The sequence below is a fragment of the Nerophis ophidion genome, linkage group LG09, assembly GCF_033978795.1.
Source record: "Nerophis ophidion isolate RoL-2023_Sa linkage group LG09, RoL_Noph_v1.0, whole genome shotgun sequence".
Taxonomy (NCBI): Eukaryota; Metazoa; Chordata; class Actinopteri; order Syngnathiformes; family Syngnathidae; genus Nerophis; species Nerophis ophidion.
Window position 1 is genome coordinate 37,068,937 of NC_084619.1, and position 576,716 is coordinate 37,645,652.

Here is a 576,716-nt window from a genome sequence, read left to right on the forward strand (position 1 = left end):
GGAAGATAAGGACACGATACTGTAGTTTCCCAAGGAAAACTAGAGTGTTGACAGGTATTAATATATTTTATTTCTCTTCTCATTTTCGTCTCCTTGTAATACATTTTGTTAATTGCAGTCCTTTGTTGAATAATGATCACAAAACTCAAACGTAATCGATTTCTTCTTGCACAAATAATATCTGCAGAGGTTTTACAACATTTGATTCAACTACAGCGTAGGAGTAGCCGATACTTAAACATGTATGTATCGATCTGATACGAATTAAACATCACCAATTCCAGTATGTTTTTAATTTTTCTTTTATTTGTCCATTATGATTACAATAAAATACAAGACACTTTTAGGCAAACGTGTTTTTTAAGTAATTATTTTACTGTACATTTATTTATATATATGGATTGGCATAATTAATCAGAAAACATATTTGTGTACAGTTTAACAAATAAAATACCACAATATATGTTCAAAACAATATTACCTTTTATTACATACAGTTGTTTGAGCAAAATAACTAAACAAAAGCATAAGCTATTATTGGCTGTCATTTCAAGTTTGTAAAAACATATGATAATATACAGATCCATTCATCCATCCATTTTCTACCGCTTATTCCCTTTTAGACAACACAAAAAAAATACAGATGATTTTGAAAATATATATAAAAGACTGCCACAAAAATAATGATTTTGTCACACTAGTATCAATACTGGCCATGTTATTGATACTATGGATCAGGGGTCTCCAAATTTTTTGACTCAGGGGTTGCATTGGGTAAAAAAAATTGGGCCGGAGGCCAGGCTGTACATAGATGCGATAATTTCCCGTTATCGATTGGAAAATCCATTTTTAGACAATATGATTTGCCTGAGCGGCTCGAAGACACCGAGAGTAACAAGCGGTAGAAAATGGATTAGAAAGGATGTGCTTTAAAAAAATAATGATATATATATATATATATATATATATATCTTTTTTTTTTTTTGTTTGTTTTTGTTTGTTTGTTTGTTAGTTTTTTTTTTTTTTAAACTTGGGACTTTTATTTTTATTTTATTTTTATTTGGGACTTTGGGGCAGCACGGTGATACTTCCTCCCACTTCCAAAGACATGCACCTTGGGATAGGTTGATTGGCAACAGTAAATTGGCCCTAGTGTGTGAATGTGAGTGTGAATGTTGTCTGTCTATCTGTGTTGGCCCTGTGATGAGGAGCGACTTGTCCAAGGTGTACACCGCCTTCCGCCCGAATGCAGCTGAGATAAGCTCCAGCACCCCCCGCAACCCTGAACGAAACAAGCGGTAGAAAATGGATGGATGGATCGATGGAGGATGAATGGAACTTGGGACTTCCCGCGGGCCGGATTTTGGGCACGCTGGCTGGCCGCATCCGGCCCGGAGGCCATAGTTTGGAGACCCCTGTTATAGATGTTTGGATACATTTGCCCACCCCTACTATAGAAGCCTTATGTGCATGAAAATGTGGCATCACCTCATCAGAATTGGACTTCAATCGTTGTAGATGACTTAGTGTTCGTGCGAATAAATAATCTGATAGGCCTAATAGAATTCTTGTCCAATTAGAGACTCCTGCAATCACTCACATTTTCCATTAAATATTTACATTTAACGAGCAACCTGCTGAAGTTCAGTCAAAACATAGCTTTTTATTGTTTTTTAAATACGATACTTGTGTAAAAGTACCCCAGATCACATGCTACTAACGTCCCTCAGGACCATCTTGTTGAATAAAAACAAACAAATGAAATAGTGCTGTTGAACTTCACTCAGTAAAATGTTTCAATAAATACAAGTATGGTTGTGTTAAATGAAGCAAGACACTTTAATGAGCTCAATGGAAAAACGGGATTATACCACAAGAGAAACAGAAACATCGTTTGTGAACATACAAACACTCATTTCCTCTAGCTGGCCAGCAGATTATATCAACATGCAGCTTTTGTTTGAAAGATATGAAATATGGATGTGAGTAAGAACACTGCAAGCAGACCTAGCAGAACCAACAACACCCGTCTTCCTCTGTTGGCGCGCACACACTTGCACGATGCATCCGGGAATAGGCCTTAAACTTTCTACCAGATGCAGGTCATACCTCAAAACTGCCCTGAACTCTACCTTTTTAGTGTGTAGAGTATAGAAAAGTGCTATTTAAATTTAATACAACATTATTATTATTATTGTTAGTGTTGCCCTGAATCTTCTGCATTATTTCATATGTATGTATTCAAATTGCAATTCAGGTGACTCAAGGACTAAACGGTGTCCAAAGTAGTTAGCATGTGAAACTTCACAATCAGGTGAACAAGTCTAGTCCGACTTTATCCCAAATCCTAAAAAAACATTATTAGATAGACTAAATTGTTCATAAGTTTAACGATCAGTTCAGGTTGTGCTTCGTCTCTCACAAGAAGTCAGCTAAGACAGTCTGATGGCTATGGTTGCATAACTCCTCCCTCCCCTTTTCTCCTGCCAAATTTGCCCTTTTTCCCTTTTTAAAAATGTTTTTTTTGTAAATTTCTCGTATTTTAATTATCATCAGAAAGATGTGTAGAGCCTTTGAATGCTGACATTATTGCCAATCATTATGATTGGGACCTAAAAAATGATGTCTACAGGTAAAACTATCTCCAAAATAGATACAGTAGTGATTTTTAAGCTTGTTTTGAAAAAAAAAATCTGCACATTTGGAAAGGTCCATATTTAGCTCTCAAATGTGGGCAGGCCTGCATCAGCCTGCTGACATCACCTACAGAACACTGGAGGCAATTTCGTCCGTATATGTTTTGGAAGCATTTTCGTACCGGATCCTCTTATTTTCATACAGAATTTGATAGAATGATCAAAATGTCTGCCTGATACATTGTTGCAGGTTTTAGCAACACAACCAAATAAGGGGTCACCATGCATATATTTCCAAATGATGGGAATATGAGGAAAGTATGGACCTCTACAGTCAAATTGACTTGCGCAAAAAGGGACGGACTAGGCGAGAGAAGAGTAAATTGCAGTGATCATTTTTATGATTCTGACTTCAAAGAAGAAGGGTTTTGGTCGAAGTTTGGATGATAGAAATGTAAACGACTCAAACTAAATGCGATCTGGAGCATCCTTGATGTGAGAAAGAGTCTGGAAAAACAAAGAAAGCAAAAAAAAAAGAAGCCACAAGTAACTAATCAATATGCTTGAGAAAATGCTGAAAGAGCATGAGGAAACTATGGTGTCTATGGAAGAGCAGGGAAGTCTGGAAATTATTTTTTTTGCTAGTAATGTTAACCATATCAGTTTTGAGGTAATCATAGACCAGAGAGACAAAGACATACATTTGAGTGATGAAAATAATAGTTTTACATTACTTTATTCATGCGGGGAAATGGGCTCTCGTTCTGTAAATGACATCACACCAAGAGGGGGTGTCATTTGAAGTCTGACGATAGAAAGGGAGCATTCCAAGTGCAATTAGTTATCTACACATTACTCAAAACTTAATTGAAATTATAGGAAACAACTGCAAGATTTATTTTCAGGAGAAAAAATTACATCTGGATAACTTTTTAGGGAAATGTGGGTCATTTTGACACACTCTTGTACTTTAGGTGATAAATGGGGCTGCTTCTTATTACATTGGCAGTGGAAAGTCAGGTCTTTCCACCACCCGTCACACATTAAAACTATCCTTTTTGTTGTCCTGTCCAGCTACTCAGGCAACTCATATTGTTGATGTACAGTAAATGCCCCTATCTGCTGCACAGGTTTACTTTACACAGATAAGTGTGGGATACATTTTTTGTTGCCTTATTTGTATTTGGATTTTTATAATAGATATGTATTAATGTTTGGAGCAGGAGGGGCTGGACAGTGAAAAAAAGGTGGAGAGAGGAGGAAATTGCTTGGAGAAGAAGGGGATAAGACAGAGACAAAAACCACAATAGAAAAAAATCTGCAAATACAATATGTACAAATATGATACCAAAAATGATGGGGATTGAACATACAGCAAATGCCCTGGCGGATCCTCCCCCTAAGAAAAAAGGAAGACAGAAAAAAAAAAAAGAAGGAGATCACAGACCCGCTGACACAGAACATCACTACCCTAGCAGCTGGCCCCCATGCAACACTGCAAAATACTATGTAACACACCGTAGTGCCACCATTGACACAGGGACTAATTAAGACGGGTATCTGGAAGGAGTGGACGGCTGGACCCAAAGAGTCCCAGACACGCCGGCTTGAGACCGTCGACAACGCAGGGCAAGCAGGCCCCAAGAGCGCCCCCCCAAACATTAAAAATACAATATATGTGTGTATATATATATATATATATATATATATATATATATATATATATATATATATATATATATATATATATATACAATTTATTTACAAATATATATATATATACATATATACATACAAAATATAATATATATATATGCTTACACACACACACACACATATGTACACGTACACACACAAACACATGCACACATACACAATTACATACCTACATACACTTACGCACATCCATACATACACACACACATGTATATATATAACAATAATAATTAATTACATACACACACACATGTATCCACATACACATAAAAACACATACATACATATGGATCCATACACATATACATAACTACATAAACACACGCACATCCATACACACACACACACACATACACATATATATATATATATATATATATATACTGTATATATATACTGTATATATATCCATCCATTGTCTTCCTTTTGTTCCGTTCGGGATCGCAGGGGTGCTGGAGCCTTCCCCCCAAATGCAGCTACCCACGCAGTCAGGGGGAGAACATGCAAACTCCACAAAGAAAGATCCCGAGTGCATTGCTGGATCGAACCCAGGACCTTCGTATTGTGAGGCAGACACACTAACCCCTCTACCATCGTGCTGCCATATTTATATATATATATATATATATATATATATATATATATATATATATACAGGCATTTTGCAAGTTCTCCCACTTAGAAATCACAGAGGGGTCTGAAATTTTCACGTAGGTGCATGTCCACTGTATGAGAAAAATCCAGAAATCACAATCAAGGATTTTTTAACAATTTATTCATGTGATACAGCTGAAAATAAGTATTTGAACACCTGTTTATCAGCTAGAATTCCGACCCTCAAAGACCTGTTAGTCCGCCTTTAAAAGTCCTCCTCCACCCCACTGCATTATCCTGAATCAGATGCACCTGTGTGAGGTCGTTAGCCGCATAAAGACACCTGTCCAACTCATACAATCAGTAAGACCCAAACATTCAGCATGGCTAAGAGCAAAGAGCTGTCCAAAGACACCAGAGACAAAATTGTTCAACTCCACAAGGATGGAAAGGGCTCTGGAGAAATTGCCAAGCAGCTTGGTGAAAAAAGGTCCACTGTTGGAGCAATCATTAGAAAATGGAAGAAGCTAAACATGACGGTCAATTTCATTCGGAGAAAGGTGAGGAATCAGCCCAGGACTACACGGCAGGACTTGGTGAATGACCTGAAAAGAGCTGGGACCACTGTTTCCATGGTCACTGTTGGTAATACACCAAGACGTCATGGTTTGAAATCATGCATGGGACGGAAGGTTCCCCTGCTTAAACCAGCACATGTTAAGGCTCATCTTATGTTTGCCAATGACCATTTGGATGATCCAGAGGAGTCATGGGAGAAAGTTTTGTGGACAGATGAGACCAAAAATTACCTTTTTGGTCATAATTCCAATATACGTGTTTGGAGGAAGAAGAATCATGCGTACCATCCCAAGAACACCATCCCTACTGTGAAACATGGGGGTGGTAGCAACATGCTTTGGGAGTGTTTTTCTGCTCATGGGACAGGACGACTGTACTGTATTAAGGAGAGGATGACTGCAGCCATGTATTGTGAGATTTTGGCCAAAAACCTCCCTCAGTCAGATCATTGAAGATGAGTCGTGGCTGGATCTTCCAACATGACAATGACCCAAAGCACACAGCCAGGAAAACCAAGAAGTGGCTTCGTAAGAACCATATCAAGGTTCTGGAGTGGCCTAGCCAGTCTCCAGACCTAAATCCAATTGGAGGGAGCTGGAAGTTTGTGTTACTCAGCGACAGCCCAGAAACCTGACTGATCTTGAGAAGATCTGTGTGGAAGAGTGGGCCAAAATCCCTCCTGCAGTCTGTGCAAACCTGGTGAAGAACTACAGGAAACGTTTGACCTCTATAATTGCAAACAAAGGCTACTCTAACAAGTATTAATGTTGGTGTTCAAATACTTATTTTCAGCTTTATCACACAAATAAATTGTTAAAAAATCATAGATTGTGATTTCTGGATTGTTCTTTTTAGGTTATCTCTCATACAGTGGACATGCACCTACCGTGAAAAATTCAGACCCCTCCGTGATTTCTAAGTGGGAGAACTTGCAAAAAAGCAAGGGTGTTCAAATACTTATTTTCTTAACTGCATATATATATATATATATATATATGTATATATATATATATATATATATATATAGTTTGTACAACATAAACATTTCACATGATTATATATATATATATATATATATATATATATATATATATATATATATATATATATATATAAAACAATAATGATTGCATACATACACATAAAAAAACTAACAAATCCATACATATGCCGGCGGAACAGTGATCCAACCCCATAACCCACTAAACACCAGCTGATCCATTACCCCCCTACCACAGGTCTGGCTGCATGCCCCCAGGGACAAACCCCGACAAGCCCGCACCCAGATGACGGCATTAAAACTATTGCATCCAGAGAGGGTTCTTTATTTAGCGGAAAATATCCCTAACTGCAAATGTTGACGGGTATGTGAGAGATCCCTGGAAAAATGCAAAACCAGTCAGGAATCATCCACAGGTGTTGAGGCTAATCTTGCTAATTGCAAAGCCCTGCAAACTAAACCAATGCATTCCATCAATATACAACATATCCTTTTTAGTGTCCTTGTTTTTAAAAATGAAAACTTATGCCATGAAATGCAGTGACGACACCACGCACCACATGTCGTCGTGATTGGTTACCGTGGCGAGGAGCCCTGGCAGGCCCTCGGTCTTGCCGTATGAAAATCAGATCCTGGCCGTCAGCCAGGTGAATCACACATCTGACCTCGTTCACCATGCCAGCAAATCACGTCTGACGCAGCCTTTCTCTCAACATAGTTATGAAGTTTGTACAACATAAACATTTCACATGATTATATGTAATTACTCTGTGCTGCTCGAACATCCACTCACTGAAAGCAGCAAACCTCAGTGATTCTCATTATGACTAACGAGACAAATGAGAGAAGTCAACGGCAAGATTTTGTTCCCAATAAACACCCCCAAAAAATGTGACCCGCTGCCCTGAAAAGTTAGGCTGCATTTATCAGCGCCTCCTTCGTCTCGTGACGCTCTCAAACGCAATTAGTCAAGAGAAGTAAGTAGGCCAAACGCACACGCCTGACATTCGCTCCTACTCCACCCTCTCACTACACAGATAGTTCCTATCGCCTTCCGAGCCTGACTGCCAATCACGTGTTTGCACTAAGTAAAGCTCCTCTACCCAACTAGATAGGACATGTTACATTTTGCAGCTGCGTCTCTCAAACAGCACCAACTGAGTATTAATATATTTGTTTCCACAGAGTATGGTGACTATATGACTGTAAGTAGAAATAAATTTTCTCTTTTATGTCAATTTTGTTTTGTTCAAATCTCATTTGTACAAGTTTAAAACCAGTGCAATGCTAATTGTACAATTCGTTAGCCAGTCAATGGGCATTGCAGCATAAACGCCAAAGTTATTCCTGTAAGGACGGCGTGGCGCAGTGGGGAGAGTGGCCGTGCGCAACCCGAGCGTCCCTGGTTCAATTCCCACCTAGTACCAACCTCGTCACGTCCGTTGTGTCCTGAGCAAGACACTTCACCCTTGCTCCTGATGGGTGCTGGTTGGCGCCTTGCATGGCAGCTCCCTCCATCAGTGTGGGAATGTGTGTGTGAATGGGTAAATGTGGAAGTAGTGTCAAAGCGCTTTGAGTACCTTGAAGGTAGAAAAGCGCTATACAAGTACAACCCATTTATCATTTATTTATGGTTGTTTTTTTTCATCAAACTGTATAGAGGGCTTCAGAGTTTTGACTAAAGTATCCCACAATCCATTGCTGGCAGCCATGAGTCATTTTTCATGATTGTGCTACGCATAAAATAACATTGCACCAGCTTTGACACGATGGAGAAATACTCTAAGTCAGTAGATAACAAGTCCCTTACTCGTTAAAAGAAGCAAAAGAGCCGTAATTGGATGTAAGGATCCATACAAGATCGATAAGTCTGAGTTGAGCAGAGATCACAACCTCTTCCCCGATGTTCATTTTAAACCTTGAAAGACTGTCAAAATTATTAAAACCTAGAAAGCTATGACCGCTTTGTTTGTAGATGGGTTTGTAATGTTTGTGTTTATAAACCCAGTGGACATCGTGTCGTCAAGGTTAGAGTCATGCACTTTCAGAAATGATCCGACCCGAGTTTGACACCCTGGATAATCACGGAAAACCAATTTATGGTCATCTCAGCACACTGTGACTTTAAGCCAGGATTGGGAGAAGGATTTTATGTGGAGGCTACAGTGCGTTAAAGAGAAGTGACTACAGTATCCATTATCAATCAATCAATCAATCAATGTTTATTTATATAGCCCCAAATCACAAATGTCTCAAAGGACTGCACAAATCACCACGACCACAACATCCTCGGAAGAACCCACAAAAGGGCAAGGAAAACTCACACCCAGTGGGCAGGGAGAATTCACATCCAGTGGGATGACAGTGACAATGCTGACTATGAGAAACCTTGGAGAGGACCTCAGATGTGGGCAACCCCCCCCCCCCCCCCCCCCCCCCCCTCTAGGGGACCGAAAGCAATGGATGTCGAGCGGGTCTAACATGATACTGTGAAAGTTCAATCCATAGTGGCTCCAACACAGCGGCGAGAGTTCAGTTCAAGCGGATCCAAGACAGCAGCGAGAGTCCCGTCCACAGGAGACCATCTCAAGCGGAGGCGGATCAGCAGCGTAGAGATGTCCCCAACCGATACAGGCGAGCGGTCCATCCTGGGTCCCGACGAGCGGTCCATCCTGGGTCTCGACTCTGGACAGCCAGTACTTCATCCATGGTCATCGGACCGGACCCCCTCCACAAGGGAGGGAGGACATAGGAGAAAGAAAAGAAGCGGCAGATCAACTGGTCTAAAAAGGAGGTCTATTTAAAGGCTAGAGTATACAGATGAGATTTAAGGTGAGACTTAAATGCTTCTACTGAGGTAGCATCTCGAACTGTTACCGGGAGGGCATTCCAGAGTACTGGAGCCCGAACGGAAAACGCTCTATAGCCCGCAGACTTTTTTTGGGCTCTAGGAATCACTAATAAGCCGGAGTCTTTTGAACGCAGATTTCTTGCCGGGACATATGGTACAATACAATCGGCAAGATAGGCTGGAGCTAGACCGTGTAGTATTTTATACGTAAGTAGTAAAACCTTAAAGTCACATCTTAAGTGCACAGGAAGCCAGTGCAGGTGAGCCAGTACAGGCGTAATATGATCAAACTTTCTTGTTCTACTATCAAAGTTCTTCAACCGAGCACATCAAGTTGGATTCATTTTTACTTACTCTTGTTCAAAAAGAGCTCAGTAGGAGACCACGGGAAAGACCCAGGACACGGTGGAGAGACTCTCTCTCCCAGCTGGCGAGGGATCGCTCTGGAATTTCCCGAAAAGAGTTGGACGAAGTAATTTGGGCGAGGAAAGTTTGGACTTCTCTGCCTAGGCTGCTGCCCCCGCGACCTGACTTTAGACAAGCAGAAGAAGGTAGATGGATGGATCATTTTTACTTACTATATTTTTAATGACCTGAAATGAAATGATCCAAACAAAGACAAAGTTGTTCATAGCCCATCACATCTCGGTAGATGCTCGCCTTCGCTGTTCACTCTTTGCAGCTCCTTCCATTTGTCCGGAAATATGCTTAGGAATTCAATTAACGCCAGTATTTTCTTTCCCCTCCTGATTGTGGCGACAGTGGCAGGTGACAATTGCACATGTTGTCGACATTATGAGTTTCACTGGAGAAATGATCAACAGCAATGAGCGTGTAGACAAACAAAGCCTACTAATATGGCTAACGCAGGGGTGTCAAACGTACGGCCCGCGGGCCGGATCAGGTTTTATCCGGCCCGCCGGATGAGTTTGCTGAGTATAAAAATTAGCCAGAATTCCATCCATTTTCTACCACTTATTCCCTTTTGGGGTAGCGGGGGGCGCTGGCGCCTATCTCAGCTACAATTGGGCTGAAAGCGGGGTGCACCCTGGACAAGTTGCCAGCTCATCGCAAGGCCAACACAGATAGACAGACAACATTCACACTCACATTCACACACTAGGGCCAATTTATTGTTGCCAATCAACCTATCCCCAGGTGCATCTCTTTGGAGGTGGGAGGAAGCCGGAGTACCCGGAGGAAACCCACGCATTCACGGGGAGGACATGCACACTCCACACAGAAAGATCCCGAGCCTGGGATTGAACCCAGGACTGCAGGACCTTCGTATTGTGAGGCAGACGCACTAACCCCTCTTCCACCGTGAAGCCCTGAGCCAGAATTTTTGAATAAAATAAACAGTTCTAAATGAGTCCACTAGATCAGTGGTCCCCAACCGGCAGGCCGCAGAAGAATTTTTTATCAACATAGAAAACACAAGATACACTCATAATTAGTGCACCAATCCAAAAAACGTCCCTTTTTCATGACAAAAAAAAATAAATACAAAAAAAATAATAATAATTTGGCCGCGGGACAAATTATCAAGCGTTGACCGGTCAGCAGCTACAAAAAGGTTGGGGACCACTGCACTAGATGTCACAATAGCAATTATTTGTATCTTTGTAGATTATGCTACAAAGTAAACCACAATATATTAGTGCACCAGTTGACGAAAATGAGCAAACTACATAAATAACATCCTGTAATTTGATTTTGATATTATTTGTTTATCTTGATGGATTGAAAATTAACACCAATGAGTTGACTGGTGAACTGTATCACGTAATTTATTCAGAAAGTATAAATAACGACAAATAAAGACAGAATACTATTAACTGCAACATGTAAGTGTAAAAAAACATAATTTGTACATTTTCAAATTGTGCTTGATCTATTTTTAACAAAAAAAACAATCTGTAGTCGTTTTTATTTTTAGGTTATCGTGCCGTGATTTTACCACTCCGGCCCACTTACGAGTAGATTTTTCTCCATGTGGCCCCCGATCTAAAATTAGTTTGACACCCCTGGGCTAACGGCAATGCATTGTGGGAAAGGCAGAAAAATCCAAAGCCGACTATTGTCATATTAACATGATTCTTACACATAACTTTGTATGCTTACTTTTACAATAACTTCATTGTGGAGACTATCAATAAACACGTTTTTCATTTCCAATTTAAAGGACTGTTTACCAACATTTATGTAGGGTAGGATAAAATATGTAAATACATCTGGGTTCTACAAAGGGTAGCCTGTGTTACATTGTGATAAAAAAATAAGCAGCAACATTTGAAAGAGATATAGCAAAACTATACAACGTAACAAAAAAAAATGTGTGTTTAGTCGCCATTAAATGTAACTTTCGCCATCGCGAAAGTGACGACCGGTAGAAAATGGATGGATAAATGGATTTTAAAAATATATTTGTCAAAGCCAATTAGGCAAATTATTCTAATGATGTCATAATGACACACCCATACCCAGGGACGTGCACATGATTAGAGAGGGGCAGGGGCTCAAAGTCAGAAAAGGGCAGGACATTTTTTTTTTGGTCCTTTACACAATATGGAAATTAATGTAAAATTAATTTTGCTAATAGGAAGCTAACTACTTAGCTGTGTGTCCTTTGTAGGTAAAAGTGATTGCCATTTATTTTGTGTCAACAAATTATTGTCATAATGAGTTAATTCACATTATCATAGGCTTGGAAGACATGAAAAGCAACAAAACACTGGTTTATTATTAGGCTATTTATTGTTAAAGATAAGCACTTTAATATTGAACATTGAACAGTGCAACATGAACTTTGAAAAATAAAATAAAAATAAATACCCAAATGGAAAAAAACTTCAATGTGAAAATCTGTCCTTCTTCCCTTTACTTGATGAAAACACCATCAAGTTGTAACTTATGGTCTTTCTCACTTAATGCTCAGACTAAACAACTGAAACGCAATACAACTTTATATCTAAACCTCTACTGTGAGAGAAATGTGATCCGCCGTAAATACAGTGCATTTTATTTTGAAAATTAACCCGGTGTTTTATTTTGTATTTTGTACACTACTTCCTGTCCCGCACGATCCGCTCTGCTCTGTGCGGAATTGATGTGCCGTGCTCAATTGATGCGCTGTGCTCCGACGTCCGGCATAAACAGAAGCTGACACATTGAATAATAGAAAATACAGCGTTTTTCTGAAATATGACCCATATTAAATGCTGAATAAGTGGACGGCGACTAGACCATAACTCACAGGTTCAAGTTGCTCCACTCACACATCTCCTCAGGCCGTAGTTGGCTCTCTCTCCTCTCTCTCTCTCACTTACTCACTCACTCGCCCTCTCTCTCTCTCTCTGGCAGAAGCGAAGGCTCAAACAACCCGGTATTACAAGAAAATGTGGAGTTTTTTTTGTTGTTGTTTTTTTTATATCCCTAACAGGAACTTATTAATGTTGTTGAAAGAAAACAAAAAAAAAAACACACACACAGGCAGAGGGCACTTTTTAAGACGAGGCAAAAAAGGCCAGGGGCTCAAGCACCCATAGGGCCCTATGTGTGCACGTGCCAGCCCATACCACAACTCTGGCCACGTTATCGCCGCGACAAATAGATTGTGGGAAACACTGTCGTCACAGTGCTAGTAGTGTTACTGATACAACTATTGTTACACAACTTGTTTTCTCACCCACTATTCTTCCACTGTCTCTATCCCAACACAACACACTGATTTCAAGGTTTGGAGTTTTTCCTTGTTCCAGTCGCCAAAGTGTTGGTTCGTATTCAGTTGGTTTGCATTAAATTTTGCAAAGTGCTTTGAGTTTGCTTTTTTGCTTACAGGACTACAATTTACACAGTTACATAAATGATGACCTACATCAGCGGTGCCCAATCCGCCTGCAGCTCATTTTTCATTGATCAGATCATTTGATTATCCTGAATAGAGGTGAAACAATTCCTTGTTTGATGGTAATGTTAAAAGCATCAAACTGTTCACAAAATAGCTCATCGTGCTCATAGTCGGCCTTAGTGACGTTCACTAAGGTCATAGAGTGCATGGTGGCGGTCAGTAATAATGATGTGTTGTTTTTGAGAATGCAGCCATTGTAATGTCAAATTAGAGTTTTAGATACGAATGGTTATTAGCACTAACTGGTCATTTGTGAACATAAACTACATCCAGTTTGGGGATCAAAATGTAATTGTACAGTAAAAGTAGGCTTTAGTCCAGTTGCAGTGATTCTCAACCTTTTTTCAGTGATGTACCCCCTGTGAACATGTTTTTAATTCAAGTACCCCCTAATCAGAGGAAAGCCTTTTTGGTTGAAAAAAAAGAGATAAAGAAGTAAAATACAGCACTGTGTCATCAGTTTCTGATTTATTAAATTATATAAAAGTGCAAAATATTGCTCATTTGTAGAGGTATTTCTTGAACTATTTGGAAAAAAAAGGTATAAAAATAACTAAAAACTTGAGAAAAATAAACAAGTGATTCAATTATAAATAAAGATTTCTACACATCGAAGTAATCATCAACTTAAAGTGCCCTCCTTGGGGATTGTAATAGAGATCAATCTGGATTCATCAACTTCATTCTAAACATTTCTTTACAAAAAGTAAATCTTCAACATCAGTATTTATGGAACATGTCCACAAAAAAATCTAGCTGTCAACACTGAATATTGCATTGTTGCATTTCTTTTCACAGATTATTGTCATAACTTGGCTCGGATTAGAGTTGTTTCTTCGACGCAGATGATGATTAGCACGAGGAAGACGTGACTGTGAGTACATATTTTTATTTAACACTATAACTAATCAAAGATAAACAAAAGCACTCACAAGGAGGTACAAACACTTGGCTATGAACAAAAAGACTAGCATAAATGCTGCAAACTACAAACATGAAAAGAAAACATTTGCACTCTGGCATGAAAAAACAAAACTAGCACTGTGGCATAAACAACAAAACTTACACGGCATGGAACTGTGGACGAGGGCATGAATTTTGGAACAGCATGGGTAGGGAGTGTGCGTGTGAAGATCACAGAACCAAGACAGAGAAAAAATTACTTTAAATAGTAGCTGTGATGATTGGAAACAGGTGTGAGAGGCTGAGGATCGGGGAGTGACTAGGGGGACCAGGTGGAAACTAATGAGTTGGCATGGAGATGAAAACAAAACAGGAAGTGCAAAACAAAACTGAGTGTCCAAAAAACAAAACATAACATGAACAAAACAAAACCGGATCCATTGGCGTGACATTTATGAACCTACATTCATATTTTGTTGAAGTGTTATTCAATAAATATATTTTTAAAGGATTTTTGAATTGTTGCTATTTTTCAGTAAATATATTTATAAAGGATTTTGGAATTGTTGCTATTTTAAAAAAACTCTAACGTACCCATTGGCATAGCTTCAAGTACCCCCAGGGGTACACATACCCCATTTGAGAACCACTGGTCTAGTGTAAAGCCTGAGAAATACTCTCGCTTCACGTAAATAAAGCGTTGCATTCTTGCCCCTCCTGCACACCTTGCCACAGACCCTGACGTGCATCTCCCACGCGTCACCGTTGACGCGTACAGCAGAGCTGTGAATGGTCAGCTTTTTGCCGAGAAGGTTCCCATAGCACAGGAGAGCAGACATGCATGAAATACACAAATTATTGTATGAGATAAACCAACAGTAGCTGTAGTGCAATACGTCCGACACTGATTGTTATTTATTACTTCGGTACTCTTGTCTTGTTCTGTATATTGTACAGTATTTTGTATTTCTATAGTGTTTTGTATATTGTACAGGATTGCTTATTATTTTTATTGGATAGTAGTGTGTTTATTTCAATTGTTAGTTTTTTCCTTTATTACCTCTTGTGTTATTTATTTCACCCCATATTTGTTCCCACTACCGCACCTTAAGTTGGAGTCTTTAATCTCGTTATCCATCCATCCATCCATTTTTTACCGCTTATTCCCTTTTGGGGTCGCGGGGGCGCTGGCGCCTATCTCAGCTACAATCGGTGCAAATATAATGACAATAAAGTCCATTCTATTCTATTCTATTTCCATTATGCCGACAAATGCACAAAAACGAAATATTGCAATAAGAAACTGGTAATGGAGACACCCATATTTCAAAAAACCTCTCAAATATCGGACATTTTTTGCGCTCTCATTAAGTGTTTTTTAAGACGTTCCGATATTGAAGTCTTTCGCAAAAGCACGATGGAAACACTTTTTTCGCATTTAGAGGTTACATAAACACCAAAATGGCGGGGCAACGCAAGACAATGAGGGTTGTCTTGTCTCGCTTCCGATCAGTCGGACGTGGGGAGTGTGGCAGCACCGCCGCAGCAGGCCGCCGAGCAGGTCCCTTCCCGGCAATGCAGGCTGTGCTCAAAAACGTTACCCGCCATGTTGCTACAATTAAAAACAAAAAAGGAAAATGATTTCATCTTGTGTATGGGAATATTTGTGCCACAAATATTCCCATACACAAGATGAAATCATTTTCGGAGTGATAAACGAGCAGTGTCAATACTAGCGTTATCACAAACTAGCTGTGTGAAGCGATCCTTCATCGGCTTGGGTCCCGGTAGTGCTTTTTTTCCCACTCTAATAAAGGTCCACTGTGGCATCTTTTTCAGTCTCATCACAATGAAAGACTTTCTGCAGAACAAAGACCCCTTCGCCGATACAGTCCTCAAAGAGAAGGTGTCACAAGGAGGCAAACTCGCTAAAACGATAGCTCAAACTGGTCGCTTAGCAACCTGAATCTTTAAAGCAAAACTGTGAGAGGTTAGACACATTTAAAGCGTTTCTGATCACACAAACATTAATTTAGATACTGACTTATGATTTGATATTTTATGGATTTAGGAAGTGTTGTCAGGGACAAGCGGTAGGAAATGGATGGATAGAGGAAGTGTTTTCCTTACAGTCAAGGATAAAAAGGAAGGTAGACTAGGATAGCATTATCCAAGTTACTAAGTCCAAGAAAACACAAACATACATTTAACAAGCTGGATAAGGATATCAATAGCATTACCAATTAAATTAGTAACATTTGGCAAATAATACAATGGGGTTCATGATTATGTTGGTAAAAGCATGATGTCAGTTCCTTTGTATGCGACTCAAACAAACACTTCCTGCTTCTCTCTGTGTCTTTGAAGGGGTCAGAGAAGGTCGACTGAGGTGGGGCCCAGCCAGAACCAGTGTTAGTAAACAGTAGAGACCGAGGGAAGTGCCTCATCCGACACATATTTTAGGGTTTACACAGTCCGGCGAGCAAGAAGTATCCCTTCTGCACGGCCCTCACACACACACACACACACACACACACACACACACACACACACACACACACACACACACACACACACACACACACACACACACGCACACACACAAACACACGCACACACGCACACACACTTGCTGCAGAGTCTCAAACATTAGCAGTAAACACTAGGGCCCCTCACAAGATGCTTTGCAAATATTTACAAGCTGGCAGGCGTGGAGGAGAGAAAAAGACAGAAAGCCAAGCAGTGATGGTTGAGTTGGACCAACATGGGCTCAGCCTCACATCGCCTCCATCTCTTCAGCGAGAAAACAACAACACCTTTTTCAGCGACCGTGTGCGGCGTCTTACCCCGAGTCACCCCTGTGGCATTTACTTTCCTTCTTGGAAAATAAATAAACCGAAGTCTTGTAAGTTTGTCAGCTAATCGCAATAAGACCAGGCGGTGGTGAGATGTAATTAGTTCAATTTCATCAATTTCCAGTGTATCCGTAAAGTATTCACAACGCTTTAATTGCTGCGAAAGGTGCATCAACAAAGTCTTGAGCAAAGGCTGTGAGTACTTATCCATCCATCCATTTTCTACCGCTTAATCCCTTTTTTGAGATCGCGGGGGGCACTGGCGCCTATCTCAGCTACAATCGGGCGGAAGGCGGGGTACACCCTGGACAAGTCGCCACCTCATCGCAGGGCCAACACAGATAGACAAACAACATTCACACTCACACACTAGGGCCAATTTAGTGTTGCCAATCAACCTATCCCCAGGTGCATGTCTTTGGAAGTGGGAGGAAGCCGGAGTACCCGGAGGGAACCCACGCATTCACGGGGAGAACATGCAAACTCCACACAGAAAGATCCCGAGCCTGGATTTGAACCCAGGACTACAGGACCTTCGTATCGTGAGGCAGACGCACTAACCCCTCTGCCACCGTGAAGCCAAGTGAGTACTTATGGACATGTGATATTTGCAAAATGTTTAAAAAGAAAACTTCACATTATCATTATGGGGTATTGTGTGTAGAATTTTGAGGATGAAAAATAATTTATTCCATTTTGGAATAAGATTTCAACATAACACAATGTGCAAAAAGTGAGGCACACTTTGATGCTTCACTGGCCTACAGCTGATCTCAGGAACTGGTGATTGCTAAGGGGATTTGTTAGCAGGTGTGTCGCCTGGAGTTGTCCTGCCACAACTTTCACCTCTTCCCACACTTAACAAAGTTGGTTGATTGTCTATACTGGCCCACATTAAAGAATGTGGTAAAGGTTTCTAGAAGCTCTAACCTACGGCCCACGAAGGTTACGTGGAGTAATAGGTTTGCCAAGTATTAAAATGAGCTGGTTTTTTTTTTTTGGAATGAAAGAAACTGCTGTTCTACAAACCCCATTTCCAAATGAGTTGGAAAATTGTTTTAGATGTAAATATAAACGGAAAACAATGATTTGCAAATCATTTTCAACCCATATTCAATTGACTGCTGTTGTGTCACACACACACTGTGTGCTTCCTGCTGCTGCAAGTGCACTCAGAAGATCCACTGCAAACACCAGAGACTCCCACACACTCATCAAGCGGACCACGCCCACTCCCCGCCGCAGCCGACCGCAGGTTACACCCGACGCTAATGAAGAAGGGCAGTATAAAGATGGCCGACGCTGACTCCTCAATGTCGGAACGTAAACTACTCTTGTAAGCTGCGTGTCTCTGACTACCTCCTGATCTCGCTCATTGCCTAATTCCTTGTGACCTTGTGCCCTTGTGCCCACCGCTGTTTCCCTTCTGGACCCATTTTGACTTCCCGGATCCTCGACCTTGTTTATGGACTTTGGACCCGCTCTCCTGCCTCTGACCTCGCTTGGACTTTGGACTCCCTCTGGCTTGCTCCCTCTCGGATTTGGACACCCTTTTCAACCAACACACACCTCAACAAACCTTATGGTATCTACATATGATAAATCCCACACATAGTCTTTCATGCAAACACGTAGTAGCATACACACTCCACGTAATCATCAAGTCTTCGAATAAACCTGTTGAACTTGACATTCCTTCGCTGTGCCGTCTCCTTCCCCAGTAGCAAACATAACAACTGCACTACAAAGACAAGATATTTGATGTTCAAACTCATAAACTTTATTTTTTTTTTTTGCAAATAATTAACTTAAAATTTCATAGCTGCAACACATGCCAAAGTAGTTGGGAAAGGGCATGTTCACCACTGTGTTACATCACCTTGTCTTTTAACACTCAATAAACCTTTGGGAACTAAGGAGACACATTTTTGAAGCTTTTCAGGATGAATTCTTTCCCATTCTTGTTTTATGTACAGCTTCAGTCGTTCAACAGTTCAGGGTTTCCGCTGTCGTATTTTACGCTTCATAATGCGCCACACATGTAACATGTGCTGAATGTGGCATGGCATTGTCTTGCTGAAATAAGCAGGGGCGTCCATGAAAAAGATGGCACTTAGATGGCAGCATATGTTGTTTCAAACCCTGTAAGTCCCTTTCAGCATTAACGGTGCCTTCACAGATGTGTAAGTTACCCATGCCTTGGGCACTAATGCACCCTCATACCATCACAGATGCTGGCTTTTGAAATTTGCATCGATAACAGTCAGGATGGTTCTCTTCCCCTTTTGTCCGGATGACTAGATGTCGAATATTTCCAAAAACAATTTGAAATGTGGACCACAGAACACTTTTCCACATTGCATCAGTCCATCTTAGATGATCTCGGGCCCAGAGAAGCCGGCAGCGTTTCTGGATGTTGTTGATAAATGGCTTTTGCTTTGCATCTTGCACTTACAGATGTAGCGACGAACTGCATTTAGTGACAGTGGTTTTCTGAAGTGTTCCTGAGCCCATGTGGTGATATCCTTTAGAGATTGATGTCGGTTGTTGATGCAGTGCTGTCTGAGGGATCGTAGGTCATGGTCACTCAATGTTGGTTTCTGGCCATGCCGCTTACGTTGAGTGATTTCTCCAGATTCTCTGAACTTTTGGATGATATTATGGACCGTAGATGTTGAAATCCCAAAATTTCTTGCAATTGCACTTTGAGAACCGTTTTTCTTAAACTGTTTGACTATTTGCTCACGCAGTTGTGGACAAAGGAGTGTACCTCGCCCAAACCTTTCTTGTGAATGACTGAGCATTTTTGGGAAACTGTTGTTATACCCAATCATGCCACCTACCTGTTCCCAATTAGCCCGCACACCTGTGGGATGTTCCAAATAAGTGTTTGATGAGCATTCCTCAACTTTATCAGTATTTAATGCCACCTTTCCCAACTCCTTTGTCACGTGTTCCTGGCATCAAATTCTAAAGTTAATGATTATTTGCAAAAAAAAAGTTTTTCAGTTTGAACACCAAATATGTTGTCTTTGTAGAATATTCAACTGAATATGGTTTGAAAATGATTTGCAAATCATTGTATTCCGTTTATATTTACATCTAACACAATTTCCCGACTCATATGGAAACAGGGTTTGTATTCTTTAGGAACATTTTCCAGTTTTGCTTGCTCAAAATGAGGCCAAAGAAAGCAATGGACAAGCAATGTGTGTTCTAAAACATTCAGGAAGTATCCACAGCATTGTCGTAAATGCTTTCTCCCCTTTTTTTCTACTGCACACCAAGAAGATTTACTAACAAGGTAAAGTGAATTGTATTTTTTAAAATTTCTAATCAGTGTAGCAACCTGGCTGTTAAAGTTAAAGGGAAACTGCACTTTTTTGGGGGGGTATTTTGGCTATCCCTCACGATCCTTGATCAAATTAATTTTTCTTTATTATGCATTCTAATTTGTATTATACAGCAAGTATAAGGTGGCTAACAATGCAACTAATGAGAGTTATCTATTTCGCCCATAAAGCCCTTTAAAAAACATCCCAAAAAGCGCCAATGATACTCCATCTGCATGTCGTGTTTGAATATTAGCCAAGTATTAGTGATATTGTTATTATAAACGCAGAGAAAATACTTTTAGCGGCAATGTGATCACAGAGAGGTAACTATCTTATGCAGCTTTTGACATACTGAGGCAATGAGCTGTTGCATCGCCTCTGAGTTGATGAAAGCTAATTCTAGATTCTAAATCAGGGGTCTCAAACTCACTTTACCTGAGAGCCACTGGCTGCAGAGTCTGGGTGAGGCTGGGCCGCAAGAAAATATTTCCTAAAAAATGTTTTGCATACTCCTCAGCATGGAATACATTAGTATTCAGCCGACGCACGGAGAGTAATGTTATTTCCGCAATGTGTGTGGTTCCACTTTCCCTCCCTACAGAGACACGGTGGTCGGCGGATAATAGTCGGGAAAGTACCGGGATAGCAAGCGTAAAAAAGTATTTTACCCGGACTATAGAAAGTTGTGGCCATAAACCAAGAATTTGGTCCACTTTGACATTTAATTTAGACCCGGTGATCCCAAGAAAGATCTGCGTGAGGATTATGATTAATTATTCATCTAAATGGGAAGATATGAACAGTCCATCAGTCGGCATCCAAGTGAAAGCAGACATTGTACAGTAAGGGTTTTTATTGATGTAATGAGGTGGCGGCTTGTCCAGGGTGTACGCCGCCTTCCGCCCGATTGTAGCTGAGATAGGCACCAGCGCCCCCCGCCACCCCAAAGGGACTAAGCGGTAGAAAATGGAGGAATGGACGGAATTGTTTTATTGAGTTCATACTGTAGTTTTTTTTCTTGGTTAGCACTTTGCAATGGTGCTACTTAGTACTTAGTGCTTATTACTCAGCCTTACAAAACTTGTAGCTCATCCTCTTTTTATTCAGGCTAAAAAAATATAAGGTTCTGGATCATCATTTGTTTCAAAGTAGTCTTTATAGGCTCTCTTGAAGTCTGTCATGATTAGTGGTAGTTGTTGATTGACAATCCACAACTTAATTCGCAGCCCGCCGTATGCTTTAAATGAGCAAAATATGTACATATTACATGTTATCAAGAATGTGCCTGTTACTACATTACATATATAATTGCAGTATGTATATAAAACGTTGATGGAGGTTTTTGGATCTTATTTACAGCACTCCATAGGCGAAATAAAGCGACTTTCATTGGCTCCATTGTTTGCTGACTTTAGCCAGTGTTTAATTACAACTCAGAATGAATTAAAAAGGATAAACGTATGCCGTCTTGTCTCACACAAAGATTGTGAATGAGTGCGTGTGTGTCAGCGGGGTGGCTACAAAGGAGGATGGTTCAGCTAGTTGTTGTTCTGACTTTACTTTAACATTTACAATAGACCCAATATCCCTTTGTTTGCCTGATAAACAAAAGTGGCGCTTTATATTGTGTTCAAAGTGTACAAACTTGAACTAAATTATAGACATTAGTCGAGGCTGGAACCCGTTATGTTTACATTGTTTCTTACGGAAAGATTTACTTCTATATACTTTTCTATTTACAAATCCTGTTCAACAACAAATTTGTTTTTTAAATCAAGGTTCCACTGGAAATGATTTTTTTATTTTTAGAATATACCGAGGGTGGTATGGTGCAAACACCTGCTGCCTACGCGCGGCTGCACTAACACTTCATTCAGCACACCTGACGCTGATGAGACCTCTGCCTTCATAAGCCAGCACGTCCTGTGTTCCAGTGCCAGAACTAACTACTTGTACCTGTACAGTAAATCTTACACATCTGTAGATTCCTTGCCTATGTGCTTCCTCGCTCTTTGTGTTTCCCCTCCGTTGTGCTCACTGTCTCTTGTCCTGTGTCGTCATCCAGCAGCCCTTCGTCATCACCTGGTTTCGAGCTGTGTGTCTCCTCTCCCTGGATCCCCTCTGGACTTCATGCTGCCTTCCTGGATCTCGACCTCACACCTGCCCACAGACAACGACATCACGTTCCATCCCCAGACCTCCTGCCTGTCCCTGGACCTCCCAGCCTGCCTTGCCCTTTCTGGACTTCTGCACCGATCTCAACACGCACCTTCAACACCACCCAGTAACAATCCACATATAATCGCTACACATAGTCACACCGTAGACATTTGGATTAGTCACACACTTCATTTATATATTTCAATTAACATGCTGCAAACTAACGACGCCCCTGCCTCCGGGCCGTCTCTTTCTCCCACTGTAATGTTACAGACGGACAATAAAAAACTGATGCATTTCTAAAATGGCCCCCAGGCTGTAATTTGGACACTGGTGACTTATTGATATCCATATAATATGTATTTTGATGTTTTATGTTTATTATTGTGCCGTAGAACTTTTGGCTGCAGCACAATAACGTATGAGCAATGATTGCCTGACCCCCACGTCGGCCCTCAGCCTGCCCAAAACAATACCAGGACGAGCTGAGCTTCCCCAAACGCGGCGGTGGAACACAAATAGTAACTTCTAGAAGCCCGCTGGCTGCCACTACAGAGGAGAAAGGAAACCAAACGAGGAGGACAAACAGTAGGACAGAGAAGAGGTGGAAATGGGCGGCGGCCAGGAACTGCTGTTCTTCCTGCCTTAATCACAAGTCAGAGAATTTCCTTTCATTGTCGCAGCTCCAGACTCATTAACCAGTAAGACCCCAACATGCACACTTGTCCATGTGGAGCTGGAGATTATCTTTTATGTGTAGGAACACTTCATCATGCATAACATGTAGGTTTAGTGATTGACACTCGGCTTCATTTTAGCACACACACACACACACACACACACAAACACACACACACACACACACACACACACCTACACAATGAGTCACAGGTACCCTACTTGGCACAGCAGGCAGCATTGTGCAGCATTGGCTGCGCTCTGATAAACACACATCATTATGAAATACTGAGGACACAGTAAATATTTGCCAGGCCACTTATCAGCCCACCTTATCTTGGCGTGAACTCCAGGCACTGCATGACTCCTGGGCCCTTTTATTTTCCTAATGCCTTTGCTGGCCCTGATAACTCCAGCCCGCCACCTGCAGAAAGCACTTATTCTTTCAGGGGGTTCCTGGAAAACTTGCGGCGTGATGTATACACGGGTGAGAGATTAGTGCGTGGTCTAGACATTGGAATAATCCAATCAGGGCTGAGGTTGGTGAACAAAGATGAAAAAAACGACTAAAAACATCACTTAGAAAAGTCGTACGTCAACTTAAATGGTTCTGTGATGGCGCTGTTAAGTAAAAATTATTGTATCAGTCTCATAGGAATGAATTGAAACCAATTTAATTGGTGCTTGCCCATCACCCAAAAACAGCAGAATTTTAACATGTAACATCCATCCATCCATCCATTTTCTACCGCTTATTCCCTTACAGGTAGCGGGGGGCGCTGGTGCCTATCTCAGCTGTAATCGGGCGGAAGGCGGTTTACACCCTGGACAAGTCGCCACCTCATCGCAGGGGCAACACAGATAGACAGACAACATTCACACACTAGGGCCAATTTAGTGTTGCCAATCAACCTATCCCCAGGTGCATGTCTTTGGAGGTGGGAGGAAACCGGAGTACCCGGAGGGAACCCACGCAGTGACGGGGGGAACATGCAAACTCCACACAGAAAGATCCCGAGCCCGGGATTGAACCCCAGGCTACTCAGGACCTTCGTATTGTGAGGCAGACGCACTAACCCCTCTGCCAACATGCCTTTTAAAAAATAAAAATGAACATTTAGATTAAAAATATTGTATAAAAACAATACAATGGAATGTACTACTAAAACGTTTTGGTTTTATGAAGTAACTGTCAGGCTTGCCCCTGACGGTTTGTTTGTGTTTTAGTTTTTCGTCTGTGTGTGTGTAATATTTCCTTTCTTTAGTTCCTGTCAGTGCTCTTATTTTGTCTGTTTCCTGTTTTTCCCCCTGTGCGCTGTTTCCCCTTAGCTACGGCTGATTGGCACCTGGCTACACCTGGTGTCAATCAGCCCGCACCTATTTGAACCTGTTTTGTCCTCCAGTCGAGTACTGGATTATTGTATTGTCATGTCGTGTTGTGTCGTTGCAGCTTAGCGGTAAGCTATATTTGGTAGTTTTGTGTAGTTTACTGTCTTTTTTTCCCTGCTTCCAGTTTTGTTTGTTCATAGCCTAGTTTATTATCCGCCTCGTACGCGGTTTTTGTTAGAACCCTTTTGTTTATTGTTGTTTTAGTATTTTAATTAAATCATGTTTTTTTATTCAATGCCTGCCTCCTTCTCTGCATTTTGGGGTTTGTCACAAACTAACTCTGACAGTAATGTAATAATAATGTACAACATTTAGTTTGTAAAGTGGACTTTTACAACATCTCATTCCAACTCACACCATCAGCAGCTTCTCTATGTTTTCATGGATAAATGTCCACCGTTTTAGATATTATTTTTACATAATTATTTTTACATAATTGGCTGCTGTGAGACTCGTTCTGCTTCATTCTGACCAGAGCGTTTTCTATTTGGGCTCCAGTACTCTGGAATGCCCTCCCGGTAACAGTTAGAGATGCAACCTCAGTAGAAAAATGTATTCCCCATCTTAAAACTCATTTGTATACTCTAGCCTTATAGACCCCTTTTTAGACTAGTTGATCTGCCGTTTCTTTTCTCCCCTGCCCCCCTCTCCCTTGTGGAGGAGTTGGGGGGGGGGGGGGGGGGCACAGGTCTGGTGTCCATGGATGAAGTGCTGGTTGTCCAGAGTTGGGACCCGGGGTGGACTGCTCGCCTGTGCATCGGTTGGGGACATCTCTGCGCTGCTGTCCTGTCTCCGCTTGGGATGGTCTCCTGCTGGCCCCACCATGGACTGGACTTTCACTATTATGTTAGATCCACTATGGACTAGACTTTCACAATATTATGTTAGACCCACTCGATGTCCATTGTGTCTGGTCTCCCCTGGGGGGGCACCCACTTCTGTGGTCCTCTCCAAGGTTTATCATAGTCATTCACATTGACGTCCCACTGGGTTGTGAGTTTTTCCTTGCCCTTTGGTGGGCTCCGTACCGAGGATGTCGCTGTGGCGTGTGCAGCCTTTTGAGACACTTGTAATTTAGGGCTATATAATAAAACATTGATTGATGATTGTTTGATGTTTTAATATTAATGCATATAGGTGGGAACCCATCATTCATTCACTCCACATTCACACCTGGTGGTGGTAAGCTACATTTTTAGCTACAGTTGCCCTTGGGTAGACTGACGGAAGCATGGCCTTTGGCCCCTCCGATCGCCACCATTCATTCACCATTGTAAGCGGCACTTGGGGAAAGGGTTAAGTGTCCTGCTCAGGGACACAAAGGGAGTGATTTGGATGTGAAATTGAGGTGGGGAGCGAACCTACAACCCTCAAGTTTCTGGCACGGCTGCTCCACCCACCACGCCATGCCGCCCCAATATCAATATTATGGGGTTCAATGTGATGCTTGCTACGTCAGCTATTGGCGGGGATGATTGTATCTCATATTTGAGTTTGCAACTTAAAGTACAACAACTAGCCAAGAGACCGCTTTTATCTCACAACACTCAAGTTGAGGTACTACTGTACTGTGAATTTGCTTTGGTGGAAAGTCATAAAAAGTGTCAGTGTCCAAATACTTCTCAAATCCTAACGGAATCTTTGTGTATTTTGGACTGCACTTCACCTGGGCGTGTTCTTGCTCTGCTGGCTGTTAAAATGTTGTATCGTAAAGTATCGCTTATCAGAGGTTTTAAACCCTGATGGCAAAGCTGACCTGAAACATTCCAGGCCTAACTCCTTAGATCAGCCATCCATAGCGGATCATTGATTACAACCAATCCCTGCAACTCAAAAGATAGTCACGCTCAGATTTTATTGACACTTCCATGAGGTCATGTTGTTTACTTCTTTCATGAGTCAAAACAGCTTTTTCCCTTCCAATATGATACAGATATAGGACCCCTTGAGTAGTGCCGATACGATATCAGCACGACTTATACATACTTTTATCATTTTGCAGTGCTGGATGTTTAAGTAAAGGGATGATCAAGTGAAACTACTTAATCATAGAACATCGGAAGGTATGAAAAACACCAACCTATTCTGTTTTTAAGTTGAAGAACTTCATTAATTCATTAAATTAAGTTTGTGACGCAGTAAAATTGAATGATGCAAACATTTGTTACTGGATACTTTCTAATGCAGTATGCTTCTGCCTTGAAGACGTGTATTGTAAGTAATTTGCAAATATAATTAATACTTGTTTGTATTGCTAATGCGTTGTTTTAGACTGCAATATTGCTCAACTAAGGACGCACATTACGTATGTCTAGCTTGTGTGCTATTGTATGCTTACCTGTTGTGTAGCCTTTCGCGAGTGACTCATGACTCGGCTAAATGATGTGGAAATGTTTGTTACTGGATCCTTTCTAATAACCGTCTGCCTTGGAGATTTCGTATCTGTAATATGAGAGTTTAATTGTTTTATACTTATCGCTATTGAAAAAGGTTGTTTTAGACTACAATATTTTTCAGTTAAGGATGCTTATTGTGTATGTTTACACAATACAATAATAAACATATTACATTAAGACAGTTGTTAGCCTTAAAGAAAGTGTTTTTTCAGGAATATTAATTATTGGATAGTGTAAGTGGACCTACTGTAACGTGTCATGTTGGATTCATATAGTCTTGTGTCGGAGCGCAGTTCTTTTTTGCTTTTGCTGTAAAAAGTTACTGCTTGTATTTTTTTGTGTACTACAAGGAAAAAGAGCCATGACAGCTATGTGGTAAAACTGACGAGAACCAGAGGAGGTTTAACTGTGGGGTCTAAAGAATTGAAGTATGCATACCAGCAACTCATATAAATGTTGAAATTAAAGCAAAGGCACTTGCTTTTTTCCAAAATGTTTTTTTATTGGGAGAACTACAAAAAAAATGTACAGTACAAAGTTAACAGTCTCACACTCAATTTGTAGTGAACTGACTCCCCCAAAAACAACTCCTGTTGTCTTTTTGTCCATTGTTACATTCAAAAAGCTTTACTTCTGATAGAGTAGTCAAAAGTACATAGTGCGCATACCCCTGTACCTACTATGTACAAACCAGACATGTTCAACCACTTCCCTCTGCAGCAAACTCAACACTCAAACTACATTTTGATATCAAAAAGACCGAAAAGCAGAAAGAAAACAATCAAAAGAAGAGGAATGGGGACTAAGAAAGGTTACGGCTGTTGTTTTCAGAGTGGTAACAACCTTTAGAAAAATAGAATCTGACACTACATTCATTTCAACCTGCGTATAAAAGATGCCAAGTAAGAAAAATACTTTATTTGGTTAATTTTAAAGGCATGTTGGTGAGCCCCATAGGCACTACACAATAATACTGGGGCACATGGGATTGCTACATTCTTGAGCACGTGGCGGGAATCACAGTGTGACCTCGTGCAGAGAAAATCAAAGAAAAATACTTTTTGGTTATTTTATTGACTTGGATTCTTTGTCACTGATCTCGATAAAAAACTAAAGGTTTGGACGGTCTGTACAACCACATTGTTTACATTCTAAAGAATCATCTAAATAGGGAAAGAATAAAAAAAAGCCTTCTACGGCATTGACACACAAGCTCAGAAGCGAACAGCAATTACGCAAACTTTAATAAACGTAAACAAAGAACATTAATGAAATAAATACATACGTTCTCTTAAATTAAGATTTTTTTTAACTCATTTACAATAACCAGGTGAAGTTACAAAAAAAGGAGAAACAATATATATTACTGTGAAAAGAACATACACTCCACTTTATGCAGATTAATAATGGCGATCATAATTTAAACATAAAAGAATATAGATCTATTGCTTCATCATACTTGATAAATACAGTATGGACACAAATTACCAATGTAGCCTATACTTGTTTCACAAGATAATAAATAAGTTAAATAGTCCATAGCCAGTTATGCACCGCTATGCAAATCACTCAAAAACAGCTACAAAAATATATATTTTAACCATCATCAGCGATTTCCCCAACATGAACCCAACTCAAGAGTGCTTTTCAACCAAGCAACCAACTACACTAACCAAACAAACCACTGGGTGGCGCTGCTGTGAAAAGACAGGTATGGAATGGAAGTTGAAGCAAGAAAAGAAAAATGCACTTTAAACAACAACAAAAAAAAGGTGTTACTTTGAGTCTAGGCATATTCTTGGCAGGATGGGAGGAAATCGCCTCGCTTATAGTCTGTTCATCTTGTCAAGTCAGGTTCACGCGTCTAATCCCAAAAAAAGGGGGCTGGCATGAACCTTTGGGCAAGGCACTGATGGAATGCCTTCTGTTTGCTATCTAAAGTTTGAATACAGCTATATTACATAAAAAGAGAAAATAAACAACAACAACAAGGATACTCATTGATCCCTGGGGGTGGAACTTTCCCCACTGTGCCCCCCACCAGGGAGGTCACGTCAGCTGCTCAAAGGCACTTCAGCACGGTGGAAGCTGGCTTGGGAGAGCGGGAATACTCACCCACCCATTAATATATATTTTTTAAATATATATAAAATGTGTATGAATATATATATATATATATACACAAACACGTATATATATATGAATATACATACATACATATATATTTATAGCACACTTAGTCATCAGAAATGGATGACACGCTTAGTCATCAGAAATCGACAGCCTGCTGAAGATTGGCAAACGTCTCCCAGCGTCCAGACTGGGGGACTCAGAGCCGCTGAGGCTCCCCGAAGAGCTGAGGGACCCGCTGGCGTAGCTGTCCCGGTCAGAGAGGGAGTCAGGCGGGCTGGGAGGAGGCTCAAACACCGGGGACTCACTGAGGCGTCGCAGCGCCTGCAAGTGGCTCATATTGAAGGCCGGGGGGGAGGGAGGACACAGGCCGCTCTGCATGCTCTTAAAGTGGGCGCCGGCCGAGTGGTTGTTCGAGTAGCTGCCGGAGGTGTGAACTGCCAGCAAGGATTTTAAGTCTTGTCCCGGGAAGGAGAAGGCGCTGTTGAGGCAGGAGACCGAGTCGTAAAAGCTGGAGGGGGGCGGCGGCGGCGTCCGCGACGTGGGACTGTCGAGCAGCGGCGTCTCCAGGTCGTGCTGGCTGGAGAAGCCGGAGAAGCTGAGACTGTGGTGCAGTTTGGGTCTCTCCTTCTGGCTGTAGCACTGCGCGGGGAGGATGTCCCTGTGGTTGTAGCCGCACATCTCCCGGGCGGAGCGCGCCTCTCCCGCCTGCACGTTGGCGTTGGGCGCCGGTCGACGCTCGTCGGCGTTGTGGATGAAGTGACACCGGGGCCCGTAGGGGCAGAAGCCGATGGTGTGGAAGGTGCGGCACGGCTCCGTTTTGTACTTGGGGTGACGGGACAAGCTCCTCAGCTCGTGGTAGCCGTGCGCGAACTGACATTTCTCGCCGTATTTGCAAGAGCCGTTCTCCTCGAAGGGCCGACACAGCTCCGTCTTGTAGCGGGTGGAGTTGATCTGCGAGCCCGCCTTCTGCTGCAGCGCGGCCCGCTCCCCGTTGTCGCTGTAGGCGCGGTCACGGAACTTGTTCTCCTTGTTCATGAGCGACGTGGTCCCGCTGGAAGTGTTCTCTTTCACGCCGTAGGAGGAGCTCATGTTGTATTTGTTCAGCGCCTCCAAGTTGCTGGTGGAGTTTCGGCGGAAAAATCCCGGCGTGAAAGCGCCGCCGGAGCCCGGAGCGGCGACCGGGGCTCCCACCGCCTTCTTGTCCAGCATGCTGTTGATGTGCAGGGCGTTCATGTTCGTGCTTTTATCCTGCTGCAAAAAGCACACGTTTAGTCAGGCGGCTGCAACTTGTTGCAGCGAACAGTTGGGATTGAACATACCTTGTACAGCATGTCCATGTCGTAGAAGGCGGACAAGACGGCGGCGGACATGTCGCTTCCCCAAACTTGCTGGTGCACTCCTTCTTTCATGGAGGAAGGAGCAGGCTGCACTGCGACGTGCGCTACTTTGTGCCACGGCTGGTTTTTGGGTGGAGGTGGAAAAAGTTGCGGAAAGTTGCTTAAAGTGGCGGAAAAGAGTTTCTGGGTGAGTAGTAAATTGTGGCGATTCCTCCCCTTTGAGAAGCGCGGAGCCAAAAGTGCTTCACTGCGAGCTGCAGGCTCTCAGGAGGCTTTAAATGCCTGCCGGCGGCCGGGGAGGAGCGACGGGAAGTCGGAGCAAACTTTTGCCCGTTTCGCCTCCTCCCCTTTTCTCTTTTTGGGGGGAAAAAAAAATCCATTCAAAGACGTTAGATATTCTTTGTTGTCAATTCCTCCATACATGCAAGACATAAGAACCATTTTTGTTGTTATTGTACTTTTACATTTTTTTAAAGGAACTTGGTTTCATTATCTGGTAGCTAAGATAAAACAATGCAAACTAATATATACACTGTTAGTGGGAATTATTCTGAAACAATAATACCCTTTTCAACAAAACGATTGCTTTATAAATATGAAATAACACCCTTTAGTCACCTTAACACTCTTAACCCAATATAGTAATGCTGCCTCAACCAATCAGTGGCCACAATACTGAACTGCATGCTCTGATTGGTTTGGTCTCATCTAGTGGCCAATACCTGATTTTTATTTATTTTTTTGTTATTTAGCAATTTTTTCTTAGACTTAGAGACTTTGTCATTCAAATTTTAACTTTACAGTACAGATAAGAACCACATTTTGTTGCATTAGTTTGTTGTAGTGCAGGATAAATGCAATAAGGTGCAAATATAAATAAATAGATTACTGTACAGATAAATATATTGCACTTTAGCATATGCATCCATGTTTCTGGATGTATGTTAAAATGACTTCATAAATTTAGAACCAAAAATGTAAAATACCGTATTTCCTTGAATAACCGCCAGGGCGCTAATTAATTTAAAACCTCTTCTCACTCCTGCGCTTATTCAAAGAATGCAAGAATGCGGTAAAAGTAAGCAGGCGCTAATAATTTTAAAACCGCTTCTCAACCCTGTGCTAACCAATGGCATCCAGTAAATAATTGAGTGTGATAAAAAAATAATAATAAAAAATTATTCCCCGTCCGCGGCCCGGTGATTGGGGACCACTGCTCTACAGCATGTCATAACGCCCACTTTTACACCATGCTATCTGCGTGCCAGCAGGTCGCATGCATTTTCCCTGCTTTTGATACGAGATTGCAATGCATACTTGGTCAACAGCCATACCTTTTACACTGATGGTTGTGATGTAGGCAGCTTTAACACTCTTACTAACATGCGCCACACTCTGTGAACCCACACCAAGCACATTTCTGGAGAGCATTGGCTCTGTGGCACATTATAAACGCAGCATAGGGATTACCCATAATGCCGTGCATCCGTGACTCTTGGCTATATTATACACGCGCCCCAAACCCCGCCCACCTCAACCAACACATGGTGGGGGGCGGGGGGGTTGTTGCTAACCGTGTATAATATAGCCAAGAGTCATGGATACATTGCGTTCTGGGTAAGTGTTATGTTGCGTTTATAATGTGTTACAAAGCCAATGTTCTCCAGAAATGTGTTTGGTGTGGGTTCACAGAGTGTGGTGCATATTATTAAGAGTGTTAAAGTTGTTTTATATCACAACCATTAGTGTGATCGGTATGGCTGTGGAACAACACCCCTGGTTTACATACAGTAAAAGAAACTAGAAATCCTCTGCAATTTTGAAAATAATGGTAGGGGAAGCGTCACTCGTGACGTTACGAATTTGACTCAGCGGTTAAAGTAAGCATGCGCTTATTAAGTTGGGGAGTGAGTTTTACCCAGCAGTAATTCAAGGCAGGCACATATTACATGCCTGGTGGCTATTTAAGGAAATATGGTATATTAATGTGAGTGTGAATGTTGTCTGTTTATCTGTGTTGGCTCTGCAATTTAGGTGGTGACTTGTCCAGGGTGTGCGCCGCCTTGCGCCCAAGTGCAGCTGGGATAGGCTCCAGCACCCCGTCACCCAGAGAGACAAGCGGTAGACAATGGATGGATGGGTATATATATCCCCAAAAATGCGCATCTGCGATGTGGTGAAGCTGCAATATTTGAAGCACGATGTGGCGAGGGACAACTGTACCTAAACATTGTGGATCACAAAAAGTACACCAAAATATAATTACAAAAGTAACTTGTGCTGTCAGATGATTACTTTTTTTTTAGATTAATCACACTTTTGAATGTGGGTTTATTATGATTAATCACAGATTATTACTCACTTGCATGATTTAAGTTAATAAACAAAAAAGACCCCAATATTTGGACACAAATGCAGTTTTTGGTTGGAATGTCATCCAGGAACATTCTCGAAATGTTACTTCAATTCATGTGTTTTACTTGCTCAAAACTTGGTAAAAGTTGTATCCAAAGTCCCACCAGGGTTTATTGTGGAGCAAGCACACTTTTGATTGATTGATACTTTTATTAGTAGATTGCACAGTTCAGTACATATTCCGTACAATTGACCACTAAATGGTAACACCCGAATAAGTTTTTCATCTTGTTTAAGTCGGGGTCCACGTTAATCAATTCATGGTAAACTCATCTTTGCACCAACGTGACGACCTTGACTGTAAAACAACCTTAGTTAGGTCTGTCAGGTAACCGTCCTTGGTTAAGGTAAAAGACCAAGTACGGTCAAAATAAAGTGTGAATAATCTGTGTGTATACATCATTAATGCAATATTTTGTAATGAATAATTACAAGTTAACTCATTATTTTTGGCAGCCCCATCATATAACATGTCTGTACGTATACAAAATACATTAATAAAACAAGACACAAAATGTGAATCTTCTAGTCCAGGCGAGTGGCACACATGAGTTGACTTTGAGTTTGAGTTTATTTGGAACATGCAAGCATACAACATGATACATCACAATTTCAAGTTTCTCTTTTCAACATGTTCGAAAAGGAGTAGGAAGAAGCAGAGCTTATTAAATCCTACCCCTTTTCTTTTACATCACAGTTGCTAAAACTTTTGTTCACTTCCTGTTGTAAATGTATTCACAATATACTCCATAAGTATCACAATAAAAATAAACAAATAAATAATTGGGGAAGTAAGTTATATTCCATACGATGAGATAAGTAACATTATTTTGAGAATGAAAGAATGGATGGATGAATAAATTCAGAATGTTTATGATGATTCTTCTTTTTTGTACTTTGTAAACACTTTAAGTTTGAAGAGTTTCTTGAAGTGGATCATATTAGTACATTGTTTGATTGCTTTGCTTCATCCATTCTATAATTTAATTTGGAGAATTTTCTTGCAACTGTGAATATTTTCTCGTCGTTCATTTAAAAGAGCCATTGAAAAGACTTGACTCGTTTTAAGCATGAATCTCTTGTTGTATTCAGCAATAATAAAGACAATCGTGTCAAAAAAAATGTGTTTGTGATAATAAACAAGATATAATTGAAAAATATTACTCATTAGGCTAGTATTGACCCAACGTGGTATCAATACATCAGTATTTGGATTGAACCACCATAAAAACATGCACTTTTCCCATCGTCATTCTGGTAAAGTGTCACTAATGGGACTACAGGAAATGGGTTGTCGCAAATATTTGGGCTTCCTTCAAGAAGTGAAGGGTTTTGAACCAGCATCAACAACACACCAGCCCTGCCTATGAGCCACCACACTTGGAAGCATACATATGTATTTGTAATGGAAGGAAACTCTCCCTGTGGATGGGGTGAGACCACAAGTATGAGTCCAGGCAGAGTGCAAGACCATTTTTAGCCTCCACTGGTTGCATAATCTATTCAAGCAATACAACAACAGCCTGCTGCAGAATGCGACCCACTGAGGAACAAGCAGTGGAAATGACCTACATGTGGATTTCCTACAAACAGATGATGATTTCCATAAAAGTAAATAAAACACACCATGGTTAGAAATGTCCACTGCATTCTTCTTTTGTTTTCCTTTTCCAACTTGTTCAAAATCTAGCAGCCCTGAATGAAAGAATGCAGGTTTTTAAAAAATGTGCAAAAGAGCAACACCGCCCCCTTGAGGCCACGATGAAAACTGACTGAAATGTATTACGGCGCCCTCTGCTGAGCAAAAAAATGTGAGGCTGCAAACATACTCATTTGGTGCAACTAAAACCAAAAGTCATACAAAATTTTGGAGAAATCAGTGTAGTTTCATGCGACTGGGTTTAAAATGCACAGCCTGCTACCGTAAATTGCTGGTTATTGCCACACCAGAAGCCATTATGTCCTTTTCATTTTGGAATTATAATTGCAAGACAAGCAATAAAAAAAATCCTAGAAAATCAAGAGGAAAGAGCAATAGTAAAAGGCAGGGGGAAAATATGATAGAAGAATTTGGAATCTACTACTGTACTGCACTACCAAGCCTAAAATTAAGCCGAGGGCTGCACTGCGACCGTTTACCCCATTGGCCGCCTCAAGATAAACACTTAAATATGAAGGACAGACACAGCCAGGCTCTTGAGAAAACCCTTCAACGTGTCCACGGAAAGTGCTCTAAATCACACCGCTCTGTTTTTATTGGGGGATGCAGAGCTGTTCCAAAACATGACGCCAGCTTTACTGTAAGAAGGAACATGGCTAGCAGGGAGGGAGAGGGGTCCATCTGCCTGCGGGCACCATGAACACATGCAGGCACGCACGGGACAGGACAGTAGTCCATTGTCCTGTCCTCCAAATGACATAACGAGAAGGAAAGACAAACCACAGTCCAATTGACGGCGTCATTAAACACCGGGAAAACACCAGCTCGTATGATAAACACAAGGAGCCAAAGCACGGCCGCAACGTGCAACTTGGGCGATAACACTTGCTTTCACACTTCCTTGCCTTTGTCGCCGCATAATAACCACATTAGAAATTCTGAGGCCGCAAACATTAACTATGATTTGAACTTTGAGCTCACCAGGTGGCATATCACCACCTTCCGGGTAGCCAAAGGCATTTTTTTTGTCTTTTGTTGCACCGCAATACATTTAAAAATCTTTTTTTTTTAAATGAATTTATTAATCAATCCAATAAAAACAATACATATTAATGCAATCAAATTAAAAAACCAAACCCGACCCAGCAACTTTCAGAATAGCAATAAACAGAGCAATTGAGGACACACAAACATGATACGGTACAATCTTAAAGGCCTACTGAAACCCACTACTACCCACCACGCAGTCTGATAGTTTATATATCAATGATGAAATATTAACATTGCAACACATGCCAATACGGCCTTTTTAGTTTACTAAATTACAATTTCAAATTTCCCGGGAGTTTCGTCTTGGAAACGTCGTGTAATGATGACGTGTACGCAAGATGTCACAGGTTTTTAGGAAGTATGAGCACTGCACACACACACAGCTAAATGTCATCTGCTTTAACGGCATAATTACACAGTATTTTGGACATCTGTGTTGCTGAATATTTTGCAATTTGTTTAATTAATATTGGAGAAGTCACAGTAGAAAGATGGAGTTGGGAAGCTTTAGCCTTTAGCCACACAAACACACGGTGATTCCTTGTTTAAAATTCCTGGAGGTGAAACTTTCCTATGGATCAGAGCGCGGTCAAGCGAACATGAATCACGACCAATTGTCAACCAGTAGGATTCGGTGAGAAAATTGTGGTTAAAAAGTCAGTTCTTACCGGAGAAAAGCTGAGCTTGTGCCGTCCATAGCTGCCGTCGACTTCCCTGAGACACTGGGCGTCAAGACACCCGTGGAGACACCCTTCCAACTATCAGGTACTATTAAACTCACTAAAACACTAGCAACACAATAGAAAGATAAGGGATTTCCCAGAATTAACCTAGTAAATGTGTCTAAAAACATCAGAATCCGTCCAAATGCAATCCCGCTTTTTTTTTTGTAGTCTGTCGCTATCAATATCCTGAAACACGAATCTTTCATCCTCGCTCAAATTAATGGGGAAGTTGTCGTTTTCTCGGTCCGAATAGCACTTTTTGTTGGAGGCTCCCATTATACACAATGTGAATATGTGAGGAGCCCCCACACGTGTGACGTCATCGTCTGCGACTTCCGGTAGAGGCAGGGCTTTTGTTTAGCACCGAAAGTTGCAAACTTTATCGTGGATTTTCTCTACTAAATCCTTTCAGCAAAAATACGGTAATATCGCGAAATGATCAAGTATGACACATAGAATGGACCTGCTATCCCTGTTTAAATAATAAAATCTCATTTCAGTAGGCCTTTAAAGTAGTGAAAACAAAAATGAATATCATCAATATTAGTAACAATTTCAAAATAGCAGTGATTAAAAATCCCTCATTGATGTTATCATTAAAAAATACAAATCTTGATTTTTGGCATTTTGTTAGCAATATATTCATACTATTTGAAGATATGGTAAGTGTTGTGGCCACACATTGCAGGTTCGCTTCCCACCTATTGACATCCAAATCGCTGCCGTTGTGTCCTTGGGCAGGACACTTCACCCTTTGCCCCCGGTGCCGCTCACACTGGTGAATGAATGATGAATGAATGATTGGTGGTGGTCGGAGGGGCCGTAGGCGCAAACTGGCAGCCACGCTTCCGTCAGTCTACCCCAGGGCAGCTGTGACTACTGATGTAGCTTACCACCACCAGGTGTGAATGAATGATGGGTTCCCACTTCTCTGTGAGCGCTTTGAGTATCTAACAATAGAAAAGCGCGATATAAATCTAATCCATTATTATTATTATTCATTCCATACTGGGATCGTACAAGCATAAATAATACAGCTACATACACTCATGTCTTACTTAGACCATTGGATAAAATTTATCTTTTTGTTTAAAACGTATTTCCAGGCCTTTTTTGCACCACTCAGCATATACAAATCCCAAAACCAGTGAATTTGGCACGTTGTATAAAATGTAAATAAAAACAGAATACAATGATTTGCAAATCTTTTTCAACCTGTTCCCAGTTAGCCTGTTCACCTATGGGATGTTCCAAATAAGTGTTTGATGAACATTCCTGTACCATATGTCCCGGCAAGAAATCTGCGTTCAAAGGACTCCGGCTTATTAGTGATCCCCAAAGCCCAAAAAAGTCTGCGGGCTGTAGAGCTTTTTCATTTCGGGCTCCAGTACTCTGGAATGCCCTCCCGGTAACAGTTCGAGATGCTACCTCAGTAGAAGCATTTAAGTCTCACCTTAAAACTCATTTGTATACTCTAGCCTTTAAATAGACTCCCTTTTTAGACCAGTTGATCTGCCGTTTCTTTTCTTTTTCTTCTATGTCCCACTCTCCTTTGTGGAGGGAGTCCGGTCCGATCCGGTGGCCATGTACTGCTCGCCTGTGTATCGGCTGGGGACATCTCTGCGCTGCTGATCAGCCTCCGCTTGGGATGGTTTCCTGCTGGCTCCGCTGTGAACGGGACTCTCGCTGCTGTGTTGGATCCGCTTTGGACTGGACTCTCGCGACTGTGTTGGATCCATTATGGATTGATCTTTCATAGTATCATGTTCTCATATGTTCTCATAGTCATCAGTATCATCAGTATCACAGTATCATGTTCTCATAGTCATCATTGTCACCGACGTCCCACTGGGTCATTATTGTCACCGACGTCCCACTGGGTGTGAGTTTTCCTTGCCCTTATGTGGGCCTACCGAGGATGTCGTAGTGGTTTGTGCAGCCCTTTGAGACACTGGTGATTTAGGGCTATATAAGTAAACATTGATTGATTGATTGAACTTTCCCAGTCTTTTTTGCCACTTGTGCCAGCTTTTTAAAAACATGTTGCAGGCATCACATTCCATCCATCCATCCATTTTCTACCGCTTGTCCCGTTTGGGGTTGCGGGGGCGGGGGGAGGGAGGGGGTGGCGCCTATCTCAGCTACAATCAGGCAGAAGGCGGTGTACACCCTGGACAAGTCGCCACCTCATTGCAGGGCCAACACAGATAGACAGACAACATTCACACTCACATTCACACACTAGGGACCATTTAGTGTTGCCAATCAACCTATCCCCAGGTGCATGTTTTTTGGAGGTAGGAGGAAGCCGGAGTACCCGGAGGGAAGCCACGCATTCACGGGGAGAACATGCAAACTCCACACAGAAAGATCCCGAGCCCGGGATTGAACTCAGGACTACTCAGGACCTTCGTATTGTGAGGCAGACGCACTAACCCCTTTATCACCATGATGTGATATCATGGTGAATGATATCACATACAATGAAATCATTGTATTCTGTTTTTATTTACGATTTACACAACGTGCAAACTTCACTGGTTTTGGGGTTTTTGTACACAGTTCTGTCAGTGATGTCACGTTATCAATGGGAAAATGCATTTTTAGACAATATGATTTGCTCGAGTGTCTAGGAGACACAGAGAGTAACAAGCAGTAAAAAATGGATTAAAAAGAACAGATCAAAAATAATAACAATTAAAAAATAAAATAAAAAATAAATAAAAATTGGGAACTTCCCGCAGGCCTTAGTTTGGAGACCCCTGAGCTAGACGGTTAACAATTTAAGGCTTTGGGGACCTTTTGGATATTTTAATATTGTCTTTTTGTTCAATCCTTACAGCAGACAGTTCATAAACAACACCCAAGTATACACTTTAAAATGTTTTGTACAGGTGACAAAGCATATTACTATCAACATTTATACTTTTTCTCATTGTTCTCCACCTTTTTCCTGTTTTTTTCTTAGTTTACTTGTTTATTTTTGTATTTTCGAATCTCCTGCTGATCAATAAAAAAAAAAAAGCTGCAAATGTCCCCAGGCCAAACTTTGGTTAGCCCTGCCTGAAGTAATCAGCAAATCGTTTAGGCAGATACAGTGACCGTTTGTTTGCAAAATTTGAATGTATTTCGAACATGCATACAGTTACAATATTGTACAATAGCATAGAAATTTGTAACACATTTGTTCACTTCCTGTTCTCAATCTCTAAGTTCTGTCTCACAAAATAAGATAATTTTTATTTTTAATAAGGTTCAAGATATTTATCAGAATTCTTATTACTTATACTAAATATTAACTTTCAACAGTTTTTAAACTGGATAATTTTAGTTATTCATATTTTTACTTCTTTACTAAATCCTTTTAATACAGTAGAAAATCAATTTACGATTGCAACCTTTTTGGTTTACAAACGTTTACATCATGCCAAATATGTCTGTGTGTGAACCTTGTCTCGTGCGAACGCTTCATTCAGTCATTCATTATGTATGACGTTTGAAACCATCAAGTGTGGCCATTTTTATGACTTCACTTCCTGTACACGGCTGCATGGCAATTCTGAAGAGGCCGAGCCCCCTGCGTCACTTCCTGTTTACATTTTGTACAAAGAGGTGCCGCAATTTTGAAGAGCTTCAATGTCAAACGGCAATTCTAATGAGTTCTTTCCACAATTGTCGAACATTGCGCCTGTCAGAGCTGTGTGACTTTAAGAGATTACTTTGTGTGATCAGATACTCTTTAAATGTGTCTAAACTCTCACAGTGTCGCAGTGTAGCTTCGGGTAGCTAGACCAGTGCTTTTCAACCACTGTGCCACGCATCTAATTTCAGATATTTGGGTTAAACATATTTTTTTGCAAACCAATAATTATAGTCTGCAAATGACGTGTTGTTGTTGAACCATGTAATACTCTTTAATATCAGTATTACAACTTTATCAATATTTGAACTTTTATTTTCCGAATTTTTTTTCAAAATTTTACCCATCATGGAATATCCCGAAAAAAGGCTTTAAAGTGCGTGATTTTCGCTATCTGTAAATCCACCCGTCCATTTTCCTGTGACGTCACATAGTGACGCCAATACAAACAAACTAGGTGGATAAAACAGCAAGATATAGCTGTTTTTGGTATAAACGAGTTGAGGTTATACCAAAAAGTTCTATTTTGGTTTCATCTGACCACATGACATTCTCCCAATCCTCTGCTGTATCATCCATGTATCCATTTTGGTATAAACTCAACTTGTCGTGTTTGGAGGAAGAAGAATACTAAGTTGCATCCCAAGAACACCAAACCTACTGTGAAGCATGGGGGTGGAAACATCATGCTTTGGGGCTGTTTTTCTGCTAAGGGGACAGGACGACTGATCCGTGTTAAGGAAAGAATGAATGGGGCCATGTATCGTGAGATTTTGAGCCAAAACCTCCTTCCATCAGTGAGAGCTTTGAATGGTTGACCAAATACTTATTTTCCACCATAATTTACAAATAAATTCTTTAAAATTCCTACAATGTGAATTCCTGGGTTTTTTTCACATTCTGTCTCTCACAGTTGAAGTGTACCTATGATGAAAATTACAGACCTCTGTCATCATTTTAAGTGGGAGAACTTGCACAATCGGTGGCTGACTAAATACTTTTTTGCCCCACTGTAGTTAAACCCATTATCATTTACATTTAAACCAGTGTGGGTGGCACTGGGAGAAGGTGGGTAAAGTATCTTGCCCAAGATCACAATGACTAGGATGGCAGAAGTGGGGATCCTACCTGCAACCCTTAAGTTGCTGGCACGGTTGCTCCACCAACCGAGCCACGCCGCCCCAATTCAATCTTATTATTTCGATCCAATATATAAAGGAGTTAAATGTTCTTTATAACCGACGTTATGTATTATCCTAACTGAGCTTTTTTGTAACAGTTACTATAGTGGGAAATGTAAACACAAGGTATTTTCAAACGATTAAATAAAACTGTAATTCACTGTAGCAATTCAATGAGACTTCACTGCCATCGGACCAGCCTCCTCTCCTCTCTGAGCTGCTACCTTACCGTGGTAGAGGAGTTTGCGTGTCCCAATGATCCTAGGAGCTATGTTGTCTGGGGGCTTTCATGCCCCCTGGTAGGGTCTCCCAAGACAAACAGGTCCTAGGTGAGTGATCAGACAAAGAGCAGCTCAAAGACTTCTATGGAATTACAACAAAATGAACTCAGATTTCCCTCGCCCGGACGCGGGTCACCGGGGCCCCGCTCTGGAGCCAGGCCCGGAGTTGGGGCACGATGGCGAGCGCCTGGTGGCCGGGCCTGTCCCCATGGGGCCCGGCCGGGCACAGCCCGAAAAGGCAACGTGGGTCATCCCTCCAATGGGCTCACCACTCATAGGAGGGGCCATAGAGGTCGGGTGCATTGTGAGCTGGGCGGCAGCCGAAGGCAGGGCACTTGGCGGTCCGATCCTCGGCTACAGAAGCTAGCTCTTGGGACGTGGAACGTCACCTCACTGGGGGGGAAGGAGCCTGAGCTAGTCCGCGAGGTAGAGAAGTTCCGGCTGGATATAGTCGGACTCACCTCGACGCACAGCAAGGGCTCTGGAACCAGTTCTCTCGAGAGGGACTGGACCCTCTTCCACTCTGGCGTTGCCGACAGTGAGAGGCGACGGGCTGGGGTGGCAATTCTCGTTGCCCCCCGGCTCAAAGCCTGCACGTTTGAGTTCAACCCAGTGGACGAGAGGGTAGCTTCCCTTCGCCTTCGGGTGGGGGGACGGGTCCTGACTGTTGTTTGTGCTTACGCACCAAACAGCAGTTCAGAATACCCACCCTTTTTGGGTACACTCGAGGGAGTACTGGAAAGTGCTCCCCCGGGTGATTCCCTTGTCCTACTGGGGGACTTCAACGCTCATGTTGGCAACGACAGTGAAACCTGGAGAGGCGTGATTGGGAAGAATGGTCGTCCGGATCTAAACCCGAGTGGTGTTTTGTTATTGGACTTTTGTGCTCGTCACGGATTGTCCATAACAAACACCATGTTCAAACATAAGGGTGTCCATATGTGCACTTGGCACCAGGACACCCTAGGCTGCAGTTCCATGATTGACTTTGTAGTCGTGTCATCGGATTTGCGGCCTCATGTTCTGGACACTCGGGTGAAGAGAGGGGCGGAGCTTTCTGCCGATCACCACCTGGTGGTGAGTTGGCTGCGATGGTGGGGGAGGATGCCGGACAGACCTGGCAGGCCCAAACGCATTGTGAGGGTCTGCTGGGAACGTCTGGCAGAGTCTCCTGTCAGAGAGAGTTTCAATTCACACCTCCGGGAGACTTTGAACATGTCACGAGGGAGGTGCGGGACATTGAGTCCGAGTGGACCATGTTCCGAACCTCTATTGTCGAGGCGGCTGATTGGAGCTGTGGCCGCAAGGTTGTTGGTGCCTGTCGTGGCGGTAATCCCAGAACCCGTTGGTGGACACCAGCAGTGAGGGATGCCGTCAAGCTGAAGAAGGAGTCCTATCGGGTTCTTTTGGCTCATAGGACTCCGGAGGCAGTGGACGGGTACCGACGGGCCAAGCGGTGTGCAGCTTTAGCGGTAGCGGAGGCAAAAACTCGGACATGGGAAGAGTTCGGGGAAGCCATGGAAAACGACTTCCGGACGGCTTCGAAGCGATTCTGGACCACCATACGCCGCCTCAGGAAGGGGAAGCAGTGCACTATCAACACAGTGTATGGTGCGGATGGTGTTCTGCTGACTTCGACTGCGGATGTTGTGGATCGGTGGAGGGAATACTTCGAAGACCTCCTCAATCCCACCAACACGTCTTCCTTTGAGGAAGCGGTGCCTGGGGAATCTGTGGTGGACTCTCCTATTTCTGGGGCTGAGGTCGCTGAGGTAGTTAAAAAGCTCCTCGGCGGCAAGGCCCCGGGGGTGGATGAGACCCGCCCGGAGTTCCTTAAGGCTCTGGATGCTGTGGGGCTGTCTTGGTTGACAAGACTCTGCAGCATCGCGTGGACATCGAGGGCGGTACCTCTGGATTGGCAGACCGGGGTGGTGGTCCCTCTCTTTAAGAAGGGGGACCGGAGGGTGTGTTCCAACTATCGTGGGATCACACTCCTCAGCCTTCCCGGTAAGGTTTATTCAGGTGTACTGGAGAGGAGGCTACGCCGGATAGTCGAACCTCGGATTCAGGAGGAACAGTGTGGTTTTCGTCCTGGTCGTGGAACCGTGGACCAGCTCTATACTCTCGGCAGGGTTCTTGAGGGTGCATGGGAGTTTTCCCAACCAGTCTACATGTGCTTTGTGGACTTGGAGAAGGCATTCGACCGTGTCCCTCGGGAAGTCCTGTGGGGAGTGCTCAGAGAGTATGGGGTACCGGACTGTCTTATTGTGGCAGTCCGCTCCCTGTATGATCAGTGCCAGAGCTTGGTCCGCATTGCTGGCAGTAAGTCGGACACGTTTCCAGTGAGGGTTGGACTCCGCCAAGGCTGTCCTTTGTCACCGATTCTGTTCATAACTTTTATGGACAGAATTTCTAGGCGCAGCCAAGGCGTTGAGGGGATCCGGTTTGGTGGGTAAGGGATTAGATCTCTGCTTTTTGCAGATGATGTAGTCCTGACGGCTTCATCTGGCCGGGATCTTCAGCTCTCACTGGATCGGTTCGCAGCCGAGTGTGAAGCGACCGGAATGAGAATCAGCACCTCCAAGTCCGAGTCCATGGTTCTCGCCCGGAAAAGGGTGGAGTGCCATCTCCGGGTTGGGGAGGAGACCCTGCCCCAAGTGGAGGAGTTCAAGTACCTAGGAGTCTTGTTCACGAGTGGGGGAAGAGTGGATCGTGAGATCGACAGGCGGATCGGTGCGGCGTCTTCAGTAATGCGGACGTTGTATCGATCCGTTGTGGTGAAGAAGGAGCTGAGCCAGAAGGCAAAGCTCTCAATTTACCGGTCGATCTACGTTCCCATCCTCACCTATGGTCATGAGCTCTGGGTCATGACCGAAAGGATAAGATCACGGGTACAAGCGGCCAAAATGAGTATCCTCCGAAGGTTGGCGGGGCTCTCCCTTAGAGATAGGGTGAGAAGCTCTGCCATCCGGGAGGGGCTCAACGTAAAGCCGCTGCTCCTCCACATCGAGAGGAGCCAGATGAGGTGGTTCGGGCATCTGGTCAGGATGCCACCCGAACGCCTCCCTAGGGAGGTGTTTAGGGCACGCCCAGCTGGTAGGAGGCCACGGGAAAGACCCAGGACACGTTGGAACAAGACTATGTCCCCCGGCTGGCCTGGGAACGCCTCGGGATCCCCCGGGAAGAGCTAGACGAAGTGGCTGGAGAGAGGGAAGTCTGGGCTTCCCTGCTTAGGCTGCTGCCCCCGCGACCCGACCTCGGATAAGCGGAAGATGATGGATGGATGGATAAATAAAACTGCAATTATTTGCTACTTTGGACATTTTTAATTTTAGTGTAATCCTAAAGGAGCCCTTTCCTAGTCATTTCCAAAGCTGTTAAAGGGGAACATTATCACAATTTCAGAACGGTTAAAACCAATAAAAATCAGTTCCCAGTGGCTTATTTTATTTTTCGAAGTATTTTCAAAATTTTACACATCATGGAATATCCCGAAAAAGGCTTTAAAGTGCCTGATTTTCGCTATCTGTAAATCCACCCGTCCATTTTCCTGTAACTTCACATAGTGACGCCAATACAAACAAACATGGCGGATAGCAGAGCAAGATATTGCGACATAAACTCGGATTCAGACTCGGATTTCAGCGGCTTAAGCGATTCAACAGATTACGCATGTATCGAAACGGATGGTTGGAGTGTGGAGGCAGATACCGAAAACGAAATTGAAGAAGAAACTGAAGCTATTGAGCGATTAGCTATTGAATCTATTCGGCGATCGCCTTCTAACCAATGATTGCATCTTTTGACCACTGGAGCAACTTAAATCTGTCGATTGGTAAGTGTTTGCTTGGCATTAAATGTGGGTGGAGGGAAAGACTGGATGCAAATATAGCTACAAATGTACATACAGCTAGCCTAAATAGCATGTTAGCATCGATTAGCAGGCAGTCATGCCGTGACCAAATATGTCTGATTAGCACATAAGCCGATAACATCAACAAAACTCACCTTTGTGATTTCGTTGACTTTATCGTTGGAAATGCATCTGCTTTGAGTGTCGCAGGATACCCACACATCTTTGTGCCATATCTGTCGTAGCATCGCTATCGTCGGTAAAGTGTGCAGAACAAATGAGGGACTTTCGCATCTTTTGACCACTGGTGTACTTGAATCCGTCGATTGGTAAGTGTTTGTTTGGCATTAAATGTGGGTGGAGGGAAAGGCTGGATGCAAATATAGCTACAAATGAGGCATAATGATGAAATATGTACATACAGTTAGCCTAAATAGCATGTTAGCATCGATTAGCATGCCGTGACCATTGATATGTCTGATTAACACACTCCACGTAAGTAATCATGAATCCATCCCCGATTGTGTTGTTACACCCTCCGACAACACACCGACGAGGCGTGATGTCTCCAAGGTACGGAAAACAGTCGAAAAAGCGGAAAATAACAGAGCTGATTTGACTTGTGTGTGTAATGTGTTTGAGAAAATGGTGGATTGCTTCCCATTGTAACGTCACAGGTGAAAGGTCATCGCTCCGACAGCGAACAATTGAAAGGCGTCTAAATGGCCAAATTCACCCTTTAAGAGTTCGAAAATCGGTTAAAAAAACATATGGTCTTTTTTCTGCAACATCAAGGTATATATTGACGCTTACATAGGTCTGGTGATAATGTTCCCCTTTAAAATGAGAGTTTTGGATTCCAGTGGGGAATGACAGAACAGGTATTTTATTAAAATACCTCATAAATGTCAAGGTTTTGTACAGTGTAAATATGCCTTCTTCACCTCTTGGCACCCTTAAGGTGACACATTTATGACAATAACACACAACATTATTTTGACATGTATTTAATTGTCAGTCATCAAGGGTCATAAAGATTAAACTCAGTGAAAAGAGGCAAGCGCATGGTAAATTATACAATGATAAAAAAAAACATCCCAAACCCAGTGTGAGGTCTCATGATCACTAAAGATATTTTTCTGAGTTGGATTCTTGCTCAATGTGTCTTCTCTCCTACCTCAGTGTTTCCAGCACATCCAGCGCCAGAGTGGCTCTGTGCTGCTGCAGTGCCAGGCGAGCGTGCTCCATGGTGCAGGAGAACTGGGGTAGGACAGGGAGGGATCTGAGAGCTTCGTTGGTGCTCATGACCTTGGCTTGGGCCTTGGAGGCCAGTGTGGAGAGTTGATGAACCTGGTCCAGCTCGGTACTTTCTGACTCACGGGTCTGCTTGTAGGCCAGAATGAGGGAGATGAGGTGTCTGTGGAGCAGCTTCACCCACTGGACTGGCTCGGCCCACAGGTTTAGATCACCCTTCTCAAACAGGAAATCCTCTTCATCCTAGTCATCATCCAAACTGGTGTTAGACATTTACTACCTTTCCATGAACTTAGTCTGGTTTCTCAAATAGTTTGTGTTTTTGTATTTTCCCACCTACGTGTGAAGTCCAGGTGTCCATGTACTCTCTCTAATGCGACTATTGGTCATACGCCACGTGCCTCCCGTAGACCGGGGGACGCTATCCATCCATTTTCTACCGCTTATTCCCTTTCGGGGTCGCGGGGGGCGCTGGCGCCTATCTCAGCTACAATCGGGCGGAAGGCAGGGTACACCCTGGACAAGTCGCCACCTCATCGCAGGGCTAACACATATAGACAGACAACATTCACACTCACATTCACACACTAGGGCCAATTTTTAGTGTTGTCAATCAACCTATCCCCAGGTGCATGTCTTTGGAAGTGGGAGGAAGCCGGAGTACCCGGAGGGAACCCACGCATTCACGGGGAGAACATGCAAACTCCACACAGAAAGATCCCAAGCCTGGATTTGAACCCAGGACTGCAGGACCTTCGTATTGTGAGGCAGACGCACTAACCCCTCTGCCACCGTGAAGCCCTACCGGGGGACGCTATTTCCTTTTAAATTAATTTATTTTACGGTTTACCTATGACGTCACCCTGGCTATTTGCGGATCCTTACAACCTGTTTTAACTGATAATATTGGCACTTATTACAAATACAAACCCCCGTTTCCATATGAGTTGGGAAATTGTGTTAGATGTAAATATAAACGGAATACAATGATTTGAAAATCATTTTCAACCCATATTCAATTGAATATGCAACAAAGACAACATATTTGATGAACAAACTGCTAAACATTCATTAACTTTAGCATTTGATGCCAGCAACACGTCACAAAGACGTTTGGAAAGGTGGCAATAAATACTGATAAAGTTGAGAAATACTCATAAAACACTTATTTCGAACATCCCACAGATGTGCAGGCTAATTGGGAACAGGTCGGTGCCATGTTTGGGTATAAAAGCAGCTTCCATGAAATGCTAAGTAATTCACAAACAAGGATGGGGTGAGGATCACCAATTTGTAAGTAAATTGTCGAACAGTTTTAGAATAACATTTCTCAACGAGCTATTGCAAGGAATTTAGGGATTTTACTATCTACGGTCCGTAATATCATCAAAAGAATCAGAAAATCTGGAGAAATCACTGCACGTAAGCGATGATATTACAGACCGTTGATCCCTCAGGCGGTACTGCATCAAAAACCGACATCAGTGTGTAAAAGATATCACCACATGAGCTCAGGAACACTTCATAAAACCACTGTCAGTAACTACAGTTGGTCGCTACATCTGTAAGTGCGAGTTAAACTCTGCTATGCAAAGCAAAACCCATTCATCAACAACACCAAGGAATGCCGCTGGCTTCACTGGGCCCGAGCTCATCTAAGATGGACTGATGCAAAGTGGAAAAGTGTTCTGTGGTCTGACGAGTCCACATTTCAAATTATATTTGGAAACTGTGGACGTGGTGTCCCCCGGAACAAAGAGGAAAATGACCATCCGGATTGTTATAGGCGCAAAGTTCAAAAGCCAGCATCTGTGATGGTATGGGGGTGTATTAGTGCCCAAGGCATGGGTAACTTACACATCTGTGAAGGCACCATTAATACTGAAAGGTCCATACAGGTTTTGGAGCAACATATGTTGTCATCCAAGCAACGTTATCATGGACGTCCCTGCTTATTTCAGCAAAACAATGCCAAGCCACGTGTTACAACAGCGGGGTTTCGTAGTAAAAGAGTGCGGGTACTTTCCTTGCCCGCTTGCAGTTCAGACCTGTCTCCCATCGAAAATGTGTTGCGCGTTGTGAAGCGTAAAATACGACAGCGGAGACCCAGAACTGTTGAACGACTAAAGCTCTACATAAAACAAGAATGGGAAAGAATTCCACTTTCAAAGCTTCAACAATTAGTTTCCTCAGTTCCCAAAACGTTTATTGAGTGTTGTTAAAAGAAAAGGTGATGTAACACAGTGGTGAACATGCCCTTTCCCAACTACTTTGGCACGTTTTGCAGCCAAGAAATTTTAAGTGAATTATTATTTGCAAAAAAAATAAAGTTTATGAGTTTGAACATCAAATATCTTGTCTTTGTAGTGCATTCAATTGAATATGGGTTGAAAAGGATTTGCAAAACATTGTATTCCGTTTATATTTGCATCTAACACAATTTCCCAACTCATATGGAAACGGGGTTTGTATTACATTTCTAAGGGCTATGTTGATGTTAGATAGTACACAACATCAATAAATGATCTTGGATTGCGAACATGACACTACTACCAAGAATGCAGGTCAGATACAATGAAGGACTGGCGGAAGAGTATTTTTCGAAGGAATTTTCAGATGCAAATCCTGGAAACAAAACTTTTGAATGTCTTAAAGTTCATCCAAAAGGCTCTGTGGATTGATGGAAGGATATTTCAATCCAAAGGAACGGACCGTTTGTGCCCCGACTGATAACCCGAAGAAGGTTGCTATTGTTGTGGACTATATCTCTAGTTGTGCGGGAAGTGAATCACTCAGCTTGCACAAATGCAGCGTGAAGAGGTTTGTGTACGCTTTTATTATACATACTTCAGTCTATTTCAGCTCATTCGTATTTCGAGAGTACGAATTAAGACAGAAATCTACATTTCCTTAGCTACCTACTTGAATAAGTCACTTTTTTTTTCTACCAGACATGCAATTCAAAATGTTTTGTTCTTTTGAGTTGTTAAGCAAATAAACAGTCATCTTTTCATTACAATTGTTGCTATTTTTTTATTGAATGGTATCTGCTTCTGGGTTGTATCCTGCACAATGAAACTGGAGCATGTGTGATACTATGGGTCCTCTCCTGCCACACACACCCCCTCGAGATATCCAGTTTTCAATTGCCTAATCCAGGTGTGTTAGTTCGATTTTTCAAAAACCAAACCATGATCGGATTAAGGTGTTTCCCTGGGCTGTAGAAGGCTTATTTAGAGCTGAACTATTTGAGGAGTCGGACTAATTTAGTGCATGGACACGTACTGACTGATATCTTTCAACAATACTAACGATATTCTAACTACAAGGTGTGATTTTTTTTACACATTTTGCAGACATGGACCCACATTTCTGCTTTTGGCTACACGGGCATGGAGTTGCATGTCCAAAACTAAAGGCAACACTTGAAACCAGTAAAACAGCAAGCAAAAAAAATAAAACAGGGATTGAAAGAGACAAAAAAGGACTATGGATTACAAAAATGTAGAGTGATTAAAAATAGTGACTGTGATTTGATCAAAAGGCTTTTAGAGGGTTAAAAAAAAATGTTAGTATTTTTGTTTTGAACTGAAGTTGATTGAGGGATATTTGAGCAAATAAATTAAACAAAATATGAATCCAAAATGATTTTATGCCTTTTGAAAAATGAAGGACTATTGTGTTTGGTTTAATTTGGGGGTATTGTCAGATAAATATAATAGGATTTAACATATTTTTAAAATTTTAACAGAAAAAAACTATTTTAGGACAAATCATGTCTAATGGAGTAACACAAATAATAACCAAAATATAGCAAAAATGTACTGAAAGGACACAAATTTCAGCACATGTCCCCTGAAGGGTTAATGGCACTGTGGACACTGTTCAAATATTTTAACTCTACCAGGAGTGTTTAAAACAAAACACCTTGATCAGATATCGGGCAAAAGAGCCCACACTATAGACTAAGCAAAGGTTGTGTCTTTTAAATCTCTTTATCCGTTTAAAGCTATGTTCACATCAAGCAGTACAGCTCAGTTCAGTTCATCATGATACAGTTTGGAAATATAAGTTTGTTTTGACTTGCTTTCTCACTGCAGGGTTGTGTAGGCCAGATGGCAGTAACTGTGGCATCTAAACAATGTGATATTATACCAGTGGCACCCAGCACCCGGCCACAACCAGACCATACCAAATACTGGAGTTAGTATCTTAATGGGAAGGTAAAAAAGATGAAAAAAATAAAAAGGTATTGTTTGCAACTTATTTTTAATGCTTAAAGGGGAACCACACATTTTTATTTTGCCCCTCATCCACACATAGCCAGAAAAGCAGTTTGTCTAAGGTAGATCTTACAATAATGTTGCTATGCGTGGTTAATGTGCAGGTAACAGCATGTAAATTAAACATTGCTGGTGGTTTTTGTTTGTTTTTTAAGAGCTCTTTATTAGTGGAATGAATGAATCCCAATTATCTGCATTGTTAGGCACCTCATACCAACAGTTTCTTTTACTATTTAGAACACAGAGAATGTTCTTGTCTCACATAAAGATTCTGAATGATGGGAAAATAAATAAAAATACAGTTTCCCTTAAAAAGAGAATCAAGTGTGTGACATGCTTAAAGGGGAACATTATCACAAATTCAGAAGGGTTAAAGTCAATAAAAATCAGTTCCCAGTGGCTTATTTTATTTTTTGAATTTTGTTTCAAAATTTTACCCATCCCGGAATATCCTTAAAAAAAGCTTTAAAGTGCCTGATTTTCGCTATCTGTGAAGCCATCGTCCATTGTCCTGTGACGTCATCCAGTGATGCCAATACGGATAGCACAGCAAGATATAGCGACATTAGCTCGGATTCAGACTCGGATTTCAGCGGTTTAAGCAATTCAACAGATTACGCATGTATTGAAACAGATGGTTGGAGTATGGAGGCAGATAGCGAAAAAGAAATTGAAGAAGAAACTGAAGCTATTGAGCGAATAGCTATTGACGCTATTCGGCCATGTTTGCCGTAGCATAGCATGTAAAATGTGCAGACCAACGACCAGAAGTTACGCATCATGTGACACCGGATCAACTTAAATTTGTCGATTGGTAAGTGTTTGTTTGGCATTAAATGTGGGTGGAGGGAAACGCTGGATGTAAATGTACATACAGCTAGCCTAAATAGCATGTTAGCATCGAATAGCTGGCAGTCATGCCGCGACCAAATATGTCTGATTAGCACATAAGTCAAGAACATCAACAAAACTCACCTTTGTGATTTCGTTGACTTTATCGTTGGAAATGCATCTGCAGGTTATCCATACATCTCTGTGCCATGTCTGCCTTAGCATCGCCGGTAAAATGTGCAGACACTCCGGCACATTCAATGGGGGTCTGGCGGAAGATTTCTTTGACTTTATCGTTGGAAATGCATCTGCTTTGAGTGTCGCAGGATAGCTACACAATCTTGCCATCTCTGTAGTAGTATAGCTTTTGTCGGTAAAGTGTGCTGAACAAACAACTGACCATTTCGTCGGCTTTCCCCACACCCTCGTATTTTGAACAAATTTCGTCCAATTTCTCGCCAATTTCGCATCTTTGGGGCAGTGGTGCACCTGGAATCCCTCCCTGTTAGTGTAGTTACACCCTCCGACAACACACCGACGAGGCATGATGTCTCCAAGGTTCCAGAAAATAGTCGAAAAAACGGAAAATAACAGAGCTGAGACGCGGTGTTTATAATGTGTTTGAGAGAATGGCGGCTTTATTATCTAGGTGACGTCACGTTCTGTCGTCATCGCTCCGAGAGCGATAAATAGAAAGGCGTTTAATTCGCCAAAATTCACCCATTTAGAGTTCGGAAATCGGTTAAAAAAAGATATGGTCTTTTTTCTGCAACATCAAGGTATTGACGCTTACATAGGTGTGGTGATAATTTTCCCCTTTAACTCAACTGTACTGCTTGGTGGAGGCAGAGCCTAATAAAATGATTACCGAATTGAAAATGTTTCTTACCAGCCTAGTGGCTTCTTCTGCACTTTCCTCCTCATCGCCTTCTTCATCTCCCAGCAGCCACTCTGTCAGAGTGAGGACGCCTGCTGGTACCTGATCCCACAGTTGGAACAAGTGACACAGGAGGCCCACGCCTACGTCCAAGGCTACAGGGGGACATACAGACACGCCTGCCACATCTGCGAGACATAATTAGAAAAAATTGTGTTGATTCAAGATGTCAAGGCAATATGCATAGGATATAAATACAAACAACACAAGTATGCCTGTTTGGGTTGTTTTTTTCCCCCACACTTGCCTGATTCTAAATACACATGTCAATTCCAATGAATGGCATGTGAGTTGAGCAGTGTTTGTACTATGAAGCCTTTCACCTTTAGGAACTGCCCGATTAACCTCCACACTCAAAGGTTGCACACACACCATTATAAGGTAAACAGTTCAGGGACAGCCAGTAGAAATAATCCAGCCAAAAGTCAAAGAAAGACAGGCGGGTAAGTTGAAGCACATCTCACTTTCACTTATTATTGACTTACCAATCTAATATTAACTCAGTCAGTTGTTTCAGTTAGCGACTGACAACTGCACTGAACTATACTGTATAAATATTAACCTCTATGTTTGAGTATGGGCATTCTTCACTAGTTTTGGGGGGGATCTCTACTGACAGAATTACATTGCGTTGACATTTTGCTACAAGTATAAGGAGTCGGTGCCCTTGATGACAATAACTGTACTGAATACAATCTGAATACTTTTTTAAAAATAAACAGTTTGTTTCACATAGATCAGCAAGCTCTTGAATGGCCTTTCACCAAACAAATATGCTGCTTTTTAAACGTGGGACTTCAAGGGGAACTGCACATTTTTGGGAAAATCTACTTATCATTCACAATCATCGTGAGAGACATGATAATGGATGTTATAATTTTTTTTTGCATTGTAAATATTAAATAACTGCTCTATTCCGCCTATAAAGCCCTTAAAAAACCCCCAAAACCTCCATTGAGGTTTTATATACATGATGTAAGTATATATGTAATGTAGTAAAAGGCAGATTTATAACATTTATTATTTACGTATTTTGATAATTTTAAGCATACGCATTTCAAAAAGCCATCACAATGTTTCCTGGTGGGAGAGAGACGGGGTGGCCATGGTCTTTTCGCCTTGTTTATCCTGTTTCCAGGACCTAAATGGCTGTCAAAGTGTACCAACTTGTCTGAATATGTCCTCAGACTTCTTCTGTCCAGGTGAGATGAATTACTTCTGATCTCCAATAAACTTCCACGGAGCAAGGAAGCTAGGAAACACCTTGTCAGTCGATCATGTCAAAATTGTACACAGGCTCGTGATCACAGCAAAGCTATAAATAGTTAGATAGATAGATAGTATTTTATTGATTCCTTCAGGAGAGTTCCCTCAGGAAAATTAAAATTCCAGCAGCAGCGTACAGAGTTGAGATCGAATTTAAAAAGTAAAAAGTTAGTCTGCGTTAGCGCTTATAATAACAATCACTAATAATTGATTAATATTTAAATCACAAAGTATAAATGGAGTATTTTTGGCAGTTTTAGAATAGTTATTTATTCGAAATTATGGGCGAAACAGAGGTTGAATTTTATTTACATATATTTAGAAGTTAGAATGCTGTAAAAAAAAAACATTGGTCGTCATGTGTTTTAGAATGATTGTGAACGATAGGCAACATTTTTAAAAAAGTGCAGTTTCCTTTTTAGTTTTTCCAAGTGGTGTTTCTGTACAACTTCCACAGCACATTGGGCTTTGCTTGCATTAGCGTAGAGCGGTAATGACGATGTCACATGACCGCAATGTCGACTGCTGAAAAATTGTGTAAAAACAGTGATAGAAAAGTTGTCTAGTCGAGGTGTGCACTAAGGCTGGACTTGAATACATCCTTAATCCATCAATTCATTTTCTACTAATTATCTCTCTTGAAGTCAACCTATCCTATAGGGCTGTGAATCTTTGGGTGTCCCACGATTCGATTCAATATCGATTCTTGGGGTCATGATTCGATTCAAAATCGATTTTTTTTTTCAATTCAACACGATTCTCGATTCAAAAACTTTTTTTTCCCTGATTCAAAACGATTCTGTATTCATTCAATACATAGGATTTCAGCAGGATCTACCCCAGTATGCTGACATGCTAGCAGAGTAGTAGATTTTTGTAAAAAGCTTTTATAATTGTAAAGGACAATGTTTTATCAACTGATTGCAATGATGTAAATTTGTTTTAACTATTAAACGAACCAAAAATACGACTTATCTTATCTTTGTGAAACCATTGGACACAGTGTGTTGTCAAGCTTATGAGATGCGACGCAAGTGTAAGCCACTGTACTGTTGTTGATAATATTCATTTTTATTTCACTACTTTTGGTTTGTTCTGTGTTGTGTTTGTGTCTTCTCTCAATTGCTCTGTTTATTGCAGTACTGAATGTTGCTGGGTCAGGTTTGGTTTTGGAATTGTATTGTATTGTTATGGTATTGCTGTGTATTTTTTTGTTAGATTGATAAAAAAAAAAAAAGATTTTTTTAAAATGAGAATTGTTTCTGAATCGCACAACGTGAGAATCGCGATTCAAATTCGAATGGATTTTTCCCCACACCCATACTATCCAACTGACCTCGGGTGGAAAAGTAGCCCAGGTCATAAGCCATCACCCAGAAAATATATTGTAAGCCAGTGAAACTAATCATTATATGTGAGGTATTTACATTATTAAAAGTTATGTTGTTAGTTAACTTTTCTGAGAAAAAGCTTTTTCCAGACTGATGTAAAAAATGGCCATTGTAGAGGACACAACTTCTCATAAAGTAAAAAGTTGAAAGACATTAAAGTGAACATTATTGTTTTACATTTGTTACAAACAATGGTCACATTGTCACTTTAGAGACATCAACTGTAAGTTTTTGTTAATATTTTCTTGAAACAGTGGATGTTCATGCACGATTTATTTCACTTAAAACATTGTGTGTGTTGTAATAATATGATTACAACATTTGAGCATTATGTTTATGGTAAATTAGAGTAACTGTGTTTATCCTTAACATTCGTGTCACTTCATTTTACACAGTATGGCATTTTTACCAAATCATTTTGTTTGGGACATATACCACAATAATATTGTAACATTACCGGAATACCGTGATAATATCGTACAGTGAGATTTTAATACCCTTACAGCCCTACTAGTGTTGTCCCAATAATATTTTGGTACCAGTAGCAAAATGCAAAATAAAGGGGACCATAGAAAAATGTCATCTTCAGCTTTATTTTAACAGAACATATTATGATACATTAAACATACACTTCTTATTGCAAACAAATAATAATTTTAACATTAAATAAGAGAGTAAACATTCCAGACAATTGTTAGGTTGTAAATAAGCAAACAAAGGCTCCTAATTTGGCTACTGATGTATGCAGTAACATATTGTGTCGTTTACCATTCTATTATTTTGTCAAAATTATTAAGGACAAGTGGTATAAAATGAATTATTAAGCTTCTTGTTTATTTACTGTTAATATCTGCTTACTTTCCATTTTAACATGTTCTATTTACACTTCTTTTAAAATGTAATAAGCACTTATTCTTCTGTTGTTTGATACTTTATATAAGCTTTTGGTGATACTACAGATTTTGGTATCAAACCAATACCAAGTAGTTACAGGATCATACATTGGTCATAATTTAAGTTCTCGTGTGTCCTGGGACATATTTCCTGACTTTATACACATTAAAAAAGACAAAAGGTTTTAAGATAATAACAGATCTTGACGTAATTATTGTACTATCGACTATGTACGGCTCTTGTACGTAGTATCGTTACAGTGGATGTCTTTGTAGACCCACCCACGGCATTTGTTTACAAAACCCAAAAGCAGTGAAGTTGGCACGTTGTGTAATTCGTTAATAAAAACATTATGCAATGATTTGCAAATCCTTTTCAACTTTTATTCAGTTGAAAACACTGCAAAGACAATATATTTAATGTTCAAACTGACAAACATAAATATATATATATTTTTAAATAATCATTAACTTGAAATTTAATGACAGCAACACGTTACAAAAAAAAGTTGGCAGAGGGGCATTTAACAACACTCGGTAAACATTTGAGAACGAGGAGATCAATGTTTGAAGCTTTTCAGGTGGAATTATTTCCCTTTCTTGCTTGATGTACAGCTTAAGTCGTTCAACAGTCCAAGGTGACTGTTGTCATATTTTATGCTACATTATGTGCCACGCATTTTCAATGGGAGACAGGTCTGGACTACAGGCAGGCCAGGAAAGTTCCCGCACTCTTTTACTACGATGCCACGCTGTTATAACACATGCAGAATGTGGCTTGGCATTGTATTGCTGAAATAAGCAGGGCCGTCCATGATAGCTTTGCTTGGATGGCAACATATCTTGCCCCAAAACCTGAATGTACCTTTCAGCATTAATGGTGCCTTCACAGATGTGTAAATTACCCATGCCTTGGGCACTAATACACCCCCATACCATCGCAGATGCTGGCTTTTGAACTTTGCGCTTTGAACAATCCGGATGGTTATTTTCCTTTTCGTTCCGGAGGACACGACGTCCACAGATTCCAAACATTTTTTTAAATGTGGACTTGTCAGACCACAGAACACTTTTCCAATTTGTATCAGTCAATCTTAGATGAGGCTGGGCCCAGCAAAGCCGGCGGCGTTTCTGGGTGTTGTTGATAAATGGCTTTGGTTTTGCAAAGTAGAGTTTTAACTTACACTTACAGATGTAGCAATGAACTGTAGTTACTGACAGCGTTTGTCTGCAGTATTCCTGAGCCCATGTGGTGATATCCTTTACACACTGATGTCGCTTTTTGATGCAGTACCGCCTGAGGGATCGAAAGTCACGGGCTTAGCCGCTTATGTGCAATTATTTCTCCAGCTTCCCTGAACCATTTGATGATATTACGGACCGCAGATGGTGAAATCTCTAAATTCCCTGCAATAGCAGGTTGAGAAATGTGGTTCTTAAACTGCGTTGTTAAAATAAAGCTGTTTGATATGTTTCTACCTGTCGGGATGAGTTCCGGCATTATGTAATCAATCAAAACAGTCTTCTTCAAGAACTTTTTGCCACTTCATTAATTTAACAGGTAGCTTTTTATTTGATCATACTTTGAACATTTGACTTTGACCTATTTTAGCTTCTTAATCTGTCTCCTTGTTAGTGTAAACATGTACCTCCCTCTGGCTTTGTCTTCTTTGCCTGGGTGGCGTGGCTCAGTTGGTAGAGTGGTCATGCCAGCAATTTAAGGTTGCAGCTCCGATCCCTGCTTCCGCAATCATAGTCACTGCCGTTGTGTCCTGGGGCAAGACACTTGACTCACCTGCTCGCAGTGCCACCCACACTGGTTTAAATGTAACTTAGATAATGGATTTCACCATGTAAAGTGCTTTGAGTCATTAGAGAAATGCGCTATATATAAAGATAATTGACTTCACTAATTCATTTCACACTGCTTGTGAACTAAATGAGAGGCGCCGTAATCCTTCAAATATATTTGCGCATTGGCAGTAAGCTTGTTTCAATGAGCGCTTTACAGTACCTTGAAGGTAGGAAAGGTCCATACAAGCATAACCCATTTATAGGCTGATCAAAGTGTTTACATGCAAGAGGGAACTTGTTTCCAATCATACTTTCTAGAACAGTGATTCTCAAACTGTGGTACATGGGATCCATGTAGTAGTACGCCAAACAATCACTTGACTAAAGTACAGTGTTTTATTTTCCTATATTTACACACAGTGGTACTGTTCAAACTGTTTGTAATGTTATGGTGGCCATCCATCCATCCATTTACTAGGACGCTTGTCCTTTTCGTGGGTTGCTGGGGGTGCTGGAGACTATCGCTGCTGAATTCGGGCGGAAAGTGTCGTACACCCTGGACAAGTCGCCACCTCATCACAGGGCCAACACTGATAGACAGACAACATTCACACTCACATTCACACACTAGGGCCCATTTAGTTCTGCCAATCAACCTATCCCCAGGTGCATGTCTTTCGAGGCGGGAAGAAGCCAGAGTACCCGGAGGAAACCCACGCAGTCATGGGGAGAACATGCAAACTCCACACAGAAAGATCCTGAGCCCAGGATTGAACCCAGAACCTTCATATTGTAGTATAAAATACATTTGTTAAATAAAATGTATGCCTTATTTTTGATGAATACTTAAAGGGGAACATTATCACCAGACCTATGTAAGCGTCAATATATACCTTGATGTTGCAGAAAAAAACCCATATATTTTTTTAAACGATTTCCGAACTCTAAATGGGTGAATTTTGGCGAGTTAAACGCCTTTCTATTTATCGCTCTCGGAGCGATGACGTCAGAACGTGACGTTACATAGGTAATAAAGCCGCCATTTTCCCAAACACATTCCAAACACTGGGTCTCAGCTCTGTTATTTTCCGTTTTTTCTAATGTTTTCCGTACCTTGGAGACATCATGCCTCGTCGGTGTGTTGTCGGAGGGTGTAACAACACTAACAGGGAAGGATTGAAGTTGCACCACTGGCCCAAAGATGCGAAAGTGGCAAGAAATTGGACGGAATTTGTTCAAAATACGAGGGTGTGGGGAAAGCCGACAAAATGGTCAGTCGTTTGTTCCGCACACTTTACCGACGAAAGCTATGCTATTACAGAGATGGCAAGATTGTGTGGATATCCTGCGACACTCAAAGCAGATGCATTTCCAACGATAAAGTCAAAGAAATCTCCTGCCAGACCCCCATTGAATGTGCCGGAGTGTCTGCACATTTTACCGGCGATGCTAAGGCAGACATGGCACAGAGATGTATGGATAACCTGCAGATGCATTTCCAACGATAAAGTCAACTAAATCATAAAGGTGAGTTTTGTTGATGTTATTGACTTATGTGCTAATCAGAAATATTTGGTCGCGGCATGACTGCCAGCTAATCGATGCTAAGATGCTATTTAGACTAGCTGTATGTGCATTTGTAGCTATATTTGCATCCAGCGTTTCCCTCCACCCACATTTAATGCCAAACAAACACTTACCAATCGACGGATTCAAGTTGATCCAGTGTCCCAAGATGCGAAACTTCCGATCGTTTGGTCTGCACATTTTACCGGCGATGCTAAGGCAGACATGGCCGAATAGCGTCAATAGCTATTCGCTCAACAGCTTCAGTTTCTTCTTCAATTTCGTTTTCGCTATCTGCCTCCATACTCCAACCATCCGTTTCAATACATGCGTAATCTGTTGAATTGCTTAAACCGCTGAAATCTGAGTCTGAATCCGAGCTAATGTCGCTATATCTTGCTGTGCTATCTGTTTGTTTGTATTGGCATCACTGGATGACGTCACAGGAAAATGGACGGTGGCTTCACAGATAGCGAAAATCAGGCACTTTAAAGCCTTTTTTCGGGATATTACGGGATGGGTAAAATTTTGAAAAAAAATTCGAAAAATAAAATAAGCCACTGGGTACTGATTTTTATTGGTTTTAACGCTTCTGAAATTGTGATAATGTTCCCCTTTAAGCCTACTACGCTATTGTATGTGAATGTTGGTATTTATGGTGGTAATTAGAGAGCCAAGTGTTTTCTGAGGTGATCTTTAGTTAAAAAACAAAAAAACAAAAATTAAAACCACTGATCTAGATATATTATTCTCTATAACATAGAACACAATCTAATTTATATACATACATGTGTATAAGATGGTTTCAACTAAATTAATGCAAAAATTATTGTTTTTAGTGCCTGGAAACATACTAACTGCTGACAGATCATCACTATCTGTGACTGCAAGGGACCATTGTGGACGACCACTGTTCTATTTTAGCCCTGCAGGGCGTGTGTGTGTGTTTTACCACCTTGACCATAGCCCCTGCAACTGACACCCGGATAACACCAGACACACCAAAAGCTTCCCAGAGCCACACAAGCCTAACACTACCACTATGGGAACAAGAGGAGGGGGTGGTGTTGAGGTTTATGGACCCCCATCAGCACACATACAGTATAACACACACAAAGCGTGATGGGAACCCGGATGGATTTTCCTCTTGGGAAAAGAAGCGTAAAATCAGAGTCTGAAGTCTAAGCAGAGTGAGAAACCTAGTCTGTGAACATTAGAGGCCGCTGATTGTACAGTATTAGAGGAGATTTAGCAGTTGAAGAGCTTGAGTGACAAATTCTTTTCTTTACCAAAAAGCCACCTCTTGTCCAAGACAGCTCAGCCTCAGATGTCAGAGTCTGCTTTACCAGCCCCCCCCCCCACCCCCAACATAAAGGGTGCAGGCATGTTTTTTCTACCCAGCATTCCCACATGTTCTAATGTGATTTCCCTCCATAAGCTTTTGGCATGAAATACTTTTTCTCAAGGAGATTGTCTTTCACAGCCAACATCAGTGTTGGGTGACTGTGTGTGTTGTTTGTGCGCGTACGTGTGTGTGTGTTTGTGTGTGTGTGTGTGTGTAGGTACGCGAGTTGCTTGATTTGCAAACAACTATACTAAGGCTGGGAATCTCAAGGTACGTCACGGTACAATACGATACATGGCTCACGATAACGGCAATATGTCGATATGGTGATACCGCCATTATCGAGATATTGCTTTTAATGCAGGGTGGGATGTCAAATAATTTCTTGTCGATTCCAAATTTTTTTTGTAGTCATATATTTTGTTTGTACTGTCTGTGCAGATCTCTACAGGATTGTCAATAAACAGTCACCTGCAATGAGGAGGCGACTTGTCCAGGGTGTACCCCGCCTACCGCCCGAATGCAGCTGAGATAGGCTCCAGCGACCCCCCGCAACCCCAAAAGGGACAAGCGGTAGGAAATGGATGGATGGATGGATAAACAGTCACCACATGTTCAGAGACAATCGGGCGAGGTTTTTATACGCTCTGACGTTGTATTGGCGAGTGGGCAATAATTTTATTGGCTCTAATTTTGCATCCTCGAACTAAGCCTGCTCCGAGCCGGTTTAGTACCAGCACATAAGCTATCTTGGCAAAGTATCCTGCTAAGATTTAAAAGGGTATATCCCGCAAAACTAACTTTTTTTTTTACCTGTTGGCATCTGTTTTTGTGTATTTGGGAGCCTCATATAACCAGAGAATTTGAATTCCACCATCGAGGCATGGTGGAGATATCAATAAAACACTTTTGCCTATTTCCAAATAAGGCGCATCTTGAAGAGAAATTGGTTTTGTATCGCAGTGTTATGCATTACAAACTCAAAACACGTTTCTTGTTATTGTAGATGTTAACTTATCTCTTTCCGTAGTTAGCTTTTACGTATGTTACTACAATAGAAAAAAAATCCTCAGTGATGCTCTTACAATAACAATGTCGCTACAGCTTGGTTATTATACAGGTTACGTAACGTAAATGAAGTATTTTTGACAGATCTTGAATGCCTTTTTGAAGTGATTTAGAGGTAGAATTGATTGCTCCCATTAGCTGCATTGCTAGCCACCGAGAACAGGCAGATTTTTATGTTGGGAAGCAAAGAACTCCAAAAACTTTTGTCTTTTTGTCTCTTATAATAAATGTGAACGATAAAAAGTGTAGTTCCCCTTTAAGTACAGTACTGAACTATAATTGAATGGGATCCAAATAAAACCGACATGTACAGTATTCTGTGCACAAACATAATAATAACTAACTTAATATACACCGCCTGGCCAAAAAAGGTCACCATCTGGATTTAACTAAGCAAATACAAGAGCCTTCCACTGGGTAATTACTGCATGGGTGATTATGTTTCACCTGGCAACAAGTTATTTAACAAGTGCAGTGAATTCTTCTTTGTTAAACAACCATGTGGAAGAAACATCTTGTGGTTTACTTACTGGAAGGCATCATGCACGAGAACACATCTTAGGGGATTGCTGAGACTACTTTGTGAAGTGGTCTGAATTGTCCAGCATTAATACATGTGTGACTGTAACCGTAAAAAAAAAAAAAAAAAAAAAGTCTGTGACGTTGTGAAAGTTTGCGAAAATGATGCCACAGTGAATGCGTGCCATAATGAAAGCTAAACGTGGTCATATGCAATATTACAGAGACCTTATTGTGTATATGTACAAGTATGTGTGTTAAGACAAGGAATATTGGTAGGGGTGTCACGTTACACTTTAGAAAATGTTTCACAATCAATATAGTTGTCTTCTGCCAACAGGTGTAGCAATAGTATGTCACTTGAATTGTTTGTTTGTTTTGTTAACACCAAATTCCATTCCTGAAGCAACCATCCTCTTTATCCGGTTTTAGTACTGGCACTGGGACGCATGAATGACCTTAAGGGAATTTAGGATTGAAAAACAGTAGAATATTCAGTGTTTGGACGAGGAATGTATATTGAATTTGGAACTTTAATTTTCAAATTCCATAAGTAACAATTCAGATAAAATCTAAGACTCCCATATTTCGATACTTTTGTTGTGCTTGCCATTACGTCCGGTCCCAACTCAACACCAGCTCAAGCACTTGGAAGAAAAACAATTCATAGCGGACTGCCTGTAAAAAATGTTAATTTCCTATACCAACAAAGCAAGCAGGCCTGATAGTACTGTATATATGTATATACATACATATATGTATATATCCTTACTGTATATATACATATTCCTACAACATATATATATAAATTTATATATATATATATATATATATATATATATATATATATATATATATATATATATATATATATATATATATATATATATATATTAGGGCTGGGCAACGATTACAAATTTTAATCGAAGTTAATCGCACTATTTCTCAGATTAATCGCGATTAACTGCATTGTATACGCAAAGCCCAATAATGAATTCAAAAGTACTGTGTAGTGCACCTTTATTGGAATATTCTCCCACATGAACAAAAGCGCCAAAACATTTGTTGTGCAAACAAAATTTAAATCAGTCCTTGTTAAACAGTAGCAGTTAAATTGCATATTTTATGAAAATCAACTCAAAAAATGTAAATATAAACATTTAAGCTTATTGCCACTGCCAGGGTATTTGAGTTATCCTGTTTGTTATGGAAAATAAATATCATCTACATACAAATCTGTGAGCCACAATCATAACATCTGAACAGGCAATTTCTGATGTAACAGCAAAAACATTTTTTTTTATCAGGGATCTTATGTTTAAAAAACCTATATTATAGGTAGTGGGCTGTTTTAGGGAATTTTTGATCAAATTATCCGTAGTAGCAATATTAATAATGTTGTGTTTATTATGCGTAGTGCACTTAAAATAATTATGACCATGTCTAGGAATTGATATGATGTGAATTTTTCGATTGTTTGCTTGGTGCTTTGATAAACTGAACGCATCATATACATGGTACTATATTGTGATGTTATGAGCCAGGGAAAAAAAGAACTACCCTACCCAGCATGCAACAAGAGTGAGGAGCATGCCTGACGGCATCTTGTATGTTGTGATATGCACGCTCTGAAAGTAAACGTTAAGAACTCAGCCAACACGCCTCGTCTGCATTATTCATAAATAGACAGACAACACAAATACTCCGCTGCTTCACAGGCCGCTGGATGTAGCCGGAAAAGTATTCCCATGCTAGCTAGCAGGTTTAGCAAGCACGCGTCATTCAGTCCAAAACGGCCCAATCTATCCACATCCAGAATTGTCTGGCGGCCGTAAGTGATCCCGGAGTGAGCCAGCCATGAAATTTGCAGAATTGTCCGGTATTTTTGCCAAATGTTCCATCTTTACCAAGAGCCCCTCGACGCCGAAGCCCGTCCGGGCGACGCCACCTTGTTAAGAAAAGGCGTTAACAAAATAAAAGCATGTAAACAACATACGCAAATGTGCGATAAAATAATTGTCGGCGTTAATAGATTGATGAGTTAACTCGTAATTAAAGCATTAATTTGCCCACCCCTAATATATATATATATATATACACAATATATATGTACATATAAACATATACATACAAATACATATACATACATATATATATATATACACACATACATGTGTATATATATGTACATACATATATACACACATACATACAAACCCCGGTTCTATATGACTTGTGAAATTGTGTAAGATGTAAATATAAATGGAATACAATGATTTGCAAATCCTTTTCAACCCATATTCAATTGAAGACAAGATATTTGATGTACAAACTCATAAAGTTTTTTTTTTTTTGCAAATAAAAATTAACTCAGAATTTCATGGCTGCAACACGTGCCAAAGTAGTTGGGAAAGGGCATGTTCACCACTGTGTTACATCACCTTTTCTTTTAAAAACACTCAATAAACGTTTGGGAACTGAGGAAACTAATTGTTGAAGCTTTGAAAGTGGAATTCTTTCCCATTCTTGTTTTATGTAGAGCTTCAGTCATTCAACAGTCCGGGGTCTCCGCTGTCGTATTTTACACTTCATAATGCGCCACACATTTTCGATGGGAGACAGGTCTGGACTGCAGGTGGGCCAGGAAAGTACCCGCACTCTTTTTTTACAAAGCCACCCTGTTGTAACACGTATTGAATGTGGCTTGGCCTTGTCTTGCTGAAATAAGCAGGGGCGTGAAAAGATGGCGCTTAGATGGCAGCATATGTTGTTCCAAAACCTGTATGTACCTTTCAGCATTAATGGTGCCTTCACAGATGTGTAAGTTACTCATGCCTTGGGCACTAATGCGCCCCCATACCATCACAGATGCTGGCTTTTGAACTTTGCATCGATAACAGTCTGGATGGTTCGCTTCCCCTTTGGTCCGGATGACACGATGTCGAATATTTCCAAAAACAATTTGAAATGTGGACTCGTCAGACCACAGAACACTTTCCATTTTGCATCAGTCCATCTTAGATGATCTCGGGCCCAGCGAAGCCAGCGGCGTTTCTGGAGGTTGTTGTAAATGGCTTTCGCTTTGCATAGTAGAGCTTTAACTTGCCCTTACAGATGTAGCGACAAACTGTATTTAGTGACAGTGGTTTTCTGAAATGTTCCTGAACCAATGTGGTGATATCCTTTAGAGATTGATGTCGTTTTTTGATACAGTGCCGTCTGAGGGATCGAAGGTCACGGTCATTCAATGTTGGTTTCCGGCCATGCCGCTTACATGGAGTGATTTCTCCAGATTCTCTGAACCTTTTGATGATATTATGGACCGTAGATGTTGAAATACTTAAATTTTTTTGCAATTGCACTTTGAGTAACGCTGTTTTTAAACTGTTTGACTATTTGCTCACGCAGTTGTGGACAAAGGTGTGTACCTTGTGAAAAGACTGAGCATTTTTTGGGAAGCTGTTTTTATACCCAATCATGGCACCCACCTGTTCCCAATTAGCCTGCACACCTGTGGGATGTTCCAAATAAGTGTTTGATGACCATTCCTCAACTTTATCAGTATTTATTGCAACCTTTCCCAACGTCTTTATCACGTGTTGCTGGCATCAAATTCTAAAGTTAATGATTATTTGCAAAAAAAAAAATGTTTATCAGTTTGAATATCAAATATGTTGTCTTTGTAGCATATTCAACTGAATATGGGTTGAAAATGATTTGCAAATTATTGAATTCCGTTCGAGTTTGTACCAAAATGGATACATGGATGATACAGCAGAGGATTGGGAGAATGTCATGTGGTCAGATGAAACCAAAATAGAACTTTTTGGTATAAACTCAACTCGTCGTGTTTGGGGGAAGAAGAATACTGAGTTGCATCCCATGAACACCACACCTACTGTGAAGCATGGGGGTGGAAACATCATGATTTGGGGCTGTTTTTCTGCTAAGGGGACATGACGATTGAGCCGTGTTAAGGAAAGAAAGAATGGGGCCATGTATCGTGAGATTTTGAGCTAAAACCTCCTTCCATCAGTGAGAGCTTTGAATGGTTGACCAAATACTTATTTTCCACCAAAATGTACAAATAAATTCTTTAAAATTCCTACAATGTGAATTCCTGGATTTTTTCCACATTCTGTCCCTCACAGTTGAAGTGTACCTATGATGAAAATTACAGACCTCTGTCATCATTATAAGTGGGAGAACTTGCACAATCGGTGGCTGACTAAATACTTTTTTGCCTCACTGTATATGAAGAGAATGTTGGACTATATCCGACACAGTGGCGTGGTCTCAGTAAATGTCGAGATGTTGGCGAGGCTTTGCTGTACGTTCCACACCTTGACACCAGCTGGACCACACCAGCATTTTTTCCAGCAGTACAAGAATGTTGACTGGGCAGCAGACACAGCCAGCCAGAGATATAACCCCAACTGGCTGGTACAGTAAGCTTTACAAGAGAAGAAATAGATACAAACAAAGTACCAGACGTTCATTCAAACTTGACCTTTTCGCAAGAAAAAACAGCTGTGTTTTGTAAAAATTGGTATGTAGCCGTAAGTCTTTTAACAGTTACAGTTAAACACAATGGAAAAAATATATATTTTTACTTACAAAACCCAAAAGTTGGCACCTTGTGTAAATCATACATTAAAACAGAATACAATGATTTGCAAATCCTTTTCAACCTATATTCAATAGACTGCAAAGACAAGATACTTAACTTTTGAACTGGAAAACTTTATTATTTTTTGCAAACATTATCATATTATTTGGAATTTAATGCCTGTAACATGTTTCAAAAACGCTGGCACAAGTGGCAAAAAAGACTGAGAAAGTTGAGGAAGGCTAATCAAACAGTCATTTGGAACATCCCACAAGTGAACAGGTCAATTGGGAACAGGCGGGTATAAAAGCAGCATCAACAAAATGTTTAGTAATTCACAAACAAGGACGGGGCGAGAGTCACCACTTTGTCAACAAATGTGTGAGCAAATTGTCATACAGTTTAAGAACATTTCTCAACAAGCTATTGCAAGAAATTCAGGGATTTCACCATCTACGGTCCGTAATATCATCAAAAGAATCAGAGAATTTGGAGAAATCACTGCACGTAAGCAGCAAGCCTGAAAACCAACATTGAATGCTTGTGACCTTCGATCTCTCAGGCAGTACTGCATCAAAAACTGACATCAGTTTGTAAAGGTTATCACCACATGGGCTCAGGAACACTTCAGAAAACCACTGTCAGTAACTACAGCTTGTCGCTACTTCTGTAAGGGTAAGTTAAAACTCAACTATCCATCCATGTTGTACCAGTTGCCCCTTTCTGGGTCTCTGCGGGTACATACAGCAAAAAACATTTATCAACAACACCCAAAATCGCAGCCAGCTTTGCTGGGCCCGAGTTCATCTAAGATGAAAAAATAAAAATAAAAAAAATAAAAAAAAGGTTATACTTTTATAGCGCTTTTCTACCTTCAAGGTACTCAAAGCGCTTTGACACTATTTCCACATTCACCCATACACACACACATTCACACACTGATGGCGGGAGCTGCCATGCAAGGCCCTAACCACGAACCATCCAAGATGGACTGATGCAAAGTGGAAATGTGTTCTGTGGTCTGACGAGTCCACATTTCAAATTGTTTTTGGAAACTGTGGACTTTGTGTCCTCCGTAACAAAGAGGAAAAGAACCATCTGGATTGTTATAGGCGCAAAGTTCAAAAGCCAGAATCTGTAATGGTATGTGGGTGTATTAGTGCCCAAGGCATGGGTGACTTACACATCTATGAAGGCACCATTAATACTGAAAGGTACATACAGGTTTTGGAGCAACATATGTTGCCATCTAAGCAACATCTTTTTCATGGACGCCCCTGCTTATTTCAGCAAGACAATGCCAAGCCACATTCTGCATGTGTTACAACAGCGTGGCATCGTAGTAAAAGAGTGCGGGTACTTTCCTGGCCTGCCTGTAGTCCAGACCTGTCTCCCATTGAAAATGTGTAGCGCATTATGAAGCGTAAAATACCACAACTAAGACCCCGGCCTGTTGAACAACTTAAAGGCCTACTGAAATTGAGATTTTCTTAATTAAACTGTGATAGCAGGTCCATTCTATGTGTCATACTTGATCATTTCGCGATATTGCCATATTTTTGCTGAAAGGATTTAGTAGAGAACATTGACGTTAAAGTTCGCAACTTATGGTCGCTAATAAAAAAGCCTTGCCTGTACCGGAAGTAGAAGACGATGTGCGTGTGACGTCACGGGTTGTAGAGCTCCTCACATCCTCACATTGTTTACAACCATGGCCACCAGCAGCGAGAGCGATTCGGACCGAGAAAGCGACGATTTCCCCATTAATTTGAGCGAGGATGAAAGATTCGTGGATAAGGATAGTTGGAGTGAAGTAATAGAAAGAAGAAAAAAAAGGCAGGGCAGAGGGAGCGATTCAGATGTTATTAGACACATTTACTAGGATCATTCTGGAAAATCCCTTATCTGCTTATTGTGTTACCTGAGGTGTGTACACGGGTGTGTGCGGAGGAGGCAAGAGAGACGCAGATGCCTCTTTGACAGCTGCAGGAAGAACGACGCAAGCTCCGCTCATGTCTACGGTAAGAGCCGACTTATTACCAAAATTTTCTCACCGAAACCTGCCGGTTGACATGTGGTAGGGAACTATGTTTGCTTGACCGCTCTGTTCTATTGTAAAGCTTCACCTTCGGGAATTTAAACAAGGAAACACCGGCTGTGTTTGTGTTGCTAAAGGCAGCTGCAATTCACCGCTTCCCAAATACATCCATCTTTCTTCTTTGACATCTCCATTATTAATTGAAAAAATTGCAAAAGATACAGCAACACAGATGTCCAGAATACTGTGTAATTATGCGATTAAAGCAGACGACTTAATAGCTGGGATCGGGCTGGAAAAAAATGTCCGGTACAATCCGAGACGTCACGCGCACGCGTCATCATACGTGTCATCATACCAGTCATCATACCAACGTTTTCAACAGGATACTTCGCGCGAAATTTTAAATTGCAATTTAGTAAACTAAAAAGGCCGTATTGGCATGTGTTGCAATGTTAATATTTCATCATTGATATATAAACAATCAGACTGCGTGGTGGGTAGTAGTGGGTTTTAGTAGGCCTTTAAGCTGTATATCAAGCAAGAATGGGAAATAATTCCACCTGAAAAGCATAAAAAATGTGTCTCTTCAGTTCCAAACGTTTACTGAGTGTTGTTAAAAGGAAAGGCCATGTAACACAGTGGTAAAGATTCCCCTGTGCAAACTTTTTTGCAATGTGTTACTGCCATTAAATTCTAAATTATGATTTGAAAACAAAAAAAACAAAACAGTTTTGTCAGTTCAAACATTAAATATTTTGTCTTTGCAGTCTATTCAATTAAATATAAGTTGAAAAGGATTTGCAAATAATTGTATTCTGTTTTTATTTACGATTTACTCTATGTGCCAACTTCACTGGTTTTGGGTTTTGTATATATATACCAATGCTAGAAACAATTATTTTGAGAACGTACAATGACTTCAATAACACCAGTCTTCACAGAAGTTCCTTTACCTCACAAAACATTAGAACAAGGGGCTGAGAGAACAGGAAGCTAAAGTGTCACCTACAAAGAGGTGTGAAACAAAAACACACATTTTACGGCTCTGACTTCCTTTGGTTGTTGGTGGGGAACATAGTGAGAAGGCACCAAATGCAACGATGTTGACATCAACAGGAAACATTACCCAGATAGGGCTGAAAATTACCATGACAATAAAATACAAGGTTACAAAAATATACTTGGTTCACTGCAACAGATGTTATAGTCTCTTAGCACAAGAACGGTCAACAGAAGCCTCAAGAGCAAACACCCAGGCCCTTTAGGAAAATGTAAGACTTGAACTAAAAAGTTTGCATGTGCTGTATTTCTGCGTTTATCCATGGCTGACCAATGACCTCATCATATGTAAAAGTGTGCATGTACAAGTGAAACTAAAAACATTTGCATAAAGTTTGGACACACCTTCCCCTCATTCAATGCTTTTTCTCTACTTTCATGACTATTTACATTGTAGATTGTCACTGAATGCATCAAAACTATGACTGAACACCTGGTGTTTTGCACTTAACAAAAAAGGTGAAATAACTGAAAATGTTTTATTTTTTTAGTTTCTTCAGTGTGTGAATGTGAGTGTGAATGTTGTCTATCTGTGTTGGCCCTGCGATGAGGTGGCAACTTGTCCAGGGTGTACACCGCCTTCCGCCCGATTGTAGCTGAGATAGGCGCCAGCGCCCCCCCCCGCCACCCCAAAAGGGAATAAGCAGTAGAAAATGGATGGATGGATGGGTTTCTTGAAAATAGCCACCCTTTGCTCTGAATACTGCTTTGTACACTCTTAGCATTCTCTCTCTCTCTCGCTCTCTCTCTCTCTCTGTATGTATATATCCATCCATCCATCCATTTTCTACCGCTTATTCCCTTTCGGGGTCGCGGGGGGCACTGGCATATACATATATATATATAAAACATACAATTTAGACACAAATGCAATTTTATTGTCAGAATGCCATACACGAACATTTTTTAAATGTTTTACTTGAATGTACGTAAGTTGTTTAAAATTTGGTAACAGTATTATATAACGTCTCATCTGGACGTATTTTGAACATACCTTTTCCAGTGACCACACCAGTTGCAGTCTCTTCACTCATTTTAGCAGTGGCCTGATTACTGACCGGTCGAGGTAAAGGAGCTTGTGCGGTCAAACTTAACTATGTGATTAACCTGCGTCTATACACGAATAATGCTATACTTTTTTCATGATTAATCAACACATTAACTTTGACATCCATATTTATACCACTAGTATACTCAGATGCCGGACAATAGCACTATGTTGACGGTGCTCTAATGTGTGCTTGTGCTTGCTTCCCACGGCAACTGAGTTGTAAATGTACCACTAAAAGTCTTTGGTAGTTGTTGCTCGACAAACAAACAAACAACATATTACAGCTTGTACAGTAACAAGGACAGAGATGGCTGTTTTATTTGATCTGCCTCAGCTCACAGAAACATGTGAAATTTGTCAAGCTCCTAAACACTACATAATGTGGTGGTGGCGGCACATTATGTGTAAAATTACACTCATAAACCACAATGATAATGACAGCAGAAATAAAACACATTTTCCTTGTGGATGCACTACTTTAGAGGACCTAGGACAAATGTCCATGATTCATATTATCACATTATGAAAAGCAGAATCTAATTTGTGTCCAATCATATGATTTCACAGACACGCTCATGCACACGCGCGCACGCGCGCACACACACACACACACACACACACACACACACACACACACACACACACACACACACACACACACACACACACACACACACACACACACACACACACACACACGCACACACGGACACACGCACTTTGTTCATGACGTCCTGATTTTTCAAAAAAAAGTTTCTTATAGTTAAGCTTGCATGAATGGATGTTGCATTTAGAATTCAAACTTTGCTGGACAATTTGCACCACAATTCTTCACTCAAGATTTTGACTTGCAGGCAAAGCAAGCAAGCCAGGAAATAGGGAATGTATTGTATGTAGCACACACCTACCAAATAGACAATAATTCCAATATCATGCAGTCATTTAATTTACCGGTATTACTGAAATATACAGAAAAGCAGAGGTTAATATTCTTCAGATGAAGATCAAAAACATTTCCAAACTGTATGCAATTAATGTACAGCACAGTCAGTAGGTAATATGTGATAGCTCAATTTCAAGGTATTAAACCTATCAAAACTTGGAGGTTTGAAAACGATGTAATTTCTATTGCAACAACATATTATCAAACTAACCAGTCTCACAACAGTCTAAACCCTGCTCACGTTCCCCATTAGTGGGTGAACAATCCAACGGTTGGTGAATTCTGCTTCGCATTGGTAGGAAGAGCAGACATCGTAGGATCAAAAAGCGATATCACTATGAATGCTTGGTCACGAATAGCCAGTTATCCTTGTGGTAACTTTTCTGAAACCTCCTCTTTGAAACCCCAAAAAGCCAGAAGGATTGTGAGGCCCTGCTTTCACGGTCTGTACTCATACCGGAAATCAAGATCAAGGAGCTTTTTCCCTTCTGCTCCACAGGAGGTTTCTGTCTTAGAACATTAAACAAATCTATGCCCTTTTTGCATGAGAGATAACACTGCACAGTAACACCAAATGTCCAGAAATGCTGAGTTCTTAGTAAGTGCCCTTTCTGGAATGAATGATTATTATGTTTTGCGTTTACATAGTAGCAAGGTCCCCCAGAACATTTGGGTGATGTCTTGAGCGCAAAAATGTAGTCAAGGTTTAGCTAATGTGCAGCGGGATTGAATTTTGAAAAACTTTTTTCAGTCTTCCCATCTCTTTCTACTGTGGAACGAGTTGGTCTCCATTAAGAACCTACAAGGAGTGATCGCATTACAGTCACTGTAATGGTTAGGCTACATTGCGCACATGCATGTCATTGTGCCGTCTTTTGGTTTACCTATCCAATTGTGCCAAAGGAGGAACTTCAGCGCTGATGAGAGCGCTCACATTATAAAAAAAAAGTACCAATGATTGTCACACACACACAAGGTATGGTGAGATTATCCTCTGCATTTGACCCATCATCTTCACGCCCTGGGAGGTGAGGGGAGCAGCATAGGCGCAGGCCGTGCCCGGGTATCATTTCGATGATTTAACCCTCAATTCCAAATCTTGATGCTAAGTGCCAAGTAGGGAGATAATGGGTCCCATTTTTATAGTCTTTGGTATGACTCGACCGGGGTTTGAACTCACGACCTACCGATCTCAGGGCGGACACTCTAGTCCAGGGGTAGGGAACCTATGGCTCTAGAGCCAGATGTGGCTCTTTTGATGACTGCAACTGGCTCTCAGATAAATCTTAGCTGACATTGCTTAACAGGATAAGTAATTAATAATTACGCTCAAAATATAAATAACGTTCAAAATATTTAACATTCTCATGCATTTTAATCCATTCATCCGTTTTCTACCGCACCTGTTCAAGAAGTTGCAATAATTGTAGAATTATTTTATTCATTACTGGTTTACTATTTACTATTACTATTTATTACATGCTTCAGAATAACAATGTTACTAAAAAGAATAAGAGACTTATTATACTCTAAAAATGTTGGTCTTACTTAAAATGCACGCATTTAGCTGTTTTCCGTGTTAAAAAATATTATATAGCTCTCACGGAAATACATTTTAAAACATTTGGCTTTCATGGCTCTCTCAGCCAAAAAGGTTCCCGACCCCTGCTCTAGTCAAAGGTGCTGGACTTTAGGAGTTAAGTGATTGTAGTGTTGGTGTAGTGCAAGTACATGCTTGAGGAAAAGTAAAGCACTAACTCAAACTCAGTGCACTTTGTTCGAGGTTGGTTTGTGTTGCTGGTTTAATGGCTGAGTGAGCACCCTCCTGAAATAGGTCAAGGTATGTTTAATGAGTGCCCTCCAGCTCTGAAGGGCCCATAACCATCATTCAGCTGCATCACCTCGCCTACTATTAAGGAATTAACCGAGACACAGGACACATTAAATAATAAATATTACACAGCTTACATTACAGTAAGCTGTTACATAAAAAGAGAATGTTCCGAAAAATGTGAGGGTGTCACCTGTTTGTCAAGAGATGTTCACACTAATCATACTTTCATGTGTTATTTGTTATTTTGTACTTTTACCTTTCCATGCCAACCTGTGCATCGGCAGTTATAATTGTGGTGTTGCGACGTTTGTGATTTCTGAATGTCCTCAAACACAACAGGCTGAAGAGGATGGCTGTATGGAGACGTCATTTAAGGATGTTAATGTTTTTTAGACCGACAATATCTTGTGTTTGTGTTTGCAAAGAAAGATTCGTGTTTGAGGATGTTGATAGCGACGGACTAGAAAAAAAAAAAAAACGCGATTGCATTGGGACGCATTCCGATGTTTTTAGACACATTTACTAGGATAATTTTGGGAAATCTCTTATCTTTCTATTGTGTTGCTAGTGTTTTAGTGAGTTTAATATGACCTGATAGTCGGAGGGGTGTGTCCACGGGTGTCTTGACGCCAATGTCTCAGGGGAGTCGACGTCAGCTATGGACGGCACAAGCTCAGCTTTTCTCTGGTAAGAAGCGACTTTTTAACCACAATTTTTCTCACCGAAACCTGCTGGTTGACATGTAGTCGGGATCCATGTTCGCTTGACCGCGCTCTGATCCATAGTAAAGTTTCACCTCCAGGAATTTTAAACAGGGAATCACCGTGTGTTTGTGTGGCTAAAGGCTAAAGCTTCCCACCTACATCTTTGTACTTTGACTTCTCCAATATTAATTGAACAAATTGCAAAAGATTTAGCAACACAGATGTCCAAAATACTGTGTAATTATGCCGTTAAAGCAGACGACTTTTAGCTGTGTGTGTGCGCAGCGCTCATACTTCCTAAAAACCCGTGACGTCTTGCGTATACGTCATCATTACACAACGTTTTCAAGACGAAACTCCCGGGAAATTTAAAATTGCAATTTAGTAAACTATAAAGGCCGTATTGGCATGTGTTGCAATGTTAATATTTCATCACTGATATATAAAATATCAAACTGCGTGGTGGGTAGTAGTGGGTTTCAGTAGGCCTTTAAGAACTGGTGTCCACTACTGATTCCTTTGTGATATAAATACATAAAGTGATCTCTCTATTCCCATCCTGATACTGACCAGAGAGAATGAGCGTAGTTTGATTTCAGACCCAGTTAGGCTTGAGGTATTTGGCAAGTGGTGCAGATACTGTTGGGGGTGTGGAGGTATGGAGGAAGAGGAGGTTAAATTAGAGATTAATAAAATGTTCTGTCCGAGACAATAGCAGCATTGGGTTTCACAGCTCAGGGAAAAAGAGATTCAACAAACCCGATGACACTCAAACCCATTAGAGAAAATATAAACTGCATTTTGCCTTCATATACAGTATAACTGCTTTAAAAATAGACAAATAAATGTAGATTTTGAATGTCACTTCCAGGGCAGGAATTTCACGACGGCCATAGTTGTCGTTGCGCCTCTGCTTGGTCGTGTGCCCTTCAAAAATGATATGCGCCACATTGGCCGTGATGTACCACTGGACACATCTCTTTTCCACTGAGTGATTTTTATGTCATTACGGCTTCTTTGACCACGGTGGGTTTAATTCTGCCTCGTATGAACCGCCTAAGTCCAACACATGGCTATGCAACACAAAGCATCATTGGGCCCAACAGGGGTTAAATCCAACACATGCAGCAGCCAGTGAGCCAGATGTGCAAACTTCTCTGACTCCTAAAAGCTTAGTGAATGAAAAAGTCGATGATTTAAGCTAAGGTAAGAAAGTTTCATACATGTGTGAAAGCATAAGAAGACAATAACACGTTATTAAAGTAAACGAATGACGAACGGATAAACTTTCAACACATATAATGTAACACACCGTTCATATTTAGCGACACAACGTGGTGTTGTGTGGGGTTTGTGCAGTTTTCTGTAACTCGCTCGACCACGCTAGTTTAACGAGAATGAAAACATGCATGAAAAAAACACCCGTGGTTGTGCACTAAATAATATAATGTTATCATCATTGTGGGCAAAAGGAACACTTAGCCTAAGCGTGGGTTCCTTTTGAATGTACTATGACTACAAGTCTTCTTATTGTGGGCAAACGGAAAACTTCAGCATGTGTTCTAAATTGAATGTACTGTAGGCTAGTGCAAACCCTATTTCCATATGAGTTGGGGAATTGTGTTCGATGTAAATATAAACGGAATACAATGATTTGCAACTCCTTTTCAACCCATATCCAGTTGAATATGCTACAAAGACAACGTATTTGATGTTCAAACTGATAAAAAAAATTTTTTTTGCAAATAATCATTCACTTTAGAATTTGATGCCAGCAACACGTGACAAAGAAGTTGAGAAAGGTGGCAATACATACTAATAAAGTTGAGGAATGCTCATCAAACACTTATTTGGAACATCCCACAGGTGTGCAGGCTAATTGGGAACAGGTGGGTGCCACAATTGGGTATAAAAGCAGCTTCCATGAAATGTTAAGTAATTCACAAACAAGGATGGGGTGAGGGTCCCCAATTTGTAAGCAAATAGTCAAACAGTTTAAGAACAAGGTTTCTCAAAGTGCAATTGCAAGAAATTTAGGGATTTCAACATCTACAGTCCATTATATCATCAAAAGGTTCAGTGAATCTGGAGCAATCACTCCACGTAAGCGGCATGGCCGTAAACTAACGTTGAATGACCGTGACCTTCGATCCCTCAGACGGCACTGTATCAAAAACTGACATCAATCTCTAAAGCATATCACCACATGGGCTCAGGAACACTTTAGAAAACCACTGTAACCAAATAGAGTTTGTCACTACATCTGTAAGTGCAAGTTAAAGCTCTACTATGCAAAGCGAAAGCCATTTATCAACAACATCCAGAAATGCCGCCGGCTTCTCTGGACCCGAGATCATCTAAGATGGACTGATGCAAAATGGAAAAGTGTTTTGTGGTCTGACGAGTCTGCATTTTAAATTGTTTTTGGAAATATTCGACATCGTGTCATCCGGACCAAAGGGGAAGTGAACCATCCAGACTGTTATCGACGCAAAGTTCAAAAGTCAGCATCTGTGATGGTATGGGATGCATTAGTGCCCAAGGCATGGGTAACTTACACATCTGTGAAGGCACACCATTAATGCTGAAAGGTACATACAGGTTTTGGAGTAACATATGCTGCCATCCAAGCGCCATCTTTTTCAAGGACGCCCCTGCTTATTGTTACAACAGCGTGGCTTCGTAAAAAAAGAATGCGGGTACTTTCCTAGCCCGCCTGCAGTCCAGACCGGTCTCCCGTCGAAAATGTGTGGCGCATTATGAAGCCTAAAATACGACAGCGGAGACCCCGGACTGTTGAACAACTGAAGCGCTACATAAAACAAGAATGGGAAAGAATTCAACTTTCAAAGCTTCAACAATTAGTTTCCTCAGTTCCCAAACGTTTGAGTGTTGTTAAAAGAAAAGGTGATGTAACACAGTGGTGAACCTCCCCTTTCCCAAGTACTTTGGCACGTGAAATTCTAAGTTAATTATTATTTGAAAAAAAAAAAAAAAAAAGTTTATGAGTTTCAACATCAAATATCTTGTTTTTGTAGTGCATTCAATTGAATATGGGTTGAAAATAATTTGCAAATCATTGTATTTTGTTTATATTTACATCTAACACAATTTCCCAACTCATATGGAAACGGGCTTTGTAAGTCTGTTGTTGTGGTGTGAGTTCACTCATTGAATCAAGTTTGACTCGAAAATTGAAGACCGGCTTGGAGTGAATTGAAAAAATGCTGATTAAAATTTGTTTGCCATTACGTAACTGTAAAAACCTCTCGGACCACAGATTACATTATCTGTTGACTATTGTTAGTTCATTGTACGAACTTATTTTAAAATGTCCATAAAATAATCTGTGAATATCACAAAAAACAATGTGACGAATTTACATGATTGTAATAATTTTGACAGCTCAAGTTTTATGATAGGCAGGGTTTTGCAGGTTTGAAGTTAGAAAATTAAAGTTACTTTCATTTTACTCTCAGTTACAGACATGCCTTCCAAGCAGTGGAGGGATTTTGTCAGTGGAGGGTCTATATTTATATAGCGCTTTACTATACCTGGAATGATACCCAAAGCACCTGACATAATACACCAAATTCACCCATTCACACACACACACACTGATAGCGTAAGCTGCAATGCAAGGCCCTAACAGTTCCCCTTCAGGAAGGGTGAAGTGTCTTGCCCAAGCATGGTGTGCCTCGGGCGAGTGAGTGGGGAAGAGGAGTGACAGAAGAGCTGTTGCTGAGAAGGCCTGCCTGATCGAGGTCAGTAGAGGTCTACAGAGAAAACAGGCGTTTTTTCCCAAACAAGGTGTCATATTGTTGGGTCTACAAGGCATAGCACAAACTCTAAGACAACTATAACTTGACTCGTTGCCTTCACTAAAATAAATCAAGCTGTATTGAGGTGTGGGTCTATATGCTTGCTTCCTTTATCTTTCATTTAGAAGGTCAACTCGGGAACTCTATAAAAGGGAACTGCACTTTTCTTTTTAATTCTGCCAATAATTCACAATCCTTATGAGAGACAAGAACACATGCCTTTTTTTGTTAATGTATTCTAATTCGTAAATAAACGTTAAAAAAAGTATGTTTACAATGGAGCCAAGACATCATTAGACTATTGCATTTATTCCGACCATAAATCCTATTAAATAACCATGCAAAAAGCACTAACAATACTCCATTTACATTTTGTGACCTGAATATTAACCAAGAATTAGGAATATTGTCCTTATAAGTGCTAACTTTAAGGATGTCTTATTTTTGACCTCAGTCTGTGAATCCTGCAGTGTAATTACAAAAACTCATAACTTTTGCCGAGACGCCAGCATATGCTACACGCATAATGTAATATGTCAGGACCGCTGTGGGCCTCCACCAGAGTTTCCTCTGGCTTCGCCCTGGTAGTTCATCATCTTTCGGGTCCCACCACACACGCTCATGCTCCACCTCCCCGACGCCGCACGATACACTGCACAATATTGCCTTGATTCATGCCCTAAACATAAATAACTTAAAGCGGCATCTGCAGACGAGCCATACTAACAATGACAAGTGAAGTAAAAAATTGAACAGTCATCTATTATTATTTGTATTTGTTATGCTTACTGCTGTTTTTAATTGCTTGAAAAAGAGCAATATAGATGAATAGTGTGTTTGCAGAGATAAGTTATTACTTTATACAGTAGTCATACCTTGCCATAATATTAATATAGCATCGTTATTCAACGTCTAAAATTTTACTATTTTTTAATTTCAGTAAAAATAGTAAAACACTAAGGTTATTGTGAAATTATTGACTATTACTCACTAACTTATTTAGGGCAGATTTATTTTTGTTATGCATTTTATTAATGAGATACTTTGCAGGTAGCATAAATAAAAGGTCTCTTCAAGGATAATTAAAGGCCTACTGAAACCCACTACTACCGACCACGCAGTCTGCTAGTTTATTTATCAATGATGAAATATTAACATTGCAACACATGCCAATACGGCCTTTTTAGTTTACTAAATTGCAATTTTAAATTTCTTGGGAGTTTCTTGTTGAAAACGTCGTGGAATGATGATGCATACGCGTGATGTCACGGACTGTGAGGAAATATTAGCGCTGCGCACACACACGGCTAAAAGTCGTCAGCTTTAACCGCATGATTATACAGTATTTTGGACATCTGTGTTGCTGAATCTTTTGCAATTTGTTCATTTAATAATGGAGACTACAAAGAACAATGCTGTTGGTGGAAAGCGGTGGATTCCAGCTGTCTTTAGCACCGAGACACAGCCGGCGTTTCTTTGTTTGTCGTGAAAGGAGAGCGGTCAAGCTACCATGTTTTCTCTAAGTCAACCAGCATGTTTTTGGATGGGGAAATTGTGATATATATCTTACCGAAGACATCCGTGTATTATTCGTCGTTCTGCAGCAGCTGTGAGCTTGGCTCCTCGGCTTCTCTCTGAGACACAGTGTGTTCAACGCAGCCATCCGACCTCGAGGTATGTCTTTACAATCTTTACTTTACAATCTTTAAAATCTCACTAAAACACTATTAAAACAAAAGGCAGATAAGGGATCTTCCAGAATTATCCTAGTACATGTGTCTAATTACATCTGAAAAGCTCACACTGCCGTTGCCCGGAGCTGTCGCTTTTTTTTTTTTTCTAGTCCGTCGTTATCAACTTCCTCAAACACAAATCTTTCATCCTCGCTCCAATTAATGAGAGAAATTGTCGCTTTCTCGGTCAGAATCACTCGCGCTGCTGGCGTCCATGATTGTAATCAATGGGTGGATGTGAGGAGTCCGACAATCTGTGACGTCACGCGCACTACTTCCGGGAAAGGCAGGGCTTTTTTAAGAGCGACCAAAAGTTGCGAACTTTTTCGTCGATTTTCTCTACTAAATCCTTTCAGCAAAAATATGGCAATATCGCAAAATTATCAAGTATGACACATAGAATGGACCTGCATTTAAATAAGAAAATCTCATTTCAGTAGGCCTTTAAAGGATGCCTTGTCTTTTATACTTTATATTTTAGTTGACTACATTTACTTTCATTTCAGTTGACAAAAACGCAAATACATTTTAGTCAAAAAACTGTGATCAAAACTGAATTAAAACTGCTGTCAAAATTAACACTGGTGTGAGGGATCCATTCCAACCAGCTCCTCCATATCAAAAGAGCCGGAAGTGTCGTCTCCTTCTAAAGCAACGCCTCAGACCTTTGATGGCAGGCAATAAAATATGCACAACTTAACAGAAGACTGGCAGAACATCAGGGGATGGGAAAGACACGCAAACAAGCAAGCAGTATGCACACAGACAACTTGTAGCCAAGTACGTATGTAAACAAACAGACACAAACTTGGGCTTATTCACCGGATCAAGCGCTATGTTGGTAAATGTACTTAATATACACAAAGCAGACTCATTTGCTCATTTGTAACTGAGGATTGACTCATCAGTCTCAGGGCACGCACACAACTTTAAAAAATTACGTTTTTTTCTCAGTCTGTTTTTTTTTAATCTACAAAACAAATGTGTCTCCGAACACTGTTGTTGTACAAATGGGGAACAAAAATGTTAATTTAAAAGTTTAGTTGGTTTCTACTTTAAGCCTTATGTAAACAACACATTTTTGGTCAACGCAGGACCTGAATCTGTGGCCCTTAGGTCTTCAAGTCTCGCATTGTACTGCAGTTTAACCCTATTTATCTAGTTACCCATCTAATCAAGTTTCTATTGGAGTTAAAAAGAATGGTTTAGATTTGCTGCACAAATATAACTTTTGCTTAAACTGACTTACTGTAGCCAATTTATAGCAGAATAAGGATATATTTTTTAAGGGTTGAATAATTGAACAATAAAAAGGAATAGTAACAAAAAAAAACTTGTACAGGTCTGGGAATAAAATGTCAAAGGTTGTTAAAGCACAAGCAGAAAGCAAAAAATAGACAGATGGCGCTTGTTTAAATACCATATTTATAGAGCACACCAGGATATAAGCTGCACCCAGGAATATTTAGATGAAAACAAAAATGTTTTCATATCTTAACTGCACCGGACTATGAGCCGCAGATATATAAATTGACAAAAGTTTTTTTTAGATACCTTAATTGTTTCCAAATGGTGCCCGAAACACGGCAGTAAAACGATTGATTCAACATAACAGAAGTAATCGTCATGGACCCACTAGCTGGGGAAGCGAGCTCTCCAATCAGCTAAACAGACACAGTAAGTCCACTGTGGCATTTTGGTGAGTTTACTGAGGAATTTGTGAAACTGAAATACATTAAAGGTGCCCTACAGTATGTAATGTCGAGTCATCATTAAATGGTCCTAATATGTCAAAAATGAATTAATAAATCATCCATCCATCCATCCATTTTCTACCGCTTATTCCCTTTCGGGGTCGCGGGGGGCGCTGGCGCCTACCTCAGCTACAATCGGGCGGAAGGCGGGGTACACCCTGGACAAGTCGCCACCTCATCACAGGGCCAACACAGATAGACAGACAACACTCACACTCACATTCACACACTAGGGCCAATTTAGTGTTGCCAATCAACCTATCCCCAGGTGCATGTCTTTGGAGGTGGCATGTTCTTTTCAATTACCTCTATACCTGATAAAAGTAGTTCAGCCGGGATATGCTCATTTCAAAATTAGATCTACAGCCCAGAAATATTGTTATTGGTTTTTATTTAGATGCCCCGCCCTCCACCAATTAGAAAGTCTGCGAGTGTGTCACGGCTGGAGGAACGTTTCCCCTGCGCTCCTCGACTACGGTTTGGGAGCCGGAAGCAGGTTAGGTGTAACAACTCTATTAGTGCCTTATTGTTTACCATGAAGTCTTTATTTTGACAGCCCCTTGCAATAAACTTGTCTGCGTGCAAACTGAGGCAGTATTTGTCATTGATAAAACTTTGGGCGAATCAAAGTTTATTTCCAATAAAAACGCAATAAACGGGGACGGAAATTTGACCCGGCAAATACAAACAAAAGAAACACTGACGGAAAACGATAATCGAGACAATAAAAAAACAAGCAAACCATTTTTAACAGAATGGGAGAGTTTATATTTTTTTTGTTGAACGTAATGGCAAGCCATTTTGCCTTATGTCAGGCGTCATTAGCGCATTTCAAAGCATCAAATCTTCAGCGTCACAAGGAATGCCAGAAGTCCCACTAAGCAACATGCATAGTAACATCAATTTTTTTATATTTTTGCTTGTGGACTTGGTTGAACTGAGAGTTTGTGTGTGTGAGACAGTGCACATAATGTTAATTGTTGAAAAGAACTGGCCTGTGTTCTTAGTACTGTAGAAGTCATGTTGGTGTGTGACATTTATAATAAATCTGGCTGATCAGAGGTCTGTGTGTGTGTGTGTGTGTGTGTGTGTGTGTGTGTGTGTGTGTGTGTGTGTGTGTGTGAGGAAGGGATGGGGTGATGTTCATGTGTGCCCATGTGTAGGATGTGGCTCTTTGCAGTATCAGAAAAAAAGTGGCTCTTAGTCTCTGACTGGTTGGCCCCCCCTGGTCAACTCCGTCTATTTGTATTTGTGTATGATGCTCTTTTGATGTGCGTAAATGAAATATAATGCAGTGTGTCAGGTTGGATGCAACATGGAGTTATGCTGAACGACATATGGCGGTAATTTTACTGTTGGCCTTGGCTTGCCTTCAAAGTTGGCCTATGCAATATATAATATATTATATATTATCATATATAATTATTTTGAGGGTGGTCTGTGCGGTCAAACTATACATTTCAGCAGGGTAATGCCAACAATCTGTCCCTACTCCCGACTAAAATATTGCTGCGGAACTTTACAAATACAAACTCCGTTTCCATATGAGTTGGTAAATTGTGTTAAATGTAAATATAAACGGAATACAATGATTTGAAAATCATTTTCAACCCATATTCAGTTGAATATGCCACAAAGACAACATATTTGATGTTCAAACTGATAACATTTTTTTTTTGCAAATAATCATTAACTTTAGAATTTGATGCCAGCAACACATGACAAAGAAGTTGGGAAAGGTGGCAATAAATACTGATAAAGTCGAGGAATGCTCATCAAACACTTATATGGAACATCCCACAGGTGTGCAGGCTAATTGGGAACAGCTGGGTGCCAGGATTGGGTATAAAAGCAGCTTCCATGAAATGCTAAGTAATTCACAAACAAGGATGGGGTGAGGGTCACCAATTTGTAAGCAAATTGTCGAACAGTTTTAGAACAACATTTCTCAACAAGCTATTGCAAGGAATTTAGGGATATTACCATCTACGGTTCGTAAAATCATCAAAAAGTTTAGAGAATCTGGAGAAATCACTGCACGTAAGCATTGATATTACGGACTTTTGATCCCACAGGCGGTACTGCATATAAAAAACTACGATATCAGTGTGTAAAGGATATCACCACATGGGCTCAGGAACACTCTTAAAAACCACTGTCAGCAACTACAGTCGGTCGCTACATCTATAAGTGCAAGTTAAAGCTCTACTATGCAAAGCCAAAGCCATTTATCAACGACACCCAGAAACGCCGCTGGCTTTGCTGGGCCCGAGCTCATCTATGATGGACTGATGCAAAGTGGAAAGGTGTTCTATGGTCTGACGAGTCCACATTTCAAATTTTATTTGGAAACAGAGGACGCGGTGTCCTCCAGAACAAAGAGGAAAATAACCATTCGGATTGTTATAGGCGCAAAGTTGAAAAGCCAGCATCTGTGATGGTATGGGGGTGTATTAGTGCCCAAGGCATGGGTAACTTACACATCTGTGAAGTCACCATTAATGGATGGTCCATACAGGTTTTGGAGCAACATATGTTGTCATCCAAGCAACGTTATCATGGACACCCTTGATCATTTCAGCAAGACAAGTGTTACAACAGCGTGGCTTTGTAAAAAAAGAGTGCGAGTACTTTCCTGGGCGGCCTGCAGTCCAGACCTGTCTCCCATCGAAAATGTGTGGCGCATAATGAAGCGTAAAATACGACAGCAGAGACCCCGGACTGTTGAACGACTGAAGCTCTACATAAAACAAGAATGGGAAAGAATTCCACTTTCAAAGCTTCAACAATTAGTTTCCTCAGTTCCCAAACGTTTATTGAGTGTTGTTAAAAGAAAAGGTGATGTAACACAGTGGTGAACATGTCCTTTCCCAACTACTTTGCACGTGATGCAGCCATGAAATTCTAAGTTAATTCTTATTTGCAAAAAAAAATAAAGTTTATGAGTTTGAACATCAAATATCTTGTCTTTGTTGTGCATTTAATTGAATATGGGTTGAAAAGGATTTGCAAATCATTGTATTCCGTTTATATTTACATCTAACACAATTTCCCAACTCATATGGAAACAGTGTTTGTACATTTGGCTAATCGACATCAGTAAAGTGTGGCATAATTACTTAGTAAACCATCTTGCAAGAAGCATAAACAAGAGAAACCTACAGCGTGGGACTCGTCCATTGCCATTTGAAGTTCTTTGGAGTAGGAATTGGATTCGACTGCGTATCTGGCAACCTCAGTCATGGAGCGAGGGATGGGACTACATAATTTTGACCGTGATTGCTATAACATTTATGGCCACATTACTACATCCATCCCTCTCAGGCTCGCGTGGTGGGATACACCCTGGACAAGTCGTCACCTAAAAAAATGCCCTTGTAAGTTAATAATACTAACACAGACACTCGTAAAAATATTAACTAATGCTAATGACGCTAGCGTCATTACATTACAATAGCACGTCTTTTAGTTAGTGTAGGAAAAAAGTAGCAACTTATAGTCCTGAATTTACAGTAGTTATCAGCTTAACTTAAACAGATATTGGCTGAGTTTGATGAAACTTTTAAGAGATGTCCAAAATGCAATAAGGAACAAGTGCTTAGATCTTGGGAGTGATTCGGATCATTTCTATTATGTTACCTTGAATAAAGTTAGGAGGCTCAACATGAGAGTGGCATCTGCCCCTCCTCCAACCACAAAGACAAAAAACAGTGGATAACTGACAAGAGGGTTCACTCTGTTTATTTAATTCCGCTATAGATAGCTAAAAGGATCGCGGGCGGATTTTGATTAAACTTTCAGAAAATGTCAGAAATAGGAAAGGAAACAACTGATTAGTTTTTGGGGGTGATTCGGATTAAGATCCATATGCAGGATTTTTTTTTTAAAAGGACTCCTTACTATTGGGAGATGGGGCCTGGCAGAGGTGTTGTCTTTCCTACTGCTTTTCTAGCTATAAATGTTATTCCGGTGACCACAGAAAGTACAGTCTTACAATCACTTGGACTGTTGTTTGGAATTACCTAGTTTTAGAAAAAAATCCAATTTACTGGAGTGCATCTAATTTCAGAACATCAGAGAAGTTTGGGCTTCAAAAGTGGACAGACAACACATTTTTCCAATTCAAGGTTTCTGTGGGTTTTCATTTTACAGTCACTACAATGTGATTTATTTTGGGTTTTTGGGTGCTTTCTCATTTACTTCAGGAATGTGAGTTTTCTGGCCTGGTTACACATTCATTTAAGATGACCACTTTACCGTGTTTCATTCCTTTTGTTTGTATCACATGTCTAAAATCTGATTCAAAATGTCCAAGATCATATATGATCTTCGAGGAAATTCAAACTGAGGCCGGGTAAATTTAGATCGAATGATAAAACACAAACACAGCAACTAAATATAAAAGACAAAGAGAAACTATCTCAGTCAAATCAGTCTGCAATTATAAGCATTGTGCTCTCTTCCTCCTTACAGAAACCATGTCTTGTTACTGAGCCTCTATCTGATTTTTAGCTGACAGCTTATCTGACTCCGTCTGGCCTTAAGCACACAAACACACACATAAATCACAAAAGAAATATGAATGATTTCAAATACATTTAAAGGGAAAATTTAACCTATTTATTCAAGTGAATTAAAACTTGCTATCTCTATAAACCTCCCAGATTAGAGAGAGAAGTTTTGTCTTCCTTATGACCTGCTTAAGCTAGGTTACGGTGTTGTGTTCTGTGATACTATCGATGGCACCAGACACAATAAGGGTGGCTCCAACAGGAAATGTTGGAAAATATAGGAAGTCAGCATCATAAGGAAAGGAAGTCACACTGTGGTTGTTTCTAAGGGGGGGCACTTAAGATTCGGCAGCTGTCAAAGCTCAGACAACCCCGTGTTGTTTGTGACATTAAAAACACATGGAAAGAAGTTAAATAAGAAAGACCATTTGTAGAGCTAAACTTTTTTTGTTGTTTTTCATGCATTATTACTCACTTTTTCCTAATATGTCATGGCTAATTAAGCAAATTATTGTGTAAAACACTGGAACGGTTACATGATAATGCATTCAAATAAATATGTATGACAATTAATTAATCTATATATGTTATACATAGCTTACTGTTACATATGTAATGCCTGCAATGTCATTGAAGTAATGTGGAGTGAAGTCTTGTAATGTGCTTCAATAATGCTGTTCAAATTACTTAATTTAGTAGTTTCAGGGTCAGGCCTTGGTTATGTATAACACATTGGCAGCAAAAGTTAAATTGGAGTTCAAGTTTGAAATTGGGGTTATGTTGAACTGTATAAGAGTTAAAAGAAGTCAGAGAAGTAAGGTAAAGGAAACAATTAGATGGAAAATTACACATAAGGTAAAGCAACAGCCAACTATCCAGAACAACCTTGTAGAAAACACACGTAGATGAAGGGTGATTAGGGTTTAGAAAACAAACCTATGTACATCCAACACGTGTTTGTGTTGGTTTAGCAATGAGTGTGTACCTGCACTAATAAGATGAGCTGGTGCATTAGCAATGAAGTCAGATGCAGAACCTCGAACTTCTTGGTCTTCATCTTGTAACAGTGTGAACAAAGTCCTCCACAAAGAGACTGTGCTGACAAGACCTGAACACAAAACCATTTTGTATTTGGCACTCTTTTCAGTAATCTTTTCAAACATATGTCCACCGGTTAGCGCATCTTTGTGGACTCACCAAGCGGCAGCTCAGAGTTGGTCAGTAATGAGCCCGTTGAGTTGACCAACACTTGGGCCGCCGTCAGCTTTACTTCCACTGGCTGCTCCTCGCTGCAGCACGAGCACACCAGCGCCTCCCACTGAGATAAGCAAGTCACTGTACTTTCACCCTAAATGATAGTTTGAGAAGGAAATTAAAAGCCATGGAAAATTAACAATATGACTTGCATTCAGGCATGGTTTCTCAGTCTGTGCTTTGTGTAAATAATAATTATTTTGCATAATGGCTGCAGTTGGATTTGAAATCAATGTATACTGTGACTGAGCAAAATAATTACAATGCTGATATACCGTATTTTCTAGACTATAGATTGCACTGGTAGAATAAGCCGCACCCGCTAAATTTGAGAAAATAAATGTTTTCCCATATATTAACCACACCGGACTACATATACCTTGTAAAATGAGTTATTTAGACGGATATTTTGTAAATGTTTATTCACATACCTTAATTGTTAACAAACAGTATATTTAACACAGCAGTAAAACTAATATAATCAAACAAAACAGACATTGTCATGGACCCACTAGCTGTGGAAGCTAGCTCTCCAATCTGCTCAACAGACGCGCCACGGTGACATGTTGGTAAAATTACTGAGGTTTTGTTAAACTGGAACAATACAAACAGAATGCTAATGTGAGGTAGTTATACTAACACAGTTACTCAAAAACGTGTTAGCATATTAGCTAATGCTACACTTAAAGTGACCCCACATGGGATGGTTTAGTAAGAAATAATTGTTTCAGTTATATTGTAAAACTCACAAATGTTGCTTGGAGTGATGGATGAAGAATTCATACGAGTAGAAACGCTATGAGCGATTGGAAGACCGAAACCGCATTTCTACTTCCGGTTCAAACCTTTAAACAGCAGGAATTGACAATAACCCAGCAGCACCTGCAGTGAGCAAAGTTGTCCAAAAGATGGCGCCATAGCACACACGACAACACCCGTTTAATTGTCTTTGAATGTGTTTAATGAAAAATATTTTTTTTGTGGTAGTCAGGGAAGAAAAATCCAAAGCCGCACAATTTTGCAGGGTTCAAAGCGTAGGGGAAAAGTAGCAGCTTATCGTCCAAAATTTACTATAGCTGTTATCTCTGACATTACATTATTCAAAACATTTTTCAGTCTATAATTGCACTGACGGAACAAAATGATTAAATACAATTGCTACTATTATAAACAAATAATTTAATGTAAAATTAGGGCTGTCAAAGTTAAGGTTTTAACATATGATTATTCACAAAAAATGATCACAATAATCCTGTATAGATGCAGATTAATCACGCAATTTAATTTTACCACAACTGCTCCAACTGAGGATGGTTATGTGAAAGGTGGCGCGGGTTGTTATACGGCCAGTGATGAGGTCATTGCATGCACCAGTGCAAAAATGAGTGAGGAAACTCCAGACTGATGTGCCTCCACGCAAATTTTGTTTAAAATACACCAAGACGGGACTTGAAACAAAACTCTTAATGAGTTTTAAACAAATAAATTATGTGCATTTAGGAAAAAAATTTTTTTTTTAATGATAGTGTTTAAAATTCTGACAATAAAATTGCATTTGTGTCAAAAAGCTTTTTTTTTAAGTAAGTGTAATTAATCATAATCAAAATTGAAAAGTGTTATTAATCCGTTTTTAAAATGAAAACATTTGATAGCTCTATGTAAAACATAAACTTGCAATGATTCACTCTTCTCATTGAGCAATTTCTCAAAATTTCTCACATTCTTCTGTGACAATAGATTATCTTGTTTTTTTAATACAACACCCGTTTCCATATGAGTTGGGAAATTGTGTTGGATGTAGATATAAACGGAATACAATGATTTTAAAATCATTTTCAACCCATATTCAGTTGAATATGCTACACAGACAACATATTTGATGTTCAAACTGATAAACATTTTATTTTTTTTTGCAAATAATCATTAACTTTAGAATTTGATGGCAGCAACACGTGACAAAGAAGTTGGGAAAGGTGGCAATAAATACTGATAAAGTTGAGGAATGCTCATCAAACACTAATTTGGAACATCACACAGGTGTGCAGGTTAATTGGGAACAGGTGGGTGCTATGATTGGGTATAGAAGCAGCTTCCATGAAATGCTCAGTAATTCACAAACAAGGATGGGGCGAGGGTCACCAATTTGTTAGCAAATTGTCGAACAGTTTTAGAACAACATTTCTCGACGAGCTATTGCAAGGAATTTAGGGATTTTTACCATCTACAGTCCGTAAAATCATCAAAAGGTTCAGAGAATCTGGAGAAATCACTGCACGTAAGCGATGATATCAAGGGCCTTTAATCCCTCAGGCGGTACTGCATCAAAAACCGACATCAGTGTGTAAAGGGTATCACTGCATGGGCTCAGGAACACTTCAAAAAACCACTGTCAGTAACTACAGTTGGTCGCTACATTTGTAAGTGCAAGTTAAAACTGTACTATGCAAAGCGAAAGCCATTTATCAACAATGCCCAGGAATGCCGCTGGCTTCGCTGCGCCCGAGCTCATCTAAGATGGACTGATGCAAAGTGGAAAAGTGTTATGTGATCTGACGAGTCCATATTTGAAATTATATTTGGAAACTGTGGACGTGGTGTCCTCTGTAACAAAGAGAAAAATAACCATCCGGATTGTTATAGACACAAAGTTCAAAAGCCAGCATCTGTGATGGTATGGGGTTGTATTAGTGTCCAAGGCATGGGTAACTTACACATCTGTGAAGGCACCATTAATGCTGAATGCTCCATACAGGTTTTAGAGCAAGATATGTTGTCATCCAAGCAACGGTATCATGGACGCCCCTGCTTATTTAAACAAAACAATGCCAAACCACGTGTAACAACAGCGTGGCTTCGTAGTAAAAGAGTGCGAGTACTTTCCTGGCCCGCCTGCAGTCTAGACATGTCTCCCATTGAAAATGTGTGGCGCATTATGAAGCGTGAAATACGACAACAAGACCCCGGACTGTTGAACGACTTAAGCTGTACATCAAGTAAGAATGGTAAAGAATTCTACTTTCATAGCTTCAACAATTAGTTTCCTCAGTTCCCAAACGCTTATTGAGTGTTGTTAAAAGAAAAGGTGATGTAACACAGTGGTGAACATGCCCTCTTTTCCCAACTACTTTGGCACGTGTTGCAGCCATGAAATTGTAAGTTAATTATTATTTGCAAAAAAAAAAATAAGTTTATGAGTTTGAACATCAAATATCTTGTCTTTGTAGTTGAATATGGGTTGAAAAGGATTTGCAAATCATTGTATTCCGATTATATTTACATCTAACACAATTTCCCAACTCATATGGAAACAGGGTTTGTATACGGAACCCAGACATGTCAATCTTGAATAAATTGTTTGAGTCCCACCCAACTTCCCCTCTGCTCTATTGATTCCTAAAACGTCAAAGTGTCTTGCCCAAAGACACAATGGCAGTGACTTGGATGGCAGAAGCAGAGATCAAACCTGAAAGGAAGTTGGAAGTTGCTGGCACGGCCACTCTACCAGCTGAGCCGCGTACTGCCATGCTCTGCCTATTGCTAAGCCTAATTATCATCAAAAGAAGATCCAAACTTGTGCATTTATTTTAGCATTCATCTTCCTTTGCTCTGTTCTCCCATCCCCTTGTGAGTGTGTTTCTTGGATGTATTAAATAACAAAGATCATTATTTAGGGACTGCTTGTCATGCTACGCAAGGTTTATAGGGGAAGGAGTGAGCTGCCGGAGTATACATTGGTGCAACGACACGGAAAATAATCTGGGGCCGGTTGGTAGAGCGGCCGTGCCAGCAATTTGAGGGTTCCAGGTTCGATCCCCGCTTCCGCCATCTTCGTCACTGCCGTTGTGTCTTTGGGGATGATTCTTTGCCCACTTGCTCCCAGTGCCACCCACACGGGTTTTAAATGAACTTCGATAATGGGTTTCACTATGTAAAGCGCTTTGAGTCACTGGAGAAAAGCGCTATATAAATAAAATTCACTTCAATAATCCAGGTTCCAAAATCTGAATGCATGCAGAGCATAAAAAAATTAAAAATGTTGGCAGGTCAGAAACCAGCATAAAGTATTGTTTGTTGTTAATGAAATATCATAAATCAGTTGTCAATCCCTTTTAAATGATTACCTTTTGGTCAGAGTTCATCGTTTGGACTACCAGTTGGGATAGCAGTGTCATGGCTGCACAATAAAGCTCCACACTGAAACACAAAAAAAGGTTTCACAGTCAGTTGATATGATTTTACATGGACCTAATATATTGGTAATAAAGTTTTTCCTCCAATTGTAAATTACCCTCCCTAGTGAGTGAGTACTGGGACAACAGAGTGAGTAAATAATTTTGTAATTTAAAGTTAAAGTACCAATGATAGGTCACACACACTAGGTGTGGTGAAATCAACCTCTGCATTCGACCCATCCCCTTGTTCAACCCCCGGGAAGTAAGGGGAGCAGTGAGCAGCAGCGGTGGCTGCGCCTGGGTATCATTTTGGTGATTTAATCCCCAATTCCAACCCTTGATGCTGAGTGCCAAAGAGGGAGGTAATGGTCCCATTTTTATAGTCTTTGGTATGACTTGGCCGGGGTTTGAACTCACAATCTACTGATCTGAGGGCAGACACTCCAACCACAAGGCCACTGAGCAGGTCTTAAACTAAAACCAAAACTTTATTTTAAATTAACATTTAATCAGACTTTTAGAAATTGAAAATAATGAGATTTAGGGCCTTTGAATGGAAATTTTAGTGCCTCGAATGACATCAACTTTGCAAACCCAAATAGCATTGATTGGCTTACTTTCCACAAAAGAAGTGTGCTGGTACTCACCACCATGTTATGAAGCACAAAAGCCTGACTCGTATTCAATCGCATGTAAAATGAGGGCAACACAGCAACCCAATCTCATCCGTCCTTGCCTCTCTAATTATAACCTTGAAGCCACGAGAAGGGAAATAGGATCTAAGATTGTGGTCAAAAAAAGGCTTTATAGGTCCAATGCCCTTTGTAATCTGATCTGTATTCAAGCCTGTACTTTCTTAAAATGGTGAGAAAAGTGCAGCAGGGGCTTGTCAAGGAGGTGTGTGTCTGTCAATGGATGTCAAAGAGCTCACAGTGTGCACACATACACATCATACTAGAATATCACATGCCACATCCGCTTGTAAGAAGAGGCCAACTGACTCATTGCCGTGCAGAAAATGTAATGTTGACAGCTAAGATCCCTCAGAGAGAGCAATAATGTTATGACCGTGTTTTTTTCAACCAGACCTTCAGCTACCATATTTTACTACGACCATTTTCACTGCCAAAACTATGACGTTTGTTTTCATTTAGAACAACAATTGATTACAAATACAAGGACCTGTGGTGTATGGTTTGATTCCGATCCAAAGCCCCAATACCCAACTGTTGGATATGTCCTGTGCTAGTCCCAAGCTTGAGGGTTGCATCAGGAAGGGCATGGGGTGAAAAACTACTAAACTAAATCAAGTTAGACACGCGACTGGCTACCTGTGGTGAAAGACGCTAGTAGAAAAAGTGTGGTATGCTTTCCGGCACAGTTCCGACATACCTAGGGAACTTCAGTTTACCTTCACAATAGACTCTGGCTTTGAATAAAGGGCTGTCAGTCAGTCTTACTCCACAGTGCGCAAAAAAGACAGCAAATAGGAATAAGGGGGAAGGGGAGCAGAGTAGCATTTTTTCTGGCCTATTTCAAATACATCATAGATCAACCTTAGCCTGGAAAAGCTGAGACGCTGTTTCGACAAAAATGTTTCCAGATAAAAGAAACAGGTGTAATATATATATATATATTTAACTTTTTCGTTGTCTAGATGAAGATGAGAAAGTAACTTTAAGTTTAAGGGTTTCATGCAATCAAACTCCCAAAGAGGATGCATCGTACAGTTTAGACGTTTGGGCCAAAAATGTAATTAATCAAATCAGACCAGTACTTCCCAAAATTTATTTCCAAAATGTTGTCATGATGTAAGATTTTATACAGACTAACAAGAAGGCACACGTGTTGAAAAAATGTGTCTATGTTGTGGTTTTGGCGATGAGCTGAAAGTTCAGTAAACGCTGCTAATGACTGTTTGCTTTTTTAGTGGAGAGTAGAATGTACAGGAACTAGTAGGACATATCTGAAACAACTACTTGTCAACAAATCAATATTTCACAGTACAAGGAATCCATTGTCTGTGTTCATCGTACTTTGTGCACTAAGGCTGTTCCAGTGACCGTGTTGTACAAACCAACACAAGAGTTCATGATTAAGTTACTTAAATCACTCAACTCTGAATGTGTAATATATCCTTTATTTTACTTGCTGTCACACCTATAGGTTGCTTTGGCTATTAAGTGAACCAAAAAGCAACATGGCCAACCATGTGACATTGCTCTCTTCTCGTATTCTTTTGAAGAAGAGAGGAGGGAATATATAATAGAATAGTGAACGAAACCGCTCTACTGAACACAACATGAAACGGTCCTTTGCTGATGACCTTAATAATTGTCTCGACAAAATAGCAGGCTCCAGTACACTGGCAAACATTCAGGGGGCATCACGACAACCGATGTCACCATACAAAAACTACATCATAAAAGGGACCAAATAGTACATGTTTAAAACGACACATAACACTAATGGTTAAAAATTAAATGAGTTGGATCCTGTGTACATTTTAGTTTCAAACAGATTTACCCATGCAGATAACTAGATGCAGAATTTACTGTAGAACTCCCTGTTGTATTCTTATTTATATAGTTATCGTACAGGGCATGTCAATGTCCATCTTCAATTAGTTTTAAAACAACAATTTGGTGTGTAAGTCTGCATTTATTTAAGATTTTCTCAAATTTACACAGGGTCAAAATTATGCATACATGTTCAAATACATACACTAGGGGTGTAACGGTACACAAAAAAAAAAAAAAATTTCAGTACGGACCTCGGTTTAGAGGTCACTGTTCGGTACAGTAAGAAAACAACAAAATATAAATGTTTTGGTTATTTATTTACCAAATTTGTAAACAATGGCATAACATACATATACACACAGGATCCATTGCCAGGGTTAATGTGGTCAACATATATAAAATAAAAACTAAATATGATAAGGCTCAGAATGGTTTCTTAACAAAACCTTTCTACATATAAAGTGCTTTTTTTTATTGATTCATTGAGACTATTGTTAGTAGATTGCACAGTACAGTACATATTTCGTACAATTGACCACTAAATGGTAACACCCCAATACATTTTTCAACTTGTTTAAGTCGGGGTCCACGTTAATCAACATCAAACTGCCTCCAGTTTTTGTTCAGAAGAAATAAAATGACAAAACTTTTCTTCTACATATAAAAAGTGATACAAAAAACAGTTTCAAGTCAACTCAGCCTCAGATTAACTTTCAGACACAAACACAAATGGACGGAATAGACATTGAAAGACTAACAGAAATCACATTTTTGGGTGTAATAATAGACTATCAAATGAACTGGAAATCTCATGTAAAAATATACAATATAAGGTGGCAAGACATTTTTCAATAATGAATAAGGCAAAACATGTTCTAGACCAAAACGCCCTTCATATTCTCCACTGCTCGCAAGTGTTACCCTATCTGAGTTATTGTGCAGATATATGGAAAATCAATTACAAACGGACACTTAATTTACTAACCGTGTTACAAAAAGATCAGTCATAATAATATGTACGGTTGAATACAAAGAAAATACAAACCCTTTATCTGTTAAATCAAAAATATTGAAATTCAATAATATTGTGTATTTGCAAACAGCTAAAATTATGTACAAAACAAACTAACCTGCTACCCAAGATTGCATGGGGTTTCTTCTCAACAAAAGAGGATAAATATACCCTCAGAATTTTTTTTTTAAAACCTTTAGTATATCAGTATGTGGAGTTAGACTCTGGAGTGGATCAAGCAAAGAACTCAAACAATAAACTAACTTGATGCAGTTTAAGAGGTTGTTCAAACACAAAGTGTTTTCAAGGTATAAGGAAGAGGAACAATGATAATTATTGAAAATAAGATATGATTCATCTCTTGATGTGAATTGTAACTGACTTACCTGTTTATGAAAAGAACTGTTGTATTTAGAAAACAATTATATAACTGTGCTACAAATTGAAAACAGAAAGTGAACATACAGTGGGGCAAAAAAGTATTTAGTCAGCCACCGATTGTGCAAGTGCTCCCACTTAAAATGATGACATAGGTCTGTAATTTTCATCATAGGTACACTTCAACTGTGAGAGACAGAATGTTAAAAAAATCCAGGAATTCACATTGTAGGAATTTTTATGAATTTATTTGTAAATTATGGTGGAAAATAGGTATTTGGTCAACCATTCAAAGGTCTCACTGATGGAAGGAGGTTTTGGCTTAAAATCTCTCGATACATGGCCCCATTCATTCTTTCCTTAACACGGATCAATCGTCCTGTCGAGTTGAGTTTATACCAAAATTGATACATGGATGATACAACAGAGGATTGGGAGAATGTCATGTGGTCAGATGAAACCAAAATAAAACTTTTTGTTAAAAACTCAACTCGTCGTGTTTGGAGGAAGAAGAATACTGAGTTGCATCCCAAGAACACCATACCTACTGTGAAGCATAGGGGAGGAAACATCATGCTTTGGGGCTGTTTTTTGCTAAGGGGACAGGACAATTGATCCGTGTTAAGGAAAGAATGAATGGGGCCATGTATCGTGAGATTTTGAGCCAAAACCTCCTTCCATCAGTGAGAGCTTTGAATGGTTGACCAAATACTTATTTTCCACCATAATTTACAAATAAATTCTTTAAAATTCCTACAATGTGAATTCCTGGATTTTTTTTTCACATTTTGTGTCTCACAGTTGAAGTGTACCTATGATGAAAATTACAGACCTCTGTCATCATCTTAAGTGGGAGAACTTGCACAATCGGTGGCTGACTAAATACATTTTTGCCCCACTGTATACGTATGTGTAAGAAACTGCAATAAAGTGGGAAAGGAGTAGGATTATATAAGATCTGCTTCTTCCTACTCTTTTTCAAGCATGTTGTAATGTAAAGAGAAATGGAAAACGTAATTTATCATGTTGAAACTGCTATCATGTTCGAAATAAACTTCAACCAACCAACCTACCAACCTTAATAAACGTGCCTTGCCCTTGCCTACGTGACAGAGCAGACTTTTAAGTAAAATCCACAACTGTTCAATTATGTTGAGGTCAGGGTTTGGGAAGGCCATTCCAGAAGCTGGCCTGTTTATCCATTTTAAAACTAGTTTTGATGTGATTTTGAGAGTATTTTCCTTGTATCTAAACTGTCCAGCTTTGGATTAGTAACATATTAGTATACTTTGGATTAGACATACATATGTTTGGAGGTGTTAAGTTGAGGGATCAAGTCTTAAAACAGTGTAGCAACTGTTAAGCATGGTGGTGGTAGTGCAATGCTTTGGGTAGCCCCCTCGCACTGCACTAAGTGGATGGTGGAATACCTGGCTGAAGAGAAGACACCATTGGGCTGAAGACATAGCTGGTTTTGGAATGGCAGAAAATAAACAATGTTTCTTAAATGTACCATTATCACTGGATGATTAGAGGGCAATGAATAGCTAAACATGCTACATGAGACAGCGCAGGAAGATGCAATAAGCCAGGTTAACCCCTTAGCTACAACTCTTCTTTGTAAACAAGGGTTGTCGGATCGATACAAATATCGACAGTAATGATATCAGTAGTATCAGTTAATGGTCAATACTAAAGTGATAAGATACTATGTTTTATCACAATAAAATAATGATAAATAATGATAAAAGTGCTTTGACACTACTTTCACATTCACCCATTCACACACTGAGGAGAGAGCTGCCATGCAAGGCGCTAACCAGCACCCATCAGGAGCAAGGGTGAAGTGTCTTGCTCAAGGACACAACGGACGTGACGAGGTTGGTACTAGGTGGGGATTTAACCAGGGACCCTTGGGTTGCGCACGGCCACTCTTCCACTGCGCCACGCCGTCTGTATACTGTGGTTTTGTTGTTTTTGTAAACAAACACAGTAAGTAAGAGCCAATAGTCGTTGCTTTTGTTGAATTATTTTCTACTATTGACTATATTGTAAATTAAAGGAAATCTATTTTGATGACATCACTACCTCTACACATGGGCATGGCCATATTGAAGAGGCATGGCCCCTGGTGCAGCCATTTCGAAGAGCTTCGAGGCTAGCGGCACTTCTGACAAGTTTTTTCCACAATTTTCGTACCTTGCGCAGGTCAAAGCTGTGTCAGCCTGTCTTAAAGATCTTTTTGTGTGATCAGAAACACTATAAATGTGGCTAAACTCTCAAAGTTTTGCCTTAATGCTTCAGGTTGCTAGACAACCACTGAGCTAGCATTTTAGCTACATAGTTAGCCTCTGACTTTGGGCATTGGGATTTTATCAGCAAAGAGGGATTTGTTCGGCAGCAGGTCTACAATTGTGATTAGACTGAAAAATATGCCACAGCGGACATTTATTTTAGTGAAGAAAAAGGCACTACCTGGACACAAGCTGATGAACATCACACTGCTAGTTTACGTGAAGCCACTGCTTGTTTATCACTCTGAAACTCCCACAGTGTTAAACAATGCCACAAATACTCCCAGACACAAGGTAAAATTGATTTTCCTTTTTTTGGTGCACAAAGTACAATAAACACAGGCGATGGATTCCCTGTACTGTGAAATATTGATTTGTTGATAAGTAGTTGTTGTTTGCTGAAAGGATTTAGTAGAGAACATCGACGATAAAGTTTGCAACTTTAGGTCGCTAATAGAAAAGCCCTGCCTTTACCGGAAGTTGCAGACGATGACGTCACCCGTTGAGGGCTCCTCACATCCTCACATTGTTTTTAATGGGAGCCTCCAACAAAAAGTGCTATTCGGACCGAGAAAACGACCATTTCCCGATTAATCTAAGCGAGGATGAAAGATTCGTGTTTGAGGATATTGATAGCGAAGGACTGGAAAAAAAAAAAAAACTGATTGCATTGGGACGGATTCAGATGTTTTTAGACATATTTACTAGGATAATTCTGGGAAATCCCTTATCTTTCTATTGTATTGCTAGTGTTTTAGTGAGTTTAATAGTACCTGATAGTCGGAGTGGATAGTCCACGTGTGTCTTGGAGCCAGTGTCTGATGGAAGTCGACGGCAGCTGTATGGACCGCACAAGCTCAGCTGATCTCCGGTAAGTGGCGACTTTTTACCACAATTTTCTCACCGAAAACTGCTGGTTGACATTTGGTCGGGATCCATGTTCGCTTGATCGCTCTGATCCAAAGGAAAGCTTCACCTCCGGGAAATTTAAACAAGGAATCACCGTGTGTTTGTGTGGCTAAAGGCTAAAGTTTCCCAACTCCATCTTTCTACTATGACTTCTCCAATACTAATTGAACAAATTGCAAAAGATTCAGCAACACAGATGTCCAAAATACCGTGTAATTATGCCGTTACAGCAGACGACTTTTAGCTGTGTGTGTGCGCAGCGCTAATATTTCCTAACAGTCTGTGACGTCTTGCGTACATGTCATCATTACACGATGTTTCGAAGACGAAACTCCCGGGAAATTTAAAATTGCAATTTAGTAAACTAAAAAGGCCGTATCGGCATGTGTTGCAATGTTAATATTTCATCATTGATATATAAACTATCAGACTGCATGGTCGGTAGTAGTGGGTTTCAGTAGGCCTTTAAAGGCAGTGCCTCCATGGTGCCTCCTAAATATTGTTGTCGAGGGTATACAATTATGACGCTGTAAAGCGCCATTCATTTAAAACTGGCGAGCCGCACCAACATTAAATTTGCACATCAAGATGCGGCCCGCAAAATAATGTCTCGCGGGCCGCGTGTTTGAGACCCCCGGTTTAGACAATATTGTGTGAATGTTGAGTATGACTACTACAAGTGGCGAACGTGAGATCTCTGACCTGTGAGCAGCCCTCTGAGTGAGAGCAAGAAAATGCAGCAGAACCTTATCTTGAGACAAATGCTGCACAGCATCCATCCAGTGGAGCTCACCGCTGCAGTGCAACACACTCAACACCTGAAGTACCTGAGGAAAAGAAGGTGAAAATAAGATGAGGGCAGATAAAAAAATAGGAGATGAGAGTATTGACTCTTTCATAGTTGTCCCAGACAAACAAACAGGGCTACGGATGAATGAAGTGGCTCTGGGCAATCCATCATATCTTCTATGCGGGGCCGGCTCTACATAGGGGTTAAGAGCCCCCTCAAATAAATGTCTCACACTCTCAAATCAAAATGTTTGAAGTTGAGAAAGTACATTTAAACGTACCCACAAAATGCACATATGACAAAAATTTACAAAATTATCTGCAGTAGCGGAGAAAACTGCAGAAAAAGGGACACGTTACAACACTATATGTATCTTCCCTCTTTTCTGTTCATCACCTGTGTCAGGCGCCGCAAAACCACACGCACGCATAGCCCTCGGTAAACCAGTGTTGACGAATTAAAAATAGGACAAAAGCTTGTCAGAAACAAAATCCAATCATTTTTAATTTAGCCTTGTTAATTGATGGAGCTGTTTTTACAATATATCCAATCACTGTTTTTTTTTAATAGCATACAAGATGACAGAAATCAGTGATGAAGAAAAAAAAACGCACTATTTTGCGTTTTAATTACTGACTGTGCAAACTGACAGTTCCACACTGCTAGATCAGTGCTCGTGCTGAACACAGAGAAAGGACAAATGAGAATCCTCCGTCATACACGTGTCAACATTTTTGGATGGTCAGAAATAAACATTTTTAGACATATCATCTATTCAGCAATATAATGTTATAGCTGGTAGAGGACTTAAGGAGCTGAAAAAAAATGTATTCAAGTGATGCGTTTTGATGTCCTTTGGTGTATATTGTATTTTTTCCAAATACAATATATATCATTGAATTATTTCTTGTCCGAAAAAAAATTCTTGAAGCATGCATTTTTGCTTATTGAGCGGAGAAAGTGCAGCTTCTCTCCCATGCACCTTCAGTGATAAATAAAAAAGTGGTGTCAATGTAGATGCAAGGCTTGACTGCTTCTAAAATGCTCATAAAAAGTCATAGCTGTCTCCTACATGTGTGAAAACATAGCAAACGCCACAGGTGCATGCATGATAACATGAATGTAAATGTAACGTGTCTCTGTGGTGATTCCTTGTATAGTACAAGCAAAATCCTCATTTATATAGGGAGGTTTGTACCACTTTACAATTGTTAAAGTAAAGTTAAAGTACCAATGAATGTCACACACACACTAGGTGTGGTGAAATTTGTCCTCTGCATTTGACCCATCCGCTTGATCACCCCCTGGTAAGTGAGGGGAGAAGTGGGCAGCAGCGGTGCCGCGCCCGGGAATCATTTATCCCAGCCCTTGATGCTGAGTGCCAAGCAGGGAGGCAATGGGTCCCATTTTTATAGTCTTCGGTATGACTCGGCCGGGATTGGAACTCACAACCTACCGATCTCAGGGCAGACACTCTAACCAGTAGGCCACTGAGTAGGTTGGCCACTGAGTAGGTTACACACAGTCTTAGTAAATCACACATAACATGCCCACAAATAGTACACGCTATTTAATAGATTGCTCACACTGTTTTGTGTGTGGCATTTGGATCTTACTAACTCAGGCCTATATTTGTAGCTAACAACCAAATTCAACAAAGGAGGCAATGCTACTACTGAATTAGCACATAAAAAAGTGCTGGAGCATGACTGAGCAGCATGTTACAAATGATGACCCTTTCAAATTTCTGACTGACCCCTCATATACTGTACGCCTGCCTAAAACCGGCCCTGCTTCTCCATCTTCTCTCTCAGCATGGCTTGTAGTTTCCTCAAGTGTATTTTTACCACAACCACAATCCACACCTAAACGATGAGCCCACTCTCATGTACTCTTTAACACATGAAAAGAGAAATATTTTACATTTGGGTTATAAGGTTTATGAACCTTAACATTCTTTCCATTCTACCTCAAGTATTTTGTACTTCTTAAAGCTTTCTAGTGATTTTCTACACAGTTTTCTGTATCTACAGGAAGACAGACGTTGTTTTCCACTGCCTGAGACGCCCATTACAAAACAAATCCTGCAGGGAACATAGGTTGACGTTTCTCAAGCAAATCTTACCGATTATTTACTCTATGAAGAATGTGTTATTAGAGTTTTTAAAATAAATATTAGGCTACTTTGTAGGAACTGTGTGGGTGTAAAGTGGGCCCGTGAGAGGGAATGCAATGTGTTTAAACCTTTGTGTGTGTGTGTGAGAGAGAGTGTGTGAGTGTGTGTGTGTGTGTGAGAGAGTGTGTGTGTGCACTTGTATATTTGTGCGTACTGTGTGTGAAAAAACGGACAGAAAACTTTTGACAGGAACAAGAAAGTTTGATCATATTACGCCTATACTGGCTCACCTGCATTGGCTTCCTGTGCACTTAAGATGCAACTTTAGGGTTTTACTACTTACATATAAAATACTACATGGTCTAGCTCCAGCCTATCCTGCTGATTGTATTGTACCATATGTATCGGCAATAAATCTTCATTAACTCCGGTTTATTAGTGATTCCCAGAGCCACAAACAAGTCTGAAGTCTATAGAGCGTTTTCTATTAGGGCTCCAGTACTCCCGAATGCCCTCCAGTTAGAGATGATACCTCAGTAGAAACATTTAAAGGCCTACTGAAACCCACTACTACCCACCAAGCAGTTTGATAGTTTATATATCAATGATGAAATATTAACATTGCAACACATGCCAATACGGCCTTTTTAGTTTACTAAATTGCAATTTTAAATTTCCCGGGAGTTTCTTCTTGAAAACGTTGTGTAATGATGACGTGTAGGCAAGACGTCACGGGTTTTTAGGAAGTATGAGCGCTGCACACACACACAGCTAAAAGTCGTCTGCTTTAACCGCATAATTACACAGTATTTTGGACATCTGTGTTGCTGAATCTTTTGCAATTTGTTCATTTAATATTGGAGAAGTCACAGTAGAAAGATGGAGTTGGGAAGCTTTAGCCTTTAGCCACACAAACACACGATGATTCCTTGTTTAAAATTCCTGGAGGTGAAACTTTACTATGGATCAGAGCGCGGTCAAGCGAACATGAATCACGACCGAATGTCAACCAGCAGGTTTGGGTGAGAAAATTGTGGTTAAAAAGTCGCTTCTTACTGGAGAAAAGCTGAGCTTGTGCCATCCATAGCTGCCGTCCACTCCCCTGAGACACTGGCCTCAAGACACCCGTGGAGACACATCTCCGACTATCCGGTACTATTTAACTCACTAAAACACTAACAACACAATAGAAAGATAAGGGATTTCCCAGAATTATCCTAGTAAATGTGTTCAAAAACATCAGAATCCGTCCCAATGCAATTGCGTTTTTTTTTTTTTTGTAGTCCATCGCTATCAATATCCTTAAACATAAATCTTTCATCCTTAAATTAATGGGGAAATTGTCGTTTTCTCGTTCCGAATAGCACTTTTTGTTGGAGGCTCCCATTACAATCAATGTGAATATGTGAGGAGCCATCAACATGTGATGTCATCGTTTGCAACTTTCGGTAGAGGCAGGGCTTTTCTCTTAAGACCGAAAGTTGCGAACTTTATCGTGGATGTTCTCTACTAAATCCTTTCAGCAAAAATATGGCAATATCGCGAAATGATCAAGTATGACACATCGATTGGACCTGCTATCCCCGTTTAAATAAGAAAATCTCATTTTAGTAGGCCTTTAAGTCACATCCTAAAACTAATTTGTATACGCTAGCCTTTAAATAGACCCCCCTTTTAGACCAGTCGATCTGCTGTCTCTTTTCTGCTCTGCCCTCCTCTCCTGCGTGGAGAGGTTATTAGGTGACCTCAGATGAAGCACTAGCTGTTCAAAGTCGGGACCCAGGGTGGACCACTAATCTGTGCATCAGTTGGGCACGTCTCTGCACTGCTGACCTGTCTCCACTCAAGATGACTCCCTGCTGGCCCCACTATGGACTGGACTCTCACATTATTAACTAGATTCACTCTACGTCCATTGCACCGGTCACCCAGGGGGTAGGGGGGTCCCCACATCTGCAGTCCCCTCCATTGTATCCTATTGGGTTGAGTTTTTTCTTGCCCTGATGTGGGATCTGAGCCGAGGATGTTGTCGTGGCTTGTGCAGCCCTTTCAGACACTTGTGATTAAGGGCTATACAAATAAACTTTGATCGATTGAAGCAAGGCTGACTTCCTTGCATCTTCATTGTCTCATTTATTAGGCGATTATTCCAAATTAAACATATGACTATATAAGTCAAAAGTGGCAAGAGAAGGTATACTTCCACCAAGACTTGCAGCAGCAAATAATGCTAATAGTGTTCTCAATTTATTTTTACATTTTAGAAAGCAATTCTACATCGCAGGCAATAGCGTCAATCAATCAATCAAAGATTATTTATATAGCCCTTAACACTGATGCCGGTAGTAAGTCTAATATGACGTTCTTTTCATTAATGACAAATCTAACGCGTTACTATTTCCAAACCAGTAGTCAGATCAAAATGTATTGAATCCAAGTCACTGTGCGTTACAATTTTTTTTTCTGGTTTTCCAACATAAAAGGATATGTTATTTCTTTTTGCGGTCTTGGAAAGTGACGTCACGTAAGCGACAAGTCACATTTTCAGCATGAGGATAACACACGTGTGCGACACCAAAGTAAACACAACAATGGAGGGCGGAGAGAAAAGCGCGTTTTCAAGTTGGAAATACAGTCATTAGTTAGCCTGCTGGCTCCACTTTGGATGGGACTCTCGCTACTATACTGGATCCACTTTGGACTTGATTCTCATGGTTATGTTAGATACACTATTGATTGGACTTTCACAATATCATGTTAGATCCGCTTGACATCCATTGCTTTCGGTGATAGTTCGAGTTTCTGTCTGTTAAAGACAGCAATATAAAGATTAGCTGTACACTCTGTCCTGGAGACAAAGTATTATCCAACTTTAAAAACAACTTCAAATTTTACAAAACATTTGGAGTCATGGCACGGCGCAATCAAACTAACAATGGAAGTCCCACCAGGTGGTGCGAAGGAGAGAGCTGTGACTCATACAGCAGGCCCCCCACCATCCAAACAACAGAAGCTGGACTTTCGTGCAAAATTGTTACGGGGGGTGGTGGGGGGAGTTGAAGAAGTTGGTCGGGCAATATGTTGTCGAGAAAATGCTGCCCTTAAGCACAGTTGATTCGCCCTTGTTTCGTGCCATAATAGATCAACAAGATCCCCGCTACGATCAACGTGGACTTGCCTCACAGAACATCCTTTTCGTCTTACCTGGAGATATAGTATGCACAGATGGAGAGAAACCTGAAAGCCGCACTGAATGAGGAAAAATTTGTGTCAACTACCGCGGATATTTGGACTGTGCACAATCGCAGCTATATGGAAGTCACGCTCCACTGGATCAGCAGATCCACATTAGAGCGCAACAAGGCTGCATCGGTTCCCAAAAATTAAGAACATTTTCATAAAGTATAACTCTCCAACCCCATCGAGTACTCTGTGGAACGGCTTTTCAGTCTGGGAGGTTTGGTCCTCACGCCGAGAAGGAAAAGACTTTCTGACAAGAGGTTTGAGAGGTGTTTGTTAATGAGGTACAACCACTGGTTCACTCGCCCTGCGCCACTGTTTGACTCATAACTTGATTATAACAATAGAACAATTAGAAATATCATGTGTTGTTATACACTGTTTTGTTTTGTAAAACCATACTGCTCTGATGTTGTGAACAACAGGTCAAATGTTCATAAGAAGAGTTAAAAATAACTTAATAGCTACATTTGTATCTTTAGGTTTTGCCATTTCAGTGATAACAGTCAGTTAACAATTATTTTATTTTATTTGATAAAAAACAAATAATTTATGTCAACTGCAGTAAAGAAAAACTGTTGTTAAATTTTGTAGATAAAACAAGTATTTATGTGCAGTAAAGAAAGACTGTCAATAATTTGTTTTATATGTAAAACAAGTATTTATGTCAACTGCAAGTAAAGAAAGACTGTCGTTATTTATTTTTAATATGAAACAAAAGCTTATCTTATCTGCAGTTGTTGGTGTTAAATAAAGTGATTATTGGCAAAACCGCTTGTCATTTTTATGTTGAGGCGGCGGGGGTAATGGCGGGAGCTGCATTGCTGAATGTAACTATTAAAGTAACTTGTGATGTAACATAGTTACTTTTAAAATGAACTAATCAGTAAAGTAACTGAGTTACTTTCTAAAGAAGTAATCAGTAGTCATTAATCAGATTAGTTTCTTAAGGTAACTGTGGCAACACTGGCCCTTAATCACAGGTGCCTCGAAGGGCTGCATCTTTGTGTTTCCTATCCATCCGCTGTGTTTGAAGGTTGCAGAAGGATACATAGAATGCATACTCTTCCAGAAGTTGTTTTACATTTAGTTAATGCAAGCGCAAGAATAGCTTTAATGAATGTGGCCAGCTCAATTACTCCCTCGTAACTGGCTGTGACGTCATTCCAAGCTTCGACGTCCGACCTCCGAGGTAAATATAACGCACCAATAAACACGGCACGTTTAGCTAGTGTGAAAACATGACTTCCCATCTTTTGGCTCGAATGAAAATTTCAGCCAGGACCGAGCACAATTGCATGTAATTTAATTCAAAAGACAAACACAGTGCACTCGCTCACCAGTGACTACAATTGTCTGCGTAATAAATATGTGCAATTTAATTGTTGCAATTGCATCTCTCACAAATAATGTCAGTCGGCACCTTTTACTGATGAAATTATTAGAATAACTCCAAATAAAACTGGAAAAAATCACCAATGTCAGGGAAATTGCAGTAGAGTAAAAGTGCCGTGATATAAGTAAACAGGCTGTGGCTTGATTACTAAATGTGAGCGCAGGCCAGTGAAGACCATGAGGCAGAGGGGGGAATCACACTAAAATGTGAGTACATGGACGTGTTTATTAGCAAGTTTCCACTAAACCAGAAGCTTTTTGTAGCTACCAACAGGTTTACGGCATAATTCTGACTGGACATCTAAAGAGTGGCCTAGTTAACGCTTCAGTGGCCTAGTGGTTAGTGTCCAACCCTGAGATGGGTAGGTAGTGAGTTCAAACCCCGGCCGAGTTATACCAAAGACTATAAAAATGGGAACCATTACCTCCCTGCTTGGCACTCAGCATCAAGGGTTGGAATTGGGGGTTAAATCTCCAAAAATGATTCCCGGGCGCTGTTGTCCACTGCTCCCCTCACCTCCCAAGGGGTGATCAAGGGTGATGGGTCAAATGCAGAGAACAATTTCGCCACACCTAGTGTGTGTGTGACAATTATTGGTACTTTAACTGTATTAGTCTTAGCAGATTTGGTAGAGTTCCTTTTTTAAATTTATTGGTTACCTCACAAAGACCGGGCGTTTAAGCATAGTTCACAAATGTTGTATAAGGTTGAGATAGGGCTGCCCTGTGGAATGTGACACTGGTGTTCTAGAAGATTTCTAGTTCATGGTAGGCTTAGGCCTTGGTAATTCCCGGTTTGTTCCTGAACATCAAAACTAATTTTCTTTCATTTGAGAAAACAGTATGGGTCTTCTTCCAGACCTTGTTATAGTCGTGACATCTCTAAATAATGTTTACAATTGTTGGAAACGATGATCCTGGAATTTGCAGTTTAGAAAGTAATTTACCAATTTCTGTAAATCTACAACTCTCCTTCTGAGCTCTTATTTTATTTTGCTAGGAACACTATGCACGATGTCAATCATGATGATTAATGAGATGTTAACATAGTTTGGCATTGTCAAAAAATATATAATTGAATCTTCAGTATCTTTAGACCTTAACCTCTCACAAAGGATAACATTCTCCATATCAAGTTTTTTACTCTTCCGTTTGGTTCAAAAACGGATAAACAGACAGAAGTCACTTAGCAAGTTTACGAACACATTGAAATACGACCTCTTGTCTTGGGACAGGAAAGGGACTATTTTTTCCCCCTCCAAAAGCTGTTAGTGTGGACGCCTCGCAAACCTCTCTAGAGTGTGCGTAAGTTTGAGACAATTCACGAGTCAACACACTGCCGGTGCGCTAGATGATTTCCTATGTGGCTGATTAATGTCTTACGCAAGCCTCAGTAGGATGGGTTTGGAAATTAAATAAATTTATCCAAAAGGATTTTTGGTTCAGTGTGAAACTGTTACGACCAGGAAATCAAAATGTTCAGTGCATTGTATAATGACAGTGCTGCAAGGATTTGAATAGATATCCATAATCAGCAATGAGTAGAGGATAATGTGCGTCCACACACAAATCTATAAGAGTGACTACCTCCAAAACATATGTAATACCAGGATGTTTTGTTTTTGTGTGTGTGGTGACTGTGGTCTCACCTTGGCCAGACACTGGGGGTGTGTTTCATGAAAAGTTAGGCATGTCAGGTTCAGCAGCGTGGTCTCATTTAGCCATGCAGGTGTCTTCTCCTGTTGTTCTTCCTTTTTCAGTCCCTTCAGGACACTGTCCAGAGCCAACTCCCTCACTTCATACAATGGGCATTTAAGCAAGCACTCCAGGAGCTTATTTGTAAGATGATGCCTTCCCCACAGCTCAGGGATCTCCACACTGGCACTGAGGGCTACCCTGGCAATGCTAAGCATGTACTGGGTGTTGCCGGGTTCCAGATTGGCTGTGGCTGTAGGGTTGTTGGTGACTAGGCTTGAGGTAAGTAGTATAGACAGAGTCTCTTGGCGGAGATTGTTGGCCTCAGAATCTGATAAACACAAAAATAACATTTTCAGTCCATACTGACAACTTAGAACATGAAGTTATTAGTTTATTATCTTCACCAAACATAAATGATTAAAAACAATATTTTATTTTTAAATTTTGATTGTTGTTTGGTTATTTGTTTCTTTTGTTAGCAGGATTAGGCAAAAACAAAGACAAAAGAAAACTATCACCATGGAAGTGAAAATTAGCATTTTAAAAAGCTTGAAGGGAGGAGCAGTGCCCACCAATATTGGCCACACTTTTGATTTCAACCGCCTGACTGTCATAACCACTATTAAGGATAAAGACAGTATTCTCAGCATGTTAAAGGATCTGCTCGCATGAAAGCGACAGTAATAACTAAGCAGTGTAGTGACAGCGCACCTCAGTGAGACTTACGTTGATTCAGGAGAAGGCTAAATAAATATTTTGTTCTTTTTCTTCTTTTACCTTCTCTACACAATAAGGAGGTTAGGTCTGAACACTTGTTCTTAAAGTTTTTGTTTGGGTTATTAGTTTGAGCGCAGAGGAATGAAAAAATTACTTTAATGATGATTTTCAAAAGATTTCGTAAAGTGAACCAAAAGCCAATAAATGTGGATTTTATAGTTTAGCTTAGCTTCAGTATTATCGGCTGATTCCTGCCTCTTTTTTTCTCCCTTTTTTGACTTATAGAATACAATCTTTATTGTTAGTTGTGTCCTGATACAAGTTTTCCCCTTCCGATATGATATCAATATTGCAGTCTTAAGGATTGACTGACACCGATATTGATCTAATATCAGTATGAATTGTACATAATTTTATTTTGTAATGTGGAATGCTAGACAAGGCTTCATCAAGAGAAATTACTCAAACAAAGAACAATAGCAGGTAGGAAAAACACTAAACTATTCATTAACCATTTGGAATGGATTGGAGTCTCCTGCTGTCTTTAGTTAAGTTGATAAAAGTGGCAACACTAATTCATAAAGTTAAGCTTACGAATGCAGCAAGTTGAATGATGCAGACACATTTGTTAATGGATACTTTCTAATATGCTTCTGCCTTGGATACTTTGTATCTTTGTATAAAATGCAACTATAATTATTCTACATTTGTTCATATTAACAAATGTTGCATTTTAGAAGTTTTCTTTGTGCCTGTATCGGACCAATATGTGATATCATTATTGTTCAGCATTTTGTTAAATTACCACTTTGCAGCGGGTTCAAAACTAAACTGATGATAAAAACCCGGCTGGCATATGTTACATAGTGTTGGTTAAGAAAACTTATTAAACAGATAAATAGGCCTTTTTCCAACAAAGTAACTTTTGCAGAAACTCTCATTTACAAGTTCCCCTTGTTTCTTACCAAAAATTACTAGGGTAGATGTAATTTTTCAGGAACTTTTCAGAGTTCCTGCCAGCTAGGTGTGACCTTTGGAAAGTTCCTGGAACCTTATCGGGCACGGGATTTAATGTCGAATGCTGATTGGTTGAACACTGTTGGGGGCGTTTCTACTTATTTATTTTCTAACTTATTTTTTGAACACGCAAGCGCCATAACAGAATGCTAGACGGCTTATTTTTTTACTTCCCATGTATTTCTGTAACAAAATACTTGATTATGGAGAGAAAGAAAAACAAAATTAACTTTCGACTTGCAGGAATTTTTGTGGGGCATCTGTGTGAGGAAGAACACTGATCAGTGGAACGATCTTGCAGTGTTTTTACTCAGCCTTAGTATTTAAACCTTATGCAGTTTATTGTTGTTTATTATTTTTGACCAATTAAATTTTGGTATGTGAAGCTATAAGAAGCGGACGGGCTCTTTTAAACATATTTACGCACGTATGAAGCCACACCCGAAACAATGACCTCAGCTGCTTACTACTCAGACTTTGTTCAACACGTGAAATAAAGGAGGCAGTAATATTAACTATTTACTTTATTACATGTTGTAAAAGTAGTCAGTAAAACTCCATTTGTGTAGTTAATAGCATCAACCCGAGTGAACAGAATGCTAACGCTAACAAGCAAACACTAAATGCCGATGTGTTCGTGTTGTTGGCGTGAGATAAACACTTACATTTATTATTATTACCTCGTCATGTCCGTTGTGTCCTGAGCAAGACACTTCACCCTTGCTCCTGATGGGTGCTGGTTAGCGCCTTGCATGGCAGCTCCCTCCATCACCGTGTGAATGTGTGTGTGATTGGGTAAATGTGGAAGTAGTGTCAAAGCGCTTTGAGTACCTTGAAGGTTGAAAAGCGCTATACAAGTAAAACCCATTTATTTATTTATCATTTATTTATATATTGTTTTTTACAACTGAATCACCTGACCCTCATGAAATCATCATTTACTGAGAGGACGACTTTCTGAACAAAATCCTTTTTGTAAACAACTCAGTACACTTTATTTTTTTTAAGTCATATCGTTTTGTATATTATCGCTTTGTAGTTCATTTACTTATGTTTTAGTAAAATAACTCTGACCTAAAATTGTATGTTTGTTTACATGATATCAGTGTAGGATTAAACTATACCACTCCTCCATGTGTGATTAGCCTGATTGGTATAAACTACCCTGAACTGTGAAATGCGGTGGAAACCCAAACCATACACTTCTACAGGAACCCATAGTTCCAATTCCTGAACTTTTGGTGGACAAGGGCCTTATGTTTATATTTTTACAATTGGTAGGTAAACTTTGCTGTTTGGCCTGAAAATCATGACCTATGGCTGTCTCACGCAAATGCACATGTCCATTGTGCGTGTTTATACACAAAAGAGGCGTTGGTGAGCGAAATGATTTAGAAATGGATGCTATGGTTGCTTTTGAACAGGTGAGAGAAATCAAAGGCTTCTTCAAACACTGCTTTTGTAGCACATTGTTATCCGTTTGTTGTGTGCGTGTTTTAGTGGTGAGTACGGTACATGGTCCAATCAGGAAAAGAGCCATTATGCTTGCGCCTTGTTGAAACGCGATCACGCTTTATGCAGCAGCAGGTTTATGTGCTCATACGTTACCTGTAGTCCAGTGACGTGCTGTCAAAAGGAGGCAAATGAGGCAGTGCCTCAACTTTTTTTTTTTGATTGATTGATACTTTTATTAGTAGATTGTACAGTTCAGTACATATTCCGTACAATTGACCACTAAATGGTAACACCCGAATAAGTTTTTAAACTTGTTTAAGTCGGGATCCACGTTAATCAATTCATATCATGGCTTAACCATGAGATGTTCCAAAACAAAGTAATAAAATAAAATAGGTTTGAATATTTCTCTTTTGGTTTATGCTTTCAATGTGATTTTGGTGTGGTTCCTGTATATTTTTGTTAATTTTCATGTTCAAAAATCGCAGAAATTCCATGTTTCCTATTTAAAACAATGCAGCAGATGAGAAGTGAGGCAGACACAGGTGGTGCCTCCACAGCTACACAGTGTGTATTGGGCGTGCGTCCGAGGGGGCGCATTCTTGTTGCCACGTGGAAAAGGCAGGTCTTAAGGCAGAAAGTACCTCTGCCTCGAGGTTGGGGTCGATATATTGTCAACTTGCAGTTCAATGCCTCAGCAGTACTCTGATTCGCCACGCTGGGACAAATGGGGGCGCTCAAGCTAGCAGACACAGGTCTCTCCAGCGGAAGCCAGCGTTTTTTTCTTTTCTTTTTTTTTTTTACTGTATTTATAACAAACATGGCATTTTTATTAGAGTTAGCCATCATTTGTGGGTGTTTTTTTTGTCAGGTGCAAAAATATTGTTTAATTTCTTGGTATGAAATTGAATTAAATGAATGTTTCTGTCAATAGGGAGGATTATATACTGTATCCAAGATTAAATACTTCTCTAAACTGGACTTTAAGACAAAATGAATGCAATCATACAAAGTACGTTTTCATGGTGGATAGCAATTGCTGCTTAAGATACAAATACAGAAAGGTAATATACACTCACAATACTTGATTTATTTTGTTAAAAGCAAATGGGACCAAAAAGTATTTAACAACAACTTTATCAAATAGTTTTTGGACCCATTTATCATATCATATCATTTCATTATGATAATGTTTTTATGAAAGCGAAAACCTCCCTTTTTTCCTGTAACTCCAATGCGCAACCTAAATCAACAATGACTAGAGCTGAACATATGAATTTAAGTTAAAAAAAAAGAAGAAAAAAAAGTATGTATGCCTCACCTGGTGTTTAGTTCACCGCACATCACTGCTGTAGTCATAGTTTTCTATTTGAAGATAGGTACATTTTGTCATTACCACTAGTGTGCTCTATATATTTTGCAACTCACACAGAATAGAGTTTATAAAAATGTTCTCCAGAGCAAATGTCCTCTGAATATAGTCCACCAACTATAAAGACTAAATAAACACACACATCACTTTGCGAAGCAAACAAATGCAGCCAACAAGCCAGACTAAAGAAGACCGTGTTCTCTTTGTTTGTTTTGTCTTCATAGGAAATGTGTCAGTGTCTGTAAATGGACATGGCTTTGCTAACCCAGCCACCTGTGAATGTACACCCTTGGGGATTGGTGGTACACAAACACACCAATATAGTGTACAATCCCAAGTGCTTTTTCTGAAATGCAAGTAAAAGTTTGAGGCATGGCATCAATAAAGTAACTTGATGCTGTTCAAAAGCTTAACTCCTCCCAACAGTAATGCGCTAATACTCCAAGGAGATCTTGCTTTGACAGTCAAGTCTTGGCACCATTATTTTATTAGCTTTGCACATATTAGTTATTTGAGTATTAGTTTATGTTGTATTCAATTTTTAATTGTTATTGTTTACATTGTACAAAGAGTGCACAGTCTACCAAGTCAAATTCCTTGCGTATTAAACATACAGTACCTGGCCAATAAAGCTGATTCTGACTCTGATGTACAGTATGTAGACACAAGGAACTATATGTAACTCTATCTGGCCCTGCAGCAAGTCCAAATGCTGCCTGACAAAAGAGCGGGAAATACAGCATTCCTGCAGAGTTTACTGTGGAGACAGGCCGAGTTACAATGGAACCTGATCCTCTAAGGGGGGTACAGGGCAAAACAGGCATAGCCTAATGGTTATAATGGTGGGAATGAGCACAGTAATGACACCGTTGATGAAGGTAGGATAGAGAGGAGTATGACAGAGGAAGATCGTTGGAAATATTGATAATAAAGACTGTCAGCTTGTAGTCACATTTCACACATTTATGTTTTAATGCAATTCTACAGTCATGACTGAAATATTAAAAGGATACACCAGGACTATGTACAAACCCTGTTTCCATATGAGTTGGGAAATTGTGTTGGATGTACATAAAAACGGAATACAGAGATTTGCAAATCCTTTTCAACCCATATTCAGTTGAATATGCTACAAAGACAACATATTTGATGTTCAAACTGATAGACATTTTTTTTGTGTGCAAATAATCATTAACTTTAGAATTTGATGCCAGCAACACGTGACAAAGACGTTGGGAAAGGTGGCAACACATACTGATTAAGTTGAGGAATAATCATCAAACACTGATTTGGAACATCCCACAGGTGTGCAGGCTAATTGGGAACAGGTGGGTGCCATGATTGGGTATAAAAAAAAGATTCCCAAAAAACGCTCAGTCTTTCACAAGAAAGGATGGGGCGAGGTACACCCCTTTGTCCAAAACTACGTAAGCAAATAGTCAAAAAGTTTAAGAACAATGTTTCTCAAAGTGCAAGTGCAAGAAATTTAGGGATTTCAACATCTACGGTCCATAATATCATCAAAAGGTTCAGAGAATCTGGAGAAATCACTCCATGTAAGCGGCATGGCCGGAAACCAACATTGAATGACCGTGACCTTCGATCCCTCAGAAGGCACTGTATTAAAAATCGACATCAATCTCTAAAGCAGGGGTCTCAAACTAAATTTACCTGGGGGCCACTGGATGCAGAAACTGGGTGAGGCTGGGCCGCAAGAAAAGATTTCTTAAAAAATTTAACATGCACTTTTTAATGAATTCACCTTCTATGATTGGCTTTCCCGCCCTAGCTAGGGTGGGAAAGCCAACCCTCACGACTCCTGAATTTCAGTGCACCTCCCGACAATCTACTGGTGCAACCATTTTCCCTAATTTGTCCCAATTTTCACCCGGCCGACATTATTAAGGGCTGCCGTGACTGCACTGCCTTTAACGTCCTCTACAACAGTGGTTCTCAACCTTTTTTCAGTGATGTACCCCATGTGAACATTTTTTAAATTCAAGTATCCCCTAATCAGGGGCAAAATATTGCTCATTTGTAGTGGTATTTCTTGAACTATTTGGAAAAAAAGATATAAAAATAACTAAAAAACTTGTTGAAAAATAAACAAGTGATTCAATTATAAATAAAGATTTCTACACATAGAAGTAATCATCAACTTAAAGTGCCCACTTTGGGGATTGTAATAAAGATCCATCTGGATTCATTAACTTCATTTTAAACATTTCCTCACAAAAATATGAAATCTTTAACATCAATATTTATGGAACATGTCCACAAAAAATCTAGCTGTCAACACTGAATATTGCATCGTTGCATTTCTTTTCACAGTTTGTGAACTTACAATCATAGTTTGTTGAAGTGTTGTCCAATAAATATGTTTTTTAGAATGTTTTTGATAAATCTCACTTAACCCTTGGCATACCTTCACGTAGCGTACCATCTATAAGAGAACTAGTGCTTTACAACTCGTCATTGCGCACATAACACAACTAAAGTGTCAACTCTAAATCATGTTGTGCGAGACTTGTGCAGAACAACGTTGGTGGCTGCAAGACGTACTTACTCAACAGCCATACAGGTCACACTGAGGGTGGCCATATAAACAACTTTAACACTGTTACAAATTTGCGCCACACTTTGAACCCACACCAAACAAGAATGACAAACACATTTTGGGAGAACATCCGCACCCTAACACAACTTAAACACAAGAGAACAAATACCTAGAACACCTTGCAGCCCAAACTCTCCCGGGCTACGATATACACAACCTCAACCGACGCAAGTAGGGAGGGTGGGGGTGGGGGGGGTTGGTGGTAGCGTGGGTGTGTGTTTTATAGCCCGGAAGAATCAGAGCTGCATGGGATTGTGGGTATTTGTTCTGTTGAGTTTATGTTGTATTACAGTGCGGATGTTCTCCTGAAATGTGTTTGTCATTCTTGTTTGGTGTGGGTTCACAGTCTAGCACATATTTGTAACAGTGTTAAAGTTTTTTTTACGGCCACCCCAGAGTGACTTGTGTAGCTGATGATCAAATATGTCTTGCAACATCACACATGTGTACTACTCAGCCAAATGTAATAATCAAATAGGCTTGCACGCTGTCTGTACAGGATTCAGAGGGCGTTAGGAACAGTGTTATTGCGGCACCCCCTGAGTATTGTTTATTGGGTAAAAATCGGCAGGGAGTACCAGAGAATGGATACCCTTATATTAAGGGGGACTCCTGTGAAAATTGGGAACGTTGGGAAGTATGGCGCTGTCAAGTTCCGTTCATATTAAACACGCGGGCCGCACATACATTAAATTGTCGTATCAAAGTGCGGGGCGCAAAATAACGTCTCGTGGGCCGCAATTGGCCTGCGGGCCGCATGTTTGAGACCCCTGCTCTAAACGATATCACCGCATGGGCTCAGGAACACTTCAGAAAACCACTGTCACTAAATACAGTTCGTCACTATATCTGTAAGTGCAAGTTAAAGCTCTACTATGCAAAGCAAAAGCCATTTATCAACAATATCCAGAAACGCCGCTGGCTTCTCTGGGCCCAAGATCATCTAAGATGGACTGATATAAAGTGGAAAAGTGTTCTGTGGTCTGACAAGTTCACATTTGAAATTGTTTTTGGAAATATTCGACATCCTGTCATCCACACCAAAGGGGAAGCGAACCATCCAGACTGTTATCGACGCAAAGTTCAAAAGCCAGCATCTGTGATGGTATGGGGGTGCATTAGTGCCCAAGGCATGGGTAACTTACACATCTGTGAAGGCACCATTAATGCTAAAAGGTACATACAGGTTTTGGAACAACATATGCTGCCATCTAAGCGCCGTCTTTTTCATGGACGCCCCTGCTTATTTCTGCAAGACAATGCCAAGCCACATTCAGCACGTGTTAAAACAGCGTGAATTCGTAAAAAAAGAGTGCGGGTACTTTCCTGGCCCGCCTGCAGTCCAGACCTGTCTCCCATCGAAAATGTGTTGCGCATTATGAAGCGTAAAATACGACAGCGGAGACCCCGTACTGTTGAACGACTGAAGCTCTACATAAAACAAGAATGGGAAAAAATTCCACTTTCAAAGCTTCAAGAATTTGTTTCCTCAGTTCCCAAACGTTTATTGAGTGTTGTTAAAAGAAAAGGTGATGTAACACAGTGGTGAACATGCCCTTTCCCAACTACTTTGGCACGTGTTGCAGCCATGAAATTCTAAATTAATTCAGTTCCCAAACGTTTATTGAGTGTTGTTAAAAGAAAAGGTAATGTAACACAGTGGTGAACATGCCCTTTCCCAACTACTTTGGCACGTGTTGCAGCCATGAAATTGTAAATTAATTATTATTTGCAAAAAATAAAATAAGGTTAATGAGTTTGAACATCAAATATGTTGTCTTTGTAGTGCATTAAACTGAATATTGGTTGAAAATGATTTACAAATCATTGTATTCCGTTTATATTTACATCTAACACAATTTCCCAACTCATATGGAAACGGGGTTTGTAATTGCAGTATATTACAATGAAGTCCATACCAAAAAACAGTAGTACTTATTCTGGATGCTGGTTTTTAAAAATGCAGTTCAAGAAGCAAGGAGAAATTCCACCAGTTTAGAGTGGTGTATTATTTTAAAATAATTCAAATTTGTTCATTCAATTCTGGTTATAAAATCACTGAAGATGTATATTGTGTGATCATTCCACAATTGAAAACAAATGGTTCAAATAAGTAATCAAAAGGGGATCTATGATGATATCCTCTTTTCGAACTTATACATTTTATTATATTATAGCATACTCCTGTAAAATATTGTCAAAGCGTGAAATCATACATTTAGGGGTGAGTTTCCATGCAGTTTTGGATGCCTCTGAACGCTGTGTTTTGCAGTCTTTTTTTAAACATGGGATACTGTGTGTTGTAACAAATTGGACGACATACTCATTTGGACATTGTAGTTTCTGTTGTCAGCCAGTCTCCTTCCACTGTCCTGAGCTGAGACAGCTGCTTTCCAATGAGAATGTGTATGTTTAAATATTTATTAATTCTTAATTCATCATCTATTATGGTGATGCATTTATTTTTTGCTGAATCTTGGTTGACTCACAGTAAAGGAACAGATAAGTCACAACTTCCTAACGTGTGAAATTACTAATAATACTGACACAGTGTGTACATTATAGGGTAATGGAGAAAAAGAGGTCATTGATCTAATCACGTCATCTTTGCAAGCAAGTTGATACGTGTGCCAGATGTAATGACATTCCTTCATGGGATTCCTGAGATATCATGTTCACAGGAATGGGCGGGACAGACGGACAACATAAGAACATGAGACCCTTATTGCAGCCGGCGCAAATGCATGGTGTTTATACTAAATTAACACATTGATGTGAATGATGAAACCATCTGCACTGCAGAATGACTTAAAATCCCTGAAATGTTTAAGTAGTGTTCCTATAGGTTGTATTTCGTCATGTGACTTTTTCTGATCTGTTTCCTGACTGGTGAACAAAGTGGTGGTCACTTAAACCAATTTGGCTACCGTGCAGTAAACATGCAGCAAACAGTGTGCAAACTATCTGAGTAGCAATGGGCCTAGAGCTTACCGCTAAATGCAGATTCAAGCAAAAATATCAAAATTATGCAAAATAATTGATCACTTATACGTCATCAAGTAAAGATTTGTTGAGTGATTATTATTATTCTGTGGCCGCTTTCCCAAACATGTGAAACTATCTGGCAAAACATATGAAAGCTTAGAAAAGCACAGAGGCCTACAATTTCTTTGTGGGTAGCTGGGTCAAGGAAATTAGTATCAATGCTCTCCCGGATAAATAGTGCATTGTTTTTGCTTGGGTAAGGTTGCATTTTACGATTTAAGTTTGTGTCTTACAAGGACGAGTTCTTGTAAACAAACTCCAAGTATCACTTGATAGCCTTGATGTTTTTCATTTTCCCATTATGTCAACCACTCATAAAAGATACTCGGAAACACCACTGAAAACCTAGCTGGTAGTGAAAGAAGTGATCCCATTTCACTGTAAGTTTTGGCCATGTTGCATTGTTGTTTTTATTGCAATTGTCATGAGTATGCATTTCATGGAATTCAACACAAACAATATCAAAATAATACTTAAATGGTAAATACTAAATGTTAAAAGTACAGAATATCAAAGAAACCTTTAACGAATTGATTACTGCAAATTTGTGCGTTTCTCGTCGTCGTTTGAGAACATTTTGCACTCTTTCGCCCTTCTTGATTACTTTTCAAGGAACTCTGAGAAAACTTTTATACTTTTTGCGATTTGAATAGTTCCAATGGCATAAAGCAACACCATCAAAGGTCATTTTTCTAAGAAAAAGGCAAAATGCCGCCAAGTACACATTGACAACAGCCGGTCACTTGACCACCACTTCGAGTCTAGCATATTTTATGATTCGGATGTGACATCAGGTGAATACAACATAGCAAGCACAAGGAAACTTTGATTTACAAACTTGATTGGTTCCTGAAGATGGTTCGTAAATCGAAAAAGTTCGTATAGTGAAACAGAGTTCCCGATAAAAAACAATGTAAACATGGTTGGTTCTGGCTTCAACTAAAGTCCCTGTTTTAAAAAAAACAAATAACACTGCAATACACACCCGCGCATACGCACGCATGTACTCACACACATCTAAACATATATACATACATATTACAGTACATACATACAGTACATACAGTATTTACATACAGGTATATACATATATATATATACAGTATATATATATATATATATATATATATATATATATATATATATATACACATTTATACATATACAAACATAATATATAGATACACAAATATAAACACACGTAAGTACACACATCTATAAATACATATATTTACATAAATATATACAATTATATGCAAATATATATATATATATATATACATATATGTATATATACACACACACATATATATATATATATCCATACATAAGTATATAACAAGTAAAATAATAGGAATAACAATACATTTAAATAACAATAGCAATTGAAAAAACAATAACATTACGTTTTTATCCTATTTTACCGCCATAGAAAGTGTGCTTTTTGTGTAAAATACAATTGAATAAAATGCCAGTATTTTAAGTCAAATCATAGTAATTGTGTTATTGTATCAATAAGTGCTTTAAGTACATTATGCTTGTACAAGGTATTTTTTTTGCAACCTTTTTTTTGTAAGCGCAGTTAGACCGAATGTGTCGGGCTATTATTCTGAATGGGGAAAGTGTGCTGTTGTTTTCAGCTTGATGAGTAAAGAGGTGAGTGACTAAATGCTGTTAAAAAAAACAAAAAAAAAACAGAGCACCTCTCAGGTTGTGTCTTCTGTTTGCACATTGATGTTACATCGATGATGTTGTTTGCAACAACACAAGCAAATGAGATGTGTTGGGCAGTGCCGGGCCGTGCGTTTCCCACCGAGGCGTTCAGTGATGTCCGACTTCAATGATTACCTCTCAAAATACAATTAATTATGCCACCACATGGCAATTGCTGCAGAAATACTATACAGAAACACATTTACGCACTACTGGTTATTGTACAAAACGGGCTATTTTCTGGCGCATTTAAAAATCAATAAACTTGCAACAGAAATTAAAACACTTATGTGGCACTGTCAAAATTAAAATAGCAAAAAACATATTAAACGTGAAAAATAAAGAAATAAAAATATTTGAACTCACAATTTGTAGAACCCATTCAGTGCTGTATATGCCAGTGGTACTGCCTGTAGTCGGTTAATTCGAGTGGAAGTGGCAGGCATTTCCCCATTTCATCGCCGCGACAGCTAAGCCAGCTTCCGGCGTTGGCTGACATTGTCTCACAAGATGTAGTTTCTCTTTAAATATCCTTCTTGAAAATGTCCTTGCAATTATATATCTGCTACCTAATCAACATTTTGTTCTCTTTTTTTGTGGATTAAAAAAATTAGCATTAGTTATTTCTCTGCCGGTATGAGTTTGGCGCAACACTTCTGGCTTTAGTAAATTGCAACTTGTGATTATCCAATCGCAGGATGCGTAATTGTCACTTTCAACAGGAGGCCGGCTAGAAGGCCTTACTGACAAACAACTTGTGATCTGATTGGCTATCGCAATTATCTATCAACCGTATGGGCCTGTTCACTTACAGTGCACAGACGCCCGCATTGTTTATTTTTAATGCCCCGGGCAGATTTGGTACAGCATGGCAACATAAATTAGCTGAATTTTGATTGTATGAAAACTCTAACCTAAAAACAACAGCACTGGAAGGACCACATAGTATGACATGAAGAAAATATGAATATTTTAGATATTTAGGGAAATTAAATAAATAATTACTTTTAACTTTAATTATGGTCATGATTTCTGGTTATGTTAGGCCAGCAGAGAAGACCTTGCTGGCCCAGACGGCCCAACACTGGTGTTGAGGATGTATGGATTGTTCAAGATTTACTTTGTTCGTTTAGTCACTGTTTCAAGTAGCTGTGTCGTCATTGTTTTAGTTCAGCATAAATGAGCGCTACCGGACACATTTACCAAACAAATGTTCCTTCTCCTCACAATGATATTTGTAAATCGTAAAGTTTTACTGTATAGAATTTCACTATAGCTAATTGTTGACAGAACTACTTTGAATGCTGTGTGTTATACCGTGCATTAGCATGAGTATTATCATTGGTGTGGATGTATGTGATGCATACAAACATTATGGATTGACGAAAAGTCGTTAAACGCATAAAGGAAAGGTGTAAGAGTGTATGAACCTTTCCATGTGTGGAAGTGTGGATCAGTAAACTTTGTGGGTCTCTGCAGTTTAGTCTGCAGCCCTGTAAAATTTGGCAGTAAAGGCTCTGCAGTGTCAAGCTACAACCTTGGCTAGACTTGCGCACGTGCGCTTGCACGCCAACACACAGCTGGAGTTCACATCAACTTCCACTATCATTAGCCAAACTGTGAAAAACAAACTCCAGACATTACGTGTGTGTGTGTGTGTGTGTGTGTGTGTGTGTGTGTGTGTGTATGTGTGCATGTAGTGGCTTTCAAGGGAAATAAACAGCAAGCTAAATACAAACCCCGTTTCCATATGAGTTGGGAAATTGTGTTCGATGTAAATATAAACGGAATACAATGATTTGCAAATCCTTTTCAACCCATAATCAATTGAATGCACTATAAAAACAGGATATTTGATGTTCAAACTCATAAACTTTTTTTTTGCAAATAATAATTAACTTAGAATTTCATGGCTGCAACACGTGCCAAAGTAGTTGGGTAAGGGCATGTTCACCACTGTGTTCCATCACCTTTTCTTTTAATAAAACTCAACAAGCGTTTGGGAACTGAGGAAACTAATTGTTGAAGCTTTGAAAGTGGAATTCTTTTACATTCTTGTTTTATGTAGAGCAGGGGCGCTCACACTTTTTCTGCAGGTGAGCTACTTTTCAATTGACCAAGTCGAGGAGATCTACCTCATTCCTATTTATAATTTATATTTATTTATTGATGAAAGAGACATTTTTGTTAACAAGTTAATGGTGTTTAATGATAATACAAGCATGTTTAACACACATAGATTCCTTTCTTTCATGAAGACAAGAATATAAGTTGGTGTATTTGATTCTGATGACTTGCATTGATTGGAATTAGACAGTGGTGCTGATAACGTCCGCATTTTCAAATGGAGGAAAAAAAAAGTCCTCCTTTCTGTCCAATACCACATGAAAGTGGTTGGATTTGGCGTCTCATTTTTCCAACTTGCATACTCGTTTTTAAACACTTTGTTATGAGAGTAGCATATGTGTGTGGCCCTCTAATGTCTGGCAGCAGGTGAGTGACGTCAGTGAGTGTGCGGGTGGGCAAGCAAGTGAGAAAGCGGTCGCTGAGGGCGGGGGAGAAATACATTGGCATCAAACTCCGTAGCTTGCTAGCTTGTGCACGCTAGCTTTCTGAGACTCTTATTTTGTTAGCACAGGCAGGATGAAACAGGTCTTTTATGATGAAGAAAGGGACTGTGCAGTCGGTCTTTAGAGTTTTGACAGTAGGTATGGAGTCTCTAGAAATAAAATGTGTTTCTCTGCGTCCGCCCTGTTAGTGATTTTTTTCTTAAATATGAGCTTGCAGCAGCCAGCCTCATCTCACAAGATCCTCGGGTGCCGAGAATGTCAAACAACTGACGAAAGTGAAGTCTTGGTATGATTGATGATTGCTCATTTTTATGTATATTTTTTAATGCCTGGCTTGAGATCGACTGACACACCCTCCGAGATCGACCAGTCGATCGCGATCGACGTAATGCCCACCCCTGATGTAGAGCTTCGGTCGTTCAACAGTCCGGGGTCCCAAAAACAAAAAAAACAGAAAAACACTATTACAAATACATATATACAAATCATAGTGGAACCAATAAATCCCCCATGAAGTCCTTAAAATTTGAATTTACCAACATTTTTGGGGAAAAAAGCACAACCTACACAAAATACCAGTGGAGAAAACATTGTCATGTCGGACATCATATGATTACTGAGCATATGTGCGAAGCTTGAGCTCTGTACTAATCTTTGGATTAACGCCACTAGTATGAGCTATTTTATATATTGAACTGTATTCGTTGACACAATTATCAACAAATAGTTAATCAACGTTTATTTGGTCAAATTAGAAAAATAAAAATGACACCAAAAAATTTCCAATCATAACTAAGGATGAACGGTACAATTTTCCCAAGCCGATACCGATAGATACAGTAGATTCCAGGGTCTCAAGACCAATACTGGTAACTGATTATAACTATTATTTCTACAATTTCTATTTAGCTGTAGTTTGTGCACACCTTTCTTAATAGCCGTCTTTGAGCATCTTCTTTTGCAATGAAGGCGCCTTCGTAAAACTTTATAATAACCTGATAGTTCTCTGTCCAATATTTATCATGCACCCCTTAGTCATAACCAGTTTCACAGGTTGGATACGTTTTTTTAACCGGAGAGTGATGTTTTCGTCAAACACAGAACATACATTAAGATTATGAAATATGCACTGTGTAATTATTCTTGAGTAGAGGCTTGTGTTACACAGATGGCGCTGTTAACATTTGAGTGGCTGGTGCAGATTTATGGCAATGAAAGTATATTCAAATTCAGCAAGAGAAAGTAGCCAAGTGTGGGAAAAACGAGGTTTAGCAAGCTGCCAGCAGTAAATATCAATCACATGTGCTAAGATTGGTAGAGGTCTAATTACGGGAACGTACATAATTTATGGGTGTTTTGCTACTGTCAAACCAAAATGATGAACATAAGGATATTTTTAGATTACTGCAAATCAAGATGACCAATTCCATACACACATTAAAAGTTAGATGCAGCCTGTATTTACTCCAGCTCGCCATTGCGGCCTTTAAAAGCGACTGATTATGCAAATCAAACTTTTCTTACCTATCGGTATCTTTTTTCTTGGGATTTACATGGAGGCACCCATCTAGGCCTGGACTGAAAACACATTTTGCTCCACGTCGACGATATATTGACCTAAAAATTATTGCTGATAAACTCTATTATTGCCAGTAATTTTTTGAGACCAAATTAAACACTGATGTTTTGACAATACAAAATAATAATGGAAGTATATCCCCTTTCAAATGTAGTTAACTATATATATATATATATATATATATATATATATATATATATATATATATATATATATATATTAGGGCCGTGAATCATTGGGTGTCCCACGATTCGATTTAATATCGATTTCTTGGGGTCGCGATTCGATAATATATCGATTTTTTTCGATTCGATTCGATTCTTGATTCAAAAACTATATTTTTCTGATTCAAAACGATTCTGTATTCATTCAATACATAGGATTTCAGCAGGATCTACCCCAGTCTGCTGACATGCAAGCAGAGTAGTAGATTTAAAAAAAAAAAAAAGCTTTTATAATTGTAAAGGACAATGTTTTATCAACTGATTGAAATAATGTAAAAAATGTTTAACTATTAAACGAACCAAAAATATGACTTTTTTTTATCTTTGTGAAAATATTGGACACAGTGTATTGTCAAACTTATGAGATGCGATGCAAGTGTAAGCCACTGTGAAACTATTATTCTTATTTTTATTTTATAAATGTCGAATGATAATGTAAATGAGGGATTTTTAATCACTGCTATGCTGAAATTAAAACTAATATTGATACAGTTGTTGATAATATTCATTTTTGTTTCACTACTTTTGGTTTGTTCTGTGTTGTGTTTGTGTCTCCTCTCAATTGCTCTGTTTATTGCAGTTCTGAATGTTGCTGGGTCAGGTTTGGTTTTGGAATTGGATTGCATTGTTATGGTATTGCTGTGTAGTTGTTTGTTGGATTGATAAAAAAAAAAAAAAATTAAATAAAATAAAATAAAAAATATATTTTTTAAAAATGAGAATCGATTCTGAATCACACAACGTATTCAAATAAATGTTTTCCCACACCCCTAATATATATATATATATAAATAAATATATATAAACAAATACGGTAATACAAAATAAAAGTATGCTCTGTCTGTAAGAGAAATTTTGCACTTGAAAAAAAAATGATAACCAAAAGCAACAAAATAGGTTAAGTCTTTGTGACTGTCAAATAAACCCAACCAAAAAAATAAACAAAATGACTAAATAAAGTTATTGTGACCAAAATGATCACAGTCAAATAGAGAAACAATATACTTTCTTGGTAGATGAATTATCAAATATTGTTCTAGCTTGATAAGAGCCATATTATTTTTATTTGTCTGTTTAAATATGTTTATCTTCTTCCATTTTAAACTGTAAAAAGTGACCAGTTGTTTAACTTCCGGTTCGTGTAATGTCTTGAGAGTTCACCTCCTGTCGAAGGGCCTGTTTCAACTCCAAACTGTCGAGTTTATCGATAGCTTTGTGCAAAAAAAGCACATCACATGTTCAATGTGAAGAATGTAACTTAGTTGTTTGGACAACAATGTGCATCTACAAGTTTAGATGTGGGAATTATATTTTGTAATGGGGAAAGTCATCAATGTCTGTTTACATGTTAACATTTAAGATAGCTGGCAAGCTAGCGTCAGTCCATTTGTCCGTATCAAAGTGCGGTTATGAATGACATTTTTTTTACAATTTAATTTTAATACTAAAGGGACAAGCGATAGAAAATGGATGGATGGATGGATAGACGGACGGTAATACTAACCGTCGGTACTTTACCAAAGGTTATAATTACTACCTTTTATTTGTAATTTAAACGCACGCAGCCGCAGAAACCGATGCCAATAAGTGATCGCTCTTGCAAACAATTTCGCTCGCCGAACATGCACATTAAAAAAACTATATTATGAACGCATAAAACTGGGCAAAGAGCCACGGGTTGGCCAGACCTGCACTATGTGATGCTGACGGGCACAAACAGTCAAAGACACCTAATGAAGAACAAGATGATTCACCCCCTTCTTTTCATTCCACTATAGCACAAACGCACACAGCTACTGAAACCAATGAAAAGCGTGAATGCGCTTGAAGCATACACAGGGGATTTATCAACGCTGGAAAACTTACAGACTCAATTTTCATTTATTGTCAGTTAATTGACTTCTCGAATATCAGCCAATCTACCCATTCATCCATTTACTACCCCAGCAGGGATATTCATAAAACAATCTTGCCTTTTACATACTTCCTCCAAACAAGCCAATTTGAATTTGGCCAAATTTTGACGTTGTTGGCGACTTTAGAGGATACCTCCATATATAGTAAAGTTTTACATAAAGACATTTCCTCGAATCCGCCATTGTAGTCTGACAATGTAGTCAATAAGCTCTTTCTTTTTCTCTATCCTCTTATTGTGGAGCAGACTGCGTTGCTGTTGCCATTTCTAATAAAAAGTAAGGTATGGTTCTAACTTACATCTGTCAGTAGACAATACGGAAGCACTAAAATCTACAACATGGCTGACGAGGATAACATACAGTCAAAGTGGAGGCACGTAAATAACATTGCCTACAAAGCGGCGCATCCTGAAGAGACAGTCAGAAAGCGGCTTGAAGATGGTCTGTAAAAAAATCCAAAGCATGCAAAATTCTGACCAAAGAACCACCATTACATGTAATGTACACCACAAGGAAGTGTTTTAAATATTACAAAAATCATTAAATGATTAAGCAGGATACAGTTTAAACACAGAAATGAAGGCAGAATGCTAAAATGTACAGAATTATCCTAGATCAGGGAACACCAACGCGGCGCCCGCAAGGACCAGATGGGTCGCCCGCTGGCCGTTTTTTTTTTCTTTTTTTAATGAAGGTATTAATTTTTCAACAAAACAATACACAACAATACCATATCAATGCAATACAATTCCAAAACCAAACCCAACCCAGCAACATTCAGAATAGCAATAAACAGAGCAATTGAGGACACACAAACATGACACGGTACAATCTAAAAGTAGTGAAACAAAAATGATTATCATCCATATTAGTAACAATTTTGAAATAGCAGTGATTAAAAATCCCTCATTGATATTATCATTAAAAACGTTTACACAAAAAAATAACAATATTGTCACAGTGGCTTACACTTGCATCGCATCTCATAAGCTTGACAACACACTGTGTCCAATATTTTACACAAAGTTATAATAAGTCATATTTTGGTTCATTCAATTTAAATTTTTTTTGGTGTTTTCTTCTCTTTTAAACCGTTCAATTAAGTGTTTTTTTCATTATTTATTCTCTACAAAAAACCTTCCGTGAAAAGAAAAAAAATTTACAACGGAATGACAGACAGAAATAGCCACTTTTTTATATATATATAGATGTATTTATTTAGCTATTCTTGTTTAAATCACACTTACATGTAACTTACAAATGACTATATATATATATATATATATATATATATATATATATATATATATATATATATATATAAATAAACACTTAAAATGTAAAGTGGATAACTGGTAGCCCTTTGAATCAAACAGCACCCAAGAAGTAGCTCTTGGTTTCAAAAAGGTTGGTGACCCCTGTCCTAGATGAAAACCATCACTTCTCATCTAACTTGATGGAGTTTCAGAAATGCTGCAAAAAGAAACGGGGAAACATAAATGGGCAAAAAAGCCCAAATATAGGTGTGCCAAGCTTGTGGCAGAGTAGTCTGAAACACTTGAGGCTGTAATTGCTGCCAAAAGGGCATCAACAACGTATTGAGCAAATGCTGTGAATACTCATCTACATGTGTTTTTTTTCTCGTTTTTTATGTTTAATAGATTTGCTAAACTAAAATAAAAAAACTTCTCGAATTGTTATGGTGTATTGTGTGTCGAGGACAAAAATGCATTCAATTTTGGAATAATGTTGTAACATAACAAAACATGAGCAAAGTGAAGCGCCGTGAATACTTTGTAGATGCACTGCAAGCCCAGCAATAACAGAGCGCCAAACGGAACTTTGAGAGTGTCCTTAGAAATTTGTCATTATTTTCTTTTTATCTGTGACCGTGTCGGACAAAGCGTTTTTCCTGCATTAACTCACATCTACTGTGTGTGCTAACACTAGTTTTTAATGCTATGTGATATGTCTCAAACATGTTTCACATTTGTACAATTTAATATGTTCAAAAAGGTGTAGGAAAAAGCAAAACTTGTATTCAATCCTACCCTTTTTTAAGTCTAATACTGATGATTTATTCACGCCATAACTTTTATAAACATTTACAATTTGAATTTAGTAGGAATGTGTTGAAAACAATATACATCTCATGTAATTAATAATTTCAATGACTGTATTATTACTGTATGTAGTTTTTCTACTTTGTATTTTACTTGGTTCTTACACATATGTTTGCACCACATCGAAATGTACAAATTGTATAGTTAACATTATTTAGTGGTACCTCAACTTCTGAGTACATTGCGTTCCATGACAGAGCTTGCAACTCAAAACACTTGTTTTATCAAATAAGCTCGCCTGTCGAAATGTATTCAACTCAATTTAAGCCGTGCTTGGCCCTCCCAAAACACCACCAATTTTAACATTCAACATGCCTTTTAAAAAGAAAACATAACTTTCAGATATGAAATATTATTTGAGAAACATTAAAATAGCATCTATTGCAAATGACTACAGTAGTTTTGTGGAATAATGTAATAATATTGCTAAGCATTTACCTGGTGGACCTGACTTTTATAGGCGTGTTCTAAAGACGGCTTCTCCGTTGTGTAAGAATAGAAACTAGGACATCATTGTTTGTGTTGCACATGGACTTATTGGAGTGACGGACCGGAGAAATCAGAGTTGGCAACAACATTGGATTGTCCATTGGCTGAGTCAGGAGTAGACAGAAAATACTGAAACACATCAAACACAGCATCTGCAGCTCCTCAACAAATGTTTGTCGTTTGGACGTGTATAATGCGGACTGACACTACGACGGGGCTGACTCGGGCTCCTAACTACTAAGTTAATAGTTAATTTTTCTGATTTGGTTACAAGTACAGTAATTTTCAGTCTATAAGCGCTACCTTTTTCCCACGTTTTGAACCTTGTGCTTTAGATAATGCTGTGGCTCGTACAAAGTTGTTTTTCTCGGTGTGATGAAGCATATCCGCCCTTGCAGAACGGCAGCATATTCACACAAACACGTCTTCACATGTCTTCTCTGTTGTCCGGGCCATTATATTAGGAACATCTGTTATGCCATTTTCCCTCTTTCCTCCCTTCAGGCCAAACTGCATCATCACTTCCAGGTTTGTTAAATACGGGTTTTTTTACATTGACTTCAGAGTTTTGTCAACGATTCCCTTAATGGTGCCTGTAGGCACGGATGACGTCACTATGCATAGGGCCGATCAGCAGGACAGACATTTCACAAAAAAGGAAGACAACAAGGCAACTTGCAAAACTTACACAGTGAATATTGCATCAAATTGAGAAAATACTAGCAGAAACATTAGCAGAGACAGGATTTGTTAACGTTGAATGAATGGCATGTTTTCGATTCCCTTTCGAGACGAAAGTGAATCACCACCAGCAGCCTCAACACTAACAAACTAACACTGCTTATCATGTTAAAACATGCTACTATCAACTGTAAACATGAAATTAATATTTGTCATGCATTACATGATGAGAGAACGTCTGACCGGCAGTTTTCATACCACTTTCCTGTCTAAGATAACTCGTGATTAGTCAATTGTGCCTAATTTTCTGCAAAATAATGATTAATTTTCATAGTTAATGCTTGAAAAATTTCAGTGTTCAGTTCAACTTAACTTGCTTATATTTATCTTTGACTGACATAGTTTTACTTAGCATAGACAGTCTATTTAAAAAAAAAAACATTTCTATTTGAAACATTTTAAACATTTTACTGAACATTTTTATGTTTCATTTGTTACACATTAGTTTATGTTCTAGTTTATTTATACCTGCAATAGACTATGTGTTTTAATACTATATTACTTACATCCACCCATTCATTCTTTACCCCTTGTCCCTATCGGGGTACCAATGATGCCGGACCCTATCCCAGATGCACTCAGGCGGAAGGCAGCGTACACCCTGGACAAGTCCAATACAGTAAAACAGACAACCTTTCCTGCTATCACATTAAAATTATTTTAAAGACAAAATATTTTTGCTCTTAAAATCTCACTGTTGTGTTTTATATACTCATGTTTTTTTTTCTAAACAAAGTTGATTGCTATCCCTTTTATTCAAGAGAATCAAAACAGAACCGAATTGTTAAGCAGAATTGAAAGTGGATTCAGATTTGAAAAACTCTCGTCAATTCCCATCTCTACTTTCAACAGGCAATAGGAGAAGAATGATGGCTACTGTTTGCCATGTTACAAGCACTGTATTTTCTTGCGGCTAATAAGGCATGTGCGGCCAATATATGCACAAAATAAAATGTGTCCAAAATTGAGGTGGGCAGGGATCAGAAATTACACTGTTACTTTAAATGGCAGCGGGTTGGGCTCTTAACTCAAATCATGCTTGCAACTTAAACAAAAATAAAAAGCCAAGGCACAGCTCGTATTTCAGATTTCTCGTAAATTGATGGACCACCGTACATTCCTATTTGTAAATGTATTCAGAAACTAATCCGTCTTATTTGTTGACAGTGGACATGTAATTTTACTTGACTATCTTGTTAAGACATGTTAAAAACTTACAATGTAATATTTGTTTTATTTTGCACAAACAGTATTTAGTTGTGAAAGGTATCCAAAGGCAACAATGTAAAATGTGCTACTTTGAGGAATAATGTGTTCATTTTACACAACATGTCACCTGAAATTAGTTTGAGTAAGAACTAAAGCATATACGGTATTGGTTGATAATGGTATCGAAAATAAAGTGTTGGGCAATATCCGCATATCAGTAAAAAAGCCAAATCCGACATCCCAAACAATAACCTACATTTGCGTGTGAATAAGTGACAAAAACGCAAAGAACAATACGGATTTTTTAAAATTGGTGTCCACATCAATAGGCCTATTTTATATGCAAACAATGCTCCTACGGGACTGAATTGATATTGGGTTTTGTGGATTTAATATTCATTTTTCTCAAGCTAGCACAATATGTTGTAACATTTAATCTAATGTAATTTTTTTTTACTTTTTCTCTATTAAAATGAACCAAGCATAAACATTCCGGACAGTTCATACCATTTTAAAGAGGTTACCTTGTAAAGTGAGCAGAATATCAAATACTTATTTTTCCTCACTGTACATTTGCATACAATAAAGATATAACCATAACACGGTGAGAGTTTATCGATGAGAGACAAAAAGACAGCATGACTCATGACACCTGCAGAGAGAGAAAACACAAGAAGGGATGAAGCAAAATGGACTATTATTAGAGAGGCATTAAATGTGTGTAAGTAGGTGGGAAGGTGCTTATTTTGTTATGTATGGGGCTAAGCTGGGTCCTGAATCTGGAGGTTTGTTTAAAAAAATCTGTGGTATTTCCACTGTCAAATGCAAACATGTGTTGAGCACATGGTCAACCAAAAACACAAGTTCCTCATCCTCCTTTCTTTTCACAGCACTCAATAAACTGGGTCAAAGGCACAAACCCGCCATCTGTCAAAGATTGCTCGCCTTTGGTTTCACATTCCTCCTGAGGAGACCCCCACTGAGAAGAGTCCGCACATATGAGCAAACACTACGGATCCACAGACATATAGCAGGGAACTTCTCTAAACAGTATAGGCATGACCTTTGGCAACAGTCTAGAAGGAGAGAACGGTGCATAGTCTTGCCGACGTTGCAAAGTCATCTGTTTTCTTTCAAAGCAAATGGGGGGAACACAGTTGTCCCTTATTATGCATATATTTATATCTCTGGAACACGCTCATATGGGCAAAACTAGTCTGAATCAAGTTTGTAAGCCTTACCAACTACAAAACACTTGGGAATTATAACCCTGTAAGTGTGAGAGCACAACACTATGAAGGCTGAGTTATCTATATTTAATTATTGCTTCTTTTGCTGTTATCCCCACAGAAGCCATATTTTCCTTTCAATAACTTTATAAATGTTCTTGGTGGTCAGCCTTACTTTGTCTTTATATTTGGTATTTCCAATTGAAACATCTTCTTACCAATTTTTCTTCCCTTCTAGATGCGTGCCCATGGCACTTAAACTGTTTCTCAGTTTCCCCACTTTTGTGTACCCCGTCACTCCAATGAGAGTCACAATTTTTTCATCTGTGTCACTTCCAGTATTTCTTCCGCCTTTTTGGACAAACACTGTATTGCCAAAAGTATTTGGCCACTTGTCTTGACTCACATATGAACTTGAAGTGCCATCCCATTCCTAACCCATAGGGTTCAATATGATGTTGGCCCACTTGTTGCAGCTATTACAGCTTCAACTCTGTCCACAAGCTTGCGAAGTGTGTTTATAGGAATTTTCGACCATTCTTCCATAAGCGCATTGGTGAGGTCAAACACTGATGTTGGTCGAGAAGGCCTGGCTCTCAGTCTCCGTTGTAATTCATCCTAAAAGTGTTCTATCGGATTCAGGTCAGGACATTGTACAGGCCAGTCAAGTTCATCCACACCATGTCTTTATGGACCTTGCTTTGTGCACTGGGGCACAGTCATGTTGGAAGAGGAAGGGGCCCGCTCCAAACTGTTCCCACAAGGTTGGGAGCATGGAATTGTCCAAAATGTTTTGCTATCCTGGAGCATTCAACGTTTCTTTCACTGGAACTAAGGGGCCAAGCCCCACTCCTGAAAAACAACCCCACACCATAACTCCTCCGCCGCCCATCCGCCGCCCAGTTTTCCACTCGGCACAATTCAGTCCAAAATGTACCGTTATCCTGGCAACCTCCAAACCCAGACTGGTCCATCAGAAGATGCCAGATGGCAAAGCGTGATTCATCACGCATCCGACGCTTTTCATTGGACTATGTGATTCATGGCTTAGATGCAGCTGTACGGCCATGGAAACCCATTCCATTAAGGTCTCTGCGTACTGTACGTGGGCTAATTGGAAGGTCAAATGAACTTTGGAGCTCTGTAGCAACTGACTGTGCAGAAAGTCTTTGCGCTATGCGCTTCAGCATCGGCTGACCCCTTTCTGTCAGTTTACGTGGCCTACCACTTGGTGGCTGAGTTACTGTTGTTCTCAAATTCTTCCATTTTCTTATAATAAAGCCGACAGTTGACTTTGGAATATTTAGAATTGAGAAAATTTCACGACTGGATTTCTTGCACAAGTGGCATCTTATGACAGTTCCACACTGAAAATCACTGAGCTCCTGAGAGCCGCCCATTCTTTGACAAATGTTTGTAGAAACAGTCTCCATGACTAAGCCTGGCCAAGTGATTAGGACACCTGATTCTGATCATTTGGATGGGTGGCCAAATACTTTTGGCAATATAGTGTAGCTCCAGTTTCCAAGCCTTACAGTTTCACCACTGTTTTTGTTGTCGGGGCTTTCATCACAGACTACTCCCATCATGCGTCTCCCAACCAGTTCATTCTGCTTTTACTATTTTCTATACCTCCTTTACACGTCGACCATTGTTTTGAATGGCATAATGCAAATATTTAAACTCCTCCACCTTGTATGTTCAGTTATAGTTACTGCACAGTGCAGTTCTACCTTACAACCTGCCTATCCTTCATTTATGCTCAGATATTTCCAGCTTGTTTTTGTTGACTTTTTTCCTATTACTTTCCAAGACCCTTCTTCACTTCTCCAAATTACCCTGATTCTCATTGCATGTTATATCTCACACATCATCAGTTAATCTGTACATCAACAGAGAAAACAAAAACAAGCTCAACACCAAACCCTGATGTACCAAACCCTGATGTAACTTAAAGGCCTACTGAAACCCACTATTACCCACCACGCAGTCTGATAGTTTATACATCAATGATGAAATATAACATTGCAACACAAGCCAATATGGCCTTTTTTGTTTACTAAATTACAATTTTAAATTTCCCGGGAGTTTCGTCCTGGAAACGTCGTGTGATGACGTGTACGCAAGACGTCACGGGTGTTTAGGAAGTATGAGCGATGCACACACACAGCTAAAAGTCGTCTGCTTTAACGGCATAATTACACAGTATTTTGGACATCTGTGTTGCTGAATCTTTTGCAATTTGTTCAATTAATATTGGAGAAGTCAAAGTAGAAAGATGGAGTTGGGAAGCTTTGGCCTTTAGCCACAAAAACACACGGTGATTCCTTGTTTAAAATTCCTGGAGGTGAAACATTACTATAGATCAGAGCGCGGTCAAGCCAACATGAATCAAGACGAAATGTCAACCAGCAGGTTTCGGTGAGAAAATTGTGGTTGAAAAGTTGCTTCTTACCGGAGAAAAGCTGAGCTTGTGTCGTCCATAGCTGCCGTCGACTCCCCTGGGACACTGCGCGTCAACACACCCGTGCAGACACCCTTACGACTATCAGGTACTATTTAACTCACTAAAACACTAGCAACACAATAGAAAGATAAGAGATTTCCCAGAATTATCCTAGTAAATTTGTCTAAAAACATCGGAATCCGTCCCAATCGCGTTTTTTTTTTTTTTTTTGTAGTCCGTCGCTATCAATATCCTTAAACACAAATCTTTCATCCTCACTCAAATTAATGGGGAAATTGACGTTTTCTCGGCCCAGAATAGCTCTTTTTGTTGGAGGCTCCCATTAAAACCAATGTGAATATGTGAGGAGCCATCAAATTTGTGACATCATCGTCTGCGACTTCCGGTAGAGGCAGGGCATTTCTCTTAACACCGAAAGTTGCGAACTTTATAGTGGATGTTCTCTACTAAATCCTTTCAGCAAAAATATGGCAATATCGCGAAATGATCAAGTATGACACCAAGAATGGACCTGCTATCCCCGTTTGAAAGGGAAAATCTCATGTCAGTAGGCCTTTAAGTTTGACTTGAAATGCATCTGTTATCCCGACCAGACACCAGACACCAATTCACTACCCAAATACAAACTGTATCCTATCATAACTTTACAAATGTCTACCCTACCTTAATTCATCTATTGGTACTTACTTCTTCTCCAGGTTCACAAACACACATTGTATTTATTTCTGACCTTCTCCATACAATTTACTGTACTGTAGTTGGTCCCTTAATAATATATACTGTAATAAAAATGGTTGCTAAAATATGAGGTGTGTACTGACGTTTGTGAGACACTGTAAGCATTGCAGCCATCACATTTCTCTAAAGGGAGAGTAGTTGGTTATATTAAGGTTTATCATTGGGCAGGTTCACAACTTTTTAAAAACTGTGCCGGTTTAGAATTCGAACAGGTTACTCAAAACATTGCTTGTATAGTTTCATAATGGTGAAAGTTTACCCCTGGAATGAACACATCTAATATTGCTTGGATTCACATGACGTCACATCCGGCTCACAATGGGCTCATTGAATACGCATGGTAGTCAAACCAGCTTCTGTGCTCAATTTGTACTAGGCGCCATTTAGCCTTTCTCGAATAAAAATGCCCCATGCTTGCGTTGTTTTTGGCTGTTTGAACCATTCAAATCGCGAAAAGGATAGACGTTTCTTCAGAGTTCCTTGAAAGTTCATCAAAAAAGACGGAAGAGTGCAAGATTTTACGAAATGCTGACGAGAAAAGCACCACACGCTCCAGTCCAAAGGAGCAGAGTCGAGGAATGGACAAGTTTGCAGTGATCACTTAGTTAACGGTTCATATACTTTTAACATGTATTACCCATTTAAGTATTATCTTGATATTATTTATAGTTCGTTATATTTCTTAAAGACATGTTTTCTACATGTTTTTCAAAAAGCACCAACTCTGCGAGTCTAAATAAGAGAAAACAAATGTGAGCAAAACCGCAACGAGTAAAACTTTTACCAAAGGTAGCAATTATAAATGGAGCTTTCAGCACATACACAATGTTGACATCTACAGTTATATTTTGATAAAGACCGGGAAAAACATGCTACTTGTAAATGGCACATGCAACAACAACAAACATTGCTGTAGATGCAAAGTTAAATCATAAAATGCAACCTTACCCGAGCAAAAACGATTCATATTCATCCGAGAGAGTCTTGGAACCAATATCCATGATCAAGTCACACACAAAGAAGTTGTAGACCTCTATACTTTTCCAAGTGTTCATCTATTTTGTCATGTAAAATGGCGCCAGGAACACCAGATAGTTTGACATGTCTGAGAACAAGTCTTACGTATAATCTTATTTATCACTCGACAAATATGGTTAGATTTGTTGCTCGTATCTGCTTTTTGCTAGAAAATGTAAGCCTCTTTTGTACGCAGATAGTTTTTGCACGCTGCTTGCTGTACAACAGCCAGTTTGGCTCGGTTGACCACTACTGGTTTTCACTTCCGGGAAGAAGTCATGTGACAGAATACAAGCAATAGAACAATTATCAAAAACTAATTTATTTGTAACGGCCCATCACAAGTATATTTGGCACCACCGCTTTTCCCTCGCTCATGAAGACATAAAGTAGATGATCTGCCAGAGTAAGGGAAGATGTAGTAGGACAGATCAGTATTGTCAACTTTGAGAAGTTATCGCTTTATTTAGCAATTAATCAGAACCCTATAGAAACTCTGTTTCAAAAAATGACTAGCGACAAATCTAGTGAAGAGACTTTTGGACACTGACATCATGAATTCATGTATCGCTATTCTCCCCAATCTAAAATCACTTAAAACAGGTAGCTTAGTCTTCTCTGTAAGGAAAGTTTCCAGTTAGTGCTAAATTTATTTTTTATCATGTTTATTACTTACTTTTTGGAAAGATGTCATGGCTATTAATTAAAAAAAATGATGATTATATCATGATATTTACCCCATACCTACTGAATCAACATATTTCTATTTTTTTTGTAAATTTAGTAATGCAAAGTTGAAACTTAACAATCAAAAACTATATATAAAACACAATTACATTACAGGTGTACTGAACAATGTTTCGACGTCAATTACATGTATTAACTGTAAATCTTTGAAGTTATTTATGGAGAGGGTAATAGAGGGTTTAAAAAATCAACACAGTATTTAAGTTCGCCCCTTATTGTTGTGACAAACAATTTTTTAAGCAAAAAAAAAAAGCCAATAGTACAATATAACTAAGCTAAACAAATATACTATCAACTACTCATTCAAATATCTAAGAAAGAAGCAAAATAAAAATAATCAACCGTAAAAATTCATGAATAAAAATTAAACACTCACAGACAACCAATAGGGATACAGAGCCAACATCTCAACATCAATGGTATAAATGGAAATAACGGAAGAGAATACCAATACAATACACAGCAAAAAAATGTGCTGCAGCAGGGGTTATGGATTAAACAAAAGCATTTGACACAATTAATCGCAGTATCTTAATAACATATTAGAAAGGCAAGGAATCAGAGCGTTGGTCTAGAACTGGGTTAAAAGCTACTTAACCAACAGAAACCAATACGTGAAGATAGGCGAACATACTTCTAAACTTACTTACTTACTTAGGCCTTAGTATTCCACGAGGAACATAGGCCGGTCTTGTGCCCTTCGGTCGAGTTGTTGCCATGACAGCCCCTCAGCCCTCATCTCCTGTTCCGTGCTTCTTATCAAGGTTGTTTTTGGTCTCCGCCTGTTTCTTTTTCCCTGTGGGTTCCATGTTAGTGCCTGCCTGTTTGGTGATTGATTTATTGGGTTTTCTGAGTGTTTGGCCTATCCAGCTCCTCTTCGTTCTCCTGATTTAAAGTCCACTGGTTATTATTTGGTGAGTTCCCGCCGATTGGCATTGGTGATGGTGTTTGGCCAGTGGACTCCGAGGACCTATTGGTGGAACTATTGGTGGTTTTCCATGTTTCTGATCCGTACAGCAGGATGGATTTGACATTTGAGTTAAATATTTCAGTTTGGTTTTGAGATAAATGTTTTTTGCTCTCCATATGTAGTTTAGCATTTTGAATGATGTTCTTGCTTTCCCTATTCTGGAATTGACATCTTCATCTGCCCCTCCATCTACACTAATTATGCTCCCCAATTATGTAAAACGAACTACCTCCTCTAATTGATTATGGTCCATTGTAATTGGTGCATTGTTCTTGTTATTGATACGCATGACCTTTGTTTTTTGTGAATTGATCTTAAGTCCAAGAAATGCAGCAGCTCTTTGTAGTTTTTGTGATTTGTCCTGCATCTGTTGGTGAGTGTGAGCCAGGAGAGTTAGATCGTCTGCAAAGTCCAGGTCCTCCAGTTGTTCTGTAGGGCTCCACTGTATGCTGGTTTTGCTGTTTTTGGTTGTTTGATTCATGGTCCAGTCAATACAGAGGAGCAAAAGGAAAGGCGGGAGTAGACATCCTTTCCGCACCCCAGTCAGGGTCTCGAAGGCCTCCGATGGGCATCCGTCATGTAGTACACGACATCGCATCCCTTGGTAGGTGCTCTTGATGATGTTGATGAGCTTCGGTGGGATGCCATAGTGTACCATCAGTTTCCACAGTGTCTCACGGTCGACACTGTCAAACGCCTTTTTAAAGTCTATGAAATTAATATATACCGATGAGTTCCATTCCATGGATTGTTCTATTATAATCCTGAGGGAAGCAATTCGGTCAGCACAAGATCTTCCATTTCTGAAACCAGCCTGGTTTTCTCTCAGTTGTGCATAGACCAATTTCCGCATCCTTTCTAGTAGTATGTGGTTGAGCACCTTCCCTGGCGTTGAGAGGAGCATAATTCCGCTGTAGTTTTTACACTCCCTGAGGTCTCCTTTCTTGGGAATCTTTATGATGTTGCCATCTCTCCAGTCTGATGGGACTTTTTCTTCCTCCCAGATAGCTTGCATGAGATGGAAAAGCATGCTGGAGGATGTTTCGATATCTCCTTTGAGAGTTTCTGCTGGTGGTAGCTCATCTGGCCCTTCTGCCTTTCCTGCTCTCAGGGCTTTGATGGCCTTCCTGATTTCCAGTTGCAGTTTATTTCAAGCATGATTGGAGCTGGTGGAATATCTGCAGTCAGTTGAGGTGGCTCTCTGTTGAGTAGGTCTTGAAAGTGATCAGTCCATCTCTGGAGTTGGTCTTCTTTGGTTGTGAGGAGTGTACCATTTGTGTCTTTAATATGCATTTGGGCTTGTTTAAATTTGCCGGTGAGCATCTTTGTGGTTAGATAGAGTTCTTTCAGATTATTCTTTCCTATTGCTTCCCCTGCCTGCTGCCTGCACATACTTCTAAAGAGCTGAAAATATTTTATGGTGTACCTCAGAGATCAATGCTTGGACCAAAATTGTCCAATCCTTATATAGACGACATTAAATAACAAAGGACCTCTAGTTAGTATTATTTGCAGATGACAAAACAGTGTTTTGTTCAGGAGAGAACACACAAAAGCTAATACAAATAATAACAGAAGAAATGAACACTTTAAAAAGATGGTTTGACAAAAACAGACCATCTTTGAATCTCAGTAAAACTAAAATAATGTTATTTGATAACAGTAGAAGGGAAAGTCAAACACAAATACAAATAGACTGAGTAAACATTGAAAACGTAAAATAATAGATGACAATAGATGACAAATTGAACTGGAAACTTTATGTAAAAAAAATACGACATAAAGTAGCAAGAAAGACGTCAATAATGAATAAAGCAAAATATGTTCTGGACAAAAAAAAAGTCCATATTCTCTACTGCTCACTTGTGTCACCATATCTGAGTTATTGTGCAAAAATATGGGGAAACAACTACAAAAGTACACTTCATTCATTAACGTGTTACAAAAAAGTTCAGTTAGAATAATACATAATGTTGGATATAGAAAACATACAAAGCCTTTTTTATTGAATCACAAATAAGAAAATGCAACGATTTGGGGCATTTGCAAACAGCTAAAATTATGTACAAAGCAAACTATAACCTGCTACCCAAGAATGTACAACAATTCTTCTCAACAAGAGGAGAAATACAACTTTAAAAGGAAAATCTAATTGAAAACATTTATGTGCGCGTACAACACTTACCATATCGGTATGTGCTTGCTTTGATTTCCTTGGATTAACCAAAGAAAGCACCAGTATGATCCAGTTATAAAGAAACAACTGGAAATATGTGATGCATTACATCGTATCGTATGGATGTTCGAAATAAACTGACACTGAACTGTACGTAACATTTACAGTGCATCCGGAAGAATTCACAGCGCTTCACTTTTTCCACATTTGTTATGTTACGGCCTTATTCCAAAATTAAATACATTCATTGTTGGCCTAAAAATGCTACACACACACACATTATTATATAATGTGAAATTATTTTTTTGAGGTTTTTAAAATGTTTGAAAAATAAAAAGCTACAAAATCTTATGCGCATAGTATTCACAACCTTTGCTCAAGACTTTGTTGATGCACCTTTGGCAGCAATTACAGCTTGAAGTATTTTTAATTATGATGCCACAAGCTTGGCACACCTATCTTTGGGCAGTTTTGCCCATTTCTTGTTGAAGCATCTCTCAAGCTCCATCAGGTTAGCTGTTGATGCACAGCTATTTTCAGATCACTCCAGAGATGTTTCAATCAGATTCAAGTCTGGGCTCTGTCTGGGCCACTCAAAGACATTTACATTGTTGCCCTGAAGTATTTTAAAATGTTGGCTCTGTGCTTAAGATTGTTGTCCTGCTGAAATATGGAACTGCTTCCCCAGTCTGAGTTCAAGAGCAGGTTTTCTTTCATCATGTTTCTGTAAATTGCTGCATTTATCGTTCCCTCTATTCTGACTAGTCTCTCAGATCCTGCCTTTGAAAATCATTGCCACAGCATGATCCTGCCACCGCCGTGCTTTTGTAGGGATAGCATCACCTTAGTGAGCGGTACCTGGTGTCCTTTAAGCAAGACGCCTAGTATTCACGCCAAAGAGTTCAATCTTTGTCTCATTAGACCAGATCATTTTGTTTCTCATGGTCTGATGGGGAATTGCTAGAGATTGTTGTTCTTCTGGAAGGTTCTCTCCTCTCTCCACAGATGAATGCTGAAGCACTGAAAGAGTTCTTGGTCACCTCCTTGACTGGGGCCCTATCGCTCAGTTTATACGAGCTGCCAGCTCAAGGAAGAGTCCTAGTGGTTCCAAAACTCTTCCATTTACAGATGATGGAGGCCCCTGTGCTCATTGAGACCTTCAAGGCAACAAATATTTTTCTGTACCCTTCCCCAGATTTGTGCCTTAAGATGAACCTGTCTCAGAAGTCTACGGAAAATTCCTTCAACTTCCTTCTAGGTTTGTGCTCTGCCATGCACTGTCAAGTGTGGGACCTTATGTACAGGCAGGTGTGTGCCTTACCAAGTCACGTCAAATTATCACTCCACTTAAGCTGTAGACACATCTCAAAGATGATCAGTTGAGACAAGATGCATCTGAGCTCACTTTTGAGCTTCATGGCAAGGGTTGTGAATACTTATGTACATGTGATTTATTAGTTTATTTATAATACATTTTCAAAACAATTTAAAAAATAACGGTTTTACCATGTCATAATGTGGCATTGTGTGTAGAACTTTGAGGACAAAAAATAATTTATTCTATGAGGTCGTAACATATAAAAATGTGGAAAAAATGAAGCGCTACTTTCCGGATGCAGTGTAAAATCCCCTGGGTTTTGCCCTCAAAATCCTCCTGTGTCCAGAGACATATCCCCTGAATTTGCAGACACTGACAAAATCTAAAATAATATGTACCTAATCACTCCAGTATCAATCATATGCTGATACTACTCTTGGTGTTGTGTACTAGCTGCAACAATACTGTTGTTACATTATCCTTTTTCGAGACTCCTATTATTGTACTTGTTTCCTGTTCCTGTTAAGAGCGGTTTTCTGTCTGCTGTAACAGGGTTCCACCTATACTTCCTAAATTTTACTAAGCACTTATTTCTTGGTGTTTTAAGATAGATTATGACAGTGTTTTTCAGCCTTTTTTGAGCCAAGGCACATTTTTTGCGTTGGAAAAATGCGGAGGCACACCACCAGCAGAAATCACGAAAAAACGAGACTCAGTTGAAGTAAAAAGTCATCGTTGCAATTGTTGGAGATGACTTTAAAGCATAACCAAGCATGCATCACTATAGCTCTTGTCTCAAAGTACGTCTACTGTCACCACCTGTCACATCACACCCTGACCTTTTTGGACTTTTTTGTTGTTTTCCTGTGTGTAGTGTTTGTTCTTGTCTGGTGCTCCTATTTTTTGGCATTTTCCTGTAGCAGTTTCATATCTTCCTTTGAGCAATATTTCCCGCATCTACTTTGTTTTAGCAATCAAGAATATTTCAGTTGTTTTTACCCTGTGATAAGGGAATAACCGATAGAAAATGGATGGATTATCCTTCTTTGCGGGGACATCATTGATTGTCATGTACGGATGTACTTTGTGGACGCCGTCTTTGCTCCAAAGTAAGTCTTTGCTGTCGTCCAGCATTCTGGTTTTGTTTACTTTGTAGTTCAGTTTTAGTTTTGTTTCCGCATAACCTTCCCTAAGCTTCAATGCCTTTTCTGAGGGCCACTCACCTTTTGTTTATTTTTTTCTTTAAGCATTAAATACCCTTTTTACCTTCACACTGCCTCCTGCTGTTTCCAACATCTACAAAACAATTAGCTACCGGCTGCCACCTACTGATATGGGAGAGTTTTACACATTTATTCTAGACAGCACCGACACTCAACAACCACACATCATTTGCAGACTACAAACAAGGACACATACCATCCAGCACATGGCCTCTTCAACCTGCTACCCTCTGGAAGGAGGTACAGATCAATTCGCACCAGGACTACCAGAATGTCTCACAGTCTGTGAGACTGCTAAATGAACAGCCTGCCCCTTTAATGCCCCCGACCATCTTAATACCTCACTCTTCACCGCCTCAATAATTGTGCTCTGGACATTGCATTGCTGCAGCATCAACGCAACACCCATTAGACATCTGACTGCTCCCCCCCACGTCCCTCAATACGTGTTCTCATAAACAAATGCTAAGCTAAACTGTTAACTATGGTCAACCTGCACATCAATGCAATTTCTTTGCCGCTGGACAAAGCTCAAACGAAATCTCGTTGTCATGTATGACTTAAGTGTTATTTATGACAATGACAATAAAAGGAATTGATTGATTGAAGTACTAGTTTGCAAAAAACATGTTTTACCCCAAATAGGTGAAATTAAATCATCTCCCACGGCACACCAAATCGTATCTTACGGCACACTAGTGTGCAGCGGCACAAAAAATAATAATAAAAAATGCAATTCATTTGCTGAAACGAAGGTGATTATATTGACTCAGCTCCACGATGTGTATAGAAAAAAATAATAGCTGCTAGCTCGTCAGCCGAGGAACAAAAAAACATCCAGAGGTGATCAGTGTTTGGGATTGGCATTAAAAATAATTAATTGGCAATGGGCACATTAATGGGGAACGTTTTAATGAAAATCGGTTGAACAATCCGCACATACCTATATTGTAGCATATATTATAATGAATATACAATAATTTGGTTATGGAAGAGTATGGCATTTTTCTACGCAGTCAAAAATTATACTGGTATTTTCAGGATCTATTGTATGATCCAGCGCAGTGGTTCTCAAATGGGGTGGTGCATACCCCTGGGGGTACTTTAAGGTATGCAAAGGGATACGTGAGATTTTTTTTTAAAATATTCTAAAAATAGCAACAATTCAAAAATCCTTTATAAATATATCCATCCATTTTCTACCGCTTATTCCCTTTCGGGGTCGCGGGGGGCGCTGGCGCCTATCTCAGCTACAATCGGGCGGAAGGCAGGGTACACCCTGGACAAGTCGCCACCTCATCGCAGGGCCAACACAGATAGACAGACAACATTCACACTCACATTCACACACTAGGGACCATTTAGTGTTGCCAATCAACCTATCCCCAGGTGCATGTCTTTTGGAAGTGGGAGGAAGCCGGAGTACCAGGAGGGAACCCACGCATTCACGGGGAGAACATGCAAACTCCACACAGAAAGATCCCGAGCCTGGATTTGAACCCAGGACTGCTGGAACTTCGTATTGTGAGGCAGACGCACTAACCCCTCTGCCACCGTGAAGCCCCAATAAATATATAAATATATTTATTGAATAATCCATCCATTTTCTACCGCTTATTCTCTTTGGGCTCTCAGGGGGCGCTGGTGCCTATTTCAGCTACAATCGGGTGGAAGGCGGCGTACACCCTGACAAGTCGCACTTCATCGCAGTATTTATTGAATAATACTTCAACAAAATATTCATAAACTGAGAAAAGAAATGCAACAATGCAATATTCAGTGTTGACAGTTAGATTTTTTGTGGACATGTTCCATAAATATTTATGTTAAAGATGACTTTTTTTGTGAAGAAATGTTTAGAATTAAGTTCATAAATCCAGATGGATCTCTATTACAATCTCCAAAGAGGGCACTTTAAGTGGATGATTACTTCTATGTTTAGAAATCTTTATTAATAATTGAATCACTTGTTTATTTTTCAACCAGTTTTTAGTTTTTTTTGTATTTTTTTTTCCAAATAGCTCAAGAAAGACCACTACAAATGAGCAATATTTTGCACTGTTATACAATTTAATGAATCAGAAACTGATGACATAGTGCTTTATTTTACTTCTTTATCTCTGTTTTTCAACCAAAAATGCTTTGCTCTGATAAGGGGGTACTAGAATTCAAAAAATGTCCACAGGGGGTACATCACTGAAAAAAGGTTGAGAAACACTGATCTAGCCCAACACCCATGTTGAAATGACATTCTTGACACAGGTAGTTTGACTACAATAAATGCCAGTTCCAACTGGCTACTCAATCAATCAAAGTCACGAGTGTCTCAAAGGTGTCAGAGTTGCCACTGACAGTTTGTTTGTGTTTTAGTTTCGCCTCTGTGTGTTTAGTATTTCCGGTCCTTAGTTCCTGTCTAGTGCTCTTATTTTGGTTCAGCTTCCTGTTTGTCTCCCTGTGTCCTGTTTTCACTCAGCTGCGGCTGATTGGCATCTGGTCACACCTGATGTCAAAAAGCCAGCTCCTACTTTGCCTGCTTTGTTCCTCCAGTCAGTGCTGGATCATTGTCGTTGCCACATGTCGCTCCTGTTGTGTCAATGTCATTTTCTACTTGTCATTCCTACTGGTCGTGTGAATGCAGCGTAGCGGTAAGCTATATTTGGTAGATGTTTTGTAGCTTACTGTTTTTTGTTCCCTGCTTCCGATTAGTTTGTTCATAGCCCTTAGTTTGTTATATCCGCCCACGTGCACGCTTTTGGTTTGAACCCTTTGTTTGGTTTTGTCTTAGTATTTATATTAAAATCATGTTTGCTCACTCCATGCCTGCCTCCTTCTCTGTATCTTGGGGTTCGTCAACAAATAACTCTGACAAAAGGGCTGCACACGCCACAATGACATCCTCAGCTCAGATCCCACATCAGGGCAAGAAAAAAGTAAATCCAACGGGAATACAATGAGAAACTTTGGAGGTGACTGCAAATGTAGGGACCCCCCTACTAAATGCATCTTACAATTTTCACACATTATTATTATTTTTTAACCATTTTCAGTTGGATAGAGCAATTATTCTCAACCTGCGAGGCTTGTATTGATTTGTACATAAACTGAGTATTTATTGATCCAGTTTATAGATAAATATACATAATTTTTACAGAGCTACTCACCGCACAAAAGACTAATCCTTTGCCCACACAGGCACACCAACACATCCAGAAAGGCGCCTCTGGTGACCACACAGCTATTCTCTCTGTAGTGTGAAAAAAAATAGAAAAATACAATTAAAGTTGCCATGTTGTATAATAAAAAAAGAAAATCAAATATAGCACAAATAAAGAAATACTTTTATTCTGAACCTGCTTAAAATGAAATACAAAACATTAAAAGACCATGAAGTCCAGCAGCAGAAGATCACAGAATCTCTTAAATACGAAGCCAAGAGCGAAAGCGATTTACTGAATGTGGTTGTTTGTGTCTAGTGTTGGTGCCTGTGAAGTTTGTCCTCGTCTAAGATGTCACACACTGCACAATCTGATACTTGATTAAATATATCAAAGTTTAAATTTACTCAATCAAGCAGAGACAATTAAGGCATTTAATTGTAAAATGTTTACATCCGCTTCTTAGTGGTGTTTAAGTGAAGTAACTTGTGTGGCAAGTGTGTGCTTTGGCGCAGCCTCAATCAAGACTTTACTTACGGTGCAATGAATGCCCACAATTGAGTGAGAACAAGGGAGGCGGTGTGTGAGCTTCACATCATGTTTTCATCAAGCAGATATTAAAACATACACACACGTATACCCATAAACGCAGAAGCGAGGGATCATAAAAGGTTTGTTGTTAGCTCAGGAACCTTACAAAAGAGGCTGTAACGAGACCAAGAGGTCAACCCAAATAATTTAGATATCCTTAAATGTAATTTCCAACAGTTGTCAAGTAGGGAAGAAGGTTTGTTTTTAAATTAAAGTATGGAAATGTATGGAATTGGTGTCAAGATGCCCCTAAATAGTCTTGGATGACTTTTTCAAGAAAAAATTTAAATAGTTAACTCCTTAGTTTTTTGTCTTTTAGGATTTTACACAATGGTTTTGTAACAAAACAATTATTACCCTCAAAAAGTTTAAAGGGAAAGCTATAGTTTAGTTTTTAGCTCATTAGTATTTGTCTTTAATATTTTACTCAACAGGTTTATAACAAAACAGTTGTTACTCTTAAAATGTGTAAAGAACTGTAGTTTAGATTGTTATAAATGCTAGCTAACTAGTAGTTACACAGTTGTTAGCCTTGATGTTAGCAAGAAATTACATTCTCTCTAGGGTTAATTGTCACATATATTCATTTCAAAGATATTACATATACAGTTCGCTGGCCTAAATATGTGTTTACTGTTCATTTTCCTTGCACATTTTATGTTTTTTTAGATTGTTCTATTAAAATAATATTGTGAAAACGAACCACTTCGATACGATTTTTTTTTGGCTGATATCGGACCAATATCCGACATCAATATTGGCGCGGGACATCCCTGGAACTAAGATATATTTGATATACATTATATTGATCAGAAAAATTTTACCCCAGGTTTGCTTGGATTAATACTTTTCAAATAGTGGGGTGGGGGTTGTTGTAGTCTTAACAGTTTAATCAACTGTTAAGACTACAACAACGCCCATATTATATTTTTCTTCTATATACTTTCTATATAATATTGGACTGGAAAACTGTTGAAACCAAAGTTATGGGACTTGCCTTATTCTTTGATCCAATTGTTAGATGATCAAATAAAAAGACGCTCGTTGCTCTGGCGAGCAAGTATTCACTTTGTCATCCTAATTGAGACTCATCAGTGTAACCATGCGAAGCTCGCAGGGCTACTGTTGCTAACCCAGCGACCCTGTGTTCTCTGCTGATGGCATGCACACAGAGAATAATAGAGACCCAGTCTTGACCTCAGCAAGAGAATAAAAAGGAGGGAGGGGGTGGTAATCAGTGCTCCATCTCAAGACCTCAATTTTGGGTTGGAGGGCCAAAGGTAGAGGAGAGGATGGGGGGGGAGTGGTGGGGCAGGGGAGCAAGACAGCAGGCAGCCTCTTTGAAATTGAAGCCTAGGCATGACATGAAGCGGACATGGTCAGGCAGGGAATGACCGTCAACACAGGGAACTATTCTTCTGCTGAGGGAGACGGGATGCTTATCTGCACATGCATGTGTCTAAGATTACCGAGAGGCAAGCCACATGCACTGAAGGACAGTTTTCCCGATCCCATTCTCTGCTGGCGGTGGCCTGTGTGACTCACTCCGGTAGGACTGCAGGAGAAACAGCACCTGAATAAACAGAAAAGTATGCATGTAAACATAATTATGTAACAGGCAGTGAAGTTATTCATTTTGTCCAGATGATAGTATGTTGTAATAGTATGTTCTTACTTTCTTCTGTGTGATGGGCAACAAAATTACTTAATCCAAAATGTTTGTGTTAGTTTACAGGAGCTATATTGACTGTGCTGTTGTACAAGTAAACATTTCTCCAAAGTTGTTTCTGCTTTCGCTCCTTATAAATCGAAAAATATACAAGAATACCTTCTTGTCACCTATTAATTATTTATAGTCATTTATTATCAGATCTACAAATAACAAATACATTTTTTATATTTAAATGGGTTGCTTGATTAAACTAGAAAAGCACTCAAAGAGCACTGACCTCTGCTAAGCCCCATCTCCCAATAGTAAACCAGCCCTGAATTCAGGCGGTGATGCGGATCACACCCAAAATGTAAGGACTTGTTCCTTTTCTCATTTCTGCCTTTTTTTCAAAGTCTAATTTCACATTTCTGCCTTTTTTTTTAAAAAAGTCTAATTTCTCATTTCTGCCTTTTTTTTTAAAAGTCTAATCACGCACGCACGCACGCACGCACGCGCGCGCGCACACACACACACACACACACACACACACACACACACACACACACACACACAAACAACATAATAGGAATGATCAGTATCAGGCCCAACATCTAATCAGTTGTTCCTTACCCAATTTCAGACATTTTGGGAAAGTTTCATGAAAATCGGTACATAACTTTTTGAGTTATGTTCTCTAACTAACTTACTGACAGTCAAACTAGCGGCAATGATTACACATCCTCCTGACAGAGGTAAAAATTACCAACTTTCAATCATTGTTGGCATCTACAACATGTGCATACATTTCACACATAAGATGGGATGCTCAAGTTACATGATATTGTGTGATGCTGTGGTGGCTGGGAGTGTTCAAAGGCCAGGATACTGAATAACTGACTGACTGGCTGGGTGGCTGGCTGGCTGGCTGGGGTGTATATTCTGGGCTATGGTAAGTATACTCTTAAGGTCTGGGCCATGGCCACAGACCAATAGGAAGCCATTCATTACACTATGCAGGGAAGGCAACATGGGGGAAAACCAGGCTGACCACGTTGCACTGAGCCTGGCCTACCCCTTCTGTTCTCCTTCAGTCTCCACGCCCAGGCAACACCCACTGGCTCACAAAAACAGCCCTGACACTCCTTGGTCTCTCTTCCTCTTGTTGTCACTTTTAAAGGGTTTTTCCATCACAAAGATCCAGTGTCATATGGAATCCCAAACCAAATACTGAATCACTCAACTGTTTTGACAAATGAAAATGTGCTACTGGGGGATGGTTTATCCCAGACAATGGCAAACTAAGGCCCACAGGCCACGTACGGCCATCCAAACAAGTAATGTTTTTCTTAAACTTTAACAATGGGGTTGTAGCCAGCAATATGATAGAATCAATATTTTGATTTGCCATTACCGTAAGTGTTTAACTATCAAAATAATTCCAAGTGTAACTGAAGCTAGAGACTAGGCGCTTTCTAATAAAATACGGATCATTACGGTGATCATAAGGACTGTGTCACAGCAACTCCCAGGAAACAAGGCTTTGGTCCGAAGCAAGGTAGGTGGGAGTCTGTTTACAAAGTACTGCAAACCTGTGTGGAAGGCAAAAGAAGTAAACTTTCTATGACGAAGATCTAGAAGTTCTAGAACATCAGTAAGAATATTTCATGACAGTCATCCTTAAATCAGTATTCCCTAAAATTCTGTAAAAGTATTAACACGTTTGTTTCTAAACGTAGGGTTGACAAATGCTGACACAAACGTGCAAATATTCTGCTTGCCAGTTAATGTATTAATGGTCCGGGTACTCCGGCTTCCTCCCACCTCCAAAGACATGCACCTGGGTATAGGTTGATTGGCAAAACTAAATTAACCCGAGTGTGTGAATGTGAGTGTGAATGCTGTCTGTCTATTTGCGTTGGCCCTTCGATGAGGTGAAGACTTGTCCAGGGTGTACACCACCTTCTGCCTGAATGCAGCTGAGATAAGTTCCAGCACCCCCCGCAACCCAGAACGGGACAAGCGGTAGGAAATGGATGGGTGGATGGGTCAAAACTAGTAAAATAATCCTGCATGAAAATTTCCTTAAGAGATCTCATGAAGATTTTGATTTCTTATTTTATATCTGAAAGACAAATAGTACAAATTAAAATTGACCAAACAGCCTTCATGCAAGGTAAAATGTGTTGTAAGGATCTCCCAGACCAGACAAGTACAGCAGATACAAACGAGGACAACTAGTTTACTTACTAAACTAACTTCCATCCATCCATTTCCTACCGCTTATTCCCTTTTGGGGTCTCTTGACTATGTCTATTTCATAGCCTGAAACAGACAATTCTAACATGAAAATATTCATAAACTGGTATCCTTCTAAAGAGTACATTCAATATCAACAATAAGTATATAAAGCAAACACAAAACACAAATAAAACCTCTTTTCTCTAGTGAGAAGTTTAACAACTTGTATGTGTGTATTTCTGTATGTGAATCTGTGTTGCAAAAAGCCTTAATCCTTATTTTGGCCTCTATGGCCTAGTATAAATAGTGGTGGTGGATGTGAGCTCCGCTCAGACTCTGTTATCAGCCTGCCCCGCTTTCCCTCCTACTGCCGCAACCACAGACTAACCACATGATGCAGTGCGTACACACATATACAATTGTGTGAGTGCAGTGTGAGCAGTCAATTCATGGCTTGGTCCAGTACAGCATAAGCACTAAGGCTCATAAATCAGCATTCACATAAAACCTAAAAGATGTTGGGCAAAGCGGGTACGGACCCAATTAGGCAAAAAATAAATAAATAAATAAAAAGACTCTACTAAAGACAGAAACACCAACTCTTGACTGAATTTTTGCCGGGAAAAAAACCCATACCAGAACAGAATTTTTGTTTTTCATATACTCAGTTAAACAATTTAAGGTATGTGCATGTTTGTGTAGATGCAAGTCATATATAATTACATTTGTTGTAAAACTGTATCATAGAAAAACCCAGCAACATGGATAGAGATGGGGATTGAAAACTGGTTCTTGTTCAGAACCGGTTATTAGTGTATCAATTTCTTGAAATCGCTTGCCATTTTGTCAAGCGATTCTCTTAGTGACGCTTCCGGGTGGGGATGACGTCATTACACAACGTGTGTACTGTGTAGTGACGTCAGATCTCAAGATGGTGATGCCTAGTTGAAACAAACACTAACATTTTCCAAGAAAAGATTGCAATACCACTACTATTTGAGAGCAGTAGACAACAGAGGAGAAACAGATGAAATGGATGCTGCCAAATCCATTGACGGTTGCATTCCACTGAATAGAAGAAACACCACCACCATGCCAGTCATCGTAAAGCTTGCCAACAGGAAATCTGAAATGGCACTACAGAAGTAGGAAAAAACAAACTAAAGAGTACAAATGTATACTTGAACAGGCACCTCACTAGGATACGATAAGATAGACTTGTATTTATCCCACAATAGAGAATTTACATTGTGCAGTGCAGGATTTTATAAACAGGAACACAAGTAAAATACAATAAAAAACAAAAAAATATAAAATACTACATATTGTGCACTAAATACAAGTGTATTTAATCTTGTATTTATAAATACAAGATTAATAAAACAAAAAAGAAAAGGACCTCAGTCTCATCAAGAGTTGTAGGTGACTTTGACCCTTCTTGTACACAGCATTTGAATTGTAAGTCCAGTCCAAACCAACATCGACATTCAACACAACGTTCCAGAAAATTACTGAACGAGAAGATTTGGATTTATGGACATTCATATAGCAACACAAAAAAAGGATAAACAGGAAAATATGGAAACCTTCCGCAACATACATAATAACACAACGTTCATAATAGTCTGGAACTGGAGGATGACACAGATCCAGATATTTTTTTCCTCCCTGATCAGGAATAATTGTTTTCATCATACAGATTAACAATATAATAGCAACATTAAATTTGACAACAAACTGTCAATTCTTAATTTCAACAGCAGAAGCCTTTATGCAAACTGCAAATACATTAAGCAGTTTTTGGAACATTTCAACGAACCCTTAAAGGGGAACATTATCACAATTTCAAAAGGGTTAAAAACAATAAAAATCAGTTCCCAGTGGCTTGTTTTATTTTTCGAAGTTTTTTTCAAAATTTTACACATCCCGGAATATCCCTAAAAAAAGCTTTAAAGTTCTTGATTTTCGCTATTTGTGATGCGACTGTCCATTTCCCTGTGACGTCATACAGTGCTGCCAATACAAACAACTTGGCGGTTACCACAGCAAGATATAGCGACATTAGCTCGGATTTAGACTTGGATTTCAGCGGCTTAAGTGATTCAACAAATTACGCATGTATTGAAACAGATGGTCGGAGTATGGAGGCAGATAGCGAAAACGAAATTGAAGAAGAAATTGAAGCTATTGAGCGAATAGCTATTAACGCTCTTCTGCCATAGCATGGGTGTACCTAATGAAGTGGCCCATTGCATGGCTGCCTTAATAGCATCGCCGGTAAAATGTGCGGACCAAACGATCAGGACTTTCGCATCTTGTGACACTGGAGCAACTTAAATCCATCAATTGGTAAGTGTTTGTTTGTACATACAGCTAGCGTAAATAGCATGTTAGCATTGATTAGCTGGCAGTCATGCTGCGACCAAATATGTCTGATTAGCACATAAGTCAACAACATCAACAAAACTCACCTTTGTGATTTCGTTGACTTAATCGTTGCAAATGCATCTGCAGGTTATCCATACATCTCTGTGCCATGCCTGTCTTAGCACCGCCGGTAAAATGTGCAGACACTCTGGCACATTGAATGGGGGTCTGGCGGCAGATTTCTTGTCAGTGGTGCAACTTGAATCCCTCCCTGTTAGTGTTGTTACACCCTCCGACAACACACCGACGAGGCATGATGTCTCCAAGGTTACAAAAAATAGTTGATAAAACGGAAAATAACAGAGCTGAGACCCGGTGTTTGTAATGTACAAATGAAAATGGCGGGTGTATTACCTCGGTGACGTCACGTACTGACGTCATCGCTACAAGACCGATAAACAGAAAGGCGTTTAATTCGCCAAAATTCACCCATTTAGAGTTCGGAAATCGGTTAAAAAAATACATGGTCTTTTTTCTGCAACATCAAGGTATATATTGACGCTTGCATAGGTTTGGTGATAATGTTCCTCTTTAAGAGCAGGGGTCTCAAACTCACTGGATGCAGAAACTGGGTGAGGCTGGGCCGCAAGTAAACATTTCTTAAAAAATTAAACATGCACTTTTTAATGAATTCACCTTCTATGAATGGCTTTCCCGCCCTAGCAACATACTTGCCAACCCTCACGATTTTTCCGGGAGACTCCTGAATTTCAGTGCACCTCCCCACAATCTACCGGTGCAACCATTCTCCCGAATTTGTCCCAATTTTCACCCGGCCGACATTATTAAGGGCTGCCGTGACTGCACTGCCTTTAACGTCCTCTACAACAGTGGTTCTCAACCTTTTTTTTTACTGTGAATTGTGAACATTTTTTTAATTCAAGTACCCCCAAGCAAAGCATTTTTGGTTGAAAAAAAAAGATAAGGAAGTAAAATAAAGCACTATGTCATCAGTTTCTGATTCATCAAATTGTATAACAGTGCAAAATATTGCTCATTTGTAGTGGTCTTTCTTGAACTATTTGGAAAAAAGATATAAAAATAACTAAAAAACTTGTTGAAAAATAAACAACTGATTCAATTATAAATTAAGATTTCTACACATAGAAGTAATCATCAACTTAAAAGTGCCCTCTTTGGGGATTGTAATAGAGATCCATCTGGATTCATCAATTTAATTCTAAACATATCTCCACAAAAAAAGAAATCTTTAACATCAATATTTATGGAACATGTCCATAAAAAGTCTAGCTGTCAACACTGAATGTTGGATTGTTGTATTATTTTTTCATAGTTTATGAACTTACATTCATATTTCATTGAAGTGTTATTCAATAAACATCTACCTGTTTTCACAATCGATGACGGAAACTACAAGAAAAGGAACGTGGATGACAAAAACACACTTCAAAACTATGCACAGAGAAAAGTATGAATGGTCTTAAGATGATCTCAGAGAACAACATTGGGACAATGTATACAGTGAAACTACTGTAGATTATGCACAATGGTAATTTATTTAATACTTTATGACCTACATTGTTCATGGAAACAACTTAAGAGCAAAAGAAGAACAATCAACCATGGATGACAACGGGACTTAAAAATACTTGTCATAAATGATGATGCTTGTCATTTATAAAAAACATCTACAAAGTATATGAACAAGCTAACCAGAATCTTACCAACAAAGAGTATTAGTCATGTATTAGACATGAACAAAATCGATATGAGAGCAACATGGGGCATCTTAACTAACATTGAAAATGGCACTAAGAAGGATAAACCTAAATAATTCTCAGAGGGAAACATACGAATGACAATATGAACAAAGTATTGAAAAGCTTTAATAACACTTTGTAAATATTGGCAAACTGCGATGAGGTAGCGACTTGTCCAGGGTGTACCCCGCCTTCCGCCCGATTGTAGCTGAGATAGGCGCCAGCGCCCCCGCGACCCCAAAACGGAATAAGCGGTAGAAAATGGATGGATGGAAATATTGGCAAATTCAATCAATCAAAGTTTTTTTTATATAGCCCTAAATCACGAGTGTCTCAAAGGGCTGCACAAGCCACAACGACATCCTACGCTCAGCTCCCACATAAGGGCAAGGAAAAAAAACAACCCAATGGGCTAAAACGAGAAACCTTGGAGGGAACGCTACAACGAGAAACCTTTGAGGGGAACGCAAATTGGGGGGTAAAGATTTTATATGCTAGGGCACTCCAATAATTCTACAATAATTTGGCTTAGCTTGGCTCAAAGGTTCGAGATTTGCAGCGTAACAAAATCCCACAGACCTCACTCTTTGGGCTGCAGTCTACTCCAACGTCAGACCCTCTTCTTCGTACTCGCTTCTATAAGCAGCAGTTCATCCTCTGTTCGTAAATTCAGCTTCAAAAAGATAAGGTTGTGAATCCTCATTTGTCTATACATAGTCGTCTTTGTTATCTATTACCAAGTCTGCCATGATTACAACACACTTGCGTGTTTGTTTGCGGAAGTAGGAACACACAATAGATGCCGGAAGTTGGATGTGCGCTGCTATGGAAACGGACATTACTGCGCCAGAAAAGGAAATTCTGCTAATAATTAAAATGATCAAATTACTGTAAATATTGTATATATGACAGTTTTTTATGAAGTTGTCTGTCACTACATTATATAGACTTGCAGTGTGTATATAAAATATTGATGGAAGGTTTTGAAATTATTTTAGAGGGCCTTGAAGGCTACAACAGGGGCTCCTATTAGCCGCATCTAGAAAGCGTTTTTTCTCATCTTTAAAATTTGTAAATTACATTAACAACATCCAGTAGTTTGATTTTATTATTATCCATTTCACCTTCTGATGGATTAAAAACTAACACCAATATGAGCATTTTAAAACACTGCCAGACTCCATTCCACCTATTTGACTGACAAACGTCATCACATCATTTATTTAGAAATCATAAATAACATCCATCCATCCATTTCCTACCGCTTATTCCCTTTTGGGGTCGCGGGGGGCGCTGGCGCCTATCTCGGCTACAATCGGGCGGAAGGCGGGGTACACCCTGGACAAGTCGCCACCTCATCGCAGGGCCAACACAGATAGACAGACAACATTCACACTCACATTCACACACTATGGACCATTTAGTGTTGCCAATCAACCTATCCCCAGGTCCATGTCTTTGGAAGTGGGAGGAAGCCGGAGTACCCGGAGGGAACCCACGGATTCACGGGGAGAACATGCAAACTCCACACAGAAAGATCCCGAGCCTGGATTTGAAACCAGGACTGCAGGAACTTCGTATTGTGAGGCAGACGCACTAACCCCTCTGCCACCGTGAAGCCCTCATAAATAACAACAAATAGATAATATGAACATGTAAGTGTAGAAAAAAACAACATTATTATTTCACATTTTCAGAATGTGCTTGGTCTATTTTTAAACAAAGAAAACAATCTAAATGTGTCTTTATTTTTAAGTTATCATGCAATGATTTTACCAGTCCGGCCCACTTGGGAATATATTTTTCTCCAAGTGGCCCTTGAGCTAAAATTAATTTTACACCCCTGCAATAGAATGTAAACAGTGTGAAGCTGCAGTGTTTATGGATCTAAGAAAAGCACTTTACACAATTAATCCATCCATCCATCCATCCATCCATCCATCCATTTTCTTCCGCTTATCCGAGGTCAGGTCACGGGGCAGCAGCCTAAGCAGAGAAGCCCAGACTTTCCTCTCCTCAGCCACTTCGTCCAGCTCTTCCCGGGGGATCCCGAGGCGTTCCCAGGCCAGCCGGGAGACATAGTCTTCCCAACGTGTCCTGGGTCTTCCCCGTGGCCTCCTACCGGTTGCACCTTCCCTAAACACCTCCCTAGGGAGGCGTTCGGGTGGCATCCTGACCAAATGCCCGAACCACCTCATCTGGCTTCTCTCGATGTGAAGGAGCAGCGGTTTACTTGGAGCTCCCCCCGGATGGCAGAGCTTCTCACCCTATCGTTAAGGGAGAGCCCCGCCACCCGGCGGAGGAAACTAATTTCGGCTGCTTGTACCCGTGATCTTGTCCTTTCGGTCATGACCCAAAGCTCATGACCATAGGTGAGGATGGTAACGTAGATCGACCGGTAAATTGAGAGCTTTGCCTTCCGGCTCAGCTCCTTCTTCACCACAACGGATCGATACAATGTCTGCATTACTGAAGACGCTGCACCGATCCGCCTGTTGATCTCACGATCCACTCTTCCCTCACTCGTGAACAAGACTCCGAGGTACTTGAACTCCTCCACTTAGGGGAAGGTCTCCTTCCCAACCCGGATATGGCACTCCACCCTTTTCTGGGCAAGAACCATGGACTCGGACTTGGAGGTGCTTATTCTCATTGCGGTCACTTCACACTCGGCTCCGAACCGATCAAGTGAGAGCTGAAGATCCCGGCCAGATGAAGCCATCAGGACCACATCATCTGCAAAAAGCAGAGACCTAATGCCGCGGCCACCAAACCGGAACCCCTCAAAACCTTGACTGCTCCTAGAAATTATGTCCGTAAAAGTTATGAACAGAATCGGTGACAAAGGACACCCTCGGCGGATTCCAACTCTCACAGGAAACGTGTCCGACTTAAAGCCAGCAATGCAGACCAAGCTCTGACACTGATCGTACAGGGAGCGAACCGTAACCAATTAATCATAACATCTTAATGAACAAATAAATAAATAAACACATAACAGTATGTCTTTAGAGGGTTGGTCTTGAACTGGGAAAGAAGATACTTGAATAACAGGAAGCAATTTGTGAAGCTTGGCGAACACACGTCTACGGTGCTAAATATATCTTGTGGCATACCCCAAGGATCAATACTGGGACCAAAAGTTTTCAATCTCTATTTAAACGACATTGTAAAGTTACAAAAGACTTAAAGTTAGTACTCCTACAGAACTGTGTTTTGTTCAGGAGAGAACACCCAAAATTTAATTGCAATGTAAAAAAGAAATTTGCCTGGATTTATGCATGCGCGCATGTTAAAATTAATGCTTTCCTGCCTGCAATGTATTCTGGATTTGAACATGTGTCTATTTCTAGTAAGAACTCCATGCAACTCTTAAAGGGGTCACATTTTTAAAACACTTCCTTGTGGTCTACATACCATTTAATGGTGGTTCTTTGGAGAGTCAACACTCTTGGCCATTAATACAATGCATTTCCCCTTTAACATTAATAATTCCTAACAGTAAGTGATCTAAATGTAGTACAATAGACATAAAAGCTATCCTTAAAAAATACCTACCCTGAGACACAAACAAGTTTCTTTCAATGATCTATAATTTTTCCGCCCCCTACCAATTTTTTGCTTGAGTAAGTGAATATTAAAATACTGTATGATGGCCACATCGGCACGTCACATCTTTATGAGGGGTTGGATCCTAATTGTAACGATAGCATGGGCTAGGTGGGTTAAGAGTGTAAACCGTGTGACAGAAGATGGTTCGTCTAGGAGCCTGAGGTATGAAAGATGACGACAACTATTTATCTTGGTTTCAACTGCATTAAATGTATTGACACAAGAACATAAATACCACAAATAACACAATCCATCCATCCATCCATTTTCTACCGCTTATTCCCTTTTGGGGTCGCGGGGGGCGCTGGCGCCTATCTCAGCTACAATCGGGCGGAAGGCAGGGTACACCCTGGACAAGTCGCCACCTCATCGCAGGGCCAACACAGATAGACAGACAACATTCACACACTAGGGCCAATTTAGTGTTGCCAATCAACCTATCCCCAGGTGCATGTCTTTGGAAGTGGGAGGAAGCCGGAGTACCCGGAGGGAACCCACGCATTCACGGGGAGAACATGCAAACTCCACACAGAAAGATCCCGAGCCTGGATTTGAACCCAGGACTGCAGGAACTTCGTATTGTGAGGCAGACGCACTAACCCCTCTGCCACCGTGTAGCCCAAATAACACAATAGAAAATAAAAAAAATGCCCCAAACAAAAATACAAAATACAGTCCTGCTTCATTCTTGGAACCAGTCCACAGGTCAATTCGAAAGGTACGCAAATGCAATGACTTTTGCGTCAGTCCAAAAGTTCAGTTCCAAAAACAAAAGTAATCCAAAAGGTTCGCAGCGGAGGAGGAAAAAAATGCTTGTCCTACCGCATAGATGTTTAGCTGGCCATTTTGTTGAGTTGAATTTAAAGGTGGATAGGGAGCTCAGGTTGTTTGGGTCACCGGGTATTCCTTCCCGGAAAAAAAAACCTGACCTGAGTAATCGAGGGCTAAACAACACACCATGCACGGCCCGATAGTTAATCATACATGTTGGCTATTTATGAAGTTTGCAAAGTGTGAGGATGAGAAGATTTTGCGAGTTTCTTCTCCACCGCAATCACAAGGTGCCGTCCACAGGTCTGCCTGTTAGTTAAGTTCGCCAGGTACACATTGCTAATTACGAAGCATGCTAGTCTGCCAGCAGCACAAGGTCTGCCACAAATGTAACTTTGCATCAACTCAGTGACATAAGGTGAGGTTTGTAACTAGTGATAATGTTTACCTCCTTGTGCTTTAATAATTTCTAATGAGTGAATAACAAGAACAAGAGAATAATTAATTTAAATTGTTGTTTTCAAATACTCCAACCATTTTTTTATTTTATAAAACTGAAACCATTTGTGGTCCAACTTTTATTTGTATAAGAAGTCCACGTGTCTATCCTTTTCCGGTAAAAGCTTATTTGGTAATAGTTTAGCTATTATAAAGAATTCCATATTTTGTTAAAAGAAGGATTACTTATGAGAATGACAATGAGACCAATATCATCAATGTGCGTTTTTGAAACCCCCTGCGGGTAGTGTGCTATGAGAGAGCAAGGATCCTCTTGATCCAATTTCTCAGTCTTCAGCCGCAAAAGTTTTTTCTTTATTACTCAGTCTTTCAGAGACACTTTTAGAGCAAACACCTCACTATCCAATTCAAGGTAATGGATTCAAATGTCATATTGGTTCTTGTGATGATATGTTGACAATTAGCAACAAATTATAACAACTTCTGACAAATTATTTATTTGCCAGGATTTCAACTTCCATTTTGCAACAATTACTTTTGCAAAGAAGAGGGTCAATGGTGAGAACATGCAACTTTGTAACACGAGTATAATGTATTTTATCATTTAAAAACATGTATTATTGAAGCTAAGTGACAGATTTAAATATACAGTTCTCCCAATGTCATGTCCTATACTGTCTTTTACTGTGAGGTTTTACATCGCGTACACAATGATGACGCTGAACAACTGTAGCTAATGGTCATTCCATCCTACAAGGATAACGATGACAAGACAAAGAATATGTCTTATGTAATAACAATCTTTAAGTTACAAAATTGTAACATGTGAGCTCAACCTTTTGTAAAGGACAAAACAAAAGTAGTATAACTGAATGGGGAAACAATTATTTGTATGCGCAATAAAAAGATAGACTTTTAAACGAAAAGGAACAAAAATGCAACAAAGCTTGTCAATAAAATGAAATGTGAAGAGGCCATCACAGAAACCTATTGAAAAGGTAAACTAACCAAACGTTACACACCAATATCGTCATTATGCAAAGTCCTACCTTCTAAAATTATGCAACCTTAAGGTAAACAATAAGAATTTCACATTCTTTGTGTTAACATCTCAGCTCGGTAGCTACCACACCAGAGTCCATACAAATAGCTTCAACATCGATCTTACAAGTGGAATTTGGGATTACAAAACTAAAACACTGACATTTGTACAGCAATGGCCGCTGTTTTGGATAAACAGAGTATGAACAATTAATTAACAGTCATAGCTGTGTTGTTTTAACAACTGTGAACTTTAAAACCTAAATAAATGTAAAGCAAAGTGTTGTACGACCCTTACTTATTGTTTGACAATTTGGATTTGAAGTTAAATATTCACGAAGTACAATATATGCCTGAAATGTAGCATTTCAAAGTATAAACTTTCGAGACACCATGTCACTAGTGATGCAACGTTATTGTAAAAACCGCGGTATTGCAGTTTTAAAATTCTCACAATAATGCAGTGATGTGTGGCGGTAAACGACAACTGGGAGTAGTTTTTTCTGGCACTATTGAGTAAGCCTGTCTGAGAAGCAAACCACATTTACCATAATCCTGTGCGCAGCTCAGTAAAAGATGATAGTAAACACAAAGGAGCAGAGCAGAAAGCTCAAGCTAGTGGTTCCTCCTACAAAGTTAAAATCAGATGTTTGGACACATTTTGGTTCTGCAGTGAAGGAAAATAAAGAGGAGAGAACATGCAAAGTACAGATTGCAGCTATTGCCTGACCGCGATCGTCTACAAGTCCGGAAATACAAACAATATGGGAAGTCATTTATTAATTATCATTTGGGAAAGATTACTAATGCAAAACCAAGATGTAAGCCATCAAATGCCATCAATTTGTGAGGCATTTCAATGAAATTTTCCTCATGACAGCATGTTTACAATATCAGTTTGATGACACTAAACTGAAAGTCTTCTTTACGTTGCTTGTTACTTGAAACACTGTTCGTTTATAGTTCTTTACACTTAAAAAATACCTAGGAATACAACAATTGAGCATTAGGTTTGTGTTCATTTACAGTAAGTGTTTTTATCCTTAACATACCGGTAAATAGCACCTAAATATCCACACTAAGGCATTTTTTCATGTCATCTTTTTTAACCTTACTGCTATAATATCGTATCGTGGCCTTAATATCGTGATAATATCGTACCGTAAGATTTTGATATCGTTACATCTCTACATATCACACAAGACTACGGCGCAGCTCATTCAAGCTCAGTTTAGCCAGAATTAAAGAATAACTTAAAACAACCAACTCCATAATCAAGCAGGTGGTTGTAATGCACAACAAGTTGTTTGAAGACTACCGATAACTTACAGTAAGTTACTATATGTCATAGTATTTGATAGAGTTTTACATTTACGGTGGTAACTAATATATATTTTACACTAGTGAGACAGTCAATAGACTTTCATACGAATTGATCATAGAATATAAAGTAACAAGTGAATGTGCGCGTGTGTGTGTGTGTGCGCATAAGTGTGTGTTTGAGCAGACCTGTAGCAGTATCCCATGAATGCAGTTGTTTTGGATTTGAGGTCCAGAGTGTTGAGGAAGATCTTGAAGCAAAGAATGTATTGTAGATGAGGTCTGGGTAAGTGGTACAAAAGGAACCAGGGCTCGGGCTGCCATCTCACGGGTCCGATACACCGCTGAATGGCCACATCTGCAGGACACACAATATGCACATGGCAACATAATAGTTATAGAAAGTTATTGAAATCATAGAACGCGTGTATAAGAATTGTTATGATATGCGTTTAGTCTATGTGGGATGTTATGTTCACACATTTTCATATAATTATTTCATTTAATAAAGAATTTATCAAAAATTACTTTTGTCATCATAAATGTCATTTCATATTTTTGTCTCTTAGCAGCATTATGCAAAAAGTGCTCGGTCAGTTTTCATTACACATGGCACACGGATATAGAATGGTTTGATGAAAAGGCTATTAAATGTTGGGACTAACCCAATGAACACACATACATAAAACATATTTTAGACTGGCCTTAGTGGGGATTTGTGCACGACACACACACCATCATTATTAATCGTTACTCCAGGTATAATATGTGAGGGGCACATTTTCCATTTAGGAAAATGACGCATGGCTCATTTCATTGGGACAGTCTGCTATTTTTATACAAAAGTTATGCAACACCTGCACTTTTCCTCTCTCTCCTTCACTATTTATTTCCCCCATCAGTAACACTGCTTTAAACCATGCTAATCAAATATTGTTATAAAATTCTCTAAACGTCCATTTGCCACTTTCCTTCTCCCTACACAAGCATTGACATGTTGTTGCAGAATTATATAAATGTGTTCTGTCACCCTCAGTGCAAGCCAAAATTAACTTTGTTCATGAGCTGATAGTCTTACCCCCTACAGTGACAAAATACAAATGATAATAGTAATAACAGGTGTGATTTGCATACCACCTTCTTTCCAGAGACCAACAGTTCTTCACAGTCAAACCCATTATTCATCGACTCCACTGTCACACCGTGGTGGTGGCAAGCCACATTTGTAGCCACAGCTGCCCTGGGGTAGACTGACAGAACGTGGCCAAACATTCATGCACATTTACACACCAATGTGGGTGGTACTGGAGTCAACGCGGGTGAAGTGTATTGCCCAAGGACACAGTAACTGGGATGAAGGAGGGAGATGAGTTTCAACTGCTTACCCTTACTGTACAACAAATTTACCTCCTGAGCCAATGATCCTGATACTAACGAGTGGTAATTAGGAATGTGTACTTTCAGATTTTACAAATAAAGACCTGGACATTTTTTTTTTTTAATGATTTTAAAGATGATCAAAAACGCTTGAAAGATACGGCTAATGGGGCTCACCGTTTTAGCCTTAAGAACCCTCTAAAACAACTTCAAAATTTTTTAGCAACATTTTATGTACGCACACTGCAAGTCTATGTATAATATATAATAATAATAGACACATTCATAACAATATGTATTATGTTCAATGCTTAACATATTTTGATAATTTTAATCATTTCTGGGACTGATTTTCCCGCGCAATGATTTCTGTTTCCATAGCAGAGCACCTCTGAGTTCTGGCAACATCTGTGTTCCGACTTCCGGAATCAAACACGAGCGTGAATCTAATCATTACAGACTTGGTAACAGACAACAACAAAGATGACTGGACAACTGAGGATTTTCAACCTTATACTTTTGAAGCTTAATATACTGCTGCTCATAGAACCGAGCATGAAGTTAGAGTGAGACTGAGCAGACGGGAGCCGAGGAAGGTGGATGAAAGCAATTTTGACGCTATAAATATGGAACTTGGAGACAAGCTATTTTAACATAAATGGATCGCTTACCCAAAATCAACAGGAAACGTCCCCGGCCAGCTGGACCAGACAAAAAATTGTCCATCGAGTGAGTCACTTTAATATCATGATACACGCAGAACAGTACATAGGCTGTCTGGTTAGCCCAACTGTGTACCAACAAAACATTAAATGTGGGCTAATACTTTACGGATACTGTAATATAATTGTTCATATTTTTCAGTCAGTACAAATTGGTGTCTTATTGCAGTGTTGTGCATCACAAACCAAAATAAGTTTTGTGTTGTTGTAGAAGCTAGCTTGCCGTAGTTAGCCTTTACGGCTAATACCGAAGCACGCCGATGTGTAACTACGATAGAAAAAGTTCTCAGTGTTTACTTTTACAATAACAATGTTACCACAGCTTAGTTATTATACGCGTTACAGAACGTAAATGAAGTATTGTGGACGGTTTTTGAATGCATTTTTAAAGTGATTTAGAGGTACAATTGTGTGTGCCCATTAGCTGCATTGCTAGCCACCTAGAAGGAGCCAATTTTTGAAAGCGAAAAAAAAACCAAAACCTTTTGTCTCCTTGTCTCTCATGGTTGTGAACGATGGGCAAAATTCCAAAAAGAGTGCATTTTCCCTATAAAAGATGCAATCCTCTACACAGTTAAGTATATCAGCTTTGTATTTACTATTAACTTTGCATGAGTTTTAATACATGCAACCCTTATAGAAGATCAGGCTCTTAGAGCAACACATGTGTTCTTGGTGTACTGCATTGGGCTAGTTTGGATCCTACTAGGTCCAGAGAACTTTCTAAATCAGACCTAATGATTCAAATTTTTTCTCTGCTCCATTGGTGTGTGGTGTTCTGCAGGGCTCAATTCTTACATTCTATGAACAGCTATTTTATAATGTCAAAATTTCACAAAATATAACACTGGCGCAAGTCTGTCATTTACTGTGCGTTATTGATTATTATATTGTTTGCTACACTGTATTAGGCCTACACAAAAGTCATATGTATAGCCTGTGTGTTTCAGGTCTATTTTTTGTCAAAGAATTGTGCCAAATAAAAGCCTTAGTTTAGCTGTGGAACTCGGGAAGGGATTGATAGGCGTAATGTGATACGCCAGAAAATCTCTACACAACAGTATAAAGAGATTAAAGGAGGAAATTCAGATATGAATAGAACATTCGGTCGTTTTTCAGAAGATAACACTTGTTGAGAACACAGTATGTACACTAAAATATCAAAAAGTTGTAGTGAGAGGCAGGTGTACGAAAAATGACTCCATGGATATGGCATACAGTGGTACCTCGAGATATGAGTGCCCCAATTTATGAGTTTTTGGGGAAAAGACCTGTCTTATTCGGTATGCTTTAGGTTTGGTTATCCATCCATCTATTTCCTACCGCTTGTCCCTTTTGGGGTCGCTGGGGCTGCTGGAGCCTATCTCAGCTGCATTTGGGCGGAAGGCAGAGTACACCCTGGACAAGTCGCCACCTCATCGCAGGGTCAACAGTGATATTAGTGTAGCAAATTTCACATTGAAACCTATAAAAATCCTCCCAAAACATCCGGTCTTACTTGCTAGCAATAGCTTCGGGCGAGAGATTGACATAACTTTGTTTTTCCAAACAGGAGAATGAAAAAAGTGTGAAGGGCAGTTATGAGAAGATGATGCAGAAGATATTGACTGAATTAAAGAAATAAGAAATCCCAAAAAAACATTGTAGAGGCAACAGACCTGGTGAAGCAGTTTCAGCATAGCACAGCTAGTCTTCACCACACTGAAGCAGTGGGAGTTCATAACACAGGCCAAAAACATTAAAATAATATCTTAACAGTATACATTCATTCATTAAAATACAAAGATGCTGCTGATTGTGTATATGACAGGTGAAGCGCTCCATGATAAATGCTGTACATTTATTATTACATTGCTTCATAAATCTACTCTGATTTTTTGTGGTAAAAACAATACAATAGAATTACTACTGCAACCTGTCTCACGACGGTCTAGCCCAGCTCACTTTCCTTATAGATTGTAAAGTAGTGTTGATTGATTTTAATTCATCACAAAAATTATAATACATTTTCAATCTATATTATAACTCTTTCATTTTACATGGGCAAATAGACTTGATGCTGCTTGTTTATTTAAACCCTTCAACATCATGGGGGACGGCGTGGGGAAGTTGGGAGAGTGGCCGTGACAGCAATCTGAGGGTTACTGGTTCAATCCCCACCTTCTACCATCCTAGTCATGTCTGTTGTGTCCTTGAGCAAGACACTTCACCCTTGCTCCTGATGGGTCCTTGTTAGCACGTTGCATGGCAGCTCCTGCCATGAGTGTTTTAATGTGTGTATGTTTGTGTGTGAATGGGTGAATGTAAAAAATAGTGTCAAAGAATTTTGAGTTCCTTAAAAATAAGGTAGAAAAGCGCTATACAAGTACAACCCATTTACCATCATGATCATGTTAACAAAAACATTGTTGTGGACCTGTTACTCATTTTGTGGTATTAACGTGCTGTTTTAAGAAAACTAAGTTCTACAGAGTGTAGTTTATGTAGGTCAATTGTTCCGTCAGTTTTTTTTAACTCAAATTTACCATTGAGATTAATTTAGCATCTTCCATATTAACTTGTTTGGTTCCTCTGTCTGACGCTGCCAAATGAACAAACTTCCCAAAATGCCTTCTCATTGACGTTTTAGGGTTTTTAGGCACACATTCATTTAGACAACCCTAATAGCAAATCATGTTTTGCATAAAAGGAATGTACAAAATCTGAAAATGACAAAGATGGATAAACAACTGAAGGAAAATGATAGGATGAGAACCGTTGGACCAATTAGTCAGCAATAGCTTTGCCAACTGCTGTCTGCAATGTGTCTTCGCGCACGCACGCACGAACGCACGCACGAACGCACGCACGAACGCACGCACGAACGCACACACGCATGTTTCTAATATTAAGAGCGCACACACACACTGTAATTGATCCTTATTTTATCTCCCACCCTGTTCATTTTAAAATAGTTCGTTAACACTCATTTCTAATTGGTTTCATTGACACTCTGGCAAAAGGAAATGAGAGTTTGGAAGGCTGTAATTTTAGCAACAAGGCTGTGCCTAGTGGGGTCACAAGGGAGGCTATTGACTGGCATGTATGAGTCTCATCTGGGCTTCATTTGAAGGAACTGCTCAAATTGTTCCCTCCTCAGAGACATCAGTATGTTACTGAATAAACAATCACATGCAATCGTTTATGTAACTGAGGAACGAAACCAGTTAGGAAGTGGAATGGTGATGCATTTGAATCAAGCGTGCTTCTTTTGGTTTTTCAGACAAAATGTAGCTCTCTGAAGGTGATACTATTGCACAGCCAAACCAAAAAAATTTTCAATCCTTTTTTGCAAACGTAAAAAGGACCCGATTATGGAAAACCAACTTTTCTTACCTATTGGTTGCTGCTAATGTGTATTTGGGATCTGTATAAGTCTTGAAAATGTGAAATCAAACCGTGGAGACATTGCAGAGATATTTGTAAAACAATCTTGCCTTCCATTATACTTGGTCCAAACGGTTTATTTGAAATTTGCCCTGACTTGTGAGGTCAGCGGATTATCCATACATGGTATAAATTTACCAAAACATCCTTGTGCAATCCAGCATTTCTAATTTATGTAGGACCGGACTGGGCATACCCCAACATGTCCACAAGTCGTCGAAACAGCAGTGGAGTAAAAGTATTAACATAATATTTGTTGTGTTTGTTGTCTTCTCCTTGCCTTCTCTATTTGTTTGTCAGTTTTTTTCCTCAGTCTATTTGTCCCCAACGAGGCACACCTGCTACTAATCACTACCCGGTAGCATTTAAGCTTGTCACCGCCAGCTGGTCCCTGCCGGTTATTGTTTCCTGAACCCCGCACTTACATGAGCCTACTCTGATTCTGCTGCCCTTGTATGTGCCTTTTCATGTTCTTGTTAACCTTGACCTCGTTGTGTTTTGTTTTCTAGCCTCCTTGTTTTAAGAGGAATCTTTTTGCTGCGCTTAGTGCATCCAGGCCTTTTTTCCGCAGATACGACTTTTGTTAAATACCCATGGTGTGCATTTTTGCCCCATCACCCTTTGTTACCATTTTGGACTACTTAAATATTTTAATTTTGTGCTACTACCTTGCCTTCATTCTCTGCATCCCGGGGTCAACCCTTGAACATTATCTAACAATATTGAATAGAAAAATATTTTATTGTCAACATTCACATGTATATGTCCAGGATTTAACATTGGAGGGATAAATACTTAATAGAAGTTAAGCCTTAGTCAGCATATTGTATTGTACCAGATTTACAGCCTGGCTTTCTTCCTTTCTCTTTTGAGCCGACGACACGGTTAGTTCCTGGTCTCGCTACATACCTTATTTTTCGAATTATAAGTCGCTCCGGAGTATACGTCACACCAGCCGAAAATGAATAATAAAGAAGGAAGGACACATATATATGTCGCACTTGAGTATAAGTCGCATTTTTGGGGGAAATTTATTTGATAAAATCCAACACCAAAAATAGACATTTGAAAGGCAATTTAAAATAAATAAAGAATAGTGAACAGCGGGCTGAATAAGTGTATGTTATATGACGCATAAATAACCAAATGAGAAGGTGCCTGGTATGTTAACGTAACATATTATGGTAAGAGTCATTCAAATAACTAAAACATATAGAACATGCTATACGTTTACTAAACAATCTGTCACTCGATAAATCCGATGAAATCTTCTTCCTCGATGTCGCTTCTAAACAACTCTGCCAACTCCAAAGGTATGCGTCGCTTCCTCTTGTCGTTTTCTGCTGCATATTACACCACGTCCAGCTTGTAATCTGCAGTACATGATCTCCTTTTCGGTGCCATTTTTGTTCAGCCCTTCTCAGTTACCGCCAACGATGAAAATATCCATTTTAATAGCTAAGGCAGTAGCATATAGCAGTTAGCATTCCATGACCCACAATACACTTCTGCCATGACTCTCCCCAGCTGAATTCTTATTGGTTGACGTGTGTGTGACGATTGCTGACGTGTGTGTGACGATTACTGACATTTTCTTCGTCTCTTCTGCGAATGAGATAAATAATATTATTTGATATTTTACGGTAATGTGTTAATAATTTTACACATAAGTTGCTCCATAGTATATGTCGCACCCCCGGCCAAACTATGTAAAAAACTGCGATTTATAGTCCGAAAATTTCCGGTAATCTGGGACGTTGCTTTGTGGTGAAAGTCAAGTAAAAACTAGATGGCTGGTGGCGATCACCAATATCCATATTCCATACGGGGTTAGCAAAACAAACAAAAAAACAACAGTACTAAAGTAGGCTGCCGGGGAGAGGACACTACCCCAGTCAGCGCGAGGAGGCGTGGTAAGGAGGACTTCATTTGCATCTAACAACTACTTCTCTTACAGTACCAGTAGAGTGGAAAAACAAATTGCCTCTGTATTGGGAGATATTATCGTATATATATCTGATGTATGACACCGAAAGATTTGCAAAGTTTGTGAGTAAACAAATTTGATGAAAACAGCATCCGTCCTACGGAGATTCCTAAGCCATTTTGAGAGAAAATGAGCTCGCCAGTTACGTGATGGCGTGACGCAGAGATAGGAAGCGCAGATCCCTTCCCTACGAACAACAATGCAAACCATGCAAACTTTGTGGAAGCCAATAACAAGAACTTTATGAAAAAATATGGCCCAGAACCTTATATCTTTATTTAGGAAATAAGAGGCTTGTTTCAACAAATGGGTTGTGTTACTGATTAGTTTTCTGAAGTCGTCAGAAACTGGCTCCATCCAACCTCTTTTTGACGTCTTGATGCATTTAATTTGCTCTTTGTCTAAGTCATCTTAACTGGTCAAATGTTGATTCACACAAAAATCTACCAGAAAGAAACGTTGTACGGGTATATATGCCCGTCTTCCGCCCGATTGTAGCTGAGATAAGCACCAGCGCCCGCCTCGATCCCAAAGGGAATAAGCTGTAGAAAATGGATGGATGGATGACCCGGAAGACATATCTTTGTTTTGGGTGCATGGACACAGCACATATTGCACACCTTACAATCAAAGCACAACTTTATGGATATGCTAAACTGAGGTCCTTATTTGATACGACTATAAAAATACCGTAATTTACATACACTTGCACTTTATACAATGTTGCAGCTAATCTATGGATTTTCCAGGATCACAGGCTTTACATGCAACTAGGGCTGGGCGATATATCGCAGGTTCGTCTCTGTGCGATATAAAAAATGACTATATCGGGATATTCGAGTATAAATTCTAACGCATTTGCTTTTAGCTGCGGGCATTACACTTAGGAGCGGCATGGCGTAGTGGGTAGAGTGGCCGTGCAAGAAACCTGAGGGTTGCAGGTTCGCTTCCCACCTATTGACATCCAAATCGCTGCCGTTGTGTCCTTGGGCAGGACACTTCACCCTTGGCCCCGGTGCCGCTCACACTGGTCAATGAATGATGAATGAATGATTGGTGGTGGTCGGAGGGGCCGTAGGCGCAAACTGGCAGCCACGCTTCCGTCAGTCTACCCCAGGGCAGCTGTGGCTACAGATGTAGCTTACCACCACCAGGTGTGAATGAATGATGGGTTCCCACTTCTCTGTGAGCGCTTTGAGTATCTAACAATAGAAAAGCGCGATATAAATCTAATCCATTATTATTATTATTTTTATTATTACACTTCAGACTTTTCTCGCTCTTTCCTGTCTCTCCTCACAGACAGCAAGCGCACATTCTTACATACGTCACATACGTCATACGCCCTCGCGAAGGAGAGAGGTAGCAGTGTGGGTAACGTTAGCTGCATGTAAGCGATGATAATACGGACCTTCGATCCCTCAGACGGTGCCGTGCGAGTGGTAATACGAGAGAAAGAAGGTGCGAATGAAGGAAGAATTAATTCCCAAGAAAAACAGCACGGGGTCCATCGTCTGGCGGTGGTTTGGCTTCAAATGGGAACCGTAATTTGTCAAGTGCTGGCCAAAAGCCTTGCTACAAAAAGTAGCATTACTGGTTATATATGTAGCATCATTTGAAAAGTCACCTGCTAGAGAATGAAGAGCTTACTACGCATGTCAACATCTCAATCAAAATGCCAAAGCAAACATTTCCAAATCAACACCGTATGAAAAAAATAGTCAACAGAATTTAATAACGTCCGTAGTAACCTACCACATAGCAAAGGACGAACACTATTTGATTTCCTATTATCGAGCTAATTTTTATTCTACAGTTATTGAAATATCTTGTGTGACATCATGCACAAAAGTGCACTTTATTTGTTTTAAACTATTATAGTTGCATTGTGAACAAAAAGTGCACTTTAATTTAGTATTGTGTTGATATGTCATCTTAGTGACATCATGAACAAAAGTGCACTAGTAGCTTGTTTTAAAATGTCTCTGACAATCTTGCACTGTCTGTTTTGGAAATGACGTGAATGTTTGTGCCACTGCTTAATAACTGTTTAATAAATAGAGTTTTGGTCAATTGACTTAGTTGTGGTTTCCCTCTCTGCATGAAAGTTCAAAATGAGCATATATTAATGCAGTATGAACAAGAATGTTTTAATGTAGACACATAGAATCATCATACTGGTGTGATTATATGTTTTAAATGTTAATTCAAGGCTAAGACAAAACATTGATATATATATCGTGTATCGCGATATGGCCTAAAAATATTGCGATACTGAAAAAAGGCCATATCACCCAGGCCTACGTGCAACAAATACATTTAGCCTCATCAGACCAATGAAATTGCCAAACAGGTGACGGTGGACCAATGAAATTGTTCACATTATACAAAATGCACTCAGACAATCATTCTGTCAGCGATTTAGCGTGTTACGGACTCACCCTCATCATGGAAAAGAAACAACAAAATGCATATGAAGCAGCCCCAAAACTGAAGACCATCACCCTGGCCTATAAAGGAAAAAGCCACCAGATGGAACGGAAATCCACTCCCACTAACAATATTTGAAAGGCCGAAGATGACAATTTAGGCGGTTTTAGCACACAGGAAAAGGAGAAAGAGTAGGGTAAGACCTCTACAGTAGGATAAGGTATGCCATGTTACAGGCATTGTTTTTTGTGAAATGTGTGAATGAATGCAAGCACCTCTGTAAATATTTAATGTTTCAATGTGTACAGATGTGGCTTATACACGTGTGGCCAATATACAATATGTTCAGTATAAAATGTGTCCAAAAATTTGATGCGCTCTATAGCTCTTAAGTGTCAATTACCAAGCATATATTTTTTTACATATTTGATTAACACATATTACTTATAAATTACATAACACTTATGCCTTACTCTCAAAATGTTGTTCATAACCACAATTGTTATAATCATTAATATAATCAGACTTAAACACGCCTGATGAATATAGGTTGGGGGATAGGAATGTGAGAGAAATGCTAATTTTAAAATTTCAAATATGTGGTCTTCAATTCTTTTATTTAGAGCTTTCATGTACTGCATTTTATGCCTTGGTGTTCTGAGTACAGTGTCAGTGACTTAAAAGGAATTTTGCGCATCATTCACAATCATGATAAAAGACATGAAGACGGATGGATTTTTTTAATGCATTCCATATATTAAATAAAGGTAAATAAAAGTCAGCTTACAGCAGAGCCATTGAGAGCTCTACTATCCCGCCCGTGAAATCCGATAAATAACCATTCAAAAAGGACCAATACTCAATTTAGATTTTGTGACTTAAATATTAACCAAGCATTAGTGATTGTTATTAAAAGTACTAACACAGACAAACTATTTCTAGCGGCAACATTATCACTTCCGTGTCTCCCTGTGTTAACACCATCAAGTTTCCTCGCTTCCCCCAGTTTAATGTAGATTATAAATCATGCATCTCACCTGGACATGAGACGTTTGAGTAGGTAATCTGACAAGTTGGGACACTATGACAACCAATTTAAGACCTGAAACTGGGAGAATGGCACAAAAAGAGCAAATAATAAAGGTGGTCGTGGCACTTGCCGTAATTCCCTAAAAAATTGACCAGCATCGACGGCAAGAACATGCCGTGGCCGCCCTTGACTTTTTACTTGTTAATGGACTAGGGATGTAAAGGTAAACGGTAGAATAATAAACCACAATAAAATTATTGCCGATTGGTAATACTGTCTAATTTTTTAATTCCCCCCAAAAAACGTCATTTAATAATGTATTTTAGGCAACACTGTTTACTTACTGAAAACGAAGTAAGGCGCATGTGCACTAGCACCGTTTGGCTAGAAAACCATGGTGGATAAACTACACAGACTTTGCTCCGGAGATTTCCCCCCAGAGAAAACAGAGCCATATGCTTGGTTTAATGTAATTTTCCCTCGCTTCTCAGCATGCGTTTAAAAGCGCAATGCTGTTTTTAGATGACGACGGGTGTACATCATTGTAGACATACACACTTGACCTACACAAAGTAGGAAAACTATTTGACGTGGCTTTTATTTTCTCAATACAGCGTCCATCAGGTGTGACATGCAGGAAATATGCAGCAGGCAATGTGTTGGGAACATTGTCACAACTTGTTCATAAAGTCTTTAGTTTGTTTACTGGGACGTTCCCTCATCCTTTATTTAACTGAAAACTGTATTAGTGTTCAAACACAATCAATACTAGCTAAAATGTGTTGTCATCTCATCAAACTGAACGCAGGATATGAAGATTATGTATGAGGTGTGAGAGGGCTCAATCCACGTTATTTTAGTTGGCCAAAATGTTGAACCAAACCATTAGGGGGCGTTGGAGAAGAACAAAGCTAGTTTATTAGACTTAACCTTCATTAGCCAAACTGCTTTGAGTTTTACATCCATCTATCCATTTTCTACCGCTTGTCTCTGTTGGGGTTGCGGGGGGTGCTGGAGCCTATCTCAGCTGCACATGGACAGAAGGTGGTTACACCCTGGACAGGTCGCCACCTTATCGAAAGGGCCAACACGTTTTATATTGATATAGAAAAGTAAATACCAGGGGTTTTTTTTACATTACTTGTGTTTTTTTCATCTCACAAAGTAATTACTTCCATTCATGTGACACAGTATCTTGTTTATGTTTTATTGTGTATAATTAATTCCTACACGGCCTATTTCTGCTCAAACTATTAATGGATCTGTCCCAATATAGCATCCACACGTACATATAAATGTACATAACTTGAAAATAATAATAAAAAAATACCTCACTATCGAAATGTAAAAACAGAGTTAAAGGCATAATGTAATAACAATAAGATTACAGGTTGATATTATTAATGAAAATAATAACTAATACTTGTCTTTAAATATTTGGATACCATTTATCCATAGCCTTTTTAATTACACATTGCAAATTACATGATGGTATTACATTCACACCCCAACACTGCTTTACTTATCAATCAGTAATCATGATATCAATTTTAATTAAAATAATCCTATTTATTACTTATGTATATGGACAAAAAGTGCATTTACGTTTTCTGGCAATCAGGTGCCAACTTTCAAAATTCTGACATTGTTTTTTATTTTTAAATCTCTTACCTCCAACGTTCCCTCTAAGGTACACGCCTGTGCAATTGCACACTGCTCATGCGTCCTCTGCGCACGGCAAATCTAGGGGGCGCACAAAATATAATAAAAAGATGAGCGCATAACGTCTCCCGTCGCTCACATGTGCGCCACTGAATGCTCAAGGAGTTTTGGCGTTTGCTCACACATATTTAAAATTGGAGGGAAAATTGCTTATGTCCATGAAGTGCTATCTTGCACAATTTATGTATCATTTATTTTAGTTATTATTGTTCTTTCTTTTTTTTCCTGCCATATCAATTTGTTTAATGCTTTTGTTGCTTTTATATGCACATTCAAGTTCTACTTGAGGTCCATGAAACAGTGTTATTTTTTTTTTAATCTACAGTAATGTTTCTCCTACAAAGGAAATCATTTGGAAAGTGTTGTGTTTTTTTTAAATAAAACTTGGTTAAATTTTTGGGAATTTTTATAGTAATGATGACCGTGATAATTTTGGTCACAATAACCGTGATAAGAAATGTTCATACCGTGACATTCTGTAATGGACAATTGTAATGTAATTGCTTCGTCAACTAAATTGATAAAAGCATCCCGACGTTACTTTTTTTTCTTAAAGTTTCAACTGTTTGACATCGCATAATTAACGTTCATCGTATAAACAACATGGCCGCAGCCATTTTGGAAGCTTGTGTCAAGGGTTAACAGAAAACGAGAACAGCGGACTTGTTCCGAGACATTCCACGTCCCAAGAGCTAGCTTACGTAGCCGAGGATCGGACCGCCAAGTACCCTGTCTTCGGCTGCCGCCCAGCTTTCAACGCACCCAATCTCTATGGCCCCTCCCATGACAGGTGGGCCCATTGGAGGGGGGACCCACGTTGCCTCTTTGGGCGCTTGCAACCGTGCCCCAACTCCGGGCCTGGCTCCAGAGGTAAATCGGAGCAAAAAGTTCTATTTTGGTTTCATCTGAACACATGACATTCTCCCAATCCTCTGCTGTATCATCCATGTATCCATTTTGGTATAAACTCAACTCGTCGTGTTTGGAGGAAGAAGAATACTGAGTTGCATCCCAAGAACACCACACCTACTGTGAAGCATGGGGGTGGAAACATCATGCTTTGGGGCTGGTTTTCTGCTAAGGGGACAGTAAAATTGATCCGTGTTAAGGAAAGAATGAATGGGGCCATGTATCATGAGATTTTGAGTGAAAACCTCCTTCCATCAGTGAAAGCTTTGAATGGTTGACCAAATACTTATTTTCCACCATATTGTACAAATAAATTCTTTAAAATTCCTACAATGTGAATTCCGTTTTTTTTTTTCACATTCTGTCTCTCACAGTTGAAGTGTACCTATGATGAAAATTACAGACCTCTGTCATCATTTTAAGTGGGAGAACCTGCACAATCGGTGGCTGACTAAATACTTTTTTTGCCCCACTGTATGTATACATACATATGAATATTCCAGAGCCCCTGCCTTGAAAGAAAATAATGTTTGCCTTGTTGCCCTAAAGTATGAGCCCTCCTTTATGGCAACGCTAGCCTTGACCGTAAAAAGTTAACGTTTGAGGGCCTGCCACATTACATATATACTTACATTATGTATATAAAACCCTAATGAAGGTGGTTGGATGTTTTCTTAGGGGCTCTATAGGCAGAATTGAACGGCTCTCATAGGCTCCATTGTAAGTGGACTTTTGATCACATTAATATAATATTTAGAATGCATTTTAAAAAAAATCCATCAGTCATGTTTTTTATCATGATTGTGAACGATTTTCAAAATTTAAAAGAAGTGAAGTTCCCCTTTCGGTGTTAATTTTGGTTTGACATTTACGTGCTGTGAAACTGGAACTCATTCGCAACCTGACAAGCACCTGCATTGACCAATAATAATTACCGGTATAAAGACCAAAATTTACTGATTGGCTAATGCAGTATTAAAATACAATCATTCTTTGTGGAAGAATGAAATTATAAGTTAAGTTCCTCTTTTGTACACGTGAAGAAAACACAGTTTTTACCAAACCAAAGTGAAAAATTATTTTAAAATATACTCTATAATATTACAAATTCATGAGGCTGAGTTTGAGGTCAGGACCTAGTTGCATGTGAAGTCAATGGACATGTTTGAATAATATTTGCAGACTTTTCCAACTCAGGAATGTAAAAAATGAAGGTTGGAACTGCTGTTTCCCATTCGTCTGAACGCTTCACTCCCCTGTAAACAGTGCAGTATATGATAAAGAATACAATCTAATCACTGAGTGTGACATTAGACTGTACAAACAACAAAACCTTGTACAGTCCAAATCTTGAAAAAATAAAAAAATAAAAAAACTTAAACTATACACTGTTTTTGGTTACAATATAGTCACGTGTTTCATTGTTGGCATAATTACTTTTTATGAGAATATCTTGTGATAATACGTTGTGTCAAAGTTGTAGAGATACCAGAGCAAAGTTGAAAAAATAAAATAAACCCAAACACAATGTTTAGACTACATGTGTTGTGTCTTGATGATAGTAAGTTTCTATACTTAGAAAGGCGATGAAGCAGAGAAACTTTGTTTGAGAACATTTTCGTCGTTGGGTGAGCAGGTGTGTGACCCTATTGATGTGATGTGAGCATTCCAATCGGCCTGCAAGCCGAGTGCAATCACATTCTCATTGATAGTAATGACAACAGGGAGGAGCTTAAGATGGAACATGATACGTTTGGTAAAGTTGGCCACTGAGGCAGCCCAGTGGTATGTCAGAACACTGCTCAAGGACGCATCAGCTTGTATAAAAGCAAAGAAACAGTTGAGAGATGCAGATAAACAAAACATCTAAATGGTTTTGACAGGGTTGCAACGATTAATCAGTTAAAGCAGTGGTCCCCAACCACCAGCTCGATTGGTAACGGGACGCAGAAGAATTCTATATTATTATTTTTATTTTATTTTTTTTTATTAAATCAACATAAGAAACACAAGACACACTTACAATTAGTGCACCAACCCCAAAAAAACTCCCGTTTGCATGACAAAAAACATGCATTACAATAAAACACAACAAACACAAAAACACACTGCTCTGTGAATGTGCAAGTTTTATGCAAGACTGTGCAAAAGCTGTAATTACGGTACAAAATGTTACGGTAGTCTATACAGGCATGCATAATAAATGAGTACTGTGCATATATTTGCAAATAAAGAAAGCTCTATTAACATTTTAAGATTAACAAACAAACTTTGCTTTTGGTTTTCAATTCAGCAATTGCATACCACTGGATGTAAAATATAATTGTTTACATGAAACCATATATAACTCTGTCTGGGGTAAAAATGATTTCATGTGTGTTTTTATATCTAGCAAGAATTCTCAGTTGCTAATTAAACATCAACATTTTTATCCGAAACATGTGTAAATGTGTCATTCACATTTTGCAAACGCACTAAAGTAACATACTTAACATGTTTGACCTGGACCAGACTCAAGACTCTGTGGCAGCCAAGCAAACAATAATTTTAGCTTAAAAAAGCATTTGTGTTTTTGCTGGAATTTTCAGAAGAGATTTAGATGGCAGGCAATATGCTGTCCAAGGACAAACAAAAATAAAAGGCAGTCGCTCAAAGTAAGCCACTGTGACCAACAGTCATGTGATGTTCTAAGTGACATCGAAGCAAGTAAGCAAACCATGTGGGATTCTGTCCAGTGGGTGTACTCATATATTCCAGTGATGCACCATGTTAGCTGTTAAGAGTTTGAAACACACTTAATAATTAGTAAGAAAGTTGCCGCAGCAAGGCACCAGTAATCTTGAAGGTGTGTTTGTTGTCTTAATCATATTGGAAAACTGCTATGTGACAGTTTTTGCAGGGAGGTCATTACGCTCTGCTTCAGTACATCACATGTTGGAATTTGTTCAATGAATCGCAGCTCTCTCATGCCACCACCAGACACTACCACAACCATGCTTAATGTAAGCAAGACAATCATTGCGGTACTAACTTGTTTTTTCAGCCAGACAATTATTATTTTTTAGACTATAATGACTGTGTCGAGTAATTTTCAGTGGATAGTAAATGTATACTGTAATAGGTGGGTTACACATGACATCCCATCCGATTTCTTCTTCTTCACGGCGTAATTCACACGGTGGTGAAGCAGCTTGAGCGCAGCATTAAAACACTTGAGTGTGAGTGTAAAGTTTGAGCAGAAAATGCTGTATTACTGTTCCGTTATTGGGTGCTCCAATCATTCAGATAGGGAGACACAAAATAGCTTTCAGAGTCCCGAAAGTGGTGGCTCATAAAGGTAATAAAGTCAGGAAAAAACTAAAGTGCGTCAAAGGAAATGGCTCTTAAAAATATCACTTTCATCATCTTGTGGAATACAATCGGAGAGCTTGTGTCTGTAGCGATCACTTTGTAAAATGTTTGTTAGAACATTTGATTTGTTTGAGAACCTTTCTGTGATGCAATCAAGTTTATTCTCTACTGTACTAGTAGTGTTTGATAGCAGAACTAAACTTAAAGAGAAGACCCATCCATCCATCCATTTTCTACCGCCTATTCCCTTTGGAGTCGCGGGCGGGGGCTGGTACCTATCTCAGCTACAATCGGGCAGAAGCCGGGGTACACCCTGGACAAGTTGCCATCTCATCGCAGGGCCAACACAGATAGACGGACAACATTGACACTCACATTCACACACTAGGGCCAATTTAGTGTTGCCAATCAACCTATCCCCAGGTGCATGTCTTTGGAGGTGGGAGGGAACCCACTCAGTCACGGGGAGGACATGCAAATTCCACACAGAAAGATCCCGAGCCCGTGATTGAACCCAGGACTACTCAGGCCCTTCGTATTGTGAGGCAGACGGACTAACCCCTGGGTCACCGTGCCGCCCTAAACAGAAGACAATAGGTCAATTTTTTTTGTTCTTTTGTGGTTGCTATGCCTAAATATAACTGCGAAGCCCTGCTTGTGCGATCAAACTAACGTAATGTTGGTCCAATCCACTGTATTTTCTTTCTTAATTTTCATAATAGAAACTAAGAGCTTAGTTGTAGTTGTGCAGGAAAGCCAAATGCTTTATTCAACACGAATGACAACATTATAGCGTCTTTGGTGATATTTGTTAGCATTAAGAAAAAATCCTTAGTATTAATAAACTAGATGAATACATCTCTCATAGCCTCAACAGCCTAAACTATATCTTGATATCGCTAGCAAACATTGATGCAAAACAACAGGGACATCTATAACTAAGACAAAATATACTTCACATCATAAAAACAATTGCAGACATGACTTGTAGATGAGACTAATATGACACATCTGTCTTTTGGGTTGTCAAGTTGTGCAAATAATAGCTAAGCAGAACATCAGCTGAACATTGATTAAAGTGAACTCTTCAAGTATATGAATTGGCGGGTAAGCTTGGCTCAGCTCGCGGCATCATGGTCAACTACAAGAGCAGTTTGTTTTTAAGGATTTATTTTCAGACATGTGGTAAAGTAAGCAGTCTTGCTCCTGCTCTACAGTTTTAAACAGCAACAGTAATCTAGTACAGTACGAGTAATTTCGTAATATTAGCTTCGGCCTACTTACGGTTTCATAAGTGTCCCAATGGTTAGTCTGGAGATGGCACTATAAGTTTGAAGTACTTTTGTCAAAGGAAATAGAGCAACGGGGTTTACAAGTTGTTTTTTTGTCTACCCAGGCAAAGGTGAAGTTTGTCCGTATGTCTTCTCTTCTTTTTCTTCCCCATAGGGAAGACATCTTGAATTAATGTCTCGTATTATGTCTTGCTTTTCCGGGTGATAAATCAAAACACAGTGCCTTATAAAAACACAGTTTTGATTGGAACCCCTTCATACTTTTTCACCAGCCCTTCTCCCACATGCAACTGTGATTGGATGTGTTTACCCACCCGCTCAAAGACGAATTTAAATGACTGGATTTAGTCTGTCAACAATTTTGTTTCGTTTTAATTTGTTGACCAAGTCGTCAATTCATTTGGTCATTGTTTAAGTCAACATGCTTTTGTTTTCATTCGTTATCGTCCTAATTTCGTCAAGGGAAAATAGGTCTTTGACAATTATGAAAACTAACATTTTAGTCAACAAATTTAGAGGCCTACTGACACCCACTACTACCCACCACACAGTCTGATAGTTTATATATCAATGATGAAATATTAACATTGCAACACATGCCAATACGGCCTTTTTAGTTTACTAAATTGCAATTTTAAATTTCCCGGGACTTTTTTCTTGATAATGTCGCGTATAATGACCTGTACGCGTGACGTCACAGGGTGTTATGAATATGAGCGCCACACAAACACACGGTGATTCCCTGTTTAAAATTCACGGAGTTTAAACTTTACTATGGATCACAGCGGACATGGATCCTGACCACTTGTCAACCAGCAGGTTTTGGTGAGAAAATTGTGGTTAAAAAGTCGCCTCTTACCGGATATCAGCTCAGCTGCCGTCGACTTCCCCGAGACACTGCGCGTCAACACCCGGCCGTGGACGTACACTTCCGACTATCAGGTACTGTTAAACTCACTAAAACACTAGCAACACAAAAAAAAAGGTCAGGGATTTCCCAGAATTATCCCAGTAAATGTCTCTAAAAACATATGAATCCGTCTCAATGCAACGCGATTGCAATCGCGTTTTTTTTTTTTTTTCTAGTCTGTCGCTATCAATATCCTCAAACACAAATCTTTCAACCTCGCTCAAATTAACGGGGAAATTGTCGTTTTCTCGGTCCGAATAGCTGTTTTCGTTGGAGGCTCCCATTAAAATCAATGTGAATATATGAGGAGCCCTCAACATGTGACGTCATCGTCTGCGACTTCCGGTAGAGGCAGGGCTTTTCTCCAGTTGCGAACTTTATTGTGGATGTTCTCTACTAAATCCTTTCAGCAAAAATATGGCAATATCGCGAAATGATCAAGTATGACACATAGAATGGACCTGCTATCCCCGTTTAAATAAGAAAATCTCATTTCAGTAGGCCTTTAACACCGGTGCAGATGTACCTAAAGTTGTGCCCAGGCGTATCTAAATCATGCTTATGAGATTAATTTTCAAACACGTCCGAAAAAAAAAAACATTGCAGTGAAGACTTAAGTTGTACTGGACTATAGAGTGCACTGGCATATAAACAACACCGGACTCTAAGCTACAGATATTTTTTGGCAGCCCTTTGGGGCAGTCGCAGCCCAATAACGGGCCTTGGCTCTATGGTTAAGAAACTCTGACCTAAAACCACAAAGAAGTCGTTTAAATGTAGATTATCATCATAGATCCCGTAGAAGTCATCTTCAGTTGCTTTCCTTTACTCTACTGAGTCACTAGAGAAAAAGCGCTATATAAATATAATTCACTTCACTACTTTAACACTTTTTCCTTACCTGGCGATGAACGGCATAAAAGGCGCAAGTCCCATCGGTGAAGAAGTGCCATCCATTGGAGATGGGTAAAGTCGACTGAGCACCAGCAGCAGCAAGAAGAGACTGGGATGAAGCCACACCTGACCACTGTGACTGCACACATACACAGACAATTTACACACTGTGCATGTATCACCTCTACAAATGCAGTCGCGGCCATTAAGTATTTCACAAAGTTTAAAACCATACAAATATGTCCATATTTAGTTGACATGTGGGAAAACACATAATTGAGACCTATTGATTCTGCATTCATGGTGGGCACGCATTTGTATCCCAAATTTGAACTCTAAAATAGAGAACAGAAAATTACAGCAACAAATTAATTTAGAGCAGTGATTCTCAATTGCTGACCCATTTTCAGTGGCCTTTGCCTGTGGAAAAAAAGCACAGAAAAAAAAAAAAAATTCTTGCAAAAAAAAACAAACCCAAAACAATATACTGGATATGTCTGCTTGTTTTTATGGACGGAATTTCTAGGCACAGTCAGGGCGTGAGGGGGTCTGGTTTGGTAGCTGTAAGATTACTCCCGTCCAAAGGCAAAACCTAGTAACTCACTTCTAGCTGATTTTGAGAAAACAAAGGAAAACCAATCTATCTTGATGCTGTCTTACAAAGATCTACAAAGTCATCAAACGTATAAATGTTTTCTTGAGCTTTCATTTTCTTGCCGATTGAGCCATGGATTGAATCTGCTAATAAACGTGTGCCCTTTCTCGAGATATTTTATTACAATTTCGGGTGGGCCCCATTCTGTGTTTGCATATTGGGCAAGAGCCGTGTACAGCGTCCAGTTTTTATTTTGACCTCCACAGTTATCTGCCCAAAAGAGTATGCAAGGGGAAGAATCGAGAACAATACATTTAATGAAGGTGCTTGCAACGTCCTGGGCCAATCTTCCAAATATCCCCTCGTGCCATAATATCACATAATCAGGTTGACCGTCGGCCCCCATTCGTGCAAATGTCTCATTAAAGACAATAAGGCGACTGACAAAGAAACTCTGATTGGTCCCTTGAGATACTAGGTTTTTCTGTTGTATCTACGCGGTTATGTGGTAGTTGCTAGGTCCTGCCATGCGCGTAACAGCTTACTTAAGGAACAAATTACAATATCGCATACATTAATGTAAAGCATATCACTTCAGAACTTCAAAATTATTATTAGCTCAGTTTTGACCAAAATTGAGTTACTGGGTTTTGCCTTTGGACGGGAGTTTAGGTCTCTGCTTTTTGCAGATGATGTGGTCCTGATGGCTTCAGCTGGCCAGGTTCTTTAACTCTCACTGGATCGGTTCCCAGCCAGATTGTGAAGCGACTGGGATCAGCACCTCCAAGTCTGAGTCCATTGTTCTCGCCCAGAAAAGGGTGGAGTGTCATCTCTGGGTTGGAAAAGAGATCTTGCAACAAGTGGAGGAGTTTGAGTACCTCGGAGTCTTGTTCATGAGTGAGGGAAGAGTGGATCGTGAGAGAGACAGGCAGATCGGTGCGGTGTATGCCGTGATGCGGACCTTGCATTGATCTGCTGTGTTAAAGAAGGAGCTATGCCGGAGGGCAACGTGTTCAATGTACCGGTCGATCTACTCACTTATGGGTTATGACCGAAAGGACAAGATCCCAGGTACAAGCGGCTGAAATTAGTTTCTTCCGTCGGGTGGCGGGGCTCTCCCTTAGAGATACGGTGAGACGCTTTGTCGATCGGGGGACTTCAAGGTAAAGCCGCTGCTCCTCCACATCGAGAGGAGCCAAAGGAGGTGGTTCGGGCATTTGGTGAGAATGCCCCCCGAACGACTCCCCGGGGAGGTGTATAAGGGCACGTCCGACCAGTAGGATGCCACGGGGGAGACCAATGACACGTTGGGGATAATATGTCACCCTGCTGGCCTGGGAATGCCTTGGAATCCACCAGGAGGAGCTGGACAAGGTAGCTAGGGCGAGGGAAGTCAGGGCTTCCTTGCTTAGACTGCTGCCCCCGCGACCCTTCCTTAGATAAGCGGAAGAAGGTGGATGGATAGATGGATGGATGCCTGCCCACCTGTGGCGTCATCAAAACAAAAATGGCGGATTGCGGTGGTCGAGAAAGGTCACAAGAAATCCAAACGTTTTGGCGCGGACATTTTAGGAAGAGCTAGAATTTCCTCAGGACAGAGGACAACAAACACCACTTAGCACACAGCATTGTGTTAACCTGCACACACAGCATCAGCCACCTGAAGCACATCCATCCATTTTTCTACCGCTTATTCTTTTCGGGGTCCCGGGAGGCGCTGGAGCCTATCTCAGCTACAATCGGGCAGAAGGTGTGTACACCCTGGACAAGTCGCCACCTCATCGCAGGGCCAACACAGATAGACAGACAACATTCACACTCACATTCACACACGAGGGCCAATTTAATGTTGCCAATCAACCTATCCCCAGGTGAATGTCTTTGGAAGTGGGAGTAAGCCGGTGTACTCGGCCGGAGGTAACCCAAGCAGTCACGGGGAGAACATGCAAACTCAACACAGAAAGATCCCGAGCGTAGGAGCGAACACAGGACGGACGTTTTCCAGTTTGAATATTAAGTGTCTTGTCTTTGCCGTCTATTCAATTGAATATTGGTTGAAAAGGATTTGCAAATCATTGTATTTTGTTTTATTTACGATTTACACAATGTGCCAACTTCACTGGTTTTGGTGTTTGTATATGCATTATATATATATATATATATATATATATATATATATATATATATATATATATATATATATATATATATATATATTTTAGGGGTGTAACGGTACACAACAATTTCAGTTCGGAACGTACCTCGGTTTAGAGGTCACGGTTCGGTTCATTTTCGGTAGAGTAAGAAAACAACAAAATATAAATTTTTGGGTTATTTATTTACCAGATTTGTAAACAATGGCATAACATACATATACACACAGGGTACATTGCCAGGGTTAATACATATATAACATATATAAAATAAAAACTAAATAAGTTAAGGCTCAGAATGGTATCTTAACAAAACCTTTCTCCACATAAAGTGCTTTTTTTGACTGATTGATTGAGACTTTTATTAGGGGCTTCATGGTGGAAGAGGGGTTAGTGCGTCTGCCTCACAATACAAAGGTCCTGCAGTCCTGGGTTCAAATCCAGGCTCGGGATCTTTCTGTGTGGAGTTTGCATGTTCTCCCCGTGAATGCGTGGGTTCCCTCCGGGTACTCCGGCTTCCTCCCACTTCCAAAGACATGCACCTGGGGATAAGTTGATTGGCAACACTAAATTGTCCCTAGTGTGTGAATGTGAGTGTGAATGTTGTCTGTCTATCTGTGTTGGCCCTGCGATGAGGTGGCGACTTGTCCAGGGTGTACCCCGCCTTCTGCCCGATTGTAGCTGAGATAGGCGCCAGCGACCCCGAAAGGGAATAAGCGGTAGAAATGGATGGATGGATGGACTTTTATTAGTAGATTGCACAGTACAGTACATACAATTGACCAAAAAATGCTAACACCCCAATAGGTTTTTCAACTTGTTTAAGTCGGGGTCCACGTTCATCAACACGGCCCGCCGTTTTTTGTAGACATCCATCCATTTCCTACCGCTTATTCCCTTTTGGGGTTGCGGGGGGCGCTGGACATGTTCCATAAATATTGATGTTAAAGATTTCTTTTTTTGTGAAGAAATGTTTAAAATGTAGTTGATGAATCCAGATGAATCTCTATTACAATCCCTAAAGAGGACACTTTAAGTTGATGATTACTTCTATGTGTAGAAAAATCTTTATTTATAATTGAATCAATTGTTTATTTTTCAACAAGTTTTTAGTTATTTTTATATCTTTCTTTCCAAATAGTTCAAGAAAGACAACTACAAATGAGCAATATTTTGCACTGTTATACAATTTAATAAATCAGAAACTGATGATACTTCTTTATCTCTTTTTTTCAACCAAAAATGCTTTGCTCTAATTAGAGGGTACTTGAATTAAAAAAATGTTCGCAGAAAAAAGGTTGAGAACCACTAGTATGAGAGTAGCGTGTGAGTGTGGCCCTTTAATATGTGACAGCATGTGTCAGTGAGTGTGTGGGCGAGCGAGGTGAGGCAGCGGTAGAGTGCAGGAGAGGCTAGTGTTTTGTTGGATTGGCTGCGTGCAAGACCTCAATAAAGCCACGATTCGCAACTAATAGCTGGATTCTTCATTTACCCTGGAGTCTGGAGCTGTGGAGACCCACTGCCGGGTAGAGTGAAGGGTTGTGCGCGCAAGGGAGACACTATGGGAGCCGGAATCAGGAAAGGTGCAAGACATGTTTGACGTGTTGTCAGAAGCAGCTGCTGAAGAAAATCGGCAAACTTCCGTCCTCCATTGTTGTATCGCGCAGCCAAAGTGTTCCCAAACAGGAGATCTTAACGAGGCAGGAGGGTTTTCCAGCTCTGACTTTTACATGTTGTCCTAGTCTGCTAGCTGCTAGCATGTCTACTCGTTCGGTACACCTCCGAACGAGTTTAGGGGGTGTGTGTGTATATATATATATATATATATATATATATATATATATATATATGTATATATATATATATATATATATAAACATACATACATATATATATGTATATACATACAAATATATATATATATATATATATAAATGTATATATATACATATATATATATTTGTATATATATATATATATATATATATATATATATATATATATATATGTATATATATATATAAACATACATACATATATATATTTATATTTGTATATATATATATATATATATATATATATGTATGTATATGTATATATATATATATATATATATATATATAAACATACATACATATATATATGTATATACATACAAATATATATATATATATATATAAATGTATATATATACAGATATATATATATATACTGTACATATATATATATATACTGTACATATATATATATATATATATATGTATATATATATATACATATATACATATCAATCAATCAATCAATCAATCAATGTTTATTTATATAGCCCCAAATCACAAATGTCTCAAAGGACTGCACAAATCATTACGACTACAACATCCTCGGAAGAACCCACAAAAGGGCAAGGAAAACTCACACCCAGTGGGCAGGGAGAATTCACATTCAGTGGGACGCCAGCGACAATGCTGACTATGAGAAACCTTGGAGAGGACCTCAGATGTGGGCAACCCCCCCCCTCTAGGGGACCGAAAGCAATGGATGTCGAGCGGGTCCAACATGATACTGCGAAAGTTCAATCCACAGTGGCTCCAAGACAGCAGCGAGAGTCCCGTCCACAGGAAACCATCTCGAGCGGATCAGCAGCGTAGAGATGTCCCCAACCGATACAGGCGAGCGGTCCATCCTGGGTCCCGACGAGCGGTCCATCCTGGGTCTCGACTCTGGACAGCCAGTACTTCATCCATGGTCATCGGACCGGACCCCCTCCACAAGGGAGGGGGGGACATAGGAGAAAGAAAAGAAGCGGCAGATCAACTGGTCTAAAAAGGAGGTCTATTTAAAGGCTAGAGTATACAGATGAGTTTTAAGATGAGACTTAAATGCTTCTACTGAGGTAGCATCTCGAACTGTTACCGGGAGGGCATTCCAGAGTACTGGAGCCCGAACGGAAAACGCTCTATAGCCCGCAGACTTTTTTTGAGCTCTAGGAATCACTAATAAGCCGGAGTCTTTTGAACGCAGACTTCTTGCCGGGACATACGGTACAATACAATCGGCAAGATAGGCTGGAGCTAGACCGTGTAGTATTTTATACGTAAGTAGTAAAACCTTAAAGTCACATCTTAAGTGCACAGGAAGCCAGTGCAGGTGAGCCAGTACAGGCGTAATATGATCAAACTTTCTTGTTCTTGTCAAAAGTCTAGCAGCCGCATTTTGTACCAACTGTAATCTTTTAATGCTAGACATTGGGAGACCCGAAAATAATACGTTACAGTAATCGAGACGAGACGTAACAAACGCATGGATAATGATCTCGGCGTCTTTAGTGGACAAAATGGAGCGAATTTTAGCGATATTACGGAGATGAAAGAAGGCCGTTTTAGTAACGCTTTTAATGTGTGACTCAAAGGAGAGAGTTGGGTCGAAGATAATACCCAGATTTTTTACAGAGTCACCTTGTTTTATTATTTGGTTGTCAAATGTTAAAGTTGTATTATTAAATAGAGGTCGGTGTCTAGCAGGACCGATAATCAGCATTTCCGTTTTTTTGGCATTAAGTTGCAAAAAGTTAGCGGACATCCATTGTTTAATTTCATTAAGACACGCTTCCAACTGACTACAGTCCGGCGTGTTGGTCAGCTTTAGGGGCATGTAAAGTTGGGTGTCATCAGCATAACAGTGAAAGCTAATACCGTATTTGCGTATGACGTCACCTAGCGGCAGCATGTAGATGCTGAAGAGTACAGGGCCAAGGACCGAACCCTGGGGAACTCCACACGTTACCTTAACATAGTCCGAGGTCACACTGTTATAGGAGACGCACTGCATCCTATCAGTAAGATAAGAGTTAAACCATGACAGGGCTGAGTCTGAAATACCAATTCGTATTTTGATACGCTCTAATAAAATATTATGATCGACGGTATCGAAAGCAGCGCTAAGATCGAGGAGCAGCAACATAGATGACGCATCAGAGTCCATCGTTAGCAATAGATCATTAGTCAGTTTTGCGAGGGCTGTCTCAGTCGAGTGATTTGCCCTGAAACCGGATTGAAAGGTTTCACATAGATTGTTAAACGCTAAGTGCTCATTTAGCTGCTCTGCAACAATTTTTTCGAGGATTTTCGAAATATAGGGAAGGTGAGACACCGGTCGGTAGTTTACCATGAGGTCTGGATCGAGGTTAGGTCTTTTAAGGAGAGGATGAATAACCGCTTTTTTGAATGCAACGGGAACAGTGCCCGAGGAAAGTGATAAGTTTATAATATTTAGCACTGATGGACCTAATAATACAAAAAGCTCCTTGATAAGTTTCCCAGGAAGTGGGTCAAGTAAACATGTTGTTTGTTTTATTCCATTTACACGTTGTAACAATCCTTCTAATGTTATTTCATCAAAACGAGAGAAACTATTTTGGATATTTGCAGTATCCGCCGTATATACAATCGTATCTGTGTTACTATAACCCCGTTGTAGCTGGGACGCATTGTCTTTAATCTCCTTTCTAATAAGTTCAATTTTCTTATTAAAGAACTTCATAAAGTCATCTGCCGAATGGGTGGAGCTACTGGAAGGAGTCCCTTGTTGGGTTAGCGATGCTACTGTACTAAACAAAAATTTTGGATCGTTTTTATTAATGCGGATGAGATTTGAGTAATAATTAGTTTTAGCTAAGGTAAGCATGCGTTTATAAGTTATTAAACTATCACTCCATGCTTGATGGTGCACCTCAAGTTTAGTCGTGCGCCATTTGCGTTCCAGCTTTCTACATAATAATTTCTGAGCTCTAGTTTCTTCAGTAAACCATGGCGTACGCCTTTTTGGAGCCTTTTTTAACTTCAGCGGTGCTATACTATCAATGGTTTCGCGCAGTGCGTTGTTAAAGTTGTTAGTGAGGTTATCAATAGACCCCACATACTTTGGGAACGGTGCCATTACCGAGGGCAGTAGGTCCGCAAGAGTCGTCGTTGTGGCAGCATTAATGTTGCGGCTGCTATAGCAGTTATTATTATTATTAGCTTGCCGAACATGAGTCTGAACTTCGAATTTTATAAGGTAATGATCGGACATTACTTTAGTATACGGGAGTATCATAACTTTGGAGACGGTGATACCTCTGACAAGCACTAGGTCTATCGTATTACCGCTGCGATGCGTCGGTTCATTTATTATTTGTGTAAGACCACAGCTATCAATTATAGTCTGGAGCGCCACGCACGGTGGGTCCAATGGGGTATTCATATGGATATTAAAGTCCCCCATTATAATTATATTATCGGCGTGCGTCACTAGATCAGCAACAAACTCTGAGAATTCACTAATAAAGTCCGAATAGGGCCCTGGGGGGCGGTAGATAACGGCCAGGCACAGAGGCAGAGGTGTGGCAGACTTCATAGAAAGCACCTCAAACGATTTATATTTATTATTTAAGTTAGGACTAAAGTTAAAGTTTTCGTTGTATATTAGTGCGACACCCCCTCCCCTTTTGAGGTGACGGGCAATATGCGCATTCGTATAGTTAGGAGGGGATGCCTCATTTATCGCAAAAAAGTCGTCTGGTTTGAGCCAGGTTTCGCTAAGACCGATGACGTTAAGGTTGTTGTCTCTAATGACCTCATTGACTAATAACGTTTTGGGAGACAAAGATCTGATGTTTAGAAAGCCCATATTATAGGTAGTGGGCTGTTTTAAGGAGTTGTTGATAAAATTATCCGTAGTAGCAATATTAATAATGTTGCGTTTATTATGCGCAGTGTACTTAAAATAATTACGACCATATCTAGGAATTGATATGACGGGAATTTTCAGATTGTCTACTTGGCGCTGCGATAAACTGAACGCATCATAATTTGCCACCTCAGTAGAACGCATGTCTAACTCTGACGAAGTCATAGATACAGTAGAAAAAACATTTTGTGAGTTGTGTATTATTCTACGAAAATTGCTATGTGTACAGGGATCATCCAGCCTGGCGCTGGCTAGTTCTAACTTAACTGACTCCATACCCAGGCTAGCAGGCTCTGTAATTGCCTGTGACCGGGCTTGCTCTAGTGCAGTTAGTCAAATGTGGCTCAATGCGAAGTCTATGTTCCGAGACAAGAGGATAGCGCCTTCCTGGTTAGGGTGAAGGCCGTCTCTCCTCAGCAAGCCAGGTTTGCCCCAGAAAGAGGGCCAATTATCAATAAACGTAAATCCCTGTTGTCTGCAGAAGCTATCCAGCCACCTGTTAAGAGAGACTAATCTGCTATATCTCTCATCATTGCCTCTCCCAGGCAGGGGGCCAGAGACAATTACTCGATGCCTGGACATCTTTCTGGCGAGATTACAAGCCCTGGCTATGTTTCTCTTTGTAATCTCTGATTGTCTCATCCTAACGTCATTGGAGCCAACGTGTATTACTATATTCGCATAACTAGTGGTGCGGTTAGCCTGCCGTACGTGTTTACTAGACCTGTTGCGAGTTAGCTCCCTAAGATTAGCTTCAATGTCAGGTGCTCTGCCCCCGGGAATACACTTAATTGTGGCTGGTTTGCTAAGCTTTATGTTTCGGGTGATGGAGTCCCCTATAACTAAAGTGTGGTGCCCGGTAGACTGGGGTGTAGGACTAGCTAAAGGGCTAAATCTATTATGCGTCTCAACCGGTACACCGTAGCTTGTAGGCCGATTAGGGCTGCTACAAGCTGGGCTAGTTAGCTCGCTACAGCTAACGCTAGCAGATGTGTCCGCAACATCTAAAGTTACGAAATTACACTGCTCTAACTGGCGGACACGGCTCTCTAGCAAAGCCAACCTATCCATGAGTAAAGTGCACGAAGCGCAGGAAGCCATACTCACAGAAACTTTCCGTCGCCGAGTGGAGTGCCAGCTGTCTTCGGGAAGTGGTGGTCACGGTGGCGGGGGAGAAGCTTCCTTCAGACCGGCGCATATATATATATATATATATATATATATATATATATATATATATATATATATACTGTATATATATATACAGGTGCTGGTCATATTATTAGAATATCATGAAAAAGTTGATTTATTTAATTAATTCCATTTAGAAAGTCAAACTTGTAGAATGTATACATTCATTCCAAACAGACTGATACATTTCAAGTGTTTTTTGCCAAAAAGGAGATGATTATAGCTGACAACCAATGAAAACCCTACATTCAACATCTCAGAAAATTAGAATATGGTGAAAAGGTCAGATATTGAAGACACCTGGTGCCACACTCTAATTAGCTAACTAACTTAAAACACCTGGAAAAGCCTTTAAATGGTCTCTCGTTTTGATTCTGTATGACACACAATCATGGGGAAGACTGCTGACTTGACAACTGTCCAAAAGATGACCATTGATACTTTAAAGGAGGGCAAGACACAACAGGTCATTGCCAAAGAGGTTGGATGTTCCCAGAGCTCTGTGTCGCAGCACATTAAAAGATGTGGTAGAAAAAAGTGTACAATCAAGAGGGATAACCACGCCCTGGAGAGGATTGTCAAACAAAACCGATTCAAAAATGTTAGGGAGATCCACAAAGAGTGGACTGCAGCTGGAGTCAGTGCTTTAAGAACCACCACACACCGACGTATGCAAGATGTGGGCTTCAGCTGTCGCATTCCTTGTGTAAACCCACTCTTGAATAAGAGACAACGTCAAAAGCATCTCGCCTGGGCTCAAGACAAAAAGGACTGGACTGCTGCTGAGTGGTCCAGAGTTATGTTTTCAGATGAAAATAGATTTTGTATCTCCTTTGGAAATCAAAGTCCCAGAGTCTGGAGGAAGACAGGAGAGGCACAGAATCCACGTTGCCAGTGTCAAATTTCCACAATCGGTAATGGTCTGGGGTGCCATGTCATCTGCTGGTGTTGGTCCACTGTGTTTCCTGAGGTCTAGGGTCAATGCAGCAGTCTACAAAGAAGTTTTAGAACACTTTATGCTGCCTGCCACGGACCAATTTTATGGAGGTGAAGATTTAATTTTCCAACATGACTTGGAACCTGCACACAGTGCCAAATCTATCAGTACCTGGTTTAAGGACCATGGTATCCCTGTTTTTGATTGGCCTGCAAACTCACCTGACCTTAACCCCATAGAAAACCTATGGGGTATAGTGAAGCGGAAGATGCGAGATGCCAGACCCAACAATGCTGAAGAGCTGAAGGCCACTATTAAAGCAACCTGGGCTCTCATAACACCTGAGTAGTGCAACCGACTGGTCGACTCCATGCCACGCCGTATTGCTGCAGCAATTCAGCCAAAAGGAGCTGCAACTAAGTATTGATTGCCGTACATGCTGAAACTTTCCATGTTCATACTTTTCAGTTGGCCCACATTTCTAAAAAATATTTTTTGGTACTAGTCGTAACTAATATTCTAATTTTCTGAGATACTGAATTTGGGATTTTCAGTAGTTGTCAGTACTAATCATCAAAATTTTAAGAAATAAACATTTCAAATATATCACTATGTGTGTAATGAATTGATATAATATGTAAGTTTCACGTTCTGAATATAATTACTGAAATAAATCAACTTTTTCATTCTAATAATATGAACAGCACCTGTGTATATATATGTATATATATATATATATATATATATATATATATATATATATATATATATATATATATATATATAAATAAATAAATAAATATAGATATATATATATGTATATATATGTATATATATATATATATATATATATATATATATATATATATATATATATATATATATATATATATATATGTGTGTGTGTGTGTACGTATGTATGAATCATTAGGAGCAGATGTTTTTCCATTATGTCCTTTGCGTGTTTCTACATTGTGTGGTTTCACGAGCTTGATGCACTTCTGAGAATGGAGATTTGGCTGCGTGGGAAATCTGTGAATGTTTAAACTACTAGCCAAGGGAGTGAGGCAAATGTGAAAGAATCCTCAATTAATTGGATCCAAAGAAAGATAAGGCGGCATGGTGGGCTGATAGATGACTCAAATGCTTTTAAAAAGGGAGTTTTGTCCGAGCAGTCAAAGATAAGGCAGATGAGTCTCAGTAGACTCAACTCCTCACTGCAGGAACACTAATTCAAAGTTGGAAACAGTTTCTTTATTCTTTAAAACCTTCAAGCTGATAGCTGGCTGATTGTCAAGGTGATAATAAAAACACAGGCGTACAACCAAATGCAATGCAGATCTCATTTTCTTTACACAGTTGTACAAGGTATTTTGGTTTGAAGATGATAACTTTAAGTGTTCATCAGTAAATAAATATCCATCCATTTTCTACCACTTGTCCCTTTCGAGGTCGTGGGGGCTTCTGGATCTAATCCTAGCTGCATTCGGGCAGTAGGCGGGGTACACCCTGGACTAGTCGCCACCTCATCGCAGGGCCAACACAGATAGACAACATTCACACCATCCATCCATCCATTTCCTCCCGCTTATTCCCTTTTGGGGTCGCGGAGGGCGCTGACGCCTATCTCAGCTATAATCGGGCGGAAGGCGTGTACACTCTGGACAAGTCGCCACATCATTGCAGGGCCAACACAGATAAACAGACAACATTCACACTCACATTCACATATTAGGGACAATTTAGTGTTGCCAATCAACCTATCCTCAGGTGCATGTCTTTGGAGGTGGGAGGAAGCCGGAGTACCCGGAGGGTATCCACGCGGAGAACATGCAAACTCCACACTGAAAGACCGCGAGCCAGGGGATCGAACCCAGGACCTTCATATTGTGAGGCACAGGCACCCCTGACCCACCATGCTGCTCGTAAATAAACATACTAAAATGAACTAACTAAATAATTAATTAACTTGCATCTAGACTTTTAAGTGGGGTCAAGGACATACGAAAAGCAAGGAAGAAATACACCACCCACTCACCTTTCCACTGTGACCGCTGCCTCCTTGAGCTGGTTCAGAAGAAACGGATAAAGGGCAGGAAAACGAGTAAAAAACTCTCTGCCAGTCATCCTGAGGGTAGAAACAGAATAAAAAAATGTTTGGATTACAAATGCCGACAAAAAAGTCCATTAAGCTCAATGGATGTGGGTTACATTGTGTTTCCAGTATGCTTGTAGCAAAACTCACAACACAAACATTTACAACTACAATTACTGCAGATCAATATAGCCACTTACACCCATTTCCACTGAATGCATAACGGTTATGACTACGACTCCACTCCACTGCGTAAGGTGAATGTAAACTTTTGACCACGACTGTATTAATTAGAGATGCATCAAGTGTGAGAGACACTGTAGGCTGAACTTAGTGAATACAATGTTTTAATTATGTATTCTCTCAAACAAGCCCTCTGTAGCAATATAGTGCACATTTTTCAGTGTGACCTTTGTACGCACCTTTAGCTGCACATGTTATCCATCCATCCATCTTTTTCCGCTTATCCGAGGTCGGGTCGCGGGGGCAACAGCCTAAGCAGGGAAACCCAGACTTCCCTCTCCCCAGCCACTTCGTCTAGCTCTTCCCGGGGGATCCCAAGGCGTTCCCAGGCCAGCCGGGAGACACATTTTTCCCAACGTGTCCTGGGTCTTCCCCGTGGCCTCCTACCGGTTGGACGTGCCCTAAACACCTCCTTAGGGAGGCGTTCGGGTGGCGTCCGGACCAGATGCCCGAACCACCTCATCTGGCTCCTCTCGATGTGAAGGAGCAGCGGCTTTACTTTGAGCTCCTCCCGGATGGCAGATCTTCTCACCCTATCTCTAAGGGAGAGCCCCGCCACACGGCTGAGGAAACTCATTTCGGCCGCTTGTACCCGTGATCGTATCCTTTCGGTCATGACCCAAAGCTCATGACCATAGGTGAGGATGGGAACGTAGATCGACCGGTAAATTGAGAGCTTTGCCTTCCGGCTCAGCTCCTTCTTCACCACAACGGATCGGCACAACGTCCGCATTACTGAAGACGCCGCACCGATCCGCCTGTCGATCTCACAATCCACTCTTCCCCCACTCGTGAACAAGACTCCTAGGTAATTGAACTCCTCCACTTGGGGCAGGGTCTCCTCCCCAACCCGGAGGTGGCATTCCACCCTTTTCCGGGCGAGAACCATGGACTCGGACTTGGAGGTGCTGATTTTCATTCCGGTCGCTTCACACTCGGCTGCGAACCGATCCAGTGAGAGCTGAAGATCCCGGTCAGATGAAGCCATCAGGACCACATCATCTGCAAAAAGCAGAGACTTAATCCTGCGGTCACCAAACCGGAACCCCTCAACGCCTTGACTGCGCCTAGAAATTCTGTCGATAAAAGTTATGAACAGAATCGGTGACAAAGGACAGCCTTGGCGGAGTCCAACCCTCACTGGAAATGTGTTCGACTTACTGCAGGCAATGCGGACCAAGCTCTGGCACTGATCGTACAGGGAGCGGACCGCCACAATAAGACAGTCCGATACCCCATACTCTCTGAGCACTCCCCACAGGACTTCCCGAGGGACACGGTCGAATGCCTTCTCCAAGTCCACAAAGCACATGTAGACTGGTTGGGCAAACTCCCATGCACCCTCAAGAACCCTGCCGAGAGTATAGAGCTGGTCCACAGTTCCACGACCAGGACGAAAACCACACTGTTTCTCTTGAATCCGAGGTTCGACTATCCGGCGTAGCCTCCTCTCCAGTACACCTGAATAAACCTTACCGGGAAGGCTGAGGAGTGTGATCCCACGATAGGTGGAACACACCCTCCGGTCTCCCTTCTTAAAGAGAGGAGCCACCACCCTGGTCTGCCAATCCAGAGGCACCGCCCCCGATGTCCACGCGATGCTGCAGAGTGTTGTCAACCAAGACAGCCCCACAGCATCCAGAGCCTTAAGGAACTCCGGGCGGCTCTCATCCACCCCTGGGGCCTTGCCACCGAGGAGCTTTTTAACTACCTCAGCGACCTCAGTCCCAGAAATAGGAGAGTCCACCACAGATTCCCCAGGCACTGCTTCCTCGTAGGAAGACGTGTTGGTGGGATTGAGGAGGTCTTTGAAGTATTCCTTCCACCTATCCACAACATCTGCAGTTGAGGTCAGCAGAACACCATCCGCACCATACACGGTGTTGATAGTGCACTGCTTCCCCTTCCTGAGGCAGCGGACGGTGGTCCAGAATCGCTTCGAAGCCGTCCGGAAGTCGTTTTCCATGGCTTCCCTGAACTCCACCCATGTCCGAGTTTTTGCCTCCGCGATCGCCGAAGCTGCACACCGCTTGGCCTGTCGTTACCCGTCCACTGCCTCCGGAGTCCTATGAGCCAAAAGGACCCGATAGGACTCCTTCTTCAGCTTGACGGCATCCCTCACCGCTGGTGTCCACAAAGGGGTTTTAGGATTGCCGCACCAACTACCTTGCGGCCACAGCTCCGATCAGCCGCCTCGACAATAGAGGTGCGGAACATGGTCCATTCGGACTCAATAGCGAGCACCTCCCTCGTGACATGTTCAAAGTTCTTCCGGAGGTGGGAATTGAAACTTTCTCTGACAGGAGACTCTGCCAGACGTTCCCAGCAGACCCTCACAATGCGTTTGGGCCTCCCAGGTCTGTCCGGCATCCTCCCCAACCATCGCAGCCAACTCACCACCAGGTGGTGATCGGTAGAAAGCTCCGCCCCTCTCTTCACCCGAGTGTCCAAAACATAAGTCCGCAAATCTGATGACACAACTACAAAGTCGATCATGGAACTGCGGCCTAGCGTGTCCTGGTGCCAAGTGCACATATGGACACCCTTATGTTTGAACATGGTGTTCGTTATGGACAAACTGTGACGAGCACAAAAGTCCAATAACAAAACACCACTCGGGTTCAGATGTGTGTGAATGGGCGAACATGTACATGTTAATTAAATATTATTTTTAAATGTCCTGTATTATTATGTATTTTACAATGTACTGCTTTTATATTTCCTGTATTTTATATTATTACTTTAAACTGTTTTTCTTTTGTTTTTTTATTCTGTAAACCGTCTTTGAGTACTCTGAAAAGCTCTATACCAAATAAAATGTATTATTATTATTATCATTATTTTGTAAAATAATTCTCAATTTACTGGATCCATCGTTACCCCTTGTATTGCAACCTGGGGCATTGTTGCTGGCGAAAAAAAATTCTTTCAAATCAGGTGCGTTCATATTAGACGCAAATTTGAACTTTAACAGCCACAATAAATCAATATCAGATTTTTTAACGACCTAAAAACTATGTCAAAATTAACATAAATTGTGTCTGAGCCAGACATAAAGAGACTAGTCCATTTCTGTTTTGAGCAGGCGAGATGACTCTAATGGCCTTCCACTGGGTTTTGTAAACAAGCTGTAAAGCTTGTTTATAGAGTCAACTAAAACCACGAAATATGACCATATTAGTCCAGTGCTCAGGTCACTCCACTATAGGGATGTAGATCATTAGGATTTTATCAATACTGATACTGATAACAATACCCAACACTATTATTTATATGTATGGTACTATATGTAATTTGTACGAAACAAACATGTGAAAAGTTGTTTAAAAATTACTACAGTTATTATTTTTTCTATTACCATAAGAAGGGGTTACACCAGTAACATCATGTAACGTCTCAGAGCAAAATAGTCTGTTCTCAATACCTGCCTTTTAAGCCTTAATAGGAAGACACTAGGTTTGCAGTGCAAAGGGCAAGGCAGTTGATTGATTGATTGAGACGTTTATTAGTAGATTGCACAACACAGTACATATTTCGCACAATTGACCACTAAATGGTAATAAGTTTTTCAACCTGTTTAGGCCGGGGTCCACGTTAATCAATTCATGGTATTATATACCATGAATTATATATATACTATCAGCATAATACAGTCATCACACAAGTTAATCATCAAAGTATAGACATTGAACTATTTACATTATTTACAATACGGGGGTGGGATGTGGAGGGGGTTGGGCCGGGGGGTTGGGTTTAGTTGATATCAGCACTTCAGTCATCAAATGGTAAATGGATTGTACTTGTATAGCGCTTTTCTACCCCTTTTTAAGGAGCCCAAAGCGCTTTGACAGTATTTCCACATTCGCCCATTCACACACACATTCACAAACTGACGACGGGAGCTGCCATGCAAGGCACTCACCAGGACCCATCAGGAGCAAGGGTGAAGGGTATTGTTTATTGAATAGATCCCCATTAGATAGATAATACTTTATTAATTCCTTCAGGAAAATTAACATGTTCAGCACAATCCCATTCAAGATCAGACAAACATTACAGGGAGACAGAACAGGATTGCTGACGGGTATGCCGACTTCCGGCGCCCCTTACAAAAATGGTGAAATGGGAGAAAAAAATAAAAGATTAAAATAAAATAAAATAAAAAAAATCGGTCAAATCCTGGGCCTCTGGAGAAGGGGTCCAGACTGAGGCCAAAGGGAAAAAAAAACAAAAAAACAACTCATAGCCATAGTACACGTCCCTCTTACATGTGTGTAAGATAAAACATCAAACATCAAATAAAACAAAGGACATGAAAGACATTAAAGCAGCGGAGCTGATACAACCAGCCACTTCTACATACAGCTATGAATAAAAAGTTTAAGAAAAATATACATTGTGGTGGCCTCTGCGGTGTTCCACGCCATCTTTTGCTGGGGTGGAGAGAGTATGGCCAAAGACAGGAGCAGACCCAACAAAGCAACCAAGAGAGTCGACTCCACTCTCGGCCACCAACCAACTCTTGGCCAGTGTCCAGTCCGCATGGATGAGCGAGGATATGTCCAAGAAGACTGAGGTGTTCGATACCTGCTCCTTCAGCCAAGACACTGTGAAGCTTGTCCGTCCTGGCGCTCAGTGCCAGCTCCGCAGCCCTGTTTCTTCATCCGCATCTCCTCCGGGTTCTCCAAACTGACTCTGGTGTAGCAGAGAGCCAGCAGCTGGTCTCCATGGACAAAAGGCTCCCGGGAGGCAGATCCAGACGTCCACAAAAAGCACCGCAGAGATCATGAAAGTGCCACCCCTTGTCACACAGTCCCAAAGGGTCCCGGACCAAAATGCAAAAAAAAGTGTATACATATATAATAACAAATGAAAACAAGAGAGAAACACAAAAGGAGGACACAAGAGCACAGAGCTCCTGCCAACAGCAGCCACTACAGCGGCGCCATCTTGGAAAAAAATGGCGCCACTGTTTTTATCAGTCGCCTTGCATTACCAAACATTATACAATGAAAAAATAAAACATAAGATAAAGAAGCTAGTTAAAACCAGTATGGAAAATTCACGTCATGTGGGCAGCTGCAATATGTGTATCTTCAAAGCTGTCTTGAATGACAATTTACTTTGTGAGAGCTTATTGTCCATAATGATATGCATCCATACATGACTATGTTTGAGGAGGTTGGTCCAAATAACAATGGCTGTTTGGCAGGAAGTGCCAACTAGCCATTGCAGGCATTCTTAGTGTCATGAGTATGTGTGTTAGTTGATTTTAAAAACTGTTTGTAAAAGTAATCTGGTGATTTATCTAAAATGATAGTTCTCAAGAACATAAGGGGACTACACTGCATCTTTAGTTCAACAGAAAACCAGGACAGGCGTGAATGCCATCCATCCATCCATCCATCCATCATCTTCCGCTTATCCGAGGTCGGGTCGCGGGGGCAGCAGCCTAAGCAGGGAAGCCCAGACTTCCCTATCTCCAGCCACTTCGTCTAGCTCTTCCCGGGGGATCCCGAGGCGTTCCCAGGCCAGCCGGGAGACATAGTCTTTCCAACGTGTCCTGGGTCTTCCCCGTGGCCTCCTACCAGCTGGACGTGCCCTAAACACATCCCTAGGGAGGCGTTCGGGTGGCATCCTGACCAGATGCCCGAACCACCTCATCTGGCTCCTCTCGATGTGGAGGAGCAGCGGCTTTACGTTGAGCTCCTCCCGGATGGCAGAGCTTCTCACCCTATCTCTAAGGGAGAGCCCCGCCACCCGGCGGAGGAAACTCATTTCGGCCACTTGTACCCGTGATCTTATCCTTTCGGTCATGACCCAAAGCTCATGACCATAGGTGAGGATGGGAACGTAGATCGACCGGTAAATTGAGAGCTTTGCCTTCCGGCTCAGCTCCTTCTTCACCACAACGGATCGATACAACGTCCGCATTACTGAAGACGCCGCACCGATCCGCCTGTCGATCTCACGATCCACTCTTCCCCCACTCGTGAACAAGACTCCTAGGTACTTGAACTCCTCCACTTGGGGCAGGGTCTCCTCCCCAACCCGGAGATGGCACTCCACCCTTTTCCGGGCGAGAACCATGGACTCGGACTTGGAGGTGCTGATTCTCATTCCGGTCGCTTCACACTCGGCTGCGAACCGATCCAGTGAGAGCTGAAGATCCCGGCCAGATGAAGCCATCAGGACTACATCATCTGCAAAAAGCAGAGACCTAATCCCGTGGCCACCAAACCGGAACCCCTCAACGCCTTGACTGCGCCTAGAAATTCTGTCCATAAAAGTTATGAACAGAATCGGTGACAAAGGACAGCCTTGGCGGAGTCCAACCTTCACTGGAAACGTGTCCGACTTACTGCCAGCAATGCGGACCAAGCTCTGACACTGATCATACAGGGAGCGGACTGCCACAATAAGACATTCCGATACCCCATACTCTCTGAGCACTCCCCACAGGACTTCCCGAGGGACACGGTCGAATGCCTTCTCCAAGTCCACAAAGCACATGTAGACTGGTTGGGCAAACTCCCATGCACCCTCAAGAACCCTGCCGAGAGTATAGAGCTGGTCCACAGTTCCACGACCAGGACGAAAACCACACTGTTCCTCCTGAATCCGAGGTTCGACTATCCGGCGAAGCCTCCTCTCCAGTACACCTGAATAAACCTTACCGGGAAGGCTGAGGAGTGTGATCCCACGATAGTTGGAACACACCCTCCGGTCCCCCTTCTTAAAGAGAGGAACCACCACCCCGGTCTGCCAATCCAGAGGTACCGCCCCCGATGTCCACGCGATGCTGCAGAGTCTTGTCAACCAAGACAGCCCCACAGCATCCAGAGCCTTTAGGAACTCCGGGCGGATCTCATCCACCCCCGGGGCCTTGCCGCCGAGGAGCTTTTTAACTACCTCAGCGACCTCAGCCCCAGAAATAGGAGAGTCCACTACAGATTCCCCAGGCACCACTTCCTCAAAGAAAGACGTGTTGGTGGGATTGAGGAGGTCTTCGAAGTATTCCCTCCACCGATCCACAACATCCGCAGTCGAAGTCAGCAGAACACCATCCGCACCATACACGGTGTTGATAGTGCACTGCTTCCCCTTCCTGAGGCGCCGTATGGTGGTCCAGAATCGCTTCGAAGCCGTCCGGAAGTCGTTTTCCATGGCTTCCCCGAACTCTTCCCATGTCCGAGTTTTTGCCTCCGCGACCGCTAAAGCTGCACACCGCTTGGCCCGTCGGTACCCGTCCACTGCCTCCGGAGTCCTATGAGCCAAAAGAACCCGGTAGGACTCCTTCTTCAGCTTGACGGCATCCCTCACTGCTGGTGTCCACCAACGGGTTCTGGGATTACCGCCACGACAGGCACCAACAACCTTGCGGCCACAGCTCCAATCAGCCGCCTCGACAATAGAGGTTCGGAACATGGTCCACTCGGACTCAATGTCCCGCACCTCCCTCGTGACATGTTCAAAGTTCTCCCGGAGGTGTGAATTGAAACTCTCTCTGACAGGAGACTCTGCCAGACGTTCCCAGCAGACCCTCACAATGCGCTTGGGCCTGCCAGGTCTGTCCGGCATCCTCCCCCACCATCGCAGCCAACTCACCACCAGGTGGTGATCGGTAGAAAGCTCCGCCCCTCTCTTCACCCGAGTGTCCAAAACATGAGGCCGCAAATCCGATGACACAACTACAAAGTCGATCATGGAACCGCGGCCTAGGGTGTCCTGGTGCCAAGTGCACATATAGACACCCTTATGTTTGAACATGGTGTTTGTTATCGACAAACTGTGACGAGCAAAAAAGTCCAATAACAAAACACCACTCGGGTTTAGATCCGGGCGACCATTCTTCCCAATCACGCCTCTCCAGGTTTCACTGTCGTTGCCAACATGAGCGTTGAAGTCTCCCAGTAGGACAAGGGAATCACCCGGAGGAGCACTTTCCAGTACTCCCTCGAGTGTACCCAAAAAGGGTGGGTATTCTGAACTGCTGTTTGGTGCGTAAGCACAAACAACAGTCAGGACCCGTCCCCCCACCCGAAGGCGAAGGGAAGCTACCCTCTCGTCCACTGGGTTGAACTCAAACGTACAGGCTTTGAGCCGGGGGGCAACCAGAATTGCCACCCCAGCCCGTCGCCTCTCACTCCCGGCAACGCCAGAGTGGAAGAGGGTCCAGTCCCTCTCGAGAGAACTGGTTCCAGAGCCCTTGCTGTGCGTCGAGGTGAGTCCGACTATATCCAGCCGGAACTTCTCTACCTCGCGCACTAGCTCAGGGTCCTTCCCCCCACTGAGGTGACGTTCCACGTCCCAAGAGCTAGCTTCTGTAGCCGAGGATCGGACCGCCAAGTGCCCTGCCTTCGGCTGCCGCCCAGCTCACAATGCACCCGACCTCTATGGCCCCTCCTATGAGTGGTGAGCCCATTGGAGGGATGACCCACGTTGCCTCTTCGGGCTGTGCCCGGCCGGGCCCCATGGGAACAGGCCCGACCACCAGGCGCTCGCCATCGTGCCCCAACTCCGGGCCTGGCTCCAGAGCGGGGCCCCGGTGACCCACGTCCGGGCGAGGGAAATCTGGGTTCATTTCGTTGTAATTCCATAGAAGTCTTTGAGCTGCTCTTTGTCTGATCACTCACCTAGGACCTGTTTGTCTTGGGAGACCCTACCAGGGGGCATGAAAACCCCCAGACAACATAGCTCCTAGGATCATTGGGACACGCAAACTCCTCTACCACGGTAAGGTAGCAGCTCAGAGGGGAGAGGCGTGAATGCATAAATGAAATATTAGTGCGCAAAGAACATTTAAGTAACAGTCTAGCCGCTCTGTGAATGCGTGAATTTATGCGTGAATGCATAAATGAAATATTAGTGCGCAAAGAACATTTAAGTAACAGTCTAGCCGCTCTGTTTTGAACAAGTTGCAGTTTGTTCAGGTCAGACTTAGTTGTAGCGGACCATATTATAGGACAGTAATGAATATCACAGAAAACCAAAGACTGTATGACTTGACCCATTGTTGAGGATGTCAAGAAGGTGGAGCACTTTCTGACCATGGCTAAACCTCTTCCCATTTTCATTAAAACACCATCAATATGATCAGACCATGACAGTTGACTGTCTAATAGCACAGCAAGCAGTTTTGCTTTTTTGACCTCCACAATAGGTATATCTGACATTGAAATGTGAAGCTGAGGGTCATCAAAAAGCATATGCCTGGATCCAAAAAGAATGCTTTTTATTTTTTCAATATTCACAACAAGTTTACTATCATTTACCCAGCGTGACACTTTCTCCAGGTCCTGATTTAAGTTATTTCGTAGGTCATTTAAGGTAGACAGTGCTGTATAGAGTTGTGTCATCTGCATACATAACCATATTGGTGTTTGTTGGAACACAGGGAAGATCATTAGTAAAATTACTAAAAAGTAAAGGACCTAAGCAGTTTCCTTGAGGCACGTCGCAGTAATTGTACTTGCATACAATTACTGAGTCATCTATCAGCCCACCAATTAGTGTCGCACAGGCACTGTTTCAAGTTATCTCCCGAGTTGGAATCCCGAAAGAGATTCTGACTCACCAGGGCACATCCTTTATGTCACGCACGTTAAAGGAGCTGCACGGATTATTGGGGATCAAATCCATTCGAACCAGCGTTTACCACCCACAGACCGATGGGTTGGTAGAGTGGCAGTATAGCTCAGTTGGTAGAGCGGCCGTGCCAGCAACTTGAGGGTTGCAGGTTCGATCCCCGCTTCCGCCATGCTAGTCAATGCCGTTGTGTCCTTGGGCAAGACACTTTACCCACCTGCTCCCAGTGCCACCCACATTGGTTTAAATGTAACTTAGATATTGGGTTTCACTATGTAAAGCGCTTTGAGTCACATGAGGAAAAAGCGCTATATAAATATAATTTCACTTCACTAGAGCGGTTGAATAGAACCTTGAAATCCATGATCCGGAATTTTGTACACGAGGACACACCAAATTGGCATAAATGGTTGGATCCCCTATTATTTGCAGTGCAAGACGTTCCTCAGGCCTCCACAGGGTTTTCACCATTTGAACTGTTGTTCGGCAGGAAGCCAAGCAGGGTACTGGACCAAGTTAAGGAAAGCTGGGAGAAAGGTCCAAGTCCCAGTAAAAACGAAATTCAGTACGTCATGGACTTGAGAACAAAACTCCACACATTGGGGCACTTGTCACGTGAGAATTTGCTCCAAGCCCAAGAACATCAGCAATGCCTGTATAACAAGGGGACGCAACTCAGACAATTTTCACCAGGAGAGAAAGTACTTGTATTACTCCCAACATCCAGCTCCAAATTACTCGCCAAAGTGATAAGGACCTTCCGTGGTCAAACGACGAGTGGGTGACGTGGATTACGAGGTTAGGGAGTCTGACCGAGGCGGGGAAACCCAAATGTACCACCTCAACCTATTAAAAGGGTGGAGGGAAGCGGAGCCTGTCTCCATGGTGACGGCGATAGCGGAGAGCGAGGAGCTGGGGCCGGAGGTTCCCGCCTCCCCCCGGCCCTTCCCTCTCCGCTGTGATAATCATCTGATGCCGTCACAGAAAGCAGATGTGGCCAATTTGCAGCAACATTTTGCTGACGTGTTCTCCCCCCTGCCAGGCCGCACGAACTTCACCCAGCATCACATAGAGACCAGCCCAGGCGTGACGGTGAGGTCTCGGCCCTATAGGCTACCCGAACACAAGCGTAAAGTAGTTCGGGAGGGATTAAAAGTCATGCTGGAATTGGGGGCAATAGAAGAGTCACACTGTGCATGGCGCAGCCCCATAGTTCTGGTAGGGAAGAAGGATGGGTCCATGCGATTCTGTATGGACTACTGCAAGGTGAATGATGTGTCACGTTTTGATGCTTACTCGATGCCCCGGATTGACGAGTTCCTGGACCTGTTGGGCACTGCTCGTTTTTTCAAGACACTGGATTTAACTAAGGGCTACTGGCAGTTTCCCTTGTCTCCAGAATCTAAGGAAAAAACGGCATTCTCCATTCCGGAAGGTTCATACCAATTCGTGACCATTCCGTTCGGCTTGTTCGGTGTGCCTGCACCATTTCAGAGACTCATGGACCGGGTATTGCGTCCACACGCGGCATATGCTGCCGCCTATCTGGATGATGTCATCATCCAGGGGAACAACTGGGCGGGGCATGTGCAGAGAGTGGAGTACTCGAGTCCCTGAGGCGGGCGGGGCTCACCGCCAACCCGGCGAAGTGCGCGGTTGGCCGGAGGGAGGTACAGTATCTGGGGTACCACTTGGGGGAAGGTCAGGTGCGGCCTCAGATAGACAAAAACTGCGGCAGTTGCGGCCTGCCCGACCCCAAAGACGAAAAAGGAGGTGAGGCAGTTTTTGAGGCTGGTGGTCTACTACCGGAGGTTCGTACCCCGGTTTGCGGACCTGACCAGCCCACTAACTGACCTCCCTCGAAAAGGTGCTCCAGATCAGGTCCAGTGGACGGAGCAGTGCCAGCAGGCATTCGAGAAGGTGAGGAAAGCACTTTGCGAGAAGCCGGTACTGCACATGCCTGATTTTTCCCTCCCATTTTTTTGCAGGCAGACGCGTCGGGCAGAGGGCTGGGAGCTGTTTTATCCCAGCAGAGGGAGGGCAACAACCACCCCGTACTATAAATCAGCAGGAAACTATCGGAACGAGAAAGCCGGTACAGCACGGTGGAGAGGGAGTGCCTCGCCATCCGGTGGGCGGTCGGTGCCCTCCTGTAGTACCTGCTGGGACGCCTGTTCAGCCTCTGCTCAGACCACAAGCCTCTCCAGTGGCTCCACCGCATGAAAGATGCCAACGCGTGGATCACCCGTTGGTATCTCACTTTACAACCCTACCATTTCAGAGTGACCCATAGGCCGGGGGTGCAGATGGCCGTGGCGGACTTCCTCTCCCGCTTTCATGCAGGGGGGGGGGTTTGAGTAGGCGCGGCCGTCCCGGCCTAAGTCTGGCGCTGGAGGTATGTGGAAGGGGATTGTGATCAGCGCACTGTTGGTGTAAAGGTCAGCGACACTGTCCAGGCTGCTGGAAACAGCGTGCCATCAGACGGGGGCATGGCATTTGCTGACTAAAGACACAGTTGCCAGATGATTAGTTTGCGCAGGTTGTACGTGTTAAACTAATCATCTGTTGTCTTTAAAAGTGAGCGGCCGGGTGCAAGATGAGGAGGAAGGATCGGAGAGACTGAAAAGTCAACTAAGTACATATTGATAAAAAATAACTATATCAAAAACCCTGTCAACTTTGCGCAACTGGCTTCCAGCGTGTATCTGAGGAACTGATGAATGAATGATAGGTGGCTTTCGGAAGGGCTGTAGGCGCAACTCGGCAGCCACGCTTCTGTCAGTCTACCCCAGGACAGCTGTGGCTACGAATGTAGCTTACCACCACCACAGTGTGAATGTGGAGTGAATGTCAACGTTTTCGTATCTAATTGATAAAATAGGCGCTATATAAATCTAATCCATTATTATTATTACTAAATAAACAGACTGTTTACTGTACATATTTGGCAAGGGAGGGCAGAATATAATGCTTTACAATAAGCAGTAACAATTGAAACTGAATTGATAAGAGAAAACACTGTCTACCTAGTCAAATTCCTTGTATGATAAACATACTTGGCCAATATAACGGATTTTGATAATATAAGAAAACGTCTTTTAGGAATAACTAATAAAAAATATTTTTTCTAAATAAACCATTTAAATAAGCCATTTGAAAGAAAATCTAAATTATCATGAACTCATATATACTGTATGTTATATTGATCCTGTCCATTGCCACATCCCAACATATATATTGGCAATCTAGGGGAAACCCCGTATATTATTTGATTTTAACTGAATCATTATTATTCTTTGTTTTCATTATTGATTTTATTTGTCGTTTTTGTAATTTTATGCATCTGTACGGCAGTTTGAATTGCCTTGCATACAAATTGTGCGCTATAAAAAACAACCGCTCTAAACCTTGCCGCATGCCTATTTTTGAACTGGATTTTCTGACTCAAATCTGCTTTGGGGTCCACACTTAATCCAATCGTGACATGTGATGCTGACACAGGCTTGATAAAGCTGGATGCTTGAGATGGATATTGGCAAAGTAATCTTTTGTGTCAGCTGGTTGTGTTTATGTTAAAGATTATATCAGGGTAACGTCAATAAGGTCACAAAGCAAAAAGGCCACACATGAATCCAAGCACATTACTGTAGTACTTTACAATTAACGTCGAAATAAGTGCACAAGTTGGACTGGCCTCTCCCTTCCTGTCAATGCCTCCATTTAAATGCGCAAATTATATTTAAGTGAGCCCTACACCTGATATCTTCTCTGCACAATCAGAAACCTTCAAGACAATGTATAAGATGGTGAAAAAAAATATTTTACTAAAATGTATGCAGTTTAACCAGCTAAAAACATAGTTTCTAACTTTAACCAAGTATGCTGTAAAGACAGGATACAATTTGGGGGGCACATGGTTTGATGTTTACCTGATGTGCTATTGAGGTTAATTTGTGTCTATTACAAAACATTTTTTGAAGCTGAATTTTTGTAACTGAATTTTTTGTGTTTGCATTTTGTGAACTTAATTTTTTCAAATCAAATCATGCTGAGAAATTCATTAAAAAAATGTGTTTAAAAATTCTGTGTAAAAAATTTAGTGCAGAAAAATTTGCTGCTTCAAAAGCAAGACCCATGTCCGTTTAATTAGGACTGAAGCAATTGATTCTGTCTCAGAAGCAGCCAATGAGGTGTCAAGTTTGAAGTCATGTGACACGGGTCTTCCTAAGAGGCAAGTTATGCAGCACTACATGCTACAGGCAACGTAATCTACTGTATTATCACTTTAAACAGTAATGCTGTGCATTACCTTAAAAAATCCAAAGATACCACTTAAAAGGATAAACTTTGATCACATGATAGTACAAACCCTACAAACAATAATGACCAATAATAAAAACGTTATAACAGACCATCTCAAAAACGGGATGGAATTTTAGTTTTATACTGAAGACACTCAATGTACATGAAAATACAGAATGCTGGATTAACCACATTGACTATAAACAATAAAACACTGAATATGAAGAATACATGGACGTTGCTCCTCTACTGCAGAACACCTCCTTAATGGACATCTTTTATAATCAAGCAAAAACAGCAAAATGCAAAAAACACGGCACAATATAAACATAAGAGCAAAGAAACATCCAGTTACAAAAACCACGTCAACCCCCCCCAATCCTACCTGGCCCCCCCTCCCCCTCTTCAACTCCGCCCCTGCCCATCACCTGGACGATGAACAATGGGCCTCTCTTCCCCTCCCCCAAGTCTTGCCACACAAACTTCAATAACAACCAACATCCCTCCATCTTCTGGACAGTACCTCTCCCCAACGGACTCTGATGTTCTTTTTGGTTCTGGTGGGCTACACATCATCCATCTTAATGTGAACAGCCTCTCTGGAATTAAAGGCCTACTGAAATGAGATTTTCTTATTTAGACAGGGATAGCAGGTCCATTCTGTGTCATACTTGATCATTTCGCGATATTGCCATATTTTTGCTGAAAGGATTTAGTAGAGAACATCGACGATAAAGTTCTGAACTGTTGGTCGCTAATAAAGAAGCCTTGCCTGTACCGAAAGTAGCAGACGATGTGCGCGTGACGTCACCGGTGTGAGGGCTCCTCACATCCTCACATTGTTTATAATGTAAGCCACCAGAAGTAAGAGAAATTCGGACCGAGAAAGCGACGATTTCCCCATTAATTTGAGCGAGGATGAAAGATTCGTGGATGAGGAAAGTTATAATGAAGCACAAAATAAAAAAAATAAAAAAATTTAAAAAAGCGACGGCTCTAGGCGGCGGCAGTGGGAGAGTTTCAGATGTAATTAGACACATTTACTAGGATAATTCTGGAAAATCCCTTATCTGCTTATTATGTTAATAGTATTGTAGTGAAATTATGAAGTCATACCTGAAAGTCGGATGGCTGCGGTGAATGCCAGTGTCTCTGAGAGAAGCCTAGGAGCCCAGATCACAGCTACCTTTTTGAGCTGCTGCAAGTCTCCGGTAAGAGCCGACTTAATATCACAATTTTCCCATCCAAAAACTTGCTGGTTGACGTAGAGAAACATGTTCGCTTGACCACTCTGTGTTAAAGCTTCACAACAAACAAACACACACCGGCTTTGGTTCGGTGCTAAAGGCAGCTGTAATCCACCGCTTTCCACCAACAGCATTCTTATTTGACGTCTCCATTATTAATTGAACAAATTGCAAAAGATTCAGCAACACAAATGTCCAAAATACTGTGTAATTGCGCGATGAAAAGAGACGACTGGTGCTGGGCTAATATGTCCCCTCCAACCAATAACGTCCCAAACACGCGTCATCATACGCGTCATCATTCCGCAACGTTTTCAACAGGAAACTCCGCGGGAAATTTAAAATTGTAATTTAGCAAACTAAACCGGCCGTATTGGCATGCGTTGCAATGTTAAGATTTCATCATTGACATATAAACTATCAGACTGCGTGGTCTGTAGTAGTGGGTTTCAGTAGGCCTTTAAACTCGACCAAATCAGAGAAATGTTCCACAACAATAGGGTAAAAATCCTGTGTTTCTCTGAAACTAAATTAGATGAAAGTGTTTCTGACTCAGAGATAGAGATAGAAAACTTTTCGGTCATCAGAAAGGACAGGAATAAACATGGTGGTGGTGTTTGTATGTATATTCACCAAGATATTAAATACATAACTCGCTGGTGGTGTTTGTATGTATATTCACCAGGATATTTAATACATAACTTGCTCTGATCTTAACCAGAATGCCCTTGAATCTGTGTGGGCAGAAATCAGATTCACAAACGCTAAGCCGGTACTGATAGGGACTGTATACAGACCCCCTAATCAGAGTGATTTCTATGGTGCTCTTGAAGAGTGCTTAGCTGGTGTAGACAACGTGGAGAAAATTATAACTGGAGATCTGAACACAGATATTCAACGCAGAGATGCGCCTGTCTTCAAATCTTACAGCAAGTTCTGTAATCTGCACGCTCTCTCCCAGCTAATAACACTCCCCACACGAGTGTGTGATTCCACCCAATCAACCATAAATCTCATCCTAACATCAGACCGGCATAACATAAAAAATAGTGGGGTCATGATCTGTGGTCTTAGCGACCACTATATAACCTTCTGCACGCGCAAAATACCTAAACCCAAAGCCAATGGCCACATAACAGCTAAATCCAGATCCCTTAAAACATACTCCAGTGATAATTTCAACCTTAAATTAGGTGAATGGGACTGGTCCCCTGTGCTCAAGAGCAACCTGGTTGAAGATGCTTGGGATCGCTTCAAAACAGCATTCCTAGCGATACTAAATGATATGGCTCCCGTGAGAACAGTCAGAATCAAAGCCAGCTCTGAACCATGGATCAATCCAGACCTATTAGCGGCCATAAAAGACAGAGACAGAAAACACTTCGAATACCAAAAGTAGATAAACAACTCAATAATAATAACCTCAAATCACTCCTTTCAATACTCAAAAAGAAATGCAATAAATAAAGAAATAAGACAAACAACCTGACTTAATCCTTAAAAAATAATTACATCAACGACAAAATAGAGGAAAACACAAATAAGCCACGTGAGCTCTGAAAAATTCTGAATAACCAGCTTTCTGGATGCAGCCAGAAACTTAAAACCAGACTCACCAACATCAACATCAAGGAGGGTGACTCCCTCATTACAGACAAAATGGAGGTAGCAAGAAGATTTAACACCTTTTTCACCAGCATAGCCACAACTCTCGTTAACAAGTTGTCCCATCACTCTGGGCGCTTTGGTGTAGAACACATTAAAGCCTTCTACAGAAAGTTAGCAGTAATCAACAACAATTTCAAATTATACATGGTCTCAGCGGACGAAGTGCTTAATAAATTGAGCGCGCTCCACCCAAATAAGGCCAACGGCCTTGACAATATCCCCTCCAGATTCCTCATGGACTCTGCCACAACCATTGCCCCAATAATCACACATATAATAAACCTCTCAATCAAACAAGGCCAAGTACTCAAGGATTTCAAGATAGCAAGAGTAACCCCCCTTTATAAAAAAGGAAGCAAATTAGAACCTGGTAACTACCGACCTGTTTCTATTCTCTGTTCCATTTAGAAAGTAATGGAAAAAATAGTTTGTGAACAGGTCGATAGATACCTTGCTACTAATAAACTAATGTACAAATTCCAATCCGGCTTCAGAACTAACCACTCCACAGACACATGCCTTCTCTATCTGACTGACCACATCAAACATGAGGTGGACGTGGGCAAATACTGCGGCATGGTCATGCTGGACATTCAGAAGGCCTTTGACACTGTTAACCACGCTATACTGTTGGATAGCTCAGAGCAATCGGATTCGATAAAACTTCATCGAGCTGGATGCAATCTTACTTGGAGGGGAGGAAACAGGTGGTAGAGGTGAACGGCACCGTGTCCCCTCCCCTCTCAGTAAGCTGTGGAGTCCCCAAAGGCAGTATACTAGGACCTTTACTGTTTTTAATTTACGTAAATGACATGACATCAGCATGCGACTGTGAATTATTCCTGTTTGCGGATGACTCGGCCCTACTGGTATCCGGCAAGGACAAGTCACAGGTGGAACAAATCCTCAGTGCTGAACTCCTTAATATTTGCACCTGGCTCGCTGACAACAAGCTAACCATACACTTAGGTAAAACGGAATCCATCGTATTTGGGTCCCATATCAACCTTAAGAAAGTCAGTGACTTCACTATAAAAGTGGGTGACATTGTTATCACCAGGAAAGATGAGATCACCTACCTAGGTTCCATTCTAGAGGCAAATCTTTCCTGTGATAAAATGGCAACCAAGGTAATCAAAAAAGGTCAACCAAAGAACGAGATTCCTCTACAGAATCCCCTCGCTGGTCAACAAAAGCACCTTTTTTGATTACACTTGCACCTCCTGGTACCCTAGCACCTCCAAAACCCTCAAATCCAGACTCCAAACATTCCAGAACAAGCTAGTCCGGTTACTTTTAGACCTCCACCCCAGATCACACCTCACTCCAACCCACTTCTCCAAAGTGGGCTGGCTTAGGGTGGAGGACAGAGTAAAACAACTCGCACTGAGCCTAGTTTATAAAATCCGCTACACCTCCCTGATACCGAGGTACATGTCAAACTACTTCCTCAACGTAAATGACCGCCATAACCAAAACACCAGGGGGAGCTCCACAAACCAAGTTAAACCCAGATTCCGATCTAACAAAGGTCTTAACTCATTCTCTTTCAATGCCACATCAATGTGGAATGCACTGCCAACAGGTGTAAAACTAAGTGCATCTCTATCCTCCTACAAAACCGCTCTAAAACAACACCTCCAGGCAACTTCAACCCTTTACTAATACCCTCCTCCATCCACATCCCATCTCCCCGGATTGTAAATAACCTAATGTAAATAATCAAATGTATTTCTAATGTGTATACTTGTTCTTATGCTATCTGAACTCACTATATTCTCTGCTTGCTGTAAATATACTACTAAGTAAGACCTACACTGTTCCAATGTCCATTTCTCTGTTGATGCAAATGTTGTTGACTGAAGTGCTGATATCGACCAAAGCTCCTCATACCTCCCCCGGATTGTAAATAATGTAAATAATTCAATGTATATACTATGATGATTAACTTGTGTGATGACTGCATTATGTTGATAGTATATATTTGTACCATGAATTGATTAACGTGGACCCCGACATAAAGAAGTTGAAAAACTTATTCGGGTGTTACCATTTAGTGGTCAATTGTACGGAATATATACTGAACTGTGCAATCTACAAATAAAAGTTTCAATCAATCAATCAATCAATCAATCAGTTATTCTATATAATATCACTGTTCTGCAGAACTTTGCCTCTGTCTTGTCTCAGGCTAGTTGATGCGGAAACAACACCCACTCTGCCTTGTCTGCATGAGCAGAGCTTCCAATGGTTACCCAAGTAACCTGTACACCACTCAAAAGTGCTGATTCTAACCACATTTTTATAGTTTAAAAATAAAGTCGAGCTGGAACTCCGGCCTGTCGTTGACAGCAGAACTGGGCTCGTCGTACTTCAAAAACACATGAGAACGTGTTCAAAAACTGAAGCACAGGGGTATCTTGTTAAACCGCAATAACCAAAAAACATCCGAGTCAAACCAACAAGGTATGGCTTGACATAAATAAAAGGACAGTGCACAAGTGTTTTTATTTTTTTAGTCATTGGTGGAGTGAAGGATAATATTTGAATATTGATTTTAATATTGTTGTGCAGCACTTTGGAAACATTTCTGTTATTTAAATGTGCTGTACAAATAAAGTTGATTGGATTGGATTGATTTGACAGTTTTGCATTGGCCAAGTCAAAGCATGGATCTTAATGCGACTGGAATTATTGCTGTGCATGCAAGAAAACACTCATCACACAACAGCTGAAAGTATTGTGTTTTTCGGAGTCTGGGAAACTTTAGCCATTATTAGAAACTGGTAGATGGCAGAAGGCAACATCTCAATGAGGTTATTTTAGCCATGGGGGAAATACAGTAAAAGCCAGTAGAACATGCGATGTCCCAACTTATTGACAATAAATTTGCATCTTCTCTTAATAAATTTTGATATGATTTGATGAATATGATTTGGAGTGTATCGTATCTGACAGTGGGCAAAAGGCAGATGATACATATATTGTATTTGTGTAGGAATTGATTGCATATGTGCAAAAAAGTCAGCTATGTAAACCACTAAACTACAAATGACCCACCTCTGCCACAAATAACATACTAAAGGTCATTTTCTTAGCCATTTTCTCCCCGAAGGTTTTTAACAACTCACCGAACACATTATAATAATAAACCCCAAACACTCTACACCCTTTTTTTTGCCCCAAACATTGGAATACACTTTTGCTGACAATCACACACACACACGCGCACACACACACACACACACACACACACACACACACACACACACACAAAGACAAAACCTCACAACTCAACTACTTAAACAGTGTGCCTGAAAGTAAACCAGCGGGAAATCTGAAGTGATGACACTAAACACACAGTTCCAATTCACGTGGAGGAAGAAGCTCAACAGATTAGTTCGCCTATCTTGGGAGTACAATAAGATGTGAAAAAAAATAAGTCGACAAAACCAGAAATGCATTCACCATACTGAAGTACATATGGAAGTCACTAAAACTATTACAAAACTCAAGTTATAGCAGAGCTGGGGTCTATCCAACCTCCTGTATGGCACATAATACTGGCACATGACAGCAATTGACATACAGTGCATCCGGAAATTGTTCAAAGTGTGTCACGTTTTCCACATTTTGTTATGTTACAACCTTATTCAAAAATGGAATACATTTATTTAAAAATAAAATAATCACATCTATCTAAGTATCTATCCACAGCCTTCGCTCATTACTTTGTTGATGCACCTTTGGCAGCAATTACAGCCTCAAAACCTTTTGAATACAATTCCACAAACCTTGCACACCTATATTTGGGATATTTTTCCCATTCCTCTTTGTAGCACTTCACAAGGTCCATCAGGTTGGTTGGGAAGCAGCAATTTTCATTCAGGTTGTCTCTGTACATTGATGCATTCGTCTTTTCCTCTATCCTGACTAGTCTTCCAGTTCCTGTCGTTAAAACTCATCCCCACAGCGTGATGCTGCCACCCCCATGCTTTACTTTAGGATGTTATTCGCCTGGTAAGGATCAGGGCCTGGTTTCCTCCAAACATGATGCCTGGTATTCACGCCAGAGAATTCAATCTGTGTCTCATCAGACCAGAGAATTTTGTTTCTCATGGTCTGAGCATCTTTTAGGTGCATGTTGGCAAACGTTCTACTAAAAAATGGCTTCCGTCTGGCCACTATACCATACAGGCCTGATTGGTGAATTGCTCTCGAGATGGTTGTCGTTCTGGATGGTTCTCCTCTTTCCACAGAGGTATGCTTTAGCTCTGACAGAGTGACCATAAGGTTCTTGAACACTTTTCTGACGAGACACAGATGAATGCAGCAATGTACAGAGACATCCTGGATACAAACCATTGCTTCCCATCCAACCTGATGGAGCGTGAGAGCCTGATGGAGCTTGCTGCGAAGAGGAATGGGAAAAATTGCCCAAAAAGACTTAAAGCTGTAATTGCTGCCAAAGGTGCATCAAACCAGTATTGTGCGAAGGCTGTGAATATTTATGTACATGTGGGGTTTTTTATTTTAATAAATATGCATTTGAAAAATAAAATGTTCGTATTGTCATTATGAGGTATTGTTTGTAAAATGTTGAGGACAAACATTAATTCATTCCATCCATCCATTCTCTACCCCTTGTCCTTTTCGGGGTTGCGGGGTGTGCTGGAGAAAGTAAAGCGCTATGAATACTTTCCTGATGCACTGTATGTCAGTCTTCCACACAAAGAGAAGAGGAATAACCTATTTATTTTTTCACCTATCAAGGTCTTGAATGAAGATCTATTGGTAAGATGTCAGCAAGACAAGATGGATAGCATTGTAATAAAGCGGCACTGGAACTGGATTGGACATGTTTTGAGAAGAGAGTAAGAGTCTGGAAGTGATCTGGACACCTGAAAATACGATAAAGAAAGGGTTTGACCCAATTACACCTGGTGTCATGAAGTAGAGGAAGAAATTAAATCTATGACCCTGAAATACAAAGGTGTTCAGAGACCAGTCCAGAATCAGCCTGAGTAGAGAAACTTTGTTGTTGCTAAACTTGCAAGGAAACCAATTGGCAGGAAGTAAATAAAAGACCAAACACGCAGTCAAGAGGAGTGTGCAATACCTTAGAGTTTGAAGAAAGACAGATGACTGATAAAAATAGTGAAACATTACTACATAAACAGGAGCTGCCTTGGCTTGGCTAATAGAAGCCTTTAGAAGATGAGCCCAAAACAAATACTGTGAATATCTTCCTCAAATCAGACTCAAAGACTAATGGAACTACTCTGGATTATTCACTAGAGATGGATGAAGACACTTATACTGTCCTACAGCCAATCATGACATTTTTATTCTTCCTAATTGCTGATTATCGTCACTTCAGGACCTGCTGCACAACCCAAAGTTACAGGTTCAAGTAAAACAAAACTATCGGTAAAATATATGTGGGAATAATACTTGATCAAGATTTGGTCTGATTTTAAAGAACAAGTCTGTTCGATACTTATAAACTAATAGATCGGTATACAAAATGCTTCAAATGGATTAGATACATTTTACATAGATTGATTTGCTACTTGCATTTTGCACATATCAGTTCTCAAAACACGAAAAACAGCATCTTCTTAAGCAGTAGGGTCTTGAGAGTTGAGAATAAGGGAAAATACGAGTGTTACAACAGTGCCCCCAGCTGGTGTCCCACAAACAACTGTGTAGGAGATTAGTAGACTAATTTCATAATTAATTTCCTTAAAGTTGAAATGTAAAAGTATGGACTGCTGAGTAAATGATAACTCTTTTGCAACTAGTATTTGTGAACCTGCGTTGCTATTTGCAAATAAAGTACATGAATGAGAACCACTGATTTGTACCAACTGCACACCAATAAAAACATTTCATTCTACACCAGAGAGAGAAGAGAGGCGGACCTGTTTTTTTTTGCGTGTTCATCCCTCCCTTTCTTCACTCCAAAGATCCTTGTGATCAGAGTGCTGAAAAGAAGAGTAGAAGAATTCCTTACCTGTAATAAAATGAAAGTGGTATTAGATGGGAGGACCACAGTAGGAAACTAATATATCAAAGTAATGAAAACACCAAATCTTCCGGCAGTTTAGAAGCAAAAAACAACTCATGGAATAGTGAGTAAAATATCGCATTTAAATCAGGGGTCTCAAATTCAATTTACCTGGGGGCCACTGGATGCAGAAACTGGGTGAGGCTGGGCCGCAAGAAAAGATTTCTTAAAAAAATCCAACATGCACTTTTTCATGAATTCACCTTCTTTGAATGGCTTTACCGCCCTGGCAACATACTTGCCAACTCTCGTTATCTTTCCCGGAAACTCCCGAATATCAGTGCCTCTCCCGACAATCTTCCGGGGCAATTATTCTCCCGGTTTTCACCCGGACAACAATATTAAGGGCGTGCCGTGACGGCACTGCATTTAGCGTCCTCTACAACCTGTCGTCTCATCCGCTTTTCCACCATGCAAACAGTGTGCCGGCCCAGTCACACATTGTATGAGGCTTCTGCAGACCCACGGAAGTGACTGCAAGACATACTTGATCAACAGCTGTACAGGTCACACTGAAGGTGGCCGTATAACCAACTTTATCACTGTTACAAATATGCGCCACACTGTGAACCCAGACCAAACTAGATTGACAAACACATTTTGGGAGAACATCCGCACCTTAACACAACATAAACACAACAAAACAAATACCCAGAATCCAATGTAGTCCTAACTCTTCCGAGCTACAATAGGGGGCAGGGTTGGGGGAGGGGGGTGTATATTGTAGCCCGGAAGAGTTAGGGCTGCGTGGGATTCTGGGTATTTGTTCTGTTGTGTTTATGTTGTGTTACGGTGCAGATGTTCTCCCAAAATGTGTTTGTCATTCTTGTTTGATGTGGGTTCACAGTGTGGCGCGTATTTGAAACAGTGTTAAAGTTGTTTTTACGGCCACCCTCAGTGTGACCTGTGTGGCTGTTGATCAATTATGTCTTGCAGTCGCTTACTGCGTCTAAAGAAGCCAAATACAACATTTGGCTGGGCTGGCACGCTGTTTGCACAGATTGTAGAGGACGCTAAAGGCAGTGCCTTCACGGTGCTCCCTTAATAATGTTGTTTGGGTGAAATTCGGGAGAATGATTACTCCTGGAGGGGCACTGAAAATTGGGAGTCTTACGGAAAAATCGAGGGTACACAGGTATGAAGCTGTAAAGCGCCATTCATATAAAACTTGCAGGCCGCCCCAACATAAAATTTTCATATTAGGGTGCAGGCCACAAAATAACATCTTGCGGGCTGCAATTTCCCCGCAGGCCGCGTGTTTGAGACCCCCTGATTCAAATGATCTTGAGTTGCAAATGTAGTGTAATCCTAGACTATGTTGTAATCTGGAAGTCTGTAGTGCCAGTGGGAATGAACTGGGGGGTCCAAAAGCCAAATCAATATCTTACAAACTGTGACCACATTTTGGTCTGTCTGGCAAGGTGGCCACCTCACAAATTACATTACATCGTACGTGAGGGATTCTGCAAATAATTGTGAGATTAACGCAAATGCAAACTGAAATAAGATTATTTTACATCAGCTGTGAAAGCAAATGTCTTGACAAGTAAGGGAGGTGAACAGTTTTTAAAATGAATAAAATTGCAATAAGCTTGAATCAAGCATGTTAATCAAATACAATTCTAGCCCTGCAACTCACATAACTTACCTCAACATCATCATGTTCTAAACTTCTGACTGCAATTAATATAGATTTGATTGGTGCGTGATAAGACCGTGATAGAGCCTAATTCAATGATTTATGACAACAGGGTTATTTAAAGACACTGATGCCAAATCATTTGCCAATCATTTTAAGGAACACTATGTTTACTTTGGAGCAGCACAGTTGCAAACAGTGAAGTAGTTCAAAGTTCCAATCTTGGCTCAGGTCTGTCTATAGATAATTTTAATGTCTCGATGTTTATTCTGATTTACTTTGGGTGCCCATTTCCTCCAACAGACCAAAAACATACCGTGTTTTTTGGACTATAAGTCGCAGTTTTTTTCATAGTTTGGTCAGGGGTGCGACATATACTCTGGAGCGACTTATGAGTGAAATTATTAACACATTACCGTAAAATATCAAATAATATTATCTAATTCGCAGAAGAGACAAACAAAATGTCAGCAATCATCACACACACGTCAACCAATAAGAATTTGGCGGGGGGAGGTCATGGCAGAAGTGCATTGTGGGTCACAGAATGCTAACTGCTATATGCTATATGCTACTGCCGTAGCTATTAAAATGGATCATTTCATTGTTGGCTGTAACTTATAAAAACGGAGAAGGGGTGAACAAAAATGGCATTGAAAAGGAAATCATGTACTGCAGATTACAAGCTAGACGTAGTGAAATATGCAACAGAAAACGACAAGAGGAAGTGGCGCATACCTTTGGAGTTGGTCGAGTTGTTTAGAAGCGACATAGAGGAAGAAGATTTCATGGGATTTAGCGATTAGGAGTGACAGATTGTTTGGTAAAACGTATAGCATGTTCTATATGTTAGAGTTATTTGAATGACTCCTACCATAAAATGTTACGTTAACATACAAGGCAAGTTCTCCGTTGGTTATTTATGCGTCATATAACGTACACTTATTCAGCCTGTTGTTCACTATTCTTTATTTATTTTAAATTGCCTTTCAAATGTCTACTCTTGGTGTTGGATTTTATCAAATGAATTTCCCCCAAAAATGCAACTTATACTCGAGTGCGACGTGTATATGTTTTTTTCCTTCTTTATTATGCATTTTAGGCGGGTGCGACGTATACTCCAGAGTGATTTATAATCCGAAAAATACGGTACATGTTAGGAAATTTTATGAAATTAAATTGCCTACTGGTGTGAAAGTGAGTTTGAATGGCTGTCAGTCGGTAAGCCAGTAGCAAATGGAGGATTGTGGATGTATTTTCATTTTTCTTTTCGTTGAATGTGTATGTTTATTATTAGGTAGTCCTTGTTTTACACCGTTTGTGGTTACGAAGACGCTCCTAATAATTAAATAAAAACTATGGCTGTCAAATGATTATGTTTTTTTTGTCAGATGAATCACACTTTGGAATTTGACAACATTGACGCCGGTAAACTCCGCCAGCGTTGTTTGTTCTCTGCTAGTTGTCAATCTCAAGTACGTGTTTTGCTTCAAGAAGGTATTTTAAGACCATGTCCACATGAATAGGGAGAGTTTCAAAAACACAGATTTGGGGTTAAAACTATCTCCGTCCACGCAAGTGTAGTTTCAAAACTGTATGTCTACAAACAAACACATACACCTGCTGTCATGTACATTTTATCCAATCAGAAGCCTGGAAAATCAGCCACAGCTGACTTATGTGGCAATACACCTCTGTTATTATGTTTATTTTGATATGTTACTTTGCCGCTGCTGAAACCCTAAGTTATAACATGTTTGATCAGCGACATGGTGATGTATTACATGTGCAGTGAAATGTGCATTATTTCTAAAAATCAGCACGGACTAACGAGCTAAGGAAACCTTTTTGCATGTCTAAGTGCCTAAAGTGCACGTACGTGCGTGTGCCGCTACAGCACTCTTGTGGAATTGTAATGCATTTATAATCAATATAGAGATGCATGTGCAATAAGGTTCGGGTGGCACTTCACCCGGACTTTATTGCACACGTGAGAAAACCCATTGGAGCTGGTGTTCACACCTTCTTGCAGTTCAGGATCGTGGAAGGCCATTAAAAGACACTTGTATCGGCTAAAAACAAAACATCCCGGGAGGAGCTGGACGAAGTGGCTGGGGAGAGGGAAGTCTGGGCTTCTCTGCTTACGCTGCTGCCCCCGCCACCCGACATCGGATAAGCGGAAGTAGATGGATGGATGGATGATGTAATGAAGTTCATATTGTTTTTAACATTAACAAAGAGGAAGGGTACATTATGTTTTTCTTAGTCGCTTGGGCGCGTTATATGCGCGTGCACGGTCGCTACCGCTAGATCTACACAAATGGAACCAACACACATAAGTTGACTTCATAATCTGGCGTTCAACAAGGTTCAAACACATGTGATAATGTTGCACTTTTCTTATGACATAAAGCAACAAGTATTGCTTGTTAAAGTTGGTCCTTTAGGTGGAGGTCTGACATCAATCGTATCCAAAACGACTATCATTGTTTCTGGCAGGACTGTTGCAAAGTCCATTTTGAAGCGTCTTTTTATAATGTAGAGTGAAAATAGAAGCATGTTTATGTTTAAATGTACAGTAAAGCCCCTTATAGTGTGTTTAAAGGCAGCAATGCAGTGTTGTTGAGCTTTGGAAATGACAACCGTGACAACAGGTGAGTACATGTCTCTGTTTGAGCCGCGTACACGCATATGCTGAATGGAGAGTTTTGTAACGCTACACTACGTTTGCAAAAGTCTGCGTTTTTGAGAACAAAACTAAGCATTTGCATGTGAACAAAAGGTCTAAACGCAGAGATAAGTATGCATTTGTTTTAAGTATACGTGTTCACGTGGACATGGCCCTAAACCTAATGTGCGACGATGAAAAAAAATGCTGTCACTGCAAAACAAACACATTACCTTAGCTGTAGCTACAGTTCAGTCGGAGTGTGTTTTGAAGCAAAAGTGGTTACATGGGACCTGACCACTTACGCGTACCTCCTTTTGGGTTAAGGTGTGGTCAAACTGAATGTGCAATTACTCTTCATTCATTTATGATAATGCAATTTTTTTATTTTGTTTTTATTAATCACGTGCGTTAGCGTTCACAGCCCTAGTAGAAACATAATTTTGTTTTGTATATATGAGACACGCTCCTCAATTAGTTACAGCATGTACACAATTTGTGCCTCACGCGGGGTGGAAGGATACAATTTCTGCCTCAAGTAGTGCCATACTGAAGATGGATAACATCTCTTATTTGTTTTCATTTTGCACTTCATTACGTCTCCTAAGTGTAAGGAAAGCAGATCACCATAGAAGTGAAAATGAACATTAAAAATAGCTCTGAGAAACAACGAACACCAAAATTGACTCAACTATTTGACTGTCATAACCATCATTGAGGATACATAGATACATAGATGGATGGATGGATGGATGGATGGATGGATGATGGATGGATGGATGGATGGATGGATGGATGGATGGATGGATGGATGGATGGATGGATGGATGGATGGATGGATGGATGGATGGATGGATGGATGGATGGATGGATGGATGGATGGATGGATGGATAGATAGATAGATAGATAGATAGATAGATAGATAGATAGAAAGATAGTACTTTATTGATTTCTTCAGGAGAGTTCCTTCAGGAAAATTAAAATTCCAGCAGCAGTGTACAGTGTTGAGATCAATTCAAATAAAAGTAAAAAGTAAATAATGAGGGTTTAAATGGAAACAAAATAGAGAAATATTACAATAAGAATAAAAACTAAAAAGCAACAATGGGAATACAAATATAACAGTAAAAAAGGAATATAACAAGACAAAGTAGGCAGTAGTGACCATGTTATGAAAACGTATTGCACTGTTATTGTTTTGCATCCGCTGTCATCCTAGTACCCCCTGCCCCCCACCGCAGCGAGGAGTTGTAAGGTCTAATGGCGTGTGGGACAAAGGAGTTTTTGAGTCTATTAGTCCTGCACTTGGGATGAAGCAGTCTAGAACTGAACAGGCTCCTCTGGCTACTGATAACGCTATGCAGAGGGTGACTGGCATCATCCAGGATGCTCACTAGTTTGTCAACAGTCCTCTTCTCTGCCACCGTCACCAGTGTGTCCAGTTTCATTCCGATTGTAGAACCGGCCCGCCTGATCAGTTTCTCAAGTCTGGAGCTGTCCTTCTTAGATGTACTGCCCCCCCAGCACACTACCATGTAGAACAGAACACTGGCAACCACAGACTGGTAGTACATCCACAGGAGTTTTTTGCAGATGTTGAAGGAGTGCAGTCTCCTGAGGAAGTACAGCCTGCTCTGTCCTCTTTTGTACTGGTGGTCCGTGTTAACAGTCCAGTCCAGCTTATTGTCCACCCAAACCCCGAGGTACTTGAATGAGTCCACGGTCTGTACCTCAACTCCCTCGATCACAATAGGTTGTGACCGTGGACTCGACCTCCCAAAGTCCCTGCTCCTTGGTCTTTGATGGATTGAGCTGCCAGAGGTTCGTGTGGCACCAGACAACAAAGTCCCTCACCAGATACCGAAACTCCTCCTCTCTGCCATCCCTGATGCACCCGACGATGGCTGTGCCATCCGCGTACATCTGGATGACACACATCTCTGAGTTGTAGCAGAAGTCCGCGGTGTACAGGGTGAAGAGAAGAGGTTGCCAGCACAGTTCCCTGCGGTGCTCCGGTGCTGCTGATCACAGTGTCAGACGTGATGTCCTTCAGTCTGACGTACTGTGGCCTGTCAGTGAGGTAGTTCAAAATCCAGGCAAACAGGCAGTGGTCCACTCGCATTTTGTAGAGCTTGTCCTGAAGGAGGCGGGGCTGGATGGTATTAAAGGCACTCGAGAAGTCCAGGAACAGGATCCTCACAGTGCCATTTCCCTTATCCAGGTGTGAGTGGGCTCGATGCAGCAGGTAAAGGATAGCATCCTCCACACCAACGCCTGCCTGGTACGCAAACTGCAGGCTGTCCTGGGCATGTTGCACCTGTGGTCTGAGGAGGCTGAGAAAGAGCCGCTCCAATGTCTTCATTAGATGAGAGGTGAGCGCCACTGGTCTGTAGTCGTTCAGCTCACTGGGGCAGTTCTTTTTGGGAACTGGAACGATGCATGACGTCTTCCAGAGGGTGGGCACTCTTCCCAGCTGCAGGCTGAGGTTGAAGATCCTTTGAAGTGGTTCACCAAGTTCTGCAGCACAGGTCTTCAGGAGTCGGGGGCATAGCTTATCTGGGCCTGCTGCTTTCCTTGGCTGTAGCTTCCTCAGTTGACCTCTGACCTGGTCCGCAGAGATGACTAATGTCTGCGTAGAGGTGGTGGAGGGGGGTGCTGCCAAGGCTGGAGGGGAGGTTCGTTGAGGGGAGCAGAAGAGGGGGTGGCTGTGATGGGGAGTGGGGGATGGAGAGGACACGGGCTGGTTAAACCGGTTGAAGAAGTTATTCATCTCATTGGCCCTCTCTATTGTCCCCACAACAGCTCTGGTCTTTGTCTTGTGGCCTGTGATGGTTTTCACACCTTCCCAGACCTCCCTCATGTTGTTCTGCTGCAGCTTCTGCTCCAGCTTCTTCCTGTAGCTGTCCTTAGCCTCCCTCACGCGTTGTTTCACCTCCCGCTGTGCTGCTCTCATTGCCTCCCTGTCTCCACTCCTGAAGGCAGCTTTCTTCTTGTTGAGGACAGCTTTAACTTCTTGTGTTACCCAGGGTTCGTTATTAGGGTAGCACCGAACGGTCTTAGCAGGGCAGATCACGTCCACGCAGAAGTTGAGGTAATCTGTGAGACAGTGAGTCAGCCTATCAATGTCCTCACCCTGTGGAAGCAGCACGTCCCAGTCTGTGGTGTCGTAGCTGTCTCTGAGGGCATCTTCCAATTCAGGGGACCCATTCCTCACATAGCAAGTGTTAACAGGCTGTCTTTGGACCATGGGGGTGTATTTTGGCCGCAAATGAACAAGATTGTGGTCAGACTTCCCTAGTGGGGGTGGGGTGTGACCTTGTATGCATCCCTGACATTAGAATACAGTAGGTCAATTGTCCTGTTGTTTCTCGTGGGACAATGCACAGCCTGGTAAAAGGCAGCTAACATTGAGTCCAAAGTAGCATGATTGAAGTCTCCAGAAATGATGAAAAAAGCCTCAGGATGTTTTGTCTGTAGCCTTGATGTGATGACGTGGATCATCTCTCATGCATTGGCAGCATCTGCCCTCGGGGGAATGTAAACACAGAGGGAGATCACGTGACTGAACTCCCTCGGCAGATAGTATGGCCGGAGGCTAACAGCAAGTAGCTCCAGGTCCGGGCAACACAAGACTTTCTTCACAGAGATGTGTCCTGGGTTACACCAGCGGTTGTTAACATATATGATGAGTCCCCCACCTTTTCTTTTCCCACATGCTTTCGTGTCTCTAAATATGATAAATATGATAAATAATCTACTCTTAAGAAAATGACAGTCTTAACTAGGCAAGTGTAGTGGTCTGATTCTTTAGATAGAAAGGTTGCTAGTGCTTTGGTGTTGAAAGACCAATATCTACACTGTATCCCAGTGAGCTTTATATTGATTCAGGAGAAAGTAAAAAGAAAGACAGAATTGAAAGTGTTTGTAGTCAGTAAAAGGTTGGGAAATGCAGTTGAAGGCCTGTGCTAATTTAAATAATGTTTAAGGCAGTTTCATCATGCATTGATAAAGGAAATCAATTATTCTCTTTTTTATCAAGGTTTAATTTAAAATGTGTGTTTATAATTTTTATTGCTATGTTTTATGTCATTCATGTGTTCTGTGTACACTATGAGGTACGTAAAAGGGTCATACTAAGATTTTTTGTTTCTAAATTTAAAACTCTTTCTTGTGGTTTATATAACATGTTATAGTGGTTCTTTTGTCAATATTTTGCAGAGACCGCTTTCTGACCCTCCCTTCAGGATGTGCCATTTTTAGGGCGGTCTTATTTATGTGCCTCCATTTCGACTCTCGTCTACTCCCCGTCAGCCATGTTGTAGTTTTTGGCGCTCCTAACGGGGTCTACTGACAGATATAAGGCCATGTCCACATGGATAAACTATGAAAGCTGCGTTTAGGGCTCTTGTCCACACACAAACGCAGACTTTTGTCCTTAAATTTTTGCAAACACTGGCCAAAGGGTAGATTTCCAAAACTCTACGCTTAGCGTATGCATATACAGGACTGTCTCAGAAAATTTGAATATTGTGATGAAGTCCTTTATTTTCCGTAATGCAACTAAAACATGAAAATGCCATACATTCTGGATTCATTACACATCAACTGAAATATTGAAAGCCTTTTATTATTTTAATATTGCTGATTATGGCATACAGCTTAAGAAAACTCAAAAATCCTATCTCAAAAAATTAGAATATTTCCTCAGACCAAGTAAAAAAAAAGATTTATAACAGAAAAACAAAATCAAACATTTGAAAATGTCAATTAATGCACTCAGTACTTGGTTCGGAATCATTTTGCACAGATAACTGCATTAATGCGGCGTGGCATGGAGGCAATCGGCCTGTGGCATTGCTAAAGTGTTATGGATGCCCAGGATGCTTCAATAGCGGCCTTCAGCTCATTTGCATTACTGGGTCTGGTGTCTTTCAGCTTCTTCTTCACAATACCCCACAAATTCTCTATGGAGTTTAGGTAAGGACAGTTGGCAGGCCAATCGAGGACAGTAATGCCATGGTCAGTACACCAGTTACTGCTGGTTTTGGCGCTGTGAGTAGGGGCCAGATCATGCTGGAAAATGAAATCATCATCTCCAAAGAGCTTTTCAACAGATACAGCTTGAACAGCCGTATTCCCATGGTCAAGCCACTCCTGAACTCTAGACAACGGAAGTTCCCTCAGTCAGCAATGGTTTGGGGAGCCATGTCAGCTGCTGGTTTTGGTCCACTGTGTTTCATCAAGTCCAGAGTCAATGCAGCTGTGTACATGCTTCCATCTGTTGTTAAGCTCTATGGAGATGATGATTTAATTTTCCAGCATGATCTGGCACCTGCTCACAGTGCTAAAACCAGCAGTAACTGGTGTACTGACCAGGCCATTACTGTCCTCGATTGGCCTGCCAACTCTCCTGACCTAAACCCCATAGATAATTTGTGGGGTATTGTGAAGAAGAAGGTGAAAGACAACAGAACCCATAATGCAAATGAGCTGAAGGCCGCTATTGAAGCATCCTGGGCATCCATAACACCTCAGCAATGCCCAGGCTGATTGCCTCCATGCCACGCCGCAAAGATGCAGTAATCCGTGCAAAAGGATTCCCAACCAAGTACTGAGTGCATTAATTGACATTTTGTTTTGCTGTTTTAAATCTTTATTTTTTTTACTTGGTCTGAGGAAATATTCAAATTTTTTGAGATAGGATTTTTGAGTTTTCTTAAGCTGTATGCCATAATCAGCAATATTAAAATAATAAAAGGCTTGCAATATTTCAGTTGATGTGTAATGAATCCAGAATGTATGGCATTTTCATGTTTTTAGTTGCATTACAGAAAATAAAGGACTTTATCACAATATTCTAATGTTCTGAGACAGTCCTATACACGGCTTAATTGGAGACTTTTACTTCTTCGCAGTGTAGCGTTCCATCTCCAATACATCTCTTCAGAGATGTATTGGAGATGACACCAAATCCGTTGTGCGCTGTCATCTCCATTATAGTAAACAACACTGCCTTGTTGGCTTTAAACACACTGTAAGAAGAGTTACTGTATATGTTTGAACATAAAGATGCTACTTTTTTCACTCAACATTGATGAAAAAATGCATCAAAATGGACTTCAAAAGATGCTGAGACACTCCCGCCAGCTCCAAGGACAGTCAGCTAATTTGGATACCATCGCTGTTGGACCTTCAACTTTGACAAGCAAGACTTTTTGCTTTGTGTCATAATAAAGGTGTAATATTATTTAATGTTTTTATCCTTATTTAACGACAGATCGAGAAGTCAACTTACACGTGTTGGTTCCATTTGTGTAGATGGAGCCGGGCGCCACCGTGCGCACGCGTATGTGTCTGAGTGACTTTAAAAAAAACCATGCTGTATTCTTCCTCTTTGTTTATGTGTGCTCATGTTAAAGACAATATACACCTCATTCCACATGTAATATATCACTATATTGATGTTTAAATGCATTATAATTTAACTCAACTTTTGCAGCTTTAAGCACACAACTATTCAAGGGGTTTCCTTGTTAGCGTGTGCAGATTTTACAAATAATCAACACTTTATTGCACATGTAATACTGTATATCACCATGCTGCTGATTAAGCATCTTAGGTGTCAGCAGCAGAGGCGCGTATGTGTGTTTCAAGCACTTAAAAATATTCATAATGTTCCCAGGGCTCTGTGTAAGAGCAGTGGTTTTAGAGATAATGTACATATCATTGTATGTCTAATACTTCAAAATAAACATAATGACAGCGGTGTAATGTCACCAAGTCTGCTTTTGCTGCTTCTCTAGGCTTCTGATTGAAAAAAACGTGAATGACAGCTAGTGTATGCGTTTGTGTGGAGACAGACAGTTTTGAAGCAACACTAGCAACACACTTTTGAAACTATCATTGTTTGTGTGGACATGTCCTAAGTTTGAACTATTCACTACTTTTGATTAAAAATGGCAAGAGCAAAGGATGCATTTGCATTTATGAGCCAATCTGTCCCGCAACAACAAGAAAGAGAAAAATATGGAGCTTACTGACTACAACTTCGGACTACAATGGCAGCCTTGCGGAAAGCTCTTAGGATAAACCTCTACCATATTTGGTGCTATCTACAGATGTCGCATGTTGAAAAACGTCCCATGTCAGCGCAAATCTAAAACAGCTTGTTTAGAACAAACTGGGAATAAGGCAAGATTGTTTTATAATTATCGCTGCAGTTCCTCCATGGTTTGAGTTCTAATTTTAAGGAGTTGTGTCCCATATACACTATACCAGGTACCAACCGGTAAAAAAAAGTTGGTTTTGCACCCCTTAAAGTGTTTGAGTGTGAAAATGCATCGCGTCACAGGAACACAACTTGATAGTAATCGGAGGACTGCATATATGTTACATGATATGTATATATTTATAAAACAATTTCAATAAAGCAAGTGTAAAGTATTGAGGTTGAATAAATCTCAGCAATGTTATTTTTTTTTTTAATTCGGTGAGAACAATAAGGGGGTTCTTAGAAAATATACATTGACCAAAATGTTTGCGAACCACTAACATAATACATGTTGTATGCATTATACAGTCTCATCAATATAAAATTGTCAAGACTTGTAGAGGCGGAGAATAGAATATGACACTTATGAATACATTATTTTAGCTATTTAGACATCTTTAGAGTTCAAGACAAATCTCTGGTAATGTATATTTTGGGTTTCATTTTAAAACGTCTTTTAATGAATGTGAGATGCCGCTTATTACTTGTGTAAAAACAAAGGACTGAGTAGAGAGGAACTCACTGCCCACACTGGAGAAGTGAAGCCAAGTACAGCAACCTGCATTCCATCAGACACAAAGGGAATGATGTTTTCCCCCAGTCGAGTGTCCCTGTAAAGCGCCCTCAGAATGTTCAAAGCATGGACCTGTGGGGAGATGGCACATAAGCATGGAGCTGAGTCAAAACACAACAGGCCAATATATACTAAGACGAGATGGGGAGCTATTACAAACCTGAGGAACAGTGGAGTTATCTGTGTTTCTATCAGTGGCAGGCATGGCAAGAGCAATCAGCTCGTTCATGGTCATTTTTAACAGACTGCAACTAGAGGATTTGGGCTCTGAAGACAGAAGAGCCTGTGGAAAAGAAACAAACCATGAGAGACACATACTGATGGTCCAAAGGAGAGAATGCAGGAAATAGCTTGGTATAATCATACTGGAGATATGACATTATTATTGTAAAGCATTTTATCTGTGTAAGTTTCAGCAAGCTATGCCTGGCTTGTAGCCTCTCACACCCTGATTCCACTTGGCAATTACATGACAGGGTTTGTTAACATTAAACAGGAAAACTTGTCTAATTACAAGCTGAAATATTTGAAGGGAGTTTATTAAAAGAGAGGAAACTTATTAAGTCACACAATTTAATCAAAACACTCATCATTTAGGTATTTAAAACTAGTGATGGTAAATGTGATTGTCTGCTCTTGAATGGGATTGTGCTAAAAATCTTAATTTCCCCTGGGGGATTGTTAAAGTACTTCCAATTCTGATTATTTTACTGACTCAATGACTCACCGAAGTGAAGTGATTCACTTTAAACACTTGATTTACTCATCACAAAACATATGCGCAAGAGCGTGCAGATGGTTCACCTCCACCCCTAACGCATGTGCAAAATCTCACAAATCACTTGATTCACAAATCACGGAGCATGTGTTTAAATAACATTGCACATGACTAGTGACTGCACAAGTCTCGCCATCATCCGTCATAAGGCGCAAGCGTAGAGACCCGCACATACTGCAGTAACAAGTAATCCTATTTAACGTGCATGTCGCACAATTTAAGAGGTAACAATATCAATTCTACAATTGTGAAAAAAATGAAAGATACGTTAACTTTGTCTTGATAAACTGCAGTCTTTATTCACAGTTAATTACGTTAACAGTGTCAATAGTTGACATTGTAGTTTTCACAAACCAATCCTCATGTTTCTCTCTCTGACTGGGCTCCCGGTGCAACTACTGTTAATGCAATTTGAATGAGGTTGTTATATCGCCATTGTGGGATAATAAACGTCTAACTATCATAATGTGAGGCAGAGGCGGTGCAACAGCACTTGTTGTTGGTTTAAAGGTGGTAAATATTGAAGGGAATGCTCACAACCGTTAAATATTTTTGAAAGATATTCCCATAACCAAAGTGGACTCACTACCAATCAATGTGGATTAAGTGTTACAGCACATTGCAATAAAGAAATCTACAATACACCTGATAAATCATACACATACACATAGTGTACAGTTGTGGACACATACAATATATAAAAGCGAAATTATCTGTAAAAATCAAAAACTAAATGCAAAATACAACCTGATCAATAGCACAACAATGAGATTTTAACAGTGCAATATAATAATATATTAAATAAAATAATAGTAGGCCTAATCAATTTTTTTGCTTACTCTTGGCATTCTCTCGATGAGCTTCAAACCCGAAATGGTTTTCACTTCACAGGTGTCCTTGAAGTTCATCGAGAGAATGCCAAGAGTGTGCAAAGCAGTAATCAGAGCAAAGGGTGACTATTTTGAAAAAAACTAGAATATAAAAACATGTTTTCAGTGATTTCACCTTTTTTTTGTAAGTACATAACTCCACATATGTGCATTCGTAGTTTGGATGCCTTCAGTGATCTACAATGTAAATAATCATGAAAATAAAGAAAATGCATTGAATGAGCAGAATGTGTCCAAACTTTTATATAAATATACTGTATATAAATATCAAAATGGGCCCTCCTAGTTGAAAAAGTTGGGAGACCTCACGGCTGTGTCAAACACATGCACAAGTCCATTGCACGTGCACATACACGAAAGCAGTCCCAGAGAAGCGACAAACAATTTACAGTCATGGCTGAGAACTTGCACAGTATTCTGCCTGTACAGTGTTTCGAACACTGCTTTTGTAGCATAACATTATACTGTTACTGATCACTTGCGTGTGGTGTGTACATGGGGCATATGACTAAAATGCTCGGAGCAGGGAGGGGGCAGGATGTAATGCTGAACATAAAGCAAGTTTGAAAGTTAGTGGCCTCGAGGCAGCCATATAGTGTAACCGTGGCAAACAAACACTTTACACTAAAAATTATAATGATTGCAAACGAATACTAAACATTCATCTGAAATAAAAAAGTCATTCTCATGCAATCAATTTGTATAATACACAGTAGTGTATTTCTATGGCACTGATGAAGTATAAAGATAATTAAAGACAACAGTCACGGGACTGCTCACGCCAACGTATATTGTGTATACAGGATAAAATTCAAAGACACATAAGGATATACTGTACCAAGAGCTTCACTGAACAACACGAGCTGCAGTGTAAAGAGAGTGGGGGGATGTCGGAGCAAGGCAGTTTCGAGAGTTATCTTGACTAGGGAGCTGATGGGAAACATCTGGCCTTAGTTATGGTTAAGCATTAGGCCTGGGAGGGATGGAGAGATGAAGGTGGGGAGGAGAGGAGAAGGAAACAAGGTTTGGCCCCCACGAACCCCTGGGGAGGAGTGTCGGTGAAAGGAAAACACAGTCTGGCTCCTGTGAAGTGTATGTTGGGTTGGTTAAGGCCATCGTGAAGAGCGCACAGGAGGCTTACCGGATCCAACTTTGTCATTCTGGGAAGAGAGAATAAAGGGCAAACTTCTGCCAAGGTTTCGACTTCCTCTTCTCCCCAGACTTTTTCCGTGTTGGTGTATCCTTTATCTTATCTTCTTCGACTTTCCATCCTCCTTATAAAGTCTGTTTTGTATTCTGTACTTTATTACTAACATTACCAGTTCTTCAAATAAGACCGTTTTGACACATTTGGTTTTAATCAATAGAGTATGGTAACTCTCAAGACATTTGATTAATAAGTGTTATTACTTCGGAATGAAAATCGTTTTGATATATTAGTAATAGGTACATCTGTATTTGCGTTGGCCAAAGCATGTGAAGGATTACAGTTGAGTAATTATCTCATAACTTTTTAATGCACCTAGAGCAGGGGTCGGCAACCCAAAATGTTGAAAAAGCCATACTGGACCAGAAAAAAATAAAATAAAATCTGTCAGGATCCGCAAAAGTTTGAAAGCCTTTTATGTAAGTCTCATAATGCCCCACCAATGACTGTTTTCACTGCTGGATTCTAGAAGGAGGTTCCGCAGCATCCGAAGCAGAGCCACCAGGTTTTGTAACAGCTTCTTCCCTCTGGCCGTAAGACTCTTGAACGCATCATAATTATCCCTTCAATTCTCCCAAAATGGATTAACTCGCTGCAATATAAAGACAATATAACATACATCCATAAACGTGAATGCATATGAAAAAGTGCAATATATTTATCTGTACAGTAATCTATTTATATATGCACATTATTGCTTTTTTATTCTGCACTACCATGAGCTAATGCAACAAAATGTTGTTCTTATCTGTACTGTAAAGTTCAAATCTGAATGACAATAAAAAGGAAGTCTAAGTCTAATGAAGGCAACAAATGTTGAGGTGGTACGGCCTAACTCCACTGCCGGCTGGTCCTCCTGCGACGTGTACTTTCTATTGATGTGTGAATCAATACTAAAGTATCAAAACCGCCGATATCAGATTTTTATGCTATAGTATCGATACTTAAATCAAAATATCGATACTTTTGATACTTAATATATTTGAGATAATGGATATCACCAGCAGCAATACAGTGGAATGTAACAAACTTGTCTAAATTAAACATGATTGGTAACAACTACTCTTTCTTCTGTCTAGGTAAATACATAATACGCAAGCAAGAAAACAACTGGCAATTAGAATGAGTCACTCAGTATTATAAAACAATTGTATGTATACTTTTATTGTAGATTATTTGAAAACACTGCAGAGAGAATTGAATTTATATTTTTTCCATATTTTTTCCAAGATGGCGGCGCCCGGAAGGGCTGCGACCTCGAGGAGCTCCTGCTAAAGATGGAACATTTGGCAGAAATACAGGACAATTCTACAAACTTTATGGCTGGCTCACATCGTGGTCACTCCGTGATCACGTACGACCGCCAGACACTTTTGGATGTGGACATATCGGGCCGTTTTGGACTGATAGACGCGTGCTTGCTAAATCTGCTAACTAGCATGGGAATACGTCGGCGGCTACATCCAGCGGCCTGTGAAGCAGGGGAGTATAGTAGCAGCGGGGGCCGTCTACGGAGCAGACGCCAGCGGTGTGATCGGAAACGCGGATCCCGAGCGGGGCTAAAAACAAAGCAGAAGGCTAATCCCCACAGAACACCACTTCCCTCCATCCTGAAGCCGGATTTAAATGGAAGATGCGAGACTACTGGTCTGGGTAAGGAGTCAGTTAAATTAGAACAAGTTTTTTCTGCTTTGAGTGTTTCAGAGTTGGACTTGTGTTTCACTGAGGTGGCTAACTATGATGCGTGCAGTTTATCAAAGCAACAAACAAACAATCGGAAAATCCCCGTTACTGAGGTGGCTAACCATGATGCGTGCAGTTTATCAAAGCAACAATCAAACAATCGGAAAATTCCCGTCGTATCAATTCCTAGATATGGTCGTAATTATACTAAATGCACTGGCCATAATAAACACAACATTATTAATATGGCTACTACGGATAATTTGATCAAAAATTCCCTAAAACAGCCCACTGCCTATAATATAGGTTTTTTAAATATAAGATCATTGTCTCCCAAAACGTTGTTAGTTAATGATATCATCAGAGACAACAATCTTAACGTCATCGGTCTCAGCGAAACCTGGCTTAAACCAAACGACTTTTTTGTGCTAAATGAGGCATGTCCTCCTAACTTTACACATGCGCATATTGCCCGTCCGCTTAAAAGAGGTGGGGGGGTCGCACTAATATACAACGAAAACTTTAACCTTAGTCCTAACATAAATAATAAATATAAATCGTTTGAGGTGCTTACTATGGGGTCTGTCACACCGCTGCCTCTACACCTGGCTGTTATCTACCGGCCCCCAGGGCCCTATTCGGACTTTATCAATGAATTCTCAGAGTTCGTTGCTGATCTAGTGACACACGGCGATAATATAATCATAATGGGGGACTTTACTATCCATATGAATACCCCATCGGACCCACCGTGCGTAGCGCTCCAGACTATAATTGATAGCTGTGGTCTCACACAAATAATAAATGAACCCACGCATCGCAACGGTAATACGATAGACCTAGTGCTTGTCAGGGGTATCACCGTTTCCAAAGTTACAATACTCCCGTATACTAAAGTATTGTCCGATCATTACCTTATAAAATTCGAGGTTCAGACGCATGTTCGTCAAACTAATAATAATAATAACTGCTATAGCAGCCGCAACATTAATACGGCCACAACGACAACTCTTGCTGACCTACTGCCCTCGGTAATGGCACCATTCCCAAAGTATGTGGGCTCTATTGATAACCTCACTAACAACTTTAACGACACCCTGCACGAAACCATTGATAACATAGCACCGCTAAAGTTAAAAAAGGCTCCAAAAAAGCGCACCCCGTGGTTTACAGAAGAAACTAGAGCTCAGAAATTATTATGTAGAAAGCTGGAACGCAAATGGCGCACGACTAAACTTGAGGTGCACCATCAAGCATGGAGTGATGGTTTAATAACTTATAAACGCATGCTTACCTTAGCTAAAGCTAAATATTACTCAAATCTCATCCACCGTAATAAAAACGATCCTAAATTTTTGTTTAGTACGGTAGCATCGCTAACCCAACAAGGGACCCCTCCCAGTAGCTCCACCCACTCAGCTGATGACTTTATGCAATTCTTTAGAAAGAAAATTGAAGTCATTAGAAAGGAGATTAAAGACAATGCGTCCCAGCTACAACGGGGTTCTATTAACACTGATACGATGGTATATACGGTGGATACTGCCCTCCAAAATAGTTTCTCTCGTTTTGAGGAAATAACATTAGAGGAATTGTTACAACGTGTAAATGGAATAAAACAAAAAACATGTTTACTTGACCCTCTTCCTGGGAAACTGATCAAGGAGCTCTTTTTTTTATTAGGTCCATCAGTGCTAAATATTATAAACTTATCACTTTCCTCGGGCACTGTTCCCCTAGCATTCAAAAAAGCGGTTATTCATCCTCTTCTTAAAAGACCTAACCTCGATCCTGACCTCATGGTAAACTACCGACCGGTGTCTCACCTTCCCTTTATTTCAAAAATCCTCAAAAAAATTGTTGCGGAGCAGTTAAATGAACACTTAGCGTCTAACAATCTATGTGAAACCTTTCAATCCAGTTTCAGGGCAAATCACTCCACGGAGACAGCCCTCGCAAAAATGACTAATGATCTATTGCTAACGATGGATTCTGATGCGTCATCTATGTTGCTGCTCCTCGATCTTAGCGCTGCTTTCGATACCGTCGATCATAATATTTTATTAGAACGTATCAAAACACGAATTGGTATGTCAGACTTAGCCCTGTCTTGGTTTAACTCTTATCTTACTGATAGGATGCAGTGTGTCTCCCATAACAATGTGACCTCGGACTACGTTAAGGTAACGTGTGGAGTTCCCCAGGGTTCGGTTCTTGGCCCTGCACTCTTCAGCATCTACATGCTGCCGCTAGGTGACATCATACACAAATACGGTGTTAGCTTTCACTGCTATGCTGATGACACCCAACTCTACATGCCCCTAAAGCTGACCAACACGCCGGATTGTAGTCAGCTGGAGGCGTGTCTTAATGAAATTAAACAATGGATGTCCGCTAACTTTTTGCAACTCAACGCCAAAAAAACGGAAATGCTGATTATCGGTCTTGCTAGACACCGAACTCTATTTAATAATACAACTCTAACATTTGACAACCAAACAATTAAACAAGGCGACGCGGTAAAGAATCTGGGTATTATCTTCGAACCAACTCTCTCCTTTGATGCACACATTAAAAGCGTTACTAAAACGGCCTTCTTTCATCTCCGTAATATCGCTAAAATTCGCTCCATTCTGTCCACTAAAGACGCTGAGATCATTATCCATGCGTTTGTTACGTCTCGCCTCGACTACTGTAACGTATTATTTTCGGGTCTCCCCATGTCTAGCATTAAAAGATTACAGTTGGTACAAAATGCGGCTGCTAGACTTTTGACAAGAACAAGAAAGTTTGATCACATTACGCCTGTACTGGCTCACCTGCACTGGCTTCCTGTGCACTTAACATGTGACTTTAAGGTTTTACTACTTACGTATAAAATACTACACGGTCTAGCTCCATCCTATCTTGCCGATTGTATTGTACCATATGTCCCGGCAAGAAATCTGCGTTCAAAGGACTCCGGCTTATTAGTGATTCCCAAAGCCCAAAAAAAGTCTGCGGGCTATAGAGCGTTTTCCGTTCGGGCTCCAGTACTCTGGAATGCCCTCCCGGTAACAGTTCGAGATGCCACCTCAGTAGAAGCATTTAAGTCTCACCTTAAAACTCATTTGTATACTCTAGCCTTTAAATAGAGTCCCTTTTTAGACCAGTTGATCTGCCGTTTCTTTTCTTTTTCTTCTATGTCCCACTCTCCCTTGTGGAGGGGGTCCGGTCCGATCCGGTGGCCATGTACTGCTTGCCTGTGTATCGGCTGGGGACAACTCTGCGCTGCTGATCCGCCTCCGCTTGGGATGGTTTCCTGCTGGCTCCGCTGTGAACGGAACTCTCGCTGCTGTGTTGGATCCGCTTTGGACTGGACTCTCGCGACTGTGTTGGATCCATTATGGATTGAACTTTCACAGTATCATGTTACACCCGCTCGACATCCATTGCTTTCCTCCTCTCCAAGGTTCTCATAGTCATCATTGTCACCGACGTCCCACTGGGTCATTATTGTCACCGATGTCCCACTGGGTGTGAGTTTTCCTTGCCCTTATGTGGGCCTACCGAGGATGTCGTAGTGGTTTGTGCAGCCCTTTGAGACACTAGTGATTCAGGGCTATATAAATAAACATTGATTGATTGATTGATTGAATTTGAATAAGTGTTTGAAGATAATTCTTCAGGAGCAGCAACACTTGAAATAAACTATACTTCAGGGGTCGCTAAACCACGGCCCGCGGCACGGAAAGTCCCAAGTTAAAAAAAAAAAAAAAAAGTGTATTTATTTTACAATTTTTTTTTTCAATCCGTCCTTTATAATCTATTTTGTAGCGCTTGTTGTCTCTGTGTCTCCTATCCACTCAGGCAAATCATATTGTCTAAAAATGCATTTCCCCATCGATAATGTGACATCATAGCGGAAAGTGCACGCTCATGCAAAATGATTTTAACTCAATGTGGCCCCCGAGTCAAAAAGTTTGGAGACCCGTGCTATACGTTTTACATTTTACCCGACACAAGACATGCACCTGGGGATAGGTTGATTGGCAACACTAAATTGGCCCTAGTGTGTGAATGTGAGTGTGAATGTTGTCTGTCTATCTGTGTTGGCCCTGCGATGAGGTGGCGACTCGTCCAGGGTGTACCCTGCCTTCCGCCCGAATGTAGCTGAGATAGGCGCCAGCGCCCCCCGCGACCCCGAAAGGGAATAAGCGGTAGAAAATGGATGGATGGATGGATGGATCGGATAGATATCACCGATACCAGCTAGAATTTGACTCAGTATCAGAGCGCGAAGAAAATTGCACATCACCAGTGCTTACCCTGGGATGACCAGAACTGGCCCCGGAGTCGTGCTTAGAGGTCGCCGCTTTAGGGCCACATACTCTTACTTCCGACTCGTGCAGTGAGAACAATGGGAGTGATTCCCCGCCAACGCCGGCAAAGCGTTCGTTACAGACACGCGCTGGTCGTGACCGACCTGCAAAGTTTCCCGCACTTTCCTTAACTTGTAAAAAATAGCTGGCAATAGATGGCACCGCTGAGGACCCACTGCAGACAACGATAGGCGAAGCTACGTGCAGTTTATTGTTGTTTATTATTTTTACAAACTTAATTTCGATACGCAAAGCTACGAGAAGTGGACAGACTATTTTAAATTTATTTACAGAGGAGTACGAAACTGGCAACCTCAGCTGCTTACTACTCTGACTTGGTTGGACAAATGTGGAAAAAAAGGAGGCAGCACACAAGTAGAACGAGAGTAAATGCTAAATATTAACTAATGTATTTACTTACTACATGCTTTAAAAATAGTTAGTGACACTCCATTTGTGTAGTTTTTAGCCTCAACCTAAGTGAACAGAATGCTAATGCTAACAAGCAAACGCTAAAGCTGATGTGTTTGTTTTGTCGGTGTGAGATAAACACTGACATTTATTATTTATATATTGTAATTTACAGCTGAAACGGACCAAAAGGAATCGTCTGAACCTAATGAATTTATAATTTACCGAGAAGACAACTTTCTGACTATTGAACACGGCGGACAAAAGCCTGACTTTTTATGAACAATTCGGTACACTTTATTTTATAAATCATACCGTTTTTGTATCGAATTGCTTTTTTATTTTGTTAACTTACTTTTTAGTAAAATAACTGACATAATATTGTCTGTTTATTTTCATGGTATCAGTGTAGAAATGTAGAAAACCACTACTCCATACGTCATCAGCCTGATTTGTATAAACAACCCTGAACTGTGAAATGCGGTGAAAACACAAATTACACGCGCCTAAAGTAAATTATAGATCAAGGAACCAGAGGTTTGAGGAACCAAAAGTTCAAAAGGCCTAAGGCTTAATCTATGTTCCTTAACCTACATAATAACCAAGCTGTGACGACATTGTTACTGTAGGAGCAAAAATTATGGAACATTGTTTTTGCGTATTAACACATTGCGATAGGAAGCTACGGCATTAGCCGTAAGCTATCTTCTGCGACATCAGCTGAGTCACTTTTGAGTTTGTAATGCACAACACAATGTGATAGGACATCAATCTGTAATAAGGGAAAAACATGATCATATTGTAGTATCTGCAAAGTATTAGCACACATTTGAGGTTGTGTTTGTTCACAGCTCGCCTGACAATGTGTTGCATGACATGCTGCATGTATCATGATAAGTATTATAGCGACTCACTCAATGAACAGTTGTCCATTTGGTCTAACTAGCCAAGTACGGGGTTTTTTTCCAGTTGATTTTGGGTAAATCACTTTTCTGTCGGCATAGCTTGGCTCTGAACTCCACATTTCAATCGTCATGCCACGCTGGACCTGACTCTCTCGGCTTCCATGTGCTCCAAAATTTCATTCTCTCATTCGTGTGCTTGCTTAGCTTCTATAACATGTAGTTCATCCTCTGTATATTCAGGTTCAAAAAGATCCCAACATAGCAATCTTTGTCATCTGCTACCAAGTCTGCCATGATTAGAGCACACACACGTTTGTTCCCAGAAGTAGGAAGTGTGTTGATGTTGGCAATGAAATAAATGTGCTGAGGAAATAAGTTCTGCTAATGCTTAAAATGACTATGATATGGTAAATATTGTACATATTAAATATTGTTATGAATGTGTCTGTTACTACACTATATTTATATATCTATACATACATATATATATATATATATATATATATATATATATATATATATATATATATATACATATATATATATATATATATATATATGTATATATATATATATATATATATACATACATACATATGTATATATACACACATACATAGATATATATATATCCAGTTGATATATATATATGCATATGTACTGTATGTATGTATGGCTGCAGTAGTGACTCTTATTAGCGGCATCTTGCAAGCATTCTATCTTTAGAATCCTTAAAAAAAAAAAAAAAAGGATGTGTTCTTCGATTGTGAATGATAAGCAATATCTAAAAAAAAATGCAGTTCCCCTTTAAGAGTGTCACACAGGTTTTTTTAGATAGAAGCGAGTAGTTTCTTGGCTGATGGGTATGCTTTAGGCGACAAGCAGAAATTTGGGCCTAAAGCCTCCCCACACCTAGCTGGCATAGCGCATGCCACAAAGAACACCGTAAGAGCCGTCCAAAACATCTGGTTTCTGACTGGCTAGCATTAGCTAATAGCAAGACATAACTAAAAGTCAGTGAGTGTGACGGACAGTGCTAATAAGGGCTGTGAATCTTTGGGTGTCCCACGATTCGATTCAATATCGATTCTTGGGTCACCATTTGATTCAAAATCTTTTTTTTTTTTTTCAATTCAACACAATCCTCGATTGTAAAACGATTTTTTTCCCGATTCAAAAGGATTCTCTATTCACTCAATACATAGAATTTCAGCAAGATCTACCCCAGTCTGCTGTCATGCAAGCAGAGTAGTAGATTTTTGTAAAAATATTTTATAATTGAAAAGGACAATGTTTTATCAACTGATTGCAATAATGAAAATTTGTTTTAACTATTAAACGAACCAAAAATATGACTTATTTTATCTTTGTGAAAATATTGGACACAGTGTTTTGTCAAGCTTATGAGATGCAATGCAAGTGTAAGCCACTGTGACACTATTGTTCTATTTTTTTAATTTTTATAAATGTCTAATGATAATGTCAATGAGGGATTTTTAATCAATGCTATGTTGAAATTGTTACTAATATTGATACTGTTGTTGATAATATACATTTTTCTTTCACTACTTTTGGTTTGTTCTGTGTCGTGTTAGTGTCTTCTCTCAATTGCTCTGTTTATTGCAGTTCTAAATGTTGCCGGGTCAGGTTTGGTTTTGGAATTGGATTGCATTGTTATGGTATTGCTATGTATTGTTTTGTTGGAACAATTTAAAAAATTTAAAAAAATAATAATTTAAATTGATTTTTAAAAAAATTAGATTTTTTCCCCACACTCCTAGTGCTAATAAGAAGAAGCGGATGATATTCATAACATTTAAGCAAGAAACAATCGAAAAACATGACCGGTGTGTGCCATGTAGCACACTTAACGAAGGAATATGAGCATTGCACTGCAAGTCTGCACCATACCGAACCAGAATTAGTTAATAAAAGTTATAATAATGCCAGCAAGGCGTCGAAATACATTTTGAAACCGAAAATATTTATCAATGAAAAATGTAAAATCTGTTGATGGTGTGGTTGACAGAGAAGGAGCTTGCAAGAATTACCGTAGAAGTCCACTCTCCAAGGTAAAAGCTGTACATTACAAACTCCTGTAACAGTTTTTGGTACATAGCATTCAATATAAAGAAGTTAGTCTTTCTTATTAAAAGATACATTAAATGTAAAATTAAGGTCATATTTGGAGGCTCAGAATGGATTAAATTAATTTAAATACATTTCCAATTGGGAACATTGATTTGAGAAGTATTTTGGGTTATGAGCTCTGTCACAGGACCCATTAAAAACTCATAAGCCGAGGCATCACAATATATGGACATTCCATTCTTACTTTATTAAAAAAAAGTTTGAATGTGAGTATGCTCTCACTCACTGAAATATATTTATTGAAAGGAAATAATGTGATGAAGTATCAGATTTTTTCGTGTGTTTTGATACAAAAGTATATTTAACCTCAATAATGTAAATGTGTGTAAACATTAGAACAAAAATGGAGTGAAAAAAAACACTGTAAAAATGAGATATAGTATTTTTACAGGTGTATGTGCAGCAAATTAATACACTAGCTGGCATCGATACGGAAGAGGTAAAACTGGTTGCCTTCTACCAATCATAATCACATAAGATAGTTACGGTATTGCTCTAATAAGCGGAAAATGTGTAAAGTCCAGTTCTTGACATTGGGATTCGAGACTTTTCCATTCATTAGAATTTCACTAGAGTTGCTTGGGGGGGAAATGGCGAGTCCTTCATGTGTCAAAGTGAGTTAGGCAAGACACATTATTGGAGGTATGTGGTACTGATGACTAATAAGAGGGGTCACCCAAAGTACAATGAGTGCATGTGTTATTCATGTGAAAACGAAACTAGGATTAAAAAACGTTATGTACTTCCAGCATGAGTGCTTCAATGGCACGCCAAAAACTGCTGGTTGAAACTATACTTTGGAGTAGGGCCTCAAGTTTCTTTCAAAAAATGTATCTTCTCTCAACCATGCCGAGGAGGGTAGGTTTTCTTCTTTAGAACCCTATGAACCTCAATCCACCCACCCATTTTCTATCGCTTGTCCCTTTATCTCCATGAAACTATGGCGGGATCGGGCCATGAAACAAAGAAGAACATGTTACATTTTTATGCAGTTCCATATAAAACTACCGTACCTGAAATTTATCAAAATTGTTGTTAAAGCTGCATTGAATATCATATTTCAACACTGATTCCAAATCGAGGTGTACAATTTCGTGCAAATCTAAAATCTGCATTCAGCCTCCGAGGATATATACAAACCCTGTTTCCAAATGAGTTGGGAAATTGTGTTAGATGTAAATATAAACGGAATACAATGATTCGCAAATAATTTTCAACCAATATTCAGTTGAATATGCTACAAAGACAACATATTTGATGTTAAAACTGATAAACATTTTTTTTTGCAAATAATCATAAACTTTAGAATTTGAAGCCAGCAACACGTGACAAAAAAGTTGGGAAAGGTGGCAATAAATACTGATAAAGTTGGAACATCCCACAGGTGTGCAAGGTAACTGGGAACAGGTGGGTGCCATGATTGGGTATGAAATGCTAAGTAATTAACAAACAAGGATAGGGCAAGGATCACAAGTTTGTAAGCAAATTGTCGAACAGTTTTAGAACAACATTTCTCAACAAGCTATTGCAAGGAATTTAAGGATTTTGCCATCTGCGGTCCGTAAAATCATCAAAAGGTTCAGGGAATCTGGACAAATCACTGCACGTAAGCGATGATATTACGGACCTTTGATCCCTCAAGTGGCATTGCATCAAAAACAGACAGTGTGTCAAGGATATCACTACATGGGCTCAGGAACACTTCATAAAACGACTTTCAGTAACTACTGTTGGTTGCTACATCTGTAAGTGCAAGTTAAAACTCTACTATGCAAAGCGAAAGCCATTTATCAACATCCAGGAACGCCGCCGGCTTTGCTGGGCCCGAGCGCATCTAAGATGGACTGATGCGAAGTGGAAAAGTGGTCTGTGGTCTGACGAGTCCACATTTCAAATTATATTTGGAAACTGTGGACGTGGTGTCCTCCGGAACAAAGAGAAAAATAACCATCCGGATTGTTATAGGCGCAAAGTTCAAAAGCCAGCATCTGTGATGGTATGGGGGTGTATTAGTGCCCAAGGCATGGTTAACTTACACATCTGTGAAGGCACCATTAATGCTGAATGGTCCATACAGGTTTTGGAGCAACATAGGTTGTCATCCAAGCAACGTTATCATGGACGCCCCTGCTTATTTCAGCAAAACAATGCCAAGCTACGTGTTACAACAGCGTGGCTGTATATATAGCCTCTTTGACTTCTAATAATATATAGATCTAACGCATATATATACATATATATTTAATTGAAGTAATTACATAAAACGTGTGCAAAATGTTTTGAATGTTAAGCAGGGTGTGTTGCAAACACCTTTTTACATGCATATTTTGTGGCAGTTCAGAACTACCCAATGGTAGTAGGGAGCGGCCAATACCAATAAAAGAGGGCCGAGATATACTGTATATATATATTTTTACTTACATTTGCATACACCTTCAGATACAGTTATATACACATATGATACCAATATTTAGTAATAAAAAATTTTAAACATTGTGGTAAGAAGTGAGCGAGTGAGTCGTAATAACCAGTGTTCCTTTCTGCTAAGCTGTGACTCAGATGGCTATTCCCGAACCTCCACACACACCCTTCTCTCTTTCACTCATTGGAGTGCTGTTGCCGACAGCACGTCTTCTCTGCTAACAACAACTTATCCTAACATCTAGTTTGTGTCCTTCTTTCCTAGAATTCACTATTTCCTCTCTTCTTTTGTTCTTCCACCCATTTTGCGTGTTTTCACTCTCGCAGAGATTGCACGACAAGCCTTTATCCCCGACACTTGCTAAGTACTTGGGCTTATTAAAAGGAGCATGACAAGTTTTAATGTTCCATGATTCAATCAAATAACGTGACAGAGACGGGATGGATTTGAAGATGACAGGAAAGAGATCTCTGCAAAAAAGCCCCACTTTGTGTATATTGACAAATAGCAGACTTACATAATGCGTACAGGAGAGCAGGCAGACAGATCCTGAGTTAGGCTACAGGATCACAGAATTAGTTTTACATTTTTGTCATATTTAAAAATCATACATTTCATATCAATCATACCATTTAGAAATAATTGATGTAAATTGTCCCTTTTGGGGTCACTGTAGAAAATGGATGGATGGATGATGTAAGTTGTGTTACAAAATGAGAACAAGAAGTGAATGTATGTGTTAGTTCTTTCTACGAAGTGAAAAAAGGGTAGGGATAAATAAAGTTTGTTCTTCCTAATACGTTTTGGACATGATGTAAAATACGTGATGTATCATATTTAAAGTGTATACCTGACCAGTATAAACTTCAACCTAACAACCAGCCAACAAATATTAAATGGTTCCTCATGAGGAAACCTTACTCACAATGTATTAAATCCATAAACTGGTATAAGATTGATTAGCTTGCTTAGCTTATTGTGATGTAGAAAAATGGTAAATGGGTTATACTTGTATAGCGCTTTTCTACCTTTAAGGTACTCAAAGCGCTTTGATACTATTTCCACATTTACCCATTCACTCACACACACACACACACACACACACACACACACACTGAAGTGTCTTGCTCAAGGACACAACGGACGTGACATGGTTAGTGGAAGGTGAGAATTGAACCAGGAACCCTCAGGTTGCTGGCACGGCCACTCTCCCAACCGCGTCCATATTTTTTATCAACTTTCCCAAGAGATTTTAAAGTGCAAATATTGATGTTCTTGTTAGACGGATGTAATAAATGTGTTTGTGAAATCCCTTAAAGTTTGTTGGTGCTAAATTAACCACAACATTAGCGCCCAATAGTAAATGTCGCTCTTAGTCCGACGTTTCCTTAAAAATTTTGTTGAAAAAAAAAACACTTAAAGCCTTGTCCAGCAGTTAACTGACGTATACTACTGATGTTTAGCTAAATTTTACTGCAAATGGATGTCAGATCTAAATTTCAGTTATCGGCCTCTTTGACTACCGTATTTTTCGGATTATAAATCGCTCCGGAGTATACGTCGCTACGGCCGAAAATGAATAATAAAGAAGGAAAAAACATATATATGTCGCATTTTTGAGGGAAATTTATTTGATAAAATCCAACACCAAGAATAGACATTTGAAAGGCAATTTAAAATAAATAAAGAATAGTGAACAACAGGCTGAATAAGTGTACATTATATGACGCATAAATAACCAACTGAGAAGGTGCTTGGTATGTTAATGTAACATGTTATGGTTAAAGTTAAAGTACCAATGATTGTCACACACACTAGGTGTGGTGAAATTTGTCCTCTGCATGTGATCCATCCCCTTGATCACCCCCTGGGAAGTGAGGGGAGCAGTGGGCAGCAGCGGTGCCGCGCCCGGGAATCATATATGGTGATTTAAAGGCCTAATGAAATTAGATTTTTTTGTAGTCTTTGGTATGACTCGGCCGGGGTTTGAACTCACACCCTACCGATCTCAGGGCGGACACTCTAACCACTAGGCCACTAAGTAGGTATGTTATGTTATGGTAAGAGTTATTCAAATAACTATAACATACAGAACAATGCTCTACGTTCACCAAACAATCGGTCACCCCTAATCGATAAATGTGATGAAATCTTCTTCCTCGATGTCGCTTCTAAACCACTCTGCCAATTCCAAAGGTATGTGGCGCTTCCTCTTGACGTTTTCTGCTGCATATTCATTACGTCCAGCTCGTAATCTGCAGTACATGATTTCTCTTTCGGTGCCATTTTTGTTCAGTCCTTCTCAGTTTTTATAAGTTACCGCCAACAAAGAAATGATCCATTTTAATAGCTACGGCAGTAGCATATAGCATATAGCAGTTAGCATTCCATGGCCCACAATGCACTTCTCCCATGACCCTCCCCCGCCAAATTCTTATTGGTTCACATATGTGCCTGCGACTTATTGTCCGAAAAATACGGTACTAATAATTGGCATCGGCCCTGCAAAAAAAAAAATATCAGACGATTTTTAGTAAATAGTGGTACTTTGGTTGTCATACCACTTTGTTCTAAATGAACATTTTTACCAAGAATATGTATTGGTTTTCACACTGTCTCGATTTGATAATGATAAAACGCATTTTGTTGAATCAGTCTCTGGACTGTTTGAATACGGCTGCAAAATAAGACATTATGGGGCCAAAAAACTTGCAAGTGCCAGCACTTTGATATGAAGTTAAGAAACACTATCAGATTTAAGGAAGAATTTTTAGCAGAGTAAGAAGATGGCGTCCATGTGGCTCTCTCTTCCCCTCCTTTTCTACACTCATTCCAAGACTCATGGATCATATACCTGCTGTGATTTTTGTCATTCAGCTCCTTGTTAGAAAACAGCAAATTATGCACGGAGTAGTGAAACGTTGAACAGTTGGACATGCGCAGTTAAAAGTTTATAAAAGGTTCACTTGTAAAACATTTTAGTACAATTCATCCTGAAATTTCACCCGAAACCAAATCTTTAGTGAGTAGTGTAGTACATTTCACTAAAATGAACCATAGTCACCTGAATATAGAAGGGTATTCCAGCACTGCGTCGTGTAGCACACAGTTTGGACAAGGGGTCACTGGATTTGACTTCTTCCAGAACCTTGGACAACCAGGAGGCGGGAAGCTCCTGCAGGACTCTACTTCCACTCCTTTCACACACAGAAAAACATGTACAATTTTAGTGTTGTTATAGCAATTATTGACCAATTCTCTGACAATACAATGGAGCAGTGGCTGCATTAACAACATTTTGTGGCATCTGGTACAGCAAACACTTTAAAAAAACAATAGCTGGGGCTATTGTTAAAAGCTGGCCTAAAAACAAAAACCCACTCTGCAATACAATGACAACATTTACTGTATTAAAAGTAGGTGTGAGTGCCAAATTCTGTACTCTCATAGACACCTACCAAATTATGTTAGTAGAACCAACAGCAGGGCATAACAGTGCTCCATAGATATTGATTAATATACAATCAAATGGTGCCATATTTTGATACCTTTGTTGTTTGTGACATCACATCTGGTTGCAGACTGGGCCGGCTCAAATACTTGACGAGGAAACAATCACTCAAGCAACAATCAGAGCGGACTCAGCCTCTAGGTAATGTTACAATTAACAATGCCAACAAAACAAAAATGCTTAATATAATGTGATGTATGGCTCCAAGTTACAAAACAAACAAGCTGAATGCAAATTTATATTGGCTTTGCCATGTACATACTGATTAGGATTAACGATTTTAAATGGCGATTTCAAAATTTGTTATTGTGTCAATTTATTTCAAACAGGCATACAATTACAATGTAGTACTTCACATTTTCCCAGTTTATTTCAATTACAGCATGTCCAAAAAGGAGTAGGATGAAGCAGAATTTGGTATTCAAAAACCAAGATGCACGTTACAATCAAACACCACGGGTGTAGTAAGTAAAAAACTATTTCATACTCCGGCTTCCTCCCACCTCCAAAGACATGCACCTGGGGATAGGTTGATTGGCAACACTAAATGGTGCTTAGTGTGTGAATGTTGTCCGTCTATCTATGTTGGGCCTTCGATGAGGTGGCGACTTGTCCAGGGTGTAACCGCCTACCGCCCAATTGTAGCTGAGATAGGCTCCAGCGCCCCCGCGACCCCAAATGGAATAAGCGGTAGAAAATGGATGGATGGATGGTTTGGCAAAGCACCGTAGTCTATGTACTACTGCTCTCTAACGTCTTGGAATTGCAACTGCATTAAACATCTACTAAATAATACTTGCATATGAGACTAAGAAATGTTATATGAAAACATGATATAACAACTACAAAGCACAGGTATCAAAATCAGCTTACTTTACTCAAAAAGTTGGTACTGTTTAGCATTAGTATAATTTCTATGGTACCGGGAATTGGTATAGTACCAAATCGAATTTGAAAAGTATCCATCCTTAAATTAAAAGGCTGGGAGTGAGTGAGATTTAAACAAATAAATTAAGTTGAGTAACAATGCAGCCCACATGACCTGACTTGGCAGGGAGCGGACATGTGTATACTCTGACAAACAGCAGTTAGGTATGTGCTCTAAATGTAAACAAGACAAGAGGAATGTTACAGTTGTGTCAAAAAAAGACGTAAAATGAGCAATGAATGTAGGAGTGAAAAAGAACACAGACATTGAGACACAATCTGAGAGTGCAAACACAGTGGAACACACCGATGCCAGATCCCATGACAGAGCATCAAAAGACTGTGGTTAAGCACCCTACAATCAACACCCCATTAACCAGCACACATGCTTCATACCGGCCACACACTGCTCTTCCCTTCCTGAAACACATGCATACTTCCACAAGGGCCCAGAAAACACACACATGACACAACCCCTTCAATTTCACCCTCATTATAAAATACTTTAGATGGAATTATCTGATGGAATGCAACAAGAAGAAAAAAAAATCGACTGGCTGATACAAAACACTGTTCCGTCTGCATACCTTAACTTTCATTTGTTTTTCAAAATAAAATTAACACCAAAAAAAGGAAATACTTTTTCTTTTCAATAATTGTTTCCTTCAAATTGAAAGCATAAAACTAAACAACACCATTAAGAGTAGTATTGCAGTACACTGTATGTACTGTATGTGTATGTAATAATGACAAAGGATTACGTCCGTAGAACGCTTTTGTAGACACTAAAAGCACATCAACACATTTATGGTGTTGATGTGTTTATTAATGAGGTGAAGGTTTAGGAATTAACCTATTGCTTTATTTTCTACCAGCCTTCTTACTTGCATTTTGCAACTGTAACAGTGTTTCCTCCAAAAAGTTCAATCATTTTATTCTTGATTAAATTATTTTCATGAGTGACCTGAACCGTAAGAAGCAAATCCATGTGATTAGTTATTTGCTGCTGATCCCACCATTTTGTGAACTCGTTAATCATAATGACAAGATTTAAAAATCCTGACTCAACCCATTATTATTGTCCATATCTTTTTAAAACTTTTTGCATTTTATCAAAAATAAAAAACTAAGACACAGCCACTGAGCAATACATTGTTAATGCACGTTTGGCAGCAGTTAGAGCCTCAAGTCTTTTTGAATGATGCCACAAGATAAGCACACCAATCTTTGGCCATTTTCGCCAATTCCTCTTTGCAGCACCTGTCAAACTCCATCAGGTTGGAAGAAAGGCACTGCTTTTCATCAAGGCTGTCCCTGTAAATTGTTATATTCATCTTTCCTTCTATCCTGACTAGTTTCGTATTTCCTGTTGCTGAAAAACATCCCCACAGCATGATGCTGCCGCCACCGCGCTTCACTTTAGGGATGGTATTGGATAGGTTATGAGCCGTGCCTGTTTTCCTACAAACATAATGTTAAAGAGTTCAATCTTTGTCTCATCAGACCAGAGAATTTAGTTCCTCATGGTCGGAGAGTCATTTTGGCAAACTTTTACAAAGGAACAGCTTCCCTCCGGCCATACTACCATACAGGCCTGATTCGTGGATTGCTGCAAAGATGGTAGTCCTTCTGGAAGGTTCTCCACTCTCCAATGCTGTAGCTCTGACAGAGCGACCAACAGGTTTTCAGTTGCCTCCCTGACTTGTGCCTATCTCCTCCAATCGCTCAGTTTAGATGGCTGGCCAGCTATAGAAAAAGTCCAGATGGTTCCAAATGTTGTCCATTTATGGATGACGGAGGCCTCTGTGATTATTGAGACCTTCAAGGCAGCAGATATTTTTCTGTACCCTTACCCAGATTTGTGTGAGACAATCCTGCCTCGGAGGTCTACAGACAATTCTTTCGACTTTATGCTTGGTTTGGGCTCTGCCATGCAATGTCAAGAGTGGGACCTTATATATAGCAAGGTGTGCGCCAGTCCAAATCACGTCCAACACTCTGAATTTATCAAAAGTGGACTCCAATTAAGCTGAAGGAACATCTTATAGATGTGCAGTTGAAAGAGGATGCCCCTGAGCACTTTTGAGCTTCATGGCAAAGGCTGTGAATATTATGAACATGTGATTTTCTTATTCTTTATTTAATACATTTGCAAACATTTCTTAAAAACAAACAGACACAAAAAAGCGTATTCACATTATTACTGGGTATTGTGTGTAGAATTTTGAGGAAACCTTTTTTTTTATTTTTTGTTATTCTATTTTGGAATACTGCTGTAACGTAAAATGTGGAAAAAGTGAAGCGATACGGATTAACTAAAAAATATTTTCAATGTTTGGCTAGGTAAACATAACGACATTCTATAACTTCAACCTGATTTAGTGTCCATCGGTCTGGTACGTTGTTTTACTTGCAGGCCCATGTCCAAGGACATCTACTTCCCGGTAAATGCCCGTTATCCGTTATGTCAATTTTACAATTTTGCACAAAATCTAACATTTGAAAAACTATTCTATATTTGTTTTTTTCATTTTGGCTCTGAGGAAAAAATATTGAAAAACAAATTGTCTTTTTTAGTGTTGGTTTTATTTGAATGAGTGGAAGGTACACAGTTCTTAAATCTTCTCACCTGTAGCAGATAAAGCCACATTTCAGAGAAAACATAATTACCTTTTTTATTTCTTAGCTATTCCTCACAAGAACAAAAATAGTGAGGGTGAATAGTGAGCATATGAGTAATTGCTTTGGTAGTTCCTCAACAAAACTTAAAATACAACTGTATTTGTAAAAGAAAAAAAGTATTCTCTGCTCAACATGAGCTATTTGGTAGTTCAAAAAATAAAGATAAGGTTAAAGACAGTGTGGTGGGCGTGGCCTGCGCACCTGCAGCAAAGCGGGGTGTGGCAGGACCGGCTTTGAGATGGGCGACAGGTGAGGGGATCACACAGCGGAAAGTCTTTGTCTGATCACCGGTCGCTCTGTTAAAGGCAGATAAAAGGAAAGGACAATTGCTGAAAAGCACAACAAAGACACTTTTATTCAAAAATAAAACAGTGTTGTAACCCTGAGCCTGACTCCTGTCCCAATGTTTGGTGGTCCGAGGAACCCCGAGGAGGGAAACCTCCACCATTTGGCGGCCAACCTGGCTGGACCACCAGAGGCGGGGGAGGACGACCCCCTGACAGCTCTTGCGGGTGTGCTCGCCAAGGTGGCAGCGAGCAGCCGCTTACAGATGGAGGTGGCCCGCCAACAGTGCCAGGTCCTGCGGGCGTTTGTGGACAGGATGGGCGTGGCACGGCCAAGCCCAACGGCCGTCACTTCCGGAAGAGGAAGAACCCCATGCCTTCATAGACATTTTTGCGGCCACGGCCGCAGCATGTGCATGGCCGGAGGAGGAGTGGGGCACTCCTGACGGGGGAGGCGCAGCGTGCGGCGCTCAGCTTGCCAGCAGGGTCCAGAGTGCGCTTCGCGGACCTGAGGAAGGCTGTGCTCGACTGGACGGGAGGCACCGCCGAAGACTACCGGCGCCGGTTCCGGTCCATGCGCCTGCGGGAAGAGGACCGGCCATCCATCCTGGGTCAGCAGCTCCAGGACGCAGCGACGCGCTGGCTCCAACCGGGAGAGGGAGAGGGTAGACTGCTGGACCAGATCGTCCGGGAGCAGTTCCTGGAGGCGATCCCCAAAAAACGGCCGACTGGGTCTGGTACCCCCGGCCGCGTGACCTGGCAGTGGCAGTGACCCTCGCTGAGGACCACCTGGCCGTCCACCGCGAGGCGCAACCCGCACCAATGGCGCATGGACAGGAAAAGGAGAGAGCAGTGCACATTCCCCACCTTAAACCGCATGACAACCCTTCTGTCTTTCCCCGCAGGTCCCGATTGATGCCCCCAGAACATCTCCCGCCAGACGGCCCCTCAAACGCTTGGGCAGGCGTTCTGGAGGCGTGGGCGGCCCGGTCACGCGCGTCAGAGACCTCAGCAGGTGGAGGTGGGGCGCGTGGCCGTAATGGCCGGCCCTTCAGTGCCCCCCCCCTGACCCGGGTGAGACGTACGGTATCAAGGTAACGATACAAGGGAGTACATACCAGGCGATGGTGGATTTAAGCTGCAGGCAGACCATGATCCATCAGAACCTGGTTCGACCCGGGGCTTTGAGGCAGGCAACATGGCTAAAAATCAGGTGTGTTCATGGGGATGTGCACGAATACCCTATGGTGCCTGTAGAAATTTGGTATGAGGGGCAAAAGCATAGGGTTGAGGTAGCTGTAAGAACGCACCTCTCCCACCCGGTAAGTTTGAGCACAAATTGGCCGGGGTTTAGTCGTTTACTGACACAATGCGTAGGGGTGCGTTCACTGACCGTAGGAAAGGGGAGTGTCTGCGCAGTTCTCAGTAGTGAGGCGGGGCCACCAGACACTGCCGAGCGGGAACCGGCGGGGGCTTCGCGGGAAGCCTCCCCGGGCCCCTATTGGTGCCCTACGGAGGATTTACCCCTCGAGCAGTCTCGAGACGAAACTTTGCGCGTGGCCTGGCACCAGGTGGACTACATCGACGGTCAGCTGATGCGCCCGGGAACAGCGCCGGTATTCCCTCACTTCTCCATTATTAGAGATAGATTGTACAGAGTGAGCCGTGACCGAAACGCCACAGGCAAATGGCTTTCCAGGCGGCGAATGTTAATCTCATGGCTGGAAATTTAGGGTATAATAAAACACTCAATCGGGTCATGGTCGGGTTCTATTGGCCGGGCATCCGTGCAGACGTGCGCCGTTGGTGCGCTGCCTGCCCGGACTGCCAGCTGGTGAACCCGGCGGCCACTCCGAAGGCACCTGTGCGCCCATTGCCGCTCATGGAGGTCCCATTTGAGAGAATTGGGATGGACCTCATCGGACCATTTCACCCGAGCTCACGGGGGTATCGCTTTGTGTTAGTCCTGGTGGATTACGCAACGCGCTACCCCGAAGCAGTGACCCTGCGGTCCATCTCTGCAAAGAGTGTGGCGCAAGCACTGTTTCAGGTCATCTCCCGAGTTAGAATCCCAAAAGAGAATCTGACTGACCAGGGCACGTCCTTTATGTCACGCACGAGAAAGGAACTGTACGGTTTATTAGGAATTAAAGCGATCCAGCCCATCCACAAACGGATGGGCTGGTGGAGCTGCTAAATAAAACGCTAAATCCATGATCCGTAAGTTTACGCACAAGGACAAACCAAATTGGGATAAATGGCAAAATCCCTTAATGTTTGCAATGCGGGAGGTACCCCAAGCCTCCAGTGGCTTTACACCTTTTGAGCTATTATATGGCAGGAAACCACGTGGAATGTTGAACGTAATTAAAGAAAGTTGTGGAGGTTTCCCTCCTCAGGGTTCCTCGGACCACCAAACATTGGGACAGAAGTCCGGCTCAGGGTTACAACACTCTTTTATTTTTCAATTAAAGTGTCTTTGTTGTGCTTTTCAGCAATTGTCCATTCCTTTTATCTCTCGCGAGTGCTCCAACTCCAACCCTTCTTCTTCCCGACTGTTGCCTTTAACAGAGCGACAGGTGATTAGACAAACACTTTCCGCTGTGTGATCCACTCACCTGTCGCCAATCTCGAAGCCAGTCCTGCCACATCCCGCTTCGCTGCAGGTGCGCAGGCCACGCCCACCCCAGACAGTTAAAGGATTTTTCATATAAAATAAGCTTATTAATCATTCTCCTTGGGAATACATTGCCTTCCTAGTGACATATGTCAATGGACCAAGTCAAGTGGAAAAGACAAAAGATTTGCTCGGTAGAAATGGAGAACGCAGCTACAACTTGGAACTGATTTTGTTTTGTGACTTTTGCCTTTTAGCTCCTTGTTGGAGAACAGAAAGTTATGCAAAAAATTGTGAAACTTTTAACAGATGGACAAAAATTTAAAGAAGCTAAAAATAAAGTTTACCTCTAAGGGTTATAGAGTGCATTTTAGATTTGTTGTATTTATTAGAGAATTTCCTGCTGGTCAGTTGCAGTTTAGTATCTTTCATTTAAAAGATCAATAAAACCATTGACACAAAAGTTAAGCAGTTTTGTGTTTTTTATTGTGTTCCCTGACTGTATCAAAAATTGACCTAATTGTAAATAAAATAAAAAAATCAAGGTATGCACTGTACATCATTATAGCGTACGGTGACAAACCCGATTTCCACTAAGTGGTAGGGTTTGTTTCAGTTCATTACTTCTTGTAGTGTTATTTCCTTTATGTTAAAACAAATCCAACCTCATGCCTCCTTTATCCACCCTTTGTTGGGGTGTCTTTGGGAGATTAGCCGTAACTGTGCTGATTAAAGGTCAAATGAGAAGTCTTGTTCTTTTTATTTCGTGCTTACACAACATAGACACTCATTCAATGTGTTTATCTACGAGCGCAAAAAACGTTGTTTCAAGACTTAACTAAGCGTGTTATTCTTTGCTCTTCTGAATAGAATATCTGCATTAGCAACACATGGCCATACTATGTCACTACATTTAACAATGCAATTAAGCCAATGCATGAATAGACATGGAAATTACTCTATTAGCCATATATTTTAACTGCACTTCACTATTATCCTGAATGGGGTCAAGAAGCTTCCTGGCTGAAGACCGCAAAACACCTCTTTTTGTATTGTCCTTGCCTTTGAAATGTTAATGAGGTTTTTTAGGCTTAAGACAATGTTGTCAGCCTCCGGCCTCCACATGAGTCCAAGCACCTTTTAACACAATCATGTGCTTCTGGTTCTACTGTAAAGTCAAAGTCACTACTTTGCCATTTGGCCTTCAGGGAAATTTGCTGTCCATTTACAAATACTCATGCCTGTGGTTGACAAGATTTCCTTGGGACTTCTGTTTAGCACATATTTTCAACATCTTTTGAGCACGCAACAAAACCGTCATCATAAAGGAGTCTTTGATTGTGTTAGCAACCTGTGGGTGACTTGGCTGGTATTTCTCCAGGTGATGTCCAATTGTGGCTGGAAGCAAAAATGGACTGGATGACACAAGTCATTCTCATCGAGCACAGTTTTGGTTGCTCCGTGTCAGGGGGTACAGTGAGCCACAATAACCTCAAAGCGTGTACGTCTTCTTCTGCAGTTGAATTCTGAAGGAAAGCCTTGGTAATGTCTGTCATGAAAGTGATAGGATGCAGCCTCAACCTGACAGGACTGGCAAGGCGATCTGGATTTAGGTTTGGTCCAGTGAGCAGACAATCATTGCGCAATGGGCAGCCATCTTAATGTGCAGAGGCATCAAAAAGAACTCTCAACTCGGTTGGTACCTTGTCCTCTCGGATCACAGCATGGTGGGGCAAGTAGTACTCGACATTGTTTTTTCCAGCTTCCTCCATGTATTTGGTCTCTGAGACACTTTCACATGTTCCATGTAATCATCTATTACATTCCTATAGCCTTTGAATAGCATCTCATTCGTTTTCAGTTTACTTTTTAAACCTTCAAAGCTTTTAAAATCGGGCAATTCTGGTTGCCTGGAACTCCCGGTGAGTCTCGTTTTTATGGCACCTTCACATTATATACCCTCTTTTTGTAATTGACTCATCTGTTGAAGTGTTGTTGAGCCTCAATGTCATCTGCTCGTTCATCACCTTTGTTGGAGATGCCAATCTATTCTATTTCCCAGAATGCGCACAGCAGTTCTGGAAACTTCTTTAGCCTCATTGATGCAGATTTTCATGCATGAAGCTTCATTAATGCTTGCCATGGAAAATTGGCTCTTGTACTGTCTGGCCAAATAAGGTTTCTTTGCCAAGAAAACCTTTCCCCTTTGTCAAAAACTATTTTCCAATTGTAGTCAGCACCAATCAGCACGGACAGCTCCAGTTCTTCATCACTGCTGCCGAGACATCCGCTGTTGTCAGTCCCTTCTTTTCTAAATTCTGCCGGATTTGCTCTTCAGTAACCTGCATAATGGCTTAACTGACTTGTGGCATATCAATTCCTTATTTAATATTTTTTGTAGTATTAGCTTCACAACAACCCATCCCAGTGTAACTGCAGGATTGCTGCCAAAAGTGTGAAGTCTACACTTCTATTAAAATATAATAACCACTTATTTATCTGTTGATTGGATAATTTACATCTGTGTTGGGCGATACTACAAATGTGTTAATTGTTCGATTTCAAAGTGGTTACAAGGGAAGTATTGGCCATACCATAATCATCATCATTTGCAGTCATTCGTGGTCGAGTATGACTGCCCTCCTTTTTGGTCCTTGTGGGTCAACACCCCACAAGGACGACGCCTCTGAGTTAAATATTTTAATGTGGGGAGACTGATAACCAGTCCTTGGCAAATAAAAAAGGACCGCAAGTTCAGTGGCAAGGAGACCAAGAGGACTGAGGACCCATCTTTGCTGCAGCCTTCCTCTGCCTTCCCAGCCGTTGTGGTGCTTTTCCCTTCAGCCATCTTCCACTTGGTCCGCCATGGAGGTCTTCACTATTTGTCCAAAGCTGGGGCAGAGGTTGACAGGTAGCAGGGCACGTCCACACACCGGTGTGCCTGCATGCCGCATCTTTAGGGCCCCCTGCTGTTCTGAGATCCTGTACAACTTAGCCCGTAAGCGCGAGGATGTCAGTTACCGTGTGTGGCAAAAAGGAGGCATGTACGGGTCTTGGCAGTGGAAATTCTATGTAGCAGCTGAGGAGACTTACACACTCTGCTCCTCTTCTTACCTTCTGTAAAAAAAGGGGCTAGCCGGCGGCGGTAGCTGGAAGCAGAAAGTAGCAAGCAGAAGCAGCATGCAGCAGGCGTTACCTACAAGCACTACTACTCCATCGGGCATACCTGAGCTGATATTGGTACTATAAATTTTCAAGATCAATATTTTAAAAATTGTAATATGTATTTTAATGTAATTATCAGTATTACTTTTATTTATTTCCTAATGACCTTTTATTACATACATGTATAACAAAGTCAATAGTAAGAAAAAAAAAAACAATTTATTGCCGATGATTTAAATACTTTGGTTTTTGCCCTTAATGAGTAAAAGTAAACAATCAAAAAATGACAAAAAATAACTTGTGATAAGCAATATTGAACTAATAGTATCAACTATACATTGATAATAAAGTTAAAAAGTTAAAGTACCAATGATTGTCACACACACACTAGGTGTGTGTGATTCTCTGCATTTGAATACCCATCACCCTTGATCACCCCCTGGGAGATGAGGGGAGCAGTGGGCAGCAGCGAATCATTTTTGGTGATTTAACCCCCAATTCCAACCATTAATGCTGAGTGCCAAGCAGGGACGTAATGGGTCCCATTTTTATAGTCTTTGGTATGACTCAGCGGGGATTTGAACTCATGACCTTCCGATCTCAGGGCACACACTCTACCCACTTGGCCAATGAGTAGGTATAATATAGTTATTGTTAATATGTGCATTGATTCACCAACCCCAGTTTGCATTTTTCTCTTTCTTAGCGGTCAATTATGCTTTTTTGGATCATCCTAGGGTGATCCAAAAAAGCTCGTCCTCATTCTCCAGCAATAATGTAACTTTATTTGCCGCCATGGAGGCAAGGATTACTGATTTAGAAGTTGCATCACACTGTGGAGGGACAGTAGCGGCTAGCGAGGTCGCTACAATGCAATGAGAATGCGTTTGTTTGCTTGTCACTGTCGAATTAAGGAACACAACTAGGATTTGTCATCAAAAGGCATCATCACGATATGACGATCGTATTGAAAGCTCTACAGTGGGCCATATTTATATCTTTAGTATTTTTTTATGATCTTTATTGTGCAATTCTATTTCAATACAATTAATAGGAATATTGAACTGAACCATACTAGTTTGTGATCATCCCTTATTTTACCAATTACACCTAGAGCAAAGAAGACAACCTTTCATGACAGCCTATAATCTTGCATGACTCCAGGAAAAAAGGGGCTAGCCTTTAAAAAAGCAAAGGTGAACTAAATGTCATGCCAACCAGGCTCCACATAAACAATGTAAAACTCATCATGAAGAGTGATAGGAAAGTATTATGTACTGGCTTGATTACAGTTATCCTTAGCAATATTATCTTCCAACAGGAAACATTGTATGTTAACACATACCTGCATAGCATGTCAGTGAGCCGGACAAAGCCCACATATGCCAGTTCAAAGGCACCACGATGACGGGACTGCAGGAGTTGCTGACGGAAATACAAGCCAACCCCTTTCACCTGCAACAGTGAGAGAATCTGTGTTGAAATATGAAATGAAACACAAGCTGATAATTTTGAGTACTGGTACTGAACAGATTCCTGCATGCATGCAGACCGAGAAAATATTGTCAAAAAACTACTTGGTTCCAATGGAGGCTGAACGAAAAATTAACATATCTCCATTCTAAAAATATTTCAGTTAGTTTTTTTTCCACAGTAGATGTCTTGAACTTATTGAATTTGGGATGTACTTGATTTTTGAGCATAAAGTAACAGGAAACTCCGTACCATTGTGTAGCCTCACATATTTTTCATTGTGTAGCCTCACATATTTTACCCATTTACCATTACACAATGTAATGGTAAATGGGTAAAGCACTTTGACACTATTTCCACATTCACCCATAATCACGACCCATCAGTGTCTTGCTCAATGACACAACAGATGTGACTAGGATGGCGGAAGCTGGGGATTTAACCAAAAACCCTCCATTTGCTGGCTTGGCTGCTCTACCAACCGAGCTACGCATTCTCCTGACCCAACCTGTACCATTGTGTCAAGGTAATTGATAAAATACTCCTAATTATGATGAACAACAAAATGCGTGTTCTGTTATTTAAATTAATGACGTTACTCTTAATGCCATTTACCAGTTTAAGAGTTAAAGCTTGCTGTAAAGGAAAGTGATGTGAATCTTTCGAAGGAGGTCGTTTATGAAAAAAGTTTACATTGCAAACGCGGTTTAACCGTGTTACTCAGACACTCAGTAGAAAAATTCAAAATGATAGTGATTACTATAGAAACAGACGAATGTCGGAATATAACCTGAAGCTCCGATCAAGACTACCAGATTCCCTCCAAATGCTTGATTGATTAAAACAAAAAGTAAATGTTTAAATTAATCATGAAATCAACTCTTTAAACATCAAAACATCAAGCTATTAACAAAACATACCAAAACAATTTTCCCACGCCAAACTCCACAACTGTAAATTATTTAATCCCATAAAGATCAATCAAATGCTGACATAGCGTTCTACTAAGCAGTGGAAACAGCAAACTAAAAGCAAACATGACAGGGAAATAAGAAGTTGTTTTTCCACTGAAAAACTGCAGCTCCACTTTAGCCTTTTCTCTATTTGGCATGAAAACTAAAGCTCTAACACTGTCAACAGTCTTGTTTTAGATACACCACTTAGTTTTTGGCCAGTGAGCAGCGAGTATTTCCAGCATGAGAGCAGCATGGCAGTGGCGTGACAAGTGTGTTCAAATAAGGATGCTGAGACATCGGCATAATGGCCAGTCTAAGTAAAACCATCCAGTTAGTAATAGTGTTAGCAACATTATTCTAACTATACACACACACACAGACACACAAGGGCCATTTCTGTGGCAGTATGTAAACTGGTGAGTGTGTAGCAGGTGAGGCGGCAGGGCGAGGCGGACGCAGCGCTCTAGTGCCCTGTCATTAAGGCTGTGGTGTCACCACCACTATTGAGAGAGCCAACCCTTGGCTTAGTCAGGGGTGGCATAGAGGGCACAGGGAGGGATGTCAAAGTTCTGGTACAAAATAAACAAACAAAAAAACAATCCGAATTGACCCCTTCTTGAATCACATTCAAACTAAAAGAGTTTAACCCACAGGGGACTGAGCATTTGCCAGTGTGGCTAAAAAGCAAAAACATAAAGCAAGAAAATTATTGAATGGAAAACATTTTTATTGGCCTATTTATTGATCGACAATGTGTTTACTGCTTCTTGCCCAAAATCTGCTCGGATTTGCTATACACATTCTTAAGCATGCGATCTAGTATAGATGAATGATAAACGGATGTGTATAAAAACTGAAAAATTTAGAAAAAGTAGAAGGAAAATAAAGAGCTGAGGCAGCCTGTTCATTCAGCCAGATCGCAGTTAAGTAAACTCGACTGACCCTTCAGACATAATGTAGACCAACTTAAACACCCAAGCTCAGAATGAGTAAACCACAAGTGCACCAAGCACAATGACTTATCACATTGGTTTGCAGAATGGCCTCCCAGGACAGGCTTGACCTCACCAAAGTAAAAACAGCAGTCTGTGTAAGATGGCCGACCGAGGTTGCCGGGCCCAGACCACTGCGGTGCTAAGCGTAGCCAAGCCGGGCCTTTGTTTAAAGCTTTCTTCTTCAAGGTTCCCGTCTGTGTAACAGTTTAAAAAAGGCCAAGCAAGCAGGGCGGGGGAAGGGATTTATTTAGACATCAACTTCCTGTTGGCAAGTGTGCCTATTTTCCTGAAAAACTTCCCTGTGGATAGAGAAGTTTCCCAAGTGTAATTACATCAACCCGTGACATTGGCCAAAAAGGGCTAGGAAGAACTCTGATTGTTGTTCTTTCTACTGAAGCAGTTATCTTCTGAATGTTATATGAAATTGTAGTTTAAAAATGGCACCGATATTTGATTAACATAAAATTACCTCACCACCAATCTATTTTGCTTAATTTTAGTCATTTTAAAACTGCAAGTATGTTGTGTTAAAGGGGACTGCACTTTTTTTGTAATTTTGCCCATTGCTCACAATCATTATGAAAAATCTGACACCGGATGGATTTTAAAAAAATGCATTCTAAATATTGAATAAATGTAAATAAAAGTCAGCTTACAGCAGAGCGAATGGGAGCTTTACAATTCTGCCCATAAAATCTGACAAATAACAATTCAAAAAGTATTAGTGGCATTGTGATTATAAGCGCTAACACAGACAAACTATTTAAAGTGGCGCCGTGATTCACCACGGTCTCGCGTCCATGCTCCCTGTAAGTTTATTGTAGATCATAAATCGTGCCTCTCACCTGAAAAGTAGATGGCCGAGGAGATAATCCGACAGGTTTGGACACTTTAACAGCTATTTAGGACCTGGAACTGGAAAGGACAACACAAAAAGCGCTTGTACCCCCCACACCGTTTCTTTGCGGGGATTATGAGACATTTTTCATCTATACCGAACTATATGAACATCCCAGCAGTCGGCATCCTAAAGACAGCAGACCTTGCAGAGTAGGTGATATTTTATTATGTTTTCTGGTTCTTATGAAGTCTACAGTGAGCAATAATCAGTGATGAAGAAAAAAGAAGTAAACGTGTTGTTTTTTAAATTAATGCGCTGTGTATGCTTAAAATGATCAACACATGTAAATATTAAATGTAATTATAAATATGCCTGTTACTAAATTACATATATCCCTACATCAAGTATATAAAACCTTAATATATGTGTCTGGATGTTTTTTGGCGGGGGTTATAGGAAGAATTGAATGCCTCCCATAAGCTCATTGTAGGCGGACTTTGGATCTAACTTAATTAATGTTAAGAAGACCATCCATCTATCCATTTTTCTCCGCTTATTCAAGGTCGTGTCGCGGGGGCAGCAGCCCAAGCAGAGAAGCCCTGACTTCCCTCTCCCAAGCCACTTTGTCCAGCTCCTCATGGTGATCCCGGGGTGTTTCAAGGCCAGCCGGGAGACATAGTCTTCCCAACATGTCCTCGGTCTTTCCCGTGGCCTCCTGCCAGTCTGACATGCTCTAAACACCTCCCTAGGGAGGCGTTCTGGTGGCATCCTGACCAGAAGCCAGAACCACCTCATCTGGCTCCTCTCGATGTGGAATACATTAACAAAAATCCATCTGTCATGTCTTTCGTAATGATTGTCAACGATAGGCAAAAAGTTAAAAAAAAAATAATGCAAACATCACAGGCTATTATTTCACATTGTAAAGCAGTCTTAAAAAAGAGTGAAGAGTATTGACTTTGTTAACAATATGTGTGTTATGTTCAGGTAAAATGTTATTTATTTTGTCCAAAGCAGTAGCAAAGCAGTCAGCCAGGGCAAAAGACAGGCTAACACTTGCACACAACACCAAGAAATGCAAAACTATGCACAACACTAAGACATCCACAAATAATGCACCAGGCCCGTCTACGATGTAGCGCTGGCATATAAAACAATTTGGGGGTTGACGTCAACAGGTGCGCGTCCTATTCGCCAAACAGAGAGAAGTGTGTCAATCAACCCTTCACACTAGCTGTGACGAGGCAGGGGACGCTCACAGGAAGTGGAATAAACAAGGAGGAAGGCGCGCTGACACTAACTAAACACAAAACACTTGAAAATAATACATGAAGCAAGACCTGACAACAATGATTTTTTTTTTTTTTTAAACATGTCATTGTGAGCATTTTTTTCTGCACCAGGAACCCTTAACTTGCACACATATCCAAACTGTCCTGAACTGAGCTTTTATTTGGTTTGCAGTCATTGTTTTTACATCCTATTAGCACAACAGGATCACTAACTATTCTCTTTTTCCATTTATTAAATTATATTCTATTCTATTCCTATGAGCCTATGTTATTATTTATAACCTACTCTAGTTAAATAATTATATACATATTGTCATTCCTGTGTACTACATTTCATGCCATCTGATGTGTCTCTTGTGTGCTGGTATGCCAATAAAGTTCCTTAAATCATTGATTGTTTAATGTGACCTGAGCAAAAACTTGACTTGCTTGAGTCTTACCACAGTGACTTGGGACTTGCTGAAGAATTTAAGAAACTTAATTGTTAGTCCTGACTTACACACGAGAGACTTGCTTCCACCTCTTATTATAGCATATGTACCATAGCTCGTAAAAATTACTAACTACCTAATTATCAATTACAATAGCTTATTCTGGAATATAAAGCTATTATTAGCATTGGCGTCATGTGATGACACTAGTAGACGCTAGGATGTGTTTTTATCAAAGTTAGAGGTGCTAAGCAAATGTCTATCTCTTCTGTGGAAGTAGGGCTTTCACCGATCCAACCGAGCCATGCCAAATAAACACCGGAGCTGTCAGAATTTAACCGACTAGCAACTTTGGTGGTCTTTCCCTTATACCTTCATAAACTGTGTAACAAAGGCTCACTGGCTAACACTTTTTGAGCTACTGTGAAAAGACGACAAAACGTCTTGACGACAATTAGCTTGTTTTAACCCAACTAAAAGCCTTTGTGGCACGAATGATCCTTTCCCTAAGTACATGAGAAAAACTTTCTTAAACTGTTGATCACTGCATATCAACAACTACTGCTGTTGCTATGGTGCAAGGCAGTGACAGAAACATCTGTACTGTTGCTGGGCCAACGGAGATGGAACACGGAATGCTGGCTGACAGAGACAAGTTTCAGCTCCAAATAAGCACTCTCGCACTACATGCATGTGCTCATGCATGTCATCACTGCGGTAGGGCAGAATTACTTTGTCAGTACCCAACTTTCCAAACAACAGGACTCACCCCCCAGACTGTCAACGCCACATACAGACTATTCCCTCACACAAAGTGTTGACTTCATGAATGGCAGATACAAAAGAAAATAAGGATGTCATAAAAACAGAGGGGTTCAGATTTTCCTCCTACATAAGTTAGACCATTAAAATGTTAAGTTACAAAAAACAATTTTCAAATATAGTGCTAACTTGGCTCACGAGCGCCTGACATTACGACAGTTTGAAATATGAACCACCTGTCTGCTATTTGTTTGGGTTACAAGCTAGCTTCATAAACCTAGTCGGCGTGGCGAATGCCAGAATAAACCCCAAAAATTCCACCACACATCCGGTGTCGCACTAACTAGCATTAGGTAATAGCTACACATACAAAACTTTGTTTTTCCAACCATGGGTCCAAAGACAGGTAAGTGTGAAGGACAGGGCCGATATGAAAAAATTAACAATGTTCATCGAGTTACACAAAAAAAAATTAAAAATTCGACCAATGACGTCCGTGTAGCCAACTTGGGGAAGCAGAACGATCATAGCACTTTACAGGGAGAAGTCGATTAAAGGGCCCTTCTAATGCTGACAATGCTAGCAATTATTTTACAGTCCTGGTGCCTAAAAGGTATATCTGCAGGAAAAATTACCCCCAAAATAGACACAGTAGGGATTTCAGGTTTGTTTTATAACTTGTTTCAGCACATTTTGGAATGTCCACTTTTAGCACTAAAATGTCAGCCTTCTGACGTCAACTACAGAAGACTGAAGGCGATTTATATTGTGTATTATGTTTTGGTAGCATATTTGTTTTACGCACAGAATCAAAGCTTTGAATCCGAGTCAGAACCTGCAGAAAAAAGAAATATTGTGAACAATATGTGTTGCACAAGTTTTCGCCACTTTTTGCTGCAATAGACTTTGTGGCTCATCTTTGGCTTGGAGCAGACACTCCAGTGGCTACATTATAGGGTTGGGCGATAATACGACAATAAACATGTGATAAAATAAAATAATTATAATCAAAGAGGAGTTACATTATGAATACAAAATGTTTACATGTAACATATATTTCTCACTGGTCCTTATTTTTAAATAGGTCATAAAAAATAACAATACATATCAATCTCGACGGTTATAACACACTTATATTGTGATATTTATCAGTCATATCGCCCAGCCTTACTACATAATGAAGCTTAATAGTATTTTGTTTGCCCTCTTTTACTGATGTTTTATTGCTGGTATTGTACCTTCAGTTAAGGTGAATTGTGTTAGAGAAAAGGCTGGATGAACATGGATGGATATTTTATTCCTCTTTAAGAGGAACTCAAATTAGCAGGAGCGTTACAAGGATTGAAACACAAAGAGCATGCAAAGTTAAGAAAAGGAATAAAAAGTATTACGAATATCGTGACAAGTTTAAGAAAATACCCCCAAAAGGCAGACACTGGAGATAGGGAAACAGGTGTTTATATACTGACATCAATATATCTTTATTGCTCAAGTAAACTATATCAGTTTTGAGGTATTCATGGACAAGGGAAATAAAAACGTACAATTAAGTGATCAAAATAATATTTTTATAGGCCTTTATCTGCACTGTCAATATGGGGAAATGGGCTTGATTTCTGTGGAGGATCTCACAACAAGAGGGGGCAACATATCGAGTCTGGCTATGAAAAAAGGTCATTCTAAGCAATGTTAGTTATCTACCATATATCCCAAAATAATTGATATGATGGGAAATGACTGCCAGATTAAAGAAAATATGTTAGTGAAATTTGGGTCATCTAGGCACAAATGCAAAATGCATTTAAAGGGGACTGATTATGCAAAACACACTTTTTTTTTTTTTTTACATATTAATACCTGTTTTTTTGGTATCTGCACAAATCCTGCAAATTTGAAATCAAACCAAGGAGGCATGGTAAAGATATTCATAAAATAATCTTGCTTTCCTTCATACTTCCAAACAAGCCATTTTGCTCACTTGTTGATTTCGATGGATATCTACATGTATAGCAGGGGTCTCAAACATGCGGCCCGCGAGACGTTATTTTGAAGCCCGCACTTTGATATGACAATTTAATGTATGTGCGGCCCGCGAGTGTAATATGCACGGAACTTGACAGTTTCATACTTCCCAACATTCCCAATTTTCACGGGAGTCCTCTTAATATCTTAATATCATTCTCTGGTAATCCCTGCCAATTTTTACCCAATCAACAATACTCAGGGGTTGCCGCAATGGCACTGTTCTTAACGCCCTCTGAATCCTGTACAGAGAGCATGCAAGCCTATTTGATTGATACATTTGGCTGAGCAGTACACATGTGTGATGTTGCAAGACATATTTGGTCTACAGCTACACAGGTCACACTGAGGGTGACCGTAAAAAAAAACTTTAACACTGTTACAAATATGTGTCAGCATGTGAACCCACACCAAACAAGAATGACAAACACATTTCAGGAGAACATCCGCACCGTAATACAACATAAACTCAACAGAACAAATACCCAGAATCCCATGCAGCTCTCACTCTTCCGGACTATAAAACACACACCCACGCTACCACCAACCCTCCAGACCCCCACCCTCCCTATTTGCGTCGGTTGAGGTTTTGTGTATTGTAGCCCGGGAGAGTTTGGGCTGCAAGGTGTTGTGGGTATTTGTTCTCTTGTGTTTAAGTTGTGTTAGGGTGCGGATGTTCTCCCAAAATGTGTTTGTCATTCTTGTTGGGTGTGGGTTCAAAGTGTGGCGCATATTTTTAACAGTCTTAAAGTTGTTTATACGGCCACCCTCAGTGTGACCTGTATGGCTGTTGAGTAAGTATGTCTTGCAGCCACTAACATTGTTCTGCACAAGTCTCGCACAACATGATTTAGAGTTGTTACTTTAGTTGTGTTATATGCGCGAATACGAGTTGTAGAGCACTAGTTCTCTTATAGATGGTACGCTATGTGAAGGTATGCCAAGGGTTAAGTGAGAATTATCAAAAACATTCTAAATAATAGCAGTCAGTCATAAATACTTAAAGGCCTACTGAAATGAGATTTTCTTATTGAAACGGGGATAGCAGGTCCATTCTGTGTGTCATACTTGATAATTTCGTGATATTGCCATATTTTTGCTGAAAGGATTTAGTAGAGAACATCCACGATAAAGTTCGCAACTTTCGGTGTTAAGAGAAATGCCCTGCCTCTACCGGAAGTCACAGACGATGACGTCACACGTGTGGGGGCTCCTCACATATTCACATTATTTATAATGGGAGCCTCCAACAAAAAGTGCTATTTGGACCGAGAAAATGACAATTTCCCCATTAATTTGAGCGAGGATGAAAGATTTGTGTTTGAGGATATTGATAGCGTCGGACAAGAAAAAAAAAATAGATTAAAAAAAATAAGTTAAAAAAAAACACGATGGCATTGGGACGGATTCCGATGTTTTTAGAGACATTTGGATAATTCTGGGAAATCCCTTATCTTTCTATTGTGTTGCTAGTGTTTTAGTGAGTTAAATAGTACCTGATGGTCGGAAGGGTGTCTACAGGGGTGTCTTGACGCCAATGTCTCAGGGGAGTCGACAGCAGCTATGGACGGCACAAGCTCAGCTTTTCTTCGGTAAGAACTGACTTTTTAACCACAATTTTTCACCGAAACCTGCTGGTTAACATTTGGTAGGGATCCATGTTGGCTTGACCGCGCTCTGATCCGTAGGAAAGTTTCACCTCCAGGAATTTTAAACAAGGAATCACCGTGTGTTTGTGTGGCTAAAGGCTAAAGCTTCCCAACTCCATATTTCTACTGTGACTTATCCAATATTAATTGAACACATTGCAAAAATATTCAGCAACACAGATGTCCAAAATACTGTGTAATTATGCGGTTAAAGCAGACGACTTTTAGCTGTGTGTGTGTGCAGCGCTCATATTTCCTTAAAACCTGTGACGTCTTGCGTACACGTCATCACTACACGACGTTTTCAAGACGAAACTCCCGGGAAATTTAAAATTGTAATTTAGTCAACTAAAAACTTAAAGGCAGTGCAGTCACGGCAGCCCTTAATAATGTCGGCCGGGTGAAAATTGGGACAAATTCGAGAAAATGGTTGCACCGGTAGATTGTCGGGAGGTGCACTGAAATTCAAGAGTCTCCCGGAAAAATCGTGAGGGTTGGCTTTCCTGCCCTAGCAACGCTAGGGCAGGAAAGCCATTCATAGAAGGTGAATTCATTAAAAAGTGCACGTTAGATTTTTTAAGAAATCTTTTCTTGCGGCCCAGCCTCACCCAGTTTCTGCATCCAATGGCCCCCAGGTAAATGGAGTTTGAGACCCCTGATGTATGGTGTAGATTTACCCGAAAAGTTGCAAGTACGCCATTGTAGTCCGATGCTAGCAATGAATAAGGTCCTTCATTTCCTCTACCCTCATGTTGTGTCTCCTGTCTCCTATATGCACGTGTATATGTGTTGAACAATTTCCCTTGTGGATCATTAAAGTTTGTCTGAATCGTAGTCTAAGTATCCTCCACAGTTGCCATATCTAAATCAGCGTATAGTTCCAACTTTTATCTGTCAAACTCAATCAGGAAGTGCTAAAAACTACAACATGGCTGAAAGGGTACAGACACAACCAAAGTGGAGGCGCATAATTATGACCGCCCACAAAACAGCGCATTCTGAACAGACCCTTAGAAAGATGCTTGAAGATGATGTTTAAAAACATAAGACTGTATATGCAAAATTTTGACCGAAGCAACACCATTTCAAAAATAAGTGTTTTGAATGTAGAAAAACTATCATAATATGACCCTTTACGGCTGTTATAAGGGTGTAAAATATATGTATTTTTAACTTGAAGTAGACCTATTATTGTAAGCAAAACCAATTTTCTTACCTATTTGTATCTGTTTTTGTGTATTTGAGATCTGCATAGGTCCCGAAAGTTTAAAATCAAAACATGGAGGCATTGCGGACATATTTATGAAACAACCCTGCCTTCCTTCACACTTTCTCCAAAAGAGCCGTTTGGAATTTACCCAATTTGTGATGTTTTTCCAATTTGTGACATCAGCTGATAACTCCATATATGTTAGAGGTTTCCCAAAGAGCTTTGTGCAAGTCTGCCATTGTAGTCCGACATATTCAACAAGTTATTTCTTCTTGTCTGTCCTTTTGTTATGAGGCTAACTGTCTCGTACATGCACATGTATCCTCCGCTGTTGCCATTTCTAATACAAAGTAGTGTATAATTCGAAATGATATCTGTCAGTAAACTCCATGTGGAAGCTCTAATAATTAAAACATTGTTGATAGGGTGCAGCCAGTTGAAGTGGAGTAACGTAAATAAGACCACCCACAAAACGGTGCACCCTAAAGAGAAAATGGTCTGGGCAAAATATTGATCAAAGAACCACCACTACGTGCTATGTAGACCACAAAGATATGTTTTTTGAATGTGTCGCGACTCGCAAGGCATTCAATCGATCGCAACTGGACGGTTTGGTTTGTCTTAGAAGATGTTTTGCCTCTCATCAGAGTAGGCTTCATCAGTTTATGCTCATAGATCTAATCTAGATCTGACCCATCCAAGTCTATGAGCATGAACTGATGAAGACTACTTGGATGAGAGGCAAAACGTCTTCTAAGACAAACCAAACCGTCCAGTCGCAATCGATTTCATGCCCTGAGATGACAATGACCTGGATGAATGAGAACATTCATAAACACGTTTTAAATGTAGAAAAACAATCATAATACGAACCTTTCAACAGTACTATTTTTATTTCTTAGCTATTATCAGTTTGGTTTTTTTGTCTCACCAAAAGCAGATTATATTTGTAGGTGACTCTACAATCAATTTAGTAGGTGTAAACAACACACATTCAGCACACAAAACAATTCCCACTCACTCACTCAGGAGTTGAAATGCACAGTCAACTGGTTAAACCAACCACAGAAACACAAACACACAAGGACACTAACTCTCTACCCCCTATGAAGCCAAACAGAAATTTTGTCTGCTACTCTTGTTATTGTAGACTTGAACATGCTGAACCACTCATTGCTCTGCGAGTTTGCCCGTGTACTTTTGTGGATGTTGTTTGTCGTGCCCAGTGTTTGCCTGCTGGTGGTGGAAGTGATTTGGAAAGAACGTAGTGGAAAAAAGAGCCACATTGTGGCCATTAAAATAGCAGGGTCACGCCTTAAATTCTTGGCATTAACAAGTGAAGATACCTTACACATTTTGAGGCTCTACCTTTGCAGTGCGCAAACTTAAATACATTTTATGATACTATCTGATTCCATATTTTAATATAGTTCGGCTCTGCATTAAATGCATATATTTGACTATCCCTGATGTATTTTTGATTTTCATAGTTTTATTTTGTTTGTTTTTTTAGGACATGCATTTCCGAAATGCAAAAATGTAGACCACATATAAGTCCAGTAAACACACAATTTCTTTTGTGTGGTCGTACATTCATGTCTGTTGTGGTCTCTATTATTATGTCACATATTTGTAATGTATATGCTAAAAGTATGGAATTACACAATGTATATTAGTCAGTTAAATTTTGACAAAACTTGGTTGAAACTGAGTATCTGTCATTGATTTGCGCTTTACATGATGACACAACTTCTGTTAAAAATAAACAGTGTGTATTTGTATTGGTGTATAGTGAAGGTCCCCTGGAGGGCACAGCAGCCGTTGAGTTAAAGCACAATGAACATCCACATAGGTTCAAAACCAAAGGCAATGCTGGTCAGATACATGTATTCCAAGACATATCTTTTTAATACAACCAGCCTTACATGTATAGTACCCTCAAAACAACTGGCTCATTCAAAATATATGAACCAAGTCACCATCATAATACTGTAAATAATTAAGCTTTGATTTTCAGAAGCTGGTATGGCAGAATTGACACATATTTAAGTGTGTTTATTGAATGTATTTGATTGATTTCAAATCTACACTACCGTTCAAAAGTTTGGGGTCACATTGAAATGTCCTTTTTTTTCGAAGGAAAAGCACTGTACTTTTCAATGAAGATAACTTTAAACTAGTCTTAACTTTAAAGAAATACACTCTATACATTGGTAATGTGGTAAATGACTATTCTAGCTGCAAATGTCTGGTTTTTGGTGCAATATCTACATAGGTGTATAGAGGTCAATTAAACGCTCAAAATGGCCAGAAAAAGAGAACTTTCATCCCCCAGTCCCCAACTGGCATCTTCATTAAATAGTACCCGCAAAACACCAGTGTCAACATCTACAGTGAAGAGGCGGCTGCGGGATTCCGGGCTTCAGGTCAGAGTGGCAAAGAAAATGCCATATCTGAGACTGGCCAAAAAAAGAAAAAGATTAAGATGGGCGAAAGAACACAGACATTGGACAGAGAAAGACTGGAAAAAAGTTTTGTGGACGGATGAATCCAAGTTTGAGGTGTTTGGATCACAAAGAAGAACGTTTGTGAGACGCAGAACAACTGAAAAGATGCTGGAAGAATGCCTGACGCCATCTGTTAAGCATGGTGGAGGTAATGTGATGGTCTGGGGTTGCTTTGGTGCTGGTAAGGTGGGAGATTTGTACAGGGTAAAAGGGATTCTAAAAAAAGGAAGGCTATCACTTCATTTTGCAACGCCATGCCATACCCAGTGGACAGCGCTTTATTGGAGCCAATTTCATCCTACAACAGGACAATGACCCAAAACACACCTCCAAATCGTGCAAAAACTATTTAGAGAAGAAGCAGGCAGCTGGTATTCTATCTGTAATGGACTGGCCAGAGCAGTCACCAGATCTGAACCCCATTGAGCTGTTGTGGGAGCAGCTTGACCGTATGGTACGCAAGAAGTGCCCATCCAACCAATCCAACCTGTGGGAGCGGCTTGTAGAAGCACGCGTGGGGTGCAATTTCTCCAGATTACCTCAACAAATTAACAGCTAGAATGCCAAAGGTCTGCAATGCTGTAATTGCTGCAAATGGAGGATTCTTTGACGAAGGCAAAGTTTGATGTAAAAAAAATCTTATTTCAAATACAAATCATTATTTCTAACCTTGTCAATGTCTTGACTCTATTTTCTATTCAATAAGTGTGAATAAGTGTGACTAAGTGTGACTTTTCATGGAAAACACAAAATTGTTTGGGTGACCCCGAACTTTTGAACGGGAGTGTATTTTAACCAGATAACTAAAGAGTATTAAAAAACTAGATACAATGTCGCAGAATGGGCCAGCTATCTGTTGCTAAACTAAGGCATTGAGACTTAACCATTTTGCACAGTGTACTTTAATATATTTTTGAAACAGAAATGTTAACAATGCTAACAGCTGGCATTCTAGCAACCTTTATGGATGCATCATAACATGGGAACATCTCTTGCTTCAATAGATGGTTGTTTAAATGTTAAATCTCAATGTTACAGAAAAATGCTAAAGATATTGCCTATCCAATTGGGAACTATCTATGTAAAGTCCATCCATCCATCCATTTTCCACTGCTTATCCCTTTCAGGGTCGCGGGGGGTGCTGGAGCCTATCTCAGCCGCATTCAGGCGGAAGGGGGGTACACCCTGGACAAGTCGCCATCTCATCGCAGGGCCATCACAGATAGACAGACAACAATCACAATCACAATCACATTTGCACACTAGGTCCTTAGAGCTCTTTAAATTCCCCCAGAATCCCCCAAAATATAAATGTTAACAATGCTAATACAGAGCGTGCTAATTTTTAGAAACATTGTGATAATATGGGAACATATCATGCTTCAACAGATGGTTTCTTTAGTGCCTAATATATATACGCAAAATGCTAAACCTAGCACCTACCAGCATATCGCTAAGCACCGAAAGTGCAGTTCTACCGGGAATTAGCATCATACCATCTTAATGTATGCAATTTAATATGAGAATATTTGTCAATAAACTATACCCTTAAACAGTTAGTGCTAGTTTGCCAGGTGTAAGCATACTAAGTACTGAAAGTGCCAAGTCAGTTCTATAGTGTTCCATTATGCCATGTGCTGTATATACAGTATTTGTACTTTGACTCAAGTAAAATAGCTAAAAAATGATCATGCTTAGAGCACGCCGAGTACAGTAAGTGTCAAAGCAGTTCAATGGTGTTCCCACATTATGCGATGCACTGCATTTTTTTTTTATACATGAGTGAAATGCTATTATGCCTACAGTTAGCATGCCTGAGTACCGAAAGTACCAAGGTAGTTCCATAGCGTCCTTGCATCATGCCACGTACTGTGGCTGCATTGCTTTAGAAGCAGGCCCATAATAAGGTTAAACAGTAGGTATTACAGACATGCCATGCTTAGTTCTCAGTGACTCTTACTTTGCGGTCATAATTTGTTACATTACAAAGGGATTTATTTTTACTGAGTCAGTGTAAGGGTGATGCAGTGTATATCTTATAGTTGCACTAATTACAAGTACGACCATAAATGTTGGAATGGCAGAACGGAAAGTGTGGCATATGCAAAGGCATCAATTCTAGGTCTCACCTGTTCCTCTGTGATGAGCCCAGGATGTTTGTATGCATTGTCACCGGTGTAGTGCAGCGGCAGGCTCTGACACAGCTGCCCCAACAGCATGGCTACTTCCTTCATGCTCCGCCAGCAACACACCAGCACCATCTGGGCTGTCACTCTATAGTCTTCGCCACCTGGAAAATGCCCACATGTGTTCAAATGTGCAAAACCACACAAAAGAAAAAGCAAAGTTTGATAATTTTTCATTGAGATTGAAAAAAAGGGGGTACACAATATCCCACAAAAAAGGACAAACACTGCCCTCATCAGGACATCGCTAATATAACAAGAACATGCACCATCAGTGTGACGATCACAAATACATTTAAATTGTGGTGAAAGACCAATGAGAAAAGTAAAAAAATATATATATTTTCTGATATGCTTAGTTAAGTATTACAAGGGGAGCAATATAGACTGTATGCTTTATTTTTAAAATTAATTAGGTTTATGGTTATTTGTAACACACCAGTGGTCCTTGTTTCTGTGTAATCCTCTTCATTGTGTGTATCTAGCTCTCTGGCGCTAGTAAAGAAATCATTGGTGTCCCTGGGTTGAATCTCCTGTAGGATCTTCTGCAGTCCACTTGAGGCGTCTGTAACAAGCAACACATACATTTGTAACATGTTGATGCCATCAGTGGAAAAATATGCAGAGACCCATGGAGGCATACTGTACATGCATTTGAAGTATTTGGCCGAATATCTGTATTGGGATATATATATTGCAGCCTCCGGCAATAACAATATATATCAAAATATATTATTTGGCATATATTTTAATATAGAAGTATTTCAGAACAGGTTACAAAGGCATCTAATTTGGCTGTTGCAAAATTTGTATAATTTCTGGTAATGTTATTTTGTCAAATTAATTTACTTGTTAATTTACTGTTAATATTTGGTTACTTTCTGTTGTAACATGGTTCTATCTACACTTCTTTTAAAATGTAATATGCATATTCTTCTGTTGTTTGGATATTACATTAGTTTTGGGCAATACTACACATTTGGTTACTGATCCAATACAGAGTAGTTACAGAGGCAGTGTATTGTATAAAAATGCTGATATTGATAATTCAAATAATCACGATTATTGAATGATTAACTTTTTCTTACAATTGTAATCACTAGGACTGTCTTCAATTAGTCGGAGCTTCTGCTTCGACTATCAACCTCGCAACCGAATCATCGGATATTAATATTTCCTCCCACCACCGCAGGAAGGAGATGGGTTAATAACTGCTGAGGCCCTCACGTACAGTAAGTGTGTTGGAAGGACACATTAATTGCATTCATCATCATGTCTTCTATAAACATTAGTACAATATTTGTGTGTGCAGACAAATACATTTTAGAGAGAAATAAATAAATCTTAGCTGTCATTTCAGCCTTTTGGTCACTGCTTCCTGGCAAGATGTCTCGTCTCTAAAATCAGTTAGCATGCTTGGACCTCCCCATCTTATTATATCAAAACTTTTTGTCAGCAAAGAATATTTTCCTAAGGATTTTTCTCCATCAGGGATGTGATTGGGGCAGGATGGGACGGACTGATGTAAGGCACCGAGCACGTCGTGGAACTGTGCAGACAAAAACAGTATAACGGTGTAAAAATATCAATTGAATATTTAAATTTGTTCCTAGGATTGGTTCTGATATAAATTGCAGTGTTTAGGGACCTATTTCCTGAATTTGTATACAAGAACAAAAACGACAAAATATTTTGTGATAATAAAAACTATCAATCTAATCACTGTAGTATCGACCATAAACTGATCTTGGTATCGGTCGATATTTGTATCCATCTGCCCACCTCTGTTCAAGCATTCTAGTTTAGTGGTAAGCAAGGCTTGTTATAAACTTCTACTGTGTGGAGTGTAGCATGTTAACTGTAGCTATTCCTTGTCCTCCAGTGATAAAGGTACATGTAAGTAGCAGTTTATTTGTTTCCATAGAGGCAAGGATCACTTTGCACTGTTGAGGAACATTAGTCGGTAGTGAAAATGCTACAAAATGCGCTGAGGACGCTTCCATTTTCTTGTCGCTGTCAAATTTGCAGAACACATTCACAATGTGTTATCTATATGATCCTAAATTTGATCTTAAAATTATCCTACATTTTAGTGTGAAGGGATCATATTATGATAATAGGTCCCCTTAAACACAGTAGCATCGCTAGCCCAACAAGGACCTTCTCCTAGTAGCTCCACCCAATCGGCTAATAATCCAATACAATTCTTCACTAAGAAAATTGAGCTCTTTGAAAAGAAAATTAAAGACTCTCCATCCCAGCTTCAACAGAGTTCTATAAATGCAGATACAAATGTGAGCATTACTGCAAATACGCTCCAAAATAATCTCTCTCACTTAAAGTAGGAAACGCTTGAGATTGATTGATTGATTGATACTTTTATTAGTAGTTTGCACAGTACAGTACATATTCCGTACAATTGACCACTAAATGGTAACACCCGAATAAGTTTTTCAGCTTGTTTAAGTCGGGGTCCACGTTAATCAATTCATGGTAAAAAGAGACTTTTGCGACTCGTAAATGGGACAAGACATACATAATGTCTACTTGACCCACATACTGGGAAACTCATTAAGGAGCTGTTTGTAATATTAGGACCATCAGTGCTAAATATTATTAACGTATCACTCTCCTCTGGTACTGTTGCCCTGGCATTCAAAACGGTGGTTATTCATCTTCTGCTTAAAAGACTTAACCTTGACCCTGACCTCCTTCTGAACTACCAACGGGTGTCACACCTCCCGATCATTTCAAAAGCCCTTGAAAAAAAATTGTTGCACCACAGATGAAAACTTTGCGTCCAATTATCTTTTTGAACTTTTTCAGTCGAGTTTCAATGCAAATCACTCTAATGAGAACGACAGCCCTTGCAAAAGTGACCAATGATTCGCTATCGATGGATGCTGATGCGTCATCTGTGTTGCTACTGCTTAATCTCAGCGCTGCCTTTGACACCGTTGATCATAGCATTATTTTAGATCGCATTAAATCACAAAGAGGTGTGTCGGATTTAGCATTTTCCTGATTTAGCTCTCATCTTCCTGAAAGACGCACTGTGTATCTCGTAACAATGTAACAGAAAAAATATTTGAGAAGCACTGAGTTAGTACAAAAATAGAGCTGCTAGACTTTTGACCAGAACAAAAACATTATGCCTAAACTAGACCAGCTGCACAGTCTTCCGGTACAACCAAGGTGCAAATTTAAGGTTTTGTTACTTACGCACAAATTCCTAAACGGTCTACCACCATCTTATCTTGTCGGTTGTATTGTGCCCTAAGATCCGTCCCAAACTCTGCATTCCAAAAACACCAGCTTATTAGTGACCCCAAAAGCCTCAAAAAAAGACTGAAGTTTATAATCACCAGGCAACAAGGCAACAATAACATCCATTTTCTAAAATAATTTCATTCATGAATACATCTCCTTTGTCTGTGATTGACAGCTATGAAACACCAATCATTTATTGCGCTGTCAAAATCAAGGGCCCCTGGGCTTCAGCCCAAATAAGTCCATGCATTAAGGCGGCTTGCCCCCCTCTGACTTTATGGTGGCTTTCCAATGGACTGTAGTCCCACTTTATCTAATAATGTAACAATTCAATAATTATACCCACTCAACATCAATTGCAGCTGATCACCATTGAAAGGGGTTCCCTACATCTGTGGTCCCTTCTCAAGGTATAATCTTTTACCCCATCTGTGGTCTTTAGAGCATTTTCATGCCAGGATGTGGGTTTAGATCAGGGACTGTGATTGTGAGTTTGTGAAGCTCTTTGAGACACTTGTCATTAAGGGCTGTATGAATAAACCTTGATTTAACATGCATTATCACAATATAATGATAGTATTGAAAGCTCTATCGTCAACCCTATTTGTGTAATTCATATTGTATTTCGTCTATATCAAGCAACCCCAATTTGAATGTAATTAATTTGAATATTTCATAACAAGTACCCACTGACCATGCATCACAGCATCACATCAATAAACTATTGTCAGACTATCAAACACTTGATCCAGGTGGGGAAAACCATATGCTGTGTCATCAGAAAATTACCTGTCCCAACATCCATTGGGATGAGCCCCTCAGGGGAAGAGCTCTGAACAACAGGGGAGACCACATCAGACAAGCGGTAACACACAGCAATGAGTTCCGACACCAGACGCCTCCACTCCTCTGTGTGATGCAAAGACCTAAAAACACACAGATATTCAAATAAGCACTAATAATGTCAAGGCCAGAATAACTTTTACAAATAGAAATGTTGGGACATTTCCCATGATCCTGAACATTCTACGGTTTACTTCCGACTGACCTTTTGACAGCCGACATTCGTATTCCATGACGGCTTTGTGGTTTTGTGTAAATAAAGACACACATTTCTTTGTTCTGGCCACTTTGGCACATCAGACCACCACAAGAGATGGATTGTCCAAACGAGTTCCATCGGAGCACTAAATTATCCACACAGAGGACGTTATTTCCTGTTTGTTAAGATGAGATAGCCAAGCACTGGCAAGCTAAAAAGGAACCAACTTACTGTACGTCAGCAGCACAATTAGGTCCACCGCGAATGTAACTTGGCAGCAACAGTAGCAGAAGCTTAGCGTGAGCAAGTGTGCTAATAAGAGGAGAGCGCCAAACACAGAACAACCATGGATGGTCACGAGACTACTTGGGCACAACTATGCCCTGCAAAGCAAAAGCAAAAATTTCAAACTGTAGTGTTGCCCCGATTATACTAGCTATAACCCCCACATTATACAAGGCAACACTAGATAGCTGAGTGTCTGTGTAGGCCGGCAATTTATTTTAGGATGTGTATGATTATCATATGGGTTGTATGTAATTAAAAGCCATCACTTTTCACACACACACAAACACACACACACACAGTAAACACTCTCTTAAATAAATATACATTTTAAAACCTATGTTATTTTAACATTAAATCTTAAATGGATACTCAAATATCTAAGTACTCAATGCGACTCAGTGGTACCTTAAATAATTGAAATCCACAATGCACTGAGACCACAGTACGTGAACCGTGATGTGGCGAGGGAAAAACTGTATTTGGATAATAAAAATAGCATTTACAGTGTAGACCAGGGACTACTGATTACTGTGCTGCAACACAAGGTGCCGTGAAAGATTATCAGGTGTGCCATGAGAAACTTTCATCATTTATTTTGCTAAATATTGCATAATTGTTCATCTATATATGCAAAGGATGATGGTGACAGTAAAACAACTTCCACTAGAGGGCAGAAGGTTTTGTGATGTGTAGTGAGGTTTTTGTGATGTTCTAATCTTTATCATTCCAATAAAAAATAGGGAACACTGGTTAAGAAGACTCACCTGGAAATGTTTAGTTATGTTTCCTAATGTTGGGTTTATGTGTCATTTACTTTAAATTTTAGTCACGCTCATATAGACTCTCAAACAAGTGCCAATAATTGGCACTACCTCGTGCCCTGTCACAAACATAAAAATTGTTCTCACTCTGTGTTGAGACTCTGCAGGACGGCAGTAATGCAGTGGACTCTGCCATACAGAGGGTAGGAAGCAGCAGCCTGCAAGAGGAAAGACTCCGCTTTGGAGACCTCCAACTTCAGACAGAGCAGCAATAATTGAATCACTGTGGAGGGAGAAATATGATTATATTTCCATATTTACAATATGATCTAAAGTGCACGTCTCTTGAGCCTGGATGTCCATCTCACCAGCAAAAGTATTAACCTCCAGAACATCAGGCCCATGTGGAAACGAGGGAGGCTGGAAGTCAAAACCCTGTTTCTGGGCACAGTGTAGCAGTGCCCGGCTCAGATTAGGCTGGTGGAGCATCAGGTCTAAGAGGTGGGCCGCTGTAACACTGTCAAAAGGTTTGGTGCTGGTGCTCAGATCCAACGCAGCCTGAAGTACAACACACATCCTGTCGTGTTCCTAAGCCCACATGGACCAAAGATAAATCAGAAGTTGTCTATTGTAATATCAGCTTCAAATTATGTTCTAATTTAACAAATAGAATTGGAGAAAAAAAATAATCACTGAGTGGGATTATTACACTTGACTGACTGTATAAGAAAAACGTATAATTAAAAAATAAAACACAGACAACCATATTGGCTTTATCTATACATATTAGTGAGCAATATGTAGAATTCATTACACATTTTTTTGTTTTTCATTACGTTTTACTTCTATTGCACTGCAACAACGTAATATCCACATAACGGGATAGATAAAGGTTTATCCTATTTTATCCTATCCACTTGTAAAGGTTGTTCAATCAAATAGGCAGGTTCCAGTGATACCAAAGAAAAACTGTTTCATCTGATTTGATTGAATTATGTTCTTCATTCGTGTACACACATTGGCCACTAGTGACACCTAAATACCCAGTAAATTTAAAAAAGTATGACTATACAAAAAAATAATTATATTGTAGTAGGGTTGTCCAGATAACAATAATTTGGTACTGGTACCAAAATGTAAATCGATACTTTTACAAATTAAAGAAACTAAGAAAAAATGTTTCTTATTGCACTCAAAGAACAATTTTAGAAGGTCAAAATATAATTTAAAGGGCACTAAACACATTGTGTTTTTCTTGTTGCACTCAAAGAACAATTTAAAATTTTCCATATTACGTATAGTCTGCCATAATCAATGATTAGATTAGAATATAATAAAAACGCTGTATTTACATTATATTAAATGCTTCATGATTTATGGTTGCCAATCCTGGTATGTGCTTTAAGAGATAAACACAATTATTAGTAAGTACTAAAAACAAAACTATGGATAAATGTACCCAGATAAGCCATGTAGCAGGTAAAACATACATCTGTTAAACAAATAGTGGCACATTTGTTACCAAATTCAGTCATTTTACTTGCACTACTTGACGTTAGATGGGCAGTCTTAACTCTGCTAATATTTGGCATCAATCCAAGCAGCTGTTTGAATATCTACATAATTTCATATTTTGTAAATACATGTGCACAACTGAGGAGCTGTAAACTAATGATAGTAGCATACAGTATGTGTGTTTGTGACAATGTCAACGTGTTCGCTGCGTGACATCAGCGAGTGAGTGTGCAAGTACAAAGAGAGAGGAGCGCGCACATTGCGCAGTAAAGTGATGAAAGGGTCCGGTTGTGTCCTGCAAAACTAGAAACAAAGTAACTAGATTGTCACGGCCTTGAATTCTGACCGGAAAGCGGATCTTAGCAGACCCATTGTGTGGTAAAGTGAACTAAAGGGAACGTCTGCCCTGTGCTCCTCTACTACAGTCTGCACCGGAGCGAACTACATTATCACTTGTCACTCTTTGTAACTCCTTGTGCAGATCAAAATGCTATCTATTCATCCATCGATCTTTTTCCGCTTATCCGAGAGATCGCTTATTATTTAAATGTTTACCTAAGTTCGAAACAAAGGTGGTAATACTAGTCACCACATTTGGCGGGGCGTGTTTTAAAGCAACACTTGAAGCTCGGTGCTTCCTTGTTTAAAGTGTCACCTTTACCGTTGGTTTTGAAGCCCAAAAACCTCCATATTGTGCTTCACACACACTTTTTATTAACCAATACAATTGTCGATTTTTGCCATTCTTCCCCACCACGATGTTATTGCCTGTATGCACTTTATGTGTGCGTTTTGACACACTCAACATCATGCCCCTCGGCTCTGTAGTCACCACAACAAAGCAGCACTTAGATGAAAGAACGATACAGGTACTTTTCAAAGGCAGTAGAGTACCTATTTCAATCAATTAGTATCGCAGTACTTTATTAGTACCGGTATACCGAACAACCCTATATTGTAGTTAGTTCCGGTGATTTCCCAAGTGGGACCCAATAAATTACTACATTTGACATATATTTGCTAGACATTCTCTATCCAGAAAAATCTGGGATATAGCATAAAAAAGTTTTTAAAATACAAAGCATATTAACCTGCAGTCCTACAGCCGACGGAGGAAGTTTCCATAGCAATGTTGAAGCCAGCAATTTAACTTCCAAAAAGTTGCTTGCTACACAGTAGAGGACATTCTGAGCATATGCAGAGTTTACAACCTCACCAAGGGCAAAATCATCAGGCCCTGAGGAGAAGACAGAACGTAATGTCATGTAAAAATATAAATGGATGAGAAAAAGCACAAGCCACTGATCCACACTGGCATCAGGGTGGAGAGGCTTTCCACTGATTAAAAGCATAAAAACAGCATGATGTGTTCCAGAGGTTTGCTGCCTATAAATTAGCCAAGTGATCATCTTTTTGGAAAAGTTTTGCAAAGAATGCTCATTTTGTTTCCATTACAACAAAAAAATGTTTAATACTACTTTAAAATCACACTGCTATCAAAGCATTGTGTGTACACATACCAATGTCAAACGTGAATAGCTCAGCCAGTTGCCCAAGCAAGTGAAGAGACATCAGGCATTTAGAAAACGAAGCTCCAGGAAGCAAAACCTCAAACAAATTTGTGCATAACCAGCGCAGGAATTCCTATCACACACAAATACATAAATGATTAATATACATTTGAAAAAAAAAGTGGAAACATGTATTGTGTGTTGTATACCTTATACTGACATAGTGTATGCTGATCTTTGTCTCTCTGCTCATGCTCTCTCTCTTGGCTCTGTTTCTTTTGCAACAGCTGTGTACTGTCCTTTACTCTGCAAAGCATCTGTCGAGAGAATGGTAAAAGCTAAGTTAAGAGTCAAGTTAACTTACAAAATAACTAAGGATGGGTATCGTCGACATGTTGGCCAATACCAATGAAAAAATATGTACTTTTGAAATGTGTCGGTACTTAAGCGGTGCCAGAACCAGTACTTAAAAAAGAAAAGCATACACATTTTGAACAAAAAAATCCCTTTTTATTTTACAGAATTTTTTGCAATGCAAGAAAATGTGTGAACTGAATATTAACAAGGTATTAGCGATATTGTTATTATAACAACTAACACATAGGAACAAACTACCTATGGCGGCGCGATGATCACAAAAAGGTAATTAGCTTATACAGCTATATTGACATACTGACCCGGTGAGCTGCTGCATCGCCTCTTGGTTGGTAAAAGTTTTAATTCTAGATTATAAATCATGCTTCTCACCTAGATAGTAAACAGTTGTTGCCATAAACCAAGAAGTTGGTCAACTTTGACATCCAACTTAGACCCGTAGATGGCAAGAAAGACACAAAATGATGCTTGTTTGCAACCACTTTTTTTGTTATACCTGCTTGAGGATTATGATTCATTCTTAATCCAACAGGGAAGATGTAACATCTCATCAGTCGGCATCCCACTGAGAGGAGACATTGTAGATTAAGTGATTGTTTTATTATGTTTGTAGGGCAGTAGCGCTACTGACTGGATCTGCTTATCACTCATCTTTCTTATATTAAGGCTCAAAAATAAAAGGTTCTGGATCATCATTTATTCCAAAGCAGTCACTGTTGTCTCTCATGAAGTCTGCAATGGTTAGTAGTTGTTGTGGTTGGTGTTTAATTGTAAATTATATGTACATTTAAAAAAAAAAGTGCAGTTCCCCTTTAACGACGAGTGTTGACAGTGTTGAAAGTGTGGATGGTTATGTCTTTAAGAATTACAGCTGCTCTATTAATGAAAGGCTGACTTGCATCATCCTGCCTTATTGTTATTCCACCTTCACAATAATACAGTACAGTTTATGTGCAGCATTTAGCTTGATGCTAACCATCTTCTGTGCAGCTGAAAAATTATGGCCTATATCTAAATTACTTTAAATGAAGCTCCAATAGCTAGTTGTTTTGTAATGGTTACCACTGTTTAGGCAAGCACCGGTGCCCTTATGGATGTTTAAGTACCGTCCCCTAAAAATAAAAATGTATGACAATTAACTGACCTTCTTGAACAAACTAATTGCCTGCTGTCTGACACCTGGTGATTGGCAGTTGAGGTTAGGAAGCAGGAAGTGGCGGATGAGGTCCATCTCCTGAGACGTCAGAACCTCAGTACTACGGTGGCTCTCACACACCAAACCCAAAGCATCTATCCTCACCTATAACATAAGGCACTGCACATGAATCTTCACAATATTCACTAATAACTCGTACTAATAGAGAAACAAGAAACTTACTTGATCATGTTTGTGTATTAAAGCTTGTCGAAGCAAAGTAAGGGGCACCAGTCCCCCCCAGACACCCTCCTCTGGGGTCTGCATCACACCCTGGGCCCTGGCGGCTCGCAGACATGTCATCAGAGCACCGAGTGCACCCCTGCTGCTAGATGAACCTGTTGAGCACAACAAATATGTACTGTAAGAAGAGTGTGAGGCTACACAGTAATTACTGTTCAATTACTGTAGAAATATTTATGGTTGTCTGTGTCTTTTTAGTTTTACCTATGCAGCGGGATGGTGTTTCTTGCAGGGCCTGCACCATGTGTGTCAGACTGGACGGGCTGCAGCGCAACAATTTGGGCAGAAAATAATCCAAGATGTAACTGGTCTGGTCCAATCTTGCACTGCACAGCACCTGTAGGAGGGGGGTTACCCACATCCGGTGCCAACAATCTATCCAGTCTTCTGCACCCGTCTTTTTTTTACAGGCTTCATCTGCAAGTAGTTGTTTATGGCTGATAAAAAGCCTTTCCAGCAGGTCACTGGCATAGGGAGCCAAAGTCTGGTCCCCCATCAAACCCAGGAGACATGATGGCAGCTGTGGCTGGATTTCAAGCAGGTGCCCAGCACCGTAGAGCTCAACAAGGCACCCTAAAGCTCCATATTTCCCCCTCATATGCCACTCCAGCTGGAGCAATCTTTGCGTGAGCTCAAGGACATAGTTGTCCATTGTTAACTCCGAGGTGAACGAACTGGTATGCTGATGGAGGAGGAGGAGGTTTCGGAACAGGGAGCGTGTCTGATGGCGAACTCCATCTAAAGGATGCTCCCAGTGGGAGTATATATGCTCCAAGAGGCGTTTGTGTACATCAGATCCTCCACTGAGTGACTGCTGAAGGCTGAGGGAACAGAGCTGCCTCTCTCCTTGCAGGCACTCCAGTGCAACATTGCTCCATAGCGTCAGGACCCGAGCCACCACCATCACGGTACTAGACTCTTTTACACTACAGAAAGAAGAATACACAAAATAAAACAAACATGTGCAACTATGAACACATTTTCCAAAATTGTTCAAACTATTTGGGAAACGCCCCTAATATACAATATGTATTGTACAGCAGGGGTCCCAAATTTGCAACACGCAGACTCATATTGTGTGGGCCTCTACTTAAATTCATATGGCACATAATTAAATGAACAAAGCTTTAAACTACTACTATAATTTTAAAATTAAAATTGGAATAAAAGACCTAATGACATCAAGTGTGTCATTAATCAATGTATTGTAAAAGGGCATTTAGTTATGTAATCTTTTGATTATTTTAACATTCAATGAAATATTTCAACATGTAATTAATGAGTTACTTCATTATTTCAGGATTTGACTTATTATTAATGGTATAATATTTTATTATTTCATGTATTTTTGTTATCTGTCAAACTCAACCATCAAAGCCAGTGGAGGGATTCTAAAAACTAAATTGGGTACCTGGCACTTCTATTTGTCTATTGAACTTTGACCAGTAAAAGCGGAAGAGTTCTGGTCGATATGTTAGTCTAAAAAGTGCAAAAAATTCACTTCAATTAGTTACTCTACTGTAACAGATGTATGCTCTCCGTCAGCAAGTCTTGCTTCCACATATGCTGCAAGTACTAAAATATCTACCGCCAACCAAAGAAAAAGTAAAAATTAGATTATTCTTATTGCAGTGTTTTGAAAGATTTCGCAAAGCTCCAGGTTTAGAACCAATGCAATCACTGGACTTGATTTGTGTTAGTCCCGCCCACTGATTTTGAGGGGTGAGTTTGACGATCAAATGGATGGAAATACATTAATGAAGTGCTGACACTCAAGTTCATAAAGTAATAAATAAATCCTTAATTTGTGAAAAAAATAATTATTTGTGAAAAAATTCACTGAATTAAATAAAAAATGGAATTGTACGTTAAATAAATTAATGACACATAATACATATATGTATTTTTTCCCAATAATAATAAATAACACATTTTAAGTGGTCCTATTATGCAAAACTAACTTTTCTTACTTGTCGGTACCTGTTTTTGTGTATTTGTGAATCCCAAAAGTCCCCAAAATTTGAACTCAAACCATGGCATGGTGGAGATGTTTACAAAACGAGTCGTTTGGAATTTGAGACTTAAGACATTCTGGCCTAATTACGTCAGCGGATATCTCCATATATTTTAGCGGTTTACCCTAAATGCTTTGCACAAGTCCACCACTTTTATTTAGTTGTGGTCCAAAGTTGTAGTATTTGACTTCTCTATTCTCTTATTGAGAGGCAGACTGGCTTGTACATACAAACGCATGCTAAATTGTTTCTCTGTTGCAATAGCTAATAAAAAGTAGCGTATACCAGTGGCTCTAACTGATACCTGTCAGTAGACTCAAAATCTACAGCATGGCTGACGCCGTGGAGACACAGATCAAGAGGGCTTGGAGAACGAATACGCCACGTAAATAAGACTACCCACAAAATGGCGCATTCTGATGAGACGATCAGAAAAGAGCTTGAAGATGGTCTTTTTTCTTATCATGTCCAACTAATCAGGCAAATCATATCGTTGATGTAGATGCCCATATCAATACTTCTCTTGTTGCCTTATTTGTATTTGACATTATTAAATGGATTTATATTATTACATGGCGCAGCCGGGTATTAGCAGGAGGGAATAATAAGAGAGAAAAAGGAATACAGAGGTGGAAATTGCAGCGACAAGAGGGGGATAAGACAGAGAGACAACAACAACAAACACAACAATAACAACAACAAAACAGCATCAGCAAATACAATATGTACAAATATGATAGTAAAACGGATAGCAAAGAAGCAATTAGAGAAGTAAATATTTATTACACAGAAATGAAAATGAACATTATTATACTACAAATGAGCAATACAAATACCAATAGCAAAATTTATAATGAATAATAACAATAATTACCTCCATTATCAACAATACAATTGTTTCAAATGCAACAATACATATATGTAATGATAACTTGAAATACAAAGACCCGAAGCCAGCAAGAGACCACACCCCAAATTCTATGAACATTGAGTGTGTAGATATGTAATGTATTTGTGGATGTATGTGGGAGCTGAGCTGAGCTGAGCTGCCACCTTAACGTGGTAGAGGAATTTTGCGTGCCCCAATGATCCTAGGAGCTATGTTGTCCGGGGGCTTTAAGCCCCCTGGTAGGGTCTCCCAAAGCAAACAGGTCCTAGGTGAGGGATCAGACAAAGAGCAGCTCGAAGACCTTTTATGAAGAAGACATATCGAGGACTCAGATTTCCCTTGCCCGGACGCGGGTCACCGGGGCCCCCCTCTAGAGCCAGGCCCGGAAGTGGGGCACGATGGCGAGCGCGTGGTGGCCGGGCCTGTTCCCATGGGGCCTGGCCGGGCACAGCCCGAAGAGGCAACATGGGTCCCCCCTGTATTCCCCCCTCCAATGGGCTCACCACCCATAGCAGGGGCCATAGAGGTCGGGTGCGATGTGAGCTGGGCGGAGGCTGAAGGCAGGGCACTTGGCGGTCCGATCCTCGGTTACATAAGCTAGCTCTTGGGACGTGGAGTGTCACCTCACTGGGGTGTAAGGAGCCTGAGGTAGTGCGCGAAGTAGAAAAATTCCGGCTGGATGTACTCGAACTCACTTCGACGCACAGCAAGGGCTCTGGAACCAGTTCTCTCGAGAGGGGCTGGACTCTCTTCCACTCTGGCGTTGTTGCCGGCAGTGAGAGGCGACGTGCTGGGGTGGCAATTCTCATTTCCCCCCGGCTCAAAGCCTGCACGTTGGAGTTCAACCCAGTGGACGAGAGGGTAGCCTCCCTCCGCCTTTGGGTGGGGGGACAGGTCCTGACTGTTGTTTGTGCTCACGCACCAAACAACCGTTCAGAGTACACACCCTTTTTGGGTACACTCGAGGGAGTACTGGAGAGTGCTCCCTCGGATGATTCCCCTGTTCTGCTGGGGGACTTCAACGCTCATGTTGGCAGCGACAGTGAAACCTGGAGAAGCGTGATTGGGAAGAATGGCCGCCCACATCTGAACCTGAGTGATGTTTTGTTATTGGACTTTTGTGCTCGTCATAGATTGTCCATAACAAACACCATGTTCAAACATAAGGGTGTCCATATGTGCACTTGGCACCAGGACCCCTAAGCCGCAGTTCCATGATCAACTTTGTAGTTGTGTCATCAGATTTGCGGCTTCATGTAAAACTCAGTATTCTTCTTCCTTCAAACAAGATGAATTGAGTTTGTACCAAAAAGTTATATTTTGGTTCCATCTGACCACATGACATTCTCCCAATCCTCTGCTGTATCATCCATGTATCCATTTTGGTATAAACTCAACTTGTCGTGTTTGGAGGAAGAAGAATACGGAGTTGCATCCCAAGAACACCAGACCTACTGTGAAGCATGGGGGTGGAAACATCATGCTATGGGGCTGTTTTTCTGCTAAGGGGACAGGACAATTGATCCGTGTTAAGGAAAGAATGAATGGGGCCATGTCTCGTGAGATTTTCAGCCAAAACCTCCTTCCATCAGTGAGAGCTTTAAATGGTTGACCAAATACTTATTTTCCACCATAATTTACAAATAAATTCTTTAAAATTCCTACAATGTGAATTCCTGTTTTTTTTTCACATTCTGTCTCTCACAGTTGAAGTGTACCTATGATGAAAATTACAGACCTCTGTCATCATTTTAAGTGGGAGAACTTGCAGTCGGTGGCTGACTAAATACTTTTTTGCCCCGCTGTATATTTTCATATGTATGATAAAATGTAAAGTAAATATTGAAACACATTTTTAGACATATGTCAGATAAGATTAGTCTTCTTTAGAACTACAGACGTTTATTGGTTAAGATTAAGTATACTACCTGGCATCGAGGTCCAACAGTGTGTTTGCCACCAACAGCAGCAGTGTTTCCCACTGTGGGCCAGGGAGGGCACTCTTCCAGTTCAACATGGCCAGAGCCCCATGAGACAGGTACATAGACACCCCTGGTGGGCGAACACCTGTACACAGGCCCTCACATCTCTGCTTGAGCCATATCGGCACAGAGTCCAAGCCGTGCCCCGAGCGACACAGCAAACTGCACACCTGACATGGACACAAAACAATATTATAGTTGAAATTAAGATTATTTGAATAATACACAGTTGGATATTCATTAACTTAACTATTTCACAGAACTATTTATGGGTGTCCCAACAACATTTTCAAATCTGTTATCGATATTGGAGCTTTGAGTGTTTTTTCATTTGTGCGACTAATAGAATAATTGGATAAAACAGAATCTATAGGGAAAATATTTTAAATAAATAACACATTTTCTGCTTGCAATACATAACCTTCATTCTTTTTTTTTTTTTTTTTTTTTAAATGCACACCATTATCATTGAAATTGCACATTTGACATGTGTGCATTATTAAAAATAAAAATAAAAACTCCTTTGTTCGCCACCACACAAAGCACAACACCCACACTACTCTTATGTGAGCAGGGGCGGCCATGAGGAAAACTATGTCCTGGCACTCCATGTGGTCTGAATTTGATAACTTTTTAGTAGTGACACTCATTGAACGACTAATTGGGCAACAAAATATGAATCAAAGCTTTTTTCTAATTGAATTAATTGATTGATTACTCATTGCAGCCATAAATGCATCACAGCCATGGAGACTTTGTATCTGTAAGTAATATGCAAGCATTTAATACTTGTTTACATTAACAAATGTTGCGTTTCCTAAAACAATATTGTTCAATTAAGGACACTTATTACATATGTCTAGCGTGTGTGCACTTGTGTGCTTAGCTGTTGTGTAGCTGCTAAATCCCATCAGCCAATAGCTTACAATGTATACCTTTTGTAGATGACCTAACTAAAATCCAAGACAAGACCACATTTGTGTTCTTATTGGAGGACATTTCGATGCTAACTGGCTGTCCTGCTTTATACAAGAAAATTTGCTGCTCGACTGCTTTTATCGGAACTTCATAGGAGAGATTTTAGATGAAACCGGATATAATCCAGTAAATGTTTTTTGCTGATATCGAACTAACATCAGTGATCAATTGGAGATGTGACGTTCCCAAATGAACAGTGTCTATTCGACTCTTTCAAGTGAAAGATAATAAACCAATTTGCAGTTGTGAGCAGTGTGTTTGGATGCCAATTCTGATGCACATGCAGAAGCAGTGCCTGCAATTGCCCAGGCTGCAGGTGCATGCGCATTGACTGGTGACTAGACTAGAAAATGAGTCGGACTCAAAGGAAAAAGCAACTTTTTGATTCACTTTTTTTTTAAATTCATTGTTCTAGTATGATTATGTTAAGTACGTGAAGCTTACACACAACAGGTAGGGTAGTACAATTTTGAAATTCACATGTTAATTATGTCCCAATTTGTATTGTAGTTTATTTGTATGTTTATATACATATATAAAGGTTATTCTTTTTGTGTATTTTTTCTGGATTGTCAAAATGCTCTTGTGCTACAAAGTTTTTTAGGTAAAGAAAAATTCTAAATAGTAATAGTGGGGAAATGGCACCACTTTATGGACTGCTTACAAAGAAAAAAATAACAAAACAAAAATTGTAGTCAATATTTCAGAACAATTCCAACCAACAGAGTAATGTTGGTACACATTAAAATCATTCTGATCCACATCTTATCCGATAACTGCTACCAGTGACTGCTCCCTTAATTAAAAAAAAGAACAGTTAAGAAATGTTTTTAAAGAATTTAACCAACGAACCAGTTTTTTGAACGGCTCTTTGGAAGGTACAGCTCCTTTAGATCCAAGAGCTACAAACCCAATGTCTAATATCCGTACAGGATAAGAAGACCCCTAGTTGTAATACAATTCATAAATATAGTAGCCCAATTTTTTCCTTTAAAGAGTAAAACATATCATTACAATAAATCCCTGATGTTTTCTGGGTTTACCTATTAATTGAAAAACAAAAATTAAAACTTTAGAAAGCAATTAATATATTTATTTGTACTCGTCATGAAGTTTAGGCTAAATATGTATTGTTTCTTTCAGACCATCAACATGCCTGAAGAAGTGCGCCCTTATGCAGTACAACGCATTTGCTGTGTTTTTCAGCACACAGACTATACAGAGATCGAAATTATCACACAGGCCGTATTCTTTTTTTTTTTCTTGAGTGACAGACATGTTGGACAATCAGAATTGTCAAGCTTCGCATTTGTTCGTTTTGCTTCAAACAGGGAAAAAGACGTCTCCCTCTGTGCATTACTCTTAGCAGCTGAGCATGTTTAACAATAGAAATAACTGAACGCAGTGAGCCGTCCTTTCAGTCATTAACAATCTTTGTCTTGTTGGTAGGCGGAGAGCAGTGTGCCAGCTTTAGACGCGCACACACACACACACACACACACACACACACACACACACACACACAGTGAACGCCGCGGTGCAAGTGGGGCGAAGGACCGTTCATCGCTGCTCGCAGCTTCAATTTTTATTATTAAAAATATATTATAAACAGTGTTCAGTTTTTATCGATTGATTCTTCAGTTTCAGTAGGGCAGCGTGGTGGAACAAGGGGTTAGTGCATGTGCCTCACAATACGAAGGTCCTGAGTTCAATCTCGGGCTCCGGATCTTTCTGTGTGGAGTTTGCAAGTCCTCCCCGTGACTGCATGGGTACTGCGGCTTCCTCCCACCTCCAAAGACATGCACCTGGGGATAGGTTGATTGGCAACACTAAATTGGCCCTAGTGTGTGAATGTGATTGTGAAGGTTGTCTGTCTATCTGTGTTGGCCCTGTGATGACATTGTGACTTGTCCAGGATGTACCCCGCCTTCCGCTTGAATGCAGCTGAGATAGGCTCCGGCAGCCCCCGCGACCCCGAAAGGGAAAAGCGGTAGAACAAATGGATGGATGGAAATGGTTCTTCAGTTTAAGAGCGTGATGTGAACAAAAAGCTCTGAGTCTGTCTGCAGAAAGCCAAATATTTTTGAAAGTAAATTACTGCATATTGTTTCTAAAGTGTGGCACCTTAAAGACAAAAATATGTTGATTAACAATTTCAAAGTAACATGTCTTCCTTAACTTGATACTTTCTCAGTTTTATGCATTCTTAAGCATAAAATATACCAATTACAAATCAAATTGCAATCCTAATTTTGGAGGGAAAAATTACATTTTTTTCTTGAAATCGGGCAGCCCTAATTTGCAGTATAACTCGCAAGGCATGGTAGGAAACCTTGCAAATGAAACAGCCTTAAAACTGGACATGTAAAAATGTTATAAAAATAAACAATTGTGCATATGCAGGGATTAACTGTTTTTGTTCTGTACAAGATTTGTTAGGAAGATAAGTAGCCATTTGAAGACTTAACTCACCACAGTTGCAACTTCATCTCCAGAGCCCATCACAGATCGGATTAATAAGACTATGGCCATTGCAGCTGTACTTTGAACAGCCTGTACAAACTCCTCTGCATGCAAAAGCACAAAGAAATGAGAAAACGAGGAAGAAAAGAGTTGTTAATTGGTTACTACAGTCGTTCTCAAACCACCTTAATGACCAACATTAAAATTCAGTAGCGGAGTTGGTCTAAGTATTCATTAAAAACTAGGCATATGCTTTCTTTAACAAGTATATTTAAAAATGTTGGCCACTGTAACTTTAAGTTAAATAAAGAGTGTACTCAAATATCAAAAGTACAGTTTTTAAAGATTAAATTAATATTTACCTAACGGTTATAAAATTGTTTTACTGTTCTTATATGTTAAGTAAAGCAAATTAATGTAATTGGAAAAAATCAAAAGAGGTGTTGATTGGCAAGCCTAGAAGGCTGGGAAAGGCCGGACGTAAGCGAAGAATGTAGAGAACATTTGGTTTCCACGAGCATTGAGTGAAAAAATGACGGAGTAAGACTGTTCTGTTTGTGTCTTAGTTCTTTATTATAGCGTTTGACTACGGCCTACAGGAGTCGGATTGTAACGACTACTATTGAAGGCTGATTAACCTTTGATAACAGCTTGAGTCGCGTCATTAGACTTTGGCATACCAATAGAAGAAGCCCGTGTACCACAGTTGGAGAATCACTGGGTTACTACATCTTGCATGTTTCAGTTTACAAACCTCAACAGTGAATAGTAAAATTGAGTGGAATAAATTTCCTACAACGTTAAAAAGCAATGATTGCTATATGAACAAAAGCATTCAGACATAAATAGTGAGGTGCTCTCAGGATGTAAATGGGCTAAGTTCACTTTAACACTCGAGAAAGTCACGCTCACAATCTGCAGGTGTTTTATGGGGTTGAGGTAAATGCTCTCAAATTGTTCAAACCCAAAGTAACTCAACGATGATTTAATTTATCTGTGCTTTGGTTTATGCAGTAATGCTGAGCTAATTTGATAGGTACATTTCTACATCAGTACAAAGGTTTTGACCTGTTTCTTACCGTCAGTGATGATATGCATGTAGCAGGCCAGCAAGTTGCTCAGTGTGTCCACCAGAGTCTGGTGGGTGTTCAGAACGGAACGAATAGACCCTTGACTTTTCTGAATGACCTGCATGGATGTTTTCACTGCCATTAAACAGGAGTGCATCAGCTGGGCTTGAGCAATGTGTCGGCCTTGGAGACCACTATATAAACAGCAGGGGGCGACAGAGACAAAGTTAAACTTCAACATTGCCCAGCTTCTGGCAAAGTACACTGAAAGTACAGCCTCAAAAGAAAGATACATTGACTCCTAATATAACACTTTGTGAATTAGGATTTTGTATATGTAAAACGGAAAAATATTCTGAATGCAGATATTTTATACCTGTTCTGATGAAGGTATTCACTTAATCTTTCATAAAGAAACTGCAACACTATATAGGAGAGAAAAAAAATTAATGGAATATATTTTTCAATATAAATTTTAAAAATAAAATAAAACAAACCTTCTGGAAGCAATTTATTGATGCATCTCTCACCTGGAGATAGAGTTATTGTAAATATTACAGGAAGACATTTCGTAATTTCTACGGATGTGCCGATTGATCAGCCACCAATCAGTAACAGTTGATTTTCGTTAACATGTATGTGAGCGGCTATTGCTGATTACAAACGTTGGTCCTCTTTGGCTGACAAGCGGCTGTATTATTTTTTGTCTCCATACAGAGTGTGGAAGCGCTCCCCTAAACTAATAATTATATGACAAACAAACTGCGATGAGGTGGCTACTTGTCCAGGATGTACCCAGCCTACCACCCGAATGCAGCTGAGATAGGCTCCAGCACCCGCTGCGAAGGGGACAAGCGGTAAAAAATAGATGGAAACTGTATTTCTTAGTATCTTAAGTATCATTATCACATATTAGTATTACTGGAGGATAAGGCTAAATAAATATGTTACACAATGAGAGAAAGCTAGCAAAAGACATGCTAATAGCTAGGCTACCCTAGCTAGAAACAACACCAAGAAATAAGTGCTTAGCACAGTATAAGAAGCATAGATGGAACCACGTTACAGCAAAAAGTAAGCAGTTTTTAACAGGAAACTAACAAGTAAATTAAGAGTCTAGAGGTAAGATAATATAACAAAAATTGTTGGTGTGTCAGCAATGTCACAGTCAGTACACGACAGGTACAATAAGAGGGTGGATCAGGTCGATCTATGAATTGGTGGTGTCAATATTTAGGGTAGCATCAGTATATGATGGATATTAAAGTGATCAGATCGATATTTTTCATTTTAATTTTTACCGTAGAACATTGAAGTTTAAAACAAACAGGTTTAAATGAGTAGCAGACAGTAATTTTTGCTTTTGTTTAGGTATTGTGTAATAATTGACCTTGTTTTGCTCAAACTATTGTACAAGAGAATAAGAAAATAGTTTTAATATTGTGATGATATTGTTACACTGGCGATAGCACTCACCATAAATAAATTTTAAAATGTACAGTTAACACAAGTGATCGGTATTGATATCGGCCCATCTCACTCATAGATGATCGGTAATGGAATCGGCAGCATAAAATCTTGATCGGAATATCCCAAGTAATTTCCGATCATCAGGCCATAGCTTACCCAGCGCAAAACAGTCCATGCAGCCAGCAATGGTGTCCACAACATGAGAGTACTGGTCTGGATTTGTGTCAGACAAACAGTCTGACATGCACACGGACAGACAAGCCACAGTTTGCTCCTGAAGCCAGGCTGGTACTGAACTCAGGGCACTAAACACAGGTGAACACAGGCAAACATTAGCTTTGGAATGCGTTGACCCAAACAAGTTTCCACATTAAAGGCCTACTGAAACCCGCAACTACCCACCACGCAGTCTGATAGTTTATATATCAAAGATGAAATATTAACATTGCAACATATGCCAATATGGCCATTTTAGTTTATTAAATTGCAATTTTAAATTTCCCGGGAGTTTTTTCTTGAAAACGTTGCGTAATGATGTGTACGCTTGACGTCACGAGCTGTTAGGAATATGAGCGCTGCACACACACGCAGCTAAAAGTCGTCTGCTTTAACGGCATAATTACAAAGTATTTTGGAGGTCTGTGTTGCTGAATCTTTTGCGATTTGTTCAATTTATATTGGAGAAGTCAAAGTAGAAAGACGGAGTTGGAAAGCTTTAGCCTTTAGCCACACAAACACACGGTGATTCCTTGTTTAAAATTCACAGAGGTGAAACTTTACAATGGATCACAGCGGACATTGATCCCAACCGAATGTCAACCAGCAGGTTTCGGTGAGAAAATTGTGCTTAAAACGTCGCTTCTTACCGGAGATCAGCCGAGCTTGTGCCGCCTATAAAGCTGCCGTCGACTTCCCTGAGACACTGCGCGTCAACACTCGGCCGTGGACGTACACTTCCGACTATCAGGTACGGTTAAACTCACTAAAACACTAGCAACACAATAAAAATATAAGGGATTTCCCAGAATTATCCTAGTAAATGTCTCTAAAAACATATGAATCCCTCTCAATGCAATCGCGTTTTTTTTCAACTTGTTTTTTTGGGGGGTTTTTTCCTAGTCCGTCGCTATCAATATCCTCAAACACAAATCTTTCATCCTCGCTCAAATTATTGGGGAAATTGTCGGGTTTTTTTCGGTCCGAATAGCTCTTTTTGTTGGAGGCTCCCATTAAAATCAATATGAATATGTGAGGCGCCATCAACATGTGACGTCATCGTCTGCGACTTCCGGTAGAGGCAGGGCTTTTCTCCAGTTGCGAACTTTATCGTGGATGTTCTCTACTAAATCCTTTCAGCAAAAATATGGCCATATCGCAAAATGATCAAGTATGACACATAGAATGGACCTGCTATCCCCGTTTAAATAACAAAATCTCAATTCGGTAGGCCTTTAAATTTTGTTCTCGGTCCTATCTTTGAGAAATGCAGTCGTTTACCTAGCAGCAGCTCTTCGCAAAGGGTTCTTGGCCTGCAGGGAAGTGTAGACCAATGCTAATGTGTGCAGGCAAGCTCCTAAAAGCGCTCCATCGGTTTGCTCTTCATTGAGCGCCTCCAGCTGTGAACCAGCCTAATCGTCATAAGAATGCACGCATTAAAATCCTTTAACTCCATAAACATTCAACAAGGATTTTCTGAGCATGTTCACAATGCGCAGTACCCTTTTGACCAGCTGGATCTGCAGCACTGGTTCTTTCAGCTTCAAACACGACTGCAGAGTGTTGGCAAGCTGTCTCACTCCATCTTGCCCTGCATCCACTGATAGAGATGCTGGAGGAGGCAAGAATTCACAGCTAAGTATTATTACTGAGACAATATATATGGCTACACACATGCCATCTATATTATCGATAAACTTCATTGATCACAGTACCGAACAACTGCTGCAATTTATCTTCCTCCAAAACCAAAGCCTCCACTTTGGTTGTCTTCTTTTTCAGCACCATGACACAAGGGCAGCATACACAGGATACTTTGAAACAAACCGTTACTCAATTCATTCAATTCAAGTCGGCAACCCTGCAAAGACACACTGGAAGAAACCCCCGAACAAACACAGGTAAAAATAAGAAATGTTTTCACGCTCAACAACACACCTCTACTTTTTCGTCTCTATTTACGTCAGCTTGGCTGCTGCCTAATATCAAGCGGCAAAATAAATGTAGACAGCCATGTTCAAACACGATTATGAAGGCTTCAAATGTAAGAATATTTGTAGAAATGTAATCCATATTCACCTCAGTACGGCGTGTGTTAGCAAAAGGCACTACAGCTTCCGCACGACGTCACTTTTCATAACTTCCGGCGGATGCCTTTTCAGAGTTAAACTAACGTGTTATGCATGAATTCATTCATTCATTCAAGTCAGTTATTCGTTTATTCATCGTTCATTTTTATATTTTATATTTTCCATTTTCCTACATTAATTTACACGTTTAAACCTTGTGGCTTAAATTGGCCAAACAAGTATGTTTGCACATGTGGTAGATAATGTACTGTGTAACAAAACAAAATGTCATTTATTGAAAATAACTAATTCTGTGAATTAAATTATTATCAAATTGCCAAGCAACGGTTTTAACCCCATGTTTATATCCAAGCATACTTTACTACAATGGGTCTATTATGCGAGTTGAATACCATGCAGCAACAATTTCCGCTTTCACAGAGGAGTTAAATTAACATCACTTTATTGACTCTATTCAAGGATTTCTAATGTTTGGCTTCACTTAACCGTAGCTCAGTCAACAGGTATATACTTTTTTTTTATTTTTTTTTTTAAGGGAGCCTTGTCTTGGAGTAGCGCTCATCTTTCTTATTGGAGGAGATTCCACGTCAATCAAACAGACGTCACAGTTCCCCACACACTGACACGCCCACTAAAGTTGTGATTGGATGTGTTTGACAAAACCACACAGACTCGCCAACCCATTCCCAACGTTTGCCTAAAACTCTTCGGAAAGTGGACAAATATGTTTTCTTTTTAAGTAGAAATTGTTAAACGGGAATATTTAAAGTTTATTGAAGCTGGCGTTGACATGTCGCGAAGTGGCGTTCTATCATATTTTCATTAGGTAAGTCTGCAAACTGATCAAATGTCTTGACATGAATGACTGGTTGTATTGGGTTCAAAAAGGGGGATTTTGGGATTGTAATGTTTGGTTTTTCAGTAAAAAAAGATATATACATATTTATGATAGCATACGTCAATTTAATATTGGTACCAGCCGTTGTCGCAACAACAAGCCGTATTAAGCAGCTATAGTAAAGTAGGCTATTGAAATATTTTTTTATACAGTTTTCTAGTATGAGGATATTTACAGTAGAGTTCTTGTGAACTGTTGTCTGAACAAGTAAAAAGTATAAATGTCGAGCTATATCATTGTATTTTTGTAAAGTTTTACAAAAAAATTGAGAATTTTTTTTTTCATGGATTTGAATGCCCATTGTTGTGATTAATAGTTGATCCAGTCCAAACCCAAACACATAATTGTTTTCAAATAGAATCTCAATACTGTCAATCTGACCGACAGGAAGTTAGATAAACGAAATAGACCTAAAAAGGGCCATGAAGCAGAAAGAAAACAAGCATGGTTTAGAGGTTACACAGCCTCACATCCGCCATCACTGTCCTTTTTTCGTCTAAAATGACAAATATAAGCACATTGTAAATATATAGTGTGTCCGTCATTATGAAAAGTACAATTAAAGAGAATGAACGTTCCTAGAGTCTTGTCCAAGAACTAGTGCTCCTCCTGGACATCATCAGTGCTTACCACAGCAAAGAAGTATACAGCAATACGCCTGCTGAAGCCACTTTATGATTTTCTCCACACATGTTTGCAGTCACTTTGCTCAGACGCCAGCCTGGTAATGAGAGGTTACTGCATAGAGGATAAAGTCTCCATTCCTAGCATGTTCATTTTCTATCAAAGATTCTCATCCATCGTTTTCTTTTATCTGTTTTCCAGTGACTGCACTGAAAAACCAGGGTTGATAAACTGTAAACCCACTGCCCGCACTGGTCCAGCTGGGCTCTACCTCAGTGAAGCGAAATGAACCGGATTCTATATATATAGCGCTTTTCTTTTGTGACTCAAAGCGCTTCACATAGTGCAACCCATTATCTAAGTTACATTTAAACCAGTGAATAGATTGATGTAATGTCATGCCATTACATGACATTTTATTCAGTAAATACATGCCAAAAGGGGACGGCGTGGCGCAGTGAAAGTGTGGCCGTGCGCAACCCGAGGGTCCCTGGTTCAATCCCCACCTAGTACCAACCTCGTCACGTCCGTTGTGTCCTGAGCAAGACACTTCACCCTTGGTCCTGATGGGTGCTGGTTAGCGCCTTGCATGGCAGCTCCTTCCATCAATGTGTGAATGTGTGTGAGAATGGGTAAATGTGGAAGTAGTGTCAAAGCGCTTTGAGTACCTTGAAGGTAGAAAAGCACTATACAAGTACAACCCATTTATTTATTATAAAAGGATATAATTATCTCTGATATGTTGGATGTGGTTGTTGAAATAGATTTATGTCTTTAATTTAAGTGTGACATCAGTTGTCAATGTGTCGATGTGTTTTCTAGAGACCAAGCAGTATGGCAGAAGGCGAGGAGACCATGAGTCAGGAGGACTGGAAGGAAAAGTGCATGGTCCTCGAAGCTTTGCTCATGAAGTTCAGGGTTCAGATCATCAAAATTAGAGAGCTCACTGCTGACAAGGTTGGTTGGAGCAAACTTCCATTTTCAGTCACTGTCCAATGTTTCCCATACGTTCATTTATTTGTTTGTGACGGGACACCCTCACTCATTAACACATTATAACGGGATTGTTTGTGAATGGTACCACCGCTTCTTAACATACCTTGTACGCTCCCGGGCTGCCAGAGAATAAGAAGACGTCGCAGGAAGGATCAGTGTTGCAAATTAGTAACTTTGCGAGTCTTTTAAAAAAAAGCAAACATGAGCAATTACTTTTTCCAGTGTCACTGAAGACTCTGACATTAAAGCATGTTTCGCTCTTCCCAACGAACAGTGGATGCGGTTCACCTGTCCTGAATGCACACTTACAATTCATTAGTTAAGGTGTGCAATGGTGCCTCCCCCTAAAAGGCATGATTATAAAAAGACTAGTACTTTAAAACATCTGAACATACAACAGTATGAACAGTCACATAATTACACATTCTCAGGGCATTAGATTGATCGTAACCTGACTGTTCAATTTGTCTAAAACAGGGGTCAGCAACCTTTACCACTCAAAGAGCCATTTTGACCCGTTTCACAAAATAAAGAAAACAATAGGAGCCACAAAATTCTTTTGAAATTTAAAATGAAATAACACTGCATACAGAGTTTTTTTTTGCTTTGTGCTATGTATAAATCAGGGGTCTCAGACACACTGCTTTACAACATCACACTTGCCAACCCTCCCAAATATTCCGAGAGACTACTGAATGTCAGATCAAATATTCTCACGAATGTTTGCAGGATTTCCCTCAATCAACAATAATAAGGGCATCCTATGAAGGCGCTGCCTTTGGCGCCCTCTACAACACGTTCATTCAGCTTGCCAGCCCAGCCACATCTCGTATGAGGCTTCTACAGACACACGTAATCGATTGCAAGGCTTACTTGTTTAACAGCCCTACAGGTCACACTGAGGGAGCCCGTTTAAACAACTTTAACACTCATACTAATTTGCACCACACTGTGAACTCACACCAAACAAGAATGACAAACAGATTTCGGGAGATCATCAGCACTGTAACACAACATAAACACAAAAGAACAAATACCCAGAATCCCATGCATTCATACTCCTCCAACCCCCTCCATGCGTCAGTTGAGGTGGGAGGGGTGAGGAGGGGGGCGGGGTTTGGTGCTAGTGGGGGTGTATAATGTAGCCCAGAGAGTTAAGAATGCATGGGATTCTGGGTATTTGTTCTGTTGTGTTTATGTTGTGTTACAGTGCCGATGTTCCCCCGAAATGTGTTTGTTGTTCTTGTTTGGTGTGGGTTCACAGTGTGGCGAATATTAGTAAGGGTGTTAAAGTTGTTTTTATTATAACCCACAGTGTAACCTGTATGGCTGTTGAACAAGTATGCGTTGCAGTCACTTTCGAGAGTTAGCAGAGACTGAATATAAAACGTGATCAGTCGGCACGCAGATCGCGGCGTGTATAAGCGGGCGTGACGACATGTCGTAAAGGAGGTAATGGCATTGCCATCACTGCACACCCTCGATATTAAATTCCAGCTGAAAAGTTGAGAATGTTATCCCCGGGTGATTTCTGAGATAGGCACTAGAATCTGGAAACATCCCGGAATAATCGTTGGGGTCGGCAATTTAGCAGCTGAGCCACATCAGAGTGATCAAAGAGCCGCATGCGGCTCCGGAGCCGCGGGTTGTCGACCGATGGTCTAAAAAGACGCTTTGCCTCCCCTCCGATCAGGTTTCATCAGTTCTTGTTCATTGACTTAGATTGATCTGGTCCAAATGCTGGTGACAAGCTATTTATTATAACTTTTGCACTAGAATTTGAACTAGACCCAGATCTGTTTTTTGTACCAAGCACAGGGCTGGGTTTTTGTAAAATTTTAGGATTTATTTTCTGCCATTTAAAGATATAGGTAATAAAAATACGTCATAAATGTTCAAACGAAATTTCATTCATAAGCTTGCTTTAATCGAATGTCTGAGTTCCTATATGTCCATTTCCATGTGTCTTTGGTTTGGGTTCCCTTGTGTTTCCTCCTTTTTCTCCTGTTTGAGATTGTTATTCTGTATTGGCTTCATGTGTGACACTTTAGGCTGCAATTTTTCCATGCTGGCACATTTTTTAACTTTAGAAACTCACATGGTTTTTGACTAATGCTGCAACTTGCTAGTTTCTCTTGTGGTCAAATAAAGAACTTAAATATTTGACCCAATAACTATGTCTCTGCAGCTTGAAGTAATGCTACAAACTACAACCCCTATTAAAAATTGGGAATGGTTCATTTCACCGGGATAGCAGCAAACTTAATTTTGAAAAATTCACACATTTAACAAAATTGCCATTATCTGTAACTAAGCTCTTTTTGTGATCTCACATAAAGAAAAATGCTGAAAAAAATCCTTAACTTAAAGGGGAACTGCACTTTTTTTGGAATTTTGCGTATCATTCACAATCATCATGAAAGACATGATGATTGATGGATTTTTTTTTTTAATGCTATGTATTTAGGGCTAAAGACATTCTAATTTGTAAATACAAGCCCGCTTACAGCGCAGCCAATTAGAGCTCCTCTATTTCGCCCATAAAATCAAATAAATAACCATTCAAAAAGCGCCAACATTACTTTAATACAACAATTTCTGGATTTTAAATGTCTCTGCAGTGCATTCAATTGAATATAAGTTGAAAAGGATTTGCAAATCATTGTATTCTGTTTTTATTTATGATTTACACAACGTCGCAACTTCACTGGTTTTGGGGTTTTTATATAAAACTTCAATGGAGGTGTTTGGATGTCTTTTAAAGGGCTTTATAGGCAGAATTGTGCAGATCCGTAGGTTGGACATTCTTTTAAATCCGCATTTAAACTGTTCCATAGTTTAACCCAGGGGTGCCCACAGTTCATCAGCAGGAGAAAAAATGTCCTACTTTCTGTTCAATACCACATTGGAGTGGTTGGTTTTGGGATTTTATTTGTCTAGCTTCCATACTCGTTTTTATACACTGTAGAATAAATACATTGGCGGCAAACTCTGTGGCTTGCTAGGTTGTTTGCACTAGCTTTCGGAGACTCTTATTTTGTTAGCGCAGGCAGGATGGAGCAGCACTTTTATTGTGGAGACAGGAACTGTGCAGTCAGTCTTTGGGCTTTTGGCGAAGGTAAGGTTGAAACACAAACCGTTTCTCCCCTTCCTGACGGTCTTTTTTTCCTTCACACTGAGCTCGAAACAGTCAGCATAATTTCACAAGATCCTCGGGTGCTTTCAATTTAAATCAAGTGACGAAAGGGACGTCATCGTGAAGATTTATGATTGCTTATTTTTAGGTTTATTTTTTCAATCGCTGGCTGGCGGTCTATTGACATCCCCTCAGCAATCAACCGTAACTCGCGATCGACGTAATGGGGACCCCTGGTTTAACCTAAGATATTGAAACACAGACGCTTCTTCGTGTTGTACAAACCCCGTTTCCATATGAGTTGGGAAATTGTGTTAGATGTAAATATAAACAGAATACAATGATTTGCAAATCATTTTCAACCCATATTCAGTTGGATATGCTACAAAGACAACATATTTGATGTTCAAACTGATAAACAACTTTTTTTTTTTGCAAATAATCATTAACTTTAGAATTTGATGCCAGCAACACGTGACAAAGAAGTTTGGAAAAGGTGGCAATGAATACTGATAAAGTTGAGGAATTCTCATGAAACACTTAGTTGGAACATCCCACAGGTGTGCAGGCTAATTGGGAACAGGTGGGTGCCATGAGTTGGTATAAAAGCAGCTTCAGTTGTTCAGTCTTTCACAAACAAGGATTGGAAAACGGTCACCACTTTGTGAACAAATGCGTGAGCAAATCGTCAAACAGTTTAAGAACAACATTTCTCAACAGGCTATTGCAAGAAATTTAGGAATTTCACCATCTACGGTCCGTAATACAATCAAAAGGTTCAGAGAATCTGGAGAAATCACTGCACGTAAGCAATGATATAACGGACCTTCCTTCCCTCAGGCAGTACTCCATCAAAAAGTGACATGAGTGTGTAAAGGATATCACCACATGGGCTCAGGAACACTTCAGAAAACCACTGTCAGTAAATACAGTTTGTCGCTACATCTGTAAGTGCAAGTTAAAACTACTATGCAAAGCCAAAGCCATTTATCAACGACACCCAGAAACGCAGCCGGCATTGCTGGGCCCGAGCTCATTTAAGAAAGACTGATGCAAAGTGGAAAAGTGTTCTGTGGTCTGACGTGTCCACTTTTCAAATTGTTTTTGGAAACGGTGAAAGTCGTGTCCTCCGGAACAAAGAGGAAAAGAACCATCAGGACTGTTCTAAGTGCAAAGTTAAAAAGCCAGCATCTTTGATGGTATGGGGGTGCATTAGTGGCCAAGGCATGGGTAACTTACACATCTGTGAATGCACCATTAATGCTGAAAGGTCCATACAGGTTTTGGAACTACATATGTTGCCATCCAAGCCACGTTATCATGCACGTCCTTGCTTATTTCAGCAAGACAATGCCAAGCCACGTGTTACAACGGCGTGGCTTCATAGTAAAAGAGTGTGGGTACTAGACTGGCTTGCCTGTAGTCCAGACCTGTCTCCCATTGAAAATGTGTGGCGCATTATGCAGCCTAAAATACCACAACGGAGATCCCGGACTGTTGAACAACTTAAGCTGTACATAAAACAAGAATGGGAAAGAATTCATCCTGAAAAGCTTCAAAAATGTGTCTCCTTAGTTCCCAAAGGTTTATTGAGTGTTAAAAGAAAAGGTGATGAAACACAGTGGTGAACATGCCCTTTCGCAACTGCTTTGGCACGTGTTGCAACCATGAAATTCTAAGTTAATTATTATTTGCAAAAAAAAAAAAGTTTATGAGTTTGAACATCAAATATGTTGTCTTTGTAGTGCATTCGATTGAATATGGGTTGAAAAGGATTTGCAAATCATTGTATTCCATTTATATTTACATCTAACTCAATTTCCCAACTCATATGGAAACGCGGTTTGTATGATCAGAAGATGAATTTTGTTGTGGTAAGTATTCCCCCATACTTCAACACAGTATGTAAGGTATGGCAGTACCAAGGTGCAGTATAGAGTATGGAGTGCATTTTCATTGAGGTATAGTTCAGCTTTGTTTATAATTGAGAGGCTTTTGGAGATTTTTGTTTTAATCTGTCTGACATGAGGTTTCCATGATAGTTTACTATCAATTATTACTCTCAAAAATGTATTCTCATTTACGATTTCAATTTGGGTACCATCAATACTTATTTTCAATTCAGGCGTTATGTTGCGATTTCCAAACATCACTATCTTAGTTTTATTTATATTCAAAGATAATTTATTTGTCCATTAATTTTTTTTACTATATTTAGTTCTGTGTTTACTGTATTTATGAGCTCATTATAGTCATCACTAATGTAGAATATAATTGTGTTGTCTGCAAATAGTATACATTTCAATACTTTAGATGTATCAAACATATCATTAATATATACATTAAACAGTGTTGGCCCCAACACGGACCCTTAGGGGACACCACAAGAAATGCCAAAAGTATCAGATAAAAATTTACCCATTTTTACAAACTGTACCCTTCCTGTTAAATAACTTTTTAACCAGTCACCAGCCAGCCCCCTAATTCCATATCTTTACATTTTATCTAGTAGAATTGAATGATTATTGGTATCAAAGGCTTTCTTTAGAGCAATAAAGATACCAACTGCATATCTTTTATGCTCCAGTGCATTAGTCATTTCTTCAATAGCTTCAGCTCTCGCTATTGAGGTTGTTCGTTTGGACCTAAAGCCATACTGACCGTCATTGATTATATGATGCCTTCAAGAAAAGACCCAAGTTGAGAGTTAAATAGTTTCTCTAATATTTTTGAGAACTGAGGCAAAAGAGAGATTGGTCGGTAATTGGTGAAATCGTGTTTGCTGTCACTTTTGAAGAGCGAAGTTACCTTAGTAATTTTCATTTGACTTGGAAATCGGCCAGTCTGGAATGATAGGTAAGTTAAGGGTTTTACAATATTCAGTATAACCTTTTAAACCAATATTATGTTGATATCATGGCAGTCAGTGGAGCACTTACTTTTACACTTCTGCACAATGCTTGTCACTTCCTGCTCATATGTAGCTGAGAGGAAGAATGACAAAGAATTATGTTCAATAGTTGATTTTGTAACTCCATTCCATCCATCCATCCATTTTCTACCGCTTATTCCCTTTTGGGGTCGCGGGGGGCGCTGGCGCCTATCTCAGCTACAATCGGGTGGAAGGCGGGGTACACCCTGGACAAGTCGCCACCTCATCGCAGGGCCAACACAGATAGACAGACAACATTCACACTCACAGTCAAACACTAGGGCCAATTTTAGTGTTGCCAATCAACCTATCCCCAGGTGCATGTCTTTGGAAGTGGGAGGAAGCCGGAGTAGCCGGAGGGAACCCACGCATTCACGGGGAGAACATGCAAACTCCACACAGAAAGATCCCGAGCCTGGATTTGAACCCAGGACTGCAGGACCTTCGTATTGTGAGGCAAACGCACTAACCCCTCTGCCACCGTGAAGCCCATTCTGGGATATAAACAGCCAAATTGGGACCAGTATTTACAAAAAACTATTGAACTTATTCACTACATTACTCATATTATAATCTTCACCATTTTCATCAGTAAAGTAATCAGGATAAGTCAACTTTGCCCTTGTTTGATTAGACTATTCGAAACATCCCAAGTTCATTTTCTTTTTAAATATAACCTTTTGTTTGTTCTTATAGTATCAGTTAATTTATTTTTGTACTTCTTGTATCGTTGTTCGACTTCTTTTGTTTTTATTTTGACGAAAAGTTTGGAGAGACTGTTTTTCTTTTTACAGGCATTAATTATACCTTTTGTGATCCAAGGGTTATTTTAATTGTTTCCTTTTATAAAATATTCTTTCACAGGGCAGTATTTATTATGTAGGGAAGTAAAGATGTCTAAAAAATGACAATAAGCACTGTCCACAATTAGTTCTCTTTAAACTGAAGTCCAATCCTGAACTGCTAAACTATTGTTTAGAGCATTGGTTCTCAACCTTTTTCAGTGATGTACCCCGTGTGAAAATGTTTTTATTCAAGTATCCCCTAATCAGATTAACGCATTTTTGGTTGGAAAAAGAGATAAAGAAATAAAATACAGCACTATGTCATCAGTTTCTTATTTATTAAATTGTATAATAGTGCAAAATATTGCTTATTTGTAGTGATCTTTCTTGAACTATTTGGAAAAAAAGATGTAAAAATAACTAAAAACTTGTTGAAAAATAAATAAGCGATTCTATTGTAAATGAAGATTTCTACACATAAAAATAATTATCAACTTTAAGTGCCCTCTTTGGGGATTGTAATACAGATCCATCTGGATTCATGAACTTAATTCTAATCACAAAAAAATAAATCAATATTTATGGAAAAAAAAGCAATCTTCAACATCAATATTTATGGAACATGTCCACATAAAATCTAGCTGTCAACACTGAATATTGCATTGTTGCATTTATTTTCACAGTTCATGAACTTACATTCATATTTTGTTGAAGTATTATTCAATAAATATATTTATAAAGGATGTTTGAACTGTTGATATTGTTAGAATATCTTTAAAAAAAAATTTCACGTACCCCTTGGCATACCTTCAAGTACCCCCAGGGGTACGCGTACCCCCATTTGAGAACCACTGGTTTAGGGCATAGATTGTTTCTTCAGTTGTTTTTCGTTTAAAGATGTTTGCCATAGTCCATCCATCCATCCATTCATTTTCTACCGCTTATTCCATTTGAGGTCACGGGGGGCGCTGGTGCCTATCTCAGCTACAATCAGGCGAAAGGCGGGGTACACTCTGGACAAGTCGCCATCTCATCGCAGTGTTTGCCATAGTGTCTTTGGTTTTCTTGAGATGACAGTCATATAGAGTAAAAACAGGTAAATGGTCAGTGATATCACATATAAATAGGCCACTGGTGATTTGATTTCCCATAATGTTTGTAAAAATGTTGTGGATGATTGTGGCACTATGTGTTGTTATTCTGCTTGCTGTGGTTATGGTTGGATGTACAGTAGAGACAAACTGCACATTGTGTCAATGAAGTCATCAACATGTTTTTGCTTGGTTGAGTTTAACAAATCAATGTTAAAATAACACAGATAATTATAGTTTTATGGTTCACAGAGGAAAATACAAATGTTTGTAGTTTAACCATCCATTCATTGAAAGTTTCTATGCTTGAACCAGGGGCCTGGTATACACAACTCATGAAGATATTTGTCTTTTTGTCATTCAGGATTTCCACTATTAAACATCAAAATAAACCATCAACTGCTATGGTCACGTTTTTTAAAACTTTAACTGTAACAGATTTATGAATGTACAATTGGACCCCTCCTCCTATTTGATTTATTCTGTTTATGTATATTAATTCATAGTCATTCAGACTAAAATCAACACCTTTATCATTGTTGAACTAGGTTTCAGTAATTGCAATAATGGTAAATGGATGACTAAATTCTTTCAAGTAATCCTTGATAGCCTCAAAGTTAGTGTACATGCTTCGACTATTTAAATGTATTATTGACAGACTATCTTCTGATTTTACACTGTTTTCATATTGTTCACAGGTAAAATAATTACAATTTTTTACAATCGCAGAGAAAAAAATCTTGTCAGGGTCTATCTCCACATCAGTCGGACCCTGAAAAGATTTTTTTCTCTGCGATTGTAAAAAACTTTAATTATTTTAACTGTGAACAGTATGAAAACAGTGTAAAATCAGACGATAGTCTGTTGTGGCGTGCTCTTGATACTCACACATTTCCAGTTCTTTTTGATTTTATAGGCTCTTCTGTAACATGTCCATATCAATAGTTGGTTTGGCCTGCGTTCTTGGTGTGGGTAGCATTGAGATGATGTAAAAGTCACAAAGCTGCATTGATACCAAGTACTGCATCAATGTCAATACTTATCAAAATCTTCTATTTTCCTCACCACCAAGACGTTTGCTTCCTTCTGCGTCCCATTTAATTTGATGAAGATCTTACAGTTCGTTACCCAGGTTTGTTGAATTTTTTCCTTGGTGGAGGCATTCTGATGGTCTATATGCCGAAGCATCCAGCAACAGAAGAATCCACACCTGTGTGTCAGGGTGCTAATGCGAGCCGGCTTCGGTGTGCTAGCCCACATCACCGATTGACACAGACAGCAGAGTGTCACGGCACAGTGACACAGTGAAGTCAAAAAAGTACAAAAAAGTACAAAAATAGCAAAAAGAAGTGCTGCTTTTGCACAAAGTGATCGTTAAACTAACCAGGGGTCGGCAACCTTTACCACTCAAAGAGCCATTTTGACCCGTTTCACAAAATAAAGAAAACAATGGGAGCCACAAAACTCTTATGAAATTTAAAAAGAAATAACACCGCATAGAGTTTTTTTTTTTTTTGCTTTGTGCTATGTGTAAACCAGGGGTCTCAGACCCGCGACCCGCACCTTGATAAGAAAAATGTAATGCTAGTGCGGCCCGCGAGTTTTATATGAATGCCGCTTGACAGCATTAGACTTGCCAACCCTTCCAAATTTTCCGGGAGGTTTCCGAATTCCCATAGCAACTATTCTTGCGAATATCTGCTGATGTTCACCCAGAAAACAATAATAAGGGCGTGCTGTGAAGGCACTGCCTTTGACGCCTTCTACATCATGTACAAACGGCTTGCCAGCCCAGTAACATGTTGAATGTGGCTTCCGCAGACACACGTACACGACTGCAAGGCATAGTTGTTCAACAGCCATACAGGTCACACTGAAGGTGGTGATATAAACAACTTTAACACTCTTACTAATATGCGCCCCACTAAACAAGAATGACAAACACATTTGGGGAGAACGTCCCCACTGTAACACAACATAAACACAACAGAACAAATACCCAGAATCCCATGCATCCCTAACTCTGCCGGGCTACATTATACACCCCCGCTAGCACCAAACCCACCCCCCATCCCCCTCCCCTTGTGTGGGTTCAGGTGTGTGTGTGAGGGGTTGGGGGGGGGCAGGGGTTGGTGCTAGTGGGGGTGTATAATGTAGTCCGGAAGAGTTAGGGATGCATGGGTATTCAGGGTATTTGTTCTGTTCTGTTCATGTTGTGTTACTCTGAGGAAGTTCTCCCGAAATGTGTTTGTCATTCTTGTCTGGTGTGGGTTCACAGTGTGGCGCATATTAGTAAGAGTGTTAAAGTTGTTTATATCACAACCTTCAGTGTAACCTGTATGGCTGTTGACCAAGTATGCGTTGCAATCACTTACGTGTAAGACCGAAGCAGAAAAATGATAGCATGGTGTAAAAGTGGGTGCGATGACATGTTGTAGAGGACGTTAAAAGTATAGCCATCACGGCACGCCCTCAATTTTGTAGTCAGGGTGAAAATCAGAGAATGTTAGCCCCGGGGGATTTCCAGGAAGAGGCACCAAAATACGGAAACCTTCCGAAATAATCGGGGGGGTCGGCGATTATGCAGCTGAGCCACATCAGAGTGGCCAAAGAGCCGCATGCGGCTCCGAAGCCGCGGGTTGCCGACACCTGAACTAGACAGTCAGACGCGCGCGAACTCAAAACAGGAAGTGACGTGAACAAGTGGAATGGACTGGATACTGACGCAGTAAAGGCTCTCGACCTTACTCTTCGAAGTGAGAGGAAACTGAGTGAATAATGACAGGTTATATGATTATTTATTTAAACTCATATTCGGGCCGCTTTATAATGAATATGTCAGGATGTATTTGTAAAAACAAAAACAAAACAAAACAAAAATATACATATATATATATATATATATATATATATATATATATATATATATATATATATATATATATATATATATATAACACCAAATTATTTAGGGGGGCTTAAGAATATTTCAGGAGGGCTACAGCACCCCTAAAATAGGTCTAACGACGCCAATGGTGGATATAGTGTTAAACATTCCGCAATTGCTGACATTCAATCAGAACAGGCGATCAAAAAATATACCATTGTGATGGTAATATTGTGTAGTGAATTGTAATTACCAGATTTGGGCTACAGAGAGCAGCGGCAGGCATGCCTGCAGTAACAGTCACAATGGTAGCAAAGAATAAGACGAGTTTGTTCAAAGACAGTCTTCCTCCTTCATATTGCCGCTGCCATTACAAAACAATTTCAATCTGCCAGAACACATTAATTTAGATAGAAATATCACAGAATAATAGAATAGCATGATGGTATTGTAAGACGATTTTTTTGTTGGGTTAGACCGAATGTGAAGCGTAGAGCTATTTTTGTGAAGGCGCCAACCGGACGTGTGTGATTAGTATGAGAAAAGACTAGACAGGTTTTGAAGAAAATCTCAGATAAAAGTGACTTTAAACTTCCTATCTACCGTCTGTTTCTGCTGAGCTTTATTCCATCTTACTAAATCAGTTTGAGTAACAATCTAAATTTTGTCTTATAAATGCACATAACTGTAATTTAAACACTGACGTGAAACTCCTCATCTCTATAAGCATTAATTCCCTCCAGGAGCGTTTGCGCCAATGATATCATCTAACGACGATTGAAGTTAAAAAGTTTAAAAAGTCTTGTCTTGTCTGGAGAACAACTTGCCATGGCTTTGGATCTGATATTTCCATAAGGTCCCCCTTTCTTTGTGCAGTTCTGCTAACTATTTTCGAGCCTGTGGCTCAACTAACTGGACACCATTACACATTTCCCCAAACTACAGAGCGGGCCGTGGGCCAAAAACGTTAATCGTGCGTTAAAGTTATCGCCGTTGACTTTGACAGCCCTACCATCCATCCATCCATTTTCCAATGCTGGTGCCTATCTCAGCTACAATCGGGCGGAAGGCGGCGTACACCCTGGACAAGTCACCATCTCATCGCAGGGCCAACACAGATTCACACTCACATTCACACACTAGGGCCTATTTAGTGTTGCCAATCAACCTATCCCCAGGTGCATTTCTTTGAAAGTGGTAGGAAGCCGGTACACCCGGAGGGAACCCACGCATTCACGGGGAGGACATGCAAACTCCACACAGAAATATCCCGAGCCCGGGATTGAACCCCAGACTACTCGGGACCTTCCTATTGTGAGGGAGACGCACTAACCCCTCTGCCACCGTGAAGCCCTACCATATATATATATATATATATATATATATATATATATGGTAGGGCCGGGCGATATATATATATATATATATATATATATATATATATATATATATACTAGGGCTGGGCGATATATCGATATAGTCGATATATCGCGGGTTTGTCTCTGTGCGATATATAAAATGACTATCTCGTGATATTCGAGTATACGTTCTCACGCAGTTGCTTTTAGCTGCTGTCATTACACTACTGGCACTTCCCACTCTGTTGTCTCTGCTTTTCACAGACAGCAAGCGCACTTTCTTACACACGTCACATACTGTCACGTCATACGTCACATAGATATAGATATACGTCTTCGCAGCATGGGTAACGTTAGCTGTGGTGCTAGCGGTAATACGAGAGAAAGAAAGTGCGAATCTGCTAACATATGAAAAACAGCAGAGGGTCCATCGTCTGGCGGTGGTTTGACTTCAAGTGGGAATATGTCTAACAGACAACCGTAATTTGTCAAGTGTGGTGCTAAAGCGTTGCTACCAAAAGTAGCATTTCTGCTAATATGTAGCATCATTTAAAAAGTCACCTGCTTAGAAAATGAAGAGTGTTTACTCTGCATTTCAACATCTCCATTCGGTGCCACATGCCCACAAACTCGTACACAAAAGTGCACTTTATTTGTTTTAAACTATTGTAGTGGTGTTCTGTACAAAGTGTGTACTTTAATTTAGTGTTGTTTTGATATGTCACCTTAGTGACATCATGCACAAATGTGCACTAATAGCTTGTTTTGAAATGTCTCTGACAATCTTGCACTTTCTGTTTTGGAAATGACATGAATGCGTGTGCCACTACTTAATACCTGTTTAATAAATAAAGTTTTGGTCAATTGACTTAGTTGTGATTACCCTCCCTGCATGAAAGTTTAAAATGAGCATATATTAATCCAGTATGAATACTAAATTACTAAATTGGCCCCAGTATGTGAATGTGAGTGTGAATGTTGTCTATTTGTGTTGGTCCTGCGATGAGGTGGCGACTTGTCCAGGGTGTACACCGCCTTCTGCCCGATTGCAGCTGGGATAGGCACCAGCGCCCCCCGCGACCCCAAAGGGAATAAGCGGTAGTAAGGCAAAATATCGAGATATATATCGTGTATCGCGATACAGCCCACAAATATCGAGATATTAAAAAAAGGCCATATCGCCCAGCCCTAATTCATACACACACACACATAAATATTACCGGCATTTTTGGACAAGTATGTGGTGATAAAAGAAAGGTAAAAATATAGTAAAGCTACCTGTGGACGCATAGCAGAAAGTTACGTAGTTTCACTTTTACATATCATTGCCCACATCTATGGTGCGTTCAAATACCCAAGATTTAAGTTAAAAAAAAAAGTGTCATTAGTTTTTAAAGACAGGGGCACATTTAACTTAATATAATAATAATAATTATAAAAATGTATTATTAGGATTCATATTATCCACTGATAATCCTACGTGTATCTCTACCGTACACTCTGAAGTCAAGGAAAATTTTACAGATGTATAATCATATTTAAGCCAATAATTTCAGGTTATACTTTATGATTATCTAAATTCATATTCTGGCAATTTGTATGTAAAAAATGTATTTGTTTAAAAATATATATATTATTGAGAGTCAAAAACCTAATTGAGGATTTTACATGTGTTTTAAAAAGCTGGCATCAAATGTTGTTGGATTTAGGGTTAAATGCGGAGCCCTTCAGGAGTCTTGTGTAGTGGGGACAGAATTTGGGGCTCTGTTCACACGTTTTGCAGTTTAGCTACTTGTTCGTAGTAAACATTGAACGTTTGAACAAAGTTGACGGTCGGAAAAGTTAGGGAATTTTATTTTGATCCTGCAAAATGTAGACTGCAAAAGATGCCATGTGACCTGAAACTCAGGAAAACAGGCAGTCAAAACCACTCCTCCAAACTGCTCAGTGGCCTAGATCTGAATTTGTTCTCTTGGGAGGCTGATTAGAGCTCTAATATAAACAGCAGTCTTACCACATGGTTTCACCATGCACTGCATGATGGGACTGACCCAACTCCAGTAAGCTGGTGAAACTCAAATAAAATCTTGGGGCTACTGAGCTTTTACTGCTGCATTACTTGACAGCATATTGCTGGTCCTATATATTGTATTTGGAATTGATTAATTTATTGTTTGTCACTTCAGGAACCCACCACAAAGATATTGGGTGTACATGTATCACTACTGAAAAAATGAACGATCAATAAGTGTTGTTTTTTGTTTTAATATTACACTTCATTAGATTTGTCTGAATGTTCTCAACTACTCTACATTGAGCAGAGTATGGCGGCTCAGAGATGTGCCATAGCAGAGGTCTGTGTGAATGTTGCTGATCTTCCATGATGTCATGTTGTTCTGCTTTGGACTGGTTGAAACTGACTCCACGGCCCGTTATGGCCAAGTAGCGCACTCTATGTTGCCTCAATGGCTTATAACACAGGAATTACTAAATTACATTAATTCCAATTGACAGAATTCTGTACAGCCAGTTAATGAATTGTAACAATACTTGAGATGCCGGGTCAGAAGTTCAGAATCAGAATCAGAATCAGAATTGTTTTTATTGCCGTTGTTTGAGAATAGGTTCACAAACTAGGAATTTTTCTTGGTGCAATCGTGCAACATAGAAGACATATAAGACAGAATAGGTAACGAGATGAGCTGTAAGTGACCTATAAGATCTTGTTCTTGTTCATGTGTCTGATGGCCGAGGGGAAAAAACTGTTCAGGTGGCGGGAGGTGTGGGTCTGGATGGACCGTAGTCTCCTGCCTGAGGGGAGAGGGGAGAATAGTTTGTGTCCAGGGTGAGAAGAGTCAGCTGCGATCCGACCCACACGCCTCCTGGTCCTGGAGGAGAACAGGTCCTGGAGGGATGGGAGTTTGCAGCCAATAACCTTCTCAGCAGCACGTACGATGTGCTGCAGTCGATGCTTGTCCTGGACTGTGGCGCTGGGGGACCAAACGGTGATGGAGGAGGTGAGGATGGACTCGCTGATGGCTACATAAAACTGCACCAGCATCTTGGTCGGCACCTTAAGTTTGCTCAGCTGCCGCAGGAAGTACATCCTTTGCTGGGCCTTCTTGATGAGGGAGCTGATGGTCGGCTCTCACTTGAGGTCCTGGGTAATGGTAGTGCCCAAGAAACGGAAGGAGTCCACAATGGAGATAGGGGTGGGAGAGTCAATCAGGGTGAGGGCGGATGGTGGGGCTGTGACTTTCCTGAAGTACATGATCATCTACACTGTTTTCTGGGCGTTCAGCTCCAGGTTGTTGAGGCTGCACCAGGACGCCAGCCGGTCCACCTCTCTCCTGTAGGCGGACTAAGTAAATGTTTTCTCTAAGTTTTTATGTTTTTCTCTTTTGTTGAAAGGAATCATACGTTCTTAGGTAGCAGTTTATAATTAGCTTTTTACATAATGTGAGCTGTTTGCAAATGGAATTAATTCATTTTTGCCTTCAAAATTCTACACACGATAGCCCATAATGTTGACAAGGTAAAACAGTTTTAGAGAAATGTATTAAACATTTATTAAAAATAAAAAACTAAGAAATCACATGTACATAAGTAATCACGACATTTGCCATAAAGCGCAAAAGTGAGCTCAGGGGCATCCTGTGTCAACTAATCATCCTTGAGATTTTCCTACAGCTTAATTGGAGTCCGCCTGTGGTAAATTCAGTTGATCGGAAATTATTTGGAAAGGGTCACAATTGTCTTTAAATAAGGTCCCACACTTGAAAGTCCATGGCAGAGCACAAACTAAGCATGAAGTTGAAGGGATTGTTTGTAGACCCTCGAGACAGGATTGTCTCCACGACGTTGTTGCAGCCCATCTGTATAATATGCCATTGTTAGTCACAGCAACATTTATTGCAGTGGGTTTTTTAATTGCTTTAACAATGTTACCGCCACAGTCAAAAAAGAAATGTTAAGTCTACCTCTTTCTTCCTCCAAAGAACACAAGGACAACTCAATTCAAGTTCAAATTCAGAAACTTTTCTTTTTCTTTTAGTTAGTTGGTGACTTCATTCCAATAGGATGTAAACCTTTAAAGACAGAGACAAACCATTAAAAATTTTAATTAAATCAAAAACTTAAGCATTTTAAATAGCACAAAAACTAATGTCATGAAGTGTCCACATTTGAAGCCTTTTATATTAAATGAAGAATTGGGGGTGTAGTCTCTTGCTGGCTTGGGGGCTGGCTGTCCCCTGCTTCTCCCGTGCTTTGTCTTTTGCCTGGTGCGTCCGTCAATTGCATGCTGCTGGCCCTTCCAGGCAGCACAGTGGACCCAGCTCTGGGGTTCCTGTCGCTAGCTGGCCTGGCTACGTGGGGGTCCCTTTTGGGTTGAGGTCTTTGGGTGGCCGGGGCCGTACTCGGGCTCCTGCACATACTGCGAGACAAATATATTGTACATACAAATACACATACATACTCACATACACACAATCATTCATACATACATATACACACACACACACACATACATAGTACCTACGCTCCCACATACATACACAAAAACAGTTCATTCCGACAGACCCGAAGTTCACGTACGTATCAACATACATATACACATACTGTACATATACAAGCATATATGCTTACATACAGTCACACATATAATCACGTTTCATCAAACATATTAACGTTGTCCCCCTAGGAGAAACTTTGTAACACACGGTACACTGACAAAGCTTAAACTATTGATACTATAACACTATACCAGATTAATACAGTTTGCTTATCTTTCTTCACCTCCATTTATCTGTTTTTTTCGTAATGCAAGTTATCATTACATATATGCATTGCTGCATTTGAAACAATTGTATTGTTGATAGTAGAGGTAATATTATTATTCATTATCAATAGTGCTATTGCTATTGGTATTTGTATTGATCCATTTGTAGTGTAATGTTCATTGTCATTTCTTTGTTGTTAATATTTACTGCACTAACTGTTTCTTTGCTATCACTTTTCGTATCATATTTTTACATAATGTATTTTCTGATGCTGTTCTGTTGTTGTGGTTGTTATTGTTAGTGTTGTGTTTGTTGTAGTTGTTTCTGTGTCTTATCTCCCTCTTGTTCCCACAATTTCCCCTTCTGTATTCCTTTTTTTCTCTTTATATCCCCTTCTGTGCCAAATCATATAAAGCCATTAAATAAAGTCAAATACAAATAGGGCAACAAGATAAGTATCCCACACTTATTTTTCGTAAAGTAAATATGTACAGCCGATATGGGCATTTACATCAACAATATGATTTGCCTGAGTAGCTGGACAGTACAAAAAAATAAATTATATAAATAAAAATTAGACTTTTCAGTAAAGTTTTACCATTTAACCGAAGTGTAAAACTTTTACTATTTCATCTAATGTGTAGAAGGGCTGTGTAGATTCTTCTGGAAATGTGCAGCTTCTTCTTCCTGGCTTACCTTTTTCTTTCAAGTTTCTTTGCATTCCTTTCTTACACTTGCCTATGTATACTGATTCTCTACAGCCAGATTCTGTCTACTGTATTTATTAGTGTCTCTTGGCAGAATGTCATAAAATCCTAGAAAGCGTCTGACCAATGATAGAGTGGGAATGAGGGCAAGAAAATAAAGTATTGAAAGTGAAAAATGAGGGCTGGTGTAAAAATGTAGTTCTTCAAAGGAGGAAATACCTAGTTTGGTAAATAGTTTCTGTCTGTCATTTGCGTTTGCATACTGTACAGTTTTTTGTTGCACATCTCTGTGCTCAAATGATGACAAATTAATTCAGATGTGTCCAACATTACATTTTGTCACAAAAAAGAAAAGTAATGCAGTCCAGCATTAAAGCCCCACTTAAGAACTTTGACTTTTGGTTTATTTTGGCTGTGGCAGTGGACCAGAGCAGTAGTGTTTTGCCAGAAGAAGACCACATTTTCCATGATGACGAGCGCATAAAGCGTCATACGAACATGATGTTTGCAGTGATATTGGCACAAATATTCCATCTCTAATGGCTATACTGATGTCAAAAGGCAGACACTATCAATAAATTATCTTGGATTGTGCTACAACATGATGCTACTACTAATAATGTATTGGGGTGGATTCAGCAGTAGTAGTAGATGGAAGTTGTAGTTACATTATCACAATTGTGTATTTATTGCTACTACGCAAATTTCTGATAACTAACATTAGCATTAGCAATTTGATTTGAGCATCGAAAGTCACTTCTAGCAGAAACACAGCCAAGGCAGCCTCGGTCTGAAATTAGTCGCCTTTGAGTGAAAGTCGGGGCAATGTTGATCCAGACTGTCCTTTTGTCCGGGTAAGCTCTGTTTTTATTTTTTTTCTACTCAGACAAAACTTTTTGTTTCTTTGGTTGTTTTGGAGCTTCAGCCATGATAGCAGTAATTGCATGTAGGCGTTCTTCTTCTTCTTTTTGTTTTCGGGCAGCACGGAGGAGTCCGGATCGACTTCCGTCTCATTAACAAATGGGGAAAGGGGGAGGGATGTATGCCATAAAGCGAGTCAGCACATTTGTAGTTTTTGGTGTGGAATGGTTCCTGCCAGCCTCCTCAATGTCGCTAAGTGCCAGGAAAAGCGATACAGACCCCCTCAGGTCAAGACAGAGATGTCATTCAATTAGTTGTAAGTCGATGTATCATCCCAAAAGTTGTGAATATATTTTATGATGGTTGAAAAGTTACATAGTGCTACTTTAAAGGGGCCCTATTATGCAAAACCAACTTTTGACTATTGGTACCTACTTAAGTGTATTTGAGATCTGCACAAGTCCCGAAAATTTGAAATCAAGCCGTGGCAGCATTGCAGGGATATTTATTAAACACTTTTGCCTCTGCATACTTCTTTCAAATGGTACGTTTGAAATGTTGTCCAAGTGTGACAATTTGTTCAAGTGTAATGCCAGTAGATTCCCCATACATTGTAGAAATGTACCCAATCATCCTTGCGCAGGTCAGCCTATTTTCATTTATTTAAATCACAACCTCATCTCCATAATGAAACCCAATGAAGAAAAATGATCTGTTGTTTCTTTTCTTTATCCAGAACAAGTCACTACATATACGTTCAGCCTCTCCTGAAGTCAAAAGTGACTTACTTTAGGCACTTTTAAATCAAAGTGTAACTAAACATTTGAAAACTTGAGCGAGCAGCAGAGAGGAGCTATCGTTAGCTTCTGTGCTAAGTCGCTAACAGAAGTAAACAACATAAACAGATGAGATTAATGATAACAATGATATAGGTTTTCAAGCAAACTGGTGTATGTTTAAATGAAGCGGTAGTTACTCACCAATCGCAAAATGCCGTTGCTGACTAAAGAAAGAATTGCAACACTCTATGCGCTACGTCATAGTGCATCAGAAAAGCTTCCGTAAACACGCAAAGGGGGGTGAGCCAAAGAGGATGCCCTGTGCTTCGCCCTTCAGGCTCAGAGAGAGCAAACGGCTGTAACAAAGGCTTATCAAAATACCGGTATGGCGGTATTTTTTCAAATATATTACACTTTCTGAAATATACCGGTATTAACTATAATACCAGTATACCGCCCTGCTCTATTACCTAGCTTAGCCTTCCACTGTAAGGCAGTAATATCACGTCCTCCAGCAAAATAAAGAATGATTTTCCTAAAAATATTTGTAATTGGAGCAGTGCCTAGTCTGTTTGGCAGTGGACCAGATGGTAATATAATGTGTTATTCCGTTCACGATGTAGTTTGTAACATGGTTTACTGAATACCTTTGTTGTTTACAAGTATTCAAAGCAGCCAGAAAGTGGCCTAAAGAAAGGTCTTTACAGCAAAATCTATGCAAAATGTTGACCCAAAAAAATCATGTGATGGCCCCTTCAATAGTGTGCTGTTTGGCTGACATTATAGAAAAAGTGTGAAGACTAGGACTTGGGCTTGGATTGTTTTCCTGAGGTAAAGGGAAGTTGGCACAGGCAAGACGTGAATGTAAGTACGTGATTTATTTTTACTAACAAACTACAAAAAGACAAACAAAAGGCGCTCACAATGGAGGTACAACACTTGGCTATGGAAACAAACACTTGCACTACAGCATAAACTATGGACACAAACTAAAACTTTTATAATGGCAGAACTATTAACAACTAAAACAAAAACACTTACTGTGACGAGAAATGGTATGAGAAAAAGCAGTATGGATATCATGGTTGCAGGACGTGATGTTTCCAGGATGAACAACAGAAACAGACAGGCTTAAATAATACTGTGTTGATTAGTGAAAACAGGTGTGAGACATGAGGACAGGGGCGTGACATGAGGACAAGGTGACAACTAATGAGTTGTCATGGTAACAAAACAAACCAGGAAGTGCAAACACCGGAAATGAATGTCCTGAAAACAAAACATAATCACACAGACATGACACAAAGAGGCTGTGTGTTACAGTTTATCTGGTCCCTCAGATTTGGTGTCCACTTGCTTGTGTGCCTCGTGTTTTTCAGAAAGTGTTATTTTTGGGGGGTAAAAATTCTGAATTGATTAAAACTAAATAAGGCCAGTAAAATAACACATATGAATCAGAATTTAACAAAAATACAGGAAATATCCACTTATGTGATAGGTTACATTATTCCGGAAGGAGTGGCCATGTAGTTGAAAAACCATCTACTATGGCTGAATATGAAATTATTCTAACTTGTTCCTGCTCTAATCAACAATGGGATATTATATTGTACATAACTGCTGACATGTTTGAATTTTTTTAAATGTTTTTGTGTGTGGAAATGTACTGATCTGGAATACTGTAGTGTATACACACTGCCTAAAACCAAAATACATCAAGTCTGTTCTACGCTCCTCAAATTTAGCAGCTTCAGACAAAAGATGCAAGGCTGTAGGGAAAATTGGCCATGGTAGTTCAAAAACCGATTAAAATAGGATTACAGCTGAAAGATAAAACAGATTTCATAGACCACAGCAGACATCCAATTATCAGAAACTTACTGCACCCCCGGCTACATTTGACTGAATGGCCAAGTCAACAAGATTATTTAAAAAAATGCATCTCCTGTGTTAAAATGATCTTCATCTATAGTTTCAAAACGGTCTCAGTCCACACACAAACACTTTTACGCACTGTCATGCACATTTTGTCCAATTAGAAGCCCGAAAAAGCAGCCACAGCGACTTGGTGGCATTACATATACGTTAATGTGATAGTTAGTTGTGATATACTAGACATTAGGGGTGTGGGAATAAATCGATTCGAATACGAATCGAATCGAATACGTTGTGCGATTCAGAAACGATTCTCATTTTCAAACAAATCGATATTTATATATATTTTTTTTTAGTTTTTTTTTTTTTAGTTTTTTTATCAATCCAACAAACCACTACAAAGTAATACTATAACAATGCAATCCAATTCCAAAACCAAACCTGACCAGCAACACTCACAACTGCAATAAACAGAGCAATTTAGGAGACACAAACACGACACAGAACAAACCAAAAGTAGTGAAACAAAAATGAATATTATCAACAACAGTATCAATATTAGTTATAATTTCAGCATAACAGAGACTAAAAATCCCTCATTTACATTATCATTAGACATTTATAAAAATAAAAAAAAGAACAATAGTGTCACAGTGACTTACACCTGCATCGCATCTCATAAGCTTGACAACACACTTTGTCCAATGTTTTCACAAAGACAAAATAAGTCATATTTTTTGTTTGTTTAATAGTTAAAACAAATTTACATTATTGCAATCAGTTGATAAAACATTGTCCTCGCTGATTATAAAAGCTTTTTTTTTTTTTAAATCTACTACTCTGCTAGCATGTCAGCAGACTGGGGTAGATCCTGCTGAAATCCTATGTATTGAATGAATACAGAATTGTTTTGAATCGAAAAAATATCGTTTTTGAATCAAGAATCGCGTTGAATCGAAAAAATCGATATATTATCGAATCGCGACTCCAAGAATGGATATTGAATCGAATCGTGGGACACCCAAAGATTCGCAGTCCTACTAGACATACAATGACATGTACATTATCTTTAAAACCAGCCCACACTTAGACAGAACCCAGGAATCTGCAGCTGCACAACCAATACAGTAACATTCATAAGTAAATAACTTCATGTTCTGTTGTTAAACACGGTTTAAAAACATGAGATAATGTTGCAACTAGGGCTGGGCAATATTGCCTTTTTTTGATATTGCGATATTTTAAGGCCATATCGCGATATACGATATATATTACGATATTTTGCTTTGGCCTTGAATGAACACTTGATGCATATAATCACAGCAGTATGATGATTCTATGTGTATACATTAAAACATTCTTCTTCATACTGCATTCATATATGCTACTTTTAAACTTTCATGCAGAGAGGGAAATCACAAATAAGTCAATTGACCAAAAGTATATTTATTAAAGTTATTAAGCAATGGCACAAACATTCAAGTCATTTTCAAAACATAAATTGCAAGATTGTCAGAGACATTTTAAGTGTCAAATAAAAATGAGCTGTACAATAGGAAATCAAATAGTATTCATCCTTCACTATGTGGTATGTTAGTTACTAAAGTTATGAAATTCTCTTCATTCTCTAGCGAGTGACTTTTCAAATGATGCTACATATTAGCAGTAATGCTACTTTTTATAGCAACGCTTTTTCCCCCCACACTTGATAAATTACGGTTGTCTGTTCGACATATTCCCACTTAAAGCCGAACCACCGCCAGACGATGGAAACCCTGCTGTTTTTCTTGGGAATTAATTCTTTCTTCATTTGTTACCATATCTGCAGCATCTTTCTCTTGTACGGCTACATTAGCAGCTAACGTTAGCCACGCCACTAGCTCTCTGCCCTGCAAGGGCGTGTATGTGACGTGACAGTTTGTGACGAATGTGCGCCTGTTTGTCTGCGAGGAGACACAGGAAAGAGCGAGGAGAGCCTGAAGTGTACGCACACAGCTAAAAGTCCTGCGTGACAACGTATACTCGAATATTTTCTATATCGCACAGAGACAAACCCGCGATATATCGTATGTCTATATATCGCCCAGCCCTAGTTGCAACTTTCTTATGACACAAACCAACAGGTCTTGCTTGTCATAATTTTCACATCAGCTGGAGGCCCGACCCTGATCTTATCCAAAACCACTGTTGTTGGCGCCTGCAGGAGTGTTACAGGAGAAGTAAAGTGTAATAGCAACACTGTCTTTCAAAGCCAATGGTAATGCATATTTTCAGAATATAGAAATAAAGTTTACCTCATCCTGGCCAGCATTTTCAGAAGTGTGAGTTTTCAAGGGCGAATGAAAGTATGCGTTTGCATGTGCAAAAGAGGCCAAAACTCATAGAAAAGTTAGACTTTTTAATGTTCATGCAGACATGGCCTAAGATTCAGGGTGTTGCAGACAAACAGCAGGTAATGTTATTTTGTATTTTAGTTATTTTTTTGTAATTGTGATACACGTGTGTACTTATCGTTGTGGCCAATGAGTGCATATAATAGTACAAAGTGACATCTCTATCCGTTGAGGCTTTTAGTGGGCATATTTTGGAGACAGTATCTTCCAAATGTGACGGTCGAGCCTATTCAGCCCTCAGCCTGGATATGACTGTAGGTCATGTAATGAAGGGGATGTGGGTCGTAGCTTCTGAGAAAGAGGCTTTGTGAGCTGGCTGTGGACGGAGGTATAACTGGAGTTCAGGAGGAGGTTGGACACAAAGCGGCAGTTGTGGAATTCCAGGAATGGAAGTCAATTTAGAGCTTGGATCTGAACAGGGAATCGACTTTAGACGTGACAGCATACTTAAGAGAGGTTAAAGAGGGTGTGGGAGAGGTGACAGGTCATATTTGTATGTAGACTACACTCAACAGGTCTCATACTAGATGTGCGTATATTTCCTGTAACCTTGAATGAAACCTGTGTTAAACCAACTTCTTGGTAATCTGACTTTAGCTGCACAGCATATGACACATTTCTCCCATATAGAACTTGGAGAACAGAATACAAAAAGCCAAACACACGATTGTACAGTATGGCTGGTGTGTGCGTGTATGTATATAAGATTTTGCGTGTGTTGTTGTCTCCAGTTACTCATGCCTTGTAATTAGCATGCTGTTCTCTGCCAGATGTTATATGTGTTATTTTGAGACATGTGTGGCTTGTGGTACAGTGCAGAGAGCGAGAGGAAGATTCAGTGTTGGAAAATCTGAGTTATAATTACCGTTTTCATGACTGCTAAAGACCAATAGAATAATGATCTTTGTATCTAATATTAAATTTACTTTTCAAAATGATAAATGGGATCTTCATTCTTGCTTTACATACCCTAAATAACAACCAGTTAAAAAGTTACCCACTTCCGAGGCTAAGGCTTAATGCAAACAGTGACATAATCTCATAAACCTGAGTTTTTAGAAATGGTTTCTTTAAAATCATACTGAACCAACATGTGACTATGGCTGCAGAAAAGAACGGTTGTCTCCAGAGAAGGCTTGGTTTGTGGAAACTGAATGGCTTTGATAGGGTGTGGCTGCTTCTTGATTGGAGGGAGTTTAGTTTGCTGGCCTCTGCAATAGGGCAGAAGCGGAGTAAAAGCTGGAGCTTAGCCATACCAGCCTCAACTGTCCACAATGCTTCTGAATACAGTAGTGTCTCTGCTGTTGAGCTGCTAGTTGAATACTCCTGATTCATAACATGTGTACCAAGAGCTCTACTGGAAACTTATGCTGTGCTTAACACCAATGATGTGTGGTAAAGTTCATGGCTGTTGTGGTAATGACTTGTTTTTTAAACAGATTTTTTACTTCACAATTGCATTAAAGACATTGCACAAGCTGTAAAAAGTCATGGTGTGTATTAAAGGTTTATTCAAACCTATTGGTGACAAGAAAACAACACTCATTAGGGTGGTGCGATATAGACCATATTTTTAGGTGTCTAGAGGCAGGAACCCAGGATGCAAGGCAGAAATGTTGAAAAAATGTAAAGTACAACTAAGGTAAAAAGTCTGGGAATAAACCAAGTAGTCCAAAACAAAAAGCAAAACAGCATTACCTAGAAAAAGGTAACAAAAATATGGCATAAAGCCAGATAAAAGTTGCAAACAAAAACTAGAAACAAAATAGAGACGAGGGAACAAGAAGTCAGGAGTATCAAGACATCTAATAGTATAGGGCGTTATAGCTCGGTTGGTAGAGCGGCTGTGTCAGTAACTTGAGGGTTGCAGGTTCAATCCCCGCTTCCGCCATCCTAGTCACTGTCGTTGTGTCCTTGAGCAAGACACTTCACCCACCTGCTCCCAGTGCCACCTACTCTTGTTTAAATGTAACTTAGATATTGGGTTTCACTAGTGAATCATAGTTTCACTATTTCTCTAGTGACTCACTATGAGTCAGCCAATCCAGAGGTACCCCCCCTATGTCCACTCAATGTTGCAGAGTCTTGTCAACCAAGACAGCTCCACAGCATCCAGAGCCTTAAGGAACTCCGGGCGAATATCATCCACCTCGGGGGTGGATCTCATCCACCCCGGGGGCCTTGCCACTGAGGAGCTTTTTAACTACATCGGCAACCTCAGCCCCACAAATAGGAGAGCCCACCATAGAATCCCCAGGCGCTGCTTTCTCATAGGAAGACGTTCTGGTAGGATTGAGGAGGTCTTCGAAGTATTCCCTCCACCTATCCACAACATCCGCAGTCGAGGTCAGCAGAACACTATCCCCACCAGACATGGTGTTGACATTGCACAGCATCCCTTTCCTGAGGCGGCGGATGGTGGTCCAGAATCGCTTCTACAGTAAGCTGTCCGGAAGTCGTTTTGCACGGCTTCCCCGAACTACTCCCATTCCCGAGTTTTTGCCTCCGCGACCGCTGAAGCCGCACACCACTTTGCCTGCCTGTCGGTACATGTCTGCTGCCTCCGGAGTCCCATGAGCCAAAAGAGCCCAATTGGATTCTTTCTTTAGCTTGACGGCATCTCTCACCGCTGTTGTCCACATGCGGGTTCTAGGATTACCGCCACGACAGGCACCAACCACCTTGCGGCCACAGCTCCAATCGGCCGCCTCGACAATAGAGGTACGGAACATTGTCCACTCGGACTCAATGCCCAGCACCTCCCTCGTGACATGTTCAAAGTTCTTCCAAAGGAAGGAATTGAAACTTTCTCTGACAGACGTTCCCATCAGACCCTCACAATCCGTTTGGGCCTGCCAAGTCTGTCCGGCATCCTACCCCACTATCGCAGCCAACTCACCAGCGCCGCCCCTCTCTTCACCTGAGTGTACAAAACATGAGACCGCAAATCCGATGACACAACTACAAAGACGATCATGGAACTGCGACCTAGGGTGTCTTGGTGCCAAGTGCACATATGGACACCCTTATGTTTGAACATGGTGTTTGTTATTGACAATCTGTGACAAGCACAAAAGTCCAATAACAAAACACCACTTGGGTTCAGATCCGGACGGCCATTCTTCCCAATCACGCCTCTCCAGGTTTCACTGTCATTGCCAACATGAGCATTGAAGTCCCCCAGTAGAACAAGGGAATCACCCGGGGGAGCACTCTCGAGTACTCCCTCGATTGAATCCAAAAAGGGTGGGTACTCTAAGCTGCTGTTTGGCGTGTAAGCGCAAACAGCGGCTTTGCATAGTAGAGTTTTAACTTGCACTTACAGATGTAGCGACCAACTATAGTTACTGACAGTGGTTTTATGCAGTGTTCCTGAGCCCATGTGGTGATATTCTTTACACACTGACGTTGGTTTTTGATGCAGTACCGCCTGAGGGATCAAAATTCCTTAATATCATCGCTTACGTGCAGTGATTTCTCCAGATTCTCTGAACTTTTTGATGATTTTACGGATCCTATATGGTAAAATCCCTAAATTCCGTGCAATAGCTCGTTGAGAAATGTTGTTCTAAAAATGTTCGACAATTTGCTTACAAAGTGGTGACCCTCACCCCATCCTTGTTTGTGAATTACTTAGCATTTCATGTAAGCTGCTTTTATACCCAGTCATAGCACCCACCTGTTTCCAATTAGCCTGCACACCTGTGGGATGTTGCAAATAAGTGTTTGATGAGCATTCCTCAACTTTATCAGTATTTATTGTCACCTTTCCCAATTTCTTTGTCATGTGTTGCTGGTATCAAATTCTAAAGTTAACGATTATTTGCAAAAAAAAAATGTTTATCAGTTTGAACATCAAATATGTTGTCTTTGTAGCATATTCAATTGAATATGGGTTGAAAATGATTTGCAAATCATTATATTTCGTTTAGATTTACATGTAACACAATTTCCCAACTCATATGGAAACAGGGTTTGTACATACAAATGCACATACATACTCACATACACACAATTACATACATATATATACACATTGATACATACATACGCGCACACATTGGTACTTACCCACATACATAGGTACCTACGCTCCAACATACATACACAAATACAATACATACATATACAGGGCTCGAATTTAACCACGGCAAACGCCGCAACTGCTGTGACTGCCCTCGTCATAGACGTCATGCCCTAAAAACGGGTTGACGTCATTTTCCCTCGCTTCCCACCCTCCGTTTAAGAGCGCACTACTGTGTTTACATGGAGACGGGTGTGGAGAATATGGAGACAGACTTACTTCTGCCCACACTAAAAGTATACAGCAAAGGAGAAAACTATTTGATGTTGCTTTTATTTTCTCAATACAGCGATCATCACTTGTTTATCTGCTGTGACAGAGTTAATGACGTGAGGAAACACAGAGCAGGTGATTTGTCGTGAACATTGTCACAACTTTTTTTAGACAGTCTTTAGTTTGTTTACTGGGATGTTGACTCCTCCTTTATTTAACTGCAAACTGTATCATTGTTCAAATAATATCAATATTAGCCAAAATTATTTGTCATCTCCTCGAATTGAACGCAGGCTCTGAAGATTGTGTATTCGATGTGTGAGGTGTCACTCCTCTTTATTTTTGTTAGCCAAACTGTTATACTGATACGAGGTGTTGAAGAAGAACAAAGCTTGTTTATTTGACTTTATCTTCATTAGCCAAACTTATTTTTGTATTATTTTGATACCAAAAAGTAAACAACTGTTTTTTTTACATTACTTGTGTGTTTGCCATGACATATTTCAGCTGAAACTCTTTATGGATATGTCCCAATATAGCATCTATATGTACATATAAATGTACATACCTTAAATAAATAATAAAAAATAAACTCTCTATCAAAATGTAAAAATAGAGATAAAGGCATCATGTAATGACAAAAAGCTGACAAGTTGATATTATTAAAGAATTTTAAAAAACTAATATTTTTCTTTAGCTCAATGGATAATGTTTATCTATACTCTTTTTATTAGACATTACAAATGACATGAACAGTTCTCTCCCCAACACTGCTTTACCTAACAATCAGTAATCATGATTTCAATATCAATATCAATATCAAAAGCACAACCAAGCTACTTGTGGCGGCTGACAAAACAACCAACTTTTACAAAGTGGACACAACAAAATACAACAACCTGCTTGAACAGAACATTACCAAATCTTATATAAAAGCACCACCTAGCACAATACAAGCAATAAATACAGAGGACAAGAACATTGCCACAAAGCTCAGCATCGCCAACAAAATGGACATTTTGGCCAGCAGAGAGGCGTTCATCACACTGAAAGACCACAACCCAATTTTGCAAACAGACCAACATGTCGGTTGATAAACCCAGCCAAATCCAAAATCTGCAAAGTAAGCAAACAAATCCTGGACAGAATTAACAACAAAATCACCAACACTTCCCAGCTCAACCAATGGAAAAACACAACAACCGTAATAAACTAATTCAACAACATAAGCGACAAGGAGCAACACCGATTAATTTGCTTCTACATTGAGGAATTTTACCCCTCAATCAGCAGGGAACTACTGAACAAAGCACTGGATATTTCCTCAAAATACGACAACATCACCATGGACAAAAAGAATATCATAAACCACGCTAAGAACTCAATACTCACGCACCAAAAGCAACCTTGGCAAAAGACCACTAGACCATTCAACGTAACAATGGGAAGTTATGACGGGGCCGAAACATGAGAACTAGTAGGAAACGTCCTACTCTCGCAACTCACAAAATTAGGAATAATCATTAGACTATACAGAGACGAGGGACTGGCCGCTTCAAATGCAAGACCGAGAGCTTTGGAAAACATCAAAAAAGAAATATGCCGCATCTTCAAAAACAACGGACTAAAAATCACAATTGTGGCAAACAAACACACTGTAAACTTCCTGGATGTAACACTCAACCTGAACAATAACACTTACCGGCCATTTACAAAGCCCGACACCACATAACAATATGTACACCGCGACAGCAATCACCCCCCGGTCACAACCAGGAAAATCCCAGCCGGCATCAACAGGAGACTGTCACCCTGTCATCAGACAGGGAATAATTCAACCAAGCAACACCTCCATACCAGATATCACTCAACGAAAATGGATACCAATTCACCCTCCAATGCGACCCACCAGTAACTAAAACAAGCAATAAGAGGGAGCAGGACAATATACTCTGGTATATATTGTCATCTAAGCAACGTTATCATGGACGCCCCTGCTTATTTTAGCAAGACAAGTGTTACAACAGCGTGGCTTTGTAAAAAAAGAGTGCGGGTACTTTCCTGGCCCTCCTGCAGTCCAGATCTGTCTCCCATCGAAAATGTTTGGCGCATTATGAAGCGTAAAATACGACAGCGGAGACCTCGGACTGTTGAACGACTGAAGCTCTACATAAAACAAGAATGGGAAAGAATTCCACTTTCAAAGCTTAAACAATTAGTTTCCTCAGTTCCCAAACGTTTATTGAGTGTTGGTAAAAAGAAAAGGTGATGTAACACAGTGGTGAACATGCGCTTTCCCAACAACTTTGGCACGTGTTGCAGCCATGAAATTCTAAGTTAATTATTATTTGCAAAAAAAAAAAAAAGTTTATGGTTTGAACATCAAATATCTTGTCTTTGTTGTGCATTCAATTGAATATGGGTTGAAAAGGATTTGCAAATCATTGTATTCCGTTTATATTTACATTTGACACAATTTCTCAACTCATATGGAAACAAGGTTTGTATATATATTTGTAGCTATATATATACATTTGTGTATATATATATATATATTTATATATATATATATATATATATATACATACATTTACACACACAAAAATATGCATGCATGCTTTAGAGCCCCTGCCTTGAAAAAAAATTATGTTTGCCTTGGTGCCCTAAAATTTGAGCCCTCCTTTAAGGCAACACTTGCCTTGACCTTAAAAAGTTAAAATTTGAGGCCTGCATATACACATTATGCATATAATCACGTTTCATCAAACATACAGTATATTATTGTTCCCATAGGTGAAACTGGGTAACATGGCACACTGACAAAGCTTAACCTATTGTTACTATAACAATCTACAAGTTTAATACATTTCACTTCTCTTTCTTCCCCTCCATTTATCTGCTTTCTTTTGTAATTCAAGTTATCATTACATATATGTATTGTTTCATTTGAAACAATTGTACTAATGATAATAGACGTAATTATTGTTATTATTCATTATCAACAGGGCTATTCTATTAATATTTGTATTGCTCCATTGTAGTGTAATGATATTCTTTGCGATCACTTTTCGTATCACACTTGTGCATATTATTATATTTGCTGATGCTGTTCTGTTTTTGTTGTTGTTGTTATTATTTTTGTTGTTGTTGTTGTTATTGTTGTTGTTTCCCTGCCTTATCCCTCTCTTGTCCCCGCAATTTCCCCCTCTGTCTTCCTTTTTCTCTCTTTCTATCCCCTCCTGTTCTGGTCCAGTTGCGCCAAACATGAAATAAACCCATTTAATGAAGTCAGATACAAATAAGGCAACAAGGAAATTATCCCACACTTTTCTTTTGTAAAGTAAATTTGTACAGCAGATATGGACATCTACATCAACAATATGATTTGCCTGAGTAGCTGGACAGGACAAAAAAAGGATAATGCCTGATTGAATACATAAATAAATTAATCGGTTTATCTTCTGGTAACTAGTCAAATACATTTTGTTAAACATAAATGTTATTTTACAGATGGAGTTATTTGTAGAGGGATTTATCGGCAAAATAAGTAAATTGCCTTGACCTGTGTTGTTAACTGCCTTTTGCAAGTAGTTTTACATTATTTACAGCACAATGTACAAAGAAGAGAAAGACATTGAGAATGTGAATAATAGGCAAAATTCCAAAACTTGACTGTGTACATCAGTCCTTCTCCAATAGAAGGGCGGGTTCCCCTCGGGGAGCGCGGTGTGATGCCAGGGAGGCCGTTAACTTGGGCAACATTGTTTTTTTGCCGTACCAGAATATGATGAAGCGTATGGAGCATTTGGTTTCATTGTAACCTCGTTGGGAGACAAAGAAAGACTGGTGTGTTTTTTCCTGTAATGTTAATAAGCTATGCCGAGGTATAGTTATAACAATATTATAGATAATTATACTATTTATGGTCATGGTGGAGAGTTGGGTGGTAGGGGACAAATATTTACTTCTTCCTGGGGGCGGGGGGGACGTAACAAAAAATATAACATCCATATGTAAGCATGTTTTGCTATAACAGCCTGGGAGAGAATAGAGTAGCTTTAGGTTTGAAGACATAAGAGTAAACAGCAGTCTATTTTATGGTGTCTTCACAGATTCAACAACTGGAAAGGCAGGTGACCGAGTCAGAAAAACGAGCTTTTACCGCTCAACAGCAGGTAAGTCATAGGACAACCGCATATTACCTTAAAGATTGTGGCCATGTGTTTGTATGTTTTAACATATGTACAACTTCAGTTGCAATGGACGGAGGACAAGCTGAAGGCTCCAGACGGTCAGTCTGAAAACTCAGAGAAGCTTTTATTTCAGCGCTGCCATGAGCTACAAGCTTTAGTGCAGGAAAAAGAAAGCATCATCAACCATCTTGAACAGCAACTTGAAGTGCAGGTAACATCGTATTTTACATTTTAGCCTGCAAATCTCCATAAAATGCACACTTTCAAAAACAAATATAACGGTTTGAAAATATATGTCTCATATCTTTCCTAAATAATGTGGAATACTTTTTTACTTCATTTGAGTGTCTGTTTTATGAACAGCGGCTGATGTTTGCACTCTACCTTCATGACATGTGCTTTGTTTTCTTGAAAAAGACACAGTCAAGGCTTCAAGATGCCAAGACAGTGGAAGAGAAAGCCGCTAAAATCAAGGAATGGGTGATGCTGAAGTTGTCAGAGGTGAGAAAAATGTCTTTTGATTTTTCAAAAGTAAGGAATAGACTGCCTCCACCTAAAATGTGTTTCTTCCTCAGTTTGAGGTGGAGAATGCTGCTCTAAGAGAAACCAACAAGCAACAGGACACTCAAATTATGGAGTTACAGAAGAAAATAGAAGGTAAGTCAGTTAAAACCACTGCCTTGGATAAGTGCTTTCCTAACTTCCTATCACGTTCTGTGGTTTATTTTTGCTCCACTAAGAGATATTCAGTTTAATTCATTTTTTTTGTTCCCAATTCATTTGTGCAAGTGTATGGCTGACATAATGGGGACTGTTTGCATGAGGGGTTAAGCCAGAGCAATCTTTCTGTAAATATGTGCTTTGGAGTTTACCTTTCGTAATTATATGACTGTTTGTTTTTTTCTTCTCTTCTCAAACCATGTGCTTTCCGGTGGCAATCTCATAAATCTTATGAACTCAAAAGTTTGGAATGTTTTTGTGACAGTCTTCCGGCCATCACCGTGTGGGATGCCAGGACCATGGACGTACGACACCTCGTAGCAGGGTTGACATACATTTATTCTTTCAATAAAGTCATCTTTGTGTCCCAATCGGGCGCGCCACTTTCTAGCGCGCCCTTGGCTGCTCGTCTTTGCGCACCTTTCGGTGGACGGGTGTTGCGTCTTCCGCGGGGGCTCATGTCTTCTTAGGTCTCTCGTTGCTCGTGTCGTTGCCGTGGTTTCCTCCTCCGTACTCCCTGCCGATCATGCCCCCTTCGCCTCTCTTATGATCTCGCAGCAGATGGAGAGATTGTGAGCAGGTGTGTGTTGTACACACCTGACTGAAATTGCCGCTCTCGTGCCGCTCCGCATGCGTCACGCCTCTCCTCGCCGCCGCATGCCCCGCCTCCTGGCCTCCCTCTTGGCCAAGGCTGTCTCTCTCAGCCCGCTGTCGGCCCGTCGGCTGCGTCTCTCCACAGTTTTCAAATAATATTCATAAATCGACTCTTTTTATAGTGAAGAGCATACACAAACTTTAAAGCTTCTAAATACAGTTGTTAACATTATTAAAAACCTCCTAAACATGAAATGTAGTATATTTACATGTAGTCACTTTTACACTTGTTTTATCCATCAATCCATCCATTTCTACCGCTTATCCCGTTCGGGGTCGCCAGGGGGTGCTGGAGCCTATCTCAGCGGCATTCGGGCAGTAGGCGGGGTACACCCCGGACAAGTCCAATAAATACTAAAATACTTCGTCATATCCTGGGTAATTCCTCACCGTTGAAACTGGGCTTTGAAGTTCTAAAACCATTGTACTAATTAGGGAACATACTAAATTATATTGCTTAGTATCGTATCAGAGGCATCAGCATTTGTTTGTTTATGAGCCCAAACTGGCTGCAAAGAAAGAAAAAACCTCTTTTGTGACCTTCGACATTTCGTCTATTGCTGCATAAAAAGGAAGTCTGGGAGGAGATTTGAAATGTGTTCATCATGCTGTTAACTGTTTAAAGAGCATCACAAACTATCTCTAACAAAGACAACACATTGTTATGATCCGCTACCCGGATCATATTATGTTTAGATTTTTGAGTTTGTTTGTGCACTTCTCAGTTGGTTTCCATAGCTACGTATTGTTTTCACCTGCCGCTTGTTCCGGACGCACACCTGTTTTTGTGATTACTGTCATTATTTAGCCTGCCTTCTCCCGTCAGTCTATCTTGCTTCCTAATTTGTTACACGCAACAAGTGACGACTTCTGTTCCCGGTTCAGTTTATGCTAGCTTCCATGCTAAGCTCTATTTGTTTTCTAGCTCCCAGGGTAGTTCTGTTAGTTTTGACAAAGTCGGTTTTATTTCTTAATGAATCATTTTTCCTACCTGCAAGCTTTGTCCGAAGCCCCACTGCATCCTAGGGTGAACAAAACCCGCATCACCATGCGACCTACTCGTCATAGTAGGAAGCAAGCAAGAAGAAGTTCTCTCGCTGCGGACATTTCGGAGTTTGATGAAGGTACGGAGATGGTCCTCCGAGCGATAGAGGCAGAGACGCTCCGCTGTGCGCCAGGTGAAGACATGATTTGGGGACCTGGAGGGTTTCTGGTCCCGGTCGACTCCATCTGGCCCGGTGATGTCCGCTCCCAGCAAACTCGCACGCGTCAGCGAAGGCGGAAGTCGCACAGGAAGGCTTCATCTCGTGACAGAGACGCTCCAAGCCCACAATCCTTCCCTCCGGAACATAGCCAGCCACAAGCAGCCCGGTCTTCCTCCCAGCCGATGTTTGATAATTATTCCAGCTCCCATTTTGCCAAACATTTCACTGAATAAGTTATCAGTCAGCTGGAGACCGTCGCGGATTACGTCATTCCGTTGACGCCCCCCGATGATGTCACCCCGTCCACGTTTGATTACGTCAGAGACGAAAAAAAAAAAATTTAATTCTGTAAATTTTGTCTCTCAGTCAGTTCCAAATGACTTTAATACTAAAATCAAACAATATCAGGACATTTTTATTAATTGCAGGTCTAAACAATGGATGTCCGCTAACTTTTTGCAACTCAACGCCAAAAAAACGGAAATGCTGATTATCGGTCCTGCTAGACACCGACCTCTATTTAATAATACAACTGTAACATTTGACAACCAGCCAATTAAACAAGGCGACTCGGTAAAGAATCTGGGTATTATCTTCGACCCAACTCTCTCCTTTGAGTCACACATTAAAAGCGTTACTAACTTGTGTGATGACTGTATTATGTTGATAGTATATATTTGTACCATGAATTGATTAACGTGGACCCCGACTTAAACAAGTTGAAAAACTTATTCGGGTGTTACCATTTAGTGGTCAATTGTACGGAATATGTACTGTACTGTGCAATCTACTAATAAAAGTATCAATCAATCAATCAAAAACGGCCTTCTTTCATCTCCGTAATAAAATGTGCTCCATTTTGTCCACTAACGATGCTGAGATGATTATCCATGCGTTTCTTACGTCTCGTCTTGATTACTGTAATGTATTATTTTCAGGTCTCCCCATGTCTAGCATTAAACGATTACAGTTGGTACAAAATGCGGCTGCTAGACTTTTGACAAGAACAAGAAAGTTTGATCATATTACGCCTATACTGGCTCACCTGCACTGGCTTCCTGTGCACTTAAGATGTGACTTTAAGGTTTAACTACTTACGTATAAAATACTGCACGGTCTAGCTCCATCCTATCTTGCCGATTGTATTGTACCATATGTCCCGGCAAGAAATCTGCGTTCAAAGGACTCCAGCTTATTAGTGATTCCTAAAGCCCAAAAAAAGTCTGCGGGCTATAGAGCGTTTTCCGTTCGGGCTCCAGTACTCTGGAATGCCCTCCCGGTAACAGTTCAAGATGCTATCTCAGTAGAAGCATTTAAGTCTCACCTTAAAACTCATTTGTATACTCTAGCCTTTAAATATACCTCCTTTTTAGACCAGTTGATCTGCCGCTTCTTTTCTTTTTCTCCTCTGTCCCCCCCCTCCGTTGTGGAGGGGGTCCGGTCCGATGGCCATGGATGAATTACTGGCTGTCCAGAGTCGGGACCCAGGATGGACCGCTCGTCGGGACCCAGGATGAACTGCTCGCCTGTGTATCGGTTGGGGACATCTCTGCGCTGCTGATCCGACTCTGCTTGGGATGGTTTCCTGTGGACGGGACTCTCGCTGCTGTCTTGGATCCGCTTTGAACTGAACTCTCGCGGCTGTGTTGGATCCACTATGGATTGAACTTTCACAGTATCAAGTTAGACCCGCTCGACATCCATTGCTTTCGGTCCCCTAGAGGTTCTCATAGTCATCATTGTCACCGACGTTCCACTGGGTGTGAGTTCTCCTTGCCCACTGGGTGTGAGTTTTGCTTGCCCTTATGTGGGTTCTTCCGAGGATGTCGTAGTGGTTTGTACAGCCCTTTGAGACACTTGTGATTTAGGGCTATATAAATAAACATTGATTGATTGATTGATTGATTGATTGATAGTCAATCCCAGTCACCTGAATTTCGGACTCGTCCCTAAGGACTCAAGCCCCGCCCACGTCAGTGGCCTTTCCCTCTCTTACTCCCAATCAACCTCAGGTGGGGGCTGGGAGAAGAGTTTTTGGACAATCGAGAGGGGAGGGGTCTACCCCCCTCCTGACCTCCTTCCATCCACCCTTAAAGGCAATCCCAGACCACAGGGAGCGCGTCTGGTATCCGCTTCTAGCACAGCTGCGCCCAGCCAAGCCGCAATCTCTGGTGCGGCCACCACCCCTAGTCTTTTGGACAGCCAAGGTGCAACCTCCGGTGAGGCCACCACCACTAGTCTTTCGACCCGCCAAGCTTCAACCTCCGGCTAGGCCACCAGCACCAATTCCAAGGCTACCACCAAGTCTGGTTTCCACACAAGCACCTGTTCCAAGTCTGGTTTCCACACCAGCACCTGCTCCAAGTCTGGTTTCCACATCAGCACCTGCCCCAAGTCTGGTTTCCGCAGCAGCACCGGCAGCAAGTCTGGTTCACACACCAGCACCTGATCCTAGTGTGGTTTCCACACCAGCACCTGATCCAAGTATAGTTTCCACACCAGCACCTGATCCAAGTCTGGTTTCCACACCAGCACCTGCTCCAAGGCTGGTTCCCACACCAGCACCTGCTCCAAGGCTGGATCCCACACCAGCATCTGCTCCAAGGCTGGATCCCACACCAGCATCTGCTCCAAAGCTGGGCCCACACCAGCACCTGCTCCAAGGCTGGAGCCCACACCAGCACCTGCTTCCACGACGACGACCCCGCCTCCTGCTTCCACGGCGACGACGACGCCGCTTCCTGTTTCCACGACGACGTCACAGCGACCCCGAGCTGGCCTGCTGCGCAAGCAGCAATCAGGGGCCTGCAGGCGGCCCTCTCAGAGGTCAGTGTATGGACGCCAGTGGCGCAAACAGCAGCGACACACAAGACTTTATCTTAGAATTCTCCGGCTGCTCAACTTCTGGCGCCACTCACACCCACCTTCTCGGCGGCCACCGATGTGGCCTTTTCGAGGTCGCCCGCCTCGACAATTGAGGCGGCAGCGTTCCATTCGCCGCCGCCACCTGACTTGTCCCTGGTGGATTTGGGGACACGTGGCCTGGCGACCCTCCGCCATGTCCTCCCTCCGCCCTCCCTTGACTCATGAGCTGTCTTATAGTTGGGGGGGTTTTAAGTTTTTCTAGGGGACATCTGGAATCTGTCCCTTAAGGGAGGAGGGTTCCTGTTATGATCCGCTGCCCGGATCATATTATGTTTCATTTTTTGAGTTTGTTTGTGCACTTGTCAGTTGGTTTCCATAGCTACGTATTATTTTCACATGCTGCTTTTTCCGGAGGCACACCTGTTTTTGTGATTACTGTCATTATTTAGCCTGCCTTCTCCCGTCAGTCTGTCTTGCTTCCTAATTTACTACACGCAACAAGTGACGACTTCTGTTCCCGGTTCTGTTTATGCTAGCTTCCATGCTAAGCCCTATTTGTTTTATAGCTCCCATGCTAGTTCTGTTAGTTTCGTCAAAGCCTGTTTTATTTCTTAATAAATCATTTTGTCATCATGTGTGAGAAGACAAATATCTGAGAGTGTGAAGCTTGGCAGCTGCACTAAATTATACTCAGTTGTATACAATAGTTTGTACATTGCATAAAAACATTTCTTGAAACAAAGGCATATGCAAGTGAATTTCTAATCACTAATGTAGTATTTATTTTTCCATGACAACCAATGAAACTTTCACTAATCCTGAAATTGTTTTTTTCTTTCTTTCAGAATTTGAACAGAAGAACTCTAGTGGACGTGTTGTACTTAGCAGGCCGGGTGAAGCCCAGCGTGTCAGCAGCCTGACGTTTGGTTGCTTTCAGGTTAGAGGGAAAAGCCCACGTCTCATAACTGGACCTTCACCCTCCCAGAGGAGGTTAAGCACCCGGGGAGAGACAAAAGGTAGGATCAACATTAGTACAAATACTTATGAGGAAGCAACTTCTGTTAAATTGCTTTTTTTTGTTGTAGAAAAATATATTTGAGTCAGTATTGTGTCTGAGGCATATCATATTTGTCTTCTGAATTGTGTGGCCATGTAAGATGTAAACTTTGCAGTCCAAGAGGTTAGACTGTAAAAATTGCAATAAAAGTCATACTGTCAGTTACACTACTTAATTTATTTATATTGGTTCATACCATTGTAATTTACAGCTACAAACATACTGTTTAAATCAGGGGAGTCAAATTGTTTTTCATCGTGGGCCACATTGCAGTTACGGCTCAACATACCACTTGAAACTGCGAAACCATATAAATTTATAATCGCCATGTGATATTATTGCACAATTTCCCCTTTCATTGTGTTATCATCATATTATTTGCCAACAAACTTCGAATGGCTGCAACGGTAGTGCACAGTCTACCAAGTCAAATTCCTGGTGTGCTAAATGTACTTGGCCAATAAATCGGATTCTGAAAAGTCAAGGGGAAAAGCAGATGTTAAAGTTCAGCTATTGTAGAATTAATTTCAAAACGAGTTTTAATGACAATGCTTGGATTAATTTGTAGCATCAAACAATGAGTTTAGAAAAACTGCAGTTGCATGCTGTACAATTTTTCTGTCAAAATTGAAACACATTTAGCAAAAGAGCCTTACCACATTTTCAGGTTCTTGCAGTCACATAAAATGATGTGGCCCCCGACCCTTTAGTTTGACACTTGTGGTTTAAATGATGCCGAGCAAAACTGTTTATTGATATTGTTAATAAGGCAAGATTTTTTTCATAATTGACAGTATTGGTATTGGATAATTGTTATTATTGTTACTGGATGATTCTATTTGGCAGGCATACTACTAGTGTCAACAATATAAGAGAGAAGTTTACTCTGTTTATTTTGACAGAGATGGGAAATATGCAGTCATCATCCACTGATGCTGAACTCCGTAGTCCAAATCAAAACAGACTCCTGGATAGTCCCCCAGAAGAGAACCAGACCAGTAATACATTAGAGTTTGGAGCGGGTAGGCCAGAGTCTTGTAGTGTTTCCTCAGTGCTCTCCAGTGCAGAGGGAGGAGCAGGGTGTGAGGTCAACGAAGAAGGCACGGCCACTGTAATGGATTTAAATCGTGTTGGGAGCGAGGCCTACCTGACTGCCTCAGATGACAGCAGCTCTCTGTTTGACGACGACATGCAGCAAGTAGAGCGAACCAGCTTAAATCTGTTGGGAGGAGCACCAGACGGGGCCACTGCAGTGTGTAAAATGAGGGAGGACTGCAACTCTGAGGAGCTCAACAAACGATTCCAGTCACAGACGCTTGACTCATCATCCTCATCCAGTGAACCTAAGACCCCCAGCCCCATCCTCACGCCAGCTCTCACTCCTAAACGTCCCAACCCACCCCAGGACTTTAGAGACAAGCCAGCCTCACCCAAGCAACCCCGACTGCGGACCCCAACAGGTTTGGGTTTGATGCAAGTAGTTATGGCTAAGAAACACCTGAGCCAACCATCCGTCAGCACAGAGGCTGCACACGGACAAACACGTAACGCTCTTAGCATGCTGCGCTCACTCCGGCCACAGGAAACAGACCTTGACCAAGGCGAGGTCGGCATGGAAACGGGCAAGGTTCCACCTCCGCAGATCCTCCACGACTCTCGCGCCAAACCCGCAATGCTTTCCATACAGGCCACACCCGTCCCTTCTGATGGTTGTCTCGAAATAACCTTGGACAGTCACCGTTCACCTCCTACACCCCCTGTACACAGACTCCCCTCCTGGGTAAGCATGTCATTTTTTACATTTAAAGATTCCCATACTGTACTGTATTCCATCCAGCAAAATATATTCATTTTAGATATTGTGTTCAGTCATTACAATAAGGGTTCTTTCATGGTAGAGAGCACAGGTTCCATTCCCGGCCAGAGTTGTGTTAGGAGGGGCATCTGGCATAACCATATAGCCACATTTCATGCTGTTGTCCTGCTATGGCGACCCCTATTGGGGAAAAGCCAAAAGACAACATTATATTCTGACATTAGTCATTTATTGTGAACTTCAAATAGATTGGAATGTGCAGTAGTTACAGTATGTAATGCATTTATGTATAGCAATTAGAAAATCATTTTATGAATTAGGGCTGCAATGGTTAATCACTTAAATTGATTAATTTGATTAGAAAAAAGTGAAAAATTATTTTCAGTAGCTTCTATTCATCGTTTCATTCATTTACTAAAAATATATAAAATCTGGACCACATGGAGTGCCTAGAACTTTATGTACACAGATTCAGCCACCGCAATAGACCGCCATGAGAGCAGTGGTATGTGGGTGCCGTGATCTGTGTTTCAATCAATCAATCAATGTTTACTTATATAGCCCTAAATCACTAGTGTCTCAAAGGGCTGCACAAACCACCACGACATCCTCGGTAGGCCCACATAAGGGCAAGGAAAACTCACACCCAGTGGGACATTGGTGACAATAATGACCCAGTGGGACGTCGGTGACAATGATGACTATGAGAACCTTAGAGAGGAGGAAAGCAATGGATGTCGAGCAGGTCTAACATGATACTGTGAAAGTTCAATCCACAATGGATACAACACAGTCGCGAGAGTCCAGTCCAAACACAGCGAGAGTCCCGTTCACAGCGGAGCCAGCAGGAAACCATCCCAAGGGTAGCGGACCAGCAGCGCAGAGATGTCCCCAGCCGATACACAGAGGGACATAGAAGAAAAAGAAAAGAAACGGCAGATCAACTGGTCTAAAAAGGGAGTCTATTTAAAGGCTAGAGTATACAAATGAGTTTTAAGGTGAGACTTAAATGCTTCTACTGAGGTGGCATCGCGAACTGTTACCGGGAGGGCATTCCAGAGTACTGGAGCCCGAACGGAAAATGCTCTATAGCCCGCAGACTTTTTTTGGGCTTTGGGAATCACTAATAAGCCGGAGTCCTTTGAACGCAGATTTCTTGCCGGGACATATGGTACAATACAATCGGCAAGATAAGATGGAGCTAGACCGTGTAGTATTTTATACGTAAGTAGTAAGTAAGTAGTAAGTAGTGTTTAAAGTATAATTTCAGTGTTGATGATGTGCATTCATTAGGGAAAAAAAATGAACGTTATGGAAAGCAGAAAACGTTTTGTTTATTTCAACTACTATCCCTAAAATATGCAGCATGGCTCTTAAGTGTGTTTTATCTGATTAAGGTACTTGATTAATCGAACAAATTAATCGATAGATTACTCGATTATTAAAATAACAATTGCAGCGCCTGTCTTATGAATTTATGTTTACAGTGTAACATGTAAAATCAAACACAATCAATGACCCCTTTAGAATTTAGAATCACTTTTTGACTACACAACATTTAAAATGCCATAAGTGGACAAAGAAGTTAACCACTATAAATATCAACACTTGTACTGTCTACTTAACTGCATCTTTTATGACAAGGGGGAGCCTGACGACTTTGAGTCGCCTCACATAAAGTAAACAGCTCACTTTCCATTCTTCCATTCTAAATTTGCCCATTTAGTCATTAAATAATGAGCAGTCTGGACGGTAAATTATTTTCTATAGTGCAAGTATACCTAATGTAGTGGACAGTGAGTACTTTTTATTGTGCTTGTGTCGCTATAGGAGAGTCGCATCTATGCAGTGGCTAAATCAGGAATAAGGCTGTCTGAGACATCCTACACAGACTCCGCTAGCAAAGGTAAGTGTAAGAGCATCAAAACTAGTCCTAGTTCAAACTAAAAACTCTTTTTTTTGCAGACTCCTCATTGCAATCATCTTATCCAGCCTTCGAAATGTACACATCCCTGGTTTATAAAAACATGAGCACACCAGTATACACTACTCTGAAGGGAGTAAGTATTATTGTGTGAAGAAATAGGATTGCGTTTTTAGTTTCCTGGTGAACACCAGGACTAATGAGTACCCCCTGTTTCTGCAGAAGGCCACTCTGCTGAGCAGCAATCCGTTCTCAGATGAGTCCGCCAGCTCAGAGGAGTCGTCCAGTTCAGGAGAAGAAGATGGTTCCTTTTGCAGCTCTCACAACTCCTCCAGCTCTCACAAGGACAGTATCCCAGGCAGCCCACGCTCTCTAAAAAGAGGTAATTCCAAAGCAGATAAAGGAAATCTACTTTTACTAATAATACTACTAGTGATTTGTAACAGGAATAAAACTGATACATTATTTTTTTTATACTATAATATTATAATACCATAACATAACAGTTGTATTGTATTTTATAGTATAATAGTAGTCATTGTGATTACAGATCAGTGTAGAATTAAACATATAAATGAAAGTGACCAGGAAATGAAAGAATGATTTTTCTTCAGTTGTTTTTCTTTCGGTGAGTCGCGTGTCTTTGCTTACGAGAGATGTGACGTTTGCGAAGGAGTCAATTCTTCTAAACGGCTCTTCTGAGTGAACAATGAAGACTAATGTATAGTTGCGAGTTGTTTGTTTGAAGATCATTTTTACCCATGCATTTCAATGAAGTAGACAATGGTGCATACATTAATAGTATTACAGTTACACTGACATAGTACAATATACAACAAAACAAGTAATTTTACACAAATATTTTGAATATCAAAATTCCCACAGAGGCATAAATTGAAATAGTCTACAAACCCCGTTTCCATATGAGTTGGGAAATTGTGTTAGATGTAAATATAAACGGATTACAATGATTTGCAAATCATTTTCAACCCATATTCAGTGAAATATGCTACAAAGACAACATATTTGATGTTCAAACTGAAAAACATTTTTTTTTGGCAAATAATCATTAACTTTAGAATTTGATGCCAGCAACACGTGACGAAAAAGTTGGGAAAAGTGGAAATAAATACTGATAAAGTTGAGGAAAGCTCATCAAACACCTATTTGGAACATCCCACAGGTGTGCAGGCTAATTGGGAACAGGTGGGTGCCATGATTGGGTATAAAAACAGCTTCCCAAAAAAGTCTCAGTCTTTCACAAGAAAGGATGGGGCGAGGTACACCCCTTTGTCCACAAGTGCGTGAGCAAATAGTCAAACAGTTTAAGAACAACGTTTCTCAAACTGCACTTGCAAGAAATTTAGGGATTTCAACATCTACGCTCCATAATATCATCAAAAGGTTCAGACAATCTGGAGAAATCACTCCACGTAAGCGGCATGGTCGGAAACCAACATTGAATGACCGTGACCTTCGATCCCTTGGACAGCACTGTATCAAAAACCGAGATCAATCTCTAAAGGATATCACCACATAGGCTCAGGTACACTTCAGAAAACCACTGTCCCTAATACAGTTCGTCGCTGCATCTGTAAGTGCAAGTTAAAGCTCTACTATGCAAAGCGAAAGCCATTTATCAACAACATCCAGAAACGCCGCCGGCTTCTCTTGGCCCGAGATCATCTAAGATGGACTGATGCAAAGTGGAAATATGTTCTGTGGTCTGACGAGTCCACATTTTAAATTGTTTTTGGAAATATTCGACATCGTGTAATCAGGACCAAATGGGAAGCGAACCATTCAGACTGTTATTGACCCAAAGTTCAAAAGCCATCATCTGTGATGTTATGGGGGTGGATTAGTGCCCAAGGCATGGGTAACTTACACATATGTGAAGGCACCATTAATGCTGAAAGGTACATACAGGTTTTGGAGCAACATATGCTGCCATCTAAGCGCCGTATTTTTCATGGACGCCCCTGCTTGTTTCAGCAAGACAATACCAAGCCACATTCAGCACGTGTTACAACAGTGTGGCTTCGTAAAAAAAAGAACACAGGTACTTTCCTGGCCCACCTGCAGTCCAGACCTGTCTCCCATCGAAAATGTGTGGCGCATTGTGAAGCGTAAAATACGACAGCGGAGACGCCAGACTGCTGAACAACTGAAGCTCTACATAAAACAAGAATGGGAAAGAATTCCACTTTCAAAGCTTCAACGGTTAGTTTCCTTAGTTCCCAAACGTTTTTTGAAAGTTGTTTAAAGAAAGGGTGATGTAACACAGTGGTGAACATGCCCTTTCCCAACTACTTTGGCACGTGTTGCACCCATGAAATTCTAAGTTAATTATTATTTGCAAAAAAAAAATTTGTTTATGAGTTTGAACAGTGCATTCAATTGAATATGGGTTTAAAAGAATTTGCAAATAATTGTATTCCGTTTATATATACATCCAACACAATTTCCCAACTCATATGGAAACGGGGTTTGTAAGACAGGCGTGTCAAACTTATTTTTATTTGGGGCCACATCGCAGTTATGCTGCCTACCGACGGCCACTTGTAACAGTGAATAATATCTACATTTTAAATTGCTTCATTACACAATTATTGTAATAATGTTATATATTTTTACGTACACTGTAAGACATGCACCTGGGGATAGGTTGATTGGCAACACTAAATTGGCCCTAGTGTGTGAATGTGAGTGTGAATGTTGTCTGTCTATCTGTGTTGGCCCAGCGATGAGGTGGCGACTTGTCCAGGGCGTACCCCGCCTTCCGCCCGATTGTAGCTGAGATAGGCGCCAGCGCCCCCCGCGACCCCAAAAGGGAATAAGCGGTAGAAAATGGATGGATGGATGGATGTAAGAAAATATGTAGATTTTAGAATAAAGTTTATGTGCTGAAATTTTACCATAAAATGTACCAGGTTTTTTACAATGTATACAGTAAATGTAAATGTAAGTACCACTTTTTTACTGTAAAAGCTACAGGTTTTTTTATGGTGTATTACGCAAATGGAAAAAACAATATTACAATTTTTTTGTTTTTAATGTAAAATTCTGGCAACTGAGCCACCAATTTTTTACTGAAAAATAATATTTACATTGTACAATTTGATGGATAAGTTGCTTCAAAATAATGAGTCAAGCAGATTTTTAAGTATTTGTTTTGATGTTTGGAATGTGTGATAATATAATTTTTGTTGCAATATTAGATTAGGTTTAAAATATATGACGTTGCATACAGTACATGTATTTTTTTGTCAAAATCGAAAGTTGACTACCTTTAGAAAACAAATAAAAGCATGGTAATATCTGGCCTTTGCGGACCACATAACATGAGGTGGCCCGGGGGCCATATCTGGCATGGTTTAAGATCTCTCGAGACATGCCATATTTCAGTCTGTTTAGTTATTTCTTGTGCACTGTGAAAAAAAACAAAAAAACAAGTCAGTCGATGTTATAGTAGTAATTGTCACCAGGATTCTATTGTAAAAATGGAGTGTGGAACTGTTTTTCCATTAACACTAATGCACTGTAAAAATGACCATGGATTTTACAGTAAAAAAAAAAACTAAGAGCGCCAAAATTCTAACGTCAAAATGATAGTCGTACTTGTTTTCAATTTACAATAATTTGATGTGAAAAAAAAAGTCAAATTTTGGCAACTGAAGTACCATTTTTTTACTGTAAAATCTACAGGGTTTTTTTCTTAACACTGTGATCAGACAACTCTTTCAACAATCACAATATACTAATTATTGATGGTGATTATTTGTGCAACTAATAATTAAGTGTACGTTTTGCCAGCGCTAAATCAGATCACTTTCATATTAATTACATATTTTCATATCTTATGAAGTTTAACTAGAGAAAAATGGATTCAGTTTTCACATGAAGCGTCCATCCACGCACTGTATGGAGTAGGTCTGAAATGCCATTCAAAACACATTTTTACAAAGCGTCTTCTGTACGTATGCATTGGAGTGCATACGTAATGTGATTGATGCAATAATAACGCTTTGTATGTCACAGAAAGTAGCGGTAACAGCACCAAAAAAAAAAATGCCATTATTCCAAATGCGATCACATGGACCTGAAGCCTATCCCAGCAGACTGGTCAGCAGACTAGTTGCCAACTAAATATATATCCTATCATTTACACTTACATTAACACAGTCAGTGAGGACTAAACCTAAGGTGCCTGCAACTGAAGCCAGGCGAGTCAAAAACTAAAGTATTTAAACATTATTGTGGCAATTCTTTGAATTGGTCTTTTTAGTAAAGTCCAATTTATGATAATTTCCATTCATCTTTCTTGTAGTTTTAGCTTTATATATTTATATAACAAATGTCCTCCATGTCCATCCATCCATCCATTCATTTCTACCATCCATCCATCCATCCATTTCTACCGCTTGTCACGTTCGGGGTCGCGGATGTTGCTGGAGCCTATCCTAGTTGTACTCGGGCAGTAGGCGGAGTACACCCAGGACAAGTCGCCACCTCATCATAGGGCCAACACATATAGACAGACAACATTCACACTCACATTCACACACTAGGGTCAATTTAGTGTTGCCAATCAATCTATACCCAGGTGCATGTCTTTTGAGGTTTGAGGAAGTCGTATATTGTTAAAAACATGTTTTTATCTGTGCAACTAACAATGCCAAACTTTTTTGCCTGCAGCGGTGTCCGTGTCTTCAATGGCATCAGAATGCGACTATGCCATTCCACCTGATGCCTATTCCACCGATACCGAGTGCTCTGAACCAGAACAAAAACTCCCCAAAACTTGCTCCTTGGCTCGAGACAACTGCAAGACCGTATGTACCTTAATTTTACACAAACAATATTTTTAAACATAAACATCATCTCAAGAGAATTTAGGAAGACATAAAGACTAAAAAAAAACACAAAATAACACTGATTTGAAACTATGGCCAAATATTCCATTTTTGACCTTAGCACAGCAAAACACTTTTGGCTTTATAGGAGTTTGCACTTTCTCTTACAGATATGCGTTAACATTAATATTTCTGTTACACTTGTACTTAGGATGAAATTTGCCATTTTTATTGTTTTTCCCTGATTTTATGTTGTTATTTTCTGTGAAATGTGTTTCCTACTGTTTGTTGAGCTAAAGTATATGAGAGCCCTGTGACTATTGGATGACCAGTGCAGGTTGTACCCTCTTGGTCTTCTATATACAGTGATATCTCTGTTTTTGTGAGTAGCTGTTCGAAAAGGTCCAAACACAGAATTGTATGAAAACCCAGTAAAATTTTTACATTAACAAATATTTTAATCCAGTTAATCCGTTCCAGTAACACAAAAATCACAAAACACGTTTTCAGATAATTATACAGTAGTTAACCATGCAGAAAACATTGAAAAATACGTATAAATGACAAATGAAATAAATAAATGTTTAACATCACTTTCACCTTTATTGAAAAATTTTGAAGACAGCAATGAGCAAGCGACAAGAAAAGAGGGAGGAGTAGGGTGGGGGGGAAGAGCTATGCAGCTGCTCTTTGACTCCAGTCTGTTACAAACTTAAATCTAAAGAGTGACGGTTGGACCTGTATAAATACTCATTTAAATTACTCGCTTAAATGCTATTGTAAACCTTTTTATACAGGACAGGAAGTCTGGGAAGTTAGCCTGGCCAGTATGTTAATTATACACACTGGCCAGGCTCACTTCCTTTACTGTGTCTTAACCTCTGCAACCTGGGATAAAGTTTTAGAGACCCGACATTATAACCGTTTTGTAACGGACGCTTCCCAGAGTTCTTTCTTGAATTAAATAATGTTTCTCACCTTTTTTATTGCTCTATGGTGGGTTATCTCGCAGTCACAATTGATGTTATAAAGCTTAGAGACTGAGTTACTTGTACAAACCCCGTTTCCATATGAGTTGGAAAATTGTATTAGATGTAAATATAAACGGAATACAATAATTTGCAAATCATTTTTAACCCATATTTAGTTGAATATACGGTGGCAGAGGGGTTAGTGCGTCTGCCTCACAATACGAAGTTCCTGCAATCCTGGGTTCAAATCCAGGCTCGGGATCTTTCTGTGTGGAGTTTGCATGTTCTCCCCGTGAATGCGTGGGTTCCCTCCGGGTACTCCGGCTTCCTCCCACTTCCAAAGACATGCACCTGGGGATAGGTTGATTGGCAACACTAAATTGGCCCTAGTGTGTGAATGTTGTCTGTCTATCTGTGTTGGCCCTGCGATGAGTTGGCGACTTGTCCAGGGTGTACCCTGCCTTCCGCCCGATTGTAGCTGAGATAGGCGCCAGCGCCCCCCGCGACCCCGAAAGGGAATAAGCGGTAGAAAATGGATGGATGGATGGATATACTACAAAGACAACGTATTTGATGTTCAAACTCATAAACTTTTTTTTTTTTTTGCAAATAATAATCAACTTTGAATTTCATGGCTGCAACACGTGCCAAAGTAGTTGAGAAAGGGCATGTTCACCACTGTGTTACATCACCTTTTCTTTTAACAACACTCAATAAACTTTTGGGGACTGAGGAAACTAATTGTTGAAGCTTTGAAAGTGGAATTTCTTCCCATTCTAGTTTTATGTAGAGCTTCAGTCGTTCAACAGTCCGGGGTCTCCGCCCTCGTATTTTATGCTTCATAATGCGCCAGGTCTGGACTGCAGGCGGACCAGGAAAGTACCCACACTCTTTTTTACGAAGCCACGCTGTTGTAACACTTGTCTTGCTGAAATAAGCAGGGGCGTCCATGATAACGTTGCTTGGAGGACAACGTATGTTGCTCGAAAACCTGTATGGACCTTTCAGCATTAATGGTGCCTTCACAGATGTGTAAGTTGCCCATGCCTTGGGCATTAATACACCCCCATACCATCACAGATGCTGGCTTTTCAACTTTGCGCCTATAACAATCCGAATGGTTATTTTCCTCTTTGTTCTGGAGGACACCACGTCCTCTGTTTCCAAATATAATTGAAATGTGGAGTCGTCAGACCACAGAACACCTTTCCACTTTGCATCAGTCCATATTAGATGAGCTCAAGCCCAGCCAAGCCGGCGGCGTTTCAGGATATTGTTGATAAATTGGTCTGGCTTTGCATAGTAAAGTTTTATCTTGCACTTACAGATGTAGCGACCAACTGTAGTTACTGACAGTGGTTTTATGAAGTGTTCCTGAGCCCACGTGGTGATATCTTTTACACACTGATTTTGGTTTTTAATGCAGTACCGACTGATGGATCAAAGGTCCGTAATATCATCGCTTACGTGTGGGGATTTCTCCAGATTCTCTGAACTTTTTGATGATTTTACGACCCTGGATGGTAAAATCTCGAAATTCCTTGCAATAGCTCATTGAGAAATGTTGTTCTAAAACTGTTCGACAATTTGCTTACAAAGTGGTGACCCTCACCCCATCCTTGTTTGTGAATTACTTAGCATTTCATGGAAGCTGCTTTTATACCCAATCATGGCACCCAACTGTTCCCAATTAGCCTGCACACCTGTGGGATGTTCCATATAAGTGTTTGATGAGCATTCCTCAACTTTATCAGTCTTTATTGCCACCTTTCCCAACTTCATTGTCACGTGTTGCTGGAATCAAATTTTAAAGTTTATGATTATTTGCAAAAAAAAATTTTTTTATCAGTCTGAACATCAAATATGTTTCTTTGTAGCATATTCAACTGAATATGGGTTGAAAAGGAATTGCAAATTATTGTATTCCGTTTATATTTACATCTAACACAATTTACCAACTCATATGGAAACGGGGTTTGTACAACTGAACAATATTGCAATCTAAAACATGACGTTTGTCAATACAAACTCATCCATCCATCCACTTATTCCCCTTGGTGTCGCGGGGGGCGCTGGTGCCTATCTCAGCTACAACCGGGTGGAAGTCGTTTTACACCCTGGACAAGTCGCCATCGCAGGGCCAACACAGATAGACAGACAACATTCACACTCACATTCACACACTAGGGCCAATTTAGTGTTGCCAATCAACCTATCCCCAGGTGCATGTGTTTGGAAGTGGGAGGAAGCCGGAGTACCCAAAGGGAACCCACGCATTCACGGGGAGGACATGCAAACTCCACACAGAAAGATCCAGAGCCCGGGATTGAACCTTGACTACTCAGGACCTTCGTATTGTGAGGCAGACGCACTAACCCCTCTGCCACCGTGAAGCCTTAATACAAACCAGCATTAAGAAATATAAATGATAAATGATAAATGGGTTGTACTTGTATAGCGCTTTTCTACCTTCAAGGTACTCAAAGCGCTTTGGCACTACTTCCACATTTACCTTTTCACACACACATTCACACACTGATGGAGGGAGCTGCCATGCAAGGCACTAACCAGCACCCATCAGGAGCAAGGGTGAAGTGTCTTGCTCAGGACACAACGGACGTGATGAGATTGGTACTAGGTGGGGATTGAACCAGGGACGCTTGGGTTGCGCACAGCCACTCTTCCACTGCGCCACGCCGTCCCCAAAAAATATGGTTGCATTACTTACAGATACAAAGTCTCTGAGGCATAAGGATATTAGAAAGTATCCAGTAACAAACGTGTCTGAAACATTCAATTGTCTGCGTAATTAGCTTAACTTAATAAATCATTGTGGCTACTTGGTGTGACCAAAAAACAATTACTAACTCAATTTAAAAACAGCATAAGTACATTCCAGATGGTTAATAATAAATAGGTTAGTGTTTTCATAGCTACCTGAGTTATTTCACTCGAGCAAATCTAATAAAAGCACGTTTGATTTGTGCTTTTATTGTATCAGATTAATATTGGTATCAGTATCAGTTGGACACCTCTGCTTTAAACATATTGAAGAAGATTGCATGTTGCAGGAATCAATGGAGAAATCAGGTTACCTGCTAAAAATGGTGAAGACTTGGAAGAAAACCTGGAAGAGACGCTGGTTCGTCTTGAAAGATGGAGAGCTCCTCTACTACAAATCCCCAGTGAGTTTGTCACCTCATAGTTTTCAGTTCCACATCTGCATGCAGCATATTTCATATGTATAGTATATTTTACAGATCTTGAATCAATGCCAGAATACTGTCAGCTGTTTGTATCACATTTATTTTAATGCAGTAATTCTCAAACTGTTGTATGTGTACCACTAGTGGTATTTGGGCTCCATTTAGTGGTACGCCAAAGAATCAGTGGATTGGATGAAGTACGGTGTTTTTATCCCAATATTTAAACATGGTGTTACTTTTCAAACGTTGTGGAATGCTACTGTGGCCAAAATTATTAAATATATGTGTTAAAGGCCTTCTGAAACCCACTACTACCGACCACGCAGTCTGATAGTTTATATATCAATGATGAAATCTTAACATTGCAACACATGCCAATACGGCCGGTTTAGTTTACTAAATTGCAATTTTGAAATTTGGTATAATGACGCGTGCGCGTGACGTCATACATTGTAGAGGACATTTTGTTCCAGCACCGTTCACAGCTATAAGTCGTCTCTTTTCATCGCATAATTTCACAGTATTATGGACATCTGTGTTGCTGAATATTTTGCAATTTGTTCAATGAATAATGGAGACATCAAAAGAAGAAAGCTGGAGGTGGGAAGCGGTGTATTGCGGCCGCCTTTAGCAACACAAACACAGCCAGTGTTTCATTGTTTACATTCCCGAAATATGACAGTAAAGCTTTACTATGGAACAGAGCGGTCAAGCGAACACGGTTGGATTGGACTACACACATAAAGTACAGTGTATTATGCAGTGATCATTTCGAAAGATCGTATTTCGAAGAGGGTCCCTTGCGAAGGGCAGAGATGGGCATTGCCACCACCCGTCGACTAGTGCTGAAGAAAGGTGCGGGGCTGACCTTCAGGTTGTACAGGTACGACCATATAATCTCACTAAAACACTAGTAACACAATAAGCAGATAAGGGATTTTCCAGAATTACCCTAGTAAATCTGTCTAATATCATCTGAATCGCTCCCACTGTATAGTCTTTTTTTTTTTCTAGTCCTTCACTCTCACTTTCCTCATCCACGAATCTTTCATCCTCGCTCAAATTATTGGGGAAATCGTTGCATTCTCGGTCTGAATCGCTCTCGATGCTCGTGGCCATGATTGTAAACAATGTTCAGATGTGAGGAGCTCCACAACCCGTGACGTCACGCGCATATCGTCTGCTACTTCCGGTACAGGCAAGGCTTTTTTATTAGTGACCAAAAATCGCAAACTTTATCGTCAATGTTCTCTACTAAATCTTTTCAGCAAAAATATGGAAAAATCGCGAAATGATCCAGTATGACGCATAGAATGGACCTGCTATCCCCGTTTAAATAAGAAAATCTCATTTTAGTAGGCCTTTAAATAATACCTCTGTCTTGTTTTAATGTATTCTTAGGCATACTTTGCTACTGTATTGTAATGTTGGTCATTATGGTGGTACTTGGACAGCCAAGTTTTTATCTGGTGAAATACTTGTTGAAAAAAGTTTGGGAACCACTGTACTATAGAATTTGAAAAAGCCAAATTATCTCAAATTATAGAAGAATATTTTGCTAAGAACTTCTTCAGTGAAAAATTGATGTCACACTATTTTTTTGTTGTATAGATTTTGACCTATGTAAAGCAGTGTCCTGATTTATGCTTTTATTGTAATAGGCAGAACTGCCAACATTTTACCAGTTTGTTTTCTCTTGCCTAGCCTCCAAAACACCTCCAAAATAATCTAGCCTCGCAGAGTTTGGTCGGCTTGTAGAACTATTTTTTTGTGTGTATACTTGTTCAGATGGTGTGAAGCCAACCTCCAATTTCAGTTGGACATTTGCAAAAAAAAGTTAGCTGTTGCAACGCATAGTTCCAGTTGCAATAACACTTCACTTCTATCTTAAAATATTTGCTGTGATGATGGATGCTAAAAACCTAAATAGCTTAGAGTTTTGGTTGCTTGCCTAATTGCCGTCACGTCATGCACCCAGCACTGACTAGAGCTGTAAAAGCAGGGGTGTTCAAAGTGGAGCAAAAAGGTCATTTAGAGTCTATGGCTTGTTTTTTATTTGCCTGTGGTACATTGAATAAATACATTTAAACAAAAAAAGCAACAATGTAAAAAAAATAAAGCAAAACACCTTCATGTAATCAACAAAAGCATCCCTTTTACAAAATTGACTGTAAATATAACTGGTCAGCACAGTGGAATAAGGGTTAGTACGTGTGCCTCAAATAGGTCCTGGGTTTGATCCTGGGGTTAGGATCTTTCTGTGTAGTGTTTGGATGTTCTCCCGTGATTGCGTGGGTTCCCTGCGGGTACTCCGGCTTCCTCCCACCTCCAAAGACATGGATGGTTTGATGGATTTTTGATATAAATTAGAAAAAATTTACAACAGTATAATAGTAAGAAATTATGACATTTTAAAAGTTGGCAGGTCTAAAAATGGTGAGAGGGATTGGACCTTGTGGATGTGCTGTCAAAACATTTTATAAACAAATTAATTACACTTTTAAAATGTGAGTAATTATGATTAAGCACCTAATATTTTGACACAAATGCAATTTTATTGTCTGAATGTCATCCCGGAATATATTTTTTAAATGATTTACTTGAATGTAGGTCATTTATTTAGTCAAAACTTGGTAACAGTGTTATCTAGTTAAAGGGAACTTTTCTAGCGAGCACACCAGCCAGAGTCTTGTCACTCATCTTTACACTATTCTTATGCATTGACCTGATCACTGTCTGTATAACAACCCGTGCAGTCTTTTGAAGGTAAAAGAGCATGTACAGTCAAAATAAATTGCATGATTGATCCGCATTGATACATGTTTAATGCAATATTTTTGGGTGGTTATTCACATGCGCTAACTTGTTAAATTAGACAGCTCTAATATACTGTATATATGATGAATATGGGGCTGTTTTACACTATTGTTTTGTTGACCCTTCGATTTACCTTTACGTTTACATAGAGCGATGTGATAAGGAAACCTCAAGGTCAGATTGAGCTCAACGCCACCAGCAACATTGCACGTGGAGAAGGAAAACAAGTACTCCAGGTAGGAAATTTTAGTCATTTGCTATGATAAAACAGCAGATGTAGTGATGAATTTAGATGAGATATTTGTGTGTAATTTCATTTTTGGTATACACATCCAGAGAATGTCCTTCTCTTTTCCCTACTGGTATTTTTCTGTTGTGTGTAGATAATGACAGGGAAGCGAGTGTACTATCTCAAAGCAGACTCCCCTAACCTGCTGGATGAATGGCTCAGAGTGCTGCAGGCTGTGCTGAGAGTCAAAGCTGCAAGTCCACTCTTCACTCAGCCGGATATGCGGCCCACCATGAAGGGACATCTTATCAAGGTCACACCATTCAAATGACTCATTCACGATATGCAGCTTTTCCCAAAACTTTACTCCTGTGCTTGTTTATCACTATTTGCCTTTTACTGTATTCTCACTGTCATAGAAATTGCTAACTTGCTACATTTCTCTTGTAAACGGCAGGTAAAACATGGCTACTCTAAGCGGGTTTGGTGTGCTTTGATTGGCAAAACGCTATACTACTTTCGCAGTCAGGAGGACAAGGTACATCACGGTCACAGTTTTGAGGAAACAAATGATGATGTTGGAAGTAACACATATAACCAACAGTTAAACAACACACAGCATTTACTACGTGATTCAGTAAATTAGGCCACTATTGAACTTACCTTATCTTACCATCCTTATCATAGTTACTGCAGTGATTTAAAAGCAGTATTTCTCTTTGCAAATGCAAAAAGGCAGTCCTTACTGATTTGCTGTATTATTTGTGTATGTTCTCAGTTTCCACTTGGTCAGATTAAGGTTTGGGATGCCAAAGTGGAGGAGGTGGACAGGTCTCAGGACTCAGATGATGACCTGAAAGCATGTGTGGACAGCTTACCGGTAGTTTCCTTCACCATCGCCATTCACCCACAGGATCAAGAACCAACTTATCTGCTCATTGAGTCTCGCCATGAAAAGGTGTGTATCTCTACCACACATCACAGAGACATGACTTCTAGTATTTGACTAACGTCAGGGTCTTGTTCAGGCCTCCTGGTTGTACCATCTGAGTGTCGCAGCAGCAACCATGATGGGAAAAGTCGGCACTGAATTTGAGCAATTGGTGGGGAAACTCTTCCAACAGAATGGAGATCCAAGTTAGTGTTTCCTGGCTATGAGTGAGCTATTTGATAAGATTTTACCTTCACTGTTTCTGCCAACAATTTCAGGTTGAAAAGATTTGGTTCACAAATGTACTGTGTAGACAACATTATGCCTGTATTCTCTTTCAGGCTGCTACAAATCATAGTCTCAACATTTGTTTTTTGTGGTCTGCAGCGCAAAAAACAAATCATGAAATACATGTACACACACATACTGTAAAGTATTGTAGTGTAAATATTGAGTGGAGTGCTATTGGGTTTCACAGGTTAAGGAGCAAGATTGAGTTACTTATACAGTCCAACTTAACACAAAATGCTTAAATAGGCCTTAAGATACGTCTTTCCAGATGTGGTATCGAACAGATTTCCGATATCAACTTTAACTTTTAAATGTTTTTATTTCATAAGATAATCAGAATCAGAATCAGAAATACTTTGATAATCCCCGACAGGAAAATAACATTTTCAGCACAATCCCATTCAAGATCAGACAAACATTACAGGGAGACAGAACGGGATCGTTGACGGGTCTGCCAACTTCCGGCACCCCTTACAAAAAGGGTGAGAAACCGGGAGGAAAGGGTGGGGTGAGAAAAAAAAAATTCAGTCTATGCCTGGGCCGAATAATTTTTTTTCCCTCACTCAATAATGACTAAGATAATAAATTTTAGGTTTTTTATTAACAGCATGAAGATAAGTAATTAAGAATGACATGTATGTAGTAAATAATTTGGTTCGTCCCTTGTCATTAAGTAATGATAGTGGCTTCCGCAGCCAAAGCTGTTGAGAACCACCAGATCTACCTCGCGGTCACTGCTCCGCTGCTGATTGCCACTTCACCGACAGTTGTTTCCTTTCAAAGCACAGTTTGACGGCATATTCTTCCATATTCATCGATTTATATGTTCAAAGCCCGTTTCCATATGAGTTGGGAAATTGTGTTGGATGTAAATATAAACGGAATACTATGATTTGCAAATAATTTTCAACCCATATTCAGTTGAATATGCTACAAAGACAACATATTTGATGTTCAAACTGATAAAAAAAATTTTTTTTGCAACTACTCATCAACTTTAGAATTTGATGCCAGCAACACGTGACAAAGAAGTTGGGAAAGGTGGCAATAAATAGTGATAAAGTTTAGGAATGCTCATCAAACACTTATTTGGAACATCCCACAGGTGTGCAGGCTAATTGGGTGGGTGCTATGATTGGGTATAAAAGCAGCTTCCATGAAATGCGAAGTAATTCACAAACAAGGACGGGGTGAGAATCACCAATTTGTAAGCAAATTGTCGAACAGTTTTAGATCAACATTTCTCAACGAGCTATTGCAAGGAATTTAGGGATTTTACCATCTACGGTCCGTAAAATCTTTAAAAGGTTCAGAGAATCTGGAGAAATCACTGCAGGTAAGCGATGATATTACGGACCTTTGATTCCTCAGGATACTGCATTACTGCATCAAAAGCCGACATCAGTGTGTAAAGGATATCACTACATGGGCTCAGGAACACTTCATAAAACCACTGTCAGTAACTACAGTGGTTTGCTACATCTGTAAGTGCAAGTTAAAACTCTGCTATGCAAAGCAAAACCCATTTATCAGCAACACCAAGGAACGCCGCTGGCTTCGCTGGGCCTGAGCTCATCTAAGATGGACTGATGCAAAGTGGAAAAGTGTTCTGACGAGTCCACATTTCAAATTATATTTGGAAACTGTGGACGTGGTGTCCTCCGGAACAAAGAGGAAAACAATCATCCCGATTGTTATAGGCGCAAAGTTCAAAAGCCAGCATCCGTGATGGTATGGGGGTGTATTAGTGCCCAAGGCATGGGTAACTTACACATCTGTGAAGGCACCATTAATGCTGAATGGTCCATACAGGTTTTGTAGCAACATATGTTGTCATCCCAGCAACGTTTTCATGGACGCCCCTGCTTATTTCAGCAAGACAATGCCAAGCCACGTGTTACAACAGCGTGGTTTCGTAGTAAAAGAGTGCGGGTACTTTCCTGGCCCGTCTGCAGTCCAGACCTGTCTCCCATCGAAAATGTGTGGCGCATTATGAAGCGTAAAATACGACAGCGAAGACCCCGGACTGTTGAACGACTAAAGCTCTACATAAAACAAGAATGAGAAAGAATTCCACTTTCAAAGCTTCAACAATTAGTTTCCTCAGTTCCTAAATGTTTTTTGAGTGTTGTTAAAACAAAAGGTGATGTAACACAGTGGGGAACATGCCCTTTCCCAACTACTTTGGCAAGTGTTGCAGCCATGAAATTCTAAGTTAAATATTATTTGCAAAAAAAAAAATAAAGTTTATGAGTTTGAACATCAAATATCTTGTCTTTGTAGTGCATTCAATTGAATATGGGTTGAAAAGGATTTGCAAATCATTGTATTCAGTTGATATTTACATCTAACACAATTTCCCAACTCATATGGAAACGGGGTTTGTAATATCAAGTTTGCTGATAACCATTAGCATTTAACCTTTTAGAGGTTAAATGCTACATGTTAAATGACCACAACTCGAAATGTGTGGAATATTTTGTTAAAATTAATAATGTCCTGCAAGGATCCAATATTATTTTTTCAAACCATGAAATTAGCAGGATAGGCTCCTCTTAACTAAGGCAGTAATATTAAAAAAGGTGTTTTAACATAATATTTTTACATTTTGTATTGTTTTGCAATTGGTTAGATTTTTCTAGGGTTACTTCGTTCCAACTATTTAAACATGTGATGTTAATACTTTTTGTTATCCGTTCATTTCTGTTCATCCCTTTTTGTTGTTGAAATGATTCATTAAGTTGGAAGTTTGTTGAGGTGACTCTTTGATTTTTCAGACTCACAGATCTGGCGACACCCAATGTTGTCTTTCAGTAAGGAAGCTCTGTCGTCTCCTCTCACCACAGTGCCTTCACAGGCCCTGCAAACAGAGGCTGTCAAACTCTTTAAGGTGCGGAAAGTACTTCATCATTATATTTATTCAGAAAAAATATTTACCTTGAAGATTCATGTATTGGCATAAACATCAATTTAGTATTCATTCATTTATTTTATATGGCTTATTGGTTGCCAGTCAGTCACAAGTAGGAAAAATACATCTTTGCTAAAATATGACATTGTTAAATTTTGTAGCACACATGGTTGTTATAGTTCTAGGTTTCCAACAAGTTTGAATGTTTCCATAATGTTTCACCTCTCAACAGATTCATACTTAATTAAACATCACATGGTCACTTAAATCAGTATCTCACCAAATGGGTGATAAAGCAGACTTGAACAAGACTAAAAGATTAATACCTAACTATTTAATCACACTTCATGTGTGTGGTTAGAAGGCCAACGGTACAGTGGATCCAGAAAGAATTTACAGCGCTTCACTTTTTCCACATTTTGCTGTTACAGCTTTATTGCAAAATAGAATAATTTCATTTTTTTCCCTCAAAATTTTTACACACAATACCTTATAATGACAATGTGGAACAGTTTAAATTGTATTAACAAATGTTTGCAAATGTATTAAATAATAAGTTTTGACAGCCATTGCTCAATACTTTGTTGATACACCTTTGGCGCAGTTACATCCTCAAGTTTTTTCGAATATGATGCCACAAGCTTGGCACACCTATTTTTGGACAGTTTTGCCCATTTCTCTTTGCAGCACCTCTCACGTTCTATCATGTTCGATGGGAAGCGTTGGAGACCAGACATTTTCAGATATGTTCAATCGGATTTACGTCTGGGCCCTGGCTTGGCCACTCAAGGACATTTACAGAGTTGTCTAAGCCATTCCTTTGATATATTGGCTGTGTGCTTAGGGTCGTTGTCATGCTGAAAGATGAACCGTCGCCCCAATAAGAGTTAAAGAGCTGTCTGGAGCAGGTTTTCATACACAATGTCTTTGTACAGTGCTGCATGCATCTTTCCCTCTATCCTGATTAGTCTCCCAGTTCCTGCCACTGAAAAAACATCCCCACAGCATGATACTGGATACGGGACTCTCGCTGCTGTGTTGGATCCGCTTTGGACTGGACTCTCGCGGCTGTGTTGGATCCATTATGGATTGAACTTTCACAGTATCATGTTAGACCCGCTCGACATCCATTGCTTTCGTCCTCTCCAAGGTTCTCATAGTCATCATTGTCACCGACGTCCCACTGGGTCATCATTGTCACCGACGTCCCACTGGGTGTGAGTTTTCCTTGCCCTTATGTGGGCCTACCGAGGATGTCGTAGTGGTTTGTGTTGTGGTTTGTGCAGCCCTTTGAGACACTAGTGATTTAGGGCTATATAAGTAAACATTGATTGATTGATACTTCTGCTACCATACTGAACTGTAGGGATTTATAGGCCTGGTGATGAATGGTGCCTGATTTCCTCCAAACATGAAGCGTCACAACAGAAAATTGTGTTTCTCATAGTCTGAGAGTCTTTCAGGTGCATTTTGGCAAACTTTTAAGAAATAATTGTCAGGAGCCTGTTTTGCGGTGTAATTGGACCCCAAATCAGAGACTCAGGCAAAAGTCAAATACAAAAAGATTAACAAAAAAAACTTTAAAATTCTTAAATCCAAAAGATTAACAAAAAGTTGCCATGAAAAAAAGAAGTTTGAGTAAAACAAGGTATGAAAAAAAGTGGTGAAGCCACTGAACAAAAACTGGGAAAAGGTCAAAATTTAAAATTTACCTGACAAGAAAGTCAAAGGGTCAATAACTTAACAGACTAGGGAACCAGAGCAGGCATCGAACTCAGATGCCTGCTGTGTGATTAGGTGACCTGATTTGAAACAGCAGAGCTTATGAAGGCCTGATTGCAGCGTGCAATATGGGATAGTGGCTCCGCCACAGGAACACCTAATATGGGCTCTGCAGCAGAAGACATGTTATGAGAGGATCTGGCATGGCACGGTGAACACAGACGCATGACAGGAATGGCTTCCATCTGGCCAGTAACGTACAGGCCTGATTGGTGGATGGCTGCAGGGATGGTTTAAGGTCTACCAGGTTCTCCTCTCTCCTGGCATGTTGCTTTGATAGAGTGACCATCGGGTTCTTGGTCACCTCCCTGACTAGGCTCCCTCTCCTCCGATTGCTCAGTTTAGAGAGCTGGCCAGATCCAGGAAGAGAGGTTCCAAACCTCTTCTATTTACAGATGATGGAGGCCCCTGTGCTCATTGGGACCTTCAAGGCAGCAGATATTTTTCTTTACCCATCCCCAGATTTGTGCCTCAAGACAATCCTGTCTTAGAGGTCTACACACAATTCTTTCGACTTCATTCTTGGTTTGTGCTCTGTAATACACTGTCAGGTGTGGAACCTTATATTGTGTGCCTTTCCAAATCATGTCCAACCCACTGAATTTACCACAGGTGGACTCAAATTAAGCTGTAGGAACATCTCAAGTTGAAACAAAAGGCTCCTCATCTCACTTTTGAGTCTAATGGCAAAGGCTGTAAATACTTATGTACATGTGATTTTAGTTTGTTCCCATTTTCAATCAATTTGCTGAAAATATTATGTAAAAAACAAAACATTTTCATTATGAGCTATTGTGTGTTGCATTTAGAGGACACAAATGAATATATTCCATGTCGGAATAATGCTGTAATGTAACAAAATGTTTAAATTGTGAAGCGCTTTGAATACTTTCCGGATGTACTTGTATGTACATTGATTTATTAATTATTCAAGATTTTAAGACATGCTGCTATACCAAAGTTTTAAACATTTTCTGTGGTATTTGTCAGGAAAATACAATAATTTTCCTCCCCTTTCTTCTCAGACTTGTCAGCTGTTCATCAATGTGGCTATCGATGCCCCAGCCATCGACTACCATGTCTCTCTCGCTCAGAGCGCCCAGCAGGTGTGTCTGACCCATCCTGAGTTACAAAATGAGTTTTTTTGCCAGCTCATTAAGCAGACCCGAAGGAGACAGCCACCCGTCCAGCCAGGACCCCTGCAGGTGAACATGCTCATTACAGTGCCAGCAGTAACCTACGGCCTCATATAGTGAGATGTGTGGATATCTTATTAAAAGAATGAACCCTCAAATCCAGTATAAAAGTGTAGCACGCATTAATTCTAGCACGTTTTTTATTTTACCTCCCAATCCATGTGGAATTGAGCACACATGATGGAGTGCAGCTGGTCACTCCCTGTCCACGCCCCCATTTAAATAGGCAAATTATATTTAAAATAACCATGCGCCTAAGATCCTAAACTCTGCACAATCAAAAAACACAAAGATAATGAAGGAATTCACAGACAAGAAGAGGAGGTGTTTATCGCTGAAGTGAAGGTTTGACAAAATATACTTTTCAGCGTGCCAAAAATATACTTTTTGGCACGCTGTCCCTTGATATTTCCAGCAAACAAAAGAGGGATGATTGGAATAAAATTTGTGTGAGGCTGTCAATGCTGCGGATTCAGAACCGAACACAGGAACAAGTAAGAAATAAGTGGTAGTACATCAGGAAGAAGGCGAAGAAGAAGATGGACGGGGCCAAACAAGCCGAGGAGACCAGAGATAAAGTAGTGCTCACCCCTTTGAAAAGATAGTCCCTGCAATGATATATAAACCTTTAGAAGAGGTAGGAACACATTACCCTCAAAATAAATATCCATCCGCTTATTCCCTTTTGGGGGCGCTGGCGCCTATCTCAGCTACAATTGGGCGGAAGGCGGGGTACACCCTGGACAAGTCGCCAACTCATCGCAGGGCCAACACAGATAGACAGACAACATTCACACTCACATTCACACACTAGAGCCAATTTAGCGTTGCCAATCAACCCAGGTGCATTTCTTTGGAGGTGGGAGGAAGCCGGAGTACTCCACACAGAAGGATCCCGAGCTTGGATTTGAACCCAGGACTGCAGGACCTTCGTATTGTGAGGCAGATGCACTAACCCCTCTTCCACCGTGAAGCCCACCGTGGAAGTAGTGTCAAAGCGCTTTTCTACCTTCAAGGTACTCAAAGCGCTTTGACACTACTTCCACATTTACCGTGAAGACCCAAAATAAATATAACTTTTGTCATTTACAACCAAATGCATTCATACAGTAGCCTGCTCACCGCCAAATTAGAGTTTACTGTAAAAATTTGGTAATATTTGGTTTTAAAGTTTTTAAATTTAACCATTTTGGAATATCAAAAAGGATACGAAAGACTGGACTTGATTTGATTACTCAATGTATTATGACACGTGAAAGCTACTTGTGGAAGCAGCCACAAGACACAAATTTGGGCCACTCCTCCCCTGTCTCTGGTGCCATTGTGCCGCTACCACTGGCTACTGCAGCAGTCAGCCAGACTGGCTAAGGTCTGCCACGGTTGCAAGAACACATTGTGACAAAAATAGTTGGCAAAATGGTCGCCTAGAAAGCCCTAGATGAATTAATATATGTCCTCACATATAATATAATTATGAGGCATGAAATGCATTGGCGAAAAAGTGAGTTTGTATCCTTCTTCAATCTTTTACATTGTTGAAATCATATGTTATTAAAACCCCAACGGCAACTTCTTTGTGTTACCAAAGTATCCACAGTATGTAGAAATGTGCGTTTTTGAGCTATGGATTTGGCATAAGGCCCTGGCTGCACTTTTACACATTTAGTTCACTCTTGATGCGTCTCTACTTTGCCGTGAAAAAGGGCGTAAGCCAGGTTTTTTCTGTGCTTATGCACGCTTTGTACATGAAGCCCCTGGTCTTTAAAGGAGACCTATGATGATTGTAATCTACACACTTCCTTGTGGTCTTGATAGTATGCAAACAGCCCCCTTTCCAAAAGTGTCAGAATGTATTTTTAGAAAATGTACACTGTTAAATATATAGCTTAAAGATTAACATAACAAAAAATTTTTCCAGATACAGTCGAAAATAAACTTCTTAAACAGTATAAATAAACTTCGATTTATTAACTTTTTGGGTTTCTGAACAGGGTTTGTAAATATAAAAGCAAATAAACAATGGAAACATGAATAAAAGTTCATACTATGATAACGTTTTTTACATTTTTAGCACATATAATAAACACATTTAACAAGTAATGAATTAATTCAATTTATTGAAAAAGCCAAAACAACAACTAGCTCAACTGTCTTCTTCTATAGCTGCCCACCTGACACACAAAGACTGTCACTCGCCCACTGTCACTGCGTGCACACTGCATGCAGTTTAAATCACAAAACTCCAGATTGCTACAATGATTAGGATTAAAACATTTTTAATCCACTTTAGTTTGTGGATTAATCTTCTTTGTGTGCAGTAGAAGAGAGGGGAGGAGAGCAGGGAGAGCAGTGTTGACAATGCTGTAGATCAGGGGTAGGGAACCTATGGCTGTAGAGCCAGATGTAGCTCTTATGATGACTGCACCTGGCTATCAGATAAATCTTAGCTGACATTGGTTAACACAGTAATTAATAATTCCGCTGGTAATCACAATGTTAAAAATAACGTTCAAAATATAAAATATTCTCATGCATTTTAATCCATTTTTTTACCGCACCTGATCAAGAAGTATAAATGTTATTAAAAATAATTAAATACTTATTATACTCTAAAAATGCTGGTCTTACTTAAAAAATGCACACATTTAGTTGTATTCAGTGTTAAAAAATATGATATGGCTCTCACGGTAATACATTTTATAATATTTGGCTTTAATGGCTTTCTCAGCCAAAAAGGTTCCCGACCCCTGCTGTAGATACTTCTTGAATCCACACATGGCTTGTGCATTGTGTTCTTTAGAGACACATATTGTGACAACAATAGTCAGCAAAGCAAAAATAAAATTGCAAAAAATGCTAAAACCATGCAGAAAAAAACACAGTAGCTATGAGCACCGGAGATTGAAGAGCTTGAACACAATGAATGTGCTGTCAGCCGAAAAACGGCTGTCAAGTTATGTGGTGGTTGTCTGTGCTCTCCGCTAACTTTAAAATGGTTTGACTGTTTGACCAGGGTTACACTGGAACTTCACTCTTTTTGACTGTAATGATGGGTTACATATCTCTTTCTCCTTTTTTTTTTGTAATTGATTGTCTCTTTTAAAAGGTCAAAAACCTTTGGAGAATGTGGAAACACACCACAGCAATTAGGGACCAATATAAACAAATTACATTTCAATTAACCATTTTTGAAAGTAAAGTGTTTTCAAAAGTAATGTGCATATACTGACCCTTTACAGCTTGGATTTGACATGAAACATTTAACAACCGATTGGCAATTCAAATAAATTCAAGATATCAAATCAAAATAATACAGGTCATCTCACGGTCAGCCACCCTGGTCTCTGCAAACAGTTGGGCACTACTGCACTAGGCAAACTATCCCAGAGCAGTGTTTGTTGTACTGAAGCCTGAGCTGGAGCTGCAGACTTAAAGAAGTGTTTTTTGCTTCAGATGAGAGCCTTCCTGATTGCTGAATGGCCTTCAGTTGTTGGGAAATTTTGACTGTGATTCCAGTTCTCTCCTCAAGGGGGAAATTGGAGCCAAACTCAAATGAGGCTCTTCTGTTGTTTGGGTGAAGTTTTAGGCCTTGTGCAGAGTTTTCCAAGACAATGGCTCTTCTGCAAGCATACTTGCCAACCTTCAGACCTCCGATTTCGGGAGGTGGGGGGTCGGAGGCGTGGTTGGGGGGTGGGGCAGTGGCGGGGGGCGTTGTTGGGGACGTGGTTAAGAGGGGAGGAGTATATTTACAGCTAGAATTCATTAAGTCAAGCATTTCACTTATATATATACATATATATATATACATATATATATATATATATATATATATATATATATATATATATATATATATATATATATATATACACTGTATATATAAAATAAATACTTGACTTTCAGTGAATTCTAGCTGTGTATATATATATATATATATATATATATATATATATAGTCCGTTGTGTCCTGATCAAGACACTTCACCCTTGCTCCTGATGGGTGCTGGTTAGCGCCTTGCATGGCAGCTCCCTCCATCAGTGTGTGAATGTGTGTGTGAATGGGTAAATGTGGAAGTAGTGTCAAAGCGCTTTGAGTACCTTGAAGGTAGAAAAGCGCTTTGACACTACTTCCACGGTGGGCTTCACGGTGGCAGAGGGGTTAGTCCGTCTGCCTCACAATACAAAGTTCCTGCAGTCCTGGGTTCAAATCCTGGCTCGGGATCTTTCTGTGTGGAGTTTGCATGTTCTCCCCGTGAATGCGTGGGTTCCCTCCGGGTACTCCGGCTTCCTCCCACTTCCAAAGACATGCACCTGGGGATAGGTTGATTGGCAACACTAAATTGGCCCTAGTGTGTGAATGTGAGTGTGAATGTTGTCTGTCTATCTGTGTTGGCCCTGCGATGAGGTGGCGACTTGTCCAGGTGTACCCCGCCTTCCTCCCGATTGTAGCTGAGATAGGCGCCAGCGCCCCCCGCGACCCCGAAAGGGAATAAGCGGTAGGAAATGGATGGATGGAAGTACAACCCATTTATCATATATATATATAATATATATATATATATATATATATACATATACATATATGTATTTGTATATATTTATATTTGTTGTATTATACATGTATATATAAATAAAAGAAATACTTGAATTTCAGTGTTCATTTATTTACACATATACACACATAACGCTCATCTACTCATTGTTGAGTTAAGGGTTGAATTAGCCATCCTTGTTCTATTCTTTGTCACTATTTTTCTAACCATGCTGAACACCCTCTCTGATGATGCATTGCTGTGTGGCACGCACAAAAGTGCTTTCATCAAATGCACTAGAGTCTGGAATCTTCCATCTCTCCCTAGCATGGCCCAAAACCAGTCAATCTTTGCTTCCTGAGGAAGATCTTCACTGCCAAGCACTTGGTAGTCCACTACTTCTTCCCGGAGGCTATCCAGGTCCAATCACAGCTGCGGCTTGGAACTTACAAGCGTATTTCTTCATCTTACTCGTCGTCGGCGTCGCCATGGCTGTATCTTCCTCGTTCTTTTGCTTCGTTTCCTTGTTGTGTGCGCAGTTGTGCACTGCTTTTTTTAAAAGCCGTAAATGTTATTGTCACATATGTATGTACAGTAGATGGCAGCATTGTCCTGTTTAAGAGTGTCACAACAGGCAGCTTACGGCAGACGAACTGCTTTCTGGTAGACAAAAACGTGACTGCTGTTGTTGTGTGTTGTTACCGCGCTGGGAGGACGTTAATGAAACTGCCTAACAATAAACCCACAGAAGAAACCAAGAACTCGCCCTCGATCATTCTACAGTTATAACGTGATTGGGCAGGCACGCTGTTTATATTGTGGGAAAGCGGACGTGAAATCAGGCTGTCCTCACTAAGGTCTGCATTTAGCTGGAGGGGGCGTGGCCTCCAGCTCCGGCTGAAAATCGGTAGATTTCCGGGAAAATATTTGTCCCGGGAGGTTTTCGGGAGAGGCGCTGAATTTCGGGAGTCTCCCGGAAAATTCGGGAGGGTTGGCAAGTATGTCTGCGAGACACACAATGAGTAGATGACAGAGATACACAGATACTCACAATGACTTTAGGACAACTCTATAAATTTCCCTGAGTGGACCATCCAGAGCCCAGACAGGAGAAAGTGTTCTTATGTCATTAGAGCACTTCTCCTAAACATTAAAACACTATTGACATAAATGACAACAACATCGAGCAGTGCAAACATGGGTTTATTTACTATCAAATTTGTATCTTTTGTTTTTTAAATTAAATCGGCAGTGACTGAATAGTTTGTTTTAGGAGCAGTTAAACTAACATGTCACAAGAGTGGCGATACTGCGTACATGTTATCACGTCTGTGCTGAGCAGATGCGCAGAGGGTTGATATAGCGCTTGCATGGTCTGCTAAGAGTCTTTTCTTTTCCCCAAATATTACTTTTTATGGATTTATTTTAGGAACCAAATGCAAATGAAAGGTTTGAAATCCGTACTCGCAGGCATATGCAGCTCTTGTAGGTGCATATGCGAGTGAAATACTCACACTGTACAGCACAGCATAGGCAAGGTTTGTACACCAAAGTATACTTTTATTTGGTCTGTGGTTCATAAATTGAAAATTTCGTACAAGTAGGGTTGGTTAACCAGTCACAACATTAGGTACACATACATGCTCACTCTCTAATAGCTACAGAGATGCATTTTTTTTTTTTGTAAGTTGCTTTTACCAGCATGTATTTCACTGCATGTCACACATCACTGTTGTACAGGATTGCTTATTATTTTTATTGGCTAGTCGTCTGTTTATTTCAATTGTTAGTTTTTCCTTTTTACCTCTTATGTCATTTATTTCACCCCGTATTTGTTCCCACTACCGCACCTTAAATTGGAGTCTTTAATCTCGTTATATGCAAATATAATGACAATAAAGTTCATTCTATTCTATTCTATAGTGCAAATCCCTCAAATAGTTTACCCTACCTTATCCAGTTTCCTCAAACCAAGTCGTAATCTCGCCATCTTTTTTTGTCTGAGTTTAGCGGCTAATTCAATTGCATACTGGTACATATTGACAAAACAGTCCCATGTAAAAGGTTGTGGACACATAAAAGGAATTATTTATTTATTGGACATTAGAGAAGGCAGACGGGCAAAGAATGACACGGAAGCTGTTGGCAGCACTCTTGGCTTTGTCTGCTCAGCAGAGGGGGAGAAGGCTTGCTGACACAACATGTCTGAAAATGACCACAAGTGTACGTCCGTCAATCTGTGACGTCACAAATATGTTGCAAAATACAACGTACAGAGGCCTCAAAAATGCCCAAATGCATGAACCTTATAACGTGATGCTTTGTTTAACACGAGTAACCAACATTGTAGCAACGTTTATAAATCAGACAAGAGAAAATTAATTCCCCCGTCACCTTGGACTACTTTGTCTACTCCCACCTGCAAGCTCCAAAGCCACCAACAGAGAGCACTGTTTGGCAATAGTTTCTTCAGGATATGGTGTATATGAGCTGGATGATTTAATCTTTTAATACTGGCGATGCTGCCTTGATGCATTTACTGTCTCAATTAGTGTCTTTTTGCTCATTTTTGTGTTATGTAGTATTTGATAACACTGTGTCTCTGTCACTTTTTAGGGATGGCAGTTTTTAGCCTTGTGTGTTGGACTCTTTCTGCCTCAGCAGCCTTTCCTTTGGCTGCTCCAAGTTCATCTTAATAGACACGGAGAGTCCAGGTAACAAAACATTCATTTATGATAGACAGTGGCAATCGAGATGACATTTATTGGAAAAAAACTTGTGAATGTCTAACTGTGTTGGCCCTGCAATGAGAAGGCTACTTGTCCAGGGTGTACCCTTCCTTCCGCCTGAGTGCAGCTGGGATAGACCCCAGCCTCCAGAGAGGGACAAGCGGTAGAAAATGGATGTGTTTGCTATGAACCTGTATACTCATTACGTGTATTATTGACAAGGAAGTTTGATTTAAGTTAAAGTTAAAGTACCAATGATTGTCACACACACACTAGGTGTGGTGAAATGTGACCTCTGCTTTTGACCCATCCCCTTGATCACCCCCTGGGAAGTGAGGAGAGCAGTGGGTAGCAGCTGTGCCGCACCCGGGAATCATTTATGGTGATTTAACCCCCAATTCCTAGCCTTGATGCTGAGTGCCAAGCAACGAGGCAATGGGTCCCTTTTTTTTTTATATATGGTCTTTGGTATGACAGGGTTTGAACTCACAACCTACCGATCTCAGGGGAGACACTTTAACCACTAGGCCACTGAATAGGTAATGTAAGTATGGAATTTTCCAAATAGTTTAGAGAAGTGATCCCATACATGAAAAATTGTGCAAAAAAAAGCTGCCTCTAGAGTCTTTAGGAGGAAGGTGCTCAAACACACTCGTCAGACTGGAATGAAGTTTCAGTTTCCACAGTAGGGCACATTATATTTAATTGAAGTTAAAAGTTAAAGTACCAATGATTGTCACACACACACTAGGTATGGTGAGATTATCCTCTGCATTTGACCCATCACCCCCAGTGAGCAGCAGCGGTGGCCGCGCCCGGGAATCATATGGGTGATTTAATCCCCAATTCCAACCCTTGATGCTGAGTGCCAAGCAGGGAGGTAATGGCTCCCATGTTTTAGTCTTTGGTATGACTCGGCCGGGGTTTGAACTCACAACCTACCGATCTCAGGGCGGGCACTGGGCCACTGAGCTGCAACCTAATAGCCAAGTTGCAACCCCTGACTTCCAGTTTCTTCTTGGGAGGCAAATATTTAATCAAATATTAATTTACTTCCAGCTGTGCAGATGTTGGATTATTATAAAGGTTTATAGGCAAATATATACAAGCCACATAACATAAAAATGTGATAGAATGGATCCAAATACTTATATATGAATATAATATTTAAAATATGTTTTCCAAAGTTGACATTTCAAACTATCTGATCCAACACATTTCCTTCTACACTACTTAAAGTAGGTGTTTGCACAAACTTTACAATGTATATCACACAGTATATCCCTATTACAGCTTCTAGCTACAAAAATTGGATAGCTAGCGTTAGCTGTCATTGAATGTATATTCTATCATAACAACAACATGACTGCAAACTGTTAGTTGCATCTCTTGGACTGCTTGTGTATGTGTGCACGCGTGTTGCCTGCGTGTACGTGTTAACGAGACCGAGAGAGTGATCGCTGGAAACCCCAATCATTTTATTCATCCATCCATCCATTTTCTACCGCTTATTCCCTTTTGGGGTCGCGGGGGCGCTGGCGCCTATCTCAGCTACAATCGGGCGGAAGGCAGGGTACACCCTGGACAAGTCGCCACCTCATCGCAGGGCCAACACAGATAGACAGACAACATTCACACTCACATTCACACACTAGGGCCAATTTAGTGTTGCCAATCAACAGATGAAAATGTTTATTACATAAATTTTGTAATTGTGAATAATAGAAACAACTGTCAAACAAATGTGTTCTGTTAAACCACTAATGGTAACATATGCTAGCCGGTGGTTTTCTTGTTATACTTTTTGCTAGAAGAGTTCAAGAAAAAAAAGTATGGAGGCACACAATTTCTTTCGAACTGGGTGGCTCTTTTTATGGACCCCATTGTGGGTTATTTTGCAATCATACTTAATTAAAAAAAAGCACAGAAACTGAGTCACAAACATTAGGGATTCTTTGTTTGGGCCTTCGATTCTATGTAATGATACACAGGCAGATGTAATGGTTTGTTGCACCGAATGTTTGACCATTCCGTAACCGAGATGGTATATGAAAACCAAAATTTTGGACAACAATGTGCACTGAAAACGGAATTATATGAAAAGTAAACTTTTTTGCTCATTGATTAAAACATTGGAATACAATTGAATAAAAATAATGGAAATTTTGCAAAGCTCTTTGGGTAAACCTCTATTCTATATGGAGATATCCGCTGACATAAGTAAGGCAAAATATGTCACGAAAGTCTCAAATTAAAACTTGCTCGTTTGGAAGAAGGCAAGATTGTTTTATTAATATTCCCGCAATGCCTTCATGGTATGATTTCAAATTTGTGGGACTTATGGAGAGACTAAACAGGCAACAACATGTACTGACAGGTAAGAAAAGATGGTTTTGCATAACAGGACCCAGTTAGGCAAAAGGAAATACACCCATTCATACCTAAAAAATAATACCACATTCAAAATAAAACAATAGCTCCACATTAATGACATACAATCATTATCCCCAGTATAGGACAATAGCCAGAAGAATACAAATGTTTACTAAAATATGTACAAATTTTCTGCACGCGTTCCAGCTAAAAAACATAAAGAAACAAAAATGAAGAAATCATTATTATTATTGCCTAAATATATCAAGTATGGAATTAGGTCAACTTGCATCTAAAATCTCAGGTACAAGCAGCCCTGCTGTGCATTTACTTGTGCAAAGCTGGACAGCCAGTAAACAACTTCGCTATAAGCACACAAGGTTGGTCTTTTCTTGTACTTTCGTTAAGTGATCTACAAAAGGTAAACATGGTAGGCTATACTGTAGGCCAGTGTTTTTAAACCTTTTCTGAGCCAAGGCACATTTTTTCATTTAAAAAATCCTGAGGCACACCACTGGCAGAAAACATTTAAAAAATTTAACTCAGCAGCCGATTTTGACAGTCAAAAAAGTATTTCTCGCAATTGTTGGATATGAATTCAAACAATGACCAACCATGCATCAGTATAACTCTTGTCTCAAAGTAGGTGTACTGTCACGACCTGTCACAACATGCCGTGACTTATTTTGAGTTTTTTGGTGTTTTCCTTTAGCTCGGTTGGTAGAGTGGCCGTGCCAGCAACTTGAGGGTTGCAGGTTCGATTCCCGCTTCTGCCAACCTAGTTACAGCCGTTGTGTCCTTGGGCAAGACACTTTACCCACATGCTTCCAGTGCCACCCACACTGGTTTGAATGTAACTTAGATATTGGGTTTCACTATGTAAAGTGCTTTGAGTCACTAGAGAAAAAGCGCTATAAAAATATAATTCACTTCAATTCACTTCACTTCCTTTGAGTAGTGTTTTAGTTCTTGTCTTGCGCTCCTATTTTGGTGTTGAATGTCATCGCATGTACGGATGTACTTTGTGGATGCCGTCTGCACCACCTGCTGTAAATCTTTGCTGTCGTCAAGCATCCTGTTTTTGTTTACTTTGCAGCCAGTTCACTTTTAGCTTTGTTTTGCATACCCGTCCCTAAGCGTCAATGCGTTTTCTTAGTGGCACTTGCCTTTTGTTTATTTTTGGTTTAAGCATTTGATACCTTTTTACCTCCAAACCATAGTTACATAATCTTCCCCGGCACACCAGACAATATCTCACAGTACACTAGTGTGCCGCGGCACAGTGGTTGAAAAACACTGCTGATGGCTATTAGTAGCTCGCAGTTACACAATAGCTAAGAACACAATAGTAGACAGGTTTGACATAGGTTATAAGCTTCCCTTAATTGAACAATGTCGCAGTCTAAAACATGACATTTGTCAATGTAAACAAGTTGCATATTATTGATTGATTGATTGATTGATTGATTGATTGAAACTTTTATTAGTAGATTGCACAGTTCAGTACATATTCCGTACAATTGACCACTAAATGGTAACACCCGAATAAGTTTTTCAACTTGTTTGAGTCGGGGTCCACGTTAATCAATTCATGGTAAATTCATGACAAATACAAAGTCTTCATAACCTTCGTAACCTCAACCCCTTATAGATTTGCTAGTGCCACCCCAACAAATTAGCACAACCTCTACACTACACATTTGACTAATTCTGAAATATCCATCCATCCATTTTCTACCACTGGGGGCGCTGGAGCCTATCTCAGCTACAATCGGGCTGAAGGCGGGGTACACCCTGGACAAATTGCCACCTCATCGCAGGTCCTAAATCTTAAATATGATTTTCGTATTGTATCCCCCTTGAATATAATTTTTTTCATTACAACTGCCAGTTTGACATGTTTTAATACAGTGGTACGTGGTTTCTATCTAGTGGTACCCCCCAAAAATTACTTGATTAAAGTACAGTGTTTTCTCATATTCAAATATAGTTGCTGCGTTTCCATTACACTTAAAAATGCGCAAAAGCTAAATATCGCAATAAAAAAACTGGTTGTAACGATTGGGTCGCATGGTGATGCAGAGTCGTTCTCTCAAGGATGCAGTCGGGCTCGGACATAGCGTGAAGGTAAGAGTATATGATTTATTTAAGAATGAAGCAGACTATGAAAAAGAAAAACTTACTCATAGCACAAAAGACAAAACAAAAGAGCTAGGATGGGAGTTAGAGGAATAACAAGGCCTAGCGCGGAAGCTAGCAAGTCCAGAACAAAAGTCGTTACTCTTTGTGTGAAACACAAACTACGAAGCCAGGCAGAATGAACGAAGGAGGCAGGCTTAAATCAAGACAGTAATTATAAAACAGGTGTGCATCTGGAACAAGTGGCAGATGAAACTAATACGTAACTATGGTGACAAAATAAACAAGGAGGTGCAACCAGGAACTAAAGAAGTCAAACACTAGCAGAACGTAATACAAAAAATAATCAAAAACCTAAACATAATATGATCCGGGCAACGGATCACAACAGGACCCCCCCCTTAAGGGACAGATACCAGATGTCCCTGGAAAAAAAAACTTAAACCCCCCCCACCCCCAACTATACGAGTTCATGATTCAAGGGAGGGCTGAGGGAGGACATGGCAGAGGGTCGCCAGGCCATGTGTCCCCGGTGGATTCGGGGACAAGTCAGGTGGCGGCAGCGAATGGAACGCCGCTGCAATTGTCGAGGCGGGCGACCTCGAAGAGGCTACATTGGTGGGCGCTGAGAAGGTGGGAAAGAGTGGCGCCAGAAGTTGAGCAGCCGGAGAGTTCTCAGACTAAGTCTTGTGTGTCGCTGCTGTTTGCGCCACTTGCGTCCATACACTGACCTCTGGGAGGGCCACCTGCAGGCCTGCTCAAGGTCGCTGAGACGTCGTCGTGGAGACAGGAGGCGGCCCCCGTCGTCGCCGTGGAAGCAGAAGGCGTCGTCGTCGTCACCGTGGAAGCAGGAGGCGGCGGCGGCGTCGTCGTCGTCGTCGTCGCAGTGTAAGCAGTCGGCGGAGCCGTCGTCGCTGTGGAAGCCAGAGGCGTAGCCGCAGGCGTAGCCGCAGGCGTAGCCGTCGTCTATTGCGGCCATGAAATCCAATAAAAAAAACAACCAAAAAGTGCCAACAATACTCAAATTACATTTTGTGACTTGAATATTAACTAAGTATTTGTGATATTGTTATTATAAGCGCGAACACAAACTATTTATAGCGGTGCCGTGATCATAAGCTTGTGTGTAATGTTGATATCATCAAGTGATCTGCTGTTTCTTTGCTTCCCTTCTCCATGTAAATTCAGTGTAGATCATAAATAATGCCTCTCATTTGGATAGAAGAAGGTTGAGCATGTATTCCAAAAACTTGGTACACTTTGACAGCCAATTTAAACCTGGAAATGACGGGAATAACCCGAACATATGCTTGGCGCCACTTTCCTTTTCTTTCCAAGGTTTTTGAGTCATTCTTCTCTTAAACGGGAATTTATGAACATCCTAGCAGTCTGCTTCCTAATTTAAGCGGACCTTGTACAGTAAGTGATGGTTTTTTTATGTTTGTTGGCCCTCATAAAGTCTGCAGTGAGCAGTATTCAGTGATGTTAAAAAAAAGCAAACATTGTGGTGCATTTTCAAAATGAATGTGCCGCATATCCTTAAAATAGTCAAAATACGTAAATATGAAGTGTTATTATAGATGCGCCTTTTCTAATTACATACTGTTTATACTTACATCATGTATATAAAACCTAAATGGAGGTGTTCGGATTTTTTTAAGGGCTTTATAGGCGGAATAGAGCGGCTTCCATAAGTTCCATTGTAAGCAGACTTTTAATAAAATGTATTTAATATTTAGAATGCATTTTATAAAGTCCATCCGTCGTCATGTATTTCATTATGATTGTGAACAATAGGCATAATTCCCAAAAAGTGCAGTTCCTTTTAAAGCTTCAAAGTGAAGTAGGGATGACTGATCCAGATGTCGATAATATCTATATATATATATATATATATATATATATATATATATATATTATATATGGTATAATATCTATATAAACAATTTGGTATCTTTGTTTGTTTATCTTGTTTTTACCAAATTATTTTCTAGTCATTTTTGTTATCGTTTAGAAAGTCAGGGAGTGAGTCTCTTGATACAGGTAACTGAGGGCAAAACCCAAACGACTTAAATGGGAGCCAATAGTAGCTTTTGCTTTTGTTTAGTTATTATGCATTAGGCACTTTTGTTATGTCAAAACAAGTGTATGTCACATTGGATACCACAAATGTAATACCTAATCTTATAACAATACAAGCACATTCTAAATTGAATACAATACTATTTATTGAAATGTGTTGTTGTGTTTACTTTAGCTGTGTTACTTTCAGTACTATAATCTGTTGTGAAAGTATTGGATAGGGCCTCAAAATCGGATCGGATCGGATCCGGAGCCAAAAAATCTGATCGGGATTGGAGGTCAAACATCTTGATCGGTACATCCCTATTTGACACTTTCATTGTTTTACTTCCACTAAACATTTAAGTCGTGATCAGATTTTATTGAATCGTGTTAGATCATGTGCATTCCAATTTCTTTAATGCTTCCAATTCTGTTCACAGGACTGAGGTGGGTAAATATGCAATCTACTGCCAGCGTTCAATGGAGCGCACCCAGCAGAAAAGCGAGAGACAAGCCAGAGCGTCCCGTATGGAGATCCTGTCTATTCTCCTCAGAAATCCCTACCACCACTCCCTGCCATTTAGTGTGCCTGTTCACTTCCTCAATAACACGTATCAGGTAATAACCATAAACACAGCAGGTAATATTGACGTTAGTTAGTTGCTATTAATGAAAACAGACAAGATTTTTTGCAGACATATACAGCAGTGGTTCTCAAACTTTTTTCAGTGATGCACCTCCTGTGAACATTTTTTTAAAACAAGTACCCCCTAATTAGAGCAAAGCATTTTTGGTTGAAAAAAAAGAGATAAACAAGTAAAATACAGCACTATGTCATCAGTTTCTGACTGATTAAATTGTATAACAGTGCAAAATACTGCTCATTTGTATTGGTCTTTCTTGAACTATTTGGAAAAAAAGATGTAAAAATAACTAAAATCTTCTTGAAAAAGAAACAAGTGATTCATTTATCAATAAAGATTCATCAACTTAAAGTGTCCTCTTTGGGTATTGTAATAGAGATCCATCTGAATTCATGAACTTAATTCTAAACCTTTTTTCACAAGAAAATACATTTTTAACATCATTAATTATGGAACGTGTCCACAAAAAATCTAGCTGGCAACACTGAATATTGCATTGTTGCATTTGTTTTCACAGTTTATGAACTTACATTCATATTTTGTTAAAGTATTATTCAATAAATATATGTATAAAGGATTTTTGAATTGTTGCTATTTTTAGAATATTTTTTAAAAATCTCACATACCCCTTGGCATACTTTCAAGTACCCCCACGGGTACGCGTACCCCCATTTGAGAACCACTGATATAGAGTGAAGACTTTAATGTAGAACTCATGCAAACTCCCTCAAGTCATATTCAGTCTGTTTGAATAGGCATAGTGCCTGTGTACACTAGTTTGCACTGATTTAGGCTTTATTTCGGTGGGTGCCCTTTGTTTTTTCTCAAGTTGGTGCTACTGTTAAAAATACATTGCAGGTGTCATGTTGTAACAGTCAATAATAGCTAAAGTTTTTTTAAAGAGAACATGAAACGGTCAACGTGTATAGTTTAATTATTCGACTGGTAACGTTTAAATGTACAAACCCCATTTTCATATGTGTTGGGAAATTGTGTTAGATGTAAATATCAACAGAATACAATGATTTGCAAATCATTTTCAACCCATATTCAGTTGAATACACTACAAAGACAAGATATTTGATGTTCAAACTAATAAACTTTATTATTTTTTTTTGCAAATAATATTTAACTCACAATTTCTTGGCTGTAACACGTGCCAAAGTAGTTGGGAAAGGGCATGTTCACCACTGCATTACATCACCTTTTTTGAGGGGGAACTGAGGAAACTAATTGTTGAAGATTTGAGAGTGAAATTTTTTCCCATTCTTGTTTTATGTAGAGCTTCAGTCGTTCAACAGTCCGGGGTCTACGCTGTCGTATTTTACGCTTCATAATGCGCCACACATTTTCGATGGGAGACAGGTCTGGACTGCAGGCGTGCCAGGAAAGTACCCGCACTCTTTTACAACGAAGCCACGCTGTTGTAACATGTGGCTTGGCATTTTCTTGCTGAAATAAGCAGTGGTGTCCATGATAATGTTGTTTGGATGACAACATATGAACCTGTATGGACCATTCAGCATTAATGGTGCCTTCACAGATGTGTAAGTTACCCATAACTTGGGCACTAATGCACCCCCATACAATCACAGAGGCTGGCTTTTGAATTTTGCGCCTATAACAATCCGGACAGTTATTTTCCTCTTTGTTCCGGAGGACACCATGTCCACAGTTGCCACAGTTTCTGGGTGCTGAAAATGGGTTTGGCTTTCCATAGTAGAGTTTTAATTTGCACCTACAGATGTAGCGACCAACTGTAATTACTGACAGTGGTTTTATGAAGTGTTCCTGAGCCCATTTGGTGATATCCTTTACACACTGATGTCGGTTTTTGATGCAGTACCGCCTGAGGAATCAAAGGTCCGTAATATCGTCGCTTACGTGCAGTGATTTCTCCAGATTCTCTGAACCTTTTGATGATTTTATGGACCGTAGATGGTAAAATCCCTAAATTCCTTGCAATAGCTCGTTGAGAAATGTTGTTCTAAAACTGTTTGACTCTTTGCTCACGCACTTGTTCACAAAGTGATGACCTTCGCCCCGTCCTTGTCTGTGAATGACTGAGAATTTCACGGAAGCTGCTTTTATACCCAATCACGGCACCCCCCTGTTCCCAATTAACCTGCACACCTGTGGGATGTTCCAAATAAGTGTTTGATGAGCATTCCTCAACTTTATCAGTATGTATTGTTACCTTTCCCAACTTCTTTGTCGCGTGTTGCTGGCATCAAATTCTAAAGTTAATAATTATTTGCAAAAAAAAAAAAGTTTATCATTTTGAACATCAAATATGTTGTCTTTGTAGCATATTCAACTGAATATGGGTGGAAAAGGATTTGCAAATCATTGTATTCCGTTTATATCTACATCTAACACAATTTCCCAACTCATATGGAAATGAGGTTTGCATGCAATTACAATCACTTTATCAATCATTCCCAGTAGAGCAGGAGGCTTCCAGTTCACAGAGAGAGAGTTAAAATGATACCTTTACTTTTTTAGCACTGCAGAACGTCTAGATAGTGTGGAAATACTAAAAATATGTTTTTGTTTGTTTACCTGCTAAAATTATATTTCATAGGTGGTGGGCTTTGATGCATCGACCACAGTGGAGGAGCTCCAGTGTCGTCTCAACCAGGACACCGGTATGAGAAAAACAGGGCTGTCTGGCTTCAGCTTGTACACTGATGACCCTACTGGTCGAGAGCTAGAGCATTGCCTCCATCAGGGAAGCATCAAGGTTTGTTTGTAATCATTAATTGCTTGTTTATATGTTTTGCATCAAAATTAGAAAAGTATGTGTAAGAGGTCACTGCGCCTTTATGGATTTACAGGCTGTTCTTCATGCGTATGTTTCCTGTGGCCTTCATTTCTCCTGCAGATTTGTGATATTATCTCCAAATGGGAGCAGGCTTCTAAAGAGCAGCACTCTGGCAAGTCAGAAAATACCAGAACAATCCGCCTTACCTACAAGAACAGGTGGAGAAAGATGGGATGTTATTTAAAAAATTGTGTCAATTATGCTTTTTATTAATGTTTAAAGGGAACTATTTTGTAAAACAAACTTTTCTTACCTATTGGTACCTGCTGTTGTGTATTTGGGATCTGAATAAGTCCTGAAGATTCGAAATCAAACTATAGATTTTGAATCTTGTTTTCGAAAAATAAACTTGCCTTCTTTCCCATTTACACCAAACGTGCTGTTTGGATTTTGCTACTAGTAAAAGGTATTATCAAAATATTGTAGAATTGTACCTAGAGCGCCTAACGTGCGTCTGCCATTGTGGTCCGCGCTGTAATCAAAAGGCTCCCTTTTATATCTATCCTCTTATTGTGGGGAAGACTGGCTCGTACATGTACATGCATCCTCTGCTGTTTGTAATATAAAGTATCTTATAGTTCAAACCTATATCTGTTACTAGACACATATGGAATCACTAAAAACTACAACAAGGTGGGCGTGGAGAAGACGCACTTAAATAAGACCCGCCCAAAAAACGGCGCGTTCTAAAGAAACGGTCTTAAAACGGTGTGTAAAACATAATCAATGCAAAATGTTGACCCAAGAAGCACAATTACATGTTATGTAGACCACATGGAAGTATTTTAAATTTAGAAAAACAATTATAATAGGACCCCTTTAATGTACATGGTAAGACTCATTTACAATACTGCTTTATACAATAAGTTACACCAACTATCTCGTCACACTGTATCAAGCTGTTATGGTCTCCACTGTTTATTCCTACACTCTAGAAACAATATATCTATTAAATTTCCCTCGTTTGAAAAAAAAATTGTCAAAATTTTCTCAAGCTGCCACGCTTCCACAGAGGTCTTCTGGTCAAATTTAAACTATTTGGTTGGACCCGCGTTAAATATTGTAACACTTACTCTAGTGCTGTAACAAATAACATAGTGCAATGAAGCCCACCTAAGTCTGCCCCGCTTGTATCGACAACACGTCTGTCATTGGTTCTCTGTCGGATTGTTGTCCGAATTAAGAAAAAGTGCCCGTTTAATTCAAGGTCGACGTATAGTCAACCGCTTTTGTTGACATGATATTTGAGAGGTAATTTCATTGAAAAAGGGTGCTGCAGTGTTGTCACTGACAACAGCAGTATAACTACAGTCTAGTGAACTGTACGACCAAATCAATATTTTCTTCTATTTTCGCTTCCTGTTGCGTAATAGTTCCAATACTTCCATCCGCTTGATAACATAGTGAACCCTTCAAAACCAGGATTTCAATCATTTAAAATACTGTAATGTTTTCACTATTCCAGGTTGTACTTCTCTAGCCAGGTGAGGGGAGAATCAGAGAGGGAAAGGTTGTTGTTGGCCTATCAGACCAATGAGTCCATCGTAGCAGGACACTTCCCTGTCAACAAGGAACTGGCTCTGGAAATGGCTGCATTACTTGCTCAGGTCTGAAAGTTATTTCTTGGTTCTGAGCTATGGTTTACTTTTTAATTCATATTTGTGTTTTTCAATTAACAGTTTTCATTTACCCTTTCATTTTTCAGGTGGAGTTCGGGGATTTTGAACGCCCCTTCTTGCCTCCTGGACCCGTTCAAACTAAATCCAACCAGACCTTGAAACAGGTTCTGGATAGGTTCTACCCTAAACACTACCGCCGGATTACATCAGAGGAACATCTTAGGTACCAAAATACACTCTTATTAGATTCGATTTATGGATAGTTAGATCATAGATCTTTTTTTATTTTCATACAACTAAGCTTAAAATATATAAATGAGGAATTGTTTTGCTTTCAGACAACTGCTCCAGCGCCTCTCTGCTCGCTGGGCCTCGCTCAGGGGTAGAACTTTATCTGAGTGTGTCAGGATTTATCTGACTGTTGCTAAGAAGTGGCCTTTCTTTGGTGCCAAACTTTTTGAAGCAGAGGTAAGTGTGCCTGAAATATGAAACACTCTGAAAAAAGTGTGTATCTTAGTAAAAACCACCTTTGTATTTAAAGGAGCCCTATTTTTAAAATATGGGGTCTCAGTGAGGCAAATTTACAGTAATAACCCGTAAATTTCAAAGTTGTTTCCAGGGTTAATGTGTATTCTTCTACTCTTGGCCAACATGCTCGGATCAAAGCTTCCTTCGCCGAACCACTCCTAGGCTGTTGCAATTGGTTGACAGGGAACTGAGTTCATCGTAGAGACAGTTATTAACAATCAATAAAGAAGAATTGAATGTACGGAATTCCCTCGACACTTAGTGATTACCTATCAGTTTCAGCGCATTACAAATTTGAAAGTACCATTGAGTACATTGAGATTTAAGCACCCAGTTGTTTTCATTTCAAAATTATGTAGGTTTAAGAGCATAGGTAGTGATTCTAAATTCATGTGAAGGCTGCGTAGGGTGCTTATAAAGTAGTTAAATGCATATGATATTCTTAAAAATCATAAACTAAATAGTGCCTGTACTTCACGGAAATTCACCTACTGAAGATCAAGGTTAACTTACCATATTTTTCAGACTATAGGGCAAACTGCTGATGAACGGTTCTATTCAGGTCTATTTTCAAACATCCATCCATATTCTTCCGCTTATCCGAGGTCTGGTTGCGGGGGCAGCAGCCTAAGCAGGGAAGCCTAGACTTCCCTCTCCCCAGCCACTTCATCTAGCTCTTCCCGGGGGATCCCGAGGCGTTCCCGGGCCAGCCGGGAGACATAGTCTTCTCAACGTGTCCTGGGTCTTCCCCGTGGCCTCCTACCGGTTGGACGTGCCTTAAACACCTCCCTAGGGAGGCGTTCGGGTGGCATCCTGACCAGATGCCCAAACCACCTCAACTGGCTCCTCTCAATGTGGAGGAGCAGCGGCCTTACTTTGAGTTCCTCCCGGATGGCAGAGCTTCTCACCCTATCTCTAAGGGAGAGCCCCGCCACACGTCGGAGGAAATTCATTTCGGCAAACAAAAGGTGTATTGAAGGGGTCATATCATAATTTTTTTTTTACATTTCAAACACTTCCTTACATGTACTATTGTACTATAATTTTATTAGTGACTCTTTGGTCAGCATTTCGCCTAGATTATGTATTACAGACCGTGATGTAATGTCAAGCAGTTTGCTGACCTTCTTTTCAGGATGCGCCGTTTAGGTCATATTAATGTGGCTCCACTTCAACAGCATCTTCTGCCCGTCATCTTTTGTTGTAGTTGTTTGTGCTTTAATAGCGAGTCTGCTAACAAATTAAGGTCGAACTGTAAGATACTTTGTATTGGAAATGGCAACAGCAGAGGATGAATGCCCCACAACAAGAGGATAGATAAAGTGAAGGAGATTATTGACTATGGCGTGAGCTACAATGGCGGATACGCACACATTTTCAGGACTTATGCAGCTCCAAAATACACAACAGATCGTTTTGCATAACAGGTCGAAACAAAATGCCAGATAATATCTCCTAATAGGTGCCATTTTGAAAGATTTTAGGTGCACCTTATAGTCTGAAAAATATAGTACTTGGATGAATATTTGATAATCTGCTGTCGACTTATGTTTTCTTCATGAAACCACTGTTCTTAATTTTTTTCACGGGAAAACAACAAATTGTCCTGATCAGCGATTTCCTATTATCTCTGGACAACAAGAAAATTGCCATATGTGGACTCACTAAGGTTCTGCCATTAGACACTCAAGATCTTGTGGAAATCTCATTAAGTGCCATGATCTCACATGACACTTATTATTAGTTTATAGAATTTATAGAATTTTGTATTATTTTCTGTCAGGCGCTCTTATTTTTCGTTCTACTTCCTGTTTGCTTCTCTTTGCCAACACTCTTGTGGTCTGAGGGCTGGTTTTTTCACAGGTCCTTAATTGGCAATCACAACACTGTCAGTCAGGATACTTGGACAGAGCTGGATCATTTGCTTTGCCCTTCAAACACATTTGTGCACACCCCTACTGCATATCTTTGTTCTTTGTTTTACCTACATTTCCCTAATAAAATGGCTTATTCTTCTGCACTTGCCTGCCATCTTTGCATCCAGGGGTCCAGACGGGTCATAAAAAGAATAGAAGATTAAAAAAAATTAAAGACGCACCAATCTCATGATATGAAAATCTGCCACATAAAAATTAATGTGTTATTTTGTTTTGTGTTTTCAGTCCATCACTGCTTCTCCAGAAACAGCAGCACATGTTTGGCTGGCAGTTAATGAAGATGGTGTCAGCATTTTGGAGCACAACTCTATTGTGAGCTTTTTTACAATCAACCAAAAGCAGATTAATTCCCTTGACTAATTTGCTATATTAATGAATGAATAACGCAATTAAAGCTGAGCCAGGCATTTTTTGACATTTGTGTTACTCAAGTTAATTTAGTTATTTTCGTGAATTAAAACAGGAACATACACTTGCCATTCATAGATAAATAATCAAATTAAAACTTTCCAGGTTCCTTGCAAATTTACTGTAGTTGAGCAGCATCAGTATCACGTTCATTTCAAAATTCAATGTGTTTGTTTAGAAACTACTGGTGACTTACGCCTACAAAAGTGTGATGACATTTGGGGGCTGCAAACAAGACTTCATGCTGGTTGTGGCACAGAACAATTCTAACAACACCATCAAAGACAAACCTTCATTGAAACATATGTTTGCCATGGACATGTCCAAGGTTAGTAGATCACATCTTGTTTTCTGATTTTTTGCCAAATTTTGGGTTTGTCTCTTCAAATACAGTCATACCTCAACTTCACGACGTACAAACTGTTTATTTGCTTTTTTATGCTTTAAAGAGGAACTGCTATTTTTGGGGGAAATTTTGCCTTCGTTATGTGAGACAAGAAGACAAAAGGTTTTAGTTTTTTTGCTTTCCAACATTAAACAATGGTCTTGTTCTAGGTGGCAAGCAAAGTTGAAGTACCAATGATCGTCACGCACACATTAGGTGTGGTGAAATTTGTCATCTACATTTGACCCATCCCCTTGTTCACCCCCTGGGTGAGCAAGTGGGCAGCAGAGGTGGCCGAGCCCAGGAGCAATGCAGCTAATGGGAGCAATCATTTCTACCTCTAAATCACTTTGATAATGCATCCAAAAACCAACATTAATACTTCATTTACATTTCATAGCCCGTATAATAACCAAGCTGTAGTGACATTGTTATTGTAAACGTGAACACGGAGGAACTCTTTTTTTAGTCTACTAACCCATTGGCGTGCTTCGGTATTAGCCGTAAAAGCTCGCTATGGCAAGAGATAAGCTAGCTTCTACATCAACACAAAACACGTGAGTTTATAACACTTTGCAATTACACACCAATCTGTACCGACTGAAGAAAATTAACAATCATATTACAGTGTCTGTAAAGTATAGCCCACGTTTCATCTTTTGTTTGAATTGATGGGCAAGCTACTTGGAAAATGTAGTAAGCTAAGCTACAAGTTAATCTCAATTAAATGTAGCTGAGTTACAGGGGAAGGTATCCGTGTAGAATTATAGCAAGCTGCACTACTAGCCACATGCCAAAAGTAGCTTGCTTCATCAAAGTTACATTTAACGGCATGTATATATATGGGCCCACATGTATAATATCAATGTTAATGTAACTGAGAGTCTAGTAATGAACCCACCCATTAACTAGCTGTCATTTAGCTGGGGACACACTACAACTACCTGTAGGGGTCCCTGCACCCTACTGTATGTATTTATTTAGTTTGTTTGTTCATTGGCCCACCCCTATAATGTATTATTTTCTCTGTCTACAGTAAAAAAAAAAAAAAAACAGCATCTATTTCTTGACAAAAAAGAAAACAATGACTTGTGTGATGTTTGGTAACATTTGGTAATGGTTATGTGCAGTAAAACTTTTCATTAACTCAACTCACCTTAATTTGTGTTCTTAAATTTGTGTTCCACGTTTTAGATGAAAAAAGCAGTTATGATTTTGTTTTACAAAGTAAACAACCAAAAACTAACGATGTCGGCATTGTTTTCTCTAAACACATACATTTGTCTAATGATGGCTAAGGACATGCATTATTGTGACGTCGTCTTCATCACTAAAGAAACATTTAATCTGCGGAAGAGAACGCTTTTGCCCTACGTTGTAAGCAAGTATGTTGCTTTTTTTGTTGAGTGCTCAGCTTGAAGCGACCCTCTGTCTCCGACTCCTTCGTCGCCATGTGACATGAGTGTGTGTCTGTTATGATTTTGCTTCCTAGTTTCGATGACCCGCTTTATCTTGCCTATGATCTGCAATGTTTCACCCTAACTATAGCCAATTGTGACTCATCATACAAACAGCAACCAAACATCATGGATTTTCTCCGTTAGTATGGATGTTATCATTCATCCAGGTCATTGTATTTTATCATTATTTTTTGGGGGCCTGGATTCGCAGTCCTTTTTTTCTCTTTGTAGCTTGTAGCTTTGATGCAATCTACCTCGCTACATGGGTCTAAAAGTAGCTTAGCTACAGGAAAAATTACTCGTTATAAAAGTAGCTAAGCTATTGCCAAGCTACTTGAAAATGTAGTTAAACTACGTAGCTTAGTTACATGTAGCTTGTTGCTGCCCATCACTGTTTGTTTGTACACAGCTAGCTTGAAAGCGTACTATGTACTGTCATTTTATATATTATGAACAATAGTATTGTGACTTACTCGATGCACAGTTGTCCGTTTTGTCACGCTGTCCGGGGACATTTCCAGCTGATTTGGGCGTTTCAATAATTCGGCATACAGTAGCTTGGCTCAAAAGTTCAAGATTTGCAACGTGACCAAATCGCACCGACCTCACTCTCTGGGCTTCCTTCTGCTCCAACGTCTCACCCTCTTCTTCATGCTCATTTCTATACGCAGCAATTCCTCCTCCGTCAGTATATTCAACTTCAAAAATATAAGGTTGTGAATCCTCATTTGTCCAAAAATAGTCGTCTTCATTGTCTTTTAGTCTGCCATGATTACACTTGAGTGTTTATTTTTGTAAGTAGGAACACCCGGCAGATGTCAGAAGTCGGATGTGCGCTGCTATGGAAATGGAAATAAATGCGCCAGAAAAGGAAGTCCCGCTATTGATTAAAATACAGTAAATATTGTACATATTACATATTGTTATGAACAAGTCTGTTACTGCATTATATACAGAATTGCAGCGTATATATAAAACGTTTGATGGAGGGATTTGAAATTGTTTTAGAGGGCTTTGAAGGCTACAGTGGCTCCCATTACCCGCATCTTCCAAGCGTGTGTCTCTCATAATGACTGTGAATGATGGGCAACATTACAAAAAAAGTACAGTTCCCCTTTAATTTGAGCTATGAGCATTCCCCACCGTTGTCCGGGGGGGCTTTCATGCCCCTGGTAGGGTCTCCCAAGACAAACAGGTCCTAGGTGAGGGATCAGATAAAGAGCAGCTTGAAGACTTCTATGGAATTACAACATAATGGACTCAGATTTTCCTCGCCCGGACGCGGGTGACCGGGGCCCCGCTCTAGAGCCAGGCCCGGAGTTGGGGCACGATGGCGAGTGCCTGGTGGCCGGGCCTGTCCCCATGGGGCCCGGCCGGGCACAGCCCGAAGAGGCAACGTGGGTTATCCCTCCAATGGGCTCAACACTCATAGGAGGGGCCATAGAGGTCGGGTGCATTGTGAGCTGGGCGGAAGCCGAAGGCAGGGCTCTTGGCGGTCTGATCCTCGGCTACATAAGCTAGCTCTTGGGACGTGGCACGTCACCTCACTGGGGGGAAGGAACCTAAGCTAGTGCGCGAAGTAGGGAAGTTCCGGCTGGATATAGTCGTACTCACCTCGACGCACAGCAAGGGCTCTGGAACCAGTTATCTCGATAGGGACTGGACCCTCTTCCACTCTGGCGTTGCCGGCAGTGAGATGCTATGGACTGGGGTGGCAATTCTCGTTGCCCCCCGGCTCAAAGCCTGCACGTTGGAGTTCAACCCAGCGGACGAGAGGGTAGCCTCCCTCTGCCTTCGGGTGGGGGCACGGGTCCTGACTGTTGTTTGTACTTACGCACCAAACAACAGTTCCGGGTACCCACCCGTTTTGGGTACACTCGAGGGAGTACTGGAAAGTGCTCCCCCGGGTGATTCCATTGTCCTACTGGGGGACTTCAACGCTCATGTTGGCAACGACAGTGAAAACTGGAGAGGCGTGATTGGGAAGAATGGCCGCCCGGATCTAGACCTGAGTGCTGTTTTGTTATTGCACCTTTGTGCTTATCACGGATTGTCCATAACAAACTCCATGTTCAAACATAAGGGTGTCCATATGTGCACTTGGCACCAGGACACCCTAAGCCGCAGTTCCATGATCGACTTTGTAGTTGTGTCATCGGATTTGCGGCCTCATGTTTTGTACACTCGGGTGAAGAGAGGGACGGGGCTTTCTACCGATCACCACCTGGTGGTGAGTTGGCTGTGATGGGGGGGTGGGGATGCGGGACAGACCTGGCAGGCCCAATTCCCACCTCCGGAAGAACTTTGAACATGTCACAAGGGAGGTGCTAGACATTGAGTGCGAGTGGACCATGTTCCGCACCTCTATTGTCGAGGCGGCTGTTTGGAGCTGTTGCCGCAAGGTTGTTGGTGCCTGTCGTGGCGGTAATCCCAGAACCCGTTGGTGGATACCAGCAGTTAAGGATGCCGTCAAGCTGAAGAAGGAGTCCTTTCGGGTTCTTTTGGCTCATAGGACTCCGGTAGCAGTGGACAGGTACCGACGGGCCAAGCGGTGTGCAGCTTTAGCGGTTGCAGAGGCAAAAACTCGGACATGGGAGGAGTTCGGGGAAGCCATGGAAAACGACTTCCGGACGGCTTCGAAGCGATTCTGGACCACCATACGCCGCCTCAGGAAGGGGAAGCAGTGCACTGTCAACACTGTGTATGGTGCGGCTGGTGTTCTGCTGACTTCAACTGTGGATGTTGTGGATCGGTGGAGGGAATACTTCGAAGACATCCTCAATCCCACCAACACGTCTTCCTATGAGGCCTGGGTAATCAGTGGTGGGCTCTCCTATTTCTGGGCCTGAGGTTGCTGAGGTAGTTAAAAAGCTCCTCGGCGGCAAGGCCCCGGGGGTGAATGAGAACCGCCCGGAGTTCCTTAAGGCTCTGGATGCTGTGGGGCTGTCTTGGTTGACAAGACTTTGCAGCATCGCGTGGACATCGGGGGCGGTACCTCTGGATTGGCAGACCGGGGTGGTGGTCCCTCTCTTTAAGAAGGGGGACCGGAGGGTGTGTTCCAACTATCATGGGATCACACTCCTCAGCCTCCCTGCTGAAATAAGCAAGGGCGTCCATGAAAAAGACGGTGCTTAAATGGCAGCATATGTTGCTCCAAAACCTGTATGTACCTTTCAGCATTAATGGTGCCTTCACAGATGTATAAGTTACCCATGCCTAGGGCACTAATGCACCCCCATACCATCACAGATGCTGGCTTTTTAACTTTGCGTCGATAACAGTCTATATGGTTCGCTTCCCCTTTGGTCCGGATGACACGATGTCGAATGTTTCCAAAAACAATTTGAAATGTGGAGTCGTCAGACCACAGAACACTTTTCCATTTTGCATCAGTCCATCTTAGATGATCTTGGCCCAAAGAAGCCGGCGGCGTTTCTGGATGTTGTTGATAAATGGCTTTCGCTTTGCATAGTAGAGCTTTAACTTGCACTTACAGATGTAGCGACGAACTGTATTTATATAGTGGTTTTCTGAAGTATTTCCGAGCCTATGTGGTGATATCCTTTAGCGATTGATGTCGGTTTTTGATACAGTGCTGTCTGAGGGATCGAAGGTCACGGTCATTCAATGTTGGTTTCCGGCCATGCCGCTTACGTGGAGTGATTTTTCCAGATTCTCTGAACCTTTAGATGATATTATGGACCGTAGATGATGAAATCCCTAAATTTCTTGCAGTTGCACTTTGAGAAACGTTTTTCTTAAACTGTTTAACTATTTGCTCATGCAGTTGTGGACAAAGGAGTGTACCTCGCCCCATCCTTTCTTGTGAAGGAAGAAGACATTTTTTGGAAAGCTGTTTTTATACCCAATCATGGCACCCACCTGTTCCAAATTAACTTGCACAACTGTGGGATGTTCCAAATAAGTGTTTGATGAGCATTCTTCAACTTTACCAGTATTTATTGCCACCTTTCCCATCTTCTTTGTCACATTTTGCTGTTATCAAATTCTAAAATTAATGATTATTTGCACAAAAAAAATGTTTATCAGTTTGAACATCAAATATATTGTCTTTGTAGCATATTCAACTGAATATGGGTTGAAAAGGATTTGCAAATCATTGTATTCCGTTTGTGTTTATATCTAACACAATTTCCCAACTCATATGGAAACGGGGTTTGTATATAGTGCTTTACTATACCCGGAATGATACCCAAAGCGCTTTACATGTTATGTTCAGAGAAGGGAAGGAGGTGACAACCAGGGCAGAACTGTGGTTTTCAAGGTTTATTTTAAACCTTTGATGTATACGTCGCGTGTGTATGCTACTCTAAGTGATTGAGTGTGGACTATCCATCCATCCATCCATGCATTTTCTACCGCTTATTCCCTTTTTGGGGTCGGGGGGGGCGCTGGTGCCTATCTCAGCTACAATCGGGCAGAAGGCGGGGTACACACTGGACAAGTCGCCACCTCATCGCAGGGCCAACACAGATAGACAGACAACATTAACACTCACATTCACACACTAGGGCCAATTTGGTGTTGCCAATCAACCTATCCCCAGGTGCATGTCTTTGGAAGTGGGAGGAAGCCGGAGTACCCGGAGGGAACCCACGCATTCACGGGGAAAACATGCAAACTCCACACAGAAAGATCCCGAGCCTGGATTTGAACCCAGGACTGCAGGACCTTCGTATTGTGAGGCAGACGCACTAACCCCTCTGCCACCGTGAAGCCCGAGTGTGGACTATGTGTAATATTAATAATGTAACTGTTACCAAGAGTTTTTGTCTGTGAGTGTTTGTTGTATCTTTCGTCGACTCACGAGGGGCAAGGAGAAGAGCCCGTTCGTGGACAGGCAAGGGGTCGTGGGCAGGAACGAGGCAGCGTGGTCTGGGTCCGAGCAGAGAGGTCGTGGATCGAGGAGGGCAGTCAGGAATCCGGATGGATATCGAGTGACAAGGCACGATCACGGAAGACAGGGGAGTCACTGTGAAAGCACAAAGGGACATGAACCAGGGATACACGAAGAGAGAAAGCAAACCGAAGGCGAGAAAATTACGGAGAAAGGAATGCCAGACATGATGCTTACTGGAAGGTTAGCGACGTTCTGGCAAAGGTTCTTTGGGTCCACTGGTCTTTCTGCCGCTCCCTTTCATCAAGTCCAGGTGTGTTGATAATTGATTGACAGTTGGCGTGTTTCAAACTGATCAATGCCTGAGGACTTTTTGCAATGCACTTAGACAGAACCCAGCACGAGCAGGGATGTCCCGGCAGCTCCAGTTGCCGAGGAAACGGGGGTTCAACTCTGCGTCGTGACATTACATTATACATCACATTTACTCATTAACACACACACACACTGATGGCAGAAGCTGCCATGCAAGGCACTAACCACGACCCATCAGGAGCAAGGGTCAAGTGTCTTGACCAAGAACACAACGGAAGCTGGGATCGAACCTGGAACCCTTAAGTTACGGGAACTGCTGTTTTAACATCTGCGCCAAGCCACCCCACAATCTTCCCTTCATCCACCGAAACTGAGAACATAAGTGTGAACGGTGACACCCACCAAATCAGAAAAACAAACCATTAAAAACATGTCCTGCACTTTGCAAGGCAGCCCTGCCGCAGCACCTTCAGTTTACGCCACATCAGAGCAGGAGCCAACCTGAGGACATTTATCAATGACATTATGTAGAAACTGCCGAATGGTCTGGCCGACATGTCTGTTTGTACTTTTTGTGACGCTACAAAATTTGATGACTGAGCATTGGCCTTGCTCACTTGTTCTGACACAAACAGACTATTCATGTCAGTTGCTGTCAATTCCGACATCTAATGTTTGTCAATCAAAGACGTCAATGTGCAACATAAACAACAATTTCCGAGTTTCTATTTTTTCAAGGCGGGGAAGCAGGCCAAAGGGGATACTGCATTACCAAGGCAAATGCTGTACAATATAATTGTATTGTAAAATTATATTATTCCATAAAATTACTGTAGTTGTTTCTATTGTATTGATTTTAAATTCTGCACAAATTAAACAATTTGGCATTAATGTTTAAAAATACCCAACAGTCACACTTTTTAGGACTCTTTTGTTGGGAAATCAGTTGCAGTACAAAAGCATGGAACAGGGTTTCACAGATTTTGGGTTATGATTATGGTGTTAGTTTATTTCGTGTGCTACATCACATATCTACAGTTTTCGCATTACAACATGTCCGAAAAGGAGTATGAAGAAGGAGAGCTTTTTTTAATTCTACCCCTTTTCATTTCATTGCAATGTCTAACACATTTAGTTTGTACTCAATCTGTAACACAACAGTACATTAATGAGTAAATAGATAAATGGATACATCATTACTGAGTCAGTAAGTAAATAAATATTAAGTACATAAATAAATAACAAAACCACATTCTCATGAATAAACAGTTAGGTACGTTATGATTCACATAATGAGATGAATACATTTATCTAATTTTTCAAGTATTCTTTTTTGCACTTAATAAACTGTTTGAGTTTGAAAAGTTACTTAAAGTGGATCATATAAGTACTTTTTTTAATTTTTTTACTTATTTGCTTAAGGCAGTCCATAATTTATTCCACATACTGATATAATAATTGTTTTAAGTGTTGTAGGTGCATACAAATATTACACTTTTTCCTAAGGTTATATTTCTCCTCTTTTGTTAGGTCGCAGGTCAAAGTTGGCTTTGTAAATAATTTTAGCTATTTGCAAATGCACCTAATCATTATATCTCAATGTTTTTTTATTCAATAGATAACGGTTTTGGGTGTTCTCTATATCCAACGTTATGTATTATTCTAACCAACCTCTTTTGTAAAACGTTTGGTTAACAAAGCATACTTTTGTAGTTATTTCACAAATTATTTACAAAATAACTCAGATATGGTTACACCTAGCAAGCAGTAGAGAATATACAGTATTTTACTTTCATCATTAATGAAGTATTTTTTCCCACCTTATGTTGTATATTTTTATATGAGATTTCCAGTGCATTTTATCATCCATTGTTACACCCAAAAATTGTATTTATTTTCCCTTTCAATGTCAACTTTGTCTCTCTCTTCTACTGTTGCCGAATATCATTATTTTAATGCAAAGTCTTGTTTGTCAAACCATCTCGTTAATTTGTTAATTTCTTCTGATATTTTTTGTACTAGCTTCTGTGTGTTTTTTTTATAAACAAACCCCAGTCATGTCGTCTGCAATTAAAACTAACTTTTAAGTCCTTTGTGACTTTCCTAATTTGTTTATGTAGAGATTGAACAATTTGGTTCCCACTATTGATCCCTGGGTACACTGCAAGATATATTTAGCGCTGTAGACGTACTGTATCTTCACCTAGCTTTTCGTATTGCTTCCTGTTGGTTGAGTAGCTTCTTCTCCAGTCCAAGACCAAACCTCTGATGCCATACAGTTCTAATTTGTTAATTAAGAGATTGATTGTGTTAAATGCTTTTGTTAAATTCATAAACACTGCAGCTGCACACGGTTTACCATCTCTTGCATTTGTAATCTCTTCTATTATTTTGATTAATGCCATTGATGTTAAAATGTTAGCTCTGTATCTTTACTGGCAAGAGTTTCACTTGTATTCATGAATTTTGTCAAATCTGTTGTTAAATAATTTTTCCATAATTTCAGAAAATTGTAGAAAAGGTCACATGAATAGATGTATAAATTTGACCCTGTGTAAATTAGAAAAAAAATCCCACCCCCCCAGACAAACTAACTCTTTGCACCTAAAATACTTTTTTGTTGTGGAATCAATTAATAATGTGTCCTTCTCAAAACTGAGCTGGATAAGAGGCTGTTTACAAGCTGGAGTGGTTGCCATACAGACAAACAACCCTTCACGCTATCATTCAGACAATTAAGGGTGTTGATTTAGCCTGATCTGAATGTTTTTGGAATGTTAAAGAAACCGGATACTATTAGAGCAGGGGTAGGGAACCTATGGCTCTTGAGCCAGATGTGGCTCTTTTGATGACTGCATCTGGCTCTCAGATTAATCTTAGATGACATTGCTTAACACAATAAATAATGAATATTCCCCTGGTAATCAGTGTTAAAAATAACGTTCAAAATATAAACAATTCTAATGCATTTTTATCAATCCATCCGTTTTCCACCGCACCTGTTCAAGAAGTCAAGAATGGTAAGAAGTATTTTATTCATTATTAGTTAGCTTCAGAATAAAAATGTTATTAAAAAGAATAACAGACATGTTCGACCCTAATGTTGGTTTTACATAAAAAATGCACACATTTAGTTGTATTCAGTGTTACAAAAATATTATATGGCTCTCACAGAAATACATTTTTAAATATTTAGCTTCCATGGCTCTCTCAGCCTAAAAGGTTCCCGACCCCTGTATTAGAAGAATCGAAATGAGTCAAGTTTCATCTACCAAATTTCTAGGTATCCAAGTGGATGAAAAATGGTCATGGACAGAACACATAGGTTCAGTAACCAATAAAGTGTCAAGACCTCTTGGTATCATCAGAAGAATCAGGGGTTTGGTTAATCAGGAATGCCTCTTAACTCTTGATTACAGTTTAATGAATCCATATCTTATCTATTGCAATATTGTCTGGGCTAGTACATATTCATCAAATTTACACAAACAATTCATTATGTCTATCTCAGTTGTATTCGGGCGAAAGGCAGGGTACACCCTGGACTAGTCGCAACCTCATCACTGGGCCAACACAGATAGACAGACAACTTCACACTCACACAAGCGGTAGAAAATGGGTGGATAGATATTCATTATGCAAAATTAATTGGTAAGAATAGCTACCCCCTCTAACTATTATCTGTTCTCCTGTTTAGGAAACTAAATGTAGTATCTATTGTATCAACACAGTTCAGTCCTCTTCTTGTATCTATCATTGTACTTACCTCCCTAATAGGCTTCTTACACTTTTAAAGATTATTTCAAAACCAATTCACAAGTTCATTATCACAATACTAGACAAACTGATCCTCTCCGTCCTATCTTTGGCTGTATCACTCTTAGCCAGTTTTCCATCAAACAGAGGTCCTTTAAACTGGAATAGTCACGTAAGCATTGCAAACTCCTCATCTTCACTCACTAACTTTAAACATAGATTAAGGGCCAGCCTGATGAATCAACATTCTCCATCTGTTCCTACCTTATATTGTAGCCCTATTACTTCCTTACAGGCATAAACACATACACGTATACACACCCTTACACTCACTTAGACTACTTGTTATCTTATTTTTTCTATATACTACGTTTGTTAATTTACTGTGTAAGGTGAGAACCTTGCATAAGCCTTTTTGGGTTTCTTTTCTCACCTGCACTTATTTCTTATTGCGCTTTTCTCATTACTAATTTCTTGTCTGCATGTTTTTTTACAATGTTAACTTTTGTACTGTTTTTATTGTGCAAATAAATAAAGATAAAGTGGGGAAAACCCACACAAGCACGTGGAGATCACGCAGATGTTCTAATTCGCTTATCCAGACTGTGGGCAGAGATGCTACAGTATGTCGTTGAAGGTTTGAAGGCCACTTTTTCTGCTGGTTGTTGTACCAGCTGGCAAAAATAAATGTTAGCATATTACATGTTGTACTTTTAATGTGAATAAAATTTTTATTTTAAGTAAGGGTACTCTGACTTGTTACTGTTTTGTTTTACGAACAGATCAGAGAAATGACCCTCCTCATCTCCGGCTACATCAATAGCGCTCATCAGCAGAAGGCCGCAGCACATCACCTCTCTGCTCCCGCTCTGATGGTGGCCCAGCATGTCAGCCTGAAGAGCAAAGAGCTGAGGAGCAAGTCTCCCCCAGCGCCGGAACGTCCCAGGAAAACCCCCACCTTGTTGTGACCACCATTGAGCTGAGTTTTTCGAGAACAGGTCACGTCTCCGCACTAACCGCAGGTGGCACTCCAGCATGTCCCACACATACAATGTCTGGGAGTTGATTGCCTTACATTTTAACCGCTAGAAAGAGAGATTTATGAGTTTTATAGGTACAAAGGTGAAACCGTCTCTGGAGCATTTTTGTCTTCCTTATGAGTGTGACTGGCAAGTGTGCAGAAAAGTCAACACAACTCTGTTTACTGATTGACCAAGCTAGTGTTCTCCATTTCATTCATCTCTGCTGTCTGCTGCGTTTTGGGTAACAGATGCTGTTTAGGAAAACCCTTGCATTAACAAATAGCTGAAAAGACATTAATGCTATTTTAATGCTTTGCATCTATTTGTCGAGTTGCAAATAATGCAAGACAGCAGCGGGCCACAACATGTAGCTTTATCTGCTGAATTTAGTTTGATCCATACAACACATCCCCAATCTTGTCTTTTTAAAGATAATAATGCACATGATTCTCACAGAAGTATTTATTTCACAAGAAGTTGCAGAATGACTGCATCATACCAACATGTCTTCATTACAGTGGAAAATGTGCTGCAATGTCCAAACAGTCCTAAGACAGACATGTTCCAAGACCAAAAACACAAAAGCAACAGGAAAAGGCTACAATCACATAAGCTTGATTAGATACAAATGCAAATGTACCAAAACCACACACTGTGCCCTCCTTCCCAAAATGACAGAGAAAAGCTGCATTTCTAGCAGGGGCATCAAAACTCCATTTTGGTGGAAGGGAAAAGGTACCGTAATTTACCAACTATAGTGCACAGCTAGATTCATGCCACTTAGTTTTTTTACATTTTAATTTGTACATACTATATATAGACCGCAGACCCTTTAGAGAATTTCAGTGTTTGGCGCGTTTGAACATTTTTGCCTGTTTGTCCTTGTCGCCCACTGTACATTGTGAAAAGAAATTATTTTAGGATTAAAAAAACAGCAGCTGAAATTTTACCATAAAATCAAATGGTTTTTTTTCACACCAAATTGCTGTAAATTCAAAAACCGTCTTACTGTAATTTTTACGGTACAATTATAGCGGCTACCTGCAAGTTGTTTTGTTTTTAACATAAAATTGGCTGTTTTTACAGTGCATTACTTTAAATTTGAAAAATGGTACCGCTTTTATTTTTACAGGAAAATGCTAGCGACGACCGGTTGTTGTTTTTTTTACTGTAAAATCTAGTCGTTTTTACAGTTCATTACCATGAATTGAAAAATGGTACAACTGTTATTTTTACGGAAAACTTGTAGCGACTGCCTGACTTTTTTTTATGTTAAAATCAACGGCTGTTGTTTTCACAGTTGTTAACGGTAGTGGTAGAATTAGTTTATTTCATACAATTACAATATGGTACACAACATTTTTCCAATTTCTGTAAATTGAAAAGCGGTACAACTATTATTTTTTACCGTAGATTTCTGGCGGCTATTGGACAGTTTTTTAATGTTAAAATCTATGACTGTTGTTTTTTACAGTGCTAGTAACAGTATTAGTTTATTTTGAACTTGCATACAATTACAATAAAGTACATCACATATTTTCCAGGTTCTGTAAATTAAGAAATTGCACTGCTGTTAGTTTTATTGTTAAATGCTGGCAATTGAGCTGCCAGTTTTAACCATATAATCTACAGTCATTGTATTTTTACGGTAGAATTCTGGCATTTGAGCTGTCAGTTTGTGTATTGTAAGATCTACTGCCTTTTTTTTCAGAGTAGTTGGTCCTCAATTTTAAACTTTTTTTTATTTTTTAGATGGCCTATTACAGTTTTTCATTAAGTAGTGGTGGCTCAGTGTGTTGAATGAGGAGTACGTAGTATGAAAAGCTAAGCTGTAAATTTAGTGACATGGTTTGGTTCGCAGGCTTGCCGTAAGAAAGGAATAAACTTGGACGGTAATGTGCTGTGTAGTTACTGAATAGCCAGAAGTGAAACTATTACCTCGAGCAGCAGATTGGCTGTGGATGTGACCGTTTGTAAAGTGAACTGGATGGTGGAAAAAAAGTGAAGGAGACATGTTGTGTGTAGCCACAGAAGCTGGGATACAATTCATTTCTTGTAGACGTACTTGGTTAATACTTGTATCTCAGAAGGCATTCTTATCTAAAATTGTTTGACAGTAAATAAACATTAAAAAACAGCTTGCTTTCACAGTGTTTATAAAATTACAACCATGTGTTTCATGCAGAAAATTTTGCATTTAAAACGTTTGGTCCACCATGCAAAAGTGGCCCCGATGCCCGCTTTGGGTGAACGTGAATGACGTTTTGGTGGTATCAACACGTCATTCTCACTGCTAGCGACACTCCCTCATTCCACTATGCTCTCACACAAGGCGGGGGGGGGGGTGGATACCTGCCTGAACTCGTTTGACACATGCTTTTGTTCAGGTTACTATGGTGAAAAGAAAAAAGGAAGGGCTAAGGGGAAAGAAGAAAAAAGCTGGGTGAGGCAAAAGGGAATTAAACTGTTTCAGGTAAATACAAAGAGTGATGATACTCTCCTGTTTGCCTATTGTGTAACTATATGGTGCAGATTAGAATGTCAGAGCTCTACATATAATGCGACAAACAAATATGTCATCACAAACACAATTGTCACTTTTAATTCTCATATTTAGTTTGTAAAATATACTTCTATTTAGTTATTTGAGATATATTTTAAATGTGTTTGTTGATACATTTGTGCAAAGTCAGTACTTTCAATACAATTCTTGAATTGGCTATACCCTATGTAACTTTTTTTTAGTAAATGTGTGACTTAATGCATTGGCTCAGACATATTAATAAACAACCCTGGGTGCAAGTTGTGTTAGTTGTAGCATAGATTGTCTCAGCGCAACTCAAAAACATGCCTCCATGTTTGTTGTGCCACACATTCACAGGCTTTCTCTCTTGTGTCGATAGGATCTGTGCTTTGCCCCTTCCAATACTTGGGCTTTTGACTTATCACCTGCAGAATTCCAGCATTGCGTTAAAACAGCGAGTGTTCATCTGCCAGCAAGGCAAAAACCTGACTGTCGGGTTCAGCGTAATGCCGAACAACAGAAAAGCAGAACACGCCTGTGTTGTCCTCCAGCGGGCTCGTCTCACACAGAAGAATAACCTCAGCTATTTTGCTTGTGTGGCGTACAGTACAGCTGCCACAAAGTAATGTGTGCTGATCAAAGTAATGCATGATGAGAAATTCACACAAGACAGGACATAGCAAAGGTTTTGCGTTACAGAGTGACGAGCAAAGTTGTAAACATAGTTTTTTTTAATCTCCCATCCACACCTCTAACTGTACTTGTAGATTATGTGATGTGTCACAAAACAATACTGTTTGATTAAAGCAGAACCCTTACAGCAGGCAGCATACATTTTCCAGAGTTGAAAATGTTTGCACGCATCTTTTGCCATTTGCATTTTAAAATGAGGGAAATTTTCAGGAAAATAGACATTTCCACCACAAAAAAGGTTGCCAATACACTGTTTGAAAATAAGGGCAATTTCTGGGAAAATAAGGGAAATTTCAGTCTGGAAAGGGGTTGACAGCATCCATCCATCCATTTCCTACCGCTTATTCCCTTTTGGGGTTTCGGGGGGCACTGGTGCCTATCTCAGCTACAATCGGGCAGAAGGCCGTGTACACCCTGGACAAGTCACCACCTCATCACAGGGCCAACACAGATAGACAGACAACATTCACACTCACATTCACACACTAGGGCCAATTTAGTGTTGCCAATCAACCTATCGCCAGGTGCATGTCTTTGGAGGTGGGAGGAAGCCGGAGTACCCGGAGGGAACCCACGCATTCACGGGGAGAACATGCAAACTCCACACAGAAAGATCCCGAGCCCGGGATTGAACCCTGACTACTCAGGAACTTTGTATTGTGAGGAAGATGCACTAACCCCTCTGCCACCGTCAATATTTACATTGGAAAATAAGGGACACTTTCAGGAAAACGGGGGAAATGTCCACCAAGAAAATGATTAAGAGCATACCTGTCAACATTTGCATTTTAAAAAAAAAAAAAAAGGATCTTTTTAGGAAAATACCAGACATTTTCGGTAGGAAAGTTTGGACAAACTTGTAAACATTTGAAAATAAAGTAAATGTTCAGTAAAATAAGGGGAATCTCCTCACAGTTAAGGTGGGTGCCCTTCGATTGGCTGGTGACAGTCATGGGTCTATCCCACCATCCGTCTTGATTCAGGTGGGATAGGGATAAGTTGTACATAGAATGAAAGATGAAAGGATTATTGTGGCGCAACTGTGCTGTTTTACGATTTAAGTTTTATTTTTTAAGCTTGATGTGTTGCCGGATTTTAGCTACACGATGTATTACATCGATATTGCCCGTGTATCGCCTCTATTTCCATTGCTGTGCTGCTGAGGCAGTGACATGGTTTTTGTTTTTTCCCCCCATGAAAAGTTAAAATACAAGAAAACAGGAGGGCACAGGAAATGGGGCAGAATACCGGTTTCCAGGGGAAGTGAGAAAGTTGCAACTTTGTATGTTTAAGCACAAGGCCACATAATATATTGTAATATTAAAACACATGGGATCTCAATCTTTTTGTCAAAAATATCTTGCGAGGAATGACACTGAATGCATTAATTACACACAATTATTCAAGTCATTCATAAATGAAGCAGCTTTAATTTGAAATTAGTGTCTCACACTGTACAAAATGGAGGGATCTCATGACTTCCTGTAATCTTTTCACGATTAATAACATGCAAATCTGTCTTATCAAAATTACCTAAACACAAAAATTGGAACCATGGTCTTTAAAACATTTTTATTAAAAACAAATCCAACAAAAACACACTCTTGTAAGAAACTGTACAATCAAAAATGTTCAACTGTTCTAAAATTAATATGCAACATTTGCTAGGACTACTTTCCAAAAGCACAGTTCTTTATGGCGTCAAGACGGTAGAATGCTGAAGACTTTACAGTTTATAAATAGAATGCAGTAGGAAAAGCGCCAATGACAAACATTTGATTGTTCATTTACAAAATTGGTCTTCCTCAAGTAGAATGGTATTAACGGCACACTGCAAGTATGCCCATCCCAAGATGACACTTGATCTTACATAGGATCCATCTCTCTTTGCTGTGTAAGAATTAGACAAAACAATATTTGCATTACATATCAAATATATAGAGTAAGAAGGTTACAGAAGGAGTGGGAAACTTTAAATTCCTGTTACCTGAGCTTTGTTGTATCTTTGACTCTGGCGTCTTCTGATGAAAAACTACCGACAGAAAAAACAAAACAACTTGTGAGTAATTGAAGTTGAAGATCTTTCGAGTGGCGTGTTAATCTGAACTCACCAGGAGTAGCAGGCCGAGGACCACAGCCAGCACCACCACCACGATGACGGCGATGATGCCACCGGTAAGATGCGTCATGGTGAATGTTGGGGCCTCCTCGTCCACATAGTACACCAGAATGTTCTCCATCTCCAGCCTCTGGCCATCGACCATAGGCTCAAACTTCTCCTGGTTCTTGAACAGTGGCAGCACTTTCACCTGGAGACGAGACAAAAAGATGATCAGCATGTCTTTGTATTTATAGTAAGTGTAAAAGGTCTCGACCGTACATCTTTCTCCATGTAGTAGGCCATATTGGTCAGATCGCTCTTACGCTCTCCCATAGGCTTCTTCACATCCACCACAATCATGCGGGAGTCTGCGTCATACTGCAGAGAGAAAGCATGTTTTATTCCAATATACACATCTTTAAAGTCAACTACACAGTCAGGTGTCCCTCACCTCAACCTTATCCACCATATCCTTGTTAAAGTTGCTGTAGCGCTTATGAATGGCATCTGCAATGGCCCTGTAAGGGGGGAAAAAATTGTTTACTGAAAATATTTTATATACAGTGTACAACCCAAAATAATACCAATGTTTATTAGTATGAATTGGCTTAGAGCACCAGGTGATACCTACATTTTCATTTTGGAGCCATCAACAGGACTGTCCATTTTTTTGTGGGTCAGCTGAAGACGGACCCAACTGGAAGACAAAACATTTTAAAAACCTGCCATAAAATCATCTTTCCCAGTTGCGGGGGGGTTTTTTTGAAGGCTGGAACAACTTACTAGGTCTCCACCAGCTTCTCACACTTAAGGTTCTTGTCTCCCTTGTCCGTTCGGCGTACGCCAGCGCTGTTGACGCACCAACACTCCTCAGTGTTGTTGCACTGCTTGGCCTTGAATTTGCCGTCGTTCTCGCACTCTGGGTCATAGATGCCATCATTGTCCACAAAGGCGGTTTCTACCGGCTTTCCTCCGATTGTACGGGTGTCAAGGCCTTTTTTGGCTCTGTACATCTCAGCCTTCATCAAAAAGCATTTGGGGATCACTGAGGAAGAAAGGGTTGGGGGGGAAATGTGTGTCAAACAACCTTGGGATAGAGTATGTCCAGGTCGGTATAAAGTGATGGTTTACTTACATGTAGAACACTCTAGAGGCTGCTTCGCTTGGTCACCAACCAGGACGTAACACGAACAGGGAGTGCCATCGCAGGTGGCCCACTTCATTGTGTTACAGGAACCTATGGACAACAGTATTTATTAGATATGATTTATTTTAAAAATAAATATGTGTTTTATAAATACATATTGACACACCATTCAAATTAGAGGATTTTTTATTTTAAATTAATTTTATACTTTTAATGCATGTATGAAATAAGGGATGATTAAACAAGCGTTACTTCTTATACAACTAAAGTACACTAGTGAACAATACGGGCTAACTTACAATGGGCGTTGGTTTCTCAAAACGGAGATGTCCCTGGGGAGCGGGGCAAACAATTCCCCACCCCCACTCAGCAACGAAACTAAATGCGTTTGATATCCGCATTGAGCTCCAATCTCAATCTTTCCCCTATCGAATAATTAAACACACCTTAGATACGGTCAAACGACCAGCAAAGCAGAGGCATGACGATATAAATGCTAACAGGTGGGTAAACCAATCAACACTATAAAATCATATTATTGTTTAAAAACGACTTGAGCTACTTAAAACGCATGTAGTACAGTGCAAACAAACGAATTTCGTTTCTCGTCGCTAAAAAAAAAAAAGTTCGATAAATGACTTACAGCTTTGGGCCGAGGCTCCCGCCGCGAGGGCGGCGAGCACAAGAACAATCCACATCTTCATAGTAGAATTAATACAAGTAAAAAACGCAAAAAGTTGACTCAAATGTTTCCCTCGTTTGATTTTGATCCTTTCGCCGTCCACAGAGGTCAAAAAATGGAGGTGAGCGTCGAGTCCCAGCAGACAAAAGCTTCCTTTTCCTCCTTCAGGTGTGTTCTCGTCCAACCTGTTTGGGCTGAAGTACACGGGCGGTGGCGGGGGCAGGGGCGCGCACGTCAGGTAAGGCCTCCACAAACAGGTGTGTCTCTCAACTCTACTTTAAGCTCTGACTGAATGTCACCTATGAACGGAGGAGTCGTGAAGACAATTTATAACACACGCAGTGTCGACACGTCACAAGCATTTACGTAGGTAATGAAGTAGGTGGGATTAAAAAAAATCACGCGCACCGTTCCCGGTGTGACCATATTTGGTAACCAGGCGTTTACTCAATTCTTCTCGTCCTATTTTTTTTTTATCTACCTATCCAGATGAGAATGTATTAATGATATCCTGCTTGAAACCCCTCACAAAAATATACATGAATGTAATTTTTAGTCTCAATGCATGTTCTGAGACTGAGGTTTTGATTGATTGATTGATTGATACTTTTATTAGTAGATTGCACAGTTCAGTACATATTCCGTAGAATTGACCACTAAATGGTAACACCCGAATAAGTTTTTCAACTTGTTTAAGTCGGAGTCCACGTTAATCAATTCATGGTACAAATATATACTATCAGCATAATAGTCATCACACAAGTTAATCATCATAGTATATACATTGAATTATTTACATTATTTACAATAAGGTCAAGATGGTTGTGACTTTTACACTTTTTAATGTGAATTGTGGTCTTTGGCAACATATATAAAATATATATAATTATCTTTTTAATTCGGGCTTCACGGTGGGAGAGGGGTTAGTGCGTCTGCTTCACGATACGAAGGTCCTGCAGTCCTGGGTTCAATCCCAGGCTCTGGATATTTCTGTTTGCATGTTCTCCCCGCAAATGCGTGGGTTACCTCCAGGTACTCCCACTTCCAAAGACATGCACCTGGGGATTGGCAACACTAAATTGGCCCTAGTGTGTGAATGTTGTCTATCTGTGTTGGCCCTGCGATGAGGTGGCGACTTGTCCACTGCTTTCCGCCTGATTGTAGCTGAGATAGGCGCCAGCGACCCCAAAAGGGAATGAGCGGTAGAAAATGGATGGATGGATCTTGTTTATTCATTTATATATATATATATATATATATATATATATATATATATATATCCATCCATCCATTTCCTACCGCTTATTCCCTTTGGGGTCGCGGGGGTCGCTGGTGCCTGTCTCAGCTACAATATATATATATATATATATATATATATATATATATATATATATATATATATATATATATATATATACATATACATATATATATATGTATATATATATATATATATATACATATACATATACATATGTATATATATATATGTATATATATATATATATATATATATATATATATATAGAATAAGCGGTAGAAAATGGATGGATGGATCTTGTTTATTCATTCATATACTGTATATATATATATATATATATGTGTGTAAGTGTGGGAAAAATCACAAGACTACTTCATCTCTACAGAACTGTTTCATGAGGGGTTCCCTCAATCATCAGGAGATTTTAATGATTGAGGGAACCCCTCATGAAACAGTTCTGTAGAGATGAAGTAGTCTTGTGATTTTTCCCACACCTACATATTGCGCTCTACCACGGTATCGAGCACTATTCTCTGGATTTCCTACCGCTCATTCCCTTTGGGGTCGCGGGGGGCGCTGCTGCCTATCTCAGCTACAATCGGGCGGAAGTACACCCTGGACAAGTCACCAACTCATCGCAGGGCCAACACAGATAGACAAACAACATTCACACTCACATTCACACACTATATATATATATATATATATATATATATATATATATATATATATATATATATATATATATATATATATATATATATATATATTATAAAGCTTAAGATTTTGAAATAATCCACATCCTAGTCACTTCCGTTGTCCTTGGGCAAGACACTTTACCCACCTGCTCCCAGTGCCACCCACACTGGTTTAAATGTAAATTAGATATTGGGTTTCACTATGTAAAAGCGCTTTGAATCACTAGAGAAAAGCGCTATAGAAATATAATTAACTTCACTTCACTTCACATTTAATTATCAGTTTCACTCATAAGTGTGTGAAATCTATCATTGTACAATAATAGTAACACCGTTTTGCCTCACATAGTGTTGTTTATATCAATAGATTTGATTGTTTGTCACTAAACTGGGTTCTATAAATGAACACCAGAAACATTTTAGCTTAGTACTAATTAAGTCATAGTTATTTTATTTGTTGTTTATTTTTTTCATCATATACTGTACATACCGTCACATGATGACAAAATGGACTGTCTGAGTTATTATGTTGGGTATGTTTTAAGACTGAAACCAGTTTTCAGAAACTGTTGTGAGTCATGGTCCATGCAGGTGAGTCACTGCTTTAAGTTTCAGTGAAGTTTTATTTACTTGAGGATATTGTCCTCAGTGTAAACTAATTGTGTGACCTTGTTTATTTGTTTAAAATGCATTCCCATTATAGTTGTTACACAGTAGCCACTACTCTTTCTGAGGTTCACCACACAAGACAGTAACAACATTGTTGTGCCCAACATTATTCACATTACAACAATTTTTTTTTTTTTTACATTTTCTGAAAACTTAAAAAACAACCCTGCGAGCTACAGTAAACTACATCAGAGATGACACGAGTCAGCTCCTGTTTACCAATGTATATAAAAATAGTACTCGCAATTATTTCAATAGGATGAGTTAAATAAACATCAAGATTAGGACTGAAACAGGACAGGTGGCCTTTGGAGAAAAATGTTATATGATATATAAATGCTAAATATTTTTTTTATAAATAACTGACCGAATAAACTGTCCTTTGTAATTTCAAAGAAATCAAACAGAACAAAATTTTAAAAATGTACATAGATATAATAGACTTGAATGCTTTATTGTTATTACTTCAGTAAAAAAATGAAACACAGTTTAGCAGCACTGCATGTAACTTTATCATTTAAAATATTGATAAATATAAACTGGAGAGCACATTCTAAAAAATATAAAAGTGTGCCGGATAAAAGATACGACTTACTATGCATAAACATCGGCAGCAAATGCCACCTGTCTCGACTGACAAACCAGCGCAATCTAATAATTATAGCAGATTGCATACAATTAAGTTTTATGTACAGTATAACAGTAGTACATCAATTTACGAGCCTAATTGTTAGTCTGACAGAGTTCTAACCACTCGTATCTCAAAACAACATTGCCCTTTGAAATCTATCAATCATCAATCAATCAATCAATGTTTATTTATATAGCCCTAAATCACAAATGTCTCAAAGGACTGTACAAACCACTACGACTACGACATCCTCGGAAGAACCCACATAAGGGCAAGGAAAAATCACACCCAGTGGGCAAGGAGAATTCACACCCAGTGGGACGCCAGTGACAATGATGACTATGAGAAACATTGGAGAGGACCTCAAATGTGGGCAACCCCCCCCCAGGGGACCGAAAGCAATGGATGTCGAGCGGTTATGTATTTTAAGACAGCACAGTTTAACATGTAACATAACTTTAAAATAAACTTTTAGGTAAGAAACATTACATAAAACAATACAATAGAAAAGGGATCCCAAACATTTTAACTCTGAGGCCACATTGAGCTAAAAAAAAATTAGCTGGGGGCTCAGCGCTCTTTCTCTCTCTCTCTCTCTCTCTCACTCACTCTCTCTCTCTCTCTCTCTCTCTCTCTCTCTCTCTCTCTCTCTCTCTCACCCACTAATATACATTTATGAGATGTGTAATGCAACTGTATAAAGCACCAAATCCATTTTATATCTAAATCACTGTCCTAACTTCAAAACTGTAGAACAAAAGTTCCAGTAACTCTTAGTTACAACTTTAAGACAAAACATGTTTCTTTTTATTATTTATTTAGTGTCCTCTTCTGTGACAGTGTGTGTGTGCGCTGATAAGTTTACACAGCTGTTTTCAGACAGGATCAGAGATTGTAATGATTTAATTCTACAAATTGATTTTACACCAAATTGAACAGAGATTTTTGCCAAACATGATAAACATGTAAAAATACAGTACAACATGCAATAAAGCCGATTTTTTGGGGGGGGGGAAGTCGCCAATAAGCCATCCAGAGTGTGTTTTATCCTGGTTTAAAGATGACAGGTAGCTTTAGCAAGGTGTCAGCTTTTGCGGTAGTTGCCAAGATGCTGTTAGTTCTGAGATGGGCAATAAGTTGCATTACATTCTAATTTATAATTACAGTTTAAAGCAAAGCGAAGAAACAATATCCAGTTACACCTAATTGTTCAAGTGGATGTCACCATTGTGCTTTGTGTTAGGAAACTTTCACAAGGGTCATATGCAAACTATGTACAAAATAGCTACTTACAGAAGGTTGTATATAAACAGCTAGCACTATGGCGCTGTGGTTAGCGCTCTTTCCTCATGGTGAGAAGGTCCCTGGTTTGATTCTCAGGCTCGGGGTCTCTGAAGTTTGCATTATTAGAGGGTGTATCCTGCCTTCCTTAATTCGGAGTCGGGGGGTCTGGGCGAGGCTGGACTGGATTAGGTATGCCACAAGAAAAGCTTTGTTAAAAAAAATTCAAATGTTCCAAAATATCTTTATTTTTTTAACACAAGATGAGGTAAAAACATACATAAACAAATGAAGAATTAATAAGAAAATAGATAAATATATATTTGGCATGTGGAATATATTTTTATTCCACTTTGTGTCACTGTCATGTTTAACCAACGCATGGAGAACGACTTGATGCACGAAGAACGTAATTTCCGCAATGTGCGTAATTTCCGCTTCTACCTTTTCAGCCGCACAGCGGTGGGTGGACCGTTTTTGCGCTCGATATTGATGTCTTTCATGATGACATGAACACCATGGCATTTGTAGATGGTACAAAGTACTGGGATAGCGAGTAGTAAAAGAGTGCGGGTACTACTAGACTGGCCTGCCTGTAGATCAGACCTGTCCCCCATTGAAAATGTGTGGCACATTATGAAGCCTGGAATACCTCAACAGAGACCCCAGACTGTTGAACAACTTAAGCTGTACATCAAGCAAGAATGGGAAAGAATTCCACCTGAAAAGCTTCAAAAATTGGTCTCCTGGTTTCCCAAATGTTTACTGAGTGTTGTTAAAAGGAAAGTCCATGTAACACAGTGGTAAAAATGCCCCTGTGCCAACTTTTTTGCAATGTGTTGCGGCCTTTAAATTCTAAGTTAATGATTATTAGCAAAACAAATTAAGAGTCTCAGTTCGAACTTTAAATATATTGTCTTTGCAGTCTATTCAATTGAATATAAGTTGAAACGGATTTGCGAATTATTGTTTTCTGTTTTTATTTACGAATTACGCAACGTGCCAACTTCACTGGTTTTGGGTTTTGTACAAAAAAACTATTATTTGAGAATCCTGACTAATTTGGTGCATGGAAACATAGGTTATTGTGTTCTTATGGGCCAAGATAACCAAATGTCTCCTTATACAATTTGGTATGACAAAGGGAGACATAAATCATTTCTCAGCAGTCGACAATGGGCAACAAAGACTTTAATGCTCTGTGTGCTTCAAAGGTGTGTTGGTGTGCGTGTGTGTACGTGGTAGAAAATTCTGGAGGCTGGCTAAAGCTCAGTGCCCCCCTAGTATCGCTACTGTAATTTACTGTGCAATTTTTCCATTGGCGAAGCATGTGTTGTGAAATTTGCCTTCTATTTACATTCTAGCCCACCGTAGGTCTCTAAACACAAATCACGGGGACAAGGAAGTTGCTAATCCATCCATCCATCCATCCATGCATCCATCCATCCATCCATTTTCTACTGCTTGTCCCTGTGTCAGTGATATTATCTTAAGTGTGTTGGTGACTGTGAGGTGACTGAAAATAGAAGTTTTGTGAAATAAATTCTTAAATGAAAAATACCTTTGTTTGATTAGGACAATGCATATTGATTAACATATCAGCAAAAGGATTACAGGAAATATGCCATAGTTAGCTAAAATAGCAAAATTGAATCTGTTGTCCAGAAGCAGGCACCATAAAATAGACATACATTTACAGACAACATCATACATACAATACAAGACGACCTACAAAAAATATTAGCTTTAAAATGCTTACCTTAGCTAAAGCTAAATATAAATATTAGCTAAAGCTAAATATTACTCAAATCTCATCCACCGTACTAAAAACGATCCTAAATTTTTGTTTAGTACGGTAGCATCGCTAACCCAACAAGGGACCCCTTCCAGTAGCTCAACCCACTCAGCTGATGACTTTATGCAATTCTTTAGTAAGAAAATTGAAGTCATTAGAAAGGAGATTAAAGACAATGCGTCCCAGCTACAACGGGTTTCTATTAGCACTGACACGATGGTATATACGGCGGATACTGCCCTCCAAAATAGTTTCTCTCGTTTTGAGGAAATAACATTAGAGGAATTGTTACAACGTGTAAATGGAATAAAACAAACAACATGTTTACTTGACCCTCTTCCTGGGAAACTGATCAAAGAGCTCTTTGTATTATTAGGTCCATCAGTGCTAAATATTATAAACTTATCACTCTCCTCGGGCACTGTTCCCCTAGCATTCAAAAAAGCGGTTATTCATCCTCTTCTTAAAAGACCTAACGTCGATCCTGACCTCATGGTAAACTACCGACCGGTGTCTCACCTTCCCTTTATTTCAAAAATCCTCGAAAAAATTGTTGCGGAGCAGTTAAATGAACACTTAGCGTCTAACAATCTATGTGAAACCTTTCAATCCGGTTTCAGGGCAAATCACTCCACGGAGACAGCCCTCGCAAAAATGACTAATGATCTATTGCTAACGATGGATTCTGATGCGTCATCTATGTTGCTGCTCCTCGATCCTACCGCTGCTTTCGATACCGTCGATCATAATATTTTATTAGAACGTATCAAAACACTAATTAGTATGTCAGACTTAGCCCTGTCTTGGTTTAACTCTTATCTTACTGATAGGATGCAGTGTGTCTCCCATAACAATGTGACCTCGGACTACGTTAAGGTAACGTGTGGAGTTCCCCAGGGTTCGGTCCTTGGCCCTGCACTCTTCAGCATCTACATGCTGCCGCTAGGTGACATCATACGCAAATACGGTGTTAGCTTTCACTGTTATGCTGATGACACCCAACTCTACATGCCCCTAAAGCTGACCAACACGCCGGATTGTAGTCAGCTGGAGGCGTGTCTTAATGAAATTAAACAATGGATGTCCGCTAACTTCTTGCAACTCAACGCCAAAAAAACGGAAATGCTGATTATCGGTCCTGCTAGACACCGAACTCTATTTAATAATACAACTCTAACATTTGACAACCAAACAATTAAACAAGGCGACACGGTAAAGAATCTGGGTATTATCTTCGACCCAACTCTCTCCTTTGAGGCACACATTAAAAGCGTTACTAAAACGGCCTTCTTTCATCTCCGTAATATCGCTAAAATTCGCTCCATTCTGTCCACTAAAGACGCTGAGATCATTATCCATGCGTTTGTTACATCTCGTCTCGATTACCGTAACGTATTATTTTCGGGTCTCCCCATGTCTAGCATTAAAAGATTACAGTTGGTACAAAATGCGGCTGCTAGACTTTTGACAAGAATAAGAAAGTTTGATCACATTACGCCTGTACTGGCTCACCTGCACTGGCTTCCTGTGCACTTAAGATGTGACTTTAAGGTTTTACTACTTACGTATAAAATACTACACGGTCTAGCTCCATCCTATCTTGCCGATTGTATTGTACCATATGTCCCGGCAAGAAATCTGCGTTCAAAGGACTCCGGCTTATTAGTGATTCCCAAAGCCCAAAAAAAGTCTGCGGGCTATAGAGCGTTTTCCATTCGGGCTCCAGTACTCTGGAATGCCCTCCCGGTAACAGTTCGAGATGCCACCTCAGTAGAAGCATTTAAGTCTCACCTTAAAACTCATTTGTATACTCTAGCCTTTAAATAGACTCCCTTTTTAGACCAGTTGATCTGCCGTTTCTTTTCTTTTTCTTCTATGTCCCACTCTCCCTTGTGGAGGGGGTCCGGTCCGATCCGGTGGCCATGTACTGCTTGCCTGTGTATCGGCTGGGGACATCTCTGCGCTGCTGATCCGCATCCGCTTGGGATGGTTTCCTGCTGGCTCCGCTATGAACGGGACTCTCGCTGCTGTGTTGGATCCGCTTTGGACTGGACTCTCGCGACTGTGTTGGATCCATTATGGATTGAACTTTCACAGTATCATGTTAGACCCGCTCGACATCCATTGCTTTCCTCCTCTCCAAGGTTCTCATAGTCATCATTGTCACCGACGTCCCACTGGGTCATTATTGTCACCGATGTCCCACTGGGTGTGAGTTTTCTTTGCCCTTATGTGGGCCTACCGAGGATGTCGTAGTGGTTTGTGCAGCCCTTTGAGACACTAGTGATTTAGGGCTATATAAGTAAACATTGATTGATTTGATTGATTGAAAAACAAGTCCATGTAAGACAGGGGTCTCAAACTCAATTTACCTGGGGTCCACTGGATGCAGAAACTGGGTGAGGCTGGGCCGCGAGGAAAGATTTCTTAAAAAAATCTAACATGCACTTTTTAATGAATTCACCTTCTATGAATGGCTTTCCCTTCCTAGCAACATACTTGCCAATCCTCACGATTTTTCCGGGAGACTCCTGAATTTCAGTGCACCCCCCGAAAATCTACCAGTGCAACCATTCTCCCGAATTTGTCCCAATTTTCACCCGGCCGACATTATTAAGGGCTGCCGTGACTGCACTGGCTTTAACGTCCTCTACAACAGTGGTTCTCAACCTTTTTTCAGTGATGTACCCCATGTGAACATTTTTTTAAATTCAGGTACCCCCTAATCAGAGCAAATCATTTTTGGTTGAAAAATAGAGATAAAGAAGTGAAGTGAATTATATTTATGTAGCGCTTTTCTCTAGTGACTCAAAGCGCTCTACATGGTGAAAGTAAGTAAAATACAGCACTATGTCATCAGTTTCTGATTTATTAAATTGTATAACGGGGCAAAATATTGCTAATTTGTAGTGATATTTCTTGAACTATATGGAAAAAAAGATATAAAAATACCCCAAAAACTTGTTGAAAAATAAACAAGTGATTCAATTATAAATAAAGATTTCTACACATAGAAGTAATCATCAACTTAAAGTGCTCTCTTTGGGGATTGTATTAGGGATCCATCTGGATTCATCAACTTAATTCCAAACATTTCGTCACAAAAAAATAAATCTTTAACATCAATATTTATGGAACATGTCCACAAAAAGTCTCGCTGTCAACACTGAATTTAGGATTGTTGTAATATTTTTCCACAATTTATGAACTTACATTCATACTTATTATTATTATTATTCAATAAACATATTTATAAAGGATTTATGAATTGCTGCTGTTTTGTAGAATGTTTTTAATAAATCTCACTTGTCCCTTGGCACACCTTCAAGTACCTCTAGGGGTCCACGCACGCCCAAAAGAAGACTATTGCTCCACTACATGTCAATGCGCACGCTTATTTATCACACATCCAATGTGCCGGCTCTGTATCATGTTGTGTGAGACTTGTGCAGAACAACGTTAGTGGCTGCAAGACGTACTTGTTCAACAGCCATACAGGTCACACTGAGGGTGCCGTATAAACAACTTTAATACTGTTACAAATATGCGTCACACTGTGAACCCACACCAAACAAGAATGACAAACCCTTTTTGGGAGAATTTCTGCACCCCAACACAACTTAAACACAAGAAAACAAATACCCAGAACACCTTGCAGGGCTACAATATTCAACACCTCAACCGACGCAAGTAGGGAGGGTGGAGGTGTGGGGGGTTGGTGGTAGCAGGGGTGTGTATATTGTAGCCCGGAATAGTTAGGTCTGCATGGGATTCTGGGTAATTGTACTGGTGTGTTTATGTTGTATTACGGTGCGGATGTTCTCCCGAAATTTGTTTGTCATTCTTGTTTGGTGTGGGTTCACAGTCCGGCACATATTTGTAACAGTGTTAAAAGTTTTTTTTACGGCCATCCTTAGTGTGACGTGTGTAAGCTGTTGATCAAATGTATCTTGCAATAACACGTGCGTCTCACATGGCCAGATGCAACATACAACTGGGCTTGCATGCTGTCAGTTCAGGATGTAGGGGGCTTCTACCAACCTCGTCACGTCTGTTGTGCCCTTGAGCAAGACACTTCACGCTTGCTCCTGATGGGTCGTGGTTAGGGCCTTGCATGGCAGCTCCCACCATCAGTGTGTGAATGTGTGTGTGAATGGGTGAATATAGTGTCAAAGCGCTTTGAGTACCTTCAAGGTAGAAAAGCGCTATACAAGTATAACCCATTTACCATTGTTTTCATAAAGAGAGACTTGATGTGTTTTCAGTTGCTCTGTGTTAGGGTTTATGCATGCCCCTTGAAAAATGTAATCATCCTGTACTTCAAAACAGAAGTACATGTCCTGTATCATGAAAATTAAAAATACTGTATTTTCTTGAATTGCCGCAGGGCATATAGTATGCGCCTACCTTGAATTACTGCCGGGTCAAACTCGCTTCGCAAAATAATTAGCACATGCTTAGTATTACCGCCGGGTCAAACTCGTGACGTCACGAGTGACGCCTCCCCTGTCATCATTTTCAAAATGGAGGAGGCTGATTTCAATACCGGTAATTTGAAATTGCATAAAGGGAAGAAGATTAAGAGCTATTCAGTAGGATTTCAGGTCCAAGCTTACATCATACTCAATTTTTTACTGCATGCCTTTGGTAAGTGCCGGAGTGAGAAGAGGTTTTAAAATAATTAGCGCATGCTTACTTTTACCGCATGCCTTTGGTAAGCGCAGGAGTGAGAAGAGGTTTTAAATTAACTAGCGCCCCGGCGGCAATTCAAGGAAATATGGTAGTCTGTAAAAAATCAATAGATTATTTTGAACAACAATAGCTTCATATCACAACAGTCTGCTACAGGCTAAGTCAATGGATGCCAGCGTGACTGTTCGCACACCTGTCAAACTCATTGCTGTATTCTAGTATTTGTTCTTTCTGCCACATTGAGGCACTGACAGGGGGTCGATACATACAGATCATAGTGGATGACATTGCTAGGGACAGTGTTGTATTCAGACCAATGCATTCAACATTGACTTCAGCAGGCCACTTAATTCATTCATATTTTAAAGTGTTCCAAACATGGTCTATTATCGCCCCACCTCAATCCTTGTTTCTATCTCTTCCGAATAATTTGTATCCTGGCATAATAATAGCAGCAGCTGGCGATGAATGGGTCAACCAGGCTTCTGGTATTGTCAATATATCAATATTAGAGTCACTTAATAAATGTTGCATATAAACTGTTTTTCTAATAATAGTGGTGGTTGAAGCCCAGCCAGTGTTGGGGATCATACCCAGCTTTTGGACTTCTTGTGCGCATTTATTTCAGTGTACATAGCAGCGTACTCCCTATTTCTGGCAACAAAGCTGTGTTTGCCAATCATAAATAGGCCCTATGGCTATTTCTGGACAAAGGAGGGTTCACAACCGTATATATTTGAACCTGAATATACGGAGGACAAACTACTAGTTATACATAGAAGCTAAGTGAGCACAAAAAGAGTGTGAAAGCTTGGAGCAGTCAAGCGTCGAGAGAGTCAGGACCGTTGTGACTTTGTGGTGTTAATGTTGAGATAGGAGTCAAGCTAGAGTAACACATTGGGCAGCTTCTGCTGCATTGAGTGGCACAAAATGTTACTATGAATTAAAAGGCTTCATGTAACTATGTATTGACGTCCGGATGTCTGGTCACTGCTGCAGTTGGCCATTCAAAAGCAAAGGGCTGTCTTCCTATCTGTGTTCTTCTAATTGTTTTACAGATTTCTTTATTAATTCTCCAACACATTTAGTAGTCTTATCGAACTTCCAAAGCACCCACTCTCTGTTTCACCGTCTCACTTTCAGTTAGTTAGCTGTTAAAATAGCAAAGCTAATCTTGTCCTAGTCCAAAGCTACTGCGCTTTGAAGACAGCAAGTACTCGACTTGACGAAAGAAACAACGTGAGTATGGCTTCCTGTTCTTCATGCATCTTTCTCATGGATAGGTTGGCTCCACTAGAGGACCGTGTCAGCCAGTTAGAGCAGAGTAACTTCGTAACATTAGACACCGCGGACACGTTTGCTAGCGTTAGTTGTAACGAGCTGACTAGCACAGTTTGTAGCAGTAGCAGCTCTAAGCAACCTACAAGCCACAGTGAACCGGTTAAGACGCATAATAGATTTAGCCCTTTAGCGAGTCTTACACCCCAGTGTACCGGACACCACAACTTATTCATAAGGGACTCCGTTACCTGCAATATACAGTTTAGTAAACCAGCTGTAATTATTGCATTCCCGGGGGCCGAGCACCCGATATTGAAGCTAATCTTAGGGAGCTGACTCGCAACAGGCCTAGCAAACACTTACGATAGGCTAATCCCACCACTAGCTACGCGAACGTAGTTGTACACATCGGCTACAATGACACTAGGATGAGACAGTCCAAGATTACAAAGAGGAACATAGCTAGGACTCGTAAACTCTGAAGAAAGATGTCTCGGCATCGAGTACTTGACTCGGGGCCCCTGCCTGCACGAGGGAATGATGAGAGGATTAGCAGTTTAGTCTCGCTTAACAAGTGGCTGGCTATTTTTTGTAGCGAACAGGGACTAACGTTTATTGATCATTGGCCGCCTTTTTGGGGGAAATGGGGCTTGCTGAGTAGGGAAGGGCTTCATTCTATCCGGGAAGGCACCATCACTCTTACTAGACACGTGGATTACTGTTTGAGTCACACTTGACTAACTGCACTACGGCTAGCTCGGACACAGGCAATTACAGTGTACACAGTCCGTTTAGCCAAAATTAACCAGCGCCAGGCTGGAAAATTCCTGCACACATTGCATTTCTCGTAGAATAATGCATAACTCACATAATGTTTTTCTGTTGTGACTGCTCCAGGGGTAGCCATGCATTCTATTGAAGTGGCAAATTATGAAGCGTTAAATCTATCACAGCACCAATCTAATAATTTTTGTATTTGTATTTGGAAGGACAATGTGCAGTTACATTAAGAAGATGGCTGCACCAGATTTAGGACCATGCTAATTTCCATTTGTTGTCCTTTCATGGTGCATGTAACATCCACAATAAAATTACAAAGGATTGAAAATACACAAGAGTATTAAAATTACATAATGATAAACAATTTACAAACTCTGTTTCCATAATAGTTGGGAAATTGTGCTGGATGTAAATATAAACTGAACGCAATGATTTACAAATCCTTTTCAACCCACATTCAATTGAATGCACTACAAAGATAAGATATTTGATGTTCAAACTCATAAACTTTATTTTTTTTTTTTGCAAATAATAATTAACTTAGAATTGCATGGCTGCAACACGTGCCAAAGTAGTTGGGAAAGGGCATGTTCACCACTGTGTTACATCACCTTTTCTTTTAACAACACTCAATAAACGTTTGGGAACTGAGGAAACTAATTGTTGAAGCTTTGAAAGTGGAATTCTTTCCCATACTTGTTTTATGTAGAGCTTCAGTCCTTCAACAGTCCGGGGTCTCCGCTGTCGTATTTTACGCTTCATAATGCGCCACACATTTTCGATGGGAGACAGGTCTGGACGGCAGGCGGGCCAGGAAAGTACCTGCACCCTTTTTTTACGAAGCCACGCTGTTGTAACACTTGCTGAATGTGGCTTGGCATTGTCTTGCTGAAATAAGCAGGGGCGTCCATGAAAAGGAAGGCGGCTAGATGGTGGCATGTGTTGTTTCAAAACCTGTATGTACCTTTCAGCATTAATGGTGCCTTCACAGATGTGTAAGTTACCCATACCTTGGACACTAATGCACCCCCATACCATCACAGATGCTGGCTTTTGAACTTAGCTTCGATAACAGTCTGGATGGTTCGCTTCCCCTTTGGTCCGGATGACACGATGTCGAATATTTTCAAAAACAATTTGAAATGTGGACTCGTCAGATCACTTTTCCACTTTGCATCAGTCCATCTTAGATTATCTCGGGCCCAGAGAAGCCGGCGGCGTTTCTGGATGTTGTTAATAAATGGCTTTCGCTTTGCAGAGTAGAGCTTTAACTTGCACTTACAGATGTAGCGACAAACTGTTTTTAGTGACAGTGGTTTTCTGAAGTGTTCCTGAGCGCTTGTGGTGAAATCCTTTAGAGATTGATGTCGGTTTTTGATGCAGTGCCGTCTGAGGGATCGAAGGTCAAGGTCATTCAATGTTGGTTTCCGGCCATGCCGCTTATGTGGAGTGATTTTCCAGATTCTCTGACCCTTTTGATGATATTATGCACCGTAGATGTTGAAATCCCTAAATTTCTTGCAATTGCACTTTGAGAAACGTTTTTCTTAAACTGTTTGACTGTTTGCTCACACAGTTGTGGACAAAGGGGTGTACCTCGCCCCATCCTTTCTTGTGAAAGACTGAGCATTTTTTGGGAAGCTGTTTTTATACCCAATCATGGCACCCACCTGTTTCCAATTAGCCCGCACACCTGTGGGATGTGTTTGATGAGCATTCCTCAACTTTATCAGTATTTATTGCCACCTTTCCCAACTTCTTTGTCACGTGTTGCTGGCATCAAATTCTAAAGTTAATGATTATTTGCAACAAAAAAAAAGTTTATCAGTTTGAACATCAAATATGTTGTCTTTGTAGCATACTCAACTGAATATGGGTTGAAAAGGATTTGCAAATCATTGTATTCCTTTTATATTTACATCTAACACAATTTCTCAACTCATATGGAAACGGGGTTTGTAAAAGGCGTACCCCATGGTTCACGGAAGAAACCAGAGCTCTTAAACTATCATGTAGAAAGCTGGACTAAACTTGAGGTTTTCCATCAAGATTGGAGTGATAGTTTAATAACTTATAAACACGCCTTACCTTAGCTGAAACTAATTACTACACCAATCTAATCTACCCCAATAAAAACGATCCTAAATAATTGTTTAATACCGAAGCTACGTTAACCCAACGAGGGACTTCTCCCATTAGGTCTACCCTCTCGGTTGATGACGTTAAGCAATTCTTTACTCGGAAAATTATACAAATTAGAAAGGAAATTAAAGATGAAACGTTCCAGTTCCAATTGGGTTCTATTAACGCTTATGTTGTCACGACGCGGACTCGAACCCGTGTTGCTCCTGCAACCGAGTGTCAAGATTCTTCTTCTGGCTGCTTGCCCGGACACACCCCTGCTCTTGCTGGGCGCAACACGCCCACACAGCGACAAGGCTGCAGACAATCAGGCATCAGCCCACCTACACCTGACGAGAGGGAGCGGCATAAAAGAACAGCGAAGCCAGAAGACCTTTGCCGGAATGTAACCAATCGCCCCTGAGTAAGCATCACGTATGGCATCCCTCCCTTGTTCTTTGCTCGCCTTCTTATGCTCTCCCTCGATCCCTTTTCTTGATGTCTTTTGTGTCTTCCACAGTGTCTTCTGTGATCGTGTCCTGCCTCACGACCTCCTCCTGGATCTTTGCTTGCTTTCCCCGATCCTTGACCATTGCTTGGACCCGAACATCGTTGCCTCTCTTCAGCCCCCGACTGCTTGCCTCCCTCCTGACTGCCTCTTTGCCTTCCCCCTTGGATTCGACGAAAGATACATCCAACGCGCACCAACAACACCCTCTGGTAAATTCACATTTTTAATTCCACATATTGTCCGCATTCAATCTCCAGTGGTAGCATACACACTCCACATATTCATCAAAGGTTTTAATAAACCCTTTAAACCGCAGTTCTATTCTGGTGTTCCCTCCTTCCCTTTGGCTGGTACACAACAGATATGAATGTATGTACAATGGATATTTCTCTCCAAAACAATCTTTATCTTTTTGAAGAAATAACATTGGAGGAAGTCCTACGTCTCGTATATGCGACAAAAAAAACATGTTTACTTGACCCACATTCCTGGAAATTTATCACGGAGCTGTTTGTAAAATTAGGACCATCGGTGCTAAATATTACTAACTCATCACTTTCCTCTGGTGCTGTTCCACTAGCACTCAAAACAGCGGTTATTCATCCTTGGCTCAAAAGACCTAACACTGATTCTGACCTCCTAGTAAACTACTGGCTGATGTCCCACCTTATCTTTATCTCGATAATCCTTGAAAAAAATTGTTGCACAGCAGCTAAATGAACACTTAGCATCTAACAATCTTTGTGAACCCTTTTAGTCCGGTTTCAGGGCAAATCCTTCTACTAAAACAGCCCTTGCAAAAGTGACGAATAATCTATTGCTAACTACGGTTTCTGATGCGTCATCCATGTTGTTGCTACTTGAGATCAGCGCAGCTTTCGATGTGTTCATTTAGCTTCTGTGCAACAATTTTTTTCAAGGATTTTTGAAATAAACGGTAGTTTAATATGAGGTCAGAATTGAGGATAGATCTTTTGAGCAGAGGATGAATAACCACTTTTTTGAATGCTAGGGGAACAGTGCCAGAGGAAAGTGATAAGTTTATAATTAGCACTGATGGACCTAATAATACAAAAAGCTCCTTGATAAGTTTCCCAGGAAGTGGGTCAGGTAAACATGTTTGTTTTTTTATCCCATGTGCACGCCGTAGCAATTCCCTTAATGTTATTTCATCAAAAAGAGAGAGACTATTTTGGAGGGCAGTATCCGTCGTATATACAGTCGTATCTGAGTTATTAGAACCTAGTTGTAGCTGGGATGAGTTGTCTTTAGTCTCCTTTCCAGCTGGCCTGGCGCTCAAGCCGCCATCAGGCGGCCGCACACGGCTTCCTCAGTGGCCAATTCATGGACGCCCTTTGCGGCAACAGTGCGCTGCCCAGGACTTGGGCGTAGGACCTATCGGCTGCTGAGGTTCTGGCGCCACTCGCGTTTGTCTTCTTGACGGCCACGGCTATGGCTTTTCCGTGGTTGCCCACCTCGCTTGCTGCAGCGGCATTCGACTCACTTCCGCCACCTGACTTGTCCTCGGTGGATTCGGGGACACTTGGCCTGGTGACCCACCTCCAAGTCCTCGCTCCGTCCTCCCGTGAGTTTATAACTTCTTCTTAGTTTTTTTTCTGGGGACATCTGGGATCTGTCCTCTGTCGTGATCTGTTGCCTGGATCATGTTTTTTTTAGTTAAAGACTACCTTAGTTCTGGACAAATCGCCAACTCATCGCATGGCCAACACAGTTATTGACAAATGGTAAACGGGTTATATAATCTCCCAACTGCTCCACGCTGTCCTCAGTGCATGATTAATTTGCATATAGACGAGATGAATGCGATATTTGGTGATTAATCACACTTGTTAACTTAATATTCTTGAAATGCCCTGGTATAAATACAGTTTATTACTCAGTTTTATTTGATATTGTCAGAGAATTCTTAATTAGTATTGCCAGAGTGCTGTCCATCAAAAATCTTTCTATTGATGTCATTACAATTTCAATGTCACTTGTTTTGAAGGTGCGTTCATGCTTGTAAACAAAGCAATCAGACACAGTGACACTCAGGGCCTGATTTACTAAAAAATTACAGTATGTGTACCAAAACAGGGTACTTGATAGCACATTCAAGGCTGATGTACTAAAATTGTAAAAAAGTGGCTTGCGTCTGTTAAGTAAGCATACCCATAAGTTTGTCTTCATTAATTTGCAAAATATATGCTGATCGTCAAAACGCCCACAATACTGGGAGAAGATGCAAATACAATTATTTATCAACACTCACTATTTTGCGTTTTATTTAGCATGTATCAAAAGAATGTGCAAACTGACAGTTCCACACACGGCTGCAGGATCAGTGCTTGCGCTGTAGGCCATTTTTTTAAACGTTTTGAGTAATTGCAGCCTCTCTCTAATGAGCGCACTTCAGGCGGTTACAAAAAAAGTTGTTTAAATACACGAATGCTTCTAAAATACCCTTGACTGCTGCATATTTGAAAACATAGCTAAATGTCGTCGATAGGACCATGTTTGCATGGATGTGCAGTAAATGAGAGTGTCTCCATGTTGATGCCCCGGATCGTACTTGCACCTTATTCAAATTCAGCGGTTTACACAACTTTACCATTGCACAGTAAAAATTACACATATTATGGCCACACGCTATTTTTTGGATTGAACACGCTGATGAGCGTGTGATATTTGGATTTTAGTAAATCAAGCCCTTAGACCATACTTGCCAACCCTCACAGATTTTCCGGGAGACTCCAGAAATTCAGCGCCTCTCCCGAAAACCTCCCGGGACAAATTTTCTCCCGAAAATCTCCCGAAATTCAGGCGGAGCCGGAGGCCACGCCCCCTCCAGCTCCATGCGGACCTGAGTGACGTGTCGACAGCCTGTTTTCACGTCCGCTTTCCCATGTCTGCCCAATGACGTTATAAATGTAGAATGATCGAGGGCGAGCTATTGGTTTCTTATGTGGGTTTATTGTTAGGCAGTTTCATTAACCTCCTCCCAGCGCGGTAACAACACACTACAACAGCAGTCCGTTTTCATCTACCGTAAGGCAGTTCATCTGTTGTAAACAGCAATGTTGTGACACTCTTAAAGAGGACAATACTACCACCTACTGTACATGCATATGCTTAGAAAAACAAGAATGGACAATTCAACCCTTAACTCAACAATGAGTATATGAGTGTTATGTGTGTGTAAATGTGTATATAAATGAACACTGAAATTCAAGTATTTATTATATATATATATATATATATATATAGCTAGAATTCACTGGAAGTCAAGTATTTATTTTGTACATATATATATATATATATATATATACACTCAAAATACTTGACTTGGTGAATCTAGCTGTAAATATACTCCTCCCCTCTTAACCACGCCCCCCCACGACCCACCTCCCGAAATCGGAGGTGTCAAGGTTGGCAAGTATGCCTTAGACTTATTGAAATATGCTGTTGTTGTAAGCAGAGCATTGTTACTGAGCAACAGGTTTATGATAAAATACTGCACAAACCAATAATTTGATTGGACATTTCATATGAAATAGGTATATTTTATTAACTGACTTATATACTGTACATTTACAGAGTTTTTACAAGTCTCTTAGGCAACCCATAATATTATGGTTTTCTTTTAGCCGTGAAACATTAGTGAAACAATGAATAGCTGGCCAGGCACATTGATCAGATTACACTGAATCAATTATCTTTTGGCCAGGATCTGGAAAAAGTGACTAATATAGACATTAGGGGTGTAAGAATATTTGACTTAACTCTAGAGATATGAATACATCGTTTGGCGAGCCTTTGGATTGGTCAACGTCTGGTTGGAAAGTCATGAGTTGGTTGATTTTAGATCTGATACAAAATATGGCTGCTCTAATCTTGCGAGAATTATGATGACATAATACAAGAGTACCGTTCTCGTTTGCGACTGACGACAGAGCAACATAGCAGAGAGCACCAAAAGAGTTTACAAACAATGCACCCCTGAATATTAAATCCAAAGTTTGGTGAACGTTTGGATTATTTTTTTTAAAAGAATGCTCATTTGGAAAAACTAGCGGCAGCACGACTATTCTGAGCTGTTGTGACGGCATTGAGACACTCAAGCCGGCGATGGGGGAGCAAAGGATGCCAATGCTAGCAGACCTACCAACTCGCAAGACAAGAGGACACTGATTTGAAAGACTTCCAACTCAAATTTAGCCACACCATATGTGAGGTAATCACATTATTTACTGCACTGTTCATTGTGCTAAAGACCTAGCTCAGAGCTGCCAAGCCTTAGAGTCACCCAATTTAACCCTTTTTTCACAGCACACGCAACGCTTGACATTTCTCATGCTTATATTTCCCCATTTACTACACTATATTTATATTTTCTGAATAATAAATGTGTTTATTCGTGTCCTGCCGTACAAGTAAGTCTGATTGATTTACTGAAATAATAACAGACCAATCCGTAAATGATTGTGCCTTAATCGAGCCAACCAGGGAAGACACCACGCAATGTAAAACAATCAGAGGCAACCTAAGGCGGGTCATTGCATTTTTATTTTTCACACACACTTCAGCGCAGTTTTGTCAACTTGGCGACTTTCTTGCTAAATCTGGAATCTTTCAAACTCCTCGTAGTGACTTCCTTTCTCAAAAGTGACTAGCAACAAATCTAGCAATTTTTGGGGGATGTTTGGAGACATTAAAGCATGTAACACGCTATTGTCCTCAACATGCAGGTAGTGCTGCTGTGAGCCTTTCCTCACTGAATGTCTGCTCTTTGAAAGCGTGTACTGAAAACACATTTTGTTGTACTTTTAAATGCAGTGACAATAAAGTTCATACCAGTCAGAGTGGTGAGGAGACGCAAACCCGCTATGTGCAAAGCTGCCTCTGTTTCTGCCTTGGTTGAGATGTAATTATTGCATCACTGTCACGCTTCTAATAAAAACAAACGTATCATTCATGAACCAGTCAATAGATGTGGTGCGTTCTAGAATATCACAACCCTTCAGTCTTTAAATCAAATTTTATACTCCAACATTTACCAACATAGAACAAAAAAGAATACAACTAATCTAAGAATCAACAAAAAAAAAAACAATTTACAGTTCTAATCATGAGTTGCATTTTTCAACTCACACATCATCTTTTCTTTAAGTTTATGGATTTCAATGCAGTGAATTTGATAGTTCTATTGCTAGTTAATAATAGAGGAATCACCTGTTTTGTATGTGTCTGTTTAAAAAATAAACACATGCTTTGTTCTCACATGATATATGATACATTTAATTTTCTTCTCACCTTGCAATGCTTACATCTGCATCAATCATATTGTTTTAAAAAGTATTGTTAGTAAATCATATCATAACCCATGTATTGAGATTCATATAGGATTGCCATTTAAGCAGTGATGTGCTGTCAGGGCCAGCAAGGCCTTCTCCGCTGGCCTAACATAACCAAAAATTTCATGATCATATTTAAAGATTTTTTTTTTCATTTACATGCATACTCTCTTCATGTCATATTATGCTCCTTCCAGTGCTGTTGTTTGTAGGTTATAGAGTTTTTATCCAATCAGAATTCAGATAGCTTATGTTGCCATGCGATGTACAAAATCTGGCTGGGGCTTTCAGAATCAACAATGCGGGCATATACATACAGTGACAGACAGTTGCGATAGCCAATCAGATAACGAGGTGTTGTCAGTACAGCCTTCTAGCTGTCCTAAGGCAGATATACTGCATTTTGTGATGTTATTAACTAGGTAACTTAAGAACCCCATTACCCAGCATGCCACAGTAGTGAAGACCATGCGCAGTAGCTCCGTTTAGGTTTTTGAATGTAGAAATGCAGGCAGCTTGATGTTATCGATGAGCATGCTGTGGAGTAAAATTTAATAACTCAGCCAAAATGCCTCATCCGGATCTTTTATGATTAGACAAGACAACAAATATATTTGCTAAGCCATTTTCAAGAAGGATATTCAAAGGGAAACTACATCTTGTGACACGATGTCGGCCAACTCAGGAAGCTAGCTCTGCTGTCCCGGCGATGAAATATGAGTTCAGATATTTAATTTCTTTATTTTTTCACGTTTAATGTGTTTTTTGTCATTTTTATTTTGACAGTACCACATAAGAGGGAAATGCTGGCTGAAATGACAACAGAATCCTACAGTAAATGTATGAGGCTACAAATCCCCATCTACCCTGACGACCAGGTGAATAAAATCACACACAACATTTGCATGCTGGACTACAGTGGAGAACAAAAACAAGGACCTAAGGGATCTGGTGCATGTATCATGTGATAGATGACACACAACCAGGGGAATATGGGTGTTCCTCTTCCCAGAGGTTTAAGATGTCAGTGTAGTGCATATCATGATGAAAATGGCCATTGTCCTGATTCCCTGGGGTGAAAGATTTGAGACTGAGGAGGAGTAGATGGAAGCGGAACAAGCTACTTGAAGACTTTAGTGACGAGTTGTGAGGAGAACGAAAAGGCAGAGAGTGAACCAAACGAGAGGAATTCACACTTTTTACAAAAGAAAAAACACAAGGGAAATTATGGGGTGAGTGAAAATCTCAATTATTTTCTGCTCAATTAGTTTGGAAATGGTCAAAAAAAATAAAAATATATATATATATTTTTTTTTTTTTGAATATTTGTCAACAATTAATGAAATACATATGAGAACATAGCAGGGAGGAATGGTTTTGACTAAAAATATTAAATATCCATCCATTTTCCCTAAACTGCAGTCCATCCCAGCTGGCTATTGGTGAGAGGCGAAGTATAAATTCAAATGGCTGCAAGTCAATCGTAGGGCACATCTACAAAAAAAACTATTTACACTCACATTCTCACAATTACCTATGGACATTAAGGAGTTTCCAATTAACCTAACCTGACATGCATGTTTTTGGAATGTGGGAGAACCTTAGAGTACCCGGGAACCCCCTCGTGAGCATGCTTTGGCTGTGAGGCATACTGTGCTAACCTTTATGCCTGCACAACACATTTATGACACTGTGGGATAAGATACGGTTGTGTGATGATGATTTGCCTATTACATACAGATCCTGTGTGAATCAATTGTATTTAAAATTAATTCAAAAAATAATTTAAAATTGATTATATTGCTGCTCATTTGCATTTGAAGTATTACAAGACCTCTTGGAATCAATGTTAAATGTAATTCTGTTTTTGAAAAACATATATTTAAAATATATAAAAACTGTCCAACTGGAGCGTTCCCCTGGGACACAGAATAGTCTTTCATAACTCGAAAGGAGAAATTGATATCTTGGTGCCTGGTAACACAATCAGAAGAACCATGTTTATTATTTTCATAACTCTTGTGATTACATGTTTGACACCGTAAGTCCTTTAGGATAGACATATGGAATTGGATTATTTTATTGAAAAAATATTAAGTTGGAATGTTGAAAATTATTATCAATGTTTTTTGTCAGTGCCTCCATACGAATAGAACATTGTCCATCCATCTTCTTCCGCTTATCCGAGGTCGGGTCACGGGGGGGCAGCAGCCTAAGCAGGGAGCCCAGACTTTCCTCTCCCCAGCCTCTTCGTCCAGCTCTTCCCGGGGGATCTCCAGGCGTTCCCAGGCCACCCGCGAGACATAGTCTTCCCAACGTGTCCTGGGTCTTCCCTGTGGCCTCCTACCGGTCGGACGTGCTCTAAACACCTCCCTAGGGAGGCGTTCGGGTGTCATCCTTGCCAGACGCCCGAACCACCTCATCTGGCTGGCTCCTCTCGATGTGGCGGAGCAGCAGCTTTACTTTGAGCTCCCCCCGGATCGCAGAGCTTCTCACCCTATCTCTAAGGGAGAGCCCCGCCACCCGGCGGAGGAAACTAATTTTGGCCGCTCGTACCCGTGATCTTATCCTTTCGGTCAAAACCCAAAGCTCATGACCATAGGTGAGGATTGGAACATAGATCGACCGGTAAATTGAGAGCTTTGCCCTCCGGCTCAGCTCCTTCTTCATCACAACGGATCGATACAGCCTCCGCATTACTGAAGACGCCGCACCGATCCGCCTGTCAATCTCACGATCCACTCTTCCCTCACTCGTGAACAAGACTCCGAGGTTCTTGAACTCCTCCACTTGGAGCAGGGTCTCCTCCCCAACCAGGAGATGGCACTCCACCCTTTTCTGGGCGAGAACCATGGACTCGGACTTGGAGGTGCTGATTCTCATCTCAGTTGCTTCACACTCGGCTGCAAACCTATCCAGTGAGAGCTAAAGATCCTGGCCAGGTGAAGCCTTCAGGACCACATCATCTGCAAAAAGCAGAAACCTAATCCCGGAGCCACCAAACCGGATTCCGTCAACGCCTTGACAGCGCCTAGAAATTCTATCTATAAAAGTTATGAACAGAATCGGTGACAAAGAGCCGCCTTGGCGGAGTCCAACCCTCACTGGAACATGTCCGACTTACTGCCGGCAATGAGGACCAAGCTCTGACACAGTCTGATACCCCATACTCTCTGAGCCCTCCCCACAGGACTTCCCGAGGAACACGGTCGAATACCTTCTCCAAGTCCACAAAGCACATGTAGACTGGTTGGGCAAACTCCCATGCACCCTCAAGGACCCTGCCGTGAGTATAGAGCTGGTCCACAGTTCCATGACAAGGACGAAAACCGCACTGTTCCTCCTGAATCCGAGGTTCGACTATCCGGCGTAGCCTCCTCTCCAGTACACCTGAATAAACCTTACTGAGGAAGGCTCAGGAATATTGTATGTTGTATATACAATTGCTTATGTTAAAACTGTATTGTAATGGAGGGTAAGCTGAGAAAGTTGTGACCCAACTTTGTCTAAATTTGATGTCTCAAACCAATAAACTAACTCCAATGTCTGTCTCTTGATGAGGGGCACGGACAATGGCTACATTCTGAATTGTGAAACAAAAGGTTATTACAATGTTTTGGCCAACTACAATGTGGTCATATTGTTGGACAGCCACAGAGTGTTAACCATGATCGCTCCTATTTGCATTTACAAAATATATTTTTAAAATGTAGGTTTTCAAAATGTACTATCACAGTGAACATGTGGAATATTTGTAACATTTATGTCCTCTCAGGTTCCCACTCCTGTGGCTGATAAGTCTCTTTGCAATGCTAAAATACTTCTCTGCAGGTAAACCAACCCATCATCAAACAAAAACAAATACACATTTTAAAAACATAATCAAAGCTAGAATGAAATAGACTTAGTATTTTTGTAAGTAATTCTTCTCCTTGTTTTTTTTAGTTGCTGACCTAAGAAACTGTGAAGAAGCAGGCAGCACGTGCCATCAACAGGCCGAGTGTCTGAAAGTCCAAAGCAATTTTACCTGTGTGTGTCGCATGGGCTACCAGGGTGATGGACTACTCTGCGAAGACATTGATGAATGTCTCAGCGGCCTACACAGTTGTCATCCTAACGCCCACTGCAAAAACACCATGGGCAGCTACAGTTGTGTCTGTCTTAATGGATATATTGGAGATGGCACCAACTGCCAGGATATCGACGAGTGCCAAAAAGAAAACGGGGGCTGTCACACCAATGCCCTGTGTAGTAATTTTGAGGGCGGAAGAAAATGCCTATGTAAAGTCGGCTTCAAGGGAAACGGTTTCCAGTGCACTGATATAAATGAATGCACTAACCAAAGGATTTGCCACTGGAATGCAACATGTACCAACAATCCTGGATCTTACGTGTGCACTTGCAATCACGGCTATAAGGGCAATGGAAACTACCTATGTCTTGATATAGATGAATGTTCAGAGACTCCATATGTGTGTTCGTCCTCACTTGGATACAAAGGCTGTAAAAATCTGCCTGGCACTTATCGCTGCACATGCAGCAACGGCTTTGAAAGTGACGGGCAGAGCTGTGTGGACATTGACGAATGTGCGAGTAACATCTGCAGTCTATATGCAGACTGTGTCAACATCATTGGTTCATACCAATGTACCTGTGACAGTGGTTTTGTCGGAAATGGCCTGACATGTGTTGACATAAATGAATGCAATGGAAATAATGGATGTGACCCCAATGCTATTTGTATTAACAGGCTCGGAGGTTATGAGTGCTCTTGTCCAGAGGGTTTTGAAGGAGATGGAAAACTCTGCAACGATATTAATGAATGTTCAACACTAGACGTCTGCCCTACCACCACTATCTGTGTCAATACTGGAGGGTCATTTTATTGTGACTGTGGTACAGGATTTATCTTTAATAACTCAAAGTGCCATGACCTTGATGAATGTGCTGCAGATCGTTGCAGCCCCTACTCTCTATGCACCAATTCACCAGGCTCCTTCACATGTCAGTGTGCAGTAGGCTATAGCGGAAATGGCTTCACATGTGTAGATGTGGATGAATGTTCAATTGCTAGTCAATGTCACGCTAACGCCCTTTGCATGAATCTGCCTGGTAACTACAACTGCACCTGTCAGGTGGGTTACTCTGGAGATGGGGTGATCCAGTGCAGTGATGTGAACGAGTGTCTAGTAGATAATGGGGGGTGTAAAAATAAGGCTACATGTGTGAACAACCAAGGTTCTTTCACTTGCCTTTGCCAGTCAGGTTTTGTCTTAGTTAACCACACCTTTTGCCAGGATGTAAATGAGTGTGTAACGCTGGAAAATCTGTGTGGTGTCAATGAAGAATGCAACAATATTGACGGTTCATACGAGTGCTCATGCCAGGTTGGTTATTACCGCCCTGCCGCCAGCATGGACTGTGTAGATATTGACGAGTGTAAAGAAAACCCTTGCCACAAAAATGCTACATGCCTCAACACAATTGGCTCCCACACCTGTACCTGTAAGCGGGGTTTTGCAGCAAATGGCATGCAGTGTGAAGACATTGATGAGTGTTCAATGGTGGACACATGCCACCCACGGGCAATATGCACCAACCATATTGGAGACTTCTTCTGCTCTTGCTATCAAGGTTTCATAGGTGACGGATTTTCCTGTCAGGATGTGGATGAGTGCATCATCTCGGATACCATTTGTCCCAATTTCTCAAAGTGTGTCAACTCTCCTGGTGCACATGTTTGCTCATGTTTGAATGGCACAGTCGCCCTAAATGACACTTGTGTGCTACCCAGCCCACTATGTGACCCTGCGTGCCATATTCATGGTCTGTGCCACTATTCACCTACTGGACACCAATGTGTGTGTGACCTTGGTTACGTTGGTGACGGGCTGGTATGCTCTGATATCGATGAGTGCCAGAGGGAAAAACTTTGTCCTGAAAATGACACGGAATGCATAAATATCCCAGGATCATATTCCTGTGTTTGCAAACGAGGCTACTATCTCAGTGAAACTCAGTGTGTCGGTAAGATGATATTGTGTTCTCGAAAATGTTTTAATTAAGCACAATGCATTACATTTTTTATTAGGTACAATATAAATACAGTTTGGTATGTACAGCACATTTGTTTTAAGGTCATGATTCTGTTCATTTTCAGTACAGCATGGAAACAAAATGCAAAACATAAGACTGCTTAATTTTCATGTGAAGAGTTTTGATTATTTAAAAAGATGCAAACTGCAAATAGGTCATTCTCCAATTAACAAAAGTCTCAAAAAAAAGAAAATGATAAAAATAATAAATATATAATAGTTTACAACTGATGCTCAGAGGAAAGTGCGACAATGCAGACAGACTCAGAATTATTTTATTTTTACGAAATGAAACTTTATTTTTATCTGTAACACATTTAAAAACCACTGCAGTTGACCAAAATATCACGTAAATATAATGCATGGATAAAATAGATAACAGTAAGAAATAAACGACCAAGATATTTATTTAAGATAAAAGTAAAACAGTATTGGGGATGAGATAAAATATGTTTTTAACCTAGATTTTAATTAACTTGGAAAATGTGAAGATCTAATTAGGAAAGAACGTTTGTTAATGCCGGCCAGCAAGGTGGTCAGCGTGTTAATGGAGCTCAGTGCTTACACAATGGCCACTGTCATAGGCGAGGGCTGGGTCACGGGGGCTTCAAGACCAGCAGCTTTGCTCTTGTGCCACCGCAACTGTGAAAGCGCTTGATTTGATTTGCAGCTGAGCCTGCTTTTTAAATGTTAGAATTGCCAAAAATCTCTATCATTTATTAATGACAAACAAACTTGTGATCGTGATTAAAATTGCATTAATTATGCAGCCCTAATTTGCACTATCACTAGCCATGACTCCCATTTGTCAAAGGCTGGGCTGTAGTGTATATTTTTTACAAAGTAAATGCTTCACACAAGCCACACTTCCTGTCAATCAAGTGTGTACTGTGAGAAATCTGTACAGTTTTATACCTTATCGAATGTTCCGTACTAAAAAATCTAAATAAATAGACATGTAGGCCTCCCGTTGCACCCTCCTATTTTTAATTTCATGATTATCACTTGCAACATTTACTGTAAATCATTTGAGCTGTATATGAATTTATATTTTCCAGCGTGAGTCGGATTTACTTCAGTTGGTTAGATCCATGACTTGATTACATGGATTTATATTGACCTTGAATTTTCATCTGTAGTTAATCCCTATTTGTTGTTTCTTTCTCCTTTTCTATCTCCCTAGATTTAAATGAGTGTGAAACAGGAACAGATGAGTGCAGTGACTTTGCCCAATGTGACAACACAATGGGCAGCTACTTTTGCTTCTGTCTCATGGGCTTTACGGGCGATGGAAAAAAATGCTCTGGTAAGTGTTGGTTGCTCATTGTCAAAATTCAGTGCACAATTTGGTTATTGTACATCAATCAGATGAATATCTTGAGAGCTTTCTTCATCATCATTTGGGGCTGCTCCGCTGACAATGTCCTGTTTTGGATGAATTATAGACTTCGATGAATGCCAAGTCCTAAATGGTGGATGCCATAACGTTTCCAGCTGCACAAACACTGCTGGATCTTTCATCTGTGCTTGTCCATTTGGAATGGAGGGCAACGGCTTTGAATGCCAAGATGTAAATGAATGCGAGCAGAACTCCACCCTGGTACATAACTGCAGTATCCAGGCTTTTTGCCGCAACACATACGGATCATACCTCTGCCAGTGCCAGGATGGATACCAGGGCGATGGTTTTGTCTGCAAGGATATAGATGAATGCCAGGAAGACACGACTTGCAGCACAAACATGACATGCAGGAACACCATCGGTTCCTACACTTGTCTGTGTATTGTTGGCCTGGTCTATGACATGGGGACATGTGTGAATGAAGACACCTGCCTAAACCCTAGTTCTGTCTGCCACCCTCTGACTGAGTGCCACCTATATCAAGGTTCTTTCTACTGTCACTGTAAAGATGGATATCATGGCAATGGCTCTGAATGTTCAGATGTGGATGAATGTGAAGAATTACAATATCAAATCTGCCCAACCTTCTCCTCCTGCTTCAACACTAATGGCTCCTACATATGTAAATGTTGGGAAGGTTTTCTTGACAATGGGACAATCTGTCAAGACCTGGACGAATGTGCAATGGGGAACTTCACCTGTCCTTACAACAGTACCTGTACCAATGTTGATGGTGGCTACATATGCACTTGCGACTCAGGGTTCTTAGGCAATGGCTCCATATGTTTGGATGAAGATGAATGCTCTTTTGACTTCATCCAGTGCCCTAATTCTTCCAGCTGCATAAACTTAGTGGGATCTTTCTTCTGTGAGTGCTGGGAAGGTTACCATAATAACGAAAGTGAATGTGAGGATATAAATGAGTGCCTTAGCAACTCTACCTGCCCTGAGTATAGCACATGCATCAACACTAATGGGAGCTTCCAGTGTATGTGTGATGCCGGATTTACCCATGTGGAGGAAGTCTGCATGGATATCAATGAATGCAATGATACTAGTCATTGCACCAATGGGACATGCATGAATACAATGGGATCATATTACTGTGAATGCATCACTGGATTCCTGAGTAATGGGACAACGTGTGTGGATGTGGATGAATGCTTAAGCTCTTCCAACTTAACAGTGTGTCAGCCCCAGTCTACTTGTGTAAACACCCCTGGGTATTACCATTGCCCTTGTAATGAGGGCTTCATTCTCAATGGTACTGAGTGTCTGGATTTAGATGAGTGTCATGACCAAAATGATAACCTGTGCCCTGAACACTCATTCTGTAAGAACACAGCAGGATCCTTCATCTGTGAGTGTTATCCGGGGTACAGGTTATTCTCATTAGGTTGTGAAGATGTTGATGAGTGCAAAGACAACACCACCTGTCGCCTTGATCAGGTGTGCACCAACCTTCCTGGAACATACAACTGCACATGTGCTTTGGGGTATCATGAGGAGGCAGGCATGTGCGTTGACACCAATGAATGTGTCGATTTGCCTTGCCATTCCTTGGCACGGTGCTGGAACACCCTTGGATCCTTTTCGTGCCGCTGCCCTATGGGTTTTGCAGGAAATGGCATGTGGTGTGAAGATGTGGACGAGTGTGTTGCATTGACTCATCCATGCCATCCTGTGTCACACTGTCACAACTCCCCAGGTTCATACACATGTGTATGCATGCATGGCTTTATTAGTATTGGAACCCTGTGTGCAGATCTTGATGAGTGCCAACAGGCCAATGCACAGTGTCATACTTTTGCTACCTGCTCTAATCACATCGGAGGTTACAAATGCACCTGCAGTCAGGGCTGGGTTGCGTCCAAAGACAATGGTCACGGAGAAAGAGGATGTGTGGACTTTGATGAATGTATATCCCCTAATATATGTCCAGGGCATACCTCTTGTGTTAATCTACCGGGGTCTTACACCTGTTCCTGTCCAGAAAGTCATTCAGCGTGCAGCATGACTCAAAAGGGTTAGCTACACTTTCAATATAACATGATATAACCGTTATGCAGTAATGTTCTCAGAGCATGACCCATTTGATATTTTAGTAATTTCAAGTGTGACACTATTACAATATATTTTATTGGTATCGATCTATTCACCTATTTTAGATTTTGGTTTATCATGATTGAGGATAGAGCCTATTTCAGCTAAAATAGCAACAGAAAGGGTACGCCCTAGAATGTTAATTAAAAATGTGACGCAAAGAGTTTGGCAACCAATCCTACTCATATCTATGCTAATGAGCCATTAAAATATTGTATATATTTAAATTACCATACTGTAATTGCACAAGGTGTAAAGCAATTGTTGGTGGAGGTTGTTACTTTACTTTCCTCACTCACTGTGGAATTAACCTCTATTAATTTCTTTTACATCATTTTTCTAGACACTATGGACCTGATTTACTAAAAGTGTACTAAAAAGCATGTGCAAACTTGAGCAAAGCTAATCTACTAAGCTTGAGCACGGTGGATTGCGTCTCTTAAATGGGCAAAATGGGCAGGGCAATCCATTTAGCGTGTGTCTTCATGTATATGCAGAATACATTCTAAATATCAGACTGTCCACAACACTGGGAGATTGAAATGCAAATATAATCATTTAACGACTGCTGTTTTGCGTCAGTGTTTAGCACCTTATGAAAGTGCGTGCATACTCATGGGAAAAGTTATTTACAAATGGGCGATGGAGTGATAATTCTCTGTCCGTGTCAATATTTTAATTGTCATAAATGAAAATAATAAATGTATCGTCCATTCAAGAATGCCATTTCATAACTATGTCACTTGTTATATATACTATAATATAACTGCTGGTTGACTTAAAAGGGCACTTTTTTGAATTTTGCCTATCATACACATTCATTATGAGAGACAAAAACAATATGCGTCTAATGGGAGTCACTGTTGTAACTTTCAAAGCCCTCTAAAACAACTTCAAAACCCACCATCCCTGTTTTATATACACAGTGCAAGTTTATATATAATGTAGTAACAGACACGTTCATAAGAATATGTAATATGTTCAATATTAACGTATTTTGATCATTTCACTCATTTCCGGGACTGATTTCTCCCGCACATTGATTTCTGTTTCCATAGCAGCGCACATCTAACTTCCGGCAACATGTGTGTTCCTACTTCTGGAAACAAACACAAGTATTTTCTTATCACGGCAGACTTGGTAACAGACAACAAAGATGACTATTTCTGAACAAATGAGGATTCACAACCTTATTTTTTTAAGCTGAATATACCACTGATGAATATACTAATGCTTTTAGATGCCCGCACGAAGGAAGAGTGAGACGTGTGAGACGAGCGAAAGTATGTTGAAAGCGATTTTGACACCAAAAATATAGAACTTGGATCCGATCTTTTTTGACATAAATGGAGTGCTTCCCCAAAATCAACAGCATACTATAATATGATTGTTCATGTTTTTCAGTCAGTACAAATTGGTGTCGTATGGCTATTGTACATTACTAACTCAAACGTGTTATGTGTTGACATAGAAGAGAGCTTATTTCTTTCCATAGTTAGCTTTTACCGCTGAAGCAATAGCATGGCCATGTGTTACTACACTAGAAAAAGAGTTCCTCACCATCACGACAGCTTGGCACCTGTCAGAGCTCACCTTCGAAGTGCTAAAAATAATCATATTGTCTAGAATGGCACTTCCATATAGTCCTAAAAAATAGTACATGTTATAATTGTGCGCTCCATTTTCCACAACAAAACAATTTTATAGCTTGCACATGCTATTTACCTCATGTTATTTGGGACCTTTGTAAATCAGGCCCAATCTGGTTGTGTTTGTCCGCATGGAATAAACATACTTCATAATCAATATGTCCAAGTCAGCACATGACAAACGATGTAGCAAATGGATACATTGTGAATTCATGGCAAATGTGGTTAGCACGTTAAACTCACAACCAGGAAGTTCTGGATTCAAATACTATATGCATGTAAACAAGATTATTGCTTAATGTTTTAGTGTAGCACAAGTCTGTTGTTGAGGATATGAGAAAATTGTACATGGTTAACACAGTATGAAGTTAATACAAAACATTTGTGTTGTTTTTGTTTTATTGTTACACATCTTTTGACTCTTTCCATTGTACTTATAGAGAGCAACATATACCCTTTTGGAGCAGAAGTTGGTGATAAAAGAATAAACATGGATACAGAAGATGGAAATTCTCCATACATCAAACCACCAATTGGTTTTCCATTCATGGGGAAATTATATGACAGAATTTATGTAAGTTTTCCTGAATGAAAACATTGACATAATTGTATAGGTTCTCCATCTATTGTGCTATTAAGCTTAGAATTATATTGATGACATATAAAAAGACAAACACAAATATTTAGGGTTAGTTAGACCACAGCCAATTAGTATTTTTTAAATTTTTATTATTGAAATCAGTGCATCTTTTATTTTCTTTTTCAGTTCTCAGACAACGGCCTTGTCCAGTTTCAGTCTGTTGCTGTGAATGAGCAGTACCTGTTTCCAGCGCCTTTATCCACTGGTTTTCCCGATATGAATGTCTCTCTTTTGGCAGTATTCTGGGATGACGTTGACCTCACCCAAGGCAATGGACAGTTGTTCTATCAGGTCTGACGTCATGTACGGTTTTAATCAGAATGAAATAATATAGTGGTTCTTTGAAATCTATTGCATATAGACTCTTATCAGATTATTAATTATTGATTATATTCTTCTTTTTCAAGGAATACCATAAATCGGATGTATCAGACATGTACTCCCACATGGTGTTCAATCGTACAACTGAAGATGTGTCAAAATTTGAGAGGCAAAGAGGCAAGCCTGCCTTCAACCCTTCCTGGATACTCAAGATTACTTGGTATCTTGTAATGGCTGTGTCATACCAGAAAATCAATCAGTCAGAGGTAAGAAAATCTATGAGAATAGAGAAAACTCTAAAATGAAACAAACAATACAACAACAAAAAATCTGATTACAATGCATTTGTTATAAAAAACAAACACATTTATATGTACCTTCTTTGATACCCTTATTTTGAATCCTTCTACAGTATCATTTTCAACTGCCTATACTGTTCATGGTCACAGACAAGTTGAATCCTAACCTAGATTACTTTTTCTACGAGGCAAGGTACAACCTGGAGTTGTCGCAGGATACGGACTGTATATGTACAGTTACCATAAAAATAGGAAATCATCCCATTTGCTTTTTCCACATTTTGTTATGTTGCTGCTGGAAGTAAATAAGGATTCAATTATTTGTCCCTTTAAATTATACACACAATACCTAGCAATGGCAAAGCAAAAATATTTTTAAAATGAAGAAATGCAGTAAAAATTTTAAATGTTAATGTCCCACGTTCATAAGTGTGTACTTTCTGTACTCAATGCATTCTTGAAGCCACCTCACTTTTGCAGACTTTTTAGTATAATACTTCTTAATACTTCATTTTTTCTCAAGTTCAATCACACTAGAATAGGGAGTATTGGTGACAATCTTCAGATCTGCTAAATATGTTCCATCTACAGTTTGGGACATTATCATGTTGAAACTGCTTTTGCTATAGACTCCAAGCTTAATTTTGTGACAAATGTTGACTTGTTTCCTGCACACATGATGCTTGACATTCGGGTCAAAATGTCCAATACTAGTTTCATCATAACAGAGAATTTAGAATTAATTCGAAAGAGCATTTTATCCACCTGCTAGATGCCATTGTGCATTTTCTTAGTAATAGCTTTTGTCTGAGTCACTCTACTTTGATTGGTAAAAGGTAACAAAAATGGTTTTCCTTCTGGAAAGTTCTCCCATCTCCACAGAGGAATGCTGTCACTGTCACAATGACTTTCTTGGTCTCCAAATATGAGGGTCCAGATCGTCCCAAAATTCTTCTATTTTACAGATAAAAGAGACCTCTCTGTATTTTGACTCTTTTAAGAACCCCTACTCTTTGCGTCCTTAAAAAATTCCAAAAGTGATGTATTTTAACATTAAATTTAATGCACTTTTAGTCATGCAAAATATTTTAAATGCATATACTGTCAGGTAAAGTGGTATTGTGTCACATTAGTGTAGTGTACAGATGTAACAATATCAAAATCTTACGATATGATATTATTATGATATATGATGCCCGTCACAACATTATTGATAACACTCTAAAACCACATAATTGCGGTATCTAAAGCTGCTTTTATTGTGATTTGTGTCTTCTTCCCGGAAGTGAAAACCAGTGGTGGTCAACAAAGCCAAACTATCTAAGTCCAAAAGAGGCTTAAATCGTCCTGTAAAAAGCAGATACGAGCAAAAACGCAAACTATGCAATAGAATATATCCCTATAATTTATCAAAATAAGATTTGCTGAGTAATATTAAAGATTATATGTTGGTCACCTTCCCAGACATATCAAACTATTGTGCTCCAGAAGCCATTTTACACGACAAAAAAAATTTAAACCTAGAAAAGCATGGAGGTCTACAACATTTTGTGTGTGGCTGGGTCAAGGAATTAGTTATCAAGACTCTCTCGGATAAATATGCATAGTTTATGCTCAGTTAAGGTTGCATTTCATGATTCAAACTTTGTGTCTATCAACAATTTGTTCTTGTTGCACGAGCTGTTTACCAGTTGCGTATTTTCCTTGTCTTTATCAAAATATAAGTTCAGACGTCCACATTGTGTATGTGCTGAAAGCTTCATTTATGATTGCTGCCTATGGTAAAAGCTTAAATCTTTTAGATTTTTCTCACATTTGCTTTTTTTTATTTAGACTCGCGGAGTTGGTGCGTTTCGAAACACTTGTAGCAAACATGTGTTTGAGAAATACAAATAATATCAAGGTAATACTTAAATAGGAAGTAATAAAAGTTTGAAGTACTGTATATCAAACAAACATTCATACTTGCCAACCTCGAGACCTCCGATTTCGGGAAGTGTGGGGTGTGGGTGAGGGGGGAGGGGGGGGGGGGGTGCTTGGGTCGGGGTTAAGAGGAGAGGAGTATATTTACAGATGTTGTGTGCGCAGTTGTGCACTGCACTGTCTAAAAGCCGTAGATGTTATTGTCACATATGCATGATTGATATATTGATTGAAACTTTTATTAGTAGATTGCACAGTACATATTCCGTACAATTGACTACTAAATGGTAACACCCGGAAAAGTTTTTCAACTTGTTTAAGTCGGGGTCCACGTTAATCAATTCATGGTACAAATATATAATATCAGCATTATACAGTCATCACACAAGTTAATCATCATAGTATATACATTGAATTATTTACATTATTTACAATCTGGGGGGTGGGATGAGGAGCTTTGGTTGATATCAGTACTTCAGTCATCAACAATTGCATCAACAGAGAAATGGACATTGATACAGTAAAGGTCTTACTTAGTAGGATATGTACAGCGAGCAGAGTACATAGTGAGTTCAGATAGCAGAAGAACAAGTATATACATTAGAAATACATTCGATTATTTACATTTGGTTATTTACAATCCGGGGAGATGGAATGTGAATGGAGGAGGGTATTAGTAAAGGGTTGAAGTTGCTTGGAGGTGTTGCCTGGAGTTGTTGTGGTGCATGTACTGTAAATGGCAGTGTTGCCCTGTTTAAGAGTGTCACAGCATTGCTGTTTACGGCAGACAAACTATTTTACGGTAGACGAAAACGTGACTGCTTTTGTTGTTTGTTGTTACCGCGCTGGGAGGACGTTAATAAAATTCCCTAACAATAAACCCTCATAAAGAAACCAAGAACTCGCCCTCGATCATTCTCCAGTTATAACGTCATTGGGCAGACACGCTGTTTATATTGTGGGAAAGCGGACGTGAAAACAGGCTGTCCTCACTCAAGTCCGCATGGAGCTGGAGGGGGCGTGGCCTCCAGTTTCGGGATATTTCCGGGAGAAAATTTGTCCCGGGAGGTTTTCAGGAGAGGCGCTGAATTTCGGGAGTCTCCCGGAAAATCTGGGAGGGTTGGCAAGTATGCAAACATTTAACGAAGTGATCACTGCAAACTCATGCATTCTTCAACTCTGCTCCCTTGGACTGGAGTGTGAGTTGCATGCTTTTCTCGTTGTTGTTTCGTAAAATCTTGCACTTTCCGCCCTTTTTGATGATCTCTCTAGGAAAAAACGTTCATCCTTGTCGCGATTTCAAAAATTCGCGCAGCTGAAAACAAAGCAAGTATAAAGCATTTTTTCATCGAGAAAGGCTAAATGGCGCCAAGTACCCGTTGAAAAAAGAGCTAGCTTGACCACCACGCATATTTTAATGAGAAGGACGTGAGCCGAGTTTGACGTCAATAAAATCCAAGCAATCCTGTTACATCCCTACTGTCCCTCAGTCCTTCATGGTAGTATGTCACTCATTTGTGCACATGTTACTTGTTCAAATTAAGTTTAAGCGATAGTTTTCTAATTTAAAATGTATTTAAATTAAATATAAAATATTTTGACAATTTAAAACATGTTAATTTGCTCTATAAATGGTGTCAGTAGTTCACTCGCAGTTTTTTAAATATTTGGCTGCAGGCTCGGAGGTAACCTGTAATACAGCAGCTTTCGAGGATCGAATTGTGTTCGATCCATACTAAACGATCACCTATACAGTAATGTTAGTGGGGCAGCACGGTGGTGGAGCGGTGAGTACGTCTGCCTCGCTAAAAGAAGGTCCAGGGTTCAATCCTGGGCTGGGGATCTTTATGTGTGGTGTTCTCCTTGTTATTGCATGGGTTCCCTCCGGGTAATCCAGCTTCCTCCCACTTCCAAAGACATGCACCTGGGGATAGGTTGATTGGCAACACTAAATTGGCCCTAATGTGTGAATGTGAGTGTGAATGTTGCATGTCTATCTGTGTTGGCCCTGCGATGAGGTTGCGACTTGTCTAGGGTGTACCCCGCCTACTGCCGGACTGCAGCTGAGATAGGCTCCAGCAACCCCCGCAATTCCGAAAGGGACAAGCGTTAGGAAAATGGATGGATGAATGGTAATGTTAGTGAGTTATTGGCAAAATCATTAGCCTTTTTTCATATCGACAAATACATTTATATTTTTTTGCCCGTTGAAAGACTTAAACATGTTAAAGTTGAATAGGTTATTCCTTGCTTTGCACAGTTTCATAATAATCGGTCAAGTAGTTTTTGCATATTCCTTTGCATAATAAACATTAAACAGTTAGATACATAAAATTGACAAAAATATAACAGAGAATAATACCAATATCATTATTTCAAGGATTATATCACATTTTAACACACTTAAGTCACTCAAATATATATATTTTTTCTGATGTAATAAATTATTAGTTTTAGCGTTGTGATAAAATATAAATTTAATACTAGAAAATTAGGTGTTACTTGCTTAGTAGCTTACTGCACAGCAGCCTACTGTAGACATTGGTTGAACCTAAGCGCCCCCTTGGGGCATGTTTCAACAGAAGCACAAAAGCTTGTTCCTAATTGTTTTGTCATGCCTACAAACTATGTACTTTACAATGTTGATGTACATTGCACAGCCATAAAAAGTCACAAATCAATTAAAAAATGCATTAACTAACATATTGTGTATTATTTTCAGACCAACACATTCCAATGCATTCTTGCTACGGATGGAGCACGCTCCTTTGCCCTCCTACAATATGGGGACATGAATTGGGGTCCCGGACAGAGAGAAAATCTTGAGGCTCTCATTGGCTATACAGATGGAAAAAACATCCACATAGAGACCACTATGCCCCCAGAAAACCTGTTTGGTCCAGGGGGGCGATACAGACCACAGCAGGTGAAAGGGCCTTTGGGAAAGTTAGGCCAATTTGTGTATGATTTCAATGAAATCGACAAGTCATATGCAGACCCAGGACTGATGTGCCAGTCATGGGCAATGAAGGAGCCTGAACCTGCTGAATGGACTGAAGGGCTACCCTCGTGTCCTTGTGCTCGCACTCAGGCTCTGGAAGACTTGTCCTTCTTGCAGGATACTGCTAACCATGGAGAAAAGTTGACAACTTTGAGGAATCAGAGATGGGTTGGTGCAGGGGGCCACATCTTCAAGTCAATTTTGTCCCACAAAGAATCAGGAAAAAGATGTGTATATGATCCAGAGGGACCACTGCTGGCAGGTTACAATGAACGTTACTTCACAAGTCGAAGAAACCAAAAGCATATTGGTAATACACGTGACTTTATTGTGTTTTGTTTAACTGGATATTCAAACAAAATTGACAATCAAATGCATTTTGAACCAACATATATGTTTACATTTACATTGTATTCATATCATTTATGCGCTAGGTACTGATTTATAACTGTAATAATGTAAGGATATGAAACTGTCTATGAGTCCTAATGCAGCAAACCCCGACTGTTCATTTGTGCTAATCACTGTTCTTTTTCATGTTATCTCATCTTACCTCCCCCATCGTTTCAGATGAAGATCTCTTACCTTTCCAATGGTGTTGCGTTGAGTCTCCCCTCTGCCACTATTATCTCAGCAAGCGCCCTCTGGACCGTTGCAATGGCTACAGTTGGGTTCGTCTAGAGGGCAGCAAGCCAGCCAGCAGTGCAACAAAGGGAATCGGTAAGGGGTTTTCTTTTTTGTAAATACAGAAAAATAAACCTGTCACTAAACTCACACATTAACTTTGGAAATGTTAACAGAAAAGCACTCGGAGAGCACAAACCTCTGCCAGGCCCTATAACTCAAAATTAAAGAATAATTTTCAATAATCCAGACAGCAGAGGTGGGTAGAGTAGCCAGAAATTGTATTCAAGTAAGAGTACTGTTACTTTAGAGATTTATTACTCAAGTAAAAGTAAGGAGTAGTCACCCAAATATTTACTTGACTTCAAGTAAAAAGTATGTTGTGAAAAAACTACTCAAGTACTGAGTAACTGATGAGTAACCTGTTCGTTTAATGATGATGAGAAACAAATAATGCACAAAAACATAAGAATAGCAATGAACAAATTCAGAGCCAGGAATATCTCTTAAGCAACTAAAAAAATAATATATCAGAATCCGAAATCAGAAATACTTTAATAATCCCAGAGGGGAAAAATATATTATTTAAAAAATATTATTATTAATATGAATATATATTAAAATATATTAAGTAATAGTACATTAAAATAAAAACAATTAAGGCAAATTGAGCCACAATAACATAACAGCACCGTATGCTCTGCAGGCAGAGATTTACGCAAATCATAAACTCTGATAGGTGTGGGCCGCACCTGGGAACACATGTGCACTTCTAATTGGTGTTTGTATGCATGCGTGAGTGTGTGTGTCTCTGTCTGTCTATGAGGCTGCAGTACGTTAATAAATTATACCCAAACTACGTACATTTGACACTGATTCATAGCAGGGAAGCTAACATTAGCCCGTGGTGACAGCCAAAATATCTACTAACGTTACTTATTGCGATGTGCTTCCTCAAATTTGACGTTGAGTTCATGTAAGCTGAAATCTCCACTTGTTTGTGGAAACACATATGACAACGCCCTACATAACTGTTTTTTTGGGTTGTCTGAAGCGTGAACATCGATTTTATGTGGGGCCAGGAGTGTTTGCGTTCGTTGTCGTCCCTGCCTTTGTTGTTGTTGTTTGCCGCTGAAACTTTTTGGGCAGTTAATCATGTGACCGCCTGGCTTTGTTTGATTGGTGAAACCGAGTCGAACGTTACCAGTGACTGCATTTGATTGGTGAAACGCAGGCATGCGATAGATCCTACTTTGAAGGTATGTCTGACGAACCAAAACAAAATAAATGTGTATTAACAGATCGATAAAAATCAGAAGCGAGTAGCGAGCTGAATGAAGGTAAATGGAGCGGAGTAAAAGTAGTGTTTCTTCTGTATAAAAAAACTCAAGTAAAAGTATGTTGCATTAAAACTACTCTTAGAAGTGCAATTTATCCTAAAAGTTACTCAAGTAGATGTAACGGAGTAAATGTAGCGCGTTACTACCCACCTCTCGCACACCCTTTTTCGAATTACCTGGTCCTTTACCCCACCAACTTTTTGAGATGTGTTGCTAACTAACTAAGTAAAATAAACTTTACCCTGTCCATACTCTTCTTGGATAAAATCCTGCTTCACAAAATCCTTGTTACAGCTAGTAGCTAGCGGCCTATGTTGGTCTAACACACTGTGGATGCCGGTTTGCTTTTTGAATCTCTCAAACTACTCATGGCTGACAACAAGTTGACATGCACTAAATGCCTCGCCGAGGCTGCTCGCTGTGTATCACAACGGGCAACAGTTTTTCAACTGGGTCAGAGTTTTTCCATGTTACGCTTGGCCGGTGTTTTTTTCTTGTAACTAAATTAAATGAGCAAAATTTATGAAATGTTGTCGATGAAAACACAGAAACGACACACAATAAAGCACTGAGCAATACAGTGAGCAATGCAAGGGCTAAACGGTGACACGCAGAATGGCAGCATGCCGCTACGGGATAAAACACGGGACAGAACATGCTGACAGTGATGCAGATCACCCCCAAAATCTACTCAGATGTTCCTTATTCCATTTCCTGCAAGTTTTATAAAAACAGCTCTTAACCTTTTGAGTTTGAGCTTTAGTTTTCATTGCACCCCAAAAGTACAACAAGATTTGTTCAGAGTCAACATGTCCAACAGGACTGGAGGCTGATGCGTTGCCACATGGGTGGCACCCCTTAAAGAACAGACAAACCCGAGCGATCAGAGTAATTATGATGAAACTACACATGTAGAGTTTTATGATAAAAACTACACCTCATTATTATATCAGATGCACAAGTATATACTCTCCAACAAGAATGTATATTCCAATAGTTTTTAAATCCTCGTCAATAAACCACCACCATCACGTGGTCAAGGGTGTAGAGTTCCATGGACATGGAATGTCCCCTCTCTGGTGCGGAAGTATTCTAAGCGGGTGGGTGAGATAAAACGATTCAGACTAGGTACTGTCAGTTTAAGTTCCACAACCAAATTTCATAATATGGGTTGGACTTTATTCTATACTATAGAGTTACTGCTGGAGAAATGCTTCGAGTGGGTGTGCGCTTATTACTATACCCAGACTTGTTGCCTGTACATTGGTGGAGTACCCCCTGAATAAGAAGGTTTTAAGACTAGGATTTTGGGTCCGAAGATCAATGTTAGCAATCTGTAACAATGAAATTTGGAGGTGCGTGACTGGGAGGATCTGAGAGTCGGCAATGTTATTCTATTGGACTTCTGTGCAAGCCACGTTTTTTCCCGAAAAAATCTTTGAGTATAAGAATGATCATAAGTGCACCTAGCACTAAGACACCATGGGCTGCAAGGCTGTAATCAATTTTTCAGTTCTATTATCATAACAAATGAAGTAGTTGGTAGTTGCTGAAGCAAACATGAGTATGGGAAGAGATTCGTGAGGCCAAGCAAAAGAAAATAATTTAATTGGCCTCAAAGATGTTCTGGCAAACTGGCCCCAGAAAGGTGAACAGTGGCTTGGCCACACTGGTTACAGACTGCTCACTTCTTGCTGATTAATTTGCTTGACTGTAAAATCAATTATATGTTGCAGCAATGGTGTATGGGAGCCTCCACTTCATCACCTTTGATGGGACAGAATACTCCTTCAAGGCCCTAGGAGAGTTTGTGATTGTGCGGCTGTCTTCCAACACTGGATCTAATATATTCACTTTGCAAGGACAGACTGAGAGGCTACACACAAACACACAAGGGAAAAGTGACTTACCAGTGGTGGTGCGCATGGCTGCCTTCTACCAGGGCATTGGCAAGGTCAGTGCACTTATCCATCCATCCATCCATCCATCCATTTTCTACCGCTTATGTGTATGAAAAAATTAAAACAAAAGTGTGTGTATCAATCCACTGTATTCATGAGATCTTATTCTTTCTTGTGTAGAATTGTATTTTTTCGTCTTCATCTTTTGCAAACTTTTCTGTAGAAAAGGTATGAGTTATGTGTGGGATCTTTCACTCAAAATTACTTCTCAAAATATGTTTCTTTTTTAAAAACAGTACTGTATGTCATCCTAGCCTGAGCAACAGGAAGAAGTGACTCAGTATATACAAACAACAGTTTTCTGATCATATACATCAACTAATAGTGTTGTTTTTTAAATCAAAGGGGTCTGTTTTAGCAGTTTTTTGCTGTTTTCCTGTTATTAAATATTTTTTCTATGTATTACCAACCTCATATATATGATAAACTCATGGAAAGTCAGTTACCATTGCAAAACAATCTGGTCCTGGGTTCTAAGTATAATGCATGTTAAGACTGGTACAACAAGAGGTGGACTCCTGTAGATGGAGCAGAATAGAAAAGTGGACCCAAATGTAGATGATAATCGCAAGTACAAATATGGAAATTAAAAGGTTCTCTTCTAAAAAATAAAAGCCTCTGGAAGCAAGCAAAAAATTGCAGGGCCAAAGTTTTATTTATGTCAATTTATCAATAAATGGAATAGAACTGAACAAAATTTAAGTAAATAATTCTGGTGAACACAAAAATGATAAAAACTATTAGATCACAGATGCTCACTCGCTGTAGAAAAGTGACAAGAAAACCTTATCAAATCAAATTTCTCATTAGGACTCAAGACCGGCTGAGAAGTTTATGTTCCTATTTGGTCCATTAACCAATAAATAGGTCTGACATTGAGGGTCTGGTTGCTGTGATAATCCCAGTAGACAAAACCTGATCACATGTAAACGATGTGTGGCCAATTCTTACAGGTTGAATGGAGATGTGCAGAGAAAGGAAAAGGACTGCGGGTGTTTGTTGATGAAGCTGAAGTATTCATCACTGTTGGTAAATAACAGCACACATTAGATCCAACCTTTACGGCTTATCTCTTTCATGAAATAGATAAACATTTTTGTATGATAAACCTTTTTCAGGTGTAGTGCACGTAGGGGAGAGAGACTTTGCTGTACGCTGTATCTCAGTGGATCGTTGTGCAGCTGTGTACACTGGTGGTCTGCATGTGCTTGTGTGGCGTGTGGAAGGCCACAAACAGTTGGCAGCTATGGTGGAAGTTCCCCAGACCTTTTACAACCGAACTGTGGGCCTAATGGGCCTCTGGAGTTCTAACCGCTCAGATGACTTCCTTATGTCTGATGGCAGGCGCATGTCCTCGCATGATTTCAACCCGCCGTCGGAAGAAAAGCTGCATCAATTTGGGCTGTCTTGTAAGTAAATGTCGACACATACATTCAATTGATTATGATTTTAGAAAATGGATGGACTATGATTTTAAGCCTTATAAGCCGTTGTTCTTTTTATTGATTCAAAAGACAAGTATGAGCAGTTAAACTAATTAGGGATGCACAATATCTGCCGATATCTATACCAAACATCGTCCTCCTTTATTGTAATAGTATTAGACATGAAAAATATATTAAAACTCTGCAACAAACATTTTGCTGCCCTTATTGAAAATAATGCATTGATTGCCGCTATATAGCTCAATTAATGCATTGTTGTTACAGCTGCTTTTTATTCAAACTTTAAATGCTCATATCATATAATGGCCTTTTTAAATTTTGGTCACCAAATCCAGCAGTAGAGTTGCAATGTTGAACATAATTTCTATATTTAACACTAACCTTACAAAACATGGCATGGAACTGTAGCTACTGCGCTGCAGTATGTTGCAGCCACTGTGTCTCTGTTTACGGTATGTCAATCTACATTGAATTGACCATTTACTTCTGGATCTGATCGAACTGGTTATATTTTCTCCCTCAATATTTTAATCAGTAAATTTGTCCCGTATTGAACTTATACTGATACTGATTATAGGATGGGTCTATCTCTTTAACTGATGTCTCATAGTATATCTTATGGGAGACTCTAACTGTATCCCCTTGCAAAGTTATCGCCCATACATTTTCTTCAACTAGTATTTTTTTATTAAAAAAACATGCAATTACTTACATGAATTGGCACATTCAAACAAAAAGAAGAGCTCTACGTGTATTACATTTGACCCATGTGTGTCTAGGGACTGTCCCACAACCAGAGAGCCTGCTGTTTTCTTCGTCTGCACTTGTTCCACTTGAACCAGTCTCTTTCAAAGAGTTGTATGAAGGCTTCAGTCCTGATGTGGTGGTGAAGCTAAGAAAAACCTGCCAAGGCAGCAGGCCGTGTGTCCACGACACCCTCGCATCCGGCAGCTCAGTTCTGGGCCTTCAAACCTTGAATGCTGAAAAACAGTACAAAAATTTGGCCCTAATCTATGGTAATTTCTATACTATTTTCAGAAGATTTAAAAAGTAAGAAACGTCCTTTGACTATATTTGATTGGTTTTGTATGTATGCGCTGGTAGGTAACGCACCTCCAATAGTGACAGAACCTACAATGATCCATGCGGAAGTGAACTCTACAGTTAATATCCGGATCATTGCCCTGGACCCAAATGAAGATCCTATAACCTATTCACTACTCTTCCCAAGACCTCCACAGGCCTCCATTGGCAGTGGTGAGTCATAGTAATTTACTGTTTATGCAAGTTGAACCCTTGCTGCGGGTAGAGCCAAAACAAAATAAACACTGTAATTATTGATGATTTAAAAAAAAAAAGTCACTTGCTATTTGGCCAAAAAGTGCTGTAAATGACTTTCAGACTATTTGCCCCTTTCTCCATTCCAGGTGATGGTTTCTTATCCTGGAGACCCCTTGGCACTGAGCCTGTCCAGCTTACTATTAAGGTCACAGACAGACTCTCCAGCTCATTGTTTACCCCCATTCTGCGAATCTGCAACTGCCTTAATGGAGGGACTTGTCAGTATGACAGCGTCACGGAAAACCATCTTCAGGGAAAGTTCCAGGTAAACCTTTGAGAAATGCCAATGCCTTCAAAAACTAATGTCACTCAAAATTTGGAACTATCAGATTAGGGGTAGCTTCATAGTTCTTTAACCATAGAGTACTGATAAGAATCAATCAACAGACCCAGCTGAATGACCTGAAAAAGAATGCACAAGTTGGTTGCATTGTTTTTGTATGGATATAATGTGTATATCTTGGCATTATCAGGTTTATAGTAGTGTATCTCTGGTAATGTTCCAGGTGTTGGGATGCCTTTGCCTTAAAGGATTCAGTGGGAAGTTTTGCGGAACGGTTGCAGACCCATGCATAGGCAAGCCATGTTACCGAGGGGTGCAGTGCCAATCTGAGTCACACCCGAAAGATTTTACCTGTGGACAATGCCCGGATAATACAGTGACAAACAGAAAGCAGGGATACAAGTGCTTTGAGCATGGTCAGTCCCAAATGAATTGTTATTTTTGATCTATATAATCCGTTTCTCATCTAAGTTTTGCTTTGTGATGTACTTTCCAGACATGTGTATGCCTCCTTTCCCTTTCCCGTGCCACAAAGATGCGATTTGCTCCAGCACAAAACAAAACTACACGTGCACATGCAAGCCTGGCTTTTTCGGAGATGGAATCAATTGTACAGGTACGGAGCCTTAAAAGATGAATATTCTCGCATTGATTTACAGTAATCTAACAGTGCAGCTGTCTCTGTGCGTATTGAAGATATCGACGAATGCGCTGAGCTGTCAGCCTGTCCGAATGCCAAGTTTGAGTGTAAGAACAAACCAGGCTCTGTTGACTGCTTCTGCAGATATCAGGACACAAGAGAGTCTGATGGTTGTGGTATGTGAATACGTATGTCATCATGATATCAGTAAATGCATTTTTGTTTTATTCTTTGTTAATTCAATTACAGTACATGTAGACATTAAATATAATGCAAATGATTTCTTTTTTCTCTTCAGGTGACGCTGGCAATCCTCCAGGTAAGTTTTGAATATTGTTCTATACTGTTTAATTCATGGTGGCCAATGGCCAGTTTCTATGTACATACAGTGGCAGACATGCCCCAATATAGGCATAAGATATTACTACGCAGGTGTTGAGGCTGTTATGTGTCTGCAGGGGGTAATGTGTTCAACGTTTCTGTGGACTGGAGGAGGAACAGAGCAGATGGACTCGAGCAGGTGAGCTCTTTGTGTACAAGTGGTACTTGTCAGTAATCTCTTCCAAAAGTCCAAAGAAGAGCGAATTGTACAAAAAACAAAACTGTCCATTCTGTCGGTCTGGTCTGGACCCCAGGATGCAGATATTAGAAACGACATACAGATAAGAAAACATTTTTTTAAGAGAGAAAAGCAGGTAACACAAAAATAATTTGCATGTGTTGGTGGCAAACAGAGGCAAACAGGAAGTAGAAACAATTATAAGAGCACTTGTTTGTAAATCCAACTAAATACCAGAAACTAGTAATACCTGTCATGTGAGATCATGACATGTAATAGATAAATAAACATTTGACATTATTTTTACCTTAATTGAAGACTTTTGTTGGCAAATACTGCGATGAGCTGAGCTTGTAATGCACAGTTTTTGGTTGTACGACATACAAAGAAAATATCATTCAGAATAGAAAAACTATGGCAAATATTTTCAACAAAAATCTAATCATACAAAAAGAGGGGCATACACAAATCAAGGTATCACTGTGAGCGAAGAAATAATTGTTGGCTACTGACTATTTATATTATTTGTATTTTTCAAAGTAACAAACGATGTATTTTTCCTCCAGCTGGTTGACATCCTGTCCATGGGCTTCCAGAACAAATTCTACAACGCCAGCAGGAAGAATCCAGGACAGAGCTCCGGTCCACGCCTGGTTGAATATCGCATCAACGTGTCCAGTGACACACCGCACTGGTACATCAGGGACTACCTGGCCAGTGTCAGCAGCCACTATGACATCCGCTCCATAGAAGTTGATGGTAAACTGAGGAGATCCCGTTCTTTGAAGACAGCAGTTGTTGTTTTCAAGCTTAGCCGTCCAAGCCAACAATATTCTATTCTATCATTGTACAATAATACACTAAAATATGCTGTTAAACAGTAAAACTCGAATCGCCTCGAAAATACCATGTTGACGAAAGATTTATGTTTCCTACTTGCTCTCTGTCTTCCCACCCACAGATTTGGATGAGTGTAAGGCCAAGGAGGCGGTGTGTGTGCACCCTGCTCTGTGCACCAACACTTATGGAGGGTACAGGTGTGTGTGCAATGGCACAACTGATGTGGATGAAGCCCAGTCCTGTGTACTAAGTGAGTGTCTTTTTAAAAGCAATTTCAAAGCAGATGAATGACAATGAAGCTAATATGTTAGGAAATGTGTGTATCAATAGCTATGTTTGCAGCTATGTTTGCAGCTATGTTTGTCTTTTTTAATCTGAAACTCAGCAGATCGAGAAACATCGAGCAACACAGACCTGGACCTTATTCTTGGCCTAGTTCTGGGTATCGGCATTCCTCTGCTGCTCCTTCTGGCTGCACTTGCTTGTTTCTGTTGCTCTAAGAAGACTGTTAGTGGAGAGTAAGTAACGCAAACTGCACATGCTCACCAAAAAACATAACAATAGGCCTAAAGGTCTAATGCATATATTTATATGGATACATGTATATTAATTTATATACATATATATATATATATATATATATATGTATATATATATATATATATATATATACATATATACATATATATATATATATATATATGTATATATATATATATATATATATACATATATACATATATATATATATATATATATATATGTGTAGATATGGATGGATGGATGGATATGTATATACACACACGTACACACACATTTATGTGTGTGTGTATATATATATATATATATATATATATATATATATATATATATATAGATACATACATATTAAACCAACATAACAACAGAGTAATAGCTCAACAATGTATTTTGTTTCCAACCACAACAACATTACAGCAACACATACACATGCACATACAAATACACGCACACACACACACACATACACACGCACACACCCACACAAACGCGCACACACAAGTCTTGTTGGTGCACAGCTGATTAGTGATCATGAGCAGGTGAGTGTCTTGATGGCCAATCAGAGACGGCGCTCAGGCCTGAGTGGTGGAGCCAAACAGGAAGTGAACTCACTTCCGTATGATTGTGTGACGCGTCCTCCTCCTCCTCATTAGGCCGCCTGCAGACGAGCCTTGCTGCAAGAAAAGCTTTGTCTATCGGTCTGGTCGCTTTGCAGCTCCTTTCCTCCTGCTCGCTCCTCGCTCTCTCAGTCGGTCACGTCGTCGTTGTGCGCTCCTTTGCCTCTACTCCTCGATCTCTGCTTCAGTCTCTCCAACTCCTTCTGCCTTGATCGCTCCTCCTTCTCCCCTTTCATACAGCATCAGGAGAAATGTTAATTGTTTCCCGGTGTGTGACCCACGCACCTGAATTAGATTGTGACGGTGTCGCCCCCAGCAAGCCCCGCCTCTCCGCTCCGTCGCATCCTCCGCCTCCTTGCCGTCAGCTTGGGCAGGGCGGCGTGCCCTGCCCGGCCCTCGGCCTATCGGCTCCGTCTCTCCACTATGAAGTACTGTAAATTAAATTTTTAATTTTTCACTGTTTGTTGTATTTTTGTTGCGATTCACTTGATTGTTCACTATGTCAATCGAAAGGGGGGTGTGACATTCATATTTTCTCAATATTCAGTGTTTTATCGTTCATTGAAAAAAATTAAATTCCATTATGTTTTTTAAGGCTGCCTCTCAACACATTTTTAGCATTCAATCAGACATTATTGTGAGGTTTTGTATTAGTGTTCCTAAAAATAAATAAACGGCCCCCAGACACATTTTTTTCTCTAAGTGTGGCCCCCGAGTTAAAATAATTGGCCAGGCCTGAACTATACTAAGTCTTTCAGTGGTTGGGATCTGCACTTCTGGATGATATACCAGTTAATATGGTAATGTAATTAGTTACTATGGTAATCTACATCACAGCAGCACAGACGAGGTACTAAGCAGTATGGCCGGAAAGAGTTTCCACGGACAACGGAAGGAGATTTTCACAGCAAAGTTCTAAAGCTTAGTGATATATCACATCTATCAGATTGTAGGTGGGTTTATTGTGTACCCTTCGCGTTAATTTTTTACTGTTTATTGCATTTTAGTTGCGTTTCATTTGATTGTAAACTTTGTCGATAGAAATGGGGTGTGACATCAATATTTTGTCAATATTCAGTGTTTTATTCTTCATAGAAAAAACTTAAATTCCATCCCGTTTTTTAAAGCAGTCTGTCAACAGGTTTTTAGCATTCAATCAGACATCATTGTGGAGGTTTGCATTAGTGTTCCTAAAAATTAATAAATGGCCCCCAGACACACTTTTACCTCTAAATGTGGCCCCCGAGTCAAAGTAATTGCCCAGGCCTGGTGTACAGGCTGAGTCCTGACCAAATGACTTGACTAAAATACAAAAAACAATGTTGTGTGCTTGTGGGAGGACATTTAGATGTTAACTGGCTGTCCAGCATTGCTGTCGGGAGGTGGGGGGCATGGTCGGGGGAGGGGTGGGGAGTTGTGGTTGGGGGGCGGGTGGGGCGTGGTTAAGATGGGAGGAGAATATTTACCGCATACTTCCCAACCCTGTCGGATTTACTGGGAGACTCCCGAAATTCAGCGCCTCTCCCGAAAACCTCCCGGGACAAATTTTCTAACGAAAATCTCCCAAAATTCAGGCACCCCCTCCAGCTCCATGAGAACCTGACTCAGCAATGTTGTGACCCTTTTAAACAGGACAATACTGCCATCTACTGTACATAGAATAGAATAGAATGTAAATATATTCTACATTTAAGTGCAGTCAAGGAACATGCATTAGGGAGTCTGTTCTGAAGCCCACAGTAAAGAGGCGTAACTTCGTCACGTCGCCTGGTTATTGACTCCAACCCAATATATTACACCGTCGATGAGCAAAATGAAGAAGTACGCTTGCAGGTTTCAAAACGATTGGAAACACGGATTTTAGTTTATCCAGGAGAGTACAAAGGGGAAGGGGTATGTTGCCTGTAAATTTTGTAGAACAGACTTCTCCATTGAACACGGGGGGCGAACGGATATACTCAGTCATGAGCGGTCAGCAAAGCACAAAACGTCCGCAGCGCTGCATCGTTTACAACCCAGTATTATGGGCCACCTCGCAAAATAAAGACCCGATGGTGTAACTTATGCTGAGACAAAGATGGCTACGCTGATAGCTGGAAACAACATCCGGTTCTCATTCGCTCGCCAATACGCAAATGACAGAACAAAGGTTACTCAAATAGTGAAAGGTAAGTGTTGTTGTTGTTTTTTAGTAACCAACAAGCACACAACATTAGTAGAACAACTGTGTTTTTATTACTGTGTATTTGACAAGTGCTGTCGGAAATTCAACTATTTATTTCATTTATATATATAATAAAATAAATATATATAGCTAGAATTCACTGAGAGTCAAGTATTTCATACATATATATATATATATATATATGAAATACTCGAGTTGGGAGAATTATACTCCTCCCCTCTTAACCACGCCCCCCGCCCCAACCACGCGCCCAACCACGCCTCCGCCCTACCCCCGACCACGTCCCCCACCTCCTGAAATCGGAGGTCTCAAGGTTGGCAAGTAATACTTGACTTTCAGTGAATTCTAACTATATATATATATATATATATATATATATATATATAGATATATATATAGATATATAAATAAAAGAATACTTGAATTTCAGTGTTCATTTCTTTACACATTTACACACACATAACACTCATCTCCTCATTGTTGAGTTAAGGGTTGATTTGTCCATCCTTGTTTTTCTAACCATATGCATGTACAGTAGATGGCAGTATTGTCCTGTTTAAGAGTGTCACAACATTGCTGTTTGGCAGACGACTGCTTTACGGTAAACGACAACGGACTGCTGTTGTTGTGTGTTGTTTTACCGCGCTGGGAGGACGTTAATGAAACTGCCTAACAATAAACCCACATAAGAAACCAAAAACTCGCCCTCGATCATTCTACAGTTATAACGTCATTGGGCAGACACGCTCTTTATACACGTCACTCAAGTCCGCATGGAGCTGGAGGGGGCGTGGCCTCCAGCTCCGCCTGAATTTCAGGAGATTTTCGCGAGAAAATTTGTCCCGGGAGGTTTTCGGGAGAGGCGCTGTATTTCGGGAGTGTTGGCAAGTATGAGCATTGCACAAGTAAACACGCTGCAGGACTGCTTGCATCAGAGATTAAAGTGTATGACACATTTTGGATGCATGCTGATGCAATCCAATACTTGGTTGTTGTTATTTTTCTGCTAATATTAGATGGATATCAATATCGAATAGGGACACCCTTAGTAGATAAGTAATAAATACATGTTAAATTTTCAAAAATAAATGTCCGAATGCCATCATCTAAAATATGGAACTGTATGAAATATATAAATATTTATAATATGATGATAGCATTGTAAAAGATAGATTTATTCAGTATCTGTTTGTGACGTGCATCATACTGTGTCCTTGTACCCAGCATGTGTACAGATGTACGGCATCTGGGCCAGGTGTTAGAGACACATAATCCCCTCGATGACTGGCCCGATTTCTGCGCACATTAGACCCTATGGATATAATATAGGGGGATGCTCTGGTATTGTGGGATTACAATGTTAGATTAGAGAGAATTAGTAATATATTTTAAGGGGAACTGCATATTTTAGGGAGTTTTGTTGATCATTCATGATCCCTATGTAAGAGAAGAACACGTATGTTCTTATTTTTTTATGTATTCTCAATAGTAAAAAATTCGATCATAAGTCTGCTTACAATGGAGCCTATGTAAGTCACTCCATTCTGCCTATAAAGCGCTTGGAAACATCCAAACACGTCCATTAACGTTTCATATACATGCTGTTAGTATATATGTAATGTAGTAACAGGCACATTTATAATAACATTTATTATTTACTAGGGCTGTCAAGTGATTCTTTTTTAAATCACATTAATCACACTCAAAACCTGTGATTAATGATGGTTAATTATTATTTGCTTGCATAAATAAAATTTTCCTAGGAAATATTTGGATACTAATGCAATTTGGCAGTGAGAATGTCATACAGGAAGACGTTTTAAATGTTTAACTGAACTGCAAGTCATTGATGTTTACAAAACTTGGTGAAAATAAGTATAGTAAAAATAAGTGCACATTTTGAAAATCTTGGCAGTTTTTAATTTTTTTGCAAACAATGTACAGTTACTAAACAATAATGTTGTAAACATACTCATAAACAACTTAACGCAATATTAAGTTAAAAAGTACCACTAATAGTCTCACACACACACTACGTGTGGTGAAATTACCCTCTGCATTTGACCCATCCCCTTGTTCCACCCTCCGGGAGGTGAGGGGAACGATAAGCAGCAGCGGTGGACGCGCTGGGAATCATTTTGGTGATTTAAAGGCCTACTGAAATGAGATTTTCTTATTTAAACGGGAATAGCAGGTCCATTCTATGTGTCATACTTGATCATTTTGCGATATTGCCATATTTTTGCTGAAAGGATTTAGTAGAGAACATCAACGAGAAATTTCACAACTTTTGGTCGCTAATAGAAAAGCCCTGCCTGTACCGGAAGTATGTGCGCGTGACGTCACTGGTTGCAGGGCTCCACACATATTCACATTGTTTATAATGGGAGCCACCAGCAGTATGATCAATTCGGACCGAGAAAGCGACAATTTCCCCATTGATTTGAGCGAGGATGAAAGATTTGTGAATTACGATATTGATTTAGGGCTATATAAGTAAACATTGATTGATTGAAAAAAAAAGCGACGGCTCCAGGCGGCGGCAGTGTGAGCGTTTCAGATGTAATTAGACACATTTACTCGGATAATTCTGGAAGATCCCTTAGCTCATGGGTGTCAAACTCAAATACAGAGTGGGCCAAAATTTTAAACTGAACAAAGCCGCGGGCCGAGGTTGACCAAATTAACCTTTTAATAGGGACCCAAACAAGTTTTGCATTGAATATTGAACAAGCAAGGTTTATATAACTTTATAGTGACATGCAAAATCGAGTTTAAAATAGTAATAATAATTTAAAAATATCAATTGCGTATAAAATAAAATTTAAATAAAAATTGAATGCCTCTTTTCGGCGGTGGGGTTGAGGTGGACGGGGTTTGGTGATAGCGGGGGGTGTATATTGTAGCGTCCCGGAAGAGTTAGTGCTGCAAGGCGTTCTGGGTATTTGTTCTGTTGTGTTTATGTTGTGTTACGGTGCGAATGTACTCCCGAAATGTGTCATTCTGTTACAGCGGCGGGCCAGCTGTAATGTTAATTTGATATTGCCTCAAGGGCCAAGTGAAATTACACGGTTTGGCCCGCGGGCCAGAGTTTGACACCCATGCCTTAGCTGCTTATTGTTTTAATAGTGTTTTAGTGAGATTGTAAAGACATACCATGAGGTCGGATGGCTGCGGTGAACACGCAGTGTCTCAGAGAGAAGTCTAGGAGCCAAGCTCACAGCTGCCTTTTTTGACAGCTACTGCAGGAGGAAGTCCCATAATCCACTGATTTCTCCGGTAAGACTTAAATATCACAATTTTCCCATCCCAAAGACATGCTGGTTGACGTAGAGAAAACATGTTCGCTTGACTGCTCTGCTATAACAACAAACAAAGAATCACTGGCTGTGTCTCAGTGCTAAAGACAGCTGCAATCCACCGCTTTTCACCAACAGCATTGTTCTTTATAGTCTCCATTATTAAATGAACAAGTTGTAAAAGATTCAGCAACACAGATGTCCAAAATACTGTGTAATTACGCCATGGACGGAGACGACTTTTAGCCGTGTTCAATGCTGCCATAATATGTCCCCTCCAACACGTGACGTCACACGTACACGTCATCATTCCGCGACGTTTTCAACAAGAAACTCGCGGGAAATTTAAAATTGCAATTTAGTAAACTAAAAAGGCCGTATTGGCATGTGTTGCAATGTTAATATTTCATCATTGATATTAAAACTATCAGACTGCGTGGTCGGTAGTAGTGGGTTTCAGTAGGCCTTTAACCCCCAATTCCAACCCTTGATGCTGAGTGCCAAGCAGGGAGGTGATGGTCCCATTTCTATAGTCTTATGTATGCATTTAAAAACTTTAGCCAAGTTGTCTCCAATGAACAAATACATGTGAAGCACATTCCTCCAAACCATTGCAACTTTTTAGCACCAACGCTTCTTGTGTGTTAAAGTAAAATGTGACATTTTTTTTTCCTTTCAGTCTGCCTCACCTGTTAACAGACAACGTACAAGAAGCACACAATCCTCCACCCTTCAACTACTCGGACCCTGCTCTGCATTACATGACCCACTGCAGCCCCCGCATCATAGACAACATCACACCCCGGCAACGCCACACATAACCCACGCCGAATCTACACCTGCACATGGATGTAAAGTATTTTTTTTCTAAAAAACACACACATGCGCACGGAAATCCATGTTCTACAGGGACAAGATCAATGACTGTTATTTATAAGATGAGAAACAGTAAACCATGATGACTTTTGATTGCTTTTTTTGTCAATTATTTCCACTGATTAAGGAATATGTCAGTCGTATTCGACTGTTTGACTCCACCTGATGCCGCATACCTGGCATCAAACTGTTGCTTTATGTTCAAAAATTTAAATTAGCGCTGTCAGCAATTTTTTTGTGTAATCACATTAATCACACTTCATAATTTGGATTAGTCATGGTAAATTACTTACTTGCATTATTTAGTTAACTTTAAAAAAGACACCAATAATTTGACAAGACTTAACTGTACAAACGTTTATATGATTCACTATTTGAATGATATACTTAATCTTCATTTATTCGCTCAAAAGTTGGTCACAGTTGTATCTAAAGTCACATTTGGGTTTATTTTGAGGTGGCATTTACCAGCGTTTCAGTTTCCTCACGCATCTCTGCACTGAGGAATGTTTTGACCTGATCACTTTCACGTAAAAATTCACAGTTAAGGTAAAAAAAGCATGTGCGCTCAAAATTGTGCATGATTAATCTAAGTTTATTTGCAATTAATGTGCTATTTAAAAATTATATCATTGTATTCATCTTAATCACATACATTAACATGTTAACTTAGCCCTATTATGGAGCTAAATGGGAAACCCTTTTAATTGGCAGGTTTTGATCAATCATTAACACGCTTAAGTATAGTGTGACGTGAAGTGAATTATATTTATATAGCGCTTTTTCTCTAGTGACTCAAAGCGCTTTATATAGTGAAACCCAATATCTAAGTTACATTTAAACCAGTGTGGGTGGCACTGGGAGCAGGTGGGTAAAGTGTCTTGCCCAAGGACACAACGGCAGTGACTAGGATGGCAGAAGCTGGGTTCGAACCTGGAACCCTCAAGTTGCTGGCACGGTCACTCTACCAACCGAGCAATACCGCCCCAAGTATACTTAACCCTATGATGCATAAATTATGATAACCTACTTAAGGAGTGATTTTAATAATTTATCAACTATATTCAACATCATTTTTAAAACATTTTCAAGGAGTTTGTAGGAATTGTCCAGAAACTCAGATTGGATGTGAATACTGAATAAAATAGGATTTTGTGAACACTACAACATGTGTTTTTAAGTGATTTTTAACAAAGTGTTCACACATTTTAGCATATCTAAACAGTGTAGTAATGGTATGGCAAAAACATTCAACTTTTACATATTTTACGGTGAAATGTTGTTAGCTCAGTTCTCAAAATTGTACCGTTCTTCAATTCACAGTAATGCACTGTAAAAACAACAATTGTAAAAAAAATTGGCAGCTCAGAATTTTACCATGAAATCTACAGATATTTTTCTTTACAGTGCAGCGATGCAGGATGTCCATTCTAGATGACACATGATTCTTCACAATCGGCTCAAATCACAACATTAATATTTCTGAAGAAATATATTGCTTGATGTCCTCTTTTTTTTATTTTTATTTTAAGATTCTCCTACAGAAACAGACTCCTACACTCCTCCGCTGCTTTGCACTTCTTTTGGCCATCTTGTTTTTGGCACGGTTCCAATGTGTTCAGTCTATGCCAAGACACACTAGCGCCCACTGGAGCAAACTATGACATTGAAACTGCTTCATCATTCCAAAGGTAGTACTGTTATGTTACAGCCTTATTCCAAAATGGAATACATACATTTTTCTCCTCAAAATTCTAAAGTTAAAGGCCTACTGAAATGAGATTTTCTTATTTAAACGGGGATAGCAGGTCCATTCTATGTGTCATACTTGATCATTTCGCGATATTGCCATGTTTTGCTGAAAGGATTCAGTAGAAAACATCCACGATAAAGTTCGCAACTGGAGAAAAGCCCTGTCTCTACCGGAAGTCGCAGACGATGACGTCACATGTTGAAGGCTCCTCATATATTCACATTGTTTTTAATGGGAGCCTCCAACAAAAAGTGCTATTTGGACCGAGAAAACGACAATTTCCCCATTAATTTGATCGAGGATGAAGGATTCGTGTTTGAGGATATTGATAGCGACGGACTAGAAAAAAAAAAAAAAACCGATTGCATTGAGACGAAATTATGTTTTTAGAGACATTTACTAGGTTAATTGTGGGAAATCACTTATCTTTCTATTGTGTTGCTAGTGTTTTAGTGAGTTTAATATTACCTGATAGTCGGAAGTGTGTGTCCACGGGTGTCTTGACGCGCAGTGTCTCAGGGAAGTCGACGGCAGCTTTATGGACGGGGCAAGCTCAGCGGAACTTCGGTAAGAAGCGACTTTTTACCACAATTTTCTCACCTAAACCTGCTGGTTGACATTTGGTTGGGATACATGTCTGCTCTGATCCATAGTAAAGTTTCACCTCCGTGAATTTTAAACAAGGAATCACCGTGTGTTTGTGTGGCTAAAGGCTAAAGCTTCCCAACTCCATCTTTCTACTTTGACTTCTCCAATATTAACTGAACAAATTGCAAAAGATTCAGCAACACAGATCTCCAAAATACTGTGTAATTATGCCATTAAAGCAGACTACTTTTAGCTGTGTGTGTGTGCAGCGCTCATATTCCTAACAGCCCGTGACGTCAAGCGTACACGTCATCATTATGCGATGTTTTCAAGAAAAAACTCCAGGGAAATTTTAAATTGCAATTTAGTAAATTAAAAAGGCCGTATTGGCATGTGTTGCAATGTTAATATTTCATCATTGATATATAAACTATCAGACTGCGTGGTGGCTAGTAGTGGGTTTCAGTAGGCCTTTAAGACAATGTGAAAATATTTTTTATTCTTTTTTTATTTTTTAATCTTGCAAAATGTATATAAAAGAAACACATGTACACAAGTATTCACATTATTTACTCAATACTTTGTTGATACACTTTTAGCAGCAATTACAGCCTCAAGTCATTTTGAATATGATGCTACTAGCTCGGCACATTTATCTTTGGGCAGTTTCGCCCAATCGTCTTTCCCCTTTTTATTTGCAGCACCTCTCAAGCTCCATGGTTGGTTTTCATCCAGAATGTCTCTGTACATTTTTGCATTCATCTTTCCCTCTAGCCTGACTAGTTTCCCTGTCGCTCCCGCTGAATAACATCCCTACAGCATGATACTGCCACCCTCATGCTACACTGAAGCATGGTATTGAGCGGTGCCTGGTTTCCTCCAAACGTGATGCCGAGTTCGAGTAAGAGTTCAATCTTTGTCTCACCAGACCAGAGAATTCTGTTTCTCATGGTCTGAAGGTCTTTTAGGTGCATTTTGGCAAACTTTTACGACGGCCACTCTACCATACAGGCCTGATTGGTGGATTGCTGCAGGGATGATTGTCCTTCTGGAAGGTTCTCCTCACTCCAAAGAGAGTGGCCATCGGGTTCTTGGTCACCTTCCTGACTAGACTAAGATGAATGCAGCCATGTAAATAGACATCATGGATGAAAACGAACGTTTTTCATCCAACCTGATGGAGTTTGAGAGATGCTGCAAAAAGGAATGACCAAAACTGCCCAAAGATAGGTGTGCCAAGTTTGTGCTATAATATTCAAAAATACTTTTGGCTGTAATTGCTGACAAAGATGCAGAATCTTGCATTTATTTTTTATTTTTATTTTTTATGAATTTACAATAAAAACAAACAAAAAAACATTGTCATAATTGGTTATTTGATGTACAATTTTGAGGACAAAAATGTATGTATTCCATTTTGGAAGAAGGCTGTAACATAACAAAATCTGTGAAAATTGAAGTGCTGTGAAAAGTTTATGGATTAAATTAGTAAGGCATGCCGAACGGGACAAGCAGTAGACAATGGATGGACGATTAAAACTCATCATACATGTAATCAATTTCCACAGCACCTTACAAGTTATAATTAACTGGATAATTAAGTGCTATAAGCATTGACTTTGAAAGTGTGAGACATGCATCACAGAGGGGGCTGAAGACTTCACTAGCTTGGGAAAAATCAAGAAAAACCTACTAAGCTTACTAATGTATTCTTCTTTTTTAAACATTTTATTTAATCAAATCGCACCAACTCGGTGATAATACCAGAAATGTTAATTAGTATATAGTACAGTATATTGAATGAAGTGCAATATGAGTGCAATATATATGTTAACACTGTTTATTCCCAAATGCATACATATATCATTGTAAAACCCTACTGTACGTTAGTTCTAGTCATCTGCAACTTCAGTTCCAGTCACTAGATGTCCCTGCTGAGTCTTCAATGAAGGTTTTTGAGCAAAGGCTGAGCAGAACTGCAGCACACACACACGCACACACACACGCACACGCGCACACGCACGCACACACACACACACACACACACACACAAAAGCAGGCAACTGGACACCTGCTCTGGAGCCTTCATGTGGAAGAGGCCACAGCGTCCTGCAGAATGAGATCATTTTATGGAAGGCGTGGACCCTGGAGGTCTTTAGGCCTGCATGCCACACCCGGCCTGTTGTTCAGCAAGGGTCGGGGATGTCACGCTCCTTGACGCAGTGCATTTCTCACTTCCTCATTTGTGTAAAGCTTGACGTTGTTATTTCTGCCATGTAAGTACAGTATGGAAGTAAAGAAACATAGACATCTTAATTCCATTTTATATTTGCAGACAGCTAAAATGATGCAAAAAGCAAATTATTACTTTCATCATTACACGTTTTCGAGACGAAACTCCCGGGAAATTTAAAATTGTAATTTAGTAAACTAAAAAGGCCGTATTGGCATGTGTTGCAATGTTAATATTTCATCATTGATATATAAACTATCAGACTGCGTGGTGGCTAGTAGTGAGTTTCAGTAGGCCTTTAATACCTTTAGTATATCAGTATGTGGAATTAAATTATGGAATAGATTAGGTAAATACATTCAACATGAATGTACTAACATGATCCTCTCTAAGAAGCTGTTCAAACTCAAAGTGTTTACAAAGTACAAAGAAGAACCATGATAAACATTTTAAACGTATTGATAATCTTAATGATTTCACCATATGATATACAACTTACCTCACTATTTATTATTGTTATTATTATTATTTTAATATAAATGGAGTATATTGTTAACAAATTGAGAACAGGAAGTGACCAAAAGTGCTAGCAATTGTTATGTAAAAGAAAAGGGGTACCACTGAATAAGATCTGCTTCTTCCTACTTCTTTTCCAACATGTTGAAAAGAGAAACTGGAAATGATGATGTATTATCTTGTATGCATGCATGTTCCAAATAAACACAATCCATAGACCAATCAAAGCGTAGGAGAAAGTTATGTACAAGTTTTACTTTGCCTCTCATTGAACATAACTATAACATATAGAACATGCTATACGTTTACCAAACAATCTGTCACTTCTAATCGATAAATCCAATGAAATCTTCTTCCTCAATGTCGCTTCTGAACAACTCTGCCAACTCCAAAGGTATGCGCCGCTCCCTTTTGTCGTTTTCTGCTGCATATTTCACTATGTCCAGCTTGTAATCGTAGTACATGATCTCCTTTTTGGTGCCATTTTTGTTCAGCCCTTCTCAGTTTTTATAAGTTACCGCCAACGATGAAATGATCCATTTTAATAGCTACGGCAGTAGCATATAGCATATAGCAGTTAGCATTCCATGACCCACAATGCACTTCTGCCATGACCCTCCCCTGCCAAATTCTTATTGGTTGACGTGTGTGTGACTATTGTGACGTGTGTGTGACGATTGCTGACATTTTCTTCGTCTCTTCCGCAAATGAGATAAATCGTAATATTTGATATTTTACGGTAATTTGTTAATGATTTTATACATAAGTCGCTCCAGAATATAAGTCGCACCCCCGGCCAAACTATGAAAAAAATTGCGACTTATAGTCAGAAAAATACAGTACATTATTAGATAATAATAAAGTTAAAAGACATGTAATTGCATGCAGTACGTGTACTTTTTACTGTCAAGTAATTTATTGACACATTATTTTCAGGCTTTTGCGGACTACGTAAAATGATGTGGTGGGCCAGATACGGCCCCCGGGTCTTGAGTTTAGCACGTCTGTTAATCTCATCTTTAAAAAGTCAAAAACTAAATTACCGTATTTCCTATAGTATGAGCCTGCCTTGAATTACTGCCGGGTCAAACTCGCTTCGCAAAATAATTAGCGCATGCTAGCGCATTAATCCATCCATTCGGGGTGTAACGGTACATGTATTTGTATTGAACCGTTTTGGTACGGGGGTTTCGGTTCGGCACGCAGGCGTACCGAACGAGTTTAGAAGCAGAAGTCTTCACAAGCTACTCTGCTTTCTTCCTCTGTGGCTCTGTCTCAGCAGCTAGCATTGTCCCGCCCACACAACCATCTGATTGGTTACATACAAAGCCAATCAGCAGTGCGTATTCAGAGCGATGTAACAGCCAATCAGCAGTGCGTATTCAGACTTCAGAGCGATGTAGTCAATGCTTCAGCATCGAGCAGAGATATTATTTGAGCAGGGGAGCAGCGCACTCTACCCAAATTATACTAAACACTTCCAGGTCACAACTATTACTAACATCACTATGAGCCCGTTGACCTTCTAGAAACTTACACTGCAGCTCAGCTAGCTCACAGTATAGGTTTGAGGTGAGGGCTAATTAGCTTTTAGCGTAACGTTAGCTCATTTTGCTGTGTGTGCGTGTGTGTGCGTGTTTTAGGGGCAGCAAAGCCCTGTCTGTCTGTTATTTCATTGAACTCCATTGTGTTTAGGGATGAATACTCTCTCCTATTGCAATTGTACTATTTTTTCAGCTATAGTTACATGAATCATTACTAATGTAGCAGCCTAGTTTTGAATAGCAGGGTCCCTGCTATCACATGTTGATAAAAATACAACATTTACATAATAAAAGTCAACTACAGGCTTCCCAAATGCTGTAATAAATTAAGCATGATGAGTTGACATTAAACAGTTTCAATGGAAATTGTTTAATGTTGCACTTTTTATATGTAGAAGAAAGGTTTTTTCATTTTATTTAATCAAAGCAACAACTTGAGGCAGTTTAATGTGGATTAACGTGAGCAGAATTATTATAGTGTTCCCAATGTTAAAAGGATAAAGCCATTGTTTATTAATTTGGTAAATAAATAACCCAAAAATTTATATTTTGTTGTTTTCTTACTGTACCGAAAATGAACCGAACCGTGACCTCTAAACCGAGGTATGTACCGAACCGAAATTTTTGTGTACCGTTACACCCCTACCATCCATTCATTTAGTATTACCGCCTGGTCAAACTCTTGACGTCACGAGTGACACTTCCCCTGTCATCATTTTCAAAATGGAGGAGGCTGATTTGAATACCGGTAATTTGAAATCGCATAAAGAAAAGAAGATTAAGAGCTATTCAGTAGGATTTAAGGTCCAAGCTTACATCACACTCAAATTTTTACTGCATGCCTTTGGTAAGTGTCGTAGTGATAAGAGGTTTTGAAATAATTAGCGCCTGCTAACTTTTACCGCATGCCTTTGGTAAGCGCGGGAGTGAGAAGAGGTTTTAAATTAATTTGCGCCCCGGCGGCAATACGGTACTTTTCTTTTGAAAGGCTGGTTTTAACCAAATTGATGCAATAATTAGTTGCGTATTGGAAGGGGACGTTGGGTATACAGTGTGATGGGGGCGCTTTAGTAGTCTCCTGTATGGGGCCCCGGAAATAACCTGAGCTGTTTTCAGTTTCTATGCCATTGATTGAGAGAGAAGTACAGGCCTCACAAAGTAAACCAGATGACCGCAGAAAGACGGATTCAAGTGGCAGCGAGGCTGAGCTCTGCCTTGGTATTTGAAGAGCCACACTTGTACTGTAGAAGGTTCTGAGGAGCAATTTCTCTAAGAGCAAACAAGCTGGAAGCGAGCCAGACATGGAAAACAGGAGGACGGAAGAACGGCGATGGAAAGCCAGAGAGTAAAGACCATCTGCCGGCCTTCCATTTGACAGCCGGCGAGATGTTCGGCCCCTCAAATAAAACAAGCGATGTGTCGGGCCTCAAAACACAAACATGTCAGGGGGATAGAAAACTAAGTGCACGCTTGACGCTGTATCCATTTCATCACAACATGATTGAAATAGACATGCTCGACCAAATCCTCTTATCCGATTTGAGGCCATTAATCATTTCTGCCTCATGATGTAATTTTGGAAAACAAGTCACTTCTCAGCAGCAGGTCGGCAAGTGTGCTGATGGCATTGGCTCACAGACAAGAAGTGAGTTGTTGGACTTCACACGCCATCCATTCGTCTTCTTCAGTGGAACAATCGATCACATTTTACTCATGCAACACTTTTCATGGACAGGCAAAGTGCTTTACACCAGAAAAGAAGAAAAAAAAAGCAGCATTTTTGACAATAACAAGACATGAGAACTAAAATGAATGTCACCTAAAAAAATAATATAAAATCCATCCATCCATCCAGCCCAGACTTCCCAGCCACTTCGTCTAGCTCTTCCTGGGGGATCCCGAGGCGTTCCCAGGCCAGCCGGGAGACATAGTCTTCCTAAAGTGTCCTGGGTCTTCCCCGGGCCCTAAACACCCCCCTCGGGAGGCGTTTCGCGGGGGCAGCAGCCTAAGCAGGGAAGCCCAGACTTCCCTCTCCCCAGCCACTTCGTCTAGCTCTTCCTGGGGGATCCCGAGGCGTTCCCAGGCCAGCCGGGAGACAGTCTTCCTAAAGTGTCCTGGGTCTTCCCCGGGCCCTAAACACCCCCCTCGGGAGGCGTTTCGCGGGGGCAGCAGCCTAAGCAGGGAAGCCCAGACTTCCCTCTCCCCAGCCACTTCGTCTAGCTCTTCCTGGGGGATCCCGAGGCGTTCCCAGGCCAGCCGGGAGACAGTCTTCCTAAAGTGTCCTGGGTCTTCCCCGGGCCCTAAACACCTCCCTCGGGAGGCGTTCTGGTGGCATCCTGACCAGATGCCCGAACCACATCATCTGGCTCCTCTCGATGTGGAGGAGCAGCGGCTTTACTTTAAGCTCCTCCCGGATGGCAGAGCTTCTCACCCTATCTCTAAGGGAGAGCCCCGCCACACAGCAGAGGAAACTCATTTCGGCCGCTTGTACCCGTGATCTTATCCTTTCGGTCATGACCCAAAGCTCATGACCATAGGTGAGGATGGGAACGTAGCTCGACCGGTAAATTGAGAGCTAATATGAAATATATTTTTTAAATATATTTCAAAATAAAATTTAGTAGTATAATCAGTAGACACAATTGTATTTAGTTTAGATAATAATGAGTCTTATACTGGAATATGGGATTCATTATTTACATTTATTTTAACTATTAAATGAACCAAAAATTTCAAGCTTATGAGATGTGATGCAAGTGTAAGCCACTGTGACACTATTGTTCATTTTTTTAATGTTTTAATTTTTTTTATAAATGGCTGTGAGGATAATGTCAATGAGGGATTTCTAATCACTGTTAGAATTGTTATTAATATTGATACTTTTATTGCTATTATTAATTTTTGTTGGACTACTTTTAGATTATTTTGTGTCATGTTTGTGTGTCCTCTCAATTGCTCTGTTGATTGCTATTCTGAATGTTGCTGGGTTGCGTTTGGTTTTGGAATTGGAATTGCATTATTATGGTATCGACTTGGCTTGACTTTATTAATTAATGCTTTCAGTGGAGCCACGCTCCCACTGAAAAAACAGCTGAACTTGACAATAAATATCAAACAAACAAAAATAAAAAAATGAAAAAAACAGACAGTATTTTATATAAAAAAATAAAAAAGTAAAAAAAAAACATTTTCAGGGCAGCAGCAGCATGGAAACTATTAGCATTCTGGTATATGACTGTATTACTTATTTAATTATACAGCTTAATTGCAGTGTGCAGGGTAGAGTTTTAAGCTTTGGGCTCGGGTTCAGCCAGCTTATGTTGGTTCCTCAATGTCCTAGCAGGGCGGCTGCCTCGTGTTGGAGGTAGCAGGTCATGCAAAGAGTGTTGCTCATCATGCATATCCCTGACCAGCTTTACTGCAGCCTCCTCCTATTGGTGGGTATTGGTTTGTTGGATTGATTAAGGAACAACAAATACTAATAAATCCAATAAAATACAAGGACACAGGGTCGGCGTGGCGCAGTGGGAAAGTGGCCGTGTGCAACCTGAGGGACCCTGGTTCAATCCCCACCTAGTACCAACCTCGTCACGTCCGTTGTGTCCTGAGCAAGACACTTCACCCTTGCTCCTGATGGGTGCTGTTTAGCGCCTTGTGTGTGTGAATGGGTGAATGTGGAAGTAGTGTCAAAGCGCTTTGAGTACCTTGAAGGTAGAAAAGCGCTATACAAGTACAACCCATTTATCATTTAATTAACAAATAATACATGGAGTGAAAATAATGATAGTAAAACACAGGGTGATTCCTTGTTTAAAATTCCCGGAGGTGAAGCTTTACTATGGATCAGAGCGGTCAAGCGAACATGGATCCCGACTACTTGTCAACCGGCAGGTTTCGGTGAGAAAATTGTGGTAAAAAGTCGCTTCTTACCGGACATCAGCTGAGCTTGCGCCGTCCATGCAGCTGCCGACGACTTCCCTCAGAGACTGGCGTCAAGACACCCGTGGACACACACCCTCCAACTATCAGGTACTATTTAATCTCACTAAAACACTAACAACACAATAGAAAGATAAGGGATTTCCCAGTAAATGTGTCTAAAAACATCTGAATCCGTCCCAATGCAATCGTTTTCGTTTTTTTTTACTTTTTTTTTTTTAAACTTTTTTTTTTCTAGTCCTTCGCTATCAATATCATCATCCACAAATCTTTCTTCCTCGCTCAAATTAATGGAGAAATTTCAGTTTTCTCGGTCCAAATAGCTCTTGCCGCTGGAGGCTCCCATTATAAACAATGTGAATATGTGAGGAGCCCTCACCCTTGCGACGTCATCGTATGCGACTTCCGGTACAGGCAAGGCTTTTTTATCAGCACCAAAAGTTGCGAACTTTATCGTGGATGCCCATCCATCCATTTTCTACCGCTTGTTCCCTTTTGGGGTCGCGGGGATGTTCTCTACTAAATCTTTTCAGCAAAAATACGGTGATATTGCGAAATGATCAGGTATGACACATAGAATGGACCTGCTATCCCCGTTTAAATAGGAAAATCTCATTTCAGTAGGCCTTTAACCCCTCTCTTCCACCGTGCTGCCCTCATTTATTTCCCTTTCCCCATAATGTTTCCAAACGCTGCCCTCCTCGATGGCTCCACATCCAGGTCCTAAAAACTTTATACGTTTCCATCAACCAGCTTCAAGCAAGCATTGATATGATCGTTCTGGTGCCACAAACTGTTGACCTTGCACTTACCCATCCTATGCAAGTCATTCGGCTTTGATGCGGGCTTTTGTTTAGTTTTCTCCGCTGCAAGAACACATTTCTTTGCGCGCACAGCACAGTTGGTGGTGCACAATTAATTCTGACCTCAGGTCCTTTTTGTACTTACGTTATATCGTCCTCAAAAATAGAAACATTTTAAAGAAAGGCTGAAGTTTATGCACACTTTAAATAAAGGTAACATTGATAGATTTTTAAGACTTTTCAAAATCGGATTTAAGAATTTTATGAGATTTTAGGATCATTTTAGACATTTTAAGACCCTAAATTCAAATTGTTGGATTTAAGACTTTTTAAGACCCTGCGGACACCCTGACATACACATACACATGGGAATTGTGGTATATCAGACTCTCAGTAACAGTGAATTATTTGCCTGACAAAAGTTGGCTTCAAAATTGCACATTTTCTGCACGTGTCACTAGTAACCCAAACTTAACTAATAAATACTGCAGTAAAAAGAAGCATTATCTCATTATTCAATTATGGTGATAAAAAAAATCCAGAAGTCATGCAGCAAAATCTACGAAAAATATTCAAAAAAACTAAAGTAAAAGCACAGACACAGTGCAGTGATTACAAACAATACATTGGAGGCAACCACCGCAGCTGGCATTATTTACACATAATTCATCATTTCCCCAAAATTGTTGGGTCAAAGCTAATAAAGATTTTGGCAAAATTAAGGAAATATAACTTTCTTCTGGGTCATTCTGTGTATTTTTTATTGCGCCGATGGGAGCGTGTTTCACAGCCTCATGGTCACTAAACACTGCATGAACGTATACAGTGGAGTGCATCAAATACTGCTGCAAAATTGCCCCCCAAATTATACTTTGACGAAAAAAAAAAGCATGTTTTATTGCAAGTTTATGACCTGGAGTGCAAAACAACTGTGATTGCATGCTTCCGGGCACAGCTGCAGACGTCCTTGGTGCCCAACATGGCATCTGTTGTTTAGTTGTCCATTCTCTTAACACAGCTCTGCTAGCAGGGAAAAAACACTGCCTCCTATAACTCAACCCCTTCATAACAGCTGATAATGAGACACAGTATGCTTGTTGCTACAACACCATAAGAAAACAGAACAAACGACAGACTACCTCTCATAGGGCCCATTGTACTTATGACTCTGGTGAAAATCACACGCAAATGTGCAAGCAATAGCTAGTTTTGCTTTCGATGATGAATCGGCAAACACCTTTGTCATTGTAAGTCAGCCAGTCCAAGGGTCGTGGAGATAAACAGGAGATAAGTGCTTTGCTCTCCGTTCATGCACATTAACGGAACCACGCCCTGAGACGTTATAAACTATTGCACACATTCCATGTTGGGTTGGTACCATTAAAGTAAGAAAACATTCACAAAAAACATACTAGTTTGCACGTGAACTTCCAGAAACATGAGTCAAAACGAACAAACAAGGCAGTAACACACATGACGTCAAGGTCTTTTTCATTGATCACAATGTGCAAACACCTTCCATTGTCTCCCATGAAAGGTGATCCACTCGTTTGGCTTAGAACTAGCAGGTGCATTTCAAAACGTCATTAATGTATAATGTTGTCTTTGTCTGACACAGGTAAACATCAGCGTGTCAGTTTTGTCCCTCATGGGCCATTGGTCAACATCTCCATGTTACGCAGCAGTCGTTGATGAAGCTTTTCTTGCACTTCGAGGTTGAGTGATGTTACAGCTTATTATTGAAGACCAAGGAGAATGAACTTTGACTCCTACCAGACAGAAATTAAAGCTGCCGTTTCATTAAAATATTTCCGGGTCAGGCAATGACTGATAAGGAGTCTTTTGTTCAAAAGTAATATATTCACAGAGCTGATAAAGATGAGTGTGGGTTGAGAATAACTGTGTTCTTGTCAAAAACAACATATTTAAATGTGTTATTGTTCACTTGCCATGAAGAAGTCTACTGAGCTTTACTAATTAACCTTTGACCTGCAGATTGTCGTTTGTTCTGCTTTAGGTCCTCATAGACAGAGGGATGGATTGATTGTTCATATTAGACTGAGGGTAGTGATACATGTGGAAAAAAAAGAGTGTTATTGTCGTGGTGAAAGTATTTATTTTTTGACAGTAACCCTTTGTTTTTGTGTTAATATATACAGTACATAAATATTACTACAGTGGTACTTCAGTTTTTGTACACGCTTTTCATAGGCTTTGGGTTTTTGACAACATTTTTGTCATGGTTTTCACACAATACTGCTTCGATTATCGTATGGCCAAATATAGGGGTGCGTAATAACACCCTACACTCACTCAGTTACATTTATTTAAAGGCCTACTGAAACCCACTACTAGCCACCACGCAGTATGATAGTTTATACATCAATGATGAAATATTAACATTGCAACACATGCCAATACGGCCTTTTTAGTTTACTATATTGCAATTTTAAATTTCCCGGCACTTTTTTCTTGAAAATGTCGCGTAATGATGACGTGTACGCGTGACGTCACGGGCTGTTATGAATGAGCGCTGCACACACACACAGCTAAAAGTCGTCTGTTTTAACGGCATAATTACACAGTATTTTGGACATCTGTGTTGCTGAATCTTTTGCAATTTATTCAATTATTATTGGAGAAGTCAAAGTAGAAAGACGGAGTTGGGAAGCTTTAGCCTTTAGCCACACGAACACATGGTGATTCCTTGTTTAAAATTCACGGACGTGAAACTTTACTATGGATCACAGTGAACATGGATCCCAACCGAATGTCAACCAGCAGGTTTCGGTGAGAAAATTGTGGTTAAAAAGTCGCCTCTTACCGGATATCAGCTGAGCTTGTGCCTCCCATACAGCTGCCGTCGACTTCCCTGAGACACTGCGCGTCAACACCCGGCCGTGGAGAAATTCTTCCGACTATCAGGTACTGTTAAACTCACTAAAACACTAACAACACAATAGACAGATAAGGGATTTCCCAGAAGTATCCTAGTAAATGTCTCTAAAAACATATGAATCCCTCTCAATGCAATGCGATTGCAATCGCGTTTTTTTTTTCTTTTCTGGTCCGTCGCTATCAATATCCTCAAACACGAATCTTTCATTCTCGCTCAAATTAATGGGGAAATTGTTGTTTTCTCGGTGTGAATAGCTGTTTTTGTTGGAGGCTCCCATTAAAATCAATGTGAATATGTGAGGAGCCATCAACATGTGACGTCATCGTCTGCGACTTCCGGTAGAGGCAGGGCTTTTCTCTAGTTGCAAAGTTTTTCGTGGATGTTCTCTACTAAATCCTTTCAGCAAAAATATGGCAATATCGCAAAATGATCAAGTATGACACATAGAATGGACCTGCTATCCCCGTTTAAATAAGAAAATCTTATTTCAGTAGGCCTTTGAGTCACTTTTTGAAAGAAATGTACTTTGTCAGAGTACAGTAGTTTTAATTCCACATATTTTCTATTTTTACTTGAGAATGTTTGTATAGAAGAAAACACTACTTTTATGCCATTACATTGAGTTCACTTCCATTTTGATTGCTACATGTATTTATGACGTCATTATATTTCTACATAATCTATTGATTGCAAAAACATATTTTTAGCTGGTTAGAGAGATGTCTTCCAGTAAGCAATTCTGATCTACCAATCTAACATAAGCACTAGAAGGGATGGGTGCTTTTTACATTTGAATTGAAATGATACTACACCAATTCCAAATGCCTGGCAATTGATACCGGTTCCAATTTTCCGTACTTTGGTTTGTGTTCAAAAGCTAGTTTATTTGTATTTGTATTACACAGGCCTACAGAGTCTTTAAACTGCAAGTATTGTACTTATTACACACTGGCAATTTAAATGTAATATACATCTTGATTTGTATATTTGATTACCAAATTTGGAGACGTTGAAATTGCAAAGTAAAACCGCTAATCTGTAGCATGTATATGGAAAATCCAATAAAATTAGCATCGAACAGCGCTTTTTTTTTTTTATTGAGCCTTACTTTTGAGCACCTCCTTTGTGCTCTGTTGGCATGGGAAGTTGTAACTTTACAAAAAGGCAGTCCAGCCGAGTCTGCTGTGAATGACTGCTTGTTTTTGACAAGTGCTTCTGAGTCTGCAACTGAATGTGACGTGTAACAAAAGATATCGAATTATGGCACCAGCATATTTAAGTGAAGCGTTTCCTGGTAATATCGACTGACTTCAGTCGATACCTACAACAGTACCGAATTCGGTACCAACCCTAAGCACTGTTTGATTTCATTTCACCAATCCAACAGAGCCTCTCAGTCACCTGACCGCACTCATACTACCCACTGTAGAAAGTGACATAATGTCAAAGAAGGCAACACATCACAACTCTTCGACATTTACTTACAAAATAGGACAAATAACCTTCATATAATGCGCTGTCATCTGTGTCAGTAGAAATGTTCACATTTTAGCCTGCTAGAGTAAACATGTTGCACTAAGTTGTAGAAGTTTTTCTTATTTTTATGTTTTAGTTGCGCATATGTTAACATTAGTGTTGTTATGACGTCATTTTCCAGAAGGAATTCTCCTGAAGGAATAAATAAAGTACTATCTTATCTATCAAATCTAATCTAATAAGTGACTGTATATTGTGCATCTTTTGTAGTAATAATAATAATAAAGTTTTTTTGTATTGCACTTTTCACTCATACAACAAATCTCAAAGTGCTTGTACATGCTGAGCAGGGTCTCTTTCTCTCACATGCACAAGCATGCATGCACACATACACCAACTATGATCGTAGTGCTAGTACCATTTCAAATATAGATACTGAATAAACCAGAAGTTAGTCCCCAGTTATCAATACTTGAGTAGTTTTTTTCACTGAATGCTTACTATTTGGATGACTACTTATTAATTTTATTTTACTCTAAAGTAATGTTGTCCCGATACCAATATTTTGGTACCGGTATTGGTACCAAAATGTATTTCGATACTTTTCTAAATAAAGCGGACCACACAAAATTGCATTGTTAACTTTACTTTAATGGTAAAATAAAATTATGTGAATTAAAAATATGTTTCTTATTGCAAGTTTCTCCTTAAATAAAATAGTGAACATTCAAGACAACTTGTCTTTTATTAGTAAGTAAGCAAACAAAGGCTCCTAGTTTAGTCTTCTGATGAATGCAGTATCATATTGTATCATTCTCAATTCTATTCTTTTGTCAACATTATTAAGGACAAGTGGTAGAAAATTAATTATTAATCTACTTGTTCATTTACTGTTAATACCTGGTTAGTTTCTCTTTTAACATGTTCTATCTACACTTCTGTTAAAATGTAATAATCACTTATTCTTATGTTGTTTGATACTTTACATTAGTTTGGGATGATACCACAAATTTAAGTATCAATCTGATACCTGGAAGTTACAGGATCATATTTCCGTCATATTAAAAGTCCTCATGTGTCCAGGGACATATTTCCTAAGTTTATAAACAAAATATCCATTCATAAATCATCCATTTGTAAATAAAAAAACAAAACAAAACGAAAATAGATTTTGTGATGCTAAAAATTACATTATGTAATCGACTATATACGCTCCTTTACTTGGTATAGTTACAGTGGATGTCAGGTGCAGATCCACCCGTGGCATTTGTTTACATTTAGAAACAGCATCATTAGCGGTGAAGCCGGTGAGCTACGGTGTGTAGTGTTGCATGTTTAGCAATTCCACGTCCTGCAGGGATGATACTTGTAAGAAACATACTTTATTTGTCGCCATGGAGGCGAGGATTGGTGATTTAGAAGTAGCTAAAACACCGCAGACAGCGGGTGGACTAGCCACTCGCTAGCTAGCCGTGTCTTAAAGCACCTCTTAAAGGTGGGTGTTTCAGTATTATAACTTCACCTTTATCTTTACTTTTTAAGCCAAAATGTGTCCCTACCTTTTTCTGTCCACACACTGTGTCTGCTTGTAAGTACTCCGTGATTGTGCACTGCCAAACATGCTCGTCTGCTCGTAAACCAGCAATGACACAATGTAACGACGGCGAGGTTGCGAGGGTTGGAGGGGCCGGTACTTTTTAGAGGCAGTATAGTACCGAATATGATTCATTAGTATCGCGGTACTATACTAATACCAGCATACCTTACAACACTACTCTAATGTATTGTTACTCTTACTTAAGTACAATTTTTGGCTGCTCTACCCAACTCAGCGTGTGCACACATACAAAAGCAGTCCAACTGAAGCAACGGACAATTTGCAATCATGTTGTTTTTATAATAGAATATACAGTGCATTCAATGACAGCTAACACTAACTATCCAAATCACGATCATTAGTTAACAACACCTAAAGCTAAAGCACGTACATGTATTACGTACGTACATATGCCCGTAGTTACGACATTACATCCTAGAGCCGTAAAAGGGCGGAATATTACCCTTAAATATACTGGAAACTGTGTCAACATTGCAAACAGCCCCTTTAAACTACAAGACTTTGTACCTTGCTTCGTTGAGTATAGCTGCAAAATAAGTGGCCATGGGGCCAAAAAAAGTTGCGAGAGTCAGCACTTTGACAAAGGTGGTGCCAAACACTATTGAAATTCAAGAAAGCACTCATATCAAAGTACAAAGGTGCCGTCCGCATGGCTCATCACCGTCTTTGCCAACAAGAGTCGAATGTAAAGCTGATGTTAAATGTTCATTTATGCATTTCAGTTCTCATTTAGATTTATTTTGCACGTTTTTTTTTTACAAAATCTAAAGTGGCACTGTTTTACTCTTGTGTTAAACTCCATCACTACTCGCTGAATGCTGTCATTCAGTCTATTCACACGTGCTCCGGTTTATCCGGTTCTTGTGACAGATTTCGGCCTTTGTGCCGTCACCTATTGGCATTGTGTAATCTGCAGGAAAAAAAAAATCCCCTTAAAAAACAATTTAATGCGCTCAAGATTATGCAGGGAAAAGATAAATAGTGCTGAGGCTGCTCAGTTGATCACATGACCGGCAGCATCACCACAGATTGGAAGTGGGAACCACTTCAGTGAATTTGCTTGTTGTGTTACCCAAAGTGATGCAGGGAATGTTACAGGTGTATCCTCTCCCATTGGTCCAGGCTGGAGACAGATGGCCATTGGAAGACTTTAGGAGCGCAGCCAAGCAATCATGTTATCAGATACTGAACTCCCTTACTTACTTACACCAACTGCAGAATAAGAACAGAAAATATGTCGCACACTTGCATGAAGATGCTGGTATGAGAGCAATGGTATTAAAGGCCTACTGAAACCCACTACTAGCCACCACGCAGTCTGATAGTTTATATATCAATGATGAAATATTAACATTGCAACACATGCCAATACGGCCTTTTTAGTTTACTAAATTGCAATTTTAAATTTCCCGGGAGTTTCGTCTTGAAAACGTCACGTAATGATGACGTGTACACGTGAGGTCACGGACTCCTAGGAAATATGAGCGCTGCACACACACAGCTAAAAGTCGTCTGCTTTAACCGCATAATTACACAGTATTTTGTAGATCTGTGTTGGTGAAACTTTTGCAATTTGTTCAATTAATATTGGAGAAGTCAAAGTAAAAAGATGGAGTTGGGAAGCTTTAGTCTTTAGCCACACAAACACACGGTGATTCCTTGTTTAAAATTCCCGGTGGTGAAACTTTACCATGGATCACAGCCGTTTAGTGAACATGGATCCCAACCGAATGTCAACCAGCAGGTTTCGGTGAGAAAATTGTGGTAAAAAGTCGCTTCTTACTGGAGATCAGCTGAGCTTGTGCCGTCCATAAAGCTGCCGTGGACTTCCCTGAGACACTGCGCGTCAAGACACCCGTGGACACACAACTCCGACTATCAGGTACTGTTAAACTCACTAAAACACTAGCAACACAATAGAAAGATGAGGGATTTCCCAGAATTATCCTAGTAAATGTGTCTAAAAACATCTGTATCCATCCCAATGCAATCACCTTTTTTTTTTTCTAGTCCGTCGCTATCAATATCCTCAAACACAAATCTTTCATCCTCGCTCAAATTAATGGGGAAATTGTTGTTTTCTCGGTCCGAATAGCTCTTTTTGTTGGAGGCTCCCATTAAAAACAATGTGAGGATGTGAGGAGCCCTCAACGGGTGACGTCATCTTCTGCGACTTCTGGTAGAGGCAGGGCTTTTCTATTAGTGACTAAAAGTTGCGAACTTTATCGTGGATGTTCTCTACTAAATCCTTTCAGCAAAAATATGGCAATATCGCGAAATGATCAAGTATGACACATAGAAAGGACCTGCTATCCCCGTTTAAATAAGAAAATCTCATTTCAGTAGGCCTTTAAATAATTAAGAAAATTAGAACCTTTGAGGCATATTACATGACCTATTAAATTATGTGTGTTTTTACTTTGAAAATAGTCAATAATTACAATAGCAAAACATTTTCTCCGAAGTTGCCTTTGGGTGGTGTCCATGAGCATAGAAGTCTGCTGAGCCCCTGACAGGACGTCTATGGCTGAAGATGCAGAGCAGCGCAGAGCATGGGAGTGACGCATTGCAGGTACAAACAAACCAATCACAGCGCGCCATTTCTCTCCCTTACTGTTGGCACCCCATCACAGAGCAGCGGAAAGTATTCATACGCGGTAAACTAGACCGCCTTCGATTCAAAGCGTCATTAATCTTATCAGGGTATAAACCACCAGAAAATACACACTAATGTTTTTCTTTATATTTGGCCGAATTATGAACACGTCCTTTGCTTCATGAAATGCCGATTGCGTTATTTAGACGATTGAGAGCACTACGAGACGGCGGAGGGATATTAAAAAGAGGAGGAGTTTAAGATAACGGTTAAAGGCAAGCCCAGTTGTCTGCTCGGTGCTGCGTGCTTACTAGCTGGCAGTGTGGCGACATTACGTGCCAGAGACGGACTGTTAAGGATTTTTGTCGAGAACAAGCACTTACATCTACATCAAAATGGTAAGAGGAAAAAAAAAACGAGCATGCCTTATCAAATTCGATTTGTATGCTATCAGGAATATTTCTTAAATGAGCAGAAAGGAGCCGTCATATCATCGGCGGGGTGCTGAAGAGAATCCTCTGCTAAGGCTGTAATGTTCCCGCAATGCATTGTTGCTCATTCCATTCTCAAACGGAGTCCGCTAAATATGTGAATTGTTTGTCTGTTAATGATAAAAAAGGCTAAAATAACCGCGTCAGTCTTTGGAAGTACTGCGTCATTACAAGGCTTTTATCAGTTAACTGTAACGGACTGTAACTCTCAATTACATTTAAGATGCTGGCTTTTATGGCTGATTGTCGCCTTGCAGCCTTAGACTGATGTTTGGCTTCTTGTTTAAACAGCGTTATGTTCATGTCTAATATATACCGTGTTAAAAGGTTGGCTTGCGAAGGCGAACGTTATTTTGCCGCCAAATTGCAGGTCGACTTTCTAGTGTGTGTGTGTGGCACCAAGTCTTTGAATTTAAAATGCCTTGATTAATGGACGCGAACATTTTTTTTTGTGCGTCATAGTTTGTCATTGTGTCGCCTAGCCAGAATATGACCCCCGTCTTCTGTTCAGCCATTAGAGCCACAATAAAGTCGAAACAAATTATGTGATGAATGTGCTGGTTTTGATCAGCTTTTTAATGTCAATTTTGAATATCCCTTTTCCAGGCCGATCAGCTTACAGAAGAGCAGATTGCTGGTAAGCCACCAAGTGCATTGATATTCTGCTTTCCTCCCATCCTGCTCTCAAAGAGGCCTGCGTTACGGATCCTTGCATCTCATACTGTGGATTTATACACTTGCCTTTTAAGGCATTCTACAAGGCGACCTACTGCTTTTCAAACTGGGAATGAACAAAAGTGGATTGGCTTGCTAACTTCAGAGCATTGATGGATTCCCTCCTGGAATATGTAGCTGCTGCATAAAAATGATGTAATCTGGCAGGACTGTATGTTCCTGTCAAATATAGGAATGCTTTGAAAAAATGTATTCCCAATCTTTAAATGTTAGCGACCTGTTATGTGGTGCAGATAGGCTTTTTTCAGGCCTTGTGGCGAGTTCATTCAAAAGCGTTATTCTAACATTACAGAATTGTTAAATTACCACAAATGTATGGTCTAGACCCTGTGAATTTTTGCTTTTCAGTGTGAAAATATGGCAGGGATTTCAGAAGTTAATTGCAATTTTTTGCGTTTTGCCTATTTAAGCTATTAAACTAATTGCCATGTGTTCTCAACACTTTCTAGTGCCACGAGCAACCATGATGCAGTGTTTTCTACCTGTAGCAGTAGGATGTGCACCTTTTTTTGTTGGGAGGCAACAAATGTTCTGCCTTCATAAAACCGGTTGCTCAAAGGGCAACTAGTTAGCCAAGCTATTGGATAACAACCTGTGCAGGCCACAATATAATGCATGCGTCATCCCTCATCCTTTTCCGAAATACTCCTTAGCGTCTGCCTTTGGGCCATCATTTACTCTGTTTATGTAAAAACATTGCAATTGTAAGTCAAAGCATAATCCTTAATATAGGAAACATAGCGAACATAATTCCATTTCTTTGCCCCTTCTTCCCACTTTGCTATCAGAATTCAAGGAGGCATTTTCACTTTTTGACAAGGATGGAGATGGCACCATCACCACCAAGGAGCTGGGCACGGTCATGCGTTCGCTTGGTCAGAACCCCACAGAGGCAGAATTGCAGGACATGATAAATGAAGTAGACGCCGATGGTTAGTGGCTCCAAAATGTTTAAGTCACTCTCGTAGCAGCCTACACACTTGAAACACCCTTGTTAATTGTTTTCGTTTTTTCAGGCAACGGTACGATAGATTTCCCAGAATTTCTGACCATGATGGCCAGGAAAATGAAGGATACAGACAGTGAGGAGGAGATCAGAGAAGCTTTCCGTGTGTTTGACAAGGTAAAGGCTTAGTGAAACAGCACCGACTTCTCCATGAAACGTCCAAGTTAAAATGTGCTGACTGGTTTAACATTCAGGATGGCAATGGCTATATCAGTGCTGCTGAGCTGCGTCATGTGATGACAAACCTGGGAGAGAAGCTGACTGATGAAGAAGTAGATGAGATGATCAGAGAAGCAGATATTGATGGAGATGGACAGGTCAACTATGAAGGTTGGTATTTTTTTTTAAACTTTATTTCCTTATAGTCAGAATCTCATTATTCTTTCTTACTCCTTACCCCTGCAGAGTTTGTTCAAATGATGACGGCGAAGTGAAGGCCTTGTACAGATTTCGTATATAAATAATTTGCCTTTTTTCTTTGTGTAATTTATCTGTAAAATCTTATTAACCCCCTTCGTCCTTGCCCCTACTGCTGTCCAAAGGAACTGCATGTAAACTGCATAGGCTCTTGTCCCCATGTCCCTTTCTTTTGCTGTCATGGTGTTCGAGTGACGAATGGTCATACAACCAGATGCCTTTGGAGGCCCCTGGGAGCCGGAGTACTGAATCTTCCAGTGTTGTGCACGGGGCCCTCCTTGGCAAGGTGACATTGGAAACCTGTCAGCTGGTTGTCACTTGGCAACACTGTTGGCATGGAAACAATGTAGAGGAGTTAAAACTCTGCATGGACTATGGACAAAGTATATATGGGAAATCTCTCAGCATTGCACTACTGCAAAAAAAACGACACGGGTGTATCTCTTAGGTACTCGTACAAACTCTTTTTGTATCAGCTGTTCTGTATACCAGAAAATGACTAATCTTACCATGCTTTTTAATGTTTTATCACAATTTTTTTATGGCCTCTGGCCATGCCTCAAATAATCCATTCCAAGTTGTATATTTTTTGTTTTCCAATAAAATTTACAATACACGGATTTGGAAATTTGTCTTGTTTTTCAGTTCTAATTGGTCTTTGAGTTTGTATACCCTGTAATTACTATTTTTGTATCGAGTGCAGGGTGCTGTTTTATTTTTTTAGAAAATATTGTCCACTTTGCCTTGTTACTTAGATATTTGAAATTTAAGTTTTCCTTATTTGCCCAAAGCACTGAGGCGCATCAGCCAATGCCTCTTAATGTTAAGATATGCTCACATTTGTTTTCTGGTGTTAACATCAAAGTAACGAGAGGAATGAAACGCTTCTGTTCTAGAAGTGAGAATGTACTACAGTACCCAACATTTAATTAGTATGTGTGGTCTGACTGCACAGGCTGGCTGTTTCCTCATGTCTTCAATATAGTCACTTGGTGCAAGTGATGGAGCAGAAACTGTAAATAAGTTAACTTGTTTCTTTTTATTTTGAAAATAAATTCTGGTTCAGTTTGTTACAGTAGCTTGCAGAAATTCGTTTGATTTGACAAAAATAAAGCACTATTCTGGACCTCTGCTCTGCCTTGTGTGGATTATATGGTTACTGATCAAACATGCAAATTCAAGTGGAAACTTAATTTGACCTGCGTGCAGTTGGCCCCCCAACCTGTTGAAAGTCTTCGTTTGTGTCGGAAATGGTTGTGCTGTTACTGAATATTTTATTATAGGTCAATCAAACTTGTTTTTGAGTGAAGTAAATTTGATTTATATAGCGCTTTTTCTCTAGTGACTCAAAGCGCTTTACATATTGAAACCCAATATCTAAGTTCTGTTTAAACCAGTGTGGGTGGCACTGGGAGTGACTAGGATGGCGGAAACGGGGATTGAACCTGCAACCCTCAAGTTGCTGGCACTGCCGCTCTACGAACCGAGCGGTGGTTATTCTAAAAATAACCCATGAGTTATTTTTTCATAGGTCTTGCAAATGTCAGCTCGCCCCCATATTGCCAAAATCAAGTTGAAATCCCCTAAATTGTTTGTGCTGCATACATTTTTAGTTTTTATTTGCATGTTAACGTGTAATAAAATGGTATTATAAACGGTCCCCATTTATGTCATAAATGTGTTGGCTAAACTTTGACTTACAAAACAATCTTTTAATAACTCAAACGAAAACAGCACAAACAACCATTGCAACTTCCCGCAGGTACACACTAGCCCCTGTATGGTTAAAACTATTGTGTGCCAATTTATGAAACATCTGAAGGTGCTTTTATTGAAAGCATAATTTGACCACACCTCATCGTTTTATAGTTTAAAGATCACACCGGTAACTTTTAATCCATCAGGAAATGTGTTTTAATGACAACCATGTCTTGCTCTGCATGTGCAGCACACCATTGGGCTTTGGCCTGCAATTGTCTCGCTTTCAGTCAAACTCACCAACTAGAGGGGGTCTAAATTTAGCTCTCCACTAACAGGGCCAGCTTGTTGAAAAATTGATTGATAGTGGAGTCGGTGCTATAGTAACGCTCACAGTTTTAATGGTGCTAAGGTGTCACTGGATCTCCAGTCAGCCAAATAGTGAATGGTACTGCAATGAGCACCGTGCAACATACGGACCCAGGAACAAACGCAGCTACAATAGGACAGAGTAACTGGTTGAGCTAATGTTAACTTGTTTGTTTAATGCTAAACTGCACAAGCAAAAGACCTGTTGAAGCGTAGCTGCTGAGGTTGGATGCAACAAAACAATTATTTTAAATCTAATATTCTGACTAAACTTTCTAGTGGTAATATTAATCTGCCCTTTCTGTGAAGACAGGCAAATCTTCCACCCAAGTTAAAGGGGAACTGCACTTTTCTTTATTTTATTTTGCCAAACATTCACAATTCTTATGTGAGTAAACACTTATAATTACAATATTGCTATGTAAATGGAGTATTGTTGGCACATTTTTGGAAGCATTTTAGAGGGATCCATCCATCCCTCGTTTCCCGCTTATCTGAAGTCAGGGGCTGGGGAAGCAGCCTAAGGAGAGAAGCCCAGACTTCCCTCTCCCCAGCTACTTCGCCCAGCTCTTCCCCGGGGATCCCGAGGTGTTCCCAGGATAGCTGGGAGACAGTTTCTCCACTGTGTCCTGGGTCTTCCCTGTGGTCTTCTACCGGTCAGACGTGCCCTAACACCTCCCCAGGAAGACGTCAGGGGGGCATCTGACTCCTCTCGATGTGAAAGACCAGCGGCTTTACTTTGAACTCCTCCCAAATGACAGAGCTTCTTACCCAATCTCTATGGGAGAGACCCACCACCTGATGGAGGAAACTCATTTCGTCTGCCTTGCCTACCGGCTCAGCTCTTTCTTCAACACGACGGATTGATACAGGGTCCACATCAGTGCAGATAGCGCAACGATCCGCCTGTCGATATCATGATCCACTCTTCCCTCACTCGTGAACAACACCCCGAGGTACTTGAACTCTTCTCTCGGGGCATGATATTCTCCCCAACCCGGAGATGGCACTTCACCCTTTTTCCGGGTGAGAACTATGGACTCTGACTTGTGCTGATTTCCATCCCAGTTGTTTCGCACTCCGCTGCAAACTGATCCAGTGAGATCTGAAGATCTTGGCTAGATGAAGCCAGTAACAAAGGACAGCCTTGGCGGAGTCCAACCCTCACTGAAAAAGGCTCCAACATACTGCCAGCAATGCGGACCAAGTTCTGACACTGATCATACAGAGAGCGGACCACCACAATTCGGTGGTCCGATACCCCATACTCTTTGAGCACTCTTCACAGGATTTTCCGAGGGACACGGTCGAATGCCTTCTCTAGGTCCACAAAACACATGTAGACTGGTTGAGAAAATACCCATGCTTCCTCAAGAATCCTGCCAAGAGTATAGAGTTGGTCCACAGTTCCATGACCAGGACAAAAACCACACTAATCCACCGGAATCCGATGTTCGACTACACGTAGCCTCCTCTCCAGTACACCTGATTAGAACTTATCAGGAGGACTGAGGAGTGTGATTCCTTGATAGTTAAAACACACCCTCCGGTTTCACTTTTTAAATACAGGAACCACCCATCTCTGCCTATCCAGAAGCACCGTCCCGATGTCCACGCTATGCTGCAGAGTTTTTTCAACCACGACAGCTCCACCGCATCCCAAGCCTCAATGAACTCCTGGTGGATCTCATTTACTCTGCCCTGCCACCGAGGAGCTTCTTAACTACCTCGGCAACCTCAGCTCCAGAAACAGGAAAGTCAACCCCAGCCCCAGAAATAGGAAAGTCCACCACAGAGTCCCTATGCACAGCTTCCTCATTAGAAGACGTGAAGGTGGGATTGAGGAGGTCTTCGAAGTATTCCTTGCACCGATCCACAACATCCCCATTCGACGTCAGCAGCACACAGTCCCCACTATACAAGGTGTTGACAGTGCACTGCTTTCCCCTCCTGAGGCAGCGGATGGGGGTCCGGAATCGCTTTGAAGCCATCAGGTAGTCGTTCTCCATGGCTACTCCGGACCCCTTTTATGTCCGACTTTTTGCCTCTGCAACCGCCAAAGCCGCACACCGCTTAGCCGCTGGTACCTCTCCGCTGACTCTGGAGTCCCATGACCCATAATGACCCAATAGGACGTCTTCTGCACCTTGACGGCATCCCTTACTACTGGTGGACACCAGTGGTCCTGGGATTACCGCCACGGCAGGCACTGACCACCTTGCGGCCACAGCTCCGATCGGCTGCCTCAGTCATAGAGGCACAGAACATGGTCCACTTAGATTCAATTGTTCAGGGCCGCCCTCGTAACATATTTGTGTCATGTTTCAGGGGGCTATAGAGGCAAGATTATTTACTCCCATTAGCATTATTGCTAGTCATCAAAAAAGTGCTGTTCCTGTAGTAGTTATAAAATTGCTGTAAATGTGAACACGCAGACAGTAAACAGAAAGGAAGAAAAACAAAGCTTTAATTCATTATAGAAAAACAAAGCTTTAATTCATTATAGTGTCTGGTAAAAGTAAGAAAAAAAAGGAGAAAGAACATCATAACTAATTACTTTACAAAAGTTTACAAAAAGGGTATGAAGACAAAAAAGCTGTGATAAGGTGATCTGCCATCTATTACTTTTGACTGGTGCAGAAGAGTCTAAAAAGAGAAATGAAAAAACTAGTAATCTGTGTTAAAAACATTCTAATGTTTGTTTGGAAAATACTTCCTGGATTTATGTTGTTTTTCTGTAGTACCTGCGTTTTAAAAATGTCTAGTTGTTGTTTTAGTCACTGATCGGGTTTCGACTACTTTTGCCTGGCTTACCTGGTAGAGGGAGACACGTTCTTTCATTCGGCCATTACAGACTGGACCTGAATGAATAAGCATCGTGTCCGTGTTTCTGTTCAATATCCCACTCCTCTACAGGGGTGTAACATTCCCCTTTAAGGCCCAGCTGACAGATAGAGAAGAGCTTAAATAGGGAGCTTGTTGTATAGCCTCATTCCTATTGGGACTTGAATGAAGGCTCCACTCAGTGCCCTAATCTTCAACAGAACAATGCTAAAAACTGAGCTAGCAGTCTGAAATGGATCCTCCAAATATTTTATAGGTTATGTCATGTTTAGGATACTACAAACCCTGGCGTCTGTCACATTGAGGAAGCAGACCTGAACTCCATCAGGAAGACCTACAGGTTTATAAGGACCGGTCGAAACCATCAGACTTTGGGATTGCAAAAAGGGGATCTCTTTCTACGTGGAGTTTACGACCTGACTGACTCCACCAAGGAGGTTCTGTGGCACAAGATGTCCTCCTCCTTTAAAGCATGTCCACGCCCTGACATTGTCACGCTGGGTATCAGAGACAAGGTGGGCTTTATATCAACGGTCTGATCTCATGAATTGAATTGGGTTTAGAGGAAAACGTATAATTTTTTTGTGTGAATCGATTTTACATTTCATGCCACTAAAATCCTAACCCTTACCTACTTTGAAATGATAGCATGTTGTGCAGAAATATAGCATTTTTATTGAATGCATGTTTTGAGGCACAAACGTAGCACAAACAAAATATTCTAGTGTGAGGAGATTTTTACATAGTTGTGACTGTTTATGAATAGTAACATGTTAGTTACTTGTTAATAACATAACATCCATTAAATGTTAAGAACTTAAAAAACTATAATAGACCTAAGATTTTGCAGCGCAAACGAATGAGACCACTTTGCCGGGGCTGGTTGGCCTTTGATGTGTGCAGTAGCACAAGCATAGTATACAGTGGACAACATTTTATCTGTAAAATACATCCATGCAGAGTTTCTTTTAATTCCACATTTTCTCGGAACAGCATTTCATGATTTATATCCAAAAACATTCTGATTAAGAATAAATAGAAACATAGAAAAAGCTCAATTGTAATTGGAGAAAGTGCTTGTTGATCTTGCTAAAATAGGAGTTAGCATGCCGTATGTAAATAATAGTTGATGGTCGACCAGCCCAGAGTAAAGTCAGCTGGGAAAGGCTCTAATACATTTACTAGGCAGCAAATGTATGTGGATTAATGATACTACATAACAAAAAACAAGGCACATATAGACACTAGGGTTGTGAATCTTTAGGTGTCCCACGATTCGATTCAATATCGATACTTGGGGTCACGATTCGATAATATATTGATTTTTTGGATTCTCGATTCAAAAACGATATTTTTCCGATTCAAAACGATTCTGTATTCATTCAATACATAGGATTTAAGCAGGATCTACCCCAGTCTGCTGACATGCTAGCAGAGTAGTAGATAAAAAAAGAAGATTTCATAATTGTAAAGGACAATGTTTTATCAACTGATTATAATAATGTAATTTTTTTAAACTATTAAACGAACCAAAAATACGACTAATTTTATCTTTGTGAAAACATTGGACACAGTGTGTTGTCAAGCTCGTAAGCTTGACAACACACTGTGTCCAATGTTGGAAGTGTAAGCCACTATTGTTCTTTTTTATTTTTTTTAATGTCTAATGATAATGTCAATTAGGGATTTGTAATCGCTGCTATGCTGAAATTATAACTAATATTGATACTGTTGTTGATAATATTCATTTTTGTTTCACTACTTTTGGTTTGTTCTGTGTCGTGTTTGTGTCTTCTCAATTGCTCTGTTTTTTGCAGTACTGAGTGTTGCTGGGTCAGGTTTGGTTTTGGAATTGGATTTCATTGTTATGGTATTTCTGTGTAGTGGTTTGTTGGATTGGATAAAAAAAAAAAAATTGAATTTTTAAAATTAGAATCGATTCTGAATCGCGCAACGCGTTCAATTCGATTCGTATTCCAATCGATTTTTTCCCACACCCCTAATAGACACATAGATATTCACACCTAAGGACGATTGAGAGTCTCCAATTAAACAAAGCTGCAGATTTTTGGAATGTGGGAGGAGTACCCGAAGAAAACAAGCAAGCATAAGCAAACTCTGCAAATAGAAGTTCCAAAGGAGATTTGCACCCAGATGTCCAGACTAAGAAGTAATGCGCAAACCACTAGGCCACATACTCCAAATTTGTAGAGACAACAGCAGGTGGTGCATGATGACATTTGTTACATACACTTAAAGGCCTTTGTTCCCCATGCCAGCAAATTAACACTTCGCCTTGTGATTACAACGTGGCAAAGAAACCAGTGGAGAAAATGCCCTGCAAGTAAGCACATAACAAATAGTCTTTCTTCACAACAATGCAAACAATGTTAAATCTTGTTTAAAAAATTTCTTGCTGTCTCCTCCCTTGCAGGCATGTGATGTTTCGGTCAAACTTTCAAAGGATCACCTTTCCACCGGTAAGTATCTGATCACCTATACTTGTTATTAGGACTAATCAGTCTTTCCATTGCCCTCAACAAGGCTTCATTACGAAACCTTTTCATTGGCTTTTGGTTACAACTTGGGCCGTACTGTAATGTGTATCTGGTATATATTGTGCATGAGCAGATTATGACAACCACAGAAGCCAAAGAGAAATGATCTCCCAGCCTGTCTGATTGCAAGATTTCCCCCATTTGAAGGTGCATGGGAGTCGGCTCAGGCTCATATTGCAGTGTTGCAGACTTAGTCGTGTCTCCATGCTGGTAGCTGATAGATATTTGAGACCTGTTGGTAGCTGTCGAGTGTTGACACAGAAGGAAAGGCGCTAAGAAATCCTGAGGGTGTTATTTCTGTGCAGTTGGGAGCATTTTTCTGTCATGCACAAATCCTCTGGACAAACCTACTGGACAGTCTGATCATAAAATGCTTTCATAGGCAGTTCACAATAATAGTTCCACAATGGCAGTGTGCCATCGTTGGTCTGTCTACCGGCTCCCATTAAATACACATGCATTAGCACCTTTGGTAGCCAGCCTTCCAGCCCGGATCAAGTAAATGGACAAGTGGGATCAAATGGCATTTCATGGTAGCTGCCATTCCTCTGATGAGCCCGACAGAGGGAAAGGCACTTCCGTCTGTCTGAATCCGAGTATGGATATGGGGCAGGCTGAGGAAGTCAAGCAAACCAACAACCACTTGGGCAACAGAGGCAAGTAAAAACTCCCTCACAAGAAGAAACCTGGAACAGCACATAGATTTAAAGGGGAACTGCACATTTTTTGGGAATTTTGCTTATCGTTCACAGTCATTATGAAATACATGACGACGAATGGATTTTTTTTTTAATGCATTCTTAATATTAAATAAACTTAAATAACAGTCAGCTGACAGGGGAGCCAATGGAAGCTCCTCTATTTTGCTCATAAAATACGATGGATAACCATCCAAAAATTATCAACAATACTCAATTTACATTTAGTGACTTGAATATTAACCAAGTTTTAGGGATATTGTTATTATAAGCGCTAACATAGACAATCAATTTATAGCGGCACGGTCAGTACTTCAATGTGTGTCCCTATGTTTACATTATCGAGTGGTCTGCTGCTTCCTAGCTCCCTTTAAGTTTATTGTAGATCATAAATCATACCTCTCACCTGGACAGAATAAATGTGAGTAGGGTGTCCTTGGGCAAATTACTTTACCCACCTGCTCCCAGCGCCACCCACACTGGTTTAAATTTAACTTAGATAATGGGTCTCACGATGTAAAGCGCTTTGAGTCACTAGAGAAAAGCACCATGTAAATGGACCATATAGGGACGGCGTGGCGCAGTGGGAGAGTGGCCGTGCGCAACCCGAGCGTCCCTGGTTCAATTCCCACCTAGTGCCAACCTCGTCACGTGCGTTGTGTCCTGAACAAGACACTTCACCCTTGCTCCTGATGGGTGCTGGTTGGCGCCTTGCATGGCAGCTCCCTCCATCAGTGTGTGAATGTGTGTGTGAATGGGTAAATGTGGAAGTAGTGTCAAAGCGCTTTGAGTACCTTGAAGGTAGAAAAGCGCTATACAAGTACAACCCATTTATTTATTTATAAATGTAATTCACTTCACTTGACTTCACTTATTCCGACAAGTTGGTACACTTTGACAGACATTTAGGCCTCGGAAATGGCTAGAACGACACAAAAAGACCCTTGGTCCCCCCGCCCCCCACCATGTTTCTTCATGAGAATGATGGTAATTTTTCATCTAAACGGGACTATATGAACATTCCAGCAGTCTGCATCCTAATGACAGCAGACCTTATATAGCAAGTGATGTTTTATTATGTTTGTTTGCTCTTATGAAGTCTGCAATGAGTAATAATCAATGATGAAGAAAAAAAAGCAAACGTGGTGCCTTTTTTATATATTAATGCGCCGCGCATGCCTAAGATGATCAAAATACATAAATATTACATATTTTGCTCCTCTCTGAGCTGCCACCTTATCGTGGTAGAGGAGTTTGCGTGTCCCAATGATCCTAGGAGCTATGTTGTCCGGGGGCTTTATGCCCCCTGGTAGGGTCTCCAAAGGCAAACAGGTCCTAGGTGAGGGATCAGACAAAGAGCAGCTTGAAGACCTTTATGAAGAAGACAAATCATGGACCCAGATTTCCATCGCCCGGACGCGGGTCACCGGGGCCCCCCTGTGGAGCCAGGCCCGGAGGTGGGGCACGATGGCGAGCGCCTGGTGGCCGGGCCTGTTCCCATGGGGCCCGTCCCATGGGAACAGGCCCACGTTGCCTACCTGAAGAGGCAACGTGGGTCACCCCTCCAATGGGCTCACCACTCATAGCAGGGGCCATAGAGGTCAGGTGCAATGTGAGCTGGGCGGAAGCCAAAGGCAGGGCACTTGGCGGTCCGATCCTTGGCTACAGAAGCTAGCTCTTGGTACGTGGAACGTCACCTCACTGGGGGGAAAGGAGCCTGAGCTAGTGCGCGAAGTGGAGAAGTTCCGGCTGGATATAGTCGGACTCACTTCAATGCACAGCAAGGGCTTTGGAACCACTTTTTTCGAGAGGGGCTGGACTCTTTTCCACTATGGCGTTGCCGGCAGTGAAAGGCGACGGGCTGGGGTGGCAATTTTTGTTGCCCCCCCGGCTCAGAGCCTGTACGTTGGAGTTCAACCCGGTGGACAAAAGGGTAGCCACCCTCCGCCCTTCGCGTAGGGGGACGGGTCCTGACTGTTGTTTGTGCTCACGCACCAAACAGCATTTCAGAGTACCCACCCTTTTTGGGTACACTCGAGCGATTACTGGAAAGTGCTCCCCCGGGTGATTCCCTTGTCCTACTGGGGCACTTCAACGCTCATGTTGGCAACGACAGTGAAACCTGGAGAGGCGTGATTGGGAAAAATGGCCGCCCGGATCTTAACCCGAGTGGTGTTTTGTTATTGGACTTTTGTGCTCATCACAGTTTGTCCATAACAAACACCATGTTCAAACATAAGGGTGTACATATGTGCACTTGGTACCAGGACACCGTAAGCTGCAGTTCCATGATCGACTTTGTAGTTGTGTCATCGGATTTGCGGCCTCATGTTTTGGACACTTGAGTGAAGAGAGGGGTGGAGCTTTCTACCGATCACCACCTGGTAGTGAGTTGGCTGCGATGGTGGGGGAGGATGCCGGACAGACCTGGCAGGCCCAAACGCATTGTGAGGGTCTGCTGGGGACGTCTGGCAGAGTCTCCTGTCAGAGAACGTTTCAATTCCCACCTCCGGAAAAACTTTGAACATGTCACGAGGGAGGTGCTGGACATTGAGTCTGAGTGGACCATGTTCCACACCTCTATTGTCGTTGGTGGACACCAGCGATAAGGGATGCTGTCAAGCTGAAGAAGGAGTCCTAGGGGGTATCTTTTGGCTCATAGGACTGCGGAGGCAGTGGACAGGTACCGACAGGCCAAGCGGTGTGCAGCTTCAGCGGTCGCGGAGGCAAAAACTCGGACATCGGAGGAGTTCGGGAAAGCCATGGAAAACGACTTCTGGACGGCTTCGAAGCGATTCTAGACCACCATCCGCCGCCTCAGGAAGGGGAAGCAGTGCACTATCAACACCGTGTATGGTGCGGATGGTGTTCTGCTGACCTCAACTGCGGATGTTGTGGGTAGGTGGAAGTAAGTCTTCGAAGACCTCCTCAATCCCACCAACACGTCTTCCTATGAGGAAGCAGTGCCTGGGGAATCTGTGGTGGGCTCTCCTATTTCTGGGGCTGAGGTAGTTAAAAAGCTCCTCGGTGGCAAGGCCCCAGGCGTGGATGAGATCCACCCGGAGTTCTTTAAGGCTCTGGATGCTGTGGGGCTTTCTTGGTTGACAAGACTCTGCAGCATCGCGTGGACATTGGGGGAGGTGCCTCTGGATTGGCAGACCGGGGCGGTGGTCCCTCTCTTTAAGAAGGGGGACCGGAGGGTGTGTTCCAACTATCGTGGGATCACACTCCTCAGCCTTACCGGTAAGGTTTTTTCAGGTGTACTGGAGAGGAGGCTACGCCGGATAGTCGAACCTCGGATTCAGGAGGAACAGTTTGGTTTTCGTCCTGGTCGTAGAACTGTGGACCAGCTCTATACACTCGGCAGGATTCTGGAGGGTGCATGGGAGTTTGCCCAACCAGTCTACATGTGCTTTGTGGACTTGGAGAAGGCATTCGACCGTGTCCCTCGGGAAGTCCTGTAGGGAGTGCTCAGAGAGTATGGGGTATCGTACTGTCTTATTGTGGCGGTCCGCTCCCTGTACGATCAGTGTCACAGCTGGTCCGCATTGCCGGCAGTAAGTCGAACACATTTCCAGTGAGGGTTGGACTCCGCCAAGGCTGTCCTTTGTCACCAATTCTGTTCATAACTTTTATGGACAGAATTCATAGGCGCAGTCAAGACGTTGAGGGTTTCTGGTTTGGTGGCCGCGGGATTAGGTCTCTGCTTTTTGCAGACGATGTGGTCCTGATGGCTTCATCTGGCCGGGATCTTCAGCTTTCACTGGATCGGTTCGCAGACGAGTGTGAAGCGACCGGAATGAGAATCAGCACCTCCAAGTCCGAGTCCATGGTTCTCGCCCGGAAAAGGGTGGAATGCCATCTCTGGGTTGGGGGGGAGACCCTGCCCCAAGTGGAGGAGTTCAAGTACCTAGGAGTCTTGTTCACGAGTGAAGGAAGAGTGGATCGTGAGATTGACAGGCGGTTCGGTGCGACGTCTTCAGTAATGCGGACGCTGTATCGATCCGTTGTGGTGAAGAAGGAGCTGAGCCGTAAAGCAAAGCTCTCAATTTACCAATCGATGTACGTTCCCATCCTTACCTATGGTCATGAGCTTTGGGTCATGACCGAAAGGATAAGATCACAGGTACAAGCGGCCGAAATGAGTTTCCTCCGCCGTGTGGTGGGGCTCTCCCTTAGAGATAGGGTGAGAAGCTCTGCCATCCTGGAGGAGCTCAAAGTAAAGCCGCTGCACCTCCACATGGAGAGAAGCCAGATGAGGTGGTTCGGGCATCTGGTCAGGATGTCACCCGAACGCCTCCCTAGGGAGGTGTTTAGGGCACGTCTAACCGGTAGGAGGCCACGGGGTAAACCCAGGACACGTTGGGAAGACTATGTCTCCCGGCTGGCCTGGGAACGCCTTGGAATCCCCCCGGGAGGACCTTAATGGAGTGGCTGGGGAGAGGGAAGTCTGGGCTTCCCTGCTTAGGCTGCTGCCCCCGCGGATAAGCGGAAGAAGATGGATGGATGGATGGATGGATGGATTACGTATTTTGCCTGTTACTACATTATATACTGTATATACTTACAACATGTATATAAAACCTTATTGGAGGTGTTTGGACGTTTCTTTTAAAGGCCTTGTAGGCGGAATTGAGCGTCACCCATACGAGCCATTGTAAGCAAGATTTTGATCGCATTTATTTAATATTTAGAATGGAAAATAATAATAATAATAACATCCCTCGTCATGTCTTTCATAATGATTGGGAACAATAGGCAAAATTTAAAAAAATGGATGGATGGATGTGTACAACATGTCCGAAAAGGAGTAGGAGGAAGCAAAGTGGGAATCTTTGGGCACCTCACAATTGGATTATGATTAAATTCTTTAGCTGCTGACACTTGTTCTTTTCGTTCTCTACTTCTATTGAAGCCAGCTTATCTGTTAGCTTTTAGTAAACCGTCCGTATTACTTTATTTAAGAGACTTCAATATTAATATTTGAACGTTTGTCCTTAAAATTAGGAACGTCCACATTTAAATTGCAATGCATCCTCACCCAACAGCAGATTTAACTGTGTTGTGTGTTAATAACAACAATATGTGTGACCCTCAGAAGGAAGGTCCTGCTCCTTGCTTCTACAATCCTCTGAGCAAGCCCGGAAAAGGCATCACTTCCCCTTTCAAATCAAAGTTGCCACGGCTGCACATCGTGCGTTCAGTAAGTAAATACTTGTTTTTGTCTTTGTACATCTCTCCCGTCCAAAAGCAGAACCTAGTAACTCACTTCTAGAGATACCCTTGAGACACTAGGTTTTTCTGTTGTATCTACGCTTTTATGTGGTAGTTGCTAGGTCCTGCCATGCGCGTAACAGCTTACTTACGGAACAAATTACAATATTGCATACACTAATGTAAAGCATATCACCTAGTAACTCCAAAATTATTATCAGCTCAGTTTTGACCAAAATTGAGTTACTGGGTTTTGCCTTTGGACGGGAGATCTGTACACTTATGCAGTATCAAGTCATCTATTTTTACGTTAACATCAGACAAGATCCTCCAGACCCCCTGTGTCTTCTGCAGTGCATTTGTTTTCGGTCCAGCTTTGTCTGCAGTGGACATTTGTTTTACGACCAGCGTCCTCTGGAGTAGACAATTGTTTTAAGACCAGGGTCGTCTTCAGTGGACATCTGATTTTGGACCAGCGTTCCTTGCAGCGGACACATGTTTTTGGTCCAGAATTTCATGCAGTGAAAATTAGTTTTTGGTCCAGCCTCCTCTGCAGTTGAAATAAAAATATATGAATTTTAACATTTAAATGTCTTGAAAAAAATAAATCACTCTTGAATCAACATTGTAGTTAATACTAAGATTAATGTTAATTAAAAACAAAACGTGGGATATAAATAATAATAGAAGTAGAATTGTTTGTATATATTATATATAATTAGTGCAAAGGTTTAATACGTACACAAGGATATTTCACATGCCTGTACTGTGTATAAAATTGAACTATGTTCATGTTGTTTATAATGTGTATTCATAATATGTTGTGCAAAGGAAATTTTATAACTTTCGAAAGATTATTTTGTACTTGAAATTGTTTATAGGGTTAGGTGCAATAAGTGTTTAACTTCAGCCTATACATTTTTTATTTTCAATCTATGAATGTACAACTGTTTGTTTGCTTTGTTGACCATTGACCGAAGAACAATAAACAATAAAAAAACAACAACAACAAATGAACATTTAAATACGTTTTTACAATCATTTATTACTCTAACAAAATAAATGGACCAAAAACAAATGTCCACTGCAGAGGAAGTTGGACCATTTGTATTTTTGCAAATGTTTTTTTTCTCAACTGCAGAAGAAACTAGTTCACTAGAGTAAGGTCTTTATGACTATAGGTCAGGTTGGAAGATAAACACAAGAGTGTAAGATAAGTCCACTAATTTTCTCAAGTGGACGAGTCACCTTTCAATGATTGAGATCTATTTGCCGAGACACAGTTTGAGAGAATACAGTATTGGAAAAACAAAAGTGGCATATTAGCATGTGTGTGATGTTGTGGTTACATAACCCAGACAACACCAGGGCCAGGGGCCTACAAACCCTGCTGGAAGTCAGGTGACAACCTGAGCGCACAGACCACTGAGGATCCTTCCTTCAGCCTCCTCTTCCGTAACATTCCCTAGTGCGACAACTTGGATTCCACGCAAGCGATGCTCTCCTTATCCAATAAAAGTCAGCTGAATATAGCAAACCTGTGGTCGTTTAATGCTTGGACTCGTGGCTTTCCTGGTGTGCCAGCAGCATAATTGGCTACATTTGTTGCGCTGGATTATTTGTGTTGATGGCAGCCAGGGAAGCAGAATGATCTTATCTGCAACAAAGGGTACTTTATTCCACTTAACTACATGTTCCTGGTGTTGCTCTCAACCTTCATCGCTCCTCCCTTCCTCACTGTCGCTGGCAGTCGGGCAGCAATGTCTTCCTACTATCTCTGCCCCGTGATGCACTCAGGAGGAGGAATGCTGCTCAGCCATGCATCACATGCACATAGCTTAGCATGGCATGCTGCTCCCTCAGATAAGGCATTCATATTATGGGCCAAGGCAGCGTGTCAAACAATAAAAGAGCTATTCTTATCGCTACCTTTCTTTCAACATGGCCAATGATGTCGGGACAATTTGACTGAGAATTTAGCAATGATTGGAAGAAATGGCAGATAGATAAAAGACTATATGTTCTTTTTTGTACATCTTCTACCAAAACATGCACTGCATACAACATTTACCATTCATTCAGCAGTCATCCATCTATTCTGCCTCATGTACGGGCAACTTTTTGTATGATTCGGTTTTAAGTGAAAATTTTCGAATTTTTTTTGCCAGTTTTTGATTTCAGTGAGCAATAATTATCATACAGTATATGTGAAACCCAGGCTGACCAGGTACTACAGTTAGTGCCTTGTAGTATCTGATTTTGCCAATGAAGTACAAACCCCGTTTTCATATGAGTTGGGAGATTGTGTTAGATGTAAATATAAACGGAATACAATGATTTGCAAATCATTTTCAACCCATATTCAGTTGAATATGCTACAAAGACAACATATTAAATGTTCAAACGAATAAACATTTTTTTTTGTGCACATAATCATTAACTTTAGAATTTGATGCCAGCAACACGTGACAAAGAAGTTGGGAAAGGTGGCAATAAATACTGATAACGTTGAGGAATGCTCATCAAACACTTATTTCGAACATCCCACAGGTGTGCAGGCTAATTGGGAACAGGTGGGTGCCATGATTGGGTATAAAAACAGATTCCCTAAAAATGTTCAGTCTTTCACAAGAAAGGATGGGGCGAGGTACACCCCTTTGTCCACAAAATTGTGAGCAAATAGTCAAACAGTTTAAGAACAACGTTTCTCAAAGTGCAATTGCAAGAAATTTAGGGATTTCAACATCTACGCTCCATTATATCATCAAAAGGTTCAGAGAATCTGGAGAAATCACTCCACGTAAGTGGCATGACCGGAAACTAACATTGAATGATCGTGACCTTCAATCACTCAGACGGCACTGTATCAAAAACCGACATCAATCTCTAAAGGATATCACCACATGGGCTCAGGAACATTTCAGAAAACCACTATCACTAAATACAGCTGGTCGCTACTTCTGTAAGTGCAAGTTAAACCTCTACTATGCAAAGTGAAAGCCATTTATCAACAACATCCAGAAACGCCGCCGGCTTCTCTGGGGCTGAGATCATTTAAGATGGACTGATGCAAAGTGGACAAGTGTTCTGTGGTCTGACAAGTCCACATTTCAAATTGTTTTTGGAAATATTTGACATCGTGTCATCCGGACCAAAGGGTAAGCGAACCATCCAGACTGTTATCGACGCAAAGTTCAAACGGTATGGGGGTGCATTGGTACCCAAGGCATGGGTAACTTACACATCTGTGAAGGCACCATTAATGCTGAAAGGTGCATACAGATTTTGGAACAACATATGCTGCCATCCAAGCGCCGTCTTTTTCATGGACGCCCCTGCTTATTTCAGCAAGACAATGCCAAGCCACATTCAGCATGTTACAACAGTGTGGCTTCGTAAAAAAAGAGTGCGGGTTCTTTCCTGGCCCGCCTCCAGTCCAGACCTGTCTCCCATCGAAAATGTGTGGCGCATTAGGAAGCATAGAACACGACAGCGGAGACTGTTGAACGACTGAAGCTCTACATAAAACAAGAATTCCACTTTCAAAGCTTCAACAATTAGTTTCCTCAGTTCCCAAACGTTTTTTGAGTGTTGTTAAAAGAAAAGGTGATGTAACACAGTGGTGAACATGCCCTTTCCCAACTACTTTGGCACGTGTTGCAGCCATGAAATTCTAGGTTAATTATTATTTGCAAAAAAAAAAATCAAGTTTATGAGTTTGAACATCAAATATCTTGTCTTTGTAGTGCATTCAATTGAATATGGGTTGAAAGGGATTTGCACATCATTGTATTCCGTTTATATTTACATCCAACACAATTTCCCAACTCATATGGAAACAGGGTTTGTACAAACCTCAAAAGAGTAGGTTTAATGAATAGAAACGCCCGAACTCACAGCTGCTTTTTCCGAAAGTTGTGGCAAAAGTTGCAATATTTTGAGGCGTTTTTTTTTTTCCAATAACATTGAATCAACTTGGGATTTTGTGAGTTTTTTTTTATCAATGTTTAAAGTGTTCCTTGTACTGTTGTCAATATTTTAGTACCGGTACTAAAATAATTTCGATACTTTTCTAAATAAAGGGAACCACGGGTATGGACCAGTACTTTTCAGAGGCGATATAGTACCGAATATGATTGTATAGTATCACGGTAGTATACTAATACCGGTATACCGTACAACCCTAGTTCCTTGTAACTTTAACTTGGTTATTAAACGGATTTCAACACACAATTTGTAAATAAATACTTTATTGCTGTTTTAGTCATTTTGTAACACACAGACATAAACTTAGACATTAAGATGACAGTAAAAGCACATACTCAGAGCTCATTGTCAAATTACTGTTTCAATTCATTCTAACAAATACTTGTTTTAATTATAGAAACACAACCAAAGGTTCCCCTGTTGTCCACTGTCTGCTTTGTCATCCACAATTTGGAGACATTCTCCATGTTTATTTTATGCTTGAAAAAAATAGTTTGTCCATATAAAACCTTCATTTATGTTCCAACACATTTACCTCTGGATGTTAAGAGCATATGTGAACCGTTCAATCAATCAATCAATGTTTACTTATATAGCCCTAAATAACTAGTGTCTCAAAGGGCTGCACAAACCACTACGACATCCTCGGTAGGCCCACATAAGGGCAAGGAAAAGTCACACCCAGTGGGACATCGGTGATGATGACTATGAGAACCTTGGAGAGGAGGAAAGCAATGGATGTCGAGCGGGTCTAACATGATACTGTGAAAGTTCAATCCATAATCGGTCCAACACAGTCGCGAGAGTCCAGTCCAAAGCGGATCCAACACAGCAGCGAGAGTCCCGTTCACAGCGGAGCCAGCAGGAAACCATCCCAAGCGGAGGTGGATCAGCAGCGCAGAGATGTCCCCAGCCGATACACAGGCAAGCAGTACATGGCCACCGGATCGGACCGGACCCCCTCCACAAAGGAGAGTGGGACATAGAAGAAAAAGAAAAGAAACGGCAGATCAACTGGTCTAAAAAGGGAGTCTATTTAAAGGCTAGAGTATACAAATGAGTTTTAAGGTGAGACTTAAATGCTTCTACTGAGGTGGCATCTCGAACTGTTACCGGGAGGGCATTCCAGAGTACTGGGGCCCGAATGGAAAACGCTCTATAGCCCGCAGACTTTTTTTGGGCTTTGGCAATCACTAATAAGCCGGAGTCCTTTGAACGCAGATTTCTTGCCGGGACATATGGTACAATACAATCGGCAAGATAGGATGGAGCTAGACCGTGTAGTATTTTATACGTAAGTAGTAAAACCTTAAAGTCACATCTTAAGTGCACAGGAAGCCAGTGCAGGTGAGCCAGTACAGGCGTAATGTGATCAAACTTTCTTGTTCTTGTCAAAAGTCTAGCAGCCGCATTTTGTACCAACTGTAATCTTTTAATGCTAAACATGGGGAGACCCGAAAATAATACGTTACAGTAATCGAGGCGAGACGTAACAAACGCATGGATAATGATCTCAGCGTCTTTGGTGGACAGAATGGAGCGAATTTTAGCGATATTACGGAGATGAAAGAAGGCCGTTTTAGTAACGCTTTTAATGTGTGCCTCAAAGGAGAGAGTTGGGTCGAAGATAATACCCAGATTCTTTACCGTGTCGCCTTGTTTAATTGTTTGGTTGTCAAATGTTAGAGTTGTATTATTAAATAGAGTTCGGTGTCTAGCAGGACCGATAATCAGCATTTCCGTTTTTTTGGCGTTGAGTTGCAAAAAGTTAGCGGACATCCATTGTTTAATTTCATTAAGACACGCCTCCAGCTGACTACAATCCGGCGTGTTGGTCAGATTTAGGGGCATGTAGAGTTGGGTGTCATCAGCATAACAGTGAAAGCTAACACCGTATTTGCGTATGATGTCACCTAGTGGCAGCATGTAGATGCTGAAGAGTGCAGGGCCAAGGACCGAACCCTGGGGAACTCCACACGTTACCTTAACATAGTCCGAGGTCACATTGTTATGGGAGACACACTGCATCCTATCAGTAAGATAAGAGTTAAACCAAGACAGGGCTAAGTCTGACATACCAATTCGTGTTTTGATACGTTCTAATAAAATATTATGATCGACAGTATCGAAAGCAGCGCTAAGATCGAGGAGCAGCAACATAGATGACGCATCAGAATCCATCGTTAGCAATAGATCATTAGTCATTTTTGCGAGGGCTGTCTCCGTGGAGTGATTTGCCCTGAAACCGGATTGAAAGGTTTCACATAGATTGTTAGACGCTAAGTGTTCATTTAACTGCTCCGCAACAATTTTTTCGAGGATTTTTGAAATAAAGGGAAGGTGAGACACCGGTCGGTAGTTTACCATGAGGTCAGGATCGAGGTTAGGTCTTTTAAGAAGAGGATGAATAACCGCATTTTTTGAATGCTAGGGGAACAGTGCCCGAGGAAAGTGATAAGTTTATAATATTTAGCACTGATGGACCTAATAATACAAAGAGCTCCTTGATCAGTTTCCCAGGAAGAGGGTCAAGTAAACATGTTGTTTGTTTTATTCCATTTACACGTTGTAACAATTCCTCTAATGTTATTTCCTCAAAACGAGAGAAACTATTCTGGAGGGCAGTATCCGCCGTATATACCATCGTATCAGTGTTAATTGAACCCAGTTGTAGCTGGGACGCATTGTCTTTAATCTCCTTTCTAATGACTTAAATTTTCTTACTAAAGAATTGCATAAAGTCATCAGCTGAGTGGGTTGAGCTACTGGAAGGGGTCCCTTGTTGGGTTAGCGATGCTACCGTACTAAACAAAAATTTAGGATCGTTTTTATTACGGTGGATGAGATTTGAGTAATATTTAGCTTTAGCTAAGGTAAGTATGCGTTTATAAGTTATTAAACTATCACTCCATGCTTGATGGTGCACCTCAAGTTTAGTCGTGCGCCATTTGCGTTCCAGCTTTCTACATAATAATTTCTGAGCTCTAGTTTCTTCTGTAAGCCACGGGGTGCGCTTTTTTGAGTTGAGGGCAATCTATAGCAGTTATTTTGTTGGTAAATAGGAGAAGATGAGCAATTAATATTGCACTCAACATTTCTCGCATGCAAATGCTGCCTCTTGCAAATGAATATATGTTCTTATTTGCCTTAGCCTGCATGAATTAAGTTTAAATAAATATACAGATACTAGAACTGTAAAACAATTGGAATATTTAATCTCGATTTTTGCAGTCATAGCTAACTTAAAATTAATAAATGAATCAAAGACAAATATAATTTGTCGTCATTAATAAGTGTACCCTAGAACAGTGGTTTTCAACCTTTTTTCAGTGATGTACAGTGGGGCGAAAAAGTATTGAGTCAGCCACCGATTGTGCAAGTTCTCCCACTTGAAATGATGACAGAGGTCTGTAATTTTCATCATAGGTACACTTCAACTGTGAGAGACAGATTGTGAAAAAAAAATCCAGGAATTCACGTTGTAGGAATTTTAAAGAATTTATTTGTAAATCATGGTGGAAAATAAGTATTTGGTAAATCATTCAAAGCTCTCACTGATGGAAGGAGGTTTTGGCTCAAAATCTCACGATACATGGCCCCATTCATTCTTTCCTTAACACGGATCAATCGTCCTGTCCCCTTAGCAGAAAAACAGCCCCAAAGCATGATGTTTCCACCCCCATGCTTCACAGTAGTTATGGTGTTCTTGGGATGAAACTCAGTATTCTTCTTCCTCCAAACACGACGAGTTGAGTTTATACCAAAAAGTTCTATTTTGGTTTCATCCGACCACATGACATTCTCCCAATCCTCTGCTGTATCGTCCATGTGCTCTCTGGCAAACTTCAGACGGGCCTGGACATGCACTGGCTTAAGCAGGGGGGCACGTCTGGCACTCCAGGATTTGATTCCCTGTCGGCTTAGTGTGTTACTGATGGTAACCTTTGTTACTTTGGTCCCAGCTCTCTGCAGGTCATTAACCAGGTCCCCCCGTGTGGTTCTGGGATTTTTGCTCACCGTTTTCATGATCATTTTGACCCCACGGGATGAGATCTTGCGTGGAGCCCCAGATCGAGGGAGATTATCAGTGGTTTTGTATGTCTTCCATTTTCTGATAATTGCTGCAACAGTTGATTTTCTCACACCAAGCTGCTTGCCTATTGTAGATTCAATCTTCCCAGTCTGGTGCAGGTCTACAATTATTTTCCTGGTGTCGTTTGACAGCTCTTTGGTCTTTGCCATAGTGGAGTTTGGAGTCTTGACTGTTTGAGGCTGTGGACAGGTGTCTTTTATACAGATAACGAGTTCAAACAGGTTCCATTAATACAGGTAACGAGTGGAGGACAGAAGAGCTTCTTAAAGGTCTGTGAGAGCCAGAGATATTCCTTGTTTGAAGTGACCAAATACTTATTTTCCACCATAATTTACAAATAAATTCTTAAAAATTCCTACAATGTGAATTCCTGGATTTTTTTTCACATTCTGTCTCTCACAGTTGAAGTGTACCTATGATGAAAATTACAGACCTCTGTCATCATTTTAAGTGGGAGAACTTGCACAATCGGTGGCTGACCAAATACTTGTTTGCCCCACTGTAACCCCTGTGAATTTTTTTTTAATTCAAGTACCCCCTAATCAGAGCAAAACCTTTTTAGTTGAAAAAAAGAGATAAAGAAGTAAAATAGAGCACTATGTCATCAGTTTCTGATGTATTAAATTGTATAACAGTGCAAAATATTGCTCATTTGTATTGATCTTTCTTGAACTATTTGGAAAAAAAGATACCAAAATAACTAAAAACTTGTTAAAAAAAAAACAAGTGATTCAATTATGAATAAAGATTTCTACACATAGAAGTAATCATTAACCTAAAGTGCCCTCTTTGGGGATTTTGATAGAGATCCATCGGGATTCATGAACTTAATTCCAAAACATTTCTTCACAAAAAAAGAAATCTTTAACATCAACATTTATGGAACATGTGCACAAAAAAATCTAGCTGTCAACACTGAATATTGCATTGTTGTATTTTTCCCCCACAGTTTATGAACTTACATTCATATTTTGTTGAAGTGGTATTCAATAAATATATTTATAAAGGATTTTTGAATTGTTGATATTTTTAGAATATTTAAAAACAAATCTCACGTACCCCTTGGCATACCTTCAAGTACCCCCAGGGGTACGCGTACCCCCATTTGAGGACCACTGCCCTAGACAGATCATTTTGAAGTGTTTATGACCATGACTGGACAATTAGTTTTCTTCAATTAATTGTTTTTAAACAATTTGCTTTTTTAAACAGTTCAACACAAAAAGGATAAAAGCATGCTTTTAATGAGAATTTTAGAAATTACCTGCAGTGCATTGGTGTCTTGCCAGATTTTGTATTTTGTAGGAAAACAGAATTTGTAGTTCTACTCTAGGAGCACTTGCATTCAGAGGAGAGCAGTTACACTTCCATGGTTAGATACCAGTTTCATGCATTAACAACACAAAATATGGATTGTTACAAACATGGTTTGATCGTTAAAGAGATATTTGGTAATGTAAAATGTGATATTTACACCTGAATAAATGCTTTGTGATATTCTGTAAACATTCTGCAATTGCAAACTATTATTCAGAACAGGTTATATTGTAACGTTTGGCTGGCATGGTGATGCAGGTTTGTTCTTTCGACGATGCAGTCGGGCTCGGACATAGCGTGGAGGTAAGAAATACTGATTTATTAATAAATAAAACAGACTAAGAAACAGAAAAATTTGCACTAAGCACAAAAGGAAAAACAAAAACTACTAGCATGGGAGCTAGAGGAAAACAAATGCATAGTGCGAAAGCTAGCAAGTGAAAACTTGGGAATCAGAGTTGTTACTGTTGCGAAACACAAACTAGGAAGCGAGAATGATTGAACAGAAACGGCAGGCTTAAATAAGGACAGTGATTAGCAAAAACAGGTGTGTGTCTCGAAACTAAGGCAGGTGAAAATAATAAGCAACCATGGTGACAGAAACAAACAGGAACTAAGGAAGTCAAACACTGACAGAATATGATACAAAAACGGAACAAACTACAATATGGTATGATCCGGGCAGCGGATCATAACATAATCCCGCCCTGAAGGGACAGATACCAGATGTTCCTAAACAAATAATTTAACCCCCCCCCCCCAACTACTACCCTCTCGATTGTCCAAAATTCCCTCTCGAAAAAGAGGAAAAAGCCACTGACTTGGGCTGGGCTTGAGACCTTAGGGACGGGGTCAAAAGATGCAGGTGACTGTGATTGACTAGACCTACACTTAATGAAAATGTCCTGATAGTGTTTGATAGTATTATTAAAGTCACTAGGAAATGGCTGAGAGACAGAATTTAGAAAAAATTATTCTTTGATGATGTCATCAACGCTGGACGGGATTACGTCACCGGGGGGCGTCAACGAAATGACGTCATCCGCTCCGGTCTCCAGCTGACTGTTAGCCCAATTGGTGAAATGTTTGGCAAAGTGTGTGATGGGATTACCAAAAAATTGAGGAGGGGAATCCAGGCTGCCTGTTGCTGGCTGTGTTCTGGAGGGGGAAGTCGTGGAGTGGAAGCGTCACTGTCGCGAGGCGAAGCCCTTTTATGCGACTTCCGCCTTTGCTGACGACTGAGAGCGGGTTGAGAGGGGACATCACCGGACCAGGTGGAGTCGAGCAGGACCAGGAACCCGCTAGGTCCCCACATCATGTCTTCACCTGGCGCGCAGCGGAGTGTTTCAGCCTCCATCGCTCTGAGCACAGTCCACGTTCCTTTGTCGTAGACCTCCATGACGCCTGCCGCGAAAGAACCTTTCTCTGCTCGCTTCCTACTGTAACATTTGGCTGGCATGGTGATGCAGGTTCGTTCTTTCGAGGATGCAGTGGGGCTCGGACATAGCGTGGAGGTAAGAAATATTGATTTGTTAATAAATAAAACAGACTAAGAAACAGAAAAACTTGCACTAGGCACAAAAGGCAAAACAAAAACTACTAGCATGAGAGCTAGAGGAAAACAAAAGCACAGCGCGAAAGCTAACAAGTGAAAACATGGGAATCAGAGTCATTACTGTTGCGAAACACAAACTGGGTTCACAAAAACTAGGAAGCGAGAATTAATGAACAGAAATGGCAGGCTTAAATAAGGACGGTGATTAGCAAAATCAGGTGTGCGTCTGGAAACTGTTGCAGGTGAAAATAATAAGCAACCATGGTGACAGAAACAAACAGGAACTAAGGAATTCAAATACTAACAAAAATAGATACAAAAACGGGCCAAACTACAATATGGTTTGATCCGGGCAGCGGATTATAACATATATAAGAATATACACTTTATTTCAATCTGCCAGAAAACATTTATTTAGGTAGAAATATCAAAGATTAGATTACTAAACATATTTGACAAATCATGATCGTAATGTAAGACGTTTTTTCATTTTAATACTGTAGTTAGACCGGATGTAAGTCGTAGCGCTATTATTGTGATGCCCGACGCGTGTGATCGGTATGAAAAGAGGCGTCTTGACATGTTTTGACAAAAGTATGTGATAAAAGTGGCTCTATATTCCATGTCTTTGGACTTTTTGTCTGCTGAACTTTTATTCCATCTTACTTTGCAGTTATTGCAACGATCTATATTTTTATGTTATCAGTGCACTCAATTGTAATATAAACACAAATGTGTTTATATTACTCTAAAATTGTTCTTTGAGTGCAATAGGAAAAAAATGTTTATGTATTGTAAAATGTTATGTTCATGTCAATTTTTTTGTAGTCTTTATTTTGAAAAGTATCGAAATTGCATTTTGGTACTGGTCCGAAAATTTTGGCATCGGGACAACCTTAGGTAGTTACACATTATTGTACCTAATTGGTCTAAACAAGAAACAAAGATAAATTATGATGACTCTGAGACAGTCGGCGAATGTTTCAGCGCTACTCAGAGACAAATTGGATTGGAGAAAATGATGCAAACTGGCCAGAACGGGGACTTGCGGGCATTGCGCATAATTTGTGTGGATTGGTTAAATTTGCATGAATCTCAAAGGCAAAACACTAGGATGAAGTATGCCCATTTTGTAGGGCACTTCTGATTGATCCATTAGGACTTGGCCCGATAAGAGGTGGCAGCACATGTGATATCACTGAAGTGTTTTATTTGTGATGACTGTCAACCAAGCAGAGCGGCACGTGATCACATCCACGTTTAGTTTGGTTTTGAACCACTTAGCTTTTATACTTGCAGACACTTAAAAGAAGGACTTACTTTGTTGTACCGCCTCCAGAGAAACAAGCACGTGTATCAAGTGGAGAGAACAAGATGTGCTGCATATGAAAGTGTGTTTGCTAACCATCATCTCCATCTTTGGAGTCATTCCTCTCTCCTTATCTCAGTCATCTCGACAGTCCACCGCTGATCTTTGACATATGTCTAATAGTGACGACTTAACACCCTGCGTCTCCTGCAGGAGCAGTGGGCCAGCTGCCTTGTCGCCGTCAATCCAGCTCCTCTTCATACTTTACAGTTTACACATGCTGGTGCACAATACAATGAAATATGATATACTGTATGAGAGTACACCTAGGATATACAACTAAATTATTTTAGGGGCCACATTTCCAGGAAGATAAGGACAAGGGTCCAGACTTTTCCCTGCACTATCAGTCTTATTTTGTAGATTGTAGACCAGTGTCCTCTCCAGTAGACATTTGATTTTGGTCTATTTATTTTTCTCGAGTTACAAGAGTGCTCTGCTGTTTTTACAACATTCCGCAAAAAAGCTAGTCAAAGATCATTTCTATAGGCAGCACTCAAGTATTTTTAAGAAACTGCTGCAAAAATGAGGGTTCTGACAAGTTTTCGGAACTGAAATTGTGTGCCACCATTTGAATAATGTACTGATGATGAAAAGGAGAGGACCTAAAATGGAACTTAAGAAGAAACAACACTGTAGCAACACTGTAGTTTCCTAATGAAGCCTTAGCTTGACGCTCCTATACTTTCTCCTTCTGCCGCTTGCTGCGGTTAAAACATAAAAAAAACCTCCAGACCGGGGGTGTCAAACTCATTTTAGATCGGGGGCCAGATGGAAAAAAATGTACTCCCAAGTGGGCCGGACAGGTAAAATCACGGCACGATAACTTAAAAAATAAAGACAACTTCAGATGGTTTTTTTTGTTTAAAATTAGAACAAGCACATTCTGAAATTGTAGAAATCATAATGTTGTTGTTGTTATTTTTTTTTACAATTATCTGTTGTGGTTAATAGTATATATATTTAATTCGTCGTTATTTATATATTCTGAATAAACTATGTGATAATGTTCATCAGTCAACCTATTGGTGTTTATTTTCTATTTCCGATCCTGGAAATGTATAAGAAACAAAAACAATGAAAGTGTATAAATATATATATATATATATATATATATATATATATATATATATATATATATATATACATACTGTATATATATATATATATGCATTTTCATAAAAAGAATAAAAAGAAATGATGATGATGATGATGAATTTATCAAGATAAAAAAATTATGTCAAAATCAAACAAAATCAGGCCTACAGTATGTTATTTATGTAGTTTGATCATTTTCCTCGACTGATATACTAACATCATGTGTTTTATTTTGTACATATGTAGCATCATCTACAAAGATATAAATAATTGCGATTGTGACAACCAGTGGAGACATTTAGAACAGCAATTTCTTTCATTCAAAAATTTCAGATTCATTTTTATACTTAGCAAACTCATCCCGCGGGCCGGATCAAACCTGTTCGTAGGCCTAATCTGGCCTTCGGGCTGTACATTTGACACTAGGGATGTGGGAAAAAACTGATTCGAATTTGAATCGCGATTCTAACAATGTGCGATTCAGAATCGATTCTCATATTTAAAAAAATCAATTATTTTTTATTATTATTTATTTATATATTTATTTTTTATCAATCCAACAAAACAATACACAGCAATACCATAACAATGCAATCCTATTCCAAAACCAAATCTGACCCAGCTTAACTCAGAACTGCAATAAACAGAGCAATTGAGAGAAGACACAAACACGACACAGAAAAAAACTAAAGTAGTGAAACAAAAATGAATATTATCAACAACAGTATCAATTTTAGTTATAATTTCAGCATAGCAGTGATTAAAAATCCCTCATTGACATTATCTTTAAACAATAGTGTCACAGTGGCTTACACTTGCATCGCATCTCATAAGCTTGACAACACACTGTGTCCAATATTTTCACAAAGATAAAATAAGTCATATTTTTGGTTCGTTTAATACTTAAAACAAACTTACATTATTGCAATCAGTTGATAAAACATTGTCTTTTACAATTATAAAAGCTTTTTACAAAAATCTACTACTCTGCTTGCATGTCAGCAGACTGGGGTAGATCCTGCTGAAATCCTATGTATTGAATGAACAGAGAATCCTTTTGAATCGGGAAAAAAAATCGTTTTTGAATCGAGAATCGTATTGAATTGAAAAAAAAAAAATCAATTTTGAATCGAATCGTGACCCAAGAAGAGATATTGAATTGAATCGTGGGACACCCAAAGATTCGCAGCTAGGGGCGTCGCCAGACATATTTCACTGGGGCACATGCCCCACTGTTGATCTGCAGTGCCCCATTAAAAATTTCACCAATAAAAAAAAACGCTTCAGAGTTTTAAGTCTACATAACTTAGACAACAGCGCACATACTACTCAGTATGGTAATTGATTGCTACTGTATTCACTCCAGTAACAATGAGCACATGGCTACTTAATATGGTAATTTATTCACGTGTGGATCGAGACTTCGGTTGAGAGAGAGAGAGAGGGGGGGGGGATTCGAATCACTGCGTGAGGTAGGTGACGTTAGCCAACAACAATTTGTTAATTACATTATTTTGATTTTGATTTGACTCAAACTGTAACTCCTAGATGGATTTAAAAAAGTTATTCGCCAGCAGCAAGAAGCAGCAGGAATGAGAAATGTAAGTGAAGTCCTAGCTAGCTAGGCAACATCATTGTCTTAAGTTGATGCTAAGTTAGCTGACATTATTCCTTGTATCAAGACAAACATATTAATTTGCTGTACGAGCTGTCGGGGGAATTTCCAATGAACATGAAACATAATGTTGGTTATTGTCTGCTGGTTCTGCATCAATGATGATTTGGAGTAAGCATGTGTGAGTTGAGTGCTTCTCAAATGCTTTATCTTCAGGAAGAAAAACATTTTTCCATATCATCAAGTCGTGAGCCAAATTTTTAAATCATTCAAGTTTATTTCACAGAAAAATAGCACAGTAGACTTGTCTTGTTAATCGGTGTGACTTTGACTAAAATAATCTTGTTTTGTCACCAGAAAAATGGCTACAGCTAAAGCATCTGTTTTTGTTTCCAGAAAAAATAGTAACATTTCTGTATTTGTTTTCAGAAAGATGGCTGAAAATATCGGGTTTTGTTGCCCCATTTAGATTTAAAAAAGATATATTCCATGTCTGCCCTGAGTCCTCCTCCAACTTGTTAGTCGGTTTGCCTTTTGCTAAAATACTCACAAATTCCCTAGAAAAATGGCTAAAAATATCATGTTTTTGTTACCACAATTTGATTTTTTTCTCCCTAAACTTTTTTTTTTTTCATGCACACATATGACTGCAACTCACTGAAAATGACACACAATCCACTTTTATGTCACGACCCAGCAGTTGGGAACCACTGGTCAACTGTGTAACAGTTACTGTAATATTTCCATGTCTGTCCAGAGTGATTGACCACTTTGCAAAAATGAAAACGAGACTTTACAGTTTACTTCTCAGAAAATGATTCCCTGAACAGACACACAACAGTTGTTCATTTATTCTACTACTGTGGCTTTATTGTTTTGTGTATATTTTATAGTTTTGTGTATCTGAAATAGGATTAGCCACATTGCCATGAATGAAAATTAAATAATATAAAAGAACCCAGAGATGTAGGGGTGCTTTATTTTTTGTTTTACTTTTGTAGATGTTAAATTTGCAGATGATTACTGCAATATATATTTCAAAAAGATTCATTGCTCTTCCTTTTTGCTTTTACCAGTAGCAGTTTAGAAGTCCGGAGTAAAAAAGTGCACAAGTAGGTCAAATGCATTAGTTAATTTCAGGTGGTTAATCAAAGATCCATACAACATAATCTGATATGATTTCATAGTTTTAAGCACTATTTATGTATTTTTTATGATAAATAAGTGCTAAAAATGTTTTTGCTTGCGCGCTTTGCATGCTCACATGAATTATTTGTGCCCCAGGTGTGCCCCAGTACAGTATTAGGTCTAGTGACGCCCCTGTTCACAGCCTTATTTGACACCACTGCTCCAGAGGCTTCTCTTCGTTTTGTGTATCATTTACTTGTTAACTTAATCATTCCAAAACGTCAAACAATTACGATGTGGGAAAAATGTATAGCAAAATTAAGAGAGTGTGTTACAGTAAGAAAGAGTAGGACTGAGGTCAAAAAATTGTGTGGCTCCATTCCACCATACCTGACAGCCATTACCCATAATACACTGTGTCCAAACATAATTACCACACAGATCCTTCCGCCATAAATGCAATTAAACAGTTAGATACCCTTTACTGTATTAAAGCAGTATAAAATAGTACGTTATCAAATTATTCACACAAATTAATAATTACAAATAAAGTGTGCCTTACAATTTCTGAAAGCATGCAATATATACCTTTTTGTATTACTTAAATAAAGTAAATAGTCCCTTTTAGGCTGTACAAACATAAAGCACCTTCCATAAAATGTAAATCAACTTAAATAGTTTTTAGGCTCCTACGAGGACCTTAGTTAGATAAATCACATTACAAAAAACGGCAAAAAAGGAGAGGACTTGAAGGGGCGCCTTGTGGGATGTCCCAGTTATGTTTAGACCTGAGTGTTCTGTGTTTGCTAGCAAGTTTAAATGTCAAATCACTGATCTGCCAATGTGTTAACAGTGGTCCAAGTTCATCTTTACAACAGAAGTACTTTAGTGTGTTTAGGAATCTGCTGCGAAAATGTCTTCCAAGTTTTGACCTTAACTCGGGAAGCCGGTATGATGTCATTGGCCCTCGGGCCACCATTTGGACACACATTGGTGTACACTATTGCACACATCACTACACAAATGGAAAGTGTCAATGCTTTTTATTTGTTGTGCTCCTGCGCTTTTAGAATTCCCCCTTACAACCAAAACATTATTAGTCATGTGAATGAAAGAAATTATTGGACATTTGCACTGCATTTTGCCAAACATCTCATGCACTTAAAACACTAAGGATGTGTTCCAAATCTTGCACTTCTTCACCTACACTGAACATATTGAGTGCGTAAAGATGTAAACCAGTGGTCACCAAGATCCGTGGTCTCACCCAAAAATTAAAGCAAGACCTACCCCTGATTCAACTATATATATATATATATATATATATATATATATATATATATATATATACACACATATATATATACATAAATATACATATATATGTAGATATATATATATATATACACACATATATATATACATAAATATACATATATATATATATATATATATATATATATATATATATATATATATATATATATATATATATATATATATATATATATGTGTGGGCTTCACGGTGGCAGAGGGGTTAGTGCGTCTGCCTCACAATACGAAGTTCCTGCAGTCCTGGGTTCAAATCCAGGCTCGGGATCTTTCTGTGTGGAGTTTGCATGTTCTCCCCGTGAATGCGTGGGTTCCCTCCGGGTACTCCGGCTTCCTCCCACTTCCAAAGACATGCACCTGGGGATAGGTTGATTGGCAACACTAAATTGGCCCTAGTGTGTGAATGTGAGTGTGAATGTTGTCTGTCTATCTGTGTTGGCCTTGCGAGGAGGTGGCGACTTATCCAGGGTGTACCCTGCCTTCCGCCCGATTGTAGATGAGATAGGCGCCAGCTCCCCCCGCGACCCCGAAAGGGAATAAGCGGTAGAAAATGGATGGATATATATGTGTGTATATATACATATATATTATTTTTTGTACTTTTGATGTTGTTTTTAAGAGACAAAGCTTTGTGTTATTGATTTATCGTGTTATTATTTTCTGATGTCGACATTTTCTCATTGTGCTTCTTGCTGTTTTCCCAATGTTTGCTGATGTTTTTTTATTTTAATGTGCCTAGGGCGCACTTTGGGCACCCCAGCTGTAGAAGTCAACTGTTTATGGCCACTATATTCTTAGTACCATATTGTACTTGTTCATCCTATGGTCACACATATCTACAACATGGGTCAGCTTACGTCAGTGCCGGAAATAGGAAAATCAGCTGTTCACCTGGCGTGTTTTTTGTGTTTCATTATGAGGGGATGACATGGTAGAGTCCGGCTTTATCTGCCATCTTGTTTTATCATATATTACTGTCTCAGCACATTTAAATTTCAAAACAAAATCTATACTTTGGAACAATGCTCACAAACTCTTATATTTAGCGTGTTAGCTTCCTGTTGCAGGCGAGCGATGATGGCCATGGTTGAGGGAAAAGTTGTTCGATGTTGGTTGCCAGAAAATTGCAACAGTCAGCCTTAATGCTTTGTGATTTTTGTGCACATCAAACAACGTGCGTTTGCGAGACAAGCGGGTAAAGTTTCACGTACTCGGGGAGGAGTGGGGGGGGTTAAAATGCATGCTTGTTGGTGGGTCTGTTGGTCACGCTCGGGGTGGGAGTGAGACTGATGTAATGTTAATACTTATATATTAATTGGGTATTGTTTGTAGCAGAAAAGGTAAGGCCTTTAATCCCAGGAACACCATATCTACCGTTAAGTATGGTGGTGGTAGTAATATGCTCTGGGTCTGTTTTGCTGCCAATGGAACTGGTGCTTTACAGAGAGTAAATGGGACAATGAAAAAGGAGGATTACCTCCAAAGTTTTCAGGACAACCTAAAATCATCAGCCCGGAGGTTGGATCTTGGGCGCAGTTGTGTGTTCCAACAGGACAATGACCCCAAACACATGTCAAAAGTGGTAAAGGAATGGCTAAATCAGGCTACAATTAAGGTTTTAGAACAGCCTTCGCAAAGTCCGGACTTAAACGTGTGGACAATGTTGAAGAAACAAGTCTCTGTCAGAAAACCAACACAAATAGTTGAACTGCACCAATTTTGTCAAGAGGAGTGGTCAAAAATTCAACCAGGAGCTTGCCAGAAGCTTGTAGATGGCTACCAAAAGCGCCTTATTGCAGTGAAACTTGCCCAGGGACATGTAAGCAAATATTAACATTGCTGTATGTACAAATCCCGTTTCCATATGAGTAGGGAAATTATGTTAAATGTAAATATAAACGGAATACAATCATTTGCGAATCATTTTCAACCCATATTCAGTTGAATATGCTACAAAGACAACATATTTGATGTCCAAACTGATAAACATTTTTTTTTGCAAATAATCATTAACTTTAGAATTTGATGCCAGCAACACATGACAAAGAAGTTGGGAAAGGTGGCAATAAATACTGATAAAGTTGAGGAATGCTGTTGGCAACAGGTGGGTGCCATGATTGGGTATAAAAACAGCTTCCCAAAAAATGCTCAGTCTTCCACAAGAAAGGATGGGGCGAGGTACACCCCTTTTTCCACAACTGCAAGAGCAAATAGTCAAACAGTTTAAGAACAACATTTCTCAAAGTGCAATTGCAAGAAATTTAGGGATTTCAACATCTACAGTCCATAATATCATCAAAAGGTTCAGAGAATCTGGAGAAATCACTCTACGTAAGCGGCATGGCCGGAAACCAACATTGAATGACCGTGACCTTCGATCCCTCAGACGGCACTTTATCAAAAACCGACATCAATCTCTAAAGGATACCACCACATGGGCTCAGAAACACTCCAGAAAACCACTGTCACTAAATCCAGTTCGTCGCTACATCTGTAAGTGCAAGTTAAAGCTCTACTATGCAAAGTGAAAGCAATTTATCAACAACATCCAGAAACGCCGCCAGCTTCTCTGGGCCCGAGATCATCTAAGATGGACTGATGCAAAGTGGAAAAGTGTTCTGTGGTCTGGCGAGTCCACATTTCAAATTGTTTTTGGAAATATTCGACATTGTGTCATCCGGACCAAAGGGGAAGCGAACTATCCAGACTGTTATTGACGCAAAGTTGGTATGGGTGTGCACTAGTGCCGAAGGCATGGGTAACTTACACATCTTTGAAGGCATCATTAATGCTGAAAGGTGCATACAGGTTTTGGAACATCATATGCTGCCTTCTAAGCGCCGTCTTTTTCATGGACGCCCCTGCTTATTTCAGCAAGACAATGCCAAGCCACATTCAGCACGTGTTACAACAGCATGAATTCGTAAAAAAAGAGTGTGGGTACTTTCCTGGCCCACCTGCAGTCCAGACCTGTCTCCCATTGAAAATGTGTCGCGCATTATGAAGCGTAAAATACGACAGCAGAGACCCCGGACTGTTGAGCGACTGAAGCTCTACATAAAACAAGAATGGGAAAGAATTCCACTTTCAAATCTTCAACAATTGGTTTCTTCAGTTCCCAAACGTTTATTGAGTGTTGTTAAAAGAAAAGGTGATGCAACACAGTGGTGAACATGCCCTTTCCCAACTACTTTGGCACGTGTTGCAGCCATGAAATTCTAAGTTAATTATTATTTGCAAATAAAAAATAAAGTTTATGAGTTTGAACATCAAATATATTGTCTTTGTAGTGCATTCAACTGAATATGGGTTGAAAATGATTTGCAAATCATTGTATTCCGTTTATATTTACATCTAACCCAATTTCCCAGCTCATATGGAAACAGGGTTTGTATACTTTTGACCCAGCACATTTGGTCACATTTTCAGTAGACCCATAATAAATTCATAAAACAACCAAACTTCATGAATGTTTTTTGTGTCAAACAAGTATGTGCTCTAATCACTATATCACCAAAACATAAAGAGTTGTACAAATTATTGGAAACTCAAGACAGCCATGACATTATGTTCTTTACAAGTGTATGTAAACTTTTGACCGCGGCTGTAAATACCATAAGAAAACGTTGTGTAAGTTTGAGTTTGGAATGATCAGCAGTTACAGTAGCTGTTGGAATGTAAAAAGGAATGTGTGCTTCCTTAAAATACCCTTAAGTCATTACCGTACTGTATTTACTTCATAAACAAAGCAGCCTTTACAACAGAGCAGCGATTTATCCTCACTAAGTTTCGTAGTGAAGTGAAGTTAATCATATTTATATAGCACTTTTCTCTTGTGACTCAAAGCCCTTTAGATCAGGGGTCTCAAACTCAATTTACCTGGGGGCCACTGGATGCAGAAACTGGGTGAGGCTGGGCCGCAAGAAAAGATTTCTTAAAAAATCTGACATGCACTTTTTAATGAATTCACCTTCTATGAATGGCTTTCCCTTCCTAGCAACATACTTGCCAATCCTCATGATTTTTCTGGGAGACTCCTGAATTTCAGTGCACCTCCCGACAATCTACCGGTGCATTCATTCTCCCGAATTTGTCCCAATTTTCACCCGGCCGACATTATTAAGGACTGCCGTGACTGCACTGCATTTAACGTCCTCTACAACAGGGGTTCTCAACCTTTTTTCAGTGATGTACCCCATGTGAACATTTTTTTAACTCAAGTAAACTCTAATCAGAGCAAAGCATTTTTGGTTGAAAAAAAGAGATAAAGAAGTAAAATACAGCACTATGTCATTAAATTGTATAACGGAGCAAAATATTGCTCGTTTGTAGTGGTCTTTCTTGAACTATTTGGAAAAAAAGATAAAAAAATAACTAAAAAACTTGTTCAAAAATAAACAAGTGATTTAATTATAAATAAAGATTTCCACACATAGAAGTAATCATCAACTTAAAGTTCCCTCTTTGGGGATTGTAGTAGAGATCCATCTGGATTCATGAATTTAATTCTAAACATTTCTTCACAAAAAAAGAAATCTTTAACATCATAACGGCGTGGCGCAGTGGGAGAGTGGCCGTGCGCAACCCGAGGGTCACTGGTTCAAATCCCACCTAGAACCAACCTCGTCACGTCCGTTGTGTCCTGAGCAAGACACTTCACCCTTGCTCCTGATGGGTGCTGGTTGGCGCCTTGCATGGCAGCTCCCTCCATCAGTGTGTGAATGTGTGTGTGAATGGGTAAATGTGGAAGTAGTGTCAAAGCGCTTTGAGTACCTTGAAGGTAGAAAAGCGCTATACAAGTACAACCCATTTATTATTTTATCAATATTTATGGAACATGTCCACAAAAAGTCTAGCTGTCAACACTGAATTTAGGATTCTTGTATTATTTTTCCACAGTTTATGAATTTACATTCATACTTCATTGAAGTATTATTCAATAAACATATTTATAAAGGATTTATGAATTGCTACTGTTTTGTAGAATGTTTTTAATAAATCTCACTTGTCCTTTGGCATACCTCTAGGGGTCTGCGCACACCCAAAAGAAGACTACTGCTCCACTACATGTCATCGCGCACGCTTATATATCACACATCCAATGTGCCGGCTCTGTATCATGTTGTGTGAGACTTGTGCAGAACAACGTTAGTGGCTGCAAGACATACTTGTTCAACAGCCATACAGGTCACACTGAGGGTGGCCGTATAAACAACTTTAACACTATTACAAATATGCGTCACACTGTGAACCTAAACCAAACAAGAATGACAAACGATTTTTGGGAACATTTCTGCACCCCAACACCACTTAAACACAAGAAAACAAATACCCAGAACACCTTGCAGGGCTACAATATTCAACACCTCAACCGACGCAAGTAGGGAGGGTGGGGGTGTGGGGGGTTGGTGGTAGCAGGGGTGTGTATATTGTAGCCCGGAAGAGTTAGGTCTGCATGGGAGTCTGGGTAATTGTTCTGGTGTGTTTATGTTGTATTACGGTGCGGATGTTCTCCCGAAATGTGTTCGTCATTCTTGTTTGGTGTGGGTTCACAGTCTGGCACATATTTGTAACAGTGTTAAAAGTTTTTTTACGGCCACCCTTAGTGTGACGTGTGTAAGCTGTTGATGAAATATTTCTTGCAATAACACATGTGCGTCTCACATGGCCAGATGCAACATTCAACTGGGCTTGCACGTTGTCAGTTCAGGATGTAGGGGGCGCTAAAGGCAGTGCCATTATGACACTCCCTGATTATTATTAATCTGGTAAAAATAGACAGGGGCTTCGAGATAATTGGTGCCCTGAAATTCAGGGGTCTCCCGGGTAAATTGGGGACGTGGGCAAGTATGACCTATCAAGTGCCGTTCATATAAAACTCGCGGGTCGCACCAACATTAAATTGTCATATCAAAGCGCGGGATGCAATATAACGTCTCGCGGGCCACATGTTTGAGACCCCTGCTTTAGATAGTGAAACCCATTGTCTAAGTTACATTTAAACTAGCGTGGCTCATACTTGGAGCAGGTGGGTAGACAATTTTGTCCAAGGACACAACGGCCTGAAACCCTCAAGTTGCTGGCACGGCCGCTGCACCAACCGAATCACACTGCTCCATGTTCTGATAAATTGGTCTGATAAATGCTGCTGACATGGTCATACCTCATTGTAAATGAGATTTTGTAATCATTTCTATCTCTCATTGTATTTATAGTGACACAACATTTGATACCAATACTGATGCATTTACTCAAAGGTGTAACAATTACAGTTGTAATAATAATAAACAGCAGTAAACCGGTTAGTGTTTCTGTCTTAAATATAAATAATCGTAAAACCGTGATTTATTACTGCACTTGGAAAAACTCCTGGTGATACTGATCATTGCAAAGGGAAGTAGCTCGCGTGCTAATCGCTAGTTTTGTTTGCAAAACACGTTAGTGTCTTGCAAACAACATTCTTTTTGCCATTATCACTAGGAAACACTCTAAAACCTTGACACATTAGCAGGGAAGTAGATAAACATATTTTAACACGTAAATAAAAATTGTACGGCCTTTAAGAAGCTTCAACTATGTATAATGTTTCTTCTGCCAAGGAAAGTGTATTGTATGTATGTGTGTACTCACCGCTGGCTGGCTGTCCACAGTGGTCACCCCAGAGAGTTTCACGCTTGATCTCGTCATCATGAGTAGCGACCAGACCGCTGCTGTCAGAGTTCAACTGCCTTTGCGTTGTTTTCGTCCCCACTATTCACCAATACTCATAACATAGAACACATATCCTCGTTTATCCAGAATATCGAATTTGTCGGAGTGTACTCACGCCACAAAGCTCTGACAAAATTTGGCAAGTTTAATAATAATAATGGATGCGATTTATATTGCGCTTTTCAGACACTCATAGCGTTTCACAGAGAACACCTTTCATTAACACAATGATGGTGGTAAGCTACATTTTCAGCCTCAGCTGACCTAGAGTAGACTGACGAAAGCCTGGCTGCCATTTTGGACCTACAATCTGTCAAATTGATCTGATCAAATTGGACCTGGCGAGTGCATGGCCATTTGTTTTGTGACTCACAAGTCAAGTTCAACCAGCCATGATTACTTAACATTTTCAGTCACTTCCAATGCTAGTTTCATGAATTTCATCAATTTGAAATACGCTGTTTGTTTGTTGAGCAAAGCTTCCTAATAATACCGACCATTTTTAAAATGGGGTAAATATTTGTAAAGGTATAATATTTATGGTATGATATGTTCATATCGTTACATCCCATATTATACTAAACTACACATGCACTAATAATGACAAAATAAATTTCTGCGTCTACGTGTATTGAATGCTGTAAATGTCAGTTGATTTGTGTTTTTTATGTTAAACTCTATGGAAACTCATTATTTGAATGGAGAAGCGGTTGAGTAGATATTTATTATTATTTATAATAATATGAAAATATCAAAACAAAGCTTCTTGTTATGTTAAATTAATGCATTTCATACATTATAGTATGTGTAATGTTCCAACCTCCATTTACTTTGTTTGAAGTTTGGGAAATGTTTATAAAACAAACATAGACCCAATAATTCAACTTAAAAAAAGGGTAATTAGAATTTGTGTGATACTATGAACCTATCAATCCATTATTTATAAGTTCTATTATGTGAACATTTTCGGATATTTTGTTTTTAAAAACAATGGAAATTGTGTTTCGAGTAAAGAATAACAGGCTTCCAGATTGTATTCTTAGGTTATTTAAATTAAGAGGAGAAAACTATCATTTACAGGGCATATTGATTTTTGAAATATGTAAAGTAAGAACAAATATAAAGTACAGATGTATTTCAGTTTTTGGAGTTAAATGGTGGAACAAGTTCAGTGATGAGCCTTGAAAGGTGAAATAATGAAAAATTATAAAATATAGCAACAAGAAGAGATCCTCCCAGAGTCCCAGTGTGGCTTTCGTCCAGCAAGAGACTGCCCTATGGGGTGCCCTCTCCAAAATCGGATGCCCAGGCAAGTATCTGAAGATGTTGCGTCTGTTGCACGACGTCATGACTGCAATGGTAGTTGGAAATGGCGGCTCTGAAACGGCCCCCTTCAAAGTTGACACTGGTGTCAAGCAGGGCTGCATCATCGCACCAACCCTGTTTCCTATCTTCATCTCAGCCATACTTCACCTCACCAGTCAAAACCTACCTGAGGGAGTCCAGTTCATATACAGGACAGATGGCGGGCTCTTCAACCTGAGTAGGTTCACGGCAAAAAGCAAGGCGCTTACATCCTCCATTACAGAGCTTCAGAAAGCAGATGACAATGCTTTAGTTGCTTATTCTGAGTTGGACCTCCAGAACATCATGGATGCTTTTGCCAGAGCGTACCGACTCCTGGGACTTGACATTAACATAAAGAAGACTCAGATCCTGATACACTTTCCCAACCCCCCACAATTTCTGTGGACAACAACATCTTGGAAAACGTGGAGCATTTTGCCTATCTTGGCAGTATTCTTTCAACGAGAGCTGTCATCGATGCAGAGATCCACCACCGCATATGTTGTCTCAGCGCAGCTTCTGCTAGCTCAGGAAAAGAGTTTTTGAGAATCGGGTGTTCCAGACCAACGTCAAGCTTACTCTTTATCAAGCTGTAGTTCTGCCCACTCTGCTTTATGGAGCTGATAGCTGGACCACCTACAGCAGACACCTGAAGGCTCTGGAGCAGTACCATCAGCGATGTCTGCGCAAGATCCTCAGGATCAGCTGGGAAGATAGGCGCACCAACATTACTGTTCTGAAGGAAGCTAACATGCTCAGCATCACCAAAACTGTCATTCGGCACCAGCTGCGATGGACAGGCCATGTAATACGCATGCCAGTTGCATTCCGAAACAAATGTACGGAAAACTGGTGGAAGGACGGCGCACCCAAGAAGGGCAGAAGAAGCGGTATAAAGATAACCAGAAAATCCAGCTGAGGAAATGCTGCTTCAATCTCAACACCTGGGAGGAGGCTGTCCACCAGAGGGTTTTGTGGAGGAGGATGGTCCATGAAGGCACTGCACAATTAGAAAAAGGACCTCCACCGTGGGCTTCACGGTGGCAGAGGGGTTAGTGCGTCTGCCTCACAATACAAAGGTCCTGCAGTCTTGGGTTCAATCCCAGGCTCGGGATCTTTCTGTGTGGAGTTTGCATGTTCTCCCCGTGAATGCGTGGGTTCCCTCCGGGTACTCCGGCTTCCTCCCACCTCCAAAGACATGCACCTGGGGTTAGGTTGATTGGCAACACTAAATTGGCCCTAGTGTGTGAATGTGAGATCGAATGTTGTCTGTCTATCTGTGTTTGCCCTGCGATGAGATGGCGACTTGTCCAGGGTGTACCCCGCCTTCCGCCCGATTGTAGCTGAGATAGGCGCCAGCACCCCCCGCGACCCCGAAAGGGAATAAGCGGTAGAAAATGGAAATGGAAAATGGACCTCCACCGTGCTGCGGAAACCAAGAGGCAACAAAGAAAGCAGAGATCCACTACCAAAACAGCTCCTCAGACCACTACCACCACCACCACGACAATCACCTACATACAGTATGCCCCCATTGCAATAGAGTCTGTGGATCACGGATCAGCCTCTACAGTAGGGTTCGGGAACCTTTTTGGCTGAGAGAGCCAAAAAGCCAAAAATTGTAAAATATATTTCCGTAAGAGCCACATAACATTTTTTTTTAACACTGAACACAACTAAACATGTGCATTTTTGAGTAAGACCAACATTTCTAGAGTATAATAGGTCCCTTATTCTTTGTAATAACATTGTTATTCTGAAGCTAACTGTGGAGGGGGCATGGCCTGCGGGCCTGCAGCGAACTGGGGTGTGCCAGGACCGGCTTCAAAATCAGCGACAGGTGCATAGATGGCCCACCTGGGCCTTGTTATCTAATCACCTGTCGCTCTGTTATAAGCTGCAGCCAGGAGGAGAGACAGGGTTGGGGCTGGAAATAAAATTGCTGAGAAGCAACTGAGAGACTTATTGAAGAATAAAATAATATTGTAACCCTGAAACAGGCTCTGATGTCGGTGCTTGGTGGTCCGAAGAACCCCCAGGAGGGCAAGCCCCACACTAACCAATAATAAATAAATAACTTCTTACCATTAACGCAACTTCTTGAACAGGTGCGGTAGGAAAAGGATGGATTAAAAATGCATGAAAATGTTTTATATTTTTAACATTATTTTTAACACTGTGATTACAAGTGGAATCATTCATTACTTATCGTTTTAAGCAACGTCAGCTCAGATTTATCCGAGAGCCAGATGCAGTCATCAAAAGAGCCACATCTGGCTCTCGAGCCATAGGTTCCCTACCCCTGTTCTACAGCCACCTGAGGACCCCCAGATGACCAGACCCACCAACAGGAAGACTATCATACTCGCTTCGAGTGATCACCGATGAATGGAAATTTATAAAATATAGCAACAATTACTTCCATCCCATTAATGTTTTGAACGTTGGTTTTCCAGGTAATCTAATTTTCAGTGAATGTATAGGATAGGCAAATATAAGCTTTGGCTGCAGCCTATTCCTTTTTCGATCATTCTTTTTATTTTGTGTGTATGTGTATGATTGTTAATATGTACGATCTATGCTGTTAACTTAATCACACAAAATGGTTGATTATATGACCGAAATAAAGTAATTTCATTCATTCATTCATACCTACATTTTGTGCTGTGTCGTCGATATTGACTGTCATTTGGATTTATTGCCTGAAATAATCACGTATTTGGAAATAATCATGTATTGTGAGTCCAGGTCAATTTCCTGCCCACATCCAAGGCGATGATGTCCTTTTCAGACATTACTCTTCTATACTTTTGCCAAACAAGGGGTTGAGTGCTGTCTTGGCGAGTGATGTCGGCTCCCTAGTGGTACAAAGGGCCTGCGGGTGATTAAGTGGCAGCGAAGTGACTGATGGAAGAGAGCTAAGCTGCTGCTAAATTGTTGGACGACTGCATCGGTGTAGGAATAATTCATCAGTCATTAACATTAAGTGCGTTCAACATAGTCCCAGCTGGCTCACTGTGCTAAATCATGCACAGTATTGTTTCAAAGTATCTCATGAAGTTTTCATTGCTTATGTTTTGTACCATGCATAGCAGCGATTCCCAACCACGGTGCCGTGGCACATTAGTGTGCGGGGAATGGTATAATGATTATTTAGTAACACAGTGCTACCACAATTAAAGAGTGTTTTGAGAGCAAATCAGCTGTAACTTGCTGAAAAATGTAAGTTACAAATATTCATACCATTAGTTTTTTTTTTTGGAATGAATTTATTTATTCCGGTAGACATACATATATGGCAACACTTCATCAATCTTTGTAATTTGACAGACATGCAACGGCACCATGTCCCACCCCTAATTTACAATCAATTTATATGTTGGTTATATAGTCCAAGTTTCAACAGCAGATTTGATGGATACATGACTGTGGAAGAGGGCGTGCCTCCTGCAGGAATGTGGTGTGTATGAACCGGCCTCGAAGCGTAGCTGGCAGGTGATTGGATTACCCATCTTGCACTGATCATCCAGTCACCTGCCATGCTTAATGCTATATGGGGCATAATGTATCATTCTAATTGCTTTTTTCTGGAGCTTAAATAGTGGTTCAATAGTGTCCCCGTAGGTGTCCCCCCAAACTTCAGCACAATACTGTATATGCAGCAATAAAAGAGCTAAGTAAATTCCATCCATTCATCCATTTCCTACCACTTATTTCCTTCGGGGTTGCGGGGGGCACTGGAGCCTATCCCAGCTACAATTGGGCGGAAAGCCAGGTACACCCTGGACAAGTCGCTATCTCATCGCAGGCTAAGTAAATTGTTCTAAGTGAATTTTGATTTAGACATTTTTGTATTTTCCACAAAATGGAGACATTCTTAGCCAATTTAGACTGTACTGCTTTCATATGTGGTTTCCAATTCAGTAGAGCGTCTATCTTAACCCCCAAGACCTTGTGTTCATTTACTCTTTTTATATACGTCCCTCTAACTTCTATGTGTATGCTTTTTTCCGATCCCCTTCTCCCGAAGAGGATATAGTTTGTTTTTGAGAGATATAGTGGTATTAGTTATTTAGATATAATAGCGATATATTTATTAAAAACAACAAATTATTTTTTGACAATTCACCGTTCACTGTTTACTAATTGAATTAAATATTTTCCAGAACAAAGGATGTTGGTGTCATCCTCAGGACATTAGATACTTTGACTATATCATTGATGTATAATGTGAAAACTTTTTCTGTCATGGGCGAAGGTAGTTCGTTCGTTCGTTCGTTCGTTCGTTCGTTCGTTCCTTCCTTCTTTCGTTCCTTCCTTTGTTCCTTCCTTCGTTCCTTCCTTCGTTCCTTCCTTCATTCCTTCCTCCCTTCGTTCGTTCGTTCGTTCGTTCGGCAAATGTTACAGTGAGCCTGTGAGACCTGCCCAAAATGTCTGATTGTACACACTTGCATTAGCCTACAGCTAGAGCAGTGGTTCTTAACCAGGGTTTGATCGAACCCTAGGGGTTCAGTGAGTCAGCTTCAGGGGTTCGGTGGAGCCTCCACTCAAGCCACACCCGACTCATCGTGTACATAAAAACTTCTCCCTATCGGCATATTAGGGATACGGCAACAGCAGAACCCAAACTGATTAGCAGGTGTGTAATTTGTTACGAGTTCATGCACTGTGTTGGTTTTGTTCTTTGAACAAGGTGATGTTCATGCACGGTTGTGCACCAGTAGAAGATCATATAACTTTGTCTTGAATCTGAAAAGCATTTTATTTTTCACTAAAGAAGGGTCTGGTGGATGCGCATATGAAACTGGTGGTGTTCAGTACCTCCAACAAGGTTAAGAACCACTGAGCTAGAGATGGACATGCATTTGTTTTTCAACCATGAGGAGAAAGGAAGTGAGTGTTGAGAAGAAGCAGTGGATATTCATTCAATCCAAGAAAGAACTAATCAATCAAAAAGATGACAGAGCGTGTCACCAACTTGGCAAAGCAATTTGAGCGTATCAGTGCTGGTCTGAAGCAGAATGAACGCCAGTCAGATGTGCTGTAATGAAACAACTGGAAATGTGTGATGAATCACATTGTACCTTGCATTTTCATACGTTGCATGTTGCATGTTCGAAATAAACTGAAACTGAACTAAACTGAACTGAATGGTAGACGTTGATTTGAGATTCAAGTGTTTTGAGTTAAGAGCTCCATCACAGAACCATTTGAGCTCACAAGTTGAGGTGCTACTTTACAATAGTGTATCCAGTGAATAGTTACGGGACACATGTGCAATTGCCCAGGGTGGCATTCTCTAGGGAGCGCTGTAAGGATGTAAATTAGTATAACACTTTTGTAGACCCTCAAAGTGCTTCACAGAGAACCTAAACTCTATCATTTATTCACTCAACAGTCACACAGTGATGGTGGTAAGCTACATTTGTAGCCACAGCTACGGGATTAGGTCTCTGCTTTTTGCACATGACGTGGTCCTGATGGCTTCATCTGACCGGGATCTTCAGCGCTCACTGGATTGGTTCGCAGCTGAGTGTGAAGCGGCCGGAATGAGAATCAGTACTTCCAAATCCGAGTGCATGGTTCTCTCCCGAAAAAGGGTGGAGTGCCCCCATGTGGAGTTCAAGTACCTAGGAGTCTTGTTCACAAGTGAGGGAAGAGTGGATCGTGAGATCGACAGGCGGATCGGTGCAACGTCTTCAGTAATGCGGACGTTGTATCGATCCGTTGTGGTGAAGAAGGAGCTGCGCCAGAAGGCAAAGCTCTCAATGTACCGGTCGATCTACGTTCCCATCTTCACCTATGGTCATGACCTTTGGGTCATGACCGAAAGGATAAGATCATGGGTACAAGCGGCCGAAATGAGTTTCCTCCGCCGTGTGGCGGGGCTCTCCCTTAGAAATAGGGTGAGAAGCTCGGTCATCCGGGAGGAACTCAAAGTAATGCCGCTGCTCCTCCACATCGAGAGGAGCCAGATGAGGTGGTTCGGGCATCTGGTCAGGATGCCACCCGAACGCCTCCTTAGGGAGATGTTTAGGGCACGCCCAACCGGTAGGAGGCCACGGGGAAGACCCAGGACACGTTGGGAAGACTATGTCTCCCGGCTGGCCTGGGAACGCCTCGGGATCCCCCGGGAAGAGCTAGACGAAGTGGCTGGGGAGAGGGAAGTCTGGGCTTCCCTGCTTAGGCTGCTACCCCCGCGACCCGACCTCGGATAAGCGGAAGAAGATGGATGGATGGATGGATGGATGGAGCTACGGTTCCTCCGACCACCACCAACAGTGTGAGCATAGTATAGAAATAAGGCTACAATGACTGACTGAAATGACAAATCCCCCTCTGCATAAAGATGTTGCATAAGAGACTTACTGACATATGGGATTAATATTATCATTACTGATGGCATTAATGGAGAAATTAATTTATTTGTAAATCCTAAACGCTGCGCTTATCCAACCCTTGTGGGGCCATCAAAACAATAGTTTACGATGTCCTTTTGGGCCTGGCTGTCATATCTTTGTCATCCGACAGGTTTGGCCAAACACCTGCAATATGCAGGAGTGATCTGAATACCACACAGTCAATCAATCAATCAATCAATGTTTACTTATATAGCCCTAAATCACTAGTGTCTCAAAGGGCTGCACAAACCACCACGACATCCTCGGTAGGCCCACATAAGGGCAAGGAAAATTCAAACCCAGTGGGACATCGGTGACAATAATGACCCAGTGGGACGTCGGTGACAATGATGACTATGAGAACCTTAGAGAGGAGGAAAGCAATGGATGTCGAGCGGGTCTAACATGATACTGTGAAAGTTCAATCCACAATGGATCCAACACAGTCGCGAGAGTCCAGTCCAAAGCGGATCCAACACAGCAGCGAGAGTCCCGTTCACAGCGGAGCCAGCAGGAAACCATCCCAAGCGGAGGCGGATCAGCATCGCAGAGATGTCCCCAGCCGATACACAGGCAAGCAGTACATGGCCACCGGATCGGACCGGACCCCCTCCACAAGGGAGAGTGGGACATAGAAGAAAAAAAAAAGAAACGGCAGATCAACTGGTCCAAAAAGGGAGTCTATCCAAAGGCTAGAGTATACAAATTAGTTTTAAGGTGAGACTTAAATGCTGCTACTGAGGTGGCATCTCGAACTGTTACCGGGAGGGCATTCCAGAGTACTGGAGCCCGAACGGAAAACGCTCTATAGCCCGCATACTTTTTTTGGGCTTTGGGAATCACTAACAAGCCGGAGTCCTTTGAACGCAGATTTCTTGCCGGTACATATGGTACAATACAATCGGCAAGATAGGATGGAGCTAGACCGTGTAGTATTTTATACGTAAGTAGTAAAACCTTAAAGTCACATCTTAAGTGCACAGGAAGCCAGTGCAGGTGAGCCAGTACAGGCGTAATGTGATCAAACTTTCTTGTTCTTGTCAAAAGTCTAGCAGCCGCATTTTGTACCAACTGTAATCTTTTAATGCTAGACATGGGGAGACCCGAAAATAATACGTTACAGTAGTCGAGGCGAGACGTAACAAACGCATAGATAATGATCTCAGCGTCTTTAGTGGACAGAATGGAGCGAATTTTAGCGATATTACGGAGATGAAAGAAGGCCGTTTTAGTAACGCTTTTAATGTGTGCCTCAAAGGAGAGAGTTGGGTCGAAGATAATACCCAGATTCTTTACCGTGTCGCCTTGTTTAATTGTTTGGTTGTCAAATGTTAGAGTTGTATTATTAAATAGAGTTCGGTGTCTAGCAGGACCGATAATCAGCATTTCCGTTTTTTTGGCGTTGAGTTGCAAAAAGTTAGCGGACATCCATTGTTTAATTTCATTAAGACACGCCTCCAACTGACTACAATCCGGCGTGTTGGTCAGCTTTAGGGGCATGTAGAGTTGGGTGTCATCAGCATAACAGTGAAAGCTAATACCGTATTTGCGTATGATGTCACCTAGCGGCAGCATGTAGATGCTGAAGAGTGCAGGGCCAAGGACCGAACCCTGGGGAACTCCACACGTTACCTTAACGTAGTCCGAGGTCACATTGTTATGGGAGACACACTGCATCCTATCAGTAAGATAAGAGTTAAACCAAGACAGGGCTAAGTCTGACATACCAATTTGTGTTTTGATACGTTCTAATAAAATATTATGATCGACGGTATCGAAAGCAGCGCTAAGATCGAGGAGCAGCAACATAGATGACGCATCAGAATCCATCGTTAGCAATAGATCATTAGTCATTTTTGCGAGGGCTGTCTCCGTGGAGTGATTTGCCCTGAAACCGGATTGAAAGGTTTCACATAGATTGTTAGACGCTAAGTGTTCATTTAACTGCTCCGCAACAATTTTTTCGAGGATTTTTGAAATAAAGGGAAGGTGAGACACCGGTCGGTAGTTTACCATGAGGTCAGGATCGAGGTTAGGTCTTTTAAGAAGAGGATGAATAACCGCTTTTTTGAATGCTAGGGGAACAGTGCCCGAGGAGAGTGATAAGTTTATAATAGTTAGCACTGATGGACCTAATAATACAAAGAGCTCCTTGATCAGTTTCCCAGGAAGAGGGTCAAGTAAACATGTTGTCTGTTTTATTCCATTTACACGTTGTAACAATTCCTCTAATGTTATTTCCTCAAAACGAGAGAAAGTATTTTGGAGGGCAGTATCCGCCGTATATACAATCGTGTCAGTGTTAATAGAACCCCGTTGTAGCTGGGACGCATTGTCTTTAATCTCCTTTCTAATGACTTCAATTTTCTTACTAAAGAATTGCATAAAGTCATCAGCTGAGTGGGTTGAGCTACTGGAAGGAGTCTCTTGTTGGGTTAGCGATGCTACCGTACTAAACAAAAATTTAGGATCGTTTTTATTACGGTGGATGAGATTTGAGTAATATTTAGCTTTAGCTAAGGTAAGCATGCGTTTATAAGTTATTAAACCATCACTCCATGCTTGATGGTGCACCTCAAGTTTAGTCGTGCGCCATTTGCATTCCAGCTTTCTGCATAATAATTTCTGAGCTCTAGTTTCTTCTGTAAACCACGGGGTGCGCTCTTTTGGAGCCTTTTTTAACTTTAGCGGTGCTATGTTATCAATGGTTTCGCGCAGGGCAGCGTTAAAGTTGTTAGTGAGGTTATCAATAGAGCCCACATACTTTGGGAATGGTGCCATTACCGAGGGCAGTAGGTCAGCAAGAGTTGTCGTTGTGGCAGCATTAATGTTGCGGCTGCTATAGCAGTTATTATTATTATTAGTTTGACGAACATGCGTCTGAACCTCGAATTTTATAAGGTAATGATCGGACAATACTTTAGTATACGGGAGTATCGTAACTTTGGAAACGCTGATACCCCTGACAAGCACTAGGTCTATCGTATTACCGTTGCGATGCGTGGGTTCATTTATTATTTGTGTGAGACCACAGCTATCAATTAAAGTCTGGAGCGCTACGCACGGTGGGTCCGATGGGGTATTCATATGGATATTAAAGTCCCCCATTATGATTATATTATCGGCGTGTGTCACTAGATCAGCAACGAACTCTGAGAATTCATTGATAAAGTCCGAATAGGGCCCTGGGGGGCGGTAGATAACAGCCAGGTGTAGAGGCAGCGGTGTGACAGACCTCATAGTAAGCACCTCAAACGATTTATATTTATTATTTATGTTAGGACTAAGGTTAAAGTTTTCGTTGTATATTAGTGCGACCCCCCCACAATGGCGTTTACTGCAGCTGTTTATTAGTAATTCACAGTGTTTACATGTGCTTTGTGTACAATATACCACACTCCTTTACAGGAAGTAAGCAATGCTTTATTTCATGATTTTATTTTTTCTTTGAAAAGGCTACAGCAGATGCTGAAGGTTAAGTGATAAATGTCGTACAACTAAGAGAGATATATAGAGAAAGGTACATTTTACATTTGAATCTATACAGTACAAAGTCCCAATATGTGGGAGTAGATATCAGCGCTACCAATTTTCAGGGCGTTAGTGTGTGTTTATTGTGATAATGTTATGTTAATTAAATGTTATTTTAACATTTAACACTGAGCTGATAATGACAATTGTGTTGTCCAGCGTGTTGTCTATATATTTTTTTCTTAGATTTCTGAGTCTCATTTGCAAGAATTATAGAGTAAATGTTGCATGCAGTTGCCATTTCAAGACGTTAGATGGCAATAGTGTATGGAGTACGATGTGTGGCCATACACGGGAAGTAGTCTTTGTCATTACGCTGAGTGTGTCAGTTTTTTCTTTTGCTACAAAAGGTATTGAAATATAATATCTAGTTCTGTGAATTTGGTTAGTATCTATAAGAGTACCAAATTTGGTATCTATTCCTACAACTATGACAGTTGAAGCACCACGCATAAAAAAAACAACATTATGTTAAAGATGTATTTGTACATTTACACCAGACCTGGGCAAATTAAGGCCCGTCAAGCTTTTCAATATGGCCCGCTAGACATTCCTAATTTTTTTTTTTACATCCCTAAGATGGAAAGTGTAGCTGCCATTATGATGTGCACAGTGACGTGCGGTGAACTAAACACCAGGTGAGGCATACATACTTTTTTCTTCTTTTTTATTTTTTTTTTACTTAAATTCATATGTGCAGCTCTAGTCATTGTTGATTAAGGTTGCACATTAGAGTTACAGGGACAAAAAGGGAGTTATTCGCTTTCATAAAAACGTTATAATGATATTATGATATGATAAATGGGTCCAAAAACTATTTGATAAAGTTGTTATTGAATACTTTTTGGTCCCATTTGCTTTTAACAAAATAAATCAAGTATTGTGAGTGTATATTAAGTAAGTACCAATGATTGTCACACACACACTAGGTGTGGTGAAATGTATCCTCTGCATTTGACCCATCCCCTTGATCACCCCCTGGAAAGTGAGGGGAGCAGTGGGCAGCAGCGGTGCCGTGCCCGGGAATCATTTGTGGCAGGTGTGTCCAAACTTTTTCCACAGAGGGCCGCACACGGAAAAATTTAAGTATGTGGGGGCCATTTTGATATTTTTTATTTTCAAACCATAACAAAATATATGCATTTTTTTTTAATCCTTAGGGCTCCTGGGGAGCATAAAGGGTCTCAGTCACTAAAATGTTAAAAATAAGTAAAATTATTATTATTTTTTATTTAATGCTTACAGTAAATCTCTATATCAACTTTAGGTTGATATAAAGTAAAACGTACAAGGTTTTATGCCTTTTCTGTCAAAAACAACTTTGTATTTTATAGTAAAACTGAAATATGCAGTATGGATGGATGGATGATAGATAGATGGATGGATGGATAGATAGATAGATGGATGGATAGATAGATAGATAGATAGATAGATAGATAGATAGATAGATAGATAGTACTTTATTGATTCCTTTATTTAGCAATTAAATCCCTCAAAGATCAATAATGCAGGACACCATTGATTTTAATTATTTAATATTTTTGAGTAATCACAGTGAAAAGTTAAATAAAATCCCACTAAATATATTTGCGATCCGAACGGTTCCCCACTCATAATGTGATACATTTTTATTAGTTTATTTTTTTACTTTTAACACTTAAGTTTCAAGATCAACTTCCGATATATCTGTCGATTTTAAGTTTGAACTATTATTGTGTTTGTTTTACGTTCTTTTGTCAAAACGTTGATGTTTTTATATGGCAACCACACAACATATGCAATATTTTTTCCATATTAAACATTTTAAAGTGATAATTTTTAAGTCATAATTCATTATAACAAAGATTTTTTTTCGTCCCTTTTTTGAGCAATGGAAAAAAAGAAATTAAAGACAAAAGGAACAAAAAAACTGCCTGCATGGTTGCTTTGTGTCAACATTGCCGCTTTTTCTCAATAGATTTAACCAAATTCCACTTTTTAAAAATGTTTTGTTTAATTTTTGCAATACTATCAATTTTGCAATTTTTGGAGAATGTGTGGCGGGCCGGTAAACGATTAGCTGCAGGCCGCAAATGGCCCCCGGGCCGCACTTTGGCCACCCCTGATTTATGGTGATTTAACCCCCAATTCCAATCCTTGATGCTGAGTGCCAAACAGGGAGGTAATGGGTCCCATTTTTTTATAGTCTTTGGTATGATTCGGCCGGAGTTTGAACTCCAAACCTACCGATCTCAGGGCGGACACTCTAACCAATAAGCCACTGAGTAGATTGTACTCTGTATGATAGCATTCATTTTGTCCTAAAGTCCAGTTTAGAGCAGTATTTAATCTTGGATACATTATATAATCCTCCATATTGGCAGAAACATTCATTTAATTAAATTTCATTCCAAGAAATTAAACAAAATTTTTGCATCTGAGAAAAAACATCCACAAACGCTGGCTTACTCTAATAAAAATGCCATGTTTGTCATAAATACAGTTTAAAAAAAAGAAAAGAAAAAAATGCTGGGTTCCGCTGGAGAGACCTCTGTCTGCTAACTTGAGCGCCCCCACTTCTCCCAGTGTGGCGAGTCAGAGTACTGCTGAGGCATTGAACTGCAAGTTGACAATATATCGACCCCTACCTTGAGGCAGATGTACTTGCTGCCTCAAGACCAGCCTTTTCCAAATTGCAACAAGCATGCGCCCCCTCGCACGCACATGCCCAATACACACTGTGTGTAGTTGTGGAGGCACCGCCTGTGTTTGCCTCACTTCTCGTCTGCTGCATTGTTTTGATCAGGAAACATGGAATTTCCGCGATTTTGACCATGAAAATTATCAAAATATACAGGAACCACACCAAAATCACATAGAAAGCATAAACCAAAAGAGAAATATTAAAACTTATTTTATTTTATTACTTCGTTTTGGAACATCTCATGGTTAAGCCACCTGGTGGCAGGTGAGGCACTGCCTCACTTGCCTCCCCTGACAGCACGTCACTGGATGTGCAGTGATGTTTTAAGATGACCGTAACTCTTGAATCTTGAACTATACCAAGTATTTCAATGGTTGAAATCTGCGCTTTTGCATGATATACTAGTTACTACGGTAATCTAATTAATTACTATAGTAACGTAATTAGTTACTATGGGAATCTAAGTCACAGCAGCTCAGACCAGGCACCAAGCAGTGTGGGAGGGGAGCATTTGCCAGCCTGAAATGCAGAGTGGCCAGCCTGAAATGCGGGTGACCAGGGCAGACACGAAATAAGATTTTTACGACAGAGTTCTAAAGTTTAGTGATGTATCAGATTGTAGGTGTTTTTATTTGTTTTGTTTTTTACCTTTCGCATTCATATTTTGCTGTTTGTTGTATTTTTGTTGCGTTTTCGCTTGATTGTGAAATATGTCATACATTCATATGTTGTCAATATTCAGTTTTTTATCGTTCATAGTAAATATTCTAAATCCCACATTCTTTATTTACATGTACATTCTGGGTATCTCATTCAGAAAAAAACAATTTAAATTCCAGTCCGTTTTTAAGGCGTTTTTCAGCATTCAATCAGACATTATTCTGAGGTTTTGTATTAGTGTTCCTAAAAACAGATATACCGTCCCCAGACACATTTTTCCTTCAAATAATTGCCCAGGCCTGATTTACACAGTTGTTAGAATTGTGCCTGTTAGATTTAGACTAAAACATATTGGAAAAAAGATAGAATTTACCATTTTTATCAACTCCAGTTATGTTATGCTCAGTGGTTTCAGTGACTGATAAAACATCATTGAAAGTAAAACTACACTTCAATGAAAAAAAAATTGTAGTCAATGATTGTCTGATTGCAAATTCTACGTGGAAGTAACTTGTGCTTCGTCGAAACACATAAAATCACACTTTGGTTGCTGTTTTCATTTCACTTTGGTAAGAATCACAGCTGCATATGAATATGAATGTACAATAAGAACAAGACCGAACTGAACCCTGGAGAATCCCCCAATGAAGACAAGCTAATGGGAAGACGTGTACACTTAACATCAAATTGCCATAAATCATTGAGTATATGTAATAATTAGCGATTGGAACAAGTAAATGGGGCTGTTACTCAAAGAGAAGTGTGTGTGATTATTATTAGCAATCTGACCTCTTGGCCACATTTAGACAGCACACCAAATCTGATTTTTTTGCCCTCAAGTAACACAGATCAGATATTTTTTTGCCAGTTTAAACACTCCAAGTGCTTCAAATCTGATCTTTTCACATCAGATTCAGGCCACATTGACTACGTTTACACTGCAGGCCAGAAATCAGATTGTTGACACAGAAAGTCAAACCAGATCTTTATCAGACTCCAGTATATACTCGCACAGGCACCCAATGTGGCCTGGACGTCATTTGCATGCCCAGTTCGATAAAGTGAAAAGAAAGAAAGTTAACCAGATTCCGTAAATGAACAAAGAAGTCGCTACTACTACAAAATAAAATACAATTTGCCACTATAGATATAAATCACCACATTTTCAGATAGTCTCGACAGGGGTCTTTGCCAAGATATGGGTTGATGTTGCACACATACTTGGAATTCAGGCCACATGGCATCCAGAACTTGATGAGAAAATTGTCAGGTTTCGTCGCAGTCTACTGCAGGAAACAGCTGCGAGTCTTAGTTGGATAAAGTTGCTCATCCATGGTGACGTGCCTGCCTAAGTTTGGAGAGGTGATGCGGTCGGCAACAAAAGACCCCCAAAACGTCAGAGACTACAGCAAAGCGGTCAGTCGCAACTCAATCACTGCGTGTGTCCTTGTCATGGAAATGTAGGTGTCGCATGACATCCTTGAAGCGGTTTGGAGTCATAATCCTGTTGATCAGGGGAACTCCCAGTTCTGCTGAGCATGCATCATGCAGCGATGCATGGTGGACAATCCCCCACAGGAGGAGGATGGCAATAGACGCCATTAGTATAGGGGGGGCCGTGAACCATATTCATGCTGTCTGGTGTGCATGCTGGACAGTCCACTGCTGAATGGTCTTAAGCATTCCCAGAGTTATGAAACGCGACTCGACACCTTTCTCCTGGCCAAAGCAGTTGGCTCTCCATCTTATGCGTGACATTCAGTTGGGCTGTGATGGGGAGGCCTTTCGACCTGTTCTTCACATCACATTGTGCCGTCTTTTACCGTCTCCTTTAGCCACTCGTGTCTCCAGGCGACTTCTCTTTTCTCGAGGTAGTGAAGTCTCCTCATTTATAGGGTGATCATATTTTGAAATTTAGTTATTGAAACACTGAAATGATGTGAAGTCTTCACCAATATATTATTTGAGTTATATTTCCAAAACATTTCAAGTATGCCTCTTTTTATTGATGTAGGATTGTTTTCATCTTTTCCTAAAAACAAAACTGCCATAATCAATCAAAAATAGGACGTTAAGGAAATCTTACTTGAAGAAATGTCAGAGTCAGGAGTCAGCTGAATCGGTATTTCTGTTCCATCGGAGTCACAGGGGTTAACGTGGTTCAGGCACATGTACAAAGCCTGCTGAGTGCTGTACACTTTTGTCATCTTTGCTTCTAAGTCGGTAGAGTCAGTGAAATATGTGCCGTGAGCTGGCTATTGATCCACCTTCGAAGCCCTAGTATCATCATCATTCACACCCACGCCCAACCTTCCATAAGAGGCACCCAAGATGCTGCTTATACAGTTTCCACCTATCTTTATATTTATATATATATATATATATATATATATATATATATATATATATATATATATATATATATATATATATATATATACATATATATATATATATGTATCCATTTCATATACACATATATGAAAAGAGTAAATAGGTTAAAAAAAAAAATATATATATATACATATATATATAGGTTTATACATATATATGAAATATACATATATATGTATATATGTTTTGTATCTATTCATTCATTTCATATATGTATATATGAAATTAATAAAAAAAAAATATATATACATATATATACTGTATATATATACATACTGTATATATATATATATATATATATATATATATATATATATACAATCGTATATATATGATCTGCTTTTCCATATATATAAAAATATTAGAGCTGGGCAACGATTACAAATTTTAATCAAAGTTAATCGCACTATTTCTCCGATTAATCATGATTAACTGCATTGTATACGCAAAGCCCAATAATGAATTCAAAAGTAGTGTGTCGTGTGGCTTTATTGGAATATTCTCCCATATGAACAAAAGTGTCAAAACATTTGTAGTGCAAACAATTTAAATCACTACTTGTTAAACAGAACAGTAGCAGTTAAATAGCATATTTTATGAAAATCAGTTAAAAAAATGTAAATACAAACATTCAAGCTTATTGCCACTGCCAGGGTATTTAAGTTATTCTGTTTGTTATGGAAAATAAATATACCGTAATCTACATACAAATCCCTGAGCCACAATCACAACATCCGAACAGGCAATTTCTGAGGTAACAGCAGAAACATTTTCTTTTATCAGGGAGAAAGAAAAGAAAGGGCAAAGCACAAAACACTTCACTGCTGGGATTTCCTTTACAGGGGACTAGAATGTAAAGTCCATGTTAATAATGGAGTCCCTTCAGAGAATGTCACTCAACTCGGTGCAGTTTGTTCATTCTTAGAACTTGGCGGCCATTAACTTTAAATGTACTGCCCTATGAATAAAAGTGCCATAACATTTTCTGTGCAAACACACTTTTAACAATGTATAACTTCAGTGAAGTGCACCGTGCATATTTCAGCATAATGCCTCTCCTCTCTTTTCATGATAGACAGAGCATGTGAATGCCCTTTAATCAATATAATGCACTTTATCTCCGATTGATGTCCAGTAGTCCCCACTGAGAGCAACTACAGCTGCATGTTGTAAAGTTGTCAATTTTACAGTCCTCTCCTTTTCATACAACTGGTGTATTCTTCGTGCGATGGTGCGTCTTGATGGCGGCTCATACGTGCTGTCACTTGTTGCGATTAGCACAATGTTTCTCAGGCCTGCGATCTTCCTCAACACCAATGGGCCTACAGTCTGGAACTATCCACTTCGCTATGGCATTTGTTAGCTTCTCTTGCTCTCCTTTATCTCTACTTCTCCTGCACGCTGGCTCCACTTTCTGCTTTGTTGAATGGTGTGCTCCCATCAACAGTGTGTTTCGCGTGAAGGTGATATTTTAGACCGGAAGTACTCCTGTGTTAAGAAAATTCAGCTTGGCACTGGCTACAAACCACTTTGCTTCTGTCAAATCCGCCACCTGGAAGTACTTTATAATGAAAAGGACTATGCAAAAGTTCTGTTGCGTTACCCTATTTCTCCATGCTTGTTTTGTTTTTTTCCACGTTCTCCTTCCTTTTCCGGAGGAGCCAGCAATAAGCGTTAACAAAATCAAAGCATGTAAATAACATACGCAAATGCACGATAAAATAATTGTCGGCGCTAATAGATTGATGAGTTAACTCGTAATTAACGCATTAACTTAGCCAGCCCTAATATATATATATATATATATATATATATATATATACATACATATATATATATATATATATACATATATATATATATATATATATATACATACATATATATATATATATATATACATATATATATATATATATATATATACATACATATATATATATATATATATATACATACATATATATATATATATATATATACATATATATATATATATATATATATATATATATATATATACATATATATATATATATATATATATATATATATATATATATATATATATATATATATATATATATATGTGTGTTGTATAGGACTAGATGTTACAATCCCCTACTGCATACTACGACTCTGGGATGGTCAAGTGAGTGAAGGCATCTTCTGGGTTATCAAGTGGCCGCCCCCCTTCCTCAGTGTTTCGCTGATAGGCCACGATACCTCCAGAGGGTTCAGCAGTGAGTCCCAGCGTCACTCCCTAGATGCCATCAACTCACTTGAAAGCCCAGGTGGAGTCCCTTCGCTTGACCCACAGCCACTGACTCCCCTTTTCAGTGGCTTTGGAGAGGTCTTTCACTGCCTGGCGGCAGGGCCTTCCCTCGCACTCCCATTTCCCTGAGGAGCCTGGATGTTGAGGTGGCCACAAACCCTCTGCAGCCTACTTCCACTGGGCGTACCCTCGCTTTCCAACCTTACTGTTGCACATCGGCTGTAAGCTCAGTGTACCTCAGCTTCTTGCGCTTGTAGGCCTCGTCCATTGCACTTTCCCAGGGCACCGTGAGCTCCATGATGTAGACGAGCCTGAGCGAAGCTGACCACAGAACAAGATCTGGCCGCAGGTTGGTGGACGCAATGTCAACTGGGAAGCAGAGCCTCTGGCCCAGGTCTGCCAGCAGTTTTCAGTCCCGTGCCCCGCCTAGCTGTCCAGTGTCTGGTCTTGTGGGGGTGAGGTTGGCTTGACCCTTCGCCCTCCCGGACAAATGTTGTTGCTTGCCAACGGTATGACGGGGGAGGAAGGGCAATGACACTTTTCCGTTGACTTTCCAGCACTGCTGCAAGACACTTTAGCACCTGGTTGTGCCGCCAGGTGTAACGGCCTTGGGTGAGGCTGGTCTTGCAGCCCACCAGGTTGTGCTTCAGTGTTGCTGGACTCGGACATAGAGAGCATGTGGGGTCCTCACCATACCACTGGCTGAGGTTTTTTGGAGAAGGCAGGACATCGTAGGCAGCCCTGATTGTAAAGCTTGCCCTGAATGCCTCCATCTCCCACAGCTCTTTCCAGGAGATCTTCCTCTTCTCCACGCTTTCCCATGCCATCGACTGCCCTTGTTTTGCCTGCGCCACAGCTTGTGTGCACCTTCATGCTTCCTCTTCCCGACGTATCTCCTGGACCACCAGCTTGCGTCTCTGAGATGGAGTGGCCTTGCTCCAAGCTCGTGTACTGGCCCCAAGGCCAAGACCACTCCTCCCTCCCCTGCTATACTTGGCCCACAATATCTCTGCGCCTAAGTGCTGCTTTAGCCTCCTCAGTTGCAGCCAATGGGGTCCACTTCCTCCCAGTGGTCAGGATGGGGGCAGCTTGGGCTACAAACAGATCACTCGAATCCAGTAGCATCATCTCCAGTCTGACTTTGGCTCACTTGAACTCCTCTGAAAGACTGGAAATGGGCAGTTCTAGCATTCCTTTGCCGTAGAGCCCGATACTGCTGAGGCACCTGGGAAGGCCAAGCCACTTCCTTGCATATGAGCTAACTAGTCTCTCCAGCTTTTCCACCTTAGAGAGCGGGACTTCATAGACGGTTAGTGGCCACAATAGGCGTGGAAGTAGTCCATACTGCATGCACCATATATACATATACATATATATATATATATATATATATATACAGTATATATACATATAAATATAACTACTGTATATATACACATATATACATATATACACACACACACACACACACACATACATGTATATATATATATATATATATATATATATATATATATATATATATATATATATATATATATATATGCTCATTTTATTGTTTTAACCAGGTTTTCCTTTGTTTGTCAGCAATGAAGATCAAAAATGGGTAGGTGAAGGTAAACTCATGTCAGCACAAAACTTGCATTCAGACTTTCAGGGGCTTAAACTTTGCATTAGAAAAAAAAACACTGGATTTTTGTCAGGTCATTGTTTATATTAGCGGTTCTTAACCTGGGTTCGATCGAACCCTTGGGGTTCGGTATGTCGGCCTCAGGGGTTTGGTGGAGCCTCCGCCGCGGAGATCAAGACACACCCGACTCATTGTGTAAATAAAACTTCTCCCTATCGGCGTGTTATGGATATGGCAACAGCAGAAGTCACACTGATTTGCAGGTGTGTCATTTGTTGGGAGTTCATGCATTGTGTTGGTTTTGTTCTTTGAACAAGGTGATGTTCATGCACGGTTCATTTTTTGCACCCGTAAAAAAAACACATAACTTTGTCTTGAATTTAGAATTTTTATTTTTTTTTCCACTAAAGAAGGGTTCAGTGAATGCGCATATGAAACTGGTGGGGTCCGGTACCTCCAACAAGGTTAAGAACCACTGGTTTATATCCATCCCCACAGTTTGTCACTCTAGTACTCGAGCAGCAGGCACACTTTGATCTATTGGTGATCCCAAAGCCAAAGGTGGTCCCAAAGCGTAGTAAATTACCCCGGTGGTGCCATTTGGCACTCTCAGGGCTGGATAGTTAGTTTAAAAAAACGCTGGGTTTGGTCATGTTGAAAATGAGTGTTTTTTTCACATCAAAATAATTCAAAGTAATATAATGTATGAATATAGTGAAATATATTTGGGAGGATCAACGTGTAAGCAAATGTGCCACAGCGTCAATTACGGTCCTTCAACAACCGCTATTTCTTCGGAAACTAAACATATATTCAGATGTTACATATAGCCTATTAGTTGTGCACTATTAAGATGTGATGCACCAAAAAATTTGCCATCAAAAGTAGACTTTGCTGAAAGAAACAGGATGTTGTGAATAAGTATCCACTTTTGCTGAAGGCTGCGTCTTTCCTTGCGCACATTAGCGACTTAGCTCACCCAAAGCTGACGAAAAAGTCACACACGGCTCGCATTACGTTTAGACTGCAGTCACATTTGAAAATATCAGATTCCAATCAGATTCAGGACTACCTCTTGATGTTTGCCCGAATCTGATGCCAAATGATCAGAATTGAAGAGCTTTGAAGCTTTTAGACTGGGTAAAAAATAAGATCTGTGATACTTAAAAAAGAGTAAAAAAAAAGCAGATTTGCTGTACAATTTAAACGGGGCCAACAGGAGTTTGTCCGAATCCGATTGAATTCTGATCTTTTCAAATGTGACTTCAGTCTAAACGCAATGCGAGCTACGTCACTCGTAATGACCGAGTCCATCAGAGGAAGTGGATACGTCATCACAACATCTGGTTTCGAATGAGCAATGTCTATTTTCAACGGTTGAAATTTCGCTGCATCACTACTCAATGGTGCTCAAGTAATAGTAATTGTTGAAGGACCGGAATTGAAGCTGTGGCACATTTTACTTACATGTGAGTTGAAAAATAAAATATATACATACCAACCCCGTTTCCATGAGTTGGGAAATTGTGTTAGATGTAAATATAAACGGAATACAATGATTTGCAAATCATTTTCAACCCATATTCAGTTGAATATGCTACAAAGACAACATATTTGATGTCAAACTGATACACTTTTTTTTTGTGTGCAAATAATCATTAACTTTAGAATTTGATGCCAGCAACACAAGACAAAGAAGTTGGGAAAGGTGGCAATAAATACTGATAAAGTTGAGGAATGCTCATCAAACACTTATTTGGAACATCCCACAGGTGTGCAGGCTAATTGGGAACAGGTGGGTGCCATGATTGGATATAAAAACAGCTTCCCAAAAAATACTCAGTCTTTCACAAGAAAGGAAGGGGCGAGGTACACTCCTTTGTCCACAACTCCGTGAGCAAATAGTCAAACAGTTTAAGAACAACATTTTTCAAAGTGCAATTGCAAGAAATTTAGGGATTTCAACATCTACGGTCCATAATATAATCAAAAGGTTCAGAGAATCCGGAGAAATCACTCCACGTAAGCGGCATAGCCGGAAACCAACATTGAATGACCGTGACCTTTGATCCCTCAGACGGCACTGTATCAAAAACCGACCTCAATATCTAAAGGATATAACCACCTGGGCTCAGGAACACGTCAAAAAACACTGTCACTAAATACAGTTTGTCGCTACATTTGTAAGTGCAAGTTAAAGCACTACTATGCAAAGCGAAAGCCATTTATCAACAACATCCAGAAACGCCGCTGGCTGGGCCCGAGATCATCTGAGATGGATTGATGCAAAGTGGACAAGTGTTCTGTGGTCATGACGAGTCCACATATCAAATTGTTTTTGGAAATATTCGACATCGTGTCATCCGGACCAAAGGGGAAGCGAACCATGCAGACTGTTATCGACGCAAAGTTCAAAAGCCAGCATCTGTGATGGTATGGGGGTGCATCAGAGCCCAAGGCAAGGGTAACTTACACATCTGTGAAGGCACCATTAATGCTGAAAAGTACAAACAGGTTTTGGAACAACATATGCTGCCATCAAAGCGCCGTCTTTTTCATGGACGCCCCTGCTTATTTCAGCAAGACGATCCCAAGCCACATTCAGCACGTGTTACAACAGCGTGGCTTCGTAAAAAAAAAGACTGCGGGTAATTTCCTGGCCCGCCTGCAATTCAGACCTGTCTCCCATCAAAAATGTGTGGCGCATTATGAAGTGTAAAATACGACAGCGGAGACCCCGGACTGTTGAACGACTGAAGCTCTACATAAAACAAGAATGGGAAAGAATTCCACTTTCAAAGATTCAACAAATAGTTTCCTCAGTTCCCAAATGTTTATTGAGTGTTGTTAAAAAAAAAAAGTGATATAACACAGTGGTGAACATGCCCTTTCCCAACTACTTTGGCACGTGTTGCAGCCATGAAATTCTAAGTTAATTATTATTTGTAAAAAAAATTTAAAAAATGAGTTTATGAGTTTATGAGTTTGAACATCAAATATCCTGTCTTTGTAGTGCATTCAATTGAATATGTGTGGAAAAGCATTTGCAAATAATTTTATTCCGTATATCCGTATATATATATATATATATATATATATATATATATATATATATATATATGTATATTTATATATATATATCCACTCATACATTATGTTACTTTAATTTATTTTCACGTAAAAAATCACTCATTTTTAAGTTGTAGCGACTTTTATTTTATTTTGTAGTAGGAGTAGCAACTTCCTTGTTCATTTACGGAAACCGTTCAACTTCCTTTGTTTCCACTTTATCGAAGTGCGCATGCAAGCGGCGTCGAGGCCCCATTGGGGTCACATTGGGTTTATACTAGAGTCTGATAAAAATCACATTTTCCTTGCAGTGTAAACCGTCCGTTGTGTCCTTGAGCAAGACACTTCACCCTTGCTGCTGATGGATCATGGTTATGGCAGCTCCCGCCCTCAGTGTGTGAATGTGTGTTTGTGAATGGGTGAATGTGGAAATAATGTCAAAGCGCTTTGAGTACCTTGACGGTAGAAAAGCGCCATACAAGTATAACCCATTTACCATTTTTATAATTCACCGTTTCTTTGTGAGGATTATGAGACATCATTTACCTAGATGGGAATATATGAACATCCCAGCAATCTGCATCATAATAAAAGTAGGGGACGGCGTGGCAAAGTTGGTAGAGTGGCTGTGCCAGTAATCTGAGGGTTACTGGTTCAATCCCCATCTTCTACCATCCTGGTCACGTCCGTTGTGTCCTTGGGCAAGACACTTCACCCTTGCTCCTGATAGGCCCTGGTGAGCGCCTTGCATGGCAGCTCACGCTATCAGTGTGTGAATGTTTGTGTGAATGGGCGAGTGTGGAAATACTGTCAAAGCGCTTTGGGCTCCTTAAAAAGGGGTATAAAAGCGCTATAAAAGTACAACCCATTTACCAGTGCACAGTAAGTGATGTTTTATGTTTGTTGGCTCTCATGAAGTCTGCAGTGAGTAATAGTCAGTGATGAAGAAGAAAAAAAAAAAAAAGCAAACGTCGTGATGCCTTTTTGAAATGAATGTGCTGCATATGCTTTTAATGCTTTAAATACGTAAATGTTAAATGTTATTGTAAATGTGCTCGTTATTACTTTACATATATACTTACATCATGTATATAAAACCTTAATGGAGGTGTTAGGATGTTTTTAGGGGCTCTATAGGCAGAATTGAATGACTTCCATAGGCTCAGTTGCAAGTTGACCTTTGATTACCGTACATTTATTTAATATTTAAAACAGTTTAAAAAAAAAAAAACATCCACCATCAAGGCTTTTATAACTGTTGTGAACGATAGGCCTGCGATGAGGGGCGACTTGTCCAGGGTGTACCCCGCCTTCCGCCCGATTGTAGCTGAGCTAGGCACCAGAGCCCCCTGCGACCCCAAAGGGAAAAAGCGGTAAAAAATGGATGGATGGATGAACGATAGGCAAATTTCTCCCAAAAATGCAGTTGCCCTTTAAGTTTACAGTTTTTAATGCTCTAGTTATGAAAATGTTGGATTTATAATTGAGTCTTACTTAGCAAAAATGTATTCATCGCGGTCAAAATGTGAGTGTGAATGTTGTCTGTCTATCTGTGTTGGCCCTGCGATGAGGTGGCGAATTGTCCAGTGTGTACCCCGCCTTCCGCCCGTTTGTAGCGGAGATGGGCACCAGAGCCCCCTGCGACCCCAAAGGGAAAAAGCGGTAAAAAATGGATGGATGGATGAATGATAGGCAAATTTCCCCCAAAAATGCAGTTGCCCTTTAAGTTTACAGTTTTAAATGCTCTAGTTATGAAAATGTTGGATTTATAATTGAGTCTTACCTAGCAAAAATGTATTCATCGCGGTCAAAATGTGAGTGTGAATGTTGTCTGTCTATCTGTGTTGGCCCTGTGATGAGGTGGCGACTTGTCCGCCCGTGTGCAGCTGAGATAGGCCCCAGCACCCCCCCGCCACTCTGAAAGGGACAAGCGGTAGGAAATGGATGGATGGATGTCCAGAACCAAATCACAGCATTAAAAGAGTGATGACTGTATTTATTACTGTAACGCCAATGTGAGAGTGACACATTACAGTAGTAATAAGATGATGGGATATGACTGGGACCGGTTCATGGAGCTCACGTTTACAAATGTGTGTGTGTGTGTTGACAGTGACATTGAGTAGAGAGTCTCATCTGCCTGTTGTCATTCAGAGCGGGATGCATCCTCCATTACTCTGTCTCCTTTTACAAGGGCTGTCAAGACCCCAGTGTGTGTGTGTGTGTGTGTGTGTCCTGTACACAATATGTGTCACTGTGTGTGTCTGCATATCCATGACCGTGCACATGCACACACATCATGTACTGTTTCCCCACAAGGATTAGAGCGTTCATTTCCCAAAGCGCCATGTGGGTGTCACGCCGTGCTAATGAGAGGAAGGCGGGAACAAGGGAGAGCTGGCGAGCAATGAAGGAAAGGCTAAAAATAGATTTTTTTTTTTTTCCGGACGGCATCTAAAGACATGACGGTGATTGATAATGACTGTGCCAATCTTGTTAGATGAGGGCTTTTACACCTGAGGCCTTGAGTGGCTAGCATGTCAGGAGGTTAAGGGTTCGAATCCTCTTTCTATGGAGTTTGTGTTGTGTTGCTTTTTCACACATTCCAAAAACAGCTAATTGGGGACTATATTGTCCAAAAGTGTGACTGTGATTGGTTAATGAGGATAGCACACAATGGGTGGATGGCACAGATGGATAATATTCAAATCAAAGATGAGTACAGGGAAAATATGGTTGTAGAAATTAGATTCCATGCACTCCCATGCACATGCTGTGCACATGTGAGTGTGCTGGTAAGAAGACCAAATATCTCCCCAGTTACTCAAACAAGGGCTGGCTGCTAGGCAACCAAGCCACATCACATCAGGCAAGCCTGGGGAGGGAGGGAGCGAGAGGGAGAGAGAGGGAGAGATGTGGGGGGCGTTCAGAGGCAGGAAAGTGTGATGGCAGTGTTACATAAGCCAGTAGGCAAGTCCCAGTGCACGCATGAATGTGCTGAGACACCGGGAAGGGAAGTGATGCCCATTAGTCACAAGTGACCAGGCAGGTGAAGATGCAGCATCCGGCAGTGATTTTAAAAGCTGTTATTATTCAAAATGGGCAGGACTGAGATCAGGTGAGACCAAAAAAGACCAACAAAAACCCAAACATGCTATATATACAGAAGATATATTAATGCACAATACAAATTAACTGTAACATATCTTTTTATTGTGTCCTGCACATTGTTATAATTGTCTATCTAATGAATTTAATTTTTTTTTTTTTTAAAAACACTGGAGAAATAACATTTGTTGACTTTCCCAGCTTCCTAAAATTATACAATTAAATATATTCATTTAAATCCATCATAAACAGGGGCCTCCCCTGACCAAATGTACGCTTTTTAAATCCAACTTAAATTGAATTTAATGCAGATTGTGTACTTTGACCAGGGGTGTCAAACTTGTTTTCATAGAGGGCCGCCTTCCCATGGCCAAGAGTGTGGGTAAAAATGTTGCTCACACGAAATATTCACACCTTAGACACGTTCACTTGGAGATCTTACCAGATATTTAAAAAATAATGTTACTTTTAAAGGGAAATAAATCTAATCCATTTTGCTTTCAAAGCGGTACACTGACTACTCTAAATTTAAGCTTTATAATTTTTTTAAATCTACAAATTTGTTTGCCATCACTGATGGGAAACAACATGGAAAAACGGCTTCATTCTTTGGACCCAATCACCCTGATAAATATGTTGAAAATACATCAGTCCAAAAACTAAATAGAAATAAAGCTGGGGTGTCATTACTATGAATATACAGTATATCTATAATATGTATGCACAAATGAAGTAAGGAACAGTAAGTTCCACATGTAACTGTAATATGTTGTTTATGGTAAACAATAAATCATTAAAGTGCCAGTTTTATTGAACCAATTACATTTAAACAATACTAATGATAAATGAACCTTCAATTAGCATTCCTACTTCTAATAAAATATTCTCCTGGCATCTTCAGGGGATACATGTTTTCCTCATTTTGCTGCACAATTATATTATAATAAGTACACTGCACCTTCTGCTAAAAGTCCAATAAAATCTTGCTCACTTCCCAGTCGGTTTTATGGCGTTTCTGGGGGTCTCCCTTTAAGACTTTTTGCTATAAAAAAAACTAAAATGTCCTTAAAGAGATGGTCTTCTGTCCTCTTGAACATGTGAACATGCTAAATAAAGGTTATCCACCTCTTGTAACTTAACAAAGACCGAGATTTAGCTTAGTTTTTGGATTTATCGCCTTGTAAAAAATAAAGCGTCAATGTTTTGGTATCACGTCAAATGCTCCTTAAAATAATCAAACAAAATGAAACTTTATACAAGTCATCAAATGAGAAAACTGTGTGCTAACAGGAAGTGTGCCCAAAATCAAGTTAGTTGAGAGAAAGTTGCACCTCAGGTCTCTCAGAGCTCTCTAGGGATGATGGTGAAAGGGCGAATGGGGCAGGAAGCTTCCAGCTCCAAAGCGGTCAGGAAGCAGTCAGGAGCCTGACTGGAGCCGCGAGACTGTAGCGCCTCTCCAAGTCCACTCCACGCTTCGTGTGACGTGCTGTGGATCTGAACTGCATCACGCAGGACCTTCTCGCCAAGGTGCACACGCCCGATTTTCACCAGCAGCCGACCCTGCATGAAAGATAACATATAACATTAGACCGCCACGGACAAATTTGGTAAGACCGGTTACAGATTGTCAGTTTATGCACGTTTCTGCGGACACTTTCCTTTGTTTCCTGTTTTGCTTATATTACAATCGCCACTTTCTACAAGTGCAGAAGTCATTGCTGATTTATTTGAAGTCTAAAGGCTTCTTATGATACTGTTTGATGTTTTATTGATGTTCTGATATCATTATAGTCAAAATGACAGCTGTGTTTTTTAAGTAAATAGCACCGGACTGCTAAACAAATGAACTGTTACGGCTAACCTGCACATGCTAATTTTGGACTACAATTCAACTGATTTATGTTGTGCAAGTACTGTATGTTTGTTACCATTGTTTGTAATAATATTCACTTTCCTTATACAAAATGCCAACATTGACTTTATTTCACTCAATGACAAAAGAATACGATCTTGTACCCTCGTATAAATAAATAAATATTTGTATCCTTATTTCAATATTTTTCTATTTTGTTTCCATTTAAACACCCATTATTTACTTTTTACTTTTTAAATTGATCTCAGCTCTGTACACTGCTCCTGGAATTTTAATTTTCCTGAAGGAACTCTCCTGAAAGAATCGATAAAGTACTATCTATCTATCTATAAACACAATGTGATTGCTTAGCACCACAAACACAAGGGGGGCCACATAATAATGGCCTTGTGAAGATTTTAATATTTTTTTCTATAATTTCAATCTGTTAGTTCCAAAACACGTCAACTAAGTTAAGATAAAATCCACTTTGTTGTCAAAGTTCAATGATAAGATTGTTTGAATCAATTTAGGAATGTGTAACACAACCTCCACTCCCTTGCAAAAATGCAAAATGGTTCATTCCTTCTGGTAGCAGCACTGTTCATTCACACGTCTTCAAAGCTCACATTAATGCACTCACACACAGCACCAACATTTAGGAACCAGGATGGAATTAATCTATTTGTGGCAGCACTCAAGGAACCTGATTAAAGTTTGAAAACAAAAGCCTGACTAGTTTTTAAAGGGTAACTGCATTGTGTTTAGAATGTTGCCTGTTGTTCACAACCATGAGAGACAAGAAAAACATATGTCTTTTTCTTTAATGCATTCTAATTAAGGTGTGGTTCAATGACGAGCGCTGGCACAGCCCGAAGAGGCATCGTGGGCGCCCCCTCCAATGGGCTCACCACCCATAGGAGGGGCCATAGAAGTCGGGTGCTTTGTGAGTTGTGCAGCAGCCTAAGGCGGAGTCCTTGGAGGTCCGATCCTCGGCTGCAGAAGCGAGCTCTTGGGACGTGGAACATCAACTCGCTGGGGGGGAAAGAGCCTGAGCTGGTGCGCGAAATGGAGAAATTCTGGCTGGATCTGGTTGGTCTCACCTCGACGCACAGCAAATTCTCTGGAATCAGTCTTCCCAAGAGTGCCTTCACTGATGGCAATGCAGCAGTGAAAGGCGCTCTTGAGAAGACTGGGCTGAAGTGGCAATTCTTGTTGCCCCGCGGCTCAGAGCCTGTACGTTGGAGTTTCCCTCCTCCTCCGAGTAGGGGGACGGGTCCTGACAGCAGTTCAGAGCACCCGCCCTTTTTGGAGTCCTTAGAGCAGGGGTAGGCAACCTATGGCTCTAGAGCCAGATGTGGCTCTTTTGATGACTGCACCTGGCTCTCATATAAATCTTAGCTGACATTGCTTAACACGATAAGTAATGAATAATTCCGCTGGTAATCACAGTGTCAAAAATAATGTTCAAAATATAAAACATTCTCATGCATTTTCATCCATCCATCCAGGTTCTACCGCACTTGTTCAAAAAGTCGCATTAATGGTAAGAAGTATTTCATTTATTGTTTTTTAGCCTCAGAGTAACACTTATTAAAAAGAATAGGAGACTTATACTCTAAAACTAAATAAATGATAAATGGGTTGTACTTGTATAGCGCTTTTCCACCTTCAAGGTACTGAAAGCGCTTTGACACTACTTCCACATTTACCCATTCACACACACATTCACACACTGATGGAGGGAGCTGCCATGCAAGGCGCTAACCAGCACCCATCAGGAGCAAGGGTGAAGTGTCTTGCTCAGGGCACAACCCCACTAGGTGGGGATTGAACCAGGGACCCCTCGGGTTGCGCACGGCCACTCCCCCACTGCGTCACGCCGTAAATGGGATATTAGGTGCAATATTTTACATTATTATCAGGAGCATGGATGTCAATTATGAAAAAGGAGGCGACCAAACGAATTGGGACTGAGAAGAAATTTGAGTTGAAGATGATAAGACTGCTTGTTTCTGGCATTAGAGAGAAACTACAACTAGTTTTCGTTGGTTTTGCTTTGATTGCTGCAAGCCATCTGTCTTCAGTTTTACCTCAGCTGATCTCATCGACCTTGATGGTGCAGGTTTGCTTCTGGTTAAGAGTGGAGTTCCTTGCAGTCTTTCATCCCTCTTTCACGTTGCATTTGAAAAAGGCCTTGAAAATCCCCCCATTATTATTAAATATATTGTTAGTCATTCCTTATTAAATAATTGCAAAACGTGTGCTTGAAGCTACTTTGTTTTTATTAACACCGATTCAAATCACATCAGCTTTGACTAAATGGACTCAGGGTCAGGGATTTAAATTCTGAAGTACTTTACAGTATTATATTCATATATTGGTGCTAGCAGACGAATCAAATTGTTAATCACTTTAATCTCAGGGTTGCTGTGGATTAATTGTGTTTAATCATGATAAAATATTTTTTTTAATTCTATATTAAGTTTCATTTTGCATGAGCGACGAGACTCAAGAAAGAAGGGAATACATACAGTACGTGTACTTTTTTTCTGTTAATGAAACACCCTAACCGGAAGGCGATATGTTATTTTTTAAACAACTACTTTGATGTGGATCTGGTTTGTGCTATTATTGTGTATTTGTGCTACTGTGAAAAGAAAACGTACTTCAGGTCAGACAACTGTTACGTCAAACTAACCCAAAACTCCATGAGCGACATACAAACTCCATGAGCAACATAAAATGTCCATGAGCAACCTACAAACTCCATGAGCGACATACAAACATCATGAGCGACATACAAATACCATGGGCAACATACAAACTCCATGGGCGACATACAAACTACATGGGCGACATGAAAAGTTCATCAGCGACATACAAACTCCATGGGCGAAATACAAACATCATGGGTGACATACAAACTCCATCAGCGACATACAAACTCCATCAGCGACATACAAACTCCATGAGCGACATACAAACACCATGAGCGACATCCAAACTCCATGAGCGACATACAAACACCAAGGGCAACATACAAACTCCATGAACGACATACAAACACCATGGGCGACATAAAAACTACATGGGTGACATGCAAACTTCATGAGCTACATACAAACTCCATGGGCGACATACAAACATCATGGGCGACAAAACTACATGGGCAACATACAAACTCCATCAGCGACATACAATGTCCATGAGCGACATACAAACTCCATCAGCGACATACAAACTCCATGGGTGACATACAAACCCCATGAGCGACATACAAACTCCATGAGCGACATACAAACATCATGAGCGACATACAAACTCCATGAGCGACATAAAAACTCCATGAGCGACATACAAACTCCATGAGCGACATACAAACTCCATGAGCGACATACAATGTCCATGAGCAATCTACAAACTCCATGAGCGACATACAAACATCATGAGCGACATACAAACTTCATCGGCAACATACAAACTCCATGGGCGACATACAAACTACATGGGCGACATGCAAACTTCATCAGCGACATACAAACTCCACGGGTGACATACAAACCCCATGAGCGACATACAAACTCCATTAGCGACATACAAACATCATGAGCGACATACAAACTCCATGAGCGACATACAAACTCCATGAGCGACATAAAAACTCCATGAGCGACATACAATGTCCATGAGCAACCTACAAACTCCATGGGCGACATACAAACATCATGAGCGACATACAAACTTCATCGGCAACATACAAACTCCAATGGCGACATAAAAACTACATGGGCGACATGCAAACTTCATCAGCGACATACAAACTCCATGGGCGACATACAAACATCATGGGCGACAAAACTACATGGGCGACATACAAACTCCATCAGCGACATATAAACTCCATGAGCGACATACAAACACCATGAGCGACATACAAACTCCATGGGCGACATACAAACTCCATGAGCGACATACAAACACCAAGGGCAACATACAAACTCCATGAGCGACATACAAACACCATGGGCAACATACAAACTCCATGGGCGACATAAAAACTACATGAGTGACATGCAAACTTCATGAGCAACATACAAACTCCATGGGCGACATAAAAACTACATGGGCGACATGCAAACTTCATGAACTACATACAAACTCCATGGGCGACATACAAACATCATGGGCGACAAAACTACATGGGCAACATACAAACTCCATCAGCGACATACAATGTCCATGAGCGACATACAAACTCCATGGGTGACATACAAACCCCATGAGCGACATACAAACTCCATGAGCGACATACAAACATCATGAGCGACATACAAACTCCATGAGCGACATAAAAACTCCATGAGCGACATACAAACTCCATGAGCGACATACAAACTCCATGAGCGACATACAATGTCCATGAGCAATCTACAAACTCCATGAGCGACATACAAACATCATGAGCGACATACAAACTTCATCGGCAACATACAAACTCCATGGGCGACATACAAACTACATGGGCGACATGCAAACTTCATCAGCGACATACAAACTCCACGGGTGACATACAAACCCCATGAGCGACATACAAACTCCATTAGCGACATACAAACATCATGAGCGACATACAAACTCCATGAGCGACATACAAACTCCATGAGCGACATAAAAACTCCATGAGCGACATACAATGTCCATGAGCAACCTACAAACTCCATGGGCGACATACAAACATCATGAGCGACATACAAACTTCATCGGCAACATACAAACTCCAATGGCGACATAAAAACTACATGGGCGACATGCAAACTTCATCAGCGACATACAAACTCCATGGGCGACATACAAACATCATGGGCGACAAAACTACATGGGCGACATACAAACTCCATCAGCGACATATAAACTCCATGAGCGACATACAAACACCATGAGCGACATACAAACTCCATGGGCGACATACAAACTCCATGAGCGACATACAAACACCAAGGGCAACATACAAACTCCATGAGCGACATACAAACACCATGGGCAACATACAAACTCCATGGGCGACATAAAAACTACATGAGTGACATGCAAACTTCATGAGCAACATACAAACTCCATGGGCGACATAAAAACTACATGGGCGACATGCAAACTTCATGAACTACATACAAACTCCATGGGCGACATACAAACATCATGGGCGACAAAATTACATGGGCAACATACAAACTCCATCAGCGACATACAATGTCCATGAGCGACATACAAACTCCATGGGTGACATACAAACCCCATGAGCGACATACAAACTCCATGAGCGACAAACAAACTCCATGAGCGACATACAAACTCCATGAGCGACATAAAAACTCCATGAGCGACATACAAACTCCATGAGCGACATACAATGTCCATGAGCAACCTACAAACTCCATGAGCGACATACAAACATCATGAGCGACATACAAACTCCATCGGCAACATACAAACTCCATGGGCGACATACAAACTTCATCGGCAACATACAAACTACATGGGCGACATGCAAACTTCATGAACTACATACAAACTACATGGGCAACATACAACCTCCATGAGCGACATACAAACTCCATGAGCGACATACAAACTCCATGAGCGACATACAAACTCCATGGGCGACATACAAACTCCATGGGCGACATACAAACTCCATGAGCGACATACAAACTCCATGAGCGACATACAAACTCCATGAGCGACATACAAACTCCATGAGCGACATACAAACTCCATGAGCGACATACAAACTCCATGAGCGACATACAAACTCCATGAGCGACATACAAACTCCATGAGCGACATACAAACTCCATGAGCGACATACAAACTCCATGAGCGACATACAAACTCCATGAGCGACATACAAACTCCATGAGCGACATACAAACTCCATGAGCGACATACAAACTCCATGAGCGACATACAAACTCCATGAGCGACATACAAACTCCATGAGCGACATACAAACTCCATGAGCGACATACAAACTCCATGAGCGACATACAAACTCCATGAGCGACACACAAACCCCATGAGCGACATACAAACCCCATGAGCGACATACAAACTCCATGAGCGACATACAAACTCCATGAGCGACATACAAACTCCATGAACGACATACAAACTCCATGAGCGACATACAAACTCCATGAGCGACATACAAACTCCATGAACGACATACAAACTCCATGAGCGACATACAAACTCCATGGGCGACATACAAACTCCATGAGCGACATACAAACTCCATGAGCGACATACAAACTCCATGAGCGACATACAAACTCCATGAGCGACATACAAACTCCATGAGCAACAAAGGCACCAGCAAGTTCCCGATTGCTCTGGTGTTTGTTTAATTTTTCTCTCTGGATCTCTTCTACTGCTCCCTCTCTGCTTATCAGAGGTCTTACTCAATAGAATATATTTCCCCGGTTGCTAGGCAATCCCATGAAATGGCAAGAAGCGTTATAAATAATGTATTCGCATGAACCAATCAGCTGACAACCACCCCCGAACACTGGGAGATGAGAAGAGGGAGAGAAAGATGGGAGTGTTTGATAATTGGGACACAATTAATTCAATGAGCACAAGTCCCTGTCCTTGAGAATTTGCATGTGGAAGAAGAACATACAGTATGCAAGTTGGATTTTTAAAATTCCAATTTATAATTGAACCACACTTTCAATACAGCAGCTCAAAGCGGAATATTCAAAAATGCTAAGGTTTTAGTCTTTCTATGAAAAATATCTGTGTGCAAAATTATTGGCCAAATATTTGTGCCCACAATTACTATACTATTGGGAAAACAAAATCACATTTTCACATGTTTATGTTCATCTGAAAGTGACAAAAATAAACACTTCAAAAATTGATTATTTGGAAGAAAACAGTTGGTTCCGCAGTATGTTAACTTCAACAGTGCTACATCCCTCTGAAATGTTTGGCTTTTTAGATTCAGTTAATGAGGCACTTTGAAAAATGGACCACATGATTACAATTTTCTCAGGGGTCCCACAAGGATGAGAGGGAAAAGATTCATATTTATTTGTGTTCAAGCACATAACTATGGTGTATTTTCAATGATAATTGAATGATATGCATAATCTTCCCAAAAGGGGGTCCTGCCTATTTAAGCTAGAACTGGTCAATTCAAGGAATTTTGGGGGGCAATTTTGCCTCAGGAAAATAAATTCCCTTATAGGTCTGCACACCTGATGTGGGATGTTAAACTACGGAAATATCCCAAGATATGCACTTGCCTGAAAATAGTGCTTTAATGTACGTACTGTACATATTAGGGATGTGAGTCTTCCAACAACTTACAGTTCAGTTTGATTCTGAATTGATTCAACACGATTCTCAAAATGTGTTATTTGTTATATAAAATGAAAACAATTTTCAAAACAGATTACAGGTATGAAAAGCTCCTCTTGGGTGCTGACATATGATGTACACATGCAGCAAGCAAGTGTAAATGAATCAAATTTTTACTTATATAACATTAAATCACGAGAATTAAACTCAAATCAAACTCAGGCCTTCTTTTTAAAAACTGATTCTCGAAATGTATGAATGCACTCAGATTTGTTATAAAACAGGAATCAGGATTCGGGTATAAATGTATTTGTTTTCTAGCACCCTTGTGTATAGTAGGGATGCATACCAAAACTTCAAATTACAATACAACTACAATGATGACACTAGTGCCAAAGTAAACGGTAGTAACTACACAGAAACACATTACAATTGCTATTTGTGCCTCATTTGAAGTGAAGAAGATGAATATGAAGAGACAAGGCCGCGGAGCTGGCGTTGAGCGCCAGGATGGACAAGCTTCACAGTGTCTTGGCTGAAACAGAGCTTTATTTTTTTTTCTCCCCCCTCCCTAGCGTTTACCCGTTTCTCACCTTTTTTGTAAGGGGCGCCGGAAGTTGGCAGACCTGTGAGCAATCCTGTTCTGTCTCCCTGTAATGTTTGTCTTATCTATAATGGGATTGTCCTGAAAATCTTAATTTCCCCTCGGGGACTATTAAAGTATTTCTTTGATTCTGATTTCACCGCGTCATTAATAGTAACTATTGTGGCACTCAAATTAGTAACATTGTGTGTAGTAATCAAGTAATATATGTTTTCCTATATTACTTGATACAAATGTTTTTTCTACACATAAAACACTTCCTTGTAGTCTACATAACATTCAATGGTGGTTCTTTGGTCTATATTTTTAATAGATTTAGTTTTACAAAACCTTCTTCAAGGCACTTTCTGACCGTCTCTTAAGGATGCGCCGTTTTGTGGATGGTATTATTTACGTGCCTCCACTTCAACTGTGTCTTCTCCGCATCAAAGATGTTGTAGTTTTTAGCGCTTCCAAGCAAGTCTACTGAGAGATACAAGTTAGAACTGTACACTACTTTGTATTAAAAATGGAAACAGCGGAGGATGCATGTGCATGTGCATGTGTGAGCCAGTCTGCCCCACAAAGAGCATAGAGAAAAGAAGGAGCTTTTTGACTACATTATCAGACTCGCGCAAAGCTCTTTTTGTAAATCTCTACCATATACGGAAAGATCCCCTGACAACACAAATGGGAAAAATGTCACAGTTGGGCAAATTCCACACAGCTCGTTTGGAGGAAGTATGAAGTAAGGAAAGATTCCATCCATTTCCTACCACTTGTCCCTCTTGTTTTATAAATATCTCCACAATGCCTCCATTGTGTGATTTAAGTTTTTGGGACTTATGCAGATCCCAAACACGCAAAAACAGGTACCAATAATTTAAAACAATGTTTTGCACATTAGGTCCCCTTTAAGAACTGGTTTAGCACCAGTATGGAAAAATATGTAAATGATCCCCAACCCTGTTACTGTATATACTGTACAGAGGGAGATGAACTGTGGAGGATGTTGGAAGTGGGTCACATTCATTTCATAGCACTACACGTCAAAGTGCTGGGCTGTGTTTCATGATGAGCTACAGTACACCGTCACGACATACAAACTCGTGCCACATTCCACACACGTCAACTAAACCAAAACATAGACGCATCATTGCATAAAGGCTGACATAGCGTGCAATCAACAATTTAGTCTGTGGGCTTCTAGCAAAGGACTACAACACTAATCATTAACAGCCCAAAACCATATACAGGCTTTCTTTACATCCCCACCCTCATTCTCATTGATCCAAAAATACCAGCAGCTGATCAGAGCTGCGAGTCGGATCACTGCACAAACACACCTACAAGCTTGTGGACATGGCTGGTGCTAACATATACAGTAGCAATACAGAACATACTGTAGAGGTGTGCTGTAAACACAACACCACAGTGGCTGACACATTTATTTCTGTCAAATTTTCGACACACACATTTTCTCTTCTCACATCTACCACCGCTTCCGTGGAGAGATTTATAGCCACCTGACTTACAAAGGTTTGAATTCAGCTTTGCTTGTAAATCAATACAGAAACAATGTTGGAAAAAGAATTGACATATTGTACAATAATTATACACTTGCTGTTGCAAAATGGAAGACAAATAAATACCGGTACTTTTTTCACAATTAAAAAAAAAAAAAAAAAAATATATATATATATATATATATATTTGTGTTTTTTATGCTCTTCCTCTGATCTGGCTCTCACCAGATCCTTGTAGTTTGCTGAGCTCCACACAAGGATCTGGGCTCGAGGGCAATGCAAACTCCTTCAAGATAGCAAAAACTAATGAACCAATCAAGATCGCCGGGCGGGATTTCATAGTTGTGACGTGGTGCCGAAGCGACTGTTTGATTCAAACAACAATGGCGGCACGCAGCGAGGAGACGTGTGCTGACATCGATTCTGCTATTGCAACTGTTTTGTCAAATCTATCGAATATTAATTCTTTAAAAGATGAACAGAGAACTTTTCGCTCTGTTATCCAATATGTCGGCTGTTCTGTTTTGGATTTCCCAGCGTCGCTCTCATCAGCGTCACAGGTTGATTTTGATGTGAGTGGTTGAAGTAGCACGTCATTCAAGATAACGGACAAGTGGTTTATCCAATCACATACAATAATTTTTTTACAAGGCCCCGCCTTCTGAAATACAAGTCCCAGATCCATGTGTGGAGCTCAGCGAACCACAAGGATCTGGCGAGAGTCAGGGTACTCTTTCTCTGGAGTGCTGGAAGACTTGAAAAGGTGTAGCATATTGAAAAAATTAAGAAAGTAGTATTAAACCATCTATGTCAATCAATTTCCATAACAGGAGTACTTCAACTTATGTGCTTAATTAGTTCTGTGATGGAGCTCTTAATTCAAAGCACTTGTATCTCAAATTAACGTCCTCCTTCTAAAATATCATCCATCTTCTACCGCTTTGTCCCTTTTGAGGTAGCGGGGGGTGCTGGAGCCTATCTCGGGCGGAAGGCAGAGTATACCCTTGACAATAATTTTAAAACACCAAAAAACAACAACACAGTTTTAGCATGTATTGTGCCTTTAAAAACAAAACAATAGAATGTACTACTAAAAATTACAATAGCTTTATGAAGGAATGTATTGATCAGTATTTACCTTGGAGAGTACAGTATGTCCCGTCCGCAAAACACACCATCAGCAGTTTTTCCATATTCTAATGGATGCATTTCCTGCTGTTTAGTTATTATCTTAACGTTCTTGGCTGGCATTTGGACTTTTATTCTGCTTCAGTATGGTGTAGACTGGAAGTGGTACGATGGAATTGCTTCGCCATATTGGCGACACGCTTGGTAAAGTTGTTGGTAAATTTATTTATTTAATCAATGGATATTATCCGCTTGTTCTTATTATTACTGCCCTTTCACTGTCACTGTCTTCGCCCCATTGGTTGAAAAACAAAGTTACATTGCTTACTAGCCTTTAAGCTAATGCTAGTGAGTCAGACCAGATGTTTCAGTCAAATCTTCCGAGGTTCACTGTGACATTTACTACACCAACTAATGACGGGAATGCATGTAACTCAATTTTTTATTTTCAACTTAAACATAATTAGCAGAGAGACAACTTTTGTCTCCAAATACTCCTAAGTTGGGGCACTCTTATGTTGAAGTACCACTTAAAACATGTAGAAAGTCAAATGTTAGCATTTTTAGTTGGAGTGCAGCGATAAATGCTATATGTATTGAACTGTTCGATACAGTGGTTTTGGTTCGGTATTGATGTGTAATTTTATGTCTATTTGATCAGCTTTTGACAATGAGAATATATGCTTGTCTACTACACTTTAGTGTGCATTGTTGAGCGCATGCACCCCCACCATTCAGACCAAGCTGCAAACTGAAGCTACAATACCTGCAAAGCTATTTTGTTGCAACACTGCTAATACCTTAAGGGACAATATAGTGTCCAGATGGTCGGAATTTCACGAACAAGTTCTCTTTATGTATTGGTTGCTCCTGAAAATGAATCTGGTAGTCATTTCCCAAAATAGTAATCAGTAGACAACTAATTGTACTTTGAATGCTACCTTTCCGTCGCTATTTTCATTCCATTGACTTCCCTGCTCTTGAATAGACACACTGGCTCAGGGGTTCTGACCTTTTAAAGCTTGGGGCTCGACTAATCAAATGTTAACACGGAATTAGCAATCTTACTATTAATTTTAGTCATATTCAATAATTGTATCTTTCAGTTTACCAGGATAAACCTTGCTAAATGATATGAAACCATTATGTTGATCACAAAGATTATTATCAAGGCGTAGGTCAGGCTGATTGCAAAAAAAAAAAACTAATCAAATATACTACAAAAGAAAGGACTCAACAAACTGTTGAAAAAGACATACAATTAAGCAGTGGTAAAATAAATAATTTATAATAAATGAATAATAAATAATAAAGGCCTCACAATACGAAGGTCCTGAGAAGTCATGGGTTCAATCCAGGGCTCGGGATCTTTCTGTGTGGAGTTTGCATGTTCTCCCCGTGACTGCGTGGGTTCCCTCCAGGTACTCCGGCTTCCTCCCACTTCCAAAAACATGCACCTGGGGATAGGTTGATCGGCAACACTAAATTGGCCCTAGTGTGTGAATGTGAGTGTGAATGTTGTCCGTCTATCTGTGATGGCCCTGCAATGAGATAGCGACTTGTCCAGGGTGTACACCGCCTTTCGCCCGAATGCAGTTGAGATAGGCTCCAGCACCCCCCGCGACCCCAAAGGGAATAAGCGGTAGAAAATGGATGGATGGATGGATGAATATGTTTCTTAAATAAACTGAAAATACAGCTTTACCACTTTAGTCATGATTTTTGCGATTAAGAAACTTCTCTTATGACTTTAGCTACAAAATTGTTTTGTTTTTATGAGACAGAGTGGTGTATAAAGCGAATATGGCCAACCAAACAACAGGTTGGCCATATTCAAGGACATGTGTGGCTATCTCCAGATGCATGAAATTGCCTTTCGTTTAGACTTACGTCGAACTCCAGCTCACAAAATCTAAATAAAACATGCTTTTATCTTGTGAAACCGGGTACTGCGGCTTCCTCCCACACATGCACCTGGGGATAGGCTGAAGGGCAACAGTAAATTGGCCCCAGTGTGTGAATGTGAGTGTGAATGTTGTCTGTCTATCTGTGTTGGCCCTGCGATGAGGTGGTGACTTGTCCAGGGTGTACACCGTCTTCCGCCCAAATGCAGTTGAAATAGGCTCCAGCACCCCCCCGCGACCCTGAAAGGGACAGGCGGTAGGAAATGGATGGATGGATAATTTTGCGGCGTATTTGACGCACTCTGCTGCTACATTCCTGCATTGTTTCTTGACCAGCAGGCACGCTAACACGCAACCAACAGCGGGATAAACATAAACAAAAAAGACAGAACGACCAAAAAAGAAAACCTTATGGCCCTCACTGTGAGAAAATCTTAATTACCTTTGGACCAACAATCACAGAGAAATTTTATTTTTTGTTACATGCTAAGTAAATAAGTGTACTTATAAACTTCTATCCATTTATTCATTTTCTACCGATTGTCCCTCTCGGGGTGCTGGAACCTATCCCAGCAGCACTTGGGCAGAAGTCATCGCAGGGCCAACACAGATAGACAGACAACATTCACACTCACATTCACACACTAGGGCCAATTGTTCTTAACTGTTGTCAATCAACTACCCCTATTTCTGCACAATAACTCAGATATGGTAACACTGGCGAGCATTAGAACATATGGAGTGATTTTTTTGTCCAAAACATGTTTTGTTTTTTTCATTATTGACATATTTCTTGTCACTTTATGTTGTGTATTTTTTATGAGATTTCCAGTTAATTTTTTTTAATCAATTATTACACCCAAAATGTGGTTTTCTTTTACTCTTTCATTATCCGTCTTTGTCGTTGTGTTTGACTTTCTCTTCTGCTGTTACTGAATTGCATTATTTTAGTTTTACTGAGATTCAAAGATAGTCTGTCAAACCATGTTTTAAATATATGAAGTTTTTCTGTTATTATTTGCATTATCTTCTGTGTATACTCTACTTAACAAGACGCAGACTTTATGCCGTGTGTTTACCTGGCACAATACGCTATAATCGGTGGCTCTCCAGTGTTGACACTAAACATTTACTTCTCATACTTGTTTTCTTTCTAGGTTCCAGAGAAAGCGATGTAAAATATTTCCCCATTTCTCATGGGTGGACCAGCCCGATGTTGCACAAAAGGACATTTTTTACACGTCAAAAAACTAACGAAGAAGCGCCGCAAAAACAAAACATCAGCTCAAAGTTAGTAGTTGTCATGGCGCTGTGTAGTTACATGACAAATCATTGAGGAGATCACTTGTAACCGAGATGGCCAGACTCTCTTAAAAAGGACTCTGGTTTGAGAATGTCATCACTGTCACAAGTGGTTGAAAAGTGTATTGCAACGAAGTACGTTGCGGCCCATATGGACCACAGCCGAAAAACAGATCCTAACAGAAACCCACAAATCAGTAATTTAAATAATTTACAAGTTAAAAAGACAGGACAATACCTCTAATTTTTATCACAAAAATATCACAGTAAACACTGACGGCATTAGGTATTAAACCATACTGAACCGCACTACTAATTTCTAGTTCTGACACTAAATATCTGGTCAGAGCGCTAAATAAAATCCTACAAAGTCTAGCAGATAACACAAAAAAACAGCATCAATAATTATTTTGCTGTCAAAAATTCACTGACTTGAAACCTGACAAAGGCTTTGCATAGAGCTCTTACTAAAATGAGATTATTTCAGTCGGACTAGGGAGGGCCAAGCTATTTCACAACATGTTCTATGACGAGAGGATCACTGTCCCACATTTTTGAAAGCTCTTGCTATAAAAAGGATGAAAATATATATTAAATTACATAGAGTATTTTATATCCAAACATACAATATACAGAGTTAATTATGTTTGAAACATGACCCAATTCAATCAGTTAACCTTTCTAGTCAAGTTGCAAACCAAACCTTTTATGGTTGACATCTAAAAACAGAAAATAAAATGAGCCTAAGCTCCCACTTTATTCAAATCCTGCTTGCTTTATCATGAAAGCCACAGTAGGAACAGAGCATCTTTTTCTCATAGCTCTAATAACGCAGAGGTAAAAATATCTGGAGGATATTTAAGGCGAGTACAGTATGTACTTTTGCAGAATAATTGCCCACGAATCTCACCCAAGAATATAATCAGAATTCCCCTACAGGCAGAGCAAAATAAATGGGCCACTGGCACATAAAGTGTCCGCGGCAAATACTGTATGAAAATACATGAGGGAGCCTGAGCCATGAAGAAAACCAGCCATAGTGGGTTGTATTCTAGCAGGCTGATGCAAGCCATAAATAAGGGATGATGTCCCACACACTGTCCCACTTAGCTCCCCTCACAAAGCAAGGATGCAACAATTCAGCACACACATCCATTAGTATGTCTCCAATCTAATCCAAAATATGAAAGGGACTGTGAGCAGGAGCAGCTCTCATGGTTTATTAGTGCCCACAACAACATGAGACTTAATCCACAAAAAATACACACGCACGCACACACACACGCATACACACGCGCACGCGCACGCACACGCACACGCACACACACACACACACACACACACACACACACACACACACACACACTGACCACATCTGCCCTGTGAAAGTCACAGACTGGGACACTGCCAGCTGGCTTTGTTTCAACATTTCACCTCTAGGGATTGGCTCTACCACAGGCCATATATGGAAGAGACGCAGCGACACGACGACACTTCTTAGCACACACACGCACACGCACCCACGCACACACAAGCACATTAAAATGCACAATGGGGGAAATGCACTACCCTTATGCGGTCACAAGATAGCCAGTGCTTATGTCAAAGAGATATCAGCAAAAAATTCTATGGTCACTATGGAGGATGTGTTGAGTGGGTAAAGGTCTTGAATTTGGAATACCCCTAACTCTTGTACCGTCATGAGACAAGTCAAAGGTCACAAGGGTCATGGTTATTCCATGTTTGATAATCTGCAAAACAGACTGGCAGTGGGACCAATAGACAGCGGGTGGGAGTGGGCAAGAGAAGATCTTTACAGAGTGGAAATGAGTAAGCGAGACAAACTGAGAACAAAAAAGGGTCGTACATATTGTAGCGTCCCGGAAGAGTTGGTGCTGCAAAGGGTTCTGGGTATTTGTGTTGTTGTGTTTATGTTGCGTTGCAGTGGTGATGTTGTCTCGAAATGCGTTTGTTGTTCTTGTTTGGTGTGGGTTCACAGCGGGGTGCATGTTTGTGACAGTGGTGGGGTTGTTTATGCGGCCATCATCAGTGTGACCTGAGGGGCTGTTGACTAAGTACGCATTGCTTTCACTTGTGTGTGTGTTCAAAATTAACATGATCATTAAAGCTGGAAACAATCATACAGCGTGTCAGCATTTCTTGACATCTTTGAGTAAAGACATTTAATGAAACCCATCCAACGCTACATTGGTGTCTGAAGTGGGATGGCTTTCTCAGAGAAACTTGAGGATCTCATCAAATGCCTGGAGAATGCACATCCAAATGAAGATCAACTACCTCATCACCAGGAAGAGGAAAGGAACAGGCGCCGCCCTGGTGGATTGGAGGCTCAATTACCTCATCACCAGTTAAAGGAGAGCAACTTGCGCCGCCCTAGTGGACTGGAGGCCCATCTACTTGGAGGAAGAATGGAAGCTCAATCTGATGGGACAACAGTGGAAGTTCAACCAGATGGAGGAAGTGCGCCTCGTGTGGGAAGGAGTACCAGGCGAAGAAGTGCCTCTACTGTGCTGATGGTGTACACAAATTCCCTGCGAGATGACTACAGGCCAAGCATCGCCACACCAAAGCTTCCTCACTATAGTGGAGAAGGCTCTATTGAATCCTTCCTCCTTCAGGTCCAGCTAGCAGCACGTTTAAATGGCTGGTCTGATGTGGCAACCGCAGAGCATGCGGCGCTGTCCCTGGAAGGCCCAGCCCTACAGTGTTTGGTCGATTTACAAGAGGAGGAATTGGCTGATTGGCATACCATGCGCGAGGCTCTTCAACGACGTTACGGGCGACAAATCCATGCAGACGAAGCACGAGAGCAGCTTTACAAGCGGCGACGCCTTTTGGGAGACAGTCTCGGAACTTATGCTGCAGACTTTCGCCCTCTGGTGCGAAGGGGCCACCTAGCGTTTCCAGAATTATTACAGGAAGAGCTCACTGTGCAAGCTTTTGTCCGTGGTCTACAGCCTGAACGACTTCGAGAACACCTCAGACTGTTTGCTAAACACTCTCTCTATTCCGCATTGACTGAAGCCGAACGTGTGGAGAACGTCCTGTGTCCAGATGGCCGCCGTGATGTTCCGCGAGTCTGCCAGGCTGGATGTGACGGGACAGAACGAGAGGGAGCCGACCAAGTGACTGCAACACCACAGCTACGCTCCTCCCGGAGGAGGCAGACCAAAGTGAACTGTTACTGCTGCGTAGTCCCTCGCCACATTGCAAGACACTGTCCAGCCCCCATTGATGTTGCCGCTGAAGTGTCGTCAAACTAGAGAGGGGTGTCAGTCTCGGGGAACTGACACCCGGGATGCTTTCCACTGTACCCGAGTGTGACGCACAGCGCCTGGGCCGCCTGGGCAAGGCCCGGGCCACCTGGGCAGGGCCCGGGGCTATACCCGGAATCTGAGCTTGATGGAACGGTCTGCAGAGCCCTGTTTGACACGGGGTCCACTATCTCCATCATCCGGCCGGGTGTCCTTCCCCACTTGCAGCACAGCTTGCCACCAGGCTGGACAATCACCAACACCCGAATTACAACCGGCACAGGAAGCAAGGCCGCCATGCTGACAGTGTGCATTAAGGTGGCGGACCAAAAGAGACAACACCCATTCTGGCTGGCTGACATTCAAGACCCCTGCATTGTTGGACTTGACCTGTTGGAGATGTGGGGAGCCGTAGTCGATGTATGTAGGGCCATGCTTCATATTGGTGAGGAAACAATTGCCCTTCAGGGGACTGATGAGCCCGGCGCCTGCAGAGTGACAGCCCCCACAGAGCCATCCCCGGCTACGGCCTTCACGGTGGACCAGGAGAAATCTCAACCTAACCCTTCTACTAATAGGCCGCCTACTATAGAGACTCAGCAAGCTATTGCAGAACTGTTAGAGCGAAGCAGTCAAGGCCTGAATACCACTCAGTAGGAGCGACTGAAAAGCTTACTAAATGCCTTCCATTACATTTTTGCAGCGAAAGATGAAGACTGCATGCACACTAGTCTCGTACTCCACGACATCGACACAGGAGACGCACGACCAATCCGGCTGCACCCACGTCGTCTGCCCCTTGCCAAACAAGTGGCTGCCCAGGAGAAAATTGAGGAGATGCGCCGGGCGGGCGTCATCGAGCCCTCCAGCAGTCCATGGGCAGCACCCGCAGTTCTGGTGAAGAAGAAAGACGGCTCGTGGCAGTTTTGCGTCGATTACAGACGTCTCAACGATGTAACCTGCAAAGATTCCTACCCGTTGCCGAGCATAGATGATGTGTTGGACTACATCACTGGCTCCTCCTGGTTCAGCTCCCTGGATCTCCGCAGCGGCTATTGGCAGGTGGAGTTGGCTGCCGAAGCTCGACCAAAGACAGCATTCACGATAGGTCAAGGACTCTGGCAGTTCAAAGTGATGCCATTCGAGCAACGCACCTGCCACGTTTGAGCGGTTGATGGAGAGAGTGCTGGCATCCATCCCCTGTGATCGCTGTGTGGTGTACCTGGATGACCTCCTGGTGCATGCTGCAGGATTTATGGGGGCACTAAAGAACCTTCAGCATGTGTTCCAGGCCATTCGTCAGGCTGGGCTGCGATTGAACCCGAAAAAGTGCCACTTACTTCGGCGTGAAGTTTCCTTCCTGGGGCATGTCGTCAGTGGGCAAGGTGTTGCCACTGATCCAGCCAACGTTGCTACTGTCCGTGACTGGCCAACGCCAAGTGATGTTAAAGAGCTGCAGAGTTTCCTCGGACTGGCCTCCTATTACCAGAGATTCATCAAGGACTTTTCAACCATCGCTGGCCCGTTGCCCCAGCTCACACACAAGGGACAGTTATTTGAATGGACTGACAGCTGCATTAAGGCCTTTACACAGCTGCAATAGGCCTTGGTCCAAGCCCCAGTGTTGGCCTACCCAGACCCCAGCCGACCTTTCGTGGTTGATACAGATGCCATAGATGTCGGTGTGGGGGTTGTGCTGTCACAGGAAGGGAATCACGGCTAGCAGGTGGTGGCCTTTTACAGTCGGGGGTTGAGCAAGCCAGAGCGGAACTACTCCGTCACTCGTCGGCAATTGTTAGCCATTGTTCTAGGCCTTCGCCATTTCCATCCCTGCCTTTATGGTCAGAGGTTTGTGTTGCAGACTGATCACGCCTCCCTCACCTGGTTGCTGAACTTCAAGGAACCCGAGGGGCAGCTTGCCAGGTGGGCCGAGATCTTGCAGGAATATGACTTCACGATTTCTTATCCGGGTGGATGTAGTCGGACTCACTTCGACGCACAGAAAGGGCTCTGGAACCACTTCTCTTGAAAGGGGCTGGACTCTCTTTCACTCTGGCGTTGCGGGCAGTGAGAGGCGACGGGCTGGGGTGGCAATTCTGGTTGCCCCCCGGCTTAAAGCCTGCACGTTGGAGTTCAACCCAGTGAACGAAAGGGTAGCCTCTCTCCGCCTTCGGGTGGGGGGACGGGTCCTGACTGTTGTTTGTGCTTACGCACCAAACAACAGTTCAGAGTACCCACCCTTTTTGGGTACACTCGAGGGAGTACTGGAGAGTGCTCCCCCGGGTGATTCCCTTGTTCTGCTGGGGGACTTCAACGCTCATGTTGGTAACGACAGTAAAACCTGGAGAGGTGTGATTGGGAAGAATGGTCGCCTGGATCTGAACCCCAGTGGTGTTTTGTTATTGGACTTCTGTGCTCGTCACGGATTGTCCATAACAAACACCATGTTCAAACATAAGGGTGTCCATATGTGCGCTTGGCACTAGGACACCCTAGGCCGTAGTTCCATGATCGACTTTGTAGTTGTGTCATCGGATTTGCGGCCTCATGTTTTGGACACTCGGGTAAAGAGAGGGGCGGAGCTTTCTACCGATCACCACCTGGTGGTGAGTTGGCTGCGATGGTGGGGGAGGATGCCGGACAGACCTGGCAGGCCCAAACGCATTGTGAGGGTTTGCTGGGAACGTCTGGCAGTTTCCTGTCAGAGAAAGTTTCAATTCTCACCTCCGGAGGAACTTTGAACATGTCACGAGGGAGGTACTGGACATTGAGTCCGAGTGGACCATGTTCCGCACCTCTATTGTCGAGGCGGCTGATCGGAGCTGTGGCCGCAAGGTAGTTGGTGCTTGTCGTGGCGGTAATCCTAGAACCCGCTGGTGGACACCAGCAGTGAGGGATGCCGTCAAGCTGAAAGAAGGAGTCCTATCGGGTTCTTTTGGCTCATAGGACTCCAGAGGCAGTGGACAGGTACCGACAGGCCAAGCGGTGTGCAGCTTCAGCGGTCACAGAGGCAAATCAATCAATCAATCAATGTTTACTTATATAGCCCTAAATCACTAGTGTCTCAAAGGGCTGCACAGACCACCACGACATCCTCGGTAGGCCCACATAAGGGCAAGGAAAACTCACACCCAGTGGGACATTGGTGACAATGATGACTATGAGAACCTTAGAGAGGAGGAAAGCAATGGATGTCGAGCGGGTCTAACATGATACTGTGAAAGTTCAATCCACAATGGATACAACACAATCGCGAGAGTCCAGTCCAAAGAGGATCCAAGACACAGCAGCGAGAGTCCCGTTCACAGCGGAGCCAGCAGGAAACCATCCCAAGCGGACATGGGAAGAGTTTGGGGAAGCCATGGAAAATGACTTCCGGATGACTTCGAAGCGATTCTGGACCACCGTCCGCCGCCTCAGGAAGGGGAAGCAGTGCACTGTCAACACCGTGTATGGTGCGGATGGTGTTCTGCTGACTTCAACTGCGGATGTTGTGGATAGGTGGAAGGAATACTTTGAAGATCTCCTCAATCCCACCAACACGTCTTCCTATGAGGAAGCAGTGCCTGGGGAATCTGTGGTGGACTCTCCTATTTCTGGGGCTGAGGTTGCTGAGGTAGTTAAAAAGCTCCTCGGTGGCAAGGGCCCAGGGGTGGATGAGATCCGCCCGGAGTTCCTTAAGGCTCTGGATGCTGTGGGGCTGTCTTGGTTGAAAAGACTCTGCAGCATCGCGTGGACATCGGGGGGCGGTACCTCTGGATTGGCAGACCGGGGTGGTGGTTCCTCTCTTTAAGAAGGGGGACCGGAGGGTGTGTTCCAACTAACGTGGGATCACACTCCTCAGCCTTCCCGGTGAGGTTTATTCAGGTGTACTGGAGAGGAGGCTACGCCGGATAGTCGAACCTCGGATTCAGGAGGAACAGTGTGGTTTTCATCGTGGTCGTGGAACTGTGGACCAGCTCTATACTCTCGGCAGGGTTCTTGAGAGTGCATGGGAGTTTGCCCAACCAGTCTACATGTGCTTTGTGGACTTGGAGAAGGCATTCGACCGTGTCCCTCGGGAAGTCCTGTGGGGAGTGCTCAGAGAGTATGGGGTATCGGACTGTCTTATTATGGCAGTCCGATCCCTGTATGATCAGTGTCAGAGCTTGGTCCGCATTGCTGGCAGTAAGTCGGACACGTTTCCAGTGAGGGTTGGACTCCGCCAAGGTTGCCCTTTGTCACCGATTCTGTTCATAACTTTTATGGACAGAATTTCTAGGCGCAGTCAAGGCATTGAGGGGTTCCGGTTTGGTGGCCGCGGGATTAAGTCTCTGCTTTTTGCAGACGATGTGGTCCTGTTGGCTTCATCTGGCCGGGATCTTCAGCTCTCACTGGATCGGTTCGCAGCCGATTGTGAAGCGGCCGGAATGAGAATCAGCACCTCCAAATCCGAGTCCATGGTTCTCCCCCGGAAAAGGGTGGAGTGCCATCTCCGGGTTGGGGAGGAGACCCTTCGCCAAGTGGAAGAGTTTAAGTACCTAGGAGTCTTGTTCACGAGTGGGGGAAGAGTGGATCGTGAGATCGACAGGCGGATCGGTGTGGCGTCTTCAGTAATGCGGACGTTGTACCGATCTGTTGTGGTGAAGAAGGAGCTGAGCCGGAAGGCAAAGCTCTCAATTTAGCGGTCGATCTACGTTCCCATCCTCACCTATGGTCATGAGCTTTGGGTAATGACCGAAAGGATAAGATCACGGGTACAAGTGGCCGAAATGAGTTTCCCCCGCCGTGTGGCGGGGCTCTCCCTTAGAGATAGGGTGAGAAGCTCTGTCATCCGGGAGGAACTCCAAGTAAAGCCGCTGCTCCTCCACATCGAGAGGAGCCAGATGAGGTGGTTCGGGCATCTGGTCAGGATGCCACCCGAACGCCTCCCGAGGGAGGTGTTTAGGGCACATCCAACCGGTAGGAGGCCACGGGGAAGACCCAGGACACGTTGGGAAGACTATGTCTCCCGGCTGGCCTGGGAACGCCTCGGGATCCCCCGGGAAGAGCTAGACGAAGTGGCTGGGGAGAGGGAAGTCTGGGCTTCCCTGCTTAGGCTGCTGCCCCCGCGACCCGACCTCGGATAAGCGGAAGAAGATGGATGGATGGATGGATGGATTTCTTATCGACCAGGCCCCCTACATGGCAACGCTGACGCATTGTCCAGACGGCCCCGTGAGGAGGCGTGTCGTTTCTGCCGGTGGGCGGAGGAGCGGTGCATGTCAGACCCGTCAGTAGCTGCAGTCAGGCAACATTACATAACGGTCGGCCTGGACAGCTTCACCCCCCAACAATTGATCGACCATCAAAGGCAAGACCCAGTGCTTGAGAGAGCTCGCAGCTGGGTGGAGGCACAGCGGCGGCCGGAATTGGCCACAGTGGTGCACTTGGACACTGAGACCAAAGCACTGTACTCCCAGTGGGACAGCCTCCTGTTGTCTCGCGACCTGCTGTATCGTCGCTGGGAAGCCCCGACAGGACAACATGTTCCCCTCCAACTCGTGGTGCCCCGTGTGCTGCGGCCTCAGGTCCTCGAAGTGATGCATGGCTTCCCAGGGACCGGCCATTTTTGAGTGACCAAGACCTTGCTCCGACTGAGGCAGCGTTTTTACTGGCCAGGCTGTCGCTGTGACGTAGAGATGTATGTGCACTGCTGTGATGCATGCACAGCAAAGAAAGGTCCCACGCGCCGCTCCCATGCTCCCTTACAGCAGTTCCAGGTGGGGGCCCCTGTGTAATGATTGGGTGTGGACATTCTAGGCCCATTCCCGGTCACTGATAGCGGAAACCGCTACATCTTAGTGGCCATGAACTATTTCACAAAGTGGCCAGAAGCGTATGCAGTTCCCGACCAGAGCGCTGCGACAACTGCAGAGATATTGGTTTCAGAGATGTTCTGTCGATTCAGAGCTCCAGAGGAGCTGCACAGCGACCAGGGATGGAACTTTGAGTCCCAGGTATTCCAGGAGGTGTGCCGTCGCCTGGGTGTGAAATAGACTCACACCACACCGCTGCATCCCCAGAGCGACCGGTTGGTGGAGCATTTTAATAGGACTTTGGCCACAAAACTTGCCATTCTCACTGACAAGCGGCAGAGAGACTGGGACTTACATCTCCCACTCATTTTTTGGGCCTATAGGACAGCGGTTCAGGTGTCAACACACTGCACTCCTGCATCATTAATGTTTGGTCACGAACTGCGCACGCCTGTTGATTTGTTTTTTGGCCCAACCCCAGAACCAGAAGTGAGAGGAGCACCGGGCCTGGACTACTTCTACCACCTTGTGGAGCGGCTGCGGGAGGCCCACGAGTTTGCCCGGGCCAGCTTAATCGAGGCTGGGCTCCAACAGAAGTGAGCATATGAGCTCCGCAGTCGAGGCCAGGCCATTGAACCCGGCGCACATGTCTGGGTCTACAACCCGGTGAGAAGGAATTGACTCTCCCCATAACTCATTAGCCACTGGGTGGGCCCCTGCAAGGTCCTCCAGAGGTTTTCCGAAGTGGTCTATCGGATACGACTGGCACCTCGGAACTGACTGGTGGTGCTGCACCGGGAACGCTTGGCCCCATACCAGCCATTGGACCAGAGCCAGGGGCACTTGGACTCAAGCACCCTGCCGGGGAGGGAGATACCCCCAGGGAGAAATGAGGATGCTGAAATAAGCCCCCCTTCCGACTTACCTGCAGACAGTGGTAGCAGCCAGCCGGCAACAGGGGGGCGTCGACGACGCCGGTTACCTCAGCACCTACGGGAATTTGTGATGAACGAATGGGGTGTTGGGGACAACAAACCCAGCTAGGTGGGGGCTGTGAAGCGTCCCGGAAGAGTTGGTGTTGCAAAGGGTTCTGGGTATTTGTAATGTTGTGTTTATGTTGCGTTGCAGTGCTGATGTTCTCCCGAAATGTGTTTGTTGTTCTTGTTTGGTGTGGGCTCACAGTGGGGTGCATGTTTGTGACAGTGTTGGTGTTGTTTATGCGGCCACCATCAGTGGGACCTGTGGGGCTGTTGACTAAGTACGCATTGCTTTCACTTGTGTGTGTGTGTGTGTTCAAAATTAACATGATCATTAAGGCTGGTAATGATCATACAGCGTGTCAGCATTTTTTGACATCTTTACTCAAAGACAGTTAATAAAACCCATCCAACGCTACAATATCAATTAAGACAGAGAGTCAAAGATAATCTTTGAATCAAGTGTGTTGCTTTCTCCTACATGTTCTTTAATTTTCTTAAATACAACACAATGTTTCGCACAGATTCATTTAGTTGTGGCAGCCACCATCTAAATAAATTCAGACCGCTACAATTGATTTTCCGCTATCTCTTTGCCTCCACTCATGAAGACATTATAATGAGACTGTCAGTGAAGGTAGCTTGCCTTGACAACTCTGTACAGTAGCTGGCGGTATGCATCACCGCTTTTTAACACACATAATGGAGAATAAGAAGACATAGCAGAAGGGATCAGTGTTTCCAATTGAGTCAGTATGTTTCCATGCTTTAAATTAGTCTGATTTCTCAGGCTGATCAAATACGACCATCAAAGACATACAAAAGGTCACTATTAGGGAAAGTTGTTTGACTATTTACTGTTAATACAAACTGCATGTTGAATTATTTTTTATTTGCGTTTACATGTCAATAACTCAATGATTTTATGATTGGACATTTAACTCTTAGATGACAAAATCAAGTAAGAATAACTTTGTTGTTGTGCATAATTTGAATTAATAAGATTGATGCTGTCTTAAAGCCATGTGATATTTCGCCATTTATTATTGTTGTTTACTGACTACGACTTTTCTGGTCTTGTTGGAATATTTTAGAGATTTATTTTAGAAACACTGACTAAACACTTGATGAAGAGATAATTAAGAGACAAGTGTAGTACACAAAATTGCCCGTCTTATTTAATATGACATTATGACAGTAAAGTTGCACACTAGACTAAAACACATAATGACAGTGAACAGCTGTCATTGCTGCTGCCAGCTGATTGGGAAATACACAGATGTCATGAGCAAACACTCATTCAGTAAATGTTTAGTTATTTTTAACAATCGGTATTGATTTGAGGAGATTGATATCCAGCTATGATAGAAGAATGTTCTATAACATTTGGGTAGTCATTCATGACCTTATATATTATGCTTATGCTAACAGAAAGTGGAATTAAAGTTTTGGCTTGAATACCAAGAAAGACTTTGCAAATACTAACATTAAAAACAAATTCCCTCAATTTGAAATTAAGTACTTTCCATAATATGGACACTATGATACATCACATTAAATGATCGGTTTTATAGAAGATGCTTTTATTATGAAAACATTTGGTGTAATTGAAATATAATAATTACATTTGTTATAACTACTATCCGAACAATAGAGTAATAATATGTCATGACATGTAAAACTACTAAAACTCAGAATTGGGAGTTGGAACAGAAAACACCTACATTCACTGAGTATTTTACGCAGCGGAGATAACAATAGGTTTAATTATTAAGACTCTTTTAATTGTCATGCACATACACAACGTGAAACCATGCCTGAGGGATAGTCGGTAGTGGGGGAGGGTGGCTAGTGGGGCGATTGTGCAGTTAATAACATCAAAGCTTCCTCTGCATCCCTTTTCTTTTGTTAAAATGTTATGCAACATCTTGTTATGCAGCACAGCACTAGTGGCCTAAATGTAAAATTTCATAATTTTCTTTCCAGTTACCTGCTGTGCTACTTTCACACTAGACTAGTAAACACACACACAGTCACACACACGCACACGTGCACACACGTTATACTTGATGTTAAAAAGGCTAGACTCTTTAACTTTTTTAAGCATGTAAACTTCACAGTCGAAATCGAAGGTTTGACTCTATTGCAACATCGCTTTGTGGCGTGTGCATGCACTCCCGCATTCCAAAAATATTCATAGTTGAAAACTCGAATTGTTGAAATGTGCAGACGTAAGTGTGAATGGTATTTCTTTTTCTGTATGGCAACCACCAATACTTTTACTCAAAGTCAGCTATAGCCTACTGTAGGATAGGCTACAACTCACTCTCGACTAGGGTTAGGCATCATTTGAATTTGGATGATTTCGGTTCTGATTCCCGCTCCTCGTTTCTATTTCGGTTTCAAACGATTCTCATTTATCCACCAGCAGACGCTTGAATATAAATGTTATAAAGTTTATTTCCACAGCAGTACACATTCACAACAGTCTTATTTTATTTCTAAGAAGCTCATAAAGAAAGTTTTACAATAATCTTGTTTGTGCTTGAGATTCTGTAGTCTGTTCTGCTCAGGGTTTTATGCAGCCGACTCTGATACAAATCATCCATGAGTGAAATTGCACCATACTAATCACATGTATTAACTGTACATTTTTTATGCAATTATGATGAGTGCTACTGATGGTGTAACAATATCAATACTGTAAAAAACAAGTTCCTGATTCTGCTTCATGACATACAATTTTGATAAAAAAAAGTCAGACATACACAATACCTAAACAAATACAAAAACTACTTTCTATTAGTTATTTAAATCCTTAGGCTTTTATCCTCAGTTCTCCCGTGTCAAGGGAATTGTTCCCTGAGTTTATTAAAAATAAAAAAAAGAACAACAAAACATTTTTTGAAAAATTATTAATATCGACCAAATCACTCTAATATCTATGATATACTGACTGAACTCTTTGGGTTTACAGACCGACCAGTCTTTCCCCCCATGTTGCCCGGGCAGTGGTTGCTAAATAGCAACACAGAAGCCCAACACTTTGTCAGTAAATCTTTCCAAATCCTTTTGGCGACTTTTTCATCCCTCCCAGGATGTTATTCCTCTCTCCTATAGTGCCCATTGCAATACATTGACACAATAAGGCGATGACGTCATCGAGCGACTGCTTACGACTTTCATGATTTGATGTGTTGCACTGCTAGAAAAAGGGTTCTTCCCTGTTTGCTCTTACAATAAAAATGTAGCTCCAGCGTGGTTATTATACAAGTTAGGGAATGTAAATTAAGTATTATTGGCAGTTTTTGAATGCACTTTTAAAGTGATTTAGATGTAGAATTGATTGCTAGATTGAGACGATTTTTACATGTTGAACTGCAAAAAAAAAAATTGTCTGAACTATGTATAATTTGTGTCTTAAACACAGTAGTGCAGCCTCTCTCCCATGCACTTTCAGCGGTCAAAATAAAAAAGTGGTGTCAATCTAGATGCACTGCATGACTTCTTCTAAAATGCCCATACAAAGTGGTGAATGTCTCCTGAATGTTTGAAAACATAGCAAAATGCAACAAGTAGGCACATAACATGAATGTGCAGTAAATTAGCATCTCCATGGTGATGCCCCCGTATAGTAAATGCAAAATCCTCATTTACATACAGTAAGGTGATGATGTTATCGAGCGACTGCTTACGACTTTCATGACTTTCAATAGCTTACTTTCCTGACTGAGTAGTTGGCAACACTGATCCTCTCGCTAATCTCTTATTCAGTTGTTAATTTACTGTTAACAACTGTTACTTTCTGCTCTAACACTCTTCCATTTGAACTTCTTAAACTTAACTAAGCACTTATTTTTCTGTTGTTTTAAGCTAGCATCTAGCTTAATGGTAAGCTTGGTGCTTAGCATGCCTGAGCCAGTTTGCGCTCCGTCTGTGTGGAACATCCATCCCTCCATCCATTTTCTATCGCTTATTCCCTTTGGGGTCGCGGGGGGCGCTGTTGCTTATCTCAGCTACAATCGGGCGGAAGGCGGGGTACACCCTGGATAAGTCGCCACCTCATCACAGGGCCAACACAGATAGACAGACAACATTCACACTCATATTCACACACTAGAGCCAATTTAATGTTGCCAATCAACCTATCCCCAGGTGCATGTCTTTGGAAGTAGGAGGAAGCCCGAGTACCCGGAGAGAATCCAAGCAGTCACGGGGAGGACATGCAAACTCCACTGTGTGGAACATGTTTAGCCTAATATAACATGTAAATAATATAGTTTATTTGCCAAAGTGGAAGTTTATTGACTCAGGGGAGTGGTTCCAAATTATGAATAATGATGGAGAGTAAGCTGCTTAGCCATCTCTGTGGCAGCTTCTTCCAGTCTGCGGACTGAAGCATCCAAAAAAGGAATCCACGTTTGTTTGGATGGTCCTGAGAGAATCGGAACGTAACACCCAGTTCTCATCATGTCATGCTCTATGTCCGATCCTACTCTCGGGCCTAAAAGTTTATAAAGGCCTTATTTGAATGTTACTTCAGGATACCATTGTCCATGCTGCAAGCCTCCCTCATGCTGCTTGGAGCAGCAAATGCCACAGTGAACCCCGTAATATCCCACACAAACATCTTGTCCTCAACTTGTCCTACTCAAAATAATTTAGTTTTTGTAATAGTTGGAACAAATAAACTGAGTGTGAAAGAGTGCTGAGAAAAAGTGGATGATGTACCCGTACAATAATGTCATGTCCAATCACTACAAAATCACTATAAAATTTGAATCTGAGTCATCGTCAACAAACTACTAATAACCAATGCTTAAGGAGCCGCAACATTAATGCTGTCACAATTGTGACTCTTGCTGGTCTACTGCCTTTGGTAATGGCACCATTCCCAAATGATGTGGGCTCTAGTGATAACATCACTAACAACTTTAATGATGCCCTGCGCAACGCCATTGATAGTATAGCACTGCTAAAGCTAAAAATGGCCCCTAAAAGGTGTACTCCTTGGTTTACAGAAGAAATCAAAGCTCTTAAACTATCATGTAGACAGCTACAGTAGAACGCAAATGACGTGCAACTAAACTTGAGGTTTTCCATCACTTATGGAGTGATAAGGTCCGTGATAGTTTAATAACTTATAAACGCATGTTGCCTTACCTAAAACTAATTACTACTCCAATCTCATCCACCTCAATAAAATCGATCCTAAATACTTGTTCAGTATAATGGCATGGCTAACCCAACAAACGACTCCCCCATGTAGCTCCACCCACTCGGTTGATGACTTTATGAAATTCTTTACGAAGAAAATTGAACTCATTAAAAAGGATATTAAAAATAACACGTCCCAGCTCCAACTGGGTTCTATTAACACTGATACGAATACAGTATATGCACGCGGATAATGCCCTTCAAAATAATCTCTCTCTTTTTGAAGAAATAACATTGGAGGAACTCCCGCGACTTGTAAATGGGACAAAACAAACAACATCTTTACTTGACCCACTTCCTGGGAAACTTATCAAGGAGCTGTTTGTAATATTAGGACCATCAGTGTTAAATATTATTAACTCTGGTACTGTTCCCCTAGCATTCAAAAAAGCAGTTATTCATCCTCTGCCAAAAAGACCGAACGTTGATCCTGACCTCCCGGTAAACTACTGGCTGATGTCCCATCTACCTTTTAGCTCGAAAATCCTATAAAAATTGTTGCACAGCAGCTAAGAACACTTAGCGTCTAACTATCTCTGTGAACCCTCTCAGTCTGGTTTCAGGGCAAATCACTTTATTAAGAATGAACCTGCAAAAGTGAATAATGATCTATTACTAAGTATAGAGGCAATATGTCATCTACAGGATATGTTGCTGCTTTTAGATCTTGCCGCTGCTTTCGATACCGTCGATCATAACATTTCATTAGAATGTATCACAACACGTATTAGTATGTCAGGCATTACCTTTTCTTGGTTTAACTCCTATCTTACTGACAGGATGCGATGCATCTCCCAAAACAATGTGACATCAGAGTATGTTAAGGTAGCATGCAGAGTTTCACAGGGTTTGTTCAATTCTTGGCCCTGAGCTCTTCAGCATCTACATGGTGCCGCTAGGTGACATCATACGCAAATACGGTGTTAGCTTTCACTGTTATGCTGATGACACCCCACTTTAGATGCCCCTAAAGCTGACCAACATTCCAGATTGTAGTCACCTGGAGGCATGTCTAAATGAAATTAAACAATGGATGTACAGCAAGGTTTTGCATCTTAATA

The 576,716-nt window shown here is 40.5% G+C and overlaps 8 protein-coding genes and 2 long non-coding RNA genes across 25 annotated transcripts in view; 5 read left to right on the plus strand and 5 right to left on the minus strand.

The window, feature by feature from the left end:
- Positions 1 to 7,597: 7,597 nt before the first annotated feature.
- Positions 7,598 to 22,844, plus strand: LOC133558808 (uncharacterized). Its single transcript, XR_009808009.1, has 4 exons — positions 7,598 to 7,730; positions 14,085 to 14,160; positions 16,557 to 17,627; positions 22,445 to 22,844. It is a non-coding gene; the product is annotated as an uncharacterized LOC133558808 (long non-coding RNA).
- A 4,639-nt stretch (positions 22,845 to 27,483) lies between these two features.
- On the minus strand, positions 27,484 to 30,737 carry zfp36l2 (zinc finger protein 36, C3H type-like 2). 2 transcript variants are annotated; one of them, XM_061910917.1, is made up of 2 exons: positions 30,455 to 30,737; positions 27,484 to 30,383 (listed from the first exon to the last, which is right to left on the minus strand). In XM_061910917.1, the coding sequence occupies exons 1-2, from the start codon at positions 30,542 to 30,544 to the stop codon at positions 29,265 to 29,267; spliced, it is 1,209 nt and encodes a 402-aa protein (XP_061766901.1). In that variant the 5' UTR covers positions 30,545 to 30,737; the 3' UTR covers positions 27,484 to 29,264. The 2 variants fall into 2 exon arrangements, with proteins under 2 accessions (XP_061766901.1, XP_061766900.1); XM_061910916.1 differs by having other exon boundaries at positions 27,484 to 30,386; positions 30,455 to 30,736.
- A 15,531-nt stretch (positions 30,738 to 46,268) lies between these two features.
- Positions 46,269 to 297,685, minus strand: thada (THADA armadillo repeat containing). 4 transcript variants are annotated; one of them, XM_061910918.1, is made up of 38 exons: positions 297,621 to 297,685; positions 297,257 to 297,415; positions 297,044 to 297,153; positions 296,823 to 296,953; positions 295,482 to 295,630; positions 294,353 to 294,385; positions 294,232 to 294,280; positions 293,865 to 294,049; positions 292,795 to 292,889; positions 289,291 to 289,514; positions 284,663 to 285,384; positions 284,399 to 284,553; positions 284,165 to 284,320; positions 282,855 to 282,962; positions 282,655 to 282,778; positions 282,226 to 282,371; positions 279,988 to 280,207; positions 279,767 to 279,902; positions 278,318 to 278,454; positions 274,698 to 274,823; positions 274,202 to 274,362; positions 259,280 to 259,389; positions 247,813 to 247,945; positions 230,101 to 230,223; positions 229,890 to 230,012; positions 217,643 to 217,734; positions 194,614 to 194,703; positions 181,980 to 182,111; positions 162,112 to 162,280; positions 148,152 to 148,255; positions 146,098 to 146,180; positions 108,216 to 108,592; positions 99,728 to 99,852; positions 91,860 to 91,932; positions 87,682 to 87,832; positions 87,470 to 87,592; positions 52,535 to 52,710; positions 46,269 to 46,774 (listed from the first exon to the last, which is right to left on the minus strand). In XM_061910918.1, exons 2-38 carry the CDS (start codon positions 297,327 to 297,329, stop codon positions 46,451 to 46,453), a joined length of 5,748 nt encoding a protein of 1,915 aa, XP_061766902.1. In that variant the 5' UTR covers positions 297,330 to 297,415; positions 297,621 to 297,685; the 3' UTR covers positions 46,269 to 46,450. The 4 variants fall into 4 exon arrangements, with proteins under 4 accessions (XP_061766902.1, XP_061766903.1, XP_061766904.1 ...); XM_061910919.1 differs by lacking the exon at positions 297,621 to 297,685 and adding an exon at positions 297,480 to 297,605 and having other exon boundaries at positions 297,257 to 297,402; XM_061910920.1 differs by lacking the exons at positions 295,482 to 295,630; positions 296,823 to 296,953; positions 297,044 to 297,153; positions 297,257 to 297,415 and having other exon boundaries at positions 297,621 to 297,640.
- plekhh2 (pleckstrin homology domain containing, family H (with MyTH4 domain) member 2) lies at positions 294,479 to 397,384 on the plus strand. Of its 3 annotated transcripts, none has more exons than XM_061910923.1 (30): positions 294,479 to 297,442; positions 299,976 to 300,110; positions 332,144 to 332,206; positions 332,286 to 332,435; positions 332,642 to 332,725; positions 332,800 to 332,881; positions 338,514 to 338,684; positions 339,628 to 340,505; positions 342,372 to 342,447; positions 342,507 to 342,601; positions 342,688 to 342,847; positions 347,164 to 347,300; positions 351,364 to 351,477; positions 354,465 to 354,551; positions 354,699 to 354,857; positions 355,002 to 355,082; positions 355,323 to 355,502; positions 355,573 to 355,681; positions 358,544 to 358,656; positions 361,485 to 361,664; positions 368,803 to 368,900; positions 375,932 to 376,109; positions 378,720 to 378,878; positions 379,020 to 379,117; positions 380,425 to 380,566; positions 380,665 to 380,801; positions 380,917 to 381,046; positions 383,269 to 383,355; positions 383,630 to 383,779; positions 395,008 to 397,384. In XM_061910923.1, the coding sequence occupies exons 2-30, from the start codon at positions 299,988 to 299,990 to the stop codon at positions 395,191 to 395,193; spliced, it is 4,407 nt and encodes a 1,468-aa protein (XP_061766907.1). In that variant the 5' UTR covers positions 294,479 to 297,442; positions 299,976 to 299,987; the 3' UTR covers positions 395,194 to 397,384. The 3 variants fall into 3 exon arrangements, with proteins under 3 accessions (XP_061766907.1, XP_061766906.1, XP_061766908.1); XM_061910922.1 differs by lacking the exon at positions 294,479 to 297,442 and adding an exon at positions 298,277 to 298,457; XM_061910924.1 differs by lacking the exons at positions 294,479 to 297,442; positions 299,976 to 300,110 and adding an exon at positions 319,784 to 319,849.
- On the minus strand, positions 314,922 to 319,748 carry LOC133559300 (uncharacterized). The gene is made up of 3 exons (XR_009808140.1): positions 319,668 to 319,748; positions 316,319 to 316,773; positions 314,922 to 316,213 (listed from the first exon to the last, which is right to left on the minus strand). It is a non-coding gene; the product is annotated as an uncharacterized LOC133559300 (long non-coding RNA).
- A 2,637-nt stretch (positions 397,385 to 400,021) lies between the features above and the next one.
- Positions 400,022 to 402,709, minus strand: epcam (epithelial cell adhesion molecule). The gene is made up of 9 exons (XM_061910925.1): positions 402,356 to 402,709; positions 401,701 to 401,802; positions 401,349 to 401,610; positions 401,197 to 401,262; positions 401,017 to 401,083; positions 400,845 to 400,943; positions 400,576 to 400,773; positions 400,452 to 400,496; positions 400,022 to 400,354 (listed from the first exon to the last, which is right to left on the minus strand). Exons 1-9 carry the CDS (start codon positions 402,414 to 402,416, stop codon positions 400,331 to 400,333), a joined length of 924 nt encoding a protein of 307 aa, XP_061766909.1. The 5' UTR covers positions 402,417 to 402,709; the 3' UTR covers positions 400,022 to 400,330.
- A 21,264-nt stretch (positions 402,710 to 423,973) lies between these two features.
- Positions 423,974 to 457,542, plus strand: si:ch73-105b23.6 (fibrillin-2). Of its 4 annotated transcripts, none has more exons than XM_061910929.1 (25): positions 423,974 to 424,346; positions 427,244 to 427,299; positions 427,414 to 429,495; positions 430,747 to 430,869; positions 431,009 to 432,991; positions 435,158 to 435,291; positions 435,484 to 435,648; positions 435,765 to 435,944; positions 440,623 to 441,211; positions 441,472 to 441,621; positions 444,602 to 444,819; positions 445,780 to 445,855; positions 445,945 to 446,235; positions 447,051 to 447,287; positions 447,376 to 447,528; positions 447,699 to 447,877; positions 448,119 to 448,311; positions 448,392 to 448,511; positions 448,592 to 448,711; positions 448,834 to 448,854; positions 448,994 to 449,055; positions 449,661 to 449,853; positions 450,056 to 450,184; positions 450,320 to 450,452; positions 457,255 to 457,542. In XM_061910929.1, exons 2-25 carry the CDS (start codon positions 427,278 to 427,280, stop codon positions 457,394 to 457,396), a joined length of 7,695 nt encoding a protein of 2,564 aa, XP_061766913.1. In that variant the 5' UTR covers positions 423,974 to 424,346; positions 427,244 to 427,277; the 3' UTR covers positions 457,397 to 457,542. The 4 variants fall into 4 exon arrangements, with proteins under 4 accessions (XP_061766913.1, XP_061766910.1, XP_061766911.1 ...); XM_061910926.1 differs by lacking the exon at positions 423,974 to 424,346 and adding an exon at positions 424,549 to 424,700; XM_061910927.1 differs by lacking the exon at positions 423,974 to 424,346 and adding an exon at positions 424,549 to 424,700 and having other exon boundaries at positions 450,323 to 450,452.
- A 20,131-nt stretch (positions 457,543 to 477,673) lies between these two features.
- calm2a (calmodulin 2a (phosphorylase kinase, delta)) lies at positions 477,674 to 480,685 on the plus strand. The gene is made up of 6 exons (XM_061910931.1): positions 477,674 to 477,814; positions 478,514 to 478,544; positions 479,431 to 479,574; positions 479,659 to 479,765; positions 479,843 to 479,978; positions 480,054 to 480,685. The coding sequence occupies exons 1-6, from the start codon at positions 477,812 to 477,814 to the stop codon at positions 480,080 to 480,082; spliced, it is 450 nt and encodes a 149-aa protein (XP_061766915.1). The 5' UTR covers positions 477,674 to 477,811; the 3' UTR covers positions 480,083 to 480,685.
- A 3,454-nt stretch (positions 480,686 to 484,139) lies between these two features.
- stpg4 (sperm-tail PG-rich repeat containing 4) lies at positions 484,140 to 494,983 on the plus strand. The gene is made up of 7 exons (XM_061909869.1): positions 484,140 to 484,215; positions 484,265 to 484,401; positions 485,249 to 485,491; positions 487,256 to 487,320; positions 487,411 to 487,456; positions 493,331 to 493,435; positions 494,805 to 494,983. The coding sequence occupies exons 1-7, from the start codon at positions 484,140 to 484,142 to the stop codon at positions 494,913 to 494,915; spliced, it is 783 nt and encodes a 260-aa protein (XP_061765853.1). The 3' UTR covers positions 494,916 to 494,983.
- Positions 494,984 to 543,837: 48,854 nt separating this feature from the next.
- Positions 543,838 to 576,716, minus strand: part of ttc7a (tetratricopeptide repeat domain 7A) — a 143,438-nt gene continuing 110,559 nt past the window's right edge. For 3 of the 7 annotated variants that reach the window (XM_061910935.1, XM_061910934.1, XM_061910932.1), the window contains one exon: positions 543,845 to 546,309. In XM_061910935.1, the coding sequence (XP_061766919.1) occupies positions 546,091 to 546,309 (219 nt within the window). In that variant the 3' untranslated portion in view covers positions 543,845 to 546,090. Of the gene's footprint in view, positions 546,310 to 576,716 lie in introns of all 7 variants that reach the window. The other 4 variants (XM_061910936.1, XM_061910933.1, XM_061910939.1 and 1 more) reach the window with 3 other exon arrangements.

What these genes read in the sequence shown, in the direction of transcription:
- zfp36l2 (XM_061910916.1), bottom strand. Translation starts at nt 30,544, where the DNA reads ATGAAAGAAGGAGTGCACCAGCAAGTTTGGGGAAGCGACATGTCCGCC. An exon ending in ACATGGACATGCTGTACAAG is followed by an intron (nt 30,387 to 30,454) that starts GTATGTTCAATC and finishes TGCTTTTTGCAG; the next exon opens with CAGGATAAAAGCACGAACAT.
- thada (XM_061910918.1), bottom strand. Translation starts at nt 297,329, where the DNA reads ATGGTGCTGAAAAAGAAGACAACCAAAGTGGAGGCTTTGGTTTTGGAG. An exon ending in TTGCGAAGAGCTGCTGCTAG is followed by an intron (nt 295,631 to 296,822) that starts GTAAACGACTGC and finishes ACCTGTGTTTAG; the next exon opens with TGCCCTGAGTTCAGTACCAG. An exon ending in TTCATGGGATACTGCTACAG is followed by an intron (nt 148,256 to 162,111) that starts GTCTGCTCAAAC and finishes CTGTTTATTCAG; the next exon opens with GTGCTGTTTCTCCTGCAGTC.
- plekhh2 (XM_061910923.1), top strand. Translation starts at nt 299,988, where the DNA reads ATGGCAGAAGGCGAGGAGACCATGAGTCAGGAGGACTGGAAGGAAAAG. An exon ending in CACCCGGGGAGAGACAAAAG is followed by an intron (nt 338,685 to 339,627) that starts GTAGGATCAACA and finishes TTATTTTGACAG; the next exon opens with AGATGGGAAATATGCAGTCA. An exon ending in CGCCTTACCTACAAGAACAG is followed by an intron (nt 379,118 to 380,424) that starts GTGGAGAAAGAT and finishes TCACTATTCCAG; the next exon opens with GTTGTACTTCTCTAGCCAGG.
- epcam (XM_061910925.1), bottom strand. Translation starts at nt 402,416, where the DNA reads ATGAAGATGTGGATTGTTCTTGTGCTCGCCGCCCTCGCGGCGGGAGCC. An exon ending in GGGAGCCTCGGCCCAAAGCT is followed by an intron (nt 401,803 to 402,355) that starts GTAAGTCATTTA and finishes TGTTGTCCATAG; the next exon opens with GTTCCTGTAACACAATGAAG. An exon ending in AAAGATACAACAAAGCTCAG is followed by an intron (nt 400,355 to 400,451) that starts GTAACAGGAATT and finishes ATTCTTACACAG; the next exon opens with CAAAGAGAGATGGATCCTAT.
- si:ch73-105b23.6 (XM_061910926.1), top strand. An exon ending in ATGGACAGTTGTTCTATCAG is followed by an intron (nt 435,649 to 435,764) that starts GTCTGACGTCAT and finishes TTCTTTTTCAAG; the next exon opens with GAATACCATAAATCGGATGT. An exon ending in AAGAAGACTGTTAGTGGAGA is followed by an intron (nt 450,453 to 457,254) that starts GTAAGTAACGCA and finishes TTTTCCTTTCAG; the next exon opens with TCTGCCTCACCTGTTAACAG.
- calm2a (XM_061910931.1), top strand. An exon ending in CTTTCCGTGTGTTTGACAAG is followed by an intron (nt 479,766 to 479,842) that starts GTAAAGGCTTAG and finishes TTTAACATTCAG; the next exon opens with GATGGCAATGGCTATATCAG. An exon ending in TGGACAGGTCAACTATGAAG is followed by an intron (nt 479,979 to 480,053) that starts GTTGGTATTTTT and finishes TTACCCCTGCAG; the next exon opens with AGTTTGTTCAAATGATGACG.
- stpg4 (XM_061909869.1), top strand. Translation starts at nt 484,140, where the DNA reads ATGGCTACTCCGGACCCCTTTTATGTCCGACTTTTTGCCTCTGCAACC. An exon ending in CGCACACCGCTTAGCCGCTG is followed by an intron (nt 484,216 to 484,264) that starts GTACCTCTCCGC and finishes ATGACCCAATAG; the next exon opens with GACGTCTTCTGCACCTTGAC. An exon ending in CGCTGGGTATCAGAGACAAG is followed by an intron (nt 485,492 to 487,255) that starts GTGGGCTTTATA and finishes TCCCCATGCCAG; the next exon opens with CAAATTAACACTTCGCCTTG.